Source organism: Eumetopias jubatus, unplaced genomic scaffold (assembly GCF_037043125.1).
Source record: "Eumetopias jubatus isolate StellerSeaLion01/CBP00866 unplaced genomic scaffold, mEumJub1_p1.0 scaffold_13, whole genome shotgun sequence".
Lineage (NCBI taxonomy): Eukaryota > Metazoa > Chordata > Mammalia > Carnivora > Otariidae > Eumetopias > Eumetopias jubatus.
In genome coordinates this window covers 113391843-113941116 of record NW_028274819.1, presented here as the reverse complement: position 1 = coordinate 113941116, position 549274 = coordinate 113391843, and the positions used below count along the sequence as shown (strand labels likewise).

The window sequence follows — 549274 nt, the reverse complement described above, 5'->3', positions numbered from 1 at the left end:
GTGACCCTGGAGGGCACACAGTTTGCCTAGAGCTCCCTCACCTGTTTGTGCTGGGGAAAGAGAATCTCAGTGGTACAGGATGGCCAAGAGACATCCACCCCTGCCCCGTGGGCCCCAGGTTCTCAAGTGAGCCAGTCACCTTGGGAGGATGGGCACAGAGATGGAAGGGAGACTTTGTCTACAGTGCTGGGAAATCCTTTGTACAAGACAATAAAGCAGAGGAACGGGAGGGAGCTTCCAAGGGCCCGACCTCTAAAGCACCTGCTCACTTGGGTCTGGAGGGGCCAAGACTGTGATAACACAGTTATCATTTGCCCAGCCCAAAGCGCTCTTCTCAGGCCACTGGCACAGACGAGAAGATTTCCTGGAGATACTGGGGAAAATCGAGGCTCTGGGTGAGAAAGAAGGGATGGAAGACAAGGCAGGGGAAGGCACTGTCCATCCACATAGTGCATGAACGAAAGCTCAACAAGTCACCTGCTACGTTTTGTTGAGACTCAAGTTTTCACCCCTCCTCCCAGATGTCTTTTCTTGGGGCTCCAGTGGGCATTCAGGAGAGGGGTGGGGGTGGCAACAGACAGACAGCCCTAGAGAACCATGAGGATAGATGGCGACAGCAGCCACAGATACTCTGAGCATGGCGTGGCGGGCAGAGCACTCCATGGCTGTGCCCAGGGCGGGAGCTGCCAGGCAACGCCATGCGAGCGCATGCAGGAGAGCAGGGGGCAGAAAGCACACGGCAGCCTCCCACGGCTATGCATAGTCGCCTCTGGCCTCGGCCAACCCCTTGGAGATGGACATAGCTTGCCCCATCCTCCCAGAGTCCGTGGTTTCTGTCACACCAGAGAGCACCTACTACTTCCCCTACTACTTCAAAGCCACACCCTTCCTTATTGCCATCTGCCTCTGCATCAGGACAGGTCTAGAGCACCCCAAAGATGCATCATCGCACCTCTCAATGTGGTAGCTGATTCACCTTGAGGGTACACTGGTCCCTGGCTCCTCTGAGCCCCTTGCTTCCTCATCCACAAGATGGAGACATTAGGACATTGTGCCCAGACGGTGAGGAGTCCGAGATTTAAGGGATTTAAAGGTACGCCGGGCATTGTGAAACATGGCCCCCACAAAGGGGATCAACAGGCCTCAGACCCGAATCGGGTCTGAGATACTGTATGTACCCTAACCCGTACCCTAACCTGTACCCTAACCCTACCCCTAACCCCTAACCCGTACCCTAACCCTAACCCCTAACCCATACCCTAACCCTAACCCTAACCCTAACCCTGGCCCTACCCTGGGCCCTAACCCTAACCTTAACCCTAGGCCCTACACCCTAACCCCTACGCTCTAGCCGCTACGCTCTAACCCCTACGCTCTAACCACTAGGCCCTAACCCCGACCCTAGGTTGGCTCCGGAGTGCTTTGTTCCCTAGGGCTCGCTCCAGAGCAATACCAGAGGACTCACCTTCCACCCAGAAAGAAAGCCCACCGTTTGGAACTCCGGAAAGGATTCACAGCAGGAGAACGCGGCATGCCCATCCCAGCGAACTCACACTTTCAGCGGTCCCCTGGCCGAAAAGAAGAGCAAGACACTCACGCTGACCCACACCCTTGACCCCCACCGCCGGGAACCTCGACGCAGCGCTGGCACATCAGGCCTCCCGTGTCCCTATGTCCTAACACTCAGCCTAGGTTGGCTTCTGAGGGGTCAGTCCCCAGAACCTGGCTACAAAGCCCCAAGATTCAGGACACCTGAGCAGTATCGAGGGACTCAGGCTGCCACCCACAAAGTAAACGCACCATTTGCTCTCCTGAAAGCAATCAGAGCAGGAGGACTCTGAATGCCCATCCCAAGGAATGCACAAATTTTGCGCCCTCTAGCGGCAAACCCTGAGCCTGACATTCAACCTCACCCAGGACCTCAAGACAAACGTCCAGGGAAGCAGGCCACAGTGCTGGTACATCGGGCCTGCCATGCCCCTAGGCCCTAATCCTATCCCTCGCTGGCTTCTGAGGGCTCTGGCCCCAGAGGCCTGGCTCTAAAGCCACAGGGATTGGGGGCACCTGAGCAATACCAGAAGATTCAGCCTGTCTCCCAGAAGCAAACCGCACCATTGGGAACCTGCGGCAAAGGTTTCCGAGTAGAACTCTGCGTGCCCATCCCAGCAAAATGCCACTTTCAATGGCCCCCTGCCCGCAAACCCTGAGCTTCACTCTCACCCTGACCCACGCCCCCCACTCAGATCCCCCGTCCCCCAAGCTTGCCCCAGCGTGGGCAGATGAAGGCTGAAATGACCCTAGGCCGTAAGCCTATCCCCAGGTTGGCTTCTTAGCTTCTGTCCCCAGAAGCCTGGCTCCAAAGCCCCAGGGATGGCAATAACTGAGCAACACCAGAGGACTCAGCTTCCCAAAAAGAATTCAAAAACACTACTTGCAACTCCAGAGAGCTTTCAGAATACAACAACTCTGAATGCCCATCCCAGCCAATTCACAAATTTGGCGCCCTCTGGCAGCCGACCCTGAGCCTGACACTCAACCTAACCCACGGCCTCAACTCAGACCCCGGGAAGGTCATCACAGCGCCAGCACATCAGGCCTGTCATGCCCCTAAGCCAAAGCTGGCTTCTGAGCGCTCTGTCCCCAGAGCCTGGCTCCAAAGCCGCAGGGATGGCAATAACTGAGCAACACCAGAAGACTCAGCTTCCCAAAAAGAATTCAAACACACTACTTGCAACTCTGGAGAGCGTTCAGAATACAACTCTGAATGCCCATCCCAGCCAATTCACAAATTTGGCGCCCTCTGGCGGCCAACCCTGAGCCTGACACTCAACCTAACCCACGGCCTCAACTCAGACCCCGGGAAGGTCATCACAGCGTCAGCACATCAAGCCTGTCGTGCCCCTAAGCCCTAAGCCTAACCCAAAGCTGGCTTCTGAGTGCTCTGTCCCGAGAGCCTGGCTCCAAAGCCCCAGGGATTTGGGACACCTGACCAGTACCAGAGGACTCTGCCTGCCACTAAAAAGGAAAATGTGCCATTGGGAACGCCAGGAAGCATTCAGAGCAGGAGAATTGTGTCGGTCCATCCCAACAAACCCCAAGTTCAACGTGCCCAGGGGGCAATCCCTGAGCCTGACACTCCCCCCTGACCCACGGCCTCAACTCAGGCTGTGGGAAGCTCATCACAGCACCAGCACATCAGGCCTGTCATGCCCACAAGCCCTAAGCCTAACCCTAAGTTGGTTTCGAGCAGTCTGTCTCCAGGGCCTGGCTCCAAAACCCCAAGGATTCGGGACACCAGAGCAGTATCAAGGGACTCAGGCTGCCACCCGGAAGGAAACCGCACCACTGGCAACTCTGGAAAGCATTCAGAGGAGAACTTGAATGTCCATCCCAAAGAATCTACACTTTCTGCGCCCCCTGGCAGCAAACCATGAGCCTGACACTCAACCTGACCCCAGCCCTCAAGAAAAAACGCCCATCCCAAGCTCGCCACATACCCGCAGACCAGGAGTGCCGTGCACCTGGGCCCTAACCCTAACCCTCGCTTGGCTTCGGAGAGCTCTTTCCCTAGGACCCTGGCTCCATGCCCCAGGGATTTGGGCCGCCTGAGCAATACCAGAGGACTCAGCCTGACACCACAAAGCAAAATGCGCCATTTGGCACTTTTGAAAGCACTGGGAGCAGGAGAACTCTACCTGCCGTACCCCTAGGCCCTAACCCCAACCCTAGGTTGGCTGCTGAGTGCTTTGTTCCCTAGGACTCGCTCCAGAGCAAGACCAGAGGACTCGGCTTGCCACCCAGAGAGAAACCCCACCATTTGGAACTCCAGAAAGGATTCACAGCAGAAGAACGCAGCATGCCCATCCCAGCGCACCCACCCTTTCAGTGGTCCCGCGGCTGAAAGGAAGAGCAAGACACTCACGCTGACCCACGCCTTCAACCCTCACCCCCGGGAACCTCGACGCAGCGCTGGCAGGTCAGGTCTCCCGTGCCCCTATGTCCTAACACTCACCCTCGGTTGGCTTGTGAGGGGTCAGTCCCCAGAGCCTGGCTCCAAAGCCCCCCAGATTCGGGACACCGGAGCAATATCGAGCAACTCAGGCTGCCACCCAGAAGGAAAATGCGCCATTTGGTACTCGGGAAAGCATTCAGAGCAGAAGAACTCTGAATGCCCATCCCAAGGAACACACAAATTTTGCGCCCTCTAGCGGCAAACCCTGAGCCTGACACTCAACCTAACCCACGCCCTCAAAACAAACCCCGGGGAAGCAGGCCACAGTGCTGGCACGTGGGCCTTCCCAGCCCCTAAGCCCTAACCCTATACCTCGCTGGCTTCTGAGGCCTCGGGCCCCAGAGGCCTGGCTCTAAAGCCACAGGGATCAGGGGCACCTGAGCAATACCGGAGGATTCAGCCTGTCTCCCAGGAGGAAACCGCACCATGGGGAACTCGGGGCAAAGCTTTCCGAGTAGGAGAACTCTGGGTGCACATCCCGGCGAAATGCCACATTCAACGGCCCCCTGCCCGCCAACCCTGAGCCTGACACTCACCCTGACCCACACCCCCCACTCAGACCCCCCGCCCCCCAAAGCTTGCCCCAGCGTGGGCAGATCAGGGCTGAAACGACCCTAGGCCATAAGCCTATCCCTAGGTTGGCTTCTCAGCTTCTGTCCCCAGAAGCCTGGCTCCAAAGCCCCAGGGATGGCAATAACTGAGCAACACCAGAGGACTCGGCTTGCCAAAAAGAATTCAAACACACTACTTGCAACTGCAGAGAGGGTTCAGAACACAACTCTGAATGCCCATCCCAGCCAACGCACAAATTTGGCGCCCTCTGGCGGCCCACCCTGAGCCTGACACAACCTGACCCACGCCCTCAAGACACACCCCCCAGAGCAGGTTCCAGTGCTTACACGTCAGCCCTGCTGTGCCCCTAGGCCCTAACCGTCACCCTAGAGGCCTCTGAGGGTCTGTCCCCAGGGGCTTGACTCCAAAGCCCTAGGGATTTGGGACACCTGACCATTACCAGAGGACTCAGCCTGCCACTAAAACGGAAAACATGCCATTGGGAACTCCAGTAAGCATTCAGAACAGGAGATCTGGGCTGGTCCATCCCAACGAAACCCAAGTTCAATGTGCCCACGCCGCAATCCCTGAGCCTGACACTCCCCCCGACCGACAGCCTCAACCCAGATCCCGGGAAGCTCATCGCAGCGCCGACACATCAGGCCTGTCATGCCCCTCAGCCCTAAGCCTAACCCTAGGTTGGCTTCTGAGCGGTCTGTCTCCAGGGCCTGGCTCCAAAGCACAAAGGATTCGGGACACCCGAGCAGTATCAAGGGACTCAGGCTGCCACCCAGAAGGAAACCGCACCACTGGCAACTCCGGAAAGTATTCAGAGCAGGAGAACTCTGAATGCCCATCCCAGCAAAACTACACTTTCTGTGCCCCCTTGCGGCAAACCCTGAGCCTGACACTCAACCTGACCCCCACCTCCAAGACTAACCGCCCATCCCAAGCCCACCAGAGTTCCCACAGACCAGGAGTGCCGTGCACCTGGGCCTTAACCCTAACCCTCGCTTGGCTTCAGAGAGGTCTCTCCCTAGGTCCCTGGCTCCATGCCCCACAGATTTGGGCCACCTGAGCAATACCAGAGGACTCAGCCTGACACCACAAGTCAAAATGCACCATTTGGCACTTCTGAAAGCACTGAGAGCAGGAGAACTCTGCCTGCCGTGCCCTAGGCCCTAACCCCAACCTTAGGTTGGCTCCTGAGTGCTTTGTTCCCTAGGGCTCGCTCCAGAGCAAGACCAGAGGACTCAGCTTGCCACCCAGAGAGAAACCCCGCCGTTTGTAACTTGGGAAAGGATTCACAGCAGGAGAACGCTGCATGCCCATCCCAGCGCACCCACCCTTTCAGCGGTCCCCCGGCCGAAAAGAAGAGCAAGACACTCACACTGACGCAAGACACTCATGCTGACCCACACCCTTGACCCCCACCCCCAGGAACCTCGACGCAGCGCTGGCAATCAGGCCTCTGGTGTCCCCATGTCCTATCCCTCACCCTAGGTTGGCTTCTGAGGGGTCAGTCCCCAGAACCTGGCTCCAAAGCCCCACAGATTCGGGACACCCGGGCAATATCGAGGGACTCTGGCTGCCACCAAGAAGGAAAACGCGCCATTTGGAACTCAGGAAAGCATTCAGAGCAGGAGGGCTCTGAATGCCCATCCCAGGGAACGCACAAATTTTGCGCCCTCTAGCGGCCAACACTGAGCCTGACACTCAGCCTGACCCACGGCCTCAACTCAGACCCAGGGAAGCACCTGTCATGCCCCTAAGCCGTAAGCCTAACCCTAGGTTGGCTTCTGAGCGCTCTGTCCCCAGAGCCTGGCTCCAAAGCCCCAGGGATCTGGGACACCTGACCAGTACCAGAGGATTCTGCCGGCCACTAAAAAGGAAAACGTGCCATTGGGAACTCCGGGAGGAATTCAGAGCAGGAGAACTGTGCCAGTCCATCCCAACGAACCCCAAGTTCAATGTGCCCAGTCCGCAATCCCTGAGCCTGATGCTCCCCCAACCCACGGCCTCAACTCAGACCTCAGGAAGTTCATCACAGCGCCGGCACATCAGGCGTGTCATGGCCCTAAGCCCAAAGACTAACCTTAGGTTGGCTTCTGAGTGGTCTGTCCCCAGAGCCTGGCTCCAAAGCCCCAAGGATTCGGGACACCCAAGCAGTATCAAGGGACTCAGGCTGCCACCCAGAAGGAAACCCCGCCACTGGGACTCTGGAAAGCATTCAGAGCAGAACTCTGAATGCCCATCCCAGTGAAACTACACTTTCTGTTCCCCCTTGCGGCAAACCCTGAGCCTGACACTCAACCTGACCCCCACCCTCAAGACATACAGCCCATCCCAAGCTCGCCCCAGTTCCCGCAGACCAGGAGTGCCGTGCACCTGGGCCCTAAACCTAACCCTCACTTGGCTTTGGAGAGCTCTCTCCCTAGGTCCCTGGCTCCATGCCCCAGGGATTTGGGCCACCTGAGCAATACCAGAGGATTCAGCCTGACTCCACAAAGCAAAATGCGCCATTTGGCACTTCCGAAAGCACTGGGAGCAGGAGAACTCTGCCTGCCGTGCCCCTGGGCCCTAACCCCAAGCCTAGATTGGCTCCTGAGTGCTTTGTTCCTGGAGGTCTTGCCCCAGAGTCCCAAAGGCAAGGGACACCTGAGCAATACCAGAGGACTGAGCTTGCCACCCAGTGAGTAACCCCACCGTTTGGAACTCTGGAAAGGATTCACAGCAGGAGAACGCTGCATGCCCATCCCAGCGCACCCATCCTTTCAGTGGTCCCGCGGCCGAAAAGAAGAGCAAGACACTCACGGTGACCCACGCCTTCAACCTTCACCCCCGGGAACCTCGACGCAGTGCAGGGAGGTCAGGACTCCCGTGCCCCTATATCCTAACCCTCACCCTCGGCTGGCTTCTGAGGGGTAAGTCGCCAGAGCCTGGTTCCAAAGCCGCACAGGTTCGGGACACCGGAGCAATATCGAGCGACTCAGGCTGCCACCCAAAAGGAAAATGCGGCATTTGGAACTCCGGAAAGCATTCAGAGCAGGAGAACTCTGAATGCCCATCCTAAGGAATGCACAAATTTTGCACCCTATGGCGGCAAACCCCGACCCTGACACACAACCTGACCCTCGCCCTCAAGACAAACCCCCGATGCTGCCATGTCCGGCCTGCCGGGCCCCTAGGCCCTAACCCTATCCCTCCCGGGCTTCTGAGGGCTCTGGCCCCAGAGGCCTGGCTCTAAAGCCACAGGGATCAGGGGCACCTGAGCAATACCAGAGGATTCAGCCTGTCTCCCAGAAAGGAAACCGCACCATTGGGAACTCGGGGCAAAGCTTTCCGAGTAGGAGAACTCTGCGTGCCCATCCCAGCGAAATGCCACTTTCAACGGCCCCTGCCCGCAAACCCTGAGCTTCACACTCACCCTAATCCCACGCCCCCGACTCAGATCGCCCGCCCCCCGAAGCTTGCCCCAGCGTGGGTAGATCAGGGATGAAATGACCCTAGGCCGTAAGTCTATCCCTAGGTAGGCTTCTGAGTTTCTGTCCCCAGAAGCCTGGCTCCAAAGCCCCCGGAATGCCAATACCTGAGCGACACCGGAGGACTCAGCTTGCCGAAAAAAATTCAAACACACTACTTGCAACTCCGGAGAGCATTCAGAACACCAGAACTCGGAATGCGCATCCCAGCCAACGCACAAATTTGGCGCCCTCTGGCGGCCGACCGTGATCCTGACACTCACCCTGACCCACGCCCTCTAGACAAACCCCACCAAGCAGGCTACAGTGCTTGCAGGTCAGGCCCGCGGTGCCCCCAGGTCCTAACCTTCACCCTACGGAGGCATCTGAGGGATCTGTCCGCGAAGGCTGGCTCCAGCAAGACCAGAAGACTCAGCCTGTCACCCAGAAGGAAAACACGCCATGTGGAACTCAGGCCAGCATTCAGAGGAGTACACTGCATGCCCATCCCAGGGATGCCCCAGGTTCATCGGCCCCTTGGCCGCAATCCATGAGCCTGACACTCATCCTGAGGAACGCCCTAAAGTCAAAACACCCGTACCTCGCCACAGCGTCGGCACTTCGTGCCTGTCAGGCCCCCATGTCCTAACCGTGATCCTATGGAGACTTCTGAGGGGTCTGTCCCCAGAGGCCTGGCTCAGTTCCCAGGGATTCAGGACACCTGACCCGTACAAGTGGACTCAGCCTGCCACTACAACGGAAAACGTGCCATTGGGAACTCCGGAAAGCATTCAGCGCAGAACTGTGCTGGTCCATCCCAACGAACCCCAAGTGCAATGTGCCCAGGCCACAATCCCTGAGCCTGACGCTTCCCTGACCCATGACCTCAACTCAGTCCCCGGGAAGCTCATCACAGCCCTGGGAGATCAGGCCTGTCATGGCCCTAAGCCCTAAGCCTAACCCTAGGTTGGCTTCTGAGTGGTCTGTCCCCAGAACCTGGGTCCAAAGCCCCAAGGATTCAGGACACCTGAGCCATTTCAATGGAGTCAGGCTGCCACCCAGAAGAAAAATGCGCCATTTGGAACTATGGAAAGGATTCAGTGCAGGAGACCTCAGCATGCTCATCCCAGTCATAACCCACATTTATTGGCCCCCTGGCGGCAGACCCTGACCCTGCCACTCACCCTGAACAATGCCATCAACACAGACCTCTGGGAAGCTCTCCCCAGTGTGGACATGTACGGTTCGACCCTAGGCCCTATAAGCACAGGTTGGTTTCTTAGGGTGGTGTCCCCAGAGGCCTGGCTCCTAAGCACTATAGATGGGGACATCTGAGCAATACAAGAGGACACAGCCGGCCACCCTGAAGGAAACCACGCCAATTGGAACCCCAGAAAGCATTCGCAGCAGGAGATGTTTGCATGCCAATTCCAGCGAACCTCAACATTCAGAGGACACCCGGCCACCAACCCTGAGCTTGACACTCACCCTGATTCATGCCTTCAACTCAGACCCCAGCTCGCCACAGTGCTGGCACATCGACTGCCATGCCCCTACGGCCAACCCTAATCCTAGGTAGGCTTCTGCGGTTTCTTTCCCCAGAGACCTGGCTCCAAAGCCTCAGGGATTCGGGACAGCAGTGCAATACGAGAGGATTCAACCTGCCACCCAGATGGAAAACACACTATTTGGAACTCAAGAAAGCATTCAGAGTAGGAAAACTCTGCATGCCCATCCCAGCGTACCCCTACTTTCAGTGGCTGCAAACCCTGACCTTAATCTCACTGTGACCCATGTGGTCAACTCATGCCCCTGGGAAGCATTCCACGGCACAAGCCGATTGGGCCTTCCACACCCGTAGGCCCTAACCCTTACTCAGGGTTTGCTTCTGTGGGCTCTGTCTCCAGAGGCCTGGCAATAAAGCCCCAGGAATTGATGATACATGGGAAATACCAAAGAACTCAGCCTGCCACCCAGAAAGAAACTGTGCCATTTGGAAACCTGGAAAGCATTCAGAGCAGGAGAACCCTACTTGCCCACCCCAGCCAAACCCCACATTCAGGGGTCCCCTGGTGGCATACCCCAAGCCTGACACTCACTCTGACGCATCCCCCAACTCAGAGCCCTGGGAAGCATGACACAGTGTTGGCAGATGTGGCTGAAATAACCCTAGGCCATTATCCTAACCCTAGGTTGGCTTCTGAGGGATCTGTCCCTAGAGGCCAGGCTCCAAAGTCCCAGGAAATGGGACACCTGAGCAATACCAGAGGACTCAGGCTGTCGCCCAGAAGGAAACCGCACCATTTGGAACTGTGGGAAGCGTTCAGAGCAGGAGTACACTGCATGCACATTAAAGCACACCTGCACTTTCATTGGCCCCCTTGCCACAAACCATGAGCTTCACACTCACCCCGACACACGGCCTCAACTCACACCCCCGGGAAGCTAGCCATAGTGCCGTAGATTCAGCCTGCCAAGCCCCTAAGGCCCTACCATAACCTAGGTTTGCTTCTCAGGAGTCGGTCCTCAGAGGCCTGTTTCCAAAGCCCCAGGAATTGGGACCACCTGAGAAGTACCAGAAGACTCAGCCTACACCCAGAAGGAAACCTCACCGTTTGGACTCCAGAAAGTATTCAGGGCAAGAGAAACCTGCATGTCCACCCCATCCATCTCCCACATTCAGTGGTCGGGCCTAAAATTCTGGGCCTGGCACTCACCCTGACCCATGCCCACAACTCAGCTCCCTGGGAAGCTCACCACTGTGTTGGTAGATCAGGCCTGCCACGCACATAAGCCCTAACCTTAAACCTATTTTGGCTTGTGATGGGTCTGTCCCCAGAGGCCTTCCTCTAAACTCCAGGGATTGGGGACAACTGAGCAATACCAGAGGACTCAGACTGACACACAGAAGGAAACCTCGCCATTGGGAACTCCGGATGCCCATCCTAGCGAACCCCCACTTTCAGCGGCCCCCTGGCCAAAATCCCTGGCATGACATTCATCCTGATCCACGCCCTCAACTCAGTCCCCTGGAAAGCCTGCCACAGTGCTAGCAGATCGGGCCTGTCATGCCCGTAGTCCCGAACCCTAACCCTGGCTTGGGTTCTGATGGGTTTTTCCCCAGATTCCTGGCTACAAAGCTCCGGGCACTGGGGACACCTCAATAATAGGAGAGAACTCAGGCTGCCACCGAGAAGGATCCTGCGTCATTTGGAACTACGGAAAGGTCTCTGACCTGGAGAAATCTGCACGCCTATCCCAGCGAACCCCCACATTGCGCTGTACCTCAACAAGAACACTTCACAGTTCGATATGCATTTATGATAAAAACTCTAAACCATCTGGGTATAGAGGGAACACACCTCAAAATAACAAAGTCCATATATGAAAAACTCACAGCTGACATCATACCCAAGGGTGAAAAGCTGAAAACATTTCCACTAAGATCAAAAACAAGACAAAGAGGGCGCCCGTGTGGCTCAGATGGTTAACCGTCTGCCTTCGGCTCGGGTCACAATCCCAGGGTCCTGGGATCGAGTCCTGCATCGGGCTTCCTGCTAGGCGGGGAGCCTGCTTCTCTCTCTGCCTCTGCCTCTCTCTCTCTGACTCTCATGAATAAATATAAAACATACTATATAAAAGACAAAAAAACAAGACAAAGATGCCCACTCTCATCACTTTCATTCAACACAGTATTGAAAGACCTAGCCAAAGCATTCAGACAAAAAGAAAAGAAAGAAAGAAAAGATGAAATCCAAATAGGAAAACTGTCACTGTTTGCAAATGACATACTATATATAGAATTCCATAGAGATTCCAACAAAACTGTTAGAATCAACAAATTCAGTAAAGCTGCAGGATACAAAGGCAATATACAGAGACCTGTTGCATTTCTTTTTTTAAAGACTTTATTTGACAGAGAGAGACAGGACAAGCAGGGTGAGCAGCAGAGGGAGAGGGAGATGCAGACTCCCCACTGAGCAGGAAGTCCGCTGCGGGTCTCGATGACAGCACCCCAGGATGGTGACCTGAGCCACAGACAGATGTTTAACCGACTGAGCCACACAGGTGTCCCAACTTGTTGCATTTCTGTGTACTGATGACAAACCTTCCCAAAGAGAAAAGAAGAAAGCAATGCCATTTACAATTGCATCAAGAAAAAAAAACCTAGGAGAAAAGTAACTAAGAATGAGAAAGACCTGGTACACTGAACACATGTTGGAAAAGGAAGGAAAAACACATGCATGTTGAGGGGGCATGTATGCGTCAAAGAAACAGAGGACGACACAAATAAACGGAAGCGTACGTCCTGCTCATTAACCGAAAGAGTTAATCATGTTCACATGTCCACAGCAACAAAAGCAATCTACAGATGTGATGAAATCCCTATCTGAATTCCAGTGCCATTATTCAAAGAAATAGAAGACAGTCCTAAAATTCATATGGAATCACAGAAGACACCAAATACCCAGAGCAACCTGGAGAAAGAAGAGAGCAGGAGTCACCACACGCCCGGATTTCAAGCTAGATTACAAAGCTGTGCTCATCAAAACTGTATGGTGCTGACATAGAAACAGACACACAGGTCAATGGAACTGAATAGAAAGCTCAGGAAATGATAATCATAGCACTTTGGGCAAAGTGTACTCATTAGAGTCAGTACATTAAAGGTATATTTAGACTTAGCTCTGATATAATTATTATTAACTCTGAACGGGAATTAATTTTATCTCCTGTTTCAACAGCTGATTCCAATAAATGCATTTCTTTAAACTTGTTTTATATAAACACATATTATTAAATAAGAGTGATTTAGAATCCACGTTTTTAAGAAATATTAAAATCACTTTAATAAACCTATCATGGAAAAGAAACAGATATCAATTATCACAACTGATAGCATCACAAAAGACAATCAGACACAATCTCTTATCGGATGGAAGAATATAACATTTTGAGTAGTTCTGCCCAAATGTTAAACCTGTTGAAAGCTATAAATCCGGCAAGTCATTTACAAAAACACATGAGAGAAATGTCCTAACAAATAGTATGAACATGTAATCAATAAAGTCCACACTGCATATATTCCAACAGGAAAAAATACTTTCCCAAAAAATAAACTGTAAAACAAAAAAAATGAAGGAGGAGGAGAAGGAAGAGGAAGAGGAGGAGAAGAAGAAGAAGAAACCTGAGAAACTAACCCACACATGTATGGCCTTAACTTACGACACAGGAGCAGAAAATATACAACGGGGAAAGGACTGCCTCTTCAGTGAACGGTCCTGGAAAACTGCACACTACATGCAGAAGAATGGAGCTGGATCGCTTTCTTACAGCACACACAAAAATTTTAAATGGATGAATGATTTGAATATAAGACCGGAATCCATAAACCTCCGAGAACAAAACACAGGTAGTGAGTTTCTCGACACTGGTTTTGGCAAAGAGTCTTTTAGATCGGACACCAAAGGCAAAGGCAAGAAATGCAAAAATAAACAAGGGGAACGACATCAAACTGAAATTTCTACATGGCAAAAGAAACCATCAAAACTTAAAAGGCAACCTACCCAATGAGAAAAAAAAAATCTGCAAATCATATGTGTGAGAAGAGGCTAATATCCAAAATATACAAAACACTCATACAAATCAAAACAGACAAAAAAAACCTGTATAAAAAATGGGGAGAATATGTGAATACTTTCCAAAGATGGCACCCAGGTGGCCAAAAGACACAGAAAAAGTTGTTCAACATCACTAATCATCGTCAGGGAAACATAAGTCAAACCCATAATCCGCTATCTCCTCACACCTGTCGGGATGGCATTTGTCCCAGAGACACACACCAGGTGTGGTCAAGGGTGTGCAGAAAAGGGGACCCTGTGCACTGTTGGTGGGAATGTACATTGGTGCAGCACCTGTGACAAAGAGTATGGAGGTTCCTGGAAAAATGAATACAACTACCACATGACCCAGTGATTGCTCTGGGTGGATTTATTTGGAGAACACAAAAACACTACCTCAAAAAGATAGATGCACTCCCATGTTCACTGCAGCATTCTTCACAGTAGCCAGACATAGAAACAGAGACCTTGGGAGCATTATGCTAAGTAACTCAACACAGAAAGACAAATACCAGATGTTCATGGACGTTCCACATGGAAAAAAAAAATACTGAATGCACAGATACTGAGAACAGATTGCTGGTTGCCAGATCCAGGGATGGGGGAGGAATGGGGGAGGTGGTCAAAGGCACAATGTTTGGGCGCCTGGGTGGCTCAGTTGGTTAAGCGACTGCCTTCGGCTCAGGTCATGATCCTGGAGTCCCGGGATCGAGTCCCACATCGGGCTCCCTGCTCAGCAGAGAGTCTGCTTCTCCCTCTGACCCTCTTCCCTCCCGTGCTCTCATTCTCTCTCTCTCTCAAATAAATAAATAAAATCTTAAAAAAAAAAAGGCAAAATGTTTGAGTGATAAAATGCATAAGTCTTGGAACATTCTGTGCAGCATGGAGACTAAAGCTAACCCTGCAGGATGGCGTACAGGTTCCCCCGCTATTTGAAAGTAGTTTCCTTCCTTCCTAGGAAGGAAACCTCTCACAGCAAGAATGGTGTAGACCAAAGGAGGAATTACCATTCATTTCTACAGAAAAAAATCGCATGCTCAGACTCCAAAAACGACTTATCTTTGGCTTTTCCTAGGCCTCGGGACACGACTTCCTAACAGATGCCCAAAATAAATGGAGATGAAGCACAGCAGATGCTCACAGACACAATTCAAAGTGCTGGGGCCTGGACGTGGAGAGCGGTTCCCAGGAAAGACCTGGTTGAAGTGCACGCCACCTCTGCAGTGGCTCCCCGCAAAACAGATGATGAACACGATGCTCACTTTTCGACTTTTTTCATCAGAGCGATTCCTCCTGTTATTGAAGCCAGGTAATGACATAGATCTTTAAAAAAAAAAAAAAAAAAAAAAACCCATGTGTACCATGAACTTTTAAAAAGTGGGGGATATTGTACTTGAAAGTCGCTGAGGGAGTAGATGTTAAATGTTCTCCTGGACACGCACATCAGCAGATCCACCGTGAAAGGCACCTTCCTGAGCATGCGGAACACAGACGACCTCCTACCCCCAGAAACCTCCTCCTTCCCCTCGCTCAGGACAACCAGCCACAGCTGGGAGTTACCCCAATTCCCCCTTTCTCCCATTCCCAGTATCTAACACATCAGGAAATCCGGTGAGCTCCTTCTTAAACGTACCCAGAACAGGACTGATCACTGCTTCCAAAGCCACCTGTCTGGTCCATACTAAAGGCCATCTCTTGCCTGAGTTCCTGGAAAAGCTTCATCATGGACCTCCCCTGCCCATCCTCAACACTCTGTCATCTGTTCTCAACACTGTAGCCAGGATGGCCCAAGGAAACAGGGTCCCATGGGGTCACAGCACTGCAATGGCTTTCTGTCTCCCTCTGTCACCTCCCTGAGGTCATGTCCTAAGCTGTCTCCCGTGGCCACAGGGCCTTCCTGCTACTTCTGGACATACCTGGTACGCTCCTGCCCCGGGACTTATACACATGCTTTCCTTCTGTTTAGAATGCTCTTGATGTGATATCACTCACCTCCTTTAGATCTTGACTCAAGGATCACCTTCCTAGTGAAGTCCCACCTGGCTCTACGTGAATAGCAAGCACCACCCTTACCTCCCCTGCAGCACCCCAGCCCTGTCTCCTGCTCCGTATTTCCGTAGCAGTTATCACAGTCACCAGTCTGTCTCGGCAGGGCAGAAACGAAGGCCTACACTGACGCTTTCACCACTGACTCCCTCCGATTTCCTGGTCCAAAGCCCCGGGGGAAAAGGTGCCCCAGGAGTCTGGCACAGCCAGGATGCCAAGGACCAGGGGTCCATGGACTGCACCTTGAACACTATCAGGAAAATGAGCCACACGAGGAATCCACCTGCCCATGAGACCTGAAGCCAGACACCTTCCTCAATTACAGGTGAGCACTCACACTTCCTCTCCTTGCCTGAGGTGCTCATCTGAGAAAGCTGAGCAGAGGCCCATCCCAGGATCCAACTCTCCCTCTGGCCAACGTCCTGGGAAACAGACATCTCTCCTCCCTGCACCAACCACCTGGGATTGACGTCCGGAATACTCCTGCGGTCAGGCGGAGTGGTGCACCTGTCCCTCTTTCCTGCGATATCATCACAAACCAGGCTGTGCTGCACATTTTCCAGGAAGGAGCCTGCAGCGGCATCAACAGGCCGACCTGGCTCGGCCTCAGTCTCGCACATCAGGCCCCATGGAGAAGTAGAACTGCACGGATACTGGTGTCCTGTGTGGCCTCGGAACCTAATGGTAGGAACTGAGATTTCAGTTGCAGATGAAAAGCGATCTCTTGCACACAGCACAGGAATGTGGAGAGGATTTCTCAGGGGTGGGGCTCTGGAAGAACTGCTTCTGCTGACTGAATTCACACACACCAGGCAGAGGACATCTGCTGTGCCTCCTCTGAGGAAGCAGGGGCACAATGGGCAAGAATCGATAATGCTGCCTGTGGGCTGCTTCCCACCAACCACCCTGCTGAGCCGAGGGCTCAAGCACCAAACAGGAAGCAACTCTCTCATCACATCTGCAGCAGGAGGGCTGGCCAGGGAATACAGCCCAGTCCCTGTCCCTGTAGCAAGCTGGCCTGCCCATCATGAGCAATGGTCCACCACCACGGCATCACAACCTCCCAGCTATCTGATCCGACTACCCTGCCAGGCTCAGACCTGCTCACACAGTGAGTCATAAGACCCAGCGACGTCTTTCCACTGCAGCTCAATGCTTCTCACAGAGAAGCAAACTCCAGCCTCACAAATGTGCTCACCATTAGCTCTGGAATTCCCTGGGTGGCGTCTACACTGGCCCACACAGGTGTCCCATCCAGACCACTCCACAAGTACCCTAGGGTTTCAAGCCACTTTCAAACTGCCCTTAGAAAGGCAGGAACTAGCTCGATTAGGCACACCAGCCAAGTGACTCGATGTGCTGGAAACTCAGACAACATCCTCGCTGAACACCAAGGCTTCCAAGTCCGAGCTTCAAACCTTCACTCGCTGGGCATTGAGCACCATGTCAGCATCAACACTGGTCTTGCAATTCACTTGTCTCCCATTCCTTAAAATCAGAAACCAAGCTCCAGTCACCACTCCATTTTCCCTCCAGAAAAATAAGGCAAATGACAGAATAAAACACTACGTGTGCACAGCACACTTCTCATCGAAATATAATTCCTTGGTCTTTCTCATACGGGCAGCCCTACATTACCCATACTAATGAGAGAGGCCACGAGTTCAATCATTATATATATATATATATATTTGACCTTGTGTTTTTCCTTACGATATTTGTATCTCAAAGTCAATGTCTATATTGTTTTCTTAAAATAATAATAATAATAATAATAATAATAATGACATGGTCACATAAGGGTCTGGATCTCCATAGCCACACAACATGGCTCTGGTCCAGATAAGGATGAAGACACTACCTCAGCCCACGAAGCGAAGCCCTTTCCCTCAGGGATCCCGACATGCCTCACGGTATGATGAGTTCCTTTGCTACATGGAGTTGTCTGAGTACAAAGGATGCAGGCATCCTCCAGGATTCCTTCCATTTTCTTCATAAATTCCCCAGCTCAAGTCACAAGTGACTCACCGGGTCAAGCTTCCAGAGCCTAGGATGGGCCACCAGGTAAGCAGCCCCCTCAGGGAAGGCTAACAGGGGGCTCGATTTCCGTTGGGAGCACGATGCACCACTCCCTGAGCTCCTAAAGAACCTACACTCCTCCATGTGCCCCTCTCACAAAGGACAGGGCACCCTGTTACAGCTCTGAGGCTGTGTTTTACTTTAAAACATGATTTCTAGTATCGGAATGTGGTTCATGGAAGAGGAAAACATGAACACCCACCAAGGATTCTGATCATATTTCGGAAGATTATTTTCCCACTGTTTAATTAAATCGGGATATAAAAACACACAGATAGCCCCTTCCACTAGCAGGTATGATTCACTTTGGTGATGGAAAGAAGAGCAGGAAATAAAAGAGTAACAGATGTTCAGATGACCCGTCATTTCCATAATCAAAATTTTGAAACTTCACACACACTCAAAGAAAGAAACTCAAACAAACGTCTTGGCCTGGCACCTCTGAGACGTCTGAACTGGAGTGACAGGGACAGACGATGACATCGTGTATGTTGGGTGAGGCTGGTGGCACAGAAGGTGCTCGGCCAGCTCTCCACCTGGTCCTCACCTGTCCTCGGCCAGGAACCTCCTCACGGCCCTCCACCTGTCACCACTCTCACCCGGGAGACCCAAAGCCACCCCTGGAGCCCGCCCTGCCCACACCCTCCTGCTCAATGCACTCAGCTCTCTTCTGAGACCCCTGTCAGCTTTACCCAGACCTGGAACTCCCCCATCCACTGCAGAGCTCCAGGACTCCCCCTCTTCTTCCAAAATGACACTGGCCCAAGGCTTTCATGAGAAAGGTGGAAGGCTACCTAATGAATGGTTCACTACTTTCCCCTTCTGTCATATTTCTCTCCAATTACCTTCCTACCTGGGCAAACTGTAAGGAACGTATCAATGGAACATGGACATGCTCTGAGACCTGCTTCTTTCATTGCAGCCTTCTGAGGACTCCTTGTACAATAAAACACCATATCCTATGACGGGGGGGGGGGGGTTTAAAACTATTATTCACAGAATAATACAGCCCAAATCACCTCATTTTTAATTGCTCTTCATTAGGCAGAACAGTTTCTGTGGAAAAAGCCTTTCCATAGATATTAGATGCCAGCAATTTCATAAGGAGTCAATGGAAGCTCTGTGGGATAACCTGACTCACCTAGGGTTGGGCAAGCAGTTCCAGAACTCAACCCAGTGCTCCTGACGCCAAGCTCCTTGATGCCACCAGCATCCAGAATTCTCAAAGACTCTCCTTCTGACTCCACCACCAAAAAAGCTACAGAGAAAATCGGCATGTCAAAATATCTAGATGACACATTTAGAAAAACTAGAAAGTCAAGCTCAACTTTTTTTTTTTTAAAGATTTTATTTATTTATTTGACAGAGACACAGTGAGAGAGGAAACACAAGCAGGGGGAGTGGGAGAGGGAGAAGCAGGTCCCCCGCGGAGCAGGGAGCCCGATGCGGGGCTCGATCCCAGGACCCCGGGATCATGACCTGAGCTGAAGGCAGACGCTTAATGACTGAGCCACCCAGGCGCCCCTCAAGCTCAACTTTTAAACAGTAAAAGGCTGCTTTGAATAATTTTGATTTTTCCCTCGACCCTAATTGTAACTCTTCTGATGAAAAGACTAATCAATTATGAAACATCACCTTTGACAAATGACAAGACATCATCCAAGTCTGTATCTGACGACAAAAAGCCAACTAACTCTAGATGCTGGCCACTCAACCATATCCTAGGCCCAAATGAATAAACGCTGTTAGATGAAGGAACAAATGATATGTTAAAAACACACAGAGTAAATTTCACCTTCCCTTTCTAATAAAGGTTACTTCTAGGAAACAGATGATCAGAATCTATTTTGTAAGCAATAAGTGAATAGAGAAAATGGGATCCCCTGCACCTGCAATCTTCTACCTGCAGGGAAATTAACTCCTGCACCAAATGGAGAATGCTGACAGCTACTGAAGTTTTACTTCGTGGCTCAACTAGAGAAACGAGGAAAGCCCAGGAGGTTTGGGGTTCACGAGAGGTTTTACCTCCTGTCCTGACATGATGATGACACTGTGCCAAATGGACCTGCTGCTTTCTCTGAACGCTGACGTCCTGTGACAAGCTGCATCACTGACTCACATGCTGATGTTCAGAACTTCAGGTCTCCTGGAGCCAGAGCAGAGAAGTGCTGTCAGGTGGGGATGAGAAGGCACCTCCGACCTATTGCCTGCACACCTGCTCCGGTCTCTGGGAGAAGGGGAAACACACACTTGTTTTTTAAGTAGTCATTATCTTCATTCTAGTGTAGACCAATGACTTTGACATTTTTGGAAAAGCGAAATTACTCTTCCAAATGAACACCTCAACTCATCTGTTCCTCATGCAACTTGAGTGGGGTCTGGTTTACTCCAGCCTCCAGGCCCCCACCTGGAAGACCCTCCTGCACCATCCTGTCAGCCCATTACCACCATCCCCGGGGGACATGGGGCACAATGCTGAAGTTGGGGGATGACTCTAGGGCTTGTTGCCACCGCACCTGTGCCTGGGGGAGCAGGAACACGGAGGGCCCTCCCAGACGATCATAAGGGGCCATTACCACCATCCCCCTGAGGACATGGGGCACAATGCTGAAGTTGGGGGATGGCTCTGGGGCTTGTTACCACCACACCTGTGCCTGGGGGAACAGGGGACACCCTGCTGAACTCGGGGTGCTGCTCAAGGTCCATTACCTGCACTGTGCCAGGGGACAGGGGGCACCCCACTGAAGTTGGGGACTGTGTGCGGTCCTTACGTGCACTCTTCCAGGGGAACGAGGCAAACCCTGAAATGTCCGCAACCCATCCCCCAAAAACTCGGGTGAGCGGGGCCCTGGAGTTCACGGGGCTGGGGGATATGGCCAGTTGAAGGGCTTTCAAGGGAAAAAGAAAACTCATCTGAGTTCGCGGGATTAGCTCGCTCCCCGCCGCCTTCGAGAACCCCCAACTCCCATCCAGGGCGCACCCTGCCCCCGGGACCCCCACCCCAGCCCACAGCGCGCTCTCACCCAGCCGGGAACGCCACAGGTGAACTCTCTCGGAGCGGGGGCCGAGCTGCCCGACCTCTGCAACCCCGGGGCAGCTCCGGGTCCTCCCGCAGAGGTATCTCCACCCCCACGCGGTGACTGGTCGGGGAGGGTGGTGCCCCGAGCCCATTGGATGGCGCGCCTGCCTCTACCGGCCAACCCGCCCTCACGCCCGGGGCTCCCCGCGACCGCAGGTGGTCCAGGAGGCCCCTCCTCAAGCCAGCACCTGGCTGGGCGGCGCAGGCATGGGCGGGGGTTATGGGCGGGGTCCGCCCCAGGCACACACCCGGCCCATTCCGCGGACGCCTCGGGCTTCAGACCACCCCCAGAGCCCTGCCCCTTCCCTTCCTGCACCAACCCTGCCTGCAGAGCTGTTCCTGGCCCCCCGCAAGGTCAGCCACACTCGGACCTTCCGAGGCTTTGGGCTTTAGGAAATGCAATGGCTTCACGCATTTCCAAGGCAGTTTTAAACCCAAAAAGTAATTCTCTAAGCTGGAAGAGCTTCACTTTCTGGTCTCACCCATGGAGTGGATAGTGCTTCTTGGACCTTCAAAGCATCCTTGTAGGATGAGCTCTTTTATGCTGGAATATATATATACATATGCTTGGTTCTGCAGGGAAGCTCCAGGATGAAGAACAGCCGCCCTTCTGTGCTGTTGGAGTCGTGAACCAGGAACATTTATTTTTCACTTAAAAAGAAAACGTATTGTTATTGTCGACACTAAATGAGCAAACCCTTTTAAACAGTTTTATTGTTTAAGGAAGAGAGTTTTATTCAAACCCACCGCAGGACAGCTGCCTGGGAGACACAATCTTCAGAAAGAAGGGAGTGCTCCAGGGAAGGAACATCTGGGGCAGGTTTATATATTTGTTCTGTGTTTTACATACAGAGTTACACATCGTCATGAGGGAGAACGTTCCAGAAACTTATAGACTTCTTCCTACGTTTTCCGTTTGTGCAAGTCAGTATGACTTTAATCTTATGGGAGCCAGAGAGGTTCTTCCGTTTTTCTTATCCTCATGTTTGCAATGGCGTTTTTGGGTTATCTTTTTCTTCTCAAACCAGATGTACAATATGTGCTCGGGACAGAAATAGGACCCACGCTCTGAGGTTTTGCCCATTCGGAGCTTGGTAAAATGTTAAAGGATAGCTTCTCTGGGAGCCCCGGATCCGGGCCCACAGATGGTAAAAGATTAAAATTTCCATTATCATTAGAACTACTACTCAAGGGAGGAACTTGAGACAAAAGTACCTTTAACGATAGTACCAAGAAATCAAAATGATGCCTACAGAAGTTTACCTGTTCCATGGTCCACAGAGGTAACAGAGGGGTTCAGAGACGCTGGGCTCCTCCCCTTCTCCTGCCCAAATCTCTGAAGCACACAGATAACCTAAAGTCAGAATTTTAGAACGACTAGACATCTTAGAGATGTCTGGCACCATTCCTTTAGACTACAGAAGAAAACAGAGTAGCTCATTTTCACAGCACTAATGGAAACATGAAGTGCTCCTAAAGCTTGGATATACTGTCTCAGTTCTTTCCTTGCTGATTTTGACTAATGTAAGTCCTAGTCATACCATATAAACACTACGATGGTTGGGAAGGAAATAATCGTAGCTAAGGGACTATTTCAGCTGTGTTTATAAGCACTGTCTCACTTTGTAGAAGAGGCTGAGCTGAGTGTTTTTAAATACTATTTCAGACCTGTCTTATGGTACACTCTGATCATACCAGAGCCTGAACCAATTAAAAAAAGATAGTTCTTTCACTAGCTGTAATATTAGAAAAATATTATAATGTCTCTATTCCTAGAGATCTTGGAGTATCTCACTCAAAGATCCTTCAATTACGATGGGCAGAGGTTAAAAGGCCAACTGAATTCATTCCAGTTGGCCACACAACATAAAATTCCTGATCCTTGATATGTTCCAGATAGAGAAGACCAGAGATAAGAGGGAAATAGCAGGGCACCTGGGTGGCTCAGTTGGTTAAGCGACTGCCCTCGGCTCAGGTCATGATCCTAGAGTCCCAGGATCGAGTCCCAAATCAGGCTCCCTGCTCGGCGGGGAGTCTGCTTCTCCCTCTGACCCTCCCCCTCTCACGCTCTCTCATTCTCTCTCTCAAATAAATAAAACCTTAAAAAAAAAAAAGAGGGAAATAGTACCCTGTATGGAATAACAAGGGATTTGGAGTCAGTTTGAAGATCCCACTTAGGTCTCTGACACTCAAATCCTCTGTGACTCGTATCGTTTCTGAGCCCCTGTCTAACCATCTAGAAAATGTGACTAATAATACCTACCTCATAGTTTAGAAGTTTAAGAGGGAGAATTCCACAAAGAGCCAGTGTGACGGCACTCAACGGCAGGTGCTCAGGAAGCCATAATTACTATTTGGATCTATTTCTTTTCCAGATAGATGAACACGTGTTGAAACCCTATTTCTAATAGATGACTCACAAGATGATTTTCAAACCTTAAGGAAGGTCAAGAAGCTGCTAGTGTGTCATCTTTCACTCAGAAATCATGTTGTTGGACTGGTGAGGACAATACAATAGCACCGTCGTCACTAGGAGTGTGGAGCTTCCCATTTCCATATGGCCATGTTGTCCCCCTTAGCTCAGGGCCACCAGAAAGGGCAGCTTGGGTGGGAGACACCATCATCACTAGGAGTGTGGAGCTTCCCATTTCCACATGGCCATGTTGTCTCCCTTAGCTCAGGGCCGCCAGAAAGGGCAGCCGGGGGCGACCACATACCAAGGCTGCCAGGTGTGGCTGAGGCAGGCAGAACTCGGACTTAAGCCTCAACTCCTGTCTACCTTATTTATAGTGCTCTTCATGGATAGAATGCCATTGTCTGTGAGCTCTGATGTAGGAAAGATCGAGAATTTCCATTGTGATTCCCTCTCTGACCCTTAGGATATGTAGCAAAGTTACATTTAAGTTTTAAACATTGAGGGACTTCCTGGTTTTCTTTTCATTATGACTATGGCTCAATTCCCCTGTGGTCGAAGAATATAATCTAGTTAATTTCAGGCTTTTAAAATGTGTAGATTGATTCACGGCCCAACGTATCGTCTATTTGGGTAAATATTCTAGGACCACTTGAAAATAATGTATTCTGCACTTACTATGTAATGTTCCATATATGTCAAATAGGTCACATTTCTTACCAACGTTTTGTCTGTTTTTCTATCGGATATTGCGAAAGGTATACTAAAATCTTCAAACAATGCTACTCTAGTCAACATTACTTTGGAGAATCTCCCAAGTGTTATAAGCCAAGAGAAACAAAAAGAATACCCATTGAGGAGATAATTGTGACTATTCACAGATAAGATGATGGTGTACATAGAAAATCCAAAGTAGTCTATAAATACACTATTAGAATTAAAAATGGAAAACTTGCAAATCTTAGAACCAAGGAAGCAATACAGAAAGCAGCCAGGGGGAAGAGATTTCTTATGTACGGAGGGAGGAACATCAGAATAACGTCAGAATAACATCAGGGAACTGGCAAGCCAGAAAGGGCTGGAAAGACATGTTCACAGTACTGAGAACATGCAGCCAAGGATACATAGCCAGGGAAATGTTGCAAAAGAAAACCAAACTTGGGGCATCACAATGCCTGACTTCAATCTATATTACAAATCTGTGACAGGATGGTATTGGCACAAAAACACATAGATCAATGGAACAGAATAGAGACCCCAGAAATGGACCCTCAACTCTATGGTCAACCAATCTTTGACAGATCAGGAATGAATGTCCAATGGAAAAAAGACAGTCTCTCCAATAAATGGTGCTGGGAAAACTGGACAGCCACATGCATAAGATTGAAACTCGACCATTCTCTTACATCATTCACAAAGATAAACTCAAAATGGATGAAAGACCTCAAAGTGAGACAGGAGTCCATCAAAATCCTAGAGGAGAACAGAGGCAGTAACCTCTTCGACATCAGCCACAGCAACTTCTTTCAAGACATGTCTATAAAGGCAAGGGAAACAGAAGCAAAAATGAACTTTTGGGACTTCATCAAGATAAAAAGCTTCAGCACAGCAAACGAAACAGTCAACAAAACTAAGAGGCGACCCATGGAATGGGAGAAGATATTTGCAAATGACATTACAGTTGAAGGGCTGGTATCTGAGATCTATCAAGAACTCAAACTCAACACCCCAACAACAACAACAACAAAATAATAATAATCCAATCAAGAAACGGGCAGAAGACATGAACAGACATTTCTCCAAAAAAGACATAAAAACGACTAACGTTTACCATCACTAGCCATCATGGAAATTCAAATCAAAACCACAATGAGATACCACCTCACACCAGTCAGAATGGCTAAAATTAACAAGTCAGGAAACGACAGATGTTGAGAGGATGTGGAGAAAGAGGAACCCTCTTACACTGTTGGTGGGAATGCAAGCAGGTACAGTCACTCTGGAAAACAGTATGGAGGTTCCTCAAAATGTTAAAAATAGAACTACCCTACTAACAAACAATTGCACTACTGGGTATTTCCCCAAAGATACAGACGTAGTGAAAAGAAGGGGCACCTGAACCCCAATGTTCATAGCAGCAATGTCTGCAATAGCCAAACTGTGGAAGGAGCCGAAATGCCCTTCAACAGATGAATGGATAAAGATGTGGTCCATATATACAAGGGAAGATCACTCAGCCATCAGAAAGGATACATACCTACAATTTGCACTGACGTGATTGAACTGGAGGGGATTATGCTAAGTGAAATAAGTCAAGCAGAGAAAGACAGCTATCATATGGTTTCACTCATATATGGAACATAAGGAATAGTGTGGAGGACCACAGCGGAAGGGAAGGAAAACTGAATGGGAAGAAATCAGAGAGGGAGACAAATCACGAGAGACTCTGGACTCCAGGAACCTAACTGAGAGTTACAGAAAGGAGGGGGGTGGGGAGATGGGGTATCTGGGGGTGATGGGTATTAAGGAGGGCACATGTTGTGATGAGCACTGGGTTATATGCAAATAATGAGTCATTGAACACTACATCAAAAACCAAAGATGTACTATATGTTGGCTAACTGAACCTAATAAGTAAATAAATAAATATGCTTTCTACATGAAAAACAAATAATAATGAGTACAGAATTTCAGACTTGCAAATGAAATGTTCTCAAGATATGTATCACAGCAGTGTAAATAGACTTCACACTACCGGACTTTATACTGAAAATGTTTAAAATGGCAAAGTCAATGTTATGATTTTTTACAATTTTTTCCTTTTTTATTGTTATGTTAATCACCATCTATTACATCATTTTTCCCTTCCTACTATCTTCTTTTTTCTTAACATATAATGTATTATTTGTTTCAGAGGTACAGGTCTGTGATTCAACAGTCTTACACGATTCACAGCGCTCACCATAGCACATACCCTCCCCAATGTCTATCACGCAGCCACCCCATCTCTCCCAACCCATCCCCACTCCAGCAACCCTCAGTTGGTTTCCTGAGATTAAGAATTCCTCATATCAGTGAGATCTTATGATAGATTTTTTACCATTTTTTAAAAGTACATTCTGTATGATTCCATTTTTATAAAGATTTTATTAATTTATTTTAGAGAGAGAGTGTGGCACGAGAGTGGTAGTAGACACAGGAGGTGGAAGAGAGAATCGTGAGCCCGCGCTGCCCTGAACACAGACCCTACGTGGGGCTCGATCCCACACCATGAGATCACATCCTGAGCCAAAATCAAGAGTCGGCGGCTTAACGGACTGAGCCACCACCCATCTCCTTGGGCATTAGTACTGGTGCATTCCCTGCTCTCTCCACCACCGCTGTGCTGAACACTCCTGAAAACACATCTGTGAAAAACCGGCCAGAGTTTCCGGGGGGGAGTCTGAGGCCAAGCACTGCCAGGTGATGGCTGCACCCGTGGCCTGGGATGGGTGCTGCTCACTGTTTTCCAGGCCTGGGGTGCCCAACACCCTTCTTTCCAGGGGACCTGCAGGGGACCCCAATGTCCTCAGGTACCTGAGGGCAACCCGGCCCAGGAATTCACTTTCTCTAGCAGAGGACAGATGGGACTTCTTTCTCTGGCCAGGAGTGTGAACCCTGATCCCGGGAAAGGAGAGCTCTCCTGGACTCCTCGCCCAGCCAGGCAGCTGTGGCCATGATGTATGTGACGGAGCCAGAGCGGCTGGGACTTGGAGGGAATGAGTGCCTTAAACCAGCCTTGTGCGGGGCATGCGGGAGCAACAGCCCCTGCTTCTTGGGGAGCAGTGATGTGTGCAAAAGGGAGGAGGCTGGGGTGGAGCCTTCCAAGCCACACCACAGTCTCTCCCTTGGTTCTGAAACCAGCAGGAAGGGACCTCCAAGGGCAGAGACCAGACTCCAGGAGGATGCCTATCCAGGGAAAGGGGGCCCGCTGGAGGGCAGTGAAGCAGCCAGCCCCACCAACCCACAGGCCATTTGCACAGGATCACCTCCCACATTTCCTCAAAACGTTGTCCGTCTTCGTGTGTGGACAGTGACTGGCCCACTCAGGGCTGGTGCACTTCCAGAGGAGGACTAGAGACTTTTCAGGGCTTGCTCATGGGTCAGAGGACCACCGCCAAAGAAGCAGAGGATATCCCTCTTCCTCCGGAGCTGGGGAAGGCAGCCACCATCCTGGGGCGGGACCGGGTCCAGGAGTGTGTTCTTTCTGAAGCCCCTGCCTTCCGTGGGCATTGCTCTGCCAGCGAAAGGCCCCCTCAGCCCCAGAGTCAGGAGCAGTGAGGAGCTGTGTCCAACCCTGGCCCAGGATCACGACCCGAAACCATCCTGTCTTTGGGAGGACAGGTCTCCTGCAGGAGCCAGGGAGGGGACTGGCCCCTCTCCCCACCCCAGGTCCAGGACTCCCGGGACCTGCAAGAGCTCTTCATCTGAGGAGGAGTCATGGAGAGCAAGTGTGACTCGTCAGCCCAGCAAGTGAAAGAACCAAACCCCAATGCTCAGGTTCTAACACAAGCAGAATTTCAATGTACTGTTTGGGGGCAGCCTCCTCCCCTCTTAGGCCTACGGGGCCTTGTGGGACCCCAAGGAAAGTCTTTGTTCTCCTTCCCTCAGAGAGAGGAGCTGGCCCCGTGTGCCGGGGTCCCCACCGTGTCCCAGTGCTGAGGAAGAGCCACACGCAGGGGCCTGATGTCAGGAGTGTGGTCGGCCACTGCTCCTGGGCTCCCAGCCAGGGGCCTGGTGGCTGCATCAAAGAGCTGAATTGCTTTGGGGGAAGGAGTGCTCATTGCCCACACCACTCACCATCCCCCTCTGCACTCTGTAATCCAGGCTCTCTGCCCAGCTTACGTCAATCACCAGCACTCCACATGTTCCGGCCATGGGAGGGATCATTCAGCATCACCCCATTGCACAGAGGAGGAGAGCGAGGCCCAGCGAGGGGAGGTAAATGGCTCCAGTCCCAGAGCTGGTCAGCAGAGAACCTGGAAAGCCAGGCCTCCAGAGCCCCTGCTAGACCAGCCAGAGACTCCCTGAGTTGAAAGTGAGCCCTCGCCTGCCTGACCAGACACGCACTGGCCCCTGACCTTCATGATGGCCTGTTCTTGACCTTGAAGGTGAGCTGGCCGACTAGGAGGGGGAGTTCAGCTGGTGGGACAGGCTGTAGCTATAGGACAGAGTGACACATCTGAGCTAGCAGGAGCCACACTCTGGTCTCCCTCCCGGAGCCTGACCCAGAGCTAGAATCTGAGTGCCCTAGGGGCCAGCACACAACAGGGTCTGCACTGACCAGGGATCCATGGCCCCCAGGGAGAGTCCACTCTGCCCTCTCCCCGCTTCTGCCTGGCCTGACCGCTCCTCACTGTGGGGCTGCAGGACCCGGAACCAGGCCCCATAGGGATGGCTCGGTTCCAGCTTGTAATGATTTCGCAGCCCATGGAGCCCCTGGAGCCGGAGGGAGGACTGGCTGTGGACCAGGACTGGGCTGGGGAGGATGCAGGGCCTTGTGGAGAGTGAAGGATGGGGCAGGGGCCGAGTCCTGGGGCCACTGCTCATGTCTAAAAAGGGCTGAAATCCCTGAATGCCCATGGGGTCCCTCATTGCAGTAACGACCCCCTTCACACTCGGGCATCCTGCTGGCAGGCCCCTCCTCCCCGGCCTCCTTCCCGCCCCTCTGACTCCAGCTGGGGCTGCCGCCAGGGACAGGCTGGACCTCTGTCCCGGATCCTGCCAGGAAGACAAGGCAGAAGGAGGAGAGGAGAAGGGGAAGGGGCAGACTGATCTTCTCCCTGTCCTGAGTCGGCCTCCACTGGTGCCTCCAGGTCCTCTGGCCCAGCCCTGCACTTAGCTGGACCCTGAGAGGGAGTCTGCATTCCAGGGCAGCTGGGTGGGAGGGGTGTTCAATGACCTGTGCATCCCCAGATGTCCTACCCACCTGGCATTGCACCCTAAGGCCTGCCGCCCAGGGTGGGCGTGGTTGCGGGGCCCAGCGGACTTTGGGGCCACAGAGTAGTCGGCTGTGGTGAGGGAATGTGGGGGACCGGTCAGGTGCAGAGCCATGGGTCCCATGTACATCCGCTGCAGGGCTGGTTCACCGTACAGGTGCTGCGTGCAGGTCTCCTTTGCACACCTGGCCATGACACACCTGGCTGGCCCTCTGGGTGGGGAGGTCTGGGTGCCTGGTGCACCTGTCCCCCACCTACCCCTGGAGGAGCGGCCACGTTCAAGCGTTTCCATGTCCAACCCTCAGGGACAGTTGGGAACCTGGGTCAAGAGAGGCAGGCACTGGCCCAAGACAAATGAGGGGTGCAGAGCCCAAGGAGCAGGGCTGCTCTCCAGTCCTAGGCCAGCCCCAACCCTCCCATGAGGGTCGCTTTGGGGGTGAGAGCCCCTCAGATCCTCGGGGAGAGCTACCCACCATGTCCCATGTGGGGACATGACCTTGGCATCCCCAGGCATGTAGAGGCATGCGCACCTGCAAAACCAACCACACGCACCACTCTGACTGCCCAGCTGGGGGTCAGAAGGGGAGGACACCCTGGGAGCGAGGTGGGGGACAAGGGGGAAAGAAGAAAGAGGTTGGAGACAGCTGGGCCATGGGGCAGGGCATCAGGACTCCCGGCAAGGACCCAGATCCAGAGCATGGGGAGGGGAGACAGGCCAGGCTGATGGTCCGGGGTCCCCAAGGGACCCAGGGGGTTGCCAGGGCACTGGGAAAAGACAGGGTCTGGGTTCCGGTGTCCACCACCACCCTGGGCACTTGGGACTAGGAAGAGATACCCACCCCCAAGTCCAGAGGGCTACAGCCCAAAAGACCTCAGCTTACTCTGCTGTCACTTGGGCTGCAGAGATGCAGTGTCCCAAGGGTCCCACGGGCTTGTAGAAGAGCCTGTTGGCCTGGGATCTCCACCCCCGACCCCCTGTGATCCCAGTCTGGGGAAAATGTTTTCTACCCCCTCGAGGTCCTTCTCAGCACAGGACAGACTCGGGGCTTGGGGGGCTGAGGACCTGGCTATGCAGAACGGGGCAGAGCACAGGGCCACCAGTCTGGAGACCAAGGTCAGGGCCCTCCTTGTTGCAGCCTCAGGGTCCCCATGTGGAAGAGGATCCAGAATCACTGCTCTGGTCAGGGTGAGGAGGCCTTAGGAAGGAATGGAGCACCGGGACCGGAGAGGGAAACAGCGACAAGGGAGGCTTCTGAGGTTTCTCACATCGCCCATGGAACCCACAGATCCTGCTCCTGGGAGAGACACAGACACAGAGACAGAGAAGGAGACAGAGAATGAACACAGGACAGAGGGAACCAGGAGAAGTCATAGACTTTCCTCCACCAGCTTGGAAATGACATCCCGGCATTTTGTGCCATTCTATTCCGGAGAGCGCCGTCACATAGGCCATCCACCCTGGAGGGGAGGGGATTCCACAGGGATGTGTGACCAGGATTCAGGGGTATTAGGGGCCACTGTGGGGACTGCCCAGCACATGGACACAGACGAGGCCCTGGGACCTGAGCCTAACCCTAATGGGAGCCCCTGGAAGTCTGTGTCACCAGGGGACAAGGTCAGAATCAGTTCATCACTACCTTCCCACGGGGGCTGGGACACAGGCAGGAGGGGGGTGGCTTTGCCTGGACCCCAGAGCAGACCCAAGCCCCTCTGAGCTGTGTTCCATGCCAAGCCGAGCCCCTGGCTCATCCTTGCATTGCCAAGTATGCCCCAGCCTCCTGTGATAGCAGGTACGGAACATGTGTAGAGGTCCTACCCCTGATGGCGTCCCTAGAAGTAGAAGCCAGAATACTCCGATGTGCAGATGGGGAGCCTGGGGAGGCCCTGAGAGGCACGGGGTCTGTCCAGGGTCATAGCCCTGGGTATGCGCAGTAGTCTGGTCTGAACCCAGCTCTGTGTCCTCACAGCAGGGACACCGGCTGCACCCAGGCCTCCCGGGGCTGTGGGTGGGCTGTGAGGGTGTCACTGTATGGATGGGGCATGGGGGGAGGGTGAGCATTCCGCAGCGGGGGAGGGGGCCCCTCAGGGGGCTCTTGTGTGAGGAGGAAGTTGGGTAAGGGGACCCCAGGCAGTGGTGACCTCACTTCCCTGACAACAGAGCCCAACAGAATTTGGAACCCCGGTAACCAGGCACCCACATTCCACAGACAGCCCCCTGCCCAGCTCATTTCATTGGAGATCTTAATGGCAAAATGTTCACGTGTTGCCTGCCAAGGTCCCGAGGCTGCAGGTGGAAGAAGGCGCGCCTTGAGGACGCTGTCCCCCGCTGGGGATTTCATGTCAGGACTCCCCACCGCCTCTGGCCATTTGGCCGGAAGGACAGAAAGGTGACACCAAGAGGCCCAGAGCCGGCCACCCAGCCCCACTTGCTCTGATGACCTGTGTAGCCCCAGGTGCCCTCCCTGTGTGTGTGCGTGTGTATGTGAGTGTGCACATGTGTGTGTGCATGTGTATGTGAGTGTGTGTGTAAAGAGGGGTCATGGGGGTGGGGACTGGGCAGGAGGACAGTGCGGATGGCCGGGCAGGGCTGTGATGCCTTGGGGCCGGCTACCGGTCCCTGTCTTTGCAGAAGGCCACGGAGGACATGGAGAGGCAGCTGGCGGACGTGCCCTCCTCCCTGACAGAGGGGGTGACCCCACAGGCATCCCAAGAAACAGGTGCTGGGGATTGCCAGGCAAGACCTCCGACACCACGCGGACCACCGTCCCAGGTGGTTGTCCACCAGACAGTGGTCCAGGAGCCGGAGCCCATGGAGGCCGAGGCCGAGGGTGAGAAGGCTGGGGCTGGGTGTTTGTGGTGTGTGGGGACGGGTCGGTGCGGCCCCACAGGGAGGAGCCCCCAGAGGCTGGTGTGGGGCCAGGAGCAACGACTGGGCACAGAGCACCCAGCGGGTGGACTGCAGCTGGGGACACGTCCCCGTGAAGGTTCCTTCCCGGCTGTGGCTTCTCTGGGAGACCCTGGGCTGGGCTCTTGTCTCTGCAAAGGCCCATGGAGAGCAGGCACGGGGGTAAGCTTTTCTCCTCTCACAGCTGCTCCATCACCTGAGGAGCTAGAGCCGGATCTGGAGGGAGGGCTGGTGCCTGCAGTGACTTCAGGAGGAGACCAGGAGCCGGCAGGTGACCCGGCACCTGCCCACAGAGAGCCTGGCGCTGTCCAGGAAGAACTGGCACCTGCTCCTGCGCCAGCCCCTGCCCCTGCCCCTGCTACAGGTCCTGCCACTCCCCCTTCCCCCACCCCAGCCCCTGCCCCTGCCTCGGACCCAGATCCTGACCCTGCTCCCACCCCTTCCCTTACCCCTGCCTCTGCCCCTGCCCCAGCCCCTGCCCCTGCCTGTGCTCTTGTTCCTGCCCCTGCCCCTGTTCCTGCTCCTGCCCCTGCCAGAGCCACTGTCCCTGACCCAGATCCTACCCTTGCTCCTGCCCCTGTCTGTACTCCTGCCAGAGCCGCTGCCCCTTCCCCTGCCCCTGCCAGTGGTCCTGTTCCTGCCCCTGACCCAGATCCTGTCCCTGCTCCTGCCCTGGATCCTGCACCTGCCACTGCTGCTGACCCTGTCCCTCCCCTTGCCCCTGCCCCTGTCCCTGCCCCTATCCTGAGCCCTGCCCCTACTCCTGCTCCTGCAGGGCTCCCACAGCCACATCCAGAGCCCACAGCCCTGCAGGGAGAGCTCCTTGTACTCACCCTTAGTTCCATCACCAGAACCCGAGACCCCGCCCGATTGTTTCATCCCCTCCCCCTGTGTTCTTTCTCTCTGGTACATATTAACTGTTATTTTATCCTTCCATGTCCTATATACTGTTTATTATTTGTTTTAAATAAAATTACTTGTTTTCAATTGAACACGTCATGAGCATTAAGTACATGCCCAACGCTGTGCCACCACACCCCAGAACATTGCCGCAGAATATCTCATTCCCCAAAGGAGTCCCCGAACCAGAAGCCCTCCCTGCCCCTTTTTCCCAAGCCCAGACCCCGGCGACACCTAAGCTGCTTTCTCTCTCTGTTCCTTTACCTATTCCTGATGTTTCTGTAAGTGGAATCACACAATAGGGGCCTTTGTGTCTGCCCCCCTATTTTCAAAGGGGACTCATTTTCTTCTGTGTTTGTCATAAAATTTCCCTTATTTGATATTGAAATCCCCGACGGATGACACATCAGATGGAATCATAGAGGCCACTTTAGGAATTATGGGCACAATCTCGGGGCCGAGACCCCTGGTCCTGCTGGGACACCACAGCCTGACCCCAGACAGGACAGGGCTGGTTCCTCCTGTGACCCACACAGAAACCAGGGAAATGCAGAAAGCTGGAAGACACACCACAAAGGGCAAAAGCATTGCTCACAACCCAAGGCCAAAGAAAGGGTTCACCTGACTCTGGTCCAAACCACGCTCCAAGTCACTGGGTTCCACAGGGACGGAGACCAAACACATGCAAGTCCAAGGCGGAAGGATAGGCACGCAGGGAATATGGGTCAGAGATGCGGAAGCTCCTGGGGAAGGGCTCCGGCAAAGGAAACCCTAGGGAGGCAGCGCTGGTCACCGTCAGACTGGCAGGTGTCTGGTCTCGGGGCCAGCAGCCCTGGGGAGAATGTGAGGAAGTAGAGGTCCCCTGGAGAGAAGGGTGACAGGCACCCCTGTCTGGGAGAACAGTGAGCAGCACCCATCCCAGGCCACAGGTGCACCCATCCTCAGCCTCGGACTCAGCCCCGGAAACTCCGGCTCGGTTTTTCACACACGTATTGTCAGGAGTGTTCATCACAGCGGTGCTGGAGAGAGCAGGGAATGGAACAGCACTAATGCCCAAGGAGATGGATGGGATCCACGGTCCCAGTTCTCATGATAGAATGCCCTGCAGCTACTGTCCCGGTGTCATCCAGGGCACAGGATCCGGGAAGCCCCTCCTGAGACCCACCCCTCCTGCCACCCTGCCCCTGGGAACATTGAGAATTGTTTGAGGAGGAGGGGGAGAGGATCCAGGATGACAGCGGGTCCAAGCAGAAGGAAGGTCAGCACTGGGAGGACAGATGGACGTGCCCTGAGCCACCATCCAGGGCCCAGGCTGTGATGCCCTCGGACTTCACCCCAAATAAGGACTCCTGATTTATGGACCCAGCTTCTGTGGTTTTACTCCCTCCCTCATTCATTCTCTCCCTCATTCATTCCCCACCTCCAACCCTCCCCTCCCTCCCCCTCCCTCCCTCCCTCCTTCCTCCCTCATTCAGCAGAGGATCTGGGGTCCCTGCTGTGTACTGAGCACTGGGGCTTCATCAGTGAGCACCCCCCAACCCACATGGTCACGTCCACTGTGGGAGGTGACGGGGGCAGTCCTCAGGGCTAGCACTGGTGATGAGCACCAGGAATCTGCTCCTGAAAACACCGGCCAGTTGCACAAAGAATGGAGAGACCCATGCTTAGCACTTCCTCTAGAAAAATCTAGTCCTGAAAAGTGATGAAAAGTAAGTATATCCTAGACTTCATGCGATGTGAGTTCTAATGGCAGGTACCTAATGATTCCTAGAACCAACAAAGAGTAAATCATCCAGTGTTGACTGGGGTGTTGTGACCCAACTTTTCTGACCAAATGACACGTTTCAGCCAACATCTCCAGGGCCTCTGAGTTTTCCCAAGGGTCTCTGCGATTCTCTGATCCTTTCATCAACCTCCTTGGGAAGCTCTGTCCTGTCGTCTTCCTTGTCTCCTGCCTCTTCTGGGACCCTTCCGTGGCCTCCCCGCCAGGGCCACCCCCACCAGGACTCCCTGTGCCCCCTGGCCTGACGCCCACATCCCATGCTGGGTCCCGTGAGCCTGGTGCTTTTTGCAAGGACTGTGTGCTCCCTCTGGGGTCACTTGCCATCTCCCTTGCAGTGGCCTGCATCTTCCTGTGCTGGGTCTCCTCTGAGCAGTCTGTGAGGCCGGACTCTACCCATGTCACGGGCACGGAAGTGAGAGTCCAGAAGGTCCAGACGACCTGCTCCCAGTCCCAGCGTGTGGAGCCTGGGTCAAGGATGGTCCGCGAGCAGAGGAAGACTTGGGCCCAGGGAGACTGAGGGAGGATGTGGCACAGTGAGCCTGCAGGAGGAGAGTGAGCACTGTGGGGACTTGGCGCTCAGGCCTGCTGGGAGACCACATCTCACCCACACCAGCTCTGTCCCCAGGGCTGGAGGGTGTCAGGGTATCCACCCTCTGAGGCTGTACGCTGACAGTGACTGGCAGGAGAGGAGGTGCACCTGATGCAGGAGAGAACCCTCAGGCAGAGAGGACGGGGCAGGTGCTCCCCCAGCAGCTGGAGGATCTCGGGGTAGCCACCCTCCCAGCTTGCAGGATGGCAGTGGCTGACAGGGGAGGAGGCACCTGGTGCAGGAGAGAGCCCTCAGGCAGAGAGGAGGGGATAGGCTCTCCCCCAGCAGCAGGTGCACTGGGGCAGGCTGAGGGGGCCTCCGTGGACAGCGGTGCCTGCAGCTGGGGTCTCCAAACAGACCCCCTCCTCAGGCTCAGCACAAGCTTGTCTGGATGGCCTTTGTCCCCCAAATACAAAGTCTGGCCCAGGACCCACCTCAAGCCCCGACACCCAGTCCTTTGACCTCAGCTCAAGTGACAAGAAATGTCCAATAGTTTAGGTGGGGTTGGGTGCACAGGGACATTTCCTTTTCTGGCCCATGCTGTAACATTGCTGGCATTTTAAAGATCTCAGGGCTTTGATTCAAAAACGGTAGGATGCCGGGGACCCCAGTCGGCTTTCTTGAGACCTGCCTCTGGGCCTTGCACCTCTCCCATCCCACCAGTTCTGCTCAGAATCCCTCCAGGTCACAGACCCACAGTCTTGGCTCCTCAGATGGCCCGGACGATGCACCTTCAAAACGCGATCCCGGTGGGGCAGCAGGACACACTGTGGATTCCAGCAAATACACCTCCCAGAAACTGAGGGTGCTGCTGGACGAGCTGTCTGAAAACAGCCATGTCAGGGTTCCAGGAAGATACCAGAGGCACAGGAGTAACTGAGGAGCATCTGAAGGTCAGGTAGGGGCAGTCAGAGCTTCCACAACCTTCTTCCCTAAAGCTCCTCATTCCTCGGCCTTTCTTCCAGTGATTCTGCTTGGTTTCTATTTGCCACAACTGTTATCCATTGCCTTAGGCAGCAGAGACTCACGTATGCCTTTAAATGTTTTGGACATTGAATGTCCTCCAGTAGCCACTTCACTACTGGGAAAGTTGGTAGCAAGCAAGAAGTCCCAGAGGACTCCAAGGGTCTGGACTTGGTGTTTCCTTCTCCTGAGATGGGGACACCTGCGGGAGGTGCAGGTGGTCAGCTGGGGGAGGGGGGCAGGCACCTGACGTGGACAGATGGGGTATAGGTGAGGCCCGAGGCCCCCGAGGTATGTGCCTGGCATCCGGACTGAACAGGTCTTCAAAGCTGCAGACTGGCTGGGATCATCTTCAGGCTGAGGAGGAAGGTGAGGGGAGCAGAGGGGACTGAGGAGGTTCGGCTCAGACAGGAGAGGGCTGAGCCACACTTTTGGGGGAAAAGCGGGGTCAGGTTCAGGCTCACAGGGACAGACCTTGAGGCCATTATGCCATGTGAAATAAGCCAGTCCCTAAAGGACCGACACCGAAGGACCCCACTTGTGAGGGATGGAGAGCACTCCCATCACAGAGGTGGAAGGAGCTGCTGGGTGCCGGGGCTGGGGAAGGGGAATGGGGGGTTAGGGTCTCGTGGGTAGAGGTTCAGTTGGGGATGATGAAAACATTGTGGCAATGGACGGAAGTAGCCGGTGCAGAACAGGGAATATACTTATTGCCACTGAAACGCGCTTCATGGTATCAACTGTATGTCCATTATACCACAATACAAAAGAAGTGAGTCAGGACGTCGGGGCCGTCACAAATCCCTGGAGGGCCCAGGAGCCGGGAGCCTGTATCTTAGTTCTCGCTCTCATGCTCTGCCCCTTGTTGGGTGACTGAGCTCAGTAAGTGCTTGCTAAGACACAGTGCAGGCAGCTGGTCCAGAGAAAGTGCACAAGTGCAAACCCACTGGTGGGCACTGAGGAATCCCAAGGGGACACGCATCCAGACAGAGCGAGTGCCCACATTTCACAAACACCAGCATAGAAATAGCCATTTATTTTTTTTAAAGATTTTATTTATTTATTTGAGAGAGAGGGAATGAGAGACAGAGAGCACGAGAGGGAAGAGGGTCAGAGGTAGAAGCAGACTCCCTGCTGAGCAGGGAGCCCGATGTGGGACTCGATCCTGGGACTCCAGGATCATGACCTGAGCCGAAGGCCGTCGCTTAACCAACTGAGCCACCCAGGCGCCCAGAAATAGTCATTTAAAACCAAGGCAGGAACCTTATATAGCCCAGAGGGCTCCACGCTCCTGGAGGCCGAGCTTGTGGCCACAGCCAAGGCCTCTGATGGTGAGGGCACTGGGGGGTCTGAGAGGTGACTCGGCGCACCCTGACCCTGAAGCCCCCTGGCTGCGGTGAGGTGTAAGGACTGGGAGGGAAGACCCGGCCAGCACCTGTTCTGGCTCCATGGCTGCTACAGGGCTGCTCCCAGCCTCAACAGGCAATGTCTGTTTAGAACCAGAGAGAAAACCTTTTCCCTCAATTGTTCTTTTTAAAGATGGTTACTCAGCATTGACACAGAAAAACCTCTGACATAAAACTGGAGCCGTTCACAGTTGCAAATGACCCCGAAATGATCAAAATGGAGTGACCACAAAGAGAGGAACGTGTGCCCCCAGGCAGGCCTCCTGTGCACAGGGGTGCCTGGGGCGTTGGCGTGCCCGTGCAAGCAGTGCTGGGCTCCACAGTTTCCCTCAAGGGGACAGAAGTAGGAATCTGCTCTGACAGCTCCGCTCAAGGCAGCACCCCCTGATGGAGACGGGGGCAGCCCCTCGTGACTTCCAGATGTCCTGGTGATTCTTGGGCACAGCCATGGATCTCAGCTTCTTCATGACCCAGGGAATGATGGGGGGGCCAGCCCAGCAGCCGGGGGTCCCACAGGTCCTCCGGGGACAGCACCTTGGTGGCCCTGTGGTCCAGCAGGTACCTGTTCAGGTGGTTCTTATCGGGCCACACAGCCTCAATCCCACTGGCCCAGTTGACCACCATCGCCTGGTGACAGGCTGAGGTCAGTCGGGGAAACTCCACCATCAATTCCCCAAAAAAGGCCCCCATGTAGTAAAAGTTGCCCTGGTCCCTGGGGATGTGGGTCTGGGACTGTGGCCAGCGCTCGTAGCTAAAGTCCTCATGGGCTGCCCAGTAGAAACCGGGGTGTGGGGTGCCAAAGAGGGGGGACAGGATCTCCATGCCCACATGGTCCCAGAACTTCATTCCCGCATCCACGTCCACGCACACCAGGTCTTCCACATCACAGAGGAAGCGCTGCTCGCAGAAGCAGCTGATCATCGCTATGTGCCGCATGGACACATCTTGCCAGAGCAGGACGCCGCGGACCTCGACGACCACCACCCTCCGGCCCTCCCAGAGTGGCCCACGGGGCACAGCAACCAGCTGGTCGGTGAAGACGTAGTAAGTGACCCTGTGTCCACCATGAGGACCACCACCCTCCGGCCTCCCTGGAGGGGCACACGGGGCCCGGCAGCCGGCTGATTGGTGAAAACCTAGTAGTTGACCCCGTGCCCCACCATGAGGTGCTTCTCTGCTGTCTGCAGGAATAGCTCCAGGAAGACCACGTATCCACAGGGGCAGTGGGCAGGGCAGGAAGAGGGTCACTGCCAGAGGCTGGCAGCAGGACCCCAGAGTTGGGGGCCATGGACATGTGCACCTTCTTCAAGGGGGTGGGCCCTGGGCTGCTTTAAGCAACAGCCACCTCCTGACCTTCCTGAGGGAATCTGCCAGCAGGGCCTCCCTAATGTCTGTTCCCAGAGATGGGGGCCATCAGCACCCCGTCTTCCAAAGGGGAGCCTGAGGCTTCGGAGGCTGGAAACCCATGCAGCCCCACAGTCAGCATGCTGGAGCCAGGAACACTCCCCCTGTGCTGAGCTCCTGGGCAAACCCTGCAGGTGCCCTCCACTGGCCGCCCCCCCTGCAGATCCCATCCCCACCTTCCAGGAGGGAAGCACCTTTGGGCACAGCCCTCATTTCTATGTCTTACAGAGTGGGTAGAATCAGCAGGGCCGGACACCTGTCCCACTTTGCTTTGAGTGGGCTGCCGCTGGCCCCCACAGACCTGTCTCCACTTCCTGTAGGGTCCTCCCTGGAAGGCTGCTGGGCATCCTGCTGACAAGGTGCTCAGTAAGCCACTGGTATTCCTAGGAGGGGTCACCCTCAAACTCTGCCACATCAGGAATCAGGTCCAGCCCTTGAACAGGGAAGGCAAAAGACGACACCAGGAAGAAGAGGGGGCTTGCTTAGGCCCCAGGCTTGAATCCAAGGGTGTAAGCTTCCAGGTCCAGGTCTACATCTCCCCAGCCCCAAAGGGTTCAAAGTCTTATCCAACCACGTCCCATGGCTGGTCCCCCTTTAAGGGTACTACCTGCTCCCCCCTGTGAGGACAGCAGCTCCCCCATTATCAGCAAGTGTGGTGAGACCCTCTGAGACTGATTTTTTTGCATAGGCGCTAAGGCTACTTCCCTGTGCCTGCCCCATACCCGGCAGGTTAGTAAATCGCTCACACAGGGAAGGCGGGCACTACATTTAAATAGGGGATAAGCACACTCAACCAGCAGACATGAGTCAGGTCACCAGAGGGCAAGCCCAGACCCAGCCAATGGGGGAACAAGCCAGATATGAAGCAGGGGGATAGAAGGGTGATCCTGGCAGAGGGCACAGCAAAAGCAAAGGCACATTGTAGTCAAGCCCAGGGCACATGTGGGACTACCACACACTTGGGTGGCCCACAGAAGGGTGGCTGTGGTGGAAGAGGTGAGGCTGGAGAGGACGGGCAGGAGGGGAGCCGACCACAGAGAGGCCCAAAGGTTATGTTCCGAAAATATCACTCTAGTTACCAGAGGAGAATGGGTTCTGTGCAGCAGAGGACAGGGAGACCCTAACACTAACCCTAATCCCTAACGCCTAACCCTAACCACTATTACCAACCCGACAAAATCAGCAAAATACATTCCTGTACCTTTCTTAAAATAGATGTAAGAAGCCAGATCAGAAGGATTGCAAAACCAAAAGTTCATAAATAGACTGTGCACCCTAAGCAAGTGGCTCTGCACAAACACCTCAAAGGTTATTCAATAGAGTGAAACAAGCAATGTTATACAGCACAATGAATTTTTAATAAATCATGTGGTCATATTAATTGATGCAGAAAATGTTCTAACCAAAGTCCAATGTCTGTTGCTGATACAAATACTCATGAAAGCAGGAATAAGGAGTAATTTTCTCATTAAATCTCCAGCAAACACCATGCTTAAGTCTGAAGATGGACAGCTCTACTCTGAAATCAGGAACAAGGACAAGATGCTGGTTTTCACCTGTTGCTCAATATTGGACTGAACGTTCTACCCAGAAGAATAAGCCAAGAAAGAAGGCATCCACATGTGAAAGGAAACACTAGAACTCTATCTATTCAGAGACCAGAGATGACATCATCTTACATGGAGCTTCCTAAAGAAACAACAAAAAATGATTACAGCCAGTTACCTAATTCAGCACAGTGACAGGACAAAATATCAATACACAAAAATCTCTCTTATTTGTATACACTAGCAATGAATCATCCAAAAAGGAATTTAAGAAAACAATTCCATTTTAGGAAACATCAACATTAACCAAATATTTAGGAATAGATATAATCAAGGTGCACATCTTGTACACTGAAAGTTACAAAACATTGCTGAAAGAAAGTAAGGGAAACCTAAATAATTCTGAAGACACCCCATGGTGCTGAAAAGACATACAATTGATATGATGGCAGTAGAACACAAGGCGATGTGGAAATTCAATGTGTTCCCAAGAAAATTCACAAATCTTTGGGAAGAAATGCACAAGCTAATCCTAACAGTCATATGGAATTTCAAGGGACCACAAGATAGCCAGAACAATCTTAAAAAAGAAAATCAAAGGTGAAAGATCATACTTCCAAAGTTCAAATCTAATACAAAGCAACAGTAAAGAAAACGTTGTGATACTGTCGTAAAGGTATGCATTCACCCTGAAGTAAATAATACATATGTTAATTAATTGAATTTAAATTAAAAAAATTTTTAAATAAATAACAATTTTTATTGTTATGCATACCCTTTTCAAAAGGTATGCATACAGATCAGTGGGATTTAACTGAGACCAGAAATAAACCCCTTCTTCTATGGTCCACTGAATTTTGACAAGGGTGGACAACATTACGTTGGGGGACAATTGGTTATCCATGTGCAGAGGAATGACACTGGACCCTTACCTCATACAACATAGAAACATTAGCTCAAAATAAGTAAAGGCTTAAATGTAAGAGATAAAATTATAAACTCTAGAAGAAATAAATGGGATAAATCTTCATAACCTTGGATTTAGCAATGCTTTTAGCTCTGACACCAAAGCATAAGAAAAGAAAGAAAAAATAGATAAAATAAGATCCTCAAAATTAAAAATCTTTTCAGCACGCCTGGGTGGCTCAGTCAGTTAAGCATCTAACTTAATTTTGGCTCAGATCATGACCTCAGGGTCATGATATCAAGCCCCATGTCAGGCTCCACGCTGAGTGTAGGGCCTGCTTGAGAGTCTCTCTCCCTCTCCCTCTGCCCCCGACCGCTCACACACTCTCTCTCCCTCGCTCTTAAAAAAATGTAAAAAAAAAAAAAAAATTACAAATCTTTGTACATCAGAAGTGACTATCCTGAAAGTGAAAAGACAGCCCCCAGAAGGAAATATTTGTACATGATGTATCTAGTAAGAGTCTGTTGTCCAGAATATGTAAAGAGCTTTTACAACTCCTCAACAAAAAGACCACCTAATTTTAAAATAGACAAAGGACTTGGATGACCCTTCTCCAGAGAAATCACGGGGAGTTGGGTGTTTAATGCACACAGAGTCTCCCTCGGGGAGAATGAACATGTTCTGGAGAATGAGGTACAACCGTGGGAACTCAGCTAAGGCCAGAGCATTGTGTACCTGAAATGTTTTAGGTGGTAAAGGTTATTTATGTTTAGTCACGGTGGAAAAGTGAATGAAGGACTGATGCATGTCACCACGTGGATGGACACTGAAAACAGCCCAAGTGACAGAAGCCAGACAGAAAATGCCACTCAGATTAGCGCCGTCTGTAAATTGGCTCGAAATCCATCCTTAAATCCTTAAACCCATCAGGGTTGTGAAAATAAGGGAAAGTCTCGGAGCAGTTCCAGAAAAAGAAAACTGGATCTGAATGGAAAAGGCCATTTCGGATGTGGGGCAGGTGGTGGCAGTGGAAGTGGGCCTGTGGTCTGGGTTATAATGTGGAGAGTGTAATGGTTTCCTCATTTACGGGTATGTGGTGGTTCCGCGGGACAGTGTCCCTCTTTGGGGTAACACGCCCTGAAGCACCCCGCGGGAAGTGGTAAATGTGGTAAGGAGACGACAGCTGGGGTCTGAGTGTGGAGGTAAAGCGTATTTGCGCTGCGGTGACAGGTTGACCGCGCTTTGAAATCACCGCAGAGTCCACGACTCTTCAAACCGCCACGGCGGCACCAGGTCACGGAAGCAGAGACGACACCAGACTGTGACGGAGGCCGCGCCCTCCCAGACCCGGTTCCCCCACCGCGGAGAGCCCACCGGCCCTTGAAGGAGGCCACGTGGTAGCGAGAGACTCGCGGGAGGATTCAGTCAGCAGCCCCCGTGTCTCGGGTGCAGCAGAAGCAGTGGGATCTGGAATTCCCATTTTCCACAACCCTCCCCCAAAACCTGGTTAGAACTGTGAAAATGCAAGACGGGCACCTCAGGAGAGGGGACTGGGGACGCCAGCGGGGAGGCCGGAGCGGGGAGCCCGCCGCTCAGGGTCAGGGACGGGAACGGCCGTCAGTCACAGGCCCGGGGTCGGAAGCCTCCACGGGAGACACCCGTCAGTCGCAGGCCCCGGAGCGGAGGACGCAGGTGTCCGCTCCTCCAGGAACCCCACGCTCCCCGCAGCTCAGGGGGGCGAGCCGCCGTCACCGCGAAGCCGGCTTCTCTCCGCGGACTTCCCGTCGGAACAGCGCCCCCCGCTGCCTCCTCCTTCCCCACGACATGCTGTTCCTCTCCGTCCTTTCTCGTCCGCGATGTGGCCGGAGCTGGCTTGTCCCGGACGGCAAGTCTCTGCTCCTCCCAAAGAAGCCCATTTTGCCGGTAAAACGACCGGCACTTTCAGTTTAAGGTCAACAGGACGGATAAACTCGGTAAGTTGGCCAGGAGCAAACCCGAGAGACAAAAATCCGGTGCATTTCCAGGCGCTCCTCACACACCGTCGGGACGAGACCCGCGGAGCACAGGCTCCTCCACAGCCGCATCGAGAAGAACCACACACCGAGGAGCACACGTCCCCAGGAGCCGACACACCTGCCCTCCGACCCCGTGAGACACGGACCGCGGACGTCGAGGGAGACTCGCCGGGAAGACGCCCCGCGCTCAGGGCAGAGCGCACGCTGCGGACACGTCTACTCTCCCCCCGCCGTCCGCCGAGTCCGCGCCGCCGCTACGGGCCTCCAGCGGGGTCTTCGCAGACACGGAACCCACAGCCCTGACGCGGGTGTGGACGCGGGGAGGAGCCGCGGGGCCGAGGCGGGGGAGCCGGAGCACAGCGGCGGGCGGCCGGCCCGGACCGCAGACCGCGGGAGCAGCCCCAGGAACCGACTCCGGGTGCGCGTGGACACGGCCGCGGGGGCCGCCGCAGCGGATCCGAGGCCGGAGAGCGGAGCCCCGACAGCCCCGCGCACGGCACCGCGGGGACCCCACGTCACCGCACACAGAGCCACGGACACCCCACGGTCTGCGCACCCGCCCTTCCTCCGCTGCGTCCTGTGAGCTCGGGCCCCCTCCGCGGTCCCCGCTCAGACGGCTTCTCCTCACCTCCTCCTCCCGCGGCGGGGCCCGAGGAGGCCGGGCTCCTGTCCCTGCGGACGCCGCCCCGTGTTCTCTAGAAGCCTCCACAGCGAGTCCTGAGGAGGCCGGGCTCCTGTCAGCGTGGACGTGGCCCCACGTCCTCCGCAGCGGGTCCTTAGGAGGCCGGGCTCCTGTCAGCGTGGACGCGCCCCACGGCCCCCAGAAGCCTCCACATCAGGTTCTGAGGAGGTCCGCCCCTGTCACGGCGGCTGCGCAGGCCGGGCTCTGGGCTCCGGGCGGGAGCTGGGGTCGTGCGCCCTCTGCAGGCGGGGGGGGCAGTGCAGGACAAGGTGAGCTCCGCGTTCAGTGGAAGCACCTGCTCGCTCCCTGGGTCCAGCTGAAGCCATTAAATTCTGAAAATTCAAGCTGAATGGAGCCCAATATCCCCAAAACTTCTCCAAAAATAGCCAAGGAACAAATACTTGGAAACAATATGGATGACAACAGTCCCTGACTCAAACAGTGCCACTGAACATGACCCTGGCCCTGACTGAACATGATTCTGACCCAAACTTGATCCCAAGCCTGGCCCTGACCCTAACCCAGGACCCTAACCCTAGCCCCCAACCCGAACAGTGTTCACAATAATCAAAAGGTAGAAACCATGCAAATGTCCATCAATTGTGAATTCATAAAGTGTGGTTAAAGGTTTGGGTCTAGGTTCAGGCTCAGTTTTGGGTCAGAGTTCTAGATCAGGGTTTGGGTTTAGGATCAGGGTCAGGGTGAGGGTGAGGGTAATGGTTAGAGTTAGAGTTTAGGGCTTAGGCTTATGATTTAGGGTTTAAGCCTTAGGGCTTAGGAGATAAAGTTCAAGGTCAAATTTGGGGTTTGGGTTCTTGGTGGGGTTTGGGTTCAGGGCTCATGACTCAGAGTTCTGGTTCAGGGTTTGGGTTCGTGGTTCAGGTCTTGGATTCAGGGCTTGGGTTCAGAGTTCGGGTGTGGGGTTCAATTTCAGGTTTGAGATTCAGGGTTCCAGTTTGGGGTTTAGGGTCATGTTAGGTTTTAGGGTTAAAGTTAGGGGTTAGAGTTAGGTTTAGGGATCACACATGTTCTTCAGTTGTCATTATGGACACAAAATTTCTATCTGAAATTTCTAAATCTGAAATCTATTTAGTCTGGGTGTCAGGAGCTTGTTCAGAATTTAGGGTCACAGTAACTGCCTACCAACAGCATTCTGATCCTAGAGTCTCCCAGTCACCCAGAAGCTGCTTTTCTCTTGGTTTAAACATACCCTTTGCAAAGAAGGGTGAGCTGGTGCCAAATTTGGGATGATTTCACAATGGTAGAGGTGTGAAACCAAATACTGTGGAAATGTTCATGGAAAATGAAACAGGAGACAAATAATTTGTCGACTCCTGATTCTTCCACAACAACAAAGACCAAGTTCCCAATAGAGTCTGATAATGTTCCCTAGGAAGGACTACGGTACTCATTACCGATACCACAAGAAAGGACCCCCCCCCCCCCCGGTTTAAACTAAGAATCACAGGAGGATACTTCCTATTTTGTTGTCAAAAATAAAATTTTATTCTTTGGATGTTCCAGTGTACAAATTGTAGAGGCATTGCCAACATTTTCCGCTCTCAAACACTCATCCACACACGGATAAAATGCAGGCAACATTGTAGTGCAGTGCTCACTGGGGGACCAAGAAGGAGGGCTATTAGAGGTAATAAAAATATATCTACTATTAAACTCAGAAAAAGCGCTCTTTACGGGCACTTCATGAGGATCCTTAGCCATAAGATCTAACATCTCATCCTATGGAATCCATCCATAAAAATCATCAATAATGGGGCGCCTGGGGGGCTCAGTCGTTAAGCGGCTGCCTTCGGCTCAGGTCATGATCCCAGGGTCCTGGGATCGAGCCCCGCATCAGGCTCCCCGCTCTGCGGGAAGCCTGCTTCTCCCTCTCCTGCTCCTCCTGCTTGTGTTCCCTCTCTGGCTGTCTCTCTCTCTGTCAGATAAATAAAAATAAAATCTTTAAAAAAAAATCATCAATAACAATAGCCTGCAGACCACTGTAACCACCCCGCCATTTACCTATGGGCTTGTAATACACACTCCAACCACTAGAGACACACTTCTCAGCAGCAGCACAGGACTTGCCCACTCCGACATAAAAATCCCACTCCTTGAAAATCCCAGCCATTAGGACAAAGTCACAGAAACCACACCCACAACTTAATAAAGGACAGGCATCTGGTTAGCTGGAGGCTGCAGATCACCACCACTCTCACGAAGTCACTCCACAGTCAACTCAGGATCTGTGCTCTCCCCAGGATTACAAGGTGCGCCACAGTCTTCCAATACTCCACCCTTAGAACAAAACCTTTAACTGTCCTCGTCAGTCCTGCGTGCAGGCTCACAGTGAGCCCTGCGAAAGCTAGACACCTTCTTGAGAGCACTCAGCCTCTCACGCCTAACCTAGCAGATGGGGGTGCTGTCCTCCCTGACTTCTGTGCCAACTAGAATATACTTGGAACAAGTCTTGCCATACTCCATGCAAAAAGGCATATTCTTCATCTACATTATTGACTATGAAACACCACGGATTCCTCGCACCTTCTTGAACCTGGGTAAACTGTAGATACAGGTTGGCCAGAGCTATCATCCCCAATCCCCATACCCCCCCTCAACACACACCCCTACCTTGTGCATTCCCGACCAGTTTCTATCAACTTTGCTCATTCTCAGCCATTGTCTCTGCAGAATAGTAGAGTAGTACCGAGGTGCAGGGACTGAGGTGCTAGGTACTAAGCCAGCACCTTGGACCCACTCACTACCAGAAATCAACACTCATTTTATCAACAGATGCATCACAGAAGACATTGCCACCACAGCAATTAGAAAAGTCATTACAACAGAGGACCTAACAACCTGTACCAATCTCCACGGCCCCACTCCCTGGCTCCAGGGATTGGCTCATCCATGGGCATGTGACCTGGTCCCAGCCAGTGAGGTGGCAGGAAACTTGGGTCTCAGCCTGCAGAGCAAAGCATGGGGTGGACCACCCAGTACAGGGGCTTTTCCATCACGACTGTAGAAGTGGCCTAGGCCAGGCCAGTGCCAGCACCACAGAGGGCCCAGGAAGCCAGGGGCTCGAAAACATTGCTGTGGGCTGAATCAAACTCATCCTGAAGCCCACACGTGCTAGGTCCTCTCCTGACTCATGAGAACCATACATGTGCTCATGGTCTTGGCCTGAAAAAGATGACTGTCTGCGTGGTATATACCCCACAAGATACACCCACTAGGCAATGGGGACATATTCAGCCAAACAATACCTACGTGTACTTCAACCACAGACAAACATCTTGTGGGAAGCTCCAGGCATTCAGATAAATGTGGGGGAGTTCCTGATGCCTTAATTGTTGGCCAGTCTCACTATCATCTTTCCTTTCAAGTTTAGGGGCCAGGGTCAGGCAGGATAGATCCCAGTGTATGCCCACGCTGCCCTTCGAAAATAAGAGCCCTCTCCCCCATCGTCCATCAGGTTGCAAATCTGGGGTGTGGGAAACTGCCACCCATGGGCCAAATGTGGCCTCCCCCTGTATTCTGTAAATAAAGTGTGGCTGGAACATTAGTTATGGATGGTCTGTGGGTCCTTTCAAGCCACAGTGCAAGAGTGGAGTCATCGTCAGAGAGACCACGTGGATTGCAATGCCTAACAGCAAATCTTTAGAGAAGACTTTACAGAAAACTCTGTGCTGATCCCCGTTCTAAAAGATAATATTATCATGTCACGCCTTTGACTAGAATGTAGTGCCTTCTGGGTAAAATCTGATTTTCTTCACCCCCACAGGTAAGGACTTCCATCATTTTAGCCAGAACTCCATATCCATCCTCCTCTATTTCTACCTTTAATGGCACATCTACATACCTGCAGCCCAATGGGAATTCACTGCAGTTTACATGGTCGTGATGCTCAGAAACGGAGGTGTAAGTGTGAACGTGTGAATGTGAGCATGTGTTTACTCTTTGTTAGCCATGGTATGCAAGTAGAATACAATACAGTGGCATGGTTTCTGTCTCACAGGGATGGCCACGTTATGTGGTTACATAATGGTATCAGAAAGAATCCACCTTCACAGAACAAACTTCATCTGGGAAGACTCTCAAAACCTTTGTCCTGGGCACTATGCTCCACCGAGGCTGGGGGCACACAGAGGGACAGAGACCCACCCTGCCCATCAGGGTTTTGAAGGGTACCTGCTATCCCAGGACAAAAGATCCCGACACCACTCACCTGTCATCCAGCCAGGCAGCTGTGAGAGAGATCTACTCCTAGCAAAGGACAGATCGAGAGACAACACATGACAGCATGGTGTGACAAGCGCCACTACAGGGGATGCTCAGGAGGACTGGGGGTGTGCAGGCTTGGCCAGAGCAGGGGGCAGTGGGACCAGGAATGCTCCAGAAGGATGATCACCGTTGTGTCCTTGTGTGGCTACACGTGTCAGTGTGACCGGGCATTGGCCAGACAGGAAATGACAGGGCAGGGTTGGGGGGCTGTCGCTGAACTGTCTTCTGTAAGGCAAAAGTTTAGTAATGAGATTTCTTTCAGTACAATTTCATTTTACATGCTTATATGAGCCCCTAAAGCTGGTTGTGTATGACATGAGGTCTGTAGTTTGCCATTTCTTTCCAGTCTGAGGTACCGGGCGCAAAGCACTCTTGATAATTATTTTTGTGGCTTTCACAATATGATGACTTTTCCTGCTTTTATCTCCTACCCACTGACAGGGAACAAAGGCAACACAGATCTGCACACTTTGAAATGTCAACAGGAACCTGCAAACCCAGGTTCTCACAGGAGCTAAAGGTTAAGGACCAGGGTGACAGAAAGGGGAGGCGAAAAGATGTCATGTGTCTGAGTTGGCCACCTTCTCTACCTGTTGGAAGGAAGCCATGCCTGACAGGACCTGGTCTCTCTGGGCTGCCCTTGAGCCTAGCACAGGAAGTGCTGAGCTGGGTGTGGGTGCAGCAGGGAGATGGGCAGTTGGCCACAGATGCTACCTGCCAAGTACCTGTAGGAACAGCTCCTACAGGCTAAGGTTAAACAATAATGATGTTTAGTTACATATTTGCTGTGACAGGAAAGGTGCTCAGTGCTTTGAGTGACTATATTCTCTCCCGTTTTATTTTTTAGAAACACTTTACGGATGTATGACAGACATACAAAAAGCTGTACATAATTAATGTATGCAACTTGACCCTGAACCTAACCCTAATATCTACTTAAGATATACTCGATTTAGAATATGGTTTATAAATTATATGATGGTTTTTAGGAGCTAGGGAATCCAGGGACCAACCTATTCTTACTCTCCCTTGAATTTGATAGGTTGTCACACATTCTGACACATGCTATCTGGAGAGTGGCCACACGGGGGAAACAGTGAGTAAACGTTAGGGCAAACCTGGCCACAAAGCCAATTCTTCCTTCATCCTGTAAAACCTTGCTCATTCAATGTTTACAGATCATTCTATAGATTATCAAAAGTGTGACTTTGCTGAATTTTTTAAAAACCAAACTAATTCTCTGAAACTGTTAAAAATATAATATGTTTTAAAAAATCTCGGAGTTGGCGAGCGGATGAAGACCTAGGGGCCTGGGAAAAGGCTATGACTATTGAATATGTTCAGATCTAATTAGGAAACAAGTATGATTTATATTCCACTTATTTTCACAAAGAATTTGTGTCAACTAACAGTATTGAACCCACACAAAATAGTGCAGTTCAGAGGAAAACAAAATAAGAATCAACAGCCTCAAGGGGCAGAAAAAGAGCCACACCCAGGAGCAAAGAAGGCAGCCCACGGAGGCTAGGCTCAGGCTGATCTGCCGTCTGCAGATCCTCTGGAGCTAGAATGCCCCCAGTGCCCCTGGGGGCTGCGGGTCAGGCAGAGCTCAAGCCCTGACGCTGCAGTGTTGTAACCAGTAACAAGTCTCCTGGTCACTTCCTCCGTGAGACACCCCCCCATGCCCTGACTACTCCAGCCCGCTTCTGGGAACCCCCATTCCTCTTTCTGACCCCATTGTTTACTTTTCCCTTCACTTACACAGTATATAGTATGTTTACCTATATACTATTCTGTCATTTAATGGTTTTTGTCATGTTCTCGGTGCACTGTACTTTGCATCATCCACCCTGATGTATAATCACTTGTTGCAGTGCATGACTTAAGTGGGGACTAGGAATACCCTCACAGTGTCATGCGGCTAGTGTCCTGGGCAAGGTCTTCACTAAGCCGGCTCATCCTGCAGCTGTTGCCCTGAAGGCCTGATCTAGGCACTGCTGTTTTCATGCAAGTAAGACAGCACAAGGCAAATTAGCCAAAACCTTGGGTTTGGGTTCAGAATTGCTCATGGCCCCTCAGCCACATCAAACGGCCTGAGGGCACACCCTGAAGACACTTGCTGGTCCAATGTTGCCCTACGGAATTCCCATGGAACAGCCATTGTGTCAAATGGGGGAAGTCAGTGTGAGCAGGGAGGGTGGGAGTCAGAATTCCTAAGATAGAATCAATCTGGGAGACTGCCTAGCACTTAATAGGAGTTCATTACATAGTTCTTGAATAAATAAATTAATCTAAAAACATTTCCTAATTTTAGAAATGATGAGCCTGAAGCTCAGATTAAGTGACTCAACTAAATTGTATTGGAAATTGGTGACAGAGCCAGATTGAGATCTGAGATGGCCTCCAGCATGATCCCCCAGAGTGGCTTTAGCTAGAGCCACAATCACCCATTTAACATCTCTGGACCCCCAGGCTCTCATGTGACTCTTCATGTGGCATATTCTGGGAACGAAGGTCATGTCAGTGTCACAGAAACCTCTTACACTGGTTATAATAAGATTTTGTGAGGTCAGTGGAGTCCCAAGCCATAGGCCATATCAGAGTTTGTCTGCAGAGATATGGTTGGTGGGAAACCCACATGCTGACAGAGGGTAGAGGAAGATGGAAAAAGCAGAGCAAAAGAGGTGGGTTCACACTTCACTTCTGGCCCCAGATGACATGGTGGTCTCCAGCAGGAAGAGCCCCTCAAATGCCCCCCAGAGCCTTCACAAAACTCACCCCTAAGGTTTGAAGCTGAGCTTCATACACAGGTCATGAGCACTCCTGACAGCTCAAGGTAGGATGACACACGACATGATAAAGCCACAGCACTGACAGATGTATATTCATGGAGCAATGGATTTCTCCAAATACATTCTGAAAAAGGTCAAAAATTCACTGATAAAACAATGATATTTTTAATTAAAAAGAAAGCTATACATATCACAGAGTAAAACTGGTTTAATTAACAAATATTTATTGAGTATCTACTTTGTGCAAATGTATAGCTCTAGTTCCACCTGGGAACTTGCAAACAGCATGAGTTATAATAAATGGATCAACAGTAGGAAGGAATGCTGGCTAAAAAGAGAACAGTGTGGGCTAAAGGGGCCATCATATTCAGAGAGGCCCATTAAGGAGCCCCTCTGAGAAGGTGGCATTTGAGCCAAGACCAGAATGAAAGGGAGAGCAAATCCATCTGTGAGAAGAACAACAGAGCAAGTACATTTCTTATTAACTTTAAAGACAACACATAAATGTCGAGATGTTTTGACTTAGGTGTTGTTTGGGACCTTCAGTTCTTCTCCCTAACTTTTTGGGATACATGCTTACTTTTCCTCACGATGAAATGGTCTAAGAAAAAATGTCTTATTTAAGCATTGACATCTTTTGTTAAAAGGCAAATAAATTAACCCAAGCTAACCCCTAACCCTAACCCTTAACCCCTAACCCTAACCTAGAGATTGAGTACTGTATTAATTTTCAACTGAAGTTTGAACAAATTTACACAAACTTAGTAGCTTAAAACAACAGAAACTTACTATCTTACAGCTATGCCTCTCAGAAGTCTAGTATGGGTGGGCCGGGCTGTGTCTGGAGGCTTCAGGGAGAATCCCTCTAGGCCTTTTCCACCTTGTGAATGACTCCTGCATTCCATGGCTCACAATCTCTTCCTGCTAGAAAGGTATGTGGCTCTGCTGAAACCTTGATTTTAATTCAGCAAGACCTAGTTTCAACTTATGGCCTATAAAACTGTGACAAATACACTTCAGCTACTTTAAGCTGCTACATTGATGGTAGTTCATCATGCCAGCCATAGACAACCCATGCACGAGTGAAGGTGAAGGTCAAATGCAGGGATGAATTCAGCGTGGAGGTGAGGGTTAGGGTCAGAATCCTGTTGAGGTTAGGTGTAGGGTCAGGGTGGGGGTGAGGGTCAAGGTCACCCCAAAGGTCAAGGGTAGTGTGAAGGTAAGCATCAGGGTGGGCAGGGTCAAGGTCATAATCAGTGCTTCAGGGTTAATGTCAGGGTCAGTTTTAGGTAAATGGTCAGAGTAAATGTCAAATTATGACTCGGTTTGAACATCAGGGTCTGGATTACTGTGAGAGTTGGGTCTAATTCAGGTTCAGGGTGAGAGTGGGTTCCAGGTCAAAGTCAAGGTCAGAGTCAGAGTGAAGGTCTGCACTGCATCTCTTCCAGAGTCTCTGCACTGCAGCACACCACTGCCTCCAATGGTGGCAAGCTGCCCTGGCACTTCCAGTGTTTCTCAAAATGCACCTCCTCACTGCCTCCAGTGGTGGCAAACTGCACTGCCACATCATCCAGCGTCTCTCACACTGCTCAGTACTGCCTCCAGTGGCAGAAAACTGCAGTGTCTCGTCTTCCACCTTCTCTCGCACTGCAGCTCTGCAATGCTTCCAGTGGCAGCAAGCTCTACTGAGACGTCTTCCAGCCTCTCTCTGACTGCAGCTTACCACTGCCTCCTGTGGCAGCAAACTGCACTGCCCTGTCTACCAGCGTTTCTCACTCTGCAGCTCACCACTGCCTCTTATGGAAGGGAGGTACACTGTCACACCTCACTGCCGTTGTGATGGATGACAGCTCACTACTGCTCCTACAGCAGCAAGCTACACTGTCACCACTTCCTACACTGGCCGAGTGCAGCTCACCCCTGCTTCCTGTAGAGCAAGCTGCACTGGCACATCTTCCATTGTCTCTTGCACTGTAGCTCACCACTGCCTCCAGTGGCCCCAATCTGCACTGTCACGACTTCCTTTTCAGTGCCCTACTGCAGTTCACAACTGCCTCCAGTTGGGGCAAGCTGCACTGTTACGACTACCTTTCAGTGGCCGAGTGTAGCTTACCACTGCCGCCTATGTCAGCAAGCTGCTCTGTCACAACTTCTGGCATCTCTCCCTACTACATCTCACCTCTACCTCCCAATGGTGCCAAGTTGTACTGCCGCAACTTCCTGTGTCTCTCTCAACTACAGCTCATGACCGTCTCCTGTGGCAGCCAGCTGCACAATCACGGCATCCTGCCTCTGTGGCCAACTGTAGCTCACCACTGCCTCCTGTGGGGTTGGGGTGGGTGGGACCACAGGCCAAAGCTGCCCAGTTGGGCTGGGGTAGGTAGAACTCTGACTTAGGGCTCAACTCCTGTCTAACTTATTGTAGTGCTCTTCACAGATAAAGTGCCATTTTCTGTGAGCCCTGATGTGCGAATGGTTGAGAATTTCCATTGTGATTCCCTCTCTGACCCTTAGTATATGTAGCAAAGTTACATTTAATTTTTAAACATTGAGGGACTTCTGGTTTTCTTTTCGTTATAACTATGGCTCAATTCCCCTGTGGTCTAAGAATATAATCTAGTTAATTTCAGGTTTTTAAAATTTGTAGACCTGGTTCATAGCCCAACATATTGTCTATTTGCGTAAATATTCTATGACCACTTGAAAAGAACATATTCCACACTTACTATGTAATGTTCCAAATATGTCAGTTAGGTCACATATTGGAACATATTTGTCTGCTTTTTCTTTCAGATATTGGGAAAGGTATATTAAAATCTTCAAACGTTGCTACTCTCTTTAACACTGTATTAGAGAATCTACCAAGTGTTATAAGGCAAGCAAAACAAAAAGTATAAGGATTGAAGGGGTGGGGAAATGTGACTATTCACAGATAATAGGCTTGTACACATAGAAAATCCAAAATAGTTTATAAATACACTAGTAGAATTAAAAATAGAATTTAGAAATTTGAGATGAATCATAGCTGAAAATTAGTTTCTGGAAGAAAATGCAGAAAATGTCGATCTTGGGGTAGGACACAAAGTGCACTGACCATTTAAAAGGATTCAGTGGTACCTCATAAAATGTGACATTCCTGCTGATCTCATGACCATTAAGAAAATGAAAAGGAAAGCCACAGAATTGGAAGATTTACAATACACACACTGACAAAGACTTGTCAACGAAGAATTCCTACACTTCAACCATAAAAAGACAGTATTTTAAAACGAATACTTCACAAAAGATTTACTGATGGCCAATAAGAACAGGAAAGGTTGCTCAACAGTTTTATTTTCTGGAAAATCCAAATTAAAACCACAATGAGATACCATCACACCCATACAAGAATTGCTAAAATTAGACTGACCATAGCAAGTGTTAATGAGGATGTTGAGCAACAGGAACAGTTATATTAACCAGGGTTCTCCAGAGACAGAAAACCCAAGAAACACCTATGCAGAGTTAGAGGTTCAGTTCCTGCCTGAGAGCTCCAGTCAGTGGCCTCACAGCTTGCCCTAGGGATTTCTGACTCCCAGCCACCCCAACATTCCACAAGCCAAGCCCCTGCAACAGATCTCTTAATATCTGTCTCCTAGTGGCTCCCTTTCTCTGACTGACCCTACCTATAGATCTACTCACAGAATCTTGTGCCTAGAATTGAGATGAGCTGCCTAAAGAGATAGAGCACTGGTTCCTGGGTGTCTGAATTCAGTTGAGTTTGGCAGGTACTGTTCTGTGTGGGAAGGGCAGAACAGGCTTTAGAACCAGACCACCAGCCAGCTGGGTGATCTTGGACATGTCACAACTCTTCACTAAGCCTCAGCGTTCTCATATGTAGACAGGCTTATTCACAGTCCCTGGTTCAGGAGGCCCTTGGGGTGAAGATTAAATGTGGCTGTGGCCACACAACTGCATGACACTCTGCCCAGAGCTGCCAGTTTGAATGTTTGCTAAAAGTTATGTCAGTGAGCAAGTGACAGTCAACATGGTGTGATAGGAGAATAGTCAACAAGTGGGATTTCATCCAGTGCCACTCTGTCAAGGGCCTGAAAGAAGCCTGGGGGTAGCAGACATTACTCAAGGAGGTCACTGGGGGTAGTGCTGGGGGCTGATTTATTGTTGATCCCTCTTCTTGAATTTACTTCTTGGAAAATAGATTTCCCCATAGTCTGAATGTGTCAGGCACAGCTCAAGATGCTGAGGACATGTGATGAAAGGTCTGATGACAGGAGACAGGAAAGGATGAACTGAGAGAGACAGCATGTCCCATGGATATGAGTGTGGTGAAGCAGGTCCAAAGTGGGATGGTAAGGGGTCAGGTAGGTTGCACAGGAAGGTCATTTGAGCCAGGCTTGGAGCCAGGGAGAAAGGCTTGGTGATAGCTAGGCAGAGAGCACTCAGAGAAGAGGGGAAGGAAATGTCCCTTGAGACTCCTGTGGGGACGGTGTCTGCAGCAGGGCCAGGAAAGACAGAGGCACAAATGCCATCAGGCAGGAAACAGGCCTCAGTATTGGGGCAAGGGCCCAAAGGGGATTATCCCAACTCTACATTTTTCAGCAAGCCATGGAAAATCATCAGCCTGCTGGAACAGAGGAGTTAAATTATCTGACCTACATCTTAAAGAAGGCCCTCGAGGAAGCAAGGAGACTGGTGTGAGTCCATTGCACTTAGACCTTGGTGGCCAGCATCAGGGTAGTAGCATCCAAGGTTGTAGGGAGAAGTCCTCAGATTTCTGATGCATTTGATGACAAAGCAAAAGAGATTTTCATGTTGACCAGTGTGGGCTCTGAAGAAGAGCAGTGTGGCATGTGTCCATGGTGTTGTTCTAGGAAACCAGAAGGATGGTGTCACACTGAGGAGATGGGAAGCCTCTGAGAGGGCTTGGGTGGTGGCATGCAGCATCGTCTGGGTGAAATTTGAGATGTTTACTAGACACATAAATGTAGGCATCAATTAAACAATTGACTAGGACTTTAGAGTTCAGGGAACCAGTGAGTCCAGATAATCATTCATTTGTCCAAACCCACAGAATGTCAGCACCAAGAGTGAACCATCGGGGTGAACCCCGGGTTATGATGGGTCAATACGGGCTCATCAGTTGTAACAAAGTTACCATCTGGGGAGGCTACATGAATCCATGAACTTAGATTTTGAACACTCATTTGCATAAAACAATGAGGTAAGGAAATTCCCTTGAGAGTTGTCAAGGGAAAGTTTGGATGACATATGCAAGACACAAACATCTTAACAGCTCTGGCATTCAAAGTCTTCCATCAAAGGGTCTTCCCTGCCCAGTCATCTGAAGTCATGGTCCTCCAAAGATCCTTCTTCCTACCTCCCATCTCATCCATTTTCTAATGTATATATGATGGGGTTGACCATGGGAGTGACCATGGTGTAGAAGAGAGAAATGAACTTGCCCTATTCCTGGGATTAGTTGTTGCTGGGCTGGAGGAAGGTAGAGATGGTCATGCCATAGAACAGGGAGAACACTGTGAGCTGGGACCCACGTATCCCAAATGCTTTCATCTGCCCTGCAGCTGACTTTCATCTTAGGACTGCCCTGACAATCGACCATAGGAGATGATTTAACGCCACAGGTATGAAAAGAAAGATCATGCTGAAAAAGAATATCTCTGACTCATACACATTGTTGCCAACACAGGCAAGCTTGAACATCAGTGGGACCTCACAAAAGAGGTGGGTCTATTTTATTTCTCCCACAAAGTGGTAAAAGGAAGATGAGCACTGTCTCAAATGAGGAGCTGGCAAAACCAGTGGACCATGATGCAGAAGCCAGCAGGGCTGAGATGTGGATCCAAGTGGGACAATGCAATGATGGTTGTGTTTCCCAACTAAGTGAACATATAGAAGATCAGAAGAACCAAAAAGAGAACTAACTCCAGTTGAGGCCACTCAGATAAATCCAGCAGGATAAAATCAGTGAAAAAAAATACCCATTTTTCTGTTCCATCCTCTGCTAGCACATGTCTCCTACCAAGACCAAGCATTTAGGGATTTTTTTTCTTAAATTTTTTTATTGTTATGTTAATCACCATACATTACATCATTAGTTTGTGATGTAGGGTTCCATGATTCATTGTTTGTGCATAACACCCAGTGCTCCAAGCAGAACGTGCCCCTTTAATACCCATCACAAGGCTAACCCATCCCCCATCCCCCTCCCCTCTAGAATCCTTAGTTTGTTTTTCAGAGTCCATCGTCTCCCATCGTCTCTCATGGTTCATCTCCCCCACCAATTTCCCCCCCTTCATTCTTCCCCTCCTGCTATCTTCTTCTTTTTTTTTTTCTTAACATATATTGCATTATTTGTTTCAGAGGTACAGATTTGTGATTCAACAGTTTGCACAATTCACAGCGCTCACCATAGCGCATACCCTACCCAATGTCTATCACCCAGCCACCCCATTCCTCCCACCCCACCCCCACTCCAGCAACCCTCAGTTTGTTTCCTGAGATTAAGAATTTCTCATATCAGTGTGGTCATACAATACATGTCTTTCTCTGATTGACTTATTTCACTCAGCATAACACCCTCCAGTTCCATCCACGTCGTTGCAAATGGCAAGATCTCATTCCTTTGATGGCTGCATAATATTCCATTGTGTATATATATCACCTCTTCTTTATCCATTCTTCTGTCGATGGACATCTTGGCTCTTTCCACAGTTTGGCTATTGTGGACATTGCTGCTATAAACATCGAGGTACATGTACCCCTTCGGATCCCTACATTTGAATCTTTGGGGTAAATACCCAGTAGTGCAATTGCTGAGGAGTAGGGTAGGTCTATTTTCAACTTTTTGAGGAACCTCCATACTGTTTTCCAGAGTGGTTGCACCAGCTTGCATTCCCACCAACAGTGTAGGAGGGTTCCCCTTTCTCTGCATCCCCGCCAACATCTGTCGTTTCCTGACTTGGTAATTTTAGCCATTCTGACGGGTGTGAGGTGGTAGCTCATTGAGGTTTTGATTTGGACTTCCCTGATGCCGAGCGATGTTGAGCACTTTTTCATGTGTCTGTTGGCCATTTGGATGTCTTCTTTGGAAAAATGCTGTTCATGTCCTCTGCCCACTTCTTGATTGGATTATTTGTTCTTTGGGTATTGAGTTTGATAAGTTCTTTTTATTTTGGATACTAGCCCTTTATCTGATATGTCATTTGCAAATATCTTCTCCCATTCTGTTGGTTGTTTTTGATATTGTTGACTGTTTCTATTGCTGTGCAAAAGCTTTTTATCTTGATGAAATCTCAATAGTTCATTTTTGCCCTTGCTTCCCTTGATTTTGGCAATGTTTCTAGGAAGAAGTTGCTGTAGCTAAGGTCAAAGAGGTTGCTGCCTGTGTTCTCCTTTAGGATGTTGATGGATTCCTGTCTCACATTTAGGTCTTTCAACCATTTTGAGTCCATTTTGTGTGTGGTGTAAGGAAATGGTCCAGTTTCATTCTTCTGCATGTGGCTGTCCAATTTTCCCAGCACCATTTGTTGAAGAGACTGTCTTTTTGCCATTGGACATTCTTTCTTGCTTTGTCAAAGATTACTTGACCATAGAGTTGAGGGTCCATTTCTGGGCTCTCGATTCTGTTCCATTGATCTATGTGTCTGTTTTTGTGCCAGTACCATACTGTCTTGATGATGACAGCTTTATAATAGAGCTGGAGGTCCGGAATTGTGATGCCACCAGCTTTGGTTTTCTTTTTCAACATTCCTCTGGCTATTCGGGGTCTTTTCTGGTTCCATACAAATTTTAGGATGATTTGTTCCATTTCTTTGAAAAAAGTGGATGGTATTTTGATGGGGATTGCATTGAATGTGTAGATGTCTCTAGGTAGCACTGACATCTTCACAGTGTTTGTTCTTCTAATCCATGAGCATGGAACGTTTTTCCATTTCTTTGTGTCTTCCTCAATTTCTTTCATGAGTATTTTATAGTTTTCTGAGTACAGATCTTTTGTCTCTTTGGTTAGATTTATTCCTAGGTATCTTATGGTTTTGGGTACAATTGTAAATGGGATCGACTCCTTAATTTCTCTCTCTTCTGTCTTGTTGTTGGTGTATAGAAATGCCACTGATTTCTGTGCATTGATTTTATATCCTGCCACTTTACTGAATTCCTGTATGAGTTCTAGCAGTTTTGGGGTGGAGTCTTTTGGGTTTTCCACATAAAGTATCATATCATCTGCAAAGAGTGAGAGTTTGACTTCTTCTTTGCCGATTTGGATGCCTTTGATTTCTTTTTGTTGTCTGATTGCTGTGACTAGGACTTCTAATACTATGTTGAATAGTAGTGGTGAGAGTGGACATCCCTGCCGCATTCCTGACTTTAGTGGGAAAGCTCTGTTTTTCCCCATTGAGAATGATATTAGCCTAGGTCCCTGGCAGACGGTACTACCTCTTGTTCTTTTTGTTGAGGTGATTTTTTTCCATCTTGTCATTTTGTCCAGAGGAGAATAGGTAAATGAGAGAACAAAATGCTAACAGGGTAACAATGTCCCCAGAAAATATACTCTAAACAAATCAGAAAAGACCTGAAACTGGGGGAAAAAAAAGGGAAAGAAAGAAAAAAGAAAGAGAAAAAAAAAAGAAAAAGGAAAAGATAAAAACAAACAAAAACAGAACAAAACAAAAAAAACAGAATATGATCAAATATGATCCGGCTGGTGCATAGATCAGTGCCACACACTAGATTTTGGGTGTATTTTGGTCTGTTAGAAGAAAGTGCCTCCCAAAATTTTAAAGAAACAAAGAAAGAAAGACTTATATATGTACAAAATGAGGGTTGATACGATGAAGGGATGGAATATGACTGTAAAGATGAAAATTATAAAAAATGTTATAAAATGAATTGATAAGAAGTTGATTGAAAAAAGAAAAGAGGATTTAAAAGAAAGAAAGAAAGAAAGAAAGAAAGAAAGAAAGAAAGAAAGAAAGAGAAAAAAGGGGAGAGAATGTGATCAGGCAGGAGACTAGAACAAAGAGATACACTAGAGATTTATTGTATATTTTGATCTGTTAGAAGAAACTATATCTCAAAATTTTAAAGAGAGAACAACATATATACGTGCCAAAAATAAGGGTAACTACTATGAAGGGATAGAATATGACTCTAAAAATGAAAAATAAAAATGTTTTTTAAAAAAGGGATTGATAAAATGTTGGTTGAAAAAGGGAAAAAGAAAAACTAAAAAAAAAGTTTAAAAAAATAACTTTGAAAGACTAAAGAATCATGGTAAAAAAGCCATGAATTCTATGTGCAGTTATTCCCCTAGCTCTGGAGTTCTGCCATTCTCATTGATCAGTAAACTTGGTCTTGGCTGGCTGTTCTTGCTGATCTTCTGAGGGAGGGGCCTGTTGCTGTGGTTCCCAAATGTCTTTGCCAGAGGCGGAATTGCCCTGCCGTTGCCGGTCTGGGCTAAGTAATCTGCTCAGGTTTGCTCTTGGGAGCTTTTGTTCCCTGCAAGCTTTCCGTACAGCTTTGGAGGATGAGAGTGAAAATGGCAGCCTCCCAATCTTTGCCCCAAAGGAGCCGAGAACTCAGGGCTCCGCTCCTCAGTGCGCCCCCAGAGAAAAACAGTCAACCACTCCTGTCTCCCTGGTCTCCTGCTGCACTCTGTGCTCACCTGGCCTGTGACCGAGCGTTTCTATCTCTGGCACCCGACTCAGGGTGGAGTCTCCAAACCCAGCAGATCCCTGCGGTGCGCTCCCGCGCCGCTCCTCCCAGGGGAGGAAGGGGAGTCTCCCTGGATCTGCCGCTTGTTGGGTCCCTGCTGGAGGAGCAGTAGCCCGACTGTGTCGCCGATCACAGTTTATGGCAACCCTGAGTTGCGAGCCCGCGCCTAGGCTCCATCTCTGCAGCTGGCTTCCCTGCTCTGATACCTGGTTGCTCTGCCACACTCAGGCACTCCCAGTCTTCCTGTGACCCCGAGCGTCCTGAGACCACACTGTCCTGCGAGGGTTCCACCCCCCGCTTAGCCATTAGAGTGATGTCCCTCAGCGGAGCCAACTTCTAAAAGTTCCGATTTTGTGCTCTGCAGCTCTATCACTTGCCAGAAGCAGCCGATGGAGTCCCCCTCCCCCGCTGTCTATCCTCCCGAATATTGCCTTGGATTCACTTCTCTGCACGTCCTACCTTCCAGAAAGTGGTCGCTTTTCTGTTCAGAGAGTTGGTGCTATTCTTTTCTTCAATCTCCTGTTGAGTTCGTAGGTGTTCAGAATGGTTTGATCCCTAGCCAGCTGAATTTCTGAGACGAGACGAAATCCAGGTCTCCTAATCCTCCGCCATCTTGTTCCAACCTAAGCATTTAGGGATTTTTAGAAGATATCTCCTGTGGAATATATATACAATGGAATATTACTCAGCCATCAAAAAGAATGAAATCTTGCCATTTGCAACAACGTGGATGGAACTAGAAGGTATTATGCTAAGCAAAGTAAGTCAGTCAGAGAAAAGCAAATACCATATGATTTCACTCATAAGTGGAATTTAAGAAACAAATCAGATGAACATAGGAGAAGGAAAAATAAAGTAAGATGAAAACAGAGAGGGAAACAAACCATTAGACTCTTAACTCTAGGAAACAAACTGAGGGTTGCTGGAAGGGAGATTGTTGGGATGAGGTAACTGGGTAATGGGCATTAAGGAGGGCACTTGAAGTAATGAGCACATGGTAGTATATGCAACTGTTGAATCACTAAATTCTATCTTAGAAACTAATAGTACAGTACATGTTAATTAAATTGAATTTAAATTAAAAATTAAGAAAAGAGAAAGGACCCTAATTAATAAAATCATGAATGAAAGAGGAAAGATTGCAACTAACACCAAAGAAATACAACAAATTTAAGAACATATTATGAGCAACTATATGCCAAAAAATTAGGCAATCTGGAAGAAATGGATGCATTCCTAGAGACGTATAAACTACCAAAACTGAAACAAGAAGAAACAGAAAACCTGAACAGACCCATAACCAGCAAAGAAATTGAAGCAGTAATAAAAAATCTGAGTCCAGGACCAGGTGGCTTCCCAGGGGAATTCTACCAAACATTTAAGGAAGAAATAATACCTATTCTACTGAAGCTGTTTCCAAAAATAGAAATGGAAGGAAAAGCTCGTGGCATCACAATTCTGGACTTCAAGCTGTATTACAAAGCTGTAGTCATCAAGATACTGTGGTATTGGCACAAAAACAGACACAGAGATCGGTGGAACAAAATGGACCCTCAACTCTATGGGTCAACTCATCTTCGACAAAGCAGGAAAGAATATTCAATGGAAAAAAGACAGTATCTTCAACAAGTGGTGTTAGGAAAATTGGACAGCCACATGCAGAAGAATGAAACTGGACCACTTTCTTACATCACACAGGAAAATAAACCCAACATGAATGAAAGACCTAAATGTGAGACAGGAATCCATCAAAGTCCCAGAGGAGAACACAGGCAAAAACCTCTTTGACCTCAGCCACAGCAACTTCTTTCTAGACACATCTCCAAAGGCAAGGGAAACAAAAGCAAAAATGAACTATTGGGACTTCATCAAGATAAAAAGCTTTTGCACAGCAAAGGAAACAGTCAACAAAACTCAAAGGCAACCGACAGAATGGGAGAAGAGATTTGCAAATGTCTAATCAGATAAAGGGCTAGTATCTAAAATCTACAAAGAACTTATCAAACTCAACACCTAAAACACAAAAATTCCAGTCAAGAAATGGGCAAAAGACATGAACAGACACTTCTCCAAAGAAGATATACAAATGGCCAACAGACACATGAAGAAATGCTCAACATCACTCATCATCAGGGAAATGCAAATCAAAACCACAATGAGATACCACCTCACACCGGTCAGACTGACTAATATCAACAACACAGGAAACAACAGGTGTTGGAGAGGATGTGGAGAAAGGGGAACCCTCTTACATTGTTGGTGGGAATGCAAACTGGCATAGCCACTGTGGAGAACAGTATGGAGGTTCCTCCAATAGTTAAAAATAGAACTACCGTATGACCCAGGAATTGCACTACTAGGTATTTATCCAAAGGATACAAAAATATTGATTTGAAGGGACACATGCACCTCAATGTTTACAGCAGCATTATCAACAATAGCCAAACTGTGGAAAGAGCTCAAATGTCCATAAACTGATAAATGGATAAAGAACACACACACACACACACACACATGTGCGTGCGCTCAATGGAATGTTACTCAGCCATCAAAAAGAATGAAATCTTGCCATTTGCCACAATAAAATATTTATTATGGATGGAACTAGAGTATATTCTGCTAAGTGAAATAAGTCAGTCAGAGAAAGACAAATACCATATGATTTCACTCATATGTAGAATTTCAGAAACAAAACAGATGAACATAGGGGAAAGAAAGGGAAACTAACGTAAGATAAACACAGACATGGAGACCAACTATAAGGGAGTCTTAACTATAGAGAACAAACTGAGGGTTTCTGGAAGGGAGGTGGGTGGGAGAATGGGCTAAATGGGTAATGGGCATTAAAGAGGGTACCTGGTGTGATGAGCCCTGGGTGTTATATACAAATGATGAATCACTAAATTCTACTCCTGAAACCAATACTATGCTATGTGTTAACTAACTTGAATTTAAATAAAATCTTGGGAGAAAAATAAAATAATAAAATAAAATAAAATAATATATCTGTTGATATTTATATATTTAGATGTTCCAAAGAAGTTGGGTGCATAGGTATTTACAATTGTTATATTCTTTTCCTTTTAATGTTTCAATTTTTTATTTATTTTAAAGTTTTATTTATTTATTTGAGAGAGAGAGGAGAGAGAGAGAGGGAGAGGGAGAAGCAGACTCCCTGCTAAGCAGGGAGCTGGATGCAGGGCTCAATCCCAGGACCCTGAGATCATGACCTGAGCTGAAGGCAGACGCTTAACCAACTGAGCCACCCAGGCACCCCCTCAAGTTTTTATTTAAATTCTAGTTAGTTAGCATATAACATAATATTAGTCTCAGGAGTAGAATTTAGTGATTCATTACTTACATATAACACCCAGTGTACAACTGTTACATCCTCTCATTAGATTGACCTCTTTATCATTATGAAATAACCTTTGTCTCTTGCTACAGTCTTTGTCTTAAAAGTCTATTTTGTCTGATGTAAGTATTGCTATATTGGCTATTTTTTTAAACTTCAATTTTCGTGGAGTATCTTTTTCAATACCTTCCCTCTCAATCTCTACCTGTACTAGGTCTGAGTTTCTTGCAGGCAGCATATAGATGGATCTTTTTTACCCATTCAGTCCTGCTATGTCTTTTAATTCAAGCATTTAGACCATTTATATTTAAAGTAATTATCGATAAGTATGTACTTATGGTCACTTTGTTAATTTCTTCTGCTTGCTCTTGTAGCTTTTCTTTGTTCCTGTTTCTCATATTCTCTTTTCCTGGTGACTGGTGACATTCTTTTGGGTTATGCTTGGCTTTTTTTCTCTCTGTTTTGTCTCTCTGTCATGGGTTTGATTTTGTGGTGACCGTGAGATTCATATGGAACATCCCAACTATATGACACTCCATATTAAGTTGCTGGTCACTTAAGTTTGAACCCATTCTAAAAGGACTTCATTTCTACTCCCCCTTCATGTTTTATGTATATGTTGTATTTTGCATATTTTTATTTTCTGAGTCCCTTAACCTAATTTTTAGATAATTGATTTTAACACATACGTCTTTTAACCTTCATACTAATTGATCTACCACTTTTTCTGTATGTTTGCTTTTACTCAGTAAAATTTTTTCTTTAATAATTTTTTTACTTCTTTTTATGTTTTGTTTTTTTTTTTTCTCCACTTGAAGAAGTCCCTTTAACATTTCTTTGTAAGGCCAGGTCAGTGGTGGTGAACTCCTTTAACTTTTGTTTGTCTGGGAAGCTCTTTATTTCTCGTTTGACTCTAGGGGCACCTGGGTGGCTCAGTTGGTTGCACGTCCAATTCTTCTTTTTTTTTTTAAGTGAATTAGATGTTTTATTTTATTGTATTCTGTGCAGTTAACCATCATATAGTACATCATTAGTCTTTGATGTAGTGTTCAATGATTCAATAATTGTGTATAACACCCATTTGAGCGTCCGACCCTTGATCTCAGCTCAGGACTTGATCTCAGGGTTGTGAGTTCAAGCCCCATTTTGGGCGTGGAGCCTACTTAAAAACAAAATTCTCCTTCAATTCTAAATGACAGCCTTGCTGAATAGAGTATTGTTGGTTGTAGGGTTGTTGTTTTTTTTCCCTTTCAGCACTTTGAATACATGATGTTACTCCCTCCTGACCTGCAAGTTTATGCTGAAAATTAGCTGATAGCTGCTTTGGCTTTTCCTTGCAGGCTAACCTATGCCTAACCCTAAGCATACCATTTGCAACAGCTGGGATGGAGCTAGAGAGAATGACTCTGAATGAAAACCTAACACTAATCCACAACATCAGCCACTCCCAGAACCTGAACCCTAAGCCTGACCCTCACCCTAGCCCTCAAATCAGGCCTCTGGGGAAACTGCCACGCTCTTGGCAGAAAGACTCCTAACAGCTCAGGGGTCTTAACTCTAAACCTAGCCATAGCTCTGGCACTACCCCGATTTAAACCCTAAGTCTGAGGAAGCAGGGATTTGAGACACCTCACCAAGGCCAGATGAGTCAACCAGGAGGACAGAAGGAATCTGTACTTTAACCACGAGATAGCACTAGAGAGAATGATACTGAAGGAAAGCCTAAACCTAACCCACATAATCAGCCTCCCCCGGAACCCAAACCGTAAGGCTGACCCTCACCCTAACCCTCACCCTCCACACAGCCCTTTGGGGAACTCTCTGCGCTGATGGCAGATAGGACCCTAAGACCTTTCTGGCCCTACCCAGGACTGAATCCTAGGTCTGAGGAAGCAACGGATTTGGAACACATGACCGACACAGGCCCCTACCAGCCCCCAGGACCCTAACCCTAAGCCTACCTGGGCCCAAACCCTAGGTCTTAGGAAAGTACAGATTTGGAACACCTAATAGACACCAGACACCTCAGCCAGGGGACACTCGAGTCTGGGAACACCAGAAGGACTTCAGACCCCTGCATGGCCTCAGGGAGGAGGGAGCCCACACCAGGGTAATCTTTCTGGAGTAGCAGGTGGATCCTGGTAGACAGTCTGTTCCCAGTTGGACTAGCTGCCTGATGGGGTCCCAGGCCTCTCCAGCACAGGAGGCTGCAAGGTGTCCTTCTGGAGGGTAGTCCAACCATCCCTCTCAAACTTCGCAGCCAAGGCAGCCCAGAATCCTACAGCTCTGCCTTCTGGGGCAACAGGCATGACTTTGTGTGCTATGGCTTGGATTGTGCAGGTGTCAAGCATGTCTGGGAGTCAGCTACTAGGCTGAGGTTCTGCATTCAGCTGCCCTTGTAAAGTCCAGGACATCCAAGGCCTGCGGTGGCCATGAATGCACAGTTGGCTCGCTGAGCTGGCCTCCAACTGGGCATGCGCTGATGGTCACTGCCACACCACATTGCTTGCAGGGGCTCTGGTGGGCAGCTGGGGTCAGACCAGTCCCCCAGGGGCCTGCTCAGGGGCTGGGCTCTAACTACACTCCCCTGTTTCAAGTCCAGACCTGCCCTGGGTCCTGAGCAGTGCGTACATGCACAGCTGGCCCTGTCTCAGCTGGCCTCTGGCTATGCATCAGCCTTCAGCCCCTCTGCCACCCAGCCTTGATCTGCAAATTTGTTCCTGGCTGTCAAGCTGGGACCAGTCCCCCAAACATGCCCAGCCCCAAGGTACAGAATGCTTCTCTTTCAAAATTCTTTCAAGGAGTCCACTGAACGTGGCCACACACTGTCCCTTTGTGGAGTGGGTGCCTGATGTGACTCGCAGCTTCTAAAACAGCAAAGGCTTTCCAAGATCTGTGCTGGGGAGAGACTAGCCCCCTGACAGCTTGCTCGGGAGCCTGGGCTCAAACCTACGGTCTCTCATTTCAATATCAGCCTCATTTGGAGCCTGGGCTGTGACTGCACCATGGGCCTTTACTCTCCTACCCTCTGCCTTGGCAGGTGTGGCAGCGGGTCCCCAGACGGCTGGCTCAGCCCAGGCAGAGGCAGTCAGCCACCCCTGTCACCCTGCAGGTTTTGACTAGTTCTCTCATTACCTGTTGGTGTGGGGACTGTCACCCACATAAGCACAACCCAAGGGTGGGGAGAGTGCTTCATCCCTCAAATTCTTTCAAATAAGGCAGCTTGAAACTGGCCTCAAAAAGCGTCTCTCTGCTGTGTATGCAGACTGACCCCCAGGGGCGCCGCCTGCCAAGGCCTCCAGATTCCTGCAGGTCGGCCCTTCAGGACAGAGATGGACATGTGTCAGGTTTCTGCTTGGAGTCAGGCAGATGCCCGCTGGACCCAGTTGCTGGCTACTGTGGCCCACACCCCCGCAGGGCTGATGGGCCCAGCCTGTCCCCACGGCTGCCCTGGTCCCTTCCCTGTGCTGCCGGCTCCCGTGCCATCCTCACAGAGTCAGCCCATCCCGTGGGGCCCATCCTGGAGAGCCCCCGCCCAGAAAATCTTGCTGAGGCTCCATTTGCAATCAGGGATGATCAGTCCCCGTTCATCCCAGCTGCCCGACGGGGCCAGGGTTTTCCCAAACATCCAACCTGTGTCCAGTGGGGGCATGCACTGACCATCCCTTGCCTCCCCGTCCTGGTGAGGCAGTCTCAATTTCTCCAGTTCTGCCTTGTGGGGGCCTCTGTGTGGGCGCAGAGTCAGTCAAGCACGTCACCATGACCTGGGCCCTGGGCGCCCGCTACGGCCGCCCTGGTGCGGGGCCTGCCTGGGCTGCTAGCTCCCTTTGATCCAGTCAGCTGGCCCTGGGCTTCCAGGACTCTTCCACCCTGTGGCTGTGGGCTGATCCATGACCACCTGCGGAGGCTCCAGGCTATAAGGACACTACCACCTGGAACTCTTTCAGAGATGGCAGCCATCACCCACCCTGGAGACAGGCTGCCTGATGCATTCCAGTCCTTCTCCAGAATGCGAGACCCCCAGGGGCTGCTTCTGGCTGGCCCCCGGTCCAGGAGCCTGGCCCTGACCAGGCAGGATCGATCCAAGTCCTAAGCGGTGACCAATGGGCCCAGTGGTGCAGGTTCAGGCTTCAGAAAAGGCAGATGCCTTGAATCCCCCAACAGTCCTCTCTTGCACACTGCCCCACTCCAGGCCCCGGCTCCCTTACCTGCCCCACTGCCTGCACACAGTCAGCACCCTAGGAGCAAGCCCTAGGCTGCAGGGGTCTGGCCTAACCCACCCACCTGCAGAGCCTCCAGGGTGCAGGGGGCCCCCACTCTGCATGGCCTTCTGGGCTTCCTTTGACACGAAGGACAGTTGGTCTCTTTGTGGACTGGCTCCTTCTGTGGGGCCCGAGGCTGCTTCAGCAGTCAAGGCCTCTTGAGGGTGTCTTCTTAGAGGGGACCCCTGACCTCCCGTGGGGCCCCATCAGGCCAGACCCACCCCCGCCCCCAGGTCTGTCTTCAGGACAGACACACCTGTGGAGCTGGAGGTTTGGAGTTAGGCAGAACCCAGCTGCGCCCAGGGGCCTCCTTCTGTGGCTCGGGGTCTCCCGACAGCTGCCGTGTTGCAGGACCTGGGGCCCCAGCCTGCGTGTCCTGCCGGCTTGCTCTGGCCCTGTCAGGCGGCCTTGGGTAGCTCTGGGCCTGTGGAGGCCAGCACTCACACCCCCGCAGGGCTGATGGGCCCAGTGAGCACCTGCAGCGAACATCTTCCTGCAGTGGCAGCTCTCAACAGCCACGCACACAGGCTGCTGATGGGGTGCCGGCCTTTTCCAGAATTCGGGATTCCCAGCTGATTCCTGGGGCTGGCTACCACGGGTCAGGAGCTCTGAGCAATGTACACCATGCTCCCCTCCAGGTAGAGGCAGTCATAGGAACAGAACGTTGTGCTCAGAACGTCTCTGCCTTTCAAGGCACCACCCCGCTGCTGTCCTGGCTTGAACCCCAACTGTGACAATAGGTTGTGCCCATCTGCAACAGAGGACAACCCCGACCACCCACTGTCTCTAGAAATAAGGGCACCACTAGCCCTGGAGAGTATGTTGATCCTCCAAACGTCACAGACTGTCTTGCTGGAACATCGCTGTGGCCTGTGGACAGGGAGCGGGGAAATGAAGGTGGAGTCTGGGCCCGTGTGTCTGACAGACGCCATCCACCACCCGGATGGAACAAACACACCGGCAGCCAGTGCGGACAAGGCTGGGGGGTGCTCCTGCACGAGCCGGGCCCTGTAACCCACTACACCTGCAGCTGGGCTGATCTACAGGGATGAACCCAATGGCTTGGATCGTGAGACGCCAAGGGGCGGATGATCATCAGAAGCCCTTCCAGGGTCAAGATACGTGGAATGACATTTGGGTCCAAACCCATCACTGTTTTCATATCCGGGATCCTATGGCTCTGAGCTCCTGGCCATCGGGCACAGATGCCCTGGCCAAAGCATGAGCCGCAAGGCACCTGACTCCTCAGGACATACAGCGGGTTGGGGGCACGGACAGGGTGGGTGGCCAAGGCAGTGCCTGGCGGGATGGCGTCTTAGCGTGGATGCCCGTGGCGCTTGAAGTAACAGCACGCCCTGTGTGTTCTCAACAACGCCCAAGGCAACTGCCCGAGAAGCACTGCACCATCCAGTGGGGCCCCCCACCGGGACGAGATGGGCAAAATGATCACACTAGCCGGCACCCTCCTCTGAGTGTGTGGTGGTTTGTGTGGACACTGCACATGGCCTAACCTGAGCTGGCCTGTTGCTGTGGGAACTAGGCTGCAAACACGAGGCCACCAGAGAAGGTGAGATCAGGTGTGGGTTTGCTTACTGAACAGACCGTGATCAAAGAGACCGTGATCACATTCCAAAGATCATAATGTGTAAGATCGGGGGAAAGAACATGGCGGTGAGTGGAGGATCCGTCTTCCCTGTAACCCACAAGCAGCAGGGTTGGTGGAAAGAAAAATGGCGTATCACTAACAGGGGAAAACCACCTTGGCTGGGTGGACCACAGTACTGTCCAGTTTCATACTTGGGAAGCCAAGCAGAATGGCTTGTTGCCCCACATGCAAGATGGGGAGCCCCTGCTGTCACCCCCAATACTGAATGGGTACGGAAGTTACAGGACAGGGCCACTGCCCTGAATCTCACCCAAGATCAGCATGTAATGCTGCAGAGAACAGCAAGCCCCTTCACACCTCAGAAAGGGGTGTGTACTGGAATTTGCAACGGGGCATCCTGCCAGCAGATTAGCCTGGATCACTTCAACATGCTCCAGAAAGAACAAGTCATTGACCCAAACACTCTCTGAGGTGACAGCTTGAAATGGTGGCAGCCAGTCCCCACTGGGACAGTCGGCCAGCCTGATGGTGGAACCAGGAGTCAGGGCTCCAACAGGTCTGTTATTAGATCTGAGGGGCACCTGCACCCCAGTGTTCATGGCAGCAAAGTCCACAACAGCCAAACTATGGAGCGAGCCCAGATGACCCCTGACAGATGAATGGATAAAGAAGATGTGGTTCATGTCTGCAATGGACTATTACTCAGCCATCAGAAAGGATGACATATTGACATCTGCAATGACGTGGATGGAGCTAGAGGGTACGATTAAAATGAAATTAAGTCAGTCAGAGAAAGACAAATACCATATGATTGCACTCATATGTGCAATTTAAGAAACAAAACAGAGGAGCATGGGGGAAGGAAGGGAAAAATAAAATTAGATGAAATCAGAGAGGGAGACAAACCATGAGAGACTATGGACCCCAGGAAACAGACTGCGGGGGGCTGGGGGGGCTGGGGCATGAAGGAGGGCGCGTGATGGAATGAGCACTGGGTGTTGTGTGCAACGGATGAACCCCTAGATTCTACCTCTGAAACTAATAGTACACTATATGTTAATTAAATTGAATTTAAATAAAAATCTGGAAAAGGAAAAAACGGTATCTGTCAGAGAAGACCACACCAGTGGGCACACAGGCCGCAGACGGGCAGACCGCCCCCACTCTCCAGCGTCACCTTCCAGGGTGAGTGGGACGGGGCTCGGGCTCAGGCAGAGGCCTTGGACTGACAGGTCTGCCTTCTGGTTGACCCGACCCCGCACATGCAGGGCTCATGCACAGGCAGGAGGCAGCCAGCTGGCTCTCCCTTTGTGGCCGTGCCACCATTCCCAAACCGCCCTGAACCCCTGAGAATCTTCCGGAGGTGGCAGCTTGACTGTGGCAGCCCTCAGTCCCCACGAGGCCCGCCTGCCCGGCGTGGTCCCTGATTCAGTGGGGGGCTCCCCAGCCAGCAGGCCCCAGCAGGTGCCCTCCGATCAGCCTTCACGGAGAATACATGCCTCCGTGTCAACAAAGGCCTGGAAGGAGGCCGATTCCGGCCGAGCGCCCCGCGTAGCCTCCTACTGTGACGCGGCCTCTTCCTCCCGCGGTGCTGTCCCAAGCCCCCTGGCCTGAAGACAGCCCACTCTGGGCTGCAGGGGGCTCTCTAGACCCATGAAGCTCCCGTCCACCCAGAGCGCCCGCACGGGCAGTTTGGGGGATGCCCACAGCGGGACAGGCTTTCTGAAACCGTTGATCCCACCTGGTCACAGTCAGTTCTTGGTTGGACTGCCTGCCTGAGGGGTTCCAGGCTTCCCCGGTGTCTTTCCGGACAGTAGCCCAACCGTTCACCCACCCCTCCCTGCCAGGGCTGCCCAGAAGTCTCCAGCTGCACCTTCAGGGGAGAAACGGGTAATTGTGGGCGATGTGGCTGGGATTCTGCCGATGCCAGGCCCCGGCTCCGCATAGAACTTCCCCATTACTGTCAAGGCCGGACTTGCAGCCGCCCCACCCCGCCAATATGTGCGTATGTGCAGGGGGCCTCCCGTCACCCCACTCCCAGCCCCCAGCTTCACCTGCCATTTCCCGTGGGACATAGGGGAACTCAACCCTGCCTCCCAGGGGGTAGACAGTGCCTACTCTCTGGGATTCTTTCCAAGCCAGCAGCTGGAAACCAACCACACACAGACCCCTTGTGGACAGTGTAGACAGCAAAATGCCATCTCTCACGGGAGGCAGGAACCCGGGTCAACCAATGACCGGAGCCGTTCAGATACTGCAGCTAAGACATATTGCCTGGACCCCGGACTGATACCGAGCAGAGACCCAAAACTGCTTCAATCCCTTCAAAAAGGGCAGGATCAGACTCTTCAGAACTGACCCCTCCATGTCTGAGCACTTCAAACAGGTGGCTGCCCCCGAAGGCTCTGCCCCATTATCTCTAAACCGAGAGCCTTCCCTGCTTGAACGTCAGCAACAGTGAGTGCCCAGAGCTGACCGGGACTGAGACCTTATCCCGCTGCACCCCACAGACTGACGTTCACTTCCAACCCCCCTGCCATGTCCCCCCATCGTTATATTGTTTGTTGTGCGGCTTGTCTCACGTCCTGCTCTGTGTGCCCTGTAAGAAGCCAAATTTAATCACGTGCTGAAACGTCACTGAGTTTGGAATCCTGACCCTGCTTTGTACTTGTGATTAACTTTGCTTTAGGAATGAATAAAGCTGACAGTGTGGAAAGACATCGTGCACTCATGACAGACCGGATGCCCAGGTGGGTCACCTAGGGATCCCCCAACACCCAAGGCTCCCGGGGTCTGTGTTTGGAGGGTCACCAGGACCATCCACACCGTCCTGCCCCCACCGTGCTGACCAGATTCCATCCAGCTGTGCCATCAGGGCAAATACGCTCATTTCTGGGGTTTATTGATTAAAATGAGACAGATACGTCCTACCCCAGCCACCCACAGCCGGGGCGCCAGCCCTGTTCCCAAGTCCCTGGCTGCCCCGTGCAGTACGGCTCCTGCAAGGGCATGCACACCCCTTCCACCGGCCACGGCCTTGCGGGCTGCCAGCGTAGAGAACAAGGCAGAAGGAAATGTAGACAAAACGAAATGTCCCAATAACGTGCAGCCCACTGACAAATACTTGAGGCCGGCAAAGGGTAACCTTCCTCCAGGAACTCCCGTTGGTAATGTTAATGCCTCGCTAGAGGGAAAAACAGCCTTGGCTTGACAAAAGCCTGGCCTCTGGTATCCTGAGAGTCTTCTCTAGCATTTGTTACTTCCTCCAGCTCCAAAGTGTATGATCAATTGCCCCTCACAATCCCAGTGCAGCCCTTTCTGCCCCTGAGTCCTGTCCGTCCAGCTATAATAAAAACACTTTTTGCACCAAACACATCTCAAGAAGTCTTTCTTGACCATCGGGTCTGAACCCCCACTTCTCCACATCCCTGGGGCTCAGGCAATCTCAAACCACACAAACACCCTCCGGGCTAGCCTTCCCTCCAAAACGTGTCTGAGGCGACAGTCAGTCCACTCTGTGACTGGCTGCCTGCCTGATGGCGTCCTGGGCTTATGCGGAACCCAGGCTCTGGATGTCTCTCAGTGCAGGGCCCTGGTAGCCTTACGGCCCCAGCTGGCCAGGGCAGTCCACACTCCTCCAGCTTTCCCTGCGGGTGTGAAACTGGGCACACGTGTGTTGTCTCGGGCTGGAATGAGGCAGAGAAGTCTTGGACCGCCTTCATCCAGGCTCTCCGCACACTTAACCCTCTTCGGGGTCCCGGCCTCCCCACAACCACATGGCTCACAGATGCACACTAGGCTCCCCTCTACCCATTTCTGAGAAGCCAGTCCCAGCCCTCGGGAACCACCTGGATGGGCTCCTGCAGGTACAGGTCCCACCCCAGAGACTCTTCCCGAAGCCACAGCACTCAGTCCCCATTCACCTGCCTGCCAGGGGAGGTCCTCAGCTTCTCCAGCAACCAAGCCTCCCAGGGGTCTTTTGTGGGAGGGTTTCATATGAGAAATCTGTGTCTTAGGATGACCCACAGCCAGCAAAGGAGTCCCAGCCCCTGCCCCGGGGGCTCTTCCGGGTTCTTCTCCCTGCTCTGCTTCGCGTGTGCCGGCCAATCCGGGTTCCTCTCCCTGCCCCGCTTCCCGCGCACACCAAAAGTGCCAAGTATGCGGATGTGGAAGTGTATAAATTACCCCCTTTATTTGTGTTTGGGGCTCAGACCTTTGGAGATCATTCTCCTCTGAGCCTGCTGGCATTAAATAAACCTCCTATCCTCCAAGATCTCCGAGTGCCACTTGGTTCTTTTGTCGGGCGATCCAGCCCAGATTCCCTAACAGGTTCACCCGCCAGCAGGCCCTCAGGGGGAATCTGTGTCAACTAAGACCTCCAACAAGGCCAATCCCAGGTACCCCCAAATAGCTTCCTCCTGTGACCCGGCCTCTTCCTACCACTGCCCTGTCCCAGGCCCCGAGCTACCCTGACCTGGTTGGCCTGCAGATGTGCCTTCTGCACCTTGCCAGCCCACGTTCGGCTCCAGGGGACACTCCAGCCCCTTGGAGTGCGGTCAACCCCGGAGCCCCTGAAGGCCTCAGGGTGGAGGGAGCACATACCAGAACAACCCTTCTGAGCGGGCATACTGAACATGGTTGACATGGTTGGGCTGCAGGCCTCCAGCAGAAGAGGCTCCCAGGGGACCCTCTCCACCAAGGCAATTCAGATGGCTCCCGGTCTGCCTTCAGGGAGGACGTGAGTGATCATGTGGGAGATGGTTTGGATTGTGCAAATGCCCTGTATGCCAGGTGCCCACTGCCAGGCTTGGGCACTGCCTGTGTTTGTTCCCTTTAAAGTCTGGGCTGGCGGACTCTGGGGCGCTCAGGCCTCCATATCCACCGCCCCATCCGCCGGCCATCCGCTGTGTTCTGTTGGCTTGTGCAGCCAGTGTTTCCATGAGGCCAGCTCTGCCTTCCACCCCCCTCCTGGCCCGTCGGTGTCTGGCTTGCTGCCCTCCAAAAGCATGCGCACTCGAGACCTGTAAATCAGCTCGCAAGAAAAGGCCGGTGTATTTTCTACTACTTCTTGCATGAAGGGTAACTTTCTCATTAATGAAGTATAAAGTCCTGAAGCAAATGAAGCTGTTTGCCCCTAAGAGGGGGTGGAAATTAACCAGGAGCTACCCAGGGCCTGGACAACGCCGACATCACAGGGGTGTGATATATCTGCCAAGAACTGAGATGTAAGCACACGGCAGATACGCTCAACCTGATACAAACAAGTTGAGGCTTCATTTTCCACCTTGTGGATGGTTCCTTGTGGGCAGTTCTTCTCAAGTTTGTAAAGCTCTCTAGAATGAACAAGTTAAAGTAGGCCTTGTGGAACCAGCTTGTATTACTTAGATCTCTTCTTTTTTTTAAGATTTTATTTATTAATTTGTTCAAATATGTTTTTATTTTTCAAGAATGATGAATATGTGACATGAAGGCCGACTCCCCATGTTGCTGGCAAGTGCCGTTAATCATTCGTCATTCTTCTTTTTTAAGATTTTATTTATTTATTCATGAGAGACAGAGAGAGAGAGAGAGAAGCAGAGGGAGAAGCAGGCTCTCCGCTGAGCAGGGAGCCCGATGCAGGACTCGATCCCAGGACCCTGGGATCATGACCTGAGCTGAAGGCAGACGCTTAACCATATGAGCCACCCAGGCACCCCAATCATCTGTCATTCTTTCCTGCTGACCCTGACCCAGGCTTCAGAATCCTGCCGAACAGACCGCTGCAGACGCTTTCTCCCACTGGGTCAGAGAAATGTATGTGGAAACCTGAATTTGATTAGATTGTATGAGGTTTAAGAGGTGGTGACCTCTAAGACCACGGAGAAAAGGAATTCAAGAGACACATCTTTTCTCTACAGCCACTAACAGTTGGCTGAATGTGGATATTTGCAGAGTCTAAGGTTTATGAGCTCCTTTCATCCTTATAAAAACCCTATGCAGGTGATAATCTTAGTTTTCTTTTTTCTTATCTGTAGAATCGGTACTAAGGCCCAGAAAGGTTAAGAAACTTAGGGAAGAACACAGCTGGTAACTGTCAGAGCTGACGTTCAGGTCCACACATTCCAGCTTAGATCTTGTACCCTGAACTACCAGGCTGAAAATAACATACAGCGACTAGAAAAAGTTGGAATCATTGAAGAAGGAAGGAAGGAAGGAAGGAAGAAGAAGGAAGGAAGGAAGGAAGGAAGGAAGGAAGGAAGGAAGGAAGGAAGGAAGGAGAAAAAAACAAAATCAATATTTATAAACATAATGTTTTTTCTAGGATCAAAACTATGCTTTGAAAAATGTATTTGACCATATATTTATATATTAGATATGCATTTTATGCATATCTATTATATACCATGACAAACTATATAGATGACTATGTGTACATATACACTCCTCTGCCTATTAACAAATCATAACACCAATATGACATGTTAACAATTTTTGCAATGTAAGAAAATACAAAATTTGACCTTTTCCAATTATTCCACAGGATAGTCCATGTTCTGAAGAAGAGGGAAGGGTAAATGTCAGGTGGCGAAACCGCAGCATACTGAAAAGGTTAAGGCAGAGAAGCAGAGTGTTACGATGGTTCTTTTAGTCTGAGACATGATACTAAGTAAACTTACTTTACTTGTTCTTGTGATGATATGAAAGTCTATTTTCATGGACAGTGATTAGGAGAAAAATGCAGGACAGTGGAGTTCAAGACTCACCTCCCAAATGTCATCATCAAAGTATTTTTTTTTAAGATTTTATTTATTTATTTGACAGAGAGAGACACAGTGAGAGCAGGAACACAAGCAGGGGGAGTGGGAGAGGGAGAAGCAGACTCCCCGCAGAGCAAGGAGCCCGATGTGGGGCTCGATCCCAGGATCCCAGGATCATGACCTGAGCCGAAGGCAGACGCTTAACAACTGAGCCACCCAGGCACCACCAAAATTTTTTCTAATGATTTAGAAAAATATTCAATGTTCTGTGCATTTCCTTGAGGACACTCCTGTCTGCCTGCTTCTACACTCTGTTCCTACTGTTCATCGGTGGACAATGACAAAAGCTACGGCTTACAGAGTAGGCATTATGAACAGAAGAAAGGTGAAAATTTTTTAGATTCCGTCTCATGGTTTTTACTTCAATATTCTAGATAACATCATACTTAGGGTATAACTAATATGAACATATGATCTCCTTAGCAGGTGTAATACCCCTTCACATTGAATAAGGTGGCTCTTCAATACATCATTTTCACAAGAGTCTGAAAAACATGAATCAATATCCCTGTGATCCACTTACACTGGATAAACCAATTATCCATCAAATGGCACAAGTGAAAAAAACAAACTACCATATATTTGGTCAGTGTCTCTAGTTATTTTCTCAAATGTACTGTTAAGTAACTAGAATTCAAATGAGCAAATCTTAAAGATCTAATTGGCTTCATGAATCAATTCACCCATCAGGCACAATCCCACCTACCAAGTAGAGGGGACCCCCAAAGAGCTCACAAAAGGAAAAGTTCTTAAAAGTAGAATGGGAGTGGGAAAAAGGCAATCATGAGCAAAGAATCCATTGTTTTAGGAAGGTTGCCCTCGAAAGGGGAACAGAAGGAGACCATCCGTTAGTGTCCTAGGGCTGACCAGGGAATTCCAATGTTGACCCTGGAGCATCGAAACTGCAGTTAACAGGAAGTCTCGTGTGCTGATGTGGGGCCTCAACTAAGTGACACCATTCGGGGCCTGTGGTTTGCTTTTAACAGTGCAAAAATCGCTACAAAAACTGGTTCCAAAATAAGAGCTTTTTATAATTTGTGACTAGGTGTTACCATTAAATTCATGCTGGGAAAATGTTTGAAAAATTGTCTGAAAACTTTTATGGCTGTAGCTATAATATACACAGAGTGAAAAAGAAAATTCAAGCAATCATTCTAATGATTCAAGAAAAAAAGTATTTTGTCTTCATTCCAGTTCTTTCCGAGAGTTCATGGTGTATCTCTCAGCTTGGCTAGTCACACATAAAAGTAAAGACTTAGATTATGAGTCAAGATTTTGTAGAAGAACAGATATTTAGATGCATTTTCAACTTCCATCCATGTTAGGACGCTGGGCTGTCTGCCTACCCAAACTTTGATTAACTGGCTCAGGTAGAAACTCAATAGATAGGTTTCGGGAGAACAACGCAGAGGTCTGGGCTGGGAATTCATATTCTTTTCTGCTTCTCCAGTGACTCAATCTGCTCACTCTCCATCAAAGGGCAGAGACTCCGTCGTATAGGATCCCACCTCCAGCACCATCAGTCGAGCTGTGCGGACGGCAGGTGTGACTTTCATAAACCCTACCTGGCGCACGATGATGATGAAGGAAAATTTCGGAGTGAAGAAGGAGGTCCTATCTGCTTGTTAGAATCAGAACAGATGCAGTTCACACTTAACTGTGGCACTCGGAGAAACGGCTCCTCCCTGGCCTTGATGCCGGCAGACTGGGCCCAGGGACCCAGAGATGTCCTGCAGGATCAGTCAAGAGGGTCCCTGGCCGTGTGCAGGATAGAAATCATGCGTGAGCCCGCAGGAGGTGAGTGCAGAGTTTACTGAAGGTATAGAGAGCGTCCAAGAGACTCAGATAGGAAAGGTGAGAGTCTCGTCTTTGCTCAGGGTCTGGGTTTTTTCTTGAGGGTTGTGGTCTGGTGGACCTGTCCTGTCAGGCATCCACAAACTGGTCAGAACAAAGACAAGAGCCCAGGTGTCCATCCTAAGTCATTTATTCCTCTTGGCGTCGAGATGTCTCGCTCTGGATATCTGGCTCTGGAACACGCATATGATAGCTACGGCCGGTCATTCTCCCCTGGTCCTTCCTTAGATAGTATCTGTCCTAGAGAATCATTAACTCCTTGTCCCTTACAAGGAGGATGTGCACTATTAGCGTTCTGAGGCCTGGGTCAAGTGGGGGTGCAGGTCCTTGCAAGAACAGAAGCAGAAAAGGAGCAAAGAGTAGGTTTTCATGGAGTTCTTCAGTTTCCCAACCTCAGCCCGAAACTGGCCATCGGTCCGGACAGTGATTCTGTTGGTTGGTTGGTCTGTCTGGTTGACAAATACTACCATGCAGTCTTTCCATTTTAAATGTTTGGTTAGATTTTGCTATTCGCATGGTGATAACTCTTGTCAGTTTCCATTCTGGAACAGTCCCGGATGGGTACAATGGACTGCCAAACCTGTTCTCACCAAGTCACAGCCACCGAATTTACCGTCTCCTTCTGAAGAACTTCGTGTCCCATATTCATGCCCAGCTCTTGGCCTTGCTCACACTGCCTCCACCCTTCATACACATCCCCATCTGTTGTTCTTGTTTGTTTTTTAATATGCAATCTTCTCAAAGCCAGACCTCCTCTGGACCCACAGCCTCCATGAGTAACATTGCTGTCTGTCTCTGCATCAGGCAGGTTATGGAATATAGGGTTTTCAGGTACAGCCCACTTTTCTGCACCTAGAGATTGAAATGTGAGCTTTACAACGAGACAACCGTACTCCAACATCGTCTGTGGAGACCACAGGGAAGCGTGAAGTGTCTGTTGTGAGGCAGGCCTGGGTTCTGTTCCTGGCTCTGACCCTCTCTGTGCAAGTTACTTAGCTTCTAAAGGCTCCAGTTTTTATGGAAGGAGCCAAGATGTCCTTCAATAGACAAATGGATAAAGAAGATGTGGTCCGTATATACAAGGGAAGATTATTCAGCTATCAGAAAGGATGAATACCTTTCTGAATGATGAATACCATTTGCATTGACGTGGATGGAACTGGAGGGGATTATGCTAAGTGAAATAAGTCAATCAGAGAAAGACATTTATCACAGGGTTTCACTCATACGTGGAACATAAGGAATAGTGCAGAGGACCACAGGGGAAGGGAGGGAAAACTGAAGGGGGAGAAATCAGAGATAAAGACAAACCATGAGAGACTCTGGACCCCGGGAAACAAACTGAGGGTTACAGAAGGGAGGGGGTGGGGGGATGGGGTAGCCGGGTTATAGGAGGGCACATGATGTGATGAGCACTGGGTGTTGTATGCAACTGATGAATCACTGACCTCTACCTCTGAAACTAATAATACATATGTTACTTAATTGGATTTAAATTTAAAAGAATAATAGAGGCTCCAATTTTCTCATTTCTAAAATGAGAGTCTTTTTTTTTTTTTTTAAAGATTTTATTTATTTGACAGAGAGAAACACAGCGAGAGAGGGAACACAAGCAGGGGGAGTGGGAGAGGGAGAAGCAGGCTTCCCGCCGAGCAGGGAGCCCGACGTGGGGCTCGATCCCAGGACCCTGGGACCATGACCTGAGCTGAAGGCAGATGCTTAACGACTGAGCCACCCAGGTGCCCCTCTAAAATGAGAGTCTTAACAGTGTTTACCTCAAACAGTTGTTATAAGCATATAGAGTTAGCTTGAATTCAGTTCTTCATGGAAAGCACCTATCATGTGCCTGGCACACAGTAGAGGCTCAGTGAACATTTCTTACAGTTGTGTTAAGTCCCGTTTCTTTATTTGGTTGCAAGCTCCTCGAGGTCAGACATTCATTTTTCACTCTTCTCAGTCCCTGGCAAAGTTTTAAGCAGACAGTAGTAGATTCTGGTAATTCATCGGCTATGCCTAGTACAATCATACTGAATTTGGGTTATTTCGCAGCTTCGGTGTAAGGAGCATGGCAAAGAGTAAGACTCAGCCTGGACGGACAAACACAGGGACTTGGTTTTGTTCAGTGGGAGCAGGTTTGCCAGGAGGCGTGACTGTGGCCTTGGCCCTCACGGAGGACCCGCGTGGTCACAGACGTCACTGGGCTGCCCTTCTTATGGAGCCCCAGCCTCCAGAAAGCACCAAATCTGAGAAGAGAAATACGACAGAGAGGACAAGTTGGATCAATACATTTCAACCAAGGAATCACTTTGTTTTTAAAGGTTAGGCTGACTGCAACAGGAATACAGGATTTACAGCCAACGGTCTTGAGACTCACAGAGGGTAGTCATGCTCAGGACCATCTTTGACAGACAATATGCCTTTAATTAAGCTCTTGTTGCAATTTTTAAAATCTTTCTTAACATAACAGTTGGTTTCTCTTTTCATGTCCAAATCGAAAAGAAATTAGAAAAGGGGCCAACTCAGCTGCACTTTGAGGAGAATCCACTGACTTTAGGATATATTAATTTTGCAGAGTCACGAGGCAGCACCTGATGGTGGTGTTTTTACTGGGAGAGCCAGAATCATGCCTGTTGCCCTTCCTAAAACCTGTATCTTCTCAGGTCAACCCGACCTAAAGACACTGGGGAATCTGAGTATGTTTTCTTGATTCTCTGGAGTTGAGCCCATTTGCAGCCAGAGCGCCCCTTGGCACGGAGGCCAACCTCTTGCTCGGCATGATACACAAGCTTTGTGGACGTGGGTTATTTTAATGTGCTGACAGTGCCTTTGGTACAACGTTGGTTTTTACAACTTCTGATTCAAATATTATCATAAAACCTTTGAAAGCACACCTTTTCTGTATTACCAAGTAACTTCTCAATAAATAATACCCACAAATACAAAATCACTGAATATAAAATCTCAGATATATTTTCTGATCTGGTCACATAAAGCTTCTTTGATTTAAATTTAGCCAAAGTTGGGGCTAACTAGACTTTTGTGACCATTTTATCTCTAGAATGAAGTTAAAAATTTGTATTTGAAGCCCCCCCTTTATTGAGTTTAAAGCAACACTTCCCCTTAATGCCCAGCATCATTTAAATGTTGGCAGTTTGTCAGGTCGAACAGATGAATGTTCATTTCTCTCTGTGTTGTTTTAGATATTGCCTCAAATCATCAGTAAGAACAATGCCCGCAAATGTGTACAAATGCAGATTCCTGTTTGATATATTTTGACAGGAGGGGAGAACATACTGAGAATGACAGGTAAATATTTGCAAGTTCCCTCCATACTTTTTTCCTTTATATTCGATGCCAAATGTGGGAATTCCCCTGTAAATGCCCTCAGAAATGGCACAAAACTATGCTATCATTGGACCAAATCACCACAATCATTGGTGACTTTGATACTTCTCCAATAAAGGGTTCTTATTTGGTCAATAATCTTCAAGTCACGGTAAAAAAAAAAAAAAGAAACCATAAGATAAGAGGTTTCGAGAGTCTGTATTGGCTGCAAAAGAAAATAGGACAAGCATCGCATACACACTTGTGTGAGCATAGAAACACGCATATGCACACACACTACACCATGTCTCCAGACGTCAGTAGAGGAAACACATTTTCACTGTTAAGTGTAACATTTTCAGTGAGATGAGTCAGAAAGTTCAGGAAAGATTTAATCACATTTTGCACAGATATTACCAATCATAGTCTGTGGGGGCCAAGCAGAGTAGATGATTAAACAGCATTCTCCAAATAGCCATAGATCATCTTTCCCTGGGTTTCAGGGCTGGAAGTCACCATCAGGGGACCCATAAAGCAGGTAAGAAGTTACCTGAAGTGACCTTCAAGAGAAATGCTGCACGGGGAGTGTCCCCAAGCAGACATGACACAGAATCACATCATCACAATAGTTATACCCAAGAAGGCAGTTATAAAAACAAGCGTCAAACAACCGGGCACAATTTCCATCATAATCTGCAAACTTTAGCCTGAACAATGAAATTCAATCACCAAAAATATTAAATATTAGGGTTTTGGATGATGGGATGATCCAGGTTATCTTTGGACATTTTTTTTGTTTAAAACGGGGTCACACTGGCACTGAAAAAAATAAACTGGAAGATAATATGGCTTCAAGTGGACAAATAAATATGATTTTTAAAAGAAGTCTTTGCATTATCTATTGCTTTCCTCTTGATTTGGTTCCATTGATAATTTCTCCTCAAGTTTTCTAATAAGTTCTGCTAGGTCTTCTGAATTCTGAGTTTTTTCTTCAAGGAGTTCATAGCGGAGGCTTGAGATGTCCTGTTTAATTTCCTTCAGTTCCCCTTTGAAAAACAAGAATGATAGGGAGTCAACTATAAATACAGATGCAGAGAAACTAGGGATGCTGGAACAGAAGGAAATCAGTCCCAATTCCACACACATCTGTCGTTTGAATCCTTTCAAAGGAAACTTCCTAATGGGGCAGGTTTCTATTTCCTCAGCTAAGCTTTTGGTGAATTTTTGAAAAGATTATAGAGAAAGAATTGTAACAAATGTCCTAAAGTAAAAAGGAGGCACTGGTGGCAAATGTTTGCAGGAGCTGGGGCAGCAGCCTTCTGCTCCTCCCAACCACTTCCCCCTCCCTCCCAGTTGCCCCCCAGAAGCAAGGTTACTTCTGTAGCAAGTGCCATCTTGCCCCAACTGTGGAGAATGAGCCCATTTCCCTACACTCTTCACACTGACAGCTGGGGGCACCTTGTCGACTTTTCCCCCAGCGGGTCGCCCTCCCACCCCATTCCCTCCAGCTTCCCTGCAGCTCTGCCTCAGGCCCCCCACCCTCACCCATCCCCATTCAACTCACCTTCATTCACTTCGTCACTCTCTTTATCTACCTGGGCTTGTAGTACGTATCTTTTAATGAGCCTCTTCATAATTTTCTAGACCAAGAAAGGAGAAATCCACCTCAGTTTTATGTTTATGACAAATCTCTCATTTGTAGTAAGTGTCTGAGTCTTTCCTTCCTTAGGACTTCAGAATGATGGCTAACAAAGATTCAGATGATTTATCTGGCAGGGAATGCATACTATCACCAGACCATTAAAGCAATTTTTACATTACTGGAGCTAATGACTCAGAGATTAATTCTTGAGAAAAGAATAGTTTTAGAGCAAACATCTACTCCTTGATGTTCATTGCTTGTACTTTATTTGCAGAGTATTAGAGAAAAACACAGCCTTTCAGTTGGGGAGATTAAAGGTGTGGATAATACCGCATGTGGAAACTGGAAATTAAGCAAATGCACACTCGTTTACGTTCTTTGACCTCCCTTACCAAGAAATGTAATCAGTTTTGGTTTTATACTTGCTAGTAATTCAGGAATGGCTAGTTTCAGTGTAACAAAGTTTCTCCGGTGAGAATGTTGCGTTCACTCTACACGTTTCATGAAGAGTAGCAGGCTCCATACTGTGGGCAGGAAGTCCTGGGTGGATTCATGGTTAAGCCAAATATGACTCTCTAAACCCCAAATTAAATGGTGGACGGTAAAATATCACTTTCAAGAACTTATTCTAAGGATGTAACTGGGGGCATGGACAAGTATGTTGATAGTAGTACTACTTTTTTTTTTTTTTAAAGATTTTATTCATTTGAGACAGAGTGCGCATATGAGAGAGCACAAGCTGGGGGCGGGCAGCAGAGGGAGAGGGAGAAGCAGGCTCCCCACGGAGCAGGGAACCTGATGCGGGACTCGATCCCAGGACCCTGAGATCATGACCTGAGCCAAAGGCAGACGCTTAATTGACTGAGCCGCCCGGGCGCCCCATTAGTACTACTTATAATAGTAGGAAAAACCCTTCAAAGTCTATCAATAGGAAATAATTTTAATAAATTATCATATAGTTGTACAAAGGAATACTATACATCCATTAAAATTAATATGAATATATGTTTTGTGATGTGAAAAACTGTTATTTATTCTCATTTATATAATATTACATATACATGTAAATAATATTGAAGTATATGTAAAATTATACATATACATATAAATCACCTGGCAGAAGTAAGTAGTCCCTAAATCTCAGTGGTAGGGTCTGAGGTACATTTTGCTCTCTTCTGTATGTTTTTTCGTGAGAATAGACTCTTTACAATGAACATGTAGATTCTAAGCTCTGAGATGCCAAGACTTCATCTGTTTTATTTACTTATGTATCTCCAGTACTTAGCATATATGTGTTGAATTCATGCATTATTTTGATATTGAGATAAACAACAAAATAGGTCATTTTCATTTAAAGAATCACATAGTTTGGGATTTTAAATATTACAAATAACTAGCCTCAGTTCTTTAAGAAAAATATCATGCTTACCTGATATTGTCTGGGAGGATTATTTAAACTGTTTAACTGGAAATCTTCTGAGCTCCTCACACTTGATTGTTTACTATGCCCAAGCTGTAATTTGAAAAGAATTAGAAATTCTTTTTATTTTAAATAATGTGATGATATTTATTAGTTACATATAGGAATTTATTCATTACATATGTACATTTTCATTTAATTTGCTTGATAGTCTGTCTTCCAAGATAAATCACAGGTGCCTCAATGTGCTTAGCCTCTTAATGGCTAATCAAGGCTGTCTGAGAAGCCTCCTCAACTTCATGACTATCAATCATGTTGCCATGAGAATGACACTTTACCCTTACCACAGGTATGTCTCTGATAGAGGGAGAGGCAAACAAGTTGAGAAAGTAATGGTGGTGATCTCAGAAGTCCATTGATAAGGGAGCCTCAGGCCAGCATAAATGACCACAGCATCCACACCTGAAGTAGGGTGTGATGGGGGTCCCAGGGTAACACCAGGGTGAGACTTTGTTCAGGTGCCAAGAAATAACTAATGACTGTATTTGAATTTTAGGATCTGCATAGTATCACATTTGGGCAGTACTTTTCAAAAAATCTATTTGCTTGAACAGGCAATTAACAAAGATCTAAAGCAATCTGTAATAAATGTTGTAAAGGACCATATTATAATGCTAAGAGAATGATTAAAGAAACTATGGCATTTTGTAAAAAGAAAAACTTGTTTTAAAAAGAAATAAGTAGGAGAACCTGAGCAAAACACAGCAGCTTTTTTTTTTTTTTTTTTTTTTTTTTGCTTGTTTTCAGCTGCACAACTATTTTCCTGGGGACAGGAAACTCCAAGACCATCTTCAAAGACAGCCATGGTTTATATTTCCCAATGACATCTAAGTTGCTCTAAGTAAAGCTCATTGAGAATTAAATCCTTAACTTCAATGTTTTGATGCTTTAAATGGCCACATGTTGAATTAAAGCAGCTCGGCACACATTCACCCACTGAACAGGTACACACTGACTGAGTGTCTATAGGTAGATGCTGTGCTATAGGGTCTGGGTATTCAGTGAAGAACAAAACAGTTATGATCTAGCCAAGTTATAATAACAGGAAAACATATAGTAAGGCTGGTAAGGCCCATAAAGTGCAATATGCAATTCTGAAAATATTCTGTAGATAGCACGCCTTTCCCCGTGAGCTGTTTTTGCTTTCCTTTCAACCTCTCTAAAAGTGTCAGCAAAATATCCATATTCTTTTACTTTATATTCACTTCAAAAAACATGAAGATATAATTATATCATTGGTCAAATTAAGCAAAGAGAGGCAGTGTGGGTTCTCTGAACGAGCTTCTGACACAAAGCTGAAGGCTGAACTCTGGCTCTGTCACAAGCTGCTGGGGAGTGTGGCAGAAGACATAAAGGAACTCTCGGCACTCGCTCCGACAAGAAAGGGAGTCAGGGGACACCTGTGCTCCTTCTTCAAGTCCTACTGATCTATGAATTCACGAAATGAACGCAAACTTCAACTATATTTTTAGTAATGTAATTTTTAATATTTATTTTTAAAAATGTAGTTATTCCCTTATTTTTATGATGATACAATTCTTTTTGGCTTTCACTGTGATTTATGCCATAAGGGCATCATCATGAAATGGGTTGACTAGATTCAAGCTCAGTTTCATCCCCCGCTGGTTATGATAACGCATGGAGGGTGAGGACAGGTTCCTAGAGGAAAAGGGTCCAGACAGGGGGACTCTTGGTGCATCATGCCTCTGATTTATTTACCACCTATTCAGGAACGCACAGCTTCATGATTACAAATCATCTCTTCTTTCGTTGGAGGCCATTAGTACATCCAAAAGGTGTTCATGGAAACAGGAAAGTGAAAAATTATGTTTCTTTGGGATTTTTTTGAAGATGAATGTGTGGACCTTAAAACTCAATATGCCAACCATCCCCAATTAAGGCAGCACCCAACACTGCATGCCTATAGAGATCATCTTTTTGGGGGGGGGCGGGGCTTAAAAATGTATTAACATCACCAAGGCCCTCGTTCATTTACTCTTTTCTAATTTAAGGCCTTTGTGTTTGCTGTTCCCAGTTCCTGAAACACCCTTTGCCTGGCTGGCTGATTTGTTCCACCTCACTCTTTGGGTTTTAGCTTCAAACATAAGCTCCTCAGAGAGCCTTTTCCTGCCCACCCCATGAAAAAGAGATCTTGAGCAAGCTATGACTTCTGTATCCTTTACAATGTTTCACAACTGACAATTACTTTATTCACTGGCTTGTCTACATCCTGCTAGGCTCTAATGAAGGAGGGATTTTGTTTACCTCATCCCAGTGTCCCCAGAGCCAGCACCGCCCAACAGAGGGCAAGTGCTGAAAAAGCAGTGGATGGTGAAAGCAAGAAGAGCTTCTGGGTCCCTGACGGGTCCACTCGCTTTCTAGACACCTTGCTCTACAACACAAGTACAATCCAGGTTCATAAACCAGGGGGTGGCAGCTCAGCAACAGGTACATCTGAAACGTGAAGAATGAATTTAGGGCAGGAGGCTGGTGCCCTACCCTGGACGGCTTGGAAGAGGTAAGAGTGGCAGCAAAGCCAGAAAGTGGTATTCTGTTCACTGGAGAATGTATATGCTTGTAGATTTTCCAGAGTGTAGATGTCAAGGTGTCCATGAGCAGAGCTACCGTGAGTTCATATGGTTTCGGCACAACACACAGTGTCCCCCCCCAACCCCCCCCCCAACAGGGCATGCACTCCATGGGCAGAGTCCAGAGTTTCTCAACTGCAACAGTTCTGACACTCTGGGCTGGATGATTTTTCATTGTGGAGGCTTCCTGTGCCTCGTAGAATGTTTAGCAGCATCCCCAGCCTCTACCCACTAGATGCTTGTAACAGCTCCCCTCTCTGGTTGCAACTGCCACAGTGTCCCCAGGAATTACGAATGCACCCTGAGGCGCTGGTAGTGGGGGATCCAGACCACCCCTGGCTGGGAACCACGGGTGCCATTCAATGGTCTATGACTAAGCAGTTACAAATTCATTCGGATCGTTTTCACGTGACTAGCTCTTCTCTAAACCTGAAATACGAAATTGGATGCAAATATAACAAAAAATTTTAATCAGTGTCTAACACATAGTAGGTATTTAATAAATATGTGTCAGACGATGCTAGGAAAGAAATCATACATGGGGAGAAACTCCCTCGTGGTGCCCGGAAGCCGCATGACCCCCTGGGGGCAGGATGCGGCGTCTACAGCTACCGAAGGAGCTGCTGCCTATTCTCTGCGTTTATACCTCAGTTCCTGCCTTCTTCGTGCTTTCTCTCGCCCCTTGTCCAGGAGTTAGCTTGATGCGAGCACTTAGCCTGAGGACGGGAATAAGGCGAGGAGCTCAAACTGTTCAAACACCCTGTGCCATCGGCAGGGACGCAGACAGGAGACAGCCCGCACGTGTGTCGGTGCTTCCAGAGCTCCTGCTCCAGAATCCAGTAGATGTGAATTCGAATTCTGGCTCTGTCATTTGTCTGAAATGCGACTCTGTGCCAGGAACTTTAGCCCTATATCCTCAGGTTGCTAATGCATAAAACAGGGGAAATAATTTTCCCTCCCTCCTTGCGGTAATTAAAGAGATAAGGTGTATAGAACACAGAGCCTGGTATACACCCGGCGCTCGACAAGTCTAACAGCCATCACGGTTGCAGGGAAGGGTAAATATCTCATATCCACTATGTGGACTCAGGCCTGCTTCATGCTGAATATTGCTGTGTACGGACGTGTCCATGACAGTCATTCAGGGAATGGAGCGTTCTGTGATCCCACCCAGGTGAGAGTTAGAATATGCGAACGCCTTATTAGAATACACACTGCCAAACCCACTGCCACAGATTTTAACTCAATTTACCTGGAGAAGGGGATTGGGACTTTGTGCAAAATCAGGTGGAGACGCCGCCCTTGGGCAGCGATGATTGATTAGATAGCCTCTGACCTAATCAGTTCCCAGATATATAACTAATAAACATAACCTCCACATCTCACTCAACCCAGAGCCGAGTGGACAGAAAATGCAGCAATAACGTGTGTGCTCTGCATCGGTCTACCGTGTCGGGCACGCAGGCCGCTCTCAAACCGACCAGTTGGGCGTGATCTTTCCTGGAGCTTGCAGAGAGCCGTTCTCCAAGAAGTAATTTGGCACTTTCAGTTCACACAGGGCATGCAGGACGGCGGAACTGACTCTAACTACGCCACCCTTTCAGACTGAGTCTGAAAAGCCAATGCTAGCAGCCACCCAGGTGACCTTCAGAGCTGCAGGGCATCATCCAAGGTAACAGCATTATTACGTGGCTCATCCTTCTGATTTCCGTGGTGAGTCTGCAGAGCTGTGAAGACAGTACTGGTGCAGCCTGACCTCGTTAACCCTCAAGGGGTCAGAGAGAAGATCCAAGTGAAATGGAAACCTGACTGTTTCAGACTTAGACCTTATGGAAAAGAAAGCAAAGCCGCGCACACTGGTAAGGAAGAATGAACTACGAGAGTTTTTCTTAGTACCAATTAGGGCCAAGCACGTCCCAGTGGGAGTCCATCTCAGTAACAACAGGCAAAAATGATTAGAAATACAAATGGTTGCTTTAAAAAGCATTCTCCCAAGAATGCAGTTAACGTATCAAGCAAAAGCAAAGTATGTGCCCCAAGTTTTGTTCATCACAAGCTTACACGGCCATGGACAGTAAAGTAGATAGTTGTGTTACTTTGGTCCTCTGGGAATCAAATGCCAAGACCAAGTTAGAAGTATGAGCTGTATCCAGAATCACGCCTCTGAGAGATCATAGGGAGTAGGAGCAGGGGAGGCAGAGAAAGCTTCCAGAACGTGAGGCTTGGCTCACCTGTGAAAGAGCGGAGGGCAAGAAGACTCAGAAAGTCAGCCAAGCCAACAGGGAGCTGAGCACAAACACCGCCCCAGGACAGGTCCTGCAGGAAATGCCTGGGACCTAGAGTGCGGCTACCGTGGGAAAGCTGAGGGGACCTCAAAGGAGCTGGAGGCTGTCCGCGGATCACATGCCTTGAAAGAAGGTATGAGCAGCACATCTCCACAATGGCACAACAAAAAAACACACCAAAGGGCCTCAGGACGGTTCAACTGACATTAGAATTGACATTTTATTGATTCACAACTAGGGTCAGATACCACAGGCTCAATATTGCTCTTAAAGAGTTTATTTTAATCCAGGATTAAAATAGGTGGTATTGCAGTGTAAGGTGATCCAACCCTCTTTAAAAGATATAAAATGCAGGGCGCCCGGGTGGCTCAGTTGGTTGGGCATCTGACTCTTGGTTTTGGCTCAGGTTGTGATCTCGGGGTTGTGGGATTGAGCCCCATGTCTGGCTCCATGCTCAGCAGGGGATCTGCTTGGATTCTCTTTCATGGCACACCCCACTGCCCCCCACCCACATGCACAAGCTCTCTCTCTCTAAAAGAAATAAATAAATCTTTTTACCAAAGGATATAAAATGCATTTTTCAGACGATTAGAATAAATTTTAATTTTCTACATTTTTGGAGAAATTACAAAGGAAATAGTTATTTGATTTCTGAGATACTATAGTTTCTATCATAAAAGAAAAAAGAAATTTCGATTCCCTTGAATTTTTCTCATATTTTGCAATGATTTGTTCTCATGCATGCATCATTCGTTCAGCACAAGTATGTCTGTCGTTCACAAAGCATCACCGAATCCTCCCAACAATCCTGTGTTGATGGGTTCACAACTTGGCCCTCCCTACTTTACAGAGGAGGAAAGTAAGGCTCGGGGAAGCACAGTGAATTACTGCTGTGGGGCAGGAGGTGAGATGAGATCCCAGTCTTCGGGGTACTTAGATCAATACTGTATCAATACTTCCTAGCATTCTGGTTTTGTTGGGGGAGGTAATGGACTTAGCTTGAAAACAAAGCAAAATGGCCTCTGACCTGGACTCCTCGTCCAGTCTGACAAGCGGCTGTGATGGCAGACACGAAGCTGTCATCTGCGTCTGACTACAACAAACCCCGGAGAATCACGGAGCCTCCACCCTGACAACAGTCCTGCAGGGCCTAAGTCTGAGGAGTTCAACGAGAGAGGGACACACAGCTGTCTCGTTTAAACCTCCGCGATGCTTTTATTATGTGCAGCTGAACGCAAGTCCTACTGGACACCCCGCGCTTCCCCTAATGCTTTCATTGATAATGCCCCTTGGTGACAGCCTGTATTGTGCCGCTACTATGCACACGAGAAGGAAGCAAACGTCCTCATGGTTGGGAAGGCTGCCGCCCCATAGGAGCTAATGCACCTGCAGGGCCCACTGCTCCTTATGAGCTGCACTGACTACAGTGGGCACTGATTTCCCCAACCAGCGCTACAGTTGCGTCCTGGACACCTGCTGTGGCGACCCTAGTCATATGCCCCCTCAGTCCCCGATGAGTTCCTCTACCCTTTTGATTCTTCCTTCCTTATATCACTATTGCTATATTTCATTACCCATAAGTACCCAGAAATATATGTCTAATATCTGCCTTAAATATATATGTAATTCTTAAATATATACACGGATTATTTTCACCTCTCAATAACAGACTCTTTGAGGTATTATTAAAATCGTTAACTTCTCTCGTGAGTCTATTACCTGTTTCTTGAAATTGCTTCTGAACATGTGTCCTTTTCTCTGAAAACATAAGCTTGGTCATATGCATGACTTCGTATTTTCAAATGTGATCTCACCTGTTTTTTGTCAAGTGGTAATTTTGAAAGGTCTTCGTGACTTCCCAAAATTCCAAATTTCTTTTCTTCATTTCTCTTTTAAAAATAGATAGGAAACAAATAATAAAACTAAAAATAGACAGTAAAATGAGTACAACTGCAAATTCTACATTTAGAATTACAAAAACAATTTCATTCTTTTTTCCATATTTTAAAAGCTCCCTGGGTCTAATTCTACAGCAAGTTTCAAGAAGAAAAACATGTCCTTACTGGGTTCTTCCCATTGGTAAGCACTTAGAAACTTCACCTGGACAATAAGTTCTCTCAGTTGCAGTTGTTTTTTGTTTTTGTTTTTTTTTAATTTATATATTTATGGGTGTGGAGGGGGAGGGAGAGGGAAAGAATCTCAAACAGACTCCCCATTGAGTGCAGAGCCTGACCCAGGACTCAATCTCACGACCCTGAGATCATGACCTGAGCCGAAACCTAGAGTCGGATGTTCAGAAGACTGAGCCCCCCAGCTCCCCTCAGGTTGCAGTTCTAATTAGACCTGTAAACGTCACACTTAAAAGTAAAGTGAGAGAAATTTCTGCCATCAACTCACTGAGTTCTAGCAGTTCGATACTGGAAGAGTAAAAGGGTAATTAAAATGGTGTATTTTTCCAAAAATTTCACACAAATAGTATAATAATAACTACATTTAAAGAGGGCTTTATAATTCTCAAAGCCCTTTTATATATTTATTTGATTTTTTTATGATATAGATATAAATTCCCATAGCACAGTTGGAGAAACTGAAGCTCAGAGAACTTATTATTTACTTGAGAACTCCAAGTGGTGAGTGGCAAAACAGAGCAGAAATTAGAATGTTTCTCTTTTCTCTCAGTGATAGGACCTTAGAATTGCAAGAAACTTTTATAATCATTTGGCTCAACTGCCCAATCACTGTAGGAAGATCTTCTAAAAACTCCTAATATTGGTCATCCAGCATTTATTGATTGCTTGCAATGATGGGGAACTCACTACTTCACAAGACAGCCCCCTCTGTTGGACAGATCTTGTTATGACAAGTTTGTTTTTACATAGAACTAAAATTGAACTATTTGCAACTTTTGCCCATTTCCTCTCTTCCTGTTTTTGAAGAGACAAAAAGAAAAAAAAACAAGTATACACCCTAGTCAAAATTGGGAGTTCTAAAGATATTTACCTTGTTCCCCTTTAGTCCTCCTTCTTTGGATGTAACAGCCAGATCCTTCCATTCCCCATCATATGACACCTTATCCACACCTGTCCCCATGCTGGCCCTTCTTCTCTGAATGAATCTATCTCAGTGTTCCCCCTGGGTGTAGAGGACAGCCCCCACCCCGTACACACTTCTGCACAACATCCCACCTGTGCCTGAAACACTTCTGAACATCCTACCCACTCATCTACATGCTGAATGTCTTTCTTTTGTGGCTTCTTGAAATCACACTGCCACACGGGGTAACTGTTTCCGGTTAATACCCTTCAATCTTTCTTTCTTGAACTACCTAATGTCAAGCCTAGTCTCCCATATTACATGCGAGTAATTGATTTCTGAAAAATTCCATGTAGAAGAGTCTGTCAAAGTCCCCCACATCATAATCGGCTACTGATGCTTCACCATGCTGTGTGAACTGAAGGTGGTGGGATGGGGGGGCATGAAGCCACAACAGCAAACATGGCGCCCACTACAGATGATACTTTATTATAGTTACAGTTCATGAATTTTTCCTACATTCTTTTAAGTAGGAAATTCCAGTAAGCTCCTGTTAAACAGACACAAGCCAAAGGACCATGCTGATTTGGGAATGACTAGACATGTCATCATGGACCACTTGTTTTTAAAAGGATGTAGTACCATGGTTTTAATGATCATAATGTTTAAAAATATAGTTTTAAATTATCAAGTCAAATTACCTTGTTCATCTCTGCATCCTCCTGGAAACTTTTCTTATGGCCCTGGAACATCTCAGAAATCCATTTTTTAAGTCTCAGTAAGAGATAAAACAGGGACTTTGGACTTGGCACCAGGTTGAAAGGAACAGGTAGAGTTCTTCCCTCCTCAAAGTAGGAAAACCAAAGTTTGGCCCTTGCAAATTTCCATTCCACATCAGCATCGTCCTATGCAGACACACATGACAGTTTAGCAAAGAGAGGCATAAACAGAATTACCCGGATTCTTCTAACACCATGTAGCTAGATGCCTGCAAACACTCTCAGACCCCAAAGACCAGTCCAAGATTTTTCTTAAATGTTAAAGTTCTACTCATTCTTTCCAAAATCTGTCTGAAATTTTACCAGACTTACAGAACAAAAGATCTCAAAATGTGCATATGTTTATAAATACCCTGAAAGATATAAATGTATATTTCTACATTCTAAAAAACACCATGAAAAATTATTCACCCTTTTGTTCTGCAGATCATAAATTTGATTGATTTGTTCTGCAGGAGATCATAAATTTGACCAAAATTTCTGGAATAAAAACTTATTCTATCACACTAAATTTGGGAAAGGGTCAATTTTGAACACCACTACAAAAAAGATTTGGAGACTAGTGGTATTTATAAGCAATAATTTTTTTAAATAAAATATAAATTCAAGTTGACATAGTATTTCTAATGTTTTGTTTTTTTAAATAATGAGTTGGACAACATTTCTCCAAGCAAAGAGTTAATATTTTCTAGATTACTGGCCAGACAAGTATATAAAACAGGCAAAGAACAAATGAGGAAAAGGAGCATATACTTTCACCACATTGCTGAGTTGATGCCTGGAATAAGTTAAAACATGTAGTCACAGAGCATACAAATGTACAGAAATTATACCTCAATTTCCTGGAAGGAACTGTTGATCATTGCAATTAGCATATTGAGCAAAACAATGACCATTGTGACATTATAGACTCCATAAAGAACATAACCAATGTTTTCAATGAATTTGTGATTATAGTTGATGACCACTGACTTCACTTCAGAAAGTCCAAAGATAGCCCAGAACAGTGTCTTAAAACTCTCCTCCACTCTGGGGAAAAATAAAGAGATAGTACAGTATATAAATGACAATAATCCCATAATAAAAGTGAGTTGATTTAGTGTCTTTGCAAATCACCAGATATTCATGACAAAATTCGTTACTTCTCTGAACCTGTTTTCTGTACAATGGGTACAATAACTGTTATTTCACAGATGGTTGCAGGGATGAAGCACTCAGCTCAATATCTGGCACATAATAAGCACTTAAAAAATGCTATTAACATAACTTCATAACCACAGATAGCAACATTTAAGCAATCCATAGCCTTGGCAATGGCAATGTTAAATGTATTAATAAATAAAAATAATACAGTTTGTTAGAGTCCTATTAGGTTTCCTGCTTATCTATACTTCTACTCATGTCCAATAGATAATAACAGTGTGTGTCTTAAGGAAAATCCGACAATATAAACAAAGACACTATTACCAAAATCACTGACGAGTCTTGGGTGGGAATGTCAATGCTTTATACGTAATTATTGACCAAAGCGAAGCCCCTCGGCTTAACCAAGCTGGTGTCATTTCTCTGATAAACTGCACTTGACAAGACTATGGCTAACAATAGGTTATGTTTCAGTTGGCGCTTCTCATTGTAACATGGACAACCTAACATTTGAGTAATCGATTCTAAGCATACTTTATAAGAGTGCAGAGGCTAGAGTCCGGGACAAGGGCTCAGGTCCTGGCTTTTCCATAGGCTAGCGTCTATGCAACATTCAGCAAGTTATTTAACTTTTCTGAGCTTCAGTTTCTTCTTTTTGTGAAACAGAGATAATGAAATGATGTGAGTGAGGTATTTTACCAGAAAAACTGGCACTAAACATGTTAGTTATTAATGACTTCGTATTAGGAAGGTGCTTATGTTTTTGAGTTTTTCCAATTCATTTAAAAATCCTCTCATTCTGCTAAAGAGAAACTGGGGATGAAGTCTTCGCCAAAACATCATCCACCCCAAGGACATCTATGAACCCTGTTAAGCTAACATTTAGTTAATCTGCAATCTCCACCGTCAGAATATCTGAGATCACATACGTTGTGAAAGCTTCATTTTGTTTTGCACCAATGTAGTAGGAGTAGAGGTTGAACATCCCAATCATGAAGGCCACGAACACCATGATAAATATGACCATGAACTTGAAGATGTCCTTCACTGTTCTCCCAAGCGATATCTGCAGAGGTCCAAAGCTTTCATTGGCTGGTAAAATATAAGCTATTCTTGAGAAACTCAGAACTACAGCAATTGCATAAAGACCTTCAGATATGATTTGAGGATCAGAGGGGTCCCACTTGATCCTGGCTAGGAAAGAGAAAAGACAAGAGTTATCATGAGTTTCTGTAAGTTGTTTACTTAGGTAACTTCTTTTCTGCTAAAGAAATATAATTACATTAGCAATCAAATGTCTGATGGAAATTTGATCTTTAAGGGTTGAGTATATTGAAGCTTCTGAATTAGAAGAAAATGACCCTCCTGATTTGCTGGTAATTTTCCATAAGAATACAGCATAATGGTTAAGAGTTCAAACTAGGGACTCAGTATCTGCAAAAATGTGTGTGTGTGTGTGTGTGTGTGTGTGTAAAAACTGGTACAGATTAACTTCTCTTATTTTTATTTTCCCATCTTTAAAAATGAGATACTACCACTCCTCCCTCTCTCATCTACTTGAAAATTCAATAAGCCAACATATACTCGGTGTGTAGCTCAGCACTACACAAGGGGTAGCATTTATCATTTAACCTTAAATTTATAATTCCACTGTAATGTAATCTGGGGCTTGCAAAATACTGGCAGTTATTTCAGCTTACTAGAAGTAATTCTTACTGGTTGCTCAAAAAAGTCCATTTTTCCCATAAAAATGTACCAAGTATTCATTTTTTCATTTTTCTGGCATTATTATATTAGGTCATCAAAACCCAATTAAGAAACCATTATGAAGAAAAATGCAAAACAACGTGTAAGAAAGAGGACAAATAGGATTATATTTGCTTATTTGCTGGGAAGTGAAATCAGGAAGGGTTACAAGAGACTAGTAAAAGCAGTTTCCTGTTTTATAGTAAGTCTATGAGTACAATACATAGATAGTTGTGACTTTAAAATTCTGTGTATTAGAAAAGTGTTAACCATTAAAATAAATATTTAAAAATGCTAATAAAGATATCTCTATGTGATACAGCCAATAAACCCACAGAGAGGTCAGCTGAACATTAACAGATTTCTTACCAGGGCATTTGAAATGAGCACTGAAAAGGGGACCTATCGTCCCCACTTCAGGGTTCTTCAAGGAGGGACTTCCCCTAAGCACCCACTGAATCTGTTTCTATCCTGATCCCCCTTCCTCCTGGGGGTGGAAAGCCTCCTCTGGTTGCTACCCTGGGGGGGTGGGTAACTGAGGGTACTGGGCTCAGCTCTGTCCTCCTGAGCATCTCATGGGCCCCTCCATGAAGGCGTCTCACACCGGCGCCTTGTCCACCACTGTCTGGAGACCTGAGGACGCATCTGCCTCGTCTGGGGGCAACTGTACCGAGCCCACTGGCTAAGAGACTAGCTCGTCCACCCCGAACTTGATCAGCTTTCTGTTTCGCATCGAGTTCAAAGCCTGGTTGGGGAACAGTGGTGTGACTTACGAGGAGCCATCCAGGGTTCCAACTGGTCGCACAGTTTAGTGCCTCAAATGGAAGTGATACTCAAACGTGTGCTGTCTTTAGCAGACACAAAGAAAATCAATCTAAGACATGTGACAGGCATTCTCAGTGGCAGTTTGCCAACTGGTCCAGGAGAGAAAATGACAGGATTCTTGTGATTCAGAGGTTTCCAGCCAGAAGAAAGACCACAGGCAGGAGCCCGGAGTTTGCTTCTTCAGACACAGATGCTCCTGAAGAAGCCAGTAATTCTGTGAGATCTGAGTAGCAACCAAATTCCGACTGACTCTCTTTTATCGGAAAATTCTGCATTTTTATTAACTTACATTGTGCGCTACAGACTCACCCAAATTGTAATATTTCACATTGTCTCCCAGTGTGACTTTGGTTAAGTCCTTCAGAGTATCATTTGCATCAATGATGCGCTGGGCTTTGGAAGCATGCCAAAATGCCATGAATCTTGCAATGAATGATGCCGCAAAGATCGCTAACATACCAAAATCAAGCATATTCCACAACTCAAACAAGTATTCCTTGGGGCCTTCCATCCAAATTTCTTTACATTCAGCCCATATCATGCCTGCATTGGAAAGGGGTTAAAATGATGCAATTCAATTTCAGTCCAGCTTTAGCTCTTCAGTAAAACAAAATCAGTTTGAAAGGTTTCAGCCTGAGATTTAAAACCCTTCAAAATCTCGCCACACCCCACCCATCCAACCCTAACTCCCACATCCCCACAGATCTGAGGCCAGCATAGCAGCGGATCCCTGGAAGGCAATCTGACAAAGCTCAAGAGGGCTCAAACAACAATCTTTATTTTTTATTTTTTAAGTAGTCTCTACGCGCAGCATGGAGCCCAACTCAGGGCTTGAACTCACGACCTTGAGATCGAGACCTGAGCTGATGTCAAGCGTTGGATGCTTCACCGACAGGGCCACCCAGGCGCCCCATCAAACAACAATCTTTAATCCATTGATTCTATACATAGAAGTATATTTAAAAGATGTTCAGGGACACCTGGCAGGTAAGGTATGGTGACTCCCTGGTCCACGGGCAGCCTGCTTCTCCCTCTGCCCCTCCCCTAGCTCGTGTTCTCTCTCTCTCCCTCTCAAATAAATAAATAAAATCTTAAAAAAATAAAAACACCTGAGCTGGACGCTTAACTGACTGAGCCACCCAGGCGCCCCTAAAAGTAACATGAACTCCTAATGAAAAGTTTAATCATAATTATCTGCAATTTATTAAACATACCCTATGTGCCAAGCACTGTTACGTACTTTATACATAATATATAAATAAAATTTTGTATATACTTTAAATATAGAAAAACCAGCATGTAGGCGGTTAGTTTAATGAGATAAAGCCAATGTCCAAATGACTGTTCTTATTTTAAATCAAATGCTCACAGTGAAATGTAATTTATTTCTCATAGTTCTATGGTATCTGGTAAATGTCAATTAAATTAAAAAAGAAATAGTGACAAATCAAGCTCTCCTTCTTTCTCTAAGGTGATGCAGTGTTGTGCGTTCCAGTATTTAGTGGACATCTTCACCTGAAAATCCCATGGGCCCTCCAAGCCAACCACAACCCAGACCTACTGTGCTTTCGGTGCGAAGCAGGAATGTCCCTCTGTCCCCCCTCCCCCGGCAGAGAAGCGCAGCCACCACCCAGCGATCCCAGGTGGAGTCCACACTGCTCCCCCCGTGTGCGCAGTGAACTCCCAGCCCCGCTTCCTCAAGGCCTGAGTCCCCGCCCTCACCCGACTTGGTTGGGGGGAGGCCGCGGTCCTCTCTCAGCCTCCAGACTCACCCGCCTCTCAGCTGCTGTGACCTCGCTAAGATGTGGTGGCACCCCGTCCCCAATGCTGAAAGCCACTGTCGGCCATCTCGCCACCCCACCTACCACCACCCCTGCCTTCGAAGGCACCTGCGTTCCAGCCGGGGTTCAGCTCCAGACATTCACCTGCACTCCAGCAGGGCCCCCCTCCGGACATGCACCTGCACTCCAGCAGAGGGGGGCGGGGCACTGCCTGACATGCACCTGCGCCCCAGTGGGGGGGGAGGGGCACCTCCGGACATACACCTGTTCTCCAGCAGGCCCACCACCTGACATACACCTGCATACAAGCAGGGCCCCACCACCTGACATGCACCTGCACCCCAGCGGGGGGGAGGGGCACCTCCAGACATGCACCTGTTCTCCAGCAGGCCAACCACCTGACATGCACCTGCATAGAAGTGGGGGTCCCACCTCCTGACATGCACCTGCACTCCAGTGGAGCCCCCCTCTGGACATGCACCTGCATACAAGCGGGGCCCCACCTCCTGACATGCACCTGTGCCCCAGCGGGGACCCACCACCTACATGCACCTGTGCCCCAGCAGGGACCCACCACTTGACATGCAGCTGTGCCCCAGCGGGGACCCACCACCTGACATGCACCTGCACCCCAGCGGGGGGGGAGGGGCACCTCCAGACATGCACCTGTTCTCCAGTGGGGGTCCTCCTCCCGACATGTACCTGCATACAAGCGGGGCCCCACCTCCTGACGTGCACCTGCGCTCCAGCAGGGCCCACCACCTGACATTTCAGGTGTGCCAGGGGCCGTCCTAGCTCCACAGCTTTGCACACAACGTTTCCAGGCCTTGCAGTGTCCTTAGTCCCCAAACACTCAGTCCGGTGACACTGCCTTCTCTCCAAAGTCTTAGATGGAAGCTGCTGTCCAGAGAGGCCTTCTCTGCCCTTCCTACATCCCACCTCACTCAGACTTAGATACCCAACCTGTGTATGTTCATATTATCCTAATAATGCCTCAATTATAGTATTTGTCACATAGGGTTCAGCGATCAATTTACATATTGACCTGAACCCCACACTTAACTTCCTTCCCTGCAAGGGCTCTGTCTCATTCACCTGGGTACCCTGCTTACCTAACAAAGGCACCACCTAACTACTGAATTTATTCGTTCATAAATATCCGATTGAAATACTTTCTCATTTGCATTACATTTAACAACCAGCCATGTGTATGATTGATTCCAAAGATAAAGAGTGCAGTAGTTAAACATTCTCTCTGCTTCACTTACTTTGTGCGGGATCTAAAGCAAACACTATAAAGTAGATGTTAGTGTCATGTTACAGATTACAGAACTATGTGATCTGATATATGTAAAGTGCTTTGAACAGTTCTGTACATAATAGCTGTTCAGTAAATAGCTCAGTTCCTACTAAGTCTCAACATAAAATCATGTGGTTGTTTTTAAATCTGAAGTCCCAGCTCTCCCAAAATATGAATAGCATTACTTCGTCACTGGCCAGATTTGATCAATACTATCCTACTGTTTTCTTCCAGGTTTTTCTTGGAAACTTAAAAAGCACATGGTGTATGAGAAGACTGTGCCCCTGATAATGAACCCAAGATAACCACGCATTAAAAACACAAAGAAAATCCTGGTGTGTGGTGCACTGCAGCGTGCTGGATGCATCTGTGTACCTGATGTGTGAAGGAATCAGCCTCGGTCCAGCTGCGAAGGTCACACACACACACACACACACACAAATGATGACAGAATATCAGTCTTTACCTATTACCCAGGATATAATGAGCATCTCCATCCATGAGAAGCAGGATGTTTTCATCCTGAACAGCTGTTTTGCATTATCTGTGCTGGTTTCATTAGGAAGGAGTTTGGTGCCTTCAAATCTGTCAGCTGCATTCATGACTAGCAGTCCCAGAAAAATGGTAAAGGACGCAGCGTGTGCCACAAACTTCATGAATGGTCCGCGCATAATCTTCCCCATCTGCCACAATACACACCGAAAGAAAATCTTAACTGTTTCGTACACTTTGCAAAACACACATGCACATACACAAGAATAAGTGTGTATTCCAATGTTCTCCTAAGATAATTATGTATATTTATATAACTGATGAAAGAATAACAATTCTTCATGCCATTTGAAAATGTTAGTTATACTCCTCATCGACATATGCTGATATTCTGGATTTATAATTCAATCGGCTCACTTTTCTGTTAAATGATACTTAAGTTCTTAAATATTCTTAAAATATTATATAACACTGATAATATTTTACGACAAAAGGCAGAGCATAGTATCATCATTATTCATAAACACTGAACTGCTTTAGTGGGGATAAAGTATTGAAGAAGCAGCGGTGGAGGTCTGGAGTGGAATCAACTTTGCACTGGTCCATATCCGCCTGTCTGCTCTCCTCACGGCGTCTGTCAGTGACTTGGGCGCATGTGAGGCTGGGCGCTGGGTGTCCTGCTGACCAGAGAAGCAGCCTGAGCACCACGATCACGACTGCAGGCAGGTCCCATGATGTACTCGGAGCCCTGTCCTGGAACGACGCTGGATTTAAAGCCCAACATGTTAACTTCAGGTTCCACGTTCATTCCCTCATGAGCTGCGAGGCAGTGAGTAAAAGTCCTAAATGATGTGAAAATCAGGTTCTTCATGTGAAACATGCAGGCAGTCAGAGCTCCTGTCTCCTACAGTGCAGGATGAGTATCCGTGTGAGATGCATGAATCCTCAGTGGGCAGAGGGGCGGTGCATGTCCGGGATGAGTCTCAAGGGCTCTGCGCCTCCCCCGAAATGCTGAATGACTCAGTATGTATGTGCAGTTTCTCTTAGGAGACGGCTCATCACGTTCAACAGATTTTCAATTGAATGTATTACAACAGAAAAATGTGTGAATTAGTAACACCACCAAAACCTAGGCAGCATTTGTATGTGCCAAGTATGATTTCCGTGCTTTACTCTGCCACTCATGTCACCATGGCAACACTCTGACGGCAGGTGCCACTCAGATGCCCATGTAGACGATGAAGAATCTGAGGCAGGGAGATCCAGAAACTGGCCTAGATGTCACCCAGCTCCGAAGTGGTGGAGCTGGGGTCTGAAAGCAGGCATTCCCGTTTTACAGTTAATGCTTCTATGTGGTTTACAAACAATTGCTTATTTTTTTCATTAAAGTACAGAGATATGTCGATTCTTCGAGAAAAAAAAGAAGGTTCTTCTCATATTGAAAAAAGCCAAACGCTGTGATGGGAGGGATGTGATCAATGTTCTCTGTTCCTACAAGCCTTACTTGTCTATATGTTTTTCAAAATCATAAAAGTTAAAGCTGAAATAAATCATACAGTTGAGTCTCTTCTCTCTTCTTTTTAAAAAGATTTTATTTATTTATTTGAGAGAAAGAGCACAAGAGAGCGAGAGCATGTGAGTGAGGGTGAGCAAGGGTGGGGGGGGGCAGAGGGAGAAGCAGCTTCCCGCGGAGCAGGGAGCCCGATGCGGGGCTGGATCCCAGGATCCCGGGACCATGACCTGAGCTGAAGGCAAATGCACGACTGAGCCACCCAGGCGCCCCAGTCTCTTCTCTCTTGATACTGAGAATCTTATGCCAGGCAGAATATCAGGATGCATGCGTGCTCGGGTATTTATCTACCTCTGTCTAGATCTAGCTAGCCAGCTTTAAGACAATGGATCCACAGAATTAGATGCACTTAGATATACTGCAGAGCCATTTTACTTCATAAAAATCAGCTGTAAAAATGTCTAAAAATCATACTTCCGTAAGAATGCTCATTAGATTGAATCAAAGAGTACATTTTGTTTGTGTTTTTAAAGATCCTGTTTAAATAGAACTCTCAAGTAATCAAATAAGGGTGAAGCAAAAACAAATGGGTGACGGGGTAGGTTTGATTTTCTTTTGCCTCTTGTCCTGAACTACGTTTCTGTAAAAATATGAATATATTAAAAAGGTGGGGGATAAAAATGGGGTAGAGAACAGAGCTGCCCACAGTGGGGTGGGCCACAGGTCAGAGGGCTCTGGGATGTGAGCTGAGCTGTCCTGGACACAGGTGAGGTCAGCGTCCTGCCCTCGGGGCAGAGCGTGCGATTCCTGCCTCCCCCCTCCTCTGGGGTGTTTCCTTTCTCGGTCTGATTCAGAATGGTGAGAGGAGAATCAAACCAGGCATCCTTGCTGCTTATGAAATGTGCTAGTTGAAAGGCAAAAAAAGCAAATAAAAAACAAACGAGAATTTGGTTGGCAGGAAACTAAAATGATGTGTTTGGATATTCATAACCCTCTATTTCTTTTCATTTTTTAAAGCGTTATTTATTTAATTTAGAGAGAGAGTGCAAGTGGGGGAGGGAAGAGAGAGAATCCCAAGCTGACTCCCCGCTGAGTGTGGAGCCCGGGGCTTGATCTCACGACCCTGAGATCATGACCTGAGTGGAAACCAAGAGTCTGACCCCACCCAGGTGCCCCCATACCTCTATCTCTTACTACAAATCATTGAGTATTGTGTTTCCCTTTAAACTAACAGAGATTCTGGCACCATTCAGTGGACTTTAGGAACTGAATTATCCATTTTAGTAAAATCTGTCATCCATATATGCTCAGCTGTAAATAAATTTCTAAAAAAAAAAAACTGTAAAGAAGGGGACTTACCAATCGAATAAGGTGAATAATTGATGCACCTGACAAATTTTTGAGGGTAAGTGTTGAAAGAAATATTTGGTTTTGGATATTATATATTATACTTTCTTCAAGTATTTATTGATGACTAAATACCTAACTACCAAATACCAATAGGAACAGAAAAGGTTGAAGCAATCTCTGACTGACCTATTTTGCTTACCATAATACCCTCTAGTTCTATCCACATCGTTGCAAATGGCAAGAGTTCGTTCCTTTTTTTTTTTTTGTTTTTTTAAGATTTTATTTATTCATTTGAGAGAGAGAGAGAGAGAGAATGAGCAGGGAGAGAGGCAGAGGGAGAGGGAGAAGCAGACCCCCCGCTGGGCAGGGAGCCCGATGCAGGGCTCAATCCCAGGACCCTGGGATCATGACCTGAGCTGAAGGCAGACACTTAACCAACTGAGCCACCCAGATGCCCCAAGATTTCATTCTCTCTGATGGCTGAGTAATATTCCATTGTAAGCAAGACAAGTCAGAGAAAGACAAATACCATATGATCTCACCCATATGTGGAATTTAAGAAACAAAAAACAGATGAACATAGAGGAAGGGAAGGGAAAATAAAATAAGATGAAAACAGAGAGGGAGGCAAACCATGAGAGACTCCTAACTCTAGGAAACAAAATGAGGGTTGCTGGAGGGGAGGTGGGTGGGGGGATGGGGTAACTGGGGGATGGGCATTAAGGAGGGCACATGATGTAATGAGCAGTGGGTGTGATATGCAACTGATGAATCACTAAATTCTACCCCAGAAACTAGTAGTATACTATAACAAGTTTAAGCTAGCTTAAGCTAAAATGATTTAAAGTCACGACATGACCTATTTTTATTGTAATGAACATAAAACATATTTGGGTTATGGTGGAAAAAGAAAACAAGTAAAGAAAAAACTTTCTGCAAGAAGAAAGCAGACTTGAGGAAAGAAAACCAACTTTACACGGATACAGAGACTCTGTCAAGGTGCACAAGCCTGCAATCTGGTCTGGCTTAACGCTCATGGATATGTTGGAAACTTCTTAGTCTTCAAAGTAGTATTTTTTTTTTAAGTAGGTTCCACACCCAGTGTGGAGCTCAGCGGGGGCCTTGAACTCACAACCTTGAGATCATGACCTGAGCTGAAATCCAGAGTCAGATGCTTAACCAACTGAGCCACCCAGGCGCCCCTAGTATTTAAAATAGTATTTTAAATAAAAGCATTAATATAGCTTAAGCAAATATTCCCCCATAACCTGTAAATAATGTTTATGTTCATTGCTAAGGCAAAAACTGTGAAAACCGACTTTATCATCATACTTCAAAGGCTAAATAACAGGCAGTAAAATAGATTTTAGATAAAAAAAATACCTTGACAGTGTCCTTTTAATTTGATTATTTGCCTCAGGTTCATAAATGGGATGGAAAACAGATGCCAGAAAAGAAACATGACCAGGGAAGAAGAAATAGTAAAGGAAATCAGGTTAATGAGGATTCAAACAAAATCTAAGAAACTCTAAGGACTGCCAAAAATAGTCTCTTGTCAAAACACCAGCATTCTGGGAGGCATCATGCGTTTGAACCCACTGGATGTGGAGAAGGACAATCATTCAGTTCGGAAAGATACAATTTAACTGATCACAGAGTAATCAGTAATCAGAGGGTAATTCAGAACAGCCCCACCCCCGCTCACTCAGTTCAGCTGCAATCTCTGGACACTCGGGAAATGTAAGGGACGAAGAGAACACCCACATACACGGATGTGGCCTGTGGGGCAGCAAGGATAATTCAGAATTTCTGTTTCAAAGTGAAATCTGTCATGCCTATGACAAAGGCAAGAAAATAAAAATTATAACTTTCCAGAAGATCTATGCTACTAACTTCTCATTCTAGTAAATCTCACTCTTTTCATCATTTATGTTTTACTTATAAAAGCTCAGTTTGGGGGCCTTATAGGTTTTAAGGGAAATGACAGGTTTTACCCTCAGGGAAAACCACTCAGTTTCTAGCAGCTCACATCATCATACTGGGAAGAATTCTGTAGGTCCCCCTGTATGGGAAGCCCGGCACCAACTGTCACCAGGACCCACTTAGAAAGGTCCCTTCAAGCTGACGCATCAAATATGTGACAAAGTAATAAGAAGACAACATGTTGGTCATGGAGACACAGGTGTTTGCCTCCACCTGCTACAGGTGTTTGAAGATGAGCCCGCCCATATCAAGAACAGCGAGGATTCAACTGGCATTTCTACGCGGCACGTGGATGGTGCAGCAGAGATCTTAGCCACAGAGCTGTAGAATTATTCCAGTCTGACTTTCAGAGCTGAGACTGAGCCATTCCAGAAATGTGGCTTCAAAAACATGAAGAATAAGACTGTTGTCAGAATCCTGTGCCTGTTCCCAGAACACAACAGGTCAACTGTATTCCAGACTGAATTGTCACACTCAGGAAAGGCAGGTCCATTTGAACATATGATTTCCACCAAAGTCTGGGCAGATGGGTTTTGCTGTCCCGTTACAGTGTATTCCGTCCCTAAAATAAGTATTCTTCACTGACACAAGCATCACATTAGAGTTTACATGATTGTTCTTTATTTAAAATAAGATCTATCTGGTCAAGTTAAGCCAAAATAAGTACAAGAAAAAGAACTTTCATCTCAAACTTTGCCAGAGGAATAAAAGACAAAAAAAAATATTTATCTTTTAGGATATTTGAAATATCTGCTCGATGCATACTATGACCTCATTAAAATTTATAGAAATATATGAATAGACACACCTACAGAGGGGATGGAAAGAAATATACTGAACAGTAACCTGGTACCCTTTCTCAACTCAGCAGTGGTGGTATTACGGGTTAATTTTCTATCCATTTTCCCCCTCTATTTCCTATAGCAAATAGGTGTTATTTTTGTAATATTAAAAACAATAATATGATTTCAGCCCAGCTGTGGCTTCCATGAAATTTTCATGTGGGAGATAGAATTCTCCCTGCTCAGCTGGCTCGGACCTACACAGCTGGACAGACTTCGGGGGGACGGCGCACGGGCAGCCTTCGGAGACATACCTTGCTGCATGGAGCAAACCAGTAGATAAGAGCCAGGAAGGGCAATCCGACGGCCACCCCGAGGACCACCAGAAATTTCACCGCCATCGTCTGCTGCCGTAGACCGGACAGGTTCTCATACCAGATGGACAGAAGCTGCTGCTGACAGTTTGGATGAGCTACAAACTAGCAGGGAAGCAACAGATCATTTAATAGCTTCATTAGAGAAAAGTTCAGAAATTCCTTCCTTGTGTTCTAGTATTTTGTTCGGTGGTCTCTCACGAAAAATATTGTTAGAGAAAGAACAAGGCAGGCATCAAGCAAAGCGGCAGGAGGTTCTAATACATATCATATAAATTTGAAGATTCCAATTTATCAAACTCTTTCTTTATGACTAATGGGCTTTCTTTGAAAGCATAGAAAAATTTTTGAAATTTAATATTATAAAAAGGTTCATCAAGGCTTTGCACAAGAACTCATGATTTTTTCCATCTTGAAAGAGTGATGTAAACATCCTACTGGCCCAGATATGTAAATACTTTAAAAAAGCACGCCACCTTTTCTGCACTGACCTACAATGCTACACCTACTTACTCCCATTTGTATATGGGAGTAAGTATATATACTCCCATTTCTGGACTGCCTATTCTATTCCATTGATATATTTGCATTCCTGTGCCATAAACTCTTTCAATTAAGAAAACTTTATAATTAAATTCTACCTGGTTTTTCTTTCAGAATTTTCTATTCTCGCATATTTATTTTTTCCACATATTTACTTTTTATAAATGAATGCCACATATGACAGAGGGCCACATTATTTGATAGACAAAAAGCAACAATGTGAAATAAAAATTGATAAAAAATATTGATAAAAAAGGTTAGATAGAGGGACTACTAATGCTTAAGGATGGTTAATCTTGAAGATAATTAAAACATGATACAATGTATACCTTCTCAGAATGGTAAGATTTAAGAACAGGCATTGTGAGTAGAAAAAATAAGGCCTCTGATACACTGCTGGCATGTATATAAACTGGTACACTTTTTCTGAAGGGAAACTTGGCAAATATTTTGAATTAACAAAAACCTGAAAAAAATTAACTCTTAAATAGTAAGCAGATTAAATGAAACAATAACAACACAGCCTTTGAAAAGATGAGATAGATGCTAATTTACTGAAATGTGAATATGTCCAAGATATAAATTTGTGGAGAGAAATATAATAGTGATTAACTACTCTCCATTAAGAACTGGGAATACAGAGGGGCACCTGGCGGGCTCAGTCCCTAGAGCGTGCGACTCTTAATCTTGGGGCTATGAGTTCAAGTCCCATGTTGGGTGTAGAAATTACTTAAAAGTAAAATCTTAGGGGCTCCTGGATGGCTCAGTCGTTAAGTGTCTGTCTTTAGCTCAGGTCATGATCCCAGGGTCCTGGGATCGAGCCCCGCATCGGGCTCCCCACTCCACGGGAAGCCTGCTTCTCCCTCTCCCACTCTCCCTGCTTGTGTTCCCTCTCTCACTGTGTCTCTCTCTGTCAAATAAATAAATAAAATCTTTAAAAAAAAAGTAAAATCTTAAAAAAAAAGAACTGGGAAGAGAGAAAGTGGGCATGTCTATACTGCTTGAAAACTTACTGTAAGCATATATAACTTTTATTAGACTATTTTATTATATAATAAAAAAGTCTACATAGACTTATTTTTTATAGAACCCATCCTTAAAAACTGTTTTTATAAAGATACCTAACCTAAGAAAGCAATCACGAATGGGGACACTCCGTGAAGACAGAGACGGAAATTATTCCACAAATAGCGTTGGAGGGGTCTGAGGGCTCGGGTCCCGAGCAGGAACACATCAACAAAGGGAAATGGCACTGGATCTCAAACACTGATGTTCCTCCCCTATAACCAATACCTTATAATCTGGACACATGCTGTCATTTTTATATCATTAGTTAAGGAAAGGAAAGCGACAATCATGGCATAAACAAGTCTAGATTTCAAAGACTGGCGTGTCGAGTAGATTAAAATGACTCACAGCTAGGCTCTTGGGATTGCTGAGAGAACCTGCCTTGTGCACCTGTAGATTAGAAAAACCCAGCCCAAGCTAATCTGGCAGCCCTTCATCCTTACATGGCACCAAGAAAAATGGAAATAATGCAAATGGGGCTTCAGGCCTGACCTTACTTTTTTTACTTCGTATTTAATGGCTAGTTTTAGACGGCTGAGATTTGGACGACCATGATCTCCCCCACTGTGGCACATTTCAACGTCCCCATTCAGGATGGCCTCTACTTCTTCAGTATTTCTGCACAGATCAAGGAGTCCAACAACAAAATCTTTGCACTGCATTGACAGTTTTTTGTAGTCATTCTAGGAAAGACAAAGCAAAGGAAAAATCAGTAACGGAGAAGCAGCACGCTTACTATGCTACGCAGGGGGAATTTATCAGTGACTTAATGGTTTGTAGAGAAAACAAACAGAAAAACACTCTTTCAGTTTACTGTTCTTTTAATGTGCTTTAATTGCTGCTCTGCTGAGGGATTTCTGAAATATCTTAGCACCATAAAGATTTTCTTCATACCCAAAGAAAGGAGATTTGTCTAAAACATAATCAAAGCTAACAAAAAGTCATGTAATCTGCCAAACTCACATGTGGGTTCAGAAAAAATACAAAGTAAGCAACCTTCCCCTCAGCCTGATCATGGTACTTTGCATACATAGTATTTCTTATGTTCATGGTTTCATCAGTAAGCACATAACCCACATATGATAGATCTTTTGGAAGATCTTCTAAACTATATTGGTAAACTTGAGAAACACAGGACATTTGGAGAGGTTTCAGAGAAAAGCAAACATGTGTCATTTATCTATTTAATAAATTGTTATTGAGGAACTTTATGTACCAAAAGCAGGGTCAAAAGAGAAGATCTAATATAAAGCCTGAAAACCAAGATTCTTCTCTTTGGAGAAAAGAAAATTTAAGAAAATGCTTTTGTTGTAATTTATTGCTGATGACCTAATATTATGTTGGGAAGATTTAGAAAGTGTAGATCATAGGGGCGCCTGGGTGGCTCAGTCAGTTAAGCGGCTGCCTTTGGCTCAGGTCATGATCCCAGGGTGCTGGGATCGAGCCCCACATCAGGCTCCCTGCTCAGCGTGAAGCCTACTTCTCCCTCTGCCTGCCACTTCCTCTAATTGTGTGCTCTCTCCCTCTGTCAAATAAATAAATAAATAAAATATTTTTTAAAAAGTGTAGATCATAGTCAAACATCAAAAATTCACATCTTGAAAACATACTCAACATTACTATTCATCAGAGAATCCAAGTCAAAACCACAATGAGATACCACCTTACATCTGTGAGAATGGCTAAAATCAAAAAGATAAGAAATAACATGTTGCCAAGATTGTAGAAAAAAGGGAACTTTCATGCACCATCGGTGGGAATATAAATTGGTACAGATGCTATGGAAAACAGTCTGAAGGCTCCTCAAAAAATTAAGCAGCGCCTGGGTGGCTTACTGGGTTAAGCAGGAGACTCTTGGTTTCGGCTCAGGTCATAATCTCAGGGTCGTGGGATCGAGCCCCTTGTCAGGCTCTGTGCTCAGTGGGGAGTCTGCTTGAGACTCTCTCCCTCTCCCCCTGCCCCTCCCCCTGCTCTAGCACACATGCGCATGCCCCCCCCCGCCTCTCTCACATAAATAAATCTTTCAAAAAAATTCAAAGTAGAAATACCATAGGATCTAGTAATGCCACTACTGGATATTTACCCAAAGAAAAGTGAATATACTGATTTGAAAAGATACATGCACCCCTTGTTTATTGCAGCATTATTTATAATAGCCAAGACATGGAGGCGGTCTAAGTGCCCAATGACAGGTGAATGGATGAAGAAGAAGTGGTATATACACACAATGGAATATTACTCCGCCATGAAAAAGAATGAGATCTTGCCATTTGCAATAACATGGATGGACCTAGAGGGTATTCTGCTAAATGAAATAAGTCAGACAGTGAAAGACAAATACTGTATGATTTCACTCATATATGAAATTTAAGAAACAAAACAAAGCAGAAACAGACCCATAAACAGAGAACAGAGGGATGATTGCCAGAGAGGAGAGGCAGGGGGCTAGGCAAAATGGATGGAGGGGAGTGGAGGTCAGGCTTTCAGTTATGGAATGAATGGTTCACGGGATTAAAAGCACAGCACAGGGAATACAGTCAGTGGTCTTGTAATAGTGTTGTGTGGTGACAGACGACACCATAACGTACAGATTTGTTGAATCACTGTGCTGTACACCTGAAACTAATGGGACACTGCGTGTCAACCACACTTCAGCTAAAAAAACTCTAACTTATATATACCAGGCATTAATATCTTCATTCAGGTCTTTCTAATACTTCCTCCCTGGTTTTTCTCTTCCATTGAAATGAGGCCATTTATAGCCCAATGTTAATCAAGAAAACCTACTAACTCGAGCTTGTTGCATTGCAAATGGATTCCATTATGTCCTGTAATCTTCATAGTCATCTTGCTTAGTTTGGTTAAATAGTGTGGTTAAATAATGTGTCCAATGCAGACACTTGGTATCAAAATCAGGCTTTGAATCCAGCTGTATTTGGGCCCAAACTCTTTGCCTTTAAGAATGATGCCACTTTGTCTTTTCTTTGTAGAATGCTTTTTTTTTTAAAAGATTTTATTTATTTATTTGACAGAGACAGAGAGCACACAAGCAGGGGGAGCGGCAGAGGGAGAGGGAGAAGCAGGCTTCCTGAGGAGCAGGGAGCCCGAGTTGGAACTCGATCCCAGGACCCGGGGATCATGACCTGAGCCAAAGGCAGACGCTTCACTGACTGAGCCACCCAGGCGTCCCGTAGAATGCTTTTCTACTTTGATCTTTGAAGACCTGGGAAGCAGGTAGGGCCAATACTATTCCCATTTTGCACATCAAAAATCTAAGGTCCCCTGAGGTCACACAGCCTGAGTGGCAGATTACTCTTGGAGGCACAGCTTTGCTAGTTGTCTCCTCCATCCTGAAACCACTGGTGTGCTTAGGATGGAAATAACCCTAGAAAGAATCAGGATAGGAAGACACTGGACTACGAGGGGCTCTGGATATTAGTCAGTAAGGTAATATTTGGGGGAAGTCTATAAGTATGAAGCACCTACTTGGGCTCCTCTCTGTAAATCATGCCAAGTGGCCTTCCATTACAGGTTAGTGACGTCTACACAGGCGACACCTCGCTAACTGCGGGTGCAAACAGGTTCTCTAAGGGCAACTTGATAAAACAAATTATGCTTAACTGAGAATGGCTCACGCTACTTCCAAACTGTCTATCTGGTCAGATAGTATACGTAGAGTCACAAGGAAACAGCTTTACCCTTTTCATGCAATAGTCAGTTAGGGTCCTGGGGACAGATCATGAAGTCTGCAAGCGGGTATGTTCCCCAGGTTCACTATCCAGTAGAGTGGCTAGGGGCTGGGGCTTTTACACGTAAATATCCTTATAATCCAATCACAGATCTTCCATTGTTTAGTCTTGTGATCTCAGATAGGTTAAAACCATTCTATGAGGTAGGTGCTGTTATCATTTCCATTTTACGAATGAGAAAACTGAGGTTTAGTGAGATTAAACAAGCTTAAACTGCATGTGCAAAGTACTTAGCATGGTGCTGAGCATTCAGCAAGCATTCAGTAAAACAGTTATTTTATTTTATGTCATCAAAGGCAAGATCTGGGGCGCCTGGGTGGCTCAGTATGTTAAGCATCCGACTCTTGGTTTTGGCTCAGGTCATGATCCCAGGGTCCTGGGATTGAGACCCACATCGGGCTCCCTGCTCTGCAGGGAGTCTGCTTTCCTCTCTCCCTCTATCTATACCCTTGCTCCTGCTTGAGTACTCTCTCTCTCTCAAATAAATAAATAAAATCTTAAAAAAAAAAAAAGATCTGAAGACAGGCCCTTCCCTGACGTTTGTAAATACCCATCCAGCTAAAGGAAAACTTCAGTGCATCTAGCCTGTCTTTAGGTAGCCCTCAATTCCTAGACATATCCTTAGTCCTTTTAAAGACAAAAATGTAAGGATCCAAATGGATGCTCCCTGGAATTCCAAAAAGGCTCAGGTGGAATTAGATATTTAAAAGGAGAGTGTGCTCAAGTGTGGGGCAATGCTGTTCAGTAGGAACCACGTTGGCTGAAAAAGTAAAGTGCAGGAGCTTTGTGCTATTTATTTGACACCCGACCTAACAAACTGTTTCCAGTTCACTGCTAATTCTCAATCACATAAAACAAAACATTTTTTTTAAAAAAAGGAAGAATAAGACCATGGGAATCCACTTACAAATGTTTTCATTTCTTAAGTTCTCTCAAATCGACAGAGAAAGTCACTTAAAATGAATGTTGGTGGTAGATCAGCCAGATGCAGCACTGTGATTTTGGTTCCTTGCAAGAGACAGTGAGGCTGGCAGGTTAATTCTGGGCCGCACCACACATTAGTAAATTAGAGGTGAGTGTTTGCCTGACAGTCTCTGAGCTGGAGAGAGATGACAGACGGCGGAGCTCGGGCCGGGAATCCAGGCTTTCATCCCCTCTGGGCGCAGCACAAGCATGCAGACCGAGTGGCATCTGGCAGTTCTCTCCATGTACCCTTTATAAAAAGACTCCCCAACATTCCTTCTGAGTGACAACCTCTTTCGTAGCTACAAGCTTCTGTTTTTGCTGTTACCTTGCTCTGAAGTAGCTCTCCCCTCCTCAGCATCCCCGAATCCTATGCATTCTGCCCTAAGCCACTGACAGGCCAGCGTACCTGTAACTTCCCTGAGAACTAATCCGAACTGAACGCTGCTCTCTCTGGACTTGCAGAGCTCCTGCAGTGCTTTCTCTCTATAGTGTACCTACTTCTGGGTGCATGTGACTTCCTTCTGCTCACTCGTCTTTCTGGCCTCAACAGCACCTCCCGCTGTGCTCTGAACCCAGACACGGTCCCACGGAACACGGAACCTGGCTCTGGAGTACAGCACGCCCAGATTCTGATCCCAGCTCCGCCAACTACCAGTCGTTGGTCTTGGGCCTTAATCACCTTTCTATGCCTCCATCTCATCATCTGAAAAGCAACTAGTATCTCCTCAAGGCTGTGATGAGAATTAGACATAACAAAAGTAAAGCGTCTACAGTAGAGCATCTCTAAATGGTAGTGATCACAAGTTTTACTACATTTCATTATAACAGAGCTTGTTCAGAAAACACAGTTATTTCCGTCCACAGTGACTAACTGAGCACCCAGTAGAAGCTTATAAATACCCTGGACTCGGGCTCCTGGGGAGTTAAGTCCTCAACACTCACGACCTACCTTGAACTCTTTCTCAATGTTGGCCAGCACCGCCAGCTCATTGCTCAGCTCTAAAGCGGTCATGACTGGGTCCTCGCTAGACAGTGACAGGTAAGCTGGACTTGCCAGGCCCTTGTAGGCATTAATCCTCGATCTGGAGTGGCTGAAGGAGTCGTGCTTCTGTTTCTGGTTGCACTCACTGCACTTGCAGAAGTAATCGTGAGGCCGTTCAATCCGAGCGCCTTTCCGCAAGAGGGTGTGCACGATTTCGTATTCCTGGCAGTGGGCAGCCAGAATAATGGGCGTCACATCATGAGAGAACCGTGTCCCATCTTCATCATAGGCATAAAAGTCGTCTTGCTGGAGTTCAGACTGGCTGGGGCTGGTGGCTAGCCTCTTGCCTTCTGCAAAAGCTGGATGACTGAGAATGGCTTCCACAATCCGAACGTAACCTTTACTAATAGCGAGAAGCAAGGCGTCCCCAACGCGAGACAGGTTTTCTTTCTTGAGAAGCAGTTCTGTGATTTCCAGATGTTCATTGGCCACCGCCAACTGCAGGGCATTCTGGCCCATGTAATCCACACAGTTGACATTCAGCGAGAGACATTCTTCCAACATCTTCCTCACCACCGGGATGTTGCCATATTCAGCAGCATCTAAAAAGCGTTCCTCCTCAGCAGATAAGCTTGTTGAGCGATCATTAAACATGTAGGCTGGTCCCCGGTTAGCTAACCTTCTCCCCTTCTCACGGAGAATTGTCTGCCGCCGGTGGGCCAGCCTATTGTCGGCGTCTCGGCTGTAATAAAATAGAAAGATTGGGAACAAATCCTATTAAGAGCATTTTACTGTGCCAAATGACCTGCCATTCATCTAATGCAACCCTCAAGTACATTAGATGTTGTTTCATCATCTCTAGACCAACTACAATATAAATGAAGATGCTTTTATTTGTTAATGGATTCCAAGAGCTTCTCCTTTAAGAAAGCCAAGCACTTTGCAGATTTTAATGTTTCCATTTGGGGTGGAGACTCTGGCAATTCCCACAATCTCTCTGTGCCATTCACATCGGGATTAATAGGCGTGTTTTAATCACAGAGGGTAAGGCCCAGGAAAACCAATGGTGAGAAAAGCAAACTTTTCTGCCCTTATAAATCTTACAGTCTCGGGAGAAATTGGGAATCAGCACAGTGCCCTGTTATCAGCTGCTTGTCATGATAAACCCAGAGCAGGGTCATCTAGCGATGCTTCCAGGAGAAAGTTATAGGCTAAACGTAGAAGGATGAGTAGGACTCAGGCGAGGGTGTGTTGGGAGTGTGGGACAGAGGTTGGGTGCAGGCAGAGAGCTTCTCCAGAGGAGGGATCAACCAGATGCTATAGCACAGGTTTCATTAATAGGACCTGGACTCTATGAGGTGTAAAAATTACTGGAAATGAGAACATGATGATTAAGGCATAGGTGAGAAAGAACACTTCTGTGATGGAGACAGTGGTCAAGGAGGTGGCTAGCCTTCAACGTAAGCCTTCAGTCTGGGAAACGAGAAAGTGCTGCCTTCTTTTCCTTACTGATTTATAACTTTATGTCTTAAAGTTTAAGGCCCAATCCTTATCAACTATCACCAACCAGAGACTCAAATGGGCAATTCCCTGCAGAACAAGGAAGGGCCATGTTAGGAGGGTGAGGGGCTGAAGAGAAGGAAAAAGATGTGATTGATGATAGATGTGATAGATGTTTCCTCTCTCTAAAAATGTTTATAGAGCCATCCCTTGAAAGACTGTCACAAATTTCCCAGTAGGAAGAGAACTTTGGAACTTAAAGTCCAAAGACCCCATAAACGATCCTCCTCTCCAAGGGGCCTAATTATCTTTTTCTATGAGTCCTTATCCATCTCAATATCAAATCTCTTGTCTACTGTAGTGTGGTGGCCAAAGAAGTAGCAAGACGTCAGCAACTCAGAAATGGATTATGGTTCTCTGAGGAGCTCGAAGAGTATGCTGCCATTTTCACCAGTGTTTTCCATAGACTTGCTCAACACTAAGCCCTTTGGCCATCCATGGTCTCTTCAAAAGTAACCAGGCTGATGTTTTATTAAAGAAACAACTTCATAAATTTAAAAAATGATGTCCAGGGGGGCGCCTGGTGGCTCAGTCAGTTAAGCATCTGACTCTTGATTTTGGCTCAGGTCACGATCTCAGAACCGTGAGACTGAGCTCTGCCCCGGGCTCTACGCTCCTCACCGAGGGCACGTCCCGCTCCCTCTGCTCCCCGACCCCGTTCTCGCTCTCTGACGTAAATCAATAAAATCTTTAAAAATAAAAAAATAAAAAGAAATTAAAAATGATGTTAAGGGCCAATGGCCAGACATATGCCACAATTCCAGTAATTTTTAAAGTGGGTCTTTATGTTAAAAATAGAGCTACTCTGTGACCCAGCAATTGCATTGCTAGGTATTTACCCCAAAGACACAGACGTAGTGAAAAGAAGGGGCACCTGCACCCCAGTGTTCACAGCAGCCATGTCCACAATAGCCCAACTGTGGAAGGAGCCGAGATGCCCTTCAAGAGATGAATAGATAAAGAAGATGTGGTCCATATATGCAATGGGATATTACTCAGCCATCAGAAAGGATGAATACCCAACTTTTACATCAACATGGACGGAGCTGGAGGGGATTACGCTAAGTGAAATAAGTCAAGCAGAGAAAGACAGCTATCATATGGTTTCACTCATATATGGAACATAAGGAATACCGTGGAGGACCACAGCGGAAGGGAAGGAAAACTGAATGGGAAGAAATCAGAGAGGGAGACAAACCACGAGAGACTCTCGGGAAACAAACTGAGGGTTTTAGAGGGGAAGGGGGTGGGGGGATGGGTAGCGAGGTGATGGGTATTAAGGAGGGCACATGATAATGATGAACACTGGGTGTTATACACAACTAATGAATCATTGAACACTACAACAAAAACTTATGATGTACTATATGCCGGCTAACTGAATGTAAATAAAAATAAATAAATAAAAATAAAACTACACTAGTGTAAGATTGAGATTTGGCTTTTCTGTTAGACAAAGTTTTCTTGGATTGTTGGTCTGTGTTTTTTTGTTTTGTTTTGTTTTAAAAGAGACGATAGAATGTCACCATTTTTTTTTTAAGATTTTATTTTATTTTGACAGAGAGAGACACACAGCGAGAGAGGGAACACAAGCAGGGGGAGCGGGAGAGGGAGAAGCAGGCTTCCCGCCGAGCAGGGAGCCCGATGCGGGGCTCAATCCGAGGACCCTGGGATCATGACCTGAGCCGAAGGCAGAAACTTAATGACTAAGCCACCCAGGCACCCCTGTTGGTCTGTTTTTGATAAGAAATTATAAACGAAGTTTCTTCTTTCTTTTATCTACCCAGAAAGCCAAAGTTTCTATATTTTTGTCTTTATCAGGTCTTTGATCACTTAAGAAAGTTTAAATTTCTCGTTATTAAAGGAGCTAAGTTTTGCTAACAACTATATAACCTTCTGTAGAATCTTATTGCCACCTTGGGTAAATAGAGAACTAAATATTAAGTTGTGTAATGATCTAGGCATGTGCTTTAAACCCTTCTGAGGTTTTTAACAAACTTCCCAAGATTTGATATAATTGAAGTCATTTTGGCTAATTAGGCTTGTTTTTTTGGTATGATAAGTTACATGAGAAACATTGTCAAACCAATGATAAATGTTGAGTTATACTGTATGGGTAAATGCTATATGTGTTCCAGAAAGTACACGAAATTCCTAAAGTTTTCATGTATCATGATATAAGGTCATCTCTTGACATTCAATTATTGAAGTGTTGTGCATCACAGATACACCTGGGTTTTCTGGTCAACTGCACTGTAATGAACTCAGATCTTTAAAAAAAAAAAAAAGTGGGTCTTTAGGTACTGTATGAGGAACTTTTGTTAAGTAATAAGGGAATTATTTCTAATCTATTTTGATGTCTTTAGCTATTGCTTTGTTTTCAATTCCATTTTTAGTTTTATCAAAGTTATGCACGTGCACAATTTAAGGACTCTATAAGCATGTTATAAAAAAATAGCAACCCTCTGTTCATCTTCCCCTCTTCCTGATCCACAGAGGCAATAATATCAACTATTTTAGCTGATTATTTTATAATTTCAATCCTTATATCCATATAACTTAGTAATATTGTGATTTCTGATTTTCCAGGTTTCTCATTATCTGTAGACTTCCCACCAAAGCTGAGCATTTAGCTCACTTTCACAATCTCCCTCCCCTTGCACACACACCCACATGGACACACACAAACACACTCCACAGCCCCTGTCATACCATAGTTACAGCGTAAGTCTCACCAGGTAACTATGATGCTCAGATAATGCGGGGCTAGTCCTGGCTGTGACAAGCAGCACACCATGGTGTTTTTCCTCACTTCCCTGTGTCCTGAAACCCAGTAGTTAAGAATTCTCTTTCTGTATTCATACACTTCATGTTCTGTGTACTTATGACTAATTCAACAAAACTCTACTCTCCTTCAATCTATATCTTCTTTTAACTCATCCAACATACTATGTGTTTTTTGAATTTTAGCTTCTCGAAGACTATCTGCTAACATAGACCCAGATGCGGTCTAGACTCGAATGTATGTTGTCTTTGGATCTTCCTTTTGGCATCCTCCCAAGGATTCTCTTCACTTTGCTTTTGTGTTGGGTTCTTTGTGTACTGTATCCCAGACCCTCCTCTCTCTTAGTTCATGCCCATGCTCCAGGAGCTGACTGCGAAAGTACACATGAGAGGCAGACTTCTTCAGATGTTGCACGTCTAAAAATGACTTTGTATTATCAACAACCTTATTGGTAGTTTGGCTAGGTAGAGAATTCTAGGTTGACAATAATTTTGAAAGAATTGTTCTGTTAGATTCTAGTTTTTGTAGTTGCTATTGGGAAATATGATTCTGGATAATCTCTTTGCCTCTGCTACCCTAAAATTACCTAATTTTTTATTGGAGGGAATCTCTCTTCCTCCATGGTTCTGTGCACCCAGTAAATCTTTTCATCTGGAAACATGTGGCCTTTTCTAAGAAATATTTTTTATTTTTCTGAGAAATATTTTTGACTCATGTCCCTGATAATTTTGTTTCTGGCTGAGTGTTGTTTCTAGGACTCCTTTTGGATGCTGGACATTCTGGGATTACTATTTAATTTTCTTATTTTTTCTCTCCAATTTTCCAATTAATTCTGTATGTTTTTTTGTTTGGTTGGTTTTGTGTTTTCTTTTTTTGTTTTTGTTTTTTGCATTATACTCTGGACATTTTTTTAAAATTTTCTTTTATTACGTTATGTTAATCACCACACATTACATCATTAGTTTTTGATGTAGTGTTCCATGATTCATTGTTTGTGTATAACACCCAGTGCTCCCTCCTTAAAACCATCACCAGGCTAACCCATTCCCCCCACCCCCCTCCCCTCTAGAACCCTCAGTTTGTTTTTCAGAGTCCATTGTCTCTCATGGTTCATCTCCCCCTCTGATTCCCCCCCTTCATTTTCCCTTCCTGCTATCTTCTTCTTCTTCTTCTTCTTTTTTTTTTTAACATATAATGTATGATTTGTTTCAGAGGTACAGGTCTGTGGTTCATCAGTCTTACACAATTCACAGACTCTGGACATTTCTTTAACTTTATCCTCTAATATGTGTTTTGAAAATTTTTCTCTGCTATTATGTTTTTAATTCTCATCTTTTTGTTCTTTATAATACCTTTGCTGCTTTCAAAGACACATTATCTTCTCTTATCTAAATCTAGAGACATTAGTGATAAAGACTCTACACAGATCAGAATAATTCAGAGAATTTACTCCTATGCTGCTTTTTATTTTTTAATTATTTATTATTAATTATTTTAAATATGTATTTATTAATTTAATTATTTTATTTATTAATTTATTTTTAAATTAATTATTTAATTTATTTTAATTATTAATTAATTTATTTATTTTTAAAGATTTTATTTATTTGAGAGAGAGCAGGAGTGGGGGTGGGGAGGGACAGAGGGAGAAGGAGAAGCAGACTTCCCACTGGGCGGGAACCTGACACGGGGCTCCATCCCAGGACACCGAGGTCATGACCTGAGCGAAAGGCAGATGCTTAACCGTTTAACTGACTGAGCCACCCTGGTGCCCCTACACTGCTTTTCAACGAATATTTTGTACTCTGTATTTTATATCAGAGTTTTTCCTCAAAAAGCTGGTGATCCTTAGTAAATATTCTCTTCCATTAAAAAAATAAGTATTAATTCCAATGTCTTTCTTAAAAGAGTGCAATTTTCCCTCAGAAGAGTTTGTTAATGTCGGTACTGGCAAAAGGTGATTCTTTGAGGTGAGTTTTTAGAAGAGTGGCTTTATTTCTGAGTTAACAGAATGTATGAGGTAGAACTGCGAAGAGGTCACCAAGACTTGTCACAAAACAGCCATCCATCATCTTCCTTCTGAGATTCTGAAGCCCTGCCTTCTATCACTCTTCTGGCTTCTAAGAACCCCCTCCAGTCCTGCCTCCCCACATATTGCCCCCTCAGCTGCTGCTGTGAGCCAGAGGAACATCAAACCTGAGGGGGAGGGGAAGCATCTGCTGAACATGGGCAATGCGTTGGAAAAGAAAAACTAAAATCAAAGGAGAAAAGAGCTAAGATGAGGGGATTTATAAAAGTGAGATGAAAGCAGTGGGAGTGAGGATTTGGGGGAAAAGTTCTCATGCTGTTAAAACAAAACCAAAAGAGCACAAAATGGACACAAAATAGTACCAATTACCAAAAGACCAAGAACCAAGTCTGTTTTGTTCTTTTTCTTCTATAAGAATGGGTGAAATAATTACTCCAGCCCATGTCACAGGACCTTTCCAGGGTCAACTGAAATTACAAATGTGGAAAGCGCCTAAATTTGGGCTTGTTTTTTTTACAGCCGCAGGAATATGCATTTCTATGAACAAGAAGATCACAACTTTATCAGTTCTCAGCCTTACTCAAGTGGAAAACCCATGGAAAAACAGGGACTGCAATGGAGACTGAGTGACTTTTGTCTTTTTAAAGAAAGAAAAATTATTATCAGTAACTTTACTCATATCTCAATTTTTAATCTGGTTTCCAGAGTTTTATTCATTCACATAACACCTCTAAATTTACACTGAGGTAGAGCTGTGACATCTTTAATTCTAAAATTTTAAAATACCAATTTATGACTTGAATGCCTGTTTATCTGAATACATGGCAGATGCAACCCTGGCGAGCCACTCTTCCTGAGGATATGTCCCGTTTTCCTTCTGGACTATTACGGCTTTCATTCCTATAGCTTCTGTTCTTTTGAGGAAACAGCAAAAACATTTCCACAGAGAATGTCTCCTTCAGTTTTAAAGCATCTCCTCGTTGCAAGCACTAACATTAATCCATTGGCGTGACACACATGTCAGATAGGATTTTATGAAAAGGCCTGGGTTTTCATCATCTCTTGGGCACTCTGTCGACAGGGGAGCCCAATACAGAACACTGAGAGAGGCATCTGAGGTTGCTTTGAGGAAGATGACCACTGCACACACAAGGAAGGCAGTCCTCCTTGCAGGGGCGGTGAGATAAGGGAGGGCTCCCAGCAAGGTGACCAAACAAGATGCACACTTTGCTGCCTCTGGACTCCCTGAACTGCAGCCTGAAAAGGCTCTATATATGGTATTTTGTCACAAGTGGTCTTGCTTAATCCCTGCCTTTCAAATGCAAAAGCAAAATGTGTAAAACAACTTCTCGAGGAATACACATTTTAAGACTTTGAAGAAAGATATTAAATGCTGCTGGATTATATTACCCCTCTGAGAATGGGTTTTCTAAGGCTGTATTGTAGAACTGTACATTAACTGCAAAGAAACCTAGTAAAACCATCTACTAGAAAGAGGAATAACCACCCAAAGCAATATATCAACAAAAGAGATATTTTCGTTCCAGCTAAAGGGCACATTTTTGCCAAGTCAGTTCTTCTATTTAAGAAAAATATTTATTAAGAATTTCTCTTCATCCATTTAGTCATATATAGCATGACTGGATGCTTAGTAACCTACATTTTCATGTCTGTATTTTAAAAATTTGTTTTATCACAATACATAAATACCAGTTCTAGGAAGGAAAGTAACGAGCCACTGCCCCCTTGGTACTCAAATATTGATTAGGTCATGAAAATCAACAGTTTTTACATACCTCATTTTCCTGATTCTTTTTGCTGGTGAAATATTGCCTGTTACCCCAGATAGTGAGAGATGGAATAATCCATCTCCATTGAAAATGCCAGCAAAGCAAATTAGCTTCTGAGTTGAATGGACTGTGTGCTTTGAGCCCAGAGCGTGTGTAGTAACTCTATTTCCTGTTTAAGTATAATGTGCTCTTACCAAATGGAACTGCTCTTATACAAACTAAGCTTTATATTAAGTATGTAGCTTAACTTTTTATTTTTTTGCTTCAAAAACTCTTGACATTTTAAAATTAAAGCACAATTCTCAAGCAGACATATGAAAAATGTAAGTGGCGTGTAACTATCCACGCAGCATGGAAGAGCCACCATAATGGGCGGTCAGATGCAAGCCAGAAGGTGAAAATGAAGGGAATTCCAGAGCATATGTTTTATTATCTGCACAATTATCCATGGGAAAAATTAGACTTGAGTACTTAGAGATTAACAGTCAACACAACTAGCAATTTTGCAGGCCACTTTAGGAGGATGAAGGATAAAAGTACTTTTATTCTAATTTTATAACAATGACACTGTGTTTACGTTGTCTGCTTCATCTCTGGCCACACACACCCCTGGCCTCCCCTTCAGAGTTGAGGAGCAGTAACCAGCAGTAAACTCCTGTCACAGGACACCAAGGATTGTTTTGCCTTATTCACCAGGAGTCCCCAGTGCTCAGCAGAAAGGCACATTGCAAAACGTTAAAGGAATAAAGTTCAAAGCCTGGAGCCCATTTGTTCCCATTAAGCCAACAGCAAATACAACCCTACAAACGAAAACAGAGTTTGAGCCTCAGTGTGTCCTGCTATACGTTTAACGCTGCATATTCCTTTCAAATTAGCATCAAGCTTAAGAGGGGACAGAGGAAATTGAAAGGCATATCTTTTTAATGGCATCCTTGTGACTTGCCTCAATCCAGAAGTGGAGATTTTGTTGTCCTTTCCTGTCACCTTTCCTGCTCTCTCCTCCTGTCCTTCACACACCCCACACAGAGCATAACCACCCATGTTCACAATGTATTACCAAATCCTGTGACTTTCAGAGGGGTTTCAAGAGAGCAAGTCTTGATTTTGACTCAATCAGCTTCCATTTTCCCCTGGGAGGTGTCTCATCCCATCCAATACTGTCCTTCTGGGTGATCAGTCACACGAATCACACGAATGTGTCACACGAGTCACACGAGTCAAACGAATGTGTCACACGAGTCACTCGAATCACACGAATGTGTCACATGAGTCACTCGAATCACACGAATGTGTCACACGAGTCACACGAATGTGTCACACGAATCACACAAATGTGTCACACAAATGTGTCACACGAGTCACACGAATCACACGAATGTGTCACACGTATCACTCGAATCACACAAATGTGTCACGAGTCACACGAATGTGTCACACGAATCACTCGAATCACATGAATATGTCACATGAATCATACGAATCACACGAATGTGTCATGAGGCACATTGCTGCCGAGTCCGACGAGTGACAGCAGATGCCCGAACTGTTTGTCACTTTTGTTGGAAGCCAGCATGCCTTGTGTATGTTACATAGTTTTTGTTTATTTTTATCACCAATTGATATTTTGCTTTTATAAATTAGAAACCTGACCCTGTGAGAGGATGAAAACAGGAGTAAATAACGAAACAATTACAGATTCTTTATAAAATAACTAAGTCTGAAATGTCAGTTTCTTGTGAGCCTCCAGTTTGTGGGTTATTTTGAAATGTTCTTTGGTAGCTCTCTGGGCACATGCATCTATTTTGATCTATTTTAATAGAGTACTCTCAAGAACACTAAAAAGCTTATGTGTAATACAAGCAAAATATATCCCAATTATCTCATCAAAAAAAGAGGTTTAAATGGTTTGCTTCTATTAACAGAAACTGTCAAAGGGCTGCATATACAGAAACCTATTCTTTTTTTTTTTAAGATTTTATTTATTTATTTGACAGACAGAGAGCCCAAGCTGGGAGAAAGGCAGAGGGAGAGGGACACACAGACTCCCCGTCGAGCAGGAAGCCTAATGCGGTACTCGATCCCAGGACCCTGAGAAGCAGGACCCCGAAAGCAGAAGCCTAATGACTGAGCCACCCAGGCGCCCCATAAAAACCTATTCTCACATTCCTCAAGTAACCTCTGTGTAAGACAGATTCCAGGCAGGAAAAAAACAGCATACTTAAATTGGGGGAATCTGAGGAGCTGAATGAGGAGACCCTAGGAATGTGTGGGCAGGAATTATGGAAATCCAACATGGCGCCATGCTTTACCCCGGTCCAGGAGAGTGCTGGCTTAGTCCAGAAAGAGCATAAGGATGAACAGTCACTGCAAGTTAGACAGGTAACTGTAAGGTGAGAGCCCGTCACAGAGTTTCTGATCTTCGGTAAGGGCAACAACCAACCCTCAAGGAGAGAGCTGGGGAACTGGTCCCCTGACCTCATTCTCCAGCCCTCTGTTATCCCACAGGGGCCTCCCATGGGCTGCTCCCAACTCAGCCCAGGGACAAAGGAGCCCATGGATGCAGCCCACAGTCTGCATTGATGCCCAATCCCCACAGGCTGAGGACGGTGAGCGCAGTGGAGAGGTACCTGGAGGGCCAAGCCAACATCACCCAGCGCACACTCTGAGAGAGACCCTGACCTCGCCAAGATTTTCAGAAACTGCTGCTGAAAACGTGTGCACAGAGATGGCAAGCGTACAGATTTTTATTATGAATCACAGATGCATCAGTTCTCATCTCTCTGAGCTTATCTTCCCTTCTATATGTTGTCAGGAAAAACACCCACATTCAACTCCAGGCAGTTATCTTTAAAAATGAGCCTGTAACTAAGGTTCGTCCACCGGCATTTAAGTCAGTCCTCACATGAGGCTCAGCATGAGTCATTCTGATGCTGAGCGTGAGGAGGGAAGTAATGCGATGTCACAGAAACACTTGGAATTATTGAAACGGTGTGTCCAGCACACACTGAAGCTGCTGACCAGTGGAGCTGGCAGAGCTAAGACACGGGCTTCAGTAAGCGGCGTGGACACGCTCCCAGCCTCTCCCACAGGGGCCAGGTTGACCCAAACCTGGCATGCACAGGGCAGCAAACACACAGAGGGAAAGATGACTGGATGACACAGCCCACGGGTCACTTTGTTCAGAAGCCACACTTATGGAATGCCTTTCCTTGCTGATGGGGGATGATTTTAGACACAGCTCTCAGACCTCACATGCACCATCACGATCCTAACATTTCATTCATTCATTCATTCATCAGTTCAAATCGTTACAGTACCAGACACTGTGCTAGGCACATGGGACACGTGACATGAGAGACGGCAGGGACAGACACTCAAGGTAGCACAGAAAACAGAGCAGTCAACAAAACACTACAGGAAAATGACTATTAAAGGAACGGTACTGTGTACTCTATAACTTAACAATAAGTAGTTCTCAACTCAGTCTGTGCTTCAGGGAGAAGTCAGCAGAGAGGAGGGAGGAGGGGAAGAAGTTGTCGGGGCAGACAGAACCGTACTTGTCTATGCCAGGAGTCCAGAGGAAAGGGCAAGATGTCGACTACAGCTGGAAGGCACTGGGGTTCCATCCCCCAAGGACTTTCTGACTCCTGGCTCAGCTGAACTAAAGAGGGAGAGGCTCAGGGTTCAAAGCTGGACTGTGGGTTCCATTGGGGTTCTCAGTTCAGCACTTAGGACTTATACCTCAGGGAGGAAGGTGAACATTTAGGTAAACCCTAGGAGCTAAGAATTACAATTTAGAAGATTCAAGCTTCACAACCCAACGGTTTGGTCTCCAGCTCAAGTTCTGTTCTGAGAGGTTGGGAGCTTGCATCATTTGCAGTCCCAAGTTTAGAAAAATTAAGGACAAGATTTTAAAACAAAGACTGTAGTAAGAGATGGGGAAGGACACTATATCTTAATTAAAGGGTCTATCGAACAAGAAGATCTAACAATTGTAAATATCTATGCCCCAAACATGGAAGCAGCCAATTATATAAGGCAATTAATATCAAAACCAAAGAAACACATTGACGACAATACAATAATAGTGGGGGACTTTAACACCCCCCTGAATGAAATGGACAGATCATCTAAGCAAAAGATCAACAAGGAAATAAGGAATTTAAATGACACACTGGATCAAATGGACTTCACAGACATATTCAGAACATTCCATCCCAAAGCAATGGAATACACATTCTTCTCTAGTGCCCATGGAACATTCTCCAGAATTGATCACATCCTAGGTCACAAATCAGGTCTCAACTGGTACCAAAAGATTGGGATTATTCCCTGCATATTTTCAGACCACAATGCTTTGAAACTAGAACTCAATCACAAGAGGAAAGTTGGAAAGAACTCAAATACATGGAGGCTGATGAGCATCCTACTAAAGAATGAATGGGTCAACCAGGAAATTAAAGAAGAATTAAAAAAATTCATGGAAACCAATGAAAATGAAAACACAACTGTTAAAATCTTTGGGATACAACAAAGGCAGTCCTGAGAGGAAAGTATATGGCAATACAAGCCTTTCTCAAGAAACAAGAAAGGTCTCAAATACACAACCTAACCCTACATCTAAAGGAGCTAGAGAAAAAACAGCAAATAAAACCTAAACCCAGCAGAAGAAGAGAAATAATAAAGATCAGGGCAGAAATCAATGAAATAGAAACCAAAAGAACAGAACAGATCAACGAAAGTAGGAGATGGTTCTTTGAAAGAATTAACAAGATTGATAAACCCCTGGCCAGATTTATCAAAAAGAAAAGAGAAATGACCCAAATCAAAAAAATCATGAATGAAAGAGGAGAGATTACAACCAACACCAAAGAAATACAAACAATTATAAGAACATATTATGAGCAACTCTATGCCAGCAAATTAGACAACCTGGAAGAAATGGATGCATTCCTAGAGATGCATCAAGTACCAAAACTGAACCAGGAAGAAACAGAAAACCTGAAGAGACCTGTAACCACTAAGGAAATTGAAGCAGTCATCAAAAATCTCCCAACAAAAAGCCCAGGGCCAGATGGCTTCCCAGGGGAATTCTATCAGACATTTCAAGAAGAATTAACACCTATTCTGCTGAAACTGTTACAAAAAATAGAAATGGAAGGAAAACTTCCAAACTCATTTTATGAGGCCACCATTACCTTGATCAAAAAACCAGACAAAGACCCCATCAAAAAGGAGAATTAGAGACCAATATCCTTGATGAACATGGACGCAAAAATTCTCACCAAAATACTAGCCAATAGGATCCCACAGTACATTAAAAGGATTATTCACCATGACCAAGTGGGATTTATCCCTGGGCAGCAAGGTTGGTTCAACATCCGCAAATCAATCAACGTGATACAATACATTAACAAAAGAAAGAACAAGAATCATGATCCTCTCAATAGATGCAGAAAAAGCATTTGACAAAGTACAGCATCCTTTCTTGATCAAAACTCTTCAGAGTATAGGGATAGAGGGTACATACCTCAATATCATAAAAGCCATCTACGAAAAACCTACAGCGAATATCATTCTCAATGGGGAAAACCTGAGAGCTTTTCCCCTAAGGTCAGGAATGCGGCAGGGATGTCCACTCTCACCACTGCTATTCAACATAGTATTAGAAGTGCTAGCCTCGGCAATCAGACAACAAAAAGAAATCAAAGGCATCCAAATCGGCAAAGAGGAAGTCAAACTCTCACTCTTTGCAGATGATATGATACTTTATGTGGAAAACCCAAAAGACTCCACCCCAAAACTGCTAGAACTCATACAGGAATTCAGTAAAGTGGCAGGATATAAAATCAATGCACAGAAATCAGTGGCATTCCTATACACCAACAACAAGACAGAAGAGAGAGAAATTAAGGAGTCAATTCCATTTACAATTGCACCCAAAACCATTAAGATACCTAGGAATAAATTTAACCAAAGAGGCAAAGGATCTGCACTCAGAAAACTATAAAATACTCATGAAAGAAATTGAAGAAGACACAAAGAAATGGAAAAACGTTCCATGCTCATGGATTGGAAGAACAAACACTGTGAAGATGTCAGGGCTACCTAGAGCAATCTACACATTCAATGCAATCCCCATCAAAATACCATCCACCTTTTGCAAAAAAATGGAACAAATAATCCTAAAATTTGTATGGAACCAGAAGAGACCCCGAATAGCCAGAGGAATCTTGAAAAAGAAAAGCAAAGCTGGCTGCATCACAATTCCGGACTTCCAGTTCTATTACAAAGTTGTCATCATCAAGACCGTATGGTACTGGCACAAAAACAGACACATAGATCAATGGAACAGAATCGAGAGCCCAGAAATGGACCCTCAACTCTATGGTCAACTCATTTTTGACAAAGCAGGAAAGAATGTCCAATGGAAAAAAGACAGTCTCTTCAACAAATGGTGTTGAGAAAATTGGACAGCCACATGCAGAAGAATGAAACTGGACCATTTCCTTACACCACACACAAAAATAGACTCCAAATGGTTGAAAGACCTAAACTTGAGACAGGAGTCCATCAAAATCCTAAAGGAGAACACAGGTAGCAACCTCTTCGACCTCAGTCACAGCAACTTCTTCCTAGAAACATCGCCAAAGGCAAGGGAAGCAAGGGCAAAAATGAACTATTGGGATCTCATCAAGATAAAAAGCTTTTGCACAGCAAAAGAAACAGTCCACAAAACCAAAAGACAACCGACAGAATGGGAGAAAATATTTGCAAATGACATATCAGATAAAGGGCTAGTATCCAAAATCTATAAAGAACTTATCAAACTCAACACCCAAAGAACATATAATCCAATCAAGAAATGGGCAGAAGACATGAACGGACATTTTTCCAAAGAAGACATCCAAATGGCCAACAGACACATGAAAAAGTGCTCAACATCGCTCGGCATCAGGGAAATCCAAATCAAAACCTCAATGAGATACCACCTCACACCAGTTAGAATGGCTAAAATTAACAAGTCAGGAAATGACAGATGTTGGTGGGGATGTGGAGAAAGGGGAACCCTCCTACACTGTTGGTGGGAATGCAAGCTGGTGCAACCACTCTGGAAAACAGTATGGAGGTTCCTCAAAGAGTTGAAAATAGAGCTACCCTACTCCCCAGCAATTGCACTACTGGGTATTTACCACAAAGATACAAATGTAGGGATCCGAAGGGGTACATGCACCCCAATGTTTATAGCAGCAATGTCCACAATAGCCAAACTGTGGAAAGAGCCAAGAAGTCCATCGACAGATGAATGGCTAAAGAAGAAGTGGTATATATACACAATGGAATATTATGCAGCCATCAAAAGGAATGAGATCTTGCCATTTGCAACGACGTGGATGGAACTGGAGGGTGTTATGCTGAGTGAAATAAGTCAATCAGAGAAAAACATGTATCATATGACCTCACTGATATGAGGAATTCTTAATCTCAGGAAACAAACTGAGGGTTGCTGGAGTGGTGGGGGGTGGGAGGGATGGGGTGGCTGGGTGATAGACATTGGGTAGGGTATGTGCTATGGTGAGCACTGTGAATTGTACAAGACTGATGAATCACGGATCTATACTTCTGAAACAAATTATGCAATATATGTCAAGAAAAAAAAAAGAAGAAGATAGCAGGAGGGGAAGAATGAAGGGGAGTAAGTCGGAGGGGGAGACGAACCATGAGAGACGATGGACTCTGAAAAAGAAACTGAGGGTTCTAGTGGGGAGGGGGTTGGGGCGATGGGTTAGCCTGGTGATGTGTATTAAAGAGGGCACATTCTGCGTGGAGCACTGGGTGTTATGCACAAACAATGAATCATGGAACACTACATCAAAAACTAATGATGTAATGTATGGTGACTAACATAACAATAAAAAATTATTAAAAAAAATTACAACGATCCCATTTCACAGGATTGGTGGGAGGGTTACAATATTGTGGAAAATATTATTTATAGCCCTGGCATAAACCTACCTGCTCTACAAGTCTTAATCTTCTAACAAATGTATGCAATACTCACTGCTTTCACGGACGGAGGGAGAGCATAAGTCATTTACTACTTGATAATCATAAGTGCACAATACATGTTTTGTTATTATTGTACAGTATTTTCAAGTAATTTTTATTTATGGTAAACTGAAATATACTTATCCACCTTCAGTAAAATCAAACAGGGCAAATTGGTAGAGTTTGGTTTTTAGCACACTAACTGTGTCGAGTTACCAGTAAGCTCATTATATACTTACCCCTTGTGTTTTAGTTTTAAACATAAAACTATCCAATAAACTCTTATGAACATGGGTATTATATTAATTTCACTAGAACTGTGAGGATGAGAACTGACTTTTACTAAAGGTTTACTACATTCCAATCACTTGATCAATGTTATTTTGTCTACTTTTCACTATAGTTGGTGAAGTTGGCTTTATGTATAAAGTGTTGTCATTCTGTTTTAATACAGCTGAAAACAGCTAAGATGGAATACTCTTAAAAAGAATGGAGTCCTCTACAAGACCTAGAGCTAGTTATAATACACAGAAAACTCTTAAATTCATACTAAACAATAAGTGGTAAAGCAAGATGTCTACCTGGGTTCACAGACATCGTATTTCATTTTTTAAATCTTATTATTATTATGAAACATGGAGCTATAATTTTAATAAAAATAACACCATTTATACTCCCCCCACCCCCCCACCTAAGAATGTGTCACTGATTCCCCCGGAAAAGCTCTGTGTGCTCATTCTGAATTATTATTTGCCCCTGTGCTTCGGCAAGCAGCCGCTACAACACTTTATTTTTACAGCTTTTCCATCTTTGCATGCCCTAAACAATAATTAGTTTGGGAAAAGTAGATATTTAGCACAAACCCACCAGAAGAAGAAAAGGGAAGAACCGGCACCATTGGAGGAGAGCTCCTATAGTAAGATGGGCAGAGGGATGTGAGCCTCACTGCATACCCCCCACTTGGAGAGCTTCTAGGGCCCCTGTGGGCTGGTCAGAGTTGACCCCGAGTGAGTCCTGGGAAGCACGGGGATCCTCGGAGCTGCTGCTCTGGACTCTGTCACAGAGATCGAGGTCAAGGAAATCCCCTTAGAGGGAAGAGGGGACTCACCCTTTTTTCTACTCTTCCATAATAACGCTTTTAGGAGCAAGGTTGTTAGCCAAGGTCTTTTGCCTCATCTCCTTTCTTATCTGTATTTTTAAAAACCAATTTCACAAAAACAAAACACTGAATTACACTGCAAGCTACATAGTGTGAGGGGCCACCGTAGCTAGAAAGCCATCTCTTACATTGAGCCAAGAATGGGGCGCGTCTCCTTCCACCTGCACCTCTACTCAGCCGTTTGGGGCTGGTCAGTGAGGCTGGATTTAAAACGGGATTTTCAAGGCAGCTGGAGCCGTGACAGTTGTAGGACTTCCCTAAAGGAAGGTGAAAAGGAGGACCACTGACACCACTGGTTTGACAAGACACGAAGCGAACTAGCTGACTAGCTCCTCAGAGGCTTCAGAATCACATGCACAAACAAGCAAGGCTCCACTTTTCTAGGGAAAAGTTATGCTTGTCTTACCCTCCTTCTTTTAGGGTAAAAATGAACTTCAGTCCCTGTCAATGCAACTCACACCATTTTTATGAACTGCATTATATTGATATGCTAGTAAGTTTAAAATTGAGAACCTGGCGCCACTGTTCAGCTCTGCTCTGCGCATCTCACTCTGAGATTCCTTATCGACGCTGTGAGTCGTTGGGTGGATGTAGTCACCTCAATGTGGGAGCACAGGACACATTTCTGCATGGCTTCCACTTTATCCACCAGGGAAATAACGGTAGAACCCAGACTAAAATGACAGATGAGCACTTAGAAATGATCTCTTCCAACTTTCTCACTTTTCAAGGACTTGCCTTCAGATTTTGAGAAGAGGAAATGTGTAAAAATTATATTTTAATTATATAAATACTTTCTACATGAGGAAACTAAGGCCCCAGGTACTTGCCCAATATTGAGGATCCACTTATAACCCTAAACTATTGAGGCATGTTCACCCCAAGATGCTATTACCTTAAAATAAATTATTTAAAGGAAATTAGTTTCTGGTCCTGTTAAAAGAGATTTTCTCAGGATGAAAATCAATTATTTTTTTTTAAGTGCAGAGCCTGACATGGGGCTTGGACCTCATCACCCTGATGTCACAGCTGAGATCAAGATTCAGACACTTAAGCAACTGAGCCACCCAGGCATCCAGGATATCAAATTTAAGAAACAACGTTTTATTTCCTAGATATTCCCATGGCTGATGTTAAGTTCATTCCCATTTAGATTGTAGCCAGAGAAAAGCAAACTTGGCCTCAGTAAAAGCTTGGTTGGGTCTGTATTCTTCAGCTCTTAGCTGCTGGCCAGGGTAGTGACACAAACCATGAGTATACTCGCCCAAAGACACGACCGTGCCCTCAGCCAGCTGGGTAAACCAGATGTTCAGCAGCAGGGCACCCACAGGACAAGCACCATCTACCCTCTCTGTCAATGCTTCCCTCGCTCTGAAAGCAATCTCTAAGGGTCATTCTGGTTAATATAATTTTGATTCTTTCTTTATTTTAAATAGTGGAACATTTACCTTCATGGACACTAAGCTGAACAACTTGAAGTCAGGTGAGAACTTGTGAAAAAATTCTACGTTATGATGTTTTCTCCAAAACCTGCTTCATTGATCTTGCTCCCCATCTCATTTAATGGCATTCCCGTCTTCTAATTACTTGGGAAATAAAAAAAATCCTGGTGGCATCCTTCACTTATTTCTCTCTTTGATACCCCAAAAGCTTTTAACAGGAAATCCTGTCAACTGTACCTTAACATGAACCCAGGGTCTGAGTACCTCTTGCTCCCACTCTAGTTGAGGCCACATTACCTAGATGGCTGCAATCATCTCCCACCTGGCTTTCATTCCCTCCACAGAATTCTTCTCACCATAGCAGTCAGAATAGAACTTTTAAAACACCGTTCAGATTCTGTCACCTCTCATTCTAAAACCCTACAATGGCTCCCTGTCTCAAAACAGAAGCCATCTCTACTATGATGCATGAGGCCCCACACATTCTGACCTGGGACTGGTTCTCTGTACTGACCCTGTATTGGATGCACCCCACTCCATCCTTCTGTTCCAGCCACAATGACTTCCTTCCTTCTCCTTGAAGCACCAAGTACACTTGTGCATTTGCACGCCCTCTACCTTCTTCCTGGAAGATCCTTCCCTGATACCTGTGAGCACATCCCCAACACCTTCAAGTCTGCACCAAAAAGACACCTGCTCACTGAGGCCTTCCCTCATGACGACTGAAAGTAAAGCCCCAATCTTTAACATTCCAATCTCCACTTCCTGCTTTGCCCCCATCTTACTGTGTATCACCAACATCTATGCTTTACCTATTTGTCTTGTGTATTATCTCTCTCACTCTGAAAAACAAACTGAGGGCTCTAGAGGGGAGGGGGGTGGAAGGATGGGTTAGCCTGGTGATGGGTATTAAAGAGGGCACGTTCTGCATGGAGTACTGGGTGTTATATGCAAATAATGAATCATGGAACACTACATCTAAAACTAATGATGTAATGTATGGTGATTAACATAACATCATAAAAAAATAAAAAAAGAATGTGGTTCTGTGAAGGCATCCTATATATTTCCCAGTGCATTCTTGATGCTGGAGAGGTGCCTGCACCAGTGAGTTCCCAGGAAATGTCTTTCTGAAGGAAAGCAGGCACAGGGATAGCCCGAATTCACTGCCAGTTAGGAAATGAGTGTTTCTTCAGTGCCAGCATTACACAAAGTTTTTTGAGGAGATCAGTAAAATCTATAAAGCTCTCCCAGATTAGAAACACAAAAGACAGGAAGTACAAATTACTAATGCCAAGAATGAGGGAGGCATCATTACAGACTCTACAGGCATTAAAAGGATGATAGCATATGATAGATACCTTATATGTATAAATTTCACAGCTTGCATTAGCAAAAACATTTTTATTATTTTATTTCTTTAAGAGTAAATTTATTTAAAAAAATTTTTATTATTATTTTTCATTTGAGAGAGAGAGAAAGCACACAAGCAAGGAGGGGGAGAGGGAGAGGGAGAATCTTAAGCAGGCTCCAGCTCAGCAAGGAGCCCAACATGGGGCTCAGTCTCACGACCCTGAGATCATGACCTGAGCCAAAATCAAGAGTCAGATGCTTAACAAACTGAGCCACCCAGGCACCCCGCATGATGCATGAATTTTTAAAAATTGGTAAACTGGGCTTCATCAAAATGAAAAACTTTCACTTTTTGAAAGACACTGTTAAAAGAATAATAAAAAAAAGCCACAGTTTGGAGAAAATGTTTGCAAATCACATATCTGATAAAGGATTTATATCCAGAATATATAAAAAGCATACAATATTCAATAATAAAAATCTAATAAAAAAAGGCAAAAAGAACCAATTAAAAATAAGCAAAACTTCGACAGACACTTCACCAAAACATAAATATGGATGACAAATAAGTAGAGGAAAATGCTCCATATCATTAGCCAAGAAAGAGATGCAAATGATGACCTCTATAAGATATACTGCATACCTATTAGAATGGCCAAAACTAACAAGAATAATTGTACCATGCTCCAGTGAGGATGCAGGACAACTGGAACTTTGTTTCTATTTTAAATTATTATTACTGTGCAAAATTTCTGGTTCAGTGGCACCATCTTCAGGGAGTGCTGCAGAGCTCAGAGACGTTGTGGATTGTTGGCTGCTCAGGTGGCAGCAGATGGAGGGTTGTGGTTTTGGTTACCTGCCATATTCCAAGACAAAACCTTTTCCCCTCTTGCTTCTTTTCTCTTTCACTACCCAGTAGCCAAAAGGCACTTCTCACTTCATTTTTGCCCTTCTCCCTCGAACGTGTGTTCTTTGAAGAATACTCTTTCCAACCGTGCATCCTTCTAAGTCCTTTCTCTGCAGTCTGCGCTCTACTGGGCAGATTTTTTTTTTAATATTTTCAGACGGAGGGCCAGCTTAGAGCCTAATGGCTGTAGTTTTAGATCAACCCCAGTTTATTCACCAGTTTTCTTCTGAAGTTTTTCTTCTCTGTCCTTGCTTGTCCTTGTGTCCACAGGCCAGGATGGAGGGGAGCGGGGCAGGAGGATGCGTGATCTTGCCTTAGGATCTAGTAGGTTTTCCTTTTCCTTCTTGCGGTTATTTTCAACTCTGGTCACCCCTGTTGTAGGGGTCACAGGCAGGCTGCCCCCAGATGGGTCACCTTTGCAGGGACACAATTTAGAGTAAAACCGGCAGATTCAGGAAAAGCTCTTTAACTCCCCCTCAGCTGCCTGCTGGTACCAGGAAGAGAGCTGTTCACAGAGAGTCCTCTCCACCTGAGAAACTCAACTGCATCACAGCGCAACCTGGTTGCTCCAAACATCTCCTCTCACCCTCCTGCTAACGTGCTTCCTCCCGTGTGTCCTCCAGCCCGACCCCTCTCCTAAGCTCACTAAAGCTTCAAGTTGCCTCATTGTCTTTGGAATTCCATGTCCCTGTGGCCTCCCCGTTTGCAGGTCTATTAGGTGTGATTTTCTCCTGTTAATCTGTCTCCTGTCAATTTGATTGTAAGTCCGGCCAGAAGGACCACAGGGCAGAGAAATGTCCTCCTGCCCACTACTGTCTGCAGGTTATGCCACAGACATGGTTTCCGTGTGGTTTATTTGCCGTTTCTTCTTCTGTCTTGTCTCGAGGGTCCCCAGAAGACTGGAGGCTGGACATTTGCCACTATCTCCCACTGCCTGGGATTTTCTGTTCTGTCTTTCTCATGAAACATTTTAAATCAGTCATACCAGAACTAAAGCTTTCTAGGAGAGACAGACTAAACCATTTCAGTGGTTCTACATTTGAGATAAAAAATACATCTAATCACAACTCAAATACTCTGCTGCACTTGCAATGATCATTTAAGGCACGTGCGTGTGGGTAGAAAAGAAAGTCATCTAAAATTTTTTTAATGTTGCACCAAAAGATTAAGAATGGATAGAGAGATTCTATGTGAAATTTTCTAACCCTTCCATGTCATTTGAGGAAAATATTCTTTCCTCTCTTACTTCTTCCTATGTTCCTTTGTCATTTTAAAATTATAATAGCTGTTAATTTGGGAGAGATCTCTCCCAGCAGAAGGGCTTTGTGCTTGCCAAAGTCAACAGAGATTACTTACTGCTAGCCTGTTGCCTTCCTCCAAATGATTCATTAGCATTCCTCCATCTAAAAGCAGCCTCTCATGCATATTTCTTGTAATGGCCACCTTTGGGCAGACAGGCTTGAGCGATGGAAAGGAGAGAGGCTCATGGCGACCGCCGGGCTGAATGCATCTGATGACCCACCTCAGAATATACACAGGCCCTAACCAGCCAATGGGTTACTGACACCGAGGCACAGTTACCTACCTTCCCACCTTAAAAACCGCCCCTACGTGGTATGTGGTATGATCTGTGTGTACACAGTGCTATATACAATCTTTATAAAATACAACAAAATTTGACAGCAGTGGTTATCTATGGGTAGGTGGTAGAATTTCCTACAGTGTTGTTTGTTTTTTTTTTAAATAGGAGATCCAGAATTTTAATGGCATGTTTGCCTGATAAGAATTTCTTTATTTTATTATTTAGTAAAGAATGTGTATATTTAGTGTGTTTAGGGTATATGACATAATTTGACATACTGAAATGATTACTACAATCAGGTTAATTAACTTACACAACTACTTACATAGTCACATTCCCTCCTTTGAGTTGAGAGTACATGAAATCTACTCTCTTAGCAAATTTCTGTATTGAGGGATAGAAGCCAAAAAATGTTCACCTGTAGCCCAGAAAGCTGATCTAGAGCCTGCCTGGTTTTGGTAAGGATCAACTAAGTGCTGACTGCTACATTCTTAAAGGTTCTCATTGATGAGGAAAACAAACGCAGAAGAAAAACTAAATTTCCTACTACCTACAACCCACTGACAAGTCCTTGAAACAGGCAGAGTGACCTTACTCTAGGCACTCAGCTGCCTCGTTAATACTTTGCTGAGGGCAAAAGTCAATCCTAGCCCAACTCCCAGGATCCTGTAAGTCTACTTTAACATATAAAAATTCCATTGGAAATATCATTTATCTCTAAACCCCCCAAGATACGTGTTGGCAATCATCCCCCAAGCATATGACCCACCGATACACATCTGAAGGGTCTCACGACTCGGGTTTTATTAGAAGGTAATAAATGACCTTTTCCCAACAACAGCTAGCCCCCTCAAGGTCCTGGAAACCTTGCTTCCAAATTCCTTAGAGACTTATATTATCCCCAACCCCTTCCCAACTTGAAAGTACAAAAAGGGTCACTCTTCATGACCCCAGTGCTGCTCCTTCTGCCCATGGGTCCTATCCCCATGCTTTAATAAAACCACCTTTTTGCACCAAAGACATCTCAAGAATTCTTTCTTGACCATCGGCTTCGAACCCTAATGTCTGTCCTACATCATGACTGCCTGCACATCTCACTGATAATTAATATCGAACTGAATGATAAGCACCAGAGAAATCTTGCAAAAGTAGTTTTACAAGTAGAAACTTGAAGAAGAAATTTATGATCTAAGACTCTCTGCACATCCCCTCCCCCTCGAGCACTCAAGCATGTCAGCACCAGCTTCACACAGCAAAAGTGAATCTCTTTCTACCCATGGGTCCTGGCCCCGCGCTCCTTAAACAAACTTACTCAGTTGTACCATAAAAGGTCTCGGGAACTCTTTCAGAAGAATATCAGTGCAGTGTTATTAACTATCATCATTACACTCTCCATTAGAGGTCAGACTTACTAGTCCTACACAACTCAGTTTTGTGCCCTGACCCACATCTCCCCTCCCCCCACCTCCCTGTCCCTGGTAATCACCATTCTACTTTCTGCTTCTGTGTATTCAACTTTGTTAGATTCCACATAAAAGTGAGATCAGCCAATACTACTTTTTAAATAATTTTTCTTTGATACAAAAAAACACCTAAATCATTCACTTTCCAATTATTTCTATCTAACCTTTAGAAATACATATGCAACCATGAAGTCTCACTGCCTTGATTAAAACAGGCAACTACTTTAAGTAGAGATTTAAAAGGAATTCTTAAAAAGATGAAAATATGTAAAAATCTAGTGTCTGATTTTTGTATAACCATGGAAGAAACAAGCACAATGAAGTTAAACGTCTCAAAGAATGATGTTTTTGGAACAAACACAATGGTTATTAGTATATCCCTTGCCATGGTAAAGCATGTTGGCCTTGGAGTCAGATGGAATTTGGTTGATATTCCAGATTTATGACTTATTGAGTGTGTGATCCTGAGTGAGTAACTTAATCTCTGAGATGAACTAATTCTCTGAGAATGGGGAATAAGAATACTAACCTTGTAAGTGTGTTTGAATGAGTAGGAACAATTTTAAAATGGCCCACAGCAAGATGTTTTTTAGCCCTAGAATTTTTGGAATTTGGTGATGGAATGGAAAGAAGGAGGCAGACTGAGGCACCTGGATGGCTCGATCGGTTGAGCGTCCAACTCTTGGACTCTTTGGTTTTGGCTCCAGCCTTGATCTCAGGGTCCTGGGATCGAGCCCCTCGACTGGCTCTGCACTTAGTGGGGAGTCTGCTTGGGATTCTCTCTCTCCCTCTGTCCCTCCCCCTGCTCCTGCACTCTATCTAAGTAAGTAAATGAATACAATCTTTAAAAAAATAGAAAGAGGAGGCAGAGAAAAGAGACTAGGATGACACTCGTATTTCCGGCTTAAAGGAACAAATCTGAACGGATGAACGGATACCTACAGTAAGGATGTGAACTAGCCCGCTAAAGGTTTCCTAAGGGGAAAGAGGATGTTCTGCATGCCCCAAAGGCAGAAGATAAGCTAGAACATGACACACCCTTGGAACTCAAGGTAGTTTAATATGCCTTGAGGGTCACGTGCTGCAGGAGAGATAGAAATTGAGCCAGGAGGAAAATGGCAGTGCGATGGGGGACGATCCTTTGAGTTATACCACAATGTCTGGACTTCATCCCGAGGGTGATGCGGTGACACACATCAGGTCTGGAGTGGAGAGGAGCAAGGGAAGGAGCCAAATGACCAGGTAGGAGCTAGGGGGCCAGACAGGGGTGGCCTGTAGTAGGGTAGCAGGAATGGGGACTGAGGTAGTCGTCAGAAAAGCCTTCCCTGCCCCCCTGGGTGGGGCGGTTGCTCCAGAGCCCGTGGGCTGCCTCCCCTGCTCGGTGCTCAATAGTGTTTCAATCGTGGGGAATGGAAACTCCAAGGCGACGAGAACCATGTCCTGTGTCCAGCCCCTCACACAATTTCTGGCACGTGCAGTGCTCAAAACATGGGCATTAGTAAAGTGTGAACATGAATGTCTCTCTTCTGCTCTGTGCGGATCTTTTTAACAATGACCACTCCAGGGTGATGCAGACACCTCTAACCAATGCAACTCTTTCCTCCAGAGGACAGAGGACCACCATCATCCTCACAAAAGTTCTGAGTGCTAATTTCCATGGGGAATTGTATTAAACACTGACCATTAAGTTAACTGTGGTATATTTTCTGCCCTTAGAAGCTTATATATAAGCTATATATTTTTTTAATTGTCAAAAAATATTTCTGTATATTTTAGTGTTCTTTTTCCTTTTTAAAATCAGGACCAATATAACTAGAGTTATTTTTAACTGAATGGACTTTTCTAGGTATATGACTCCTAAATTGCCTCTTTGTTTTTATATGTAAATATCTTCTAGAATTTTCTAAATATCAAAAGATGATTTAATTAAATAGGCTCAGCCTCCAAAATACAGGCAATGCATTTTTTAGAAAGTATAACGGATTAGGTCCTGTTTCTAATGAGTTATACTATTCACTGTACACATAAACACTGAAGAAATGTAGAAGGCTACAATTTCAAGACATCATATAGGTACAAGGCTGTGGGGTCTCTCATAAGCGGTACTAACCCTGGATAAGGCAACGTAAGGGCGATTTCAGTTAAGTCAGGAATAAAAATTATTTCTTCTTTTTTTATTTCCTGCAATACATATACTTCCTGCTGAAATCTGCATTTCCCCTGAAAATGCCAAATGGGGTTTCTGGGTTTTGCAAGGCTCTATTGAATCATCGCCTCTGAATCTTGGTTGAACATGTTTTCACCAATTTGAAAAACAACCCTTGAAACCACTATATTCAATTAAAATTAAGGCCTCTAGACACTTAAAAAATTTATGAAGCAGTCTTTTGCTTTGATCATTTTATACCCATAATGACTGAACTGAGCAAGTGTTCTTATGTAACACTGAGGGAAAACAGGAATTTCACAATTTCCATTTTTATGACAGAGCCCCAGTACTATTAACTTAATAGACAACATGCCTTCATTAAGTGGAGTGTGTATGAGTATGTGTGTGCTTGTGATATCTAATTATTTTCATGGACACCTTGCCGCTTTCATGAGAACAATGGTGCACAATTTGAAATTGATTACTCAGCTTCATGAAATTATTTACAAAAGGATATGTTTTAAAATGAAGTAGCTAAATAGTTACTCCTTTTAAGTTGTTTTTAGTATTCCGTTCAAATTACTGCCACCCCAAATCCTTTCTGGAATGCAATGGAGTAGAAATTACTTTTATCAGTATCTGTCTGAATATCTATAACCATAGACAGATTTATATCTATTTGACTAAATAAATTTATGTTACATGTATGTATTCTTTATGATTTTAGGCATGCGTGATGGAAAAGGTAAAATTCGGAGTAATGGAGTATTTACGTGGTATTAGACCCTGAAATACGGACATGGACAGGTGTCCACCATGTACGATCTGCCACTACAATGCAGATCACAAGGCAGTAGGTACAAATTTACGAATATGATCTAAAAATTATCTTTAAAATGCAAATAATACCTTAGAGTGCTGCTGGCCTATTACATGGGTAAAGTGTTACAGAAGAGCTGCTTAGCTTGGCATTTGGCACGCATAAAATACAGTAAGAGCTATTATCACTATTTCATTATTGTATTGCTGTTGGTATTAACTCTCACATGTAGTCTGTTTTCTCTTATCCCAGAAATCTACGCGGATGCTGGACCATTGCCTTTGCTGTGAGGTGCTTTCTTAGCCCATGCATTTTAGAATACACACACACACACACACACACACACACACACACATAAATAAACACACTTAGGGGCAACAAACACAGCTCAGGTCTTGCAGCCTCCTATACACTTGGACCCCAGGCACATGTATCCAAAGCTCGGAAACTCAACCTGCAGAGCCTCTCATGGGGAGGGACTCTGGTAAGCTTATGTTCAGAATTTTATATATTCTTTAAACAGAGCCCTTAAAATTATATCAGCATCAGGCCCCACAAAGCCTAGATGGGCTTCTGGCTGAAGCTACATTCAGTTTGGCTACTTGGAAACTAGAAATCAGACAACATGCATCTCTTGTGTCCACAGGCTGCCTCCCACCACTTTGAGGAACTCTTACTTTGTTTTATAAACTCCTATGGCCAGCCTGAGTTTGAGTCAGACCTTCACTCCATAAAAGATGTTCTTCCTCCCTCCTTGTTTGCTAGATTCCTGGGCACTAGATGCTATGTGCCCATCTGGAAGCTTCCAGTCCATCTAGTGCAGGAGGCTGCATGAGTCTTCCATGAGAGTCCCTGCAGACAAGACATTTTCTCCCTCCCTCGCATCTGGTGCTGCACTTGGTCCCCGCTCGCTCCCTTTCATTCTAGTATCACCCGTGCTGCCGCCCATGCTCAGGGTGGTGCCAAGATTCAAACCACCTTACCCTAAAACAGACAAATCATCTACACTTACAGTTCCATAATGTCAAGGAAGGTTAAAAAAAAAAATAGGTAGCCAAATGACAGGCAAAAGATCAATAACTCTACACGTTCTTGATCTAGTTGAAGGGAATATTAAATAAAAACTGATATACATTTAGAAATAAAGGTGCATTTAGCCAGAGATGGCTCACATCTCTTTAACATACCCACTTCACAGCAAAGTGACTTTGTAATCCAATGTGATTTTTCAGAAGTTAAAACAATGGTTTATTAGGAAATCCTGACTTGCACACCAGAAACCACATACTGTTCACACATAGCTATAAAATTTATGTGAGAAAAGAAACATGTAAATCATCTGGGGTGCCAGAGCCATTAAGAAATGTAGAATAACATATAAAAGAGGAGTTCAGAACTTTCCAGAATGCTCGAAGTAAGATGTTCTGGTTAATTTATTTTTGTGGTTAACTTAGTGACTAGCCCAAGAATTTATTCATTTTGTTTTTTTGCTTTAGCCTCTGTTATTAGAAGTCTTCATAAAAGATTTTATCGACTTTTGTGCCAAGATGATTAAATCCATTTTTTTTCATAACTTGGGACTGCAGAGGACTATAGGGTCATTATTATTCTGAACGACCTCAAATATAGAAAATGCAGTAAACTGGGCTGACTCTGGGATAAGACTTAGTGGTTTTCTTCACATTTAGCAAATTTAATGATAATAGACTTTTTCCCCCCATGTGGTTTGCCTAGTCTGTTAAAAGCAGAACATGAAAGCATTACTAACTAATGGAGGGTCCTAGTTAACCAGCTTTTACTGTGGTTAGAAGTTAGGATGGGAAGAATGAAATATTTTGCAGGTAAATTAAATGACTTGCCTGGAAAAGTTTTAATTAAAAAAGTTGAGAGGCAGATAAATGACTATGAATGTGGAAATCTCCTATAAATGATATTCCCGTAAATATAAAATAGGTGACCTCACACTTGGTTTTAATAACTGCAAAGATTAGAACAAGGAAGGTAGAAGACTTTTTTACGCCCCAGTCCTACTTAGACCTCATTCCCTTATCCGTTCAGTAAGTGCTCTGTGACAGGAAATGGGGATCATGTGGGAAGTAGGTAGGCAGGTTTCTGCCTTCGAGGAACTTCCATGTCAGCGGGAAGACTGGCATCAAAAATGTAATTACCAGCACTCAGTGCTCCCCAGAAGCTCAGGAGCCACACACTCAGGCTGTGTCTCTGGTCCGGGGTTGAGATCTGGCAAATGTTTCTGGAGAAAGTGACACTTCAGGGGAAACCAGAGGGTAAGATACAGCAGGAAGAGAATGCACCATAGAGGAGAAAACTGTTAATGTGATGGCCCCTAAGCCGCTGCCCGTGTGGGGAGCCGGGGGAAGCCGGGTAGGGCTGGAGGACCAGAAAGCGGGAAGAAGCACGCTGGCCCTCAGGGCTCACAACTCGGCCTGGGCTGCATCCTCCACTGCCAGATTCCAGGAAGCCGCTGATGCATTCAGCCACGGAGCGCACGCACTCCTGTGCCTTATAGACAGCCGGGATGGAGGTGCAGGGAGACCCGTCAGGGGACGACCCCGTGCCCAGGCGAGAGCCGCCACTCTGTGAGGATGGAGAGGACGGGGCGCATGTGAGGACACTTTCCCCAGAGGCAGAATTGGTAGGACCTGCGGGCTGACTGGCTGCGAGGAGTGAGGAACTGGGCACGGAAGGGGTCACGCTGCTTAGCAGGTGCGTGGACTGAACCCAGGGCTACGGTGGTGTCGCCCACATGTGCACACCTGGGACTTGGGGGGGCGTCATGCAGGTGCTGAGCATCACCTCCTTCGGGAAATCTTCCAAGGTAAGGCTCTTTTTATACCTATACGTAATCGCGTGTACATTCCCGCGTATATTCATTTACTTCGTCCCCCTACATACGTGACTGTCTCAAAAGGACAAATACTGATAGAACTGTCACCTCTATCTCCCCTGGAATGTGGATTTTTGTTCTTTATTTGATTTTTGGCCTATGTGCTTTTCCTTCTCCATTTTTTGGCAGTTGGACCATATTCTGTGTGAGCGTTCGACCATATTCTACATGTTCCCCGTGAATACCCTGCAGTCTGAGCTGCAGAAGTAAGGATTCATGGAATGCCTCTGCTGATGACCCTCTGTTCACTCGGGACTCAGGAGCACATTCTGAAAGCTCCCTCAGACAGAGGTCTCGGTAACCACGTCCCTGAGCTCTGGTATGTTGTTCACAGTTTGTACCCCTTAGTCTGAAGGTGAGTTTGCTGAACAGAAAATCCCCGGCTAGTATTTCTTTCCTGGACCCCACTTTCTGTTAGCATCAAATACTGTTGTCAGGAAAGGCCTGACAATAACCTGATTTTCTGCCCCTCAGAAAATTGGTGTTTCACCTAGAAGCCAAATTGGTATTTTCTTTAAAGTGCTGTCATTTTACCAGAACGTAGCTTGACCTTGGTCATTCTGGGCTGATAGTCTTAGGTACTCACTGTGCTTTCAATATATAATTTCAAATACACTCAAAAAGCTTTCTTGAGTTACTGTTGTTCAGGCTCTTTTCCACTCTCTGTGTACCCATTCTTAATTTTTCCAGAGACCTCCATTATCTTTATGTTGAATTGTCTAGCCTTCATGTTTGTGTGACTTTCTCTCTAATCCTTTAAATCACCTTCTTCTCTATCTTATACCCAGTGTATTGTCTTATTCCACTTTTTGCGTCCTGTAAAGCATGCTCTGTTGTGTTAATTTCTTGTGCTACGCCTTTTTTTTATTTCTGAACCCTCAGTTTTATGAATTTTTCTCATTCTGTTGAATACTGTTCTTCCACATCCTGTATCTTTTAGTTTGTTTTTGGAAAAAAGGCCATGTGATACTTTTCTGTTGCCTGTTTTACCTGAATTTATTTTCTCTGAACTTTTAGGAGGAAGCAGAGTTCGGGGAAACTTTCCTAATGTCACAGAGTTCCCTCTTCTGTTGTTTTTGATCATCAGCTTGCTTCCGGAGATTTCCGAGCTCTGTTCCCTCCCAGACGGGGGGAGGCTAAGTGGTCCCCAAGATGTCTGCACCCTAATCCCCAGAACCTGTGAATAGGTGTGTTACGTAGCAAAATGGACTCTGCGGATATAAGGAAGTCCATCAACCATAAAACAAAACACAAGGAGAGAACCCGGATTATCCACGTAAACCCAATCTAGTCACATGAGCCCTAAAAGCAGAGGACCTTCTCCAGCTGGAGGAAGGAGTTGGGGTAGAACCAGAGAGAGACAGGAGATGTGAGTAGCACTCAACCCACATGAGGAGATGAATATGGCCACACACCAGAGAAGGTTTGCAGGTTCTAGCGATGGAGAGCAAGCTTCAGAACAGATGGGTAGTGGGGCTATAGCGCAGTGTAGGGCATTTGACTGCAGAACAGATGGGTAGGAAATGGGACCCTCGGTCCTACAACCACAAGCACTGAGCCCTGCCATTGACCTGAATGGACAGGGAAGTGCATCCTTCTAGAATCTTCCAGTAAGAGCCCAGACGGCTGATACCCTGGTGTCAGACTCGGGACAGAGAACCGGCTGAGACCATCCAGAATGCTGAACTACGAACTGTGAGATAATATATTTCTGTTATTTTAAGTTACTAAATCTGTGGCAATGTTTTACAGTAGTTAATGAAAACAAACACACCCACTTCCTTCTAAGGGGCTTTATTATTTAGAGCAGTTTTCGGTTCACAGAAATGTTGAGCAGAAGGTACAGAGATTTCCCGTGGGTCCCCTGCCCCACTCACCAACGGCCTCTTCTATTATTAACACCCTCCACCCAAGGGTGCCTTTCTTAGACCAGGTGACCCTCCACCAACACATCATTATCCCCCAGAGACCCCAGTTCACATTAGAGTTCACTCCTGCCCTGGTTCCTCTTAGGAGTTTGGACAAGTGTATGGCGACATACATACCCATCAATACACAGTCAGACACAACAGTTTCACCGCCCAAGAGAGTCTCTGTGCTCCGCTCATCCTCCCCCCCTCTACCCTCTGGGAACCACTGATCCTTTCACTGCCTCCATCGTTTTGTGTTTTCCAGGATGTCACGTACCTGGAGCCAACCGCTGAAGCCTTTTCAGATCAGCGTCTTTCACTTAGTGATATGCATTTAAGTTTTTTCATGGCTCACCCACTCTGTTTGAACCTGCTCTTTCTTTTCTCTGTCCTCTTTAGCACATTTAGTTTTAACCCCACTCTTCATTGTGAGGTCTCATCCCAGAAAGAAGCTCTAAAGCCTCCGTTTTGAGATTTCACGGGGTCTGGACTGCTCCGGCCTGTAGGAGTTCCCGCCAGCCCCTGCCCGCGCTGCTGAGCAAGCAAACTGCCCCCCCTCCTCCCCTGGCTCAGCCACAGGCTGCCAGTCCCCTGAGCGGCTCGGCTCCTCACAGCCACACCAAGTGTCCCTCTGCTTTCTGCAGGACAGACGCTGGTCCCAAGCTGTGGCCCATTAGCCTGCCAGTCTGTGGTTTGTGGGGATACTTTGTCACCAGTTTTATTGTGAATGCTGTTCATCAGTTTTTGGTTTTGCTAAATAGTTGCCTTGGTTGTTTACATGTGGGAATTGGAGGACCTTTAAAAGGATGCTTCTGGTGGCGCCTGGGGGGCTCAGTCGTTAAGCGTCTGCCTTCAGCTTGGGGTCATGATCCCAGGGTCCTGGGATAGAGCCCTGTGTCATCCGGTTCCCTGCTCCGCAGGAAGCCTGCTTCTCCCCCTTCCCCCTCCCCCTGCTTGTTCTCACTCTCTCAAACAAATAATTTTAAAACCCTAAAAAAATAGAATGATGCTTCTTCTGTTGTCACCATCTTCCCAGAATCCTGGCCCTAATCTAGCCACACTTTTGAAAAACTGCTTGTAAAATTATTTTTAAAAATTAGGCCACATTTCAGTCACCAAATGGCAGCTCCTCTTGTAAAGAAATTTAGTGTTAAGTTTCTCTATAAAGTTACTTAAAATGTATTGAGCTATGTCCCAGGACACCCACCTTATGAATCTGGGGTGTTGTGAAGTGAGGCCACGTCCATACTGCAGATGAGGTGCATCTACCCCGAGAAGCTAGCAGGTGGCCAATGCAACAACCATTCACGGTCAATCCTGGAAGTTTCAGTGGGATCGTACACTTCTGTTCTGTGTTTAATTATAGATTTGAAATACTAAATCATTTTTAAAGCCTCCAGTTATGTCAAAATACAGCAAGGAATTGAGTGAGTTATATAAGAAGATGAAAAACTACTCAAAACTTAAGTCCCTCTTAGCAATGAGCAATGCAACCGTGTAAAAGTGTCGATTTTCTAAGAAATGTTGAAACAATTATCTGCAGTGGAAATGAGGCAGCGCCATGGGGTAGACACACAGAAGACTGCCTGGGGCCTCCGCTCTCTGGCTGAGATGGGGCGGCTATCAGCAGACCAAGAGCAGATGTGGAAACAGAAAACAGTGCAAGGTCTAAATAATTTGAGAACTAAGTAGATTTAGGGTCTCGGGGCAGTTATCTTTTAAATTTTTATTATCCTTAAAGACATGAAAGAAAGGCAAGACAAGGTATTCTTTACAGCACATATACATATATTTAAGATTTTATTCGAGACAGAGAGAGGGCAAACAAGAGAGCACAAGCAGGGGAGGGGCAGAGACAGAGGCAGAAGCTGAGCAGGGAGCCTGACTCGGGGCTCAATCCCAGGACCCTGGGATCATGACCTGAACTGAAGGCAGACGCTTAACCGACTGAGCCACCCAGGTGCCCCTACAGTACATATATTTAAATTTTTTTATCATATGCATATTTTCCCAAGATTATGTAGTGTTAAATGTTCACAGTTATCACCCATGCTTGGAGTATACTGAAATTCATTCTTGTTTAACTGTGTTGCCCTATGTAAAAATGACAGGAGCAGGCTGCAAGGGTGGATAGGATGAGGGAATTCATCTGATGAGAGGCTCCACGCATGCCTACTTTTGCCAAGAACTGCAAAACACCTTGGAGGATGATGGGCTGCAGGATGCCTCTCCCAACTGCCATTCAGTGCTGGAGAAAATCAGCAATATTCTATTAGTATTCTCAATAATGTAAGAGCTAAAAGCTCAGAGTGTGTTCACATACATGCATGTTTAGCGTTGTTGATGGCAATGCATTCTCAAGTGGCCAAGAGAGAGGACTTTAACCAGAATTCCTCCAAGCAGGAACCACCCTATAATTTCTATTATCTTAAAATATATAATGTGCCTGAAAGTCTGGAGTACCTGGAAATATCAGGCAACTTTTGGACAATTCAGATTGGGATCAGCAATGGTCAAATCTAAAATGTTAATGGTAAAGTGGCTGGTGGTTGCTCTATTAGAAGACAGATCCCCAGATAGTCTTAAAATTACTGAAATTAGAACCATAGTTGTATTTAGTTTATTGATTGTCTCCAGTCTCTAGTGTCTTAGTCTCTAGTGTCTTGACCATTGTAATCCAAGGACATAATCAGCTGGGATAGAGATTCAGATAGAAGTGCGGGGTCTGTCGGGCACCTGCCCACGACGCTGATATAAATAGGTAATAAATTAACACAGCAATCAATCATAAGTATGGTGCCAACTAAACCTCCTGACTGAAAAAAATGTAACTTGGTCACTTCATTTGGTCCCACTGATGAAGATAGTGACCTAAAATGAAAATCTAAAAATATATTCTGCTGGGACAGATCTAGCTCTGTTGGTTAGTTTTGCAAGTTTGTCTTGTGTAAATACTGATTTCAACTGGCTGATAATCACTATTAAAACTAGCAGTCATACCCAGCTGAAACCAAACCAATCAGAAACCAAATGATGACTCTATCATGATTTTTACCTTCAGTGAGTGTTTCATTACCTAAAATTTAAACTCTATATCATGAGTGCTAAAAAGCCACATTACTCAGGAAAACACAAAACAAAACTGAAGAGAAAATAGTGTCAACTAAAAAGTAAAAATACTTTGCTGTTGAGGCCAATAAATAGTCTGAACAAATTTTGAACAAACCTTTATAGCTATACTTATATAAGCCTAGCTTTATGCTTAGTGAATGTGATTTATGTGTAATTATAAATGACTTTTAAAAAGGAAGTAAAAGATGAACATGGATTCACATGGTATAGACATGGTATGGACAATGTAACAGAAAAATCTTTAGAAGAAAATATAAGAAAATCTTTGTGACTTTAAATTAGACAAAGATTTCTTAGCATGAAACCATAGAAGAATTGATAAGCATGTATACATCATCAAAATTAAAAACCTCTGCTTTTTTACAGACACTCAGAAAGTGGACAAACTTCACACAGTGAAAAAATATTGACAAAACAAATATGTGATCAAGAACTTGTGTCTGGGGCGCCTGGGTGGCTCAGTGGTTAAACATCTGCCTTTGGCTCAGGTCATGATCCCAGGGTCCTGCAATCGAGCCCCTCATCGAGCTGCCTGCTCAGTGGGAATCCTGTTTCTCCCTCTCCCACTCCCCCTGCTTGTGTTCCCTCTCTCGCTGTGTCTCTGTCAAATAAATAAATAAAAAATCCTTAAAAAAAGAAACTTGTGTCCAGAATATATAAAAAACTCAGTAAGACAAGTTCTCCAAAAAATGGACAAAAGATTTAGAAGACACTACAACAAAGTAATTATACAAAAGGCCAATGTGTGCATGAAAAAAAGCTCAACCTAATTAATCATGAAATGGGTAATTAAAAAGACTGACAATACCAAGTTTGTCAAAAGTGTGGAGCACCTGGAAATTACATATTGCTGCTGGGAATGCAAAATTGTACAGCCATTTAGAAAAGCATTGTGGCAGTTTCTTATAAGGTGAAGGTTACATGTACCCAGTGACCCAGCAATCCTACTCCAAGATAAATGAGCACAAATACTAACACAAGTATGTGTATGCAAATGTCCATAGCAACTCTACTCACAATCAAGAAAACCTGGAAACAACTCATTAACTGATGAATAAATAAGAAAATTATGGCAGATTCATCCAATGAAATGCTACTCATCAATAATAAAAATTAATGAACTATTGAGACATGCAATAACATGGATCCATCTTGAAAATGTTCTGCTGAACTAAAGAAGCCAGAAACAAAAAGTATGTGTGATTCCACTTGTATGACATCCTAGAAAAGGTAAAAATAGGTCAGTGATTACAAGGGCATGGATCAAGAGAGGTAAGTGACTGTCAAGAGACAAAAGGGAAATTTTGAAGTGATGAAATGTTCTATATCCTGATTTTGTTGGTAATTAATGACTGCATGCTTTTGCTGAAACTCACTGAACCATATGCTTAGGGTGAATTTTGTTGTATGTAATTTCTAACTCAATAAAACTTTTTCAAAAATTAGATTTCATGCCAACCAAATCATTGAGATCCTTTAAAATGCTATGGGAATTTACTTTAATTTACTTTGTTCAAATCTTGTTGTCCGTGAACACAGCCAATGAACCACACAAAGTCATTTTCAACAAATGACATGTTTAGACTTAAGATGAGCAATGTTTGAATGAAAGTCAAATTATTAGCTCGTCTAGACCCCACACATCAATATCCAGTGCCAAAAAGTAATATAGAAAGCAGATATTTGCCTAGTGGTCTTCAGATTACTTGATACCTTTTGAACTTTTCAAGGAATGGAGTGGGAGCACCAGCAGTCTGTTTTATGTAGAAACTCTGTTCTATCAGATAGCATATCTTGGGAATTTGTTGGGTTCGATTTGTGAAGATCACCTAGTTCTTTAGGTAGGTGACTCCTATAAGAGTTTGCTTCTGAATGAGAAATAGGTCTGTATTAGTGTTTATTCTCACCCACATCATGTGTGTGTGCCCATAATATTGCTGCCATATTTGAACAAAAAAATCGATACGTTCACAAGGCACATGACCTCTGCTTATAATCCATAAAATAGCTTTCTCGACACAGCACATGGAATAGTCTGCCTGGGTGTTTCAAATGCTAGTCCGATGCTCTGTTAACTCTCACAGAGTCTCCTGGTGAAGATCAAACATGCATCTAGCCTCAGCCCCAGCACGTTTCCTACAGCTCAGCTAACATTATAAGTGTTTCACCAGCACTCAATGTTGATGACAGCGATCACTTTCTTCTTCCCACACCACTACCTCTCTCCATTTGCCTAATTCTAGTGAGATCATTGTATTTTTCACATCAGGTGCTAACCACAGGCAGGAATGTGTCCCGTGGCATGCCCGGTGCTGTCTAGTTTTCACATAGAGGGGCCCTCCATTTATTTGTTTTGCCTGTGACCATCAGTTTGGTCCATGCAGTGAAGGGAGCAATAAAGGAGAAAGTAAAGATAGATTATCTGAATTCATCCAGGAAGTAGAAAAGTGATGGATCTGGCAGCACATTGCAGAATTCTGTATACTCGTGCTGAGAACGTGAAGATAGCAACGGCGGAGACTTCAAGGGAACGTGTAGGCTCCTTGATAACAATGTATTGCATAAATATGTGTAAAATTAATGAGTAAGCAAATAAAGTGGCCAGAGACACTGCACTTTGAATCCCAGCTTTTCAACTTAGTACCTAAAAATGTGGGCAAGCTACTTAGCCTTTCTGAACCTTGTGGGTTTTTTTTTTTTTTATTTACAAGATGGCAATAATATTACTTACTCTGCAAAACTGATTTGAAGATTAGATATGATATATATAAAGCATCTAGCACATCATTTGGGAAGTAGTGAATTTTCAAAAAAGTCAAGTGCAACTGCAGGAAAAAAATGTTTGATAAAATTCAACATCTATTTCACTCAGCGCTGTGAATTGTGTAAGACTGTTGAATCACAGATCTGTACTTCGGAAACAAATAACGCAACATATTTTAAGAAAAAAGAAAAAGAAGAAGATAGCAGGAGAGGAAGAATGAAGGGGAGTAAGTCAGAGGGGGAGACGAACCAGGAGAGATGATGGACTCTGAAAAACAAACTGAGGGTTCTAGAGGGGAGGAGGGTAGGGGGATGGGTTAGCCTGGTGATGGGTATTAAAGAGGGCACATTCTGCATGGAGCACTGGGTGTTATGAACAAACAATGAATCATGGAACACTACACCAAAACAAATTATGTAATATATGGTGATTAACATAACAATAAAAAATTTAAAAGATTAAAAAAAACTAAAAAAAAAAAATTCAACATCTATTTATGATTAAAAAAAAAGTCACTTACCAAACTAGGAATAGACAGAAACTTAGTCTGACAAAACATAGCTATAAAAAACCAGGAAATGCAAAGGGTCAAGTGTAGCTGAGAAACTCTTAAAGAAAAAAAGCAAGCTGCAGAGATTTGCCCTATCAGATAAGACTTAGTATAAGGCTTTGGTATGAAAGAAAATATAATATAGACATAGTTGTGGAAAAACAGACCAAAAGAACAGAATAAAGTAGTCTTGACAGACCTATGGAAATTTTGTACAGATAAAGTTTTTGGAGAAAAAGTAAAATTTCAATAAATGATGCTGGGAATATTGTTTTTTTTTTAATTAAAAAAATTTTTACCCCTATCTAACATAAACAGTCCCAGGTAGAAAACTGACCTAAATAGAAAAAACAAAACTACAAGGCTTTTAGAAGAGAGTATAGGAAAAAAATGGTCATAACCTCCGGGTAAGGAAGGGTTTCTTAATAACACAAAAAGTACCAACCATAGGGACACCTGAGTGGCTCAGTCAGTTGGGCGTCTGACTTGATTTCAGCTCAGGTCATGATCTCAGGGTCCCAGGATCAAGCCCTGAGTCGGGCTCCAACCTGAGCAGGGAGTCTGCTTCTCCCTCTCCCTCTGCAGCTCACACTCTCTCTCTCACATAAATATATCTTTAAAAAAAAGTACCAACCATAAAGGAAACATTTGTTAAACAATGTACATTACATTTAAGAACTTATTTTTATTAAAATAAAGTAAGTAAAGGGCAAACCACAGAGTAGGAAAATATAATGCAACACATAACCAACAAAGCAGTGTGGTAAAGGAACTCCTCTAAAGCAATTTGAAAAAAATAGGCAGGCAGGAGCCCCTGGGTGGCTCAGTCGTTGGGCATCTGCCTTGGGCTCAGGTCATGATCCCAGGGTCCTGGGATGGAGCCCCGCATCGGGCTCCCTGCTCGGCGGGAGGCTTGCTTCTCCCTCTCCCACTCCCCCTGCTTGTGTTCCCTCATTTGCGGTGTCTCTCTCTGTCAAATAAATAAATAAAATCTCTTAAGAAAATGAAAAAGATAGGCAGGCTAATAGAAAAAAAAGAAGAGTAAAAACCTTGACCAGGCGCTTAATAAAAAAGGGGATTATCAGATGGGCAATCGATATGTGAGAAATGTGCCCAACCTCTGTAGTATCAAAGGAAATAAAGTGGCAAAGCAACACCACTGAACTTCCACCACATTTGCAAATATTAAGGCACCTAAAGGATTTGTTATGGGTTCAATTCTGCCCCCCACCAGATCTATGCTGAATGCTAACCCCCAGTACTTCAGAATGTGACCTTATTTGGAGACAGAGTCTTTACAAAGGTAATCAAGGTAAAATGTGGTCCTCAGGGTGGGCTCTAATTGTGATGAGTGGGGTCCTCATAGAAAGGGGATATTTGGACCTAGAGACACACACAGGGACACAGGGAGGAGACAGCCACCTACAAGCCAGGGAGAGAGGTCCGGGAGGGGTGATCTCAGATCTTGCCCTCCAGAACTCTAAGGTAGTAGTCTCCACTGTTACACCCCCCAGTGTATGGTATTCTGTTACAGCAGCCCTGATTAATGCCATGTCTAAGCCCAGTGTTTTGGGGAACATAAAAGTGTAGTTAGGAGCAGGATTCTTACACTGTTGAGTGAAATATAAACTAGTATGTAAACTAGTATAACCACTAGTTTTGCACTGTCTGGTTAGGGTTGGAGATACATCTATCCCAGGTCCCAGCAATTCCACTCCTAGGTACGCACCCCAGGGAAGGGCTGTCCAAGAGAACTTTCTGGAGTGACAAATGTTCTGTAATTGGTGTTGCCCAGCTACTAGTCAGACGTGTCTACTGAATACTTGAGATGGGGCTCGCACAAATGAGGGACTGAGGTTTTGATTTCATTTAATCTTATTAATTTAAACATAGTCATTGTCTAGTGCCTGCCATCGTTGACAAGGGCAGGCTTACAGCGACTCAAATACACATGCACCAAGACATGCACATAAGAAAGCTTAGAGCAGCATGAGGAGAACGGTCCAAACCTAGGAACCACACATGTATCAATAATAGTACAATGGGATACCATACAGTAATGAAAATGAATGAACTAGAGCTACACACCACACGGATAAATCCCAAAATTATAATGTGAAAAATTAGGCTAAAAAGAAAAGAATATAAATGGCACAATCCATTTACAGAAAATTCAAACAGTATATTGTTTAAGGATAAATACTTAAGTTGTACAAAGAAAAACCAAGAAATGATCATCACAAGAGTCGGACTGGAAGGAAGCCCATGGAAGGGTGTTTTCTGGGTTTTGGCAATGTGTGCCTTGCCCTTGGCATTGGTTACATGGAGCTCATTCTACAGTTATTATTTAAGCTGTACATGTATATTTTATTTACATTTCTGTATGTGTGCTAGGTCTCTCTATAAAGCATGAGGTCAAAAATAAAGTTATTATCATTACTTTTTTGTTGTTTTTAATTACCTTTGCTTTTTTTCATAAACACAAGAAATCTACATACATGAAACCACAGTCAGATATTTTCGGTAGAAATTCAAATCCTCACATTCTTTAATGTATCTGAAATTTTCAATTTTAAGGCAATCCAATGACTCTTACCTGACCCCCTTGGCCCTAACCCCTGGATTAACCGATGTTGTCCGTTTGGAAAACAAACACACTGATGCTCCCAGCACACTGAATGCTTGTGGTCAATGTACACTTCTGCTCCAACAGCTCAATAAAAACCAGCTTTGTGTGTTTACTAATAGGGATGTAAAGTGTGATTTTTCAGTTCTATGAAGAGTAATTTGGAGACTTTGGTAAGAATTGATAAGGACGAGTCTATTAAGAAAAAATGCTCTATCATTAGATGAAGTAAAGCAACTCTAAAGAAGGAAAATCATAAAAATCTAGAAGAATTCTATACTCAGATTGTTTTGGAGGAGTTTTTAACTTCTCATTCTATGTGCACAAAACTGATATTGTAAATAAAAAATGATGTATTTTAGTGTGGCTGACAGGAGAAAGACCTGAGGTAACAATTAGTGACTCTAACTCTTAAATATGTTCAAGGTACAACCTTGATGCTAAATCAAAATACTGGTGGATCAATCCCAATTTATGTTTTAACTTAAAGTCTTAGGTTATGGGTAAGGCATTTTTCATAAGTCTCTGCTTCAATTCATTCTTCTAATCAAACTATTAGCTACTGCCCCAATAGGGTCAGATAAGGGGGCATTTATGGTATTTCAACAGGTTCATGTAGGAAAAAGGTGCAAGAGGAGGATACTGGAAGTGTGGTTTTTAAAAAACTCCCCCCAGATAGCAGTTTTCAAAAGTCCTGCACAGACCTAGGGCCTCCACCCTCTTAACCCTACCCTCTCCCCACTAACTCTAACCAGGCTGTTTACTCACTACTCAACTAAACACCTTTTATCACAGTTGCTACTGGCGTCTGTTGAAAATTCAAAAGGGGGCGCCTGGGAGGCTCACTGGTTAAGTGTCCATCTCTTGATTTCGGCTCAGGTCATGATCGAGATAAAGCCCTGTGTTGGGCTCCATCCTGGGTATGGAAAGTGAGCAACCTTGTCTTGTTCCTGATCTTAAAGGAAAAGTTTTTAGCTTTTCACTACAGAACATGATGTTACTGCAGGCTTATCTTATATGGCCTGTATTATGTATTATGTTGAGGTACATTCTTTCTATATATAATTTGTTTAGTTTTTTATCATGAATGGATGTTGAATTTTGTCAGACACTTTTTCTTCGTCTATTGAGATGATATGATTTTTATCCTTCATTTTGTTTATGCAGTGTATTACATTTATTGATTTGCATGTATTGAACCATCTTTGCATCCTAGGGATTAATCCAACTTGATCATGGCATATGATCTTTTCAATGTGCTGTTGAATTCAATTTGTTAATATTTTGCTGAAAATTTCTGCATCAATGTTCATCAAGTGTTTGGCTTGTGATTCTTTTTTCCTTGTAGTATCTTTGTCTGGCTTTGGTATCAGAATAATGCAGCCTCAACATATGAATTTGGAAGTGTTCTTTCATCTTTAATTTTTTGGAAGCATTTGAGAAAGAGTGATATCAATTCTTTTTTAAATATTTGATAGAATTCACCCAGAATTTGATAGAATTCACTAGAAGCCCACTAGTCCTGCACTTTTCTTCATTAAGAGATTTTGGATTACTATTTACAAAGAACAAAATACTTAGGAATAAATTTAACCAGGGAGGCGAAAGAGCTACACACTGAAAACCATGGAACATTAATGAAAGAAACTGAAGATGACACAAATAAGTAAAAAGATATCCTGTGTTTATGGATTAGATGAGTGATTATTAAAATGCCCATACTACCTGAAGTAATCTACAGGTTTCAGTACAATCCCCTCCAAAATTCCAATAGCATTTTATAGAGAAACAGAAAAAACAATCCTAAAATTCAAACAGAACCACAAATGACCTCAAATTGCCAAAGCAATCTTAAACAAGAATAAAGTTGAAGGTATCACACTTCCTGTAATCAAAACAATATGGTATTGGAACAAAAAACAAATACAAAGATCAGTGGAAAACAGAGACCCCCAAATAAATCCATCATACATGATCATCTAATTTTCAACAGAGGTGCCAAGAATACACAATGGGGGAAAGACAGTCTCTTCCATAAATGGTGTTGGGGAAACTGGACGTTCACATACAAAAGAATGGAAGTGGGCCCTTATCTTATACCATATACAAAAATCAAATCAAAGTGAATTAAAGACTTAAACATGAGACCTGAAACCATAAAACTCCTGGGAGAAAACATAGGGGGAAATCTCCCTGACATTGATCTTGGCAATAATATTTTGGATCTGATACCAAAAGTACAGGAAACAAAAACAAAAATATACAAGTGGGAGTATGTCAAACTAAAACTTTCTGCACAGTAAAGAATCAACAAAATGAAAGGTAACCTATGGAATGGGAGAAAATATTTGCAAACCATGTATTTGATAAAGGGTTAATATCCATAATATATAAGGAACTCTTAATAACAAAAAAAAATGATTTAAAAATGGGTAAAAAACTTGAATAGAAACTTTTCCAAAGAAAATATACAAATGGCCAACATGTCTATGAAAAGATGCTCAACATCATTAATTAACAGGGAAATGCAAATCAAAACCATAGTAAGGTATCACCTTCTACCTTAGAGCAGCCATGATCAAAAGTCAAAAGTTAACAGAATTCTCAAGGAAATGGAGAAAAGGGAACCCTCCTACCTTGTTGATGGGAATAAAAAATGGTGCAGCTATTATGGAAATTAGTATGGTGGTTCCTCAAAACATTAAAATTAGAATTACCATAGGATCCAGCAATGCTACTTCTGGGTATACAGCCAAAGGAAATAAAATCAGGATCTTGAATGGATATCTGCAGCCTCAGGCACCTCGCAGCACTATTCACAATAGCCCCAAAATGGAAACGACTAAATGTCCATTGATGAATGCATGGGTAAAGAAAATTTGATATATGTATGATTTTATTCAGCCTGAAAAATAACCCTGCCATTTGTGACATGGTTAAATCTTGAGCGTATTATGCTAAGTGAAATAAGTCAGACACAGAAAGACAAAGTGCATGATCTCACTTGTATGTGAAAAATATTTTATAAACAAAACAAAACAAAAAACACCCTGAACTCATAGTAAAGAGAGTAGAATGGTAGTTTACCAGAGGCTACAGAATGGGGGTGTGGGGTGGCGGGGGAGGATGAGGACTTAAAAAAAAAAAAAAAAAAAGGAAGTAGCAACAGGGTTACCAGGGACTGGGGGAAGAGGCTCATGGGAGTTATTGTGCAAAGCGTACAGAGACCAGTTCCCCAAGTTGCAAAGAGTTCTAGAGGTGGACGGTGGTGATGGCTGTACAAGGTCAGTGTACTTAACACCACTGAACTGCACACCTGAAAATGTTTAAAATTAAGTTTTATTTTATATGCATTTTACCATATGCATAAATTAAAAAGTTAAGATTTAAGTTAAGGAAATAAAAGAGTTAAAATATTTACAAAAGAAATTATGTGGGGGGCAATTATGTGAGGCAAATAAGTCAATTATATGGAAAAATAATTATTTGTATAATTTGTATTTCATATTATATCATATAGCTAAGGAAACATGAATAAAATATTCATGTATTTTATTTAGTGAACTAAATAAAAACAAACCCAAGAAAAGAGGCATTCAATATTTATCATATCTGTATTATAATTAAAAACCTGAGTGAGATAGAAGGGACCATAATGAAATGACATAATGAAATAAACATTTTAAATGTTTATAATAAAATAATTTCAATTAAAAGAAAGTGTCTGAGAGAAAAACACTACATTGAGTAAGACAGCAAAGGGTTAGGCCACTGTATTTTGAAAAGGGCTTATGTAAAATTGTGAGGAAAATATTATGGCCCTAATAAATAGTCAAAGTTCATAGAAATACATCTCATATAAAATATAATTAGGAAAGTAACACATAGAAAAATATTGAATCAACTAATAACTAAATAAATGCAAATTAAAACTAGTTAGAGGATTATTTTTCATACACTAAATTAGCAGCAGTATAAAGAATGATATCACCAAGACTGTATTATCCTGAAGTGAAATTTATATCTGCCCTTTTTTGCTGATGACACAGAAACTGGAATAGCCTTTATGGAAAGTAATAATATGGTTTAAGAATCATGAAAATATTTATATTAAGTTTTTGTGCTTCAGAAATTCTTCTTCTAATTTAGTCTAAAAAAGAATCTAAAGTACATTAAAAATATATGTAAGGGTGCCTGGGTGGCTCAGTTGGTTAGACTGCCTTCGGCTCAGGTCATGATCCTGGAGTCCCGGGATCGAGTCCCGCATCGGGCTCCCTGCTCAGCAGGGAGTCTGCTTCTCCCTCTGACCCTCTTCACTCTCGTGCTCTCTGTCTCTCATTCTCTCTCTCTCTCAAATAAATAAATAAAATCTTTAAAAAAAAAATATATATATGTAAGATATTTTTGGCAACACTTATATAAGAACAAAAATTTAGAATCATAACTTACACATGTCTGACAATAATTATTAATCATATAATTAATTCCTCAAAAAGTTCCTGAATATAATTTTATGTGACTTTTAACATGATTATTATAAAGAATACATATCACACATGTGAAAAAACAGGTATGATATTCTACTATATTTAAAAAGATACAGAGATACATACTATAAAATCAAGCATATATATGGATGAGTACAAGAAGGTAACTGAAAGAAATACAATTTGATTTGCTAGAGTTCAGATGTATTGATACTTTTTTCCTTAATTTTAATTTGATTTCTGTTGTTGCTGTTACGAAAATCTTTGTGCAACCAATAATATTTCCCATAACCCTAAAACACAGCATAGTGGTTTTTAAGAGCAAAAAGGAAAAAGAAATTTTAATTTCAATGGCAAAACTTATATTATTTATCATAAGCATAAATAAAGAAGGACAAAGGGCAGTTGAATAACTATATCATTGTTTATGTGTAAATGTTTCTCAGACATTGATACATCATAAAATATAAACAGATTAAGTTAAAAAATATGTGATGCGTGGACAGCAAGTGGTATAGCCTCTCTACATTTGGAAAAATGTGCTCTTACCAAATGTAATACTTCTTAATACTCCATGTTGCTGCATTTCATTGCTATTTAAAAAATAATATTATTTACTTAATTATATATTCATTAGGTTCACTTAATAGTGTCGTGGAATAAAAGATTATTCCTATATTTTATTGGATTGTAATATTTACAATAAATTAAAACATGATTTAAAAATAAAACCTCTAATTTTGGGGCAGCATTAACCAAAGTTAAAACAATCATTCCCATAAAGAGTAGTTATATGACTATAGGTATGTAAGTATTTAGGGCAAGGTAGTCATTATCCACAGTCTGGTGTACTTGGAGAAAATGCTGAAAATCAGAAAATATCTTCTCCATATAAAAACATATTTTCAAGTCAACATTTCTATAAATAAATAATTCAGCTTCAAACTTCCTGGAAATGAGTATTTAGCATTTAATCAGTAAACACATTCCAGGAAACTACAGAATGAATTAAAAGGACTAAATAAATACCATGGGTTGACCCTCAGTAAGCACAACGTACTTGAAAGCACTAAAGAGTAAACCATCTTTACGCCAATTTAAGGTGACAATCTTAATAACAAAGTCTTTATATAAACAGTTAGTCAAAAAGAAAGCCAAAAATATTAGATTTGACCATTTGAACTATTTTTTTTGCATAATTTCCCTTTTTAAAAAATAAGTAAATGCATCAAACTAAAAAGCTTCTACACAGCAAAGGATATCTTCAAAGAAATGATAAAGCAACCAACTGAATGGGAGAAATATTTGCAAATCATATATCTGATAAAGGGTTAATATCTAAAATGTATAAAGAACCCATACAACTCAATAGGAAAAAAAAACCCCAAACAGTCCAATTAAAAATGGGCAGATCCAAATAGAAATTTGTCGAAGACATACAGATGACTAACTGGTATATGAAAAGATGCTCAAGATCACTAATTATCAGGGAAATGCAAACCCACACCACAATGAGATACCATCTCACAGCTGGTAAAATGGTTAATATAAAAAAAAAACAAAACAAGGAACAGGAAGTGCTGGAGAGGATGAGAAAAGGAAACCCTCATGGACTGCTGGTGGGAAAGCAAATTGTTTGCAGTTACTGTGGAAGGTAGTGTGCAGGTTCCTCAAAAAATTAAACATAGGATTACCATTTGATCCAGTAATTCCACTGTAGGATATGTATGGGAGGGAGATGAAAATCACTATCTTGAGGAGCCATCCGCACCCCACGTTCACCACTGCATTATTTACAGTAGCCAAGGTATAGATACAACCTAATTGCCCGTCAGTGGATGAAGAGATAAAGAAAACGCAGGTGAGAGAGATCGGCAGAAATACAATGCCATAGTATTCATCCGTAAAAAGGAAGGAAATCCTGCCATTTGCAACAACATGGATGGACCCTGAGGGCATCATGTTAAGTGAAATAAATCAGATACAGAAAAGCAAAGACTCCATGTCCTCACTTATATGTGGAATCCAAAAAAAGAAGGAAAACAAACTCTCACAGATGCAGAGAACAAATTCTTGGTTTGGAGGTGGGGGTGGGCAAAATGGGTAAAGGGGATCAAAAGGTACAAACTTCCAGTTATAAGGTAAATAAGCCGTGGGCATATAATGTAGGGCATGGAGACTGTATACATATTCTATATATATTGCATATATATATAACTATATGCAATAATACTGCATTGCATACTTGAATGCTGCTAAAAGAATAGATGTTAAAATTGCTCACAAGAAAAATAATTTTTGTAACATGTATGGTAGTGGATGTTAACTAGACTTATTGTGGTGATTATTTTACTATATATACAAATATTGAGTCATTATAGTGTACACCTGAAACTAACATAATGCTATGTCAACTATACCTCAAAATAAAAGTAAACTGAGTTCAAAGGAAGACCAAAAAAAGTCATGTTATTTAAATCACTCTTCCAAGAAATAACATTTAGAAATACCTGATTCATCATTTTCAAACCTAAGGTAAATTTCTCTTACTACTTACTCATACAGTTGGAATCTGCAATTTTTTCCCTGTAGTTATAATTTTTATTTATTCATTTATTTTTAAGATTTTATTTATTTATTTGAGAGAGAGAAAGAGTGAGCGAGTGGCAGGGAGGGGGAAAGGGAGAGGGAGAAGCAGACTCCCCACGGAGCAGAGAGCTCGAAGCGGGATGCAATCCCAGGACCCTGAGATCATGACCTGAGCCAGAGCCAGACGCTTAACCTACGGAGCCACCCAGGCGCCCCTATAAATAATTTTTAAATCAATTTTCCCCCAATATATGGTCTCTACCAATTACTGACTCAAAAAGACTCCTGAAATCCAATTATTATTCACAGATGGGTCTACAGTTTCTACACACCTGTGTTCAAGGCAATGCCTGTCCTCTGTTTCAAACTATAATTTCAAGGATGTCTGTCCAGTAAAGAGCTTTGGAAGACAGACAGTGTCTCTCTGTAGAGCACGGGGCAGGCATGGCGACTGCCCACTCATTTCCCCAGGTCAGCGTCCCTCTCCCGCAGGGCAGCTCACTGAGGGCAGCACCGCCTTGTCCGTTCACATCTCCCTGTGGAAACTGGGGCTTGGGGCAGAGATCCAAAAATGAGAACACACAGCGTCTGTTATCACTCTGACAAAGAAACTGCCTTTACCTCCAACCCAGGCTTGTACCCTTAACCAGTATCCACAGAACTGTGACAGGCTAGCTTGTAAGTTTGCAAGGGAAGTAAAACCTCAAGCTCTAGACAGTTCTGAACATCCCCAGAAGATCATATAATTTACTTGTAATTTATAAATCATTTGCAGAACCTATAAAGTGACAATTTTTCTTTAAGTGAGGCCAGGACCACTGAGGGCACATTTTCCCTTGTGCAGCAGGTAACCCCCCAACCCCAGCTGTAAGAGATACAAGAAATAGATGACACAGAGAAATCCACATAACCCATTTTTGAAACAATGACCTATTTTTGAAAAAATAATAACAAAGCCACATGAGGCAGGATTTTCTAATCATCCGAAATTACTTGGTTCTAAATATTCTTACCACCTTCTGTCTCAGTAATTTATACATCAAGAATCAAGACGGTCCAGGAAGCATCTTGGACCAAATAATAAAAGTTTGGTCAATCCATTCTGACACAAAACAGAAACCAAAGAGGTGGACCAGAAACTTTTAAGTTTTGCTTCTGAGACATATGTTTCTTCTACCCAATTTATGTTTATTTGTTACCCCAAGCAAGAAGAGAACAGTGCTTGATACTCCAACAACAAATTCTAAAAGAAATTCAGTCTTAGCTATCAGGTTACCTAGTTTTAAAAAATCTAACTAGATTATAAATGTCTCAAACTGTGCATATTTCCTCTACAACTCCTATGTTATTATTCTTCTGTAGTACTGAGTATCTGTCTTACCCCAGCAGACAAGGATCAGGTCTCACTCTGGGTTCTGGGCAGTGCCTAGAATAAGTATGTACAAATGCTACAGTGTGAACATGAATGGTGGTTACAACACAAATACTTCACCCAGTGTGCCTTTTTCTCTCTCAAGTGCCAAAAATGAAATTAAAATATCAGAACCAGGAAATTGTTCTTTTCTGCAAAAATAGAAAAGAAACTGAGTTGTATTCGGTTAATACGAAAAGAGAAGTCTAAAGTGTGCGTCTGCAGAAATTCAGGAAGTAGGGTATTAATGGGAAGTCAGATAGGAGCTCTAGGGGAGGGGAACCAAAGTCCCTTCTTCCTATGTCTGCCTCCGCAGCTGATGCTCAAAACCATGAGACTGAATTCGTCCTACCCGATTACTCTAGAATGGAAACAGGTCTCACGCAGAAACATTAATGTCCCTTGAGCTCTTCTGTACAACCTCCCCACATCTGCCCACCCTGAGACGAGCTTTTGTTTCCCCCTGACTAGGCCTTGTAACCCTCTCCCTAAATCCTAACCCTTATTATAGCTGATATCCTATTCCAAACTGGATGAATAAAAAATAATTGACACTACAAGCTGAATCCAAATATTACTACCAGTCAATTCCTGTCGCCTTGCCCACCCATCAGATCAGATCCTTTTGGATGCAGATGTCAGCCCAAACCAAGTGATACTAGTCCCACGCCCTTGGGGCGTTATGATCCAGAATGCTGATCAATATCTCAGAACCCACCTAAAGCATGTTCCTAATAGCTTGCAGCCTCTTTTCCTTCTTGGCAGCTCAGCACACACTGTAACAGGTCCACTAAGAATTATAAAATATTCTACCAAATATGGATAAGAAAGCTCCTCTATTATATTCACAACTCTTTCGGTTTCCATAGTGAGTGCTAGAAGAGTAAATGCACCTGTACATCATCCTCTCCACACAAATTCACTTACAATTTATCATGCTCCAGAGGGCAAACCTACGGCAAGAGGGTGTACACACTGGAAAACAAGACACTTGGGAAAAAGCAGCATTTTGGGAATACCTGTTCGGTACTAGATGCTGTTGTAAGTGTTCTTAGCCTGAGCATCTTCCATGCTTGGTTTAAATACCGTACTGGGGTATACATAACGCACATGGAAACAGATATGCTGAACTCGGCCTGGGTTGCCACTGAATTCACAGGGAGGTTATTTTACTGCACAGATAGGATGCAAAGCAGGTCTGTAGGTAATGAGGAAGGAAGAATCAGCATTCTGGGCAGATGGACCGTTGTATACGATGGGAAGGATGCCTGAGATGGTGCCTTGTATCGCTTCAACAGGCGAACTGAAAGTGGAAATTCTTCCTTTTTACTTGTGTGTTTCTTTAAGGGGTTGGTTTCAGAGAAGCTGGACAGAAAAGCTGTGATTTGTATATATTCATATCTTTAAACTTTTATTTGCTTGTACATCATGCTTGGTCTATTACCTAGGCGCCTGAGCCTATGCAAAAGGCGAGCAATGTGGAAAACTATTAAGAGAATAAGCAAAGGCTGAGTGTGCTGGGATCCTGCATGTTTCCCTTGCCTGCATGACCCTACGTATAGAATATGTATGAACTGGGAACATGGTGAACTCCCTGGCTCCACAGAGATGCCGGCCTCTACCCCATACCCTCCAGCGCCCGGCCAGGTTCAGCTGGTGACCACGCAGAGCCAGCCAGGCAATCTGAGGAGGCAAGTTCTCAGCTCACTGCATCCCTTTCTCTGCTTCACCCAGTGAGGGAAAAATTTTAAATAAAAGTGAAATACAGCCAATCTAGCAAATTCCTTATTACTTAAAAAAGAAAGTTATTGCAAACACCAGGCTCACACAGACAGCTGCCGGTGCAGCCCTCAGAGCTGGATGCTCCCCCAATAGACCCCAGCCCTACTTCCTCACCCAGCTCTCCCCTCCCCTTGGGTGTGGGTGCGGAGCTGCCCTGCTCCCTCCATCTACGGGCTCCTCACTCTTGTCTGGGTTCTGTATTTCAGACTCTCAACCAGGCCACAAAGTTCCAGCCCAGTGTCGCACCACTCCAGGCTGTACTTCTTGGTACTACTGTGCATGATTTTCGGCTCTGGGCCAGCGTAGCCTGGAAGCCACGAGCCCTGCCTGTGTGCCAACCCCCCAGGAGGCCACGGGGCTCCACAGAGAACAGGAGAGCTGGGGCGTTGTAGTCCTCCCCTGTGACGTGCTATGGATGCGGAGGGCACGTTCCTGAGGCCATCGACAGCTCCCTCTCCTGCTGGTGAAATCAGCCTGGTTCAGGCTCGGTGCTCACCGGCCAGAGCGCCTGTGGGAGGCTCCACCCTACCCCTCTGTTCCAAATGCCTCTCTTCTCAGCACTGCCCTGTGGTATCCTGCTCTTTGCCCACGCTGAAACAGACCTTCCTTTTGCTCCTTTATTTTAAAAAGGCCTCCTCTTGGCTCCCCATTACCTCTTCCTGTCTAGGAAGGGTCCCATGTGCCCAGTTTCTTTGCTCGTGGCCTGAGCTTGGGAAGAGATGGAGTTGGTATTTTCCCATCATAATCCTTGATGTGAACCACAGACTTCCCCCCAAGTAGGAGCCCCAGAGCATACGGCAAGACCCAAGGGCATAAAAGCTATGGATAAACACATTACATCTTTCTGGAAGACGTGCTGATGGAAAAGTTATTTTATTTTCAGATGATCATGGGAACAGTATAGAACAAGATGCAAACTTTTAATGTAAAACAGATGTCAAAGATTGTTTGAGTTGGTGGTGGGCTGTGCCCGTTTTCATGGGAACCAGTCATTTTTTCCTGTGGTCAGAGATATAAAATGTGGAGAACCTTATGAAAATACAATTTTATTTATAAAATTTTGAGGAGCACAATGTCAGCCATTCCCTCGGGAGTGTTTCTCCATGAAGTTACCCCTATAGACTTTAAGACTTAATACTTTAAACTTTTAAACCTTGAAAACCATGATACATCATGGTAGTGCCTCCAACTAAAGGTAAACTTTGGTTGGTTGGTTGGTTCTGTTAACAGAATTTCTTAGTAATCTGAAATAACTATCTTTGCAGCATTTTTTCAGAACTTCTTTTTCCAATGGCTGAAAGCATCTATTATCTATTAATAGCTGGACATGCTATGGAAAAATACTGTCAGCCCAAGATGAGAAATAGAAATTAAAACTTTTATGACACCAAGATGATAACATTCTTCTTTTTGGAGAGGGGAGGGGAATGGAGCAGTGAGTTTCATCATGGCGGTATATTACTGAGCAAAGTGCCTTCAATCTCCAATTAGAGTTTCTTGGAAACTGACCTTTTATTCATTCTAAATCCTTGAAAACTGTCTGGGAGTTAGATTTGGTCTATAGTCCTTTTGGACTTCTTTGAGTTTTAAAAATCAGAATATTTCCCATATAAAATCTTATTTCTGGCTTCTCTTAAGAAATCAGAGAATTTAGAAATATCAGCCCCTCGTGCCTCATGGTGACCACTGACCAGGGTGAAGTGGGGACTGCCATTTTAAAGCAGGGCATCCTCGAAAAGCCATCATGTCCCTAATTTACATCAGACTTGCTTTACTTGCTTTCATCACTTGCCTAGGAATTAGAGTCGGCAAGACTCATGCACTGGACCATCCTTCCAAGCAACAGGCTTTTCAGATAGTGTGTATGACACACGGCTCTGCAACCAACAAGTATATTACTAAGCCCTGTGCCCCAAAGCTCCAGGCAGCAGACGCAGAAACAACCATGGAGACACATCTGCTCTGAGCGGGATGAGAGCCCTGAGGACCAGCAGCACCAGCCCAGGGTGCAGGGGAGTCTGGGGAAGCACTCTCTGAAGGGCTGTGCCCCACCAAAAAGGAGGCCAGCCTAAGGGGCAGAGGGAAGAGGCATCCGCATGTTTGTTATAGGACCAGGAGGAAGATGAGGGCTGATGCCGGAAAGGGAAGTCAGCCTGTGGATGCTGGTTTGCTGAGCTGCCCCCCAGAGGGACTCTGCTTGTCCCTGAGTGTTATCAATGAGCATCCACATAAGAGGCTTCACAGCTCATTACCAGGTTGTATAGCGTGAATGTTTCTGTTATCTACGCTGGATTTAAAATCTAAAATGCATTGCATACATCTGTCCTTTTTAAAGTTATGTTCAGAATGGTCAATTTAAGTTTCTTTAAAAAAAAAAAAGGATTTTGTGTTTAAATACTCTCTACACCCAGCATGGGGTTTGAACTCACAACCCCGAGACCAAGAGTCACACGCTCTTCCAACTGAGCCAGCCAGGTGCCCCAATTTAGGCCTCTTTTGATGACTCAAGGGTCCCATTACCAATGTCAATCATTACACCATGCTGCCAATAAAATATCAGTGCTGTTAGTGGGTTTGCAGATTATGGGACTTTCCTCTTACACTAATAATATGCTATTTGAGTAACTCATCTTTTTAGATATATATAAAATTGTTAGGCAAATTGATAGCAACTGACATAGAGATAAATTCTGAAGTACTGTCTCCCCTCATTTGTTTCTGATGAGCTAAATGGGAGGATCAAACCCATTAGAAACATATGCAGTAAGTCTGGTATTTAGCTTTATAATTGCATGCATTAGCTTCATGCCAACTCTTTAATTTTCTCAGAAGCCTGTCCCCCATGAACTTTTTATATTTGCTTTAGCCTTCATGCAGACTCTCGAGAATGTCCCCGGACTGTGGCTGTCATCATTGTTGTCCTTCTGCGCTACATCTGATCAGGATGTCACAGGGAGAGAAGCTCCCTTAGGCTGGAGGCAGACGGTACAGGCTGCATTCCACACAAGCCCCTCCATTCTCTCTCTCTCCCTCTCTCAACAAAACACCTGAAAATGTGTATCAGTACTAGGATTCCAGGGATTACCTTTAATGCCTACAATTCAATTTCTAAGAAAGCAAAATCCTTGGATATTTTGGTCCTTTCACACTTATTAATGAATTGCTTGGTACATTTCTCACAAATGCATAAAATGCACTGTAGCATCACAAAAAAAATGGTTTCAAATTGTCAGGATGAACGAAATGAACCTGTGGTAAAATAAATACCTTGTGATACTAAAAATCCAAACCTGCTTTGACCGTGAGTGTTTCCTAATTCTGCTTTCTCTACCTTCTCTAATCCTCCTGACGCTGGGTAGCTCAGGTCACAGAAGGGAAGAGAAAGAAAGATAAGGGATTAAAAAGAAACATTGTAACTAAAGAAAGAAGTGTGAAGAGAGAGATAAGAAGCTAGGGGAATCACCCAATTTCAATGGGACTTGCAAGGATGTGAATAAGCCGTTATATATTTAGTACCTACCAATGTGGGGCAGTCCCTACATTCGAGAAGCTTATGGCTTCACCCTGAGTCCCAGAATGTTGGCAGGGTAAATCCCTCTGCAAATCACACTTTACAATTCCTTCCCTATTCTCTTTCCTTTTCACTCCTTTCACAACATGAAAATGCTTCCTTCTGTATAACCTGAAATTTTAAAGTGGCTTGGGTTTTGTCCCAGATATTCCTGGGCAGGGGGAGATCAGGGTGGGTCCATCACAGGCAGGGAGAGGATGGGCTGAGATGTGTTGAGCATCGGGCAGCTCAGAGGGAAAAAAAGTAAAAAACAAAAACAAGCTGTGCCTTCTGGATATTTTATGATAAAAGACCCAAAATACTCTCTTTAAGTGGCTGTGAAAAGAGCACACAGATAAAAACCTAAGGAAAAAATATATACTTTGTGTGCACACTTAGTTTTATTATAACAAGGCAACTTGTGTCCTTCTAATGTTTAAAACTGAGCATCTCTCCTTTCCAGTGAAACAAAAATTTAAAAATAAGCAGGAAAAAAATTAGAGAATTCAATTCTAAGTAAGATCATATAGGTTCTGCTGAGTCTCGCATCATGAGGTAGGGCTCAAGTCATCATTAGGAGAGAATTTCACTTTAAAAGTATCATCTTAAAAAAATAAAACAAAATAAAAGGTTCATCTTACACTGTTAAACCCCACCTCAGGGTTATAGTGAGGTTTAAATGAGTTAATATGTGCAAAATGCTTAGGATAGTGCCTGGCACATAGTTTAAGTTCCTTATTAACATTTCCTATACCAGGAATCTGGGAAACTAACCTGTATAAAGGGTTAGACCAGCATTGACCACTATGGTAGCCTCTAGCCACAAGTAGCAATTTAACTTTTAATTCAAATTAACTACAATTAAATAAAGCAATAAAGTCATTTCCTCAGTTGCACCAGCCAACTTCAAGTGCTGGATACCAGTGGCTGTTGTCCTGGACACAGCAGACACAGAGCACCTCCACCACTGTGGAAAGTTCTACTGCACAGTGCCATTCAGAAACTGATCAACGGAGGGTCACCTGGGTGGCTGTCAGTTAAGCATCCAACTCTTGGCTTCAGCTCAAGTTGTGAACTCAGGGTCATGAGATCGAGCCCCACATCAGGCTCTGTGCTCAGGATGGGAAGCCTGTTTGAGATTCTCTCCCTCTCCCTTCTACCCATTCATGCTCTCTCACTCTCTCTTTCTGTCTCTAAAATAAATCTTTTAAAAAAAATTTTAAAAACCTGGTGATGGTGATGGTGGTAATGACGGTGATGGTACTGGTGGTGGTGAAGGTGATGATGATGGTGATGGTGATGATGGTGGTGGTGATGGTGGTGGTGATGATGGTGCTGGTGGTGATGATGGTGATGATGGTGATGGTGGTGATGGTGGTGATGGTGGTGATGATGATGATGATGGTGATGGTGGTGATGATGATGATGATGGTGGTGATGGTGGTGACAGTGGTGATGATGATGGTGACAGTGGTGATGGTGGTGATGATGGTGACGGTGATGGTGATGATGGTGATGGTGGTGGTGATGATGGTGATGGTGGTGATGATGGTGATGGGGGTGATGGTGGTGATGGTGTTGGTGATGATGCTAGTGATGATGGTGATGATGGTGATGGTGATGATGATGGTGAAGGTGGTGAGGATGATGATGGTGATGGTGGTGGTGATGGTGATGATGGTGAGGATGATGGTGATGGTAGTGATGATGGTGATGATGATGGTGATGATGGTGATGATGATGGTGGTGATGATGGTGATGGGGGTGATGGTGGTGATGGTGATGGTAATGATGGTAGTGATGATGGTGATGGTAGTGATGATGGTGATGATGGTGATGGTGATGATGATGGTGAAGGTGGTGAGGATGGTGATGGTGGTGGTGATGATGGTGGTGATGATGGTAATGATGGTGATGATGATGAAAACAAAGAACTCAAGGGATGGAATGAAGACAAGAAAGTGTTGAGTCATTCACTCGTTAAATACTGAGAGATGGCTTCCTCAGGACCAGATGCTGTATCAAGTGCTGAGGATACTGTGAATGTTCAGGTGTCTGTTTGTCCCATGAGCTTACAGGGTGGGGTGGGGCTGCTGTATCAGGAAAATCAATTTCAAGGAGACTTGAAGGGTGAGTAGATTTTAGGTAGGAAATATCACAGAATTTTAAAGCTGTTGGTCTCCATGACTAAAATCCAGACTCCATAAACCAAGATACCAAGGTTGTTCACCATTTTTTTTAAAGATTTATTTATTTGAGAGAGAGAGCATGAACACAAGCCAGGGGGGAGGCAGAGGGAGAGGGAGAAGCAGGCTCCCCACTGAGCAGGGAGCCTGATGTGGGGCTTGATCCCAGGACCCTGGGATCATGACCTGAGCTGAAGGCAGCCACTCAACCGACTGAGCCACCCAGGCACCCCGGTTGTTCACCATTTTCATTTCCTGTTCCTTGTACACGGTTTACTGCATAATAGGTGCTCACCACACATTTGCTGAATGAATGAATTTGCAAAGTCAAATATGAATGGAGTAAGAATGGTCAGGATGAAAATTCTAGAAATGAGGCTGGAGGGAGGAGGAAAGAGAAGGCAGGACCTGGAGAGAGACCAGTGATTCTGGGAAAATGGAGTGAGCAGAGCACAGCACAAGGAGGTGAGTGTGGAGAGGACAGAGCAAAGGTGAGCACAGATCTGCATTTTCTTCCTTTTGCCTAAGAATGGTCCAACTACTTTCATATTAAGTATTTTTCCTCTTTGTTCCATTTTCTACTTGCACATTCAGAATGAAGAAAGGATGGCCTGGGAGAGAACAGGGTTGTATGTTTGCTGCATGGAGCTACAGAAATGGATGCACACATTGCAAAAATCCAAAGAACTTGCTCCCCACCTCCCATAAAATTCTAATGTGAGGGAAAGTTAGTGGCTCAGGCTATGCTAATATCCTCTGCTGTTAATTTGTTTTCTGACCTGACCTGCACACACCTAAGGTAGCCTACAATATCTTCTTAGGATTGTTGCATAATTATTTGATATTAGAAACAATGATGCTTTGAACATTCCTGTATGTATATCCTGGGGCACATCAGTAAGAACTTCTCGTGGGTGGTGGCTCTCAAATTTTAACACATACTAGAAAAGAATCACCTGGAGAACTTAACACTAAGCTCACTAAGCTCAGGAAACACTAAGATGTTAAAACACTGGTTACACATGAGAGACAATGGACTCTGAAAAACAAACTGAGGGTTCTAGAGGGGAAGGGGTGGGGGGATGGGTTAGCCTGGTGATGGGTATTAAAGAGGGCACAGTCTGCATGGAGTACTGGGTGTTATATACAAGCAATGTATCATAGAACACTACATCAAAAACTAATGATGTAATTAATGTATGTGATTAACATAACAATAAAAAATTAAAAAAAACCACACAGGTTGCAGGTTGCTATACTTATAAGTGGAATCTTCAAAACAAAACAAAACCAACTTAAAGATACAAAGAACAGATTGGTGGTTGCCAGAGGTGAGGGGTGGGCAAAATGGGTGAAGGTGGTCAAAAGTACAAACTTGGTAGTTATAAAACAGCTAAGTCCTGGGGATGTGATGTACAGCTAGATGACTGTGGCCAGTAACACTATTGTATATCTGAAAGTTGCTAAGAGAGTAGATCTTAAAAGCTCTCAGAAGAGAAGTTTGTAACAATGTGTGGCCCTGGATGTTAACTAGACTTATTATGGTCATTGTTTTGTAATATATGCATATATTGAATCATTATGTTGAAGCTGAAACTAATATAATGCTATATGTCAATTATATCTCAAAAATAAAATTTTGTAAACAAAACTTGAGAAAACTAGGATTTACATATTGCTATTCAATGCAAGTGAATAAAATTGTAAATAATTTTTCCACACACAAAAACTCCTCTCAGGCATTGGTAAACCTCAGGCAACACATTTATTCAGTCATTTATTCAAAACATGTTTGATTGTCTGCTATGAGACAGGTGTTACTTTGGGCACTAGGAATAAAGTGGAAAGTGACTCCCAAGTCCATCCGTTCATTAAGATTAGACACTAGCAGGAATACAGGGGGAAAGTCCAGTAAACAAACACCAGGATTTCAGAGAACAGAGAGACACACACTTTTCAGTCCAGAGACTATTTCCTGCTCTAAACCCATCTTCCTCACAGCAAAGGACACTCTTTCCCCTTGCTCACTGTCCAAGAGCAGAAGCAGGGGCTAGTTCCCTTTGTCCACAGCCAGAGACACCACCATGTTCTCCAATTTCTGATACCAGCTGATCACTCCTTTTAAAATCAGGCAATGAATCCACAAATGTTTACTGAGCGCTAGTATTTCCTCAGAATGAATCTCTGTCTGGGCAGAGAAGGGAAAAGTAAGAACCCAGAGAACACACAATAGACAAGTAGGTCAACGCTGACGTGCACTCAGCAAGCACCTGCTCAACAACTCCTCTTATCCTTCAGCACTGGGTAAGTAAGAGGAACACAGAGGGAGGAGGCCAGAAGCTCGCCACCAGAAGGACCAATCTCGTAGGCAAGGCAAGACCATATTTATTCAATCGAAAACAACTCCATTTTTTTGCATTTTAAAATCTTTAAAGTTGGATTTTATCTTACAATGATGATGCCTTCAACTCAGTGAAATACAGCAATGACAGACCAAAGTAGCATCTGAGAACTGTGGCGAACTTATAGCATGAAAACCATGGTCCAAAGTCAGGCTGTGCATTTACACACACACACACACACACACACACACGTGCATATGGCTAGACTCCACCCTCGGGGTTTCTGATGCAGTCATTCTGGATATCTAGAAAGTTCCCCAGTGATCCTGGGCTCATACTCGGGGAAGTCGGGCTCTAGGGCAGCTGTCTTTAACTGGAAGGACCCACACCCTTGGAGCACTCAATGACTTTGCAACAGATACAAAGACCGGAAGAGTTTTACTAAAATCTATTTTCAAATTATCCATATCCATATGCACTTTCTTAGAACCTCCCCTAGATTTCCCTTAGAACACGTCTGCAGTCCATCAGTCCATTCGTCACACTGATTCTCCCATCCCACCTCCATTTCAATCTCCTTCCTCTTCACAGAGGGAAGCAGAGCCCTCATGCAGCCTAGCACGGCCTTAAACATGAAACAAATGTCCCAGAGTTCAAATGAAGCCTCCTTTAATCAGGGCACCCAAAGCTTCCCTGTCCACCTTTTTAAAGGATACATTTCTGATCATTAGTAAACAAAAAATTAAAGTATTACTGAGCAAAGTGTGTGAGGTTTTGATTAAAAAAAAATCTGAGGCCCTTCAGAGCAAGATGGCGGAGGAGTAGGAGACCTGGATTTTGTCTGGTCTCAGGAATTCAGCTGAATGGGGATCAAACCATTCTGAACACCTACGAACTCAACAGGAGAGCAAAGAAGAGAGTAGCAACTCTCTGAACAGAGAAGCGACCACTTTCTGGAAGGTAGGACGTGCGGACAAGTGAATCCGAGGCGATATTCGGGAGGATAGACGGCGGGGGAGGGGGCCTCCGTCGGCCGCTTCTGGCAAGTGCTAGAGCCGCGGAGCACAAAATCGGACCTTTGAGAAGTCGGCTCCGCTGAGGGACGTCGCTGCAGTGGCTAAGCGGGGGGGTGGAACCCTCGCGGGACAGTGTGGTCTCAGGACCCTCGGGGTCACAGAAAGACCGGGGGAGCCTGAGTGCGGCAGAGCTCCCAGGTATTGGAGCGGGGAAGCCGGCTGCAGAGACGGAGCCGAGGCGCGGGCTCTCAGCTCGGGGTGGCCATAAACTGTGACCCGCGGCCCAGTCGGGCCACTGCTCCTCCAGCAGGGACCCCACAAGCGGCAGAGCCGGGGAGACTCCCTTCCTCTCCTGGGAGGAGTGGCGCGGGAGCGCACGGCAGGGATCTGCTGGGTTTGGAGACTCCACACGGGGTCGGGTGCCAGAGATAGAAACGCTCGGTCACAGGCCGGGTGAGCACGGAGTGCGGCCGGAGACCAGGGACACGGGAGTGACTGCTTTTCTCTGTGGGTGCACTGAGGAGCGGGGGCCCTGAGTTCTTGGCTCCTCTGGGTGGAGATTGGGAGGCCACCATTTTCACCCTGGTCCTCCAAAGCTGTACCGAGAGCTTGCAGGGAACAAAAGCTCCTGAGAGTAAACCCGAGCAGCTTGCTTAGCCCGGTCGGACAAGGGTGGGGCAATTCCGCCTCCGGCAAAGACATTTGGGAACCACGGCAACAGGCCCCTCCCCAGAAGATCAGCACGAACAGCCAGCAAGCCAAGACCAAGTTTACCGATCAAGGAGAACGGGAGAACTCCAGTGCTAGGGGAATACTGCACATAGAATTCATGGCTTTTTTACCATGATTCAATAGTTTTTCAACGTTAATTTTTTTAACTGGGTTTTTTTTGGAATTTTTCTTTTTCCCTTTTTCAACCAACATCTTATCAATCCCTTTTTTAAAAAAACATTTTTTACTTTTCATTTTTAGAGTCATATTTTATCCCTTCATAGTAGTTACCCTTATTTGTGGCATATATATATATATATAAGTTGTTCTCTCTTTAAAATTTTGAGATACAGTTTCTTCTAACAGATCAAAATATACTCTAAATCACTAGTGTATGGCTTTGTTCTAGTCTCCTGCCTGATCGTATTCTCTCCCTTATTTTCTTTTTTAAATCTTCTTTTTTCAAACTTCTTATCAATTCCATTTATAAAATCTTTTATAATTTTCATATTTATGGTCATCTTCCATCCCTTCATTGTATCAACCCTTATTTGTACATATATAATCTTTCTTCCTTTAAAATTTTAGGAGGCACTTTTTTCTAACAAACCAAAATACGCCCAAAATCTAGTGTGTGGCACTGATCTATGCACTAGCCTAATCATATTTGATCATATTCTGGTTTATTTTGTATTGTTCTGTTTTTGTTTTTATCTTTTTCTTTTTCTTTTTTTTTTCTCTTTCTTTTTTCTTTCTTTGCCTTTCTTTTCCCTTGGTTTCAGGTCTTTTCTGATTTGTATGAAGCATATTTACTGGGGACGTTGTTAACCTGTTAGCATTGTGTTCTCTCATTCACCTATTCTCCTCTGGACAAAATGACAGGATGAAAAAAATCACCTCAGCAAAAAGAACAAGAGGTGTTACTGTCTGCCAGAGAACTACTCAATACAGACATTAGTACGATGATGGACCTTGAGTTCAGAATCATGACTTTAAAGATACTAGCTGGGCTTGAAAAAAGCGTGAAAGTTATTAGAGAAACGCTTTCTGGAGAAATAAAAGAACTAAAATCTAACCAAGTCAAAATCAAAAAGGCTATTAATGAGGTGCAATAAAAAATGGGGGCACTAACTACTAGGATAAATGAGGCAGAAGAGAGAGTCACCGATATAGAAGACCAAACAATGGAAAATAAAGAGGCTGAGAAAAAGAGAGAGAAACAACTACAGGATCACGAGGGCAGAATTCGAGAGATAAGCGATATGATAAGACGAAACAACATTAGAATAATTGGGATCCCAGAAGAAGAAGAAAGACAGAGAGGGGCAGAAGGTATATTGGAACAAATAATAGCAGAGAACTTCCCTAATGTGAGGAAGGAAATAGGCATCAAAATCCAGGAGGCACAGAGATCCCCTCTCAAAATCAATAAAAATAGGTCAACACCCCGACATCTAATACTAAAACTTACAAGTCTCAGAGACAAAGAGAAAATCCTGAAAGCAGCTCGGGGGAAGAGATATGTAACCTACAATGGTAGAAACATTAGAATGGCAACAGACCTATCCACAGAGACCTGGCAGGCCAGAAAGGATGGGCATGAGATCTTCAGAGCACTAAAAGAGAAAAATATGCAGCCAAGAACACTATATCCAGCTAGGCTGTCATTGAAAATAGAAGGAGTGATAAAAAGCTTCCAGGACAAACAAAAACTAAAGGAATTTGCAAACACGAAACGCCCTACAAGAAATATTGAAAGGGGTCCTATAAGCAAAGAGAGAGCCTAAAAGCAGCATAGATCAGAAAGGAACACAGACAACATACAGTAACAGTCACCTTATAGGCAATACAATGGCACTAAATTCATACCTTTCAATAGTTACCCTGAATGTAAATGGGCTAAATGCCCCAATGAAAAGAAACAGGCAATCAGATTGGATTAAAAAACAAGACCCATCAATATGCTATCTGCAAGAGACTCATTTTAGACCCAAAGACACCCCCAGATTGAAAGTGAGGGGGTGGAAAACCATTTGCCATGCTACTGGACACCAAAAGAAAGCCGGGGTGGCAATCCTTATATCAGACAAATTAGATTTTAAAACAAAGACTGTAATAAGATATGAAGAAGGACACTATATCCTACTTAAAGGGTCTATCCAACAAGAAGACCTAACAATTGTAAATATCTATGCCCTGAACATGGGAGCAACCAATTATAAATGGCAATGAATAACAAAAGCAAAGAAACACATTGACAACAATACAATAATAGTGGGGGACTTTAACACCCCCCTGAATGAAATGGACAGATCATCTAAGCAAAAGATCAACAAGGAAATAAAGACTTTAAATGACACCCTGGACCAAATGGACTTCACAGACATATTCAGAACATTCCATCCCAAAGCAACGGAATACACATTCTTCTCTAGTGCCCATGGAACATTCTCCAGAATTGATCACATCCTAGGTCACAAATCAGGTCTCAACTGGTACCAAAAGATTGGGATTATTCCCTGCATATTTTCAGACCACAATGCTTTGAAACTAGAACTCAATCACAAGAGGAAAGTCGGAAAGAACTCAAATACATGGAGGCTAAAGAGCATCCTACTAAAGAATGAATGGGTCAACCAGGAAATTAAAGAAGAATTAAAAAAATTCATGGAAACCAATGAAAATGAAAACACAACTGTTCAAAATCTTTGGGATACAGCAAAGGCAGTCCTGAGAGGAAAGTACATAGCAATACAAGCCTTTCTCAAGAAACAAGAAAGGTCTCAAATACACAACCTAACCCTACACCTAAAGGAGCTGGAGAAAGAACAGCAAATAAAGCCTAAACCCAGCAGGAGAAGAGAAATCATAAAGATCAGAGCAGAAATCAATGAACTAGAAACCAAAAGAACAGTAGAACAGATTAACGAAACTAGGAGCTGGTTCTTTGAAAGAATTAACAAGATTGATAAACCCCTGGCCAGACTGATCAAAAAGAAAAGACAAATGACCCAAATCAACAAAATCATGAATGAAAGAGGAGAGATCACAACCAACACCAAAGAAATACAAACAATTAGAAGAACATATTATGAGCAATTCTATGCCAGCAAATTAGATAACCTGGAAGAAATGGGTGCATTCCTAGAGATGTATCAACTACCAAAATTGAACCAGGAAGAAATAGAAAACCTGAACAGACCTATAAACCACTAAGGAAATTGAAGCAGTCATCAAAAATCTCCCAACAAATAAAAGCCTAGGGCCAGACGGCTTCCCAGGGGGATTCTATCAGACATTAAAAGAAGAATTAATACCTATTCTCCTGAAACTGTTCCAAAAAATAGAAATGGAAGGAAAACTTCCAAACTCATTTTATAAGGCCACCATTACCTTGATCCCAAAACCAGGGAAGACCCCATCAAAAAGGAGAATTACAGACCAATATCCTCGATGAACATGGATGCAAAAATTCTCACCAACATTCTAGCCAATAGGAGCCCAGAGTAAATTAAAAGGATTATTCACCATGACCAAGTGGGATTTATCCCTGGGCTGCAAGGTTGGTTCAACATCCGCAAATCAATCAACATGATACAATACATTAACAAAAGAAAGAACAAGAATCATATGATCCTCTCAATAGATGCAGAAAAAGCATTTGACAAAGTACAGCATCCTTTCTTGATCAAAACTCTTCAGAGTATAGGGATAGAGGGTACATACCTCAATATCATAAAAGCCATCTACGAAAAACCTACAGCGAATATCATTCTCAATGGGGAAAGGCTGAGAGTTTTTCCCCTAAGGTCAGGAACGCGGCAGGGATGTCCACTCTCACCACTGCTATTCAACATAGTATTAGAAGTCCTAGCCACAGCAATCAGACAACAAAAAGAAATCAAAGGCATCCAAATCGGCAAGGAGGAAGTCAAACTCTCACTCTTTGCAGATGATATGAGACTTTATGTGGAAAACCCAAAAGACTCCACCCCAAAACTGCTAGAACTCATACAGGTTTTCAGTAAAGTAGCAGGATATAAAATCAATGCACAGAAATCAGTGGCATTCCTATACACCAACAACAAGACAGAAGAGAGACAAATCAAGGAGTCGATCCCATTTACAATTGCACCCAAAACCGTAAGATACCTAGGAATAAATTTAACCAAAGAGGCAAAGGATCTGTACTCAGAAAACTATAAAATACTCATGAAAGAAATTGAAGACGACACAAAGAAATGGAAAAACGTTTCATGCTCATGGATTGGAAGAACAAACACTGTGAAGATGTCAGTGCTACCTAGAGCAATCTACACATTCAGTGCAATCCCCATCAAAATACCATCCACTTTTTTCAAAGAAATGGAACAAATAATCCTAAAATTTGTATGGAACCAGAGGAGACCCCAAATAGCCAGAGGAATATTGAAAAAGAAAAGCAAAGCTGGCGGCATCACATTTCCGGACTTCCAGCTCTATTAGAAAGTTGTCATCATCAAGACCATATGGTACTGGCACAAAAACAGACACATAGATCAATGGAACAGAATAGAGAGCCCAGAAATGGACCCTCAACTCTATGGTCAACTCATTTTTGACAAAGCAGGAAAGAATGTCCAATGGAAAAAAGACAGTCTCTTCAACAAATGGTGTTGGGAAAACAGGACAGCCACATGCAGAAGAATGAAACTGGACCATTTCCTTACACCACACACAAAAATAGACTCCAAATGGTTGGAAGACCTAAACTTGAGACAGGAGTCCATCAGAACCCTAAAGGAGAACACAGGCAGCAACCTCTTTGACCTCAGCCACAGCAACTTCTTCCTAGAAACATCGCCAAAGGCAAGGGAAGCAAGGGCAAAAATGAACTATTGGGATTTCATCAAGATAAAAAGCTTTTGCACAGCAAAAGAAACAGTCCACAAAACCAAAAGACAACTGACAGAATGGGAGAAAATATTTGCAAATGACATATCAGATAAAGGGCTACTATCCAAAATCTACAAAGAACTTATGAAACTCAACACCCAAAGAACAAATAATCCAATCAAGAAATGGGCAGAAGACATGAACAGACATTTTTCCAAAGAAGACATCCAAATGGCCAACAGACACATGAAAAAGTGCTCAACATCGCTCGGCATCAGGGAAATCCAAATCAAAACCTCAATGAGATACCACCTCACACCAGTCAGAATGGCTAAAATTAACAAGTCAGGAAACAATAGATGTTGGCGGGGATGCAGAGAAAGGGGAACCCTCCTACACCGTTGGTGGGAATGCAAGCTGTTGCAACCACTCTGGAAAACAGTATGGAGGTTTCCCAAAAAGTTGAAAATAGAGCTACCCTACGATCCAGCAATTGCACTACTGGGTATTTACCCCAAAGATACAAATGTAGGGATCCCAAGGGGTACATGCACCCCGATGTTTATAGCAGCAATGTCCACAATAGCCAAACTGTGGAAAGAGCTAAGATGTCCATCGACAGATGAATGGATAAAGAAGAGGTGGTATATATACACAATGGAATATTATGCAGCCATCAAAAGGAATGAGATCTTGCCATTTGCAACGACGTGGATGGAACTGGAGGGTGTTATGCTGAGTGAAATAAGTCAATCAGTGAAAGACATGTATCATATGACCTCACTGATATGAGGAATTCTTAATCTCAGGAAACAAACTGAGGGTTGCTGGAGTGGTGGGGGGTGGGAGGGATGGGGTGGCTGGGTGATAGACATTGGGGAGGGTATGTGCTATGGTGAGCGCTGTGAATTGTGCAAGACTGTTGAATCACAGATCTGTACTTCTGAAACAAATAATGCAACATATGTTAAGAAAAAAGAAAAAAAGAAGAAGATAGCAGGAGGAAAAGAATGATCGGGAGTAAGTCGGAGGGGGAGATGAACCATGAGAGACAATGGACTCTGAAAAACAAACTGAGGGTTTTAGAGGGGAGGGGGGTGGGGGGATGGGTTAGCCTGGTGATGGGTATTAAAGAGGGCACATTCTGCATGGAGCACTGGGTGTTATGCACAAACAATGAATCATGGAACACTACATCAAGAACTAATGATGTAATGTATGGTGATTAACATAACAATAAAAAAAATTAAAAAATAATCTGAAATCTGGAGCCAAAATGTCTTGGATCCAATCCTGAACCTACTATTAGTTGTGAAAACTCAAGAAAGTTACTTAGTCTCCCTGTGCCTCAAACTCCTCAAGTGTAAACTGCAGACAAGGACAAGTTCTGTTTAAGAACACTGTGAGCATGAAATGAGTTAATATATGTACAGTAATTACAATTCTACATGGTACATAGGAACTGCTCTCTGGATTAGCTGTTATTGTTGTAATTATTAATTTTAATAATTCAGAAGAAATTTTTAATTTTAAAATTTTATATAGGTTTTTTCTTGCTTCAGAAAACTTATAAGGTCATCAATAAAAAGCCTTCAAGAATAAAATATGTCTGACATATTTGTGTGACTGTTATTTGAAAACACAATTTCAAGTAAAAGGAAGAAAGTAAATATGTTAAAGAACTTGTGTATTTTTAAATTATTGGTGATGAATCTTACACTGCTAGCATTTTTTTTTAATTTTTTGTTATGTTAATCACCATACATTACATCATTAGTTTTTGATGTAGTGTTCCATGATTCATTGTCTGTGCATAACACCCAGTGCTCCATGCAGAACATGCCCTCTTTAATACCCATCACCAGGCTAACCCATCCCCCACCCCCCTCCCCACATTGCTAGCATTTAATGAGGTACATTTTAAAAGCACTGGATCCATCCTATTTACAAATGTTGATTTCCGCAATATATTGGCAATTACATCCTTTGCAACTATTTAACCCTATGATGAAAAATTTCAGATGGTACCTTAAAGGTGTGTGATAGCATATATTTTTTAACATTCTTTTAGAAAAACCAATGTGAATATCATAGAGACCACTGCTTTAGGAAAGTGAAAGTGTCCAGTTTTAAGGTATTCTCATCATCACTTTTACCAAGTTTTACCCAATTTTTTTCTAACAAGACTGCTCCTTTGGTATATATTCCCAGCAGCAGGGTACAGGGCTTCAGTGATCAACATCATCCTAGATATTTGATAGTATCAAGCTCATTTATGTTTTTGCCAATTTAGTGGATTTCAAATGATATATCTTTGTGACTGTTTTGGTGTTTTCCAGATTACTGATAAGACTGAGGATGATTGTTGGTCATTTGTGTTTCTGCTGCTGTGAGAAAGTTATGATCTTTGCCCGTCTTTTAGGGAATTTATAAATTTTCAGTATTTTATAAGTGGTCAGTTTCTTTTTCCAGTCTGTAGTCTGTCCTTCCTTTCTTGTTATGATACATTTTGATAGTTTCTTAATTTTTATGAATTAAATTTGTCAATTTTATAATTTATGCTTTGTGATTTCTGTGTGTGTGTCATAAGAATCCTTTCCTACCCCAAAGTCATTAAAAATTTTAAAGAAACTATAGATGCTTTGCCCCTTAAAATTCATCTGGAACGGATTTTTGTGTAGGATGTGAGGTGGAAATCCAATATCTGGGTTTTTTGCCCATATGGATATACAATTTCCTTAACACCATTTAATAAAAAATGTTTTTTTCTCACTGATTTGCCCAGCCACCTCTTTCTTATAAATTTGATTTCAATTAGTCTTTAGAACAATATCACACTGGCTTAATTAATTTTATAACCTTATGATGTGTTCTGATATTTGGTAAGACAAGTCCCTCCAGATGATTCTTCTTCACGAGTGTACTGACTATAATTTGGTTGTCTGCACATCTGTGTAAATCCCAGAATCAAGTCTGGCCAGTTAGCTCAGCTAGTTAGAGTGTAGTGGTAATAAACCTCAGAATCAACTTGTCAATCTTCCAGAGAGGAAACACAGAAGTTTGTTCCAAATGAAAGAACAGGATAGGTCATGGCCAGAGATCTAAGTTGAAATAGATATAAATAATATGCCTGATAGAGAATTTAAAGTAATAATCATAAAGGTACTCACTGGACTTGAGAAAAGATTAGAATGCATGAGTGAGACCCGTAACACAGAGATAAGAAATAACATACCAGAGACAAAGGGCTCAATAAATGAAAAGAGAAACACGCATGATGAAATGAACAGCAGGCTGGAAGAAGCAGAGGAACAAATTAATGACCTAGAAGACAGAGTAATGGAAAGTAATGAAGCTGAACAAAAGAGAGAAAAAAGAATTACACAAAATTAGAACAGACTTAGGGAACTCAGTGATTCCAACAAATGTAGTAAGATTCATATTACAGGAGTCCCAGAAGAAGATAGAAAAGAGGGCAAAAAATTATTTGAAGAATAATACCTAAAAACTTCCCTAATCTGGGAAGGAAACAGATGTTCAGATGCATGAGGCACAAAGAACTCCCATCAAAATCAACAAAAGCAGATCTACACCAAGACATATTGTGATTAAATTGGCAAAATACAGTGATAAAGAAAAAAATTTTAAAGCAGCAAGACAAAGGAAGACAGTAATTTATAAGGGAAAACCCATAATGCTATGGTTTTCAGCAGGTTTTTCAGCAGAAGCTTTCCAAGACAGAAGGAAAAGGCATGATATATTCAATGTGCTGAAAGGGAAATGTCTGCAACCAATAATATTCCATCCAGCAAGGCTGTCATTCAGAATAGAAGAAAAGATAAAGAGTTTCTCAGACAAACAAAAACTAAAGGAGTTCATGATCATAAACCAGCCTTGCAAGAAATAATAAAGGGGACTCCAAGTGGAAAGGAGAGACCAAAACTGAAAGTATAAAGTTAGAAACACATAGGGAGTAAAAGTAACATTTCTGTAAGAAATCAGTCAAGGGACTCACAAAATGAAAGGAATGAAATATAACAACATATACCTAAAATGTGGGGAGAAGAGTAAAGAATGGGTTCAAACTTAAGCCACCATCAAGTTAATACAGACTGCTATATGAAGAACAGGTTCTATGCAAACTTAATGGTAACCATACATCAAAAACCACTAATAAACATGCAATAAATAAGAGAAAGGAATCCAAATTTACCACTAAAGAAAATCAGTAAACCATGAAAGAGAGAAAGACAAGAAAGGATCAAAGAAAATCTCCAAAAACAACCACAAAACAAATAATAAAATGACAATAAATACATACCTATCAATAATTACGTTGAATGTAGATGTACTAAATTCTGCAATCAAAAGACATAGGGTGACAGAATGGATAAGAAAACAAGACCCATCTCTGTGCTGCCTATAAGAGACTCATTTCAGACCTAAAGATACCTAGAGACTGAAAGTGAGGGGATGGAGAAACATCTATCATGCAAATGAAAGTCAAAAGAAAGCCAGAATAGCAATACTTATATTGGACAAAATAGACTTTAAAACAAAGACTGTCATAGGAGACAAGGATGGACCCTATAGGATAATAAAGGGGACAATCCATCAAGAAGATGTAACAATTGTAAATATTTATGCACCCAACATAGGAACACCCAAATACATAAAACAGTAACAAACATAAAGGAACTACTTGATAGTAATAAAACAATAGTAGGGGACTTTGATACCCTCCCCCCACAGCAATGGACAGATCATCTAAACAGAAAATCAACAAGAAAACAATGGCTTTGAATGACACACTGAACCAGATGGATTTAACAGATATGTCCACAACATTACATCCTAAAACAGCAAAATACACATCTTTTTCAAGTGCACCTGGAATATTTTCCAGAATAGATCACATATTAGCTCACAAAACAAGCCTCAACAAATTCAAGAAGACTGAAGTTATACCATGCATCTTTTCTGACCACAATGATAGGAAACTAGACATCAACCACAAGAAAAAAATCTGGAAAGGCCACAAACACATTGAGATTATATAACATGCTACTAAACAATGAATGGGTTGGCAAGGAAATAAATAAAGAATTATATGGGAACAAATGAAAATCAAAACGTGACAGTCTAAAACCTTTGGGATGCAGCAAAAGCAGTTCAAAGATGGAAGTTTATAGCAATACAAATCTAACTTAAGAAGAAAAATCTCGAACAACCTAAGCTTACACCTATAGGAGCTAGAAAAAGAACAACCAATAAAGCCAGCAGGAGGAGGAAAATAATGAAGATTAGAGCAGAAATAAATGATAAACTAAAAAAACCAATAGAACAGATCAATGAAACCAAGAACTGGTTCTTCAAAAAAATCAATAAAATTGATTACCCTCTATCCAGTCTTATCAAGAAAAAAGTCCAGAGCCAAATGTTTTCACAGGTAAATTTAAACATTTAAGGAAGAATTAATACCTATTCTTCTCAAACTATTCCAAAATTATTCCAAAGCATAGAAAAGGAAGGAAAACTTCCAAATTCATTCTATGAGGCCAGCATTACCCTGATACCAAACCAGATAAAGACCCCACTAAAAAAGAGAACTACAGGCCAATATCCCTGATGAGCACAGATGCAAAAATTCTCAACAATAGCAAACCGAATTTAACAATACATTAAAAACATGATTCACCACAATCAAGTGGGATTTATTCCTGGGATGCAAGTGTGGTTCAATATTCACAAATCAATCAATGTGGTACATCATATCAATAAGACAAAGGATAAGAACCATAAAATCATTTCAATAGATGCAGAAAAAGCATTTGACAAAGTGCAACATCCAATCATGATTAAAAAAAACCCTCAATAAAGTAGGCTTAGAGGGAACATACCTCAACATAATAAAGGGCCATCTATGAAAAACCCACCACTGACATCATCCTCTGTGGTGAAAAACTAAGAGCTTTTCCCCCCAAGGTCAGGAAGGAGACAGAGATGTCCACTCTCACCACTCTCATTCAACAGAGTACTGAAGGTCCTAGCCACAGCAATTAGACAACAACAAAAAATCAAAGGCATCCAGATCAGTAAGGAAGAAGTCAAAATATCACTATTTACAGAAGACATGATCCTATAACCCTAAAGACTCCACCAAAATCCTGCTAGAACTGATAAATGAATTCAGTAAGGTTGCAGGATACAAAAATCAGTGTACAGAAATCTGTTGCATTTCTATACACCAATAATGAAGCAGCAGGAGGAGAAATTACAAAAACAATCCCATTTACAGTTGCACAGTTGCACCAAAAACAATAAGATACCTAGGAATAAACCTAACCAAAGAGGTAAAAGACCAGTACTCTGAAACATATAAAACACTGATGGAAGAATGTGAAGATGACACAAAAAAGTGAAAAGACATTCCATGCTCATGTATTGGAAGAACAAATATTGTTACCTAAAGTAATATAGACATTTTATATGTCTATATTTATATACATTTATATACACATGTCTATATACATATAGAATTTATATACATTAATGCAATCCCTATCAAAATACCAAAGTAGTTTTCACAGAACTAAAATAAACAATTCTACCATTTGTATGGAACCACAGAAGACCATGAATAGCCAAAGCAATCATGAAAAAGAAAAGCAAAGCTGGAGGCATCACAATGCCAGACTTCAAGTTATATTACAAAGCTGTAGTAACCAAAATAGTATGGTACTGGCACAGAAATAGACACACAGATCAATAGAATGGAATAGAAAACCCAAAAATAAAACCACAGCTATATGATCAACTAATCTTCAACAAAGCAGGAAATATCCAATGGGGAAAAGATAGTCTCTTCAACAAATGGTGTTGGGAAAACTGGACAGCTACATGAAAAAGAATGGAACAGTACCACTTTCTTACACCATACACAAAATAAATTCAAAATGGATTGAAGACCTAAATGTGAAACATGAAACCATAAAAATTCTAGAAGAAAACACAAGCAGTAATCTCTCTGACATCGGCCATAGCAATTTTTTTCTAGATATGTCTCCTAAGGCAAGGAAAACAAAAGCAAAAATGAACTACTGGGACTACGTCAAAATAAAAAGCTTCTGCACAGCAAAGGAAACAGTCAACAAAACTGAAAGGCAGCCTACTGAATGGGAGAAGATATTTGCAAATGACATACCCTATAAAAGGTTAGTATCCAAAATATATAAAGAACTTACAACTCAACCTCCAAAAACCACATAATCCAATTAGAAAATGGGTAGAAGACATGAACAGCTATTTCTCCAAAGAAGACATCCAGATGACCAACAGGCACATGAAAAGATGCTCAACATCATAATTTTGTAGTGGTCCTCTATCTCCCTACTAATGGCTTTTCCTTTAAAGAATTTTTTTTCTTTTGATTTAGTGTACCTACCCATATTTCTCGTTGTGTTTGCCAGATATATCTTTTTTCCTCTCTTGATGCTCAGTGTTTCCATTTCCTTACATTTTGGATATGTCTCACAATTAAATGAAAAATAGCTGGATTAAGAAAATTCTATTTTATAAATCTATTATTTTCCCCCTTGGTGAATTTTGTCAGTTAAATTTATTATCTTAACTGATACACAGGGACTTGTTTTTACCATCTTATTTTTTGCTTTGAATTTACCCCGCTTCCTTTTCTAGGCTTCTTTTTCCCCAGTTCTTTGTCTATTTTCCTCTTTCTATTTTCCTCACTGGTTGGTAGAGTTTTACACTCTTGTTTCTACGCTTATATATTCTTATACAGGTTGCCTTTGAAAATTTACAGCATAGAGTTACAGCATCACCCTTCCCAAGCAACATCACTCAGAATTTTTTTTAAGTCTGGTAACTCCCTCCCAGCTTGCATGATACTGCTGAGCATTTTGGTTCTGTCCTTTAAACCCACAAATTAGAATTACTATTATAGGAGAATGGTTACTTAAGGTTATCTATATATGTGTCCCATATTGCTCCCACTCCTTTGCTACCTCAGACCATCCTCCTAGGTAAAGTTTCCAGTCTAGTGCAGACTGTCCCTGACTTATGACGGTTCTGCTTACACTTTTTCAACTTTATGACAGTGTGAAAATGATACACATTCAGTAGAAACCATACATTGAATGTTGAATTTTGATACTTTTTTCCAGGACTAGCAGCATGTGGTCAGATACGGTCTGACTGTTTACAAGATCATTTTTAAGGAGTCTGTTCGAATCTAGCTCCAGCGCCTCGCTCCTGTGTGTGGACCTCTCCGTACTTATTGTCACACACGTGTTGTTAGCTTCACTGTGCCTCCATCTCTTTCATCAGTTCTGAAGATGTTGCCAATTATTTTTCAGCTATTTCCTCATCTATTCTCTGCATTCCTTGTGGAAGGGGCTTGGAATATATAGAATGTCTCCCCAATTCCAGCCTCGCCATCTGTTAACCTCTCTTACAATTTACGCTCTCTTTCTGCATTCTGAGAGACTTCTTGGTTTCCTACCTTCTAGGGCACAGGTCACTTCTCTTCCCATACAAGCAACTCTCTTTCAGGACAGACACGGTCTTCCACACTTTCATCCATTGATCTTTTTATCTCCAACAATACATATTTTTTAATTTATGAAAGTTGTATTGTTTGTTGGGTTTTTTTTCAATATGCTTGCTCATCTTGGACAATTTCTTTTGCTTGTTCACTTGTAGGATTCCATCTTTATTTCTTGATGTAATTCATACAGAGTCATTTTCTATTCTTATCATGAATCCTTATACAAATTCTTTGGGGGATTTATAGCTCATATGTGGTTTCTGCTGACTCCCACTAATGACGGCTGTTTTCTTCTGTAAGATGAATTAAATAAATACCCACTCACAACCAAGGATCACCAATTTGTAGAGAACCTAGGGGACCGGTGATAATTGAAGAGTCTCAGGTCAAAGGCAGTCTCCTGAACCTGATTTCAGGAATCCTGCCTTTCAAGAGAACTCACTGCTCTGCGGCTCCACTAGCCTAGGTCTTGTGTATGTGCAAAGACAGAGGCTGGGGGCTTACTCTCCTCACTTCCTGCAAGCACAGAAATACAAATTGTATTATACAGAATCTAGTCATTTTGTAATAGGATGACTGCCAAGATAATCTATTCTGTTACATCACTGGAGGCAGAATTTCAAAAAAGTCTTCAAAACCTCATAATATTCAGAAAAAGAAATCCAGCTAAGTGATAATAAGCTTATTTAATAAGAAAATTTTTACCCTTTGGGAAATTTTATCCCATAAAATCTTGGGTGATCTAAAGAACAAACTACTCCATATTTTCTGAAATTACAGATAATCCAAATCAGGAAGAAGGTCAAGAAGACAGAAATAAAATTCTTTTGTCCTCTAGTTTAAATAGAAAATTACTGCAACATACTTTTATTTATGAAATAAACTAGAAAGATCATTTTTCTCATTCTTTCTCATAAAACACATTACTTTCCTGACATTGTATCAAGCATAACATATAGACACATCATTTATTGTCCTAAAATATATCAATAGTACCTGGTATATAGTAATATTTGATGAGAACTTACTGAATTAAAATATATTTCCCAACTTATCTGATAATATCTGATCATTGGATCCTAGGTAGAAAAATGAATGTTTAAATCTCATAGCTTTGTTCTTGGATAAATACATAGTAATGGTTTTCTTGATTTAAATTAGGTTTAGTTCCTAACTCTGGTTTTCATAGTGAATCTAAAGTACCTGAAACAATAGAATTCCAAAATTCTGGGGCATTTTTTTAATGTTATTCCTAGGCAATCCTCCTAGTACTTCTGATCTGGTTGGACTTTCATAATTCTTAGGGACTCTATATTTTTAAAAAACAATCCAGGGGATTCTGATATGTAGCCAGATTTGCAAACCAGGTCCTCATCCTCTGGTACATATGTTTAAACAAGAGGCTGCTAATATATTCTCTGTGTTTACATCATATAATGTGCAACACTCTTCCTTTAGTAAATACCTCTCACTATAATGTTCTAGTGAGAGTGTCTCTGACTCTTGCAGCTATCTTGGGTGAAGATAGCTGCTAAGCCCCTCTGGGTGTAAGGGGGACTGTAAAACAATTGGAAAATAATTGATCCAATCTCTAGAAGACAGATTGTAATGAAAATCAACTAGATGACTCTGACTTCTGAAGGTCTGCCCAGGCATGACTCAGTCCAAATCAAAGTTATCAATATATTATCAATAATATGCAACTTTCAGACCATTTTCACTTAACCATGCCTTTCTCACTTTCTTGATTTTAACTTGAATCATTTCATTCAAGTACGTAAGACTTTCCTAGATATAAAGAGTTTTGGTCTTGGGAAGTTCAGTTTTTACAAAATTGTTTCCATTTAACTTATATAAAAATTCAAGTACCTTTCCTCTCACCATTTTAGTAAAAACAAAAAAGACAAATCCCCCTGGTGTTTTGTCAACACAATGTAAAAAAGAAAGAAAGAAAGAAAGAAATCGTTTATATTAATATTTTTTGCTTGTAGGATTATTAAAAATATTTAACAAGCACTATTTTAGGGCTCAAGCATATACCACAACACTCTTAGAATTCATCAAATGACCTGAACTACAGGAACATGAAACTCCAATATTGCAGTGTTTCTGAAAAAGCTAAGAGGGAAACATGGTACTTTAGCAGCAGAACCTAGCAACACCATGTGAGGCCCAGAGAGAAAAGAACTTTAGAGATAAGGCCAACACACTGAAATCAGTTTGTCTAAAAGAAACATCGATTCATTCATTCAACAAACATCTCATGAGTCCCCAGTCACTGTTTACAGGCTAGGTCCCTGTCCTCAGGGAGGTGCCATTCCCATGGAGGGAAAGAAGTACAGACAAGGAGGGTCAAAAACAAACAAGCAAGCTCACAAATAGGAGCTCACATAACCTGTCAACTATGAGCTCAAGTTCTGGTTCAGATGCTTGACGAACATAAAAAGGGAAGTTACCTTACGTTTCTAAAACCTCTGCTTCCTCATTTGCAGATGGAAATCACAGAAACTACCACGCGGGTTTGCTGGGAGGATCAAATAATATAAATAAAGCAAAAGATTGTCATAGTCCTATCTGTGTTTTAACATCAGCTAGAGAATAAAGTTCAAAGCCTGTAAATTCTGGACAGACCAGAAAGGATGTCCTTACCCCTAGCATCTTTCCTGTCCCATCTCCTCTCTCATTGCCCCTAACTCTAGCACACAGGACAGTAGGGACTGTTAGTAAAACAGCCTAGCTCCCTATAATTGCAAAGTCATTTTAATTGCCTAGCACCAACAGCTTTTGGTCTATCATGGGCTCTTTGAGTTCTTTAAGGAAATGCTGTATCACCGTAGTTCTTTTTGGCACCGAGAACAAGTTCATGTGGAAAAACATGGGCATTGAAGATTCTGAGTTGAAAAGTGACTCAGAAAAATCCATTTCTGGATGTGAAGGAACTTGGGGAATACTTTAACCAAATTTATTTTGTTTAGATTTCCTTTTTTCATATATGCATAAAAGTTACATACAACCCAAATCTCTATCTAATTAAGAATAAAGAGCTGTTTCAGTACATACAAAACAAAAATCTAAAGTATAGTTTAATTGATAGGATTTTTTTGCTTCTGTTTTCAACGCATAGAAAACATCAGGGCAGGCTACACGACTGATAGAACTTTAGATTCAATGAAACATGGTGTTTGTGGTTCCCAAATATGACACCTGGCATAGCAAAGGAGTTAAATAAGTATTTGGTGAAAGAAATTAATGCATTCTGCAAAATGGAATACAGTGTCTGGCCCTGAATGTCCCTCCAAGAAAAGATGTTCTGCAGAAAACATTCCCCTGGGATTCTCACTGGGCCGAGGGATATGCATCTCACCACTGGCACCATCCCTCAACCTATTCATTGCAAAATTCTGTCCAAAAGAACTTAACATAGTAACAATAAAAACTAGTTTTATCTGTTACAGTTTAACTGCCTAAAAGAATTTCAAAAAGAGCTTTAGAGACATGCTGCTTCCAATTCTTATTATGACTCCCAAGATGCTCTTGTTGGTAATTCCCACGAAGAGATCTCTTCTCAATTTTGTGTGAGGGTTTTTGTGCTACAAACCAGAGCTACTGGAATTTAAAGATGAAACATGTCTTGAGTAAACAGTGAGTCTTAACATGGCTATCCACACTGTAATTTCTTCTGGCAATATACACTTTCAGATGACTACCACGTAAGATGCTTTTAAAAACTATGCAGATCGTGCCATGACATTTGCATTCACTACCTGGTACATCACTGCACAGAAGTGACTTCATCCCCACGACAGACAGAAATGAAGAATAAAAGAAAGCTTCCTTTTTTGTAACCTCTGCAGAGTCCTACTCACCTTCTGGATCGTTTGGTAAAATTAGTAAGTCTTCTACAGATTAGTTAGCTTTGGTACATTCATAATTTTCCTTTGGTGAAAAAGACTGGCAGTTTTTCAAAACCTAGCTTCCCTGTTCATCTGGTTAAGTGATAATGTGAAGTCTTCTACTCCTTCCGTCTTCCTTCCTCTTTCTGTCAACTCCTAAGCGTGTAATCTTTAGCAAGTCACTTAACCTCTCTGCTGTGGTATTCTTTTTCTTTCTTATCAGTAAAATGGGGATTATAAAAGTGCATACCCCGTAGGCTTGTTGAGTAGTATGAAGTCACTTAACACTGAGGCACTTAGAAGAGTCTCCCACGTAGAAGCCGCTAAAGCCCTTAACAAATCCAGCCACTGTTTCCATTATTGCTGCACATGATCAAATAAGGTCAACAGAAATGAATCAATAAATTAATAAATTTGTGAAAGACGAAGTGGAATGTAAAGCTCGATCCTCAGAGATGATGATTTCAGTAGAAAGAGAAGGTAGAGGCAAAGCATACTGATTATGCTCTTCGTAAGCTTCCTCCCTGTCTCCTCCACTCACCCAGAGTATAACTTGATATAATGAGCACAGGACAGCACTCTTGCTTCAGTAGATCAGAGCCAACCTGTGCTGTCTCAAGTCCGTATGAAAAGACAGAAAAGAAATGTTGCATGTGCTCTCCAAGGGCACGTGCTGCCATGTATCCAGCGGTGGGGATGCTGAGTAGGGACTGTGTGCAACCTCCCAGCCCAAGAACTTGCTAGCTGTATCACTGCCTCAACATTGCTTAATTTCAGCATTGCCATTTATAAATTGGACATTACGAATAGCCCAGTGGCCACTCCAAAGAGCAAACTACATTTGAATGACAGGTAGAAAAGGACCTGCAACAAGGTAGGTATTCAAAACTGTTAGTCCCCCAAATATATATAAATATTTTCAAGAAACTCCCAGTAAACGGTGAGTAGCTCAGTTAACATCACTTCTCCTCTTTGTCCTGACTGCGTTACCTGAATTAGGTAGAGAACAATTATGCTGCAATCATCTATGTTGTTTGGGAATCTGTAACATTCATTTCTATATGCTTGCTGCAAACAGACCTTCTATAAGAAATGTGATTCAATCAATTCCAAAGGCTTAAGAATCTTGAACAGCATACCAATTTTAGATGCCAAAGTTTAACTGAAATTTGGCGTATAGATGAGCCCTTCTCCCTGTACTGAAAGTCCCAGAAGATTCTTAAACAAAGAGCAATCACAAATGGTAATTTCATCCAACTGGATCCAATTATATTTAGCATATTTTATAGAAGAGGGAGAAAAATAAGAATGGACTCAAGAAAATGTTTCCCTTATGATTTACTCTCTAGGAGGTGAAGATGAATTGCCTTATGAAGTTACTTCTTATAACACAAGGAACATAACTGTCTAGAAAAAAAATGCAATGTCTTCCTAGAGATAAACATTCTATTACAGAATATGGGCCTTTCAGCACATCTGCCAGTAACCCCACAACCTGCAAAGATCACCCCCTTAAAAAAGTGTTCATGAGAATAATTTGTTATCAGCAGATGTTGAGTATTTCAAGCCAGGGGAGCTTTGGAAACAAAATGCGTAGTTTCTGCCATGCAGAACAGACCTCCAAAGAAGAGACCCACCATAAATCCAAGAGACTGGGGCAGATGTTGATTCATAAATGAAGGAGGGGAAGCAAATGCAAAGGTGGTTTTTACATTTGCTTTTCCCCTACTAGCAGCTTCCAAACTGCAAGCCCTTAACCAAAGTCCAGGTCTTTGCTTCATGGTTATAGATACTATTTTTTCAAAGGTCGTAATGAATACTAAGATCCTCTCTGACATCTAAACTACTACAAACAAATCCCTTTTTGTCCATATTCATATTTAAAGAGATCCTATAAGCAATGGAACACCGACTTTGTATAAAACATTACATTAATAATTTCTTTTATGTAAAAGAACAACCACAGCGCTTACAAGCTACACATTATATAACAGGTATCAAGACACATTGTGAGTACATTTCCATTGTATATATTTTTATTTTAGAACTTATTCAAGTCACTTGTATCTTGGTTCATTTTAAATATCTCCCCTTGTCTTTAATGTTCTGCAATTTCAACATGATATGTTTAAAGGGGTTTAGTTTTCTGGTTTGCACTAATATTTTTGTACTTTATAAACATGAGACTTTACCATCTCTGGAAAATCATCACCCACTATCTATTCAAACATGCATCTCCCTTGTAGTCTGTGTTCTCTCCTGGGACTCCTGTCTTCTTGTTCCATAACTCAATAACATTCATATTTTTCATTTACTTATGTCAATGCATTCTGGGTATTATCATCAATTATGCTATGGTTAATCTGCATTTTAACCCTCCCATTGAGTTATTTCAAAATTTTATTTTTCATTTATAGATTTTTCTGTTTGTCTTTAAAAAATTAGGCTTTTATTTTCTTGAGGTCTGATTTCTTGTTATATATTGTTGACATTTTATACATGCCCATTTTACATTCTCTCTCATGTTGTTCTATTATGTCAAGTGTTTAAGTTTAAAAACTGCTGTTGTGTCTTCTGCTGACTCTCCCCAGGGATTATATCATCTGCTCACTCTCATTCGTGATTGATCATTTCCTTGTACGTCCAGTCATGTATTACAGCGAGCATTTCTTCAGCGGGCTTGCTGTTTCCTTGAAAATCCTTGGCAGTCTAGATGATTGGTGCTGTCGCTTAGGGATGGCTTTGTGCTTTACTCTTCGAGGATCCCCAGGGGTATTTTCTGACATGAAGATTTCTAGGTCAGCAAGTGGTGTAAAAAACAAGAGCAAAAACAAAAACTCACATGACACAGGAGCAAAGAATAAAATTCTTAGCCAAGGATTTCTTTTTCTCTTACTAATCGGGTTTCTTGTTCTCACTCATTGCTGGTGGCATTTTTCCAGCCTAACTTTTCATTAAAGGAAAGGTCCTGGTCTTACACAGGGGGCAGGCATGTCTTAGTCCCAGCTCCATGGCTCATCTGGAACCAAGGCCTTAGCGTCATCTCTGTCCCATGCAGACGTTAGACTCCAGCCACCATGTTCATGCAGATGCATAACCCACGAAGCAGCCACAGCTCAATTCAACACAGGCTATACCCACTTTTAATTGCTTTGCTTCGGGCACATGGTGATAATCCTTTTTCACTGATTCACTGATTGCAAAATTAGTTAATGTTTTGAAATCATTTTAAATATTTTATCTAGTTTTATGAGGTATCTGTAACCATAAAATTTTTTTTAGATTATCTCCATCTACTGCATTGCAAGAGCTTAATCAATTAGTCCTTCCCAAGCAGAAGGTTGGTGGAACTGTATTTCAGATCTTGAGTAATTAGTAACCCTCCACATTATTTTTTACATCCAGGATTCTTCCCCATGTTCAGAAGTAATGGACTAGAGACAAACTTTTAACATCTAAGTGAAATAACTCTCTGACATACCTCCTGGGACCCGGGGAGGACTTAGACCATTTCTTGCTAGTCGCCATCACCAACTGATCAAAAGAGGGTGTTTTAACTGATTTCTGACTAAAAGTAGGAAAGAGAGAGAAAGGGCATCTTTTTTTCCTAAACAGTATTTCTAATGTTACCACTTAAACACTATTAAGGCCTGAAAATATGCAACTGCTCTCAAGATGATTTGCCACAATTTTCAGCAGTAAAAGCCCCATGATATAAACAACATAAAAATCTTTCCACCTATGTAAACTATGAAACAGAAATTTTTAGCAAAAGTTACAGAATTTATCCCACAGAAGTGACAACTTGCAATAATTTGTGATCTTCTAAGGGAAAAATCTCAATGATTTGAGAAAATGGTGATGTCCATATCTCCAGTGTGCTAATAATGACTGCCACTTTCACAAGTTATTCACCTCCCACTCTAGGAAAATAGATGACATTGTTTACATCACAAGTCAAAAGCATAAGGAAGGGCTTTTTTGTACTCTCTACCAGAATGAAGTGATTTTCTTTAGTTCCATCTTGTACATCATAGGTGTGAAGTACTGTTGTTGACTGGTCTAAAGACTGTACTTAATTATTCAACTGGAAAAAATAAAAAAACTCACCAGAGTAGGCAGTGATGAAAACTAACTATAGAATCTTATGAAAATAGTAGATTTAGACAAAACAAACTATTATTCTGGAATATGGTTCATCCTGTAATTAATTATAGTATCTTTGACATGATACGGGGGTCTTCATTATGAATTGAAGCACATTAAAATATTTCTGTCATCTCTCTGCTGTCCTGGTCTACACATTTAGAATGGTCTGAGATTCCTGAAGATTGGAGAATGCTTATTCTTTAGAGAGTACGTAATGTTAAGAAGTGGATAAATCAATAAGGCGATGGGTCACATTCGAAGAAAGCACTGGGGAAAGTTTACAGGACAATTTGGAATTATTACTTCACTTAGTCTCTCTCACTCCTAATTTAAACCACAAATTTTTAAAATCAAATTATTTTTCTCACAGACACAGTAACAAATGATTATAGGACGATCAGGTGAAAAAAACTTTAAATTTTCTCTACAGGACAGCCTGATTGTTAAAAAGCAGTATAGCTTTTTAAAGTTGCTTAATTAGCCACAGGTAACATTATCAAATATCTAACCCTCAGGCTTAGTGGGTCTCAAGTCTAAGCCAATAAAAAAATTCACTTATGTTTTAAACATATACCCTCAAAGCACATTTGAAAATAGCTGTATTCAGAATATCCAGGATTGATTTGTTTTTCTTCCTGTCTGTTGTTCTTGGCATGTATCTCCTTGCTCCTCAGAGTGTGGTCCATGGACTAGCATCATCTCAGAGATCATTAGATACACAGAATTTTGGGCTGCACCTGGGCCCTACTGCATCAGAATCTGCATTTTAACAAGATTACCGGGTAATTCGTCTGCCCATTAAGGTTTGAGAAGCACGGTGCTATAAGACGTAGAAATATTTTCTAATTCAATGTCAAGTATGAGATTCTTTTGTGGATGATGAAAATGTCATGGAATTAGATAGTGATTTTTTCACACCTCTGTGGATATATTAACCACTGATATGTACAAAGTAAATAGGTGAACTCTATGGTATGTGAAATATATCTTAATTTTTGAGAAAGAAAGAAAAGATAATAGTACATACTTTCAAATTGTACAGCACAAAGATGAATGGAACCAGTTCCAACTTTTTTCTATCTTGGGAAAAAATTAGATGCACCATTTCCTGGGGCTCACCTCTTCCTGAGAAAGGGAACACACCAGTCCTTGACGCTGGGCAGACCTGACCAAGGTTTTGCAGGAGCTGGTAGGGGGGATGGAGTGGGGAGCTGAGCGTCCCCAGCACCCCCACCACGTACTCTAGAGCGGCTTACCGAACTGCAGCTGAGAGCTGCTTTCCTTGGGAAACCGCGTGCGGAAAGAACGTCAGGAACCCACACTACCCAATCGAGGGAAGTGACAAAGAAGCAGACAGGCTGTCCGCCAGCCGCCCCTGAGCTCCCGGGCGTGTGCAGGAGGGAAGGCTTCTCCCTTATTCCACCCCCTGCCCGCCCCCGCCAACCCCCAACCTCCCTCGCAGAAAAACCCCTCCAGATTCTTAAAATCCGGTAGTCGCTCTGGGTTCCCCGCAAACGCCCTCGACCCCCTCGCCTCCACAGCGGACGAGTCTCACGCCCCGCACCCCCTGGGCGCCCCCGGGGGAACGTCTGGCGCTCAGGGTGGGAAAGCCTCCCGCGCTTCCCTGTCCCCGACCTAACCCGGCGACCTGGGGGCCGGGCGTGCCGGGTAAGCTCGCCCCTCCACTGACACCTGCGAACTTGTGCGGGGTCTGGCAGCGGGAGGGCCCGAGCGCGCCCGGCTGAGGGCAGGGGCAGCAGCGCGCGCGGACGCGGGGCGCTCCGGGGACCCTGAGCCCGGTAGCCCTCTCTCCGTCAGACCCCGAGTCTCGCGGCCCAGCCCGTGCCAAGGGGTCTGAGCGGACGGGGAGCCGCTGGGACTCGAGACCCACACCTGCCCATCCTTCGCGGAGTCGGTACCCCGAGGTCACGCTCTCCGGGGCCAACATAACCGTGTGTGCTCACCAGGGACAAAACCTAGACGCGCGCGCCCCTCCGCTCGCTCGGGACCCAGCCCAGGCTCGCACGGCCCGGGAAGGGACACGCGTGTCCAGACGCGCGCGGCCCCGGCTCCCCCCTCCCGCCCGCACCCCCCGCCCGCGGCGCCCGCACTCACAGGCAGGGGTAGTAGCCGTAGGCCGGCCGCGGGGGCTGAGGGCAGCAGTCGTCTCCGGGCTCCGAGTCCAAGAGCAGGTAGTCCTGGCTCTCGTTGCGCCGCGCGCCGGCCCCGACCATCCCCCGGGGAGAGCCGCCCTTGCGGGTCGCGAACACCGGGCTCTCGTTCATGGCGCGAGCGCCCCGCCGGCGGAGGGCCGGCTCTCGGGGAAGGCACGTCGGCGGGCCAGGCAGGCCGGTGCGCAGAGACCCCGCGCGCAGGGGCCCGCCACCCCCGTCCGACCGGCCGCCGGCAGACCGGCGCTCGGGGCACCGAGTTGAGGAGGGGGTTGCGGACGTCCGCGGTTCCGAGCTCTGCGAGCGGCTCCCAGGCCGGCCGAGGGAGAAGTCACCACTCAGGGGGTCACTAGGGGACCTGGCCCGAGCGCGTCCGGCGAGGGGACCCCGCGGGGAGGGGGCCGGGGCTGCGGGGCGGAGCGTGCGCGGGCGGGGCGACGGGCGCAGCGGCGCGGGCGAGCGCAGAGCGGGGCTCCCGGCTGAGGACTTGCCGCGTCCACCGAGGCTCCGGCCTCGCTCCCGCCGGCCTCCCCCGCGTCCTCCGGGGGTCCCCACCTTTAAAGGGATCTGAACCGGCCCCCAGAAGTCAGCCGGTTTGGCCGCCACCACTTTCGGGGCCGCGATAACCCTGAACTAGGCGGAGCTACACGCGCGCGTTCCTTCTTTCCTTTCTTTGCTTTTCCCTTGTTTTTCTCTTCTCTTCTTTCCTTCCTTTCTTCTTTTCTTTGATTCTTTGGTCCTTCCTTCCCCTCCCCCTTCCTTCCTTCTATCCCTTCTCTTTCTTTCTTCCCCCCCCCCCCCCCGAAGTCTGCTCATTTGGAAATCACAAATTGAGAACTTTCTAGGAAGGTTCCTTTAAGATTCTTGAAGAACCAAAGAAACCTGTTTTGGTTTTGTTTGTTTTAAAGGACAAGAGGCTCTCCAGACTGTCTTCATTTTCTTACGGCATTTTCTCTCCCACTCCCAACCCCTTAAGTTATTGCTAACTCTTTACTTTAAAATGAGCAACGTTCTATGTTCCCAACACCAGATGTTCCCAGTTCCTGAGTAAACCAACAAAAATAGGCAGGCATTTTCTGATGATGCGACAAAGAGGCCAGCAACCTGCTTACTTCAGAGAAAACCTTTCCTTCCATCACTGCAAATGATGAAATTATGTCTCTGCCAGATGTTTCCTACATTTCTAAACTGTTTTTAAGATTTAGTTTTAAATTCTGATTTAATCTTCACAGATGTGAGAACTTAAAACTTCTCAGCAAGGATGAATCAGTATCTATAGTAGTTCAAGAAGTAGTTAATTAGGAATCCATTGATTCATTTATTCAACAAATATTTAATCAATGCCAACTGTCTACCAAGCACCATTTTAGGATTCAGAGGCAAATTAGCCTGATAAGGGCCCTGTCTGCCTTCAGAGGGCTTTCATGGAAGAAAGGGAGACAGAGATTAAACAAGCAAATGACAAGTATCACACACAAAGTCCACAGGGAAAATACCAGTGATGTGATAGTAACGGGACTATTTTGGGTTTAGGTGGTTAAAGAGGCCTCTCCAAGGAGGTGCTGGTGAAGTGAAGCGAGAGGGTGAGGAGCCAGACATGAAAAGATCAGAAGCCCATGACAGTTGGAGTGAAGAGAGCCAGATGGTCTGAAATTCTGAAGTAAAGATACCTTCGCTTCCCAGGAACAGGTGAGCAATGAAATGGATGTTGGAAGTGTGAGCACAAGCAATCAACTTGATAGAGGGTGAAAAGAGATCACAAATGTAGTTTTTGAGTTTGCTGGCACAGTAGGAGCTAAAGCTCAAGAGGGTGGGAACCACTGCACCCTGGGGACCTAGTTCTGTATGTGGCGCGGGTATGTGGGATGGATGGATGGATGGATGAAGTATAGACCAAAAAAATACGAAAACACTCTTGAACACCAAAAGTACGTTTACCCTGAAAAACCTGTCATTCTGAAGTGTGTTGTTCCTGATATAAGAATCTCCTTTTTTTGATTTCTCAACATCTGGAGCCATGAATTAAATTTTTTTTATTATTTTCTGGTAATTATGCATAACAATAAGATACTCTGCTTAAAATGTGTTTGTTCATGGCAAATCCTATCTGTGAGAACACAACAGCTTTGATGCTTGAATGAATTAATGTTTAATTTAAACAGCACAAAGGTAATCTGTTTAGAAACATGAAGTGCAGGAAATTTAGTGGGGGAAGAAATATCCAAATGTTTTTGACTTGACTCAAATTCTGAGTCAAAGCAAAGTTGGAAAAGACTGATGGTGTTAGTTGAAGTGTTAGTCTTTAACTTAAAAAACAAAAATTGAGACTGAATTACTTTGTTGTTCTAGTTTGTTGAGCTGTTTGTGCCTTTTCTCATCACACGGTTTTTCACACTCAGGTAGCAACCTTCACACTGAAAGAGTTATTACAGTAAACTGACGATGTGACATCAGAAGACATGCTTTTCTCTATTATCTGACATACAGTTGGTACCGGACGAGGAAACCCCATCTCTCCCCGGAGGCAGGAGTTTATGAAGAAGCACAAAGAGGATCAGGTTGGAGTCTGAAAGCCTGGGTTCTTGCTTTAGCCATTCCCCTAACAGAAAGTTTGTGATTTCAGACAGCATGTTTAATCTCCTGCTTCATTTATTCATTGGTAAGTGAGAGATAATTACTGAGGACCCCTCCGTCTCTTTCTGCATTGTATGCTTATCTACAAAGTTTCATCTCTTCAGTTACGTTTAAAAACACAGAAGAACAGAAGACAACTTCTCAAACTAGTAACATGTCTTAATCAAGTCCAGCAGTGTTGAGTGGACCAAAGAAGACGGAAATCCTGGTTCTCACAGAGGTGGAGTGTCACAAAATCTCTCGTTCCGTGCGCTCCTGTCGTCTGTTTAAGGTATTGAGATGAAACAGAAGACTCCGTTTTAACTCCAAGACTCAGGCATGAAGGTGGGCTTTGTTCTCTGCGGGGTGGGAGGGACACCTCACTACACACATCTGCACGGTTTGATGGATTATTGGTTAATTTTACAAAAACCAGTATAATTATTATAACAGTATTTTGAAAAGTCAAGTGAGGCAAAATGAACAAGAAAAGGGTTGCCCTCTAGAAGGTCTCAGGCTAGAAGCCCAAAGGCAAAGAAAACAAAGTGACCGCCAGCCTCAGGGACAGAGCTTGGGAAAACCTTGTGAGACACTTACTGACTCAGGAAGACACTAAGAAGGTGCCGGGTGGAAGACCGGGGTGGCTGCTGTTGCTGATGGGAAGCCACAGACATGAGCTTTTCTGGGAAACGCAGTTTGGGTTAGTTGGCCGGCAGCTACAGATACAGAGTCAGGAAACCATCTGGATAGTTTAAAGCATGGAGCTCCTGAGTCCTGACTCCTAACTCACGTAGAATCCACAGGGGAAAAACAAGAACATCCCACAAGCATTGGAAGGCCTGAGCGTCTCTCAGTGAAGGGCTGTGTAGGTTAAGGTTTGAGGCAGACAGTTGGCAGGCGCTATATCTCTGAGCCTCCATATCGGAATTTTTAAAGTAGTGAGGTTGTAATAAGTACATTTACTATCTCTGTTGCAGCTAAAACCTTATTATGTTAAACATTAGAAACATTATGTGAAACATTAGCCACCTATTTTAATTTTTGCTGTAACTTGAGCTTAATAGACATCCAGCATCCTAACATTCCTATATGGGTATTTTGTGTAAGCCCTGGGATTACATGGCTTCATTTAGGACAGGTCATGTTGGACTAAACTAACTTCTCTTTCGGTAGAGTGATTAGAATGCTTTCAGTAAACTATTGACCAAGGGCATTGTGTAATATATTTGACAGCAAGATTAACAATATGGACTGGGTAATAGAGGAGTCGGAGGTCGGTTGAGAATACTGCTGAGTTACGGGGTGCTGTCACCCAGGCTCAGTAAATCCAGACATACAAAGAATGGACAAAGCTGCCATTATACATATTTTCCTATCACTGGAGGTATTCAAATATAGCCTGGACCTCAATTTTCTACATATGCTGTAAAGTGAATGAATATTAACTGTGGTGAATTCGATGAACACCAAGATCCTTTAAGAAAAAGTACAAAATTCAAAAATTAACCATCTCCAGGGATCCAAAATGCAGTTGATAGAAATCAGTATCTATTCCTAATGTATGTTTTTTTAAAAACTTAGTAAACTAAGAATAACAGACATATCATTACTATGGTGAAGAATACCTATTTCAAATAATACCAACATGGAGAAATACCAAAGTTGATTCCATTGATATAAGGAATAAGATAAAGATGTCACTATACATTACTATTACTCATGAATTAAGAACTTCTGCAATAAGCTAAATAAAATGTGATAAGAGGAAAAGTTTGAAAAAGAATCTAAATCTGTTCGTTGATAGATGACATAATTCTTTACTGTAAAAAAATTAGATTTTTAACTGAAATTACTAAACCAAAGAGTAAGAAATGTGTTTGGAACAATGTTAGAGTATAAAGGTAAACAGAAAATTCAGTAGTTTTCCTGTATGCTAGCAATAGCCAGTCAAAATATAGTAAAGTCTACAAAATTTAAAATAAATTGAAATAAATTTAACCAAGAACCGTAAAACCCATATAAAGAAAATTATAAACTTAAAATTAGTCAAAGTCTACACAAATTATAGTTTGATAGTTTGATGAGACTGGTGTTAAATTTATAGATTAATTTGGGTATAATGTATTTTCTTTTTTAAAAGACTTTATTTGTCAGAGCAAGAGAGCATAAGCAGGGGGAGCAGCAGAGGGAGAGGGAGAAGCAGACTCCCCGCTGAGCAGGGAGCCCGATGCGGGGCTTGATCCCAGGACCCTGGGCAGATGCTTAACAGACTGAGCCACCCAGGCATCCCTAGAATGGTTTTCTCTATTATTTACTTTTTCTAAGAATAAATGTGACAAAAGTAAATTCATTTTTAGAAAGCAGTGAAAGGAACTTGCTCTATAAAACATTAAATGATTTAGTAAAACCACAATAAATAGATGGATATTCACAAAATAGAAACATTAAAAGACTGTAATAGAAAGTTCAGTCAGAGGCTTAAGGATATAAAAGATTTTATGGTAGGATAAAGGACGTATCTTAACTCATTGGGGGAAATGAAGCCATACTGAGTAAAGGGAAGAAGGTAAGAGATTTCTGTCTCCACCTTTGCCATAAAATAAATGTGATGCATTAGGAAACTGAATAATCTTTTTTTCTTAAGATTTTGTCCATTTATTTGAGACAGAGAGCCAGAATGGGAGCATGAGAGTGGGGGAGGGCCAGAGGGAGAAGCAGGCTCCCCACTGAGCAGGGAGCCCGACGCGGGGCTCTGGGACTCGATCCTGGAACTCCGGGATCACTCCAGGATCAGGACCCGAGCCAAAGGCAGTAGCCCAACCAACCAAGTCACCCAGGCACCCCAACTGAATGTAATCTTAAAAACCATAAAACCTCTAGAGAAAGATTCAGGTGAACTTTATTTTTTTAATGTGTAATCTTCAGGTGGATAATGCCATTCTAAGCATTCACCAAAAGCTGAAACAATAAAGAAAAAGACTTGCAGGATTGACTAATAAAAGCAAAAACTTACAAGTGTGTGTATTATATATATATGTATATATAATACACACACAAAATCTTTGAGAGTTGAGTTAATGCCACCCACCCAAACCACTTTATGCCTGGAGGTGTTCACAGAAGATGAGTTGAAAGTTTCAGCTTTCCTATGGGCTCATGGCTCCTTTGGCAGAACGCCTCTCCCAAAATTTAGAAAATGTCTTTCCATTTGATTCCAGTCAGCTGCATGTGCCAATAATTACACACATGGGGGGGCTGCGTTTCTTATTGCTGTGCTCGGTTACATTCTGACACCACTCTCCCTCCCTCCCGTCTCCCAGGTGCAGCCCCTGCGCTCCCCTAGGCTGCAGAGGAGCCCCTCGCCCTCGGGGCGCCTCCCCCCTCTCCCAGGTGCAGCCCCTCGCCCTCGGGGCGCCTCCCACTGGAGGGGCGCAGCCGGAGCCCCGACTGCTGGAGTCCGCCCGCGAGCAGCGCAGCCGCACCGTGGACCGCACGCGGACGACCGAGGCCACGTTCCTGGACCCCTGAGGCGCCGGGACGGTCACGACGCGGTGCGTCTCTGTGCCGCGGCGAGAGCCCGTGCGCCCCGCGCCACCCTGCACTGACGACCCCCGCCCTCGGCCAGGGTGCTCGCAGACTGGCCCGCAGGGTTCAGAGCGCATCTTTTTCTCGCGCTGAGCTGCCACCTGCAGCCCCACAGCCCCTGCTGCGAGTGTTCCTACTTTTCACGGCTCTTTACAGCGAGAAGCTCCTCAGGTGTGCGGTCCGTGCTCCCGGACGGGGTGGGCGCGCTCCTCGCCACTCCCCACCCGGCGCCTGGAAAACATTTACTCCTGTTTGTGCGTGTCCAGAGCCGCGCCTCCACCAGTTACTGATTTCTGTGACAGCCACGAAGAGGGTCCGCGCGGAAGGGCACGGAGAGGTCGTGACCTCCGGACGACCCCGAGCTCCCTCCGGGCACCCCGAGGCCCCTCACCTGGAGGTGTCGGTCCGCATGCGCGCTGAGGACTGAGCCCAGCTGAGGCCTGGCGGTGAACCTTCCGGCCCCCGCGGCAGGTGCAGGTGCGCACACGTGCTGGGCGCCCAGGAGCCAGCAGGTGAGTGTCCTTCTGGTGTCCCCCCGCAGTCTGTCTGCGGCCCTCGTGTCCAGATTTCACCTGGGACGCTCCTGAACTTTCCAGCCAACAGCTTCATGGTGACAGAATCTGTAATTTGTTAGAAAATACAATCAGCAAACAACGTGTGTGCTGCATTAATGATTTCCCAGTTTCCTTCAACACCCAAACTGCATAGCAGGTACCTCGTTCGCATTACAACATTTTTTGGATAATATTTCTAAGGGGTAAATTAATATTTACATACTGAAACTCAAAACAACATTTTAAACACAATTGTATGTTATGTATATCGATACAATTTCAAATACAATTGGTGGGACATTGTCAAAAATCACAAGTCGATTGCTTTTGTTGAGAAGCAGGAAAGTTTATTGTGACAGGATTTGGTTTTGCTGTGACAGATGTGTGGTTTTATGTCTTTTAAAATTTTTTTGAAACAATTTCAAATAAAAACAAAACGTCTAGAAAGTGGAAAGAACGCACACCTACCTTTCACCCAAATTCACCAATTGTTATATTTTTATTTATATCTCATAGTTGGTACATCATCATCTCTCTATACAGATACCATTACGTTTTTTTCTAGTCCATTGATAGGAAGTTGAAGATTTCATACCTTTTACCCCAAAATATCTCAATGTGAATTTCCTAAGAACAAGGATAATCAGATACAGCTATCATAACCAGAAATTTTAACATTATACAATTCTCTTATCAATCTCCTGTTTTTAATCTGATTTTGCACATTATTCCAAGAATGTCCCTTTTGGCAGTTTTGTTTGGTCCAGGACCTAGTTCCGGCTCGCACTGCATTCACATGGCAAGTCTGTCTCGTCCCCTTGATCTGGAACAGTCTTCACTGGGGCATTGGCATTTTGATGGCACAGGTCAGGTAATTCTGTGGATCGGCCCTCAGTCTGGGTTTGTCTGACATGTCTTCATCACTAGGTAGAAGTTCTACATGCCGGCTCGGAGAACCACAAACAGATGGCATGCCCTCCTCCGTGGATGGTGTCCGGAGGCCTGTGATGGGATCGCTTCTGTGACGGTGGGTGCTAACCCTGCTCACCTGGTTAAGGGGCTATGCTCCTGGTTTCTGCTGTCAAGATATTGCTTACCTTTGTGATTAATAAGTAATTCACAGAGTGATACTTGGAGTCTGTGTAAATAAATACCTTGTCCCTAGCCCAACTTACACCCATGAGTTTTAGCATCCACGGATGATTCTTGCTTGAAGCAATTATTACTATAGTGGTTGCAAAACAGTGGTATTTCTAATGTCATCATTCCTTCTATATTCATATGTTGGCATTCTATTATAAGAAGGACCTCTTCTTTCCCTTCCATCTGCTCATTCATTTTTCATGAACTCTGGTATTTTATTCAAAGTGTTATTATCCATTATTGTCATTATTTATTTTGACGTTCAAATGGTCCTAGATTTGGCCCTCTTGTGTGGTCTCTTTAAAATCATTACTCCAGGGCACCTGGGTGGCTCAGTCAGTTGAGCATCTGCCTTCGGCTCAGGTCATGAGCTCCGGGTCCTGGGATCGAGTCTGGCATCGGGCTCCCTGCTCAGTGGGGGGTCTGCTTCTCCCTCTCCCTCTACATGCCACTCCTCCTGCTCGAGCTCTCTCTCTCTGACAAATAAATAAATAAAATCTTTAAAAAAAATCAAATCATTACTCCATATCAGTTTATAAATATTCTCTTCAGTCTTTTTTTTTCCTGGATAGATGTGCAGGACTACACTGTATAAATCAGAAATTGGCAAAATCTGACCCACCATCTATTTTTGTAAATGAGGTTTTATTGGCACACAGTGTATGTACATTTGTTTACACACTGTTTATGACTCCTGCAACCACAGAGTTAAGCACAGAGCAACAGAGACAGTATGGACCCCAAACTACAGTCTGGCCCTTTAGGAAAAATTGGCTGTCCCTTGGTGAAAATGAATCATAATTTGTTCAAACAATATACAATGTATTGTATACATCATATGTTCAGTATACAATGAATAACCTTCTACATATGTATTTTCATACTGTTGGAGGCTCATCTTCAGGGTAAATTCCTAGAAGGAAAACTGATAGATCAAAAGCAAATCCAGAGTCTCTGAGTTTCTTGAATCTTTGTGTATGTTTTATACTTGGATAAAACTTAGGAGATTATGTGTTCAAATACTTTTTTCTGACCCGTCTGCTCTTCTCCTTCCCAGACTTCAGATGTGTGTGTGTTAAGAATAACATATCGTTATGTTATCATACAGTATCGTCCCACAGATGCTTAAAGCTCTGCTTATTTTCTTTCAATCTTGTTTCTTTTTCTTCAGATGAGATGTTCTCTGTTGGTCTATATTTACGTTCTCTGTTCTCTTCCTCTGGCATCTGAATTCTGCTATTAAAACCACGCAATGACTTTACTATTTCAGATGCTGTGTCATCCTACCATGTCTCTATCAACACTTCCCTTCAGCTTCCATAACTGTAGCAGCCGCTTTGAAACCTTTGTCTGCTCGTCCCCGGCTGCATCATTCCTGAGTATTATCTTTCCCTTAGAGATGGGTCACATTTTCTTGGTTCTTTACTTCCTGATTAATTTTGGGTTGTATCCTGGGAAGACTTTGGAATATTAAGTTTTGGAGACTCTGGAAAAGTTTCGAAAGCAATTTATTTGACAAATTAAATTGTAGACTCCTTCTCTCCTGTTTGCAGCTCAAATTTCAGGTCAGTTCCTGTATATTTAGTTGTCATTGCGTCTGTCCCTTTATGCACAGTTCAACGGCCAGCCAGAGTCTTGGCCACCATTTACTCACATAAGTTGAGAATCTCCCTCCTCTGGCTCTCTTTCCAGGAATCTCCTGTGACTTCCCTGAAATTGCCCTGACTTCAGTCCTCGACTCCACAGGCCATAAATGCTGTAAACCACCGGGGGCTTACCCATCCTACTTGCTAGCTACTGTGGCCTCTCCGCAAATAAGAGCTATTAAAGGGAAAACTCTTCTTCCAAGTTTTCTCTCAAGAAATCCCGACTAAAATGTTCATTCACTCTCAGTGCCTCTGTGTATGTTTTGTATTGTGCCAGAGTTAATCATTGTTACACATGGCAAGTGTGAAGCGTACAGAATTTAATCTGTGATGTAGAAGGAGGCATTTCATAGTTGAACTGGGAAAAACCAAAGACAAGCAGATGAGCTTGAAAGAAGCCAGTGGAAAATGGCGCATTATTCGTAGGGAAATGGCTATTCAGTGAAAGGAGGATTCTTCCCATGGGGGAGCCAGAGAGCAGTGGTGCATCTGAATCTTACCAAATCAGGATTCTGAGTCATAGTTATGTGTAGGGAGAGTTAACCCTTCTTAGTACCTGTATGATTTTATGTCTGTGTATCTGGTTGTGTACGGTGTGAGAGATGGATTCCCTTCTACCTTCTGTCTATCCACTCACCCCAGCAACATCTATTAAAAACTCCACTCTTTCCCAGGCTTGCTACCACATTCATCACAGATTCACTTTCCATGTGTATTTGGGCCTCTGTCCAGACTTGCTCTTCTATTCCAATAATACATTCGCTTATTCATATATGAGTTCCAAACTGTTTTAATTATAGAGGATTTATGATATATTTTAATATATTGTCCAGCTAGTCCCTTTTCTTAGCTTTTCTGTATTTTCCTAGCTATTCTTGTATGCTTATTTTTCCATATAAACTTTGATATCAACTTTTCTAATTCCATAAAAACAATGCTTGCTGGTATTTTTATTGAGATCACATTAAATTTATAAATTAATTTAAGCAAACCTGACATATTTGCAACTCTGAGTTTTCATATCTAAATACAAGGGTTGTCTGTTTTTTATTTAGTCATATCTATTTTTGTGTCTGGCAGAACTGTTTTAAAGTTTTTTCATTGCTAAGCACATTCCTAAGTTTAAACATTTTTATCCTCTTATTTTAAATATGGTTAATGTTCCATTGTATTATCTAAATAGTTATTTTGCTTACAAGAAGTCCATTAATTTCTATGTTCTTTTTATGTCTGGATACCTTACTGAATTCTTGTTTTAGTTTATTACACATGATTTAGGGTTTTCTAGGAATACCATCATATCATTTGAACTAGAGTTAACTGTTCTATATTTTTTCAAATTCCTATGACTGCAGTTGTTTCCTATTGTCTAATCTCATTGGTTAACGCCACCAGCGCACTGTAAAATAGTAGATTAAATATATACACATATGTACCTACATACAAGTGTGTGTGTTTGTGTGCGCATGCGTGTGTGTGTGCATAAGAAAATATCCATCAATTCCTGTTTCCTGGAGGTTTCTCAATTTTTTTTAAAAAGGGTTTTCAAGCAACTATGGAGATAATCATATGATTTTTCTTCTTAGATTTAGTAATATCTTAATGGATATCTTACTACTGAACCATTTTTGCAGTACCAGAATAGATCCCAATTGATCATTATATATTACTTTCTAAATATGATGCATGATTTTGTTCACTAATATTTTATTTAGGATTTTTGCACCAATGTTCACAAGAGATACTGATCTGTGACATTCTTATTTTGTGCTATAAAAGTAGATGTTTTGAAAAACATTCAGTGTCAACAAAGGGGATGTTTATGTGAGATAGTTTTGGTGCTGAAAGAAATTATGTTACTTTTTACAAAGCAGATATTGGTTAACAAATTAAGTGGTGATTAGGAAGTTATGTTTCGAACATTTTATACCATACATGTTAGTTATGGTATAAATATAGTTTATACCATAGTTATAGTTATATATAAATATAGTTTATAAACAGTACAGATAGTTATGAGTAAGTTCTTTACTGTGTTTTAGTGACATTTTTAGGAAATTGATTGAGGGTTTGGCATTAATATGAATGTATTATAATTTCTTTTTTCCATTTAAATTAGGCTCCTTACTCACGAGCAAGTGACATTTTGCATAAAATGTCATTTTCCCATGGACGTAACACTGATGTTAAGCAGAAATTGCTTGTATAACAGTTCTCAATAATAAGACCTCAGAATGCATAAAGCAAGAAGTAAAAGATCTACGAACAGAAATCCACATCTCAGAGATATTAACAGGTCTCTTTTCATATTTGATATGGGACATCTTTCTTTATTAAAAGATATAAAAGATTTGAACAGAACTGGCAAACTTGACCTAGTAGTCGTATATACAACAGCACGTTGTAGCCGGGACCAGCAAACTGGGCCAGATTGTGCCTGTGCACTGTTTCTGAATGAAATGTGATCTAAGAATGGCTTTTACACTTTAAAGCGGTTGTGAAAAAAATAAAAATAAGGACAAATGTGCTACAAAGACCCCATGTGGCCCACAAAGCCTCAAATATGTGTTATTTGGCTATTCACAGAGAAAGTCTGCACTAGACAGACTACAAAATACACTCTTCATAAGTACACCCAGATCATGAATCAACATTTAAAACTGTCCCATAAAGAAAACAGTGCAAATGACTTCACTGGAAAATTGTACCAAACATTTTGAGAAGCAATGAATCCAATCTTAAACCAACTTATCCACAGAACAGTAAGAGAGGGTATGTTTTCCAATCACTGTTACAGGAGCAATATAGTCTTTTTTATTTATTTGAGAAAGAGAGAGAGCCTGCGTGGAAGCGAGCATGGGGAGGAGCAGAGGGGAGGGAGAGAGACAAGCAGACCCCCATGCTGAGTGTGGAGCCCAAGTGGGGTTTGATCTTAGCACCCTGAGATCATGACCTGAACCAAACCAAGAGTCAGATAGATGCTTCACCATCTGAGGGAACCAGGTGCCCCAGGAGCAACATAGTCTTAATATTAGAACAAATGGGACAGTGTAAGACCGAAGCCTGCAGGCCAGTCTCATTCATTACTGTGCGCTCATGGATCTCCAGAAGTCCACCCGAAGCCCTAACACATACGAACAAGCCAAACACATAAATTCCTAAAAATCACGTGCGTGGTGAACACATTGACTTTATCCTAGGAAGAGAATGGAGATTTAATATTTAAAAACCAAACAAGTTATTTGCATTAATACTTTAAGGGAGAAAACTCAAAAGATCATTTGTCATTTGTTCCAGTTTGGGGTTTTTATTCTAAGTGAATATTTAGGGATGTGGGTAAAAACTTTCTAAGAGAGTCCCAGTGTTTCGCCTGCTTCTCTGTCTGCACCTTCTGCCCTGCGTCTGCAGGTCCTCCCAGTAAAGAGGCGGAGTTGGTTTCCTTACCTTTAGATTCAGAGGTAGCTGAGAGACTTCCTTTGGCCAAGGGGATCAGCAGGTGTGATTCCTCCAGAGACTTGCAAGTGTGGTTCTGCTTTCTATTTACTCTCTTGTGTTCCTCAAACAGACAGAGAGTGCTTCAGCCTCCATCCCTCCTAATCCCTCCCTCTTGCTCCCTCCCTCTGGAAAGATCCTCCATGGAGATATCTGCACAGCCCACTTCTCACCTTCATTTACATCTCTGCTTACTTGTTATCTCATCAGAGAAGTCTTCCCTGAATAGATAGTGTATCTATGAAGGAAAAATTCAAGACGTCATTCTCTAACCTGTTTTCCCAGTTTCTTCATAGCACCTAATGCTAATTGGTTCCTTGGTTATCTCCCTGACTGGATCATGAGATCCAAGAATACAGAGACTTTTTCTGTCTTACCACTGAATCTTTAGTGCCTAGAACAGAATTGGTATTCAGGGGTTATTTGGCACCTTAAAAGTATGTCTTGAATCTTACTGATTCAACCACTTTCACCTTTATTAACTTAGGAAGACATAATGCACTAAAGCTGATATGTGTTGAGATGAGGGTGATGAAGTAAGATGGGAGTCAGGATGATGAGGGAGCAAAAGGCATCCCCCCCACACTCCTGGGTGGGATCTGTGTGACATTCCTCCAGGAAGCTTCCCACTGTCTTCATGTTAATGCCTTGCTAGAGGGAAAAGCAACCTTAATTTGACAATGGCAGGGCCTCAGGTATCCTGTGAGTCTTCTTTAACATATGAAAGTTCTTTTGAAAACCTTCCTTTTCCTTACCTCCCCCAACCCCATAGCATATAATCAGCCACCCCTCACCACCCCGGGGCAGCACCTTTTTCTGCCCATGGTCTTGTCCCCGTGCTTTCATAAAACCACCATTTTGCACCAAAGAATTCAAAGACTCAATCCTTTCCTGGTTGTCAGCTCCAGACTTCACCCCACTGAAACTCACCTATATTCAAAACCCCATGAAGAAGTTGCTAGAAGATAGAACAGTCACATAAAATGTGATTAAAAGAGTATTTAACCAGAAAGTACTTAACCATGGCAAGTACATGCTTGTCATTAGTCTTTCCAGCCATCCCACTCGCATCGCAAACTGGATTTCATAAAAAGCTGTAAGAGGCAATAGAATAGATATTTTCTGGAGAACTTTTTCTTTCTTTTTTAAAAATATATTTATTTATTTGAGAGAGAGAAAGCCCAAGCAGGGGGTGGGGGCAGAGGGAGAAGCAGACTCTCCACTGAGCAGGGCGCCTGATGCAGGACTCGATCCTAGGACCCTGAGATCATGACCTGAATCAAAGGCAGACACTTACCAACTGAGACACCCAGGCACCCCTGGAGAATTTGAAGATTTGAAGGAACAACTCAGAAAACATAATGAGTAAAAAAAAATCTAAGCATGGATGAAAGATTAATGAATGATCATCCCAGTGTGCAAGGAAGAAAATGAAGGAAGCATCTTCACTTCAATAAAATGTATATGTGTGAAATAAACACCAGGGAAACATTTGGACTCAAAGGCATGATATAGAGAGATCTATGAAATCCAGAAACTAAAGAAAGGAAAATGTATAAAATTACCTAATTTTCTTTAGTTAGAACCAAAATATTTAGATGTTAAGAATATGTTTGCATAATTGGACTTGTTTAGTAATTAGGCAGATGATAAAGCATTCATGGTTATGACACGGTAACAGTGTGTATTGAAATATAATTGGAGAGACAAGTAATAGATGTTCAACAAAAGCTGAATTCTGAGAACTACTTTCAAGGAAGTGACTCAGTAGGTACAGCAGTCTTGTTCATACCACATAGATTTTTTCATAACATTAATGGAATGACTAGATGTTTGGAAAGGAAAAAAAACTATGTACAACAGGATAAATAGCTTGCCTAAGTGAGCCCAAATTAGTCTATGCTATTTTTAGTCTGTGATTCTGCCCTAGAAGGCCCCTGGGAATTGGAGGGAAATATGGAAAGAGAAAATTTGTTTTTTTTTCCCAGCTGAATGATACCAAGATATTCCTGAAATACATTTGAATAGGTTTTACATTCCAAAGACAACTTAGTTTCTGTCACAGAGAAAATAAAAAGGTGGAAAGTTTATTTTTATAACACATTTCCTCCAGTGGGCCCTCTCCAAGGTGACCAGCGTCTTTTGCTGTAGGCACTGGAAATAGATAAGGATGTCAACTCTAGGAGTTAATTAACTGTTGTAAGTTAGAAAAAAAATCTTTTTAATTTTGTCTGTATATTTCTGATCATCCCCTCAAATCCAAACCCAGATTGTTCTCATTTTTTAAAATTTATTGAAACTCCCAGTTTCTGGTCTAACACATAAGGATCTTGGAAGTTACCACTTCGGCCTAACAAGTAAAAACTGAGAAAATGGAAAAACCAACAATTCTTAGATTCATAAAAGAAGTGAGGTCGCAGGGCAAACCTCCAGAGAATCACAACTCGCCAGAGCAGAAACCTCTATGGGATCCAGTGCTGAGAGAGGAAAAAAGGAACTGTAATTAACAAATTGCTGGAGGCACAGTGGAGCTAAGTCTGGGAAATAAAAACTCCAGGGGCCTCAGATAGTGGGGGGGAGAGGGCCCTTACTTTGTGAATTTTACCTCCCGAAACTCTCACCGTGAGTATCGGAAAAATCCCCCAGTGCTTTCTGCAGGGGGAGGGGAAAAGCAACCATTTTAAAATATGCCAGAGCACTCTGTTCTTCTTAATAAGGTCACCCTCAGGAGAAACTAGTTAAGCAGAGCTTCACCTGCCAGTGTTTTATCAGACTGTAAGTCTGTGGCAGAAGGAAAATACCCAGCTCCAACCTGTCTAGCTGCCTATCTCAGCTAAGGGGATCAGGGGGAGACGGAGAAGCCTGTGTGTGGTTCACAGCCTGAGGCAAAGGTCTGTGTAAGACTGAGACCTAGTCACAGGACTGTAGAACCATTGCATTACTGAAAGCCTGTTTAGAACAGTTTACTCACCTAGTGGATGTCCAACTATCAATAAAAAAAAAAAGCTGCAAGACACACTAAAAGGTAAAAACAAACCAAAACAAAAATTCGAGGAGACAGAGCAAGCATCAGAACCAGACCCAGACACGGCAGGGATGTTGGAATTCTCAGACCAGGAACTTGAAACAACTATGATTAATATGCTAAGGGCCCCAATGGATAAAGTAGACAGAATACAAAAACGTGTGGCAGTATAAAAATAGAGATGAAAATTCTAAGAAAGAATAAAAAAATGCTAGAAATCAAAATCACTAACAAAAAATGGCTTCGATTGGCTTATTTTCAAACTGGAAGCAGCTGGAAAAGGAATCTCTGCTCGAGAATATCTCAATAGGAACCTCCAAAACCAAAAATCAAACTGAAAAAATCAGAAGAGAATATCTAAGAACTGTAGGAAATCTTCAAAAGGTTTAACTTCTGCGTAACGGGAATACCAGAAGGAGAAGAAAGAAAGGGAAAGAAGACATATTTAAACATTAAGGACTGAGAATTTCCCCACATTAATGTCAGACACCAAACCACAGATTCAGGAATCTCAGGCACCACCAAATAGGACAAATGCCTCCAAAACTACCTAAACATCTAATTTTCAAATTACAGAAAATTAAAGATAAAACATACTGAAAGAAGGCAGAAGAACCACCTTGCTGGGAGAGGAGCAAAGATAAGAATAATATCTAGCCTCTCAGAAAACATGCAAGCAAGGACAGTGGAGTGAAATCTTCGGTGTTGAAAGAAGAAAACGACCAACCTAGAATTTTGTACCCTGTGAAATTATCCTTCAAAAGTGAAGAAAAATAAAGAATTTCTCAGAGAGAAACTGAGAAGTAAGTGAATTTGTTACCAGTAGACTTGCCTTACAAGAAATGTTAGAAGAAGTTTAGGAAGATAGAAAATGATATAGGTCAGAAATTCAGGTCTATATAGAGAAAGGAAAATCATTTGAGAAAGAATAAGTGAAGGTAAAATAAAAACTTTTATTTTTCTTTTTCCTAATTGATCTAACAGATAGCAATTTGTTTAAAATAATAATAGCAACATTGTATTTGATTATGTGTGCTTATGTGTATATACATGCTTATGGATGAGCAAAATGAGTGACCACAATGATACAAGGGACAAGAGAGAGAAATTAGGATTACTTTGTTATTATAAAGTACTCACAACCACCCATGAAGTGGTATTGTGTAACTTGAAAGTAGACTAGTATTGGGGCGCCTGGGTGGCTCAGCCGGTTAAGTGTCTGCCTTCAGCTCAGGTCATGATCTCAGGGTCATGGGATTGAGCCCTGCATCGGGCTCCTGGCTCAATGGGGAGCCTGCTTCTCCCTCTCCCTCTGCCCCTCCTCCTGCTCATGCTCTTGCTCACTCTCCCTCAAATAAATAAAATCTTAAAAAAAAAAAGGTGGACTAGTATTAGTTGTAAGTGTATAGCATAAGCTCTAGGGCAACCACTAAAAAAAGGAAAAACAATAACTATAACTCATCAATAATATAGTGTACAATTAACAATTTGTTAAGAGGATAGATCACATATCAAGTGTTCTTCCAAAATAAATTAAAATTAAAAATAGAAGAAATATAATTGATATGCTAAGAGAGGAGGGAAAATAGAATCATATAAATTCCTCAATGAAAACCACAAAAGACAGAAAAACAATGGAAGACAAACAGGACAAAAGAGCATGAACAACAGACAAAAACAATAAATATGGTTGATATTAATCCAAACTATATAAAAAATCACTTTAAACATCAGTGGTCTAAATGCACGAGTTAAAAGAGATTGTCAGAGTGGATCAAGAAACAAGATGGAAAGATGTCCTCTATAAGAAACCTGCCTTACATATAAGGACACATATAGATTAACAGTAAAAGGTTAGAGAAAGATGTACCATGCCAACACTAATCAAAAGAAAGCAGGACCTGTTGATTTCTGACAGAGCAGATTTCAGAGTAAGGAAAGTTGTCAGGAACAAAGAAGGACATTATATAATGATAAAGAGACTAGTTCTCCAAGAAGACATAACAGTCTTCAACATGCTTATGTCTAACAGAAGAGCATTAGAATACTTGAGGTAAAAACTCGATAGAACTGCGAGGAAGAAAGATGAGCCCACTAGCACAGCTGGAGTGCTCAGTAGCCCTCTCTCAGAATGAGCAGATTCACCAGGCAGATAATCACCAAGGTGATGGCTGAACGCAACAACTGTGGACAATGGATGTCGACAGACAACTTCCTCTGGCAACAGCAGGACACACATCCTTCTCAGACTTCCACAGAACACACACTGGGAGAGACCACACACTGGGCTATAAAACACACCCTAGCCACTCAAAAAGTATTCAAATCATATAATGTCTGCTCTCAGACCGTAGTTTAATTAAACTAGAAATCAATAACAGAAAGATAGCTAGAAAATCCTCAAATACTTGGAGATTAAACAATATACTTCTTTTTTTTCTTAATGCCATTTTTTATTGTGGCAAAATACAGAACACAGAACCTAGAAATAGATCCGTGCAGTTCTAGTTAACTGATCTTTGACAAAGGGGCAAAGAAATACAGGAGAGAAAAGAGAATCTTCTCAACTAATGGTGCTGGAACAACTGGACACTCACAAACAAACGAGGAATTTATACACAGACCTTTCACTCTTCATGAAAATTAACTCAAAATGGATAACAGACCTAAATATAAAGTGCAAGTTACAAAACATACATACAATCACATAGGAGAAAACCTAGGGCCTTGGAGTTGGTGATCTAAAAATACACCAGGGACGCCTGGGTGGCTCAGTTGGTTAAGCGACTGCCTTCAGCTCGGGTCATGATCCCGGAGTCCTGGGATTGAGTCCCGCATCGGGCCCCCTGCTCAGCAGTGAGTCTGCTTCTCCCTCGGAGCCTCGCCCCTCTCATGCTCTCTCTCTCTATCTCATTCTCTCTCTCAAATAAATAAAATCTTCAAAAATACAAATAAAAAATAAAAATACAACACCAAAGTCACAATCCATGAAAGAAAGAATTGATAAACTGGACTTCATGAAAATTAAAATTCTCAGCTCTGCAAAAGACATTGTCAAGAGAATAAGAAGACAAGCCACAGGCTTGGAGAAAATATTTGTAAAAGACATATTTGATAAAATACACAATGAACTCTTAAAAATTGATAAGAAAACAAACAGCCCAATTAAAAAATGAGCCAAGATCTTAACAGACACCTTGCCCTAGAAGATATACAGATGGAAAATAAGCATATGAAAAGATACTCCACATCATATCACCAAGGAAATGCAAATTTAAAAAAAAGCCACAAAGAAATACCACTACATACCAATGGAATTCTTTGCTAAGTCAAAGAGCAAAATGGTAATTGCTTTGGAAGACAGTTTTATGGTTTTTTACAAAACCCAAAGATGCTCTTACCAAATGATCCAGCAGTCATGCTCCTTGCTATTCACACAAAGACGTTGGAAACTTACGTCCACACAGAAATCTGCACCTGCACGTTTATAGTAGCTTTATTCATACTTGTGGAAACATAGAAGCAAGCAAGATATCCTTCAGGAGGTGAATGGATAAATAAACTGTGGTATATCCAGACAATAGAATATCATTCAGTGCTAAAAAAAATGAGTTAATGAGCCATGAAAAGACATGGAGGAAAGTTAAATGTATATTACTAAGTGAAAGAGGCCAATCTGAAAAGGCCACATACTGTGTGATTTGGAACTCTATGGTCCTCTGGAAAAGACAAAACTATGGAGAAGGTAAAAAGATGAGTGGTTGCTGGGGGTGAGGGTGGAAGGGGGATGGATAGACAGAACAGAGGATTTTTAGGGCATCGAAACTATTATGAATGACACTATGGTGGTGGATACATGTCATTATATATTTGTCCAAACCCATAGGATGCACCCCAAGAGTGAACTTTGATGGAAACTCTGGACTCTGGGTGAAAATAATCTGTCAGCTTAGGCTTCTTGATTAAGACAAACGTTATCACTCTGGTTGGGGATGTTGGCAATGGGGGGGCTATGCATATGTGGAGGTGGAGGGGCATATGGGAAATCTCTGTAAATTCCTTCCAGTTTTGCTGTGTACCTAAAACTGCTCTAAAAATTAAAGTCTATTTTTAGAAAATGAATTGAGTTCCACTTGGTGTCTGGAACCATCTGAGACCACAAAGGTGAACCGCTAACATGGTCAGGCTGTTTTTTGGTTTGCAAGGAAAGCAAATGCACTGTGATAAAATCTATGATGAGGCAAACAGAGGGGTAGGGAGATGTCTGGGGTGGGGACTGGGTCTTTTCTAATGTCGGAGGAGACATCAGAACATCAGGAGGCTGGCCGCCAGAAGTTAGGGGAGGTGGTGGGGGTAATTCCCAGCCAGGATGAGGGAGTAACTGGATTATTTCAGGCAGCATGGAAGGTCCAGGGACCGTGGAGAGTTTGGTCTGATTGGGGCACGGATTTGAGGCAGGAAGAGAATGAAGGTGCTGCCTGACTCCCGGGGAAATCTAACGTCCCTTTCAGAAGTATCTTCCTGAAGATTCTTGTTTCTTTGAATATTGTCTAAACTCAAAATCTCTCTTGCTACCTCATACCCTCCTACATGAGGTCTGATTCCATTTTCTTTACCTGGAGGGGAGTCAGCTTCTCCCTCTCCCTCTGCTGGTGTTCACTGTCTCGCTCTCTCTCTTTCTCTCGCCATCTCTCTCTTTTTAATTTAAAAATCTTAAAAATATATAAAGGGTTAGTAGTCATTCAGAAACTAGTAAAATACATTTTCCACAAAACAGTGATGTGTATTCTCAAGATTTTCCTGGCCGAGAAGCAAAGGAGGAAACAGTTCCATGTGTTTATCTGTGTAGGTCAAGGAGACTTGTAAGATGATCAGATCTGAGATGAAACTACCCTGGATTCTTAAACTATTCTGTTGATATGCCCATGTAAAGTTTCCTTAATCTAGGACAGACCCTGTACTGGCTATGTGTCCCCCATACTGTTTAACGAGGTTTTAGCCTGGGGAGTGGACCCTCGATGCCAGAGCCCAGCAGCTGCTGTGACTGAGGGGGTGGGATTCACACTCTGGAATCTCAAGGAGGAATTACTCTCTGAGAGACACAGGACAAAGGAACACATTCTCGTGGCTAAACAGTGCCCACAGGGGAATCCTTGGGTGGCTTTCACTTCTGGTGTGTTTTTCTCATGGACCATAACGATTTTGAGATGTACAAGTTAAAAACTCCCGTGGCCTCTTCCCACCAAACACACACCACGTCATAATTCCCTTGTTGAGCTGGATGTCTCACCCTGCGTGAGGATGTGAGGAGCCACGGGAAGAGTCCTGATACATTCACATCCTCGCTGGTTCACAAGCCAAGGGATCAGTGTGAGTCCCTCTTTAGAACCTTCCTCATGAGGGACTTTGCAGGGAGTTCATTCTATTTCCTACAATTTCTTTTATATCACAGACTAAATATTTATGTTAGACAATATAAACAGGTAGAACACTAAAAATAAAAATCATAATCCTAGCTACCCAAAACAACCATTGTTGACATTTGATATATATTCCTCCAAAATTTTACCTTTCCATTTATACTTTTCTTTTACAAAAATGGCATTGTCTGCAGATAGTGATTGCATCCTTTTTTTCACCTAACAAGTGATAAATATCCCCACGTGTGACTTAGATATTCTCTTATAATAGCATATTTGATGGCTGGATAGTATTCCATTGTATGGCTGTATCGTAATTGTTAAGAATGATTCTTATGGTTCTAATAATTTTGTACTGTTTACTGTAAGCTAGAACTTTTTCAAATTTTTGAAAAGTGGCTGTCTCAGGGGTTTGAATATTTGAATTTTGTTTATATTTCTCCTTTCATTCAATAAACATTTAAAAGTTCCCTCTAGGTGCCAGGTACTATGTCATCCCTAATGAGGACAAAGACTAATATGTTTAATAAAGTTTCTCATGAGAAGTTATGCGGTAGTAAGAAATCTTAACCCTCTTTAATCTTAATTCTATTTGATTCAGGAAATGCTTCATTCACGTTCAGAGATGAAGGTTCAGAGATGAACCTGGATGAAGATTTTTCCGAGTCAGATTTTAAAGAGTGATTTGGAGTTAGTTAATTAGGTGAAGAGTGAAAGGAAGAGGTGTTTCAGGCACAGAAAGCATCTGTCTAAATCCCTCAAAATCAGAGACAATGTTATCATCAGGGAACACGTTCAGTATCTCTAAGATACAAAAGACAGGGTAGTACAGGAAAGGTGCAGGATGGAGTCATGCCCATGGGCTGGGTCATTATGCTCAAGTCTACGGTGAGTCTTTGGAAAGTTTTAAGCAGGCAAGGGACAGAATTAGGTTCTAGAAATAGCACCCTGTTATGAATACAGGAAATGGACCAGAAGGAGACAGAGCTTGATAACATGAAGATGGATAGGAGTCCTGACTCACATGTTCTGATTCAAGTCATTTGGAAAAAATGCTGATTTTTCATCTACCACCAGATACCGTCTTCCAAGCCAGCACCAACTGGTTCCAGGCTCTCTGAGTACGATTACATCATCAACCAGAAACCCTTCAGGTGCACTGATGCCTTCTCATGTCTTTCCTCTCACTCACAGTGCTGTCCTGATGCCTATGGAAATCTAAGGGATCACTGATCTACCAGGAATCCCACCAAAAAGAAAGAATATAGAGTATCTAGGAATATTAAAATCTAAGGAATAATAAATTTCCTTTCTCCCAGTGTCTCCTCCCATGTTCCTTAGCGTAACCTTTCCTAAGAGAAAACTCTCCCTGGAAGGTCAGGTCTGCCTGAAGTCTCAAGCAGAACTTGAGTAATGCCCAAATACTGTGAGACGTTTGGGTCTCTGAAGACCTGTCTGCCTTCTCATCATTATAATAAGTCAAGAAATCTCAAAAGTTACTGACTACAGGCATTTGTGATAAGAGGGAATTTATGTGAAGCCTTAGAGGATAATCATCCAAGTTCTTAATACAAAAGATGGCATGAACTCCTGTGTTCTCCACCTTCTCCGACCTTCCCCTTGCTAAGCGCAGCCCCACTGACTCCTGCAGATGGAAGTTACATCACTTGTCATAAATTCAGCTTATTTGATCATACCTGAACTTAAGCCATAACTTTATTGCTTTTCCTCTGAAAAATTTTTTTCTAAGTTCTCACTGCTACACTGATGAGCCTTTGTATATATTGTTAAGAAAACCTGAGGCTGGATCCCGAAGGACTCTGTTAGGTGGGAGGAGGTTATTAGACCTACCACAATCTCTCTTTTTACCTCTCTAGTATTTGGTCACTTGAAATACATTTTTGTTTTTTTCATCTTAATTTCACAGTTAATGAAATTCCATCTTTTCTACACATGGTCAATAACAATTGCTTAATTTATTATAGAAATGCACTGCTGAATTTTCAGTTATATATTGCACTAGGTTTTATTGAGAGAGCTTTTATTTATTTTTAAGATTTATTTATTTAGAGAGAGATGGAGTGTGGGGAGGGAGGGGGAGAGAGAAAGAATCTCAAGCAGATTCCCTAAAAAGCGTGGAGCCTGACACGAGGTTCGATCGCAGGATCCTGAGATCATGATCTGAGCCGAATCAGGAGTCAGACGCTCAACCGACTGAGCCACCCAGGCGCCCTGAGAGATCTTTTAAAGCCATGGATCAATCTTGTTATTCTTTGGCGAAATAAAATCCAAATCCTTACTGTGGCTCAAAGCCCTAGATGTTACCTCTTCTGACTTCTTTTTCGTCCTTCTGCCTCACGTTGTGTACCTTCCCTGTGGTCTGCAGCCTTTCCTACCCAGCACCACTATGCAGGTCTTTCATAGCCCTCCATCCCTGATGCAGAGCACTGGATTTATTGCAGGGAGACAGGAAGGCAGGTAGCTCAGGGAATTCACTCACCTGTCAGAGAGTCATTATGGGCCTTGTACTCTCCAAACTGAGCAACAGAGGGTGAGTGACCCAGCTACTGTTTCCTAGTATCTATTCTTAGCAAAGAACAAATCTGATAGGGACAGAGAATTTGGTATTGGACTATGGCAATGTGGTATAGATTTTCTTTGACTTGGTCCAGTAGCCAGGGAGAATTTCAATTACTTTTTTTTTTTTTTTTGTATAACACTACTTGGTACCATCTTTCTTCTGAGAGAGACAGTGGAACCAGAAGGATTTGGGCCCTTCATGGTCACCCAGCACTTACAGTTTGGCAGTAAGGCCACTGGGTTAGGGCAGAGGGATACCTGAGCTCTTGTCCTGGCTTTGTCACTGTTGGGTACACATACCTGGCACCTTGAAGACCATACAAATATTTAGGAATAGATGAATGGGTTATATGTTTGACTGTCTTTCATGTCTTTGGGCCCTCTCTCTCTCCACTACAAAATGAACATGTTGGATTATTTTACTTCCAAGACCCTGGGAACTGTGAAGTGGCATGATCTAAGCTAACAATGTTTTCTAGAGCTCATTCCCACCCTTCACACTAAACCCCTTTGAGCAAAGATGAAATTGATAATTAAACCGACTGCCAAATGAAAATATTTTGAAAAGCCATATTTTGCAGTACATGGATCTGGTGAGAATGGCCTAACTTACCTTGATAACAGCTTCAAGTGTCTGTTTTGCTATCGTAGAAACCTCTCAGAAACTCTTGAGTTTTTATTTTGTGCATCTTTAGCTTAGGTTTTGCTTACCTGTTCTCTTCACAGCTAAGTCTTAGCGTGGTAATCTACGCTCTGATTCAAGACGGAACAGGTTGGAGGGTGGATCGCCCTGGCTCACAGTGAGGGGGGGAGTCTGGTGGGTCCTTCCTGCCCCCGGCCGGTCAGCAGGGGGAGTCCTCCAGGGCCGCTCTGAGCTCGAGGCTTTCCTACTCTTGCAGCACCCACATCTGCTCTGGGGGCTTCCAGCGCGGATTTCAAAGCCATTCCCAGCTCCGCATTGCCGCACTAGTCATGGTCCCTGCCCTCCAGGCTTCCTGGTCTGACCCAGGATCCTGCGCATCCAGAGGACCGAGAGCTCCAGCAGAGCGTGGGGCATGATAGCCATCTCAGCACGGCTCACGGTCTCGTCTGAGTGACGATCGCTGTCCGCTGTGCTCCCTCCGGCTCCTTTTCCTTAGAGACCGTTTTTCACACTTCGCAGCTTTCCTGCTGGGGAAGATATGAGCCCCCGCCGTCAGTCCTGCCCAGCGGGCACGCTGATAATCCACAGACACACGCACACATACTGAGAATGATGCTACTATGTGAATATCTCAAATTAGATCTTGGACAAATCAGTACTTGATCGATTATTTTAGATCAGTCTGCATCATTGTAAAATATGGACTGAAATAGAAATTCACTTTCTTAGAGTGTATGTCCGAAGTTCACATATTCACAGATGTTTCAGGAAGAGAGTTTAATGTTCCTAAGTTGCTGGGCTCAGGATGTGCCTTGTTTTATGACATTTACAGGTGATATTTACACAAACCTTGTGTATCAGCCCTCTTGAATTTGGTTTGTTTTCTAGTCTTTATGGCTCTGGGTCTTCTGTTTTCTCAGTGTTGGTTCTGAACACTTCACACAGATGGACTCTGTTTAGGATCCAGCGGTGCTGAAAAAGCCCAGCAGCCAGATAACCCAGACAGTCTCAACTTCATTCTGCTTTAAGTCCTTAAATATATGTGTCTGCTGCTTCTCTCCCTGAAGCAGCAAAAATAAGCAAGGGTGACCTTTTCATCTTGCTTAAGCAGAACCTAGTCCTTGGAGCCTCCCTTGGAGGATTTATTGGACATTCCCTCACTAATCCTAGCATCCTCATTGCCTGGATTTACCTGCTCCCATCCACCTTGACTTTCTTTCTCATATACATGGAATTAATACTTAAGGGAAGACTTTAGATTAATTTTTGTGTCTCTGAAATTATGTGCCATAAGCCATAAACACGTCATTGGTCTAGTGATAGCCAACATAAATGTTAGGAAAAATCAGGAACTTGCTCTCTATATACTGGTGAGAGCACACATACTTTCTGCTCTGTATTGTCAACGAAGTAGATCCCGACAAAACGGCTCAAGAGGGAGGAAGTGAAGGAGGCAGGGCTCAGAATATTTAACTCTCTTTTGTTCATGACCACGCCCCTATAAACAACTTTCACCTTTCTCATTCCTGTTCTCATGTCCCAAAATAAAGTTATAATATAGGAGCTCCCAGTTCTTGAGCAGTTGTGATATACCAGGAACTATGTATATGAGACGTTTTTACTCTGATGTTTTAAGAAGTGTGCCCGTTGGGCAGTTAAGACCTGAGGTTCCTGTCAGAGTTGTGTGAACCCAGAGCCCATGATCTGGGTTATGTGGCCTTTCCATATTTCTTTACCCCAATCCCAGTGATGGGCCAGGCAGGTGCATGTGATCAGAGATAGGAAGTGATGCAATGGGACGTTTCATTAGTTTAAGGGGCTGTAGAGGGAGGAGGGGGGCAGAGAGATTAGTTCAGCAGACTTTATCCTTGCACTTCCCCAGCTACTCACTGGGGCTGGTTTTGGAGATTGCCCTTCGTTCTTTTTTTCTTTTAATTTTTATTTACGTGTTTGACAGAGAGTGTGTGTGCACAAGCAGGGGAAGTGGCAGGGAGAATCAGGCTCCCCGCTGAGCAAGAATGCGGGACTTGATCCCAGGACCATGAGATCATGAGCTGAGCCAAAGGCAAATGCTCAGCCAACTGAGACACCCAGGCGTCCCAGAGATTGCCCTTAGCTCTGAACGCCTGTTGAAGGAGTTGTATATGTTAGTGTTTCTGAGTACTGATCTATGGTAAAATTTTTGATGATCCCAGTTAGGAGAAAAAATAATGAATTTTACATAAAACTAAAACTATCAAATTGATGTAATATCCTATATCCTAAAAGATGTCTATCCTGCTATCTTCAAAATCACTGCATAAAAATGTTTAAAAAATAAAAATACTTTTTTAGCTTTTACTTTGTTTTTGATGCTACATGGAAACACTCTTGGAAATCCTAAATTTCATAACCATAATTCTGACCAAAGTAAGATTGAGAGGGAATGATTCAGGAAGATTAATCCAGCAGGCATGTGCAGAAATGGAAGAACAGAAATATCGGCATTGAAGAGATGAAGAAATTACTGCATAATCCAGCATGGGGATAGGAGCCTGTAGTCACATGGTGGCAAGACTAGAAAGAAGGGATGGGGTGCAAGGCATGTTTCAGAGGAAGACCAGCGGGACTTTGTGCCACAGGAAATAAATGAAAGAAAAGAATTGTTTGAAGATGTTACTTTTTGACAGGGAGAGAGAGAGAGAGCACAAGCAGGGGGAGCAGCAGAGGGAGAGGGTGAAGCAGGCTCCCCGCTGAGCAGGGAGCCTGATGCAGGACTTGACCCCAGGACCCTGAGATCATGATCTGAGCTGAAGGCAGGTACTCAACCAACTGAGCCACCCAGACGTCCTGAAAGAAAAGAACAATTAAAGACTTGTCATGATGGTGTGGCTAGCTGAGTAGCTGAAGGACACTTAGCCAACTGCCTTGAAGTTAACATCCAGCAAGACTTGCACACACCACAAGGGAAGCAGTCCCAAGGGTAGACCCACTGAGAATAGGTGAGGTTCTAGCAGATTAAGGGCTCAGCTGAACAGTGCCAAGCTCATAGTAAATGCTTAATAATTGCTATTCACTTCCAGCTCTGAGACGTCCTTCAACCTTCACAAGGCTCTGCCCGTAATCATGGGCAGCTCACTTTAAGAATGCGGAAGCTGAGGTTCGGAGAAGCTAATTCCATGTGTCTAAACGGTGGTCGGCAGAGTTCTGATCACAGGATGGAGAACACGAAGGGCACGAGGGTGTTCGTCAGACGAACTGCTTCAAGTCTCGTGTGGATGATTGGCAGGAGAAACAGAAACAGGATCCCCCCGTGGCCCCATTGGTAAGACCCTTGTGCACGTCCTTTAATGACAGTGATTTGGCAAACACACACTCGGCCCCCACCCCGCACCAGACACCTGCTCCGTCCCGCGTCCTGCCCCGGAGCAGCTCAGCGCCTGGTGGGAAACGAGGGGTGAGTCTTTCCTGACGCATTTCCCAAGCTCCAAAGTAAGCCAGCTTCCAGCGGGATTCAGCTAACGGATTCAGTGCTCCTTGAAGACTGGGGGTACAGGAGGAGAGGAGAAAGCGTGTTTCCTCCCCTTTCTCTGTAGCAAGGGCCCCTGGTCCAGCAGTGAGCAACCCCTCTGTGGCTCTAGCTCTGCTCTGTGTCCCTGCGGTTCCATCAGTCGCTGGGCGACTCTGATTTCAACACACACTCTTCCATCTTGCCTCCAGTGTAAGGACCATAGGGGCCTCCTCCTGCTGCTAATCTCCAGGCTGCCCGCCCCCCCGGGGCCCTTCCAGTTCCCCCACCCGGGGAGCTAATGGTGAGCATCACATTCCCTGGTGGAAAAACTCAACATAGTTTCTTTACGTAGCTGAACCCTTCCTGACAGTGGGAGTTTTACACTGTGTCTGTCAGGCACCACATGATTTCTCTTCATCTTCTTATTCAGCCTTCACAATATTCCACATAGGTTTTTACATGCTTGTGCGACAGGAAAGAAAAGCACCTCAGGTCACACAGTTAGGGTCAGAGTCCAGCCTGGAACTAAGGTCTAATTTCTTTTCACTCTCCTGTTTATCCATCTATTCAATGAGCTCATAGACTCTTCATAGTCTGGGTCTGTCTCCTCTGTGGTCTGGCACATTGGGAACAGTGGGGGTAGAAGCTTACTAATACTGATGAACTGGGTAGTTGTGGAGCAAGTATTCAGCCCCAGGAGACCTGTCCTCTAATGGCATGCTTTGAGTCTTTCAGCTGCACACTCCCATCCACAGTCTCTCATCCCGTCCAGCACGGGAGACTCACGAGAGGGGGAGAGCCAGCAGGAGTGAGGAGGCACCACAGGGGTAGAAATGCTTGCTCCTAGGGGAGGGTGACCACCAAGCTTCACATCAAGTGACAAAGCCTCAAGGTTTGAGAAACAGAGCCAAGGATTTATTTTGGGAGGGCAGAGCGGAGACAGGCACGGTAACCAGACATCAGAGACGTGCCCTGGATAATCTCTTTCTGAGATGAACCACAGAATACTCAAAATAGGACCGAGTACAAAGAAACAGAGCTGGGCAAGAATGGGAAAAGAATGTAAGTCGCAGCCAGCTGGCTTAGCTACAGTACCAGATGCCTGACGGAGTCCAAGGACCTACGTGGGAGAGGAGCTCTGGGACCCAAACCTGGGGCCGACGGCCCTCCATGGGAGCGGCCAATTGTTAGTGGCACGGAAGCTCACACCAGAGAATCCAATTCCTTCCAATATTTTACCCTTTGGTATGAAACTATACATGCTCTTTATCAACCTCTGATGAGGATGACGCCAAACCCAGCTCAGCTCCAAAGCATTATGAGGACAAGGACAGCTTGCATCTTTTGTGGCTCAGCCTGTGGGTGGGGGCAGACAACATCCTCTCTACTGGAAACTATAGGATCTATTAGATTCCCTCTGCTTTTCAAGAAAAATGTGGCATTTCCCCAGGACTTTCATACTGCTATAGCATCCATTGGGTTTGAACAAGACAGCTTTGCCCCAGGAGGTTACTGGAGATGCTTTGACCTGCCTTCCAGCTCCTTTCTTTATGAGAAAGATTGTGCATTATTTCCTGTGTTTGGCCTTGCTCGCCTCTTCTTGTACCTTCCCATCAGAATAATAAATGTATTCTTTCTCTACTTAAGAAGAAAGAAAAACTTAGAGGAACTGGTCTCACAGAGACAAGGAAGGAATGTGAAGAAGGGAATGTTCAATAGAATACAATTCAGCAGTAAAGTTATTATTTTTCTCCAGGCTTATTAAGATATAACTGGTATATAACATCGTGTAAGTTTAAGTTGTACAATATGATGATTGGATACACATACATGTTGCAAAGTGTTTACCAAAGTAGGGTTGTTAGCACATCCTTTCCCCACTTGTTGTTATTGTTAGCTTGAGAACGTTTAAGCTCTACTCTTGTAGCAGCTTCCAAGTGTACAATACAGTATTGCTAACTATAGTCACCAGGCTTGTAACTCCAATCCCAGGACGTTTTCATCTAATAACCCAAAGTTTGTACTGTCTGATCAACATAGCCCCATTTCCCCCACCCCTCCCTCCCTGGCAACCACAACTCTATGCTCTGTTTCTGTGTATTTGGCTTTTAAAATTCTTTAAATTTTATTATTTTTTTAAAGTTCCATGTACTTATTTGTCAGACAGAGAGCGAGCGAGCACGAGCAGGGGGAGTGGGAGAGGGAGAAGCAGACTCCCCGCCGAGCAGGGAGCCAGATGTGGGACTCGATCCCAGGACCCTGGGATCATGACCTGAGCCGAAGGCAGACGCTTAACCAACTGAGCCACTCAGGCTTCCCTGTATTTGGCTTTTTTTAGATTCTATATAAAAATGAGATCGTACAGTGTTTGTCTTTCTCTATCTGACTTATTTCACTCAGGGTCCGTGCAAGTTGTCACAAATGGCAAGATTTCCTTCTTTCTCTCTTTCCTTCTTTCCTTTGTGTGTGCGCGTGCGCGTGTGTATAACAACAAAATAAATGAAGAAAATGCGGTATATCTCATCTTCATTTATTTATTCTTCAGTGGACGCAGGTTGTTTCCATGTCTTGACTATTATGAAGAAAGCTGCAGTGAACATGGTGGGGGGAAGTTAACTCTGAAATAGTGATTTTATTTCCTTTAGACATATTCACAGAATGGAACTGCTGAGTCATATGATAGTTCTATTTTTAGTTTTTTGAAGAAACTCCATACCATTTTCCATAATGAATGTAGCAATTTACATTCCCACCAACAGGGCACAAGGGTTTTCTTTTGTCTGTATACTCACCAATTCTTCTTAGCGCTTGTCTTTTTAATAATATGCATCCTGGCATGTGTGAGGTGGTATCTCACTGTGGTTTTTATTTGCATTTCCCTGATGATCAGTGATGTTGAGCATCTTTTCATGTGTCTGTTGGCCATCTATAAGTCTTACTTGGGAGAAAAAAAACTCTATTCAAGTCTTTTGTTCATTTTTCATCAAAATACTTTTTTTTTTTTGCTATTGAGTTAAGGAGTTCCTAATATATTTCAGGTATGAACCCCTTGTTGGACATAGGGTTTGTAGATATTTTCTTGTGTTCCATAGATTTCCTTTCACTTTATTGTTTCTTTGCTGTGCAGAAGCTTTTTAGGTTTCTTGCTTGTGCTTTTGGAGTCATGTCCAAAATGTCACTGCTAAAACCTATGTCAAGGAACTTCTTCCATCTGCTTTCTCTAGGAGTTTCACAGTTTCACGTCTTACATTTAAATCTTTAATCCATGTTGAGTTAATTTTAGTGAGTGGTGTAAGATAGGGGCCCAATTTTATTCTCTTGCAGGTGGATATCCAGTTTTCCCACCCCACTTACTAAAGAAACCACCCTTTCCTCTGCTAAATGCACACACATGGGCTTCTTTCTGGGCTCTCTATTCCATTCCCATTGATGAAGTGTCTGTTATGCCAGTACCGTGCTGTTTTGTAATATAGCAAGGGATCAGAAAATGTGGTTCTCCCAGTGTTGTTGTTCTTTCTTGGGATTGCTTTGGCTCTTTGAGGTCTTTTGTGGTTCCATATGAATTTGAGGATCGTTTTTGCTCTGTCTGTGAAAAATGTAATTGAAATTTTGATAGGGATACATTTACCTGTATGTAGATTGCTTTGGGTAGTACAGACATTTTAACAATATTAATTCTTCCATGAGCAGAGAATAGCTTTCCCTTTATTTGTGACTTCAATTTTTTCATCAGTTTTATAGTTTTCATTATGCAGATCTTTCACCTCTTTGGTTAAATTTATTCCTGAGTATTTAACTATTTATTTTACAGAGGTAAAATTGGCAGATAACATTATATTAGTTTCAGGTGTACAACATAATAATTCAGTATTTGTATACACTACATTCAAGTCTTCAATCCATTATGAGTTAATTTTCATGCATGGTGTAAGTCGTCTAATTTTATTCTTTTGCATGTGGCTGTTGTATTTTCCCAACACCATTTGTTGAAGAAACTGTGATTATCTAGGTCATCTGATTTATTCTTCAAAGGCCCCATTGCTGACGGTGTACCAAGACCTGCCCATGCTTCAAAGGCAGTGATCTCAGTCAGCACAATCTCAGGCTGATTGGAAGTCAGATGCCCAGGCAGCAATGTTTAAAATATGCAAATATATACAGTCCTATGGAACCACAATCAGACCAGATCTGGAGGTGTCTCCTCGGTGAGAGTTCGAAAAATTGGGGCTTCAGACAAGTATGTAAGCTCCTTTCTGGGAGGTACCAGTTTGTTAGTATTTTTGAGAATTTTTGGATCCATATTCATCAGAGATATTGACCTGATTTTTTTTTTTTTTTGGTAGTGTCCTTATCTGGTTTTGGTATTAGGATAATCTGGCTTCATAAAAGTCTGAGAGTATTCCTCTTCAATTTTTTTGGAAGAATTTGAGAAAAATTAGAATTAATTCTTCCTTAAATGTTTGGTAGAATTCACCAGTGAAATCATCTAATCCTGGGCTTTTCTTTTTTGGGAGGTTTTGATTATTGATTCAATCTCCTTACTCATTAGTGACCTGTTCAGAATTTCTATTTATTCATGATTCAGATTTATTACATTGTATATTTTCAGGAATTTACTCATTTCTTCTAGGTTGTCCAATTGTTGGCATATAATTGTTCATAGTAGCCTTTTATGATCCTTTGTATTTTGGGGTATTAATTATAATGTCTCCTCTTTCATTTATAATTTATTTATATGAGTCCTCTGTCTTTTTTTCCCCTTCTCTTTTAAGATTTTATTTTTAAGTAATCTCTACACCAAACGGGGGGCTTGAACTCACAACCTTGAGATCAAGAGTCCCACGCTCCACTGACTGAGCCAGCCAGGCACCCCATCTGTCTTTTTTTCTATTTTCTTTATCTAGTTAAGGTTTTTTCAATTTCATTTATCTTAAAAAAAAAAAAACACACAAAAATGAAACTCTTAGTTTCATTTATCTTTTCTAGTCTTTTTTTTTTAATCTTTTTTTATTGTTATGTTAATGACCATATATTACATCATTAGTTTTTGGTGCAGTGTTCCATGATTCATTGTTTGTTCATAACACCCAGTGCTCCATGCAGAACGTGCCCTCCTCAATACCCATCACCAGGCTAACCCATCCCCCTACCCCCCTCCCCTCTAGAACCCTCAGTTTGTTTTTCAGAGTCCATCATCTCTCATGGTTCGTCTCCCCCTCTGACATACTCCCCTTTTCTTCCTCTCCTGTTATCTTCTTCTTTTTCTTTTTTCTTAAAATATGTTGCGTTATTTGTTTCAGAAGTACAGAACTGTGATTCAACAGTCTTGCACAATTCACAGCGCTCACCATAGCACATACCCTCCCCAATGTCTATCACCCAGCCACCCCATCCCTCCCACCCTCAACCACTCCAGTAACACTCAGTTTCTTTCCTGAGATTAAGAATTCCTCATATCAGTGAGGTCATGTGATACATGTCTTTCTCTGATTGACTTATTTCACTCAGCATAACACCCTCCAGTTCCATCCACGTCGTTGCAAATGGCAAGATCTCATTCCTTTTGATGGCTGCATAATATTCCATTGTGTATATATACCACCTCTTCTTTATCCATTCATCTGTCGATGGGCATCTTGGCTCTTTCCACAGTTTGGCTATGGTGCACATTGCTGCTATAAACATTGGGGTACACGTACCCCTTCGGGTCCCTACATTTGTATCTTTGTGGTAAATACCCAGTAGTGCAATTGCTGGATCGAACGGTAGCTCTAATTTCAACTGTTTGAGGAACCTCCATACTGTTTTCCAGAGTGGTTGCACCAGCTTGCATTCCCACCAACAGTGTAGGAGGGTTCCCCTTTCTCCACATCCCCACCAACATCTGTCATTCCCTGACTTGTTAATTTTAGCCATTCTGACGGGTGTGAGGTGGTATCTCATTGAGGTTTTGATTTGGATTTCCCTGATGCCGAGCGATGTTGAGCACTTTTTCATGTGCCTGTTGGCCATTTGGATGTCTTCTTTGGAGAAATGTCTGTTCATGTCTTCTGCCCATTTCTTGATTGGATTATTTGTTCTTTGGGTGTTGAGTTTGATAAGTTCTTTATAGATTTTGGATACTAGCCCTTTATCTGATATGTCATTTGCAAATATTTTCTCCCATTCTGTCGGTTGTCTTTTGGTTTTGTGGACTGTTTCTTTTGCTGTGCAAAAGCTTTTTATCTTGATGAAATCCCAATAGTTCATTTTTGCCCTGGCTTCCCGTGCCTTTGGCGATGTTTCTAGGAAGAAGTTGCTGTGGCTAAGGTCGAAAAGGTTGCTACCTGTGTTCTCCTTTAGGATTTTGATGGACTCCTATCTCACGTTTAGGTCTTTCAACCATTTGGAGTCTATTTTTGTGTGTGGTGTAAGGAAATGGTCCAGTTTCATTCTTCTGCATGTGGCTGTCCAATTTTCCCAACACCATTTGTTGAAGAGATGGTCTTTTTGCCATTGGACATTCTTTCCTGCTTTGTCAAAGATAAGTTGACCATAGAGTTGAGGGTCCATTTCTGGGCTCTCGATTCTGTTCCATTGATCGAAGTGTCTGTTTTTGTGCCAGTACCATACTGTCTTGATGATGACAGCTTTGTAATAGAGCTGGAAGTCCGGAATTGTGATGCCGCCAGCTTTGCTTTTCTTTTTCAGTATTCCTCTGGCTATTCGGGGTCTCTTCTGGTTCCATACAAATTTTAGGATTATTTGTTCCATTTCTTTGAAAAAAGTGGATGGTATTTTGATGGGGATTGCATTGAATGTGTAGATTGCTCTAGGTAGCATTGACATCTTCACAATGTTGATTCTCCCAATCCATGAGCATGGAACGTTTTTCCATTTCTTTGTGTCTTCTTCAATTTCTTTCATGAGTATTTTATAGTTTTCTGAGTACAGATCCTTTGCCTCTTTGGTTAGATTTATTCCTAGGTATCTAATGGTTTTGGGTGCAATTGTAAATGGGATAGACTCCTTGATTTGTCCCTCTTCTGTCTTGTTGTTGGTGTATAGGAATGCCACTGATTTCTGTGCATTGATTTTATATCCTGCTACTTTACTGAATTCCTGTATGAGTTCTAGCAGTTTTGGGGTGGAGTCTTTTGGGTTTTCCACATACAGTATCATATCATCTGCAAAGAGTGAGAGTTTGACTTCCTCTTTGCCGATTTGGATGCCTTTGATTTCTTTTTGTTTTCTGATTGCTGTGGCTAGGACTTCTAATACTACGTTGAATAGCAGTGGTGAGAGTGGACATCCCTGCCGCGTTCCTGACCTTAGGGGAAAAGCTCTCAGCCTTTCCCCATTGAGAATGATATTCGCTGTAGGTTTTTCGTAGATGGCTTTTATGATATTGAGGTATGTACCCTCTATCCCTATACTCTGAAGAGTTTTGATCAAGAAAGGATGTTGTACTTTGTCAAATGCTTTTTCTGCATCTATTGAGAGGATCATATGATTCTTGCTCTTTCTTTTGTTAATGTATTGTATCACGTTGATTGATTTGCGGATGTTGAACCAGCCTTGCAGCCCAGGGATAAATCCCACTTGGTCGTGGTGAATAATCCTTTTAATGTACTGTTGGATCCTATTGGCTAGTATTTTGGTGAGAATTTTTGCATCCATGTTCATCAAGGATATTGGTCTGTAATTCTCTTTTTTGATGGGGTCTTTGTCTGGTTTTGGGATCAAGGTAATGGTGGCCTCATAAAATGAGTTTGGAAGTTTCCCTTCCATTTCTATTTTTTTGGAACAGTTTCAGGAGAATAGGTATTAATTCTTCTTGAAATGTCTGATAGAATTCCCCTGGGAAGCCATCTGGCCCTGGGCTTTTGTTTCTTGGGAGATTTTTGATGACTGTTTCAATTTCCTTAGTGGTTAAAGGTCTGTTCAGGTTTTCTATTTCTTCCTGGTTCAATTTTGGTAGTTGATACATCTCTAGGAATGCACCCATTTCTTTCAGGTTATCTAATTTGCTGGCATAGAGTTGCTCATAATATGTTCTTATAATTGTTTGTATTTCTTTGGTGTTGGTTGTGATCTCTCCTCTTTCATTCATGATTTTGTTGATTTGGGTCATTTGTCTTTTCTTTTGGATCAGTCTGGCCAGGGGTTTATCAATCTTGTTAATTCTTTCAAAGAACCAGCTCCTAGTTTCGTTGATCAGTTCTACTGTTCTTTTGGTTTCTAGTTCATTGATTTCTGCTCTGATCTTTATGATTTCTCTTCTCCTGCTGGGTTTAGGCTTTATTTGCTGTTCTTTCTCCAGCTCCTTTAGGTGTAGGGTTAGGTTGTGTATTTGAGACCTTTCTTGTTTCTTGAGAAAGGCTTGTATTGTTATATACTTTCCTCTCAGGACTGCCTTTGCTGTATCCCAAAGATTTTGAACAGTTGTGTTTTCATTTTCATTGGTTTCCATGAATTTTTTTAATTCTTCTTTAATTTCCTGGTTGACCCATTCATTCTTTAGTAGGATGCTCTTTAGCCTCCATGTATTTGAGTTCTTTCCGACTTTCCTCTTGTGGTTGAGTTCTAGTTTCAAAGCATTGTGGTCTGAAAATATGCAGGGAATAATCCCAATCTTTTGGTACCGATTGAGACCTGATTTGTGACCTAGGATGTGATCAATTCTGGAGAATGTTCCATGGGCACTAGAGAAGAATGTGTATTCCTTTGCTTTGGGATGGAATGTTCTGAATATGTCTGTGAAGTCCATTTGGTCCAGTGTGTCATTTAAAGTCTTTGTTTCCTTGTTGATCTTTTGCTTAGCTGATCTGTCCATTTCAGTCAGGGGGGTGTTAAAGTCCCCCACTATTATTGTATTGTTGTCAATGTGTTTCTTTGCTTTTGTTATTAATTGCCTTATATAATTGGCTGCTCCCATATTCGGGGCATAGATATTTACAATTGTTAGATCTTGTTGGATAGACCCTTTAAGTAGGATATAGTGTCCTTCCTCATCTCTTATTACAGTCTTTGTTTTAAAATCTAGTTTGTCTGATATAAGGATTGCCACCCCAGCTTTCTTTTGGTGTCCATTAGCATGGTAAATGGTTTTCCACCCCCTCACTTTCAATCTGGGGGTGTCTTTGGGTCTAAAATGAGTCTCTTGCAGACAGCATATGGATGGGTCTTGTTTTTTAATCCAATCTGATAGCCTGTGTCTTTTGATTGGGGCATTGAGCCCATTTACATTCAGGGTAACTATTGAAAGGTATGAATTTAGTGCCATTGTATTACCTGTAAGGTGACTGTTAACTGTCTGTTGTCTGTGTTCGTTTCTGCTCTTTGCTGCTTTTAGGTTCTCTCTTTAATAGAGGACCCCTTTCAATATTTCTTGGAGGGCTGCTTTCGTGTTTGCAAATTCCTTTAGTTTTTGTTTGTTCTGGAAGCTTTTTATCTTTCCTTCTATTTTCAATGATAGCCTAGCTGGATATAGTATTCTTGGCTGCATATTTTTCTCGTTTAGTGCTCTGAAGATATCTTGCCAGTCCTTTCTGGCCTGCCAGGTCTCTGTGGATAGGTCTGTTGCCAATCTAATGTTTCTACCATTGTAGGTTACATATCTCTTCTCCCGAGCTGCTTTCAGGATTTTCTCTTTGTCTCTGAGACTCGTAAGTTTTACTATTAGATGTCGGGGTGTTGACCTATTATTACTGATTTTGAGAGGGGTTCTCTGTGCCTCCTGGATTTTAATGCCTGTTTCCTTCCTCACATTAGGGAAGTTCTCTGCTATAATTTGCTCCAATATACCTTCTGCCCCTCTCTCTCTCTTCTTCTTCTGGGTTCCCAATTATTCTAATGTTGTTTCGTCTTATCGTATCACTTATCTCTCGAATTCTGCCCTCGTGATCCTGTAGTTGTTTCTCTCTCTTTCTCTCAGCCTCTTTATTTTCCATCATTTGGTCTTCTATATCGCTGATTCTCTCTTCTGCCTCATTTATCCTAGCATTTAGTGCCCCCATTTTTTATTGCACCTCATCAATAGCCTTTTTGATTTCGATTTGGTTAGATTTTAGTTCTTTTATTTCTCCAGAAAGGGTTTCTCTAATAACTTCCACGCTTTTTTCAAGCCCAGCTAGTATCTTTAAATTCATGATTCTGAACTCTAGATCCGACATCGTACTAATGTCCGTATTGAGTAGGTCCCTGGCTGACGGTACTACCTCTTGTTCTTTTTGCTGAGGTGATTTCTTTCGTCTTGTCATTTTGTCCAGAGGAGAATAGATGAATGAGAGAACAAAATGCTAACAGGTTTACAACATCCCCAGCAAATATACTGTATACAAATCAGAAAAGACCTGAAACCAGGGGAAAAGAAAGGGAAAGAAAGAAAAAAGAAAGAGAAAAAGAAAAAAAGAAAAGAAAAAAAAAAGATAAAAACAAAAACAAAACAATACAAAAAAAGGAGAATATGATCAAATATGATCAGGCTAGTGCATAGATCAGTGCCACACACTAGATTTTGGGCATATTTTGGTCTGTTAGAAAAAAGTGCCTCCTAAAATTTTAAAGGAAGAAAGACATATATGTACAAAATAAGGGTTGATACAATGAAGGGATGGAAGATGACTGTAAAGATGAAAATTATAAAAGATTTTATAAAAGGACTTGGTAAGATAAGTTGTTTGAAAAAAGAAAGAAGATTTAAGAAAAAAAAAAAGGAAAAATGGAGAGAATGTGATCAGGCAGGAGACTAGAAAAAAGCCATACACTAGTGATTTAGGGTATATTTTGATCTGTTAGAAGAAACTGTACCTCTAAATTTTAAAGAGAGAACAACTTATATATATATACGCCAAAAATAAGGGTAACTACTATGAAGGGATAAAATATGACTCTAAAAATGAAAAATAAAAAATGTTTTTTTTTTAAAGGGATTTATAAGATGTTGGTTGAAAAAGGGAAAAAGAAAAATAAAAAAAAACAGTCAACAAAAATTAACTTTGATGAAATAATGAATCATGGTAAAAAAAAAAAAAAAGCCATGAATCTATGTGCAGTATTCCCCTAGCGCTGGAGTTCTCCTATTCTCCTTGATCGATCAACTTGGTCTTGGCTTGCTGGCTGTTTGTGCTGATCTTCTGGGGGAGGGGCCTGTTGCTGTGGTTTCCAAATGTCTTTGCGGGAGGCGGAATTGCCCCGCCCTTGTCAGTCCAGGCTAAGGAAGCTGCTCCGGTTTGCTCTCAGGAGCTTTTGTTCCCTGCAAGCTCTCAGTACAGCTTTGGAGGACCAGGGCAGAAATGGTGGCCTCCCAATCTCCACCCGGAGGAGCTGAGAACTTGGGGCCCCGCTCCTCAGTGTGCCCCCAGAGAAAAGCAGTCACTTCCGTGTCCCCGGTCTCCGGCCGCACTCCGTGCTCACCCGGCCTGTGATCGAGCGTTGCTATCTCTGGCACCCGACCCCGCGTGGAGTCTCCAAACCCAGCAGATCCCTGCAGTGCGTTCCCGCACCGCTCCTCCCCGGGAAGGAAGGGGAGTCTCCCCGGATCTGCTGCTTGTTGGGTCCCTGCTGGGGGAGCCGTGCCCCGACTGGGCCGCAGATCACAGTTTAGGGCAACCCCGAGCTGAGAGCCCGCGACTCTGCTCCGTATCTGCAGCTGGCTTCCCTGCTCTGATACCTGGGAGCTCTGGCGCACTCAGGCACCCCCGGTCTCTCTGTGACCCCAAGGGTCCTGAGAGCACACTGTCCCGGGAGGATTCCACCCCCCGCTTAGCCACTGCAGCGACGTCCCTCCGCCGAGCCAACTTCTAAAAGGTCCGATTTTGTGCTCCGCAGCTCTATCACTTGCCAGAAGCAGCCAGCGGAGGCCCCTCCCCCACCGTCTATCCTCCCGAATATCGCCTCGGATTCACTTCTCCGCACGCCCTACCTTCCAGTAAGTGGTCGCTTCTCTGTTCACAGAGTTGTTGCTACTCTCCTGTTCGATCTCCTGTTGAGTTCGTAGGTGTTCAGAATGGTTTGATCCCTATTCAGCTGAATTCCTGAGACCAGACGAAATCTAGGTCTCCTACTCCTCTGCCATCTTGCTCTGCCTCCCCTTTTCTAGTCTTTTACTATTCTCTGTTTCACTGATTTCTTCTCTAGTCTATTATTTTCTTCCTTCTGGTGTGGCCTTTGTTTTCTTTTTCTAATTCTTCAGGTATAAAATTAAGTTGTTTATTTGAGACCTTTTTTTCTTAATATATATCTATTACTATAAATTTTCCTCTTGGAACTGCTTTTGCTGCACTCCATATGTTTTGGTATGTTGTATTTTCATTTTATTCATCTTAAGATATAAATTTTTATTTTCTTCTTTTGATTTCTACTTTGATCCATTGGTTGTTCAGGAGTATATTGTTTAATTTCCACATGTTTGTGAATTTTCCAGTTTTCCTCCTGATTTCTAGTTTCATAACTTTGGGGTTATGAAAAGTTGCTTAATATGATTTCAGTCTTCTTAGGTTTGTTGAGACTTGCTTTGTGGCCCAAGATCTATCTATCGATCGATCTAACCTGGAGAATGTTCCAGGTGCACTTGAGAAGAATGTGTTCTGATGGTATTGGATGGAGTGTTCTGTGTATGTTTTTAAGTCCATTTTGTCTAAACTGTTATTCTGGTCCTTAGTTTCCTTATTGACCTTCCATGTGCATGATCAGTCCAATGCTGAAAATGGAGCATTGAAGTCCCCTACTATTATTGTATTGCTGTTTATTTCTTTTTTTTTTTTTTTTTTGGTCCTACTAATGTTTGCCTTATATATTTAGGTGTTCTGATGTTGAGTGCAAAAATATTTACAATCTTGGCTGAAAAAGAGAGGTAGGGTGTTGGTTAGAGGAGAATACATGGATTAGTAGGTGGGATAAAGTTACGACAGGATAACATTGGAGAACAGGTAGATTTATGAGACTTGTATTCAACAAGGATGGCCTTTCTTGAAGAAAGGAGCAAAAGAGTAAGAATCAGTGTGATGAAAAGGAGTTGGTAGGGTGGAAAAGGGCAATAGGAAAAGTTCATGACTAGGTTCCTCTAAATGCTTTACACTAGTTTATGTCTTAATAGCCTCTTATTAGGTCAAATACAGATGACTAAAATAGCATTTATGAGCTCAACAGTCTGTTTTCTCTCTGATCCATTCCCTACCCTTTCCTTCCTGTGCCCTGCATAATAGGGAGATACACTTTCTAGGATCTCTTCCTTCTGGCTTCATAGTAACTTTTAAGTAATTTTCGTCATTGGTATAGAAGGAGAGAGGAGGAGGAATGGATGAGTTAAGGTATTTTTTTTCTCTCCCTTTTCCTCTCTGCTTCTTGTGTCTGGCAGCAGTTACATCTTCACCATGGCTCAAGATCCTAAAAAGCTGTGTTGTCAGCTTTCAACTAGCCACTCCCATCTTCTGGCACCTTCCACCTAGCCTGGTTTCTAGAGTCTGGCATGTTTCTGTTATATTTCTGCTGTTCGTAATCTCTAGGTTGCCTCAACACCTCACATTGGCTGTTCATCATTTCTAACACATATAACCAATTGCTTACATTAAATTTACTCTATTGGAAAGAGCTAAAGTGATTTCTCTCTTCCCAGTCAGATACTGACTAATAAAGCACCCACCCCATGGAAATCATTTATATGACCACATGTAAGGTGTGATTCTAGGGCCAAAATAGATTAACCTTAACTAGATGTCTTCTTTCTGAGAAACACACTCCACTGTAGCCAAACCTTTCCAAAATATAGATCATCATCTATTCTAATATTCCCTTTTCCAGAATCACTATTGATGATAAATGGTTATATATCACACACTCAATTTTTAAATTATTTTTCAGTTATTGAATATAACTAACCATGTAATTGAATTCAAATAAATTTAAGCTAATAGAAGAAAGCTGAAAAATGAAGGGACGGCTTTTAAGAGGAAAATGTGTCTGAGATCCTATGAGTATATTGAAGATATGGAATGCCGCATAAATAGAGGAATTTGCTCACTCATCCAGATGGTCATCTCCATCCTGAGCTATGCTATGGACGCATGCACTGAGGGCGTTCAGAGTCCTCCCACTTCTAAATTGGAAAACAAATGTCAGACTAAAATATTCAGGTACATTTTGAATTCTATGTTGTAAAGTTTCATTGTAACACTGGGATTCGGGCTGGTTCACACAGCTGTGAGGAATCAGGAAATGGAAACAAGGTCACAGAAAGGGATGATAGAAGGTATACACACCATACCCACAGCCTACTTAGGGTGCAAAATGGATTTCCTTTGAGAATGCATTCTCTTAGGGCGCCTGGTGGCTCAGTTGGTTGAGCATCCAGCTCTTGGTTTTGGCTCAGGTCATGCTCAGGGTTGTAGGGTCCAGCCCCGTGTCAGGCTCTGCACTCAGCATAGAGTCTGCTTGATATTCTCTCCCTCTCCCTCTCCCTCTGCCCCTCCCCACTGTGTGCCCTCTCTCTTTCTCTCTCTCTCGCTCTCAAATAAATAAATAAATACATAAATACATAAATACATCTTTTTAAAAAAAGGATTATTTGAATGCCATCTTCCTGGTGAGGGATTACAGACCTGCCCTAGCCTTCTAGTTATTTTCTTTGAAATATTCTGGCTTATGAGTCACTGTTTATATTATCAGGTTAATTAAGTCATTAATGTACAGTCGTTCCTATTTTATAGGTAATGAAAATGGGGTATAGAATACTTATTGGCCAAAGTTGGTTTCTGGTTCACCTGTGAGTAGAGCAAAGCAGGGGCTTCTTCTGGTGCCTGGCATCACCTCTCTCCATGCCCAGGTCTAAGCCCTCATTGCTCTGGACAGGCATGTGAGCTTCCCTCCTACTGCCTTGGCAGTGGACCTGTCATTGCTCCAGGCTGAGTAATGACGGAAAGCTCATCAGTACCCACAGCTCCAATTAATTCAGAGGGAAGTAGCTTAGGTATGAATTCTTGAAAAAATTTCGAAATGCCTCATTGAGAGTCTCGAACATTCTGTTATATGATACTGTTAACTTCTGCCTTTATGTCTTGTCTCTGTTAGCAAACTACTCCACAGAGTGTCTTTCTGTAACAAGGTACTCTACCACTTACTAGCTGTGTTACTTTGAGAAAGTGATTTAAACTCCCTAAGTTTAATTTCTTCATCTGTAAATACTGGATAATAAAGGTCATTATATTAAGGGTTTTGTGAGGCTTAAATGAGAGAGTGTATAGAAAGCTCTTGGCATGGCCCTAGAAGGACAAGCTCGAGATAATAAGAGTAGTGACAGTGGTTATTGTAATCGGGGGGAAGACACTGAAATGGTATTCCTACAAAATCTTTCACATAAATCATCTCAGTGTATCTTTCTAACAGGGGGATCATCTCCCTTTTACCGGATGAGGAAACTTGTAGAACTTCAATCACAGGCTCAAAACCAGGCTGGTAAGTGCCCATGAGGACACTCCTGTGTCTTCACACTCTAAATTCCCTCTGCTTTCCACTACAGCAACCGGCCCTCCCTGTCACAGCCATTAACTGGAAATGTGTTCTGCTTTCATGGTGTATGGAGGTCAGCAGAGTTGTGCAGGGGCAGAGACAGGGGTTTCAGAGACAAGGACATGGAGAGGTTTCTAGCTTGGCTGTTGACTAGAATGTTGACTCCAGATAATGATGTCTAATAATACATATCTGTTAGTACTCTGTCCCTTGCACTGTGCTACGTGCTTTATACAGTACCTTTAACCTTCACAACCATGCTCCAAGGGAGATATTTATTATCATCATCATTTATACATTAAAAAACTGGGGATTGGAGAGGGTACATAGCTTGCTTAAGGTAATATCTTGGCCAGTGGTTAAGGTCAATGCTTGAATCCAAAGTTTGTGCTTCTTTCTGTGGGTCCCACTGATTGTAATTGACATAGCTAGCCCCCAGTTTCCTTCCCTGTAAATACTAAAGAATACCTACATTGCAGTACTGTGTGAGGGTGGGACGAGGTAATATAAAATAAAGTACTTAGAATAAGGCCTGACACATAGCAGACAATAGAATTCTAGTTCTCTTCCTCTTTGTTTATCTGAGGAAACAGTGACCCAGAAAGAAAAGAGGAAAACAGGTGTAGAGCCTCTAGACTTACCTCTGAGTGACATCTGCAGGCAGCTCAGTGACATTAGAATTGGATTGTTCTTGGGTCAAAAGGGCCACCGCTCTGTGTGTTCTGTGTGTAGATCAGCTATTATGAGGAAGGCGGTGATAGATCATAAGCTTCCAGATTTAAATGTTACAATTATAAACTTCTTAAAACTTTTCTACTAGATTGTTACTCTTATTCTATTACTTTTGTCTTGAAATGTTATATAACTCTTAAATTGATGAAAGTTTAATTTTTGAAGACCAATTGTTTATCTCCATTTTGAAATAGCCAAATGTTCCATCAATAGCAAAAACAATGTTCTCTGTCCATTGAGGATAGACATGAGCAATACCAAGACAGAAGGAATGCAAAGAGTGAAGCTAGGTCCTGTTGGGTCTCAGTTAATTTCTCTATGGTTGTAAAACTTGGCACAAGAGTAGTGACTTTTTCATGTCAATCCAGTGCTACCATCACTCATGTTAGTATTGAGATATTTCTCAGGAATGGAATGTGATACATCACCATCTAAAAAAATCATAAATAAGGGGTAAGTACAGCATCAAGACTCCTGAATGTTTGTGTAGCTTACTAAAAATTAGTGTGGTGGTCTGCTGTCATTAATTCTTTACACAGTGAATGTGCATCTGCATCCAGAATTTTATTTTCAACTTTAGGAAATAATGAGAAGAGGTACATTCATACAGTCTCAAATGAATATTAAAAGAAATCAACTCTATCTTTCAAGTATTTATTAAAAAATCACTCTGTATAAGTTGCTACACAAGGTTACATGCCTACAGACATTAAACAAAAACAGTCCCAGCTCTCAAGAGCCTCATGATTTAACTGTGTCGGAGAGACCAGAAAATAAAACTAATAATCACTTTGCATGATGTGAGGAGTCATGCAGAAAGCCATGGAAGGAAGCATATGGGAGACACATAAGTAAAAAAGCTTAGAGATGAGGGGTTGATGTTGAGCCAACTTTGAAGTACAGGACCACTTTACCAGGCAAAAAAGGTAGAAAAGTAAATACTAGACAGAGGGAGTAGCATCTCCAAGAACATGGAGAGGTAGTAGTTTGGAAGGGATCAGTGAATGTGTGAAATGATTAAGCTTGGGATCAGGGCTGGATAGGAGGAATCTTATACGCTGGGGGAGGATGGAAGATTTAAGTTACTGGAAATCTTAATGAGGTCCCAGAGCACGTATTGGTGTGAGTCAGAGTCGTAACACGGTTTGTGAACTGTCCGTGGAGTGAGTGGACGGACTAGAGGGCCAAGGAAGGTCAGTGGATAGAGGGGGTCAAGGAACTTTGATGGTGGGGTATTCTATGGGCCATCATGTGGACGCTGATGTTCCTCCAGATGCTGGAAGTTCGTAGAAGTACGGAGAAAGATTGTGATCATGGTGTCAGTGCCCAGGGTCCCCTCCTCTGCTCCCAGGAGCCAGTGCTGCGTAGCTGGGTTGATCAGAATTAGTGAAAATCCATGGTCTTGAACCTCAGCTGTTTCCTCAGAGGTGCTCAGGAAAGCTGTTGTTATTTCTAGGTAAAGCCCACTCTCAAATCCTTCACAACTACTCCCAACCTTCAAAATCCACCTCCAGGCCTTCATGGATCAGCTTCCTCCTCCTCCTCAGCAGATTTCCCCACCTCCTGCTTATCGGGCCAAACTGAGGTCCTCATGGAGTAAACACCTGCTTCTTTCCCCACCTAAAACCTGGTCCACCATCTGCACTACTCCTCTTTGTGCCCCATTCCCCTCGGCTATGAAAACGGGGTAATAATTCTACGCATTTAGTAATGTTTTGCAGAGGAGATGAAATAGCATGGAATCCCTAGGCAGGTGTGGTGCAGAGTGGTCAATACTGATTCGCTACCATCTTTGCTGGGCTGTTGTCCAAACCTGGCCCCAGCACCTATCCTCAGGCTGTCCCAGGCCACCTCAGGGGCCTGGCTTCCAGTTAGCTCATTTCTCCCCTGTCCTTTCCGTGTATTCCTCTCAAGTGTTCTTTTCTCTTAGCAGAGAAGATCAATTCTCTCACATCTGAAAAAGGAAAAATAAACCCAAAACCTTCTCCCTCTGTTTTCTGTTCCTAAGGCGCCCCCTCTGTTTTCCCTTTGCTTTACGTCCAGCTCCCGGAAAGCTACCAGAACCTTCTGTGTTCTCCTCCTCCTTTATTTTTTTTTTTTTTAAGATTTTATTTATTTGAGAGAGCGAGAATGAGAGAGAGAGAGAGAGAGAGAGCATACGAGAGGGGGGAGGGTCAGAGGGAGAAGCAGACTCCCCGCCGAGCAGGGAGCCCGATGCAGGACTCGATCCCGGGACTCCAGGATCATGACCTGAGCCGAAGGCAGTCGCCTAACCAACTGAGCCACCCAGGTGCCCTCTCCTCCTCCTTTAATACGAAGCCCCCACACTCTGGCCTCCACTCTGCAGAAACCGCTTTTCAAATCTGTGTGTAACGTGACAGATACTAAATCCAGTGGATGCTGTCTGGTTCCTCGGGGACAGTGACACTGTCAGCAATCCCCTCCAGACCCTCCCCTGCCCGCCCTCCCCCGCGTCCCCCCTCCTCTCTTTCTCCTTGCTTGATCTGATTTTCACATCACCACAAGTGCTCCTGCTTAGCATGACATTTGATCCGTGTTCAGTGCTCACTAAACATTTGTGGAATTCATACAGTGCCCTTGAGGATGACAGCATGTTGAGCAAAGATGAGTTTTCTTTGGGGATTAAGTACATCTTAGTGTCTGAGGACTATTATGTCTGAGCGACAGGCATGCTCAAGACAGAAAGCTCTTCAATCAGTGTAGAAATTAGGCCATTCCCTGAACTGTCTTAATAGGATTAAAAGCCAGTGAGCCCGTACCCAATTAACAATATTTAAAACCCTCCAGGTTTTATTTTTTCTCCATCTTTAGCAGAAAGAGACAAAGTACAATGTGAATTCCGTTTATCATCTTGTCTTATTCTTACTAGGTCATGAAAGTATTGATTATAAAAGGGTTCCTGGCTGCTCCCCAGTTACAAGTATTCAGGTATAGTTAGGTGAAGCTTCAGCCTGCCCTGTTCGTGCCGGTGCCTTCATCGGGAAACAAAGGGCCATTTCAGTTTTCCCAGCTGGCACCAACTGTGGTAAGACGCACCCATTCAGAGGATCTCAAATCTCTGATTAGCATGCAGAGGATTTGTCAGTATTTCAGTGAATCATCCCGTCCAGTCTGTGTATCTGTAAGCACAGCAGAATCCAATATGGTGACAAAGGCTTATTACCACAGCCCTACAAACAGCAGAATCTGCATTCCTAGGCCCTCTCTGTCCATGGACCTACACATGGACCCACCACATCTGTTTCTCCTGTTCATTGGTTATTTGTTAATTAACTTATTCACTCATCCATGTCTTAACACACACTCTAAATAGACTGGACAGCATCATTTTCGCACACATGTGACCCGGTCCTGGCGAATCCTAATTCCAGAATCCTCAGTGATGTCTACAAGGCAGCAAAACCATTCCAGGACTCCTTCTTTAAGTCTGACCTTTCTCTCCCGAATGACATGACTCTGATCTAGGTCCTTGTTGCCTATCGCCCAGACTACTCTTACCGTGTTCTGACTAAGTCACAGTTCGGGTTACCTGGAAAACAGGCTGAATGGAGCTTAGGATGCAGGATAGTTATTAAGAAGTGCCCTTGGGATCAATACCCGTGAAAGGGAGGAGAGGAAAGAAGGAGTGGAAAGAGACAGGAGTCAGGCCGTAGTCCGATTGAAGAACAGCCTAGGTCCCCCGCCCACCCCATGGGAAGCTCGCAAGTGAGCACGAGTGATGGTCATAGCTGTCCCACAGCTGAGACAAGGTGTCCAGTTCTTTACAGTCCTGTACGGAGCAGTCTTTGGGTGTGAGCTCTTCTACACTGGGCCTGACCGTGGCCAAGGCAGCTCTCTGCAGGTGAGCCAATCCATGGCAAGCATGATAAATGTAGGCTGTCTCTGAACAACATTCCCTCCAGGGCTCCCCCTACCCGAGGAGCACATCCCACTGCTCACCATAACCAGCTTCCCTCCCTTCACGTCTCCCACTGGAATCCACCACACACGTGCCCGGGCTAACCTTCCAACAGCCTAGGCTTCGTAATATCCTATTCCTGCTCAGAAACCTTCCCAGGCTTTCATGGGGCTAGCAAATTCAATAAAATTAAATTTGGCTAATTCTCCATTATTTCACCCAAAACAACATTTTTAAGTTTTATCCACGATACTTACTTATGAAACTTCCATTTAGCCAAACCATAATCCCTAAGCCAGTTCAGGCCACTGCTATGCCATATGAACAGTGTGAATATAAGAATAGGGTGGACTGTCTGGAAAGGCTTTTTCACAAAGGATCTATGTTCATGCTCCATCCGCAATCTTAGCTTAGCTTCCGATGTTTGCTCCCTGAACACTCCTTTCCCCAGTCTCTAACTGTAAAATCCTATTGTTTCTAAAGACCCGGTGGATGATACTATTTCTCCCACATAATTTCTCATGTAGAGAATGTGCTGTGACTTTATGAACCAGGACATTTACTATTCAATTTTGCCTGATTCAGTATGCTGCTGTGTATCACCCTCCCCTCAAAACTGCAGACAGCCTTGCACTGGGGAGGCTTCTGAGACGTCACAGGTGTGGGGACTGGATTCTGCGTCTTGGCCATCTCAGAGAATGGTTGCAGGAGGGAAAACTTGAATAGGACCAGGGGTCTGAAAACCATGAAACTGGAGTGGGACAGGACTGTAAAAATTCAAACCCCTGACAAATTGCATGCCTTGGGCAAGACACACCCCTCCCCCAACACAAGGGAAGACAACCTCTAGCCATTTACACTGTAAATAGTAAGATGAAGAGTCCATGAGTCCAATGATGTGCCATTTATAGCTGGGTTTAGCGTATAAAATGAGCAGATGGATCAGATGGTTTCCAAGGGTCCTTCATGGGCTACAGCCGGGGGACCTATGTTTGCAGGGTCACTCTTCTGATGTTTGTGTGTGAGAGCTCTTTGCAGGCACAGGCTTTGCCTTGATCATTTGCCCATCCCTGAGAGACCAGTAGCTTATGCATAGTGGATATTCAGTGAATCTTCAGTAAGTGGTATTGAAGCAATCCTTCATCACAAGTCAGTTCACCATGAGGAAAATTAACTCAGGTATTTCTTTTCAGGGGATGGATTTAATCAGAGAAATAAAACATTTCCAGTGAATAAGCTTTAAAGATGCCTTGGTATGTGGTCTTCTCGTTTTCCCATCCTCTTGACAGCTGTCTGCTGAAAGGGCCAAACATTGCAGTGTAGAATTATATGCTCAAATGTGGTAAAGTCCCAGAGTCTGGGGTGAGCTTTTATTATTTTTGAGGGGGTGGGGGGGTCATAATTAAATGACAGAACAAATTTAAAGCAGTTGTCCCAACATGTAGTAAGCATTTGATAAATGCCGGCTATTGCTTACTATTTCAGTAACATCTGTTTCCGGAGGTTGACCTTAAATAATACAGTTCAAACCCAGCTGTTTGTAAAAGCTCAAACAACAGAACAGATGAAAGTGGAGATGCTCATGCGGGGCCGGGGGGTGGGGGCGGTTTGCCAGGGCTGCTGGTCTTCCCTGCTCCCCTCTTCCATCCATTCCACAGCCTAGGGCCCTACCTGGCTCCAGTGAATACAGCTGAAAATCAGCATTATATTTGATGATAGTGGAAGTCCCTCCTGGTTTGGATTCCATGGTTCTCTGATTGAAGTCTGCAGTGAATCTGGAACCCCAAGCAGCAGGCCAGGTAGATCCCAGTGTAATAAAATGCTGGGCATAGGCTGAGTTCCCCGGGGCTGCTACTGAGCTCTGTACACACAGCCTGTAGAAACGCAACAGAGACAAATTATCCTAAAGAGGAGAGAATGATCATGTCCTCTGAGATGGTCACAGTATTCAAGGCTTTTGTTTTGTTTTGTTTTGTTTTGTTTTGTTTTACATTAAATGGGTATATCAGTCAGGGTCTTGGGAGACACCACACCCTAAGAATAAAGCAAAGGGAATTTTGCAAAGAGATGGTTTGAGAGGTTCTGGGTAGGTTCCAGGAACCCACACGGAGTGGTGAAGAATTCTGGGACTAGAAATGGCAGGAAGTGTCTACCCTCATTTGGCTTGAAGAGGTGGGAGGAGGTGGTTTTTAGCGGAACTCAGCAAAATTTATAGTTGTGGGAGTAATGATGGCCTTTGCGGAATGCTGATACTACAATCCCCTCAAAATAAATACTCCTGTTTCTCTCTCTCTCTCTCCCCTCCCACTTACCAATATCTGGTCAATAAGAGTCACCTGCAAAATCCAATCAGAAGCTAGAGAGTGAACAAGTGTGAGTGAAACAGTTAAAGGCGTCAGTGTGTTTGCAGAAGCAAACAGCAATATCCAAAACATTAGGTGATCCTATATATACTACCTATCGAGGCTGTAGGTACATGTGAAGGACAGACCACTAGACAGATCCAGGAAGGCTGAGTGAAAAGTCTGCAGCAGAAAATGCAATGGGAAGTCATTACCTTGAGTTGTAGAGAATGGTTGAGGGAATCCTAAGAAAAATGATAGAGAAAAAATTTGGGGCAACAGTATTATGAGCGCTTGAAGAAAGGTGCATGGGAAGAAGATAGGGAATAAAATGGGGAAGGGGTTTAATGTCATGGGTCATAATACATGCTTAGTTGGGTCAGTCAAAGGCCCCTCCATCTGCAGATGCCATCACTGAAAGTAGAATCAAATGATAACTTGGGGTAAGTGGCGTCATGTTTATTATGCTCTTCACTCTCCATGAGAAGTGTGCCAAGTCTTAAATTATGGTCCAACCCTGGAAATTGAGAAGTAGTGGCTAAATATGAAATATACGGTGAGAAGGAGAATAACAGAATTTGAAAACCATAAATAGAAGACTATGAAACATACAAAGCATGGTTTATAAATATGTTCCATTTTTGCTGCTATCCAAGATAAGCATTTGTGTCACTTATTTAGGATGTTAAGCTGTTTATCTCATGGAGCCAGAAGGGAAGGTCATCTTGCTGTTATTATAGGTTCGTAACTGCTGTTCACAGTATGATACAGTTTGTTTGCAATAGGTGGACATTAGGGCACTTTCTGTTGTTTGTAAAGTGGACATTATGGCTTTCGTCTTTCTTCAGTTAAGAAAGGTTTAAACTTTTGGCTCTATATTCTGAATAGAAATTGATGTTGTTTTATTAGCATATATAACTATGTTTTAAAATATACAGCATTATTAAGTGTTTGAAATCAACTGAGATAAGTGCAATTCTAAAGGAAAAATGTATTGCAGACTTTGTTGAACATTTTCTTGTGTGTATTAAATAATTTTCTTATTCTTTCATTCAATACACATTTTCCTTTTTTATTTAGTCTAATTGTTAATGAATTATACATGCAAGAAAATGTACAAATCTTAATGATGATGTAGCTCAGTGAATTTTTCTTATGTGTGCATTCATATAACCACCACCTCAATTTGAAAAATTATATAGAACATTTTCATCATCACTCTCTATGCCCCTTCCTCATCAAAAATCCTAACATATCCAAAAAAAAAAAAATCCTAACATATCCATTTGTCTGCTCTTGACCTTCATCTAAAAGGAATCTAAAAGAAGCTTTTGGCTTCTTTCACTGATCATGATGTTTTGAGATGCTCCCATGCTATTGCATGTATCAGTTGTTTGTAGTATATTCACACCATTATCCATTCTCCTATTGATGGACACTAATCAGAGGCAGGAGAGGACATCAGTTATTGGCATTACAGGACAACAGTCCTAAGGCCCTAGAAAATAATAAGACAGCCACCTCTGGAGGACTCGTATCTGACATGTACCACAGAGCCTGCAGGCTTGGAGGGTGATCACACTGGTTCCAGTTCTGAAGACACTTGGCATAAAGGATGCCTGCTGCCACCCTTGGCTTTTCCAGGTGGTATAGACCAGAGGTGATATCTTGGTCAGAACACAGATGGTAAGAGTCCATGCGTAAGTCTGATGTTGTCCTGTGTCCAACATGAGTGGGAATAGCTCCAAATCAGTGTGTCAGCTTGATTCTGGTCGTCTAATCTCAAGGCCAGTGGGAGAAATACACCCAGCAGATTGGAATCAGAGGGGCCTACTGGAATAAGGGCTCTAACAGGTATGAGGTGGTATAAGGGCTCTGGGATATAACTCCGTAGGTGCAAGTTTCAGAGCTTCTGGGGGCAACAGCTGGAGCCTACACGTGTTGGGTGGTTAAATGAGTGGAGAGCACCCCAAAGGAGAGAAATGGGTTTGGGGACTATATACATCTCAATCTGGCTTTGGGGTACCCTTGTCAGCATGGCACTGCCCGCCCAGGCTTATTCCAGGCAATTTGGGGAGATTTAGAAAATTTCTGAGGTAAATACTTTTAGTGGGGTCTCCTAAGACAAAAGCCTAGGGAAAGGTGTTGCCTCATTTGCCTAGGTCTAAAGATGGCACTGGAGATAAAACTAACATCGCTTACAGATTGGATATGAAAAGTGAGAAAACTCCTAGTTTTTTGGGTTGATTGGGTGAATAATATCATATACTGAGATGGGAAGCCTCCAGGAGAAACAGATTTTAGGGAATGAGTAATTAAAAGTTTTGTGAGAGTGGGGGAAATAGGGAGAAATTGGTAAAAGGGTACACACTTTCTAGCCATTGTTGAAAAATGTTTGAAGATCTAATGTAAAACATGGTGACGATAGTTGATAATACTATTGTATAACTGAAACTTGCTAAAAGAATGGAACTTAAATGTTCTTACAAAAAAAGTCAGGTGATGGATGTGTTAATCAACTGGGGAAAAGATTCCCCAGATGAGGGGAATCTTTTCACACTATATATGTATATTAAGTAACCATAATGTGTATTTTAAAAATCAGATAATTTTACACATCAATAATACCTTGGTTAGAGCTTAATTTTGTTATGTTGATCATTTAAACTTGAGATCCCTACTAGATACAGAAACAGGGATGTTGAGTAGGCTATTAGACACAAGTCTAAAATTTAATACAGTTGTCCTATGTGGGAATTTAATTTGGAAATCATTAGAATATTATGATATTTAAAGTAATGGAATTTAATAAGATTGATTCTGGAAAGGATGTAAGTAAAGAAGGAAAGAAGGCTTGTGACTCAGCCCTGAAGCATTACAATATTAAATGTTGAAGTCAAAGAGCACAATATCAGTAAGGAAACAGTTACTTTGAACAACACATTAGACCAGATGGACATAACAGATATATACAAAACATTTCACCCAAAAACAATAGACTACACATTCTTTTCAAGTGCACGTGGAATATTCTCCAGAATAGATCATGTTAGGCCACAAAACAAGTCTCGATACATTCAAGAAGATTGAAATCATACGATGTGTCTTTTCTGACCACAACAGTATAAAACTAGAAATAAAAGAAAGCAATAAGAAAAAATACGCACACAGGGTCTAAACAACATAATACTAAACAACCAATGGGTCAATGAAGAAGTCAAAAAAATACATGGAGACAAATGAAAATGAAAACACAATAGTCCAAAATCTCTGGGACACAGCAAAAGCAATTCTAAGGGGGAAATATAAAGCAATACAGACTTACCACAAGAAACAAGAAAATGCTCAAATAAACAATCTATGTTTACACCTAAAAGAACTAGAAAAAGAAGAACAAAGGAAGCCCGAGATAAGTAGAAGGAAAAAATAATAAAGATCAGAGCAGAAATAAAGGACTTAGAGACTAAAAAATAGAAACTAATCAATGAAACCAAGAGCTGGTTCTTTGAAAAGACAGACAAAATTGATAAACCCTTAGCTAGACTCATCAAGAAAAAAAAGAAAGGACCCAAATAAATAAAATCAGGAAGGAAAGAGAAGCAATAACCAACACCACGAAATACAAAGGATTGTAAGAGGATACGTCAAAAAATTACATGCCAACAAACTGGACATCCTAGATGAAGTAGATAAATTTCTAAAAATATATGATCTTCCAGGGTGCCTGGGTGGCTCAGTTGGTTAAGCGACTGCCTTCAGCTCAGGTCATGATCCCGGAGTCCCGGGACTGAGTCCCGCATTGGGCTCCCTGCTCAGCAGGGAGTCTGCTTCTCCCTCTGACCCTCTCCCCTCTCATGCTGTTTCTTTCTCTCTCTCTCTCTCTCTCTCAAATAAATAAATAAAATCTTTAAAAAAAATAAAAATAAAAATATATGATCTTCCAAAACTGAAATCAGGAAGAAATAGAAAATCTGAACAGACCAATTAGTAGTAACAGAACTGAATCAGTCACCAAAAAACTCCCAACAAACAGATGGCTTCACAGGTCAACTCTATCAGACAGACAGAAAGACAGACAGACATTTATTTATTTATTATTTAAAATATTTTATTTATTTACTTGAGAGAAAGAACGAGCAGGGCGAAGGGTAGAGGAAGAGGGAAAGGAGACTCCCTGCTAGCAGGGAGCCAGACATGGAGCTCGATCCTGGGACTCCAGGATCATGACCTGAGCCGAAGGCAGACACTTAACTGATTGAGCCACCCAGGCACCCCTCTATCAGATATTTAAATAAGAGTTAATACCTATTCTCCTCAAACTATTCCAAACAATAGAAGTGGAAAGAAAGCTTCCAAATACATTGTACAAGGTCAGCATTACCTTTATCCTGAAATCAGATAAACACCACAGAAAGGAAAACTATAGGCCAACATCCCTGATAAAGATAGATGCAAAATCCTCGACTAAATCTTAGCAAACTGCATTCAGCAATACATTAAAAGGATCATTTACCATGATCAATTGGACTTATTCCAGGGATGTGAGGATGGTTCATTATTCACAAATGATGAATCAACGTGATACACCATATCAACAAGACAAAGGATAAAAATTGTATGATCATCTCAATAGATGCAGAAAAAGCATTTGACAAAATTCAACAATTGTTTATGATAAAAACTCTCAACCAAGTGGGTTTAGAGAGAATATGCCTCAACATAATGAAGACCATATATGAAAAACCCACAGGTAACATCACACTCAATGGTAAAAAACTGAGTTTTCCCTCTAAGGTCAGGAATAACACACTCCCACCATTTTTATACTACATAGTAGTAGAAGTCCTAGCCACCACAACCAGACAAGAGAAAGAAATAAGAGGCATCCATACTGGAAAAAAAGATGTTAAATTGTCACTGTTTCCAGATAACATGATATTATACATACAAAACCCTGAAGACTCCACTAAAAAACTATTAGAAGTAATAAATGAATTCAGTAAAATTGTAGTATACAAAATTAATACACAGAAATTGGTAGTGTTCCTATACATTTATAGCAAGTAGCAGAAAAGGAAATTAAGGAAACAATTCTACTTACAATTGTACCAAAAAGAATAAAATTCCTAGGAAGAAACTTGACCAAGGAGATGGAAGACCTGTACTCTGAAAACTATAAAATACTGATGAAAGAAATTGAAGACAATACAAACAAATGGAAAGATATTCCATGCTCATGGATTGGAAGAATTCATATTATTAAAATTTCCATACTACCCAAAGCAATCTACAGATTCAGTGCAATCCCTGTTAAAACACCAACAGCATTTTCCACAGGACTAGAACAAATAATACTAAAATTTGTATGAAACCACAAAAGACTCCAAATAGCCAAAGCAATCTTGAGAAAGAAGAACAAATCTGGAGGTATCATAATCCCAGGTTTCAAGATACTACAAAGCTGTAGTCATCAAAACAGTATGGTACTGGCACAAAAACAGACACACTGATCAATGTAACAGAATAGAGAGCTCAGAAATAAACCCACACTTATATGGTCAATTAATCTATAACAAAGGAGGCAAGAACAGACAATGGGGAAAAGCAACAAACAGCGTTAGGAAAACTGGACAGCTACATGCAAAAGAATGAAACTGGACTACTTTCTTACACCATACACAAAAGTAAACTTAAAATGGATTAGAGACCTCAATGTGAGACCTGAAACCATAAAAATCCTAGAAGAGAACACAGGCGGTAACCTCTTTGACATCAGACATTAGTAACATTTTTCTAGGCATGTCTCCTAAGGCAAGAGAAACACAAGGAAAAATAAAGTATTAGGACTACATCAAAATAAAAAGCTTTTGCATAGTGAAGGAAACCACTGACAAAACAAAGAGGCCACCTACCGAATGGGAGAGAATATTTGCCAATGATATATCCAATAAGGTATTAATATTGAAAATATAAAGAACTTACACAACTCGACACCCAACTCCCCCCAAACACAAACAATATGATTAAAAGTGGGCAGAAGATCTCAAGAGACATTTTTCCAAAGAAGACATAGAGATGGCCAATAGACTCATGAAAAGATGTTCAACATGACTGATCATCAGGGAAATGTAAATCAAAACCACAATGAGATACTGCCTCACACCTGTCAGAATGGCTAAAGTCAAAAACAAAAGAAGTAAAAGTATTGGTGAGGATGTGGAGAAAAAGGAATATTCCTGTACTGTGGTGGGGATGTAAATTGTTGTAGCCACTGTGGAAGATGTTTTGAAGTTCCCTCAAAAAATTAAAGATAGAAATACCATATGATCCAATAATGCCACTACTGGGAATTCTCCCTAACAGAACAAAAATGCTAATTCAAAAAGGTACATGCACCCCTTGTTTATTGTGGCATTATTTACACTAGCCAAGACATGGAAGCAACCTGAGTGTCCGTCAATAGATGAATGGAGAAAGAAGATGTGTACACACAATGGAATATTACTCTGCCATAAGAAAGAATGAGATCCTGCCATTTGCAACCACATGGATGGACCTAGAGGGTATTATGCTAAGTGAAATAAGTCACCAGAGAAACCATATGATTTCACTCAGATGTGATATGTAAAAACAAAACAAATGCAAACAAACAAAAAGCCAAATCAGACCTATAAATACAGAGAAGGCTGGTGGTTGCCAGAAGGGAGGGAGTGGGGGATGGGCAAAATGGGTGCGGGCCGTGGGAGATACAGGCTTCGTTATAGAACGAATAGTTCGGGGGACAAAATGCACTACTGTAATAGTGTTGTACGGTGATGGATGGCAGCTACGCTTGTGAGCACAGCGTAACGTCTAGAGATGTTGAATCACTATGTTGTACACTGAAATGAACATAATGTATGTCAACTATATTCAAATTAAAAAATTAAAAAAAATAAATGTTAAAGCCAAAGAGAAGGAGCCAGCAAGTAATTCTGAAAAAGATATATTCCCGAAGCTGTGGGAAATCAGGACTCAACCCTGTGTATTCTCACTAACTTCTCCCTGAGCGGCCCAGCATGACCACTGACCCCGACGCATGGTTCCAATGACATACCTTGCCCCATCCATCTCCCCAGGCTTGGATGTCTATGACCCACCTAGGAAGAAACTAAATTTGTGATGACTCTTTTTAGGCTCCATTCCTAATTGTTGCTGCCTTTCCTACCTCCCCTTATTTGCTCCGAATTTTAGGAGCTAACTGTGAGTGCCCAGCATGTCTTAGCGTTCCTGCAATCTGACCCCAGATATTGAATATAAAATTCATAGGGCATGAGTATTTATCTTAGTGGTTTCATTTGGGGCCTGAGATAGTGACCCTGAGAATGTATCTGTTAAGCTGATTACTAGCTTGGAAAGTTGATTTCTTTAAGAAAAAAATTTTAATTAGCATTTTCTTTCTTAATAGCTAATATTAGAATAAGGCATGTGTGCTATGTATGTATTCAAAATACCCTACTCTAAGCTGTTTATATCCTGAAGGGTATTTTTACAGGTTCTGTTTATAAACATATAGTCATAGCAATTTTTAAAAATAATTTCTGTTACATTCCAAAACCTTTGAAGATCTATTTTGGTATAATTATTTAGACTGTACAAGTTTTTGGCTCACATTTGATTATGCCCACAATTTCAGTGTGTTTCTAGATTTATAATAAGCTCTGAACTGTAATGACTCGATAGTGGTGCATTTTATAGGACTTATGTCAGAGGTAGCACTGACTCATTACCGACATCGTTACAACACAAAGTGTGCTCATCATTCACTCACCGCGCAGTACTCAGGGCTAACTGCCCCCAGAGCTTCAGGCCCATTACTGAGTTAAATGATGAGTAGGGTGAGCAGCCTCTATAATGGCCTCCAACGATCCCTACCTCTGGGATCACGCCCTGTGTGATCCCCTCCCCTTGAGTTTGGTAGGACTTAGTCACCAGCTTCTAAGGGATAGAATATAGCGGACATGATGGTGTATCAGTTCCAGATTCAGTTATAAAAAGCCTGTGACGTCCGTCTTACGAACTCTTTTGTGAACACTCTCTTGTTTTCTCTTGGAATACTTGCCCTGCGGGAAGCTAGCTGCCATTTATGGGGACACTTGGGCAGCCGAAGGAGAGGTTCATGTGGCAAGGTGCTGGACAACGTCCAGTGAGGAACTGAGGCCTGCCAACAACCACAGACGTGATTTGGAGGTGGACCTCTCAGCTCCAGTCAAGTCTTGGAATGCCTACAATCCTGGGCCGCATTTCAGCTATATCTTGAGCAGAGAACTCAGGAGGGAGACACCCAAGCAGGTCACACGGGCATTCCTGACCACAGAGTCTGTGAGCTAGTAAACATCCACGGTGTGAAGCTTAAGTTTGGGGATATTTGGGGATATTCTGTTGCAATCTACAGATAACTAATCCTATGAGTAAACATGTTCACCCTAAAGTGCTGTTGGCTTCCTCTCTCAAGCCTTCCAGAACACTAAATTCTTCAGGAGTGGTAAGAGCACGGTGCTCAGCCGTGAGGGAGAGTCTAACGGTCTGACGGTGGAATCGAAGTCCCTTCGACATTGTGTGGGCACAGACACCTGGCAGAAAGCCCGCAATCCCTTCAGTTCTGCACCAAGACCTCTGAGCAAGGGAAGGAGCAGGTGACGCCCATCGTCACTTGACAGGTGACTGTTTTCAAGCACCAAGACCTCTGAGCAAGGGAAGGAGCAGGTGACGCCCATCGTCACTTGACAGGTGACTGTTTTCAAGCACCAAGACCTCTGAGCAAGGGAAGGAGCAGGTGACGCCCATCGTCACTTGACAGGTGACTGTTATCAAGCTCTCACGACATCAGCAGACCATGAGCTGTGGACGCGCTCACTCTTTCTGCCTGCAGTCAGAGCTGGCCAACCTCACGCATCAGGCGACGGCGACCTCCAGGGGAGGCGCTTTCTTTTTCTCGTGATGATGTTTGCATCTTGCTGTCGTGACATATTTTGATGCAGTCTGGATCCTGGGGCACCAGCCCATTAGTCAGGCTGTAGTTGTACTGCCTGGCAGACCTGAACCCACTTTATTTTCGTAGGTATCAGTGAACTTGTGATTGTCACCGTGAGAGCTTTATTAAGGCTGAGACCTGGTGTTTGGCCCACAACAGTGAAGGCGTGCTAGTTCTTGTTCGAGTGATAGATGAGTGATCGGCATCCTCGTGCTGGGATGTTTCTGGTACTGCTCTTCTGTTCGGTCGCTGCTTTCCTTTTTAAACTGCACATTTAAAACAGTCTTGCTACTCTCAGCCCAGGCCCATGTGCCTAGTCCCACAGGCTCTCTCACACTCGACAGGCTCTGCTGTTCACTAGTCTCACTGGATTTGGGTCTTGGTCCTACCCTCTCAGCAGGGATGTGCTGAAGTTTGCTATTCAATCTGATACCCCCTCCGGGTGGCCAGGATTTACATGCATTCAGCTCATAGACTCGCTGATGAAGGCCACCCAGAGATTCTATGGCTTATACCATGAAGCAGCCGAGACTTCAGCTGCTTATGTGTTACCATGGAAACTGTGCTATTCTGGCCTGGCTGGACTTCTTCTCGTCCCCTCCCTGCATCTGTTCCCAAGGAGCAGCCAAGTCGGTTGGATTGGCTATTGCCATCGATGCAGGTCTGACTACTGAGTCAGCTTCTCTTCTTCTGCCTGCCGACTGCGTCGTACCAGCTCTCCATTCCAGAAACAACGTTCTCCAGACAGCGCAGACTTTCTGGGAAGTTACCTGTGCTTAAATCCAAACTCTATCCATGCAAGATACCCTTATTCTAACCTCCTGCCTTCCTATTCCTTTCTCTTTCCTTCCTTCCTAGCTCTAAGGATTTACCCTTCACACCTTCTCTATCCCTCTGGCTTCCCTTTCCCCCAAGACTCAACGTGGATCAGTCCCTCGCTTCCTTGCTCTCTCTTCAAGCAAGGTCTCATTTGTATTGATAGTCTATTGCCTCCCAATGTAGGAAAATGAATGAAGGAGCATCACACACAAATACATCACACTGGTATGTCACATAGATTCCAGAACTTTCACCAAGTGTTTATGAGATTATTCCCCATGTCTCCTGGAGTACAGGTAGAGTTGGTCTGACTTTATCTTAGCATCTACTCCTAGATTCCTTAGGTGACGAAACAACTGGCATATTTGAGGAGTAAAGGAGCCAGTGTGGGTAAAGTAGGAAGAGTGACAAGCACATGCGATGATGTGAGGTTGAAAAGGTGAACAAGGGCCAGGTTAAGCAAGCATTAAAGATCAATATTAGAAGTTTAGATTGTATTTATAATGCCAAGGAAGACACTAGAGGCTTCATCCTGAGGAATAATAGGATCGTACTGGATGCTATATGAAAATCACACGTGGAGAGCAAGCGGGGAGTCAGGAAGATGCTAACATGGCAGAGCGGGCGGGAGATAGTACCTCTTACGCCAGGTGCGGTCGGTGAGGATAAGCAGAAATGAGTAGGTTGAGCGGTATTGTGGAGCTAGAAAGTATAGGGCCTTCTGGTAAACTGGATGGGGGGAGTGGTAAGGAGGAGGAATCAAGCAGGACAACTGGGTAGATTGTAGTGACATCGCTTGTGAAGGGAGAGACTAGAGGAGAAAGAGGTGGGGGGAGAAGGCGTTTCATTTATGGTTTAGGAATTCAGCTTTGAACACAGGTGTGAGATGAAGAGAGGTTGGCCAAGAGCTGTAAATGCAGGTGGAAACTAAAGCTGTGGAAACAAGGATGTTACCTAAGGAGGGAGTAGGGAAGAGAGGTGGCTGAGGACGGAGACCCGTGAGTAACACCAAGAGATAAGAGAGGAGTGGTCTCTAAAGGAGAGAAAGAGCAAGGAACCACAGCTGTGAGGAGGACCTGCAGCAGAGTCTTAGAAGCCCGGAGAGGGCAGGATGAATTTTGTCCAAGGCTTTTTTTTACATCTCTCGGCAAGATCGTATACTTTTCCTTTATTCTGTTTAATGTGGTTCATAACATTGATTTTCATTGTTAAGCCAAATTTGCATTCCTAGGGAATAACCAGATTTAGCCATGATTTTTTTTTTTTTTTTTTTGTACTAATGGTCTGGTTTGCTAATGTCTTGGGAAGGATTTCTGCATTATATTCATTGCTAATGATAGATATTGTTCTATAATTTTCTTTTATTGTAATGTGTCTGTCAGGTTCTTTTTATCAGGGTTGAACTGGCCTCCTAAAAACAGTTGAGTGGTGTGGCCTCATCCTATTGTCTGAAATAGTTTGTATAAAATTAATATTATTTCTTCCGTACATGTTTGACACAATTGAAACATATAGGTCTATCATTTTTCTCTTTGTTTGGAATTTCGGTTAAAAAACATCCAGTGTCAGATAAATGTAAGGTTATTCGTATTTTCAAATTCATCTTGTGTCTGTTCTGAAACGAATTTTTCAAGGAATTTTTGCAATTCAATAAGTTGTCCAGTTCATTGTCGAAGTTATAGTTATTCATGCTAGCTGCTTCTTTACCTTGTTAGGTCTCTAATATTGGCAGTTAAATTGCTAATACCAGGAATTAAAAGAGGATATATGTGGGGGGTTTTCCTTTCTTAATTAACCTGACCAGATTTTTAAAAAATATACTTTATTAATCTCTTTAAAATGGACTATGGTTTTGTTAATTTTACGTATTGTGTGTGTCTGTTTCCTGTTGATTTGGCTTTCATTACACATCTTTTTGAAGCTTTTTAAGTTAGAAGGCTAAAAAAGCAGGTTTAAAATTAAAAATATAATATAAGCACTTAAGGCATAAACTTTATTCGGCACTAGTTCAGTTGTATCCAGCAACTTTTACATATTGTTTTCATTATCTTTAAATTGTAAATATTTTCAAATTTTCCTATTTTTTTTCTTTGATCCACAGGGTATTTAAAAATGTGTTGCTTAATTTCTCCTTACTTGAGCTTTTCTAGATATTTAATTTTTATTGTTCTCTAATTTAATTTGATTTTTGTCGGAGAACACCCTCTGTAAGATGCAATCTTTTTTTTTTAACTAATTGAGAATTTTTTATGGCCCAGCATATAATCGATAGTGATGTACATTTTATGTGTGCTTGAGAAGGATGTGTATTCTTCTGTTCTATAACTGTTGATTGGTCCATAAATGTCAGTTGATCACAATGATTGATTATGTTGTTAAACACATTGTATATTCTTACTGTTTTATCAGCCAGTTCTGCTAGTAATTCAAGAGAGAGGGATGGTAACATCCCACACTATGATCTTGGATTTGTCTACATCTCCTTTTGGTTCTGTCAGTTTCACCTGATGTATTTTGAAGCTGTTTGTATGTATGTGTATATATAGATGCATGATTATGTCTCCCTGATGGATTTTCCCTTTATTATGAAATGCACTTTCTTAAATTCCTTGTCTGAAAGTCTGTTTTGTTGGTATTTAGATAGCTACACCAGCTTTTATAGACTTACTTTTTGAATGGTATATTTTTTTCCATTCTTTTGCTTTCTACATACCTGTATTTATATTGATAAAAGTTTCTAGTATTTTTGTTCCCCACTGCAGGTATGATTTTTCATGTAGGGAAACTTTCTTTTGTCCAAACAAGTCCCTTCAGTTTTGTTCTAGCAGGCAGTTAAATTCTTGGCTGATCACATTGAACCCATAGCAGCTTGGTTTTATACTTTTTGGATTAGGTCTCATGGTTTATGCTTAGACCTAGAGCCCTTTAAAAGATCTGGGGACACAGTCTTTACTCCCACCGCAGGAACCCTTGTGGGGTTTCCATGAATAGCTTGAGTATACCAAGCCCTCCAACATGGCCAGACTCAAATTCAAAACTCTGTCTCCCTTGTGAAGAGCAGCAGTGGAAATTTCTCTCAACCTCTCAGCTGCTGCTTTCATGTAGATGCACATCAGGGGTTAGCCAAGCACTTGAGGGGAATTTATATGCAGATTTTGAGACTCTTCTTTCGGGGCTTCTTTCTTGCCAGAATTTCTCAGCTCAATTTCCAGCTCAACTCTGTCCTCGGATATCTCAAGTCAATAGCACAATAGCCTTCTGCTTATTTTCAGCTGCTCTGGCCTTTCAGACTGGATAGGGAGTTACCTCCGAGAGCAAGCCACACGAAGCGCATCCCATCCAGGGAGGCTTTCCTCCTTTAAGGGGATGTCATTGGCAGCCTCTGTCTGCTCTCTGTCACTCTCTGAATCTTGAGATAAGCTTCTCTGCTGCTACTGGAAACAGAATGAGGAGGCGATTGCTAAGGGGCATTCTTACTGGGGGCTTTGGATTCAATTCTAGCAGTAAACAGATTGTAGCATATATAGAAACGAATGTATGTATTTATTGAAGAGTCATAAACTGAAATTTTATTGCAGCATCAGTGTAGTTCAGTGCATACTGACTGCACTTCTGGACGGAACGTCATCCAGGAGTATAATAAAATGGAAAAATAGGATCGATGTACCTCCATAGTAATTGGTCTGATTCCCTCTTTCAGAATCAGTCTGGAGCATTATGCCTTCGGGGTCCGTGTTCGGTCAGTTGAGCACACTTACGATTACGTGTGTGTCCGTCAGAAAGAGCCCAGCCCCACGTAAGAATTCTGTTCTCGCACTTCCTCACCCCCTCCGGAGGCTGTAAGGGCCTCTGCACGTGAGCTGCTGCTGCGCCACTGACCGCGGACGATCCGCGCGCGGCGCGCAGCGCGGCCGATGGAGGGGTAACCGGGCCAAGGGTTGGTAGCTCAGCAGCCAGCAGACGTCCCCCGGGGCCTGCTTCGGTGTTCTCGCCCCTGAAGTCTCATCCCCCCGCGACCGTGAGCAGCTACACAGGGCTCCCGCCTTGCTCGGACAGACCTCGAGTAAATCTCGTCTCAGGTGGTGCGCACTCCGGCCGCCAGAGAGACGGTGAGTTCGGAGAGCAGCTCCTGCAAGTGAGGCCGCAGGCCATCACCCTCTCCGCCGGAAGGAAATGCTTAGAGGCCGCCTGTCTGGACTCCTCTGTCTCTATTTTATCAAGTACTTCTGTTGTCTTTCTCGTCTCACTATAGGATAAAATCTTACACACTGCAAAAAAAAAAAAAAAATTCAGAAAACAATGTAAAGAGCAAATTTTTGAAGGTGGCCCTTCCGCTCACCGCCCCGAGATCGTCGTCATACACGTTCCGCTGTGCGAACCCATGCGCATGCTCAAACACACGTGCAGCCCCGTACGCAAATACGCACCGTCCTCAGTGTTAGTGGCAGCATCTTGAATGGATGCACTAAACAGCATGTTATCAACCCTCTAGTGTAAGTATTTTTTAAGATCCCAGCATACATATTTAAAATTTTTTTATTTTATTTTTATTTTTTATTGAGATATAATTGACAAAATTGCAATATATTTAAAGGATGTTTAAAATTTTGATATACATACCCACAGTGTCGCTAATTCACACACCCATCCCCTCACACAGGTCTCCCTCCAGCATTTTGTAAGAATGCTTAAGATTTACTCTCTTCAGCAAATTTCAAGTATACAATACAGTATTGTTAGCTGTGGTCATTGTGCTGTACATTAGCTCCTTTTAACTGAGGTTGTACCCTTTGACCAATCTCTCCCTATTTCCACCCTTCCCCTAGCCCCTAGTAACCGCCATTCTAATTCTGTGTTTCTATGTCTTTGATTTTTTGTTGTTCCACGTGTAAGTGATTCCATACAGTATTTCTCTCTCTGTGTCTGGCTTATTTCACTGAGCATAATGCTCTCCAGCTTCATCCATGTTGTCACAATCAGCAGGATTTTCTGCTTGTTGAAGCCTGAATAATATTCCATTGTGCATGTACCATATTTTCCTTATCCATCCATCTGTCAACAGACACTTAGGTTGCTTCCATATCTTGTCTATTGGAAATACTTCTCAGCATGTATTTTAATTCTTCAGAGGCCTTTTTTAATTACTTAAACCTAAGTTACTCATTAATACAATAGCTTGTTTTAATTCCCTACCATGCATTTATCATTACTTTATGTTTTTATGTTTACTCATTCATTTACTTGCTCATCAGCTGTGATTTTTTTATAGATTATAAATGACATGAGAATAAGGACATTCTTTTTTTCATCCCTCTATCCCAAATACCAAGAACAGTGTCTTGCATAAAGAAAGGTTTCATAAACATTTGTAGTGTGGACGGAAACGGAGACAGTGATGTCCTGTTTTGAGCAGAGAGGGTAAGACTATTGGCCAATACATCTGTAACTTCATCCTAGGAGCTTATGGGGTTGATGAAGGTCAGACCTTAGGGCAGAGAGCTGACTTGAAGGGTGGGAGAGGCCAAGGAAATCATCTAACAGAGAAGTGTCATTTCAGGGAAGCAAAACCTTTGTAGGATCTCCAACAACAGTGGTGGTAATGTGAGGAGGAAGTGTTTCAGGCAATAACCACAAATAAAAACACGGTGGCAGGGACCCCCAGGCGGTTCAGCAGAGTTCTGTCTCCCTTCCCTTCCCCCTGACAGCCCCATTCTCAACTGCCATGTCCCTGGGGGCTCAAAGTCCTAAATAGCCCCCCCAGATATTTCACCACTGATGAAGTTTTCCACCCAAATTGTTTTTGGCATTGACAAAGTTAGGTCCCACTGCCTGAGACCTAACCGGTCTTAGACTTGTACTAGAACATTCTCTGAGAAGAAAAAAGCATATAACCTGAGTACGTGGGGGAGGGTGGCATCAGTAAGATCCAAGAATCTTATCCTAAAATGCTTTATCCCCAGCTCAGGTACTAACCGAGTCCCTCTTACACACCTGTACTAACTAGCATGGCCAGTTGTTCGCCCTCTGGATGGCCCCGGGGAACCGCAGTAAGAGCACCAGCCTGAGTGTGTGGGACACAGAACATGAACTGGATCCAGTGAGTTGTGGCAGGCCTTGGGGTCTGTCCCAGCCATGGTGACCAAGAGCACAGGGACAGAGAATGGGGTCTGCCCAGACAAGGACCTGGCCTGAGAGATGCAGAAGGGAGAGATCCATGTCCAGAAATGGAACATTCCAGCACAGGCAGTAAATCACCAAGCAGGAGGGAGATAGGCGTGGGGCCAGGACTCTGACCCAGGGGTTTTGGGAACTGACGGGTGCAGATGAAGGGTGGAATCTGTCAAAACAAGGCCCGAGGACTGCTGATTGATTCAGTGCACACGTTACCAATGTGGGGACCCTGGCAAGGATGGGAAAGTCAGCTTCGGGAGCTTTCCACAGTGCAGCTGCCTCTCGGGTTTGGGGTGGTTGGAGGCAGGCCTTGGTGCACGGTCTCCATAGGAGGGTTAGGGTTAGGGTTAGGCTTGTGAGGAGCTCCCCATACCAGCTTGGCAGAAACAGCAGGTTACCGCCTGATGGCTTTCTTCCTTCCTCAGTAAGAGAACCGCTCTTTTATTTGGGCAACAATAGCTCAGGGTAAGAACTAGCTTTCCCAGCCCCCTCTCAGCTGTGTGGAAGGAAGCTCTCTGTAACCCTCAGCCATACAGAAGACGCGTCCAAATGGGGCACTGTTCTGCAGCAGAACCCGGAAGGCTGGGGGCTTGAACTTTTTTCCTCCTTTTCCTTCTTTATGTTGGTAATGGCTGTAACTGTTAACACCCATCTTGGGCCATGAAGTGACCTTCAGACTAGAAGCTGTAACCAGAAGGCATACTAGAAATCGTGTAGAACAAACAGAGAGAGTATGGGCCCAGATGAACAGGGAGAGTACCATCCCAGTCATGACGTGCCTTGCTCTGAATTTACTTTCTATGTTTGCACGAAAAAGAAATAATGTCTGTTTTGCTTTAGTCACTGTCAACCTAGTTTTTCCATTATGTACAGCTTTCCCTAATGTCAGGCAATACAGACGGGGTAAGGGTGGACCTGTAACCCCCACCTCCTAGGGCTCATGGCCGGATACAGTCGTCTTCCCTTGACTGTGTGGCCAATGCAGAGAACGGAAGAGGCGAAGGGATGCATTTCTGTGTTTATGCTACATCTTACGAGCAGTCACTCTGCACACTGTCACCCTCGCTACCCTTGCACAAGTGGCCATGTTGGAAGGCCCACCTGCAAGGAGCTCAGGGTGGTGTCTAGGATCTGAAAGTGGTCTGCATCCAACAGCCGGCAGCGAACTAGCGTCCTCAGTTCTGCAACCAAAGGGAAACATATCCTGCTGCCAACCTGAGTCAGCTCAGAAGTGAATTCTTATCCAGGGAGCCCCCAGATGTTAACAGCACTCAGCCCACACTGTGCTTACAGCAGTTTGAGAGCAGAGAACCTAGTAGGGCTGTGCCCAGACCTCAGACCTCCAGAGACTACGAGGGTATGAACGCGTGCGTGTGTGGGAGCAGCAGCAAACTGCGAATGCAAGGAATCTAGACTTAATCTGTGGTTCTCAAAAGTTTCCATGGCAGTAGTTTGCCTTAGCCTACAAGTTTATCATTTCATTATCTTACAGGATGTATGTGTATGGAGTTCACAGTTCCTTAGTTTCACCTATAATGTGACAAATATTAAATAAACATTAAAAAGTGAAAGTGTGATCTTTGTCCCCACAAAGTCTGTGCAATGCTTCCGCAAACTCACTAAGGCCTTCACCAAGTGCAAGAAGGAAGGTCGTAAGGGCCGTGCGGTTTCGAGAACAGTGGACCGAGACCCTCCTTTCTTTTGCACAAAAGCAATGCTGGACAAAAAACTGGGCATTTTGAATTAAGGCACTTTTTATACTTAAAAAGGAAAAAAAACCCCACAGATTCACATCTCCCTGAAGACATGAGGAAGATAAGTAAACACTGAGATTTTCAGACAAAATGGTGTCATGGAAGTGCAGAACATTATTATTAATTAGCATAGTTGTGAAATGTCAGGTTCCAAGGAGAGAAAAATCTTGGAACAATTATGAAAGTCACTGTATAACACTCAGATTAAATAAGCACTTCTCTTAAGGAAAACAAAACATTGACTATTCTTTTGATTTTCCAAAAATGAGAAATCCAATTCGCTATCTCTCACATAACACTCAATGGTGTTGAAAAAATTGCAGGTGACCCAGTAAACATAGAGAGCTCCTAACAATGTCACCCCAATCACATGCGTTACATTAACTCAAATGTGATTGCTGTCGGTGTCATAACAAAACACAAATGTCATCGAGAGTCAGGAGATGCTTTCACTTCCTTTTGAGTTCAAAAGGGAATAAATTCTACGTAGTAAAGCAACTTATAAGCCACTGTTTTCCCACAAGTTACATTTGGGGAGATGAGGCTGATGAGTGTTGGTATTTAATTTTTTTTTAAGTTTTAAAAACTAGAAGTTCTAAGTATGGTAATTACCCACATCCCCCATGTCCCAACCAGAGACAAAATATATGAACAGCTAGTTATCAGTCCAACTAAAATCTTTCGACATGCAGCTTAATTACCTAGGTTTAAAGTATTTTTCCAACTAGAAATCTTAAAACTACAAGCTTGCCTCAGATATGACACACACCCATCTTTGCTTCTTCCTCCGTGCCCCACCCCACCGTAAGCAACAAATAACTGGAAAAATTGACATGCTGATCCTTAAATATTCCATATGGTTCGTGTTTGAATGGAAAAACACATTGGCCAGCAACTGTAGGTCTGAAGTTGGTTCCGTAAGCCTGGTGGTTGGTGGGAAATTCCTCCATATTCTGGTAATTCTAGGTTCACCACCATGCTTGGTTGTCAGTGGTGCTATTGGGCCGTTCACGTTTGTATCTTTGAAGGAAATTATGTAGTGGGAAGTGAGGGGAAGCATTGTGCCTTTTGCCTTGTACCAACATGTGGTAGGGTATAAGATTAGCATTACAAAAATTAAATTCCCACATGCTTCTGAGTGTCTGACAAGTGGTAACATACAATGTATCTTGTGCCATGTTATGCCTCTTTCCTGAGCTCGGGACTCTGATCACTTTTGAGTATGATGCTTTATGTTAAATAATTATTTATATTCATAATAATAGTTCATTGTTGGGGGCACTTGGGGGAGGGCTCAGTCGGTGAAGCATCTGCCTTCGGCTCAGGTCATGATCTCAGGGTCCTGGGATCAAGTCCCGCATCGGGCTCCCTGCTCAGCGGGGAGTCTGTGTGTCCCTCTCCCTCTCTCCTGGCTTCTGCTCTCTCTCTCTCATTCACTCTCTCAAATACATAAATAAAATATTAAAAAAAGGTAATAGTTCATTGTTACGTCTTAATTTATAAAGACTTTAAAAAAAAGATCATGCTGAGTCTTCTAGGAGAAGTAGAATGGCTCAAGAATCCTAAAGTGGAAAACAAAAACAAATATGAAAACACCTCAGAAAAAGAATTCAGGAATGTAGGTGAAGGACAGCATCCTTATGTGAGAGAAAGAGAAGTTGGCTCAGTGGCCGCTGGGGACCAAAGAGGTAGTCAGGTTGCATGCTTATTCCACAGATTATCCGGAAAGTTATATACTTTCCATGAAAAATATTACTGACAATACAGATACTCTGATCTGTAGATTATTTGGTCACTTGTAGAGGAGTTTCTCATCCATTATCTTAAGTTTGAAACTCATTATGATCTTGTGCAGTTGACATTAATCATTCCATCAAGGGCGTTCATGGTCATACACTCATAGGTGGCTTCTCCAAGTGTTTTGTTTTTAATGAGTGCATTTTATTGTAAATAAGATATTCCAAAAGAGTTAGCTTTAAAATACAAGATCATGGAGTGTTTTTTATGTCTTCTTGTTTATTGTTTTGAGAGTGTCCTCTAATACTGCATTATTCATTTACTTATACTTCTGGTAGATCTTTTCCGCACATTTATTCCATGGAGATTCTGAGGGAAGAGACCAAGCTATCCATCATTGCATCTAACACAAAGCATGACGCATTGTAGAAAGTCTATACTATTGCTTTTAGCAGTGGGCCAAAGGGCCCCTCAACACATCTGTGTGTGTGTGTGTGTGTGCATGCATGCACACGTGCACACACACATAAATAAAACCAGTGTAAAGGCAAAGTAGAGTGTAAACAAAATTCAAGAAAGGCACCCCTGCATCACTACCAGCCTCCTTACTATGTCCATGCTCATGATCATTCTACTTAATATAATAAGAAACACAGGAAGGGCTTGGAGAGCTCAGAGCTTCACAGTTTGGGAGACAATGTCTCACGGGCTAAATATGTAAGTAACAAATGAATAGCACATCCTAATCTGAGTGTTCTTGAGCAGTGTTTCTCAAAGCTTCATCAAAGAGTTTTAAAATACAGATTCCAAGTTGGGTGGGGTGGATCCGGAGAGTCTTCATCTTCTAGCAAGCTCCCAGGTGGTGCTGAGTGCTGGTTCCATGCAGATCACACTTTCAGACCTGACACGGGCTCTTTCCATGACACTGTGCTCTTCTCTCTCCTTTCTGTACGCTGCTGTCATTTGTACCATTATTTTATCTCTTATATTTGTCATATCTTGTGTCCTTATTTTTTTCATTTTCTCACATATAAATATATCACTCTTCAATAAAGCATGTGATAAAGTTCTGTTGACTAAATGAGCTATGTTGTAGGAATCTGAAGACATAGTTTCTGTCATGTGCGCCTTTGATCTTTTAAATGCTGACAAAGTAGAATATATAGAATCTGAAAATTAAAATAAGCAATTTTTAAATGAAAAACTGGAATAACATTTGAGCTGATCGTTTTGGCAATCCAGAGAACACAACTGATAACTATCCTGCACCACAGTGAGAAGTAGGATGGTGTTCAGGGAACCCGGACTGGGGAGCAGCGGGGTTCAAGGGTGAGTCAAAGAACAGAGGGCACCTCTAAGTCAAACCAGATTCACAAGGCACCGGAAGCTGAGACTCTAGTGTCATTACCCACCTGCTATATTTGTGGGCTTTATCAATCCTGACAGCTGCAGGAAAGCAGTGAAGGTTTGATGTCAAGCTTTCCAGAAGGACACCCAAGTGAGGTTCCAGAGCCCAACACGCAGTTTCCTGACCTGTGGACTCACCAGGGTTCCTGACACTGCCTCAAGATTCCAGAACAATATTAGGTCTACCTGAGACAAAGATCTTAACCAAACACAAGGACACAATTCACCCTGCTGTTTACTCAACAGATTAAATAGTGAGAGACACAAGTAAGATTGTGTCTTTGCTATAACCTCCAAGTCGTGTTTGCTTAGGATATCTTTATGTAATCTGGGTGGTTTGGGTTGGATTTAAGAGGGCTGTCTTGAAAGCATTTTGGAGGATGTGAGGGCGATCTGGCTGCGACATCTGTCATCCCATTGATTGCCAGGGTGGATTCGGCTCATCTAGCTGGCTAGGCGGGTGTCCTCTTCCTCCCTCACCACTCCATGTGTGTCCCTCCTGAAACTGTGTGCTCAGTCGAAGAGGACGACCTTCCCCAATAAAGGAGGACTGTTCTTTGGTCAAGGGTATGTGAGTAGCTGCGCTTGCCTGCTAGAACCTCCAAACAAGCTCTCAAGGTCCATTTGTAGGAGAATGGAGGGTAGTCAAGCTTTCAAGACTCCAGATGCACCCAAATGAGGTGCTGCATGTGGCGGCTGCCTTTTAAGAAAGAAAAGGAAGGAAGGAAGGAAGGAAGGAAGGAAGGAAGGAAGGAAGGAAGGGAGGGAGGGAGGGAGGGAAAGAAAGCATGTTGGACTGCTCACATCAAGGACAAGACAAGGGATGAAGGGTGGGAATGGGATGTCATGGTCTTCGGCCTAGGAAGGGGCTTCCCATCTTAGTGAAATCGGGGAGTCAGGCCATGTCACGGAAACCTGGGGTGGACGTCCACAGCTCTCACCTCTCGGTCCACCAAACAAACACTGATCAGAAGTTTGATTTAAAACTGTTCTAGTAGCTAATAATTTTTAAATTTATGATCTAGTTTTTCTTCCTAGTGTAGAAGTCTTACTGGTTTAAAATGAACATGCCATTTGACTCACAAGATAAATTAGCCTGAGAAAGATGCACTGCCTAAAATGGACAAATGCTGGGATGTTTACATTTTATGCTTCTGTGATCTATTAGGTGCACAGAGCATCACTTTCTTTCTCGTAGGACGTAAAAACAAAACATCTCAAAAACAAAGCAGTGCTAAATAGTAGTTATTTGACAAGACAACAGTGAAAAAATAAATAACCGAGTCAGTGATTTCAGATGTTTTTTGGACAAAGCCAACTGCCCCCTTCAGCGATTCCAAGTTACTACTTGAAATATTTATGTATTTATCAACTTGGATTTAGACTTAAATCTAAGTTGGTAAATTTAGTTTTAAGCCTCTATTTTCATACAGATATATGAAAGATGTAAATGTTCAAACAGAAGAGTGTTACTTCCCTAAATGGACTTTCCCCATACATTCAATATATCAGCAACATGATTAAATATGATCAATCAGATTCCCTCATTTTAAGAGGAAATAGGGCCATTCAAGTCACAAATAACTATTCTACAGGTTGTAACTTATTTGGAAGAGAATATACCATTTGGGAGGAAAAGACCATTTTGCTGAAGTTTCTTGGTTTGACAGCAATGCTGACCATACCAAAACATGTTTCAACAAAATATACTGATGGAAATTCAAGAAAATGGAAAATGGACTTAAGTAGATTTAAATTATCAATATTTTTATTAAAGAATAATAGGGAAAATCAACTAAGACTATCACCTTTTCTACTTTTTAAATTATTTGGAATAGTAATATTAGTTTAAAGAACTTTCACTGTGTACGGTGTTTTATGAATAAGATCAAGTGGTTCAAGACAACTCTTGTGAACAGCTTTATTTGAAATCAACTCCTTATAGGGCATGTTCTGCGTGGAGCACTGGGTGTTATGCACAAACAATGAATCATGGAACACTACATCAAAAACTAATGATGTAATGTATGGTGATTAACATAACAATAAAAAACTTTAAAGGGAAAAAAGAAATCAACTCCTTATATAAGAAAAAGAACAAAATATGAGATTTTATTTGATTTTTTTCTTAAAGGAAGTTATCCTTTTGATAAAATTTACAATCCATTTTAAGTAAAATGGGTCCTTCTACGTTAGTTTATGTGATACTTGGCTAGACATTATCAGGCATTCATTAAAAAAGCATTTGATATATCATTGATAACAAGATAAATATCTAGAAGGGAAACAAGATTAACACAAGAAACTACAAGCAAAATGCTGAAGTCCATAATGTAGATTCAGTAATTAATATGGAAAAGAAGAAAGAGATACTAGCACTGGGTGGTTTGATCAAAAATAGCTTTCTTATGGATTAGTACCCAGATCACCAAGTTACTCTACTTCTGATCTATTCTTTTTATAGATATGAATAATATATTAAACGTACTTTGTTTGTCTGTCAGAGCTATAACACTATTCTGCCTAGATCAAAGGCCATCCCAGCACAGAGTGCATCTGTGGTGTGGACACTATGCGTCAATCACCTGTTGGGTCTGCCAAGCGGCTCTGGAGGGACTCAGGAAACCACAGACACCTGCCTCTCCAGCTGTGTTAATTCAAGCTTCAGGAGGACAAAGGAAATTCTTTGCTTAACCATCCCTTTTAATTTCCTGGATTCTCTTACTTTTGACTTGCTGTTGGGAAGGACAATAAAGGGAGAGTCTATGAAAGGGACTTACAGCTCCTGGGGTACCACCCCCAGTGTATCGCATCCTGGGTCTCCTTGTTGGGCTCCCGCCTGTACCCTCATTGCTACTCCTACATTCTGTTACCTTTCTTCCTTTCTCTTCTCCCTCCCTCCCCTCCTTCCTTCCCTCCTTAGTTCTTTTTTTTTCTCACAAATCAAATACATGGCTGAACACCTTCAGAAACTTGGCTTTCAGAATTGGAAAGGCAGCAAAAAAGTCTTCAGAAAAGCCCTGGGTTTGAAAATCACAAATAGTTTACCACTGAGATTCTTTAAAAAAATTTTTGATTTATCTATTTGATAGAAAGAGAGAACATAAGCAGGGGGAGCAACAGAGGGAGAAGCAGACTCCCCACTGAGCAGGGAACCTGATGTGGGACTCGATCCCAGGACCCTGGGATCATGACCTGAGCCGAAGGCAGACACTCAACCTACTGAGCCACCCAGGCACCCCATACCATTGAGATTCTATTGTTTACTGGCTGTATGACTCTGGCCTGGTCCTCTCTTTCCTCATCTGTAAAATGAAAATAATTAAAGTTTTCTATAAGCTTGATGTGAATATTAAGTGATAAAATATATCTGAAAGCACTCTTGAAACTTCAAAATCTTACACAAATTAAGGAACTACTTTAAGTTGCATATGCCCTCCTTTAAGTTGCATATCACCTGGCCCTCGATGACTAGGATGCTCTTTAGGATGCCACATTTGCCTAGCAAAATGACTGCAGATGTCACTCTTAAAGTTTACTTCTATTTATTTATTATTATTTTTAACCATTAGATGTTTTTACTTCATACCAACCTTACATTTAGTCTAAAAAACAAAAAAAACCTTGCATGAAGTGTTACTAAAATGCTAATCAAATCATTTTACCATAAACCTAGTACATGCATTTCAAGATTCCAGTGCTAGGAATTTTGTCAAGAAAGGCTTAATCATCAATAACACTACAGAATAGAGCACAGGAGTGCATGTCATTGTGTGATCCTTGCCTCTTACCCTCAGCTTTATGTCAGAATACAACTGACAGTTCCTCCAGGCTCTGAACCCCCAGGGACCCCCTCTCAACCCCAGGAAGCACAGAAGATGCCCTGTCACACAACTTTGTATAAGTTGTCATAAAACAAAGCCTGAGTTTTCTTACCTTTCTATAGGTATAGGTATGTAGGTATAGGTCAATTATTTGATAAATACTAAAACACTTCTAGGAATTCATTTTATGAGTTTGTTTACCAAACACATTTTGGAGGAACTGAATACACAAGAAGTTCCTTCAGAATTTGGTCCACAAATTCACTTAACAGGTTGGAAATTTAAAACCTGTGAGAAAACGAGAAAATGGGGAATCCCAAATTCTAACATGTAATTATTAAAGGGATATATACACACACACTACAAAGTTTTGCTCACAGAAGACACAAACTACAAAAAAGGCATATGCTTTCTGAGTCGAGACAAAGAGCTAGCTGATATCATTCTTTGTTTCCTGAGCACCACAGCTAAGATGAAGTTAGACCCAAATTCACGGTCTATTCCTATAACCAAAAAAATTGAAGATTAAAAATTTAATTTGTTTTACTACATAGTTTCCAGCCATTGAGATGTAATGATGAAAGATTAAATTGCCTTAAAAGGGGGGTTGTAATAGCAGCTATCAAAGCAATATTCAAGCATGATTTCAAGGATGCTTTCAGGTGTAGAGTTAGCCTTCTTTGTCAAAGTCTTCACAATTTCATCAAAAACGTCATCAACAGACTTAGAGGCATCTATTTTCTTGACTTGCTCCGTTTCTTCATATAAGTCAATAACTGGCTTTGTTGACTGAAGATAGGTCCAAATTCCCTTTTCCACGCTCTCTCTGTTGTCATCACTTCTACCAACTACTCTTTCTCCTCTCAAGACATCGTTCAGTACACATCTCATCATTACAGTAAAAAAGCGGAACCAAAGACACACCTGCCTTCCCATCCATGGTCTTGTTCCAACCTTGAAGGTTGTCTTGATTTCTTGGAACCCATCAATCAAGATTTTTTTCTTCTGAGCATTGGCAGCCACTGTCTGATCCATTTACCTCTTTAACAAACTGATGGTTATCTCAACTGGCACCATCTTCCCATCTGTAATGTACTCGACCTTGGGTTTTTCTTTTCATCATGAAGAAGTTCTCCTGCAGAAAGGTGTGTGTCACCATATTTCAGGTCACTGGTTTAGGGCAAAGAAGATGTAACTCAGAACAGACAGATGCATAGCTCCAGGGCACAGAGCTTCTATGCCCTCCCCAGGCGAGGGTCTCCTCCTAAATCTCTACATGTTCACCAGCACAGCTAAAGTTTACTTTTAAATGAACACCTTTTAAGACTTATAACTACACTTAAAAAATTGAATAATGCTGTCTAGGAAAAGACAACCTCTCTGCTTACTAACATATTAAGAGTGGGGTTTTTTTTAATCAACTCAGAATAAAGAACAGACTGAAAAACAAGATGGAATTAGGTGAGTGTTGATAGAAGAGTGGGAAGGATGGAAGGTGGGTGAGATTAAACTAAGAAGAGAAGTCTGAGCACAAGAAGACTCAAGATTTTTTTTAAAAACCTGGTAAGGAAAGGAAGGGTCCCAAAGACTCATCTCCCATGACATATTGTAACTTCCTGTTCACTTGTCTTCTCCATAACTGCAATGTAAGCACCTTGCCTGCAAGAGTTGGATTTCCTGACCTTGTGTTTCTATATGTAATTGGCGAGGAAACTGAGTAAGTCAGTGAGAAGTCTGTTTCCACTTTCTTGAGACCAGTCCTTCCACCCATCTGTCCCCGGTCTCTCCCTTCTTCCCTTGTTCCCTTCCCACCTTGCACTTACAGAGCAGGTACTAAGAGGAGATGTTGCGGTGAGTGCTGTCAGTGAAGGGGGAAGGAAAGGACGTCCTGTATGAGTGGAAAATCACATATTTCAGATCGCACCTAAATTTTATGGAAATTACTTATATGGAGTATGTTGAGAAATTGTTATCCCTTTTGCAAAACTGAGACTGTGACACAAAATAATCTGCTCCAACAAGTTGAATGATTGTAGATAAGTATTAGAGATGTTTTGAGAGACTGACAGTTTTTCTCTTCCTCTTCATAGTTTCAGCAGCATTCATGTCAGGGATTTCTGGAAGTCTCTCGTCTATCATGGCCAGGGTCGGATGACTTCCCCAGGCCATGGAGGTGCAGACATTAGATTGTGCATACCTGGTGAGGGGGAGTTGCTATGTTTGGCTCTTTGCATGGTTATGTGTTAAGGGTATTTAGCAGCCCTTCACAGTGAAATTCTTTTCCAGGGACTTTTATCGATGGGGAAATGCCTGCAGCTTGGACAGATGCCAACAGTGTGTCCTTGCTGAGGAGAGCAATGAATGACTCTGGCTCTGACTCAGGTTAACTGGTATGCCTGGGAAAATGCTAGAACAAATCATGATAAAACCAATTTGCAAATGCTTCTAAAAGAACTCAGCTCTGTGAAGAACAAAGATGGAAAATTAATCTCATATGCCAGGGTTCAGAGTGACATGAGTTTGGTAGACTAAGAAGATATATTGTAGTTCAAGTCTATAAGATTTTGATCCTTCCTGCGTGAAACCACCAGCCCACTGGAAAAATGATGGAGGTGAGCCAGGGAGACAGAGATGTGCCCTCCAGTGCAGGGATCCCGTGAAACCACATGTGGGCAGCAGGGAGAAAGTGTCCCCGTCAACCCCACTCTCTGGGGCCAGACGCAACCCAGACCATTATAAGCAACCACCGTAAATTTAAAAACTCTCCCGTGACCCCCCTTCCTCCTCTGGCTCCAATTTTCTGATATCATTTATATAAAAGTCCTCGAGAGAGTTGTCCATGATCTTTGTCTGCAAGTCGTCTTCTTCTGTTGCAGAACCAGCTACACGATTTGCTGGGGTCAGAGCAAAATAGAACCATGAGGCCTTGTGTTCAAAATTATTAAGAATTTCAAGACAGCGATAGTAGAGCGTTCTTCCAACATGAGGCTTTTGTAAAGGTCAGATGTTGTGAGACTGTATGGGTCATCCCTCCAGGTCCTCCATCCTCTCCAATCAGGCTCTCATCTGCCATCTATTCCACTAATAAGGTCTTGTCAGCATCAGCAATGGTTTCCATTTGGTCAAACCTGATGGTCAGTTCTCATCCTCACCTTTGGGGACCAATGAGTGGAATTTAGCAGAGCGACGACTCCCTTCTTAAAGCACTGTCTTTACCTGGCTCTTTATTTTGGACTTCGGACCTCAATAACTATGAGAGAATAAATTGATGTTGTTTTAAGCCACTAACTTTGTGGTGATGTGTTGCATCAGTGATAATAGCACACTCTCCTCATCAATGCAGCCTCCGCATCCTGGTCTGTCCCTGGCTCATCCCTAGCACTTCTTGCCTTCTCTATACCCATCCCCAAGTGGCTTTAAAATAGCCCGTTTCAAGGTTTTAAAATACCAGCTATCAAAATGCAGATGCAAATCCACGATAAGATATCACCTTGTGTGTGTCAGAATGGCTAGAATCAAAAAGACAAGATAAGTGTTGGTGAGGACGTGGAGCAAAAGGAGCCTTCGTGCGCTGTTGGTGGGAATGCAAACGGGTGCAGCCACCCTAGAGAACAGTATGGAGGCTCCTCAAAAATTAGAAATAGAACTAACATGATCCAGCAAATCCCACTTCTGGGAATATATCCAAAGGAAATGAAATCACTTTCTCAAAGAAATGTCTGCACTCCCATGTTCATTGCAGCATTATTTACGATAGTCAAGACATGGAAACAATCTGTGTCCACTGATGGATGAATGGCTAAAGAAGATGTGGTGTACATGTGATACACACACACACACACACACACACACAATTGAATGTTATTCATCCATAAAAAATGGAGGAAATTCTGCCATTTGTGACAACAAGGATGGCCCTTGAGGGTGTTATGTTGAGTGAAATAAGTCAAACAGATACTATATGATCTCACACATATGTAGAATCTAAAAAATCTGAACTCATAGAAACAGGACAGATGTGGTGGGGGGTGGGTTGTGGGTTGAAGGAAATGGACAAAGGTGGTCAGAAGGTACAAAATTCCAGTTATAATATAAATCAGTTCTAAGGATGTAATGTACAGTGTAGAGACTATAGTTAACACTACTATATTGTATATATATTTTTTATATTGTATATTTTAAAGTTGCTAAGGAGCATCTGGGTGGCTCAGTCAGTTAAGCATCTGACTCTTGATTTTGGCTCAGGTCATGATCTCATGGGTCATGGGATTAAGCCTGTGTCATGCTCCCTGCTCAGCACAGAGTCTGCTGGAGATTCTCCATCTCCCTCTGCCTCTCCCCCGACTCATGCACTCTCTCTCTCTCTAAAATAAATAAATAAATCTTTTAAAAAATGCTTAAAAGCCATTGTTTCATATGTTTCAATTGTTTAAGGCAGGAGAGAGAAGCCAATCCCAGTTACTGCATCATGACTAGAAGCAGAAATATGCATCTACATCAATTTTGTAGGAGAACAGAATGGGGTACTGGCTTTACCATATATCTAGCTTTCTTATAAAAATAAGGCAATTTAAAGAGTGTAATATTCTCAAAAAGTTAGGTAAATAATAATAGCGACACTTAAAATAGTACCTGATGTTTAATATACAACTTATTTGTGTTTTATATGTATGCTTTACATATATTCGTTTATGTAGTCCTCGCAGCTATGTGATAAAGTACATACTATTGTTAATATTTCTCTTATATTTATGTAAAGGAAACTGAGCCACAGAGAAGCTGAGATATTTGCTCTAATTCACACAAGTCCTAAATACAGAGGCAGGATTGAAATCCAGGCAGTCTGGCTCCAAGGATCATGCCCTTAACCAGTAAGCTACACTGTCTCTTCTTACTGGATCTCAATAGATTGATGAAACTTCATAGACAGTCCAGAAATAAACTCAAGCACTATGAAGCATCATATAAAGTAGAAGTGGCTTTTGAATTCCTGGGTCATAAGCTTGTCATCTTTTGTCCAAAGGATAAGCCCTTCTCCGACTCAAAACATTAAAACTAGAAGTACCGTATGATCCCAAAGTCCCACTTCTGGGTGTTCATTCCAAAGAACTGAAATCGGGGTTGTGAAGAGCTGTCTATGCCCTCGTGTTCATTGTGGCATTATTCACAACAGCCAACGTGCAGAACCAGTGTAGACACCCCATGGTGGTGAGGCATAAGACGAAGTGACATCTGCATACAGACAGTGGATACTAGTCAGCCTCTAAAGAGAGTGAATCCTGCAGCATGCTGCGTTAGGCCAGTGAAATTTGCAGTTAGGGAAGGACGAACACTGTGTGTGCAGCTAGAGGGACCTGGAGCACTCAGACAGAGGGATGGCGGCTGGGGACGAGGGCCGCTGTGCTGTGACTGAGTCCCGGAGACCCTCTGTCACTAACTACACCGCATGGTGTACTTACACGTCTGTGAGGTGGGGCAATCTCAGGCTATGTTCTCAGCATAACTGTTCAGAGGAGGAGCTCCTCTCCTGTACGGCAGGACTGCTGGTGCCCCAGGGACTTTCCTGACATGCCTCCAGAGAGCCTCCCGGTGCAGTGAAGCCTCCCTGGCTGCAGGTATCTGCCTCGCTGTCACGGGATGAACACCCGGTGGCACCCGCATCTGCTCTTCGCACACGCGGCTTTAATCGGGGGTTGGCGCCTGGGCCTCGGAGGGGGCTGCCATGTCTGCATTGCACTGCTGGGCACGTGGTAGATGCTCACAAATCCATGTGCAGTGACCCCCTCTCAGGCTTTATTTATTTGTTTTGAAACTATGGCTCTTTATTTTTGTGTGGACAGTTCGAAGGAAGTTATCAGTAGCATCTGCTTAATATAAAAAAACAAAAAAACAAAAACATTTTTGGGTTTAAAGGAAAGTGTCACGAGAAGCCTGGTAGGGCTTCATCTTTTTAGAAGAGAAATACAGATTTCTGTTGCGAGCAGTCTTTGAAGGAGTCTGGGGAGGTTCTGTTTTAAAGCTAGCTTGGGGGTGGGGCTTATTTCCAGGCTTGACGTAATTTGGGGGCAGTGTCCTGGTGCTAGGGACAGGGTGACGGGACCGTGGACACTGCCTGGGGCTGGGGAAGGTGACAGAGAGCGAGACAAGAAAATGTAATTGGGTGCCAACCAGCAGCTTGGGTGCAGCGTTCAGCAGACAGCCGTGTGGCGTACAGGTGTGGAACGGGCTGGCCAGCCTCGGCCTGGATCCCCTGACACCCCCCGGGGAGTGAGGCCAGCATTCAGTTTTTTACCCGCGGGTGAGGGCGGGTTTCTTCCTGAGCCGCACTGAGCACCCCCGCCCCCGCCCCTCCACAGCACAGCGAGCTTGCGGGAAGCCAGGCCCTTCAGGCTCCAGCCCAGCACTCCTGGGCTCCAGGAGCACCAGTGGACCTTGGCCTCAGATCGAGCTGTACCCGGCCTTACCGATCATTCCCCTCATCAATGTCGCAGGACCCTGAGCAGCCGAGCCATGGGACAGCCACAGGACGGCCACAGGACGGCCACAGGACAGCCACGGGATGGCCATGGGACAGCCACGGTACCTGCCTGGTCTGCAGCCACTGACCGGGACCACAGGGTGGTCCGGGCAAGACTTGAAGCTCAGCTGTTCTCTGAACACGTGGTCTCAGAGGCATGGGTATCTGCGGCCTCTTCTTTACCCAATCTAAACCTTTCCTCTGAATCCAGCTCGAAGCCCATGACATTCCAGGAGCAGATCTTGAGTGTGGCCAATTTACCCCTGGGCAGGGTCTCCTGACCTGGGATGGCGAGGGTGGAGGTCCTCATACAGGACTAGCCCCTCTCCTGCTGCCTCTTTCTTGTCTTTCTAGCTCCCGCCTTACTCTTCTTGGCTCCTGGCCCATCTTGGGCTCTTCACGGTCTTGGCCACGCATCGGCATTGCTGTTACCAGCACCCTTTGGAGCCTGTACCACATCGCATGCCCAAGCAGCATTCTTACCGCCCTCCCCTGGCACAAAGAGTCGGATCCGTGGTTCAAAAACGTATTCTTTGATGAGTCAGAAATGCCAGCATCCACTGCAAATCTACTACTAGCTTAGCACTGTGTCCCTTTCATCTCCTTGGGGGGCAATTTTCCTCATGGGCCACAAAAAGCAGTCTTTCCTGACACAATCCAGGGAAGGCTCCCCCCCTTACACATCTTGGCTCCAGACCATGAATTGCTGATTCATTAACAAAATATAACACACATTTGAAGAACGATTTCCTTCTACACACGCTGTGCATTCATAGATTACCTGTGGTGAGTGTTGACGCAGATAAAATCTTAGCTGGTTCAGGTAAGGGTCCTTGTCCTCAGAGGAGGGTGCAGTCTGAGTCCCCACGTTCTCTAGCATTCATCCCTATACTCTGATGATAACAGGGGGTTGCTGAAGATGTTATTCTAAGTCAAGAAATATTATACCTTCTAGTTGCGTATCACTTTTGAAGATGAAATGAGAAAATGTTTCCCCGGCTCTATCTAGACTACGTTGTGAGGGAAATCCGTTCACCAGTGTTTTACAGATGAGGCTGTCTAGCCCTCCAGAAGGGGCATGACCTGTGCAGGATCACATACTATACAATAGCAGAATTTGAACTCAAACCTGGATCTGCCACCATTCCCGTGGTTTACTGCATTGGAGCTCTGTCCAATGTCCCCATCAAGACAGTAGCGACACCGGAACGGGGTTGGATTGTCGGCCTGTCCTCAGGGGAGCCTAGTGGGCATGGCGGCAGGTGTCTCTGCATGCATGGCTGTGCGTTCCGCCAACATTAAGGCAGAGCCCGGGAGCTGGGTTTGGATTAATCGATCATCATTAAGAGGACCTGACATAGGAAGCCGGGAGATCCAGCTGAGTTGCTGGTCTGAAAAGGGCCCAGCAGAGAGAAGCAGCACAGCAAAGGCTGGAGAAATGAGCCTGGAGGGGAAGCTCCCAGCTCGGCCAGGCTGCTGGCAGTGGGGATGTGGAAGCCTGGGACCTGCTAGCCCTCAGAGAAGCTGCTCCCCCTCTGCTGGGGCTGCCCCGCGCAGGACACGGAGGGAGGACATGTTCCTCCTCAAGGTTTAGAGACCCTCACCCTCCCCGAAGCAGACAAACTGGAAAGTCAGATCTTTTCCCCCCGTGTTTGGCTGCCCTCAAGTGCAAAGGTCAAAAGTCCAGCCTAACAAAGGAGGCAAAGAAATTCTCTCAATATGTGTTTACTAGAAAATTTTAAGTGAACAAGGAGTGAGCTCACTGACACAATGATACAGGCCTTCATCTCGGGTAGATTTCCTGCCCTAAATCTATCCTCATAACTCATCACCACCTAATAGACTTGAATCGTGCAGACTGAATCCAGATCCTGTAGAGAGGACCACCGGTTAGCTTCCCTTACGGTGTGCATTGCAATGGGACTCTAGTGCATGGCCACCACTCCTTTGCAATTTGGGTATTATTGGCCTGAGACCAGCTTCCAGTCAAAACATTGCTCGAAACTAGGTCAGATGAGATGGCCACGGTCGTGGGGTGAGTGTCTGCTCATCTGTCTCAGGTTCTGTGACAAGTTGGCAAGTGTTTTGTGTCTAGGGTATCTGACTGTCACCCTTCTGCATAATTTACAGTCTCCTCAGTCAGAACGACATGGCACCATCTTTGTGCGAGGCAGGTTATGTAACCATTAATGTTTTATCTCATAAATAAAAATTTTGCTAACGTTCCAACTCAGTAAACACTTCTATACCCAGGAAGACGGAAATGAAGTGGATGCTCCATAGTGGGATTGGAAGAGCTTTGATATTGGGTTTCTCAAGTAAAACCTTTGCCCACAAAGCAGTGAATGAAATGTATGGAAATCGAAGTGATTTTGCCAGGGATGGGGAGCTGACAGGTTTGAGGGACTGAAGAATAAAAGCTAAAATGAGGACCTACTGAGACCAAAGTTCTATAAATCTTTTTTGTTTTATCGTTTTTGTTGCCATTCTTCTTTAATAATTTCAATAACCCTGAAACATAGTTATAACCACTTTAAAGATGGAAACAAAAAGCAAACAAAAAAATCCCCAAGCCTCATACAAATTAAGTCATGTGATCCAGGTCACCTGGAAGGACCAAGGTTTATTCTGGGCTTAAATCTAGATCTGCCTGACTCCGAAGCCCAGGCTCCGTTCCTTATGACAAAATGGCGCACGGTGACACGTCAGATACCACTGCTTGCCTCCCCAGCATCCATCCTCTCTTCTTCCTTCTTCATAAAACCCAGTGTTGCTAAGCTGTCCACCCTCCCGTACACCAGCATGCAGTTCAGAGGCAGTCATCTGGCCCTCAAGGGGCTCCTGGTGAATGGTCACCGCCACCGTCCTTGCAATGACCACCACGGAGTGAGAATGTGGCTCAGTTCTGGCCGATGACATGTTATAGGAAATCGGCTGGTGGGAGGGCAGCAGTGGGAAATGCTTTGGGAAAGAAGTTTCCTCTTTCTTTAGAACAAACAAGACACCGGGGTCTTCATCTGTGGGATATGGATGTGTCTGGAAATGTTGGCTGCACCTGCCATCCACTCCTGACTGCAACCTGGGAGCAAAATCTCTGCGGAAGGAGGCAGGTCCGAGGAGCAAGGGTCTTGGACCAGATATGTTAAGGAAACCCACAGTGTGCTATCCTCCCTGACTTCCCTTTCTGAGCTAACTCATGCTTGTGTTTACTCCAGTTCAAACTCTGGTTTCTGTTTATTGGAGCCCGAAACATCCTAATGGTTTAACTGGATGCCAGGACCACACGCAGGGAGACGCGACAGGCTTGCTCCTTGCGGATTCAAGGCAAGTGGAACAGAAGGTCCCGGGCTGAAGTAAATTCATCCGAACAGGGCAGAATGAAGGGACCCATGGGACCAGCACTTGTCACTAGGACTTCTACGGCAGAAGGTTCCGGAAATTGGGGCAGCGGGTACAGAGGCAGGACACTTGCAGGACTGAAACGTGGGACTCATCGCAGAGCAACCTGGCTGGTAAATACACTGACACTGGGCCTTGTAACACACACACAATGGGGGTCCAGTCCTGCCAAGCCGGGTCATTTACGAGGAAAGTTGGAAGGAATTGCCTGGCATGAGCCAAGCTAATTAAATTCATCTCCTAAGGATTTCGTCTGGGCAGCTAAATTTTTTAATCTAAAAGAAAATTTTGAAAACTCCCACAACCACTCTCAATTCATTGGCTTAGGGATTTTAATTTAATGTATTAAAACAATGAACTAGTAGCATTTTTAAGATATCCAATATCTCTGTGAAAATTCTAAGCTATTTCAGTTCTTATCACAATGTTCGTGTTTACAAGAGAGACGTGGGGAGAGAGAGAAAATCTGAGACATTCTATTCCTCGGTCAGTACTTGTCATTAGTCACATTCCTTGTTCTCTCCTGGTACGCAAGACAAAGAGACGGATGCTAGCATCTTCTGACTGGCTGGGTCGTATGTGCTAGAAAACCCCTGTATATAAGCACTGGAAGGGCTTCCCTGGGGAGGTTGGGTACTCACCATGTACGTGCAGAATCCTACAAACTCATGAACAGCACACGATCTCCCTCCACAATCCTGTTTTCTCAGCGGTGGGGTTGACATGAAAACGGACCAGCTTCAGTGGCCCAGGAAATGGGGAGGACATTTATGCTGACTTAAGAAAGTTATCAGACCAGATGCAATCCTTTGTATTTTTTGGAGACATGGAAAGGCACCCAAGTAATCATATTCTACTTAAACATTGTGTTTCATCAGGTGATGGAAACTACAGATATGGTCAGGGTTCCTATCTGATGGTGAAGATAATGTGAGCGAGGACAGGGGTTCCTGGGGGGCTCCATCGGGGAAGAATCTGCCTTTGGCTCAGGTCATGATCCCGGGGTCCTGGGATCAAGCCCCGCACCGGGCTCCCTGCTCCGCGGGGAGCCTGCTTCTCCCTCTGCCTCTGACCTGCCCCCCTGCTTGTGCTTGTTCTCTCTCTCTGACAAATAAATAAAATCTTAAAAAAAAAAAAAGGTGAGCAAGGGTTGCTTAGGCTCTTTAATCCCTGAAATCAGGGATTAAATTCCTAGTTAGAAGGAAAATGAAGAGAGAGTTTTTTAAGTAAATAAAAGATTGGAAGGGCTGACACAGGAGCTGTCTGGATGGGAATCCAATACAGTTACACTGACCGTGGTGTGGGATATTATTATTACTGAAAATTACAATTCCTTTACATAAGATATTTTAACTCAGAGGTAATGGAAGCTGTTGTGAATTTGTGGTGTTCAGTTGGACCACGTTGCCCAGAATTCTGTTCTTTACAAGGTTCCAGGTCAGTGTTGGCTGCAAGAAAAGTCTGCACGAGACTTGAAAGCAGACATGAGACAGCAGCTTCCCTTGGCTCTGGAGGCTGGTCTACGTGCTGTAGCTCAGATGTGTATGGCTCACCTGCTGCACCCACCCCCGCCAGCATGGGGCAGCAGCTGGGGGCACAGCTCCCCCACACCCCACCACACCTTTATTTGTCAGCCCAGAGAACACACGGTCTCCCAAAGCATCACTAAGAACTTCAGCAGTGGCTCTTCTCTACAGACCAAGGCTGATAGCAGGAGATAGCAGGAGAGGCCCTTGGGGGGCTGAGTTCAGCGATCACAATGGGGATGTTAGGCACCGAGACAGCAGTGGGCAGATGACATGTAACAATCACAAGACAGGTGGATTCAATTATCATAACACGTGGCAAAGTTAGAAATGTCATCCAGTTGTGTCTGAGCTACAGAGAATTATGGATTTGGCAAATACAATACAGTGTTCCTGTGGGCAAAGTAGGCAGCCAGGAAGGGTAATACTCAATCTGCACATCAAAAGAAATCAAGAATTAAATCATCAGAAGGCCATATGGTGGTCACTTTCCTGGTCACAAAGTTTATAACTAAAACAGTCATTCTTAGCAATTGGCATAAACCCCAGGTTGGTTTCTTGACCTCTGGGGTGAGAAGCACCAATGAGAAGCTTCTAAAACTACTACCCTCTCCCTAGCCAAGATAATAAACCACGTGGGAGATAAGTGATGGCATCTTTAATGCTATCTGTAGAGACTTAAAAGATTCAGGGGAGCTGGTCTTTATTCTATTTCTACTTGGCATGCCTGCAAGCTTGGAAGTACAGGGGAGTTTGTGGTGAGTAGGACCTTCGATCATTCACATAACAGTCTCCTCTGCCCTAATACATAGATACATTTAAACTATAAATTTCCTTCTAAGGCAGATCAAGAATTCAAACTTAGAACAACTCAAACACCATAAAAGAAAACATTTATCATAAGGAAAATTAATTTAAGTCACCTCCATGCTAAAAGACAATGATCATTGCATGACATCCCATTTTCAGGTTCCATTTCAATAAATGCTCATTGATTGCCAACCACACATTACAGTAGGTACTAGGTGTACAATGATAAACAACGTGAGTTTGATTGAACTTTCAATATATAGGAAAGCATGGAAAAACAGTAAGGAATACAGACCAGAGAACATGCATTTATAATACAACAGACTGTGCTAGCTGGGGGTCCCAAGGAACCCCTACCCCTGAGTTGGATGGCTATGGAGCAGATAGTGAGGAACCCAACCAGAGGTAAGTGGTAGATGTTCTAGGAAAGAAGTCAAGAAAACTGTTTCAGGCAGAAATCACAACATGGACAAAGATACAGAAGGAAGAAACAGTGTGGTAGATGCCAGAGACAGTTCGAGGCAACCACTCCTCTGTCCTCAAACTGCCAGGGTTAGCTTTCTACTAGAGCTGCTCTTGTGTGATGTTTCTCTTTCACTTAAGAGAGGAAGAGAGGCCTATCTGACGAGGAACTCAGAGAAGCGAGTGAGCATGCAAAGCTCAGGTCTTAGCATCTCTCCCTCCCTCCCTCCCTCCCTTTTCTCTCTCCTATCTACTTCCTTTCCGGAAAGGGTGCTCCAACTTCCCTTGTGTGATAAACAGGTTAGAGCCCAGGCCAGCTTTTCAGAGGCCAGTTCACAGGCTTGTCTGTCTCTGGAAAGTGTGTCTGATGTGCTGGCCTCACTCCCCATCAGACTGGTCGTCCCAGAATCAAGACTTGTGGGGAGAAGGTTTTAGGAAGGCTAACAGGGGCTCTGAAGACACAATCTCTAATCCAGTGTTTTCCCAAAATTAAAACAAATACTTTAATCTCTCACACCTTTGTGTATTTTCTCAACTGAGTCTCCACGAGCATAAAGGAGAGTTGAAATCTGATTAACCAGTATTTCTCTAAACCCCTTCAGGTATTAGTACTGGTAGGGTGTGAACTCTGAGGGAGGCGTTTTCAGAAATGACAAGGTCATTAGATAGAAAGTGCCAAGGTCAGATAGAAAGTGCCTTCAGGGCACCTGGGTGGCTCAGTCGTTGGGCACCTACCTTCGGCTCAGGTCATGATCCTTGGGTCCTGGGATCGAGCCACGCATCGGGCTCCCTGCTCCGCGGGAAGCCTGCTCTTCCCTCTCCCACTCCCCCTGCTTGTGATCCCTCTCTCGCTGTGTCTCTCTCTGTCAAATAAATGAATAAAATCTTTAAAAAAAGAAAAAAGTTGCCTTCACAGGTGCTAACGGCCGTGTTGTCTTACACTGGGGGGGCCATCTTTAATCACAGCATCCTGGCCCCTGGTGATCTCCCACCTGTTTTACTGACATGTGAGCTATAAAACCCTGACATCCCAACAGACGCTAACTACATGGTGCCGCTCTTTCAGGTTTCCGACTCACACCCCTTGCACAACTCTCTTGTCAGCATCTCAAACCCTTCTTATTTTGAGCAGTAGATGGCGAAGCAATCAGTAGTGAGATATGATCAACATGGTGATGCAGGAACCCCCAGCCTCACCCTGCACAGTTAGAAAGCTATCCAGGGGGGCACCTGGGTGGCTGAGTTGGTGGGGTGTCTGACTCTTGGTTTCATCTCGGGTCACGATCTCAGGTCATGATCTTAGGGTTGTGAGATCGAGCCAGTGTTTTGTGTTGGGCTCTGCACTCAGCGGGGAGACAGCTTGAGGTTTTCTCTCTCCTTCTGTCCCTCCCCACTCCCCGCATGCACGCTTTCTCTCTCATAAAAATAAAAATAAAAAATAAAAAGCTATCCGTGAACAAAAACAGCTCGGGGAGAACTCTGAAGTTCACGTAAGAAACTTGAGCAACACAGTGAAAAAACAAACAAGCAAACAAACCCTGAAAATAATCACACAAGAAGCAGAGGAAGATAGCTTTGTTTCGCCCGCATTGTCCCATCCCCCAAGCGGGCCCTGCTGAGCAGCAAGAGGGAACTCCCCAGTTAGAAAGAATTCTCTTTCCAGGAAAGGACAGGATGAGCGGGGTGAGCAGCCTCCAGTGAACAAAGCCAACACACAGGGAGAATGAGGAGCGAGGTCGAGCAGCTCGGGCTACCAGAAGCAGCCGCCTGGTGGGACCCTGCCCTGCGGACCAGCCCAGCAGCTCCTGCCACTGAGAAAACCAACAGACAGAACAGCTGCTGACCCACAGCCCTGAAAGTTCGAACTTGATCAGGCAAGAAAAAGAAAAGCAGAACTGTCTTTTATTGCAGACGACATGATCTTACATATAGAAAATCCTCAAGCTCCACCCAAATACTGTCGAAACTAATGCATGAATTCAAGGGTCACAGGATACGAAACCAACATAACAAAAGTCAGTTACATTTCTATACAATAGAAATTACCCTAACAATAAAATATCTGAAAAAGAAATAAAGAAAACTGTCCCATTCTTAATAGTAACAAAAACAATAAAATAGGTGGGAATAAAATTAACCTAGGAAGGGAAAGATACCTACAATAAAACCCACAAGACTTTGATGGAAGAAACTGAAGACACAAAAAATGGAAAGATACCTCATGTTCACAGATCAGAAGAATTAATATTGTTAAAATCTCCACACTAGCCAAAGCCATCTGTAGATTCACTGCAATCCCTATGAAAATCCCAAAGACATTTTTCACAAAAATAGAGCAAACAATTCTAAAATTTGTGTGGAACCACAAAAGACTCCAAGTAGCAAAAGCAACTATGAGAAAAAAGAACGAAGCTTAAGACATCGAACTTCCTGATCTCAAAACTATACTACTGTAATCAAAACAGTATGATACAGATAAAAACAGACCCACAGACCAAAAGAACAAAATTGAGAGCCCAGGATAAATCCTCGTGTATGGCATCAACTAATATTTGACAAGGGGGTCAGGAGTACTCAATGGGGGAAGGACAGTCCCTTCAGTTGGGGGAAACTGGATAACCATGAGCAGAAAGATGAGACTGAACCACTACCTACACCACTCACAAAAGTTAATTCAAAAAGATTACAGACTTAAATATAAGACCCAAAGCCACAAAACTTCTAGAAGAAAACAGCAAAACTCCCAGAAAACATAGAGGAAAAAGTGATTTTGTCAATGATTTTATAATATAACAGCAAAAGCACAAACCACAAAGCAAAAATCAACAAGTGGGATGACATCAAACTACACAGATTCTGCAGAACAAAAGAAATAACAAATGAAAAGGCACCTTATGTAATGGAAGAGAATATTTGCAAATCATGTATCTCATAAGAGACGAATATCCAACCTATATGTAACAAAAACTCAGTAACAACATCAACAACAAACGTAATTAAATACTGGGCAGAGGACTGCATAGGCCTTTTCTAAGGAAGACATCCGGATGGCCAGCAGGTGCGAAAAAAGTCCCGGTACATCAGTCATCATCAGGGAACTGCAAACCAGAAGCACAGTGGGATGTCACCTGACGCTGTCAGAACGGCTGGGAGATCCGGATGAGAGGCAACCGATGCTGGGGAGGGCGCGGGGGACAGGGAAGCCCACACACTGTTGGGGAGAGTGCGGTTGGAGCAGTCACTGTGGAGAACAGTGTGGAGGCTCTTCACGGGTGAGACGGAATAACATCACTCTCCTTCAGTGTTTTGTGAGGGATTAAGTAAAAATATATGTACCAAGTCTAGCAGAGTTTCTGGCAAACGATCGTTCTCATCGGCTGAACACCGTTACTACTAAGGCCCTGGGATGCTGGAGAGGTTGGAGAGAACAAGGCAGCTAGTTGAGTGAATGCGGGCTGTGAGTGTGAGGAGATCCACATAACCGGCAGGCGCTGGTTTGGGTGGGATAAGCCACCAGCACAGGAGAGAGTGAGTATGAAGACACTTAGTCTGAATATCCCTCCGTCATGCAGATGGATGTTGCATAAACAGGTTCTGAGCTCAAGACAGGCATCTGAGCTGGAGGCAGGAGTCATCGTGTGTAGGAGACTGGGGAAACCACGCGTGTGGATGATGAGTAAGGACGGAGGGCTGGAGAGGAGGCTTCGGGAATGTGGCATTTAGAGGGAAAAGAAGAAAGGCAGCTTGAAAGGCCAGCTTCTGTTTTGGACTCTTGCCCTGGAAAGAATAATACCTATTCAACTGGAGAACAGTCCTGCTTTTGCCCATGTATGGGAGGCACGAAAAGGAAGATTTTGAACCTTGCTTCAAGAGAAAGGAGACAGGATCTGAAAGGTGCTGTTCCGATAAAACCAGTTATTTCTCTGACTCTGTAGCATAAACAAAAACCTCCATTGAGTCACCAGAACATACCTTGTTCTAGAGAGGCCACACACACAGGAACAAAACAGAGCTAGACAGCCCTGTGCATATACTCACTTCCCCCTTGGAGATGTAGGCTTTGTCCTACCTGAAAGGACTGCCTTTGACAGTAGGGAGCTGCTAGTCCCTGGAGAAATTAATTACAGATAGAAAAACCTTTCTCAGGGAGGGTTGTGAAGGCACTGTGCCTCAGGTAATTTCATGTCGACGGGACAGGGCTCACATCCCCTCTGGGTGTTGCCGTGAAAGCGCTCCCCCAAGAAGGTGGCATCGGCAGCCCTGCCATCAGCGACGCGGGCAGCCATCATCCCACGTGTTGAGGGCCCACACAGAATGAAAAGGCCGGGACGGGGCACGTGTGCTCTCTGCTTACGCTGAGATGTCCTTCTCGCCTGCCCCTGGACTTCGGCACTCCCCCTTCTTAGGCCTTTGGGCTCAGACTGGGACTCACATAACGTTTTATTACTCACATATATTAGCTTTAAAAAAAAGATTTTATTTATTTGAGAGACAAGGAGGAGGGGGAGCAGCAGAGGTAGAAGCAGACTCCCTGCCGAGCAGGGGCTCGATCCCGGGACCCTGAGCTCATGACCTGAGCCGAAGGCAGGTGCTTGACCGACTGAGCCACCCAGGCGCCCCGCATATGTTAGCTTTTTTGAAGTATAAAGAGTTTGCAAGGTAATGTTAATTTTCAGAATTACTAGAAATGGATACAAAGGAATCACCAAAATTAGATGTCTGAAATCTTTATAAGTACTTCATAGAAAAAAAATTTAAATGCCTTTACATTAGAAACACAGGTGGAACACCACCAATATTTAACAAGGTGAAAACATGGTACGCAGCACGAGGCATTTTGGGAATTCACTGTTTTGCTCATTTAGCACAGTTAGTCACCAAGGATGTAAATGGGAGGCTCCACAAATCAGTGAGTTCAGGGTTAGTAACAGGATCGAGAGCAGGCTTTGGACGGTTGTAGAGATGTTGGAAGAACAGCTCGAACATCTTTGACATGGAAGGAAGGTGGCTCTCTAAGGAAAATCGTTTAAAAGTTTTCGTTCCCATTTGACACCGTTGTTCATATTTCCATTCAAACCATGAAAAAATAGACATTAAAAATTGAAATAGTATGACATGATACACATCTTTCATATGTGTTTGGGAAAAGTTAATGAGATTCTTACTTAGATGCAGGAAACCAAATCAACCTCAGCAAAGTGATGAGGATCATTTGGGGGTTTAGCCACAGACATAATTTATTGGTTACTTTAGTCACCAAGAATTTTCAAGGTTCATCTTTGCAGCAGTTAGATGAGAATCAGCCCAAAGAAAGGGCAAAAAAAAAAAAAAATCAGTAATACTGTTCAAATAACTAGGTAAGCCAACAACAACGAATTAGCTCAAAGAAACGTGTTTGCAAACAGATTGCTCTCATTTGGATGCTGTTTTACAGAAGATCATGGCTTAGTTCCTGGGACATGGTGAGGGACGGTCTCCCCTGCAGGTCCCCGCCGGGACAAGCAGGGAGATAGCACAGTCAGACTGACAGACACATGCAGGGAAAGAATGCTTTTCTACAGCATTGCTAGGGTGCTGAAAAGTTGCCGGTGGTGGTGTGCATGGTCCATACTGATACTAGGAAATCTAAGGCCCGGGGTAGCTAGCTCCACAGTAAGTGTAATCATACTTGTTGACATAGTGGTTGTGAAATGAGAGAAAATATTACTTGTTGGTCTCTGCCCCCAGTTCCTGGCACAGAGCCCCCAAACCCTTGAAATTTCCCGAGTGATAGGATCAATTTCCTTCTAATAAGGTGACTCTCATCGGGCTACCTGATAACTTCAGAATGAAGGCTGACTGCCAGAAGGACCACGCCATGATTAGGAACTTGGAACCTTTGGTCCTATGCCCAATGTCCGGGAAGGGGAGAGGGGTTGGAGATTGAGTTAATGATCGATCATTCTACATAATGAAGCCTCCGTAAAAATTCCACCAAGGATGGAGTTTGGAGAGCTTCCAATGCTGGGAGGGTGGTACATGGTACAACCCAGCTCGCTGGGTACAGAAGCTCCTGTGCTCGGGACCCTTCCAGACCTCACCCTCTGTCTCTCTTCATCTGACAGCTCATCTGTATCCTTTATCATATCATTTATTGTCTAATAAACTGGTAAATGTGTTTCCCTAGTTCTGTGGGCTGTTCTAGCTAATGACCGAACCCAAGGAGGAGTGTTAAATGGCAATCTCCATTCTGTACCACATCATACAGACGCTGAGGGTAACCTAGGGACCCTCTATTTGCAGCTGGTGTCTGAAGTAGGGAGCAGGGTCTTGGGTCCAAGCCCTTACCTGTGGGATCTGACGCTATGTCCAGGTAGATAGTGTCAGAATTCAGTTAAATTGCAGAACACCCAGCTGGTATCACAGAGAATCACTTGTTGTGAGGGAAAAAACCAAAAGCAAAACCCACGCATATGGTGCCAGAAATATTCTGAGTGTGGTGGTCGTGGGAGCGTAAGGGAGAAACACAAGGGGGTGTTTTCCCCACTCGGTCATTTGACCGCCAACGCCTTGCTCTCCACCCAATGCCGCCACCAAGGCCAACAGAGGTAAGCTGAAGTCAGCACGTGATAGTTTGCCTGTGCCTCAGTTTCCTTTGTCAGAGGTCTGCCTGTGCTCCTTAAATACATGAGCATCCCCAGGATCCCAGTTAGAGTGTGTGTACTGGAAGCGACTTGAAGATGAATTCCGGTGCCGCGGGGAACATGGCACATCAGGTGCAGTAACCCAGGAGAATGGAAAGGGACTATTCATGGAGGCACAGGTACAACGCAGGAAAACAAAGGGGTGGAGCTCAGGTCTTGGAACTGAGACCCGGGTCTGAAGTGAGGACGGAAGAAAAGCCAAGCTTGCTTACGAGACTAACTCCCTCATGTTTCCCACTCTGAAGTCTGAGGTTTGTTTCTGCTTATTTCCTTTTTGTCTTGTGTGCAAATTAATCTGGTCAATTATTTTTTTTGTTTCTTTCAAAAATAGATGTTTTAAAATAAGTAAGGAGGTAGTAAAATGCTTAGGAAGAGCTTACAAAGGTTTGCTGATAACAATAGTTAACATCTGAATGCGTGTCATGTGCCAGGCACTGCTCTACATTCTTCACAGTTTAACTTGGTTTCTCACACCTTCTCACACACATCAGAATGAGCTGGATGGCGTGCCATTTGGTGGGTCTGGGTAGAGCCAGACAATCTGCATTTCTAATGAGCCCCCAGATCAGGCTGTTGCTGCTGGTTTATGGATCACACCTTGAAAATTGCTGGTTTAACTAATTTAATTCTGGCAAATGCCTATGAGGGGGATACTGTTATTATTCCCATTTTACACACAAGGGAAGGGAGATGTAGAGAAAACAAACAATGTGGCTATACCCTGAAGGGAGTGGTAAGGCTGGATCTGAACCTGGGCCTCCGACTTTGGTTCTGTGTCCTACAGTCCGGTCAATCATGGACTCGGGTGTTTATTTTCTTCTCCTCTCCTATCTTTGTCCTTTCATTTCCCTGAGCTTGTTTGATGTGACTTCTGTTCTTTGTATTCTCTTAAATTCACATTTTTTTTTATAAGTAGGTGACAGCACTTCATTACAGTTCAGCTCTGCCTAAATATTGAGTTAGATCCTTTTTAACTCAAATAAACATTTTTAAATGCACAATTATATGTATATAATTTTCCTTTCAGGACTAAAGATTTATTTATCATAAAAAAAAAAGGCAGTATGGGTCTGACATGTTGATATTCAGTGTTACAACCTATCAAGAGTCAGGTACAATGTGGCCAAGAGAGAATGAGGTGCTATGAACATGAACATAGTTTCCAGTTACCTGGGAAACAGACTCAGGACAGGCAGGGGTATCTTTATGAAATTTGCCTGGTTTGGAAATTTCTTTCTTATCGTTTTAGACCTTTTATTAGTCCATATTCAACTGTAATGACCACTTGTGTTAAATAGCCCTTAAAAAAACAAGTTAACTAGGAAACTGTTAAAAACTAAGACTAAAGTTTGAAAGCTTACGATTTAGCAAATCAGAATGTAAGAGTAAAGAAAGCTTCTTTGTACAATAATCTACAGAAATATTAATACCTGGAAATAGGAAGAAATATGCACAACCTATATCAAAGAAACTACAGAACTTAATAGAGGGATCTAAAAGAAAACCAAATAGATTGGAAGATAATGTGCAGATGTTTTTTGATGACAAGACTCAGTATAATATATCTGATAACATATTATTTCCTGTCAAATTCATTTATAAGAATAATGCAAATCCAATCATTACCCAAAATGTAGGCTTGAAAAATTATAAATATTTATGTATTTATATTCATATGTATTTATCATTAATACTTTTAGGCATTTACACTTTGTGTCATGTTCTATAACTAGTGGGTTTGATTATAATGTCCATGTTTTTATTCACTCTGGTATTACTTCTCCTTTAAACTTCAGGAAGGGCTTAGAAATAATTAATATACTATAATATGCAATCAGAAAATTTTAGTGAAATCCAGATGTAATCCCATGAAATCATTAAAAATGTACATCTTGAAAAATATTTAATGTAGGAAGTACCCATAATATAAATCACTGATTAAAAAAATACAAATGAAATTGTATGTCCAATATGATCCCAAGTCTATAAATAAAAATGTATGTGACCACAAAAAGATTGCAGGGAACTACAGCAAATTATTAATGATGATATAAGCTCAGAGTAGCAGTGTTACTTTTCTTCTTATTTTCAAAAACATGATATGTTGCCATCAGAGAAAAATAAAGAAGTTATTTTAGTCATTACATAGGCACTATGATTCTAATGTTCAGTCAACGCTCTCTCGATGGAGTCCCCGTGCCCTCCCTCCATATTCTTCTGATTCTTGCACTTGCTGAGCTCTCACCGTTAGCATGATGCTCTCCAGGATGCTCCAGCCTTAATGCTCCCAGCAGTTAAGTCATGTTTACAAGGATCCAGCAATATTTCCCAAGCTCATGCATGCCGGCAGCACTTATTATTGTTACGCTGTAATTGAATTAACAAGTATGTAAATAGTTGAAATAGGAGCAAGGGAACAAAGAAAGCTGCTGTTTCTAAGACCCTAGTTGGAGGTTTTGAAAAGACTCCATCAAGTCTAGTCATTTAGAAGAAAGGAAGGAAGGAAGGGAGGGGGGAGAAAGGGAGGGAGGGAGGGGATGAAGGAAGGAAGGGAGGGAGGGAGGAAGGGAGGGAGGGAGGGAGGAAGGGCGGGAGGGAGGGAGGGAGGGAGGGAGGCAGGGAGGGAGGGAGGGAGGGAGGCAGGGAGGGAGGAAGGGAGGGAGGGAGGAAGGGAGGAAGGGAGGGAGGGAGGGAGGAAGGGAGGGAGGGAGGGAGGAAGGGCGGGAGGGAGGGAGGGAGGGAGGGAGGCAGGGAGGAAGGGAGGGAGGGAGGCAGGGAGGGAGGAAGGGAGGAAGGGAGGGAGGAAGGAGGGAGGGAGGGAGGGAGGAAGGGAGGGAGGGAGGGAGGAAGGAGGGAGGGAGGGAGGGAGGGAGGAAGGGAGGGAGGGAGGGAGGAAGGAGGGAGGGAGGGAGGGAGGAAGGGAAGGAGGAAGGGATGAGGAAGGAAGGGAGGGAGGGAGGGAGGGAGGAAGGAGGGAGGGAGGAAGGGAGGGAGGGAGGGAGGGAGGGAGGGAGGAAGGAGGGAGGGAGGGAGGGAGGGAGGAAGGGAGGGAGGGAGGGAGGAAGGAGGAAGGGAGGGAGGGAGGGAGGAAGGAGAGAGGGAGGGAGGGAGGGAGGAAGGAGGGAGGGAGGAAGGGAGGGAGGGAGGGAGGAAGGAGGGAGGGAGGGAGGGAGGGAGGAAGGAGGGAGGGAGGAAGGGAGGGAGGGAGGGAGGAAGGGAGGGAGGAAGGAAGGGAGGGAGGGAGGAAGGGAGGGAGGGAGGAAGGGAGGGAGGGAGGGAGGAAGGAGGGAGGGAGGGAGGGAGGGAGGAAGGAAGGGAGGGAGGGAGGAAGGGAGGCAGGGAGGAAGGGAGGGAGGAAGGGAGGCAGGGAGGGAGGGAGGCAGGGAGGCAGGGAGGGAGGGAGGGAGGGACGGAGGAAGAAGGATTTGCCTTAATATGTGGGACTAACAATTTAAAAGAATGGGGACAGAGAAGGATAAAAATCTGGAAAGATTCAGCACTCAGAGTACTTTGTAAGTGTATTTCAGTTCTCCAACAACCTAAAGAAATGGACACTGGAAAGAATAAATGATGTACTATTGGTGTGACTTATTCAAGAAAAAACATGAGTAACCCAATCAATGGGCCCACACCAAGGAATATGACCTGGGTTCTATACCAGATCAGTGAAAAATGCATGTTTAGGGTTTTAATTTAAGAGAAAGTTTAAATCTATGTGTGTTTTTGCTTATGAATTCCCATCCCATTATGAATACTGATAGAATAATAGCACTGCAACCATGTTGTGTTGTGAACATTTTAGATTTGGTCTGGATTATGCTAGAGTGCAAAGAACACAAGGTGAGGTTTTATGATCTTGTCCGTAATCCCAATTCTCTTCCCAAGTAGCTGTGGATTTTTGAGCATTGAGCACATCTCTTAACCTCTTGACTTTGAATTTCCTAGTTCATAAATGAGAACTTTGGGGTAGAAAATAAATTCAAAAGTCATTTGCACTGAAGGGCGGTGGGTGCGGGTGGGCTAGATGGGGGATGGGCATTAAAGAAGGCCCTTGTGATGAGCACTAGGTGTTGTATGTCAATGATGAATCACTGAATTCTACCCCTGAAACCAATGTTAACTCTATATTTTAACTAACCATAATTTACATGAAAACTTAAAAAAAATTTATAAAGTAACCTTTAAGCTTACAATAGTAGAAAAGCAATATATTTCAATGATTTATAGCATATAGTATCCAATTAAAACTAGCTTTTGGGGGGAGAATATGAGAAAAACAGGTATAAATTTATCTGTATCACATTTTTGTGGCAAAGGAGAGAAGCAGAAAATCACATTTATAGACTTAAATAAATACAATAAATTCATATATCCAGGATTTAAAATCATTGTTAAGATTTGGGAAATGCATCTCCTTCTCTGAGTTAAATCTGGTGTGAAGCTATTTTATTGTTAAATAATTTAACACAACTGAACTCCAAATGCAGATTTGTTTCTGAATTGCTTTGGTGCCTAGAAAAGTCTCTCAGTGGTAACTTGCCAAGAAAATATCTATTTTGTCATTTACCCCTGCCGAACCCTATTCTAGGGTGTATGAATAACTGAAGAGTTTGTGGGAACATGTTCCATAAATTAACCATTAATCATATAAACTTGGCAAGGAAGCCAAGTGATCTCTGTCCACGGGCCCACTGACCACAAGGGGCCCAGAGGGCTGCAGTTGGGACTCTGCATGCTGCCAAATGGCATATTCACAACAACGCAGGATGAAAAACATCCACCCCAAAGTAGTTCAAATGTCCTGGGAAAACACGTCCCAAATATCCCTGTCACTGAGTCATGCCTTGAAGAAGAAGCCAATCAGAAGGCAGTCTTTCGACAGCTAAGCTCAGACTTAAAACAGGAGACAGAAAAACATGGTGCAGTGAAGTCAGTTCCAAATCCTTAACGTACAACCCAATGTCAGTGTTGTGTGCGAGTAGGAACAAAGTGATGTGAATTTCACTTTAACATTTCACTTTTTTTTTTTAAGATTTTATTTATTTATTTGACAGAGAGAGATAGTGAGAGCAGGAACACAAGCAGGGGGAGTGGGAGAGGGAGAGGGAGAAACAGGCTTCCCGCGGAGCAGGGAACCCGACGCGGGGCTCGATCCCAGAACCCTGAGGTCATGACCTGAGCTGAAGGCAGACGCTTAATGACTGAGCCACCCAGGCGCCCCAACATTTCACTTTTTAATTCTCAAATAATGTATGTCTGCTTGGTCATCTTTTATGTTCTGTATTTCAAGAGGCAGCAGCCACAGAGGTGGAAAGAAACTACAGGGAGGGTTTGAGTCACATTCCTTATTTTTTGGTTGTGTTATGTTGGATAAGTCACTTGATCTATTAGAATCCCAATTGCTTATTAGGAAAATTGGGACTGTAGTGTGTATTTTGCCTGCATTCTTGGATGATTAGAGGAATCAAAGAGATAATATATGTGAAACTGCTTTGTAAACTCTAAATTCTACCCATTGTTTTCCATACTTAAAGTATTCAGTATTAAGAAGACCTGTACCTCTGAAACAAATAATACATTATGTGTTAAAAAAAAAGTATTCAACTCTGAATAATTTGTGTCTATTGCTTATTTCCTATACAAATTATAACTCCCATGACACCTTATACATCTTGCTATCTTTCAGAGAAGAAACTTAGTTTCTTTTTATTTGTGTATTCAGGGGCTTGTTTATTTATTTATTAAGGTCATGAATACCATGAATCCACCAGGCAATAGGAGAATTAAAGCATAAGCCATTACTCCCTCTGCCTCCTCCCTGCTCAAACTTCACACTTTCCTGAAACTGGCGATCCTCATTCTTTCTCTTTGTTCTTAATAGCATTTTATCATGCACATATTTCTTAGGGGTATGTTGTTGAGCTTTTTTTTTAAAAAAAAATCTTTTTGGAGAGAGAGACTACACAAGGGCAAGCCGGGGGTGGGGGGCAGAGGGAGAGAGAATCCCAAGCAGACGCCATGCTCAGCCCAACTCAGGGCTCTATCTCACGACCCTGAGATCATGACTTGAGCTGAAATCAAGAGTCAGACCCTTAACCACTTAACTAACAGAGCCAACCAGATGCTCCAGCTGCTTTTAATCTTTTAACAGTGTATCCTGCTATATGTAATGTGCTGGAATTTGCTCAAAAATCTATAGGACTCACTTTGAAGCTATGATCATTAAAACAGCCCAGGGAGAGAGAAGATGACCAACAGGATGGAATAGAGAGTTTTTATCAGATTTATAAGCATTCTTAAGTACATGATCTCTGAGCCCCCAACAGATGAAGTGAATAGCCTAAGGTTACATGAATACCAAACAGTCCATTCATGAGATTCATGGTTCACATTTGCAACTTTTTTATTATAAAAATACATCTGTCTTTCAAACTCTAATTTGTTGTGGTGGTAGTGGTTGTTTTTTTTTTTTAATTTTTTTAATTTATTTATTTGACAGAGAGAAACACAGCGAGAGAGGGAACACAAGGGAGAGAGGGAGAAGCAGGCTTCCCGCTGAGCGGGGAGCCCGATGTGGGGCTCGACCCCAGGACCCTGGGATCATGACCTGAGCCGAAGGCAGCGGTTGAACCAACTGAGCCACCCAGGCGCCCCGGCAGTCGTTGTTTTAACACCTTTAGTGAGCTGTTTACATATCATTACATTTGTCTGTTGCAATTATAGAGTTCAGCCATTTTGAGTTAGCTCACCAAAGTGTGCACTTTTCTATATTGTTTTGACACAACCAATGGGTTCAGAGCATTTTATTGCCCCCTCGCCCCCCCACACCAGAGTTCCTCTGTGCCCACAGCAGTCACTCACCACTCCACTCCTGGTGACCACTGGTTTGCTTTCTGTCTCTTACAGATGTGACTTTTCTGGAAGTAGGACATAAATGGAATCACACACATGTAGTCTTTTGTGTCTGGCTTTTTCAATTAGCATAGTATTTTTAAGGTTTTTTCATGTGCTGGCATCTATCAGTAATTTGTTCCTTTTTACTGCTAAGTAGTATGCCATTTACAGATACCTCACATTTCATTCCCCAGCTGATGGACATTTGGGTGTTTCCCGTTTGGGACTATGATAAAAAATGCTGCTATAGATATTGGCAAAGAAGTATTTTAGGGGACATGTATTTTCATTTGTTTTGCGCAGACACCTAGGAGTAGAATTGCTATATTATATGGTAAAGTTGTGTTTACTTTTTGAAGAAGCTGCAGACTGTTTTCAAAAGCAGGTGTGATGATTACATTCCCCAGAACAATACGAAGGTTCCAGTTGTCCTTTCTGTCCGTATGATTGTAACCATTCCGGTGGATGTGAAGTTGTAGCTCATTGTGGTCTTAATTTGCATTTTCCTGATGACTATGGTGTTGAATATCTTCTAATGAGCTTATTAGTTATTTGTATGTCTTCTTTGCAAAATGTCTGTTCAAATCTTTTGCCAATTAATAGGAATTCCTACTTGATTTAATTGGGTTGTTTGTGTTCTTATTCAGTTATAAGCATTCTTCATGTATTATTGATACAAACCCTTTATCAACTATATCATTTGCAAACATATTCACCAGATTTTTAGCTTGTCTTGTCATTTTCTTAACGATTTCTCTAAAAAGCACATGGTTTTCATTTTGATGAGATCCAATTTATTAGTTGTTGACTTTTGTAGATCATACTTTTAGATCATACTTTTAGATCATACCTAAGAAATCTCTGCTTATCTCAAGTTCTCCTTGGCCTCTCCTGTGTTTTCTTATGAAAGTTTTCTTGTTTTAATTTTTATGTTTGAATGATGATCAACTTTTTAAAAAAGATTTTACTTATTTAGAGAGAGAGAGACAAAGAGTGCAGGCAGGGAGAGGGGCAGAGGGAGAGAGAGAATCCCAAGCAGGCTCCACGCCCAGCATGGAGCCCACCGCAGGGCTCGATCTCACGACCCTGAGGTCATGACCTGAACCGAAATCAAGAGTTGGAGGCTCAACCAAATGAGACACTCAGGGGCCCCTGGGTGATGATCAATTTTGAGTTAATTTTTGTATATGGCATCAAGTAAGAATCGAAGCTAGCTTTTTTATTTTTAAACATAAGGTATCCAATTTTTTGAGTAATGTTTGTTGAAAAGACTATCCTCTTTCCATTGAATTTCCTTGGCAGCTTTGCTGAAAATCAACTAACCATAAATATAAATGCTATTTCTGGACTTTCTATTTCATTCCATTGACATAAATGTCTATCCTAAAGTCAATACCATAAGTCTTGATGACTATATTTGTATAGTGTATAGTAAGTGTAAGTCTTCCAACTTTTTATTTTTCTATATTGTTTTGACTAACCTTGGTTCTGTGAATTTCTGTGTAACTTTTAAAATCATGTCCTGAATTTCTATTAAAAAAAATCCTATTTGCTTAGATGTGCCCTAATTTCTCTCAGCCTTATTTTGTAGTTTTTAATACATAGGTTTTCCACATCTCGTGTTAATTTATCCTAAATAATTTATTCTTTTTGATGATATTGTACATGAAATTGTTTTCTTAATTTCTTTTTTGGATTGTTCATTGCTAGTATATAGAAATGCAATTTATTTTTGTACATTTATTTTTGTATATATCCCCAAAGTTGTATTTTTAAGGTTTTATTTAAATTCTAGTTAGTTAGCATACAGTGTAATATTAGTTTCAGGTGAAATAGTGATTCAATACTTCCTTCCATACAACACCTGGTGCTCATCACAACAGGTGCACTCCTTCAGCCCCATCACCTGTTTCTTCCATCTCCCCACTCCCACCTCTCCTCTGGTCACCATCAGTGTGTTCTCTGTAGTTAAGAGTCTGTTTCTTGGTTTGCCTCTCTTTTTTCCCCTTTGCTCATTAGTTTTGTTTCTTAAATTCCACATATGAGTGAAATCATATGGTATTTGTCTTTCTCTGACTGACTTACTTCACTTAGAATAATCCTCTCTAGTTCCATCCATGTCATTGCAAATGGCAATATTTCATTCTTTATTATGACAGAGTAATATTCCATTGTATATATGTATACCAAATCTTTTTTTTTTCCCTCAGATCTAGGATTATGGTTAGAGTTAGGGCCAGAGTAAGGTTTATGGTTAGGGTTAAGGACAGGGTGAGGGTATGTGCCTATTACTCTGCAGTTCAGAAACCTCTCTTATAGGGATAAGCTAGGGTTAGGGTTAGGGTTATGATTAGGGTTAGGGATTAGTCATTAGTGGTTAGGGGTTAGGGTTAGGGTTTGGGTTAGGATTAGGGTTAGACCTTGAGTTAGGGTGAGGGTATATGCCTGGTATCCTGTAGTTCAGAGACCTCTCCAGAGGTTAGGTTTAGGGTAGAGTTAGGGTTAGGGTTAGAGTTTATTGGTCAATGGATAGGGGTAGGCTTAGGTTTAGGATTAGGGTTATGGTTAGGGTTTGTGCTTGACACCTGTAGTTCAGTGACCTCTCCAGAGAATAAAACCTCAGGCTTCTGTTGTGGTGAGAACAGATATTGCCTGCATTTGCTGACCTGAGTCAAGGAGGGGATTTGGGCTCTAAATACTCTTTTAATGGATATCAATTGGTCCTTCTGTTTTCATCTCTATCTCACATCCATTTTAAAAAATACTACTATTTCTTTTTTTGAGTTTCTCTTTTAATTCCGATTAGTTTACATACAGTGTAATATTAATTTGTAGTGTCATGTGGTGATTCAGCTCTTCAATGTGTCACCCGGTGCTCATCACAACAGGTGCGCTCCTTCATCTCCAGCACCTATTTCCCCCATCCCCCCACCTCTCCTCTGGTCACCATCAGTGTGTCCTCTGTAGTTAAAACTCTGTTTCTTAGTTTACCTCTCTCTTTTTTTTCTCTTTACTCATTTGTTTTGTTTCTTAAATTCCACATATGAGTGAAATCACATGGTATTTGTCTTTCTCTAACTGACTTTTATTTCTCTTAGAATTATCCTCTCTAGTTCTATCCACATCATTACAAATGGCAAGATTTCATCCTTTCTGATGGCTGAGTAATATTCCATTATATATATAGACCACAGCTTCTTTATCCATTCATCAGTCGATGGACACTTGGGCTGTTTCCATGATTTGGCTATTGCAGATAATGCTGCTGTAAACACTGCAGTGCACGTACCTCTCTGAATTAGTGTTTTTGTATACTCTGGGTAAATACCTAGTAGTGCAATTGCTGGGTTGTAGGGTAGCTCTATTTTGAACATTTTTCAGAAACCTTCATGCTGTCTTCCAGAGTGGTGGCACCAGCTTGCATTCCCACCAACAGTGTAGGAGGGTTTCCCTTTCTCCACATCCTCGCCAACATCTGTTGTTTCTCGTGTTGTTGATTTTAGCCGTTCTGACTGGTGTGAGGTGGTATCTTACTGTAGTTTTGATTTTAATTTCCCTGATGTGGAGTGATGTTGAGCATCTTTTCAAGTGTTTGTTGGCCATTTGTATGTCTTGAGAAATGTCTGTTCATGTCTTCCTTCCATTTGTTAATTGGATTATTTGTTTTTTGGGTATTGAGTTGTATAAGTTCTTTATAGATTTTGGATCCTGACCCTTTATCAGATGTCATTTGCAAATACCTTCTCCCATTCAGTAGGCTGCCTTTCAGTTTTGTTGATTGCTTCGTTCTCTGTGCAGAAGCTTTCAATTTTGATGAAGTCCAAATAGTTTATTTTTGCTTTTATTTCCCATGCCTCAGGAGATATATCTGGAAAGAAGTTGCTACAATCAATGTCAAAGAAGTTACTGCCTGTGTTCTCTTCTAGGATTTTCTGATTTCAGGTCTCTCATTTAGGCCTTTCGTCCATTTTGAGTTCATTTTTGTGTGTGGTGTAAGAAAGTGGTCCACTTTCACTCTTCTCCATGTGGCTGTCCAGTTTTCCCAGCACCATTTGTTGAAGAGACTGTCTTTTTTCCACTGGATGTTCTTTCCCACTTTGTTGAAGATCAATTGACTGTATAGTTGTAGGTCCATTTCTGGGTTTTCTATTTTGTTCCATTGCTCTATGTATCTATTTTTATCCAGTACCATACTATTTTAATCATTACAGCTTTGTAATATAATGTGAAGTCTGGAATTGTGATGCCTCCAGCTTTGTTTTTCTTTTTCTTTTTTTTTATGAATTTTTTTTAAAGACTTTATTTATTTAATTGACAGAGAGAGAGAGGGAACACAAGCAGGGAGAGTGGGAGAGGGAGAAGCAGGCTTCCCACTGAGCAGGGAGCCCGATGCGGGGCTCGATCCCAGGACCCTGGGATCATGACCTGAGCCGAAGGCAGTCGCTTAACCAACTGAGCCACCCAGGCGCCCCTGTTTTTCTTTTTCAAGGTCGCTTTGGCTACTTGGGGTCTTTGTGGTTCCATACAAATTTTAGGATTGTTCTAGCTCTATGAAAAATGCTGGTGGTATTTTGATAGGGATTTCATTAAATGTTAGATTGCTTTGGGTAGTACAGACATTCTAACAACGTTTGTTCTGATCCATCAGCATGGATTCTTTGTGTCATATTCAATTTATGTCATCAGTGTTTTATAGTTTTCAGAGTACAGATCTTGTACCTCTTTCATTAGGTTTATTCCTAGGTATCTTATTGTTTTTGGTGCAGTCATAAATGGGATTGATTCCTTCATTTCTCTTTCTGCTGCTTCATTATTGGTATATAGACCCAAAGTTGGTTTTAATACATTGCTTCATCCTATTTAAATTAAATTCAAATTTATCTCATTAGTTTCCTATTTATTTTGCTACCATTAGTTTTTGCTTCATATTTTGTCATACACCTACAATTCATTTTGTTAAAATTGATTAACTTCATGCAATTGTAGAATACATTAATATATCATACTTTTGAATAAATGTGTGATTATTTTTTTAAAGATTTTATTTATTTATTTGAGAGAGCAAGAGAGCATGAGCAAGGGGAGCAGCAGAGGGAGAGGGAGAAGCAGGCTCCCCGCTGAGCAGGGAGCCTGACACGGGACTCTATCCCAGGACCCTGGGATCCTGACCTGAACGGAAGGCAGATGCTTTACCGCCTGACCCACCCAGGCACCCTGACATCGTTACAAATATAAATACGTACTTGTTTTATTGTCAAAATACGTGACATTCTCATTTAATAAAGTGTGCATTTGTTTTGAGAATCTAATTATTTGTGCTTCCTCTAATGTTTAGAATAAGCTGATGTACAACTGGATAAATTAGTTTAACTTAGAAATTCTATTCAGACATGCTGTGGTCAGTTGACATATGTATAAATTTGTCATCATGGGTTGAATAATATTCTAATTCAGCACTTCCCAAGCTGTCTGATAGAGTGTTTTGATTATGAACAAAGAACACTTTAGGGGCCCCTGGGTGGCTCAGTCGTTGGGCGTCTGCCTTCGGCTCAGGTCATGATCCCGGGGTCCTGGGACAGAGCCCCGCATCGGGCTCCCTGCTCAGCGGGGAGCCTGCTTCTCCCTCTTCCACTCCCCTGCTTGTGTTCTCTCGCTCAAATAAATAAATAAAAATCTAAAACAAACAAACAAACAAAAAGAATACCTTAAACAAGTAAGTTTGGAAAATTACAGGATAGCAAAGTTAAGTAGCTCTTGTTTCTGAGGAACTTCTCAAAGCATTAATCGTTAATATACACCATGATGTTCAAGAGGAAAATATATCCTATTTCTTCTTTCCACATACAATTTCAAAATTCAGCAAAAGTTTTTAGGCAAAAAGCAGCTATACCTTAATGGACCCTTGATCTTCAACTTTGTATCTCCATCCCCATAAATCTAAACTGGAATATTTATTGATTTCTCTGCACCTCATATCAGTCTCTTCCTGGGCACATCCAGGTTCTGTGTCTCGTCAACCTATCAGCACAAACCCTGATAAAGCATCTCTGGAAAGAATGTCAGCTCAGTTCACGATGACTGTCCCTTCACCTGAAGTTTGTCCCTTCCAGCCTTCATTGACTCAGAAAGCATATAGTGTTGAAAATTGTATTTTTTAAATTAAATTCTTCTCTCCCAGTTTTTTTATCACAAACATTGGAATATCACAAGCTGTTGTAGGCTAGTCAAAGTCACAAGTCTGTCCTGGAGTTTTTAACCAAAGCAAGTAAGGGAAGAAAGTTAAATAGCACCTATTAATATTGAGAAGTGGGAGAAAACACCTTAATTTCTGATGACATTATTTTGAAAAAAAAAAGTCAAAAGATTTAACTGAAAAACAACTGGTAATAATAAGAGTGCTCAGTAAGCTGACCAGTTAGAAAAGAGACAGGCAAACTCTGAGTCTCTCTCATATTGTCCATTGCTACTCAGAAACCATAAAGGAACTAAGTCCATTAATAACACCAAAACAACAAGGAAAAACATACATGTATCTGTGCATATGTAGGTAATGATTAGAAATAAATCTCGGCAAGACAATACAGATTCTTTATGAAGAAACTTACAATGCTGTACTAGAAGAAGTACGAAATGATTAAGAAAAGCTAACAAACTTTTGAATAGAAGGAATAATAAAGGGCAAATTGTCTAGAGGTTAAAATGCATTTGAATATAATGTGATTTAAACAGGTATTTCTAGCCCACATTTAATATTTAGTACATCTAGTTATTTAAGACAGAAACGTCCTTAAGTATGTATGTGAGTTAAGTATGTGAAAAGGTGGAAAATTAGTAGAGCAAAAATAGATTCTCCATAAATATTGTGGGGCCTCTCTATTTTGAACTTTATATCTCAGAGTCCAAATGGGTTTGAGACGTGAACAGATGTTTCACTCAAGAGAAAAAATAAATGTATAAAAAAGTATATAATGAAGTATTTTCAGTAGTTATCAAAACTTATAATTTAATTAACAGTAAGATACCACTTATCATTTATCACCTATCAATTTAGCAAAACCACAAACATATAATACTGTATATGTTTGAGCGTGTGTGTGTGTGTGTGTGTGTGTGTGTGTGTGTGTGTGTGCAAACTGATAAGAACTTGGAGAACTTGAGCATTATTATACACTCAGTGACTGTGCAAATTTTAGACTATTTGTAAAGCAATTTATATGTCAAAGAGTTATTTTAAAAATTAGCTCCCTTACAAATTATCTTGGACAACAGACTAATTATTATGAATAATGCATTCAGTGTTTTTCTTCATATTTATCATGTATTAGAAAACAATATCCAAAAGTTTCTTTATAGTTTGTGACAGTAACAAAGTGTCATTTCAGTCCTACATTCACAGTATCTAGAGCTCAGCATATTATAAAGACTTAAATATTTTTGAATGAATAGAGTACATGGTTCACATCTTTTCAATAAACTATTTTTTGTGTGTGTGATTTATTTTATTTTATTATTATGTTAATCACCATACATTGCATCATTAGTTTTTGATGTAGCGTTCCATGATTCATTGTTTGTGCATAACACCCAGTGCTCCACGCAGAACGTGCCCTCTTTAATACCCATCACCAGGCTAACCCATCCCCCCACCCCCTCCCCTCTAGAACCCTCAGTTTGTTTCTCAGAGTCCATAGTCTCTTCATGGTTTATCTCCCCCTCTGATTTCCCCCCCTTCATTCTTCCCTTCCTGCTATCTTCTTTTTTTTTTTTAACATATAATGTATTATTTGTTTCAGAGGTACAATAAACTATTATTCAGATATTTAGGATAATAGTTGACAAACCTAAATAGCAACATGAATATATCTTGTAGTAAGTAAACAGGATATAAACTTTTATGTAGCTTCTATGTGTATTGAGATGAAACTAAGTAAATTGTACATATATATTATATATATATAATATATATACATACAAAAATAATGGATGAAACAGTATTAAGGTAAGTTTATCTGTAAAAGGATGAAGCCAAGTTATTCATCATGAAATACTAGGAAGTCATCACTGAAATGAGCCTCAGTTTCCTTATCTGTTACACATGTATGAGTTTATAGTTATATAGTCACATAGGGACAGGTGAGTCACATAATATAAATAAAAACCATTTTACAAATTACAAAGATCTTCATAAATGTTAAACATTAATTTTCATGATTCACCATGAGTTATGATCTCCACTGATTATTAGTATTTTTATGTTGTGAATGAGTGACTGTTGCATCTTTGGCTTCATGATTTCTCCAGAAAAATATGAATTTCAAATCTGGGCCAAAGTTTAATCATATATATATGATTATAATATACCAAATATATAGGAAAAATAGCAAACTGTTTTAAGGAAAACCCAGTGACTACTCAAGTGAAACAATCCAATGTCTCAATCTTCATGTCATTAAATTCTCATTTCCAATATTATCTTAGAAACCATAGTTTATGATAAAATATCTTGAGTATGGCTCTGGTGAATATATTATTAGAGAAATTAGATTCTATTAGATACATGCTTTGGTTATTAAGCAATGTTTTCAGACACTGGTTGAGTTTTTTCCATTCTGTGCACTAGATACTGAACACCATTGTACTGGTTTAGTATATTTTAATTCATTTTTATAGTTAAGATTTTGAATGGTGATAGTTCATAAAATTAATGTTAATTGGGCAGTTACAGCATACTAAACACTTCTGTAAACAGTAAGGATAAGGTGTGAACTAAACAAAAAAAATGTTTCTACGAATTACAAATCTATATCTGAATAGATTTAATATTAGCAAATCTATTCAAAACAAGAAACAACAAAATGAATCTCTGGAGCTTCTATTTCTATTTATAAATACAGATGGAAATAAACTGTTCAGTAGGTGGCTCTCTCCCCCAATTATTACAGTTTTCACTTGGCATTTATTTATTATGATATGAATGTCGCTCTCGGCGTGGTGCCCTGGTCTGTGCTCAGTAGCATCATTTTGTAGAGTAAGTTTGTAATTTATTTAATCCTCCTACTTTTTCCAAATGATGAGAATTGAAATTCAGTGACAAATTTCAAACAAAAGACCGATAATTTGATGCATTCAGTAGCCTGGACACAACCCTTGAGGGAGTGATCTCTGTGTACAAGGGCACACTAATTGTTCCTTACAGGGCAGCTCTCTTTTCTGGTAACAGTTACATCCTGTCATTTTTCCTTGTCTGAATCTAAACAATAGAGTCAATTTAAGAATCTGGATGACAATTGGAATCCACTGGGAAATAATCTACCCAATGGATCAGAATACTTTTAGGTCAGATGAACTCTTACTTAGAATACATAGATTCTTCTCTAGTCAGGAATTTCCAATGTGTAGCAGATGTATCAAGTTGCCTGATAAAGATATGACCATACGTGTATGAATAACTCTATGAATGCTTTTTTCTTAGAGCATATGTGGACACTCTTTTAGCAGTCTATTTTACTAAACTGAGATTTCTTTTCAAGTTCTTACAATATAACTACAGACTAGCCTACAATCCTGAGAAGGATAAATTATGGGAGCTCTAGAAATAACTAAGGAGGCACATTCAGTTTATTTTGTATCTGTGCTCTTCACATTATTAGCAGGACTGGAAATACTGTAGCCACTTTATTTTCACAGAATAATGCTTCTCTGTTCTCAGGGGATTTAGATGATGAGTAGCTCTTGGGAACTTAAAAGTCTTCAGGACTATTCTAATTATAACATTCTATATTTTTGCAAACACCACGGAGTTTAGACTTTTAGTTTACAAAGACATCACTCAGTGACCTTACCTAATAAGTTTCCTTTGTAGACCATATACTGTCATCAGGAACACTCTGTTTAGATTAGTAAAATGTTGCCTTTTTTTTTAGTTCATTTTTTTTTCATCATGAGAAGTGTATTCTTTAATCTGCATCCCCTCTTTCTCTTTCCCCCACCCATCACCCTCTGGTGACCATCAATGTGTTCTCTGTAGTTAAGAGTCCATTTCTTGGTTTGTATCTCTCTCTCTCTCTCTTTTTCCCTTTGCTTGTGTGTTCTTTAAATTCTACATATGACCAAGATCATGTGGGTAGTTATCTTTCTCTGACTTATTTCATTCAGCATAATACTCTTTGGCTCCATGCAGCATTGCAAATGGCAAGATTTCATCCTTTTTTATGGCTGAATAATATTCCATTGTATATATATATATACCATCTTCTTTATCCATTCATCTATTAATGCATACTTGGGCTGTTTCCCTATTTTCACTATTGTAAATAATGTTGATATAAACATTGGGATGCATGTATCCCTCTGAATTAGGGTTCTTGTATTTTTGGGGTAAATACCCAGTAGTATGATTCCATATTTTTTTATTTTTAACTTTTTTAGGAACCTCCATACTGTTTTCCAGAGTGGCTGCACCAGCTTGCATTCCCACCAGCAGTGCACAAGGATTCCCCTTTCTCTGCATCCCCGCCAACATCTGTCGTTTCTTGTGTTGTTGATTTTAGCTATTCTGACCAGTGTGAGGTGCTAATATCTCTTTGTGGTTTTCATTTGTATTTCCCAGATGATGAGTGATGTTGAGCGTCTTTTCATGTGCTTTATAGATAGCACATGATAGATAGAACAGATAGAATTGACCATCTGTAGGTCTTTGGAGAAATGTCTGTTCATGTCTTCCTTCCATTTTTTAATTGGATTATTTGTTTTTTGGTGTTGAGTTGTATAAGACCTTTAAGTATTTTGGATACTAACCCTTTATCAGATACGTCATTTGCAAATATCTTCTCCCATTCGGTAGGTTGCCTTTTAGTTTTATTGATTGTTTCCTTTGCTGTGCAGAAGTTTTTATTTTGATATTAATCCCAATAGTTTATCTTTGCTTTTATTTCACTCACCTCAGGCAACATATCTGGAAAAAAAATTGCTACAGCTGATATCAGAGAGTTTATTGCCTGTGTTCTCTTGTAGGATTTTTATGGTTTCAGGTTTCACATTTAGGTCTCTAATCCGTTTTGAGTTTCTTTTTGTGTATGATGTAAGGAAGCATTTCTTTCTTCTCAGTTTCATTCTTCTGCATGTGGCTGTCCAATTTTCCCAACACCATTTGTTAAAGAGACTTTCTTTTTCCCATTGGATATTCTTTCCTGCTTTGTCAAAGATTAATTGACCATATAATTATAGGTTTATTTCTGGGTTTCTGTTTTATCCCATTGATCTTTGTGTCTTTTTATGCCAGTATCATACTGTCTTGATTACTACCACTTTGTAATATAACCTGAAATCTGGAATTGTGATACCTCCAGTTTTGTTTTTCTTTTTCAAGGTCACTTTGGCTATTTGAGGTCCTTTGTGCTTCTATACAAATTTTAGGGTTATTTTTTCTTGTTCTGTGAAAAATGCTGTCAGTATTTTGATAGGGATTGCATTAAATATGTAGAATGCTTTGGTAGTACAGACATACTAACAATATTTTTTCTTCCAATCCGTGAGCATGGAATGCTTTTCCACCTCTTTGTGTCATCTTCAATTTCTTTCATCAGTGTTATAATTTTCAGAGTACAGGTTTTTCACCTCTTTGGTTAGATTGATTCTTAGGTATCTTATTGTTTTTGGTGCAATCATAAATGGGATTATTTCTTAATTTCACTTTCTGTTGCTTCATTATTAGTGTATAGAAATACAACAGATTTCTTAATGAGAGTTTGCTCTATAACAAGATGTACAGTTTCTGGGACATAACTCAGAATAGAAAACAAGGTAAGTACTTTCAATTAGATTAATTTTGAATTCTTAGTTCTGGTTCACCTAAGGAAATAATGTGATCACCTTCTTAAGTCATTCATTTGGCATTATCTTGTAATGTTGAAAAGTCACATACACTTCATCCTAGTAATTCTAATAATAGGCCTACGCTTGAAGGAAATCCTACCACATGTGCAAGAAGATGTTTCCACGAATGTTGATAGTATCACTTTCCTTACTAGCAAAATGGTGAAAAACCAAGCCCAAAAGTCTGTTGACAGGAGAAGAAATAAATAAGTTGTGGTTTATTTGTACAATACTGGAATGGAATGGAATACTATACAGTAGTAAAAATTAATGAACTACAGTTGCATGTAACAACATGGCTGAATCTTAGAAGCATGGTGTTGAGTGCGGGCTCATGTCTGCAGGTGTTGAGTGCAGGCTCATTTCTGCAGGCTTCATATTATGATACCATATTTTATAAAGCTCAAAAACAAATAAAGCTAAACAGTACATTATTTAAGCACATGGATGTATATAATAAAACTATAAAGAATGAAAGTGATAGAATGATAAACCAAAATTTCAGAAGTTATCACCCATAGTGGAGGAGACAGTGGGCTAGATGAGGAGAGGATCATGTAAGTAGGTAAGAGTTAATTGGCAATGATCCAGGAACTGAATTGGATTGTGGGTTGTGATTAGTTGTTATATCATGCTTTATTTTGTGTATTTATTCTTTAATATGTATCATATCCTAGATGAAAAAGAAAATAAATATACATAATTTAAAAGTATGATAAAAATTTGACTAAATACTATGGATCATCCAGTAAATATTATTGTCTTCTAGTCATTTATAAGTAAAGAAATAGTATTCTCATTTACTTCTTTATTTATTCCCCACTCACTGTGGAAATGCAATGAGTCAGGCACCACGCTAGGTACTAGGGATTCAAAGATGGTCAGTATCCTTGAATAGCTTATGATTTGGGGAAAAAAGTTTAACAACAAATTGCAGTTCTCCATGAATAAGAAGAGTAAATAAAATGTTGCATAAAAATGCTTAGAACAGGGGTACCTGGGTGGCTCAGTTGGTTAAGCATCTGCCTTCAGCTCAGGTCATGATCTCAGGGTCCTGGGATCGAGGCCTGCATCGGACTCCCTGCTCAGCAGGGCGTCTGCTTCTCCCTCTACCTGCCACTCCCCCTGTTTGTGCGTGCTCTTTCTGGCTCTCTCTCTCTGACAAATAAATAAATAAAATCTTTTTTAAAAAAATGCTTAGAACAGAGTAGTGCTTGAAACTATTAACTATAATTCTTATTATTACCATCACTATTGCTATTTGAGCCAGAAAACAATAGCCTTGAGAACACAGGCGTGTTTTTGATATTCTTCAAGAAGTACACGTTCTCTCTTACTAACCCAATGTGCATATAATAATGGGTGTTTCTGTTCATATGGCGCCTCTGAGTAAGCAGGACCTGGAAGGTAAGAGAACAAAGCAAACCAGATACTATTTAATCTAAGCTCTACACCACACTCCCTGTTCTTTTAATATTTACTCTCTTTATAAATGTTTGCCCTTCATGTTGGCCTGATAATTCTAAGAATGCAATTTCCTCACAGGGTTCTACTTATCTTTAGAAAAGCAAAACTGGAAATAGTTTATGGGCCAAATAGGAGAACAAAAAAATGACACATCCCATGAGAGATGTTCAAGTCTGCCTCCTGAATCACTTGGCTTTGAAATCCAGTAGCCTCCCCAGTAGCCCTGGGGTGGAGGGAGGCCCCTTGTCAGATGAAGGGACCCTTGCATGCATCAACTGATGGTTTTTTATCTGGGATTAAAATTGGAAGTATAAATACAATCTGCGAAGCAAAAAGTAGTGAAGCGAAAAAGAAATTAAACTTCTTAGAGAACGTTATACATTTTTGTCCATTCTTAAGCAGAACAATCGCCATCACTGTATGAACAAACTTGAAAAAGTAACTCATATCCAAAATTGTTATATTCGGTTCTTTGTGGACGACGATACCAAAAGTCTGGAACCATATAAAACCGAGAGTTTAGATGCAAGATGCCCACACAAGTCACACAGTTTTCAAATCAAATCTTCAACTTAGTAATGCTTATCTCTGGAAATTCCAAAAATATCTTCACCAAATGAGGAGTTTAAAAAGAGAAGCATGGGATGCCTGGATGGCTCAGTCATTAAGCGTCTGCCTTCTGCTCAGGTCATGGTCCCGGGGTCCTGGGATCAAGCCTCGCATCGGGCTCCCTGCTCGGCGGGAAGCCTGCTTCTCCCTCTCCCACTCCCCATGCTTGTGTTCCCTCTCTCACTGTCTCTCTCTGTCAAATAAATAAATAAAATTGTAAAAAATAAATAAAAAGAGAAGCAAACATCGCCCGTGGCAGACGTGTCCCCCATAAACAGCTCTGTGGGCACATGCACACGTGGTCATCTGCTGCCCCTCACGGTGGGTGGAGAGTCGGTCAGACGAGTGGCTGATCCCGCTACAGAGAGCAGCTTGGGACACAGAGCTCCCCATGGAGGCAGCTCCAGTCCCGCATTGAGGTGCTGTAGTCCTGCTGCAGTCGGGGGAGAAAGGGCTCTTATTTAACCTCTCTTTTCTTATCTCTCTACAAATAGCTGAAACCAAAAGGGAAATAATCCCTCTAGTGGTAAAATATATCAACAGCAAAGCCCGGGCTGAGGTGGCCCCCTAAAGTCTCCTGATTTGGACTGAAAAAGGTAGAAAACACTCAGAACTGTGAGACAGACAGGTAGGACATTCGCTCCAGGGATTGTGCTCAGCAGATAAAATACAGATGCCCAGTCAAACTTGAGATAATGAACATTTTTTGGTATGAGTATGGCCCATGCTATATTTGGGATATACTCATTTAAACTATTTGTTGTTGCTTATCCGAAATTAAAATTTAACTGGACATCTTATATTTTATCTGCTAAATCTGGCAACGCTAATAACAGATTTCAACAATTATAACAGCAGTGTCTGACTGAGCTCCCGTGATCACCACATACTCACCAAATGACAACATACTCACCAAAAATGGTAGAATACACAGCCCACAGTGTATATGGCCCTCTCTGACACAATCCAAATTCACAGAATATAGAATTCATTCAGTTAGAAAATATGCTGCAACTTTGAAATGGATAGCATAAACTTGCATGTTAAAGTTATCTCATCGTTTCTATTGCTAGTATATTCAGATCACTTTTTTACTGTTTAAAATTTTTATTTTGCAAAACTAATAGGCAACTGTATTACATTATTTTAAAAGCTAGGGAAGACAAATGAGCTAGAAAATAAAACCACAGAGAATACCCCCCTCTGTTCCCACCAACCTAGAGAAATCTTGATAATATCAGATGACTTTTCAACATATAGGTATAAGTACATGACATTATTAATTGCTTTTTCACTGATGTATTCATTCTTAAATAAGACTTTACCCACATGGAGCTTGCCTTCCAGTGGAAGGAGACAGAAAACAAACTTACAAATAAAAATATGATACATCAGAGAATAAGTGAAACAGAGAGAAATAAAGCCAAGCAGGAGAGAAAGCGTGTGTTGGGAGTTGAGATGAGGAATGGCATTTATGTTGGATAGTAAGGGGAAACCTCCCTGATAAAGTGACCCCAGATGAGGGCAGGGAGTTGGTGTTGGAAGCTGTCCCTAAAATGACAGGGTTTTATGCCAGGGGAAAGCAGAAGCTAAGGGGGGTTTCTTTAGTTCAGAACTGACGGTGGGCAGGATGAGGCAGTGAGGCTCGTGTGTGAAGATGTTCTGAAGGCGCAGCTAACAAGTTGGAGGAGAAAAGACCAATCCTGGCCCTTGAGGGTCTTCCTCTGTGATAACGGGCACTTACTTGGTATTTGTGTGCCAAAAATCGTACCTGTGCTGAGCAGAACTCTTCACATGCCTCATACCTCTAGTTTCTCAACAGCCCAATGAAGAAACTGGGCTCCTGTAGTAAGTACAGGAGGGCCGGGGGAGCTCAGAGCTGGTGGGACCTGGAGACTGCAGGTCCACACACAGACACGGGGGCTGTAGGTCCTGATGTCCTGCAGCTCGGGAAACAGATCAACCTATGGAATAGAGTTAGATGATCACCCTAGGCCGTGTACGATCGAAAGCCACATCAGTGGTCTGCATCAAGGGCTTCGTGCATCAGAGGAGGAAGAAGAGTGACTGTATGAGCCCGACTTGCCTTTCAGCCTTCAGCAAAGATGCAGTGTGAGGTGCTTGGAGGAGGAGTCACGGGGGGAGTGCGAGGTGCACAGTGAGCCGAGTGGGAATGGCAGCCTTAGGACAAGTGGGCATGAGAAGGAGGGCAGAACGCAGTGGCAACAACCAACATAGAGCTCACAGTTGTGGAGAAACAAGGGCAACATTTCTGGGACAGAGCTGACCACTTTGGCTGAAACCAGGGGGACAAGAGGTGGGCCCCACACCATTGAAAACTGTTCCCTCGGAACCGGTGTTGCCTGATGGAATTTCTTAGGCAGAAACCAAGTACACACCAGTATTGGCAGAGACTGGACGGGCTGTAACTCTTCCAGGGAGCCGTGAGGAAAACACTGTGTGCTTATTTGCAGCCGAGTGCACGGTATCTGTAGCCCATCCCCGTGGTGAACTCTTGCGTGGTTGGGGGCAGTCGTGGTTGGTGCCATGGTGGTGGTAGCTGTGTGTCCAGACTCACCCACGAGAGCTCGGATGTGTGACAATAGTGGAGCGTCTCCACCTCTCTCCACATGCACAGACTTGCTGCCGAGCCCAGCTCTGGCACATGGCTGGGGTGGGATGGAGGCAGAGCATGAAATGCCCGTTAGAGGTGAATCACTCTTTTCTAGTCCAACATGGTCTTTGGTTATTTAGAAGTCCGTTGGAGGAAAATATGCAGATCACTCAAAGTTCAGTATCTCCGTCAGGACTGTCACCCCTCTCTCAAAAGGACTGTCTTCCTCCTTCACAAGACAAGTTCTGGGCACACAGAAAAACTCGGGGTGCCCAGGGAGGTGGAGGGCAGGGCCTGCACTCCGTCTCTGGTTGATGTCCAGACAGAGAGGCGGCGTAGGACACATGTCAGGCTCTGTCCTCACCGCACCTGCTTCTAGGCTGTTCAGCTGATGTAAGTTACAGCTTGTGCTTTCCTCATATGGCCCGGGGCTTGCTCATGGCCCCCAAACCTCTGCACCCCTGCTCCTGCTGGTGCTTCATGTGGTCTGGGTCTCTTCTGCTTCTCCGTCTGGCCTCAGCTTCAGTGGGCCACGCCATGGCCTCCCCAACGCAATGCCCTGGGTTCTCGCTCAGCCACTCTCTGAGCCTCCACCAGAGCACATGCCCCCCCACCATGGCGCCAGCCAGAGCAAATGGCTCCCCCCAATGGCGCCAGCCAGAGCACATGGTGCCCCCCCATGGCGCCAGCCAGAGCACATGGTGCCCCCCCATGCTGCCAACCGCAGCGGTTTGTAAGATGGAGAGGCCACCTCAGGCCTTCCGTCTGCCCAGACACGCCATATCATCATCTCTCCAGTATTGTGTCCACTCCACATTGGCCGAGGGGCTCCCCGTGAAGTGGTCTCCTTCCTGAGAACCTAGCAGGAAATGAGGGTACAACCTTTCTCTGCTTTCACAGCCACCCTTAATCTATCAGATTTCTCGCATTCTTCAGTAACCACCTCCAGACTTGCTTCTTTATGCGGCTTCAGTGTGGTAAGATTCACATGTCAAAAAACTTACCCATTTTAATGTACAGATCAGTACATTTTGGTAAATGTATGCAGTAGCACAACCATCCCCATGATGCAGCTTTAGAACACTGGCATCACCCTAAAATGTCCCCTCCTACCCATTTGTAGTCGGTCCTCCTTCCCACCTTGTCTGCTTGCTGTGCTGGGAGGAAGGGCTTCCTGGGTAATTCACACCAACTTTCCCACTGAGGACAGCTAAAAATCAATGTTATGTGTGTAAGGTGTGACATACACAGGAATGATAGTTTGTATGAAAATCACCAGACCAAGATGTAGGAACATGTGAGAACCCTCCCAATAGGGTAAGAACAGTTCCCCAAACTGCTGTGGCCGAGGACATCTCCCACAGGAAGACACAGCTGTGAGCAGAACGGGGGTTTGGGTGGCTTCTTAGAATGAGGGCAACTAAGGCAAAGCCAGCGCCCACCTGTCAGGAAACCTGAGGGGCACCTCCGCCCACTCTTCGCATTGGGACCCTCAGAGGAAGAGCTCACAGTTTTCTGGATTTGCAGCCCAAGTATTACAAGGAAGCTGAATCCTTAAACTTGGGTAATCAGACATCCAAGATCATCCACATGCAAGGGAGCGAGACAGTAAGACAGATTCGTAAAGGCTTCATTTATTGAAATTATCGTACATTCTGTGAAACTGTGGATGTTTATTTTCATCTTGAAAATAACGAAAGGAATCAGACAAGAAAAAGTGAGGGGACAGATTCTAAAAAGGATTAACTAGCACCTCTTGAGCAGGAAAACACAGTAACTGAAATTTGAAGCCAGTGTTTTTGTCAACCTGTCCCAAATCCGCATCCTTCCCTTCCCCCTTATTCTGTCTGCTAACCTTCCTCCAATCTCACTGACCTCTACAATCTGGAAACAAAAGGGGCAAGGGTACCAATTAATCAATTAATCAAATAATTAATGGTTCTGCACACAGCTTCCTATTCAACGGGTTGTTGGTGCCCTTCCTAGAAATTTACATCCTAACCCTTTATTGGAAGGAAATAAAATTATCGACCTCAAAACTGGGCAGGGGCTCTGCACTCATTAGGTTGCTTTCTGTTGCACATCCCAAAAACCCATCTTGGGTTTCAACGTACAAGAAAATCATCCTAACAACACCGTGTTCTCATGGAATCCAAGCACAAAATCATTACATGACCTCAGAATAAAACTTAAAAAATGGATTCAGATATTAATCCTTCCCTCCCGCCCCCTTCTTCCCTCCCATACGTGATTCTCTTAGCTTCTTGGCTTCCCTGTCGCCTGCAGAGAGAAAATGACCTCATACTGCATCACCCCGTCCTCGTGGCCAGGGGCAGGGTTTGTACTATTCCCAGAAGGAGAAGGAGATGGGAACGCTAAATATTAGCTGTCCATCACCAAGACAACACTCATAAGTGGTGAACTCATCTAAGGTTCTTCTGTGGTCTCTGCAGGTCTGACAAACTGTATGAATAAAACCATCATCTGTCCTGTGGGAATGTATAACCCTATGACCCAAAAAAGCAGGGGAGGAAAGAGATTTCTGCGTCTGGTTCTGGCAAACTAGGTGATTCTGATCAACCCTGCCTCTTCAGACAAATAAAACAGCAGGAAGAAATATTTTTTTTTAGGAAGAAATATTTTTTCATCGTAAAAGCATATTTGACCTGTGTAGACACAGGCTTGTTTGCTTTAATAGTAACTTGGTATGAATTTTTCTATCTGTGTATGTTTTATGGTTCACAATAAAAAAGGGTTTAAAATATCAAAATGAATCAATTCCATAATATATAAAGAAGTTTCATAAATAGCTTTTAAAAATATAAAAATGAGCAAGGAGTCGTAACAGGAACATCACAAAAAGGAAGCAAATAGTCAATGACTGGATGAAAACATGAAGTTTTTAAAGAGGGTTTTTTCCCATCATCCAACTGTTAAAAATTAGGGAGACATTATAATCAGTGTTGATAAAGATGTGAGGAATCTACACTCTTTTTTTTTAATTTTTTTATTGTTATGTTAATCACCATATATTACATAATTTGTTTTGGTGTAGTGTTCCATGATTCATTGTTTGTTCATAACACCCAGTGCTCCATGCAGAATGTGCCCTCTTTAATACCCATCACCAGGCTAACCCATCCCCCTACCATCCTCCCCTCTAGACACCTCAGTTTGTTTTTCAGAGTCCATCATCTCTCATGGTTCGTCTCCCCCTCTGACTTATTCCCCTTCATTCTTCCTCTCCTGCTATCTTCTTCTTTTTCTTTTTTCTTAAAATATGTTGCGTTATTTCTTTCAGATCTGTGATTCAACAGTCTTACACAATTCACAGCGCTCACCGTAGCACATATCTTCCCCAATGTCTATCACCCAGCCACCCCATCCCTCCCACCCCCGACCACTCCAGCAACCCTCAGTTTGTTCCTGAGATTAAGAATTCCTCATATCAGTGAGGTCATATGATACATGTCTTTCTCTGATTGACTTATTTCACTCAGCATCACACCCTCCAGTTCCATCCACGTCGTTGCAAATGGCAAGATCTCATTCCTTTTGATGGCTGCATAATATTCCATTGTGTATATATACCACCACTTCTTTATCCATTCATCTGTCGATGGACATCTTGGCTCTTTCCACAGTTTGGCTATTGTGGACATTGCTGCTATAAACATTCGGGTGCATGTACCCCTTCGGGTCCCTACATTTGTATCTTTGGGGTAAATACCTAGTAGTGCAATTGCTGGATCGAATGGTAGCTCTAATTTCAACTGCTTGAGGAACCTCCATACTGTTTTCCAGAGGGGTTGCACCAGCTTGCATTCCCACCAACAGTGTAGGAGGGTTCCCCTTTCTCCACATCCCCGCCAACATCTGTCGTTCCCTGACTTGTTAATTTTAGACATTCTGACGGGTGTGAGGTGGTATCTCATTGAGGTTTTGATTTGGATTTCCCTGATGCCGAGCGATGTTGAGCACTTTTTCATGTGCCTGTTGGCCATTTGGATGTCTTCTTTGGAGAAATGTCTGTTCATGTCTTCTGCCCATTTCTTGATTGGATTATTTGTTCTTTGGGTGTTGAGTTTAAAAAGTTCTTTATAGATTTTGGATACTAGCCCTTTATCTGCTATGTCATTTGCAAATATCTTCTCCCATTCTGTCGGTTTTCTTTTGGTTTTGTTGACTGTTTCCTTTGCTGTGCAAAAGCTTTTTATCTTGAAGAAGTCACAATAGTTCATTTTTGCCCTTGCTTTCCTTGCCTTTGGTGATGTTTCTAGGAAGAAGTTCCTGAGGCTGAGGTCGAAGAGGTTGCTGCCTGTGTTCTCCTCTAGGATTTTGATGGATTCCTGTCTCACATTTAGGTCCTTCAACCATTTGGAGTCTATTTTTGTGTGTGGTGTAAGGAAATGGTCCAGTTTCATTCTTCTGCCTGTGGCTGTCCTGTTTTCCCAACACCATTTGTTGAAGAGACGGTCTTTTTTCCATTGGACATTCTTTCCTGCTTTGTCAAAGATGAGTTGACCATAGAGTTGAGGGTCCATTTCTGGGCTCTCGATTCTGTTCTGTTGATCTATGGGTCTGTTTTTGTGCCAGTACCATACTGTCTTGATGATGACAGCTTTGTAATAGAGCTGGAAGTCCGGAATTGGGATGCCACCAGCTTTGCTTTTCTTTTTCAAGATTCCTCTGGCTATTCGGGGTCTTTTCTGGTTCCATACAAATTTTAGGATTATTTGTTCCATTTCTTGAAAAAAGTTGATGGTATTTTGATGGGGATTGCATTAAATGTGTAGATTGCTATAGGTAGCATAGACATTTTCACAATATTTTTTCTTCCAATCCGTGAGCATGGAAAGTTTTTCCATTTCTTTGTGTCTTCCTCAACTTCTTTCATGAGTATTCTATAGTTTTCTGAGACAGATTCTTTGCCTCTTTGGTTAGATTTATTCCTGGGTATCTTATGGTTTTGGGTGCAATTGTAAATGGGATCGACTCCTTAATTTCTCTTTCTTCTGTCTTATTGTTGGTGTATAGGAATGCCACTGATTTCTGTGCATTGATTTTATATCCTGCCACTTTACTGAATTCCTGGATGAGTTCTAGCAGTTTTGGGGTGGTCTTTTGAGTTTTCCACATAAAGTCTCATATCATCTGCAAAGAGTGAGAGTTTGACGACTTCTTTGCCAATTCAGATGCCTTTTATTTCTTTTTGTTGTCGATTGCTGTGGCTAGGACTTCTAGTACTATGTTGAATAGCCATGGTGATAGTGGACATCCCTGCCGCGTTCCTGACCTTAGGGGGAAAGGTGTCAGTTTTTCCCCATTGAGAATGATATTCGCTGTGGGTTTTTCATAGATGGCTTTTATAATATTGAGGTATGTATCCTCTATCCCTACACTGTGAAGAGTTTTGATCAAGAAAGGATGCTGTACTTTGTCAAATGCTTTTTCTGCATCTATTGAGAAGGATCATAGAGGTTCTTGTTCTTTCTTTTATTAATGTATTGTATCACATTGATTGATTTGCAGATGTTGAACCAACCTTGCAGCCCAGGGATAAATCCCACTTGGTCGTGGCGAATAATCCTTTTAATGTACTGTTGGATCCTATTGGCTAGTATTTTGGTGAGAATTTTTGCATACATGTTCATCAAGGATATTAGTCTGTTCTCCTTTTTGATGGGGTCTTTGTCTGGTTTGGGGATCAAGGTAATGCTGGTGTCATAAAATGAGTTTAGAAGTTTTCCTTCCATTTCTATTTTTTGGAATAGTTTCAGAAGAATAGGTAGTTAATTTTTCTTTAAATGTTTGGTAGAATTCCCCTGGAAGCCTTCTGGCCCTGGGCTCTTGTTTGTTGGGAGGTTTTTGATTACTGCTTCAATTTCCTTACTGGTTATGGGTTTGCTCAGGTTTTCTACTACAGCATTCTTTATGATTAAAAAAGAAATGCTGTTATTGACCAACCAACTGGGGAATAGTTAAATAAACACTGTGATTGATACCATACTGTGGTTCTAGTCTGCAGCACTCCAAAGAAATGAAATAAATCTATATGTGTCATCATAAAAAGATCACCAAATCACAGTTAGGTATAAAACACAAATTGCCAAACAATACCTTTCTAATTTTAGAGAAAACCCAAACTATGTTGAGATAGGACAAGCAGAAGGGCATCTGGTGGCTCAATGGGTTAAGCATCTGACTCTTTGTTTTGGCTGAGGTCATGCTCTCAGGGTCATGGGATCGAGCCCCCTGTTGGGCTCCATGCTCAGAGCAAAGTCTGTTTCAGATTCTTTCTCTCTCCCTCCTTCTCTCCCCCTGCCCTACTTGGGCATGCTCTCTGTCTCTAAAATAAATGAATAAATAAAAAATCTTAGAAAAAAATAGGACAAGAAGAAAGAAGGGACCCATGAAATGAGAGTTAGGATCATCAGAGCTTGGGGAGGATGGCAAGGTCCTGGAGCAGGTGGAAGGATTTTGAAGAGCTCAGTGGGCCAGGGGCAAAAGTCTGGAAGCAACAAGAACAAGACCGTACTTAGGAAATGAGTGGTTTACCACCATTAAGAATATGTTGAAGGTATAGGAACCCATGCCCTAAGCCACCTAGGCACCCCACTGCATATGTTTTTTTAAATTCTGTATTCTTTAGGATGCCTGGGTGACTTAATCAGTTAAGCGTCTGCCTTCGGCTCAGGTCATGATCTCAGGGTCCTGGGATCGAGTCCCGCATCAGGCTCCCTGCTCTGCTGGGAGCCTGCTTCTCCCTCTGCTGCTCTCTCTGCTTGTGCCCTCTTTCTTTCGCTCTGTCAAATAAATAAATAAAATCTTTAAAAATAAATAAATAAACTTTCTATTCTTTAGAAATATGCCATGAACATTTTAATCTATTAAATTAAATACATGGCATATTATTTTATCATATAGATATATCATAATGTGATCATTACCTTCTTGTTGGATTCCAGGTTACTTAAATGATATTATGGTATAAATAATACTGAAGTAAATACCATCTTAACTAAACCTTGCACATATCCCAATTACCTCTTAAACACAGCTTCCTAAAAATGGAAGAACTGGAATTACTTGGTCAAAGGTATGAATATTTTTAAGATTCCTGAGGCTCTCACCATATTGTAGTAATATATGCTGACCCACAAGGTTTACAGAATACAAGCCTTATGTCATCTTCACAGCACTGGGCATTATTTTTTTAAGCTTTATACCAAATTCAAAAACAAAAATTTGGTAACATCATTTTAAATATTATTGTTTCAATTATTAGTGAATTAGAATTATATTTTTGAATATTCTTATAGTGAAGTACTCAAAGATATTTTTCTTTACCTAGAAGACTACATTACATATCTGCCTTAGTTTTTGTTATAATTTATCCTTTTCCAAATTAGTAGTTCATATGTGCTTTTTATATACAGAAATGTTTAATATTATGTAATTGACACAATCTTTTTTTAGTATTTTCCTATTATCTCAAGAGGCCTTCACCATCCCATATCAAATTGATATACATGATTATGGTCCTTGGATTATTTTAAGCATACATTAATACTTAGCTTATTCATCTTAAACCCATAAGGAATGTGTCTAGGTCAAAGTTCTCTGCTCCAACAGCTATTACTGTTTTAAATATCTCATTTTATTTTTTAAACAAATTTGTCATTTATTTTGAATTACACGTTGTCTGAAATCCAAAAAAGTACTGTTTAGAAGACACAGTTATATCCTATCTCAGAAATGACTCTAAACCTGTGAGCTTTTGGACATGTCTTACCTCAAATTTAGCAGCATTGAATTCCATTGGTTTCATCCGCACCAACCACAGCTGCCACTTTGTGAGAAGAAACCATCACATCAAGTTAATACAAGGAGCATTTTGTTGTCTGGCCATCCCTGGATATGGGCAACATCGCACCAGGTGTCAGAAGGGACCTACTCCACGCTGACACGAAGGAGCCCTGGGGAGGAAGATGCTAGAAGACACTGAAGAAAAACCCGAGGCAAATGCAGAAACAGTGATTTTCATTTAGAGGAACCAGCAAACGATGGACCTGGAACAGGTCCATCAGAGATGTGCTCCATGCTCACGTCTCCTCTTCAGAAGAAGGTGTCAGGCCAGCCTCTGGGAGGATGGATGAGATTCCCCATTGCAACAGGTTCCCGTCCCGGATGGATCCCGATGACCACACTTTGGGTGCATCGCTGAGATCAGAGGAAAGTAAGTGAAATCTCCAAGGACAAGAGAGAAAAGCAGCACAGACACAGTCGGGTGAAACCTGAAAACCAAAAAGGCAAATCAGCCTGGGCAAATGATGACGTGGAAGGAGGATCTGTGGGCAGAACATCCCAGGATCCAAGCCTGAGACATACAGCCGGGACCCCTCCCCCAGCAGAAAGGTGTTCTTGCTCAGTAGGAGCCTCTAGCTACCAGCCCAGCAGTGACTGGCACACGAAGTTCACTGCCTGTGTGTCGCCTCTCACTGCTCTGGTGGAGACAAGGCTTGTGTGTGTGCCTGTTTTGATGAAGATTGGCAAATATTCACGCTGAGCCAGAATGTTCTTCCTATGTCTTTTTATTTCAGTCTCCATGTTCATGTCTTCTTCATCTTCCAAAATACAGTCTACTTTACTACTTCCTCCCGAGGTCCCTCGAACCTCTCACTGAAACATCAGCTCTTTTTGCGTTGTGCTTTTGAACAGTTGAGCTCCTTGGCTGATTTTTTTTTCTTTTTCACAAAACTTTTATTTATTTATTTATTTGCTTACTTTGTACACCATCAGTCATGTCATAGCTGAGTGTCATCCAGCCTACCTGTGGGAGCACATGCCACACAGGACTCTTGTTTACCATGTCAGCTAGTTGTTTTATGAATAAAACCCCAGGGTTACACAGCTATTGAAGATCAGAAAGCTAAGATAATATGTTGAGTTCACTTTTAAAAACTGAACAAGTATTTATTTAGCACCGAAAATGAAGTGGCATGTTCAAAACACATTCAGATGAAAACTTAAATATTCAGTCATTAAAATCATGTCTTTACAAACGACAACATCTGGGTAGCGGGTGTCGATGCATAATTTTACTCCGAATGTTGAGCATCGCATAGATGTCGCCACATTTAATATTTGTATGCACTTCATGCTTTCTGCAAGAGAAAGCCATGTAGGAATCTATAATTCAGTTTGTATAAGTTCTTTTAATCAACTTCTACTTAACAGGCTCACTGGACTCATCTCAAGCTTGCTGTCTTGCTTTAAAACTCACTGTTGAGACATCTGGATGATGCAGTCGGTTGAGCATCCACATCTTGGTTTCGGCTCAGGTCATGATCTCAGGGTCATGAGATCGAGCCCCGGGTTCAGCTCAGTGGGGAGTCTGCTTGAGATTCTCTCTCCCTCTCCCTCTGCCCCCTGCTCAAACTCATGTGCTCTCTCTCTCTCTTCAAAAAAAAAAAAAAATCTTCAAAAAAAAAAACCTCACTAATTCCGTCTGTGTTGGAAGGACATCCCTCTTATGTGCTCATCAGCCCTGCCTGATTCATACACCAATTGAGAATGAGTTGTGTTTCTTCCCAAAACCATCTATGCCAGTTGTATGTATTGTATAATTCACATATAATTTGATTAAGTCAGATGTAAATCCATGAACTATCAGTATAAAAAGAAAATTGTTTCTCTGAACAACTGAGTGACTACTTTAGAAAAACTCAGAAAAATTTTGAGTGTAAAATTGATGTTGATTTGGTCATGGGGAAGACAGCTTAAAACATAGGGGAAAAGATCATAAAAATCTAGGAAATTTTTGCCTTCAAATTTATTGCAGTGTTGTTGGATTCTTACTTCACTTATATGAAAGCTGGAACAGGAAATGCAAATGCCGCCCCGTGCATGGGATTTGTGCAAGAAGTTGGAGAGCGCCAGCGGCCATCCCTGTGCTCTCTTCCCAGGACCTGGAAGACACGAGTCTACCCGTCGCCCCATCAGGACCAGTAGACAGAAAGTCATCTGCCATCCTGCAGCGTATTGCCTGCTAGAGGCCATGCCCGATGCCCACGCTCATTCTCTGTCTGCAGAGCACTGTCACTCGTGGGGAGGGAAGAAGGAACAAGAAGTCAGAGCTAGGGAACCAGCAAAGGGTCGGACGCTGCTACATTGTTTGCATCTCTAACCCCACTTAATCCTCACATAGCGCCAGCATACGAGTGTTATCCTCATTCTACTACTGAGTGAAAAGGGGACGGGGCACGAGAAGGTACACACAGCTGTGGACCTCTGGCTGAGATGTGGCAGGGTCTGGATTCCAGCCTCCGTCTTTCTGACTTCTGAGCCTGGTCCTCTCCACTTCCCCATTTCTTTAGCAAACAAATACTAACTGCTATCATAAAATACCAATTTAGAGGAAATATAATTCCTCTCAAACTTAACCTTTCCTTGAGTGTGGTATAATGAATTTTAGGTGAGTCCATTAGTCAGTAAAAGATAATAAGAAAGTGTTTACAAATCAATTGAAAGAAATGTTTCTGATAGCACATAGCTTCAAAGCATCTATCCCAGAAATCTTAAAAATTCACAAGGGTAATCTTACAAGCAACATATTTACTTTTAAAGTTTTAAAGTAAAAATGCTTTGAATAATACAGGCAAAACAATGACTTTTATAGCTAAGAAATTTCCCAATATCCCATTCCAATAAAAAGACAGTGTTTTAAAAATTCTGTGGGCTATAATATTGAATGCATAACCTCACTATATTTTCTGAGACTCTGTCCTCACAAAAAAGTATGTACTTAAAAGGGTCTTCAAAATCTCTCCTCTTCCTCCACCTGACAAAGCAGCACCTGCTCTAAAACTTATGCCTTCCCTCTGGTTCCACTTGTCAACACTGACCTTGAATGTTACCAAGAATTCCAAGGCTCACTATTTACTGCTTGGACAGGATTTTTCCTGCTGTGCTGACATGGATTGACTGATTGATTCATTCGTTCATTCACGCACTCATTAACTCATTAAAATATATTTGAGTTTCTTCTCATGCCTGTCACTGTGCCAGGCATTGAGGATGCAGCAATGAAGGAGTCCCAGTCTATTTCCTTTGGGCATATACCGTCTGTATTTTCCAGCCCCCTTAAAACTGCAAGGCAGAGGACAGCCACCAACAACGAGATCCTGGCCAACAAACTAAGGACAAAATAAAGGTCAATTATTTTCAAACCTGGCATCAACAACCTTTCAGCGATCCTCAACAGCCCCCTTCTTCCTCATCTCCTGGATGGATACCGGGATCCAACAAAGGACTTTGAGTTTCTAGGGGATGAAGAAGGCAGCAGGAAGACAGAAGCTGGATTCCTAAAACACATGGGAGACCACTTATCCAGCAAACCGCTACACGAGGGAAATAAACACGTGTCCCAACTGGTGCAGCCGTGAAGGAAACCAGTAAGGAGTTAAAGATAGAACTGCCGTATGATGTAACAGGTCCACTGCTGAGTGCGTATATCTGAAGGATAATAAGACTGAAGTATGTTTTTCAATTCAGCCTTGTTCCTCTTGAGTCCCTGAACAAAGCTGACTTCTAAGATGGAATATTCTAGGCATAGGTTTTTTGATTTTCAACTTAGACTTTGACATGTTTCATTTTATTACTTCTCAACCAAAAAGTTGGCATATTCTCTTTAGAATAATGGTCCTCCTTTATATCTGTTCATTAGTGAAATACGCCACTTTCCTCTGGGTGAAGCTCTGGTTCGGGTCTCTGAAATCTGAAGCAGTGATTATCGATGATGTCATTAGCTGTATTCCGATTCCAGGGGAGGCCCCATCGTGGAGACTGACTCTGGAACTGTGGGCAGGACATGTAAATGCCTGAGGATAGCATGCCCTGCACACCCACTGATGCCTGGCGTGCCGGTAGCGAGCTCTGAGCAACGTACTCAGGTTCAGTGAGATGCCCCGAGATCCCTGAACCTGCGCACTTTGCACATGTCTATAGCAAGTTATATTTCTCAGTGTGGAAGTTTTGTGTCAGAGGACATATACTTTTTAAGAAATATTGTCAAAATGCCTTTAGAAAAGTTAATCCCAGGGGCACCTGCCTGGCTGGCTCAGCTGGTAGAGCATGAGACTCATCTTGGGGTTGTGAGTTCAAGCGCCATGTTGGGTTTACTAGAGATTACTAAAAAATAAAATAGAGATTACTAAAGAGATTACTAAAAAATAAAAGAGTACTAAAAAATAAACTTAAAAAAAGAAAGAAACTAAAAGAAAAGATGGAAAATTAATCCAATTTAAATTCTAACCAATAGTATATAAAAGGGGTACTTTCTACAAAACCTCCCCAATACTAAGTACTTTGATTTCCTCTTTACCTTCAACAAGACACAGGACGCCATACATCACCTTTAACCTTTATTCTCATGATTTTCGGTAGTTTTATACCCCTATTGTTCATTTGCGTTGTGTGGGGGGGGGGATGAGTTTGTGAGAGATCTCTGTATATTAAACTGATATGACCTCATCATATTTACTTTCTAAAATTTTACAATTGCCTTTTAAATTTCTTTATATTATGGCATACCAAAGACGTACAATAGAGTCAAACCTAACCATTTAAGATAATTTTTAAGATTATAATGTGTTTGAAACTAGGTGTTATTTTTTGTCATTTTTAAGTTCAAAAGTCCTTCTTGTAGCCACATCAGAAATGTACACTTAGGTTTTGTTCTAGATTTTAATGGCTTTTTTTTCATTTAACATCTTAATATATATGGAATTTATTTTAATATATAGATAGGAATTTTTTCAAATTATTATTCAGTTATCCCTAAAATATTGATTGAGTCTTTCTTTCTCCCAGTTGCTTATAATATATTACTTAATGAAGCCACATATATGCACACGAGAATACTTATGTAGGTTACTTCATTGTCCCATTCATTTCTAAATCCTTATGTTAACTATTTAATGTATCAAATACTCCCACATTTAAATACATTTACAAAATTTTATTAGCTATATTTATTTGCTTATTCTTCAAATGAGCTTCAAATTTTTATCAGCCATTTTTACTTGTTTATTCTTCAAGAGAACCAGGGTCATGAGATTGAGCTGAGTCTGCCTGGGTCTCTCTCCCTCTGCCCCTCCCCCTGCATGTGCTCTCTCTCTCAAATAAATGAAAAAAATCTTTTAAAAAATGAAATTAAATTAAATAATACCCAAAAGTAAAAACTTGGAAGGGAAAAATACATACACACCTCAGGGTTGCCTCTGGGAATGGAGAGAGTAAACACTGGGAATAAGAAGGTTTCTACTTCTATTTCATTTTATTAAATGAAAAAAGAGAGATGATACTTTATAAAATCTAGGTGGCGGCCCATGAATTTCTGTTATACCTTCTCTTTACTGTTTTGTATGCTTGAAGTACTTCATAATTAACTGTAAAATTACAAGTCGGTGTGAGAAGGAGAGAGGGGAGAGAGGGGTCCCGTCCCCTAGAAAGTTGGGGCAGGTGTTTCTCTGTGACGAATCGAGGCCTCCGAGTCAGGACGCACAAGCCAGAGCACAGAGTGTCTCCCTGCGTTCTTCCAGCAGCCTCTGCCCTACACCCCAACTTGTGTGCACCCTTCTCAGTCCAGGGCCATCTCCCTCAGAGGCAGAAGGACTTGCAGCCAGATTCTTGTCTTGGGTTTTCCAGAAGCCTGAGTTTTAAGTGGTCTTGTCACTGTCTCTCCTTTACTGTGACTTGGTTCTAAGAAGGAATTCAAGCTAGGGGCACCTGGCTGGCTCAGGTGGTGGAGCGTGAGATTTCGATCTTGGGGTTGTGGGTTCGAGCCCCATGCTGTGTGTGTAGAGATTACGTAAAAATAAAATCTTGAAGAAGAAGAAGAAGAAGAAGAAGAAGAAGAAGAAGAAGAAGAAGAAGAAGAAGAAGAAGAAGAAGAAAGAAGAAGAAGAAGAAGAAGAAGAAGAAGAAGAAGAAGAAGAAGAAGAAGAAGAAGAAGAAGAAGAAGAAGAAAGAAGAAGAAGAAGAAGGAATCCAAGGTAAACTGCCTTCACTGCGGGTGATGGTGGTTGGCCTTATTCTAACCTGGAGCTCACAAGAATGAATCCGTGTAAATGAATCAATTTGCATTAAGGTTCCTAAGGGCATTGTAATCTGTTTTCTGTTCTCTTCCTTCATAGCCTGTAAATTCCTCTGGGGCACAAAACATTTTTTCTTTATATTTTTGTCTTTGTGGCATAGTGCCTGACGTCCATGAGAGCAAACAACTGTGTCCAAGATGTCGTGAACATTTGTAAGCGTAGAGCACTTTCCAGTAAGAGGAGCAAAATCAGAAGGGTACTGTAGGAGGAGAATTTTGAGAAAGGTGGTTCTTATAACGAAACACATTTACTACAAATCAGACAATTTTTGCAATGCATTGATTTCTGCCTGTGGATTGGTCACGAGCTATGAATGCTATTCTATAACGAATGCAGGTGTGGGCTTTAGTTTCTTTACTTTCCTAAACTTCAGACTATTGGAAACCTTGCTAAAATAATACAACAAGCACTTGTACAATCTTTACTTACGGGCTCTTTATAGCTATTTTCCCAGATTCAGTCAATGGACTGGGCATTACGTTTGGTTGTCTGGCTGCCTTAATCTCCTTTAATCTAGATGGGACCATCCCTCCCCCCACAAACACACTTTCTAAATTCTTCATGACATTGGCATTTCTGAAGAGTTCAGGTGATTTGTCTTGTAAAATGTATCTCCATCTGGATTTCTGTGATGGCATCCTCGTTTTAGATGCAAGATAAATATTTTTGGCAAAAATGCTACTTAGTTGATTTTGTGTGTCTTGAAGGATATATGCATCACTACAGGGAGAGTATAATGTCAGTTTTGTTCTGATATATTTTTTAGGATTTTATTTATTTATTTGAGAGAGAGAGAGTGCTTGTGCGCACGAGCAGGGAGAGTGGCAGAGTGGGAAGCAGGTTCCCCGCGGAGCAGGGAGCCTGATGCAGGACTCGATCCCAGGACCCTGGGACCATGACCTGAGCCGAAGGCAGACGCTTCACCGACTGAGCCACCCAGGCGCCCCATCGTGTTCTGATATTAATGAAGCTAAATCTGATCTCTTGGTTAGGTATTGTGACCATATTGCTCCTGTAAAGATCCTGTTCTCGCTTTGTAAAAAGCAATCTGTGGGGTGATGTCTGAGACTGAATATTCTGTTATAGCAATGAACCTAGTGTCCACTGATAAATCTTGCTTGAGCTCATTATTACATAGTTTTGCAAAACACTGATTTTCTCATCCTATCACTCCTTCTACATTTATTGGCTGCAAGGGCTTTCCCTCCACCCATCCCTTTATCACTGGACTCACAGATTCTATTTCTGTCTTCAGTCGGATGATCCATGACCATTATTAGGATTTTGTTCCTCAAACCGTCCCATGTCTAAGCAGTAGGAACCCCCCGGCTCCTGACTCATTTTAACGGGCTGCTGTAATTTCTTGAGCCCTTCTTTGCTCTCCAACACGACGAGGCTGTGCTTTTTACTTTCCTTTCTCCAAACCTGGAAACAGCCATTGCCCCAGGGACCCCGATGCCTGTCACTAGGGACGGCAGTCGGATCTCAAGGCCTGTGCTGTGGAGGTGATCTTTGCTAGGAGCTGTTGGCACAGAGGTCTCCGGCCTGCCTCCCCGGCCTCCATACCTCCCGGCCTCCCTGCAGTAACCTCCAGCTGCTCTTGTCACAGGCCATCTGGCTTCCCTTCAAGGATTTCCTCACACTGGAGTCGGTCACTTTTCCAAAGTTCACATCTGTCACACCCAGGACAAAATCATGTGTGACTTGATCACTTCGTGACACACTGAAGACCATGTGGGAGTTACCACAATCATTCACATCATAGAGAAGACCCCACACGGTCTGTCCTCCCCTACATCCCAGTCACACGTGGACCACTGTACCCCTATGTCAACATGGCTGGTCTCTTTATAAGAACAGGAAATTTAGACAGACATGTGCAGGGAGAGGATGGTGTGAAAACAAGAGAAAATGGCCACATGCAAGCCAAGGAGAAGGGTCTGGGACAGATCCTGCCAAGAAGGAGCCTGCCAACTCCTTCTTCTCAGATTTCCAGCCCCAGGACCAGGAGGAAATAGATTTCTATTGCTAAGCCCCCCGGGCTGTGCTCCTTGGTCACGGCGGCCTTAGCGGACTGACACACTGCCTTTCTGCCTTTTTAGCTCAGAGCATTTAGCACAGAGAATCACACACACAGACACTTAAACATTTTTTCATGTGGCTTGAATTAATCACCACACTATAGCGTATACCTTCCCAATTAGAATGTGAATAACCATGGCCTTGGAATCAGAACCGACTTCAGATTCTACCCTTACTGGCTGAGTGACAGTGGGAAAGAAAGCATATCTAACACACGGGAATAGTTTGAAGATTTCATGAGACGCTGCACATAAAGGATTCCACTTGTGCCTGAAAAATCACGTGCACTCAATAAATATTAACTATTGCTGTACCACGAGTGTGATAAAGTTAAGATGTGACATGATAGAGAGATATATAGAAGTACGTTTTGGTGATCTAGTGCAGGGTCGATAACTTACAATACATTATACATTTTTCCAGCATCTTAATTATAAGTGAACTGAAGAACAGACTCAGTTCCTCAAAAAAGAATGTCTCTCTTCACTGTACTAAAATACTTTGTGGGAATATTCCTGTTCTTCGGCTCTCACCACCAAGATTCACTACCAAGAGATGCAGGCAGGCATTCCCCAGATTAGCGGCTGCTCAGTTTCACCTTCAGAAGGAGGGCTGTCCAGGGACAGGGCTCTGGAAGACTAAAGCCATCCCAGACACCGTTCAGAACAGAGCAAGGCTGAACAGGGGGACATCGACCTAAGCTCCTGAATGAAAGTGTTATTCCCTTCTAGAACGTGGCATGCTCCCACCAGGGTCACGTTCATGTTTGGATGTAAGACTTTAGGTAAAATGAAAGCAGTGAAATGTGTGTAAGGATAAGAACTTCCAAACCAGAAGAAGATACTGAGGGTAGTTGCTTTTATTACACACGCACGTAGTACATCGGGGCTCCTGGCCTCTTAGACCACAAGGGACATGGAGATACCTTCAGGTACCAGGTGAAACCCATCAGCCTCACGGAAGCCAAGAAGCAAGGGGGCAGGAGAGGGACCAGGAGGGGCCAGCTGTAAACGGACATGAGGAAGACGGGGTCTCACTGGCCACAGACATCTTCTGGGACCAGCTAAGACAAGAAAGGCAAGTTTTGGAAGCATGATCTGTCTCTCGGCAGGTTTTAAGTACACATATTGTTAACTATGGTCATCCTGCTGCACATGAGATCTTCAGACCTCGTTTGTGTTGCACAACCCAAATCTTGGACCTCTGAGCGTCTCCTCAGCCCCCCACCTGCACCCGCAGTAACCACCATTCCACTCTTTGCTTCTCTGACTTTGACTGTTTTAGATTCCACACATAAGTGAGATCATCTCAACGAAGTTGTTTGAAAAAAAGAAACAGGATCTGATCCTGCCACCCCAGTTTGAGAAAGGAGGCATCGGTAACTATCTCTCTCACTTGCTTTTTTTTTTTTTTTTTTTTTAATCCTTTAAGGATAGACTAGGATGCTTCTGTGTCTCTATGGGTCCATGTGGCCCTAACAGGCCAAATTTTCTTGTAATTAATCAAGAAAATGTTCTAAATACCATTGGGACAACATTAATTAACATGCAGCTCCCACAACTTTCCGGGAGGGATCTGTTCCCCTTGAAATTCTGCAAATAGAAATTATTCTTACTCTTGGAAAAAAGGCATCTCCTCAACTCCAGCTAGTCTCCCAGGCTTTAGTCTAAAGGTAAAGACTCTGGAGAAGCTTCCAAGACTCTCGAACACCAGAATGCCTGAATGCCATTTCCCACCCAGCAGGATGAAACACCCACTCCCATGAGGATGCCATATTCCAAATTCCTTCCTCTCTCAAGATGGCCAGATCTTATTTGACCCCCAAGTTACCCCTGTGACTTTTGTCAATTTGACAAAATTGACATTGACTATGGCAACTCCCCACCCACCCCTGTGACCCGGCAGGTCTTCACCCCCAGAGGAGCACCATCACCTCTTCCTCCAGTATATTTCCAGTCACTTGGGAGATGACAGAGACAAAAAAAGGACGAGAGAGAACTTCAGAGATCTTTCTACAGGAGAATTAACTAATTTCTTAATTGTTATATTCCGGGAAAAGTACTCTGCAATTAAAATAAGTGAAAAAAGGCTAATATTCAAAAATAGACATAGCTCTTCCATCTGCACGGAAATGCTCTTTGATGAAGATGCTCATTCTTTTCCAATAATCCTGGTCCTATGACTGATTTCTGAGAAAATGCTGTATCACAAACTCCAGGTGGGTCACAGCCCACTAATGATACCAGAGTGTAAACCAGTCATAACCCTTCCATTAAACTCTGAGCAATCCCAATACACACCAGTGATGTTGCTGAAAAACAAGCATTTTTCTAGAGAGGCACAGACCATTTATGGGAATGTTTGAACTGCCGTTCAGTAAACACAGACGCTTGAGAAGAGTCAGCCATAAACCGAAAAGCCTGAGTCTGGGGGAGTGGGTGGAAGGGATGGCTGACAGCAGAAGGTTTCCGTGACCTGAGGGTGGACAGTTTCTACATATCGTGTCTATCACCATAAATATTTCTACGGCCTGTTCAGACAGTGATCCTTTTTCTGAAAATGAACGCTGGCTTTTAGGTATCTAACACTCAGTTTGTAATAGTTATATGTGTGCATTTAATTTGTGGTATTTCCTTTGGTCTTCATTTAAAAATTGCTCACTAAATTAAATGTTATATTTGTCACGTGTAGCAAATGCTTCTGCTGTCCCACATCTCATCCCCACAGCGCTGCTCTGAGTCCCACTGCGGCTGGGATGAGGGGTCTGTACACGCTGCCCGCATCTCATCTACAGCACGTCCCCAGCCCACGTCAGGGCCTGTTCAGAGCCAGAGAGCTTGCTCAGCCCCACAAGGCACAGCCCAGGAGTGTGGGGCAGCTCTCAAGCAGGGAGGCATGGGACCTTCAGAGAAGTGAAGGGATAGTCCCAGGCACCGTTCTGTATGTTCCTCAGACACTCTTGCCAAATTGTGTCAGCCCCGACTTCAAGGACTCACCATGGATGTGGGCTCCTTCTCCCTCCCCCGCTCATGCTCTGCGCACCTTCACCACTGCGTCCTGGGCTCCTGCAGTCCGAGCACCTGCTCCCAGCTTCTCATCTTCATACTCTAATTTCAGAAGGAGCCAAACAAAGATACCACATATCTTAAGATCTGGTGTCATATAGATGGTAGAAATTTAGATACTGAAACACAGGCAATGGGAGCAACTTGGAAACAGTATCATCTAATCCTTCAACACTTTATTGATGTAGCATTTAGCCTCGTATGGAGTTAATATTTGTAAAGCACTTAGCACTGTGCGCACGACATAGTAAGTAGCATGTGTCTATTAAACAAATAGAAAGTAGATAAATGGACTAAGTCTTGAATATCTACAGATTATATCTCCCCGTTTAAACCATCTCTCCGCTTTTCAACAAACTCCGATAGTCTTTTTAATTAAAGTTTTTATTTCGAGATAATTAGACATTCAGTGAAGTTGTAAGAAATAAATTACAGAATGACTGTATGTGCCCTTTATCTAAGGAGCTTAATTTTAACTACCGTGCTAGTCAAAAGAACTCAATTTCTCTATTTTCTCTTTTCATTTTGCCTGGAACACAGGGTCCAGTGTTTTCTTACTGAGGTGAAATTTTCATAACATAAAATTAACCATTTTAAAGTGAATGGCATTTAGTATATTCATAACATTGTGCGACTACCCATATCAAGTTCCAAAATATTTCATGAGCTGAAAAGAAAACCCCAAGCCCAGTAAGCAGGCTCCCTGTTCTCCCTCCTCCCAGCCCCTGGCAACCACCAATCTGGTTTTGTCTCTGTGGATTTACCTATTCTGGATATTTCATATAAATGGAGCTATACATTTTAAGACCTCCTGTGTCCAGCTTCTTTCACTTAGCACAATGTTTCTGAGATTTGACCACAGTATAACATATACAGATACTTAATTATTTTTTATTGCTGAATAATAACCCATCCGTATGTACCAACCACATTGGTTGTCCATTCATCCACTAACAAACATTTTGATTCTTTCTACATTTTTTTCTATTGTGAAAAGTACTGCAGTGAAGACTCCTGTACAAGTATGTGAGTACCTCTTTTCTTTTCTTTTTTTAAATTTTTATTTTTATTTTTTTTAAAGATTTTATTTATTTATTTGACAGAGACACAGCCAGAGAGGGAACACAAGCCGGGGGAGTGAGAGAGGGAGAAGCAGGCCCCCCCGTGGAGCAGGGAGCCCGACACTGGGCTCGACCCCAGGACCCTGAGATCATGACCTGAGCTGAAGGCAGACGCTTAACCCACTAAACGATCCAGGCACCCCAAAATTTTTATTTTTTTGAGAGAAACAGAGAGAGAGAGAGTGTGTGCACAGGGGTGGGTAGAGGGCCAGAGGGAGAGAGAGAATCTCAAACAGGCTCCATGGCCCGCATGGAGCCTGCCATGGGGCTCGGTCTCACAACCCTGAGATCATGACCTGAGCCAAAATCAGGAGTCGGACCCTTAACTGAATGAGCCACCCAGGTGCCCCTTGAGTACCTCTTTTCAATTTGGGGGTGGCGAATATGCCTAAGAGTGGAAATGCTGGGTCATATGGTAATTCTGTGTTTAACTTTTTGAGGAACCACTAAACAATTTCCACAGTGGCTGCACCATTTTACATTCCCACTAGCAGTGTGCAAGGATTCCAATTTCTCTACATCCTCGACAAGACTTTTTTGTGTTGTTATTATTACAGCCATTCCCGTGGGTGTGAAGTGGTATCTCATTATGGTTTAAATCTGCATTTACCTCATGACTAATGATGTTAAGCATCTTGTCATATGCTTCTTGGCCGTTCATTTATTTTCTTTAAATATATGTCTATTCAGCTCCTTTGCCCATTTCTTAATCGGTTGTGTGTCTTTTTGTTGTTGAGTTGTAGGAGCTCTTTATATATTCTGCATAATAGATCCTAATCAGATGTATGATTTGCAAATATTTTCTCACATTCTGTAGGTTGCCTTTTCACTTTCTTGTTAATGTCATTCGATGCACAAAAGTTTTAATTTTGATGATGCTTAGTTTATTTGCTGTTTCTTTTATTGCTCATACTTTTGAATTATCTAATAATCCATTGCCAAGTCCACTGTCATGAAGATTCACCTCTTCTTTTAAGGGTTTTATAACATTAGCTCCTACATTTAGGTTGTTTATCCCTTTTGAGTTAATTTTGTATATAGTATGAGGTAGGGTTCAACTTTACCCTTTAACATGTGAATGTCCAGTTGCCCCAGCATCACCTGCTGAGGGAACTGTTCATTTCCTATATGGTGGTCTTGGTGCTCTTATAGAAAACCATCCATCTGTGGGAAGACTGATTCTCTCAATCCTTAGCCAGGCTGTTTAAACTCTGCATCAGCCTGCACTCTGTGCTTTCCCTGAGCCTAAAGAATGGCCAGAGGTGAAAGCTCTGAGTGTTCTCTAGTCCTTCTGAGAATGCCTTCTGTCCTGGCTGTGCACACGGCTTTCTAGATTCCCTGGTGTATGCAGATACTTCTCAATGCCCTGATCTCCCAAAGAAACTCTCCCCCCAGGTTCTCTTTCTAGACTGTTAGTGTGTCATTTTTTGCCTCAAATGCAATCTTTCGCTCCAGAGAGGAGCACAGTGTTCATCTGCCTTACAGTGTTTTCAAGGAATGCCCTCTGTATAGCCACTTCCTGACCCCAAGAGAGTTCTAGGTTAGGGGGGACCAAAACAAGCACCTTACATCAGTCCTTTAGGTAGTCTCCAAATAGGTCAAAACAGACAAAACATAATCCTTTGAGAATATGAGCTTTTCTGCTCCCTCTAGGACCAGAGACCAGAGTCCACACAGGGAGCTCTGGCTGCTATCTTCAAGACCACCACCAGGCCAGCAAGGGGAGTGAGGCAACAGCAAGCAAAATGCTACAAGGCTGTCCTATTATGTTTAAATTGCCACCCACCACCACCCCTTTCTTATACAGCATTTGCTTGCTTTCTGTAAACCCTTGGCTATTTTCCAGAGTTCTGACAAAGTTGCTTCTGACCGTTTTTGCTTTATTTTTTGTTATTTCTGCAAGGGATGGGCCTTTGGAGTTACCATTCCCTCTTATTTGCTGACATCACTTTTTCAGATAGTTTTTTTAAAATTTCATCTTTGACTTACAGAAATTTTCAAAGGGGAAAATACTGGTAAGAAGTATTTTGAACAGCCACCAGATAATAACTTTCATGATGATTTCTTGACCATATTTATTTATATAAAATATATTTAAATATGTATTTAGAAATGTTTGTAATAGATGTCAGCATCATTTATGAAAATGGCACACAGCTGGAGAGTGCAAGAAACTTTAATAGAATGGGCTTTCATGTCTTTTACACTATTTTCTATATATGTAGGCTTACATCAATTCCACATGCAAAATCCCACCATTTTCTTGGAACAAAACCCCACAGTCAAGGCTTAGGATAATGGTGGAAGAACACTTTGCCCACTTTAATCTGACAGGACATCTACTACCTGCCCACTGTTGGTGGCCATGAGTGAGAGAGGAGTGGTGAGTCAGCAGTGCCCGTGTTCCCAGCCTTTGTAACAAAACTCCTGTGTGTTCGTGTACTTTAAAATTGCACGTGTTTTTTTTTTAATCTGACAGTTTAAATTGCCATGAAAACCATTATTCCTGTTTGTGTCTGATTTACATGGTGAATGGAGGATCTCTAGAGATCTCCTTCAGAACCACTGTGTCTACAAAATGGTGTTCTCCCTGTGAGAACATACACAGAAATTCAAAATAATATGGGGAAAAACTGAGTCAATGGTAGGCATGAAATGCTTAAGTGCTATCATGGATTATTTGGAGTGTGTTTCTGTTTTTTTCTGGCAAAGATTTGTAATTTATTCACCTTCTCTATTGTCTTTGTTTATGGGTTCCTCAGTGGGCCTTTAGTCTTCCTGGATGTTCATGTTTTATGACTGAACGTTAACAGCATGTGCTGAAGGCATAGTTTAATGAAGGTGATGTCGTTTTGGAATATAGGTGAGGTTCAGTGTGGTGGAGTCCAGAGCCAACAACCAAGAAAGAATTCTTGAGATGTCTTTGGTGCAAAAGGGTGGTTTATTAAAGCCCGGGTACAGGACCCATGGGCAGAAAGAGGTACGGCCCGGGGTGGTGAGGGGTGGCTGATTATACACTATGGGGTTGGGGGAGGTGAGGAAAAGGGGAGGTTTTGAAAGAACTTTCATCTATTAACGGAGACTCACAGGATACCGGAGGCTTTGCTATTTGTCAAGTTAAGGTTGTTTACCCTTCTAGTAAGGCATTAACAGTGAGATAGTCGGGAGCTTCCTGGAGGAATGCTACATTCCTCCCATCATGCATCCGTATCAATGGGCTGCAGGTTTAAGAAAAATCCAATTTTATTTACATTTCCTTCTGCCTCAGCCTCCCTTAATTTCGTGTGGGGGAGGGTGATGTTAGGGCTTCAGGAAACTGAGTTATGGGTCTCTGGAAGTTAGGCTACTGATAAGAAAGCTTCTTCCTTGTAAATCACTAGGACGTTTGTAAACTGAGGGAAACTCAGGTCTTGCAGGACTGTGATCTCTATCAGTTAATGATTTGTTTTTCCTTTAGGGCAGCCAGGAGTGCCTGAGGAACGTCACATATATCCCATGGGGGGGGTGCCTGAGGAACGTCACATATATCCCATGGGGGGGTGCCTGAGGAACGTCACATATATCCCATGGGGGGTGTGCCTGAGGAACGTCACATATATCCCATGGGGGGGGTGCCTGAGGAACGTCACATATATCCCATGGGGGGGTGCCTGAGGAACGTCACATATATCCCATGGGGGGGGTGCCTGAGGAACGTCACATATATCCCATGGGGGGGTGCCTGAGGAACGTCACATATATCCCATGGGGGGGTGCCTGAGGAACGTCACATATATCCCATGGGGGGGTGCCTGAGGAACGTCACATATATCCCATGGGGGGGGTGCCTGAGGAACGTCATATATATCCCATGGGGGGGTGCCTGAGGAACGTCATATATATCCCATGGGGGGGGTGCCTGAGGAACGTCACATATATCCCATGGGGGGGTGCCTGAGGAACGTCACATATATTCCATGGGGGGGTGCCTGAGGAACGTCACATATATCCCATGGGGGGGTGCCTGAGGAACGTCACATATATCCCATGGGGGGGGTGCCTGAGGAACGTCATATATATCCCATGGGGGGGTGCCTGAGGAACGTCATATATATCCCATGGGGGGGGTGCCTGAGGAACGTCATATATATCCCATGGGGGGGTGCCTGAGGAACGTCACATATATCCCATGGGGGGGGTGCCTGAGGAACGTCATATATATCCCATGGGGGGGTGCCTGAGGAACGTCATATATATCCCATGGGGGGGTGCCTGAGGAACGTCACATATATCCCATGGGGGGGGTTGTGGGGTGTCAGCTTCTGCTTTGTCCTGCCTTCTGTTCCCTCATCAAAGGTAGACTGCAGATTTCAGGGACTCTAAACTTGAGTCTTACCATCTTCTTTTATGTAAAACTGAGCTACCTGAGATCACCGAAAACTTCCTAATTATCCAACAAAGGTGTTTTCAGTAGCAGTCATGGCAGTATTGAGCAGTTCCATTTTCTCCCTTGACTTCTCCAGTGACACTCTCTGCCAGTTCTTGACCTGCTTCTGCCCCCACATCCTTCCGGTCGTCTTCAGTGATTCCCTGTCCTTCATCTGCCCCTTCCATGTTGTTGCCCACATTCCACATAGAGTTAAATATCTAAAAAAATCTTTAAATGTAGGGGCAAAATGCTAGAAGGATCTATATGAAGCTACTTTAAAACAGTTGTGTTTGAGGTGGTAGGTATAAAGGCAATTTTTTTTTATTGCAAAAACATAATTTTTATTTATTTTTTAATTTTTATTTAAATTGTAGTTGGTTAACATACAGTGCAATATAGGCTTCAGGAGTAGAATTCAGTGATTCATCACTTACATATAACACCCAGTGCTCATCACAACAATGCCCTCCTTAATGCCCATCCCCCATCTAACTCCTCCCCCACCCACCTCCCCTCCAGCAACCTTCAGTTTGTTTCCTAGAGTTAAGAGTCTCTTATGCTTTGTTTCTCTCTCTCCTTTTTTCCTTTCCCCCTTCTCATATATTCATCTGTTTTCTTTCTTAAATTCCACATGTGAGTGAGATCATATGGTATTTGTCTTTCTCTGACTTATTTCACTTAGCATAATATACTCTAGCTCCATCCACATCATTGCAAATGGTAAGATTGCATTCTTTTTAATGGCTGAGTAATATTCCTGTGTGTGTCTGTGTGTGCGTGTGCGTGTGTGTGTGTCTACCACTTTTTCTTTATCCATTTGTCAGTCAATGGACATTGGGCTCTTTCCACAGTTTGGCTATTGTTGATAATGCTGCTGTAAACATCAGGTGCATGTGCCCCTTCGAATCAGTATTTTTGTATCCTTTGAGTAAATACCTACTAGTGCAAGTGCTGGATCATAGGGTCATTCTAACTTTTTGAGGAACCTCCATACTGTTTCCCAGAGGGGTTGCACCAGCTTGCATTCCCACCAACAGTGTACGAGGTTCCCCTTTCTCGGCATCCTTGCCAACATCTGTTTCCTGACTTGTTAATTTTAGCCATTCTGACTGGTGTGAGGTGGTATCTCATTGTGGTTTTGATTTGCCTTTCTCTGATGATGAGTGATATTGAGCATCTTTTCATGTGTCTGTTGTCTATCTGTATGTCATCTTTGGAAAAGTATCTATTCAAGTCTTCTGCCCATTTTTTAATTGGATTATTTGGGTTTTGGCTATTGAGTTATATAAGATCTTTATATATTTTGGGTACTAACCCTTTATAGGATATGTCATTTGCAAATATCTTCTCCCATTCTGTAGGTTGCCTTTTAGTTTTGTTGATTGTTTCCTTCACTGTGCAGCTTTTTATTTTGATGTAGTCTCAATAGATTAATTTTCCTTTTATTGCCTCAGGAGACAGATCTAGAAAGATGTTTCAAGGGGCACCTGGGTAGCTCAGTTGGTTAAGCATCTGCCTTTGGCTTAAGTCATGATCCCAGGGTCCTGGAATCAAGCCTGCAGGGAGTCTGCTTCTTCCTCTCCTTTGGCTTGCAGCCCCCACTCCTTGTGCTCTCCCCCTCTCTCTCTGTTAAATAAATAATTAAAATCTTAAAAAAAATAATGTCTCTATGGCCAATGTCAGAGAGTTTATTGCCTGTGTTCCCTTCTTATGGTTTCAGGTCTCACATTTAGGTCTTTAATCCATTTTTTCTTTTTTATTGTTATGTTAATCACCATATATTACATCATTAGTTTTTGGTGCAGTGTTCCATGATTCATTGTTTGTTCATAACACCCAGTGCTCCACGCAGAACGTGCCCTCCTCAATACCCATCACCAGGCTAACCCATCCCCCTACCCCCCTCCCCTCTAGAACCCTCAGTTTGTTTTTCAGAGTCCATCATCTCTCATGGTTCGTCTCCCCCTCTGACATACTCCCCTTTTCTTCCTCTCCTGTTATCCTCTTCTTTTTCTTTAGTCTTTAATCCATTTTGAGTTTATTTTTGTGTGTGGTGTAAGAAAATGTGGTCCAGTCTCATTGTTTTGCATGTGGCTGTCCAGTTTACCCAACACCATTTGTTGAAGAGATTGTCTTTTCCCATTGGATATTCTTTCCTCCTTTGTCAAAGATTAATTGACCATATAGTTATGAGTTTATTTTGAGTTTTCTATTCTGTTCTATTGATCTATTGATCTATTTGTCTATTTTTGTGCCAGTACCCTCCTGCTTTGATCACTACAGCTTTGTAATATAACTTGAAGTCCAGAACTGTGATGCTTTCAGCTTTGCTTTTTCTTTTTCAAAGTTGCTTTTTCTATTCAAGGTCTCTTGTGGTTCCATACAAATTTTGGAATTATTTGTTCAAGTTTCTGTGAAAAATGCTATTGGTATTTTGATAGAGATTGCCTTAAATGTGTAGATTGCTTTGGGTAGTATAGACATTTTAACAATGTTTGTTCTTCTGATCCATGAGCATGGATTCTTTGTGTCATCTTCAAATTCTTTCATCAGTGTTTTATAGTTTTCAGAGTATAGGTTTTTCATTTCTTTGGTTATGTTTATTCCTAGAAAATTTATTATTTGGGTGCAATTAGAAATGGGATTTTTTTCTTAATTTCTCTTTCTGTTGCTTCATTATTGGTGTATAGGAATGCAACAGATTTCTGTATATTGATTTTGTATCTGCGACTTCACTGAATTCATTTATCAGCTCTAGTAGGTTTTTTTTGGTGGAGTCTTCAGTGTTTTCTATATATAGTATCATGTCTTCTGCAAACAGTGAAAGTTTGCTTCTTCCTTACCAATTTGGATGCCTTTTATTTCTTTTGTGGTCTGATTGCTGTGGCTAGGACTTCTAGGACTGTGTTGAAATAAGGGATGAGAGTGGACAATCCTTGTTTTGTTCCTGACCTCAGGGGGAAAGCCCTCAGTTTTTCACCATTGAGTCTGATATGAGCTGTGGGTTTTTCATATAAGGCCTTTATTATGTTGAGGTGTGTTCCCTCCGAATCTACTTTGTTGAGGGTTTTTATCATGAATGTATGTCATACTTTGTAAAATGCTTTTTCTGCATCTACTGAGATCATCATATGGTTTTTATCCTTTCTCTTATTGATGTGATATATCATGTTTATTAATTTGAAGATATTGAACCACTCTTGCATCCTGGGAATAAATCCCACTCAATCGCAGTGAATTATTTTTTTAATGTATTGTTGGATTTAGTTTGCTAATATTTTGTTGACAATTTTTGCATCGATGTTCATCAGGGATATTGGCCTGTAGTTCTCTTTTTTAGTGGAGTCTTTATCTGGTTTTGGTATCAGGGTAATGCTGGCCTCATAGAATGAATTTGGAAGTTTTCCCTCCTCTTCTATTTTTTGGAATAGTTTGAGAAGAATAGGTATTAACTCTTCTTTTAATGTTTGGTCACCTGTGAAGCCGTCTGGCTGACCCTGGACTTTTGTATGTTGGAAGTTTTCTGATTACTGGTTCAATTTCATTGCTAGTCATCAGTCTGTTCAAATTTTCTATTTCTTCCTGGTTCAGTTTTAGTAGGTTATATGTTTTTAGGAATTTATCCATTTCTTCTAGGTTGTACAATCTGTTGGCATTTAATTGTTTATAATATTCCTTAAAGTTGTTTGTATTTCTGTGGTGTTGGTTGTTATTTCTCCTCTTTCATTTATAATTTTGTTTATTTGGGGTCCTCTCCCATTTTTTGTGCTGAGTCTTGCTAGAGGTTTGTCAATTTGTTGATCTTTTTAAAGAACCAGCTCCTGGTTTCATTGATCTGTTCTACTGGTTTTTTGTTTGTTTGTTTTTGGTTCTATATCACTTATTTCTGCTCTAATCTTTATTATTTCCTTCCTTCTGCTGTTTTTAGGTTCTGTTTGTTGTTCTTTTTCTAGCTCCATAAGGTGTAATTTAGGTTTTGTATTTGAGATTTTTCTTGCTTCCTGATGTAGGCCTGTATTGCTACAGATTTCCCTCTTAGAACCACTTTTGTGTTATCCCAAAGATTTTGGACCATTTTGTTTTGATTTTCATTTATTTCCGTGTAATTTTTTATTTCTTCTTTGGTTTCCTGGTTGACCCATTCATTGTTTAGTAGCATGTTATTTAACCTCCATGAATTTGTTGTCTTTCCAGATTTTTTCTTGTGGTTGACTTCTAGTTTTACTTCTTTGTTGTCAGAAAATATGCATGGTATGACTTTGATCTTTTTTAATTTGTTGAGGTTTATTTTGTGGCCTAATATGTGATCTTTTCTGGAGAATGTTCCTTGTGCACTTGAAAAGAATGTATATTCTGCTGTATTATGATGGAATGTTTGACTATGTCTGTTAAATCCATCTGGTCCAGTGTGTCATTCAAAGCCATTCTTTCTTTATTGATTTTCTGTTTGGATAATCTGTCCGTTGATGTAAGTTGGGTGTTAAAGTCTCCTACTATTATTGTATTACTATCAATTATTTCCTTTATGTTTGTTATTAACTGTTTTATGTATTTGGGTGTTCCCATGTTGGGGGCATAGATATTTACAATGGTTAGATCTTCTTGCTGGATTATCCCCTTTATTATTATATATTGTCTCTCTTTGTCTCTTGTTACAGTCTTTGTTTTAAAGTCTGATTCATCTGATATAAGTATTGCTATCCTGGCTTTCTCACAACCTGAGTTTAATTTTTCTACTTTGGATATTCTCATTCTTAAACAATTGATGAGGAAAAGAGGAAGGAGAGATGATAGGGCAAAAGTAGGGGTACAAAAGACAGGTGGGTTTTCCAGAACGATTACATCTTTTGCTTGGCTATTTGGTGACATATCCACCTAGATTAGTTCACCTGGAGTTTTAAAATACATGCTTACCGATGTTTGGAGTAACTCTGAAGATTCATCTGCTTTTGGCAAGCTGAAAACCTAGAATTCCTGACATTGTGGTTTGCATTTGTGTGTTACCTCCCATGAGGTGTGTGTGTGTGTGTGTGTGTGTGTGTGTGTGTGTGTGTGTTTTAACACATGGAAGGTTTTTATCCCTACAGTTTTCTGAAGATAACTCATGATGACTTCTGGAAACCAAGGGACTTAGAAAGGGACCACAGTGACAGCCACTGATAGAGCATTAGCTCCTGGTAATAACACAGTGAGTAAAAACATTGAGCAATAAAAGACTTGGGGCTGAACCTATAACAGAAGTGTTATCTTTGCAAGGGCTCACAATCACTACTTATTATTTTTATTGGAAAGAGTAAGGAGAACAATTGCCAGACCTGACTATTATAGGAAGGTCATCTCTGATCCGGGCCACACTGACTGACCCTGGTATGGAGAGGAGAGCAAGAAAACGGGGAAGAAAGTCATGCGGGACGGAGAACAGACAGTCTTGCAAGATGGTGTGTGGCCTTTGCAATGACTAACCCCCAGGGGCCTGGCAGCGTCTGAGTAGGCTGACCCACAAGCACAGTGCAGAACTTACATTTCAGCTCAAACCTATGCAGAAGCTCGAGAACCAGATGCCTTTTAACTCCTCACACTTGCTTCTCTAAATAAAACATCATGAAATATGAAAAAGATAATGGAAGTACCAAGGGGAAAACAGAAATGAATTGACGTCCTGGAGTATAAATATTACAGGAGGGTCCTCAGGAAGTTAATAATTCTTACCACATGTCAGACCTGATGCTAGTGCTACCTCCTTGGCTTTGGAGCCAATTCTTAAATATCTACTTGCATGTATTGTAGCAAATAGGAGAAACTGAGTATGTTGAAGAATTGTCAATTTGCAAATTTCCTGAATTAAGCCAACAGAAGAAAGTGGGCAAATAAGTAAGAGCTCCCAGAGCTAAGGGGACAAACTCTTTAAACAATAACAAGGAGAGGATGGAAAATAAGGTGAACGACGTGTTGACCAGCTGGCATTTGTAGATGGAAAAATGAGAGGGAAACATTCACATAATAAGCCTGCTCTGCCATGAATAACTTTTAGACTTTAAGATAAGGATGTCAAGTAATAATAATTATAATATCGTGGACACAGGAATCATTGTCTAATCTTTTTGAAGCCCTTACCACATGGAGCCTACTTGTGAGTTTATATTAATTGAATTTAAAACATCAAAGTTCTCTTAGTCTCTTTTTTCCATATCCAGATTTTTGTTGCCTTCATCTATCACAATTCAGTTATATTATCAGTCTGCTTTTAAATAATTGGCAAACACCTAAAGTAGCACACGTCACTTGCCATATATTTATCACATCTGACACCTAGCAACAGGAAATATATTTTACATGGTGTGAGTCAGGTAATCAGCAACCTATTATTTTTAAGGTCCTGCCCATCCATTTTACAGAAAATTATCATTAATATCTATTCAGGAAGTTTGGATGCATCTGAGTATGTGAGGCTATATATTACACATACTTCTTTAAATATAAAAATGAAATATGTGGCCACTCACCCTTTATTCTGAGTTTGTGGTTTTGGGTTTTTTTGAATTTTTATTTATTTATTTAAGAGAGAGAGAGAGAGAGAGAGAGCTTGCGGGGGGAGGGAGCAGAGGGGGAGGGAGAAGCAGACTCCCCACTAAGCAGACAGTTGATGCGGGGCTCGATCCCAGGACCCCAGGATCATGACCTGAGCCGAAGGCAGGCGCTTAACTGATGAGCCCCCCAGGCGCCCCCTGAGTTTGTGGTTTTTAATCACATAAATTTTTAGGAGACTCTCACGGATGTCCAGTGATACTGGCTACATCTCTTTTCCTGGATTGTCAGCCTCTCCCGTCTTGTTCGCTGTCTTCTGTTTCCTGTAAACATAGAACACTCAAGACTCCTCATCTTCAAACGTGTGTGTGCACACACATGGACAGGTACGTGTGCACGTGAACACGTACCCCTCCTTACCCTGTTTCTGAATCTATCTACCCTTATGGCTCTGCTTGGTCTCCCAGGAAAGTGCTTAGTGCACTTGTCTGGACTGATGGGCTTCTGTGACCCCCCTGCCACTCATTTCCCTCCGCTCTACTCAGACACTCCACCCATTTTACTAGTTACATCCTCCTTTGCATATCCTGAAAGCACATTTTGATACTTGCTTTCCTTGAATTCTTGTCTTCACGATCCTTTAACGAATCCCCAGAACCAAAATCCCAAGCCGGTTTCTACGGAGCCCACGCTGTCAGGAGGCGTCTGCAAGGGAGTGAGGTTGCCAGATGGGAAAGAGGAAGAAGGGGCAAGGATGTGGCTTCAGGTGATGACGAGCCTCCACCTGATCCCACGGAAGGCTCTGGAGCACGTGCTGCAGAGTCTCTTCCACCTGTGGCAAAGGAGCAGCGCCCTTGCCCCGTGGGTCAGACCCTGGGGCAACTGCCAGACCCCTCTCACTGCTCCCAGGCAAACCTCCAAAGCAGCGAGACCCTAGGGAATCGGGTGAGAGCACCACTGGCACCTGCCAGAACTTTCTTCGTGCCCGACACTAACTGCCTTTTCATTCTTGAAAAACCCTTCCTCGGCTTCTGTAACAGCTGGTTTCCGTCCTCCTTCTTACTGGGTTTCTTTCTGGGGGTTGGGGGCAAGGGAGAAGACCTGGGGTTAGATAAAAGGAAGAGGAAGCAAGACTGAGTGGGGATAGCCTGTAGACCCCGATGCCCATCTGATAAAGCCCTAGCCAAGCCAACAGGGAGCTCTGGAGCCGGGCCGGGAAAGAGCCTGACCTGGAAGCGGAGGCCGAGCCTGAAGGCTGTAGGAGCTGGAGGCTGCCGGGCCTGCACTCCCTTGTGTCTAAGGGCCAGTCCCCACTTTAAGGGCAGAGCGCCTTCTCAGCTTCCATCAAACCCTCCGAGTATGGATGGGGAACAGGGTGGCTCCAAAACAGGACATTGGGGTCAGCAGAGAGTTGCTGGGAATTGAAAGCAAAAGTTCCGTCTGAGAGTCCAAGAGCTAAGATCCCAAGACTCAGCTCTGATTCGGGATCTGCTGTTTAAAAGTTGTGTTATGGTCTCGTTGTGGTCTCGGCTTACTGCCCTCTACTCCTCATTGCTCACACTCTGCACTCTTCTTCGGTGATCTCACTTGCACGCTGGCTCCAAATACCATAGTGTGCTGTAGATAAGGTAGAGAAAATAACCAGGCAAGAATGTGGTCCTGTCTGGAGACTAGCTTTAGTTCGATCCCTGAGGAAGCTCTGGAAGGCAGACCGCACCACCCCATGGAAGGAGGCTGTACCGCTTTCTGCCATTCTGACGGTCAGTCACTGGTTTTGGTCGGACTGGGGCCCTGCAGGCAGGGGCGGGGGGGGCATCCCTGTAACTAGTACCATTCCCATGCCTGAGCTCACGGCACAGGTGTCGCAGTGGCCGAGGACAGAGACTCACCGTTAGCCCCTGATCATCCCACGTACCTGGTGGGTCAGTGCCCTTCTTGAGGTGGACACTTTCTGGTGGCCATTCACTCACAATGCACTAGCCCTCACACGGGGCATCCAGTCCCCACAGGTTCATGACCATGTCTCTTCTCAAATATTCCTTGTCCTTCATTTTCCAGTTTTCTTCCTTTCAGGCCCCAGCAAGCTATTCGCCACGGCCTCCAAATCCACACATGCCCTTGCCTTGTGCAATTTTCCCTCCACCACCGCTCTGCCAGCTGGCAGGATTTCACCTTGCCCCTGGTGTTCAGAGCCACCCTCAGGGTGGCTAGAGGGAGTCAGGTGTCCATTTTCAGCCAACCCTTCTGTGATCAAGTTGACTCTTCTCTTCCTTCATCATCTGGTCCCAGGGTACCCTCCCCCCACCCTTCATAAATAAATTTAGGCTGATAGGAAGCATCAACAATAGTGGTAGGCGATGAGTGTCTAGGCCTCCTACTCACGGAAGCCTCCTGGTGCCTTCTGCTCTAGTCCTGAGATGTGCACCCCCATCACAGGATAGCTTCTCATTCACCTGCTCTGATGACTTGGTGTATCTGGCAGCATCCAAACCATGATGGGCAGCTCTGGGGTCGTGGTCACAGGCCCCACAGTGATGCTGGGTTTCTCTTAGAGTTGTCTGAATGGTCTATAGTGGTTGTGAACCATACAAGGCTTTCCTTACTCCAGAACTTTATGGGGCTGTACTATGTTTCTCTATTTGGTCTTCCAGAAACTCCACACAGCATCTTGCTTTGCTGCAGCTACCTCTGGTATTATGGGATGTGCTGGGTTGTATAGCCCAAGCGGCAGGACTGCTCATTGTGCAAACTAGAACAGCTCAGTGTTGTTTCTTGATCTTGATCTGAGTCCCTCTCAAGATGAGAAGGCTTTCATTTCACTCAATAAATTGAGCATGAAAGTAACCCCAAGTGGAGACCCAAAAAGCCCTACCAAGCTTTGTGCTTCTTCCGTAGGGGCATCCCACATTCTGGAAGGCGTGTAAAGGTATACCCCAGACCACTAGATCCCTAAACACTTTACTAACATGTCATGTCCCTGAATTCTTCCAGGAAAACATGTCTGTTTGTTTGTTTGTTTGTTTTCCCTGCCTTCTGGAGCACAAATGTTTTACCAAAGCATTCAGAATACTTGCCAGTTCTTGTTTTTCATCAGATCCCACCGACATGACATCATCAGTGTAGGGGAACAATGGTCTTCTGCAGAATTTCCAGACAATCCAGGTCCCTTTGGACTAAATTATGACAAATTGTAGAGTTAATGTAGCCTTGGGTAAGATTTTGTATACTGTTAATCCTCACTTATCTGTTTCTTGATGAGTAAGCAAAAGGATGCATTTACCATATCGATAACTCACATCCCATGCAGGCAGAGCAGTGTTGATCTTCTCTACCAAAGATGCTACATCCAGCACAGAAACTGCTGTAGGCATCCTACTCGGTCAGGTTCACGGTGGCCCATTGACAATGAAGTCACAAATGAGACTTTAATCCAACAGGTCATTCTGAAGCTGGAAGGGCTTTTCAGAACTGTCCTAAAATGAGGTCAAAAGCTTCTAATTGCCCCCTTACCATCCAATCACTCACAGAATATTGTTTCCTGGGCAAGGCGGTATAACCTTGAATGATATCTGAGGTATCTGGTAGGGAATTAACAAATGCATACTTAGATGTAAATGACTGGGAATAAGAATATCACCATAAATGCGCATTTACATATGATTATGAGGATGTAGGCACACGACACCCTACTAAATGCTTTACATGCATTATTCTACTTGATTTTCCTAACGGACCAACCTATAAGGTTGGTACCAAAAATGATGTTGAAACCCAAGCAGGCTGATCTCAAAGTCCATGCTCTTCATCTGAAGCTATAACCAATAAATCCATAAACTGTAAGCAAGCCATTGTGAATGACAAAATTTTAAAAGAAAACTCTTTTATTTCTTATGTAATTAACTTCAATTCTCTTTTTTTGCCCAAACACATTCAACTTCTTGGAGTGATACTCGAGAGTCTCTAGAATGCATTTCCATCCTGTAAATATTTTCACGCTCTCTTCGATCTTTTGGCACCATTTCAAGGTACCATAATAAATACTAAATGCTGATGTCTGAGAATATGGGGGAGGCCACTGGGGGTCAAACTGATATGTCAGGAGGCTGTGGGAAGAGAATGTTGCTAATGAGTCATCCAACTTTTTAGAGGCTATTTTAGACTTCTTCTTAAAGCATGAGTATCTTTATACACAGGTTTTCCAGGAATGCTTAATTCTAGCCTGTCTTCCCTTGAAGAGAAGTTAGCTGCAGTGGGAGCTAGAAAGTGCTGCGTAGGGTGAGAAGTGCACACAGATGTGGGAAATTACTCAGTGTCATTGACACGGGAATCAAGCCATAACTTTCCTTTTGGAAAATGAAAGTTTATTTTTAAAGCTCAGTGATCATCCTTCTTCTCCTGAATGTTAGGATGTTTCCTATCAGAAGGCAGGAGACCTCTGGCTTCCCCGCATAGGTGCTCTGTGAGCACGAGCCATTCACGGGTCCCCGGGGCGGAGCTGCCCCTCCAGTAGGTAGTCCGTTGACACCAGCGCTGCTGACAGTACTTTCCGATAGCCACTCCTAAGGACATTTATCTGTGACGGCAGGGATTTCCAACCTTCTTGCCTTCACCTGAATCCTTGGGTCTAAATCGTGGCTGCCACCAAGTAGGCATTCAATAAATTGTTTTGGGTAAGTTAAATAAAGGAATAGATCTTAGCAACTGCTATCACTCCATTTGGCAGCAACCACTAAATGAAAATTGCCTTCAGCATCTGCTTCCCTTAACCACTCTAAATTTTAGGTGTTTCTTGCCTCTGACAGCTCCTAGATTTCTAGCAGCTAGAGAGCTCAAAGGTAATTTCTGAGCACTATTTCTATTGAGCAGTTCAAGAAAGAGTCCCTCCCGATCCCTCTAGGTAAAATCCTACACAGCTCTTTCCAACAACCGCTCTCTTATGGAATGGATCCGAAGCTCTGTGGAGTCGGGATCTGAGCACAAATCCTACAGCCATCAGAGTCACAGAACGAGCTGCCCCTGGGCACAGCTCAGTGCCCTCCACCCCTGACTCTCCAAGGGAACCTGTTTAGATAATTGACATTAACAGTAATTCAGTTCAGCAAACATGTACTGGGTACCTACAATGAGGCACATGTTCTTCCATATACTTAATGTATGGCTCATACATTTCCCCTGAGGACTGCAATCTAAGTTAAATGTGAGAATTCACAAAAGCTCCTCATTCCCCTTCACATGTGGATTTCTGTAGCACCTTGGAGTTCACAAAACACCTTCACATGTGTTTCCTAACTTAGAGCTTCTCGTCAGTTCTGTGAGGCAGACATATTTTCATTTTACAGATGAGAAAACTTAGAAGGAGCGTGTCGCCTAAAGTCACACCAACTTGTAGGCTCCTTAGAAGCCAGAAAACAGCAGAGCTGGGATTTTTAGTAAAGTCAGGAACACTTTCCACTGGATCTCTGTCCACTTTTAGGGACTATAGATTTGGGGGTTTTTTGCTGTTTTTATTCAAAGTAGGAATTTATTGATTTATTTATATATTCTATTTTTTAAATACTTATTCAAAATACTGGAAATACAGTATATAAAGCACCTTTCCTCAAGGCTATTTTACATTCTAATAAGAAAAATAAAACACATTTAGGTATCTATGAGCTAAAACAGGAAGTGAAACATGTCATAAAACAAATCCAAAAATAAAAGCCTATGAGAGATATCACTTCCAGCTGGGGAAAGAGCAAGTAAGATTTTCTGCAAACAGAACATTAGAAATACGTGACTAAAACCAAAAAAAAAATCTATTTAATGATCTTTGCAAAACATCCTACTATTTTAGTAAGTTACAAGCTAAGGGGGAGGAAAAAAGAAAAGTATGACCCATTTAAAGTTCATGACATTCTTCTTGCATCAAAAAAAAATTGAATATGAAATACAACCACATAAATTTCCATGTGGGCAACTTAGGGATGCTAAGCTGGTAGAGGATCTCCACCCACCCACACCCAGGTCCCTTCTCATTGAAAAGAGTCTAAATTGATTCGAAGTCATTAGCTTCCCACTTTCACTGATTGAAAGCCCATCGGAGATATGTCTTAATTACTAATTACTGCTGGCAGAGTCATCTTCCTCCTGGCTTGAACTGCCTGTGTTAAGTGGATTTCACACTCTTCCTGTTCATTCAGCTGATTATGCAGAACACAAAAAGTGGCAGTCATATACCACCCAGATCTAAGCCATCCACAAGCACATCCTCAGCGCCAATGCAATCACAGCCGGCTCAGACGCAGGTGGGGACTCATCAGCCAACATTGTGCTCTCACAGCTCCCGTGCTCATCAAAAATGGATTTGCATCAACAGCTAGGCTGTCTTGTTTCTCGTGTCAGTTTTTCTTCCAATTTTAAATTATTATACTAGAAACAAGAAGAGACACGGTGTTGTTTTTGCTTAAAGAGGCGACCCTTGGAGCTATTAGCTATATTTTTGTTTTATTTTGTTTTGTTGTGGTTACACATGTCTCTAAAGACAGGTACTATTTGTTTTTGATTTTTCTTTCAATGTGCCATTAAGATAGAAGTTTTATTTGAAAAGTTTTGAAACCCTGAGATTAAAGACCCCAAAACCACTGGAATAAAGTTGGGGCAATCATAGACTTGAAAACAGGAGCCCAGATGGAGTGAGGACAGGGAGCTCCAGCAGCACAGGTAAATGAGCCAGAAAGCATAGAAACCCATTTTGTGACAATGATCAAAATTTAGATCATTGAGATGCTAAAGAAGAGTGTAAATAAAGCAGTTTGGCTACATTTCACATCTGTAGAGTGCTTCGTAAATTTGCACAGCTTTTTGCCGTTCATAATTTTGGATGTTTTTACATGCACACCATAAAGCAGATATTTTCATTTTCCAACTGTAGAAACTGAAGTTCAGAGGCATAGGTTTTGAGCAAAGTCATGTGATGAGTTGGTGGAGGAGTCAGGACGTGAGTCTCGGGCTTCTGGGGGCCACAGCCTCAGTGCCTTTCACCACCTACACTTACACTGAGTGGTTTCGAAACTTCCAAAAATGAGTCAACCAGGCTTCTTCATGAAAGTAAGTAGTAGAAGGAGCAAGTGAATTAGAGACCACTCGTAGAAAATGGGTTCACATTATTTAAATCCTTTTTAAAAGATTAATTATAGCTACTCAAAGAAAAAAATTAAAATTAAAAAAAATGTTGGGAAGGCTTGGGGTCATTGAATGACAAATAGAAAGTTAAGGCTGGCTTCAGGTTATTTTATGACAAAATTGGATAATAAAATAAGATTTTTTATTAATAGACAATGATAATTGGGAACTTATTACTCACCAGGCACTGTACTAAGTTCCTTAAGCACACGACATCATTGACTCCTAACGATTTTAGGAAGGAGGTGCTGCTGGGGTCTCCATCTTACAGATGGATAAAGAAACAGATAAAGAAAGAGATAAAGAAACAGAGAGGCTGCGGAATTTTCCCAAAGTCACGCAGCTGAAAAGTGACACAGCAGGATGTGAATGCAGGAGGTCTGAGTCCAGGTCTGAATCCTGACCACGATCTTACCTGTCCTGTTATTGAATCCACACTGTGTCAAGATGCTGTGCCATCCTAATTACTCTGAAGAACCCCGGAACAGATGGGACCCTCGTATTATACATTCTATGCATAGGGAAAGCAAATTTTAGAGACTAGGTAGAAAATAGGGCACCTGGGTGGCTCAGTCGTTCAGCGTCTGCCTTCGGCTCAGGTCATGATCTCAGGGTCCTCGGATCGAGCCCCACATCAGGCTCCCTGCTCAGCAATTTCCGATTGCTTGCTCTCTCTCTCCCTCTCTCAAATTAATTAATTAATTAATTAATTAATTAATTAATTAAATTTTGAAAAAGAAAATCCTTAGAGACTAGGTAGAAAATAAAACTGGCTGAGAAAGGACTTCCCTAAAGTCAGAAGAGGAGCTCAAGGAGGTGTTCTCACAGCAGGGAAGGGAAGGGGCCTTGTAGGGGAGAAGGCAGGACCCCCGTCCTGACTGTGATGCATAGAGAGGAAAGTAAGCTGTTGAAGGGTCTCATTTGTCAGTTCATCAGTGACTCGGCAGGAGCCCTCGCAGCGAAGCCACTCTGGGCAGGGGACAGAAATCAGAGGCCGTGGGTGAGGGAGGACGCAGTAGGGACAGCGTCCGCTGGTGGAGGGCAGGCGGCCGCCTGGAGGGAGGGTAGCAAGAGATCGTTGGGACACACAGACATTTGAGAGCGTGCACGTGGGGGCGAATGGTCCTATGTAGGGAGACATTGCAGACGAAAGAAGGGGACCAGGAAAATCCCTGCGAAGGGAGAAGAAAGATGGAACTCACACACCTGGGGTTTGCCTGAGGTTGGGGGACTGCTAGCATCCCAGGACGTCTGCTACGCCAAGAGAGGCTGCAAAATTGGAGCAAGAGGCAGATCGCTAAAATCTGAGGTTACTGGGGCAGGCGGAGAGGAGAGGAGGTGGCTGGAGGGTCATGGGAAGACTTCGGAGTTCAAACGCTGCAGAAATCGCTATCAACCGAGGCAGATCAAAGCCTGACGCTGAGAACACAGGCCCGTGGGACAGGGTTAGTAACAGTCTGTCACTGGGGAAGCACAACATGCCAGCATGACACTATCCCGCAGAACACTCCTGTGTTTCGGGAATTAAGTTTATTAAATCTTCTCCGTGTTATTTTAGGACAGGCAAAATTATTGTGAGTCACTGGTTATGCGAAACTGCTCCCACCATGAAATTTGGATAATTGTGTCCAAATTACTTCTTCCTCAAACATGCTGTGCCCGCCTCGGTGTGCTGTGTGTTCTGTGCCCGTGTGGCCCCGGTCCACCCCAGGCCATCCCACAGAGCCTGAGGCCCACCCACACCCTTCCTACTGGATCCACGCCACCCCGGGCCCGCGCGGGCTGTGGCCCCCCACACACCCGCAGCCTGGACACCCCCCGGGAAAGTATCAGGCCGCCCCAGACATGCTCGTCAGACTCCTACCATGAGGGTTCCCCAGGCCAGCTGTGCACACGTTAGAATTTGAGGGACAACGGTTCAGACTTCTCTACACCATCTGTCTTGACTTTAATGAGGTCTGTTTCTATCTCTTCCAATTTCCAATTTAAATTTCCCAAAGAAAGGCGATCATCTTTCATTCATATTTCCTACAGCACATTTGCCTCTGGAATAAAGTCCCAAAGCCCCTCGGCTCAGTAGAGACACGGCGCTTCTGTTCACCTTCAGGTTCATCTTCTGCTGTTACAACCCTCCCAACCCAGACGACCTGGCTCTGCCCACAGCCGTGCGCTGTCCCCAAGAGCAAGCCACTTACCACCCCACTGGTGTGCAGCCCACTCGATGGACCACAAGTCCTTACAGAAGTCCACTGTCACCTGTCGCAGGAGGCCCCGTCCACACACCCCATTCACAGACCTGCTCTCCCCTCTACTCTTCTTTCTCTGTGTTAGAGTTCTGCTTTGTCAGCTAGAAACACCATAATACCTACTACTTTATCTCCTTCACTAAGTAAAATATTATCTTGATGATGACGGAAATTGTATTTTATTCACCTTATGAACCTAGCAGGCTTTCTAGCTCCTCGTCAACCCATAGTTACACTGGAGATAGAGAGTTGGGTTTGGATACGGATGCAGAGATTGATTTAGATAGTTTACTGTGATGGGGTATATGTGGCTTATTTAGGTATATTAGAGTTTATCCATGTAATTCTGTGTATTTAGTATAAATATACTTTATATATATCTAGTTTGTATATATAACTCATAAACCTATTTGGTTATATGTATGTGTTGATGTGTGTCCTTAGGGTATGTGGATTAGCTGAGTTTCCCAGTAGAAAGTATGAAGAGAAGATCATGAGAATATATTAAAGATGGGGGAGGTGGGGGAGGCACTTTATTCCCACAAGCCTCAAAATGACTAATACAACAGCATAAATCCCATGAGCTTATGGCCAAAGCTTCAGATGGTAAATAGTTATGCAAATATCTAAACCACCCAAGTTGTCAGAACTACATTTACAATCATTTGACTTCAGGGTCTGCATGATTTTAGGCTCTTCCAATTCCTATTGAACCACTTTTAATGAAAAACTTTTTAAAAAATATTTTCAAGGTGGCACAGTCAGTAGAGGGTACAACATGGTTTCGGCTCAGGTCATGATCTCAGGGTCGTGAGATCAAACCCTGAGTTGGGCTCCGCGCTCAGCAGGAGTCTGCTAGAGATTCTCTCCCTCTGCCCCTGCACTCTCTCTCTCTCTCTATCTCAAATAAAGAGATAAATCTTTTATTTTCACTAATCAATAAATAAACAAGTGTTCATAGAATGTCCAAGTTGTCTAAAAGCAGTCAGAGAAGGAATGGTACCTGCCACCAGGGAAAAGGAAGGAGGGGTCTCTGTCCCCAGGGCAAGGGAAAGAGAGGTGTGAGAAGCAGGTTTTGAGCCCTAGTGTATACCAGACACTATTCTAGACATATTACATGCATTCTCATTTTTTCCCTCATTACAACTCCAAAAGGTAACTCCTGTGTTATCCTCCAAGGATATTTTTGAGTCTATATATTCACAAATTATTAATTACTTAATGGAAAGGGTTACATATTGAAATCACTGAGAACAAAAATGATCATCTTAGCACTAATCTTTCAGGAGAAATAACAATATCCATCTTACTGTAGACAGTCTCACAATTTTAACACATCCTGTGAGGCAACTTCCCACACCACCAATACACATTGACATAATGCTGCTCTAAGACCTAAGTGTGGTGAAAACCTTACTGGGAAGCTTTTTTGGTCAATAAATACTGGTTTTCTTTCCCTTTACTCCAGGTTAGCAAAACCCCAATAGATGATTGCCCAAATCAATCCTAGAGTTTTTTTATAACTGTTATGGATAGTTGCTCAGAAGGAATAATGTAAAAGGATCAAACTCTATCCACATATTTTCACACTAAAAGATACAAGTGAGTAGTTCTTCAACAAATAGAGACTCTTTAATAAACCAATGAGAAATTTCTAATTTGATCCCACCCGGTAGGTCCCAGTATCAGTGTATCAAGATCTATTTCGAATATCATCATTAATGTGCTCTTAGAAATACGATTTTCTCTTAACGTTATTTTCAAATGTGGTTTTCTATCTTCTTAAGTATAATGATTAATATATCCTTGTCATCATATGCTCTCTATGAGATCATATCAACCATTTTCCACAATGTAGATTGTGCGTAAAATGAATTCAGTGTTGCCCATGAGCAAAGTACTCTTAAGGAGACCTGCTGCTCTCTCCGAACACTCTCCACAGTGCACTAACTTGTATCATTGGGTCAGTCCTTCCCTGGACGGTGAAACTGACTCCACGTTTGAGAGTTGTAATTTAAGGAAACAATAAATCTTTCTCTTTTTTCTGTAAAACAATTAAGTATTGTAATGGACTCTTCGTTTGAAATTCACTTCTTTCTCTCTATATGTCCATACTTGCTCAATTTTTTTTGAACACCTGACTTCGCACTGTAATCTAATGAAAAAAATCAGCCCTAATAATGGAATACATGATTGATAATGATAAATTAAGTACAAGACATAGTCCAAACCTTGTTAAATATTTGAAGTTCTTCTCCAAAACCTTATTTTATTTTATTTTTTTTAACTTTTTATTGCTATGTTAATCACCATATATTACATCATTTGTTTTGGTGTAGTGTTCCATGATTCATTGTTTGTTCATAACACCCAGTGCTCCATGCAGAATGTGCCCTCTTTAATACCCATCACCAGGCTAACCCATCCCCCTACACTCCTCCCCTCTAGAACCCTCAGTTTGTTTTTCAGAGTCCATCATCTCTCCTGGTTCGTCTCCCCCTCTGACTTACTCCCCTTCATTCTTAGTCTCCTGCTATCTTCTTCTTTTTCTTTTTTCTTAAAATATGTTGCGTTGTTTGTTTCAGAAGAACAGATCTGTGATTCAACAGTCTTGCACAATTCACAGCGCTCACCATAGCACATACCCTCCCCAATGTCTATCACCCAGCCACCCCATCCCTCCCACCCCCAACCACTCCAGTAACTCTCAGTTTGTTCCTGAGATTAAGAATTCCTCATATCAGTGAGGTCATATGATACCTGTCTTTCTCTGATTGACTTATTTCACTAAACATAACACCCTCCAGTTCCATCCACGTCATTGCAAATGGCAAGATCTCATTCCTTTTGATGGCTGCATGATATTCCATTGTGTATATATACCACCACTTCTTTATCCATTCATCTGTCGATGGACATCTTGGCTCTTTCCACAGTTTGGCTATTGTGGACATTGCTGCTATAAACATTGGAGTGCACGTACCCCTTCGGGTCCCTACATTTGTATCTTTGGGGTAAATACCCAGGAGTGCAATTGCTGGATCGAATGGTAGCTCAAATTTCAACTGTTTGAGGAACCTCCATACTGTTTTCCAGAGGGGTTGCACCGGCTTGCATTCCCACCAACAGTGTAGGAGGGTTCCCCTTTCTCCACATCCCCGCCAACATCTGTCGTTCCCTGACTTGTTAATTTTAGACATTCTGACGGGTGTGAGGTGGTATCTCATTGAGGTTTTGATTTGGATTTCCCTGATGCCGAGCGATGTTGAGCACTTTTTCATGTGCCTGTTGGCAATTTGGATGTCTTCTTTGGAGAAATGTCTGTTCATGTCTTCTGCCCATTTCTTGATTGGATTATTTGTTCTTTGCGTGTTGAGTTTGATAAGTTCTTTATAGATTTTGGATACTAGCCCTTTATCTGATATGTCATTTGCAAATATTTTCTCCCATTCTGTCAGTTGTCTTTTGGTTTTGTGGACTGTTTCTTTTGCTGTGCAAAAGCTTTTTATCTTGATGAAATCCCAATAGTTCATTTTTGCCCTGGCTTCCCTTGCCTTTGGTGATGTTTCTGTGCATTGATTTTATAGCCTGCTACTTGACTGAATTCCTGTATGAGTTCTAGCAGTTTTGGGGTGGAGTCTTTTGGGTTTTCCACATAAAGTCTCATATCATCTGCAAAGAGTGAGAGTTTGACTTCCTCTTTGCCGATTTGGATGCCTTTGATTTCTTTTTGTTGTCTGATTGCTGTGGCTAGGACTTCTAATACTATGTTGAATAGCAGTGGTGAGAGTGGACATCCCTGCTGTGTTCCTGACCTTAGGGGAAAGCTCTCAGCTTTTCCCCATTGAGAATGATATTCGCTGTAGGGTTTTCGTAGATGGCTTTTCTGATATTGAGGTATGTACCCTCTATCCCTATACTCTGAAGAGTTTTGATCAGGAAAGGATGCTGTACTTTGTCAAATGCTTTTTCTGCATCTATTGAGAGGATCATATGATTCTTGTTCTTTCTTTTGTTAATGTATTGTATCACGTTGATTGATTTGCGGATGTTGAACCAGCCTTGCAGCCCAGGGATAAATCCCACTTCGTCGTGGTGAATAATCCTTTTAATGTACTGTTGGATCCTATCGGCTAGTATTTTGGTGAGAATTTTTGCATCCATGTTCATCAAGGATATTGGTCTGTAATTCTCCTTTTTGATGGGGTCTTTGTCTGGTTTTGGGATCAAGGTAATGGTGGCCTCGTAAAATGAATTTGGAAGTTTTCCTTCCATTTCTATTTTTTGGAAAAGTTTCAGGAGAATAGGTACTAATTCTTCTTTAAATGTCTGATAGAATTCCCCTCGGAAGCCATCTGGCCCTGGGCTTCTGTTTGTTTGGAGATTTTTGATGACTGCTTCAATTTCCTTAGTGGTTATAGGTCTGTTCAGGTTTTCTATTTCTTCCTGGTTCAGTTTTGGTAGTTGATACATCTCTAGGAATGCACCCATTTCTTCCAGGTTATCTAATTTGCTGGCATAGAGTTGCTCATAATATGTTCTTCTAATTGTTTGTATTTCTTTGGTGTTGGTTGTGATCTCTCCTCTTTCATTCATGATTTTGTTGATTTGGATCATTTGTCTTTTCTTTTGGATTAGTCTGGCCAGGGGTTTATCAATCTTGTTAATTCTTTCAAAGAACCAGCTCCTAGTTTCGTTGATCTGTTCTACTGTTCTTTTGGTTTCTAGTTCATTGATTTCTTCTCTGATCTTTATTATTTCTCTTCTCCTGCTGGGTTTAGGCTTTATTTGCTGTTCTTTCTCCAGCTCCTTTAGGTGTACGGTTAGGTTGTGTTTTTGAGACCTTTCTTGTTTCTTGAGAAAGGCTTGTATTGCTATATACTTTCCTCTCAGGACTGCCTTTGCTGTATCCCAAAGATTTTGGACAGTTGTGTTTTCATTTTCATTGGTTTCCATGAATTTTTTTAATTCTTCTTTAATTTCCTGGTTGACCCATTCATTCTTTGGTAGGATGCTCTTTAGCCTCCATGTATTTGAGTTCCTTCCGACTTTCCTCTTGTGATTGAGTTCTAGTTTCAAAGCATTGTGGTCTGAAAATATGCAGGGAATGATCCCAATCTTTTGGTACCGGTTGAGACCTGATTTGTGACCTAGGATGTGATCAATTCTGGAGAATGTTCCATGGGCACTAGAGAAGAATGTGTATTCCGTTGCTTTGGGATGGAATGTTCTGAATATGTCTGTGACGTCCATTTGGTCCAGTGTGTCATTTAAAGTCTTTATTTCCTTGTTGATCTTTTGCTTAGATGATCTGTCCATTTCAGTCAGGGGGGTGTTAAAATCCCCCACTATTATTGTATTGTTGTCAATGTGTTTCTTTCCTTTTGTTATTAATTGCCTTATATAATTGGCTGCTCCCATGTTCGGGGCATAGATAGTTACAATTGTTAGATCTTCTTGTTGGATAGACCCTTTAAGTAGGATATAGTGTCCTTCCTCATCTCTTATTACAGTCTTTGTTTTAAAATCTAGTTTGTCTGATATAAGGATTGCCACCCCAGCTTTCTTTTGGTGTCCATTAGCATGGTAAATGGTTTTCCACCCCCTCACTTTCAATCTGGGGGTGTCTTTGGGTCTAAAATGAGTCTCCTGCAAACAGCATATGGATGGGTCTTGTTTTTTAATCCAATCTGATAGCCTGTGTCTTTTGATTGGGGCATTGAGCCCATTTACATTCAGGGTAACTATTGAAAGGTATGAATTTAGTGCCATTGTATTGCCTGTAAGGTGAATGTTACTGTACGTTGTCTGTGTTCCTTTCTGATCTTTGCTGCTTTTAGGCTCTCTCTTTGCTTAGAGGACCCCTTTCAATATTTCTTGGAGGGCTGCTTTCGTGTTTGCAAATTCCTTTAGTTTTTGTTTGTTCTGGAAGCTTTTTATCTCTCCTTCTATTTTCAATGACAGCCTAGCTGGATATAGTATTCTTGGCTGCATATTTTTCTCGTTTAGCGCTCTGAAGATATCTTGCCAGTCCTTTCTGGCCTGCCAGGTCTCTGTGGATAGGTCTGTTGCCAATCTAATGTTTCTACCATTGTAGGTTACATATCTCTTCTCCCGAGCTGCTTTCAGGATTTTCTCTTTGTCTCTGAGACTCGTAAGTTTTACTATTAGATGTCGGGGTGTTGACCTCTTATTATTGATTTTGAGAGGGGTTCTCTGTGCCTCCTGGATTTTGATGCCTGTTTCCTTCCTCACATTAGGGAAGTTCTCTGCTATTATTTGCTCCAATATACCTTCTGCCCCTCTCTCTCTTTCTTCTTCTTCTGGGATCCCAATTATTCTAATGTTGTTTCGTCTTATCGTATCACTTATCTCTCGAATTCTGCCCTCGTGATCCTGTAGTTGTTTCTCTCTCTTTTTCTCATCCTCTTTATTTTTCATCATTTGGTCTTCTATATCACTGATTCTCTCTTCTCCCTCATTTATCCTAGCAGTTAGTGCCCCCATTTTTGATTGCACCTCATCAATAGCCTTTTTGATTTCGACTTGGTGAGATTTTAGTTCTTTTATTTCTCCAGAAAGGGTTTCTCTAATAACTTCCACGCTTTTTCAAGCCCAGCTAGTATCTTTAAAGTCATGATTCTGAACTCTAGGTCCGACATCGTACTAATGTCCGTATTGAGTAGGTCCCTGGCTGACGGTACTACCTCTTGTTCTTTTTGCTGAGGTGATTTTTTTCATCTTGTCATTTTGTCCAGAGGAGAATAGATGAATGAGAGAACAAAATGCTAACAGATTTACAACGTCCCCAGCAAATATACTGTATACAAATCAGAAAAGACCTGAAACCAGGGGAAAAGAAAGGGAAAGAAAGAAAAAAGAAAGAGAAAAAAAAAAGATAAAAAAAAGATAAAAACAAAAACAGAACAATACAAAAAAAGCAGAATATGATCAAATATGATCAGGCTAGTGCATAGATCAGTGCCACACACTAGATTTTGGGCGTATTTTGGTCTGTTAGAAAAAAGTGCCTCCTAAAATTTTAAAGGAAGAAAGACATATATGTACAAAATAAGGGTTGATACAATGAAGGGATAGAAGATAAATGTAAAGATGAAAATTATAAAAGATTTTATAAAAGGACTTGATAAGATAAGAAGTTGTTTGAAAAAAGAAAGAAGATTTAAAAAAAAAAAGAAAAGAAAAAAGGAAGAGAATGTGATCAGGCAGGAGACTAGAACAGAGCCATACACTACTGATTTAGGGTATATTTTGATCTGTTAGAAGTAACTGTATCTCAAAATTTTAAAGAGGAAACAACTTATATACATATGCCAAAAATGAGGGTAACTACTATGAAGGGATAAAATATGACTCTAAAAATGAAAAATAAAAAGTGTTTTGTTTTTTTTTTAAAGAGATTGATAAGATGTTGGTTGAAAAAGGGAAAAAGAAAAAAAAAACAGTTAACAAAAGTTAACTTTGATGAACTAACGAATCATGGTAAAAAAAAGCCATGAATTCTATGTGCAGTATTCCCCTAGCGCTGGAGTTCTCCCGTTCTCCTTGATCGGTAAACTTGGTCTTGGCTTGCTGGCTGTTCGTGCTGATCTTCTGGGGGAGGGGCCTGTTGCCGTGGTTTCCAAATGTCTTTGCCGGAGGCGGAATTGCCCCGCCCTTTTCGGTCCGGGCTAAGGAAGCTGCTCAGGTTCGCTCTCAGGAGCTTTTGTTCCCTGCAAGCTCTCCGTACAGCCTTGGAGGACCAGGGCAAAAATGGTGGCCTCCCAATCTCCACCTGGAGGAGCTGAGAACTCAGGGCCCCGCTCCTCAGTGCGCCCCCAGAGAAAAGCAGTCACTTCCGTGTCCCCGGTCTCCGGCCGCTCTCCGTGCTCACCTGGCCTGTGACTGAGCGTTTCTATCTCTGGCACCCGACCCCGTGTGGAGTCTCCAAACCCAGCAGATCCCTGCGGTGCATTCCCGTGCCTCTCCTTCCCAGGAAAGAAGGGGAGTCTCCCCGGATCTGCCGCCTGTTGGGTCCCTGCTTCCAGTAAGTGGTCGCTTCTCTGTTCAGATAGTTGTTGCTACTCTCCTCTTTGATCTCCTGTTGAGTTCGTAGGTGTTCAGAATGGTTTGATCCCTATTCACCTGAATTCCTGAGACCAGACGAAATCTAGGTCTCCTACTCCTCCGCCATCTTGCTCCGCCCCCCCAAAACCTTATTTTATAGGAGTGCTTTTTTTAAAGAGTAGACACTGATTCCTTATCTAGTTATTTGTTTTCAACTACAGGCAAATACGCAGGGGTCTTGCGTACCTCTCCACCCATTCTGTGCTTCCTTTCTGTACGCCCATCTCATGTAAATCTAACAGACTCTCAGTAACTGAGAGATTTAATGTCTTTTGTACAGTTGAATTCACTCTTGACTGGTTCAGGCTCAGATGTTTGTGCATAGATCATGTGCAAATTTAGCTTGATGATATTACACACATTTATGAGGAGACAATATGCTCACTAATGAGAAAAGTAAAATGACAATGTGATCAACAGAACAGAATCGTTGTGTACTCTGTTTTATTTCATTCACCTAGAGTTGTTCATGGGAAGGCATGAGCACTGAAACATCCTTTCCTCATCTCTCATGTTTCTTTCCTTTTTCCCATTCTCTGTCCCTCTAGAAACCACAGCCCCACCCCTGTCCCTGTCCTCCGTTCCCAAGTGTAGGAAGCATAGCTCTGAACACACCCAGCTGAAAAGTAGGAGGGCAGCTATCTGAACAGCCCGAGACCCAGTGAGGTTCAAGCAACAAGCTGCATCTTGGACCTGCCTCACTTCACCTGCCTTCCTGCATCTGGTGCTGGAAGCCTAGGCCTTCCCATATTTTTCTCTGTGGTCATCCTTAGAAAAGTCCTAGTTAGGGAACTTAGCTGATAATAAAAAGGTTCTATTCTCATTGGGGAGTTGACTTTTCCTGGGACCCTTTCACCTGGTTCAAGAGTAAAGAGCAGCATCCGCATACATTTTATGTCTCACATACATTGACTTTTTAATCCTTACAATCCAGAAGCTACATAACACCTTATAAATGTTAGCAGCAACTTCACTTTTCCAAGAGATATTTAACCTTGTTTTTTAACCCAAGCAAAGATACCCTCACGAATCAAAAACTCATTCCACTGACTTAACTGGATAACACGAGAAAACACTAATGGGGGTAGTGTATGTTGTCCCGAGTGAATGATGACATCAGAGCTTTTACTCAACCAGAGATCTGTGGGGAGGGTACGTCCAGCGCCTGGGGAAAAAGAAGAGAAGTCACAGAAAACATCCTTTCAGCTGCACTCAGCTAAATGGGGAACACATCAAAATGTTCCCAAGAAATATGACTTGCCAGTAATTTTAGAAGTAGTAATTTTCCTATTATTTTCCGAGAAGAGGTTGATTCCACACATATTTTAGTTACCTCTCAGGCTTTTGGTACCACAACTAATTCCAATCTGTGCAGAGATGAGGAAGACGTCTTCCCTGCTCTTAAATTACATTCTTCCAAAGTCATCCTGACCTAACGAAGGCTCCTGAGTCAGAGCATTGTCTTAGCAATGTCAGCCTGCATCAGAAATAGCTTGTTTGAACAGAGCCATGAGCCGTACACCCAGAATTTCTGACTCAGTAAGAGTGGGAGGGGGCCCGAGAATTCACAGTCCTAGCAAGTACACAGGTGACACCGCTGATGATGATCCAGGAAGCACGCTTTGGGAATTACAGGAAGCTTAAATAATACGCTACTGTGTTCAAGACGTCACTGTGACTAAAAAGTCACATCACTTCATTGAAAGAAACTCTTTGGCTATGAGAATTCTGCTAGATACAATACTTCCTTACTAAAAATAAATGAACAAAGTAAGTGTGGGATTTTGGTTTTATTAGTTGTCCAGTAGACAGTTTGTGACGAGAAGTTAATGGTTAAATGGAAAAGAGAAATAGCTCCTATTAGGTCCTGCTAATGGTAAGAAAAATTTGTGTTAGGTGATCTAAAGATTAGTTCTTTCGAAATACTAGATGATGTCAGGATTCCCATCAGTGGTCAGCTGCCGGCACAGCAGTGAATGCATGGTGCTATCCCACGGTGGCGGGTCAACTTGCAGCAACACGAGCTTCACATCGGAAAGACCGCGAGCACGTAAGCAGGCACATGTCACCCGTGCCATTCACGAAGGAAAGAAGATCTGGAGAGGAGCAAGGAGGGGCATGGGGGAGAGGGGGACTGTGAGAGTGGGAGGCTTGAAAAGGCGAAACACAGGCTCACCGGAGGTCAGGTGCCCGGACAGTCCGCCCATCAGCACAGGAGAATCTGTTGCAGACTGCACGAGCGACTCCTGGCTTACCACTGAAGATAATTTGTCCAGGCCTGGGTCTGTGACCATGGTCTGTTTCCGTGCTTTCTTTCCACTTCCCAGCAGGGGAAATTCCCCATTGGTGTTTCTACTTACACAGCACCACCCACAGAGCCACCTAACAGTATGTTTCAGTGGTTTGATTTAAAGAGATTTCATGTTATAAAGCATTCCTGGAGAGCAATTTGACTGTGTAAGTCAAAAGCTCTCTAGAAGTGTATGCTTTTTGACCCAGCAAATCCATTTCTTGGGATTTATTTTGAGGGAAATCAACATGAATGTGTCTTCAAACATTTAGCAACAGAGATATTTGTCACAGCAGTGTTTACTTTGAAATACTAAAATTTGTCTATAAGCCATTTAAATATTGTAGATGAATTTTTAATTAGCTTAGAAAGATATTTAAGATACAGTATTATATTTTCAAACACAAATTTAAACACTATGCTCTAAATTATTAATTTTGGAAAAATGTGATAGGAATATGTGAAAGGCCATAAATAAACACCAAAATATTCGCATCCAATCTCACTATTTAGAAACTAATAACTTTTTAATGCTTTTTTCACTTGTTAACATTTTTTACACTTACTTGCATTAGTTTTATAGTAAGAAAAACAAAATTTGAATCACTTAAGTATTTTATTTTTTTAAAGATTTACTTATTTATTTTAGAGTGTAGCGGGGAGGGGCAGAGGTAGAGACAGAATCCCAAGCAGACTCCACGCTGAGCATGGAGCCCAATGCAGGGCTCGATCTCACCACCCTGAGACCATGACCTGAGCTGAAACCAAGAGTTGGATGCTTAACCAACTGAGCGACCCAGGTGCTCCTTAAATATTTTAAAATAGTTATGAATATAAATTTTTGATTCCATAAAAGATAATGAAGACAATTGAGACTTTTAAAAAGTTAATTTTATTGCCACCTGTAAATAAATTGTTTGGGTCAGGTAGTGTCAGGATGGCAAGATCTCACTCTGTTCACAAACAACAGGAAGAAAATGATCTAAGTTGATCAATGGAAATATTCAACAAGACAACTTAACTCCATTTCACAAAGAAAAACATTTTTTTCCTATGAAAATACCCACGGGTGAATAAGAACTGACCAATCTTTAAAGAAAGTCACATCACTTCATTGAAAGAAACTCTTTGGCTATGAGAATTCTGCTAGATACAATACTTCCTTACTAAAAATAAATGAACAAAGTAAGTGTGGGATTTTGGTTTTATTAGGTGTCCAGTAGGTAATACTTCTGCTCATAAGAAGGCAACTATTCCAATACCTACTCAAGAAAGAATATAAACATAGTTTCCTTTAATTACTGAGTACTCAGATGTTCTACATGGAGGTAAGTGAGCCCAACTGTTTACAGCCTGGAAATACAACCTGCTCAGGAACACAGAGGAAGTTCTGCGGGGCTGGGGCTGAGGCATCGGGGGCTCGCCTGCTACGCTGACCCACACATAGGCCGACTTTTGACAGAGCCTAAAATACTGATGGTGAATCCTTGGTGATTTAAGACTGCCTCAGCACTGGGTCCTACCTCCTGGTTCTAGTTACAAAGTTTCCACTAACAGCTATGTGGTTGTTAATTATTCACATTGTCCTAGATTCTCAGACACCTCAGCTATAATTGTTTCAAGAAGATGACTGGAAAAGAAGTTTGAAAAAGGTGATGTCTAAAGCATAAGATTTTTGTGGCCCTGACATTTTTATTCCAGGCATGGCTTGTTGCTGAATAAATATTCTTTACTTTACAAAAACACCAAAGACATGAAATAATTACACAAATAATTCACATTATTGCAGTGGACACTTTTTTAAAAATACGAACTGGAAACAATTATAAAGCTATTTATAAAGACTCACTGTTGGAATTTTCTGTTTGTTCCTAGCTAAGCAATGAAGGACAACTTCCTATTAAGAAATCAAACACTAGGGGGCGGAGCAAGATGGCGGAGGAGTAGGAGACCTAGATTTTGTCTGGTCTCAGGAATTCAGCTGAATAGGGATCAAACCATTCTGAACACCTACGAACTCAACAGGAGATCAAAGAGGAGAGTAGCAACAACTATCTGAACAGAGAAGCGACCACTTACTGGAAGGTAGGACGAGCGGAGAAATGAATCCGAGGCGATATTCGGGAGGATAGACGGCGGGGGAGGGGCCTCCGTCGGCCGCTTCTGGCAAGTGCTAGAGCCGCGGAGCACAAAATCGGACCTTTTAGAAGTCGGCTCCGCGGAGGGACGTCGCTGCAGTGGCTAAGCGGGGGTGGAACCCTCCCGGGACAGTGGGGTCTCAGGACCCTCGGGGTCACAGAGAGACCGGGGGAGCCTGAGTGCGGCAGAGCTCCCAGGGATCGGAGCGGGGAAGCCGGCTGCAGAGACGGAGCCGAGGCGCGGGCTCTCAGCTCGGGGTTGCCATAGACTGTGATCCGCGGCCCAGTCGGGCCACGGCTCCTCCAGCAGGGACCCAACAGGTGGCAGATCCGGGGAGATGCCCCTTCCTCCCCCGGGAGGAGCGGCGCAGGAGCGCACCGCAGGGATCTGCTGGGTTTGGAGACTCCACACGGGGTCGGGTGCCAGAGATAGAAACGCTCGGTCACAGGCCGGGTGAGCACGGAGATGGGCCGGAGACCAGGGACAAGGGAGTGACTGCTTTTCTCTGGGGGCGCACTGAGGAGCGGGGCCCCGAGTTCTCAGCTTCTCCGGCTGGAGATTGGGAGGCCACCATTTTTGCCCTGGTCCTCCAAGGCTGTACGGAGAGCTTGCAGGGAACAAAAGCTCCCGAGAGCAAACCCGAGCAGCTTGCTTAGCCCGGACCGACAAGGGCGGGGCAATTCAGCCTCCGGCAAAGACATTTGGAAACCACAGCAACAGACCCCTCCCCCAGAAGATCAGCACGAACAGCCAGCAAGCCAAGACCAAGTTTACCGATCAAGGAGAACGGGAGAACTCCAGCGCTAGGGGAATACTGCACATAGAATTCATGGCTTTTTTTTACCATGATTCATTAGTTCATCAAAGTTAATTTTTGTTAACTGTTTTTTTTTTCTTTTTCCCTTTTTCAACCAACATCTTATCAATCTCTTTAAAAAAAAAAAAAACACTTTTTATTTTTCATTTTTAGAGTCATATTTTATCCCTTCATAGTAGTTACCCTCATTTTTGGCATATATATATAAGTTGTTCTCTCTTTAAAATTTTGAGATACAGTTTCTTCTAACAGATAAAAATATACCCTAAATCACTAGTGTATGGTTCTGTTCTAGTCTCCTGCCTGATCACATTCTCTCCCTTTTTTTTTTTTAAATCTTCTTTCTTTTTTCAAACAACTTCTTATCTTATCAAGTCCTTTTATAAATCTTTTATAATTTTCATCTTTACAGTCATCTTCTATCCCTTCATTGTATCAACCCTTACTTTGTACATATGTCTTTCTTCCTTTAAAATTTTAGGAGGCACTTTTTCCTAACAGACCAAAATACGCCCAAAATCTAGTATGTGGCACTAATCTATGCATTAGCCTGATCATATTTGATCACATTCTGCTTTTTTTGTATTGTTCTGTTTTTGTTTTTATCTTTTTTCTTTTTTTTTCTCTCTTTTTTCTTTCTTTACCTTTCTTTTCCCCTGGTTTCAGGTCTTTTCTGATTTGTATACAGTATATTGGCTGGGGACGTTGTAGCATTTTGTTCTCTCATTCATCTATTCTCCTCTGGACAAAATGACAAGACGAAAAAAATCACCTCAGCAAAAAGAACAAGAGGTAGTACCGTCAGCCAGGGACCTACTCAATACGGACATTAGTACGATGTCAGACCTAGAGTTCAGAATCATGACGTTAAAGATACTAGCTGGGCTTGAAAAAAGCGTGGAAGTTATTAGAGAAAACCTTTCTGGAGAAATAAAAGAACTAAAATCTCACCAAGTCGAAATCAAAAAGGCTATTGATGAGGTGCAATCAAAAATGGGGGCACTAACTGCTAGGATAAATGAGGCAGAAGAGAGAATCAGTGATATAGAAGACCAAATGATGGAAAGTAAAGAGGCTGAGAAAAAGAGGGAGAAACAACTACAGGATCACGAGGGCAGAATTCGAGAGATAAGTGATTCGATAAGACAAAACAACATTAGAATAATTGGAATCCCAGAAGAAGAAGAAAGAGAGAGAGGAGCAGAAGGTATATTGGAGCAAATAATAGCAGAGAACTTCCCTAATGTGAGGAAGGAAACAGGCATCAAAATCCAGGAGGCACAGAGAACCCCTCTCAAAATCAATAATAAGAGGTCAACACCCCGACATCTAATAGTAAAACTTACGAGTCTCAGAGACAAAGAGAAAATCCTGAAAGCAGCTCGGGAGAAGAGATATGTAACCTACAATGGTAGAAACATTAGATTGGCAACAGACCTATCCACAGAGACCTGGCAGGCCAGAAAGGACTGGCAAGATATCTTCAGAGCGCTAAACGAGAAAAATATGCAGCCAAGAATACTATATCCAGCTAGGCTGTCATTGAAAATAGAAGGAGAGATAAAAAGCTTCCAGAACAAACAAAAACTAAAGGAATTTGCAAACACGAAAGCAGCCCTCCAAGAAATATTGAAAGGGGTCCTCTAAGCAAAGAGAGAGCCTAAAAGCAGCAAAGATCAGAAAGGAACACAGACAACGTACAGTAACATTCACCTTACAGGCAATACAATGGCACTAAATTCATACCTTTCAATAGTTACCCTGAATGTAAATGGGCTCAATGCCCCAATCAAAAGACACAGGCTATCAGATTGGATTAAAAAACAAGACCCATCCATATGCTGTTTGCAGGAGACTCATTTTAGACCCAAAGACACCCCCAGATTGAAAGTGAGGGGGTGGAAAACCATTTACCATGCTAATGGACACCAAAAGAAAGCTGGGGTGGCAATCCTTATATCAGACAAACTAGATTTTAAAACAAAGACTGTAATAAGAGATGAGGAAGGACACTATATCCTACTTAAAGGGTCTATCCAACAAGAAGATCTAACAATTGTAACTATCTATGCCCCGAACATGGGAGCAGCCAATTATATAAGGCAATTAATAACAAAAGGAAAGAAACACATTGACAACAATACAATAATAGTGGGGGATTTTAACACCCCCCTGACTGAAATGGACAGATCATCTAAGCAAAAGATCAACAAGGAAATAAAGACTTTAAATGACACACTGGACCAAATGGACTTCACAGACATATTCAAAACATTCCATCCCAAAGCAACGGAATACACATTCTTCTCTAGTGCCCATGGAACATTCTCCAGAATTGATCACATCCTAGGTCACAAATCAGGTCTCAACCGGTACCAAAAGATTGGGATCATTCCCTGCATATTTTCAGACCACAATGCTTTGAAACTAGAACTCAATCACAAGAGGAAAGTCGGAAGGAACTCAAATACATGGAGGCTAAAGAGCATCCTACTAAAGAATGAATGGGTCAACCAGGAAATTAAAGAAGAATTAAAAAATTCATGGAAACCAATGAAAATGAAAACACAACTGTCCAAAATCTTTGGGATACAGCAAAGGCAGTCCTGAAAGGAAAGTATATAGCAATACAAGCCTTTCTCAAGAAACAAGAAAGGTCTCAAGTACACAATCTAACCCTACACCTAAAGGAGCTGGAGAGAGAAGAGCAAATAAAGCCCAAACCCAGCAGGAGAAGAGAAATAATAAAGATCAGAGCAGAAATCAATGAAATAGAAACCAAAAGAACAGTAGAACAGATCAATGAAACTAGGAGCTGGTTCTTTGAAAGAATTAACAAGATTGATAAACCCCTGGCCAGACTGATCCAAAAGAAAAGACAAATGACCCAAATCAACAAAATCATGAATGAAAGAGGAGAGATCACAACCAACACCAAAGAAATACAAACAACTATAAGAACATATTATGAGCAACTCTATGCCAGCAAATTAGATAACCTGGAAGAAATGGGTGCATTCCTAGAGATGTATCAACTACCAAAACTGAACCAGGAAGAAATAGAAAACCTGAACAGACCTATAACCACTAAGGAAATTGAAGCAGTCATCAAAAATCTCCCAAGAAACAAAAGCCCAGGGCCAGATGGCTTCCCAGGGGAATTCTATCAGACATTTAAAGAAGAATACCTATTCTCCTGAAACTGTTCCAAAAAACAGAAATGGAAGGAAAACTTCCAAATTCATTTTACGAGGCCACCATTACCTTGATCCCAAAACCAGACAAAGATCCCATCAAAAAGGAGAATTACAGACCAATATCCTTGATGAACATGGATGCAAAAATTCTCACCAAAATACTAGCCGATAGGATCCAACAGTACATTAAAAGGATTATTCACCACGACCAAGTGGGATTTATCCCTGGGCTGCAAGGCTGGTTCAACATCCGCAAATCAATCAACGTGATACAATACATTAACAAAAGAAAGAACAAGAATCATATGATCCTCTCAATAGATGCAGAAAAAGCATTTGACAAAGTACAGCATCCTTTCTTGATCAAAACTCTTCAGAGTATAGGGATAGAGGGTACATACCTCAATATCAGAAAAGCCATCTACGAAAAACCTACAGCGAGTATCATTCTCAATGGGGAAAAGCTGAGAGCTTTTCCCCTAAGGTCAGGAACACAGCAGGGATGTCCACTCTCACCACTGCTATTCAACATAGTATTAGAAGTCCTAGCCACAGCAATCAGACAACAAAAAGAAATCAAAGGCATCCAAATCGGCAAAGAGGAAGTCAAACTCTCACTCTTTGCAGATGATATGATACTGTATGTGGAAAACCCAAAAGACTCCACCCCAAAACTGCTAGAACTCATACAGGAATTCAGTCAAGTAGCAGGCTATAAAATCAATGCACAGAAATCAGTGGCATTCCTATACACCAACAATAAGAGAGAAGAGAGACAAATCAAGGAGTCGATCCCATTCACAATTGCACCCAAAACCATAAGATACCTAGGAATAAATTTAACCAAAGAGACAAAGGATCTGTACTCAGAAAACTATAAAATACTCAGGAAAGAAATTGAAGAAGACACAAAGAAATGGAAAAACGTTCCATGCTCATGGATTGGGAGAACCAACATTGTGAAGATGTCAATGCTACCTAGAGCAATCTACACATTCAATGCAATCCCCATCAAAATACCATCCACATTTTTCAAAGAAATGGAACAAATCATCCTAAAATTTGTATGGAACCAGAAGAGACCCCGAATAGCCAGAGGAATCTTGAAAAAGAAAAGCAAAGCTGGCGGCATCACAATTCCGGACTTCCAGCTCTATTACAAAGCTGTCATCATCAAGACAGTATGGTACTGGCACAAAAACAGACCCATAAATCAATGGAACAGAATTGAGAGCCCAGAAATGGACCCTCAACTCTATGGTCAACTTATCTTTGACAAAGCAGGAAAGAATGTCCAGTGGAAAAAAGACCGTCTCTTCAACAAATGGTGTTGGGAAAATTGGACAGCCACATGCAGAAGAATGAAACTGGACCATTTCCTTACACCACACACAAAAATAGACTCCAAATGGTTGAAAGACCTAAACGTGAGACAGGAGTCCATCCAAATCCTAAAGGAGAACACAGGTAGCAACCTCTTCGACCTCAGCTGCAGCAACTTCTTCCTAGAAACATCACCAAAGGCAAGGGAAGCCAGGGCAAAAATGAACTATTGGGATTTCATCAAGATAAAAAGCTTTTGCACAGCAAAAGAAACAGTCCACAAAACCAAAAGACAACCGACAGAATGGGAGAAAATATTTGCAAATGACATATCAGATAAAGGGCTAGTATCCAAAATCTATAAAGAACTTATCAAACTCAACACGCAAAGAACAAATAATCCAATCAAGAAATGGGCAGAAGACATGAACAGACATTTCTCCAAAGAAGCCATCCAAATGGCCAACAGGCACATGAAAAAGTGCTCAACATCGCTCGGCATCAGGGAAATCCAAATCAAAACCTCAATGAGATACCACCTCACACCCGTCAGAATGTCTAAAATTAACAAGTCGGGGAACGACAGATGTTGGCGGGGATGTGGAGAAAGGGGAACCCTCCTACACTGTTGGTGGGAATGCAAGCTGGTGCAACCCCTCTGGAAAACAGTATGGAGGTTCCTCAAACAGTTGAAATTAGAGCTACCATTCGATCCAGCAATTGCACTCCTGGGTATTTACCCCAAAGATACAAATGTAGGGACCCGAAGGGGTACGTGCACCCCAGTGTTTATAGCAGCAATGTCCACAATAGCCAAACTGTGGAAAGAGCCAAGATGTCCATCGACAGATGAATGGATAAAGAAGTGGTGGTATATATACACAATGGAATATTATGCAGCCATCAAAAGGAATGAGATCTTGCCATTTGCAACGACGTGGTTGGAACTGGAGGGTGTTATGCTGAGTGAAGTAAGTCAATCAGAGAAAGACATGTATCATATGACCTCAATGATATGAGGAATTCTTAATCTCAGGAAAGAAACTGAGTGTTACTGGAGTGGTTGGGGGTGGGAGGGATGGGGTGGCTGGGTGATAGACATTGGGGAGGGTATGTGCTATGGTGAGCCCTGTGAATTGTGCAAGACTGTTGAATCACAGATCTGTACTTCTGAAACAAATAACGCCACATATTTTAAGAAAAAAGAAAAAGAAGAAGATAGCAGGAGGGGAAGAATGAAGGGGAGTAAGTCAGAGGGGGAGACGAACCAGGAGAGATGATGGACTCTGAAAAACAAACTGAGGGTTCTAGAGGGGAGGAGGGTAGGGGGATGGGTTAGCCTGGTGATGGGTATTAAAGAGGGCACATTCTGCATGGAGCACTGGGTGTTATGAACAAACAATGAATCATGGAACACTACATCAAAAACTAATGATGTAATGTATGGTGATTAACATAACAATAAAAAAATTTAAAAAAATGCCGTTGGTATTTCGACAGAAATTGCATTGAATCTGTAGAATGCTTTGGGTAATATGGACTTTTTAACAATATTAATTCTTCCAATCCATGAGCATGGTATATCTTTCCATTTGTTTCTATCATCTTTAATTTCTTTCATCAGTATTTTATACTTTTTAGAGTACAGGTCTTTTACCTACTTGGTTAAATTTATTCCTAGGTATTTTATTCTTTTTGGTGCAATTGTAAGTGGGATTGTTTCTTAATTTCTCTTTCTGCTAGTTTGTTATTAGTGTATAGGAACTCAACATATTTCTGTATATTAATTTTGTATCGTACAACTTTACTGAATTCATTTATTAGTTCTAATATTCTTTCAGTGGGGTCTTTAGGTTTTCTTTTTTTTTTTAAGATTTTTATTTATTTATTTGACAGAGACACAGTGAGAGAGGGAACACAAGCAGAGGGGGTGGGAGAGGGAGAGGCAGGCTTCCCACGGAGCAGGGAGCCCGATGCGGGGCTCAATCCCAGGACCCCGGGATCATGACCCGAGCCGAAGGCAGACACTTAACGACTGAGCCACCTATGTATCGTATCATGTCATCTGCCAAGAGTGACTGTTTAAATTCTTCCTTACCAATTTTGTTGCCTTTTATTTCTTTTTCTTATCTGATTGCTGTGGCTAGGACTTCCAGTACTATGTTGAATAGAGGTGGTGAGAGTGGACATCCTTGTCTTGTCCTGATATTAGAGGAAAAGCTTTCAGCTTTTTCTACTGAGTGTGATATGAGTTGTGGGTTTGTCATATATGGCCTTTATGTTGAGATATGTTCCCTCTAAACCCACTTTGTTGCAAGTTTTTATCATAAATGGATGTTGAATTTTGTCAAATGCTTTTTGTGCATCTATTGAAATGATCATAGTTTTTATCCTTCATTTTGTTAATGTGATGTATCACAGTGATTCATTTGCAAATACTGAAACACCCTTTAATCCTAGAATAAATCCCTCTTAATTATGGCGAATGATTCTTTTAATGTATCATTGAATTCAGTTTGCTAATACTTTGTTGAGGAGTTTTGCATTTATGTTCACTGGGGATAATAGCCTGTAGTTTTCTTTCTTTCTTTCTTTCTTTTTTTTGTAGTGTCTGTCTGATTTTGATGTCAGGATATTGCCAGCCTCATAGAATGAATAAAATGAATTCCATTTCTATTTTCTGGAAAAGTTTGAGAAGAGTAGGTATTCACTTCTTTAAATGTTTAGTAAAATTTACCTGTGAATCCATCTGGTCCCAGAGTTTTGTTTGTTGGGAGAATTTTGCTTACTAATTCCAGAGCACCTGTATAAAATAACCACTTAGAGTTGAGCCTATGAAAAGTTAGTGACCTCTGCCCAACCACCTTAAAAGTAATAAGTACTTACTACCCTGCTTTCTCTCTTCTACTAACCCATAGCTTAGAACGGAAGACTGCCTTTCCCCCATCTCATTCCAGGAGCACCTCCCCATTTCTGAGATCTGTAAATAACAAATCTTGTGACTGTATTTCTTTTACATGGGTACATTGCTTCTCAACACATCTGTCTGTAGTGCCTGTATATTATACATCATAGAATGGAGGCACATTTAACTAGTACGAACTTGTATCATTAACAACTCCTTTGTAGAATTGTTATACTAAAATGTTACTTTTGACACACTAAAATATATTTTTGTGAATGATTTGGGTGAGTGCTCAAATACATTCAAGGTGAAATGGATATTATATAATAAAATACTCAACACAAGGGGGCAAACAACGGGGAACAGAATTATTCAAACATGTACTTCAAAAATTAAAGTCATGTTCATTATTGTAAAGATGAAAAACAGAAAGGCCTCTGCACCTATTGAGTCCTCTAGGACTCAGATGCCCAGGGAAGGTGCAGGAGCAAGAGACTTACTGGAGGTGTCTATGAAAAATAAAGGGGAAAGGGAGCAGGAGAAGGCAAGGCAGATCTTCAGACTGTGGTGCAAGCCGTGTTTGACTTGTATAAAGAAAGTGAGAAGGCAGGAGGATTGAGTAGAAATGCCTCAGACTGAGGTGCAACTCCATGAAACTCTCACTTTGCCCACTCTGAGCTCTGGAGCAAAGATTGCTGGTAGAAGAGTCCCATGTTGGGCAGAAAGGGCCCTGTTACCCCACGGGGCTCAGCCAGTGCCTGGGCCACCTGGGAAGAGGGAGGGGCTGTGATACATCCAGAAGGTGCTGCAGGAGAAGACCGTCAGCTAACTGCACTCCTCACAGCTGATCAGCAGGTTTTTTCTTAAAGGAATATTGGAGCAGTGGAACTCCATGGCCACTATCATCTATCTACTGCCTTCATGAAACAGTTGATCAATGGGAGTCATGCTGTTGATCCCATTTACAGTCACCATCCCTGTCCCCATGACCACGCCACTCCAGTTTAGAGGGACAATGGCAAGGCCAGCTAATGTCAACTGATCAAAACATGTTAGCTCTCCCATGGTGGGTGCTTGTTTTCAGGTGGGCATTGTATGTAATGTACAACTCGTCACACCTGGGTTCTAATCCCATATGTCCATTCACAAGCCTCTCACAAGCTTCCTTGTGAACAGTCTTTCACCTCTTTCCTGTCAGGCTTCTGACTAAGCAGCCAGACCATTCACCACTGCCCAGGAGTGTGTATGTGTGTTTGTATGCATGTGTGCATGCATACACATACGTGCGCACGCACACACACACACACACACACACCTTCCTGTTCTCACCTCAGGCCACTTATTCTATACAAGGGTCATAATCAGGTCCAATACTCAAAACTCCCGATTAGGGTGATTTTCCCTACCATGGGCTTTCAAGTCCACCAGCTCTTCAGTTTTGGATTTCACTCCTATACCAATCCAACCAATCCATAAGCCAAGCTTGAGCTCTTTTAACTGGTGTACATTACTCCCCTCCTGGCCATAGGCGCAAGCTGAGGAATGATGGTAGCACCAACCCAGACAGTGACACAGAGGTCTGCGCAACTGTTGGTTTGCAAACTGGCCCCCATGCTTGGAGGGCAAGGAGAGATCAAAGAAAGAGGTAGGCCACTCCAGATTAATAAGTGGTGGTTTTAACAAGCAAGGAACTTGCAGATAAGCCTTGTCTGGGGCAAACACAGAACGAGTAAGTCTCCACACCCAACCGTCAGAATCTCAATCGTTTATATAGAGCTCTTAACTAAATTCAGTCATGTATTCAGTCCCGATGATCTCAACGCATTTGCTCTCTCAAGGCTGTGTTCTTGAAAATGGCTCCCACTGTGGAAACGGTGGCAAAATGTACATTCCAAGGACAGGAGCCGGGGTGAGGAGCCCCTGATTACCCAGGTCCAGCTTCCAGGTCAACCAGTGGTCATGTCCTCTCAGTGAGCTCCTCCAACAGCTACTTGCTCTTGTAACTGACTCATGTGCTCTGGTTCAGCAGAGGCTCAATCCCAGACATGCCATTTCCATCTTCAGATGGGCTGCTGCTGGACCCACTCAATATTACAACTTTCTGGCTCTAAGAGAATCAGATTATTATGGCTAGTTCTGGAAGTATGGTCATTTGGTGAAAACAGGCAAGTGTTTCTACTTTGCCAGTGTCTAGTAACAAGCCAGGAGCTGTTTCTTGAAAGGCATAAACATCTCTGCTGCAGAAGGCATGGTTCTGCTTCAGAAACCAGGGGCTTGCATTGTAATGCTCCCACTGTAGTGCCAGAAACTACATGCTGCATCTCTTCCCACAACTGGTATCATACCAAATGATGTGGCCTAACAACAGAGCCAAGTGCACCACAACCTGGTCCTTATGCAGAAACTCTGCCTGCATGGGCCTTCCTCAAATCGGGAAGCCTTCTGGATCATCCAGGATATGGTCTAGAATACAAGTCTTAGGTATGGAATGTGCTGCCTTCAAAACCCAAAGAGACCTAACAGATGCTGGGCTTCTTTCTTTGTAGCAGAGGATGCAAGATGCAGCAGATTTTCTTTCACTTTGGGATAAACATCCTGGCATGACTGTGACCACTACACCTCTGGAAGATTTCCCTGAGGCAGGTTACTGAATCTTTGGAAGGTTTATCACCTGTGCTCTGGAAGCAAGTTTCTTACCATGGTTTCCTGCACGCTAGCCACATCTTGTTCATCTGACTTAATCAAGATGATGTAATGTAATGGATCAATGTGATGTTCTGTGGGATGTTCAGATGGCCCACGTCTCTTCTGACTACATTATGACAGAGAGCCCTAGGGCAAAACTGTCATGTACATTTTTGCCTATTCCATGTGAATACAAATAGTTTCTGACACTTTTTTCTTTTCTTTTCTTTCTTCCTTTCTTCCTTTCTTTCTTTCAATGCAATTTAATGAACATATACTGTATTGCTAGTTTCAGACATAGAATTAAGTGATTCATTAGTTGCATATAACACACAGGGCTCATCACATCACATGCCCTCCTTAATGCCCATCCCCCAGTTACCCATCCCCCACCCACCTCCCCTACAGCCACCCTCAGTTTGTTTCCTAGAGTTACAAGTCTCTTATGCTTTGTCTCCCTCTCTGATTTTGTCTTATTTTTCCTCCCTTCCCCTATGTTCATCTGTTTTGTTTCTTAAATTCCATATATGAGTGAAATCATATGGTATTTGTCTTTCTCTGACTGACTTATTTCGCTTAGCATCATACCCTCTAGTTCCATCCATGTTGTTGCAAATGATAGGATTCCATCTTTTTGATTGCTGCATAATATTCCTGTGTGTGTGTGTGTGTGTGTGTGCGCGCGCGCACACGCACGTGCACACGTGTGTGCGCGCACCACATCTTCTTTATCCAGTCATCTGTCAATGGACATCTGGGCTCTTTCCATAGCTTGGCTACTGTGGACATTGTTGGTATAAACATTGGGATTCAGATCACTACATTTGTATCTTTGGGGTAAATACCCAGTAGTGCAATTGCTGGGTCGTAAAGTAGCTCTATTTTCAACTTTTTGAGAAACCTCCATACTGTTTTCCAGAATGGCTGCACCAGCTTGCATTCCCACCAACAGTGTAGGATGCAGGTCTCTGCATCCTCGCCAACATCTGTCATTTCCTGACTTGTTAATTTTAGCCATTCTGACTGGTGAGAGGTGGTATCTCATTGAGATTTTGATTTGGATTTCCCTGATGCCGAGCGATGTGGAGCACTTTTTCATGTGTCTATTGGCCATTTGGATGGCTTCTTTGGAAAACTGTTCATGTCTTCTGCCTATTTCTTGATTGGATCATTTGTTCTTTGGGTGTTGAGTTTCATAAGTTCTTTATAGATTTTGGATACTAGCCCTTTATCTGCTATGTCATTTGCAAATATCTTCTCCCATTCTGTCAGTTATTTTTTGGTTTTGTTGACTGTTTCCTTTGCTGTGCAAAAGTTTTTTATCTTGATGAAGTCCCAATAGTTCATTTTCGCTTTTCTTTCCCTTGCCTTTGGCAATGTTTCCAGCAAAAAGTGCTGTGGCCGAGATCAAAGAGGTTGCTGCCTCTGTTCTCCTCAAGGATTTTAATGGATTCCTGTCTCACGTTTAGAGAAACTGACCTTTATTGAGGCCTCTTTCAATGCTGGAATTTAAATATTTACAGTGCTGATCAACCTCGTTTTTTGGGGGATGGGTTGGGTTTTTTATAGATTTATTTATTTTAGAGAGTGAGGGAGAGAGAGAGAGGGCATAAGTGGGAGGGGCAGAGGGAGAGAGAATCTCAAGCAGACTCTGTGCTGACCACAGAGCCCAATGTGGAGCTGAAATCAAGAGTCAGACCCTTAACCCCCTGCAGCCACCCAGACACCTCAATCTCTTGTTTTTTAACAAACAGATTGCTCCCGATCCTCTCAATCTTTATAATTATAAATAAAATACAGGAGCACCTAGGGGGCTCTCAGTCAGTTAAGCATCTGCCTTCAGCTCAGGTCATGATCCTGGGATCATGGGTCCTGGGGTCGAGCCCCACATTCGGCTTCCTGCTCAGAAGGGAGATTGCTTCTCCCTCTCCCTCTGCCCCTGACTCGTGCTTTCTCAAATAAATAAATAGAATTTTAAAATATATATCTATATATATAATACATTGCTAACATTTAAAAAAAATAGGTCTGAGCCTATTGTTACCAATTTTCACAGGTGATTTTTGAAACATACAATTTTGAGAACCACTGACTTAAAAGAGCAAGACCAGTGCTTTTCAAAGTGTGGTCCATGACCAGCAGCATCATCACCTGGGAGTTACTTATAAATGCCATAAATCAGAACGGGTAGCCCCAGACCCACTAAATGAACATGTGTATATTAATAAGATATCCAGATGATTCATTTGGACCTTTAACCTTAAGAAGAACTGACCTAAACCAGTGGCTCTTAACCCTAGATTCACACTAGAATCCTACTGGGAGCTTGAAGATGACTGATACCGGATCATATTCTTGGATTCTTATTAGATTTATGTAGGTGTGGCCTGGACATGGGTGATTCCAATGGGCAGCAGAGTTTGTGAATCATAGCTCAAAGCAATTTCCAGGTGTTCATGATTCTTTGTAAATATACCAAAGTAATATGGGCTCCTTGATAATTTTTTCCTTGATAATTTGGATTTTGTGTGCATATGTATATCCAAAAATTGGATTGTACTTTTCTACAATAGGATTTTTTTCACTTAGAATTATATCTGGTTAATTGACAAAATGTAATAGGTCGTTCATATCTCAATAACCCTGGGAAAAGATTTTATCTTGAAGAATGATAAAACAAATACGGTAGAATGACAAGATTTAGAAAAGTTGGTGAAAGGTATATAGAAATTCTTTGTACTAATTTTTACACTTATCTCTTGAGTTTGGAACTATTTCAAAATAAAGGGAAAAAATCACATACATAGGACCTCTTTCCTCGTTCTTTTTTCTAGCTGCATAGTATTCCTTGTACAGATTATACTGTACTTCATTTAACCAGTACTCTATTGATAGACATTTGGTTTTTTCCTGTTTCCTACATTACAAGAGATTTTCAAATTCACATCATTTTAATTACTTTATAATCTTATTCCACTTATTAAAACTAAAAAAAATAAAAACTTTGCCCATTTCTCATTTCTCATTTTTTACCCATACCCCATTTCTCCATGCCTCCTACGAGCACCAATTTGTTCTCTGTATCTATGAGCTTGGTTCTTTTTCTTTGTTTGCTTGTCGGTTGATTTAGAGCTCACAAAATACTGTTTTTGTCTTTCTCTAACTTATTTCATTTAGCATAATGGCTTCAAGTTCCATCTGTGTTGTCACAAATGGCAAGATTTCATTTTCTACAGCTGAGTGCTGTTCCTTTGTGTCTGCTCACCACATCTGTTTTATCCACTCATCACCAGTAGATGCTTACATTGTCTCCACATCTTGGCTATTGTAAAATAATGCTGCAGTGAACTTAGGGGTGCATAGATCTTTTCAGTTTTTGTTTTCTTCAGGAAAATGCCCAGAGGTAGAATTGCTAGATCATAGGGTAGTTCTATTTTTAATTTTTTGAGGACCCTCCACACTGTTCTCCACAGTGGCTGCACCAGTTTGCTTTCCTACCAACAGTGTAAGAGGGGTTGCCCTTTCTCCACATCCTCACCTACACTTGTTATCTCTTGTCTTTTTGGTAATAACAACTCTAGCAGGTGTGAGGTAATATCTCATTGTTATCTCAAGGTTTTTATTTGCATTTCCTTGATTATTAGTGATGTTGAGCATCTTTTCATGTACGTGTTGTCCGTCTATATATCTTCCTTGGAAAAATGTCTATTCAGAACTTCTGCCCATTTTTTTATCAGATTGGGGGTTTTGTTTTGTTTATGTTGAGTTGGGTGACTTCTTTATATATTTTGGATCTTAGCCCCTTGTCAGATACATGATTTGCAATAATTTTCTCCCATGCAGTAGGTTGCCTTTTCACTTTGATTTTTATTGTTGTTGTGCAGAAGGTTTTTAATTTGATATAAACCAAGTGCTTATTTTTACTTTTATTGCTTTTGCTTTTAGTGGCAGATTCAAAAAAAAGTCACCAAGACTTATATTGGGGAGCTTACTTCCCATGTTTTCTTCTAGTTTTATGGTTTCAGGTTTTAATTCAAATCTTACAGGTATTTGTCTCACATTTTGAGTTAGTTTTTGTGTGTGGTGTAAGATAGTGGTCCAGTTTCACTCTTTCACATGGGGCTGTCCAGTTCACAGGGGGCTGTCCAGTTCTTAAATACATGGCTGTCTGTGTATTTAAGAGACTCTCCTTTCCCTATTGTATTTTCATAACTCCTTTGTCATGAATTAATTAACCCTATATCTGTGGGTTTATTTCTGGGCTCTCTATTCTGTTCCACTGATCTATGTCTATTTTTATGCCAGTACTATATTGTTTTAATTATTATTTTTTAATTCTTTTTTAAAAGATTTTATTTATTTATTTGACAGAAAGAGACACAGCGAGAGAGGGAACACAAGCAGGGGGAGTGGGAGAGGGAGAAGCAGGTTTCCCGCAGAGAAGGGAGCCCGATGCGGGGCTCGATCCCAGGACACTAGGATCATGACCTGAGCCGAAGGCAGACGCTTAACGACTGAGCCACCCAGGCGCCCCTGTTTTAATTATTATTTTGTAATATAGTTTGAAATCAGGGAACACAATGCCTCCAGTTTTGTTCTTCTTTCTCAAGATTGCACTGACTATTCGGAGTCTTCTGTGGTTTCATACAAATTATAGGATTATGTGTTCTATTTCTGTGAAAAATAACTTTGGAATTTTGATGAGGATTGCATTGAATCTGTATATAGCATTCAGCAGTGTGGACTTTTTAACAATATTAATTCTTCCAGTTCATGAGCCTGGTATATCTTTCCATTTATTTGTGTCATCTTCAATTTCTCTCATTAATGTCTTGGAATTTTCAATGTACAGATCTTTCACCTCCCTGGTTAAATTTATTCCTAGATATTTTATTCTTTTTTATGCAATTTTAAATGGAACTAGTTTCCTAATTTCTCTTTCTAATAGTTCATTATTAGTGTAAAGAAATGCAACACATTACTGCATATTGAGTTTGTATCTCCAACTTTACTGAATTTATTACTTTTAATAGTTTTTTAATGGAGTCTTCAGGGTTTTCTATATATAACAGCTTGTCATCTGCAAACAGTGACAGTTTTACTTCTTTTTTTCTCATTTGAATGCTTTTGCTTGCTTGCTTAATTGTTCTGGCTAGGACTTCCAATTGTCCTATAAATTAAAAAGAAATCTAACTGAAGAAATTCAAGATAAATTATAGAATATTAGAATAAGTTAACTTTTTGCTAATTTACTTCATTTTCTATTCATGTACATGTTTAGTTTATGATGTTATGAAAAAAAGCAATAGAATTTAACAGTGTATCACATGTGTAAGCACTGCAATTTACAGAAGTGTCCAGATCCAACAATTAGCAACAGCTGGTTGCTAAAATGTCTAATATTTGTTTAGTTGGTTGGAGAAAGCAGCTCATTTTAGAAGGCTTCTCCTAACAAGTAAGGACCTGACATTTAAAAGAGGGTATTTTGGGGGCACCTGGGTGGCTCAGTCAGTTAAGCGTCCAACTCTTGACTTTGACTCAAGTCATGATCTCAGGGACATAGAATTGAGCCCCACATTGGGCTCTGCACTTAGCCTGAAGTCTGCTTAAGATTCTCTCTCTGTGTGTGTCTCTCTCTGCCCCTCCCCACCACCTGCACATGTGCTCTCTCTCTAAAAATAAATAAATCTTAATTAATTAATTAATTAAAAGAGGGTATTTTGAACCTTAGAAATCAATAATGCTTGCATATAGACTATGTCTGAATTATCATAAATTCAGAACTAGTGTATATAATTTTATTTTATTTTACAATTATACGTGCATTCTAATGATACTACATATTTTAAACTCATAAAATTAATGACTTTTTCAGTCAGAGAAAGACAAATACCATATGATTTCACTCATATTGGAATTTAAGAAATAAAACAAATGAGATATGGAAAAAAGAGAGAGGCAAACCAAGAAACAGACTCTTAACTCTAGAGAACAAACTGATGGTCAGCAGAGGGGAGGCGGGGGCAGGCTATGGGGGAAACAGGTGCTGGGGATGAACAGTACACTTGTCATGATGAGCACTGAACTGTTCAATAATAGAATTGTTGAATCAGTATATTGTACACCTGAAACTAATATAACACTGTATGTTAACTGGAATTTTTAAACTTATTTTAAAAAATCAATGACTTTTTGTGGCTTTTAAAAAGACATTTTAAAAAGACAAAAATCTTTGTGCAGGCAAATCATACATCTTTATTTTCATTAATTAGTTAATTAAACTTAATTATTTTAATAAATTAAGCTCCTATTACCAGTAATAGTAAAGCTTATATTGCCATCTGCTGGTGATTATTTTGAGATTATCACATAATGATGTAATGCTTACTTTGTTTTAAATTAAGCTTAACATTTTTGCTATTGTTTTCAATGAATGTAAACTTCATATTAAAATTGGAAAACTCATAGGAGAACACCGTTGAACTGTCATATAAATCTGGAACACAGCTGAGAAAACACACACACGGCGGATTTGCGAGTGGATTGATTGACACACAGGGTCTGGCTCTTTGTCACCCTCAGCTCCAGTCTACAGGACACTCAGCCCTGGATGGAAGCCGAGGTTATCAGCGGCCTGGGGTGGAGAATATTCTCTGGCAAAGGCACGGACACTGAGAAAGCAGACAAATCCAGGATTCTCGGGAATCGTGCAAGTGCAATGCTCACATAAAAGCAACTGGGGCCGAGAGAGAAAGAAAAGCAGAAAGAAACAGAAAATATATACAAAACCAGGAAACTCACGGAGTCCCTCAGACCCCTGACAAGGCCCTTACAGCCTTGCTATGGGTACAGCCGACCTTCCATCCTGAATATCAGCAGGGGGACTCCGTGAACTATTGGTTATTCTTAGAGACGAAGCATGGGCATATGCTAGCGTTATGGTCAGTGTTTAGGATATTTTTAAGATTTTATTTATTTATTTGACAGAGAAAGAGAGACAGCGAGAGAGGGAACACAAGCAGGGGGAGTGGGAGAGGGAGAAGCAGACTCCCCACTGAGCAGGGAGCCCGATGCGGGGCTCGATCCCAGGACCCTGGGATCATGACCTGAGCCAAAGGCAGACCCTTAACGACTGAGCCCCCCAGGCGCCCCTGTGTTTAGGTTTTCAGGCATCTGTTCAATGTTAAATTTCACAAATGTTGACCAACACAAATAGCTAACATTCACAGGTATTGATAGAAGTTAGATGAAAACAAAGCCCAAATACACTGTGAGCTCAGATTTCTATTTTTTTCTATGGATTTTCTTTGGTGTTTATGGTCCTAGTAGGATTGTTATCCTGTGGAGGAAACCTATGTGTGATCTAAGTAACACTATTAAGTAAGAAAGTAACTCCCCTGCAGAAAGTGAAAGTGCTCACGTTCCAGGGGCTCCCTTGTTGGAATCCATGGGCCACGGAGTCAGGGAAGAGTTAGGGGTGCCAGGCTTACCAATACCTTGCAGGGTAGTCAGATGCGTGTCACTCCAGCTCTGTTTTCTTGTCTGTAAAATTAAGGAGTTGGCCGGACTAAGGAAGGCAGCTAGGTTTCATGGTGGGAGCGTTAACTTTATGTGTCAATGTGGCCAGGCCAGGGTAGTCAGATATTTGTTAAAATACTATTCTAGGTATTTGTATGAACGTACCTTTTAGATAAGATTAGCATTTATTTTTTTGAGGTTATGATAGTAAGTTTTATGTTATATGTATTTTATCACAATAAAAAAAAAACAGGAAAAAGGGCGGGAGGAAAATTTGGTTTCAATGGTGTAAGCATGTATCAAAACATCAAATTGTACATTGAAATATGTGCAGTTTATTTTAAGTCAATTAGTCTCAATCTCTTTACAAAACAAATATTAAAAACCTGTTACTTTCTTATCATTTTATACTTATAAGAAAAGGAAATAATGGACGTTTGGCCAAGTCTTCATTGAAGAAGTAAAGGATGAATACCCAACTTTTACATCACCGAACATGGATGGGACTGGAGGAGATTATGCTAAGTGAAATAAGTCAAGCAGAGAAAGTCAATTATCATATGGTTTCACTTATTTGTAGAACAAGGAATAGCATGGAGGACATTAGGAGAAGGAAGGGAAAAATGAAGGGGGGTAAATCGGAGGGAGAGATGAGCCATGAGAGACTATGGACTCTGAGAAACAAACTGAGGGTTCTAGAGGGGAGGGGGGTGGGGGATGGGTTAGCCCGGTGATGGGTATTAAGGAGGGCACGTTCTGCGTGGAGCACTGGGTGTTATACGCAAGTAATGAATCATGGATCAAAAACTAATGAGGTAATGTATGGTGATTAACATAGCATAATAAAATAAAATTTAAGAAAAGATTAGCATTTAAATCATTTAAACATTTCGAGTAAAGCAGATTATCCTCTCAAATGTGATGGGCCTCATCCAATCAGTTGAAAGCTTTATTTATTTTTTCTCCTTTGAACCAATCTTTTTTTTTTTAAGGCAGAACGTGCCCTCCTTAATACCCATCACGGGGCTAACCCATCCCCCCACCCCCTCCCCTCTAGAACCCTCAGTTTGTTTCTCGGAGTCCATAGTCTCTCATGGTTCATCTCTCCCTCCGATTCCCCCCTTCATTTTTCTCTTCCTTCTCCTAATGTCCTCCATGCTGTTCCTTATGTTCCACAAATAAGTGAAACCATATGATAATCGACTTTCTCTGCTTGACTTATTTCACTTAGCATCATCTCCTCCAGTCCCAACCATGTTTGTGTAAAAGTTGGGTATTCATCCTTTCTGATGGCTGAGTAATATTCCATTGTATATATGGACCACATCTTCTTTATCCATTCATCTGTTGAAGGGCATCTCGGCTCCTTCCACAGTTGGGCTATTGCAGACATTGCTGCTATGAACATTGGGGTGCACATGGCCCTTCTTTTCACTACATCTGTGTCTTTGGGGTAAATACCAAGTAGTGCAATTGCTGGGTCATAGGGTAGCTCTATTTTTAAATTTTTGAGGAACCTCCACACTGTTTTCCAAAGTAGCTGCACCAGCTTGCATTCCCACCAACAGTGTAAGAGGGTTCCCCTTTCTCCACAACCTCTCCAACATTTGTTGTTTCTTTCCCTGTCCATTTTTGCCATTCTAACTGGTGTAAGGTGGTATCTCAATGTGGTTTTGATTTGAATTTCTCTGATTGCTAATGATGATGAACATTTTTTCATGTGTCTGTTAGCCATTTGTATGTCTTCTTCAGAGAAGTGTCTTTTCAAATCCTCTGCCCATCTTTTGATTTGATTATTTGTTTTTTGGGTGTTGAGTTTGAGAAGTTCTTTATAGATCTGGGATACCAGCCCTTTATCTGTAGTGTCATTTGCAAATATCTTCTCCCATTCTGTGGGTTGCCTCTTTGTTTTGTTGACTGTTTCCTTTGCTGTGCAGAAGCTTTTTATCTTGATGAAGTCCAAAAAGTTCATTTTTGCTTTTGTTTCACTAGCTTTTGGAGATGTATCTTGAAAGAAGTTGCTGTGGGCGATGTCAAAGAGGTTACTGCCTATGTTCTCCTCTAGGATTTTGATGGATTCCTGTCTCACTTTGAGGTCTTTCATCCATTTAGAGTTTATCTTTGTGTATGGTGTTAGAGAATGGTTGAGTTTCATTCTTCTGCATGTGGCTGTCCAATTTTCCCAGCACCATTTATTGAAGAGACTGTCTTTTTTCCACTGCATATTTCTTCCTGCTTTGTCAAAGATTATTTGACCATAGACTTGAGGGTCCATATTCTGTTCCATTGGTCTATATGTCTGTTTTTGTGCCAGTACCATGCTGTCTTGGTGATCACAGCTTTGTAATATAGCTTGAAATCGGGCAACGTGATGCCCCCAGCTTTGTTTTTCTTTTTCAACATTTCCTTGGTGATTCGGGGTCTTTTCCGATTCCATACAAATTTTAGGATTGTTTGTTCCAGCACTTTGAAAAATGTCATTGGAATTTTGATCGGGCTGGCATTGAAGGTATAGATTGCTCTGGGTAACATAGACATTTTAACAATGTTTATTCTTCCGATCCATGAGCATGGAATGTTTTTCCATCTTTTTGTGTCTTCTTCAATTTCTTTCATGAGTGTTCTGTAGTTCCTAGAGTATAGATCCTTTACCTCTTTAGTTAGGTTTATTCCGAGGTATCTTATGGTTTTTGGTGCTATTGTAAATGGAATCATTTATCTAATTTCTCTTTCTACAGTTGCGTTGTTAGTATATAAGAAAGCAACTGATTTCTGTGCATTGATTTTGTATCCTGCCACATTACTGAATTGCTGTGAGTTCTAGTAATTTAGGGGTGGAGTCTTTTGGGTTTTCCACATAAAGTATCATGTTGTCTGTGAAAAGAGAGAGTTTGACTTCTTCTTTGCCAATTTGAATACCTTTTATTTCTTTTTGTTGTCTGATTGCTGTTGCTAGGACTTCTAGTACTATGTTGAACAATAGTGGCGAGAGTGGGCATCCTTGACGTGTTCCTGATCTGAAGGGAAAGGCTCTCAGCTTTTCCCCATTGAGGATAATATTTGCTGTGGGTTTTTCATAGATGGATTTTATGAACTTGAGGAATGTTCCCTCTATCCCTGTACTCTGAAGAGTTTTAATCAGGAAAGGATGCTGTATTTTGTCAAATGCTTTTTCTGCATCAATTGAGAGGACCATATGGTTCTTCTCCCTCCTCTTATTAATGTGTTCTATCACATTGATTGATTTGCGAATGTTGAACCATCCTTGCATCCTGGGAATAAATCCCCTTTGGTCGTGGTGGATGATCCTTTTAATGTATTGTTGGATCCTATTAGCTAGGATTTTGTTGAGGATTTTGGTATCCATATTCATCAGGGATATTGGTCTGAAATTCTCCTTTTTGATGGGGTCTTTGCCTGGTTTGGGGATTAAGGTAATGCTGACCTCATAGAATGAGTTTGGAAGTTTTCCTTTTGTTTCTATTTTTTGAAACAGCTTCAGTAGAATAGGTATTATTTCTTCTTTGAATGTTTGGTAGAATTCCCCAGGGAATCCATCAGGCCCTGGACTCTTGTTTTTTGGGAGGTTTTTGATCACTGCTTTAATCTCGTTACTGGTTATTGGCCTATTCAGGTTGTCAATTTCTTCCTGCTTCAGTCTTGGCAGCTTATAAGCTTCCAGGAAAGCCTCCATTTCATCCAGATTGCTCAGTTAATTGGCATATAGTTGTTGATAATAATTTCTAATAATTGTTTCTATTTCCTTGGTGTTAGTCGTGATCTCTCCCCTTTCATTCATAATTTTATTAATTTGGGTCCTTTCTCTTTTCTTTTGGATAAGTCTGGCCAGTGGTTTATCGATCTTATTAATCCTTTCAAAGAACCAACTTCTAGTTTCGTTGATCTGATCTACTGTGTTTCTTGTTTCTAATTCATTGATTTCTGCTCTAATTTTAATTATTTCTCTTCTAATGCATGGCTTAGTCATCGTTTGTTGCTTTTTCTCTGGTTCTTTAAGGTGTAGAGTTAGTTGGTGAATTCGGGATTTTTCTATTTTTTTGAGTGAGGTTTAGATGGCTCTGTATTTCCCCCTTAGGACCACCTTTGCAGTATCCCATAGGTTTTGGACCGATGTGTTTTCATTCTCATTGATTTCCATGAACTGTTTAAGTTCTTCTTTGATTTCCTGGTTGACCCAAGCATTCTTAAGCAGAGTGGTATTTAGCTTCCAAATGTTTGAATTTCTGCCAAATTTTTTCTTGTGATTGAGTTCCAGTTTTAAAGCATTGTGGTCTGAGAATATGCAGGGAATAATCTCAATCTTTTGGTATCAATTGAGACCTGATTTGTGACCCAGTATGTGGTCTATTCTGGAGAAAGTTCCATGTGCACTCGAGAAGAATGAGTATTCTGTTGTTTTAGGGTGGAATGTTCTGTAAATATCTATGAGGTCCATCTGATCCAGTGTATCATTTAAAGCTCTTGTTTCCTTGTTGATTTTCTGCTTAGATGATCTGTCCATTGCTGAGAGTAGAGTATTAAGGTCTCCTACAATTAACATATTGTTATCAATATGACTATTTTGGTTAACAGTTGGCTTATGTAGATGGCTGCTCCCATGTTGGGGGCATAGATATTTACAATTGTTAGATCTTGTTGGATAGACCCTTTAAGAATGATATACTGTCCTTCTGTGTCTCTACTTACAGACTTTAGTTTAAAATCTAATTTGTCTGATATAAGAATTGCTACCCCAGCTTTCTTTTGAGGTCTGCTGTCATGGAAGATGGATCTCCATCCCTTCACTTTCAGTCTGGATGTATCTTTAGGTTCAAAATGAGTCTCTTGTAGGCAGCATATGGATGGGTCCTGTGTTTTTATCTAACCTGCAACCCTGTGCCGTTTTATGGGAGCATTTAGGCCATTCACGTTGAGAGTGATTATTGAAAGATATGAATTAATTGTCATGTTGCCTGTGAAGACGTTGTTTTTATAGATTGTAAATTTCTGTTGTATATCACTCTTGGGGTCTTTCTCTTTTTATAGGACCCCCCCTTAATATTTCTTGCAGGGCCGGCTTAGTGGTCACATATTCTTTCAGTTTCTGCTGGTCGTGGAAGCTCTGCATCTCTCCATCCATTCTAAATGACAGCCTTGCCAGATAAAGTATTCTTGGCTGCGTGTTCTTCTCATTTAGTACCTGAATATCTCTTGCCAAACCCTTTCTGGCTTGCCAGGTCTCTGTGGATAGGTCTGACATTATTCTGATGTTCCTCCCTCTGTATGTAAGGAATTTCTTCCCCCTAACTGCCCTTAAGATGGTTTCCTTGGTTCTAAGATTTGCTAGTTTTACTATTACATGCTGGGGTGTTGGCCTGTTTTCCTTGATCTTGGGAGGGTTCCTCTCTGCCTCTAGGACGCGAATGTTTACTTCATTCCCCAGATTAGGGAAGTTCTCAGCTACGATTTGCACAAATACATCTTCAGTCTTCTCTCTCTCTCCATTCCCTCCGAGATTCCAATTATTCTGACATTGGAATGCTTCATGGTGTCACTTATTTCTCTGATTCTATTTTCATGGATTCTGAGTTGTTTTTCCCTGGCCTCCTCTTTTCCCTTTTTATCTATTAAATTGTCTTCCAGGTCACTAATTCGTTCTTCTGCCTCACTTACCCTAGCTGTTAGATTATCTAGATTAGATTGGATCTCATTGATAGCATTTTTAAATTCTGCCAATTCAGCTTTCATTCCTGCCCTTAGAAACTCTATGTTGCCATTAATTGATTTCTCCATTCTAGCCATTGTCTTCACAATTGCTACCCTGAATTCCATCTCTGACATCTTGGTTATATCTGAATCCATCTGTAAATCTGCAGCATAAGTCATAATCTCTGAGTCTTTTCTATTTTGGGGGTCCTCCTCCTAGTCATTCTGTTGATGGGTGGTTGAGGGAATGTATAGAGTCCAAATTATTGACCAGAACCCAAGCAAGGTGCACCTGTTTTCTTGGGACCTTAGGGTTGCTGGCCTCTTGTTTTCCCAGCCTGTCTTCTGGGGGAGGGGCCTGCCGCACTGTAACTCAGGCAACCCTGTTTGGGCGGAGTTGCCCTGCCCCCCTGTGGTGGGGGATGGGCTCAGCCGGAATCAGTTTTGGGGGCTTTTGTTCTCTGGCAGCTTTCCCTGGTGGCTTTCCGCGTCTCTTCCACGAGTCAGAGCAGAAGAGACCGTTTTCAGCCCTCTATCTCAGAGCAGAGAGTCCGCAGTCTGTTCTCCAGTGAGCTCTCCAGGCCACACCGTCTCCGTTTCTGTCGGTGCTGCTATAAACTGCAGCGTCCTGGGTTGTGCGCCCCTCCTCAGCGCTCCCAGTCCTGCCTCCAGGTCGGGGAACGTCTCTGCCCTTTGTGCTTCTAAAACCACCAGGTGCTCCCAGTTCACACGCGCAACCCCGCTGCTCTGGGTTTCCACCCCGGGGGCTGCCCTAAAGTCCTTTCCCCGCCGCTACCGGTCCGCGAGTCTGTGCTGGTCCCCAGTGCATAAGACTGTCAGTCACCGGCCGCCTAGGATCCCCACGGCCAGGCTCCCTCCCGCTGCCATTTATCCTCTGATATCTGCCTGCAGAATCACGGCTCCCCTCTTCCTACCTCAAAACCAACCACCTGCAATATTCTGCTTGTAGAGATCCAGATCTTCTTACATCTCAGGCTGGTTTCGTGGGTGCTCAGAGTGGTCTGGTAGATATCCAGCTCAATTCTGAGGACCGGTTGAAATAGGGTCCCCTACTCCTCCACCATCTTTCCTTCCCATCCAGTTGAAAGCTTTAATCGAAAAATAGAACAAGAGATCTATTAGCTCTGTTTTTTCTGGGGACTCCTGAGTAATATGCACAGTAATAGATTAATGATTGCTAAGTTATAAAAAAGGTCATTTATAGGTTAAATGAGGATTCCCTAGCACATATCCCCCCCATCAAGGTAACTGATAAAGCCAAATTAGTCAGTAGACAGGGAGATTAATGTCTTTGCATAACAAAATATTCTAAGCATTTGATATCATGATAAGGTTATTCTGCTATATACACATTTGCCTTTTTTTTTAAGCTAATCAGCATCTAGAAGGTTGCAGTCAACACAACTTAGGAATCTCTTTAAAGTGGGTCCTGCGTGCAACCTGGTAAAGTTCCCTTCCCCTGAGTGTGGGTGGAGCCCGTGACCGACTTCCATGCCAACGGAATATGACACAGGTGCTACCTTCAAAGACCCAGTCTTGGCAGACTAGAGAATGGGGCTTTGCTGCCACCAAGAAGAAGCAAAGGGCCGTTTGTGGAAAGCCTGTGGAGAAGGCCACACGTAGCCCCTGAGCCTCAAGGATGGGAATTCTGCCCGCAGCCTTGACGAGCCTGAAGGAAGGCTCTTCCCTGGCAAGCTCCCCGCCAGGAATTCAGTCTGGCAGATGGCTTGATGTAAGCCTGGGAGACCCTGAGCAGAAAACCCAGCTCAGCCATGCCCAGACTCCTGCCCCATAGAAACCACAAGGAAATAAACATGTTTTGCTGTAATTTACTCAACTTTGATGATTTGCTCAGCAACATTAAGAAACGAGTACAGAGGTAGTTGTCAGTGTTTTACTCTTGCTATGAGGTGGTGCCGGCCTCACATTTTTGAGGTCACATCTATACTCCCCAGCCCTGAATTCAGGGTTGTGGCATTAGATTAGTTGGGTCAGATGCTCTCAAGACTTAAGGTCCTGGGTAAAGGACACGGATATTCACGGCAGCAGTAACAGTGTCATTAAGGATTCCGCGAAGTTACATGTATCTCAATGAGATATTTTTCTGTTCCCTCTCACTTCTTCTCTGTTGTGTCAGTTAGAAGTCCGAGCACACTGAAGGTGAGGGGTTCACACGGGGGCAGTAACAAAGCCCCCCAGGATACCTCGGGCACCCGGTCAGTGCAGAGGCAGGCTGATGCCAATGGGCCAAGTCACTCAGTAATTCTGGTCGGTTTGTATTTCCTCCATGGATAACGTTTCTGGTGAACATTATCTGTGATTTAAAAAAAAAATCTTCATATTTTGTGCCTACTTCAACATATCCATCCAGAGGACTACCCTGGAGGTCCTTGTCTAATTTTCCAACCCTTGTCCTTCCAGGCACCTAACCAACTGGCCAGGCTTTTGTGAAGTGCCCACAATGGCCCCCCGAACATAATCATCACCTGAGTGCCCAAACGCTGTGGGGTATATCATGTATGCCATGCCTACTTCCCAGAGCCTCCCAATCCACCCTCGTGCCTGCATAAGGATCGCAGCATTTCAACTTCACTTAGCTTGAGCCGGGATGTTTTTTATGCTTCTAGACCCATCCTAATAGTAAGTTGGCCTCATTTCTTGGTGTCCTGGCCAGTCTTTAATATTTTGTCTCAGGAGAGCACTACCGAGTCAAGAAACTCTTTCATGTTCAGTCGTGTGTCTCAGGCCCAGGGTCAAGGGCTCTCACAACCCAGTGTCCGTTCTGCTGCTCAGACTCCTGCTGGATACTTCTGCAACTCCTTTGGGCTGTGTTCCCGTTCCTTCCTTATCAAATCCAGTGCCTCTGAAACTGGATTATTTTGTAACTTAACCGTGACAGAGCTACTGGCCAGGACAAGAAATGGGGAGCAGGTTCTGAGGGGGCCCTGTGTTACTTTGCAGGAGAAATGTCCATGCATTCACTGTCTTTCCACACGAGAAACCCACTAGCTCTTAAAAAGAATGCATGGACCATTTCTGCAGATTCAGGGAATTCTAAGGAGCCAAAATTTATGGTCATCTACCCAGACGTCCCCATCTCAGGTATTAGGGGCCCAGATTCTCCCAACGAGGGCCCTAAACTTGACATGATGGGTCTGTCTTGACTGGACATTTTAACCATTTTTGACATTCTGTCAACTCCAACAATTGGATGGTGGGCTTGGTCATTCTTTTTCTGCCTTTCTGATAACAGGAAATAAACAGTTTGGGTTTGTTTGTTTTAGTTTCAAGTTTTTATTTAAATTCCAGTTAGTTAACATACAGTGTAATATTAGTTTCAGGAGTAGAATTTAGTGATTCAACACTTCCATCCATCACCCGGTGCTCATCAGGACAGGTGCACTCCTTCATCCCCAGCATCTGTTTCCCCATCCCCCACCCACCTCCCCTCTGGTCACCATCAGTGTGTTCTCTGTAGTTCAGAGTCTGTTTCTTGGTTTGCCTCTCTCTCTTTTTCCCCCTATGTTCATCTGTTTTGTTTCTTAAATTCCACACATGAGTGAAGTCATATGGTATTTGTCTTTCTCTGACTAACTTATTTCACTTAGCATTATACTCTCTAGTTCCATCCATGTTGCAAATAGCAAGATTTCATTCTTTCTGATGGCTGAGTAATATTCCATTGTATATCTATATACCACCTTTTCTTTATCCATTCATCTGTCACTGGACATCTGGGCTCTTTCCATAATTTGGCTATTGATAATGCTGCTATGAACATCGGCCCAACGTTTCTTTATACAAAGTTAATAGGCCTTCTGGCTTTCATACTTAATTTCATTTGCCTGTTTATGATCTTTCTGTGTCATGAAGATGCTTAGCGATAGGAACCCGATTCATTCATGCTCATTGCTTCTCCTTCCTCCGTGTCTCAAACCCTGGAGGCTTACCCCTGCTAGAGCCTTGTTTTCCCATGACCAGTCATGGCAGCAAGCATGCAAGCCAGCAGCGACAGGGTCCTCATCACCCGTGGGGCAGCGAGACTCCCAGCTCCAAAACCCCATCTCGCCATGGTTTTGAGTCCTTACTACATCTGGTACTAATTGTTGCACATCAGGTTTTCAGGAAGCTAAGTCTGAGACTGAATTTGAGGTGCAAGATATTTTTTTTTAGGAATTAACATTTATGAAGGGGGCCAGGAGGAGGCAGAACTGGGCAGAAGGAGAAGTCGAACTGCGGTGCAGGCCCAGCAATTCCAGAGTGGATATTGCGCACCAGAGGTCTCCAGCCTCGCAGCAATGACAAGCCTGTTTGCCTCGTGCTTCCTAGTCACTGGGTGTGAGCTTCCCCAACCAGGGAGTGACCTTGCGGAGCGAGGTGACACGGAGGCCCACCCTGAGGGCGCTGGCAGCCGGCTGGGCGCTGCCCTCCCCGCGCGGGGTCTGTGAATCCTGATCTGGAGCCATGTGGGTCGCACGACTCCACGTCTACCACGCGGTGGCAGTAGGGGAACCGGGCTGAGATTAGGGGAAGCCCCAGCAGGATGCTGCAGCCTGGAGCTGGCAGAACCCGGGGAAAGCGTGCGGGCCTGGATCCGAGAACGTGCACCTGCGAGTCTGAGAACTTGCAGCTGCGGGACCAAGAACGTACGGCTGCGGGTCCGAGAACGTGCACCTGAGGGTCCGAGAACGCGCGGCTGCGGATCCGAGAACGTGCACCTGAGAGTCTGAGAACTTGCGGCTGCGGTACCTAGAACGTGCGGCTGCGGGTCCGAGAACGTGCGGCTGCGGGACCGAGAACGTGCGGCTGCGGGACCGAGAACGTGCGGCTGCGAGACCGAAAACGTGCACCGGCGGGACCGAGAACGCGCACCTGCTGCGGGCCCAAGAACGCGCACCCGCTGCGGGTCCGAACTGCGGAGCCCAGCAAGTGCCGCACGCAGTCAGGCGGTCTTCAGCGGTAGAATTGCCGGGTTAGGGATTCAAGTACAAAAGCAGCGGCAGCATGGAGTTGCCTTCTTGCTTCTCATCTGATGGATAGAAATTTGAAATCAAAGGCGGCCCCAGCGAGGTTCTGGCTTCTAGGTTGTGAACAAAGGAAGAATTTATGTCAGCTGAGGACCTCACAGGGTGGAAGTCCTGAGTGGATTTATAACATGAATTAGACGATCACTACCTACCCTCAACTGCGTCCTGTTAGGGGACGCGGAAGGCACACGGTGCGCGGAGTCGTGGGAGGGGCACAGGCCCTCATCTGGGGAGCCCCGGGCCGGCTCTCCGTAGGGCAGACCCGCTGGCGGGAGACGCTGAGTCAGGTGCCCCCCTCATTTCAGAAGCAAGAAGGCTCCGGAGCAGCGAAGTCGAGTAACAACTCCTCACCACAGGGCCCTGCAGGCGCTACCGCTCAAACCTTTTGTGTTAAAAACCTCTGCTGCATGTTACAGAAACGATACTATTTTTTGGTTCTGCTCGTTGTTTGAACTCGAGATCACTTAGGTAGCCCAGGAATGTTCAACTTTATTTGTGTAACAGAAATCCTAAGTCTTGAAAACAGGGGTCTCAGCTGACCCTGCAGTGCAGAGAGCCATGGGCGTTCACCTAATTCCTACAACCCTGCCAGGTCACAGCCAACCCTTTGAATAACGGGAGTCCAGGAGGACCAGCACACACAAATAGCCAGATTGTGCAGTGCACAACTTTAGAGGGCACCAGTCACTACTGGACGGTTTAGCAGCAGGAGACAATAAGGTATGTCTGGATTGGACAGGGGCTGTTTTCCAATCTGTCCAATGTCAACCCTGGCAGAAAAGGGTCACCCGGTGCTGAATCCTACCACCACAAGTAGGTATGGAAGTCCGTCCTAGCTTTCTCCGAGGGGAATTTGCTGAAAGGCTCAAGGCTAACCATGCCCTGGAGAAAGGAAAATACCCAAAACTTTCAGGGATTGTTGGCTTGTAGTCTTGGTGGTTAATTCCTGGAAAAATAAAATGCTCCTGTAATCTCATCATTATGGAGACTTGCAGGGATCAAATAAATGGATATTTGACCCAAGACAACTCTATCATAAGCCCACCGGGACCCAAAGACACCACATGATTATTTCCCCAGTTCCTCAAAGTTCTATTGAGTAGATATCTTCGGCCACCGGCAGAATCTCTACAATAATATAGAAAAAATTCAGGGGCTCCTGGGTGGCTCAGTTGGTTAAGTGTCCAACCCTTGGTTTCAGCTCAGGTCCTGATCTCAGGGTTGTGGGATGGAGCCCCACGTTGGCTCAGTACTCAGCAGGGAATCTGCTTGGGATTCTCTCTCTCCTTCTCCCTCTGCCCCTCCCCCTGCTCAAATAAATAAATAAATAATATCTTTTTTTAAAAAAGAAAAATCCAAACAGAAGTCCCTTTATCTCTCCAGTTCTATCACAAACAGATCAAAAGCAATGCCTCAACCATATAAGCATCTCTAAAGTCTTGGAGAAACTCAGGGTAAGTATTTGTAACTACATCCCCACTTGGATTCCTGGTTTGGCCACTAATGAATGTAGATACATCAAAATAAAAGAGAAATATTTTAAGTTTAATCAAGTAGAGAGTTCCTTTACCCTTCTTCTGCATGAAAACCTGGTAGTATCTAACTGCAAGCATCTGCGACCTCACCCCAACTGGGGAACAGCCCTCTCAGAGTGAGCAAAGACCTCTCAAGCCTAGATAAGAATTAGAAACCACCCTGTGAGCTCGAGGAGCACGTCTCTCTAATCTCACACTCTTTCTCTGATGTTCTAAACTCGGGCAGCATTTTATTACCAAGCCACTTCCTAGGAAGAACATGGGGACGAGGAAGGACGCGAGACAAGCTGGAGGCTGCAGGAGTAAAGAAAGCAAGTGCAGTCCCGGGCCAAAGCACAAAGCACCTGTGTGAACAGGAACCACGAGTCTGTTCCACCCCACCCCACCCGCTCCGTTCTGGGGTAAACTTAGACTGTCAGTTCCACGGCAGTCCCGCTAGAGGGAGCAAGAGACAAGTTGTGGCTGAGCCCAGAAAAGATGTTTGTGCTAACTGCGTTCTGACGTTCTGACAGCCTGGCAGCCCGGGGGAGGAGGAGGGAGGGGCCCAACGAGAACAAAGGCGGCAGGCTTGCGCAATGAGGCTGTTCCCTGGCAAGCCTGCCAGCAGCCCCAAACCAGCAGGAGGATTCCGTAAGAATTCCACTGACGTTTCCAATCCTCTGGGGTCCTCCAAGAAAAAAATCCATGCAGAATTTGGGGCCAGATGTTGCAGGCTTTAGGGAGATTTAGAGCAATCTATCCTTCGTTTCTCTGCAAAGAGAATCAACCCTTAAATAGAGTGCACATTTCCCAGAAGAGAATGCAAGGCCACTGTACATGGGCTGACCCTTATCCCAGGCAAGATTCTGCTTTACCTGTGGCTGATAGCCAGTTCTTTTCACTCCGCTCTCCTTCCTGCTGGTGACTCGATGTGACTTTTGAGTACATGCCCAGGACCCTGATGTCTCACATTTCTAACATCAACATCTCCCAGCCATACATTCTAAAGATGGAAGCCCTCACTAGGCAGTTCAAACAAGATTTGCAAAATTAAGTGCCTCCCTTCCATAGGTTCTGAGTTTCTACAGCTATGATTAGTTGTCAGGATCCCTTTTGACAATCCCCAGCATAAGGTGACTTTTTGTCTGTGCTCGTGGTTGTCTCTCAGCCTGGTTTACTAGGGGCTTAACCCACAGCTTCTCCCTGACTTCAAAGAAGAGGTCATTTGGAAGTCCAAAGATTTTATACCCCTCACCACCAACACTGCTTCAGCTTGTCCCCAAATGATTTAAATTCCTAAAGTTGTAGACATTGGATACTCAAAGGGGAATCATCCATCAATGCACCAACCAAATGAGGGATGTGTGGAAGTCTAGAGAGAACCCCTTCTCTAGCAAGAAATAAAATGATTCTTTCCATTTCAAACAGAAACATTTTGCTAGTCACAAAAAAATAACCATTTTTAAAGTCAGGAAGATAAAATTCTTATTTGAAAAAAAAACTAACTCCAAGCCCTCCTTGGGTAGGAGTCGGAACTATTATTAGCCCCTGTGGACCCATTGGAACACCATCTACCCAAACCATGAAGTTTAGCCACCAGAAGACCCTTCCCCATTTCCCACCATACCACTCTGTCAGGAAGACTATAATCCAGAGAGGGAAGGGTTAAGACCACAAACACCCAGTTTGTATAATTTCCACTCAAGACACATCTCTACTCCCTCAACTGCTTGTACATCCCTCTACTACAGCCAGGAACTCTTGCTTGGGCCAGACTCTCAGGTCTAGCATAGCGTCTGGCAAACAGGATGGATAAGTCTCTCTAAAAAAATTCTCCAAATCCCACATTGGAGTAAAAGGAAATACATAGGCCTCCATCCCTGTCTACAGCTGGAGAACCTGCTTGTCTACAAAGCTTCAGTTCTGGAGAGGATTAGAGCAACAGAGCATCTGGCAGCTCAGAAAAGCTGTAATTGACTGCTGACCCTCCACCCAGGATAAGCCATTTTCTTAGATTAAGAAGCAGATATGACAAAAAGTTATGAAGGAAGTTTCCTCCCAGCATGAAGGGAGCTGATGTCAAGGTGTATTTAGCATCCAGGAAAAGAGAGCTCATACACAGCCAATGTTATAGGATCCCAGAAAGAAAAAGATAGAAAGGAAGAGGAACCCAAGGAAGCCTGGGAAGAACTAGGAATTAGAACTATTTCCCCCACATCCTACTAGAATGGCTGAATATTACTTCAGTACAATGAGGCACGGGCTCCAGAGCTCACAACTCTGTAGCACCTTGTTCTTTAAAAAGATTGGATTGAGGAAATGAGACATGTGCCGTCCATGGTGGAGGATCAGGGATTTTGTCTTCAAGTCCCAGGCTTAGAAGTCCCAGGAAGGTTTAAAATCAAGAATCAATGGCTAAGAAGAGCTATTATCAAAAAGACAAAAGGTAACAGACGCTGGTGAGGATGTAGAGAAGAGGGAACCCTTGTGCTCTCTTGGTGGGAATGTAACTTGGTGCAGCCGCTATGGAAAATAGTGTAGAGGTTCCTCAAAAAATTAAACATAGAAATACCATATGATCCAGCAATTCCACTTCTGAGTATGTACCTAAAGGAAATGAAGTCACTGTCTCAAAGAGATATCGACTCCCATGCTCATTGCAACAACTTAAGTGTCCATCAACAGATGAGCGGCTAAAGAAAATACAGTATATGTATACAATGGAATGTTATCCAGCCATTTAAAAAAGGAAGGAAATCCTGCCATTTGCAGCAACATGAATAAATCTTGAGGGCATTATGCTAACTGAAATAAGTCAGAGAAAGACAAATGCTGTATGATCTCACTTACATGTGGAATTAAAAAAAAAAAAAAAGCCAAATTCATGAAACAGATCATAGATTGGTGATATGCCAGATGGGGGAAATGAGGAGATGTGGGTCAAAGGGGATGATGAACTTCTAGTTAAAAGAGGAGTAAGTTCTGGAATCTAAAATACAGAATGGTGATCATAGTTAACAATACTGTATGATACACTCGAAAGTTGCTAAGAAAGTAAATCTTAAATGTTCTCACCACCACCACAACAAAAAAGTGCTAATTATGTGAAGTAAAGGATATATCAGTCTTATGGTGGTGATCATTTCACAATATATATGTATCAAATCATCACACTGTACACCTTAAATTTATACAATATTATATGTCAAGTTTTTTCTCAAAGCTGGGGGGAGAAAGATCAATCACTAGAGTGACATCAGAAAAATGGTGGAGTAATAAGCCAAAAAAATGAGATAAAATTGAGTTACTAAAAGGCTCAATTAGTCTAAAAATAGGGAGGTAGAAAAATAAAGAACATATGAGACAAATAGAAACATAGAGTAAGGTAATTGATGTCAACTAAATCATATCAATAATTACATTAAAAGTATACAGTTGAAAATCCCCAGTTTAAAGGCAGAGATTTTTAAGGTTGGCTAAGAAAACAAAACTAAACAATATGCTGCCCACAAATACACTTTAAGTATAAAGGCACAAATATATGTTTTTAAGTCTGGTGTCTTTTTCCATTCCAACATAGTCAAAGAAAAGCTGAAACGGCTACCTTAATATCCAACAAAGTACCCTTCAGAGAAAAGAGTATTTTCGAAAATAAAGAAGGTCATTTCCTTATAATAAAGTGGTTAATTTATCAAAAAAACTTAACAATCTTAAATCTTTGTGCACCTAATAACATAGTTCATAAATTATCTCAGCAAAATATAAAGAGAAAGAAACTTTTTCAACCTTATAAAGGGCATCCACAAAAAACCTACAGTAAGTATCATACTTAATGGGGAAAGATTGAATGCTTTCCCTAAGAATGAAAGTTTCTATGAACAATATAAGAGTGTCTGCCTTCCCCACTTCTATTCAACATCATAGTGGGGGTTCTTACCAGTGTAATAAGACAAGGAGAAGAAATCAAAGACTCCAAATTGGGAAAGAATAAAACTGTCTTTAATCATAGACAGTGTGACCATCTGTACAGGAAATCTAGTCAAATCTATAAAAAAAAAAAACTACTAGAACTAATAAGTGAGTTTATCAGAGTTACAGGATACAAGATCAATATACGAAAATCAATTTTAGAGTGATAGAAGAAATGGCAGTAGATCCAACCATGGGGTACTAATCAGCAAGAAACAGTAAGAAACTACTGATGTACACGACCATTTGAATGAAATTCAAGATTATGCTAAGTGAAAAAAATCCAACCTCCAAAGAATACACTCTATGATTTCATTTATGTAACATCATTAATTAACATAATTATGGACGTGGAAAGCAGACCAGTGGTTGTGGGGAGAGAGAGAGAGAGAGACAGCCGGCACCATCTCCAAGAACAGTCAGTAAATCAACTGTGTCTGCTACCATTGCCTCCAGGATCACCCAGTGTTTGATTCAAATCCCCACTTCCTCCAGCCAGTGACTGGTCACTGCAGGGCAGGTCGGGGGAGACAATAAGGCCTGGCCATTGCTGCTCAACACTGGACACCTCCAATGGAGACTTTTTGCTGTGGAGCTCCCTGGTGAGCTAGCCGAGTCTTTCTCAGACTTGTACCACAATATGAGGCTCTTCTTATCTAATCTACCTTCTCTTCCTTTCATGGGTGTCAGACCTGTCTCACATTCCTATTGCATTTCTTTCTTTAAAACTATTTTTTAATTTAAATTCAATTAATGAACATTTAGTGTACTATTAGTTTCAGAGGTAGAGGTAAGGGATTCATCAGTCTTCTATAACACCCAGTGCTCATTCCGATTGCATTTCTATTCTTCTCTACTCCCATCCCCTTTACCTTTTGCCAGTTATTGACCCCAATGAATCTATTACAGAAGACTTATTTCACAGGTGATAAGTACAAACTATTGCCCCTTAAAAAAAAAAAAGACGGTTTAATATATTTAATAACAGAGCCACAGATCACTGTGTGACTATTAATCTATTAACTTACATGACAACTTACAGAGAAAAACGTTCAGACATGATGGATCTACTGTAGCATGTTATTTTATTTTTTTTTATTTTATTTTTTTTTATTTTTTTATTGTTATGTTAATCACCATATATTACATCATTAGTTTTTGATGCAGTGTTCCATGATTCATTGTTTGTTCATAACACCCAGTGCTCCATGCAGAACGTGCCCTCCTCAATACCCATCACCAGGCTAACCCATCCCCCCACCCCCCTCCCCTCTAGAACCCTCAGTTTGTTTTTCTTTACTGTAGCATGTTAAATTTGTCCTTGTATCATGCTTCCCAATGACTGTAGACCATGTTTTGTAGGCAGAGGGCAAAAATCTAAGGTAAATAATACTAGGCAAACAAACCAATGTTAGTTGCAGTAACTTGGTGGGTTTATATACCTACTGATGGCAACCCATTGTCTGCCAAGAGCATCTATGGGAAGCTCTTGGCATACTCAAACTGTATTTTGGGTCACTGATACCCATATGGCATTATTATGTGGAACTCACCATTTTGGGGTCCAAAATATATATTCAAAACTACTGAAGCAATAAGTACTCTATGACAACAACACATTGGATAAATAAAGCAACATTGGTCAAAATACTCTATAAGTGCCCTGGTGAAAATGGCACAAGTCTAGAAGTCCTGGGACAAGCCAAATCTGTCTCTAAGGAAAAAATTTATTGGCCCATGTTGAACATTTAGCAAAGATTTTATTTCAGGAGGAAGAGAAAGGGTGACAAGCAGCCTGGACAAATAGTACAGCCTTGGAGAAGTGAATAAAGACTCAACAACCAGTTGGATAGAATATTAAGGATCACACTGACTCAAGACTGACAAGTAAACATGCCCCTTGAGATAGAATCAGAAATAGTTTAAGGAAAATGGCCTGGAATCTTGGCAGTGGAAGTACGTGGAATGTATATAAAGATGTGTGGACCCCCTAGCCTATGGCAGTTCATGGAGAGCATAATTCGCATAGATCCCCTCTAACGGCCAAGACACCATGTACAGCCAAAAACTAGATGTACCAAATTTTGCAGTTAGTCAGAATAGGAAGCCTATTAAACTTGATTGGTGGGGCGCCTGGGTGGCTCAGTTGGTTAAACATCCAACTCTTGGTTTTGGCTCAGGTCATGATCTTGGGGTCCTGGGATCAAGCATGGAGTCTGCTTGAGATTCTCTCTCTCCCTCTGCCTCTGCCCTTCCCTCCTCTCATGTGCACGTGCACTCTCTCACTCTCTCTCAAAATAAATAAATAGCATCTTTTAAAAAAAAAAAAGCTTGATTAGCATTTTAACAAAGTTGACCAATACTTAAAGCCCACTGAGGTCTCATGTCAGTATAACCCTTAGTATGAAGCATGGCATATGTGTATGCCCACAAGATTTGCAATCCAGAATTAAATGAGACTTGGCCCTTGATTTATTCTCCAATTCATGACAATATTTGGTATATCGTCAATTCTAGTAAGAAAGCATTAATGTAGTTATGACTTACTAAAAGGCCACTTTTATAAGAAAGCATTAGTGTAATTATGACTAGTTAATTTTCTACTTATTTTACTTTAACTCATAATGTAACCACTATCTGGTATAATTAGTAAGATTAAGTTGATTTTTTAAAGATTGTTTTAAATTTATTTATTTGACACAGAGAGAGAGCACACACAAGCAGGGGCAGAGGGAGAGGGAAAGGCAGGCCCCCCACCGAGCACGGGGTCCATCTCAGGGCTCGATCCCAGGACCCTGGGATCATGACCCGAGGCAAAGGCAGACGCCCAACTGGCTGAGCCACCCAGGCGCCCCAGTTAAGTTGATTTTTAACACAGTTTATGATAATACCAATATAAACCATAAAATGTACCAGGAGATTTAGTTAAAAATATCTATAAGATGTTCTTCCATTTGAACCTGATTCCTACAAATAATCTCCAAAATTATCCCTTTCTATAATCCTCCAAAAATCTATAAAAGCAAGGAGAACACCAAAGGGAAATGGTCAAAATCAACTGTTGTAGAACTTTAGAAATTAACCAAAGCCTTGCAACAATCTAGAGATAATTTATTCAAGAAAAATGGCTCAATCTTGGTAAGAACAGTGAGCTTTGTGATTTTATAATTTGATCTATTCCTACTTCTCCTCAGATCATAGTTTTGAAAACCAATAATTGCAATCACAGTAAAAATCAGCAGAGCCTGGAATACACTGGAGATGGTAGAATGGGGTCAGAGCTCCTGCAAAGCACATTCACAGAGAATCATCACGGTTTGACGGCCTGGTGGTTCCCTAGAAGAACCCACTCGTAATACCGTAGCTTACCTTACTTGGAACCCTTCCATTGCTAAGCAGTCTTTTCTCCAGGGGCCTTTGCTGAGAACAACTAGAGGCAATTATGTAACATTGCAGCTGCCTAAAGTAATGGATAAGAGTTGAGCCAAACAATAGACTAACCAAAAACTTAAAAGGAAAAGCTAGCAAATAAGATGTCCATGGGGGCTCTAAAAAGCTGTATAACTTTTAGTATGAAGCTTGGGAATCTTCTTGGGATTCTTCTAGATTCCTGGGAAGCTGGAAGGCTGCTTGCATGTATAGAGCTGTATGCCCTCACAGGGCTCTGCACATGCTCAGGAAAGACCTAAGAAGGCCCTAAACTTTCACCTCTGGCTCACTTTGAGCTCCTGCACAAGGAGAAAGTGAAGGCTAAAGCAAAGTTGTGAACTTCCTGGCTGAGTCTTGAAGTCAGGCCCCCAAAACACACAAAGAGCCACTTGGCAGACTGGGAGGCTTATTGGTTCCAGGCATTTAAGGAAATCTCTATCAAACCATTAAGTGGCCACTAAGCTAACCAAGCAGACACTTGAGTGGGCAAACCTGAAGAAGAATAAGGACTTTACAAAATTAATTCTGAAAATTCACTAAGCAAACAAACACATAACAACAAAAGCAGCAAAAACAACAAGCCATGAGGAGTGATAAAGAGTCTGAACTGCAGAGTTGCCACATGATATTATTTTAAGTGTTCAATTTGCAACAAAAAAATTATAAGACATGCAAAGAAACAAGAAAATATGGGCAACATACTGGACAAAAAACGTAACAAACAAACAAAAAAAGAGTCACTAGAAACTGTCCCTAAGGAAGCTCAAACATTGGACTTAGTAGACAAAGACTTTAAATCTGTTGTTTAAATATATTCAAAGAACTAAAAGAAACCATATATAAAGACTTACAGGAAAGTATAAGAATGATATGTCATCAAATAGAGAATATCAACAAAAAAATTATTTAAAAAAAAAGAACCAAATATAAATTCTGGGGTTGAGAAGTACAATAACCGAAGAGAAGGAGCCCAGATTTGAGCAGGCAGAAGAAAGAATCAACAAATTTGAATATAGGTCAATTGAGATTACCCAGTTTGAGGACAGAGATAAAAAGAATAAAGAAAAATGAATAGAGCCTCAGAATCTTATGGGGCACCATCAATAGTACCAACATATGCAAAAATGGTAGTCCAAGAAGGAGAGGAGAGAGAGAAAGAAGCATTAAAAATATCTGAATAAATAATGACCAAAAACTTCCCAAATTGGATGAAAATCATTCATCTACATATTCAAGAAGCTCAAGAAACTCCAAATAGAGTATACCCGAAGATGAGGTAAAAATATTCTAAAACTGATTGTGGTGATGGTTGAACAATGCCGAATATACTGAAGACCATTGAATTGTACTCCTTCAACAGAGTGCATTGTGTATGCAAGTCGTGTAGTACGTGAATGATAGCTCCAAAGAAAGAAGAGAATAAGGTACTGGGACCTGCTACAGCGTGGATGAAACTTGACAATGTTATGCTAAGGGCAAGAAGCCAGTCACATGATGTGGGTGCATCCATATGAAATGTTCCGAATAGTTCCATAGGCACAGAAAGTAAATTTGTACTTACAGGGGCTGGGAAGTGGGGGAGGCAAATGGGGAGCGACTGCTGAGTATGGGATTTCTTTTTGGGGTAATAAAAATTTTCTGGAATTACATGGTGGTAATGTTTATAACATCTTGTGAATGTACTAAAAATCACCCAACTGCACACTTTTAAAGGGTGCCTTTATGGTTTATAAATTATATCTCAGTTCTTTAAAAAAAAAAAAAAAAGCAATCCCCTCTCCCTAAAGCATATTCAGTGGCAGAGGGAGGTAAAACCATTGTTAAGTTTGTACGTAATTATGGGCATTCTTGCGCTGGAAATTTGGTAAACTGAAATGTGCGTACAACAATACCTATTTAAAACAGTACTCATTGGGAAACAGTTATTACTTTGGAAAATGTTTTTCCCCCTGTTCTATAAATAGCCAAAGTTCCAGGGAAAAGAGTAACACCCAATATATAATTTAAAAGACATGACCTAGTGTCAGAGGGTAGATTGTATAGGATGGTTCCAGGATGCCTCTGCGCTTGTCTCCAGGATGCCTGGGATTCTGGCATGGACACTTAGCCAAGATGAGGGCAGTGAGCTAATGATTTATGATGTGTTGTGTACAGTTTGGAGTCTGCTGGTGTCAGGCAGAACCAGTTTGTTTATCGATGGCTTAAGCCTGGTGTAACCAGTTGGACAGCCTGGTGTGGCTACGTGACCGCAAGAGACATGAAAGCCCCTGCTGGAAACTTGGAAGTTCTGCTCCCAGAGCAGAGATGCATTACACACAGCTCTTGGCAGTTCAGTCTGGAGACTAAGTCCACCCTTGTACAAATAACGAGCAGCCTGGGAGCTACATGAGGAAGTGGCTTGTGCTCCCAATGCTTGCTTGCACTCTTTCTCCTTCTGCACTACTTCCTTTGTCTTTACTGATGGTGCTCCGGGAGGCCTGCTAAGTGTCCCAGTCATCCAACCAAACGACGCAGTCCTTGTCCTGATAATGCAACCCCAACCGCAAACTGTTCTTTTTGTAAAAGGTAAGGAGGCGGCAGCCTCAGAAATTCTATTTCAGTGAGACCCCCAAATTCTGTTAACAAATGTAAGCAGAGGGGAGTCCCCCATCCCCGGGACAGTGCCAGCGTACCCAGCAGTTGTTCATGAAGAGTAACTGCCCGGGGTGCCTGGTGGTGCCGGCGGTTAAGCTTGGTTTCGGCTCAGGTCATGATCTCAGGGTCGTGAGATCAAGCCCCACGTGGGGTTCCGTGCTCAGTGGGGAGTCTGCCTGAGATTTTCTCTCTCCCTCCCCTGCTCCCCGCTCCCCATGCTTGCTTTCTTTCTAAAGTAAGTAAATAAATAAATAAATAAAAAGAAAGAAAAGAAAAGAAGTTGCCCCTCCTGCACCTGGAAACTCAACCGGGTCTCCCAGTTCAAACCACCACAATTGGTCATTCTCCGGACTAGGGTGCAGAAGTCATATTTGTGAAAGAAAAAGAACTCTCGTTGAGCGGGAAGTGAGGATCAGGCCACCAAACTCCGAATCTAAGAGTCTACTTCTAAGTACCCCCCTCCCCCACACACATCATCTATCTCATAGACTGTGGGTCTAAGTCAGAGACCCTCACGACCTTCCAAGGCACATCAACAAATTTAGGAGAAAATCCTCCAATCGTGTCTGGGTAGAGAAATGTTTGGGGTGGAAATTTTCCAAAATAATTTACCAGGACATCCAGTGTAGGAAGACAAGATCGCCCAGAATCCCTACCTCCACAATTCACAGTCCCGTCCTCTAGCCCAGCAGAGCTTTCCTCATGTATAATCTGGTCTCTGGCACAGGTGTTCAAATTTCTCCGGGTTCCACCAGAGATCGAGTATCAGGGCACAAACGCTGGACCCTCACTGCTTTGGAGTGAGCCTCAGATGCCCCCTTCTGCTTTGCCTGAGCTCACCCCACGGACGTGTCTGGGGAAGGCTCTGCTCCCTGAATCTACTACCAGACCCACCCCTCTGGCTGCTATTTAACCACCGTTCTCTCCATCACGACCACCTGTTACCCTGTCTGCCCAAAACGTCACCGGCACACAGCCAGGCTTGCCACCGCCCTCGAGGATTCTGACAGTCCTGGCTCGATCTCGCCCTGTCCTCTCATGGCCACGTCCTCCGTGCCGCCACCTGGCACCCTGTGACTCAGAGGCGTCCAGACAGCATCCTGGCCCCGTAGCCCGTCCTTCTCACTTGCTTAGGGGCTGAGATGGACTCCCGGGGCCTGCAAGAGCCTGAGTGCGGGGCCTCTTCCTTGAGGATCCTCCCAGCCCCTGAAAACTCCCATTGAGCCACAGAGTCACTGTTCTTTAAAATACCACTGGCTCTTTTTCTGAAAGCAGGCAGCTCAGGGGAGGACACAGGTTCTCCTAACTTTAGTTTTTGTTTGTTAGTGTTTGGGTGGGAGGGGATCCAGTTGACTTTTCCTTCAGGACCCCCTGTGTCCTAGGAGAAGGGGCGAGAGCTGAGGAACAGTGATCCAGACTCTGCAAGGAAGAGGCTCTGGGGTCAGTCCCGGTCGTCACAGGATGGCTGCAGGCCACCTGGCTGGACAGAAAAGCAGCGAAGGACTTTAACACACACAGAGTAAACAGAGCTGACTAATTCTTCCTCGCTGTTGTGGAGGGCAGACATAGATCATTTTTCTGCCCGGTGTCTTCCTCTGAAGCTCAGTGGTGGCTCTGCGAGTCGCCTCCAGCCGAGCATCCACAGGGACATCGGGCAGCCTGAGGTGTCCTGTGGCGGCTGGTGCATACGTCTGCGTCCCGGGCCAGGCACATGTGGACACCCTGGGCTCGCGGATGCCTGGCAGGGCGCTGACTGGATTAGCACATTGGAGCTGAGATAGTTGCAGTATGAGAAATCCATGTCTGTTATACCCATACTCATTTAAAATGGAAGTTTAATTCAGGTCCTGTGTCCAGATGGTAGAACGCCAAATAAAGTCCTTAATTTTCAGATTATCAGCTGCTTTCATACTTCACATTTATGATACTAAGTCTGTTTACTGCTTGAATATTTGGCCAGTTTTAGGAGTCTTATTTTGAGACATTTATGGAATTTTACCCCCAAAAATGTATTTGGTAACAAAACTTCCATCCAAGTGTGAAATTGCAGTATTGTTAAAGATGTAAATTAAATATGTTTTCAGATATGTTTCTCAGAAATTTGTGTGACTTACAAAAAAAAAGATCAAAGTTCTCATTTTACCATTTGTCTTGGTTTCAGGAGCCGACCTCTGAAGTATGAAGGGCTTGGGCAATACTGGAAAATGCAGTGCCCCTGGTCTTACTCCCAGCCGGGAATGCACCGAACTCTCAAGCATCACAAACCAAGCATTTGACTTCTTAACTTGCACTTTCACAGGAAACACAGAGAATGAATGTATTAGATGCATCGGTGATGTTTTGTAATTATGCTTAAACAGATTTCAGCTTGTTTCTAGCCTGCTTCTAAGTACTCTAGTTCTCAAAGTTGTCATGCCTGCTAAGCTTTTCCTATTTATAATTAATACATATGCTGCTATAGAGAGAGAAGCCTCTGGGTCTGCATATTTTTCTTTTGATTTCTAACCAGACACTGTTTCAGCGTTTACTAACAAGGAAGGTGTAAGTTGATGAAAGAATTTTTATTTGTATTTATTGAATTTGTTTCAGTGTGTGTGTGTTCACAGGGGACCATTTCTCTGGGGCAGCCCTCAGAGCCTGAAAGGATGATCTGTGATGATGCTGTTCAGACCATGAACTATAGCACGGCCTTCCCTGCCCACTGCTGGGGATGCGTGTGGGCTGTCAGGAGAGTAGATAGCAAAAAAGGAACAGTTGTCCTGATCGCTTAGCTTCTCCCAAGGCTCAGGTCGCCTCATTTCTGGGAGCCTTGAGCTCAGGATTATTAACCAAAATATGCCTTCTCCTTCACAACGGGGCCTAAGGCCTCTTGATACTTTGCAGCTTCTCACAAGGCTTCCTGAGGGCCATTGCCCCTTAGCCATTCTATGTTCCTCCGACCTGGTAGACATCTTCCTCCACTGCCAAGACACAGATCCTCAACGGTGCCTCCATGAAATGCATGGAGGCCACAGGGAACCATGTTCCCCCACGTGCGACCTGACCCTGTGCAAATCCTGGATGTGATCTGTTCACAGCTTTGAGAGGCGATCAAAGCAAAAGCAATTTTGCACGGTGACCCTGCCATTTTTGCCCATCCCTGAGCTCAGATCAGATTCTCCGTTCTGATCAAGCTCAGCCCTACCTGGGCTGATGTCTCCCCTTGATCTACATCCTCACATGTATTTGTAACTCAGTCTTCTTCCTACCTCAGTGTATCACCCTAACTCTGGACAACGTACTTTTCAGTTCAATACTGGTTCTTGTCTCCCTTGTCTTTTTTTTTTAATGTTATGTTAATCACCATACATTACATCATTAGTTTTTGATGTAGTGTTCCATGATCCATTGTTTGCGTATAACACCCAGTGCTCCACGCAGAACGTGCCCTCCTTAATACCCATCACCAGGCTAACCCATCCCCCCACCCCCTCCCCTCTAGAACCCTCAGTTTGTTTCTCAGAGTCCATCGTCTCTCATGGTTCGTCTCTCCCTCCAGTTTCCCTTCTTTCATTTTTCCCTTCCTTCTCCTAATGTCCTCCATGCTGTTCCTTGTTCCACAAATAAGTGAAACCATATGATAATTGACTTTCTCTGCTTGACTTATTTCACTTAGCATAATCCCTCATCTTTTTGATCAATGACTGACACTTGGCTCAGGATGTTCCCTGCTGTTTTCCCAAGGAATACTTGCCATTCCAACTCTTTCCAACTTAGTGGAAAAAGTGGAGGGGACAGGCTTGTTCCAAGAGCTGCCTCTAGACCACTGAGTCATGGCTGTTTCTTTGTTGTCCCTCACTTAAAGAAGTTCCTACCATTCTCGCCGGTTTAATATGGGATAAAAGGATATAAATGTACAGTACATTTATTACAAACAAGAATAAAATTACCACAATAAAATGTAGAAAAAAGGACTTTCTTGGTGCAGCAAACTCTTATTACCTGTAAAATATTGTGGAATCACCTGGAAATAGTAAAGTATTTAAACCATGTGTATATTAATCTGCACAGTTATTCCTTGTAATGGTCTTCAATAGAAATTATCTGTATATTATAGAGTTGACCATTTCTAATGAATATGGAAATAAGTATAATGTTCTCTTCAATTTTCCTAACAATATTCCTACTATAATACATGTTCTTTGAAGAGAAGGGACAATTCTTTGAAAGGACAACAGACTCCAGGAAGACAAGGTGCAATTTACTTAAAACAAATTTTATTACATATTGTTAATGTGCTTAGTAGTAAAAGCATACACTGAGCCATGTTTTATAAAACTCTACAAAAGTAAAGATTTCTAATTAAACCCTTAACACCTAGATGTCATCTATAGTTAAATTTTGGCTAAAAGGTTTGAAAGAGTAAAAAGAGAAACTATGTAAAATCCCTTCTATATTATCAAAAATAACTGTGGAACACACACTACAATTTAAAAGGAGATTACTTAAAATATGGATTGTAAGTTCTTCTAATCTTCATTGAAACAGATTTAATCCTGATAGGTGCGTTGTTTTTGGTCCATGTGCCCCATTGGATTCCAGTTGCAAGCAATTTTCCAGGGAAGTGATGAATGCCGTTTAGGTTCGCTAGACCACACTGGTTGAACCACCAGCCGGTGTTGTTACTCAGGTGACTACAGCTTTTCACGGCCTGACCCCGGACTAGGCATGCGGGGCGACACCCATCATTATCCACATCTGATGTGCTGAAAGGCATTGCATTTTGGTTTTCTTCTTTTCTGAAGCCCCGGAAAGCATCACCTGGGTAAAACAGATTTTTTTTACATGGGTACATTTAAAAGGCACTTTTTGTAAATTTAATTGACCTTTGCCAAATCTGTTGTTATAAAGCTTCGCATCTAGAGCTAAGGTTTCGGTTATTTTCTACTAGGTATCGTATTAAAATCTCTCCTCCAGATTGCAATATAGCAGAACCTGGAAATGAATTCCTCAGCATGATAGGCATCGTTAAGTGGATATTTGGTGTAAAATCACAGTCCAAACGGAAATTTGGCTGTGTAGACAGAATCAGATAATTTAGGCCAAAAATGATGCTGTACAAACCCGTCATACTTTGGGGAATGGTAATATGGTAATAGGGAAAAGAAGAATTTCTATGTAATAATAATACAGAGTACAGAATAAGTGTTCATGCCTCTACCATTCTCCATCGCTTGGCTGGAAAGGTTGCTGCCACCTTTCAGATGCTTCCATCTGTAAATGCACAAGTTGTTGGGTTTTATTTAGGGGCCACCAGGTTGGTATAAAACACCCAGTTGCTTCCAGCATGCCATCAGCTACACTACCGAGGTGTGCCTTTTCTTCATGGCTCCCCACACAACACATGGAGAGGAGTTGAAGGAAAACCATTTTTAAATGGCTGATGTTCATGTATGGTATCCCTGATAGGCACCAAAACCTCAGAGTGAGCATCTTGGCCAAGGAGCCCACGTAAGTAAGTAGCAGGGGCAGAAGCCATGCCCTATTTTACTAAAACCGTATAAACAGAAGGCTCTAATTAGTCCCTTACATGAGATCACACCTGCAGGTCAACTTCGCTAATCTGGGGCGCTGGGCGGCACAGTCCGTTGAGCATCTGACTCTTGCTTTCACTCAGGTCCTGATCTCAGGGTCATGAAATGGAGCCCTACATTGGGCTCCGCACTCAGTGGGGAGTCTGCTGGAGATTCTCTCTCTGCCCCCCCATGCCACACACACATGCATGTGCACACTCTCTCTCTCAGTCTCTCTAAAATAAATAAATAAATCTCTAAAAAAAAAAAACTTTGCTAATCTGTTTGAAACACTGACTTAAAGTGAAGCTATGCAAAATCTTTGAGGAATCCAAAGCCCACATTTGTTTCATTATGTTCCGAATGTTTGGGTCTTTGAGGAGCCTGGAGAATTTCCTAAGTGGTAGTGGCTCATCCTATACCCCAGCTCTGCTGGTTATTAAAGCCTCTTACCCTACACTTCACAGGAAATGAAATGCCCACATTGCAGGGATTTGCAGGGAGAAGATAATTGTCAACACCCACACAGAAGTTCGGATGAGAGACAACACTTAAGGAACATTGCCTAAATCATATGATTCCTCCACAGATAGTTTCTCTGGACAAAGACCAACCACCAGAATGGTTATATGTTATATGGGCTCCTCCCTGGGTTGTATTTAATAAATGATTCTTAAAATACAGTGCATAGGGGTTGTCTGGCTGGCTCAGTCGGTGGAGCATGCGACTCTTGATCTCGGCATTGTAGCTTCGAGTCCCACGTTGGGTGTAGAGATGACTTACAAATAAAATCCTTAAAAAATAATACTACAATATAATGCATAAGTCTATTTTTAAGACCTAGCCCAATAAAACTCACTGCCATGTTTCCTGTGAGAGTCTACTTAGAACACAACACTGTTTTCTCTGAGAACCCAAATGAAGCTCTCTCAAGTTTTAGAATCAAGAATATTTGTCCTCCTGGAACAACTGTGTTGTTCAAATGTTCAAATTTCATATTTCTATTTTTGCTCTGAGGTCAAAATCAAATTTGCAATTCACCTCTACCATGCACCTGATCACACTTAACCCCCTGGTTTTATCTGTTTTTATCTTTATGTTCTACTGACGACTTTTCTTTATCTTGATTGTATTATGTGATCATCTGTTGAAAGTTACTTCACCTTACTGGGAAAATGCAGAGTATTTTCTGAGGGCAAAGTCTGAGGGCTCTGTGGTGAAAACACTTGCACCATATTATAAATCGTATCCTCTAGATCCTACTCCAAGAGAGAAACCCACACAAACATTTCCTAACAGAATATGTTCCATATTGAGATAGTTCTTTCCACTTTTATAGATGCAGCATTAAAAATCACATATTGTAACTCTCGAAAATTTTCCCTGTACACCAGGATTGGAATTTCAGACCTTCACCTAATATCCCAAGGCTAAGCCCCCTCGGATGTCAGGGACTCCAACATTACCCGACACCTCTTCACGCTCAGCCATTTTCCTCCCGCTGTGTCTTGGCTCAAGCCGTTCTCTTTGCCAACATTCATTGGCCAGAAGCCTGTCCCTTCCTCCAAGTACAGATTAGTGGTTCTCAACTATAAGAATGCTGACATCTCCATCTTTGGATATAAATACCTGGGCCCAAACTGACTGAATCCAGCTCTGCTGTAGTATATACTTTCAAAAAACCTTCCACGTTAAATCTAACATTTACTTCTTGTTAGAAACTACCCTTCCATGAAGATTTTCTAGTTGCAATCGATTGGGATCCTTCTCTCCCTCTCTTAAATCACCAAAGCTCTGCCAGTATTCAGTATTCCAAGCTTTTGGTTTTCTTTATCCTCCCTCTATATTGTACTCAGTTAAAGACCTAGGAACATATCTCACTCATAAATATACACAATAAACAAGTGCCATGATGAGCAACAATAGGAGAGTTGAATTTGGTATTAACTCAAATTTAATACTTTTCAGCATCAAATTATAAATTTAACATGATGTATTTTGACTTTCTTAAAAATTACATTTATTTGGAAATGAGTAGATGAAACAAGGTATAGTGAAAAAAAATACCCACTTAACTGGCTGTTCTATCAACCTGGCTCCTTGCCCTGGCTCATGTGTGATGAGCTGGGACTTGTGGGCAAGTCCCTTAATCTTAGGTTCCTTCAGCTGGGAAGTGAGAAGAAGAGAGATCAGCTCTAACATTCTATAATTTCTAAATGCCAACCTCTCATAACATGAAAATGTCAGCAATTCCTTCCCAGCCTGCCCCATAGACTCTCCTTCTAAAGAGTCAATTGCAATTACACATGGAAAATAGTTTTAAAGAATATAAGCTCTTCAAAATCACGAGATGGTTCAATGATCATAGCAGGGCTTCAAAAATATCAGTCATGTGTCCTAGACCAAGAGAAACGCATTACTTTATCTTCACCTAATATTGACTAAGCTATATTTAAATATCCTGCATAATTTGGGGAATAAAAAACTTACCAGCATTTCCTGAATACCGTCCTAAGTGCATCTTAAAAAATCTTGTTTCATCTTCTAGCCAAAAGTTATCATATGATGCATAAGCAAATGTGTCATCTTCAGATTCCAATGCAATATACAGCATAAAACTGGTATTTTTCTGATTTACTATATAAAAAATCTTTTTTAGTCCTAGCCAAAATTCACCTGTTAAAAAAAAAGTGTTTCAACATATTTTAATACAACTTAGAATAACCCTTTATTATTGAGTGTTTGGTGTTGTTTAGTTTTAACACTGAAATGTCTCACATAAATTATTTGAGAGACTAGATAGCCCTCACTCAAATTATCAGTGTTTGCCTAATTTACAAAATATATATATACATATATACATATGTATTATTTGTATGTGTGTGTACATACGTATACAAGCATGTATATACACCTACACACACACACATATATGTAGTCTTCCCCCTTCTACTTCACCAGCCTGGGGTAACTAGACTGTTTTATTTTTACTCTCACCAAAATAAATTCAAAAATTCATTTAACGACTAACTAAAATTTCAAGATTTACCTCAAGGTATGTCAACAAAGAAGCTGTTGAAATATAATGGCAGGTAACAAAATGATGTGTGCTCATAAATGTTAAGAGTTTTAACCTCCAAATCAGCAGCTCCTAAAGAAACATTTCCTGAAAATGCTCAGTTGAAATTATTTTTTTTTTGTCTTTCAGAATGATGCCCTGTGAATAAGCATTTCTTCATTAGAATGCAGAGTGTCAGCTACCTACAAACAAACATGTCATGACATGTGATGAATGAAAATGAATTCCAGGATGAATTAGGAAACAGGGTTGGGACTGCATGCTCCTTGCATGTTCTAGCTGCTGGCTTCGAGCCTCCCCCTGCCCACCTTGGCACAGCCTCTGCTCTAACGTACATTCCCCCAGCTGCACCCTGAGATGACTGAGGGAAGGACGGGTCTAGTGGAAACAAACTTCCGAGAGTTGGCGAGTTGGGGGACAGAGTGACAGCATTCACGCGGTTGCAACTCTAGCTAGGGCACCACATTCCCCTCAGGGCTGACGGGGCGCTCTAACTGCACACCCATGCAGGAGTGGAAATTACCCCGAAGAAGAGACAGGAAGGGGGTCCACTTGGTGTCTCCAGTCTATGACACTCCATTATAAGTGTCTTCGCCATCTTGCCCCTCTCCCCAGCCCCTAATTTGAATTAACAATATATTTTCCTTAATCCCAAGTTTATTTTTAAACTATACCAAGTACAGTCTGTTCACATGAAATATACCTGCCTGAAGACCTTTGTCTCAAAACTCAGATAATTTCCCGGTAGAAATAAGCATCAAGTGAGAAGGATGGCAATTCAGAACCTGTAGATCTATGACTACTGAAATTAGGAGGTAGCACTTGCCAGAAAATTAGAGGTAATGCTGGGAAAATACACTATATTAACTGTGCTCCATGACATGGCATCTGTCCAGCCGCCTTCGTAACACTTCATTACATGTCCCGTGCTTTCTAAAATCATTAGCATGCAGGCAGGATTGTAGCAAGACAACTAACACCCCTGCTTACTAAATCCTTGGACGATGTTATCAAGGGATGTTAAAGCTTTTAAATTAAAACAACAGTAACTTAAAATAACATCATGAAAATGATCAAAATCGCCTGCAAAACTTCCAACAAAGTTCAAATTCTGCAGTGGTCAGAAATACTGGCATTCCTATTTGCTGGCAAAGGTAATGCTGTCATGCGGCAATTATGTGAACAGACTTCACAAATTTTTATAAAATACTACTCCCAGGTCACGTGATTTGAATTTGTACCACTGTGCACCTCAATTCTCCATTCGCGGAGACATACCACACACATCAAGCGTTGCAAGGTTCATGACAACCCTGCCCACCCATTCAGTGTTTCATTCTACAAATAGTTGTTGAGCATCTACCAGAATTCTGCTAGGTACACAGTAAATGCTTAATAATTACCCAGGTTAGAACTTTCACTCAACCCCGTTTCAACACATATCTAAAGATAAGGATTTCCAGATCCCAACCCAAGACCCACTCGTTCTAAGTAATAGAAATGAAGAGAAAGTAATTTGAGAGAGGATTTGCTGTTTTTGCTTGTGATGTGACCTACAGAGAAACAGTCCATAGGTGTCATGCCAAAAAGAAGAAAAAAAGAGGAGAAATAAGATTTGACCTAAAAGGTCGCCAAATCCATCCAGATAATCACACCACAGCCTTTGGAAATCAATGAGCCCATCAACCCTCTTCTGTATCACGGTCCATCCACCTCCTCGGTAATCCATGTCACACATTACCTAAGACAGACCCAGAAAAGATAAAAATCATATACTATCATTTTCATTCATTGACATAAAGCTCATGCTTCATCCTTAAGCCCAGAGAAAGCTAAGACAGTTCCACTGAAAGTTTCAACGCAGTTGTATGCTATTCATATATTCAAATGTCAATCTCTAGAAATAATGCTGTTTATTTTAAGACAAACCTGCAGCTAAGCTAATTACAGTTCCCTGTGTCAGTAATCCATTTACATACATGTGTTCTATGCTCGTAACCCTCAGCCCCATGGATATTTTTCAGTTGAGTGGTAGTGCTACCAGTCTGATGTAGCAGCCTGAGGTATCTGCAAATTCACTTTTCCTTTGAATGAAAACACTGATTTTTTAAAGTGTTCATTAAATATGCCCATGTACCTGTCTTCAATTACTCTTTTCTCCAAAAGCCTGAAAGGCCTGTGTTCAGACTGGGCTCTGCAGACAGAATGGCGCGATCCGTGCCCCACCTCGGCAGGTGTCTCTAGCTGCACCTCTAAATGCCCCTAAAAGGACAGCTGGAGGGACCCCAAGAAGTGACAGAAAATCTAAGCCAGCATCCCCATCCGAAACTCCCTGCACACGGAGAAAGGCAGCCTGGAGGAAGTTAGGTAACAAACACCTTCCCACAGCTCGAGAAGGTCATTATGCATCCCACTCGTGACAAAATCAGAAGCCTTCCCTCTCCTCGTATGTTCAGGCTCATTTTTGAATCTGTAGGTGAAGAAAGTTAGGTAATTTTAAAATTATTTCTCATCTAAACCCCAATTTTTTGACATCTTGTCAATAGATGAGAAAATAATGTTAGAAATAAATAAATAATTTAATAACTTCAGGATGAGAAACTGGTAGTATCTACTCAGGAGACAAATTATGTTATTGTTTAATGAGATTATCAATAAGATGTGATAGTGACATCATAAACTTTCTTATGCACAAAAGAGTGAACAGAAAAAATTATGTATAAATAATTTATATGTTATTGTATATGTACTATTCCTAGGTTAATATTATAATATATTATATATATCCTGTCAATAACAGTAATTTCTGATAGAAATTTCTTCCAGAAATCATAGCATAGGATACTAAAGATAGACATGAGCGTAATTTATCTTATTCAGTTTAAAAATGGTTTTAATTTTAAAAAAGGTTTTCTTAATCTGTCTCATACTTCAGTGAAAGGTTTTTTGTAATTATTAATTTCTTACATAATCACATAAAACCATCTGTCACCTTCATGTATAGGAAGGGAAATCAAAGTTTTTTTAGCAAGTTCCAAGGCAGAGCACCCCACTACTTTCTAATATCCACAAGCTAATTAAAGCAAGCATTTATATGCATATTTCTGCCCACTGTAAAGATAATATAAGCTCTTACACCAAATGGATTTACTTCAAAGAGTATAAACATGAAACCTCAAATGGAAAAGTGAAAAAATGAAAAACTCTCAAGCTGTTTTACAGGTTCATGGTTTGGGCAAAGAATTTCAGAAAACCAAAATTTTGAAACTGGAACTTCTACCCATTTATATTAAAAATTTCAAGAAAAAATATTAAAACAATTGAATTTTTAATATTAATTAAGTAGATTGGCTGCTTGTCCTGTTTCATATGATAAGGGAAAACTTTACCTCAAACGGGTAACTAGATCCTTCCGGGTAGATTATGTATAAACCACTTGGTGTTTTGGTGACAGAGCCAATGGTATTTTTAATGTCAGTACAATCTAAACCTAGAAAAGTAAAATCAGTTAGTTAGGATATTTTCAAGTGTGTATTTAAGACTTAATCATTTTACTGTAGAGATCTGACAGTGCTCTCTGAAATTATAATTTCCATTAGCGATATGATGATTTTAACTTCTTAGAAATGAAAAATGATCTCGATTTTAGAAATCAGGAGAAAACACACGCAAGAAATGGGATTAAGGAATTCTTGTTGCAATAAACCTTCACTAGTAACATCACTGTTACTGATTAGTACTCCATACTGCTTAAATGTTCCTTTTGGGATCCACATTTATTTAATAGATTTTATAGTTATGCATTCTCTCACCCAATAAATAATGCTCTTTCCTGAATCTAGGCTTATTTTGGGGGCATAATGTGTAAAGGAAATCTATATGAATGGGAAGGAGAAAACCAAATGATAATAATCTACCATACAATAATCTACCCAAAGTAGATTAATGACAAGTGACACACCCTTGACTACTGGAAACTTCAGAGACTCTAGTTGGGAAGCGCCGTTACAAGAGCCAAAGGGAGAGGACGGGAAAATCACTTTCTGCACCAAAAAGAAATTATGCTTGAGGCCAGAGCCTGCTCTGCGGCCAATAGTTAGAACTGTAGCATCCTGTAATCACCTTCTCCAAAGCATCCCACTTCCCAGGGTGTTGTAAGCATATTATTTGGATATGGATATTACATTTTATTCTAAGACACTTTGTGTTATCTTTTATAAATGTAATAAAATAAATGCAACCCTTACATTGTTAATTACCCGGAGAAACAAACACATGCGAGCCTTTGACTCCAGACCAGCAGCCTGTGTTAGAGTCCTAGCCCTACTCCTCAGCAGCCGAGAACCCTTAGCTAGGCTCCTCAACCACTTGTCTTCTTCCATCATTGTAACAATACTGCCTACTTTATAGTGTTATTCTGGTGATTACTTAGTGAGGCGCTATATAAAGCACACATATGCAGAAAATGTCTACAAAAAGTTATCTGTTAAAGATTGTTTGCTTCCCCCTTTTTCTCCAGAAGATAATGGGTTTGTTGCCTTTGTTCTGAATTGCTGAGACGTTCTTATAGAACCTTGGACGCAAGGAGGTTTGATAAGAGTTCACAAGAAAGAATCGATCTGGGTTGGAATACACGCTTTGCTATCACCATCCAAATAAACGTGCACACATTCTTTAGATTTTTCTGGGCTGCATATTCCTCCTCTGATGATGATCATCATCACAGCAAAGCCTCATATTGTCTTACTGTGCATTAGGCACTATTTGAAGAGCTTTTCACGCACTTGGTCATAGAACCCTTGCAACAACTGTAGGAGGTAAGTGCATCATCAGTTTGCTGATAAGGAAATGGCATGAGTTAGTGGAAGGCGGGCGGTCCGGCCTCCGCGCCCACGCTCCTAACTACAGGAGCTGCAATAAAATGATTTAAAATAAAATAACATACGCAAGTGCCTGTCTTACACCTGACACTTAGGAGATTCTCAGTAATTGTTTATTTCCTTCCCTTTGTAAGGAAGAAAGGTCATACCCTAGGCCCTCAATCATATTTATTTACTTGGAGCTCTTTGGTATTCATTCACATTTGTAAGACATGATGCGGTATTGTCCTTAGAAACCCAAGCCTCTGGGAACTACTACACTGTATTTTTATACAAAAAGCTCTAAATTCCACTTTATTTCTGTCTTAAGTTTTTCTTTTCAAATTTTGTGTTCCAATTTGAAATATTTGGAACATATCAAAAATACTCCACAGGTGGAAAGAACTCTGAAACCTTCTTTTCTTCTAACTGAAGATTAGTCATGAATAAAATGTAGGTCAGCCCAGAAACAACGTACATAAAACCATGCGGTTTGCAACAAATTGAGGATGTACGTTTGATACGGCATGGCCTTCAGAGGCTCGAAAACCTTCCCGACTTAGGAAAGCACATTTGTCCGTGTTGAAGTCTGCCCAGTGGCAGGTAGGACTCCTCCAGTCCGTTAGATAATAGCTGTATTTTATAAACAAAACCCCTAAAGGCACCAAGTCGTGCGGGAAAATCTGAAGCAATTAAAGACAAGAACGAAAAGTCTGAAACAGCAAAGTTCTCACCATGTGACTGAACCGGCCTGTGGGGAAAAGGGTCCAGGTGCTTTCTGAGAACTTCTGTGGTCAGAAGGAGAACCCGGTTCATGAGCTCGTTAACCTAAACACACAGGCACACCTTTAAGCACTTTATATTCGAACAAAACCCCTTCCCCTGAATTCTATAGCTGGCGTCCCTGAGCCTCTTACAAACCCAGCTCTGCAATATGTAATAATGCCCACTGCCCCCCCACCCACTGCGCCCCTCACCCCTACAGCAAGGCTGCAAAGGAGGAGCACAGGGTCCCTGCAGGTGTGGCTCCCACCTGCCCCCTGGGCAGTGAGCAGCCTTGTAGGCCGCCAACCTGTTCCTTCCAGCTCCCCCTCACACACCGGGGCTCCTGGTGGGCGCCACTTAGGGCCTGCGTCTTTCAGTCAGTTGTCCCCTTACACCCACCACCTCACCAGCACCAGGTCCAAGCAGCTTTGTGTCTGCCTGAGGCTTGCTATGATGCCCCTAACAGAGTAGGCCCTAAACACACGCCTGGATGTGACCACAGTGCAAAATGAAATAGCTGTGCCTCCAACCATATCGATGAATATGTGCAGTAACGACGCAAGAGAACAGATCCATACCTGATTGGATAAATAATCCAAGGAAGTTTGTTGCTCGTCCATCATATTTCTTAGCAGCTTTTTGGTATTTCGGGTGTAGGAAACAATAGAATTTTGCAAGTTTCCTTAAATCATAATAAAAAGTGTTGGCTAAATATTAGATTGTTAGAGAAAATAGAGTGAAAAATCATGAATTTTACATGATTTTGGATAAATATGTAGACACAATAATATCTCAATCTATCTAAATACTCCAGTTAGTTTAACTTTTGTTTAACCAAGAAAATAACTGTCTTAACACTTCTTAATGAAACTATGCTTTCCAATAGCTTAGATGACCCCCAAATAATTTAATCTCATGTAACAGAGAGACAATATTCTGAATATTAATTCTGACTTCATAAGATGAGAGATACAAAAGCAGGAGGTCCAGAAGTCCTCAATTCTTACCATATAAGAAAGTAAAAGGCAATAATCCATATCATGCAAGTTAATTTTCAAAATAAATATTTCTCTTAGTTTGTTCTATTACTGCTGTATATTTTTATATAAGCAAATAGCAAACACACATATACACAATAAGTCTTAGTCAAAGTTTCGGTTGGCTGGTTTCTGATTGAACTTTTACTATACGTTTTTCTTTAAAAAAATTTTTTTTTATTTTAAAGCAGTTGTATTCTTAGAAGTGTTGCCAGAGCAGTACAGATCACCCAAATCGTTGGAGAGCAGGCTCCCGTGGTGTCCCTGGATGTTTCAGTCTGTACTTCTTATACCCAAGACATTCTCTACGACACAACCCTCAAAATCAGGAACTAACCATCCACTATGTTGTGTTTCCCAGGCCAATTATAGAGATGTGCCTTTTCTAACAGAAGCATCTACATAGTATTCTTCAAAAGATTCTCTCTAATTTTCACTCTCACAGCAGAATTACGTAATAACCCTCGATATCTTAAAACCGACCCCACCCAGCTACATCCCTCTTTTTCACTTTCAGTCTCTCGCTTTCTGTTAGATTCCTCCGGATTTAGACATCTGTCTTAAGGGACAGTACCCACGGGGCACCCACCGGCCTGAGAAACCAGAGGTGCTCGTGTTGCACATAGAATTAAGCACATAATTTGGCCAGGACGTCCACCCTGTAAGAGCTAGACTAGAGCATCACCCCCTCCCTCTCCGATCCCCCTTCTTTATCTTGCCCACCATGTGCTTGTAATAGACCATGAAAATTCCTGCGCTGTCACTGAATAGTTTTAAACAAAAATCAAGACTTTGACCATTTGTTCTTATGCTTTGCTACATAAATCGGCTATGAATTTGTATTATACTTTTTGTAGCAGCTATTCAGTATTAATGGATTCCCTCCTCAAAACTAAGGTGCAATTTCCTAGTGGCTCAGAGGGAAGATCAAAAATAGCCATCGGTGGATTGATAAAACACAGCTCTCAGGGCCCTCTGCCCTCGGTGGGCAGCAGATGCCGCAGGGCTGTGTATAAGAAGGATTCATTCATTTATTCACCAAATATTTACTAAGCACCTACCATGTGCCAAACACAGAAAACCTCTGGCCTAGGATGATCAACATACATATAAAATGACCCAAACACATCAAGGAGGGCATGTGATGTGATGAGCACTGGGTGTTACTTGCAACTGATGAATTATTGAACACTACATCTGAAACTAATGATGCTAATTGAGTTTAAATTTTTAAAAAATGACCCAAACAAAGCTAAGGCCTATTTCCTTCTATGTATACCCTAGAAATAATAAATCATATACCCTTATAATTGTGGTCATTTTTAATACTTACTACACATAAAATGTTTTTCTTCTCGCGTAATTTTAATTTTACCATCACATGACTCCTCACAGTCTTCCTTATAAACAGTATCATTACTTTTACTCTCATCTTTTGCATTAGATACGTCTTCTACAACATTAACTGCTGGAGAATCCTTTACATTAAAAAAATAGAAATAAGAAAATAATATATGAAGTATGTTCTATACATAATACATAATAAGAAGAGTGCATGGAAAAGATGAAATTTCAGGACGTACACAAGGATGATCGTTAGAAGAAAAAAAAAACAATGAACTGGTTAGTCAAACTTCCACAAGTAAACCTTATGGGTAAGTTTTAGGTAAGAATAAAAAGTATATGTTAATTCAATATTTTTGCTCTCCCTTCTTCTTCTCCAATTCCTAAGGGATATATTTAGGGTCTACTTTCCATTAGTGGCTCCGTGGCCTTGACCTTGAACTTTAGCCCATTCGGTGTCTGATCCAGCACCCAGCCTTCCCTGCTCCAGGCATCTATCTGGCAATCTGAAGTTCCTTGACCAGGACTCGGAAGGTTCCCTGAGATATCTACACTTCTAAGCCAAATGGGCTTTCTGCCAGCAACCTATTAGGAATCGGGGGCGGGAGGGGTGGGTATGTGTGGAAGGCTTGTTGCTTTTGTAGAAACTAAGCTATTTACAGATGTGAAAGATCAAGTACTCATTGGTTTGAAAGGTATCAGTGACAATAGTAAAAAAGCACGGAATTTTGCAAAATCAACAACAGAAGTCTTCTTGGAAAGCCAACTATACAGCTGCCATTCCAAATGTATTGATTTCTGTTGGTAAATACTGGTTTTCCGATATGAAAACATTCTTTGGTAGAAGTCACATAGATTTAAATAAATGTTATTAAAAGAAAACAGTAACAAGCTTTACCTCCCTTTGACCTGGATATTGAGAAAAAGGTAAAGAGCTAATCATATTATAAAAGATATTTGCCCCCAAAAGACCCTGGCATTTTGTTACATTGACCTATTTTTAACTTCTTGCTCTTTCCCCTCTCCTCTTGTAATAATTGGCATACTGATGTTTTCAAAAACCTAGGTGACAACCATATTTTTTCAGCTCTAAATAAATAAGGTTTTTACATTTTTAGTATTTTAGAGAATTGCATTATTAATATTTGTGTGGCTCTCCTAAAATTTATTCTTTATTCAACCTTGGAACTTTGAATTTGGTATTGATACCATGGTAAATACATTGTAAAATATTTTAAATTATAAATCAATATTTGAATATGTACAGATTCAAATCCCCATCTACTTAGAGTACTGCATATACTTTATTAGCTGTCACACTGACATTGTTTTAAATAAAAGTTTCTAATTTCCTAGGTAACCACTCACAAGACTGTATTTGAAATATAAACGCTTATAGAATACTCATTTTTTTAAACAGCAAAGTGAATTTTTTTATACCTATCAGCTATTTCATTATCAAAGTTAACCTGAAAGTTGCTGGCTAGTTTTTAACCTAGGCCTGTAATTTCTTTAAAATTTTTTTCATTAGAAATGTGTTAAGTGACAATCCTCAGTTTATGGTTTCCTAAGTTTAAAAATAATATCATTTAAGCAGAGTCTCAGCATTCTAAATAAACACTTTAATCTTTCCATAATTACATTGGGTACTACAATTAATATTTTCAAACTTTTAATATGTATCTTGAAAACAATATAACCATACTTCCTAGCTAAAATAATATTGCTAAAATTCTTACCTTAGAATGATGTACACAGTTACCTTGTATAACTTCTCCACAAATAAAAATAACTGTATTTAAGAATAAAAGTGAAGCTTGAGGAAGATACATTATATTCTTCTTGGAGAAATGAAAAACTTCTTCAAATATCAGTCAGCTCTCTGTTGAAAGAACTACAGTGCATAGAGTCTTCAGTTGAAAACTTCTGGAAGGTGTTCAACAAAAACAGCAGCCAATACTTACTGGTTTCCATGCCCTCGTTTGAAACAACACCCTTCGTATGAAAAACAAGGTAGCCCATAGAGATCCTGTCATTTTTAAGTTATACAAACCTTTTTTTAATGGTTATATGCCTGCTGTTAGAATATAGGCAAAAGCTAGATAAATAAGGAAATAGATAAAGCATGAATTTATAAGCCCACCTAATGTTTATGAGTTGGATTTTGGGGGGCCTTGGAAAAAACACCTTTGATAAAATGTCCCTCAATAATTGTAAACCAGTTTGCATAAAAATAGTAAGGAAGAAGACATGAATGATGGAGTAGAAAGAAGTTTATATTGAAATTGTTTTTACAAAACGCTAAGCAGAAATCTAATCAATGTGGACATCCAGGACAGCTAATTCAGTAAAAAGTAAGCTTCCCCCTGAATTTAGCTTTCAGGGATGGTCATATTAATCACATAAATGCCAAATTTCTAGGACTCTGATTTGTATGTAACATCTATGTTACTAAAACTTCAAAAATTCTGAATGTCAGGGAACTATTATTACTGAAAATTACCACTCTCTAAGAGCTGATAGATCAATGTCTATAATGAGTCTCCAAACAACCCCGTACACACTTCCTTCTCTTCATTATATAAACATGCCTAGATATTCACTATGCTAAAATTAAATAAAATAAAAGGATCCAAATCTTTCCTGAGTCTTGCTTCCTGTTCCAGGCATTACGTTCTCTACTCCCTTTTCCCAGCCCGAGAACTACCATAGTGTTTCTGGGGCTAATCCTGCTGACTGGGGCACAGTAGGCACTCAAATGCTGATTAATGAATTAATACCTTCAAACAATTAAGTATTCTCTGACTGTACTTCCTCACTGTCCACTATTAAACCCAAACACTCTTTTACTCTTGAGTCTCTCCAGCGGGCAGCATGAGGCGGCTGGTAGCATTGGCTCTGAGACCAAATCAAATCTTGATTCCGCCCTGCCTTCGTTCTGGAATCTTGAGCAAAGTTATCTAATACCACGATAGCTTAACTACTTCCTCTGTAGAATGAGGATTATGCTGTGGAGTCAATGATTTAATACACATAAGCACTCGGCACAGTGCCCCAGAGAAAGCAGGCACTCAAATGTTAGGGGTCACTATTATTACTATTATTTGACTTGATCTATAATGCAGTTCTAACATTGCTGACATTGTTGATGATGCTTATAATCTGTATTAAGAGTAGATTAGCACTTATCTTTAATTTCTGGTTGAAGTCTTACAAAACTGTAATGAATATGGCAGAACTTCAGTAATTTTAAATCAGCCAGATGTTAAAATTCTTTGTTCTTTCATAGCTTTCCCAGAAACAAATCCAGGAAATTCTTACTGGAGCAAGAAAATACTTCAGCAGAAGATAGAAAAAAAAAATAGCCTCAGCCAAGAAGAAAGTGAAAGCTCAGGAAATTGTCCCTCACAGGCTGCTTTGCATAATTCACAAGGTTATTACAGTACTCAAATTAGATAAGTTATGTGGACATGCTTTGTAACCATAAAGGGGTTATTATTAGTTCCTTTTGTAAACAGCACACCATCAACAGTTTATGAGGTATGTTATGAAGTTGGGTGTCTACTAGGCGTCTCCTCCTTAGATCATGTCCGAAGCCCAAATCTTATTCCTTCAACCTGTTCTTTCCCATCTTAGTAAATGGCAATACTCTTCATCCAATTGGTCCAGCCCCAAATCACAGAGTCACATCTGATTCTTTTTTCACTCATTTGAAACACAACCATTTCACCCACTTGCCCCAACCATTCATCAATACCTCTTACCGGCTCAAGGTTTAAAATTCTGAACACTTCTGGGGCACCTGGGTGGCTCCGTTGATTAAGCGACTGCCTTTGGCTCAGATCATGATTCCAGGGTCCTGGGATGGAGTCCCGCATAGGCTCCTGGCTCAATGGGGGCCCTGCTTCTCCCTCTGCCCCTACCCCCACTTATGCTCTCTCTCTCTCTCAAATAAAAATAAAATCTTTAAAAATAAATAAAATTCTGAACACTTCTTACCACCTCAATTACCACCATCCTACCCCCAGCTTCCATAATCTCTCACCTAACCTACTATAACAACATTCAAACTACCCTCATCATGTCTAGTCTTATCAACTATAGTCTAAGCTTCCCTACTGCAGCTAGAGTGATTCTTTCTAAAGGTTAACTTAGATCATATTATGCTCTGGCTCGAAACTCTCCAATGGCTTCCTCTTCATTTGAGGTTGGATTTTACATCGATTCCTTGAAAACCGTATCAGTCCCTGCTAAATCTGAGGGCACATCCCCAGAGCATTTCTCCAATCTTGTGTATTAGCACACTTCCCCTCCCTCACCCTGTTCTATTCAGTGTCTTCTTGCTGGTCTACGAACACATCAAATAGAGTTCTGCCCTCAGAGCCTTTTGTACTTACAGCACCTTCTGCCTATAATATTCTTCATCCCAACTATCTGAACGGCAACCTCCTTTCTTCATTTAGACTCTGCCCTAATTTCCCTTAATCAGAGACTTTTCCTAAGCACCATATCTAAAATAGAACTATATCAGTCTCTACCCCCCTACACTACTCCATTTTTCCTCATAGTGCTTTTCACTACCTAATATATTCTGGTGGGGAAGAAAAATAAATACAAACTTCATGAGCATAGGGTCTTTGAAGTTTTGTTCACTCTTGTATCCCCAGCAGCTAAAAAGTCTTTGGCATATACTAGGTGCTCAATATACATTTCCTTAATAAAAGAATGAATTATATATATTAAAAGAATGTATAAAATATTTGTAAAATAAAAATATATAACATGTATATAATATGTTATACTGTGGTTTTAAAGTGCAAAAGAATTAAGCATTGTAGTCAATTCAGATGTCTCTTCCGACAAAATACAGAGACTTTAGTGTAATATTCTTTTTTGTTGCTTGAATAATACTTGACTTTCCTGTCAAGAGAAAAAGTTTATAAATGCCTCAAATTGTCTATTATCCAAATATCTAATCTTAAAGCCTCTTTTTTTTTTAATCTGGGACTATACAACTTCAATAAAGGTGGAAACCTGATTAATATTTTGAAGAAATAATTTAAAGGTTTAAAAAAAAACCGATCCTGTGATTTAAAAAAAAGTAACAGCACTGTGCTTAAAATTTCATTTCTTCTTGGTCATCATTGCAAAGCAACATTTGAATGAAGAATGATTAATATGAAGGAGCATTTCTAGGCACTTGAGAAACCAAGCCGTGCTTCCTAATGCTAATAGTCCATGCAAAGCAAGAAGGTGCCTAGGATTTACAAAATGCCAAACTAATTAGCGAAAGTTAGATTTTGAGGAAGTCTAAGTATGCCTAAATACTCCCAACAGCAACTACAATCTTCTCACTTTGCACAGCCTGCTTTTCTTACTCTCTTTCCAATAGGCCCTAGAGAAACAGACTTGTGTGATGAAAGCAGTGGAGACAGAATCAAGGTCAACACTGTGGCTAGGCCAGTCTAAAACTTGCCAAGATAGTTAATGGTCCATTTAGCCTTTCTTTGCCAAAATTATATATTCTAAATTCTTGGCATTGTCCTGAAGGAAACTTACGGGCTTTGTGTGTTAAATCAAACCTGGATTTGCTGTGGCACTTTAAAATCTCAGTCACCAGATGACATTTCAATTTGGGTCACTGCATCCAACTTTGCAAAAACTGTTTTAAATAGTTTCAATTGGAAAAGTTTATTTGAACTCCAAAAATGAACAAATTAATTCATAAAGGCAGAGACATTTCGATGCTGGGTGAGTGATTTTTATTTGGTTTGTACATTCAGCTTCCAATCTGGGAGTTTTTCCACACACACACACACACACACACACACACACACACACACACACACACACACCCTGGCTGAAACACATTCGGAATTCATATGTACTTTTCTATTGAGCTCCAACAAAAATTTCCAGCTGGGTGAGTGATTTTTATTTGGTTTGTACATTCAGCTTCCAATCTGGGAGTTTTTCCACACACACACACACACACACACACACACACACACACACACACCCTGGCTGAAACACATTCGGAATTCATATGTACTTTTCTATTGAGCTCCAACAAAAATTTCCAGCCTTTTTTTCAAATTTTCACTTGCAAAGCCATTACAAAAACGGCTCAGAAATCCATTCAGGTTTGCACACCTCCTGCAGCAATCTGAGCATGGTGATGTGTTTGGGCATACTCTCCCGGGAGATCTCGAAACTAAATCTGGCCTTCTTTCCAGGCCCCCGACGCGGCGATGGGCTGTCCCCAGAATCTGGCAGCAGGGCAGGCACCATCGGGAGTTGTTGAAAGTCAGACCTTTTCAGCAGGGAGAGGGCGAGGAAGAGACTGCAGAGGGACTGGCAAGCATCCCGGGGCGGTGAGAGAATGCAGAGGAAGGGAAATTTCCCCGGCATCAAGCTTGGGGAAAGGGACTGATGCCCCCAAGACTTCCAGCTCGAATCCTACAAGATTCGGTGGTTCCATCGACCATCCCCACCTTCCCACCCTGAATGATCCCCGCGGCAACCCTCGCATCCCTCAACACCCCCAGGACACCATCCTCAGGACCAGGGACGGAGGACTGTGCCAGGCGCTAACACGCCACGCAGCCCGGGGCTGCTGCGCAGACTCGGTTCCCGGGAGGCCGGGACCCGCTCACGCCGCCTATTGGCTGCCCGGCGCGTAGCCCCGCCCCGCCCCAGCGCCCTGGTTTCCGTCGCCAAGGACGCGGCGTCCGTCGGTTGCCAAGATGGCGGCGGCGTCGGCGGGGCCGCTGCCGCCCCCTCCGCCAGGGCCGGGCAAGGTCGCCGCCGCAGCCGCCACAGCCACCATCGCTGCTGCACGGGAACCGGGGCTGCCGTGGCCAACCCTTCCGCGCCCGTGACGCGAGGCCTGAGAGACGGAGTGGAGGGAGGAAGAGGAGGAGGCCGGGGCTGCCATGAGGGAGGCGACAGCGGCGGGCGGGGAGGCGGCGCTGAGGTGAAGGATGCTGGCCTGGAGGCCTGGGTCCCGGAGCGCGGTCTCGGGACGGGGCCCCGAGTTGTCGGACGCCCGCGACGGAGCCCCCCGCAGCCCCCGCTTGGGCCGCGGGCGCTGCCGGCCTGCCGCCGACCTGTATCCTTCCCGGGGGTGGTGGCCGGGGTGGCGGCGTGGGCGGCGGGCCCCTCGCCCCCTGGGAGCCCGCGTACGTGGGGCGGGCTGGGCGCGGGGGTACGCCCCGCCTGTGGGGCGGTGGGGTGGTGGGCTCCCCGGTCCTGCGCCCGCACCCCCGCTGCATCTCGGCCGGGTCCCTGAGCGCCCGTCCGCGGCGCACCCCGCCGTCCGCGGCCGTGAGCCCCGTGCCCCCCAACCCCGCCGTCCGGGGCCGTGAGCCCCTTGCCCCCCAACCCCGCCGTCCGCGGCCGTGAGCCCCTCCCCCCAACCCCGCCGACCGGGGCCCTGAGCCCCTCCCCCCAACCCCGCCGACCGGGGCCGTGAGCCCCGTGCCCCCCAACCCCGCCGTCCGGGGCCCTGAGCCCCGTGCCCCCCAACCTCGTCGTCCGGGGCCGTGAGCCCCTCCCCGCTCCGCCGACCGGGGCCCTGAGACCCTCCCCCCAACCCCGCCGACCGGGGCCGTGAGCCCCGTGCCCCCCAACCCCGCCGTCCGGGGCCCTGAGCCCCGTGCCCCCCAACCTCGTCGTCCGGGGCCGTGAGCCCCTCCCCGCTCCGCCGACCGGGGCCCTGAGCCCCGTGCCCCCCAACCCCGCCGTCCGGGGCTGTGAGCCCCTCCCCGCTCCGCCGACCGGGGCCGTGAGCCCCGTGCCCCCCAACCTCGTCGTCCGGGGCTGTGAGCCCCTCCCCGCTCCGCCGACCGGGGCCGTGAGCCCCGTGCCCCCCAACCCCGCCGTCCGCGGCCGTGAGCCCCGTGCCCCCCAACCCCGCCGTCCGCGGCCGTGAGCCCCGTGCCCCCCAACCCCGCCGTCCGCGGCCGTGAGCCCCGTGCCCCCCAACCCCGCCGTCCGCGGCCGTGAGCCCCGTGCCCCCCAACCCCGCCGACCGGGGCCCTGAGCCCCGTGCCCCCCAACCCCGCCGTCCGGGGCCCTGAGCCCCGTGCCCCCCAACCTCGTCGTCCGGGGCCCTGAGCCCCGTGCCCCCCAACCCCGCCGTCCGGGGCCCTGAGCCCCGTGCCCCCCAACCCCGCCGTCCGCGGCCGTGAGCCCCTCCCCGCTCCGCCGTCCGGGGCCGTGAGCCCCTTGCCCCCCAACCCCGCCGTCCGCGGCCGTGAGCCCCTCCCCCTCCGCCGTCCGGGGCCGTGAGCGCCGTGCCCCCCAACCCCGCCGTCCGGGGCCGTGAGCCCCTCCCCCCTCCGCCGACCGGGGCCCTGAGCCCCGTGCCCCCCAACCCCGCCGTCCGCGGCCGTGAGCCCCTCCCCCCTCCGCCGACCGGGGCCCTGAGCCCCCGCCCCCGCGCCTTCCGGGTCTGTGGACCCCGTCCCCCAACTCCCCGCCGCCGTCCGGTCTGTGAGCCCGGCCCCTCCCCGCCGTCTGGGTCACTGAGCCCCATCCCGCCCACCACCGCCGTCCCGGTCCTTGAGCGCCGGTCCCCCACCCCATTCCCAGCCGGGTCGGTGAGCCCCGTCCCCCGCAACCCCGGCCGCGGTCCCTTCCCCCACACCGGGCCTCGCAGCGAGATGTTGTGGAAAGTCGGAGCACCGACCCGCGTTGTGCGCGGACAGCTGTGTGGCCCCCGGGAGGGCGCCGCTGTGTTCTGCGCACCCGGTTCACCGTGCCGCTGGGAGGGCGCAGCCCCGCAAGGTCTCCCTGTCCTGCGGGAGTGCGAGTCAGCCGGTTAAGCTAGCACGGCCCGCGTTCGTTCGCGGAGCTGTCCGTTCACGGGGGCTGTCCCGCCGTCAGGGGCACCGCCGTCCCCAGGACGAGCTGGCGCCCGCCTTCGGTGTGGCCAAGGCTGCGCCATAGAGCGTTCAGAAGGAAAGAGTGTTGCGGAATGTGGGAGCGTGTGGCCCCTTCCGAGGGCGCTGGGACCGGGACAAGTCGCGTGGGTGCTGGCGGAGGCCGGGGCTGGACTCCGCGCTCACTCCGCCGCAGAATGCCGCGACTTCTGTCTCCGCCCGGCCCGCGTCCCCACCCCCGCGCTGGGCCCCCGCTTCTGAGATGCTGTCCCTGCAAGCGAGCGAAGGCTCTGCGTGCGGGCTCCGGCCGGCGCCGTGGTGGTGCAGCTCCGGGGTGCAGACCCCGTGACGGGGAGGGCGGCAGCTGTGGGCGCCGCTTCCCCTGGCCGTGCGGCTCCTGCCGCCGGCCTCTCGGCCAGCCGCCATTCACCCCGGCCTGTGCGGGTGCCCAAAACGGCGCTCTCAAGACATGGGTTCTGAAATAAATGGGATCGTTCTATATGGATTTGATTTTGTTCCCTTGACATTGTATTTTCATGCACACACGGAAGGCCTATTACACTGACCCTGACTTATTCTAAATCGGAAAATGGGGAAGTAGGGTCAATGGCTCACTGACAAGAGTGTCTTTCCATCATTTTCATGAAAGAAATGGTTGTAGACTTCGTTTTTTAAATTGATGTAGTAGGAACACTGATTAAACATCAGAGAAAATATTTGTAAATAGAATTAGTAGTAGCTCAAAGGAACAAAACCAAACATTAATTCCAGAATTGTAATAATGGTTTCCTGTAAAATATATTACTAAAAACATACTTAAATACTGCATCTATGGTTGAAATTAAGAAAGTTGTGAATGACTTTCCAGTAGATGCCCAAGAGGCTTTAAGGAAATCCAACAACTTCTGCTAATATGTGTGTGTATATATATGTAAAATGTATCTACATATCTATCTTTTGCTAGTTTATATATATATATGCGTAAGTTTAAGTTGGGATAGAGGAATTCTTGAACATAGTAAGGGCTATGACACTAAATCAAGAATATCATTATATTGCTAATTGGAAAAACACTTAAGTACCTTTTGGAAATACTTGAATGTTCTTAGTGTCTGTAATGTTTTCCATTGGATACATTACAGAGTAGGAGCTCAAATTTGTTGAACAAATAACTAAATGGGGGGAGAACAAACGAAAGAACTTTAGTCAGAAACTAAGCAAGTGCCTTGGTAAAATTTCTACATGTAATTTCTGAATGTGAATTCAATACTCAGAAACATCCAGCTTTCTGTTGAAGATGTTTTCTTTCTCAAGTCGGAATCCCCTGACTCTAAAGGCTATGAAAGAACAAAACCCTATAAAGTTCATCTAATTAAAATTACCTAAATTTCTATCATTTCAATCTAGAATAGAAATAGAATAAACTTTTCTTTAAAAAAAAAAAAAGGTGAAGTCTCTCGTTCCCTTCACACTGTGCCTCTTTTCTCTCTCATAAATATCTCCTCTTTTCCCCTTTCATTTTATTTTAGCACCCACCTTGCCTGTCCCTTCTCTACCTGGTTTATACCCTATTCTTGATTACCCGCACAGGTTCTCTCACCGGCCTCCTTGGTCCTTTGCACCCCTGTTCCTCTGCCTCAACCACCCAATAACTACTGGAGTCCTTCTTCTCTGCTCCTTCACCCGAGTGATAAAAATGCTATCAGAGAAAAATCACAAAACAATACAGACTGGCTGCACACAGATGAATGGTTTCCAGCTTTGCCTGAACAACAACGGGGATCTCTGTTGTTCCTCTTAATGCCTGTGCCAGATCTTTATCATTTCCCTCAGCTCTCAGTAGACTGTCTTACTACGTCATGAGACAATAGACACCAGGAAGGCTCTCAGGTCCCTCTTCAACAATAACACAAACCCACATACTACCAACCACCACCCCCTGCCCCCAACCCTATCATTTTTTCCAGGCTCACTGATGGGATACCACTTTTACTGTAGAAGATGAGTCTATTTACTTACTACCATAGCCTTCCCCCCCGCTCCTTCATACCCCTGGATTATAAATTATCCCATCTTATAATTTACATTCAACTTGCAATGGCATTCTTTCCCTCCAGCCTATAAACACACTCAGGTCTTGGCTATCCTTAAAACGAACTAAACTAACAATCAAACCCTTTGATCATAAGAACCCTTTTAACTTCATTCTAGTATCTCCTGTCTCCATATTCAGACATCTAAAAAGAATAGTCTAAGTTCACTAACTCTACCTTGAGTCACACTTGGTACTACATTCCACAATTAACTTAAGCTAATAAAATATAAATATGAAATTGTAAAAGAATACTGATAGAAAATAGAATTTCATATTTTTCATGTGTTTGAAGTATAGTAACTTTACTTTTTGAAAGGAAAGAAATTTTAAGGGAAAAATACTTCAAAGATGACTAATAAAATTTTAGTGGAAGGAAAAATTGTATAAATACAATGATCTGGGAAAAATACTTAACACTATAGTAGAGGATTAATATCTACACACTATTGAATTTATTGAAATTGATTCTTTTTAAATCAAGTTCTCAATAGATGAATGGCCAGTGACTATGAGCTAACAATTCACCAAAGAGGAAAATAAAAATTAGTAATCATACATGGAAAGTAGTCTATTTTGCTAATACATATATAATAAAACATGGTTTTCCACATGGTCTTTCTAGGAAAAAAAAAAGTACTATCCCATGCTTATGAGGTTTTGAAACTTACATACATACATTTCTGATGACGTAAGTTTGTATAACCCTTCTAGAAACCTATTTTTGTCTATAAGGCACTAAAAGCTATAAAAAAATGTATATATCTTTTGTCCTGTATATCTACTGAAAAATTTCTCCAAGGGAATTGTTCAGCAAGATTTTATTAAGCCATTATTCTATTTTAAGCACCATGCCAGGCATTGGAGTTACAGAAATGTGGAGGAGACATGTACTCATAGGATGTACTCATGAAGATGTCGGGTCATTCAGTGAGGGTTTTCTCCTGGAAAATAGGAGGGGAACGGCTTGAGGTGGTCCTGAACCACCATTTGCTGAGAGATGATGGTGGATGTGTCATGGCTTGTTCTGTTAGTATCTTTGTGTGTCTGGGTGTGGGATTCATGCAGGGAAGTGTTGAGAACTGAAGTTGAAAAAACAGACCAGATTACAATGCTTTATATACTCTAGGTCAGGAGATTTAGAATTTATCGGGAATGTGACAGGGAGCTTTAAGAGAACAACATAGAATGAAAAATCCAATCAGATTTGCCTTTATTAGGTTTTATGAGGTTCATAATGAATGAAAAGATATGCAGTCTCCTTATCCAAGCTCATGATGTCTAAAAGTACAATTTTTTCCCCAGGGAAAGTGAAATATGTATTCAGTTCTAATAGCAAATCAGATTTTTTTTTTACACAGACTATTTGCTGGTCACATACTAACGCTAATGACTACACCTATTGGTTGTTCCACAAAGAATCATTATCCTTAGTATGAGGCTGTGATTATATTTATCAGATGGCACTGACATTCATCCACTGGAGATATAAGCCATTGTCCTTAACTTTGTGCTATTACTAGAGATATGAAAATCCATCTGGAGAAAAATCTAGAAGAAGAGCGTCAAATATTACTGCAGCAACAAAAATTATGCCGAAATCGAGCACGTAAATATTTTGTGGAATCAAACCGGAGAAAAAAGTAAGTAATTGTATTCTCTTCAAAAGTGTAGAAATTCAAAGTCATTATAAATTAATAGTTTCTCTACTTTGTAGCGTTTTATGAACTATGAACCTGAGTCATGACATTGCTTTATCTGTAAAACACTGATCAAGATTTGTGTGCCTTCATAAATTTTCTTACTGTTTTTCTGCCTGAAGCGCAAAGGTGGTGGTGTACTCATTCCACTGAGCGGGACCCTAGCAGCTTTTTCTTGTCACAGGACTTCTTATCACAGTGTCACAGGATGGCTGCAAAATGTGCTATCATCTTTGTTTTCTGTGTCCTTTACGGTAAATTAAAAGGTTACTAATTAGTGTTTAGTGTGTAATGGGATGTAATTTACTACTCACTTCTGTATAACTGTGCCCATTCATCCAATCAGAAAGTGGGGGGGATATAAATATGGTGGAATATGATGCAAGGAATATTATAAGTGACTACCATGAAAAAAAGAAAGCTTTCTAAGCTGGAAGCCTAATAAAATAAAAATTTGAACCATCCAGTCACTGCTCAACATTTTTCAATCTTTTCTTTGAGTGATTAGATTTTGTTTTTTATACAGATTGTTAATAATGTTTTTGCTACCTTGTCTGTATTTCAATAGCAAATCCCTAGAGTGTGTTAACTACATTACTGGGCATGTGTTGCAGATCTCATTTGGGGAATACAAAATTGTTTACCTGTAACTTTTTTCTGGCATCATATTTCTCTTTAGATTAACTCTTTCATTGTCTGGTGTAGTTGATGTTACTTAATGAAGCTTGTTTTTTGTTTTGTGTTTGTGTCTTACTGTTTTTCTCCTACCTCTTGTCTCTGGGGGCATATAAAAGGCACACGACAGGTGTTCAATAAAGATGCACAGTCATATGTTGAATCAATCATGGGCTCTGGAGTCAGAGATCTAGGTTTAAGTCCCCATTCCATGAGTTAGAGCAACTTAATCTCTTTGAGCCTCAGTTTCTCAGTTATGATTGGAATTAATAACATCTGTTTCAAGGGATTGTTATGTAGAGCAAAAAGGTAATATTAGGAATAGTTGAAAATGTGGAAAATATTTATCACACTGTCTGACCGATAGTGCTTCTTCCTTATTTAGTTTATTTTGTTGATTAATAATTAGTATTTGTCAAGAGTGTGTTTTCTAATAACTGAATTACTTTGTAAAATAGCACAAAGTGCCTTCCTGTCTTCTCTCATCAAACACTTTTCTCATTAAAAAAACAGAATTCTGGGATGCCTGGTAGCTCGGTCAGTTAAGTGTCTACCTTTGGCTCAGGTCATGATCCTGGGGTCTTGGAATGGAGCCTCAATTCACGCCTCCTGCCCGCCACTCCCTCTGCTTGTGCTCTCTCTCTCTCTCTTTCAAAAACATAAAATCTTTTTAAAAAACAAACAAACAAACAAATCCCTGGAATTCTGGTGTAGAAAGAAGAGAAATTTTAGTTTAAAATTCTAAGAGGCAGAACATTTTCCAATATAATTTATGTTTTATTTTTCTGTTACCCTACAGTGCTGTGTAAAGACACATAAACATTTCTTTTTAAATGCTAATTATTTTACTTTTTAAATGGGGGCCAAGTTATTCTGAATTCAAACATGTCCATCATCATGGCCTTTTTGGCCTTGCCATTATCTATCCATTTATGTTTTACATCCTCTAAGTTTATGCTGTCTACTCACATTATGGTCACACAGTTTTTCTTAAAAAAACTATTTTTCTTACAAGCAGAGACGTTGTCCTTCCACTCTTAGTGAGTTACGTTTTGACATTAACAGTGCTGTGTCCCCTATAGTTTTCAAAGGAGAATGTTCACAGCCATCAGGTTCTCTGTATTTATTGCCATCTGTTGCTTAAAATCGCACACATTTCTTTTTAAAGATTTTATTTATTCATTTGAGACACAGAGATACAGAGAGGGAGCACGAGCCGGGGGAGAGGGAGAGGGGGAAGCAGACTCCCCGCAGAGCAGGGAGCCCGATGCGGGGCTCCATCCCAGGACCCTGGGATCATGACCTGAGCCGAAGGCAGACGCTTTACCATCTGAGCCACCCAGGCACCCCAAAATCACACACATTTTAATTTGGGTTATTTACTACTGCTTGGCTTTTCTGTTTGCCAGTATTTTTCTTATATGTTTTTATTACATTCTCAAGATTTCCATTCTCTCAGTATCTGTTGAATGGAGTCCCCTTTATTTTACTCCCAGGACCTCTACCTTCACCCCTACCTTCAGCAGGTACTGCCCCAGTATGTACTGGTTATCTTTAGGCCTAGTGCATAACTGGCATTCTGGGGCTTCCCTTTGTTGCTCTTGCCTCCCATAGCATCCCTTTTGTTTGGTTTTACAACATTATTAGTTTACTGGAGCACATCCTCACAAAGTTCTCCAATATGCTGCTATGTAGATCAAAGGACCAAATGATCTTAAGATACACATACACCTAAAGAAATTAACTATTTCCTACGTTTTTTTGATTTTCAATTTTGGAACTATCTTTGGTTAATAACTGAACAGGCATTTATTTACTGAACGAGCATAACTGGTTGAGTACCAATGATTAAACATTGTGTCAGGAGAAAAAAAAATTTTGTTTGTTATTAAACTTTAGAAATGGCAGTCTGATTTAGTGTGACTTCATAAGGAAAAGAAATTGAAGTAGATTTTAAGAAATGTGCAAAAGGAACCTCAGATAGTTCTTTTAAAGTTTGTTTTAATTTTGTTTCTTCAATTTTGTTTTTGGTTTTTTTTTTTTTTTAGATTTCAGATATGAGTGAAGTCATGTGGCGTTTGTTTTTCTCCTTCTGGTTCATTTCACTTAGCATAATACTCTTTTAAGTTTCATCCATGTTGTCAGCAGTGGAAAGATTTCATTATATTTTATGGCTGAGTAGTATTCCAATGTATCAGTATATCTTCTTCATTCATCTATCAACAGGCACTCAATATCTTGACTATTGTAATTAATGCTACAATGCACATAAGAATGTATATATTTTTTTAAATTACTCTTTTTATGTTATTCAGATAAATACCCAGAAATGGAATAGTTGGGTCATACGGTAGTTATATTCTTCATTTATTGAGGAACCTCCATATGGGTTTCCATAGTATTTGCACCAATTTACAATCTCATCAACAGTGGGTAAGGTTCCCGTTTCTCCATATCCTCTCCAATACCTGTGATTTCTTATCTTTTTGATAATAGCCATTTTAACTGTGAGGTGATTTCCTATAGGGGTTTTGATTGAATTTCTCTAATAATTAATGGTGTTGAGCATCTTATTCATATGCCTGTTGGCCATCTGTATGTCTTCTTTGGAAAAATTTTTATTCAGATCCTCTGCCCATTTTTAACCAGGTTGTTCATTTTCCTGTTCTTGAGTTGCATGAATTCTTTATATATTTTAGATGTTAACCCCTTATTGAATATGTGGTTTGAGATTCAGATATATGGTGTGCAGTTGAGCAGGCTGCCTTTTCATTTTGTTGATGGTTTCCTTTGCTGTGCAGAAGCATTTTAGTTTCATGTAGTCCCATTTGTTAATTTTTGCTTTTAGTTGTTGTTCCCTTTGCTTTTGTTCCCTTAGCTTTCAAAAAAACAATAGCTGTGACTAACATCAAGGAACTTACTGCCTATGTTTTCTTCTAGGAGTTGTATGGCTTTAGGTCTTACATTCAAGTCTTTAATCCATTTTAAGTTAATTTCTGTGTATAGTGTAAGACTAATTTCATTCTTTTGCATGAGATTGGTCCATTTCCTCAACACCATTAATTGAAGAGACTGTCCTTTCTCCATTGTTCTTGGCTTCTTTGTCCAAGATTAATTATCTGTATATGTGTAGGTTTATTTCTGGGTTCTCAATCTGGTTCCATTAATCTGTATGTCTGTTTTTATACCAATAACATACTGTTTGATTACTATAGGTTTGTAGTATAGTTTGATATCAGGGAGCGTGATACCTCCAGCTCTGCTCTTTCTCAAGATTGTTTTGACTATTTGAGATCTTTTGTGGTTCCATACAAATTTTAGAATGATTCTGGTTCTATAAAGTATGCCATTGGTATTTGGATAGGGATTGCATTGAATCTGTAGATTGCTTTATGTAGTATGGACATTCTCACAATATTAACTTATATTTTTTTTAACTTTTCTAATCTGTGAGCATAGAATACCTTTCCATTTATTTGCATCTTCAGTTTCTTTCACCGGTGTCATAGTTTTCAGCATAGAGCGCTTTCATCCTCTTATTCTTTTTGATGCAGTTGTAAATAGGATTGTTTTCTTGATTTATCTTTCTGATGCATCATTATTAGTGTATAGAAATGCAATGGATTTCTGTATATTGATTTTGTATCCTGCAACTTTACTGAACTTATTTATTCTAATGGTTTTTTTGGTGGATTCTTTGGGGTTTTCTGTATATAGTATCCTGTCATCTGGCAATAGTGACATTTTGTTTCTATCTTTCTGATTCTAATGCCTTTTTTCCCCCTTGCCTAACAGCCATGGCCTGGACTTCTGGTACTCTGTTGAATACTAGTGCCAAGAGTGAGCATCAAGATTAAGCATCCGTATCTTGTTCCTGTTCTTAGAGGATCACCATTATGATGTTAGTGGTGGGATTGTCCTATATGGCTTTTATTATTATGTTTAGATACATTCCCTCTCTACCCACTTTGTTGAGAGTTTTTATCATAAATAGATGTTGAATTTTGTCAAATGCTTTTTTTGCATCTATTGAGATGATCATATAATTTTTATCTTTCATTTTGTTAATGTAATGAATCAGTTTAATTGATTTGCAGATGTTGAACCATACTTGCATCCCTGGAATACATCCCATTTGATCCTGGTATATGATCCTTTTAATGTGTTGTTGGATTTGGTTTGCTAAAATTTGTTGATGATTTTTGCATCTATGTTCATCAAGGATATTCGCCTGTAGTTTCCCTTTTTTGTGATATCCTTGTCTGGTTTTGGTATCAGGGCAATGCTGGCCTTGTAGAATTGTTTGGGCTTTCCTTCCTCTTCAATTTTTTTGGAAGAGTTTGAGAAGTATATGTAATAAATCTTCTTTGAATATTTGGTAGAATATGCCAGTGAAGCCATCCGGTCCTGGACTTTTGGGGGGAGATTTTTGATTACTGATTCATTCTCCTTACCAATCATTGGTCTGTTCTAATTTTCTATTTCTTTATGATTCAGTCTTGGAAGATTGTATGTTCCTAGGAATGTATCCATATCTTCTAGATTTTCCAATTTGTTGAAGCATAATTGCTCCTAATAATCCGGTATGATCCTTCATATATCTGTAATGTCACTTGCAATTTCTCCTCTTTCATTTCTAATTGTATTTATTTGAGTCCTTGCTCCCTTCGGTTCTTGGTTAGTCTAGCTAAGAGTTTGCTGATTCTGTTTATCTTTTCAAAGAACCAGCTCTTAGTTTTATTGATCTTTTCCCTTGTCCTTTTAGTCTCTATGCATTTCTTTCTGCCGTGAACTTTATTATTTTCCTCCTTCTACTAGTTTGGGACTTTGTTCTTCTTTTTCTAGTTCCTTTAGGTATAAAGTTAGATTGTTTGACATTTTTCTTGTTTTTTGAGGTCGACCTGTCTTGCTATGAACTTCCCTCTTAGAATAGCTTTTGCTGGGAGCCTGGGTGGCTCAGTTGGTTAAGTGACTGCCTTCGGCTCAGGTCATGATCCTGGGGTCCCGGGATCGAGTCCCACATCAGGCTCCCTGCTCAGCAGGAAGTCTGCTTCTCCCTCTGACCCTCCCCCCTCTCATGTGCTCTCTCTCTCTCATTCTTTCTCTCAAATAAATAAATAAAATCTTAAAAAAAAAAAGAATAGCTTTTGCTGTATATAGATTTTTGGTATGTCATATTTCTGTTTTCATTTCTCTCTTGGGCTCTTTTTTTTTAAATTTCTTCTTTGATTTCTTCTATTACCCAGTAGTTGCTCAGTAACATGCTGTTTAATCTCCACATATTTATAGCTTTCCCATTTGTCTTCTTGTAATTAACTTCTAGTTTTATACAATTATGGTTGGAAAAGATGCTTGATATGCTTTTAATCTTATTGACTTTATTGAGACTTGTTTTGTAGTCCAACATGTGATCTGTTCTAGAGAATGTTTTCTGTGCCCTTGAGAAGAATGTGTGTTCTGCTGCTTTTGGATGGAATGTTCTGTATATATTAAGTCCATGTCATCAAATGTGTTTTTGAAGACTGATGTTTCCTTATTGATTTTTTTGTCTGAATGATCTATGCATTAATGAAACTTGGGTATTGAAGTTTCCTACTATTAGTGTATTGTTTTCAATTTCTCTCTTTAGCTCTGTTAATATTTGCTTTATATATTTTGGTACTTCTATGTTGGGTACATATATATTTATAAATGTTATATTTTCTTGCTGGATTAACACGTTTATCATTATGCAACGACCTATGCCTCAAGTTACAATCTTTGTTTTAAAGTCTATTTTGTCTCATAATGAGTATAGTTACTCCAGTTTTCTTTTCATTTTCATTTGCATGGAATGTCTTTTTCCATCCCTTTACTTTTCAGTCCATGTGTGCTTATTTCTGAAGCCAGTCTCTCATAGGCAGCATGTAGATAGGTCTTGGTTTGTTTGTTTTTTTTTTATTCAATTACTCTATCTTTTGATTGGTGAATTTAGGCCATTTACATTTAAAATAATTATTGATAAGTGTACACTTATTGCCATTTTGTTAATTGTTTTATGGCTATTTCTGTTGTTCCTCTTTGTTCCTTTCTTCTCTTTTCTCATCTTTTGTGGTTTGGCTTTCTGTAGTGTCATGTTTAGAGTCTTCTCTTATTTTTTTTTTTTTTGTATTTACTATAAATTTTTTCCTTGTGACAACTGTGGGAGTCACATAAAATATCCTATGTAAATAGCAGTCTGTTTTAAGTTGATAACAATTTTAAATACATTCCAAAGCTTTACCTTTTTGTAACCCCCCCATGTTTTATATTTTTGATGACACATTTTACATCTTTTTATCTTGTTTCCCTTAACTAATTATTGTACTTTTAATTAATTTTACTACTTTTGTCTTTTAACCTTCATGCTGGCTTTATAAGTGATTGATCTACTACCTTTGTTATATATTTGCCTTTTCCAGTGAGGTTTTTACTTTTCTTTGTTTTCCTATTAGTGCCGTTTCTTTTCCGCTTAAAGAAATCTCTCTAACATTTCTTATAGGGCTGGTTTAGTAGTGATGAACTCCTTTTACTCTAAATCTGTCCTTCAAGTCTGAGTGATAACTTTGTTGTGTAGAGAATTCTCAAGTGAAAGGTGTTTTTTTTGTTGTTGTTTTTGTTTTGTTTTGTTTTTTAGCACCTTCAGTTTATGTCATGGCACTCCCTTCTGGCCTATAATGTTTCTGCTGAAAGACCTGCTGAGAGTTTATGGGGTTTCCCTTGTAATAACAAATTGTTTTTCCCTCGCTGCCTTTAGATTCTCTCTTTATCCTTAACTTTTACCATTTTAATTATAATATTTCTTGTATGGATTTCTTTGTGTTCATCTGATTTGGAACTCTCTGGGCTTCCTGGGCCTGGGTGTCTGATTCCTTCCCCAGGTTGAGGAATTTTTCAGCCATTATTTCTCAGATAATTTTTCGGGCTCTTTTTGGATGTTGTCGTCTTCTAGGCTCTCTATAATATGAATGTCGTTATGCGTGCTCTTGTCCCAAAGGTCCCTTATGGTGTCTTCACTGTTCTTTTTTTTTTTTTTAAGATTGTATTTATTTATTTGACAGAGAGAGACCCAGCGAGAGAGGGAACACAAGCAGGGGGAGTGGGAGAGGGAGAAGCAGGCTTCCCGCGGAGCAGAGGGCCCAACACGGGGCTCGATCCCAGGACCCCGGGACCATGACCCGAGCCGAAGGCAGACGCCTAACGACTGAGCCCCCCAGGTGCCCCGTCTTCACTGTTCTTAATCCATGTTTATGTTTGCCACTCAGTCTGTGTGAGTTCCACTGCTTTGTCTTCTGGCTCACTGATTTGTTCTGCTTCATTCAGGCTGCTGTTGAGCCCCTTTGGTATGGTTTTCAGTTCAGTTACAACCTCTATTTGCTACTTGATGTTCATCCATTCTTCTCCCAAGTTTGGTGAACATCTTTATAACCATTACTTTAAACTCTTTATCAGGTAGATTTGCTTATCACCATTTCATTTAGTTTTTTCTGAGCTATTATCTTGTTCTTTCTTTTGGAACACATTTGTCTTTCTCCTCATTTTTCCTAATGCTCTATGTTTGTTTCTATATATTTAGGTTAAGGCAGCGACCTCTCCCAGTCTTGAGGGGTGGCTTCATGTAAGAGATGTCCTAGGAGGCCAAAAAGCACTGTCTCCCCTGGTCACCAGAGCAAGACACTCAGGAACTATCTCCTGTGTGGGCTGTGTGCACTCTTACTGTGGTGAGGCTGTCGCTATGCACACTCGTGGGCAGGGCGGGAGCTCAGTCTGGCTCCAGGAAGCAGCTGTGACTGCCGACGTGTGTCAGCAGGGATGGCCTCTGACCCCAGCTGTGAAACCCATTCCTCACCATGCACACATTGTGGGCACGGCTCTTGGGGGACACGCCCACTGCTGCTAGCAGCAGGTTAGAGGGAGAATTCCAAAAGGCTGCTCCCCAGTGCTGGAGTTAGTAAGGTCAGCTGAGACAGCAAAAATGGCTTGTGCCATTGTCCCAGTCCCAGGGGAGAGTGCCTACTGTTTCCCACCCCTTTGGCAGACACTTAAAGGTTCGTAAATGGGTCACTCTTACCTGTTGTCTGTGCGTGGTTCAGATTGGTGTTGAGTCTTTGCAAAAGCCCTCTAAGAGTGAGTTTTCTGTTCCCTACAGTTTTAAAGTTTTCCTGAACATAATCCCGGTTGATCTTCAGAGCCCAGTGTTTTGGGGCTCACCTCTCCTGTGCAGGATGTAAGGTTTGCGGCACCTAGTATGAAGATGGAAGCTGTTACTCCTCAGGGAAACACTGCATACCTTTATATCCCTTCTGATTGTGACCAACAGCAACTGGGGTGTCGTTGTCCCTAGCAAATTTGTGTTTCTGCCTCTTTCCCTTATTGGTGTTGTCCTTTTACCCTTTGTTGTGGAGGCTCCATTCATTCCGTTATTCCATATGGAGTTGTGAATTTGTGTCCATGGGAGGAGGTGCTTCAGGATCTTGCTAGGCTGTTATCTTGAACCCAACTCAACCTTCAGATAGTTGTAAAATACTAATGTAAGCATAGAGACTTAAAAGTTCAGATGATCAGACAAAATTCCTGTGTAACTAACCAGCAGAATAAGGAGAAAAGGACAGAATGCAGAAAATTGCCCAAATAAAGAGAAGAAAGACTACCAGGTAATAAATGAGGAGCAAGCACTTTGGAAGACTCACTAAAATCTATAATAAAAAAGATTCCTTAAATACCCTAAAGGCATGGGGCACCCGGGTGGCTCAGTCGTGAAGCGTCTGCCTTCGGCTCAGGTCATGATCCCGGGGTCCTGGGGTCGAGCCCCACATCGGGCTCCCTGCTCCGCGGGAAGCCTGCTTCTCCCTTTCCCGCTCCCCCTGCTTGTGTTCCCTCTCTCGCTGTGTCTCTCTCTGTCAAATAAATAAAATCTTTAAAAAAAAATACCCTAAAGGCAGAAGGAAATTACCTATGAAATAATGGGGTATCTGCATTATCTATTTGTGAAAATGATGCAGTTTGAAGTTTCCCATTAAGCAAGAAATGTGTACCCTTAGAATAAATAAGAAGGAATTATACTTTAAGCAATGTCATTTTTATCATGTTTGTCATGTAGTATATACTGTAAGCTAAAAAATATACATAGATTCAAATAAGGTCATATGTCAGTATGTGTAAATATCCAGGGGTATATTATGCATAATATATTAATAGAAAATTAAAGGAATTTAGGATATTTACAAGTAATCTTTGACCATTTAAAAATGTTCTAGAGGACAGCCATTTACTCACTAAGCTAATATTTGCTGGGAGACTTAAAGATTTCATATACTAAAGAATAAAAAATAAAATGCATGATTCCTTCCCTGAAATTACTGCTTGTGAAGTAATAGAGGATGTCAGTGCTGTGCACCAAATACTGTGACAGTCACCTGTGACGTTCAGTGTGAGCACACTCATACGCTGCAGGACAGAGAAGAAGTCTGGGGAGAATAAAGTCTTACTAGATGACCAGGAGTTATCCAGAGTCCGGAGGGGTAAGAGTGTTTAACACAAAGAGGACATTATGTGGAAAAGTTTAATGTCGTGAAATATAAGACAAAAATTTTATGTCATTTACACAGGAAAATGTGGAAGAGTGTCAGAAGATGAAGCTGTAAGTTGGCTGGAGACGTTTCATAACATAACTTACATGCCAATCTAAAGAAATTAAACCCTACCCTTAGTATTTGGAGATGCTGTTGAAGGAGGAAAATCCGAGAGTGTCATAATCAGATTTACATTTTAGCTCGTTACAGCAAAGGGTTAGAAGATGAGATAGAAGCAGCTGGAGGCAGAGAGAACAAGTAGACCGTTATTTTACTAACCTGGGCAGAGCATGAACACACAGACAGGGCTGTGACTGAGTGGGTAGGGTCTGTAGGAGTCTAAGGTCAGGGGTGGGTGGTACATGAAGAGCGTGGTCAGAAAGGGAATACTTATGGGTTACACAAACTTTAATATTTTTTTATTATTATGTTAATCACCATACATTACATCATTAGTTTTTGATGTAGTGTTCCATGATTCATTGTTTACGTATAACACCCAGGGCTCCATGCAGAACGTGCCCTCTTTAATACCCATCACCAGGCTAACCCATCCCCCCACACCCCTCCCCTCTAGAACCCTCAGTTTGTTTTTCAGAGTCCATCATCTCTCATGGTTCATCTCCCCCTCCAATTTCCCCCCGCTTCATTCTTCCCCTTGTGCTATTTTCTTCTTTTTTTTTTTAACATATGATGTATTATTTGTTTCAGAGGTACAGATCTATGATTCAACAGTCTTGCACAATTCAGCAAACTTTAATATTTTTAACTAAATCTTTCTAAGTTACAGTGCATATTTCTGTGATCCTTTATCCAGATTATAATACATATTGTTTGAGTTTTCCTTTATGCCCTAGGATAATTATCATAAGCATCAAATATTCTACTCTGTTTTCTTGCTGTTTTGCCCTTGAGCTGTTAAGCTTTATTTAGTTCATAATAGTAGCCTGACAGGTAAGCTTGGTGCATTTATCTATTAAAGATTTTCTCTTCACTGTTAGCTGAAATTTCTCTTTTTTAAATTTAAGTATTTTACGATAATTATAGATTCACAAGCAGTTTTAAAAAAAAATAATAGAGATCCCATAGTACCCTTTACTCAGTTTCCCCCAATGATAGCATCTTGAAAAATTATAGTTCAGTCTCACAACCAGAATAATGACATCTTTACAGTCAAGATACAGAACATTTGCGTCATCACAAAGATTCCTCACGTTGCCCTTTTATAGTGACACCCACTTCCCTCCCACTCCTACCACTGGAAATCACTAATCTGTCCTCATTTCTACAGGTTTTTCATTTCTAGGGTGTTACATAAATGCTGTCATACTGTATGTAACCTTTTGAAATTGGCTTTTTTCACTTAGCACAATACTCTAGAATTCATCCAGGTTGTCACGTGCATCCCTAATTCATACTGCTTTATTGCTGAGTGTTTTCCATGATATGGATGCACCAAAGTGTGTTTAACCACTCCTTCATTGAAGGGCATCTGGCGAATTTCCAGTTTGGGTTACTGTGAATAAAGCTGCTATAAATATTCATGTATAGGTTTTTGTGTGAATATATGTTTTTATTTCCTTGGATAAATGACGAAGTACAATTGCTGGATCATATGGTGGTTGCATGTTAGTGTGTTAAGAAATTGTCAAACCGTTTCAGAGTGACTGTGCCCACCAACACTGTCAGATTGATCCCCGTTTTCCACATCCTCACTAGCACTTGTAGTGTTAATGTTTTTTATTTTAGCCATTTTTATGGGTGTGTAGTAATATCTCATTGTATTTTTAATTTTCATTTCCCTAATGGCTAGTGAGGCACAATATTTTTTCATGCACTTATTTGCTATCTGCTTACCCTCTTTAATGAAATTCCTGTTAATGTCTTTTGTGTTTTCTAATCAGATTACTTGCTTCTTCAGTTTTGAGTGTGAGAGAACTATATACATTCTAGATACTTTGTCAGACGTGGTGGTTTGCAGATAACGTCTACTCTGGCAATTCTCTTTTCATCTTCTTCACTGGGTCTTTCCTGGAGCAACACTTATTATTTTTATAAAGTCCAGTTTATCTGCTTTTCTTTTTAGGCATTGTGCTTTGCTGTCAAGTCTAAGAACTCTGTGCTTAACCCTAGATCCAGAAATTTTCTCCTGTTGTTTCCTAAAAGTTTATATTTTTATATTTCATGGTAAAGTCCATGATTCATTGTGAGTTAATTTTTGTATAAGGTGTAAGACTTTGGACCCCCTCATCAGAATTCAGTTGAGCATATTCATGTGGGTCTATTTCTGGGTTCTGTATTCTATTCATCTATATGTCTTTGTGGAAGACATATACTTCAACTTTTATTGTGATTGTGTAGCTATATATTATGTAGTTATGGAATTGTGACTGTGTAGCTATGTAATATGTATTTATGGAATTGTGACTACGTAGCTATATCATGTGTGGTTATGAAATTGTGACTGTGTTGCTGTAACCTGTGTAATGATGGAATTGTGACCATGTCGCCGTATCCTGTGTAGTGATGGAATTGTGACCGTGTCACCGTATCACGTGTAGTGATGGAATTGTGACCGTGTCGCCGTATCACGTGCAGTGATGGAATTGTGACCGTGTCACCGTGTCAAGTGCAGTGATGGAATTGTGACCGTGTTGCCGTATCACGTGTAGTGATGGAATTGTGATTGTGTCACCGTACCACGTGTAGTGATGGAATTGTGACCGTGTCGCTGTATCACGTGTAGTGATGGAATTGTGACTCTGTTGCCGTATCACGTGTAGTGATGGAATTGTGATTGTGTAGCTGTAAGGTCAGTCTTCAAATCACATAGAGTGATTCCTCCCACTTGATTCTTTTTTAGAATTGTTTTAGGTGTTATAATCCCTTTGCCTTTATATATAAAATTTAGAATAACCTTATCTATATCTGTAAAAAATATTGATGAGATTTTTACAGGAATTGCCTTCTACCTTTATATCTACTTGGTGTGGGGAGAACTGACATGTTTTGTTTGTCAAGTCCCCTAATAAATTTGAGTTTTTTATTTCAGTTATTGCATTTTTCAGTTCTAAAATTTTCAGTTGGTTCTTTATATTTTCTATTCTGAGACTTTGTATTTTTCCACTTGCAGACATGTTCATAATTGCTCATTGAACACTGTTATCGTGGCTGCTTTAAAATCTTTGTCAGATCATTCTAACATCTCTGTCATCTTGAGGTTGGCATCTATTGTCTTTTTTCACTCAGTTTGAGATCTTCCTGGTTCTTGGAATAAGTGGTTTTCTGTTAAAACCTGGGCACTGTCCTATTATGTCATGAGACTCTGAAACTTCCTTCAGCAGGCGGCTTTAGTGCGCTCTCTCTGGCACCGTGCCCACTGGGGAAGGAGTGTGGGAGCAGACACTGCATCAGTTGAGGACAGATGGAGGTGGACGTCTGGCTGCAGGAGGGCCCCCATGACTGCAGCAGTAGTGGGCGCTACAGTGCAAGCGGCCTCAGGACTGTTCCTGGGGAGTGCTGGGTACTCAACTCATTGCATCTGGACCCTCCAGGGGACCGGGGCGGGGGGGGGGGGGTGCGCCGTGTGGCCCGCAGCGAGGGGTGCGAGTGTGCTGCTCCAGCCTGAGCCCTGGGGGTGCAGGTTGCAGCCGGGCAAGTCTGGGCTCCACACTCCCCTGCTGTCTGCAGGGCTGGCTTCTCCTCGTCCCAGAGCTACAGAGAGCAAGCTTCAGCTGCCGCTGGTTTTGGGGATGCGCCTATTGACCTGTCCCTGCTGCCTGCTTCCACTGATGGGCTGTTTGAAGTTGTTGGTCACACCCCATGGCCCCAAGTTGGTCTGCTTCCTGCTTTCCACTGTTTATAGTCCTCTTATTTTTTCATAATCTATCATATCTAGGATTTGCGTTTGTACTTAGTGGGAGAACTCACAGAAAGTAGGGCTATCTCTGTCTTACCTGAAGCAGAATTTGTTTCTTTTTGATGCCAGTATTTCTCTTTGAGAATTAGCTCCTTAGCCGGGTGCCTGGGGGGCTCAGTGGGTTGGCCGGGGGGACTCTTGGTTTCTGCTCAGGTCCTGATCTCAGGGCTGTGGGATCAGCCCAGCTCTGTGCTCAGCTTGTCCCTCTCCCTCTGCTCCTGCCCCCTGCTCACTCTCTCTCTCTCAAATAAATAAAATCTTTAAAAAAAAGGAACTAGCTCCTTAACCTTTCTTCTTTTATATTTCTAATACTTTGTGACCTAGTAAATAGAGGATCTTCTTAGAACTGAATCTCAGATAAGAATATAGCTGGAGTGGTGGGGGGTGGTAGGGATGGGGTGGCTGGGGGATAGTCATTGGGGAGGGTATGTGCTATGTGAGCGCTGTGAATTGTGCAGGACTGTTGAATCACAGATCTGTACCTCTGAACCAAATAATGCAATATATGTTAAGAAAAAAAAAAGAAGAAGAAGATAGCAGGAGGGGAAGAATGAAGGGGGGTAAATAGGAGGGGGAGACGAACCATGAGAGACGATGGGCTCTGAAAAACAAACTGAGGGTTCTAGAGGGGAGGGGCTGGGGGGATGGGTTAGCCTGGTGATGGGTATTAAAGAGGGCACGTTCTGCATGGAGCACTGGGTGTGATATGCAGCTAATGAATTGATTGAATACTACATCAAAAACTAATGGTGTAATATATGTTGGCTTATTGAATTTAAATTGAGAAAAAGAATGTATGTGAATAAGAACCTGAGAAACTCTCTAATGATTAAAACTTATGAACTTTAGTTAATTGATATTGGCATGTTTATTTTGGCTAACACCTCAGTCTTTAAAAGAAATGAGGTACTATTGTAGTTTCCCTGTGTAGTATGTGCATTCCTAAGTCTGGGTGGCAAATCGGAGTATACAGCTTTGTTGTTTGGGTGTTTTTCCTCCCATAGTGTGTTAAGCGTTGTCTTAAACTTTTCACTTGCTTTCTTCTCCAATCAAGAGAAATGTGGTTTTCAATATAGGTCTTTGGGATTTCAGATGATTGTAAGTGTTAGCAAGTGTAGGATTGACAATTTGTGGCACATGTTTCTTTGCCAGGCAGTGAAAAGTGACAGTATATTCTTGGGCTTAATTTTATTTCTCATAGACTATTGGTATTACTATTTATTTAAAATGGTACGCTTTATTCCTGAAAACTACTTTCTCTCCAGTTGTATTTTTTTAAAGATTTTATTTATTTATTTGAGAGAGAGAATGAGATAGAGAGAGAGAGAGCATGAGAGGGGGGAGGATCTGAGGGAGAAGCAGACTCACTGCTGAGCAGGGAGCCCGATGCGGGACTCGATCCCGGGACTCCGGCATCATGACCTGAGCCAAAGGCAGTTGCTTAACCGACTGAGCCACCCAGGCACCCTCCAGTTGTATTTTTTTAATTGGAGTGATATCCTATTTCTAAACTTAATTTCTAATTATCTCAAAATATAGTTTTTAAACTTACATATGATCATATCTAAAAAAAAAGATTATATCTCTAGAAATTTGTAGCTACCTAAATCTGAAATATAGTTCCATCTAGAAAAAAGAATTACATTACAAAGGCCAACTTTCCAACTCTGCCTGTGTGTCCTGTGGCCTCAGGAACTCTTACTACTACGAGTGGATTCTGCTGTTAAAGTTGTTGCCATTACAGTTATTTCTTCACTTTCCGACAGTATTTCCAGCAGATAAATTGATATTCCATAGCTGTGAATTCCTGGGAAACCAGAACAAACGATTTGACACGTGCCATCATTTGATGCAGGGGCTCACTTTGAGCCCAGGTGCCGTACATGTTTCATGAGGAACAATTGTATGTGTTAAACACACCCGTCAAAATTTGCTAAGGTACATTATTCATAGTACCCAAGATCAGAGGACAATCGAAATGTCCATCAACAGGTGAATATATAAGAAAATGTGGGAGATATATACACCATATAATATGGCTTCAGCCTTAAGAAAAACGGGATATCCTGCCATTTGTGGCAACATGAATGAACTTGGAGCACATTATGCTAAGTGAAATGAGCCAGACACAGACGAGTATCTCATGATCTCACTTATATGTGGAATCCAAAAAAAAGTGGAACTCATAGTAACAGAGTAGAATGGCGGTTACCAGAGGCTGGGGCAGTGGGAGGCGTTGGTGGCAGGGAAAAGAAGACGTAATGATCACAGGGTACTTTCAGCTATAACATGAGTAAGTTCTGGAAATCTAATGTACAGCATGGTGACTGTAATTAATAATGAAACTTGCAAGTTTTCTCACCACCAAAAAAAAAAAAGTAACTATGGGAAGGAGAAGGGTATGCACACAACTTTGGTTGTGGCAGTCATTTCACAATGTATCCATATATACAGACATCATGTTGTATACCTTAAATATGTAGTTTTTATTTTTCAAAAATAAGTAAATGAGTTTTTTTAAGTTGCTAAGACAGACCATTTTTCTGTGAGAAAGGCTAATTCCAGGGTTAATGGGAAGCAGCAACATACTCTCCCAATTCTGAATCCTACAATGGCAGAGAAGCTATCTTGTTTTTGTCACCAGGTCTTTCGAGTCCATAACATTTCCCATAGTGCCTGGCACATAATAGCATAAAGGGAGCTCGGGAACTAGGGAAAGAACTTTATCAATCATCTCTACAATTGCTTATTAAAACTTTTTTATTATTAGGCCTATCATTGAGTTTAGGAGCAAAACTTCTTGGTCACGTTCCATCCCTGGTTTAATTTTATTCAGTCTAACACATACTTTCTTTCCTATGGTCTAGAAAGTACTGTGTGAAATTATTATTACTTTCTCTATACATTTGAGCCCAGAGAACAATATGAGATAATAGTGATGATAACTCACTATCAAAATCACTCTCTGGTTATAGCAAAGGAAACACCACGTGTTTACTTTAGAGAGTCATTATTCCTCATTGCCTCAAACTTTGCTGAACTGGTATTATTTTTTTTTTGAACTGGTATTATTTTCATTTTCTCAAAATGCTAATTTCTCTCCCTGCTTCCCCCACCCCCAACTCAGGACCTTGGCATGCTGTTTCTTCTACCTAGAGCACTTTTCCCCACCCACTTCTTTTCATGGTTGGCCTTATTCTGAATTTTTTATCTTAAATGTCATGAGAGATATTCCTTAATGTCAGAGAAATATTCCCTGTTTCACTTTATTTAAAGTGAGTTCTCTTGGCTTTCTATCTTGGACTAGAGTTTTTTTTACTTCACAGCACTTAACAACAATCAGTAATTCTTTGTTACTTGGTTTTGTTAGCTTGCTTCATTAGATTATAAATAACTGCATAGACCACATCTGTTTTGCTTACTGTTATATCCCCGGCAGATAATAGTAAGTCAAAATAATAAATAACCACTGTTAAAAGTGCTCTGATTATATTTGAAGTTGACATATGGTCAGGCATTCATTCAGCAATTATTTATTAAATATCTTTCAGGTGCAAGGCTTGGTGTTAGGCACAGAAATTCTAGAATTTAAAATTTTAGTCCCTGTACTCATTAAATTTAGAGTCAGATGGGAGAGAGAGACGGTAAAAATGAATGAATTCTTTTATTCAGCAATTCTATGTAGTTCCTGATATGTTTGTTTCAAGCGCTATGTTATGTGCTGACACAGACATTATCCTTCTTGATACTTAGAGTCTAATAAGCAATACAGAAAACTAAATAGATAATTACAATTGAGCGAGAAAAATACTATGATAAAGGTAAGCTTAGGGTCCCATGGGAAGACAAAGTTGTTTTATGTGTGGATGTTGGGGATAGAGATGACTTAGAGAGAAGACACACATTACAGTCTGTACTAAAGTGATGAAAAACCAGAAAGAGTCAGACTGCGTTGTTTAGACTCCCCATTCTTCTATTTAGTGATTATGTGACCTTGAAAAACTGTAACCTTTCTGAGACTTCGTTTTTTCATTCATTCAACTCACAGAATTGTTGTGGGCCAAAGCAAGGTAATAGGTATAAACTAATGAGCACTTGTAATGAGTGAGTACTGTTCTTATTCCATTCCCACCGTTCATCCTCTGTGCAGTGATGAACTGCGCTTTGCCGGCAGCCTTCTCCCAAATCTTCTGTCTAAATCAGTCCCTAGAGTCCTGTTGTATCCCCTGTCCAGGAGACACAAGTCAGTTCAGTTATACAAACAATTACCCATAAATATAGTGCCTTTGGAGAGAGAGCAGACATGGAAAGTGTTTACCCCCCAAAAAGAACAGTGAGACAAAGCAGTTGAAGACGTGATTGTATTAGAAATTTACTAGAACTCAAATTGAGATAAATATAGATGCAAGTAATTTTTAGGTAAGTAACAGATTCTCTATTTTTGTTTGTGTAAAGAATGTGAGAGGGGCTCCTGGGTGGCTCAGTCGGTTGAGTGTCTGCCTTGGGCTCAGGTCATGGTCCTGGGGTCCTGGGATCGAGCCCCGCATCGGGCTCCCTGCTCAGCAGGGAGTCTGCTTCTCCCTCTCCCTCTGCTGCTCCCCCTGCTCATGCTCGCTCTCTCTCTGTCAAATAAATAAATAACATCTTTAAACAAATGTGAGAGGGAATTAGAGGGTGATATTGTGGAAAGTGCGATAGACTAGTAGGTATTTGATAGATACAAAGGATGACGCATGAAGAGTCATTACTGCTCCTCATTGTCACTTTTAACCATGGCTCTCTTTTCTTTAAAATCCATCAGTTCTTTTTATTTTAACTTTTTTTCATTGAAGTGTAGTCGACACACACAGTGTTACATTAGTTTTAAGTATACAACATAATGATTGGCCATGTGTGTACCTTGTGCTCACCACAACTGTAGCTGCCGTCTGTCCCCATACAACTGTCACAGTGGCACTGACTCTTCCCTTTGCTGTGCCGTCCATCCCCCTGACGTACTGATTCCATAGCTAGAATTCTGTGCCTCCCCCTGCCCTCCACCCATTTTGCCCATCTGCCCACTCCCTGCCCTCTGTATTTACGAATCTATTTCTGCTTTGTTTGTTTCTTCTGTTTTTAGATTCCACATATGGGTGAAATCATACAGTATTTGTCTTAGTCTGACTTATTGCACCTAGCACTATACTCTCTAGTTCCACCTGTGTTGTCGCCGATGGCAAGATCCCATTCCTTTTTATGGTTAATATCTCACTGTCTGTGGGGTGTGTGTGTGTGGATAGATAGATAGATAGATAGATAGATAGATAGATAGATAGATAGATGATAGATGGATAGATAGATGATAGATGGATAGATAGATAGATAGATAGATAGATGATAGATGATAGATAGATAGATGATAGATGATAGATGGATAGATAGATGATAGATGGATAGATAGATAGATAGATAGATAGATAGATAGATGACAGATGATAGATGGATAGATAGATAGATAGATAGATAGATGATAGATGATAGATAGATAGATGATAGATGATAGATGGATAGATAGATAGATGATAGATGATAGATAGATAGATGATAGATGATAGATGGATAGATAGATAGATAGATAGATGATAGATGATAGATAGATGACAGATGATAGAAAGATAGATGGTAGATGGTAGATGATAGATGACAGATAGATAGATAGGGAGAACAAACACATCTTTATCCATTCCTCTCTCGATAGACACTGAGGTTGCTTCCATATCCTGGCTATTGTAAATAATGCTGCAATAAACATAGGGATGCATATATCTTTTTGAATTAATGTTTTACTTTCTTTTTTAAGGATTTTATTTATTTTTTTGAGAGAGAGAGCAAGAAAGGGGGAGAGAGACAGGAGCAGGGGCAGAGGGAGATGGAGAAGCAGACTCCCCGCTGAGGAGAAAGCCCGATGCGGGACTTGATCCCAGGACGCCGGGACCATGCCCTGAGCCGAAGGCAGACGCTTCGCCAACTCGGCCATGCAGGCACCCCAAGTGTTTTGTTTTCTTTAGGTATGTACCCAGTAGTGAAATTATTGGATCATAGGATATTTCTTTTTTTAACTTTTTGAGGACCTCCATACTGTTTTCCGGAGTGGCTGCACCCATTTGTATTCCCAACAACAGTGCACGAGGGTTCCCCTTTCTCCACATCCTCACCAACACTTGTTTCTTGCAGTTTGGATTTGGGCCATTGTTAGAGGTGTGAGGTGATATGTCATTGTAGTTTTGATTTTCATTTCCTTGATGATAAGGAGTGATGTTGAGCATCTTTCCATGTGCCTCCATGTACCTGTGGGCCTCCTACCCTTTTTGATGTGGCTTCCTCTCTACCATTAACTGTGAAGAGTCACTTCTGCCAGTCTTGGGGTGGGTTTCTAGGTTAGTTGACTGGCTGCGGTGACTGTTACCAAGGTGTGTCTGTGGGATGAGGTGAGCGTAGGGGATTCTCCTACTCCACCATCTTCCCAGACTCCCACTTCGACTTTTATTAGGAGGCTTGTCCTGGATGGCCACGGGTTGGCGAGAACTGTCCTTTTGCTGCATCTTACACGGCACGCCCCAGGCTGCTCCAGCCACACTGGCCAAGGCCTGCTTCTGAGCCCTTGAAATGTGACTAGTCTGAATGGAAATGTGTCCTCAACTGGAGATGGTGAGATCTGTCCTTCCTCCCCAAGAACTCCAGCTTCTAGTCCTTCGAGCTACACCCGCAGCTCAGCACGGATCATATGCTCTTGACACTGGTGGGCAGGGGAGATGGATCTCCACACGTGATAAAATCTTCCCCTGTGAAAGAACTGGCCCCACAGCACAACGAGGAGGCAGTGAACCCTCACTCCTCAATCCTCTTTCTCCCTTGGAGAACCCCATATCTTTTGATTGGAGCATTTAGACCATTGACTTTTAATTATCGATAGGTACTTATTGCTGTTTTGTTCATTGTTTTCTGATTGTCTTGATAGTTCTCTGTCCTTCTTTTGCTTTCTTTCCTTGTGATTGATGACTTTCTTTAGTGTTATGCTTGGCTTTCTTTCTCTTTATTTTTTGTGTCTATTATAGCTTTTTGGCTTGTGGTTACTGTGAGATTCATATATAACATCCTAAGTATATAGCAGTCTATATTAAGTTGATGTCACTTAAGTTCAAACACATTGTAAAAGAACTTCATTTTTACTTCCTTCTCCATGTTTTATGTAAATGTCATATTGTACATCCTTTTTATTTTGCGAGGCCTCTTAATTTTTTAGATATAATTGCTTTTACTACCTTTGTCTTTTAACTGTCATACTAGCTTTACAAGTGATTGATTGCCCTATTAACCTTTACTGTGTGTTTCCTTTTATTCATATTTTTTCTTTTTATAATTTTCTTCTAATTATGGCATTTTCTTTTCCAATAAAAGAAGTCCCTTTCACATTTCTTGTAAGGCCAGGTTAGTGGTGATGAACTCCTTTAATTTTTGTTTGTCTGGGAAACTCTTTATCTCTCCTTCAATTCTGAATGATAACCTTGCCAAGTAGAGTATTCTTAGTTCTAGGGTTGTTCCTTTTAGCACTTTGAACATCTCATGTCACTCTCTTCTGGCCTGCAAAGTTTCTGTTGAAAAAAATCAGCTGACAGCCTTATGGGGTTTCCCTTGTACATAATTAGTTTCTTCTTTTTTGCTGCTTTTAAAATTCCCTCTTGGTCTTTAATCTTTGGCATTTTAATTATTATGCATCATGCTATAGACCTGTGTGGGTTCATCCTGTTTGGAACTCTGTGCTTCCTGGACCTGGATGCCTGTTTGCTTCCCCAGGTTAGGGAAATTTTCAGCTGTTATTTCTTCAAATAAGCTTTCTGCCCCTTTCTCTCTCTCTTCTCCTTCTCAGATCCCTATGATGCAAATATTTATTTGCTTGATGTTGTTAAAGAGACGCTTTAACCTGTCTTTTCTTTTTCTTTTCTTTTTGCTGTTCAGCTTGGGTGTTTTGTTTTCCATTACCTTGTCTTCCAGATTGCTGATCCATTCTTCTGCATCCTCTAATCTACTGTTGATTCCTTCTAGTGTATTTTTTCATTTCAGCTATTGTATGCTTTGATTCTTTTTTTTTTTTTTTTTAGATTTTTATTTATTTGACAGAGAGAATGAGAGATAGCCCGAGAGTCGGAGGGAGAAGCATACTCCCTGCCGAGCAGGGAGGCCGATGTGGGACTCAATCCCAGGACTCCAGGATCATGACCTGAGCCGAAGGCAGTCGCTTAACCAACTGAGCCACCCAGGCGCCCTGCATGCTTTGATTCTTGATTGGTTCTTTTTTATATTTTCTGTTTGTTAAAGTTTTCACTGAGTTCACTCTTCTCTCCAGTGTTCTGAGCATCTTGAAGACCATTTCTTTGAACAGTTTATCAGGTAGATTTGTTATCTCCATTTTATTTAGTTCTTTTTCTGAGGTTTTGTCTTGTTATTTGAAGCATATTCCTTTGTCTTCATTTTGCTTGACTTTCTGTGTTTGTTTCTCTGAATTAGGTGGAACATCCAATTTTCCTAAACCTGAAGGAATGGTGTTGTGTAGCGTGGTCCCTTGTGTAGATTGTGCATGCTGGGTGACTTTGGCTGGTGACTGGAGCTATGGCTGGCATGGGCTGGGGGTCCCAGGGCAATCTACGCTGTGGCTACCTTGGTGGGATAGCCAGAGCTAAAGTGGGTGTGGGCCAGAGTGGGCAGAGGGTGCCCTGGTCCCCAGGCTCCTTTAAAAAACATATGCTAACTATACTGTTTATCACTACCTCTCATTATTACAGTGATCTATAGATCCTCTGTGTCATTGCTTGAAAGTTTTAGCACCTGTCTCTTCTTGCCTCCCTGCCACTGTTCCAGTGACCATTCTTCGTAATTTCAGTGTCTTCATAGATCATCCATCCATCATAGTGACCCATCATTTTCTTGAACTTCACCCATTCAGTGGCATCTCACCTCAGCTACTACCAATTATTCCTCCACCTCCAAAATTTCAATTTCGGGAATCTCAGTCTCCGATCTGTACCTCCTATCTCTCCATGTCACTTCCTCTAGTAACCTGAGTTTAGCAGTTCTAAGCCCCCACCCCAGTCCATTTCTCTTATCACCCTTTCTTCTTCATTCCTCTCTCTTATATTCTCACTTCTATTCAAACTCCGTGGTTTGTCATTATCTTTCCCTGGCATATACCTTCAAATCCCTTGTAGGCACTCTCCACCCCTCAGCAACCACTGTTCGAATTTCTGTTTCTAAAGGTAGAATTGCTAGGTCGTAGGGCACATGTATGTTTTCCGTATATGAAACTGTCAAAAGCTTTCTGAAAGGACTGACCATTTTACCCACCAGCAGTGTACATGTGCATGAGTTCCCAGTTGCTTCATAACTTTCCCACTCTTTTTAATTTTAGCCATATAATAGGTATGAATGATTTTAATTTGCACTTCCCTTATTAGTGATTTTTATGTGATTTTTTGATATCTCTATTCAAATATTTTGTCCATTTTTTAAAGATTTTATTTATTTATTTGACAGAGAGACAGCGAGAGAGGGAGCACAAGCAGGGGGAGTGGGAGAGGGAAGAGCAGGCTTCCCGCCAAGCAGGGAGCCCGATGTAGGGCTCGAACCCAGGACCCTGGAACCATGACCAGAGCCAAAGACAGACGCTTAATGACTGAGCCACCCAGGTGCCCCTATTTTGTCCATTTTTAATTGGATTATTTGTTTTCTTTTCGAGTTGTAAGATTTTTTTTTTTATATATATCCTGGATATAGTTCCTTTGTCAAATATATATTGCAAGTATTTTCTTCCAATCTGTGGCCTGCCTTTTTATTTTCTTAGTGAAATCTTTCAAAAAGCAGTTTTAAGTTTTGATGAAGTATAGTTAGTCAATTTTTTGTTCTGTAGTTAAGTGATTTTTCTGTACTCCCTAAGACATTTTGCCTACCCCAAGATTATGAAGTGTTTTCTTCTGGAAGGTTTATACTTTCAGCTTTTAGGTTTAAGTTTATCATCTATCTAAATTATTTGTATGTGGTATTATGTAAGGTTGAGTTTCATTTTTTTTAAGTCGATTTAGTTGTTCCAGCAGCATTTGTTGAAAAAAAATTCCTTTCTACATTTAGAGGCTTTGCCACCTTTTTCAAAAATCAGCATATGTGGAGAGTTTATTTCTGCATTCCATTGGTCTGTTTATTCTTTTTTTTAAAGATTTTATTTATTTATTTATTTTGAGAGACAGAATGAGAGAGAGAGAGAGAGCATGAGGGGGGCAGGGTCAGAGGGAGAAGCAGACTCCCCGCTGAGCAGGGAGCCCGATACGGGACTCCATCCCGGGACTCCAGGATCGTGACCTGAGCTGAAGGCAGTCGCTTAACCGACTGAGCCACCCAGGCGCCCCAACGGTCTGTTTATTCTTATACCGATACTACACTGCCTTGACTATTGTGGCACTATGTCAGAAATTGTCAACAGCACTGCTGACATTTTGGATAAGATCATTCTTTGTTATGGGGGGCTACCTGTATGTTATAAGATGTTTAGCAGCATCCCGGTCTCTACCAGTGGTGGCAATTAAAAATGTTTCCAGACATTGCCAATGTTTACTGAGAAGGAAAGGGGCAAAATTGCCCCCAGTTGAGAACCACTGTTTTATAGTGAAATAAGGTAGTACATACCCACCAGTTTTGTTTTAATTCAAGATTGTTTTGCCTGTTCTAGGTATTTTTGCTTTTCCATACAAATAAACCTGCCTGGTTTTGAGTGGGATTGTGATGAACATACAGATCAATTTAGGGAGAATTGATACCATAACAATATTGAGCCTTGTAATACATGAAATCCATGAACATAGTACATTTCTCCTTTCCTATGTCCTCTTTGTATGTGTGTGTAATTTCTCTTAGCTGTATTTTCTGGGTTTTATTGGAAAGTTCTTACATGTCTTTTGTTATGTAACAGGCATTTCATTACAACATGCTGTTGTAAATGGATTTATTTAAATTTCATTTTCCATTGTTATATATAGAAATACAATTGATTTTTCTCTATTGACCTTGTATTCTGAGAACTTGTTAAATCCACTTATTAGTTCTAAATTCCTTAGCATACTCCATTTGTATAATCACATCATCAGCAAATAAAGGGAATTTAACATCTATTTTTCCAGTTGATATGCCTTTTATTTTTATGTTGGCCTTATTGAACTTTCTAGGTGCTCCAGTGTAATGAGGAATAGAAGCAATATGAGTGAGCTTTTTTGCCTTCTGTCCCTTTGGAGGGAAGTATTAACTATTTTACTGTTAACTCTCCTGCTAGCTACGGATTTGGGTAGATGCCTTTATCGGATTGAGGAAGTTTCCTTTCATTCCTAGTTTGCTGAGAGTTCTTATCATGAACATGCATTGAATATTATCATATACCTGTTCTTTATTTGGTCAATGTGGTTAATTTCACTGATTAATTTTGAAATGTCAAGTCACCCTTGCCTTCCAGGGGTAGCTCCTATTTGGTAATGATATGGGGTTTTTTTTAATAAACTGATGGGTTTTACTTGCTAATATTTTGTGGAGGATTTTTGTGTAATGTCTGAGAGATGTTGGTCTATAAATTCCTTATAATATTTTTTTCAGGTTTGGAAATCAGGGTTATACAGACCTTATAAAATAAGTTGGGGAAGTGTTTCCTCCACTTCTATGTTTGGAAAAAGGTTGTATGATTGTTATTTCTCCTTTAAATGTTTTACAAAAGAGAATAATAAAATATCTGAACCTAGAGTTTTCTTTGTAGGAAGCTTGCTAATTATAAGTTGATTTTATTAATAGATAGAGTTTTTCACATTTTATTTTTCTTTGTGAATTTTGGTAAGTTGATTCTTTCAAGAAATTGGTCCATTTTATCTAAGTTGTTGAACTTACTAGCATAAAGTTGTTAATATTATTCTTTTAATGCCTATGGTATTTGTAGTGATAACCTGTCTTTCATTATGATAGTGATCATTTTTGTTTGCTTTTTTTCTTTATTATTCTTTTTTTTCATTCGTCATTCTTGGTAGGAGTTTATCAATTTTACTAAAATTTTCATACACAACTTTAGTCTGTGTGGTCTCTATTTTTTAGTTCACTGTTTCATTAGTTTCTTCTTTTATTTTTATTGTTCCTTTCTTCTTACTTTAGAATAAATTTGTACATCTTCCAGCTTCTTAAGGTGAGAACTAAAATCATTTTAAAAGATTTTATTTATTTATTTAACAGAGAAAGACACAGCGAGAGAGGGAACACAAGCAGGGGGAGTGGGAGAGGGAGAAGCAGGCTTCCCGCAGAGCAGGGAGCCCGATGTGGGGCCCGATCCCAGGACTCTGGGATCATGACCTGAGCCGAAGGCAGATGTTTAACGACTGAGCCACCCAGGTGCCCCTAAAATCATTGATTTTAAACTTCTCCTTTTCCACTATAGACATTTAAGGTTCTAAATTGCCCTCTGAAAAACTGCACTTAATAAATTTGGTATGCTGCATTTTCATTTTCATATAGTTTAAAATCCTTTGTTACTTCCCTTTTGATTTCTTTTTTTTTGAGCTGTAGCTTATTTAGAAAAATGTTTTTTTTAATTTCCAGTTATTGAGCTTTTCTAGATATTATAATTGATTTCTGATTTAAATCTGTTTTGATCAGAGAACATCTTCTGGAAGAGTTAAGTCCTATGAAATTCATTGACATTTGTTTTATGGCCCAATATATGATTTCTTATGTTGTACTTAAAAAAAGAATGTGCATTGCAATTGTTGGGTATAAATAGTTCTATAACTATCAACAAGGTCAAGGTAGTTGATAGTTTTGTTCTGTATTACTGATATTAAATCTTCTGTATTATTGATATTTTTATCTGATTGTTTATCAATTACTGAGAGAAATGTTACAGTATCCAACTATAATCGTGGATTCATCAGTTTCTCCCTTTAGTTCTGGTGTTTGCTTCATGTATTTTGAAGGTCTCTTACTAGGTGTAGACATACTTATGATTTTTATGTCTTCCTGATGAATTGACCCTTCTATCATGATGAAATGTTGTTTCCCTTTCTAGTAACACTCTTTGTCTTAAAGCCTACTTTGGTATTAGTATAGTCAAATGTCTTCTACTGTTCCATCCTTTTGCTTTCAACCTCTCTGTATTTATGGAGGTCTTCCTGGGTCTTACTTTATATTCAGTATAGCAAGTGCTAAATCAGAAACTGTGCAGAACTGCAAAGGATCTGAGATTTTGACCTACATGCAAGCTAATGATTATCACGACTTCATCTATGTTGTGGCAGGCTGAAAGAAAGCAAACCCCCTCATTCAAAGACAAAGACTGTGGATTGTCGTGGGAAAGGCAGCAGCCAAAGCCGTATTGTGTGTCAGTTTCTAAACTCCAGTCCCCAGAGGGTGATGCAGCGAGGGCCAGATGGTTCCTGCACAGAGTAGGAACTAGTTCATTACAGTCTAGGAACCACGAACTGTGGAAACTCTGATCTTGCATATGGCTGCTGCCCATCCTCTTCTCCAGAGAGAAAGAAACCTTACCTTTACTCTGGGATCCAAGAGCTCTCTGGGGCAGGGAAGGGGAGACCTTTATCTTTACTCCCCAGCCTCTAGGATGGGAGCACTCTCTCAGCTTAACTATCCTGCAGTGTCCCTTTATACAAACACCTCTAACCTGGCTGTGAATGCCTTCATTCAGAGAACCTGAGCTGTGCACAAATATGAAATATTTATAGAGAATTGTCTCCCAAAAACAAGATTCTGCCTTGTAAATGGAGTGTGTAGTCCATTGACATCTAGTAATTCCTAAAACAGTTTGATGAAGGTCTATCGTTTAGCTATTTGTTTTCTAGCCATTCTCTATTTTTCCTCTTGTTTTTTCCTCCTTTCCTGCGTCCCTTTGAGTTAGTCACACACACAAAAAAATTCAATTTTACTTTTCTTTAGTGGCTCCTCTAGGGATTACAGTATTCATTCTTAACTATTTAGAGTTATAACTGGACCATTTCACATAAATATAAGGATCCTTCAACTTTATAATTCTGTCTGTCCCACCCCCATGCTGCATCCTTTGTGCTAATGAATTTCTTTATATCTGCATGTTATAAAGTTCACAATACAGTGTTGTAATTTCTGCATTAAACCCTCAGTTGTCTTTTTACCAGTAAGACAAAGAGAAGAACATATTCTTTTTCAATCACCCACATATTTATTGTTTCTGGTGTTGTTGGCTGCTGTCTGTAGGTCCATGTTTCCATCTGGGGTCAGCTCCCTTTAGCCTGAAGAACTTCCTTTGGCACTTCTTGCAGGGCAGGATTCTGTCCATAACATAACATAACAGTCCAAAAACACTCTCAGTTTTTGCCTATATAACTTTATTTAGCTTTTGTTTTTGAAAGATAGTTGCCCTGAATATAGAATTCCGAGTTAACAGCCATTTTCTTTAGCACTATCGAAATGCCATTCTACTGTCTGCTGACCTCCACGCTTCTCACTGGGAGTGTTGTTCTCCATATATAATGTGTCTTTTTTTTTTTTTTTAAAGATTTTTATTTATTTACTGAGAGAGAGAGAGAATGATAGAGAGCATGCATGAGAAGGGGTAGGGTCAGAGGGAGAAGCAGACTCCCCGCCGAGCAGGGAGCCCGATGTGGGACTCGATCCCGGGACTCCAGGATCACGACCTGAGCCGAAGGCAGTCGCTTAACCAACTGAGCCACCCAGGCACCCTATAATGTGTCTTTTCTATGACTACTTTGAAAATATTATTTTTATCTTTTGTTTTCAGCAGTTTGACTAAAATCTGCCTAGGTCTGTGTTGTTAATAATTATCTAGTAGTTCACTGAGCTTCTCTCATCTGCAGTTTAATATTTTTTCACCAAATTTGGGAAATTTTAGGCCATAGTGTTCAAATGTTTTATACCTCACTCTCTCTCTTTTATTTTTTATTTCTGGGACACCAGTTCTACATATATGGTACACTTACACATAATAATGACCACTTATCATTTAGTGACCCAGAGGTCACTAAAGCTGTTATGTATTCTTTTCTCTATCTTTTTTGTTCTGTTTTCAGGTTAGGTAATTTCTGTGAATCTGTCCTCAAGTTTACTGATTCTCTTCTGATATCCGCAATCTGCTGTTCACCTACTAGTAAAATTTTTATTTCAGATTTTATAATTTCAATTGCAAAATTTCCATTTGGTTCTTTTTTTAATAATTTTCATTTCTTTTCTCACTATGTTTTTGTCTTGTAAGTGCTCAAACTGTAACAAGTCCTCACACGTTTACTGTTTTACATTTTCTAATATAAAACCATTGTGAACATCAAAATTTTATCTCATATAAAAGTAATAATGGAGAATGTGTAACAAATTTTTTATTGTTATTCCTTCCTCACCGGAGTCTTTTCAGGATCTCTTTACAATACCTATGGGATGGTTATTCATTCATTTTGCCTGTTTTGAGATTCTAAACAACGAATAAATTTTGCTTCTTTTTTTGTGTCATACTCCACATAAATGTTCAATGTCTTAATTTGATGACTCAGGTAAGAGATCTAACTGAACAAAGGCTTACATAATCATTATTTAACAAATTCCCTTAAGCGTTTAGTCAGCCCTGGATTTCTCAAGCCAATTCACAGGTACATAATTTTGTCTAGAGTTAGCTCCATATCAGCCCTCAAAGAAAGCATGTTCCCCGGGGTGGAGGGGGGCCTGTAAGGATTACTGGGAGGCATCACTAAAATAAATCAGTAATACATACCAGCTAAGATTTCCTCCTTATCTAAGTAGATAAATGTGAATTGTTCTTATCACCAGTGAAATGGTACTTTAGAAGAAAAATACAAAAATAAAAAAAACCTGAAACAGACATCTCTATTAAAAAAAAAAAGTGTAGTTTTGTACAATTCCTTGCTGCACTCTCAATGGTGAGACATAAAGATGACAGCTGTCTGTGTTGGTAGTGTCACTGATACTCTGAAACTGAATTCATGACCTCATGTTGTTTACTGAAAATACTTATCAAATACTAACTTCCTCTATGCCCCCTAAATTTTCTTAGAAAAGCATATATAGTAAGTGGATTAATAAATCCTTTATAATTAACATAAATAAAGTAAATAATTTTTATTAATAAAGATTTGTCCCCCGGGCACCTGGGTGGCTCAGATGGTTAAGCATCTGCCTTCGGCTCAGGTCATGATCCCAGGGTCCTGGGATCGAGTCCCACATCAGGCTCCCTGCTCGGAAAGGGGCCTGCTTCTTCCTCTCCCTCTGCTGCTCCCTCTCCTTGTGCTCTTTCACTCTCTCTGTCAAATAAATAAATAAAATCTTTAAAAAAAAAAAAAAGATTTGTCCCCATCCCCACTAAATAAATATTAACTGGGGAAAAAACTGGTTGAAAGTTATTATTCTGGTCATTTACTGCTGTATAACAAACCACCCTAAACTGTAGTGGCTTCAAACAACAATTTATTACAGTTCTGTGTGTTCAGTGGCTCACTTGGAAGTGTCTTGCTGCTGCACTGAGCTTTCTGCTGTGAGTGGTGTTGAAGGGGCTGCTGAGCTGCACATCCAAGATGGCTTCCGGTCACATGCTTTGGGCTTGGGCTTGGGTGACTAGGGTAGCTGGAGGGTAGCCAGGCTTCTCCTCCCATGCTCCCTCTCCCTTTAGCTAGCGTGGACTTAGCGTAGTGATCTCAAGGTCACCAAACTTCTTACATCGGTCTAGCTTTTCCTAGAGCAAGCATGCCACAGACCAAGTTAGAAGCTGCAAAGTTTCGAATCTAGCATCACTTCTATAAAGTTCTGTTGATTAGTAGAGAGTCACAGGACCAGGCTGATTAAAGCAGAGAGGACTACATAATCCTGGTTCATTGGCGACTGTCTTTGGAGATGAGCTACCATAGTAGTGCACTCATGTTTGAGTACCCTTGACACTGCCATCTTAACCTCAAGTGAGAGCATATGAATTTAGAACTTACTGAGTGACTCGATCAGCTTCTGCCCAGCGCACCTTAGCCCCCGCCACCTCCCTGGAAGCAGAATACTCAGCTAATGCCTCCATTTAGTTGTTTTATCTCCTTTCAAAGGCTGCATTAAAACAAATGAATGGTCTGCCATATATTTTATTTTTCTTTTCTCAACTCCCAATTCTCTCTTGATAGTTATGTCCAATTTAGGTGTCTTAAAATTCATGTGTAACTTAAACCTCTGCCTTCCTCCTCCCTCAAAGGTTACCTTCCTCTAATCTAGTGGAAATCAAGGCCAGGAGTAGGAAAGCAGGTTTTTGTCTTACCTCCCACCCTAATTGTTCACCTGGTGTTATTTCTCCACATCTGCTGACCCTAGCCATCCCCAGTGTTGTTGGGGCTTGCTGCTAGTTATTGCCCAGAATTTTTGGATTAGTCCCCTTGATAGTCTGCCTGTGTGGCAGCAGCAGTATCAATGTCTGGCAGGTCCACCGTTCTCCAGGATCCCACCACACAGGCTGTAGGGGGATATCACACTTTACTGAAAGAGTTGAGTGGATGAACCTTTAGTTTTTGGAGTAGAATAATTCTTTCTTGGGTAGATATGTCCCATGCATTATATAACACTTAGCATCCCTGGTCCTGGGGAACTGAAACCTGATAGCCCACACTAATTATTGTAACAGTCAGAACTCCTCCAGTTCTGTCATTTGTCAGAATTGTCAATTCTGACAATTTCCTGGTGAAAGGGAAATGTCCCAGATTGAAAACTACTGGATTAGAGTCAGTAAAGTAAATTCTATTTAAGAACAAAACAATTGGGGGGTACCTGGGTGGCTTGGTCATTGAGCGTCTGCCTTCCACTCAGGTCATGATCCCAGGATCCTGCAATCGAGCCCCGCATCAGGGTCCCCGGTTGGAGAGAAGCCTGCTTCTCCCTCTGCCTCTGCTGCCACTCCCCCTGCTTGTGCTCACTCTCTGTCAAATAAATAAATAAATCTAAAAAATATAAATAAAAACAGAAAAATTTCATAAAATTGACAACTATATGTTTTCTTATAATCGAAGGGAAAACTATTTACCGAGTTATATGAATCCTTTTAAAGGCCTTCTTAGTTTTTAACCTGGTTTCCTTGTCTTCAAGTCTTTGCCTTTCTCTAAAAGCCTTTCCTTCACAAAACCACACTGCCTACCATTAGAGATTCTAGTCTATTAACATAGCCACTAGCCTCATGTGTCTACTGAGCACTTAATATGTGACTAATCCAAACCAAGATATGAAAATACACTTAGTACAAAGAGGATATAAAAAATTCTAATAATTTTATGTTGATACATTTTGAAATATTTTTGATATAAGGTAAATAAAATATTGAAATTAATTTCTACTGGTGTTTTTTTTAAGGTGGCTACTAGAACATTTTAAATTACATATGTAGCTTACAGGTTTTTTTTTTAAGATTTTATTTATTTATTTGACAGAGAGAGCACACAAGCAGGGGGAGCAGCAGAGGAAGAGGGAGAAGCAGGCTCCCCACTGAGCAAGAACCTGAGATCATGACCTAAGCCAAAGGCAAATGCTTAACCAACTGAGCCACCCAGGCGCCCCTATAGCTTATGTTTTATTTCTAGTGGACAGTGCTGATAAATTGTGTCTCACTGTGGAAGGGCACAGGGGTTCAATCTGGTTGGATAAAGGAACTTAAAGCTACACTTGCATTGTACATTATATAAGGTTGAGGAAACGTACTCAGTATGAAAGACCTGGGGGGATTCTTATTTCTTACTGTGATAAAACATACATAAATTTACCATTTTTAAGCATACCACTTAAGTGGTACTAAGTACATTCACATTGTTGTACAACTGTCACCATCATCTTCCCCACTGAAATTCTATATCCATTAAACACTCAACTCCCCATACCCTTTTTCACCCAGCCCTGCAGCCACCTTAGTACTTTCTGTCTTTGAATTTGACTAATCTAGGTAATATAATTGTGGAAAAAGACAGTATTTGTCCTTTTGCAATTGGCTATTATACTTAGCAGAATGTATTCAGGGTTCATCCATGTTGTAGTATATGTCAGAATTTCCTTGCTCTTTAATCCTATTGTATGTGTATGCCACATTTTGTTTATTCATCTGTCAAGGGACACTTAAGTTATTTCCACCTTTTGGCTATTGTGAACAATGTTGTTAATGAACTTAAGTATACAAACATTTGTTTGAGCCTCTGCTTTCACGTCTTTGGGGTATATTCCCAGAAGTGGAATTTCCAGATCATATGGTAACTCTAAGTAATTTTTTGAGGAATCACCATACCCTTTTTACAAAAACTGCCTATTTTTCATTCCCACCAATGTATAAGGATTCCAGTTTCTTCACATCCTCATAAGTACTTGTAATTTTCTGTTTTTTGTTTTGTTTTGTTTTTATAATGGCCATCCTAATGGGTATAAAGTGGTATCTTACTGAAGTTTTGATTTGCATTTTCCAAATGACTAGTGAAGTTGAGCATCTTTTCATGTTCTTGTTGGTATTTGTATATCTTCTTTGGAAAATATGTGTTCAAGTCCTTTGCCTGTTGTTGAAGCAGATTATTTTTGTTATTGTCCAAATGTGAGAGTTTTTTTATATATTCCCGAATCAATTGCTTATCAGATATATGATTTGCAAATACGTTTGTCTCTTCTCTCAGTTGCCTTTTCACTTTTGATAGTGTTCTTTGATGCATAAAACCTTTTAATTTTGATGTAGTCCGATTTATTTTTTCTTTTGTTGACTATGCTTTTGACATCATATCCAAGAAATCATTGCCAAATCCAAAGAAGCTTTCTCCCTATGTTTTTCTCTAAGAGTTTCATAGTTTTAGTAGGTCTTCAATCTATTTCGAGTTAATTTTTGCATATGCTGTAAGGTAAGGGTCCATCTTCATTCTTTTGCATATGGATATCCAGTTTTCCCAACATCATTTGTTGAAAAAGACTGTTCCTCCCTCATTAAGTGGTTTTGGCACCCTTGTGGAAAATCATTTGACCATACAAGGGTTTATTTCTAGGCTTTCTAATCTGCTCCACTGATATGTCTGTCTTTATGTTGTACTATACTACCTTGATTACCATAAATTTGAAGTAAGTTTTTAAATCAGGAAGTATGAGATCTCCACCTTTGTTCTTTTTCAAGAATGTTGTGGCTATTTGGGGGGGGGGTCCCTTGAGATTTCATATGAATTTTAAGATGGATTTTTTAATTAAGTCTAAAATCCATGAACATAGGATGTCTTTCCATTTATGTGTGTTTTTAAAAAACATTTCAGCAATGTTTTGTACTTTTGGTGTCCAAGTCTTTCACCTCCTTGGCTAAATTTCTGCCCAAGTATTTTATTCCTTTTGATGCTATTGTAAATGGGATTGCTTTCTTAATTTCCTATCTAGATTCTTAATTGTTAGTATATAGAAACACACCTGATTCTTATGTATTGATTTTGTATCCTGCAACTTTGCTAAATTTATTTACTAGTCCTAACAGTGTTTGTGGAACCTTTAAAGTTTTCTACATGTAATATGTCACCTGAGAACAGAGATAATTTTACCTTTTTTGTCTCCATTTTGGATGCCTTTTATTTACTTTTCTTGCCTAATTGGTCTGGCTAGGACTTCCAGTATTATGTTGAATCAAGTGCTGAAAGCAGGCTTCTTGTCTTGCCTTGAGGGGACTCTTGAAGGAGATTATTTGGGCATGCCTACCTGTGGTACTACAGCACTATCTCCTACCTACCACAGGGTAGGACTGTTTGAAGATCTGTAACCCTACTTCTCAGAGTTGTAGTTCCCTAAATCTGAGTTATTTAGATGAGAATAATGCTCCAGCCAGTGAAGGTCTTTGGAAGGATAGTTAATAGTAACCCATGACACTAAAAATATCAAAGAGTTCTTATCTACCATCTCTCAATCCCATACATTCCAAAGAGCAGAACCACTTAGCAGTTTCTTAACTAGTGAGTTGCCAGCTTCCTTCTTCATTTTTCTCATTGTCCAGAAAATAATTATTAAAACACACACACACACACACACACACACACACACACACGTTTTCCACAAACAAAATTAATTTTTTGAAACAGTTGAAACTAGAGAACATGAACTCAAATACCCAGGCAGTCAGAAATAAATGAAATAGGAAAGTTAAGAAAAATAGGGACTGGTAAAGGTTATGGGCAGATGTTTGTAGTCATGTGTGGATAGGAGTTCAGGGTTGACAAATCTTGCAGATTTTCAAGAGAAGGTGGAAATCAAGATTTTTATGTAAATTGTATGGATTTCTAGCATAGTTCAGACTTAATATATAGTCAATTTTAAACTTTTAATCTAAAAGAAAAATAAAGGGGCACCTAAGGGTCTGCCTTCAGCTCAGGTCATGATCCCAGGGTCCTAGGATCGAGCCCCGCATCGGGCTCCCTGCTCGGCCAGGAGCCCGCTTCTCCCTCTCCCTCTGCTGCTCCCACACTTGTGGTCTTTCTCTCTCTCTCTCTCTGTCAAATAAACAAAATCTTTAAAAAAAATGAAAAATAAAAGAAGAAAAATCTACAGTATTAACTTGACTGCCCTATAATTTGTGAAGCTGCTTCTTTCACCAATGAATTAATTTTTCTCATTCCAGAAAATAGTGTAGCTTTTTAGTAAAGAATTCTTCCACAGCAGGCTTTGGGAGGTGGTTACATGCATGCAGGCCTGTGAGAAATTAGAAATAAGAGCCTTCCCTTATTTGCAAATGGCCTGGATAAGGTTCTGGAATTGCCACATATAAAGATAAAATTCTTAGCTAAGGGCCTTTTTTTTTAATTTAAAATTTGTTGTTTCTAAGTAAGTAGATTTTGAAATAATGAAAATATCATTATATAACAAATCATGAGTTTGAAACTATTTTCTGCATTCAGATTTTTTAAATTTTATTTTATTATGTTATGTTAGTCATCATACAGTACATCATTAGTTTTTGGTTTTTAAGACTTACTCCCTCATTCAGTTATCTACTTTGTGTTTCACATATAGAGCTTTTGAAGAAAAACGAAAAGAACAAGAAGAAAGAGAACAACAAATCAGAGAACAAATACTTCAACAAAGAAAAGAGAAGTTTGTAGAAGTCACTGAAAAATTCCAGCGTGCTCATATTCCTCTTTCACAAAGGAGGAGAGCAGGTATCTGAACTTCTAGGACAATATGAGGACAAAAGTGAAAATTATATCATATTCAGCTTGCGTAGACAATAAAATGATTAAGAAAGTGTAAATTTTTCAAACTAAAAAGTATACCTTTTGAGCAATAAGACTTTAAATAAAAAATTGTAATTTGATTTAGGTTTAATTTGGAGACTATTTTGTTGGCTCTATTAGTAAATTCTGAAAGTTCACAAGTTTGATTCTACTTCATACTGGCTTACAACGTTTTGTCTTTTCAAAACTATGTAGTAAAAGGAAAATTTAACATTTAGGTCAGTAAATTAGCATCACATTCATTCTGGCATTTTATTCACATTTTGGTTCAAATTCTTATTTAAGAGACAAAATAAAAAGAAAGTGTACAAAGTGATATAATCTAACAATCTGAGGCCTGGAATCAATTAAGAATTTAAATACAATTATGGTTGATTCTTTGGTACCATATCTACATTTTTTTATACCTTAAATAGCAACACAGAATTAACTATAAAATGTCAAAGCTTCAAAAAGAAAAAGACAGGGGCGCCTGAGTGGCTCAGCTGGTTAAGCATCTGACTCTTGATTTCGGTTCAGGTCATGGTCTAAGGGTCATGAGATTGAGCCGTATGTCAGGCTCTGAGCACTGGGCATGGAGCCTACTCAAGACTCTCTCCCTCCCTCTTCCTCTGCCCCTTACCTACACCCCCACTCATGCACACATGCCCTCTCTAAAAAAGGAAGGAAAGGAAAGGAAAGAAAAGGGAAGAAGGAAGGAAGGAAGGAAAGAACAGGCAGAACCTTTATGTTCAGCAAACACATTGTACTGTACTGTACTTAGCCCTGGGCTGAGATGTAGAGAAATGTAATCATACTCTACCAGTAAAGATCTCACAGCTTATTTTGGAGATGAGAGTAACGTAAACAATGTCAGTAAATATACTGAGAATCGCTGTGGTAACAGAATGTGTAAAGTACTGTGTGAGCACAGAAGGAAGAGCACTAAACCTGTACAGGGACATCAAGGACATCATCCCTGGAAAAAATGACTTAATTTGAATCATGAAGAATGAGCATTTTGCCAAGCAAAGAGAAAAAAAAAAAGTTAAATCCCCAACAGAAGGAAAAACTTTTACAAATAAGTTATGTATTAAAGAGCATCCTGAAGCATAGGATGGGGGAAGGTGAAGATGAATGAATGTGAGACTAGAAAATAAGCTAGAACCAATGCTCCCAAGAGCTTGGCGTATCATGCTAGGAATTTTGTCTGTATCCAAAATGCAATCCACTTAAAGTTTTTTAATTGAAAAGCAAGCTTTTATTGTGTCAGTAAGGGATCCTAATATAATTAAAAGGCAAGATAATAACATTAAGAACAATATGAGTCAGCTAGTAACACCCCTAAAAATAACAATAGCTTAAATATGATATGGGTTTATTTTTCTCTCATATAATACGAAGTCCTGAGGTAGGCAGTCACAGCTGGTTTGATGACTATGCAGTGTCACTGGGAACTCAAATGCCTCCTGTCTCTCAGCTCAACTGTCCTTAGTTTGTGATTTATAGCTTCATCCTCATGGTCGCATTGTAGCTGCTGGAGCTCCAGCCATCATGCCAATGTTGTAGGCAGAAAGAAGGAAAAATTGTAAAGGACAAAAGGTTGTACCTCTGAGCTCCTTTTAAATTATTTTCCTAGAAGTATCCATCTGTCTACTTATGTGTAATTGGCAGCTCCATGTGCAAGGGAGACTGAAAAAAGAAAAATCTTTAATAAGGCTGTGTTGCTACCCCTAACTATTAATATGAGGTCTGTTGCCAAGGAAGAAAGGGAAAATGAATACTAGGTGGGAAACTTGAGGGTCTCTACTGCAATTAGATTTGTTTGTTAGAAAGATAATTACAGTTACAACATGGAAGTGGATTGAAGTAAAGACATACTAAAGTAGATAGACTAGTATGAGATTATTTCAATATTTGTGGCAAGAGAGGTTAAGCTGTACTCATATGGAGAAAAGTGGTAATATATTCAGGAGCTATAAGCAATAGATTTCAGTTACTAATTGTTGGAGAGTGGGGAAAGAAAGTCTAGGTGGAGAGCAGTGCCCCTAGGCCTTAGCAGAGAGCCTCACACATTTTTATACTTTTTAAATGAATTAATTATTTTGATAGATGATGATAATATTCATTGAGTTTATGGATAAAGGAGAATCAGATTAGAGGTGTGAATGACCATTAAGTTTTAAATGCACTGATTTTGAGCCTCCTATGTCTCATCCAGATGGGAAAATCAAATCAGCAACTAGAAATATGGGTCTGTGGGGCGCCTGGGTCGCTCAGTCACTTGGGCATCTGCCTTCAGCTCAGGTCATGATCCCAGGGTCCTGGGATCGGGCCCTGCATTGGGCTCCCTGATCAGTAGGGAACCTGCTTCTCCCTCTCCCTCTGCCTGCCACTCTGCCTACTTGTGTGTGCGCACTCTCTCTCTCTGTCAAATAAATAAGTGAAATCTTTAAAAAGAAAGGAAGAAAGAAAAGAAAAGGAAAGGAAAGAAAGAAGAGAAAAGAAAAGAAATATGGGTCTGAAATTTAAGAAAAAGATATGGAACAGAGATGTATATTCAAGAGTCACTAATGAATGGTATATAGTTGATAAATGAAGCCATGGGAAAGATAAGCTAAACCAGGGTATAGACCACAGTTTGAAGGTAGGGCCTAAAATAGAATCTTAATGCACACTAGTATTTACTGTAGGTAGAGCAAGAAAAAACTAAAAGAGGATTTTGAAGAGGATTTTGAGAAGTAGTTCCCAAGAATGCACAATGGGAAACAGAAGCAAATAATATATAAGAAGGCAAAAGAGAATGTAGTTTTAAGAAAGAGGATGTGGCCCATTACGTTAAATGCCTGAGAAAAGTAGTTACCAGTCATAGGAATTATTTGCTCCAAAGAGGGTGCTGACTACCAAAAGGTCTGGATACAAAGAGGAGTTTCAGCGAAAACAAATGACACATTCATGCAGTGGAATATTATACAACTATTAGAAAAATAATGGAGAAACTCTTTGTGGACTGATGTGGGAAGTTCTCCAGCAGAAGTAGATTTACTGTGAGGCTCCTGAGGCTTGAGTTTCATGAGCCCTCACTGTCATGGCCCCTACACCTAATTTTATATTAGTAATTTTGCATTATTTTTTCTTAACAAAGTCTCCCAAGTTGTATAAGCCCTTTGCTCTCATAAAATTTGTGTCTATCCCTGATTTTTAGGATATATTGTTAATCATAAAAAGAGGGTCCAGATCACAATATATAATATTCTGCCTTCTGGTAAGAAAAGGGGGAAATTAGAATGTATACTTATATTTGCATACAGAAACAGTGAAAGAATATACAAATGACCCCGGAGAACAAGACTTCCAAATGTGTATCATGTATATTTTTTAACTTCTGAATGTGAATATATTATCCATACAAAATATCAAATTAATATTTTAAGAAAATTCAATGCTGGACACCTGGGTGGCTCAGTCAGTTGGGCGTCTGCCTTCGGCTCAGGTCATGATCCTGGGATCCTGCGATCAAGTCCCGCATCGGGCTCCTGGCTCGGCGAGGGGTCTGGTTCTCCCTCTCCCTCTGCTGCTCCCCCGGCTCATGCTCTCTCTCTCTCTCTGACAAATAAATAAAATCTTAAAAAAAAAAAGAAAAGTCAATGCTGTGAATGAAGAGTAAGAACAAAGCTATGAAAGGCAGCTATCTATTTGATTGTCTATTAGTTTAGTTTATTCCCAAATCCTGAAGGCTAACTGAAGCCTCACCAGGTAAGCATGATAGTTGGCTCTCCCCATTCCTACAAAGAAGGGCAGCAGGATGGGGGTCTCAGGGAGGTCGGAAAACTGCTGGAGTAGAACTGGAAGGCTCCGAGGTCCCAGAGTAAGCGAGGTCACTCTGCAGGAGCACAGGCTTCCGTGGTCAGTGGAGAATGAGAGGGAGGCGCCGGGAGGTCCTTGGACACCAGCAGCACAGAGCATTAACGGGCCATGGTAAACCAATCTCAGGCATTTTTCTTTTCATTGAGGTGTAACTGACATATGATATCCTGTTCGTTCAGGTGTACGTCTTTGTGATTCGGCATTCTTGTATGTTACAAAATGACCCCCACAGTAAGTGTAGTTCCATCTGTTACCACACAACGTGAGGACAGCATTACTAACTCTGCTCCCTGTGCTGTACATCCCATGCCATGATGTACATCCCATCCCCATGATGTACTTATTTTATGCCTGGAAGTGTGCACCTCTTTTTTTTTTAAGATTTTATTTATTTGAGAGAGAGAGAGTGCACGAGAGGGGGTAGGGTCAGAGGAAGAAGCAGACTCCCCACTGAGCAGGGAGCCCGATGCGGGACTCGATCCTGGGACTCCAGGATCATGACCTGAGCCGAAGGCAGACGCTTAACCAACTGAGCCACCCAGGCGCCCCTGGAAGTCTGTACCTCTTAATCCCCCCACCTGCTTCACACTTCACCGGCCCCTCAATCTTTGCCCCTTCTGGTAACAGTTTGTTTCCTCTCTCTCTGAGTCTGTCTGTTTTGTTTTGTGTGTTCGTTTGTTTTGCTTTTTAGAGTCCACATATAAGTGACATCATATGGTATCTGTCCTCTGACTTATTTCACTTAGCATAATGCTCTCTAAGTCCATCACATTGTCTCAAATGGCAAGATTTCATTCTTTTTTTTTTTGAAAATTTATTTATTTATTTGACACAGAGAGAGAGAGAGAGAGAGCACTAGCACAAGTAGGGGAAGCAGCAGAGGGAGAGGGAGAAGCAGGCTCCCTGCTGAGCAGGGAGCCCGATGTGGGGCTCATTCCCAGGACCCTGGGATCATGACCTGAGTGGAAGGCAGATGCCTAACTGACTGAGCCACCCAGGCGCCCCATGGATTTCATTCTTTTTTATGGCTGAGTAATATCCCACCATGTATATATACCAGGTCTTCTTTATCCATTAATCTGTCAGTGGACATAGGTTGCTTCCATTTCTTGGCTGTTGTAAATAATGCTGGGGTAAACATATGGATGCATCTGTCTCTTCAATTTAACACTTTTGTTGAGCTGAGTTAGTGTTAAAGTTAGTGTCTAGGCCCTCTTTGGTAGATAACAGGTGGTGGTTAATAAAAGCAAGTCTCAGACCATAACCTTGCATAACTAGACACAGACCATTCACACAGCTTGTTCAGTAAGCTGAGTAAAGTCGCAGTGTTCTGTCCTTGCACGTGCTCTAACTACACCTTATATGAAAGGGTTACTGAGGCACTCACAGCCACATTCCAGAGACAAAACTGTGTGCCCTCTGGCTTTGGACATTTGGAAATGTTCCTGTATTAATGGTTGAACACAAGACTGAGCACATGTCAAAACTCAGAGGTCATCCACAGGGTAAAGGACATAGACCTCCCCAGATTCTTATTCTCTGTTCATGTAAAGGTAGGGAGTGATTGACATATGTTTAGGAAAATTCACTTGTCTTGAATTACTTTAATTTCAACAAAGAAAGCCCATTTTTAACATTCATCAAGCTATTCAACAGGCTGTTATTTTCACTAATGAAAACCCTTGTTAGATGGTGAGTATACTAATTAGAAAACCAGTCAATATATAACACTTGATAGTATCTGCCTCAAAAGGATTGGTTCTTTATGACTAGAATATCTTGTCAGCCCTGTCATAACTGATGGTATATTAATGCCATCATCCCTTGATTAGGGAAATGGACTCTCCAAGGTTCAATGTGAACTAACCCATATATAATAATATACTGGCTTTGCTTCCGCATTTTAAAGTAAAACAGCACAATAGTGGAAAAGTCTGATAACAAAGGGGCTTTTTAAAGGAGAAGGAGATACAGTTTGGAGGTGTCAATGGAGAACATGAAAGGCGGCTACCCTACCTCCACGCCTTGAGTTGTCTGTGGCTTGTGATGGGAGGGAAATAGTGCCTCCATTTTAGCAGGCTGCAAGAGAACAGTATCCCTAGAAAACAGCTGTGTTTCACCTGGAGCAGGAAGGTGAGCAGAATACGGAGAGGTAGAAGTAGAGCCTGTTGAGTACAGAGTGCACAGTGGAAGGCTTCAGGGAAACGGGCACACATGGGAAGCAGGGTTGGTTAAAGGGTGTGCTGCGTACTGTGTAGACAAATGTCCACAGAATCTATGACCCTAAACTGGGGCCCAGTTTCCTCCATTGCAAAAGGGAGATTCAAATAGCATCTGCCTCACAGGCCATAGTGAGGATTAAATTAGCTAATAGTTACAGTGTGCTTAAAAATAACATCTCTAACAGTAAGTGCTCAGTAAACAGTAGTTGGTGTTTTTTATATAACCTTCCCATTTTCTTCATAAGAATATTAATAAACTTTGGGGCACCTGGGTGGCTCAGTCAGTTGAGTGGCTGACTCTTGATTTCGGCTCAGGTCATGGTCTCAGGGCTGAGGGACTGAGCCCCACATTGGGGCTCCATGCTCAGTGGGCAACCTGCTTGAGATTCTCTCCCTCTCCTTCTGCCCCTGCCCCCGCTAGTGCGCTCTTGCTCTCTTTCTCTCTCTCTCAAATAAATAAATTTTTTAAAAAATCAGTAAATTTTGTCAGAAATTTATGGAATCCTGAGATCAAATATAGTGGGGTGCATCCAGAATGAAGAGCCTAGACATTTCTCAAAGTTTCTTTCCAGATAAATATTCTTAAAATTGGCAAGTAACAGTTTCTCTGTGGGTAATTAGATGTCTAAATTTAAAATATTTACACTATTCTAAAAAATATTTTATTTTTACAAAAGTTTTAAAGTAGTATTTTATTATTGACCAATTATCTAAAAAGAGATAATTGAAAATGAAGTGATTCTGTACTATTTGATTTTTATTTATTATCCCTTTAGTTTTTAAAAAACCAGTTCCTCCGTTGGAAGAAGCCCTCAAGCAAATTCAGGAATCCAACTTAAAATCAGAAGTAAAGCTCCTCCCTTCCCACAGACCAACAATAAATTGGAGGTAAGTAATTTATTATTATGTATAATTATTAATATATAATAATTAAATAGGGTTTTTTGCTGAGTTTGTAGGCCTTTTCATCAGTTACTCCTCACCTTTACTGTAGCATTTACTATTTTATTCTCACAGATTAATTTGAGGTAGAGTAGAATAGAAATTGCTTCAAGAATAAGGCAAAATTCGAATTGATTGTCTTTGGTATTACAGTGCTGCCTATGTTGAATAATTTTCCATGGAAACTATCACTAAAACCATTTAAAAATATTGATGTTCATTATTTATCCTTACTGAGAGGAAAAAACTGTGTTGTAGTGATACAAGTTTAGATAAAAGGAATAATTTATGGTAGAAATGGGTTTTTTCCTCATGGAAAAAATCTTTCTTGGATCTCTTGAAAAAGCTAATGTCTCCTGGTCCCTCTCCAGGGTAGCTTAAGTGAATTATCTAGGAGCAGTAGAATGGCTCAACCAGAGTACCCTGTGACATCTTATATTTTCCATTTACTTATTATAAATGTTTATTGAAGCTACAACATGCATAGTACTAGATCAGGCATTGTAAAGGGGATGTGGACAAGTACAATACTGTAAAATACAATTCCTAGTGTATAATCTAGGAGAGAAGCAAAATAGTGCTTCAAAAAGTATAAATAGTACCAAATGAGTAATGATAATAATATATAATATTTATTTATGTAAAGGCATTTACAATTCAGACATTAATTATGTTAATATTTTACCTGTACATAATGTTATTTACTAAAGTACTTCCATTTTTCGACTGTGTATGGCCAGTATGTAGTTCCCTTGATCAGAGCTAAGAACAATGAAATTCATTTTCTCAGCCATCATTATAGTTCAGAAAAGACCTCATGGAATAGAAGATTCTTCAACAAAGCTTTGAAGAAGACAGGAATTGGTTATGAAACAGGTGGGCCCTGGGACTCCAGACAGAGGGCCAAGAGTGCCGGAAGGAATGGTGTGTTCTAGGGTTAGGAGTGTGCACAGTAACAGTAGCTTGGCTAGACAGGAGATTGGAGAGTAGAGGCATCTGTACACTAAGGAATATAAACTTTATCTTGAGAGTTCAAGAGGAGTCAGTGAAGGATCTTAAGTAGGTGGGTGGTAAGATCAGCTTTTCTTTTTTAATATATCATTCCAATCTACTGTGAACAAATGTGAATAATGGATTGAAAGAGGACAAATCAGGAGGCTATTTCAATACATGTAATTGAAATTATATGATTCAGAGCTCTAGAGAAAGATGCAGGCTTAAGGTCATTGAACAGCACGCAGTGGATGAGACACAGCCAAGGAGAATGTGTACTGTGATGACAGGCCTAGGACAGAGCACCGAAAACAGCCATGTTTAAGGAAGTAGAAGAAAGAAGCCTACAGACAGGGGCAGAAAGGTTGATACAGGACTAGGAGAGGGTTGTGCTATGGAAACTAAAGAAGGATAGAGGTTCTAGAAAAAAAAGCAGTTTATAGAGATCAAATGGCTTCTAGGGAATTAGTCACACAAGCTGTTGTCCTGGCCTGAAACAGGTGGCATATTTAAAAGGGGGTATGGGAGAGGGGCTAATGAAGGAACTGGAAGGCCAGCACAGGATGGGGGCCCCCAAGAACTAACGACCACAGAATCAGTATGACCCCCACAGGCCTGACCTGGAGACATGGGTAGCCATAGACGAGCATTGCCAGAAGACCCCGTGTCCTCGGCGGAGGAGCCCAGCACAGTGGAAGCTAGAAGACTAATGATCAAAAACGTCTTTTGAGAAAGAGAAGCAGTGAAGGTTTTTAATCAGGGACTGATTTTTTTAAGACTATTTGAGAGAGAGAGCAGGAGAGGGGTGTGGGGGAGGGGCAGAGGAAGAGGGAGAAGCAGACTCCCCTCTGAGCAGGGAGCCCGATGTGGGGCTCGATCCCAGGACCCTGAGATCATGACCTGAGCCAAAGGCAGACGCTTAACCGACTGAGCCACCCAGGCGCCCCCATCAGAGACTGATAAAATCCTCTTTGTCATTTTAGAAAGATAATTGGTGTGAATGTTGGAGAATGAAAAGGATGGAAAGAAAGTGAAGGCAAGGGAACAAGAGAAGATTAATGGGATGATCCAAAGGATAGATCATTACTGTTTAAACTGGAATAGTACTGTTTTGTACAGTGAGGAAATGATAGGTCTGTGAAGGAATAGACATACTTTGAGTGGTGAGAAGGAAAGGATGAGAGAAGGAAAGATGCAAACACCTTTTCACAGCACAGAGAACTGATGTAACAGAGAGGATTTAAGAATGTTGACCAGATAAAAGTATGAAATGTGGAGCATGGAGTGATTAATGGCAGGAAAATCAGGAAGTATCCAGCCATGAACTTAAAAAGACTTACGGTTAAAAGGATAGTAGTAGTGAAATCGACAAGAAAGATAGAAGGAAAAGACATTTCATGGAAATAGACTATGGAAATTAGATTATGAATTTGGTGTATGATGGGATAAAGAAAACGAAAAAAAGCAAAAAAGATCAAAAGAAGCTGAAATTTTGAGTCTTGATAATTGAGGGAATTTGTTGACTTTAAAAATAAAAAGAAACAATGAAGCAGTATAAGTTTGGCAAGATATTGCTAAATTTCATTGCAGGCATCTGAACTGAGGGGATAAATATCCAAGTAGAAATGTATAAAAACATTTGGACCTAAAATGAAATGAGAGATCCAGGCTATAGAATACACTTGAAAGTCATGATTGTATATGTTGTTGCTTCATTTTTATATGTAGTTCTGTCTCCCCAAGCAGAACGGGATATTCTAGGGATCAGTGGCTAAACGGTACACGCACAGGTATTCCCTGTAGTTCCTGGCTCAGTGCTGCGCATGTTGGAGGCGTTCAATAAATACTACAAGTGGAGGAACATCCCTGACATACGTGGACACTCCTCCGAGAGTATGAACTTGACCTGAAGTCAGTAGACGAGGAGACTGGTCAGAGGGCATTCCAGCCAGGGGAGCAGGTAGCGTGGGAAAGGGCGTGCTGTGTTGAGGGCGCTGAACGTAGCTCAGTCCCGCTAGCGTGCACCGTGAGAAGGGGACTTGTGAGCAGAGAGGTTGCTTGGAAAGGAAGCCATGAGTTAACTCAGGAAGAGCCCCGTTAAGGAGTTTGTCCTACAGATAATGACTGAAGCAAGCATTCAACATTTATACTTTAGAAGTACTGCGAGAACGAGAAGGAGTAGGGTACCACTAAAGGTGGGAAATAGCTAAGGTGATACTTCAGTCAATAAAAATGAAGACTTCTTGAGAGTCGTTTAGGAGGAGAATCAACAGGATTTGGTGACTTTAAGAACTGGAAGGTGTTCAGGAGGAGTGAAGCATGCCTGGAGACCAGGATTGGTCAGTTAACAGGTAGTGAAACCATAAGAACTATTAGGGAAGGAGAGGTGTGAAGGAGGGAGTGCCTGGCAAAAGGATCGTAAGTGGCAAGTCTGAGGCACTTAGGGGATATTTCCGAGCCAATTTCTCATGGTAAGAGCTCTCAGCCACAGATCTAGATATGATAATTGCCAATGAATGGATGAAGTTAAAGACATGGTTCCTGAGTTCACCTAAACAGTGAAACTCTCAGTTGGGCTTCAGTTAGAGGACAGAAAACATTTCACTGCAACAGGCAAGCAGGAGGGATCCTCCTGGCACATCACAAAGCAGTCGTCCCCGCACATGACAGCTCAGCTACAAGGAAACAAGATCACAGGGTGGGTGGGTGCCTCCCTGGCTAGAAACCCCATGTTCCAAACAGGAACCAGTATTCCTGGCAATGGCTCCATATGGATCACACCTAGGTCCATGAGAGAGACACGTCCAGTAATAAGAATTTCCACACTCGGGGAAAACCACAGCTGTAGCTTCGTGCCAGCTATCTGGGGTTGATTCAGTCCCCTAGATTACACAGAGCATGGTTAGATAAGCAAAAAAGAGCGTCACATAACTCTCAAAAATTCCAGCATAATAAAAAAAGTGAATTCTTTAGCTCAACAGTACACCTTGTAAAAACTCACCAAAGTGTATAGTTGTTTTGCTAATTTAGATGAAAGTGCAAAACTTTACTGGATTTCAATACATTAGCACTTTTTTTAAGTTTTCATTTCTTTATTTGAGAGAGAGAGAATGAGCAGTGGGGAGGGGCAGAGAGAGAGAGAGAGAGAGAGAAGCAGACTCCCGCCTGAGCAGGAAGTCTGATACAGGACTTGATCTCAGGACTCTGAGATCATGACCTGAGCTGAAGGCGGTTGCTTAACCAACTGAGGCACCCAGGCGACCCAATACATTTGCTTTTACACCAAAACTTTACATATTAAAACTGGAATTCTGTCAGTATCTTTTTAACAGAATTACCTGGAGTAAGGAGATAAAATAATTATATCTCTTTTGACCTGTTGGAAAGGTTTTTTTTTTTTTTTTTTTTTTTAGTTTTTAGTTTTACAAGTATATTTAACAGCAAGAGTTAAATATAATTTTATATTTATAAAGCAAGAGTCCATTTCAATGTTTAGCTACTCTCTGGATTTTGAAAGCACAGTACCAAGTGTTAATAAGATAGTGCCCACATAGATGAGCTTCCCCTGAGGGCATGGAGACCAACAGATTGAGTGCATCTTGATGATGCTTGAGATTTGTCTTGCAATGTTAGGTTAAGCAAATCACATTAATTTTCTTTGGAACTTAGTCTCCCAGCACTTATTGTGATTACAAAGTATTTACCAGATATTTAACGAGGAGCTTTGTTTGTGAAAAAATACCATCTAACTCAAAAACACTATTGATGTGGAACACCAGATTACACTGTGTAGCAGTCAGTTCCTTAGGATTTTTTTTTTAATTGTGGGTTATTTTCTGATTCTCATTTTTGGGGTTCTTAAATCTTAGCAAGCATCGCCAATAATAAATACCAAGAGTCCATTTTACCTTTTTTTTTTTAAAGTTGCAGCAATTGTCTGTTATGATAAAATAATGATTAGGGATGGAGCTCTGAGTGCCCAGAAGGGAATCCGTACCAGTTGTTAGTCTGCTTTGTCTTATTTAGGAGCCACCACATTTTTTCCCCACTGTTAATAACCAAGATAATTAAGTTAGAAGGTGGCCATTTTGTTATGCTTATGAGACTACAGTTCTCAATTTTGGGTTAGAGGTTTGGCTTCTATAAAAATGTTGTTTTAAAATACATTTTGAATTATAAGAACAAAAGAATTTTTTTGTACTTTTGTTTCATTTAATTGGAATAATTTTCAAGTTTCTGCAAATAGGGTAATTGTAAATTTAAAGCATTAAGCTTTATTGGTGAATAATGTATATATTCCCATTCCAAGAAATATAAGTGAATGACATTGAAATAGTCTTTAAAGTTTACTATAAAAAAGAAATTCCAGCATATAAAGGACAAGCGAAGAAAGGAGCTCAAGAAAGAACTGGAGAAGGAACAACTGGAGAAGTAGGAAAATAACCAGGAAAGCACAATGACATGCAAACCAAGGGAATTAAAGTCAGAAAGACAGAGGTCCAGAACTGTCTGTTTTTAGTAAATTGCGAGCAAAAGCAGTACCTCAGAGCCGCGGGAGGAGGCCGGACAGCAGTGGCCGAGGAAGTCTCGGGGGTGAAGGCGGTATAAGTTTAGAGTACTCCATGGGGAAGGGAAGATGATAGACATTTAGAGGGAATTTAGAGTAATAAAAATTCCAAATCATTTAGTATAAAAGTAATGTGCATTTTTGTATACAGGTTTTCCTTACTCACAGGTTTCTCTTTCTGCATATCAATTATTATCCTATGTGTTATCAGATATTTTCAATAAAAAAGCTCTTTATTGCTAGGGATGAAAGTATAGGCTATTTTTCACTCAACACTGTACATTTCCTTAAAGTCTTAGAAGAGATGAAGTGTCAGAACAACTTTGACTTCCTGTAGCACACAAACATAGAGTTAGCATTATCCAAATCTGTGCTAGGACCACTACGTAACATACGTCATTCTGTTTTATGAGAGATGATCTCCATTTTAAATTAGAGTACATAGTTTTCATTGATTATTGTAATGCACTATTTTGACTATGACTATCTACACCTATCTGTATGTATACACACACACATAAATGTTATATATTTGGAAAACAACAAATGTATAGAATTTACAAAGAGAACACTATGGCTTACTTATAAAATGTTGAATTTCTCCCTACAGATAACTAACAGTATTAAATAATGTGTATGAAAATGCTTTGTAAATTATAAAATGCTATACAAATATGAAATATTGGAATATTAAGGATCAGGTGTTAATAGAAATACGTGTACTATTTATTTAAAATATGATTAAGCTACAATATTGATAAGCTGTCATCGCATTAAAAATCCATTATATGTGGCATATAAACCTAAAATGTGTTAAGGAATAAAGTAATGGCAGGAAACAGGCAGCATCCAAAGTCGCTGATTCTATCAGTACTTGTAAACAATTGTTCCAATGTGGAAAATATTAGGGGCAGATAAAAAATAATTTAAGATGTTGGTAATGTGATCATCTAAAGGCAAAAAATTGTATGAAAACCTAGAGGGCATTCAATGCTAAAGGCTCAAGACAATCAGAGAATATATCCATATGAAAATAGAAGCTGCCTCAGGAAATAATGAGATATAAGAATATTAATAAGGGACTAACATTAAAAATACAAGTAATCAGCCTTCCATCACAACCAGATACTTATCACAAATATAATATACTTCACCCTTCTGATAGATGTAAGGTAAAAGAAGCTATATTTTCCCCATATTAAATTTTTATACTTTAAAATGATATTATCAGATATCTATCTCCAATATCCATGTATTTGTGGTAACACAGTTGATCCTGAACCACATGCAACCCTGAGAAATCTGGCCAGAGCTGAGCAGTGATCTGTTTGACCTCTATTTTCCCTTTGTACCAGTAATTTAAACCAGATTTTCTAGCCCATATTTATTATCTCTATGACTACGAGACTTCTAAGAGGTGAAAATACTCTTGAGAGGAATCAGAAAAGGGGAACGTGAATAAGCTACATACATTTCTCAGCACATGTGAGCGGACACTGGTTGGTCAGAAGAACACATGCATGGACCCTCAGGACAAAAATATACTATGAATCAAAAGCCTAGAGGCAGCCTAATGAGCGTCAACAAGAAGAACATCTTAATAAGGCTGTCTCTCTACCTGCCTGTCCAAATGCTTTTCCACCTGTGCAGATCCATTCCTGCCTGTCCAGCTGTCTCCACACCTTATCCCTACTTAACCGATGAGCCGTCTCCTCCACGGGCCCTATTGCTACCCCACCATTCCCAGGCTCTTCCTGGCTATCCAGCTGTTTCTGCCCCCCACCAGCCCCAAAGCCTGCCTGTCCGTCCACCTGTCCCTGCTGCTCTTCCAAAGACCTCTTTACCAGCCCCGTTACTGTCCTACCCAGTCAAGTATCTTCCTCACCCTCCAGCCCCAGTTACCCCCAGCTTCTCCAGCAGTTTCCCGCATCTCCCAGGCCCAGTTCCTTCTGGCCCAGCTGACCATCTGCCCCACCCACCCCGAAGTTCCACAATCATCCCTCCTCCTGACTCACAGAGCAAGTTATTTTACAAAACTTTCGGACCCAAACATTTCCCTCCACAGAGCTGTACTCCAGCCATTCTAATGCCTGCCCTCATCCATCGTTCCCTTCCAGCTCCACTGGTTGTTTCCCCAACCCCTTGGGAAGCTGTCCCCATTTTGAAGCCTTCCTGTTTACCCAGTCACCCCCCTCATCAACCAGTCCCCACTCTTTCTGATATCAGCCTGTTCCCTGAACACCCTGCTACCTTGGATTCTTTTTGGTCAGTCCAGCAGTCTGTTCCACAAAGCGCCACATTGTCCGATCTGCCCCAGGCCCTCGTGGACCAACCCCCTGCCTCAGCTCGCTCCCACCCGCCTCCCTGTCGCTCCCCGGGCTCTTCTTCGTCTTCCACGCCTGCTTCCTCCCCTGGGCGGGCCTCCTCCCCCCCCCTTGCCTCTTCCTTACCCGCCCCTCCTGCCTCTCCGTCCTGACCCCTTTCACCTGGCCCTCTCTTTTCCTCTCCCCTGCATTCAGCTCCCTCTCCAGTCCATCCTGTGTCTTCCTCCTCTCCCCTGTGCTTTACTCTCCCTCTCCTCCTACTTCCCCATCTTCTTCTACTTCTGTTCATCCCCTCAATCCTCCTCACGGGGGAAGAAAGTAGAGAAGAGAAGAGAAGCAAGTGGAGTAGAGAAGAAAGAAATAGAGAAGAAAAAGTTGAGAGACGTCAACTTTAAAGGTAAATAAACTGGGTTTATTAGATATTTTGTAGATTTAGCAATATTTTGTTTGGGCAGGGTGACCGAAGGGGAAGGCATCTGTGAGAGTAGGAAAGCCTAAAAGGCAGAGAGAGAAACCTACTCTCAGCATTCAGGAACGTGTGCGAAATACCTGCTTGCTCTCTGTGACCGTAGACTCTGTGGTCACAAAAGGATGGGCTGGAATCTAGTAACCGTTGGCCTTGACTATTCCAGTTCGTCCAAATCAAGATATATATGTGTATTGGAGATAGGTATATGTTACATGTGGCCATGTATCCTCCAAACATTTTTATCCTCATTAAAATAGGAGCAATCGAAGTGAGTTGGGACTAAATGCTCTTGGGAATCACACTGCTGGGTGTATACAGCAGCAGTCCGCTCTTTGATATGCTTCCTTCCCACCCCCCAGAACAGTGCTCCTCGCTCTTTGCTTCTCACTCCGTACATGTGCTGAAATAGAACTAGCTAGACGTTTCCAGAAGATGCAGAATTCTAATAGAAAATGGCGTCACCCACTGATAACCTGTGGGTGGCACTTTAGCACACTACAGGCAGACCCTGCACTAAAGATACCCCTTGTGTGGCCTGAAAACCATGCTGGTATTTGTGATACAACTGAAAACATTGTGTATTTTCTCCACCGTCAAGGAAGAGCCAGGCTTCCAAACCTAGTTAAGTAGGATGGAGATTCCTGCCTGTCCCAACAGGCAGTTTTCGTATTTTCTATCTGCTTGACTCTTCAACCAGCTTTATTTGGGTTATGGGAATACCTACCAGCTATAACATCATCTCAGAACTAAGGGTAGCGCAGCACATTTTTATCCAGATGGGAATGCTCTTACAGAACTAAGGAATGACTCTACGTATCTACAGGAATTCCTTCTACATCTGTCCCAAACAATAGAGAAATAGGACTTAATAACCAAAGCCATGAATAATTGGGCATTCCTACATGAAGGTGGAGTGCTTTATTGGCACTATAATCCCACAACCATTTTTATTCTACTATTGACTGCCTTAAATTCCCATTCTAATACCCTTAAATGGGATTATCTGAACACGCACCCACACACACCCATACAACATAAATGTGTCATTTGTATAGATAGACTGAGGTTAACTTTATTTAAATGTACTAAATATTTTTTATGTATGGTTCACAGAGCTATAGATAATGCCTTGCCTTCATCATTGTCAAAAAATGGTCACAAGCATCAGAAACATCTCTTATCCAAAATCAGTTGTGGTAAAGAAATGAAGGAAAACAACAGGGCAGACTTGGCTACTAACAAAGATGCGTTCCAGCTTAAACTGGAAGAAACTCAGAAACTCCTAGAAGATCAGCATCTAAGCAGTTTGCAAGTATGAAACTATAAATATGTCAATAATATTTTAGTATCTAGTAATTCTGTCCCGTCTCTGCAGTGATCTACACTAGAGGAAAGTATGCCATTAACCAAGGGTAGGGTGTGAATGAGTCAACACAAATTCATCACAGATACTACAGAAATAACTGTTGAGAGTTTTCTACCTGTTGTTCATCTTTCACTCTGCCCTCTCTATTCTTTTTCCATCTCTCATATTTGGAAAAATGTGCTCTATGAATGTTATTTTCTGATTAAACATGAAAGCTATTTAAAACTACAATGTAATATAACTATCATTGTTAGAGACTGGATTATAAAAAGCATCCTGAAAATTATAATACATGTGGACATTAGGTTCTTAATGAAAATATGTCACAATTAACTAGAGATGGCATTTCTGTTCTATCTCTGGTCATCCACTCACTTCGTTTTTTTCCCCCAAAAAGTATGGATTTCAGCTGATTTTCCTGAAATGTTCATGCACTTTATTTTTCATGAGTAATTACACACATTTATGAGATTCTTAGTAGGCTGAGATCAAGATTAAATTCATGACCTTGACCCGATTTATCCAGTAACTAAGTAATAAAGACAAGGCTTTAAAAAAAAAAAAAAAAGGAAAGCAGAAGGCTTCTTCTGGCTATGATGAAATGCCTTCCTACCATAAATAACTATAATTCTGAATAAGATATATGAAACAGCTGTTTTTAGACATCGGACAACAGGCAATATAGGATATGATCTTTAAAAAAGGAAAACAAATGAGATAAACCCTATAATCACATAGGCTTTCTACCCGGATGTATTCTTTGGACAAGCCTGAAAAAAAATCCACACCCCCTGCAAAGGCACATCAACATTAAGTTACACGGCACAGGGAATGTAGTCAACGGTGTCATGTGGGGACAGATGCAGCCACACTTGTGGTGAGCCCAGCATCACTGTGTTGTACACCTGGAACTCACGTAACATTGTGTGTCAACCACACTCAAATTTAAGAAATTATTTTGAAAAATTTGGAAAATTTATCTAGAGGGGGAAAAAAGATCCATAGCAAGTGGGTGAACAAAGGTAAGACAGACCACATTAACTTCAGGCCAGAAGACAGTGAAGCATTTTTAAAGTTCTGATATCAGAAAACTCCTGGCCTAGAATTCTATATCCAGCTAGCAATATCCTTCTGGAACGAAGGCAAAATAGACATCTTCAAACAAACAGGAGCTGAACACCACGGCACTCCACCAGCATCTGCACAATAAGAAATGCCCCTGGAGTTTTTCAGGAGGATGAAAACTCAGCTCTGTACTGATAGCAGATTAGTGGTAGTTAGTGGTGGGTTGGTGTGGACTTCCAGCAGATGGAAAGGTTCTACGGATTGTTTGATACCGTGGGTATGGGTGAATAATTTGTCAAAATCCATCAAACTATACATTTAAAATGGATGCATTTGGTAGATAAGTCTACCTCAAAGACGATTTTAAAACTGAAACACAGAGTATAAACTAGTACAGTCTGCATATCAGTAACTTACAAGCAAAAGTTAAATCTGATCATAATGTCTCATTTCTTAGTGATGAGAAAAAATCTGGGGGGAAAGGTATAGTTTGGTGAAATCAGAAGTTGCTAAACTTCTTTCCAGGTGCTTCGGGGTATGAGGCCTTCACAGACCCGTAACAACAAAAATCTTAGAGCCATGAATATTACACATACCATCTAGAAAGACCCTCAAACCCAGATTTCTACATCTCATTAGATGTCATCTCAAAGAAGCCCTCGAGGATTTCCTTATGTTTGTCTATTAAAGCAGCTCAGCTGCACAAACAGGCATTGACAGAGTGTGCTCTGTTTTGTTCTCCTGATCAGGCTGAGTGACCATCACTTTCAAAAGACATCAGAGCACTGAGGATGTGATAAGTACGTGGTAAATGCTAGTAATAGCAAACTCTCATAATCGTTTTCAAAAGTTATTGCGTGATAATATATCAATAAGCGTTAACTATACAAACTAAAGTAGTTTTATTCTGTAATTGATTTCCTGGGTTTCTTCATTTATTCTTGGGCTAGAAAAATCATATATTTTTGTTTAGTATCAGAATATTTAAATTTTCTAAAATTTGCAAAAAATCTTAAGGGACAGTCATTTCCTTTCTTTTGAGTCCATTTAACTTTTTGACGAGATTTACAATCTGAAATCCTCTTGAATATATTTATTTATATGTGATACAAATTAATGCAGGTATATATGGTATATATGAGAAATTAGAAGTATCTTTAAACACATACCACACTTTGAAGTGATCATGAAATTTTATTAAAGACCGATAAGTTCCATGAAAGTTCATTGAAATAGTGATGAGAACGTCTGAAATTCATAGAAATTATTGCTGTCCTAAGTCTCAAAAAAGGACTCATTAAAATCAGCAATTGTCAATTCTATATCCTCATTAGAATTGCCTGGAGTACTTTAAAATAAAAATACAAATACATGGACCCCATCTGAGCATTAAATCAGCAGGACCCACACGTAGTTATTTCTACAAAGCTCTTCCTGTGATTATAACATGCAGTCAGAGTGTAGAACCCCACAGTGGAGGCCATGAGACTACCTGGTCTCAGAAGATCAACTCTACCAACGGGAAACTCACATTAGGGTCACAGAGCTTTCAGGAGCCTCATTCAAGTCCAGTGAAGCTTTCAAGGAAAAAATATTCTTTGTAAATAACTATTTTTCAGAATTTCACATGGTGTTATAAAACCTTCAAGAAACTCAATACTCCAAATGGAATAGCAGTAGTAAAATTATTTTCTAAGCAATAACCATGGCTGGAATAATTAGGTACTTACTTTAGGTATAGAAATTAAGGCAAACACAATTTATTGTCAGTCTTTTTTGACTCCCTCTTCTTCACTCTGAGGACTACTCCAGGGATATAGATTATTTAGATGCACTGTTTATAGTCATACTACTTTATTTTATATGACAAGGACAATAGGACTCAGTAACAGTGGTGTGTCGAATCATTAATTTTGGTGTTTAAAAAGTTCTAAGCTATATAACAATGTTCCTTTTTTTTTCCTCTTTCAGAAATTTTGTGATGAAGTTAATCAAATAACAAATTCTGAAACCCTCTCGAGTATAGACAGTCTTGAGGCTGGGGAACATGAAGAAATATTTTTAACCCTTAACAAGGAGCCTTCCACATCAAACCAGAAGAATTTCATTTCTCTCAAATCACTAAATCTGCAATCAACTAATCTAAGCTGCTTTGATGAAGACAAACTGTCATTCTCTAAAACTCAGCATATAAATAATTGGCTCGTAAATGTAAATGATGCAAATACTCAGACTGTCACACCTTTCTCAGATATTTTAAGTAACCCTAATGCTCTGCCTTCTTGTGAATGTTGTAATGGTAAAGAACAAAAGCCACCTGTGCGAAGAGTGACAAATAGTGCTAATGATTCAGTAACCTTTGTGTATAGTCCACCCACATTTATACAAGACGGAAAAAGCAAAGAGGTCTCTGAAACTAGCCCTGTAAGGGCAACTGACTCCTCTTCTGGAACATTCAAAAGGGAGAGACCATTTGTTACTGAGAGCCCAACATTTAAATTCAGCAGAGCCTGGACCGCTCCAGATTGTCTAACACAGGAAATGGCTGCGTTTTCAGACCACGGGAACAATTCCGAATTAACACAAGAAAATAGAACTGCTTCATTTGTACCTATGGCAACACGTATAGTTTTGCCATGTAATACGCAGTCAGCTAGGCCTTTACCAAAGAGCAGTCTACATATAAAAGAAGTCGACCCGGTGCAGTGTTCTGATAAGTTAGGAGAATTGACAAACGTTAAAGGTGAGAAGTTAAAATATTTCCATCGTAATAAGGAAGAGTTGCCTTTGTTTTCAGATGATTTTCAAGTTGCCTATATACCTCACAACTCTGATTCAAATGATAAAAAACACAAAATACCCCAAACACCAACGTCAGCGTCTAACATAATTTCTAACTGTGACTTAGTGGGTCAGCACAAGAAGATGAAATACAACATTCATGAGAGAAATGGTGTGAGGTTTCTGAAAAGTATTTTAAAAAAAGAATCTAAATACGAACACAATTGTTTTAAGGCACTAGTTATAAACCATAGCTTTAAGTTAGGAAATCAAAGAGCAGCAGCTATCAGAGATAGTATTGAATTAACAAAAGAAAAAGGTACAGAAATTCCAAAGACTATTAAAAAACTGAGGTGGTTTGATGAAACTGGAGATACAGAAAAAAATGCTGCAGACCATCATTCATTGAGGAACAGAATAGAACTATCTCAGCAGCGGTCTCAGCCTTTCCACGTTCAGACTAAAAGTGGTGCTGCCAGCCTTGCAATTAGAGTTCCTGCCCTAAGTGCTGTAGATTCTGCTGATGGAACAAAGCCCAAGGAGGATTCTGTCTCGGACAATGTCGCTGCTTTAGGAGAAGCTGGGACAGACCATGTGCCTCTGAATTGTTTTATGCCTTCAGGTTATAACGTTGCTAAAGAAGCCTGGCCACCCTCAGAAAAAGAGGGCAGTCAACCCCCTCTGCAAAGTGGCGGTTCTAAAGCTCAGAAAGCAAATCCACCACAAGGTGGTACAAGAGTAATCCGCAGAACAAGGTCTGCTCAGGTGCAGTCCGCCTTCGTGTGCACACACACAAAAGGCACTGTCCTTCGGCCCCAGTCCGAGAGCAGAGCCAACAGACTTCTCCGAGCTCAGGGTAGACGGATCGTGCCTCATCCTCCTAGGTCTCCGTCACATAGTAGGAGTAGTAAAAATGTACAAGCGTCTCCGTGTCAGCCAGTAACACTTGAAGATTCCCAGAACGTGATTACGAGTCACCATTTTCATTCAAAGCATGTGCTTCCAACAGAACACAGGTTCAATCACTGGAATCAGGAGAGTCATTTTCCACCTGCAGCTGTTTGTTCGGACTCTGTCACTGTGATGCCTTCTCTACCGTATTGTTCTTCTGAGTGCCAAACTTTAGCAAAAGTAAATGGTTCAGATGGCACTCGAGTGGTGCCCCAGCAAGGTGGGACTTCACATTGCACCCACAGATGTCCTGTTTACGAAGAAAGCCATCCCTCTGTGACTCTGAGAACTGCTCGAGAAGAATCTGTTCCCTTGTGGAAGAGACAGAATAATATTCCGGGCCAAAATGAAAAGGCTGCTGGTAAGAACATACATTTATTTTTATAAATAAATTGTACAACATTTTAAGTTCCTGTGAAATTTTTCTTATTGAGGTACAGCAGTGTGCACCCTGTAGATACGATATTAAAGAATAAGTTAGCGGTACGGAAACAGTCTGTCCCTGAACATTCTATCCTTGTCTGTCTAGCTGGAGCTTTTAAGAGAACCACCCAGCCCTCACTCAACTAAAATTAGAAACTTGCCAGCCTCCATTTTTTTCTCTTGTTAGTTTAAAAGAGGGAGGACAAAGAGTAGGGTCTGATTTTTACCCCATTATCATTCTGCCATTACATTACCCCAATATCCTAGTCACAATTTCTGTCAAAATAAGCACAGTGGAAAATATTTTTTAATTATTCTAAATAGGTAAATAAATGTGGTTATAATACCTTATTTTATTTTTCTTTAAAATGTTTGTTAAATTGGATAGTTATAAGCTAATGACAGGTGTGCCTAACCCTTCCACTCCCTTTCCAGAAGACTGGCAGCCCTACTTTTGTCCCCTATGTATGCTGGTTTTCATGTGGAGGAAAGGTGATGGTATTACTTTAAACAGTTTGAAGATTAGCTCCCCATAGAATGCCAGTTACCCTTAGTAGCTAACTAACGCCTCCTGAAGCTCTTTTCCTCTGGGGGAATGGTCTAGACGCCCATAAATTTCCTGCCAGTAGGAATCAGTTGCCTATCGAGGAATAGATAGGACTTGGGAAAAAATCGGAAAAGCTATTCTTTTCTTTTCCCAAAAATGTGAGTAAATACTAAGATGATGTAAAGAGGGGGTTAGTTTAAAATTTAATAGTCAAAGTCTTCTTTAATTAGACTGAGATTTTAAGGACAGGGGGCTTTTGTTGTAATTCATCACTGTCTCCCCAGGTCCTGGCACTTAGTAGTCACCCACACTTTTCTTAAATTGAATGGATGTAAGCCATATTAGCAGATGGGAAGCTAAATGCAAAGACTCTAAACTAAAAACTTTTAGTACTTGGCTACAAAAATCTAGATGTGTTTTTTTTTTTTTTTTCACTTTTCATCACATGTCCTCCTTCATCCCCACCAACTGTTTCACCCATCCCCCAACCCACCTCCCTTCTGGTGACCCTCAACGTATTCTTTATAGTTAAGAGTCTGTTTCTTGACAAAAACCTAGATTTTTTAAAAATTATTTTTCTCACTAAAGATTTTATTTCCTTTTAATCTAGGCATTTTACAATGTAACTTTAGTTTTCACACTACTTCCAAAAAAAAAAGAAAGCATCATATAGATTGAGTAAAAACCATTGTATGTATATATATATATACCACATCCCACCAGTTCTCTATAGTTGAAGAGTCTGTTTTTTGGTTTGGTTTGTCACTTTTTTCTTCAGTTGTTCTGTTTCTTAAATTCCACTTACGAGTGAGATCATATGGTATTTGTCTTTCTCTGACTTATTTTGTTTAGCATTAAACTCTCCAGATCCACTCCTATGGTTGCAAATGGCAAGATTTCATTCTTTTTATGGCTGAATAATATTCCAGTGTATGTGTGTGTATCACGTCTTCTTTATCCCTTCCTCTATCAGTGGACACGTAAGCTGCTTCCATAATTTATTAGATCATATGGTAGTACAGATGAATGGCTAAAGAAGAGGTGGTCTATATACACAATGGAATATTATGCAGCCATCAAAAGGAATGAGATCTTGCCGTTTGCAACGACGTGGATGGAACTGGAGGGTGTTATGCTGAGTGAAATAAGTCAATCAGAGAAAGACATGTATCATATGAGCTCTCTGATATGAGGAATTCTTAATCTCAGGAAACAGACTGAGGGTTGCTGGAGTGGTGGGGGGTGGGAGGGACGGGGTGGCTGGGTGATAGACACTGGGGAGGGTATGTGCTATGGTGAGTGCTGTGAATTGTGCAAGACTGTTGAATCACAGATCTGTACTTCTGAAACAAATAATGCAAGATATGTTAAGAAAAAAGAAAAAGAAGAAGATCGTATGGTAGTTCTATTTTTAACTTTTTGAGGAACCTCCATACTGTTTTCCAGAGGGGTTGCACCAGCTTGCATTCCCACCAACAGTGTAGGAGGGTTCCCCTTTCTCCGCATCCCCGCCAACATCTGTTGTTTCCTGTGTTGTTGATACTAGCCATTCTGACTGGTGTGAGGTGGTATCTCATTGTGGTTTTGATCTGCATTTCCCTGATGATAGTGATGTTGACCATCTGTAGGCCGTCTTTGGAGAAATGTCTCTTCATGTCTTCTGCCCACTTTTTAATTGGATTGTTTGTTTTTTGGGTGTTGAGTTGTATCAGTTCTTTATATATTTTGGATACTAGCCTCTTATTGGAAATGTCATTTGCAGATATCTTCTCCCGTTCAGTGGATGTGTTTTAGTTTTATTGATTGTTTCCTTTGCTGAGCAGAAGCTTTTTATTTTGATGTAGTCTCAATAGTTTATTTTTGCTTTTGTTTCCCTCACCTCAGGAGATATATCTAGAAAAATGTTGCTACAGCCAATATCAGAGAAATTAGTGCCTGTGCTCTCTTCTAGGAATTTTATGGTTTCAGTTCTCTCATTTAGGTCCTTAATCCATTTTGAGTTTATTTTTGTGTATGGTGTAAGAAGCTGGTCCACTTTCATTGTTTTGCATGTTGCTGTCAAGTTTTCCCAGAACCATTTGTTGATGAGACTTTTTCCCATTGCATATTCTTGTCTACTTTGTCGAAGATTAATTGACCACATAATTGTGGGTTTACTTCTGGGTTTTCTATTCTGTTCCATTAATCTATGTATCTGTTTTTGTGCCAGTACCATACTGTTTTGGTTGCTATGGCTTTCTAGTATATCTTAAAATCTGGGATTGTGATACCTCCAGCTTTATTTTTCTTTTTCAAGATTGCTTTGGCTATTTGGAGTCTTTTGTGTTTCCCTACACATTTTGCGATTGTTCTGGGTCTGTGAAAAATGCTCCTGACATTTTGATAGCAACTGCATTACATCTGTATGTTGCTTTGGATAGTATGGACATTTTAATAATATTTGTTCTTCCAACCAATGAACATGGAATATCTTTCCATTCATTTGTGTTGTCTTCAATTTATTCCATCAGTGTTTTATAGTTTTCAGAGTACAGGTCTTTCACCTCCTTGATTAAGTTTATTCCTAGGTATTTTATTCTTTTTGTTGCAGTTGTCAATGTGATTGTTTTCTTCATCTCTTTCTGCTACTTCATTATTAGTATATAGAAATGCAACACATTTCTGTCTATTGATTTTGTATCCTGCAACCTTATTGAATTCATTTATCAGTTCTAGTAATTCTCTGGTGGAGTCTTTAGAGTTTTCTATATATAGTATTATGTCACCTGCAAATACTGGAAATTTTACTTCTTCCTTACTGATTTGGATGCCTTTTATTTCTTTTTGTTGTCTAATTGCTGCAGCTAGGACTTCCAGTACTGTGTTGAATAAAAGTGGTGAAAGCAGACACCCTTGTCTTATTCTTGATCTTAGGGGGAAATCTCTGTTTTTCACCATTGAGTATGATGTTAGCTGTGGGTTTTTCATTTATGGCCTTTATTGTGTTGAGGTACAATCACTCTAAACCTACTTTGTCAAGGGTTTTTATCTTGAATGGATGTACTTTGTCAAACGTACTTTTTCTGCATCTACTGAAACAATCATATGGATCTTATCCTTTGAATAAAGGATAACGTGGTATATCACAGTGATTGATTTGCAAATATTGGATCACCTTGCATCCTAGGAATAAATCCCACTTGATCTCAGAATGATTTTTTAATGTATTGTTGGATTCAGTTTGCTAATATTTTGTTGACGATTTTTGCATCTATGTTCATCAGAAATATTGGCTTGTAGTCCTCTTTTTTTGTAGTGTCTGCATCTGATATCTTTTGGTATTAGGGTAATGCTGGCTTCTTAGAATGAATTTGGAAGTTTACCTTCCTCTTCTGTTGTTTGGAATAGTTTGAGAAGAATAGGTATTAACTCTCCTTTAAATGTTTGGAAGAATTCACCTGTGAAGCCATCGGGTCCTGGAATTTTGTTTGTTGGGAGTTTTCTGATTATTGATTCAATTTTATTGCTAATAATTGGTCTGTTCAAACTTTCTATTTCTTCCTGCTTCAGTTTTGGTAGTTTATATGTTTCTAGTAATTTACCCATGTTTTCTAGGTTGTCCAATTTATTGACATATAATTTTTCATAATATGTTCTACAACCCTTGGTATTTCTGTGGTGTCAGTTGTTATTTTTCCTCTTTCATTTCTGATTTTGTTTATTTGAGTCTTCTCTCTTTTTCTTTTTTTTATGAATCTGGCTAGAGATTTATCAATTTTATTGTTTGTTTTTGTTTTTGTTTTTTTCAAAGAACCAACTCCTAGTGTCACTGATCTGTCCTATTGTTTACATATCATTTATTTCTGCTCTAATCTTTATTATTTCCTTCCTTCTGCTGTTTTGGGGTTTTGTTTATTCTTTTTCTAGCTCCTTTAGGTATAAAGTTAGGTTGTTTATTTGAGATTTTTCTTGCTTCTTGAGGTAGGCCTGTATTGCTATAAACTTCCCTCTTAGAACCATTTTTTAGGCATCCCAAAGATTTTGGACCATTGTGTTTTTATTTGTCTCCATGTAATTTTTGATATCCCCTTTGATTTCTTGGTTCACCCATTCATTTCTTAGTAGCATGTTATTTACTCTCCATGTATTTGTGTTCCTTGCAGATTTTTTTCTTGATTGATTTCTAGTTTCATAGGGTTGTGGTCAGAAAAGTTGTATCGTATGACTTCTGTCTTTTTTAATTTGTTGAGACTTGTTTTGTGGCCTAATATGTTATGTATTCTGGAGAATGTTCCACGAGCACTTGAAAAGAATGTGTATCCTGCTGTTTTAGGATGGAATGTTCTGAATGTATCTGTTACATACATTCTGGTCCAGTGTGTCATTCAAAGCCATTGTTTCCTTGTTGATTTTCTGTTTGAATGACATATCCATTGATGTAAGGGGGGTTTAAAGTCCCCTACTATTATTGAATTACAATCAAGTAGTTCCTTTTCGTTTATTATAAACTGTTTTATATATTCAGATGCTCCCATGTTGGATGCATACTTGTTGTATCTTCTTGTTGGATTGAATTCCTTCATGATTACATACTATCCTTCTTTGTCTCTTGTTACAGTCTTTGTTTTAAAGTTTATTTTGTTAAAATAAATAAATAATAAAGTCTAGGTTGTCATACACACACACACATACATACATACATACATACATACATACATGCATACCTTGGCTTTCTTTTCACTTCCATTAATACAATAAGTGTTTTTCTATCCCTTCACTTTCAATCTGCAGATGTCTTTCTTTAGGTCTGAATGAGTCTCTTGTAGGCAGCATATAGATGGGTCTTATTTTTTTATCCACTCTGTCACCCTGTATGTTTTGATTGGAGTATTTAGTCCATTTACATTCAAAGTAATTATTGACAGGTATGTAGCTATTGCTATTTTGTTACTTGTTTTATGGTTGTTTTTGTAGTTATTCTCTGTTCCTTTCTTCTCTTGCTCTCTTCCCTCGTGGTTTGCTGGCTTTTTTTAGCGATATACTTGAATTTCTTTCTCTAAAGTTTTTTGCATATCTACTACTGGTTTATGATTTACTGGTAACCATTAGGTTTGTATCTGACAAATTCTGCATATAGCAGTCTATCTTAAGTTGATGGTCACTTAAATTTGAACCCATTTTTTCTTCCTCTGCCCTCTACATTTTAGGTATATGGTATCATACTTTACAACCTTTTAGTTTGTGGATCCTGTGACTGATTTTTATAGATATACTTATTTTTACTGCTTTTGTGGTTCCTGTTTTTCTTACTCCTACAGTGGAAAGGAAATGCCTATAAGATTCTGGAGTCCCCTTTAAAATTTCTTGTAGGGCTAATTTAGCGGTGAAGAATTACTTTAACTTTTGTTTGTTTGGGAAACTCTTTACCTCTCCTTTTATTCTGAATGATAGCCTTGCTGGATAGAGTATTCTTGGCTGTTTTTCTTTCAGCACTGTGAATATATCATGCCACTTTCTTCTGTCCTGCCAAGTTTCTGCTGAAAAATCAGCTGATAGCTTTATGGGATTTTTCTTGTACGTAACTGTCTTCTTTTCTCCTGCTGCTTTTAAAATTCTCTATCTCTACTTTTTGCCATATGTGTCTTGGTGTGGACCTCCTTGGGTTGATTTTTTGGGGGTCTCTCTGTGCCTCCTGGATCTGGATTTCTGTTTCCTTCCCTAGATTCAGGAGGTTTTCAGTTATTAATTCTCCAAATAAATTTTCTGCCCCCTTTTCTCTCTCTTCCCCTTACACTTGATGGTGTCACTGAGTTCCCTAAGTCTGTTTTCATTTTTTCTCTCTCTCTCCTGTTCAGCTTGATTGCTCTACATTACTCTGTCCTCCAGATCACTGATTTGTTCTTCTGCTTCCTCTGGTTTTTCTTCCATTCAGTGTATTTTTAATTTCATTTTTTGAGTTGATTGGCTCTTTTTTAGATTGTTTATATTGCCACTGTTTCCTTGTTGATTTTCTCTTTGGATGATGTACACAATTGATGTAGGGGGGGTATGGGACGCAGTGGGACTGGGGACATGGTGGGACCGGTGTGTGTGGTTATCTTTCCCTCTCCCTGGGGCAGGAGTCACTTTAGAGGGGTGCTGGCCCCTGTCAGCGCTGCCTGCACACTGACAGCCTGTGGCACATCTTCAGAAGGGCTCCAGCCAAGAGCCTATCGGAGGGGGCAGGACTGCAGAGTAACAGCAGGGTGGGGTAGGCAGTGTCAGCAAAGTTTGCACCCGTCCTCTGCAGAAGGAGGCCTGCAGCTGCCAGGACTGAGGCAGGCCAGGTTGGAGGGGCCAGATCCACAAAAGCATACAGGGCAGGACATGGGGTGTTAGGAAGGTTTGTAGATTGTGCTGTGGAAGGAGACCTGGAGCCAAGGCCTGGCTGGAGAGGGCGGGTCCACAGTGGGGCAGGTTGCTATGTTAGCAAGTTAGGTAGTGGGTGTTGGCCCCTGTGCTGGTTCCTGCAGGTGGCCTTGTGTTTTATGCTGTGGGGCAGGGGAGGGAAATGGTACCTGCCATCTACTTTGTTCCAGGAGGAGTCTCCCAATGATTCCAGCCCGTTAGCATATGCTCTGAAATTAGTAAACAAATCTCTCTCCTGTGTGCCCTAAGTGTTTTTCAAATTGCTACCTATGCTGTATCTCCGTGGGGCTATTCGTAGGCCTGTCTTTTTAAGGGTGGGGACTCAAGTTTCCTCTCACCTTCCCAGCTCTCCAAGCCCACTGATTTTTAAAGTTCCAGGTGGTAAGGCCCACTAATTGTAAGAACTCGCAAAATTTGGCTCCTCTGGTCTTCAAAGCCAAATGTTCTGGTGAGTCATCTCCCCCATGTGGGCTCCCTGGTGGGAGGGTCTGTTTCCCTCCCCCTCTGAGCCCGTGAGTCCCTCTCTCCCAGGGACAGTCTCCCGGGTCCATCTAGTTCCCGAGCACATCTCCACCCTTCCTGCCCTCTTCAGTGTGGCCTGCTCTCTACATTTAGCTGTGGAGAGCCTTCTCTGCCAGGCTCCCGGTTATTTTCTGGGTTATTTACGCTGATGAGGGTGTTATCTAGTTGTATCCAGGGGACAGGCAAGGTAAGCCCAGGGTCCTCTTACTCCACCGTCTTCCCCAGAAGTGTCAGAAACTATGTATTAATTTACCTAAATTTTTAGAACTGAGTAGCCACAGATTTTTCAGTGATATCATTTTTTAAAAGTACATTGATCTATACAATTTGTAGAAGGTGTAGAGTAGCAAAGAAAGTCATTAATAAAATAGAGGATGGAATTAAGATTCAAGTCATCTTTACCAACTGAAATGATAAACCAAAAGTAATAAAGTTCAGTTTAGCAAAGATAACTAACTGCAGAGTCATGTATTTCCATTCAACTTACTTTTTAAAGTTTTTTAATTGTGAAACGTATCTTAGAAAATAAATGTGTATAAAATATAGGAACAAATGAAGGGCTAATAATAACAGAAGAACTCTGTACCCACTGCCCAGTTCAGAAATAGAAACTCACTGGTATTGCTGAGGCCTCACATGTCCTCCCCAGCCGGGTCCCTCCCTCCCTCACAGAAGTGACCACCATGTAGGGTGGTGTTCATCCTTCCATGCTTTGGGTATAATTTTACCACATGTAAATTTATCTCAATGTAGTTAATTTTGCCAAGTTCTGTAATTTATATGAATGAAGCCATTTCATCTGTGTTCTTCTATGATTTGCTTTTTTCAATCAATTTTATGTTTTAGATTCTTTGTCATTAATTTAGTTGTACTTCATTCATGCTCATTACTGTATTACATTTCATTATATGAACATACAAAGATTTTTCATTCTTCTGTCATTGGACGTTTGGGCTGCCTCCAATTTCTTGCTTTAAGGCATAATGCTGCTTGTGGATGAGAAATAATATCTACTTACAACAGCTTGCATCACCCTGATTACCGATGAATTGAGCGCTGTCATGTGTTTATGAACTGTTTGTGTTTCCTCTTCTGGGAAATATCTGCTCTTGGGTTCTTTTTCCCTTATTGACAGGAGTTGTTTATATATTCTAGGGTCCTGTGTCCTTATATGTGTTGCGTTTATTTTCTGCCAGTTTGTGATTTGTAGTTTCATTCTTTGTGATGAATAAATGTTCATTTAAATGTGGTCTTTTCCTTTGCAGCTTGTTTGTATGTGTTTGGTTTGCTAGAGGGTTGTTTTTTTTTTTCAGTTCCAAGAAAAAAGGTATCTGTCTTGACACTGTTCCTTAAAAAAAAAGAGAAAAAAATCCACACAAACCTAAACTCCCCAAAAGAGAGTTTGCTATGGCTATTAAAAATTTAATATAATTTTAGGCAATAATAAACAGATCTTTGGAACTACTGCTGTAGTCTACCTCATTTCCTATATTGTCTATATATTTCAATGGCTATTTAAACAAACTGGGGTGACACAGAGCTCTGGAACCAGGGGTTGGGTCTGAAGACCAATAAAGGAGCATAAGCCTAAGAGACATGATAGCTGTGTACAAATCTTTGAAGGTTTACTATGTGAAAGAAAGAGAAAACAGAACTAAATGAGGGGTAAAAAATGCAAGGGTGTTTTCCGCTCAGTGTAAGGAAGGGTTTGAGCTAAAACCACCAACAGTGCAAGAGGTAGCGGCTCCCCATGGCTAAGCCATTCGAGCAGAGGTTGAATGTCTATGGGTGAGGAAGGTAGATCTCTGAGTGAAAGATTGACCTGTTAACTTCCAAGGGCTCTTCCAAAACTATCATTCTCTGAACATCTTCAGAATTTGTTCTGATGTTTATAATTAAAAATACTATACATTTTAAATATGTAATAATTAATAATTAGTAGCTTTATTTTGAGTTTTAATAGAAAAGCTATCATGTGTAGAATTTTCATATGAGAAATTTGGCCAAAGATGCCAGTGCAAACTATATATATATATATATATATATATATGGATCACAGTGCAAATATATATATATATATTTCTGAGCTATTATATTAATTATTAGATAGTATTTAACTGTATGTATGTGAATGGAACAACACACAGTTTTAAGCATATACTATATCTGTTCCTGGGATCCGTAATTTACAGGCCACAAGACTGAAAATCTACACAAAAAAACAATAAAGCTCAAAAATAAATAATTATGCTATAAATCAAGAAAGTACAAAAGTGTTGCGAGATCTTGACTGCAAAAGATTTACAAACAGGCCGAAGGAAGGGAAAAATTCTTGACACAGCAGTCATGTGGCCAGAAAATTTTCACTTAAGGTATTTTTAAAGCTCTTCAAAATGGAAAGATAGGGACTTCCCAAGATCTTCTAAGCATAGAAAACAGTATAGAAACTCTTTCGATGCCCAGATGATCTCACTAGAAACTATAACATTTAGCATATGTAGCCTAGCATATTTAGCATTTAGCTTACCCATATGGGTGGGAATAAAAATAATACAGAGCTTTTTAAACTATACATTTTGTCTCATTAGTGGATTATGAAATTGACTTCATGAGTGGTGATCAGGATTTTTTAAATAAAATATAATTTTAGAATCAGAATATTCTAAGATAGAAACTACCAGAGGGCCTCATATATTGTAAAGGTAAATGTGTTTCCCAGAACTGTATATGCATCCTGGATCACAGTGCAAAATATATTTCTTTCTGTGAGACGGTCAAATCAGAGTGAAAGTTACTAGCATAGAGGGTAGGAGCTAGAATTTCAGATTTTAGAGATTAACTGCTTGGAGGCAAATTCCAGCTTTGCCCTTTACTGACTCTGTGACCTTAGGCAAGTTACTTCTCCTTTCCTGTGCCTCATTTCTTTATCTGTAGAAATAGTGATGGTAACAGTGCCCACAGCCCTTAGAACAATGTCTGGGCACTTATAAATGGTGAACTACTATCAGCTAGAATTACAGTATCGTTTCTTACTCTCAAAGCTCAGGTGTTCAGTTACTGGCCAGCTTTCCTGAAGGTTGAAAGCTTTGGGATCTCTGTTGTTATTTAGATATAGATGGATAGTTTTATATACAGCTATAGTTTTATTTTTTTTTAGTTATAAACATTTAAGGATTTTTTTAAAGATTTTATTTATTTATTTGAGAGAGAGAGAGCATGAAAGGGGGGAGGGTCAGAGGGAGAAGCAAACTCCCCACGGAGCAGGGAGCCAGATGCGGGGCTCGATCCCAGGACCCTGGGATCATGACCTGAGCCGAAGGCAGACGCTTCACCAACTGAGCCACCCAGGCGCCCCTACAGCTATAGTTTTATATGTATACTTACAATGTATGCATTTAACTATATATGCGTAGTTGGATATAGAACATCTACCACTATTAGTAAAAATTTTTATTATACACATATAAACATGCCATACAAATGTATTACTGTACTAATAAATACATAACCTTAATAAGAAATAGAAACATTTAAAGAATGAGATTAAAATGAAGTACAAGCTTTTAAAATAATTTTAAAATTTTGTATTTTATAAATAATACATTTTTAAATTTTTAAAATGATTTTATGTATTCTGTAAAATACTTCTCTCATATATTACTAATAATGCTCTGAATGTTTACTTTCAAATGTCTTATCAATTATGATGACTTCATTTCATATACCATTATTAGCTAATATCTCAAAGTACAATATGCATTTAGGTTGAGGTTTATTTTTATTATTTGTTTGATAATTTTTCCAATTTGTGATTCTAACTTTGTTATAAATATAATTATACTGTCACTGTCATTATGTGGCAAAGAGTTTATAAGGAGAATAAGAGATATATCAGCTCTTTTTCTTATTCACTTTTGCCTGTGTTATTAGTTTTATCTTTGATCTATGGTTTTGCAAGAATATGGGGGGTTTTTTGCAGCAAAATACTTGTTTTTATTGTGGGATAATTGACATTACATTGTGTAAGTTTAAGGTGTACTATGTATTGATTTGATAGATTTATATATCGCAATATGATGACTACCATAGCTAGCTAGCACTTCCATCAATCACATAATTGTCATTTCTCTGCTGTGGTGAGAACATTTAATATCTAGTCTCTTAGCAATTTTGTGGTATATGATACAGTGTTGTTGACTATAATCATGATGCTGTGCATCAAAACTCCAGAACTTATTCATCTTCTAATGGCAAGTTTGTACTTTTACTGACATTTCGATTCCCACACTCCCCAGCCTCTATAACCACTCTTCAACAGTTTCTACTAGTTCAGCTTTTTAAATTTTTTTTTTTAAGTAGGCACCATTCTCAACATGGGGCTTGAACTAACGACCCTGAGATTAAGAGTTGCATGCTCTACCAACTGAGCCAGTCAGGTGCCTCTAGTTCAGCTTTCTTAGATTCCACATATAAGTGATACCATACAATATTTGTCTTTATGTGACCTAATTCACTCAACATAATACCCTCAAGGTCCCATCCATGTTGTTACAAATGGCAGGACTTCCTTCTTTCTCATGGCTAAATAATAATATGTTTATATAAACCATGTCTTCTTTATTCATTCATCCATTGATGGACACTTAGATTGTCTCTATATCTTGGCTATTGTTAATAACAAACAGCAGGAAAATACTTACATACCTCATAAACTCCCATGTTTGACAGATGATTGAATAATCAATTTAGCTTCCTAGGGTTATAGCATTGCTATTAAAACAAGTTAAATCATAAAATATTAGCAGTAGAGGGCGCCTGGGTGGCTCAGATGGTTAAGCGTCTGCCTTCAGCTCAGGTCATGATCCCAGGGTCCTGGGATCGAGTCCCACATCGGGCTCCCTGCTCCTTGGGAGCCTGCTTCTCCCTCTGCTTCTCTCTCTCTCTCTCTCTCTCTCTCTCTGTCTCTCATGAATAAATAAATAAAATCTTTAAAAAAAAAAAGTCTGTTAAAAAAAATATTAGCAGTAGAAGAAATTTCTACATCATCTAGTCTAGGGGTCTGCAAACTAGTCTATAAGCCAAATCAACTCTCCACCTATTTTTATTTTTTTTAAAGATTTTATTTATTTGACAGAGAGAGACACAGTGAGAGAGGGAACACAAGCAGGGGGAGTGGGAGAGGGAGAAGCAGGCTTCCCGCGGAGCAGGGAGCCCGATGTGGGGCTCGAGCCCAGGACCCTGGGATCGTGACCTGAGCCGAAGGCAGACGCTTAATGACTGAGCCACCCAGCTGCTCCTCCACCTATTTTTATAAATTAAGTTTTATTGGCACAAAGCCACACTCAGTCATTTACATATTGTCTGTGGCTGTTTGCACTTTTTTTTTAAGTTTTTATTCAAATTCCAGTTAGTTAACACAGTGTAATATTAGTTTCAGGTGTACAATACAGTGATTCAACACTTGCATACAACACCTGGTGCTCATCACGACCAGTACCTCCTTCATCCCCATCACCCATCTAGCCCATCCCCCCATCCACAGCCCCTCTGGTCACACTTCAGTGTGTTCTCTGTAGTTCAGAGTCTGTTTCTTGTTTTGCTTCTGTCTAAGAATATGTTTTTGATTAGTCATATAAAAAGCATAGAAAAAATTGTAAGAAATATCCACATGCCCACTACTCACCTTAAATAATAAAACATTGCACATACAAGGGAGGCACTACAAAAGTCTTTTTTAGACTCTTCCATCTTGTGTGGACTCACTCAGATGCTGTGAGATAGCCATACATCCACTGAGCAGGCACACGTAACATTTAGTTAGATGACAGGAGGCAAGAGAGCCTGGCGACTGATAGCAGTGCCGATCTCTCCCAGAGGACCCGTACTGTTCTCCCAGAGTCGGTGTTTACCGTAGGCAGTCTACAACCATCAACCTTACAAACGGACAAGCTGCCAGGGTCAACCACATAGTAACATGGTGACGTTTAGTTTCTCATGTGTAGATAATAAGCAGAAAGTGGAATTGTAGTCTGTTCTTCCCACACAGCATGATGTGTTTGACTATCCTCCTGGCGTTCCGGCAGCACACTTGGGAGGCCACAGGTCAAAACTATAGACTCCTCAGAAGCAGAAATTTTGTTTAATTCATTATTTTAATTGTGCCATGCATGGTACATATAACAGAAGCTCAGTAAGAGTTTCCTGACTGAACGGAAGAAAAGTAGGGTTTTCTGCAATGTTTGAAGGTAACTCGTGAGTTTGTGCATATAACATACGCATGTTAATTTTGACATTTTGTTGGCATTGTTTAAGGCTCTACTGTTGTAAGAAGAAAGCAAATTGTTGAAAATAAGCAGAGAAGTCTTTTAGAACAGAAAAGACAAAACTCTGGATCTGCAGGAAAGAAGTGCAACGAGCAAATGAACGTAAGTACGGTGTTAGTAACAATGTCTATTCAGTAGTGAAAAATTGCTTGGAAAACAGAATGTTCTCAAAGGACTGTGCTTTTGCTGTGAAGTGTGCACCGCAACATAAATATAAATATGCCAAGGTCATTAAGCAGTAGTGCAGGAATCTCTACCCTAGGAGCTTACTGTACTAGACTTGTTTGCTATATTCTCTTTGCCTGTATGATCAATTACTAATGAAGCTTTTCAACCAACCTTAACAAATCACCATTATTCTTTTCTTTATTATTTATACACGTTATTTGCAACAAAGTTTTTAAGTATACATAAAAAAAGAAAAACAGAAAAATAAATGAGAGCCCTGGATAGAGGAAGTAAGTGTGTTAATCATAAAGACTAGTCAGGTTCTTATGCTTAAGTATCCTCTGTGGATCTGAGCTTCCTGGAAGTTATGGCAAAAGGTGTATCGTTCTCAGGGGTCACTGATAATGATGGTGTTTGAGGTGCAGCATAGGAAGAGACAGCTCCCCCTGAGGCCCTTCTGTGGGGTGCCCAGGGCTCATAATGGATGGACACCTCTTCATCGTCAACAGCAGATGAATCAGGAGTTTCATATGGCTGTTTGAGATAGAGATCTTCAGTAAAAGTCAAAAGCTTAATAAAAGTCATTTTAAAGTTAGTGGAGGTAATCCTGTGAGAGCTAAGTAAACGTGACCTAAATATTGACATTTTCTGGACATCTAACCTCATCCAAGGATTGAATTTAAAATATTAAATCAGGAGCGCCTGGGTTGAGCGTCTGCCTTCGGCTCGGGTCGTGATCCCAGGGTCCTGGGATTGAGGCCGGCATCTCCCTCTCCTGCTCCCCCTCTTTGTCCTCTGTCTCTCTCTCTGTCAAGTAAATAAAATCCAAATAAATAAATAACTAAACTATTAAAACATCTAGAGGGATGAGTAAATAGCATTTCACTTGGAATTTCTACTCTAAATAGCACTTCCAATTTTTGATAGCAGTGAAATAGAGTGCCTTATGAAGAATTTATATCCGACTTATGAGTTGAGGATTCTATTATTTGTATATTGTAGGAACTATTGTTTTATATAGATAAGATTTTTACTATGGAGGAAAATCAACCATGATAGATTCTTAACAGCAAGACAAACGTCATTTAGTTCTGTACGATGTAAATAAAGCTGCCGCGTGACCATGCTATTCTTAATGCTTAATAGCCCAGCACTCACTTACAGACCCACCTTCCTGAAGGTAAATACAGTACTGCCTAAGAAGGCCTTCCTCTCAACCCCCATGTTGCTCACAGCAAACATCTCAGAATCTGTCAAGTGAACCAGGGTTTATTTGTATAAATAGATTTTAAACGCTAAAAATATATAGTTGTTATAACAACAACAAAAATGAAGTAAACTTGAAGTGCTCCTGATGAGTGCGCTCTCTAAATTCATCTTTATCTTTTGGGGTCTTCCTCTGTCCGTGTGTGCCCCTTTGCAGACCGTCTCCCTGGTTTTGAGCCCGTATGTGTTTTTCTTTCCAGAAGCCCCGTGTCCACCTTCCACTCACACATCTGCTTAAACATCTTCCACGGTCTCGTTACCTTTAGAGTAGGTCAGTGTTCCCCAATCAAAATCAAGATTTGAAGTTTAAGTTTTTCAGCCCTCTTGTTTTGTTTTGATTTTTGGGTTTTTGTTTTGTTTTGTATTTTAACTAAAGAGCCTCCGCGGCGGTGCAGTTACTACAGCGATGGCCCCTGTCACCTGCTATTGGGAAATGTGTGTTATCGTTCCACGTGGAGAGAATCTGAGAGCCATGAAAGGGGGGAGGAGCAGAGTCCCTCTGGGTGCCAGGACTGTGCCTCCCCGCCGGGACCCTCCATCTCCAGGGGAGGCCGGGCGAGGCCATGGGAGCAAGGGCGGCAGGGCTCTCGCACACGCCTGTGCCAGCAAGTCTTGGGGTCCGGCCGAGCACAGGCCAGGGACAGGGGCAGTCACGGGTAGTCGGGCCACCAGCCGCGCCCCGGCCGCAGCAGCAGAGCCGGCCGAGTCCAGCCCGCCCGCAGAGCGCCGAGTGTACCGGCGGCCGGGCCCGCGAGCATCCCCGCTCACAGCTCCGCGCAGGTCTGGTCCTCCGCACTGGTCCTCATCGGAGGCTCTGCCCGTACGGTGAAAAACCAACTAGGTCAGAAACCTTAAGGTAAATTGCTGCTGTTCCTTTGAGTAGCACCTTACTTCCCTCTTCCAAAGACCCAAGATAACACTGCAACCTGAAAATTTTCCAAAATTGACGTAAAACATTTTTAAAAATTTCAGGTACCCTAGAAACGCCTTATCCCGGTAAGTCTTGATTTCTGCTCCAAGAAAAAGAAAATATACAGGTTACATGAGCAGTGATAACGGAAACTATATAGAATGAACATGTTTTTTTAAACAAATGAATATCATGAATATTTAAATATGGAAATCTATTCTGAGGTAATATTATATTTTTGTAGAATTTTGGGAAAAGTGTCCAGCTAAGTTCAAGTGAGCCAAAACACACTACGAGGGGTACTTCTGATGTTGAAGAAGGTATGTTTCGGTTTAAAATTTTTCTCTCAACTTTGTTCCCAGTGATTTCATTTTTTGTTATGTGTGTTTTCCCAAGTACATACATACTACATGACAGGTAAGCCACCATGTGGGATTCAAGCCCCTTATCCTGCACATTTAGACTGTTGCCAGGTTTGTTTATTCTAAGTAATAATGTATTGAACATCTTTCTACATGAAGCTTTTTCCTGACTTTTCAATCATTTCCGTAAGACAAAGATTCCAGGAATCACAATTACACTATTTGACATGTCATTGGCACCTAATAAATATTTGTTAAACGAAACTCTGTGTATTAAATGAATACTGGATCAGAGGAAATAAGCATTATTACAGCTCCTTATGCAGATTCCAAAGTATTTTCCTGAGAAATAACATTTAAAACTGTTCTGAGATGTATGCCAACTTGAGGCAGAATTATTTCTATGAATTGCTTACATGATAGGCAAAGAAATTGTGTTTTATTAGTTTTGAATTATTTATCTTTTATTAATAATATGCTTAATTATTTTTGTATGTATCTTTACTTCTGATGAATTGGTCCTTGGTATTGTTTTCCCCAGTAGATATTGGAATTTTGGTATTTCCTTACTGATTTCTGCAAATTCTTTAAATATCAAGGGTCTATTCTTCATATTAGTTGCAAATGTTTTTATTACTTTATTATTTGCATTTTATTCCACTTATATATTTATACTTAGAATTAATTTTTTCATTCAACAAGTGACTGAGAGCTAATTTCCTGCCTACAACTAGATTTTGGATATACAGTAATGCATAGAACACACAAAAGTCTTGCCTTTCAAAAATTTAGTCTATTAGGGAAGACTGCCCTTTAAATAAATACGTCTTTTAGTCTTTACTTAGTGATTTCTCCATTACTTTTAAAAGCAAAGAACCTTCCCAATACAGAAATTCAGAAGCGTTTCTTTCTGTCTCCTCTAGATTGCTCTAATAGTTTCATCCCTTAAATTAAATAATTTCCTTTAAATTTGTTTAAATGGATGATGTACAGGAAAACTGCAAGTTGATTCTTTTATAAGCAGCAAACTAATTTATTGAGTCATCTTTCCCCTCCCTCAAGACTTTGATGCTTCTTTGATCATATGTTAAATTCTTGTGTCTTCCTGGGTCTGTTCCTAGGCAGTCAGTTCTGTTCAGCCTGTCACTCATTTTCTAACTTTCCTTTCCTTTTATTTTACTCTTTTATTCATAACTTACCTTAATTGTTATTATAAAGACGATCTACTTCATCTTCTCTTTGAATTACCAATGGGTAACAAAAACACAACACAAACATAATCTAAAGGTGATGCGTTTTTCCTTTAGCTCAGGTAACATGCTAGGGGTTTTCATTGCCTCCCTGCCATCATTTTGAATTTCTATTTTTTAATCAGGGATGGGAAAATGCTAGATACAGATAATCCTGATAAATAAAATGCAAAGCAACAGAAGATTTACCGGGTTTCTATTTGTGAAATGAATACATACAGACGCGTGTCAGTTAAGTAGGTATGTGGGAAGATCCCAAAGACGAAAAGGGATCAAAGAACATCTGATGTCAAGTTTCTGTAGTTTCAGATAGTACTTCGCAGTTTTTGATGGCTGAAAGCCTAGTGAAAGCTTCAGTGCCTGAGGATGAAATTCTCACTGTCATGGATAGCAAGCAGCTGCAGAAACCAAGTCTGGCTTTAAATAAGACCCAGCCATTGGACATCTCTGCACTCTCAGCTGAGGAGCAGAAGATCCTACAGTCCCTCAGTCGTCTCAATGAAAGGTTATACTGTGAGTATGGAAGAACACCTTTCATAGGAAATTTTATATTTTGCACTTAGACAATTTTAATTTAATTTAATTTAATTTAAAAATTGGAAATAAAAATACAAAATGTATCCAGATTATTAGCTACTTGAATCAAGTATATAACAGTTAAAGAATGTATTTGAGCAGGGGCACCTGGGTGGCTCAGTCAGTTAAGTCTTGATTTCAGCTCAGACTGTGATCGCAGGGTCCTGAGACTGAGCGCGCCGTTAGGCCCCTCACTCAGCGTGGACTCTGCCTGAGGACTCTCGCCCTCCCTCTCCGCCTCGCCCCACTCACACGTATACTCTCTCTCCCTCTCTCTCATATATGTGTGTATATTTCCCTATTAGATACTTTCACGCTTCACATAAAGGGTTCTGCTTGAAGGTTGTTGGGTTTGTTTGTTCTTTCCTTTTGCCCGGACCCTTGCTGCTATTGTATGGACAGAAGCCCAAACACTGGAAAGGCAAGACGTGACAAGTCTCTCGGCTTTTGTGCCTTACTAGCTAATAAGCGTCTCCTCTTTCCTGGCATACTCCCAAGGATGGAATTTCCTTTTGGTTTAAAAAAGAAGAAGAAGAAAGACAAATGGAAAGAAATGAAAACCCAGTATTTGAATAAAGATCGTTATAGAATAGTCAAAGTATTAGGAATTCCTTCTTATCAACTTAAGTTTTATGTCAGTGTTTTTAACCAAGCTACTTCTGTTTCCTACCTAATATAAGTATAAACACTGTTTCTGGGCACAATAGAAAAAAGACTCTTAACTCAATTTTGAATATTTTGACATACCAGAATTTAGTATCTGGTTCTTTAGTCATTCTTCTCGGTCAAATACATAACTAAATTGTTTTTGTATCATGGCATAATTCTTTCAGATGTACAAGAAGCCATTTGCAAGAATCCATCCATCAAAAACACCTTACAAATAATACCACTTCTGGTAAGTATTTTAAGAAGCTTTTTTTTCTCATTTGAGGAAATGTCATGATGTCACATGTAAGCATCCTGTATTTAAATTAATTTTTCTTGAGTTTGGCTTTTGGAGAGTTTTCCTCCCCAGTTAACTTTCAATTATGAGATGTTTTCTTAGAATCAGCAAGTATCTTCTCATCTAAAAAGATCAGAATATAGAGTTTTTTTTACACCGAGAGTATTTCATCGTTCACGGGAATAGCAACAGGGATCAGTGAGTGTACTACTCCCCAGATAATTTTGGGTGTGTAGCCTAAGTGGAAAATTGTCAAGAATTTTACCTTGGTAATGATCTCACCCTTGCTCCCGTCCCTTTCATGTCTTCGAAGTTCAAAACTAGGCATTGTTATTTGGAATTTTTTTATTTTTTGCCTTGACAACTGAACTCTGGTAAAGATACACATGTCAATGGTAATTTATTGCATTAAGGAATTTTCAATCTAACAGGGAGAAAGAGCTCATGGAGAGTGTATACCAATCACTGTAATATGGCTTGAGACCATGTGTGGACGGCACAGCCTTAGGAAATCACAGAAGGAAGAGATCCTAGTGGCCATAGGTGACCAGAGACAGGTCTCTGGAAAGGGCATCTGAGACTAAGATGCTACCTGTACCCTCACTGTCCTCAACGTAGGGGTTTGACAAAGAAGCATTTTGTTAGAGAATTAACTGGATGCTTGCTCAGTTCTGAAATCTGGACGGGAAAAAATAAGATTACACAAGTCTACTTCATTTCTTACTTGCTGTCACATAAACACAATGATACATTTCTTAACCATGATTTAGATTTTTGCTATATCCTGGGTGTGGTGGTAAGAAACGAGAAAGAGGCTGTCCCCGCCCTCGTGAAGCTTTTTATTTCCCTCTGGGCAGACGGTTCTTGGAAACGGTCTTTCTGCTGAGGCGAGTGGTACAGCTCCCGTGGTGTCTGTTACTTTGGCCCCTGACAGATGCGTGCACGGTTGCTGCCCACATGCCATTGTGGCTTTTTGCCAAGTTTTCATCTCCACCGATTCAGAAACTTAAGTAATTTTTGCAGTGATAATTTTTGTGTGTCTGAATTTGTGACAGTTTTCTGTTATTTATAACATAAATGGTTCTCACCTCACCTGAGTGAGATAACACCCACGGTGACAGAGATCACCCTTCTCTACACCTGAGCTCAACCTGAAAACTGTGTGCTGACCCCAGACAACTAACGGAGCACCAACCATAAACACTGCTCAGTAAGGAGAGAAGGTCGCGTGTCCAGCAAAGCACTTGGCTGTGCGTGTCGGTGCGCCATGGCCTTGTACCACGGCAGCATCTGACTCCTAACGGAAAAGTTACCTGTGTAGATGAAGGACCACTGACAGGCTTGGCATCACTTTCGTCTTAGATCTTTCACACTCCTTACGACAGTTGGTAACCATGAGCTTTCTTTAGTCCCTTTATCTCCAAACGTGTCGCTCTTCTTACTTTATCATCACTGACCTAGGTCAGAGGCCTTCATTTATTTTCAGGGCAAATGGTATACATGCACAGAATCATTAACTGCCGGTTTAAACAGCCCCCTCCCCCATCAGAATTACTTCATTTGCATGTTCTGCACGGGGATTTGAACATTTTAGTCTTGTTTGCCCTTTTTCTACTATTTTTATTCTTTTTTCTCTTCAGTTGGATTTACTGTTTGTTGACATTTTGTCATGCTTGCTTTATCCAGTAGATGGAAGGGTGGGTGCATGGATGGATGGAAGAATGGAATAAATAGAAGAGGAAAGGACAGGAGAGAGATTCATACACACACACACACCGTACATTTCAGTGAGCTGTTTAAAGGCAGTTATACACATGATGGTATTTTCCCACTAAATACTTAGCCGTACGTGTTCTCTTAAGATCAGACGTTCTCCTGCATAACCACAGCACCATCATCACACCCAGGTAAATTAAGATTGATACACATGCCATATTGAGAATTCCCCAGCTCAAAACAAAATGTCTTCTCTGATGCAGGATGCAGCCCAGGATTATACATTGTACATGGATGTCTCATCTCTTCACTCTCCAATCTTTCATGCCCACTGACACCTCTGAAGAGTCTGGGCCAGGTGTCTTATTGACTGTCCCATGATGTGGAGGGTTCTGATGGTTTTCTCATTAGATATGGGTTAACATTTATGGTGGATGTAAAGTTTCAAAGTTTGTGTTCTTAGAGCCATTTTTCATTTTATCACCTGCTTGATTCTACCTGTATCTTCCTTCAGATTTTTTTTAGCTGCTTATAATTTATTTTGAGTCCAAAAGATGAATGTCCTAGCTTTTAGAGTTATGGTTAAAGCACGAATAAATAAGTGCTTAGTGCCTCCCCTAGGAATATATAAAGTGAATGGACTTTAGATACTTTTTGGTCTTTTGTTTTCATCATGATAAGTATAGCGTTTAATCCCCATCACCTGGTCTTTGGAAAGCTTTCAAAATTTGTTCCTGTATCTCCATCACAGTTTCAAATAAGTAAAATTATTTAATATGTATGTTCTAGAAAGGCAATTTGCAATCATATTCCTATACTTTCTGTGTATGACACAAGAGACCACCAAAGCTACCTTGTTTTTGTCAGGACACTTGTCGTATAGCCTAGTTCTCTCCATATAATGGCAGAAATATCTATTCAGGAATATTTGTGGGTTTAGAGATGTTGCAAGTAAGGTTTTTATTAATGTTTTTTATTTTAGTTTACCTTTCCACTTCGATGTTTTCATACCCATATGAACTTATATGATTTTTGTTTCCAAATGATAATATATGTCCTATATGTCTAGCTTTATAATTTACATGCACTATGTAGTTAACTCAGGAACTAAATTTCTCAGAGGAGCAACATTAATTATGTAATAAATCTACTAGGTACCCCAATACAGAAAACTCAAATGCCATTGGTTTAAGATTTGAGAATTTATGTTTAAGTCTCAAAAATTGTACATCTCTCTGGAAAATTCACAACCTGGGTGAAGTTTATATACTTATCCACCACCCTGCATGCCCACATGCGTGTTTTTGTTGCTAGTTTTTGTGTATTTCCCCAATTCTGTTGCCCTTTGTGTTTTTTCTCCCATGGAGTTTGGTGGTGTTGATTTGGGTTTCTCCTCTTAGGCAGGAAAGTGAACTGATATATATTCATTCATGCTAAGGTATTTAGCATGAATTTTAAAAGATGACATCATTTTTTTAAATCATTCAGAAAGATTTAAAACCATTTAAATCATTTAAAAACAATATCTGGAAAGAACTCTGGTGAATTTCTAGTAGTGGGATTTAGGAATCATTTTGAGGAGGAGTCATTTCAGCATCTCTCACACCTCAGGCATCAGCCAACTGGGCTTAGAGCCAGCGCTGTTCTGAGATTTCAGAGGTCCAGAATCCAGCCCACCCTTTCCTGTTTCCTCCTGGCCACCATCATCCCCTGAGAGCACCTGTGAGGGTTCTGGGAGGCAATCGCTCCTGGAAAACACTTAGCACAGAGCCTGTAGTACAGTTCCCGCAAACCACAGCTCAGTGTGCAGCATCATTACTGCCTCTGTTATGATCATCTTATCTGTTCACATTGTCTCAAAAAAAGGAAACAGTCCTCAAAATACTTAAATGCAAGCTACATGCAGAGCCTGACTTTCCCTTGTAACCTGTGGGACTCACTCTGCCCGTTGATTTGTAGCAAACCCGTAGTCCCACCTGCGTCTCTTCTTACACTATGGGGCTGGGGTTCCAGACAAGCCAGTCTCACTGGTTGTCCTCCAAGTCTGCAGTACTCTATCCCACCTGCATGCTTTGCTCATGCTTTGCTGCTGTTCGCGCCCAGTTCCGAACTGCACTAGCTGGGCTTTGGCTCTGCTGCCCCAATCCAGCCCTTCTAAGTGCCAATGTAATGACACTTCCCCCATGAAGCCCTCCATGACCAGTGTGGCTGACGCTGACCACACCTTCCCCTGAACCTAGCACTGCAGTGTCGCTGGTTTTGTACTTACACTCCATAGGAATTTTCGTTAGCTGTCTTCTTACATGACTAACCATTGGAACTCTATTGTTGAGGCTGTTTCTCCACTTACCTGTTCACTTCATAGAAACTAGCACATACTAAATACTTGAAAATATTGGTTGAGGCTGTGACTTTTTTATACATGGTCTTTGAATATAGATCATCTCCCTTTTTCAGACTGCAATAAAATGAGGTGATTTATTTGAACTTGAAACTTTTTTTTAATATTCTGAAGCAAGATTTTATGCTCCATAAAATAAAATACCACTATTTCTGGAGTTCTTCCAAAGTCCTTTGGTGAATGTTAATATTCAATCAATCAATCCTCTTTGGTGGCAACTGAACATTGCTGAGATATAATTAGAACAAAGGAAGCCCATTATGGGGTTCCTGCCACTGAGAAGTACTTGGCCAAATGGTTTCACACACATTCTCTTGTGTGATCTTCTGAGTGAGGGACATGAAGTAATTTTCTCAAGTCTGAGAAGTGTTCAGTGGCAGAGCCAGGATTGGCCCTTTCCCCTGTTCCTCCCCAAATCTCTTCTACCTTTTGTAATTCTTATTTCAGTTGAGGATACCATCGTCCTCCAGATTTCCAGGCTTCTCATTCTCCCGTAGCCCCAGGCAATAAACCCTCCTAATAATACTTACTAAGTGCACCACAGATCCGTCACGACTCTTCACGACTCTTCTGAGCGTGTCCTGGTCAAGAACAGATGGCGTCTCGGCTCCATATGTGCTGTCTCCAGCACACCATTCACACCATCACCAGAACAATCTTTGTACAGCGCGAATATGAACAGGTCGCATCGCTCTCTGGCCAGCAGCTACCCATCACCTTGGCCATGACGCACTCACGCCCTTCCTCCCCCGCATGTCGCTCACACAGCCCAGAGCCACAGATCGGTCTCCCAGGAACTCCCTGCGTCCTGCCACCCCCTGCCTTTCCCCGCCCTGGCCCCCCGGGACCTGCCCTCCTGCTGGCCTCTTTCTTGCTCCTTCTCCATGCTGGACTTCAGTGCTGACCCCTCTGGGAAGGCTTATCCAGCCCAACTTTTATCCTGTCCAAAACCTACAGCTTCCTCTTTTGGGCAACCATAGCGGTCTGATGTTTTGTTTTCGTCAAAGTTATCACACTGGTCAGGCACTCTGCGAGCTCAGGGGGAGAACAAGGGTAACACACTCCTACCTTCGAGGCTCTTGCGCCTGCAGGGACAGCCCACAGACCCCGGAGCCCAGTAGGCCTGCTGCAGGGCGTCCGGAGATGTGCTCTTTCCTCCTAAAAACTGTGAATCTTAGAGGCACAATTTTCATTATGGAATATTTTATTTCCTTTGTAAAAATGAATGTTATGAATTTAATGAATTTTTAACAATTGCCCTCCTAAGCAACTCAACTTCTTCAACCCAATGTATGTTGTTAAACTACTCCTAGGATGTTCTACGAGCTGCTGGTGCTTCTCTTAGAACATAAAACTACTCATTCTGACCATTTACACAGCAGATGATGACAAAAAGCACCTCCTAAGCACATTTTTACCAATAGGAAGAGTGACGATTATGAATTATTATAATGACTCTGCTGCCTTCCATGAGGTGGAAGTCACGTTGAGGAGGAGGAGTATGTAGCCTTTGGGGATTTGAATTAGGAGTTCTGTTTGACACAATCTGTAATCTGTGGAGAGATCCCTGTGGTAAAGCCTGTGAATACTAGAGTGCAGTAATATTGTGACGTTGTGTTACAGAACAGCCAGCCAAGGGGCAGCCCATCTCCTGGCGTTGGATCCAGATTGCAGAGAAAATACTGACGGAGTACAACAGCGAGTATTACCCGGAGTCATTATCACTGACAGTCTCCTGTAAATAGAGCATAGATTTCTGCATTTGTTAATAATTTAAAATACTATTACCATAAGATAAAGGTAAATCATAACATGAGTAATGGAGATAAATTGACTAGTTTACATTTATGCTACAAGGTTATTATGTATTTTATTGATAAATACATTTTTAGTGAATGGAAATGCTTTATTGTTTTTAATGAGCATGCTACTAAAAACAAATTCATTATATTTAAAAATAAAACAGAGGATATTTTGTTATTCAAATTATGTACTAGCTATAGTTGTGAAGCTTTGTTTTTCTGAAATTCCTAATAAATTCTATTAAATTTTGGTATAGTGGCATAAAAAGTTCATGATTAGTTAATAATATGCCACATAGGGGCACCTGGGTGACTCAGTTGGTCGAGCATCTCCCTTCGGCTTGAGTCGTGATCCTGGAGTCCCGGGATCGAGTCCTGCATCGGGCTCCCCGCTCAGCGGGGAGTCTGCTTCTCCCTCTGACCCTCCCCCCTCTCATGCTGTTTCTCTCATTCTCTCTTTCTCAAATAAATAAATACAATCTTAAAAATAATAATAATAATATCCCACATAAATAGTAAAGCCATCCATCTAAGACTTTGAAGGATCTCTGTACTTTGGAGGTGTTGCCAAGCAGTGTTAAGAAAACCAAAAGAAACTCCTTGTATAATCATGAAACTCCTTTTATGATTTTAGAAGTTTTCTCATAGAATTATGATAATCTCATATCTTTTTATTTTCCGTCACCCATTTCTGCTTCAGGCTCTCATCTGGACTACTTACCTCTCACTCCTGGGAAGCTGACAGGTGGCATTTCTAAAGTGTGGTGGACTGGCAGAGTAAAAATCTCTCATATCAATCCCATCTTAGGGGCACCTGGGGGCTCAGTCGTTTGAGCATCCGACTCTTGGTCTCAGCTCAGATCTTGATCTCGGGGTTGTGAGTTCAAGCCCCACATTGGGCTCCTATCTTAAAAGTTTTCAGCCCTTTCCCTTTGGCCGCTGGAGGGACCGTGCATATAAGGCACTCCATATCCCAAGTCCTCCCTGCTTGCACTAATGCTCAGGCCCCTTACAGGCCCCCAGCCTGCTGTCCCGGGCCTCACCACCCACGTGCACACCATCCCCCTAGCTCGGAATGCCTCCACTGACATCTGCCCGAATCACGTATACTCGTTCTTTTAAATTCAGCTCAGGTTGAACGTTGTCTAGTGTTTCCTAATCATCCTCTGCCACCTTTGTATAAATCACGTCCTTTGCATGCTGGGCTGTAATGATTTCTGTGTAGTATCCCTCTTCTTCTGGGTAAAGAGCTCCTGGCAGCTAGCAGTTGTCACTGGCATCTGTGCCCTTAGGAACTAAAGTGGGGGACGCAGTGGCAGAGCAAAGGAATGAAGGAAAGGAAAATACTCAACTGTGTGATTTATCAAGCCCTACTACGTGCTAGGTGCTGCTCTGTGTATTAGGGAGACAGTAAAAAACAGAAGTAATTCTTTTCTTCTGTCATGAAACTTATATTTTAGTCGGGAATACAGATTTCAAACCTAAGAATATACCACCAGAGGGTTACAAAGCACGCTGAATGAAAAGCAGAGCACAGGAAGGGGCAAGTACTGGGGTAAACGTGAGACAGATGGGGTGGCCAGGGAAGGTGTCTGAGGACTGAAGTGAAGGGGAGCCAGCCGCGGTGGCAGCAGGAGAACAGATCAGCCAGAGGGCAGGAGAGTGGGCTGTTCTAGTGATTATTTCAGAGCGGGTGGGGCCCATTAGGAGGAAGAGAGGACTGGTCGTCTGGACAGGGCCTCTCGAACACTAACGCACCTTCCCGTCACCTATAGCTGGTGGTAAATGCATTTCCTAGTCTGAGAGGTCTGGGATGGGACCAAGACAATACCAGTGCTGCTGGTCCGTGGGCCACATTTAGAACCACAAGGGTCTGGAGCATGACCTTGGCTGCATGTTGAAATCACACGAACTTTAAAAAATATTGAAGTCTGGGTTACCCAAGGTGCAGTTTGAGCATTTAGATTGTTTAAATCTCCCCAAATTGTAATGAGCAGCCAAGGTTAAGAAACAGTGGTCTAGAAGCAACAATGAGAAACAAGTAATGGGGCTGGGGATCCCAAACCCAGCCTGCAGCATAAGGACCGCCAGCAAACAGCCAGTCTGGGCGCCCTATCCGGCCAGTGGGCAACTGTTCTGCTTTGGGCATTGTCTTTCTGGGCTCCCCTCCGTCCCCAGTCTATCACTGAAATTGCCGGACTACATGACTGTTTAACTGTTGGTGGTGGTCAGGTGTGTTGGAAGAGATTCGTGGAGCTCTGATGGGAGCAGGTTTGGTTTTGCTCCACACCAGCAGCAGATGCATGCCCTTGCCATTCCTTGTTTCATGTGTCCAGTATTTCGTACTGTTCAGGTGCCGAGCGTTTGCTGCAGTCTCTGAGTATGGCGTGAGTCTGAAAATAGCCCTTGTGTGGTCAGATTCGCTGGGGTCCACATTTCCAGGTTAGAAGTGGCCGAAGGGGAAGGTGGAAGTAACAGGAAGTGGCTACTCTTAGCAGGTCACTGTGGTCGCTCCGGGGGGACAGGCTGACTCAGGGTGCCCGGCTTCTCCACCCCGCAGCCTCTTCCAGCAGCCCCCGGCCCACCGCCAGGCGTAGGCTGAGACCCACGGAGACTGCATCACCCAAGCTCCCTCCTCCTCACTAACGCAGGCCAGCTCTGGTCCCCTGCCCCTGTACTCTGCACCTCCATCCTCCCCTCTCAGACTCTCTCTCTCCAGCTCCTCTCATAGTTGGTAAAATGTCATCCTTGTAACACGTCCCCAGTCCCACAATTCTTACAGCAGCTGTGTTTTCCTGATTAACACAGTCTGATGGAGGAGACACACGTGGGAGATGAATGACATTCTGAATTCTGGAAAAAAAGCTTCAGAGTTAGCCAAATGGATATCGTTCATTTGGCTAACTCCTGGTGAGAAGAGCCTCCCAGGTCTGGATGAGACAGAACCCGGAGACAGGGAGGAAGCAGGGCCCGAAACACCGTCCTGGTAAGGGCCCCAACCACACAGGCTTCGCCCTTTGGTCACTGGTTCCTCCTGAAGAGTTTTCACCAGAAGGCCTAGAGCCTCCCTTTCAGCTCGGCAAACCCGCAGAGCTTTCTTGGTACTCAGAATTATCTGGAAAGAAATTTTAAGTAAAGAACTTGAAATACAGATGCAAACAAATTAGAATTTATAACTATGCTCTCAAATCTGAATGTTTAATGAAATTGTAAAATGGATATTTCCAAAATGGGGATTTTACCTTTCAGAGAGAAAGGTCCTGATGAAAGCCGCACGAGGACTGAGGTCAGCGGCCCTGGGAGAACTCAGCAGATTCACAGAACACGCCATTCTCTGGCGCGCTGGCTGGCTGCGCCGCTGCGGGGTTCGGGCGGGCGTGTGTCCGCTGGCTGGCTGCGCCGCTGCGGGGTTCGGGCGGGCGTGTGTCCGCTGGCTGGCTGCGCCGCTGCGGGGTTCGGGCGGGCGTGTGTCCGCTGCTCCTGCGCACTTCTAGGAGGAGAGACGAGACGGCACCAACAGCCGCAGAGACCAAGAGGACTCTTCCTCTCTTTCTCTAGTACTGGACGCACACATCTGCCGGGACCATGCCCAGGAAAGCAAGTGAGCAACAGAACTACGGAATACGCGTCCCAACCCGGGGCTGGAGAGCAGCGAAGTCCGGCAGAGCTCCGAGAAGACCCAGCTCCGCACACAAATGCAGACAGGGACCCAGGACGGTCCACTGTGAGTGGGGCAAATATGCGTTCTTCCCGCGTTCCCAGTGCTGCTTGGCAGCTGTAGATGGAATGATTGAAATAGATGTGAAATAGAAATCTCTATTGATTAGATCTGTTACTGTAACTTGTGAGAACATTTTACGAAGAATGGCATTTTGGATTTTTTTTAATTGTCCATTTTGGTATAATACAGAGTCCCAAAGTTGCCACATCCCCCAAAATGGCCCTTGGTGGCAGCATTAGAGCCGAGGTCAGCCCTCTGTGTGGTGGAGGGAGGCCCTCCTGTGGCCCTGGGATCACGCTGTGTCTTCCAAATCGAACAGTTGGCACTTTTGGAATTCAGAAGAAAAAAACATTCATTAGGAGGTAATGAATCGAAAGTAGAAATTGCAAGGTTTTTTTTTTTTTTTTGGAATTGCAAGTTTTAAGGGAGCAAATTATTGTAGCCTTTTAATGACACTGCTCACTTGTGGTTTGCGAAGCTTGGTGTGGGAGTAGGTCACCATATCCTACCACATACTGTGCACGTGCTGTTATTTCATCCAGACAGGCAGCCGAAAAGCAGCTTTTTATCTCTGGTGACAGATGAGCGCAGGGGCTCAGAGACGTGCCATCCCCCCCAACTCGGGGTCACGTAGCTGGTCAGTGGTGGGATCACGGTGCAGACCCAGGTCTGTTTGTCTGCAGCCCCCATGTTCTTTCTGCGACGCTCTACAGGGGGAAATGGGAACTACTGGGCCAACTTAGAAGAGGAAAGGAAATAAAAAACTTTTTTTACTTTCCTATTTTGGGGGGAGAAGCATAGGATTTAGGAAGGCAACAGAAAAGTTAAAGCTCAGGTTTTAAACAACAGAAGGCTGCATATGCCACTACTAGTAAATATTTGGGGAATTTTTTATGCCATCAAGATACAGTTTTGTGAATTGGGATATTATTTATAAAATGACATTCCAGTGGGGTAAGCAGGCCGAAGGGCTATGCTGTGATTTCTGTGAAGCTTTCCAAGCAGTTCAAATTAAAACTCAGCTTTATTTTTTTAAAAAGCAAGGGTTTGTACTTGGGTGCTACCACCGCTGTACTCAGCATGCAAAGCCCACCATCACTGCCACCATCGCCTCCACAACCCTAACTGTAACCTTCCATCTGTGTCCCCAGGAATGTCTCTACCAACAAAGGGTCACTTAAAGTAGTGGGACTTGGTCAAGTCTGAGCAGACAGGCTTCTCCGGTGAGCTTGAGCAGGACAGGTCTTTATTCTCCTAGTACGTGAACATCATGACATCACCCTTCCGTGAAGCTGGGGCGACCAGAATCCCTCCAGAGAGAAGCGGTGGGACCTTAGCGGAGCCAGGAGGGGCCACTGACAATGACAGAGGTACGTAGAGATTGTTGTGAATTACAGCGGAAGAGAACATAGCTACGGAAGCGAGGACTAAGTGAGGGTGTGATTCCGCGTCTACATTAAATATGTAACATATGACATCACAGATACACAGAGGAAAAATGCCTCATACACTGAGTTTTATGTTTTAGGGAAAAGGACCTCTTTCCAACCGAGAAGGTAAGTCTTCTCAAATTTCCTCTTCATGGTGTACATGGCCATGGGAACGGACAAGCCCGGAGCCTGGTGTGTCTGCCGCCTGAGCAACTGGTGGTCGGTGTCTTGTGCCGGTTCTGCCCTTTCCAGAAAGGGGCACTGCCAGGACTGAGCCTATGGCGCCGGACCCGAGTCACAGGCGTGAGCGTGAATGCGCGCACATCCAGACCTGTGCGCACACGTGGGCCTCCTCGACCTGTCCCCTGGGAGGGCCTGGCACTCAGATCATGTTCCCTAATGAAAGGAACCCAAGTTCTGGGAGAAGTCACTGATTCCAGGACTGTGCAGAGAAAATACAACATGGGCCTGCAGGAAGGGTGTATTAAGTGAAACAAACAAATAAAAATGGGACATTCCAGAATGTGCCGCCTGTGTCCACAGGGGCAGTCCGACAGGGATCCCAGCAGCAACAAGATAAACAATGATGGTATTAGATTATGGCCCAAAGGATAAAACAAATATAAATCCACACTGATATAAATAAATGATCGCATAAGTAGATGGGGAAGAAGGAATGACTTCTTTACAGAAGGGTTCCAGCACATATGGATGAAATGAGGACCTAGAAAAATCACCGTTACAAAGCGACACAATTGTTGCAAACAAGACCCACAAGCAGATGCCAAAATTAGCTTGGAGGAGAAAAAGGACATCGACATTGCCTCAAGGTATGTCCCCCAAAATATTCATTAATTACAAGGAGAAAAAGTCCTTTTATAGTAGTGAGACCTGGCAGATCTCACCCAAATATAAGCAGTCTAGGTCATAATTACCAGTAAGAAAACATTTCAAAATCATGCTGTGACCCCTGATGCAATGCAGTGGAAAGGGTGTAACTTCAATCAGGAGAAAAGCATCACAGAAACTCGGTCAAGGGACATTCCACACAATGCCCCCACGGGTACCTTCCACAACTGTCAAGGTCGTGAAAGAAAAGGAATAGGAGAGGAACTGTCGCAGATGAGAAGAGACCGGAGGACATAAAATACAACATGGCAGAGGAGGGACAGCGGTGGGAAACTGCTGAAACCCTAAGACAGTCTGTAGCTCAGTTAATAGTCTTACAACGTCTGTTTCCAAGTTTTGATGCCCCTGCCATGGTTACGTACGATGTTAACAGTAGGAGAAGCTGGAACAGGAATATAGGAACTCTGCACTATTACAACGAGTCTTCCATGGGTCTAGAATTACTCCAGAAGAAACACTGGTGGGCTGCCTGGGGGGCTCAGTCTGTTGAGCGTCCAACTCGTGATTGTGGCTCAGGTCATGATCTCAGGGTCATGGGATTGAGCCCCAGGTCAGCCTTCACACCGGGCGTGGAGCCTGCTCATGATTCTTTCCTTCTCCCTCTCCCCCCAGTCTCTAAGAAAAAAAAAGGTTAAAGTTTTAAAAACTCTCAAAATATTTAAAATCTTTCGTTGTACCTTATGTCCCAATTTTTGGTTCAGAACAAATACCACTATAATTATACAAAACATTAAGACATACACTTCGTAAAGATACAAATATAGGGATCCGAAGGGGTACGTGCACCCCGATGTTTATAGCAGCAATGTCCACAATAGCCAAACTGTGGAAAGAGCCAAGATGTCCATCTACAGATGAATGGCTAAAGAAGAGGTGGTCTATATACACAATGGAATATTATGCAGCCATCAAAAGGAATGAGATCTTGCCATTTGCAACGACGTGGATGGAACTGGAGGGTGTTATGCTGAGTGAAATAAGTCAATCAGAGAAAGACATGTATCACATGACCTCACTGATATGAGGAATTCTTAATCTCAGGAAACAAACTGAGGGTTGCTGGAGTGGTGGGGGGTGGGAGGGATGGGGTGGCTGGGTGATAGACATTGGGGGGGTATGTGCTACGGTGAGCGCTGTGAATTGTGTAAGACTGTTGAATCACAGATCTGTACCTCTGAAACAAATAACGCAACATATTTTAAGAAAAAAGAAAAAGAAAAGATAGCAGGAGAGGAAGAATGAAGGGGAGTAAGTCAGAGGGGGAGACGAACCATGAGAGATGATGGACTCTGAAAAACAAACTGAGGGTTCTAGAGGGGAGGGGCTGGGGGGATGGGTTAGCCTGGTGATGGGTATTGAGGAGGGCACATTCTGCATGGAGCACTGGGTGTTACGAACAAACAATGAATCATGGAACAGTACACCAAAACAAATTATGTAATATATGGTGATTAACATAACAATAAAAAAATTTTTAAAAAGACATACACTTCGCAGTTTCTTAAAAATGTATTAAGCACTTATGTACATATATGGCATTTTAATATGGATTATATTGAATTAATCATTGAGGTCATCCATTTGAAAGCCAAAATCCAAGTCAAGCTGAGGGATATTGCAGAAGAGAAATATCACTGTTGCTATCGTAGCAGAAGAGCGACAGGTGCTTGCTGATGAGGCCGGATGCCCGCTGCGTCTCCAGGCGACAGCAGAGGGGAGCCCCGTGGATGGGAGGCCCTGGGAAGGAATCCTCAGGGCTCCTGGAGGCCCCTGGGCAGTAGCCTCTCACACAGGGGCGCTTCTCTTCCCCTCCACTGGGTTCTGGCATATGTCTCATCAAAATTAAAACGTAACCCCTTTCGTGGTAGGGACAAAACCTGTTAAGTACAGATCGCTTGAAAGAAACGAAAAGCCTACATGCCAGGAAAAATGACTTTGTCTTGCAATAAAGACCCTTCCCCTGTAGTAACAGTGAATGGCGTTTGAAAGCTTAGGTCAGAGGTTGTGCCACGCTGTGCATGAGCAGGATCTCCTCTCATCCCGGCAACCCAGTGAGACAGGAACCGAGTTGTTGTGGGCAGGCTCCGCAGGGAAGAGCTGAGTCATGTGCCCAAGGTCACAGAGATAGGAAAGGATCTCTCCGGGAGTGAAGCCAAAGTCTGTTTGACTTGAGAGCTCACTTAACCCCTGTCATGGACAGCCGGCTCCCGTGGCAGAGCAGAAGTCTCTAGATGATTTGGGGCATAGCTACAAGATCAAAACCTTTTACAAACAAGCGCATAGGCCATTTGGATGGAGTTTAGCCGCAAGAGTACATAGGTCAGGTCGAAACTTGAGTCTAGGTCCGTTAGCTTTTGTAGACCACATGTGGAATGTTCTAGGCACCCTGTGTCCTTCATGCTGATGGCGTCGGGGTGGTTACCTGCTAACCAGATTGCAAACAAAACTCCTTTACCTCTTTGGTGAGATTAGTAAGAAAGGAAGAACAAGAATGATCTAGTCTCAGCCTGCATTTCTCAGGTTCCTATCATCCCCCAAGTTTTCTGGGGGAAAATATTTGGAAACCTCCTCCGAAGGTCATCCTCGGAAGTCCCCTCTCCTTTGCTTCTGTGGTTATGTGGCAGAGTGTGACAGTCCCTCGGCCCAGCCAGTCACAGCAGTCTGCGTGGGGTTTGCTCCAGGGGTTGGATGGCTGCCTTCCTGCGGCCCCCGCGGAAACCCAGGGTGCGGGTGATGCAGAGAGCATGTCGGAAGTGATTGCACTCCAGCATCTTCCCACAGCGCTCAAATGTGCTCATGTACGAGACGTGTACTTGAGGCACTGCGCGTGTGACAGGCGTGGCCACAGCTAGAGATGGAACATGAGCTCGGCTTCCTGGGGAAGAGATGTAGGCACTCACTGTAATGGGACTGGCCGTGGCCCCAAAGGAACACAGAGGAGAAAGCGGTCCTCCACTCAGCTCTGCTGGGGAAATCGGGATATCGGGGATTGCCTGTGAGTCAGGGCTCTCCAGGCAGAGGGAAGAGCGTGTGCAACTTCAGGGAGCACAGCAGGACCACGGCTCGGGCTGTGCGTCCGGGGAGGCAGGACCCCAGGCTGAACTGGCCAGGGTGACTTCCTGCTCTCTGTCTCAGCGCACGTCTTAGTCTTCAGTCTGTGCCACCCAGTAGGTCCTTAAATAACGGGAAATTAACAGCGAGAATGCGTTTAACTGCAATTTTCTGTCTGCCATAATCAGTTGTTAAACTAGGTCAATTAGTACCAAACTGTTTGGTCTGAGATTTTTTTTTTTTTTAAACTGATATACTGCCCTCTAGTGGCTCTAAAACAATGGACTTTGTATCATAATCAATGCCAGTAGCTTTTACTCTTTAAAAAATGCAGGTTTATTTATTTTTTATTTAAATTCAATTAGCCAACATATAGTACATCATTTGTTTTTGATGTAGTGTTCAACAGTTCCTTAGTTGTGTATAACACCCAGCACTCATCACAGCACATGCCCTCCTTACTACCCATAACCTGGCTACCCCATCCCCCCACCCCCTTCCCCCCTGAAACCCTCCGTTTGTTTCCTGGAGTCCAGAGTCTCTCGTGGTTTGTCTCTATCTCTGATTTCTTCCCATTCAGTTTTCCCTCCCTTCCACTGTGGTCCTCCACGGTATTCCTTACGTTCCACATATGAGTGAAACCATATGATAATTGTCTTTCCTCTGATTGACTTATTTCACTTAGCATAATCCCCTCCAGTTCCATCCATGTTGGTGCAAATGGTAGGTATTCATCCTTTCTGATGGCTGAGTAATCTTCCCCTGTATATATGGACCACATCTTCTTTATCCATTCATCTGTTGAAGGGCATCTCAGCTCCTTCCACAGTTTGGCTATTGCAGACATTGCTGCTATGAACACTGGGGTGCAGGTGCCCCTTCGGATCCCTACACTTGTATCTTTGGGGTAAATACCCAGTAATGCAATTGCTGGGTCGTATGGCAGCTCTACTTTCAACTTTTTGAGGAACCTCCACACTGTTTTCCAAAGTGGCTGCACCAGCTTGCATTCCCACCAACAATGTAGGAGGGTTCCCCTTTCTCCACATTCTCGCCAAATTTGTTGTTTCCTGTTTTGTTAATTTTAGCCATGCTGACTGGTGTAAGGTGGTATCTCATTGTGGTTTTGATTTGTATTTTCCTGATGATGAGTAATGTTGAGCACTTTTTCTTGTGTCTGTTGGCCATTTGCATATCTTCTTTGGAGAAATGTCTGTTCATGTCTTCTGCCCATTTCTTGATTGGATTATTTGTTTTTTGGGTGTTGAGTTTGAGAAGTTCTTTATAGATCTTGGACACCAGCCCCTTATCTGTAGTGTCATTTGCAAATATCTTCTCCCATTCTGTGGGTTGCCTCTTAGTTTTGTGGACTGTTTCCTTTGCTGTGCAAAAGCTTTTTATCTTGATTAAGTCCCAATAGTTCATTTTCGCTTTTGTTTCCCTTGCCTTTGGAGACGTATCTTGAAAGAAGTTGCTGTGGCTGATGTCAAAGAGGTTACTGCCTCTGTTCTCTTCTATGATTTTGATGGATTCCTGTCTCACATTGAGGTCTTTCATCCGTTTTGAGTTTATCTTTGCGTATGGTGTCAGAGAATGGTCGAGTTTCATTCTTCTGCATGTGGCTGTCCAATCTCCCCAGCACCATTTATTGAAGAGACTGTCTTTTTTCCATTGCGTATTTTTTTCCTGCTTTGTCAAAGATTATTTGGCCACAGAGTTGAGGGTCCATATCTGGGCTCTCTATTCTGTTCCACTGATCTATGTGTCTGTTTTTGTGCCAGTAGCATGCTGTCTTGATCATCACAGCTTTGTAATAGAGCTTGAAGTCAGGCAATGTGATGCCCCAAGGTTTGTTTTTCTTTTTCAACATTTCCTTGGTGATTCGGGGTCTCTTCTGGTTCCATACCAAGGATTGTTTGTTCTGGCACTTTGAAAAATGCCATTGGTATTTTGATCGAGATGGCACTGAAAGTGTAGATTGCTCTGGGCGGCATAGACATTTTCACAATGTTTATTCTTCCGATCCATGAGCATGGAACGTTTTTCCACTCTTTGTGTCTTCCTCCTCCATTTCTTTATCAGTGCTCTGTGCTTTCTAGAGTATAGATCCTTTACCTCTTTGATGAGGCTTATTTCTAGGTATCTTATGGTTTTTGGTGCAATTGTAAATGGGATCAATTCCTTAATTTCTCTTTCTATACATTGTTAGTGTATAGAAATGCAACTGTTTCCTGGGATGCAGGGGTGGTTCAACATTCGCAAATCAATCAACGTGATAGATCAGATTAATAAAAGACAAGAACCATATGATCCTGTCAATTGATGCAGAAAAAGCATTGACAAAATACAGCATCTTTCTTGATTAAAACTCTTTAAAGTATGAGGATAGAGGGAACATACCTCAGTATCATAAAAAGCCATCTATGAAAAGCCCACAGCAAATATCATATGGAGAAAAACTGAGAGCTTTTCCCCTAAGGTCAGGAACACGGCAGGGATGTCTACTCTCACCACTGCTATTCAACATAGTATTAGAAGTCCTCGCCACAGCAATCAGACAACAAAAAGATATAAAAGACATCCAAATTGGCAAAGAAGAAGTAAAACTCTCTCTCTTCGAAGATGACATGATATTTTATGTGGAAAACCCAAAAGACTCCACCCCAAAATTGCTAGAACTCAAAAAGCAACTCAGCAACATGGTAGGATACAAAAATGCGGGTTTAGACACATGAGAAGATGCTCAACATCACTCATCATCAGGGAAATGCAAATCAAAACCACAATGAGATACCACCTCACACCTGTCAGAATGGCTAAAATCAACAACACAAGAAACAACAGATGTTGGCGGGGATGCAGAGAAAGGGGAACCCTCCTACAGTGTTGGTGGAAATGCAAGCTGGTGCAACCACTCTGGAAAACAGTATGGAGGTTCCTCAAACAGTTGAAAATAGAGCTGCCCTCTGATCCAACAATTGCACTACCAGGTATTTACCCCAAAGATTAAAAAAAAAGATTGATTCAAAGGGGCACATGCACCCCAATGTTTATAGCAGCAATGTCCACAATAGCCAAACTGTGGAAGGAGCTCAGATGTCCATCGACAGATGAATGGATAAAGAAGATGTGTGTGTATACACACACACACACACACACACACACACACACACACACAATGGAATATTATGCAGCCATCAAAAAGAATGAAATCTTGCCATTTGAAAAGATACAGATGGAGCTAGAGGATGTTATACTAAGCGAAATAAGTCAGAGAAAGACAAATACCATATGATCTCACTCATGTGTGGAATTTAAGGGAAAAAAACAATCAAACAAAGAAAAAAGAGAGACAAACAAAAAACCAAGCTCTTAACTCTAAAAAATAAACTGATGGTGACCAGCGGGGAGAGGGGTGAGGGTTGGGGAAACAGGTGATGGGCATGAAGGAGCGCACCTGTCGTGACGAGCACCGGGTGATATATGGAAGTGTTGAATCACTATATTGTACACCAGAAAATAATACTACACTGAGTGTTAACTAACTGGGGAAATAAAATAAAAAACTTAAAAAAAATGCTGGTTGTTTTCATGTCTTGGCTTTTATAGATAATGCTGCAGTGAACACGGGGGTGCAGGTGTCTTTGAGGTAGTGGTTTCGTTTACTTCAGATAAATTCCCAGAAGTGGAATTGCTGGATCATCATGGTAGTTCTATTTTTAATTTGGGAGGAATTTGAAAGTTGCCTGGGTGTTAACTAAACTTAGTGTGGTAATCATTTTGCAATATATACATACATTAAATCATGCCGTACACCTAAAACTAATACAATGTTCTAGTTATATCTCAGTTTTTTTAAATGCTGATTATAGCTATTAAGATATCTTCACTCACTAATAGCTTGCTACCCAGTTTGAAAATCAGTAGTCTCTGACAACATTTGTTTTATTTTAATATATCATTATAGAGCATGGTTCATGATATCAGTCATTCTGAAAGTAAAGATGATCTAACTTTTTTTCAAATAGTAACTTTGGGTAAGGGTAAAATACAAATAAAATTCCCTGTACACTAATACTAATAATTAAACCAAAAAAATACATAATATTTTCTAATTTATATGCGTTTCACATGTATAATGTCACACAAGTCTCTCCTATAAACCTCTCTACTTTTAATCTTCAGAGTTAAAGACTGAATTTTGTCATGTAAGGATAACAAGATGTATATATGTAGTAAAGCTTATGGTTATAATAGGAAAATTTAATAAAACACTGTACATGACAATAGGGAAATTGTTAAATTGCGTACATTCATATGATGACCATTATGCAGTCATTAAAATCATGTTTTTAAAGAACACTTAACGGGGGTGCCTGGGTGGCTCAGTGGGTTAAGCATCTGCCTTTGGCTAAGGTCATGATCCCAGGGTCCTGGGATCGAGCCCCGCATCCGGCTCTCTGCTCTGCAGGAAGCCTGCTTCTCCCTCTCCCACTCCCCCTGCTTGTGCTCACGCTCGCTCCCTCTCTCAAGTAGAGGGAAGGAAGGAAGGAAAGAGAGAGAGAGAGAGAGAGAGAGAGAGAGAAAGAAAGAAAGAAAGAAAGAAAAAGACAAGCCCCTTTGCTTCAAGATAGGACAATTCTGAAAGGCATGACCATATACCAACAAGAAACAGAAAATGTCACTTTTTTTAAAGAAAAGATACCAGGCACCTGGCTGGTTCAGTCAGTTAAGCTTCCGACTTTTGATCTCAGCTCAGGTCTTGATCTCAGGCTCCTGAGTTCAAGCCCCCCACTGGGCTCCACCAACAAACAAGAAAAAGAAAAGATACCAGTTACACCAATGACAAAAATTTTAAGTACCAATGATGAGTCTTTTAAAAGATATGCAAGCCTTTTCTGGGGCTATATATATATATATTGAAAGACCTCTAAAAAGACTTAAACAGGATATACCACATCATTGGACTTGAAGACTCAGTGTCATAAAGATGTCACTTCTTCTCATTGACCTTCATTATTCAATGCAATTCCAAACAAAATATTAAAGGGCTGTTTGTGGAATTTGACGAGGGGATCCAAAAATGTACATGAAGGAGGAAAGAGACCAGAAGAGGGCAGATACACCTATGTGAGGAAAGGGTTTGGAGGCACTGGCTTGACCAAATGACAGGCTTCATATGACAGCGTGCTGGTCACACAGGGACACACAGTAAAATCAGAGGAACAGAGAACCCAAACACAAAGCCAAGCAAACAAAGAAACCTGACTCAGGACACAGCAGGTCTTCCCATCAGTAGGGCAAGAGTCGCCGTGGCAGCCGTGGGTGGGCCCAGCTCAGACGCACCTTCAGGACACTGCACCCAGGGGGACCCTGGCTGCAGCATCTGGCTGCCCTCCCCTTGGCACCCAGCACTGCGTTCTCACAGGGCCAGGCTCCTGCGAGGCGGTCCCTGTGACGGACTGCAGTGAGTGTGCCAGAAGCAGACCATCCTTGCCCAACGCAGGGCTTCCTCTCAACCTGCACTTCCTTCCCTGTCTCCTGTCTCAGGGGTCACACCTGCGTCCTTGCCCTGCTCCCCTTCACACGTGTTTCCTTGCCACGAATCTCCTACCACTATAAATCCATCCTGGTATGTGCCTCTCAGGACCAGCAAGTCCCCAGCGGCGGCATGCTGGGATTTGACAAGAGTCATGTGCCTATCAGCCAGGAGAGGAAATGGGGCACCACTAAGGGGTACCTATTGGTACCCAAAGGAAGAGAGCCCAGGTAGGAGCACTTACCTTCCAGAAGCCAGGGGAGCACGGTTATCCTAACAACAAGCAAGGTGAAAGAGACATGGAAGAGAGCCTAACCGGCAGGAAGATGATTAATAAACTCTGGTGTTCCCAGGGACAAAGTAGCCAGGCACCCTGTAAGGCACTACTGACCATCTGTAATCAGAGGGTAAGGATGGAGGAACAGGAGGCTGAAGACAGGGCTCCCAGTAAAAAGTCACAATGCCTCGTTCAGTTCCCAGAGCTGAGCCGATGAATGAAGAGACAACCAGGTCCCCAGGAAGAAGGGCCCAGCAGACACACCCAACAAATACATGCTGTAAAGATCCTCTCGGTCCCTGCCTAAATGACCAACAGCCATTTCAGTCAAAGCACACCGAGAAAAGGGGAATAACCAAATATTTAAGGAATACAGAGCATAGAGATCTTAAGATTAACTAGAGGATGTGATCTACCAAAACAAAAGAGTAAACCGAGAAAACAAAGCTAGGAAATCTAGGAAACAAGGCAGCTCTGGGGGCCATGAGAACGCACCTGCAGCCCTCCACCTGTAGGAGCACGACTGACCACAGGCCCTCGGCACTCTGCCATCCGCCCACCCCACACTTCCCATGCACAGGTCCCAGCAAATGGCGTTGTTCCCACGGCGAGCCGACCCTGGGAGAGACCCAACTCTTCTGACGGGCCGCTTGAAGACCCTTCCATCCCGCCGTCCTCCCAACCAGACTTGCCCCATGGGCCGGTGGGTCCCTCAGCCTCTCACTCCATTTTTTGCTCACAGGCATTTCTCTGATAGAATCTTTGCTCATGTAACCCTGCCTTGGTATCTGGCTCTAAGAGGACCCAGTGTCAACACAAGAAAAGGCTAAAAAAGTCCCCAGGATGATGATAAAGGAAGATTGCAGCTCTGCACCAGGCCTAGGAAGCAACTACTCAAGACCAGTGCCGAAGCGAAACCTGCAAGATGAAATGACAGAAAACCCACATGCTTGAGTGCTATTCCCTTGCACTCTGGCCAAGTAAGAACTAGCAATAAATTACATTAACATCTGAACAGAAATTCATAATTTTTAATAACCAAAATAAAAGTTGGACAAGAAAAATATATATATACAGTATACTACAGGACAAAAGCAAAAATATGTATTTACCCAGTCATAATAATGCAATTATTAAATATTAACATAAAAAATTACAATATATTGGTGAGTATTTTAGTAGGATGAAAGGAGGGAAAATATGGGGAGAAGGGTGGAGAATGGTATGAGAAATGTCAAGGAGGAGCTTAACATATCACACATGAAACTGAACTGTCAAAAAAAAAAATGACAGTATAGGCACTTTGTTTGGAAATACAAGATTAAAGACAAAAGAAAGCTGAAAGAAAAGTGTATCTAATGAGAAGGAGTGGAGATTGGTACTGCGGACTATCCCCTCATCATACTTGTAGATTTTTATGTGTAACTTTGGTAGAGTTTAAATGAAAAATAATTATTTTAAAAATGAGATTGCAAAATATGACACTCATATGTGGCAATCACAATTTGACAAATCAACCAAAAGCAAATACCACCATGTAAATAAAGAGGTGATTCATAAAAGAACTAAAAATGTGAATAACAATATAAAGACATTTGATTTCAGAATTAGTTAAATGAGAGTTAAAATAGAAAAAGCAATGAAAGCGCTTCTAGATCTATATCCCAGAGAATCCAAACATGTCCACACAAAAACCTGTACCCAAATGTTCATATCAGCATTTTCCATAATAGCATTTTCCAGCAATTGAAGAATGGATAAATAAAATGTGGTATATCCACGTAATGGAATATTACTCAGCAGCAAAGAAGAATGGCGTTCTGATACATGCTACAACGTAGATGAATCTCGAACACATCACGCTGAGTGAAAGAAGCCATTCACACAAGGGCACATACTGTAGGATTCCACTGGTATGAAATGCCCACAGGAGCAGAAAATGGCTAAGTGCTAGTTAGTAGGAGTTGCCAGAGGCTGGTGGAGGGAAAAATAGGGAGTTTCTGCTAGAGGGTATGGAGTTTATTTTATAAAATTAGGAAAATATTCTAAAATTAAATAGTGAAGATGACTGCACAATTCATTTTTTTTAAAGATTTTATTTATTAGAGAGAGAGAGCACGAGTTGGGGGGAGGGCAGAGGGAGAAGCAGACTCCCACTGAGCAGGGAGCCCGATGTGATGCTTGATCCCAGGGAACCAGGATCACGACCCAAGCTGAAGGCAGACGCTTAACTGAGCCACCCAGGCGCCCCTGATTGCACAATTCTGTTATTTGATTAAAAACCACCAAACTGAATACTTCATGTTATGGTACGTGAACTACATCTCAATAAAACTTGTCAAAAATAAAACCACAAAAAAACCATTTAAAATGTTTTTTTTTTTTTTAATGAGAAGTGTAGAGCAGAAGAAAATAGTAAGATTAAAAGAGAAAGAAATATAAGAAAACCAAAAAACCACAAATTTGTTTCATGGTTAAATATGTGAGTGATACATCACAGAGATCCTCACTCATGGTGTCACAGACTGAAGCTCATGTCTCAAACTTGAACACAGTATCAGTCATATTCCTTTCTTGTTTAAAGATTTTATTTTAAGTAATCTCTACACCAAACGAACCCAGAACCTGAGATCAAGAGTCACACGCTCTGTCGACTGAGCCAGCCAGGAACCCTGAGTCATATTTCTTTTAGTGTGTTATTTATATATACAAAATATTTTTTCTTACATACCAATTTCCACACACACACAAAAGTTCAAATAGCTCAAGATAATATTTTTAAGGTCTAGGGATTAGAATAAAAACCTACCACAGAATCTATTTTATCAGAGAAGTAGAATTGTTTTCTCCTTGGCTTGAGAAAAAAAAATTAAAAAGAATTAAAAAAAAAACAAACTATTGGGGCACCCTGGTGGCTCAATCAGTTGAGTGTCTGACTCTTGATTTAGGCTCAGGTCATGATCGCACAGTCCTGAGATCGAGCCCCGTGTTAGACTCCGTGCTCAGCGGGGAGTCTGCCTGAGATTCTCTCTCCCTTTCCTCCTGCTCACTCTCTCTCTCTCTCTCTCTCAAATAAATAAACTTAAAAAAAAAGCTATTAAAGCCACAGCCTTAACAAGTCGATACTGCATTTCTAGGAGAATCTAGCTGATCTACCCCAGTGCAAAATATCCATTGTATTTATTTAGGTTTCTTTCCAAATGTGCATTATTACCCGAAGTGAGTAAGGTTTTCAAATCGCTTTTTACCAAATGGATCAGGAGGCAAAAATATCATTAAAACACCCAGAGATGCTATCAGAGCATTACAAGGAAAGGCTTGGAAGGTGTGCGTGGCCAGGAAGCCAAGGGGACCTTTCATCCAAATGAATCATGAGCCAGAAGCATCCTGTTAAATGGGGAAAATGAAATCAGCCTGTTACATAAAACTATCTCCTCACTTTCCAGTTTATTTCCATGACAAGCTAGAAATGACATGGGATTTAATTGGCAGGGTTAGTTTTTTAATCATTTGCATCATATTTGTAAGTCAGATAAAAAAAAAAAGGGCAATCTCTTTCCCAGAAACACCTGCTGAGTGTGCTTCTCACGGACATGTTCTCTCTCAGATCAGTTCTTAAAGAGTTCATGGAGCTTCAGTTTTCAGCTTTGGCATCTAAAGGAACGTCAGATAAAACACAAACACTTCTTAGAAATTTTTGAAGAACACAAGAGTCACAGTAAAGGTGTAGGGCATTCAAGCACCTCGTTTGGGACGTTTGGAAGGCAGGGTGTGCAGCCCAACCAATACGTCTGCCTCAAGTCTATTTATCGGTGGGAATTAGAAATGCTAGTGCCATTTAAAATCCACATATTGTGTCCACTCTCTTGTGAAAATAACCTTAACATACTTTAAAATGTTTCTGTTCGGATGTACTACTTTGAAGATTTCCCACTTTCAAAAAGAGTGATCATTTTAATGTTCCACAATTTCCAGAATACATTTAGTTTTAAGGTAAAATTCAAACTTCCTATTATAATGAAATGTTTTGATATGCCTTTTTTAATATTAAAGCAGTCAAACAAAAGTTAACATCTGCGACCCAACAATAGATTCAAGTACCCCATAAACGGAAAGGCAAGAAAGCTCTGAAGTTTCCCTGAGCTTTTATGGAGAACCCCCTTTGCATCAAGCATTCATCAATGAGGGTACTCGGGGTAATCCTTCAGTGATGTGCAGTCTGGGCAGCTTTTGAACAAGTTGCAGTTAGGACAGTTTCTTGACCTTTATAACTGATGTCAATTAACGCCAACAATGATAATTTAATGACAATTTATTGAGCCCTTACCATATGCCAGGCATTCGGACACAGTACATGATAACCCTCATTTAATGCTCTGAAGACCTTATCATGGAGGTGGAATAATCCTCCCCCTTTAACACTCAGGAACAGTGAAGCACAGAGAGGTTAAAGTTGCCCAAAGGCACACAGAAAGTCTGATAAGCTGGAATCGTAAACCAGGAGAGCTGACCCCAAAACCTACACTCTTAACTACTTTGCCATCTCTTAAAATTCAGAGTGAGTTTCTTCTGGCCCATATTGTAACTGTCACTAGTCCATAAAAGCCTAGAAATGTGTCCAGACGATAGACCAGACACACCCATAGCTGGACTGTAAGGACACAGAAGGAGTGGGTTGCAAAAGGAGTATTTTAGCTCTATTTTCAGCAATGGTCATTACCTTGGGAGAAGAAAAAGGATTTCAAATATTTTAACGTCAAAGACTCCTCTTTACAAGTGGAATCTTATCCTGCACTTCAATTTCTCCAACAGGTAAGAGTGGTGTCACTTTAACAAAAGTAAGGAAGGCAAAGCCATTCTCGCCTTCCTCCCCGACAGACCCCAGAATCTTCCCAAGAATTCAGGGTTCCATGGAAGACAGCCTGAGAATCACTGAGGTCGACACAGAGATTGCCATAGACCCAGCAGATCTTATTTTCTGAAAATCACTGGACAAAATATCTAATGATGTTCTCGTAGATGAAGGAGGTAAATACGACTCATAATATAGTTAAGCAACACATTTCCCTATCTCTACTGGATGGAGTCTGTATCTGGTCCTGATGATCTGACAGCTTTCACTGGTAGCTCGGATGACGTCGTCGACGTCCCCTATGAAACCAACGCGGAACAGTGGCAGATTATCGCCAGATGTAATCCAAGACCACATGAGCTGCAAGCAGCTCAGGAATACGCATGTCCAAATGCAGAATATTTTCCATAGAAATCCTTTTTGAAGGAGTCCAAGGACTCAAAACTTCATCTTAATTTAAGAAACCCCAAAGTTAGCTCACCTCCCTCCTAGGACGGAGTTAGTTTTCCAGTTGTATGCTCCCCAGGCTGCAGAAATGGATTGCTCCCAAGACCACAAGGTTGCAATGCCAAAATTAGAAGAAAAGGAAAGTACAAGAAGCCAGAGTGAACTAGAAATTAAATAATCTAGAAACAGATACTAAAACCCGGGTAAGAAGCCAAGAATGCAAAACCTGAGAGACAGGTGTTAACTGATCCAGGGATCCCAAGGAGAGGTCTGGGTCAAGTGCTGTTCTTCGTTTCGCTTAAATAATGGCCAAGGTGTGGAGCCTGGGCTGATGGCCAAGTGTGAGGTCTGGGAATAGACACAGTTCTCCCCAAGGTAGGACAGGGTTGGTATCTTCCTGGTTAACCCAGTAGGAGGTTGTACAAAGGTGCAGGCTATTCTGGAGGTGAACAGGGGCTTACATGGCCTCTTTCAACTTCTAAGTGCTCCTACAAATACACTAAGTAGTTGAACTGAGTCGGTGTCAAAAGCGATCTTCAGGCTCTTCCACTCTGTATGTGCTGTGGGGCTGAGGGCAGGGTCGGCTGGCCCCGTGAAGCCAGGAGGCGGTGGGACCTGGGGCAGGTGGGCCACCGGGAAAGACCGGCTGTTGGAGCCCTGCTGGTTTCCGGGAAAGCATCACGTTCGTGCTGGAGGGAGAAGGCTCAACAGTCCTAACTCACCTATAACAGAATGAAGTGATAGCCCATGGAAAATGTTTAGAACAATGTGCGGTGAAACAGGACGTGTTCAGAAATATTAGCTGTTACAGTCAACCCTTGAACAACACAGATTTGAACTCTGTGGGTCCATGTATACATGATCTCAATAAATACAGTACAGTAAGTGCTGTGAATGTATTTCTCTTCCTTTTGAGTTTCTTAGTAACATTTTCTTTTCTGTAGCTGACTTTACTGTAAGAATAAGGCCTAATGGGTATTGAGGAGGGCACGTTCTGCATGGAGCACTGGGTGTTATGAACAAACAATGAATCATGGAACACTGCATCAAAAACTAATGATGTAATATATGGTGATTAACATAACAATAAAAAATTAAAAAGGAAAAAAAAAAAAAGAATAAGGCCTAGAATACAGATAGCATTCACAGTGTGTGCTCAGTGACTGTGTTATCAGGAAGGCTCCTGGTCAGCAGTGCGTTGTTAGTAGTTAAGTGGATTTTTGACGCAGGCCACTGGCACCCCTAAGCCCCCCGTTGTTCAAGGGCCAGCTGTGTTTTATTATTACAGTATCACCACCATGATCATCATATCATCTTGGGATTATCATCCTGCCACCTGTCAACCCTCCAGGTACTGGTCAGCTCCCAGGTGCTGATAGAGAGACATCATGGAACCATTAAGTGGGAGTGTTTCAGCCCAAATCTGGAATAAGGGCAAGGCTAGGTCTAGAAAGTATATGAATGTCATCTTATTTTTTTTAAAGATTTTATTTATTTGACAGAGTGAGAGCACGAGCAGGGGGAGCAGCAGAGGGAGAGGGAGAAGCAGACTCCCCGATGAGCAAAGGGAGAAGAGAGAGCAAAGCAAACCAAGAAACTGACTCTGAACTACAGAGGACACACTGAGGGTGATCAGAGTGGAGGTGGGTGGGGGATGGGGGAACAGGTGATGGGGCTGCAGGAGCGCACCTGTCATAATGAGCACCGGGTGATGGATGGAAGTGTTGAATCACTGTATTGTGCACCAGAAACTAATATTACACTGTATGTTAACAACATTGGAATTTAAATAAAAACTTACAAAAATACATGTAGAGCTAGATCGATTGGGTAACCATATGGAAAAAAATAAAATAAGCTTTAAAAAAATATTTTGAGGTGGATCATAAACATACATGTAAAAATATTTCCATAATTCTGTGTAGGCAAAAAAAATGGTACAAAAATGAGAATTGTACTTCATTAAAGTTCAGAATTTGTGAGCATCAAAGCTACAGGCAAGCTCTAGACAAAAAGGAAAATATTTGAGGAGTGCCTGGCTGGCTTAGTTGGTGGAGCATGCTACTCTCAATATTGGGGTCATGAGTTCAAGCCCCACAATGGGCGTAGAGCTTACTTAAAAAAAAAAAGGAAAATATTTGCAATGCATAAATTTGGCAATGGACTTATATCCAGACTAAAGATTTTCTAAAAATAAATTTTAAAATATGAACAATGCTTCATGGACAAAACACTAAAGAAGACATCCAAACGGCCAATATGCATATAAAAAATTGCTCGACAACAACTATCAAGGAAATGCAAATTCAAAATCAGAATGAGAAATATAACCTCAGCAGAAAGCCTAAAATTTTTTTTAAAAACTGATACTATGTATTGGCAAGAATGTAGAACAATTAGAAATTTCATGCAAGCTGGTTGGAGTGTAAATTGATCTACTTTAGAAAATGTTTTGGCAGTATCTAGTAAAACAAGACCTACTTATACCCTATGACTGAGCTCTTCCAATGCCTTATATATTTCCAAGGAGTAAGTGTGAGTTCATCAAAAAACATGCCCCAAAATGTTCATAGCTGCTTTCTTAATAGCTTCAAACCGTAAACCCAAAAGGATCAGCTGTGGCAGAGTAATGCAATGGAACAGCAATAATGAAAAATAATGCACATCTTCCTCAACTTATAATAGGATCCCATCCCAATAAGCCCATTATAAATTGAAAATATCATGCGTCAAAAATGCATTTACTACATGTAACCTACCGAATATCGTAGCTTCGGCTAGCCTACCTTAAGTATGCTCAGAACACTTACATTAGCCTACAACTGGGCAAAAGCATCTAACAGCCTACTGAACTGTTGAGTATCTCGTGCAAACCATTAGACACTGAAACTGGAAGAACGGAGCAGTTGATGGGCGCGCACTGGCTGTGAGTTTACGGGCTCTTTACCTTCATGATCCAGTGGCTGTTGAGACCACATACCACTAGCCCAGGAGAGATCAAAACTCAAAATTCCACCTAGTTCCTACTGAACCAGTATTGCGTCCGCACCCTCGTAAAGTCGAAAAAATGTTCAGTCGAACCATAGTAAGTCCAGATACACTGCTATTAGTTGAAACAACAAAAACTATAGAAAAGTTAACTTTCAATAGAAAATAGGAGGTATTTGCTTCGGGGCGCCTGGCTGGCTCAATTGGTAAAGCGATGGGACGCTTAGTCTCACAGTTCTGAGTTCAAGATCTATGTTGGGTATAGAGATTACTTAAAAATAAAATCTTTAGGGTGCCTGGGTGGCTCAGTCGGTTAAGCGGCTGCCTTCGGCTCAGGTCATGATCCTGGAGTCCCCGGATTGAGTCCCGCATTGGGCTCCCCGCTCAGCGGGGAGTCTGCTCCTCTCTCCAACCCTGCCCCCTCTCATGTGCACTCTCTCTGTCATTCTCGCTCTCTCAAATAAATAAATAAAAATCTTAATAAAATAAAATAAAATAAAATCTTTAAAAAAATTAAAAATAAAATATATATAGGTGTGTATTTCTATCAACCAGCACTCTCTACTGGAGTGTGTACGGAAAAAATCTTTTAGCCTTCAGATGAAAATCGAAAAGAAAAAAAAACCAAATGGTAAAAGAGAATAGTTTTCCAACTAGTCATACAGACTTGTGACTTCCAAACTAAGCTTAATTAATTCAAAATAATGTCTTCGGAAATGTGAGTCATGAAGCTTAAGCAGAACACTGAGACAGCAGACTGCAGATTAGGAAATTAACCTATGCTGAGTAATTATGAGTAAGAGTCAATCTCAGTAAGAATGCACCTGCACTTCTCTCAGGCACCCCTCTTTCGCTGGACCGCTGCGCCCAGACCAGGAGCGGGAGCGCGGGGTTGCAAGAGGCCTGGGGGGCGGGAGGGCTGCCCCCTCCTACGACTGGCCCCGCCCCCACCCCGAGCCCAGCCCCCTCCGTGTGGCCACGCCCCCGCCCCGAGCCCAGCCTCCTCCGCCTGGCCCCGCCCCTGACGGGAGCCGGGCCTCCTCCATGTGGCCCCGCCCCAGCCCGGCCTCCTCCGCTTGGCCCCGCCTCCTCCGCGAGCCCGGCCTCCTGCACGTAGCCCCGCCCCCGCCGGGAGCCTGGCCTCCTTCGTATGGCCCCGCCCCCGCAGAGAGTCTGGCCTCCTGGCCCCGAGCAACCGTCTCGCCCCTGCCACGAGCCCTGCCTCGAGCCCTGCCTCCTCCGTGTGGCCGCGCCCCCGCCGCGAGCCTGGCCTCCTGGCCCCCAGAAACAGCCTCACCCCACCCCTCCTGCGAGCCCTGTGTACTCCCCGTGGCCCCGCCCCCCAAAGGCCCCGCTCTCGC

The 549274-nt window shown here is 42.5% G+C and overlaps 3 protein-coding genes, 2 long non-coding RNA genes and 2 pseudogenes across 7 annotated transcripts; 3 read left to right on the top strand and 4 right to left on the bottom strand.

The window, feature by feature from the left end:
• Positions 1-37913: 37913 nt before the first annotated feature.
• LOC114211218 (histo-blood group ABO system transferase pseudogene) lies at positions 37914-39832 on the bottom strand (annotated as a pseudogene).
• A 42716-nt stretch (positions 39833-82548) lies between these two features.
• TRPC6 (transient receptor potential cation channel subfamily C member 6) lies at positions 82549-199572 on the bottom strand. Its single transcript, XM_028106009.2, has 13 exons — positions 199397-199572; positions 114717-115491; positions 109550-109735; positions 107382-107546; positions 101417-101633; positions 98179-98412; positions 96228-96492; positions 94989-95184; positions 94078-94281; positions 92158-92232; positions 85420-85503; positions 83913-83988; positions 82549-83394 (listed from the first exon to the last, which is right to left on the bottom strand). Exons 1-13 carry the CDS (start codon positions 199564-199566, stop codon positions 83243-83245), a joined length of 2799 nt encoding a protein of 932 aa, XP_027961810.1. The 5' UTR covers positions 199567-199572; the 3' UTR covers positions 82549-83242.
• A 1355-nt stretch (positions 199573-200927) lies between these two features.
• Positions 200928-227440, top strand: LOC114211428 (uncharacterized). 3 transcript variants are annotated; one of them, XR_003609761.2, is made up of 5 exons: positions 200928-201141; positions 201940-202410; positions 205386-206162; positions 207132-207231; positions 227216-227440. It is a non-coding gene; the product is annotated as an uncharacterized LOC114211428 (long non-coding RNA). The 3 variants fall into 3 exon arrangements; XR_003609759.1 differs by lacking the exon at positions 227216-227440 and adding an exon at positions 209040-209239; XR_003609760.1 differs by lacking the exon at positions 227216-227440 and adding an exon at positions 209040-209239 and having other exon boundaries at positions 201852-202410.
• Positions 227441-239468: 12028 nt separating this feature from the next.
• On the top strand, positions 239469-414387 carry LOC148162707 (uncharacterized). Its single transcript, XR_015766627.1, has 3 exons — positions 239469-239554; positions 243007-243075; positions 413935-414387. It is a non-coding gene; the product is annotated as an uncharacterized LOC148162707 (long non-coding RNA).
• LOC114211219 (UMP-CMP kinase pseudogene) lies at positions 275433-275882 on the bottom strand (annotated as a pseudogene).
• Positions 414388-416253: 1866 nt separating the features above from the next.
• ANGPTL5 (angiopoietin like 5) lies at positions 416254-430241 on the bottom strand. The gene is made up of 8 exons (XM_028105752.1): positions 430149-430241; positions 428399-428543; positions 426607-426710; positions 425998-426091; positions 423794-423894; positions 422025-422145; positions 419816-420001; positions 416254-416573 (listed from the first exon to the last, which is right to left on the bottom strand). The coding sequence occupies exons 1-8, from the start codon at positions 430239-430241 to the stop codon at positions 416254-416256; spliced, it is 1164 nt and encodes a 387-aa protein (XP_027961553.1).
• Positions 430242-435392: 5151 nt separating this feature from the next.
• On the top strand, positions 435393-524583 carry CEP126 (centrosomal protein 126). The gene is made up of 11 exons (XM_088017875.1): positions 435393-435520; positions 440910-441029; positions 477354-477499; positions 484419-484530; positions 494051-494249; positions 497340-499461; positions 513292-513404; positions 515891-515966; positions 517562-517771; positions 518668-518732; positions 524521-524583. The coding sequence occupies exons 1-11, from the start codon at positions 435393-435395 to the stop codon at positions 524581-524583; spliced, it is 3354 nt and encodes a 1117-aa protein (XP_087874001.1).
• The last annotated feature ends 24691 nt before the right edge of the window (positions 524584-549274 follow it).

Coding starts and splice junctions, on each gene's coding strand:
- TRPC6 (XM_028106009.2), bottom strand. CDS start 199,566: ATGAACGAGAGCCCGGTGTTCGCGACCCGCAAGGGCGGCTCTCCCCGG. Junction 115,492..199,396: donor TACGGCTACTACCCCTGCCT/GTGAGTGCGGGC, acceptor ATTTTATTACAG/CCGAGACGCCGACAATAGGC. Junction 98,413..101,416: donor CATTATATCCTGGGTAATAG/GTAAAGACTGAT, acceptor TTTCCAATGCAG/GCATGATATGGGCTGAATGT.
- ANGPTL5 (XM_028105752.1), bottom strand. CDS start 430,241: ATGTATCTTCCTCAAGCTTCACTTTTATTCTTAAATACAGTTATTTTT. Junction 426,711..428,398: donor AGAAAAACATTTTATGTGTA/GTAAGTATTAAA, acceptor TTATGATTTAAG/GAAACTTGCAAAATTCTATT. Junction 423,895..425,997: donor CAGGCCGGTTCAGTCACATG/GTGAGAACTTTG, acceptor TTACTTTTCTAG/GTTTAGATTGTACTGACATT.
- CEP126 (XM_088017875.1), top strand. CDS start 435,393: ATGCTGGCCTGGAGGCCTGGGTCCCGGAGCGCGGTCTCGGGACGGGGC. Junction 513,405..515,890: donor AGTGCAACGAGCAAATGAAC/GTAAGTACGGTG, acceptor ATATTTTTGTAG/AATTTTGGGAAAAGTGTCCA. Junction 518,733..524,520: donor TACAAATAATACCACTTCTG/GTAAGTATTTTA, acceptor GTTGTGTTACAG/AACAGCCAGCCAAGGGGCAG.